At 38.0% G+C, this 459,489-nt stretch overlaps 5 protein-coding genes and 3 long non-coding RNA genes across 17 annotated transcripts; 5 read left to right on the top strand and 3 right to left on the bottom strand.

Annotated features, from left to right (window-relative positions):
• Positions 1-2,336: 2,336 nt before the first annotated feature.
• Positions 2,337-7,073, top strand: LOC128016681 (transmembrane protein 134-like). Of its 2 annotated transcripts, none has more exons than XM_052601383.1 (8): positions 2,337-2,516; positions 3,192-3,423; positions 3,504-3,571; positions 4,265-4,351; positions 4,478-4,554; positions 4,762-4,806; positions 5,069-5,122; positions 5,281-7,073. In XM_052601383.1, exons 2-8 carry the CDS (start codon positions 3,226-3,228, stop codon positions 5,361-5,363), a joined length of 612 nt encoding a protein of 203 aa, XP_052457343.1. In that variant the 5' UTR covers positions 2,337-2,516; positions 3,192-3,225; the 3' UTR covers positions 5,364-7,073. The 2 variants fall into 2 exon arrangements, with proteins under 2 accessions (XP_052457343.1, XP_052457337.1); XM_052601377.1 differs by having other exon boundaries at positions 2,339-2,516; positions 3,182-3,423.
• Positions 6,806-15,377, bottom strand: LOC128016675 (interferon regulatory factor 2). The gene is made up of 10 exons (XM_052601366.1): positions 15,326-15,377; positions 14,527-14,946; positions 12,255-12,348; positions 11,863-11,962; positions 11,467-11,643; positions 11,304-11,338; positions 11,105-11,219; positions 9,239-9,406; positions 9,041-9,084; positions 6,806-8,187 (listed from the first exon to the last, which is right to left on the bottom strand). The coding sequence occupies exons 3-10, from the start codon at positions 12,339-12,341 to the stop codon at positions 7,858-7,860; spliced, it is 1,056 nt and encodes a 351-aa protein (XP_052457326.1). The 5' UTR covers positions 12,342-12,348; positions 14,527-14,946; positions 15,326-15,377; the 3' UTR covers positions 6,806-7,857.
• Positions 14,896-34,471, top strand: LOC128016663 (uncharacterized). Of its 2 annotated transcripts, XM_052601349.1 has the most exons (13): positions 14,896-15,269; positions 17,598-17,687; positions 18,426-18,561; positions 27,047-27,143; positions 29,966-30,002; positions 30,645-30,692; positions 30,803-31,255; positions 31,674-31,906; positions 32,709-32,754; positions 32,858-32,949; positions 33,030-33,140; positions 33,677-33,953; positions 34,132-34,471. In XM_052601349.1, the coding sequence occupies exons 2-13, from the start codon at positions 17,637-17,639 to the stop codon at positions 34,321-34,323; spliced, it is 1,773 nt and encodes a 590-aa protein (XP_052457309.1). In that variant the 5' UTR covers positions 14,896-15,269; positions 17,598-17,636; the 3' UTR covers positions 34,324-34,471. The 2 variants fall into 2 exon arrangements, with proteins under 2 accessions (XP_052457309.1, XP_052457317.1); XM_052601357.1 differs by lacking the exons at positions 14,896-15,269; positions 17,598-17,687; positions 18,426-18,561; positions 27,047-27,143 and adding an exon at positions 29,049-29,411.
• A 37-nt stretch (positions 34,472-34,508) lies between these two features.
• On the bottom strand, positions 34,509-43,398 carry LOC128016648 (uncharacterized). Of its 3 annotated transcripts, XM_052601320.1 has the most exons (16): positions 43,113-43,398; positions 42,448-42,466; positions 42,188-42,354; positions 41,233-41,458; positions 41,005-41,080; positions 40,446-40,717; positions 40,256-40,354; positions 40,001-40,083; positions 39,756-39,815; positions 37,514-37,719; positions 37,288-37,381; positions 37,032-37,179; positions 36,781-36,878; positions 36,534-36,678; positions 36,042-36,162; positions 34,509-35,699 (listed from the first exon to the last, which is right to left on the bottom strand). In XM_052601320.1, the coding sequence occupies exons 1-16, from the start codon at positions 43,118-43,120 to the stop codon at positions 35,407-35,409; spliced, it is 2,115 nt and encodes a 704-aa protein (XP_052457280.1). In that variant the 5' UTR covers positions 43,121-43,398; the 3' UTR covers positions 34,509-35,406. The 3 variants fall into 3 exon arrangements, with proteins under 3 accessions (XP_052457280.1, XP_052457288.1, XP_052457297.1); XM_052601328.1 differs by lacking the exon at positions 42,188-42,354 and having other exon boundaries at positions 43,113-43,395; XM_052601337.1 differs by lacking the exons at positions 42,188-42,354; positions 42,448-42,466 and having other exon boundaries at positions 43,113-43,395.
• Positions 43,399-53,426: 10,028 nt separating this feature from the next.
• Positions 53,427-66,659, top strand: LOC128016643 (uncharacterized). The gene is made up of 3 exons (XR_008184231.1): positions 53,427-53,605; positions 53,701-53,809; positions 66,534-66,659. It is a non-coding gene; the product is annotated as an uncharacterized LOC128016643 (long non-coding RNA).
• LOC128016610 (teneurin-3) lies at positions 60,765-342,379 on the bottom strand. Of its 6 annotated transcripts, XM_052601257.1 has the most exons (32): positions 341,672-342,262; positions 251,820-252,146; positions 245,304-245,582; positions 174,514-174,720; positions 160,053-160,281; positions 146,765-147,003; positions 137,461-137,583; positions 127,474-127,679; positions 124,632-124,842; positions 121,057-121,158; positions 119,891-120,085; positions 117,407-117,607; positions 114,204-114,389; positions 107,470-107,493; positions 106,410-106,430; positions 105,198-105,344; positions 103,029-103,245; positions 99,143-99,262; positions 96,992-97,253; positions 93,586-93,853; positions 92,078-92,221; positions 80,428-80,677; positions 78,243-78,263; positions 73,543-73,775; positions 72,930-73,084; positions 69,486-70,360; positions 68,551-68,726; positions 67,489-67,724; positions 66,521-66,817; positions 62,851-64,462; positions 62,611-62,741; positions 60,765-62,351 (listed from the first exon to the last, which is right to left on the bottom strand). In XM_052601257.1, the coding sequence occupies exons 2-32, from the start codon at positions 252,049-252,051 to the stop codon at positions 61,593-61,595; spliced, it is 8,358 nt and encodes a 2,785-aa protein (XP_052457217.1). In that variant the 5' UTR covers positions 252,052-252,146; positions 341,672-342,262; the 3' UTR covers positions 60,765-61,592. The 6 variants fall into 6 exon arrangements, with proteins under 6 accessions (XP_052457217.1, XP_052457239.1, XP_052457226.1 ...); XM_052601279.1 differs by lacking the exon at positions 174,514-174,720; XM_052601266.1 differs by lacking the exons at positions 106,410-106,430; positions 107,470-107,493 and having other exon boundaries at positions 341,672-342,379.
• Positions 261,816-266,563, top strand: LOC128016635 (uncharacterized). Its single transcript, XR_008184227.1, has 4 exons — positions 261,816-262,432; positions 263,042-263,107; positions 263,666-263,782; positions 264,938-266,563. It is a non-coding gene; the product is annotated as an uncharacterized LOC128016635 (long non-coding RNA).
• LOC128016639 (uncharacterized) lies at positions 318,255-320,181 on the top strand. The gene is made up of 4 exons (XR_008184228.1): positions 318,255-318,306; positions 318,921-318,938; positions 319,387-319,481; positions 320,087-320,181. It is a non-coding gene; the product is annotated as an uncharacterized LOC128016639 (long non-coding RNA).
• Positions 342,380-459,489: the final 117,110 nt, after the last annotated feature.

Below are 459,489 nucleotides of genomic sequence, written 5' to 3'. Positions count from 1 at the left end.
TGCCAGTTCATTCGATAAAGACTTCTGAGTACTAAGTTATTAACCCAACAATAGCGGGGTCAGTTAATTTTTGTGCAGTGGGCCGCGCAAACATATGTGTTTGGTTGTGTGGGCCCTGAATTAAAAAAGGTTGTGAACCACTGCTCTATAGGACCCTTGTACCACTTGAGCAGCATAGTCTACTTCCAGAAGGATAACGCCCCATGTCACAAAGCCTAAATCATCCCAAACAATGATAATTGGCAATGAGTTGACTACTGACCACAGTCAGATCTCAATCCAGTAGAGAACCTTTTGGATGTGGTGGAATGGGAGATTCGTATCACTTGGCAAATTCAAATGACTGCTCGAAGCCAGCAGTTGATGGGCCACTGCTGTATGTTGTAATGAAAACTTATTATTTGCATGTGTTCAAGCCTTGCCAGTTTAAACATTCAAGAGATGTTAGAGCATTTAAACACAAGCAGATGCAACAGAACTCAACTGAGCTTATTAGCGGACACTGAATTGAGTTCTCTTTCACGTCTTCTTGCGCTTGAACAATAAAATACACCTCACTAATTTAAATATTCAAGCACAAAAAGACACGAAAGAGCTTCATTCAGTAACTCCGTGCACGCAGAGCTGCGTCTCTCAGCCCGTCGACACCAAATTGAGTTTTGCGTCTTCTTGCGCTTATGTCAAAATACCCATCTTGACAAGCATTCTCGAAAAACTGTTGGTTATGTCTGAAGTGAACTTAAATGGTTGAAACAGAAAATGGATGTGTATTATCATATTGGATCTCTTAAAGCCACTGTACCTTATTTACCAGCTGCTGTTGGTATTCTTATTGATAATCCCAGAGGGAAAAAAGGGAAAAATCACTCACTTTTGTAGTTTTAACAAGAATGAATCTATATTTAATTTATACAGTGAAGACTATGCAATGCTATTTCACATTTGATTCAGTTTCTGCACCTGATCACCTACAAACTTGAATAAGCTTAAATCATTGCTTAATTTATTTATTTTTCATATTTGCAAACCCCAGCTACGGCCCTGGTGATGCTTCCATTACAATATGGACCAAAATACCTGAGGAATGTTTCCAGCACATTGCTGAATCTATGTCACGAAGAATAAGGCTGTTCTGAAAGCAAAAGGGGGTCCATACCCGGCACTAGCAAGGTGTCCCTAATAAAGTTACCGGTGAGTGCCGTTTTACTGGATGACGTCATAAAGGAAATTCAAGCGTTCAGGTTTCTATAGATTGTATCTTGCCACCATCTAGTGGCTGAATGGCATAAAGTAAATAAGAGAAAAGACATTAGATAGATAAATCTAACTGCTAACAGCAAGCAGTCGAACTGTTGTCACGTACTTGCATCCTTTTTTCAACCCAGATGAAAATAAAACATTTTTATGATCCTCAATGGGCAATGACAGATAAAAGGTGACAAGATTATTTAGCATTAGAAGCACACATTCACTTACGTACAGTTACAGACTATAAGGAAAGAGGTTAAATATCTGTCTTGCTTGAACCGAAGAAAAAGGCACTGGCCCTTTTACTGCTCCTTAAACAAGAACATAGCAAATTTGTGTTTACACAAATCCTTTCTTACATAAAATTAAATTAAAGGAACAATTATGCCAGAATGTATTTATGAATGATTTAAGAAAAATTCATATTAAGAACTCATTTCAAAATAAACACTCGGACAGAAACACATTGGTACTGTAAGCAATTAATAGGCCCTTGTGCTCAGTGTTTAAAATAATATTACAGATAATAATATCTAAATTAATACAGACATAGAACAATTCTGTATAAACATACACAACTGACCTACTGATACAATTTTGACTTTATAAATGTTTACCTATATATAAACTAAAAAATACAAACTATAGGAATGCTTCACATAATACTGTACATGTGCAAAGAGAAACCTCGTAAGTCAAGCAGCTGACTGGGGAACAGTGCAAGATGATTTGCAGTGCATGAGCATGTAAACATACACACATTACTGAGTCTTTTGGGGGATTTTGTACACATAGCAGTGTGTGAAAAGTGTCTAGTGCGCATAGAGGAGAGTGTGTTACTACAGGTGGTTTGTACAGGCCCACTCATACGATGAAAATGCATTTTACAATTAGAATTACATAATTTTTTATAATTACTAAATGAATTATAATTTATTATTATTGTAACACAAAATACAGTTAATATCAGCAAAAATCTCAAACTATACATCATCTGTATCAAAATTTTCGTGGATAGTGACTAGGGTAATTGCTGGATCCTCCAGTCCTCCGGGTGTCGCTGAAGAGACAACCGATACTTTTGTGTGTTTAGACTCGACCCACAAAAAAGAAGCAGCTGTTAGCAACAAAGTTTGGGTTGAAGGTTTTCGCCGGCGAGTAAATAATAATTTTAAACGGCTTTATAAACTTTGTGTGCCTTGAAAGTGATCTATGGATCATACCAGACAGTTTTATGAATAACTGACGAGGATCAAGATTAATGGACAGTAAGTAACGTTAGATGATTCTTCCTTAGTAATGTTGCGCTATTGTTGGTCTTGATAACGGGAGGTTCGACTCTTTCAATTTTAACACAGACTCGTAAAATTAGCAGTAGACATTTTGCCTCAAAATAAAACAACTGTTATTTTCAATGACATGCTAGGTTTTTAACTCACATTTTATTATTGTATCATACTTAAAATGACGTGTCGCATGTAACGAGCTCTTTTATAATACGCAAGATGTAGATTGTTTTGGGGCGGATGCGAACACTGTTGTTAGGAGCAAGCGGAAGCGCGCGTCAGTCACATGCTTACTCGGGGCATTACTATGTCACAATCGGGCACTTTTCAGTATTAAACAAACAAATAAATAAACAACTGCAATCATAACAAAATGACAACACTTTCAACAATGCCAAAAACCCTTTTCCTTGTACTTTTACATTTTGAAATGGTCTGTACTTTAGCCACAATCAGCAGCTTTGTTCTAAAGAAGCGAATGTTGTTTGTTCTTCTTTACTAATACTTACAGTTGAGATTAAGTGATTTAGAGAGAAAAAAAAATCATTAGTGTGTTTTGTAAAGGAATTGTATAGGGCAGTCACTATACTGCATTGTGAGAAGTATAGAGGACAGTGACTAAACTAAGATGTTCATCAACTTTACAGTGTTTATCAGTTAACAGACAGCCAGTATCTGAGGGCCTGTAGCAATGGGGACACCATTCACAATCGATGACGCGTTCGTCCTGGAGGGCGAGGAGGAAGGAGTGGTGCCTGGAGAAGATGAGGGGGAATGGAAGGGGAGAGAGAAGGATGGGGGAGAGATGATGTTTGGACCGCTTTCATTTGCCAAAACACAAACTTCTGGACCCACCGGCACTCCTGAACACAGTAATCTGAAATATCAGGTCAGGCGTTTACACGAGTGTCGCTTTCTTTAGTCTTTTACAGGCAAATATGACTAACTTCAGTTTGTGTTCACCCACAGAACCTGGAAAATGAAGATGCTTTAGGTGGCACTGTGAACTCTTCTTTCAATAACTTCTTCAAAATCAGGTTTGAAAATTCTCTTTAAGCAATAAAATTTTATTGCATATTGAATGTAATAATACGAGCAGCATAGTACGAAATGAAGGATGGGTTGCACCCATAAGGGTTTCATTAAGCAGAGTTTAAAATTGGTCCGGATTTAAAAGTTAACTCCCATTTTTGTTTTGGGGGTTTTAATTTAATTCAAGCTATGTTGCATCACTTCGAGTTAAAACAAATCAGAATTTAAAATCTCCACCTGTGATTTAAGAGCTTCAGATGCAGCTGACCGCAATTGTCATTGATGATGAGTTTGTCAGTGTAATGTACATTTTCAACTGTCATTATTATTATAATTAGCTTTTCTTGTTGACCGATTGAACATCCAGAATAAGAAGTAGTCTGTGAAGCTGACATGTTTTGATCTATGTAGCTGCTGTGATAAAAATCTAATTGTCATTCACTGTAGATATTGTTAGAAATGCTATCTTATAACGTTTTGTTTCTTTTTACACTTAAGGTAATTGTAAATCCTTAGTCCAGCATCTTAATTTGCAGCACATTATTCATTAGAGGACAACAAGTGACCAACTTCCTAATAAACTGGCCATTAAATAGCCAACTAAGAGAAAGTTTAGTTAAAAAATATTTAGCTTTACATTTGATGTACAATTACTCATCAAATCCCAGTGTCAAGCCATGTGTCTGTCTGTGTTCCAGTGATCCTGCTACTCTGTCCTACTGCAGCTCTCAGTGGTCATTCAGCACACTCAGCTCCGTCACACAGCTGTCTGCCCACTGCTGCGGGTAACAACCCCAACCCCCTTCATTTAGATATTTCTGTAAGATTTTCCCTCTGGTTGGGTACATTTAAAATAGTTTATGATCTTCTTTTCCTTTCCTTGTGCTTTGTTCTGTGTGGATTGTTCCCAGGTGGACGTCTCACCCGCTGGTGAAGAAGAACAGACGAGTTGTTCTTGCCTCATTCCTCCTCTTAATCACTGGAGTTGGTAAGACTCTCATAACTTTTGAGATGTTTTTTTGATCATAACAAGTATTGCTGGTCTCAGGTGGAAGGTGTCTGGGAGCTGCTGTTTCTGTTTGACTTGTAAAGTGCTGTCTTTGTTTACCTTGCTGTCAACTCTTGAGCATGGACAGTAAATTCAAATGCAATTGTCTGCTGTTAAGTTATTGTATTATCTCTCCCTTCCTATCAGCTTTGATCTTTACAGGCATTGTCATACAGTTAAACCCTCACGCAGGTAAGACCTGTCACGTTGGCTGTAAATAACTATGAAACATGAGCAGGATTGCTTTAGAACACAAACCCTTTCATCTAATTATAAGTGGAGCATATCACCTAATAAATCAGTGCTCTGCATGCCTAAAAAACAAAGACAACACAACCTTCAGACATAATCTAAATGATCATCATAATCATAATCTAAATCAACAGTAGGTTTTATGCTAACGTTTTCCTGTGTTATCACGTAAGCCATGTATTTATACATTTTTTTTTTTTAGGTGTTTCAAGTGCAATTTTCTTTGTTCCTGGATTTCTTCTCTTCATACCTGGTGGTAAGAGTTAATGTGTTTTTAATATATTAGTCAGGTTTGCCATTGTGAATATCAGTAGTGGATTTTGGACCTTAGATAATATAGTTTTATGAATTGTGAAGTTATCTGTGCAGTCGAGAGAAGTTGTTCAACTCTTGCTCTTCCCTTTTTTGTTTCAGTCTATCATGTGATCTATATAAGCTGTGCAGTTCGGGGACGAAGAGGATTCAAGTTCTTTTATTTGCCGTACTTTGAGAAGTAAACCGCTATTCTTCTTCACATCATCCAGATTGGTGGTATTGATTGCCCACCATTTCAAACCACCTAAAATGAAGGGGATGACATACTTGGTTTTCTAAACAATTTCTTAATTTTGGTAAAAGCCAGTCTGTACACAGGTTTAAGTATAACCTCTACAGAAAAATCGAAATGTGATTTTAAGAGTATCACGTGCAACAATATACAATCTTACTTCAAATGTTAGCACGGACTGTTATAAAGACAGTTCACCCAAAAATGAACATTTGCTGAAAATGTATTCGCTCTCAGGCCACCCAAGATGGAGCAGATTTGGAGAAATTAAGCATTACATCACTTGCACACCAGTCTATCAATTAATGTCCTGGTATGTGAAAATCGATGTGTTTGTTCTAAACAAATCCATTATTATGGCGTTTCTGGTCAAAATATGAGTCCGTAGTTCATAATCTCCTGTTGTGCTTGATCTGTGCACATTTCTCTCCTGATTCAGTTTTTAACTTAACAGTTGTTTCTGGCTAAAAGACAAGTCATCTATCTATAATATTGCTTTCACCAGTGAAGTAGTCTCATCTGAATCGGGTGAGAAATATGTACAGATCATGCACTGAAAGTAAAAAGGGTCAAAACCAGTTCTAAACCAATATGTAGATTTTGAAGTGAGAGGACAACAAGGGATGGGCTTTTTCAGTGTTAGTGGGGATTATAGACTTTTTTTTTTTATTTGGCCAAAACGACGGTTTGTTGTGAAAATGCCTTGTTCATGGATTTGTTTATTACAGATAAACAAACATGCAACTTTTTATCTCTCAAGATGTTAATTAATGGACTGTAGTCATGCGGGTTATGTTTTTATCAGCTGTTTGGAGTGGTTCCGACAGCACCCATTCAAGTCAGAAATTTCTCTACATTTGTTCAGAAACTTGTCTACATCCTGGGTGGCTTGTGGAGTGAACGATTTGTTAATTTATTTATTTTTATTTTTGGGTGGACTGTTGCTTTTAAACATCTGTGTATAATGTAGAATTGAAGTCACATCTGATTGAGACTTTTTATATTAGCTGTGCAACAGTGTTTTTTTTTAAGTTATCAATTCAGTTAAACATAATTGAGCATCAAAAATAGGCTCATTATAGATGTACAAACTTTATGAATATAGCGCCATTAATGACATGAAATTGTATACCACTAGCTTTGTATAATATAATGGCGCAGCGGATAAGACGCATGCCATTGGTCGGAGAGACCTGGATTCGATTCCACTGTGAGACACCAATGTGTTCCTGAGCAAGACAATTAACCCCTAGTTGCTCCAGAGGCGTGCGACCTCTGACATATATAGCAATTGTAAGTCGCTTTGGATAAAAGCATCAGCTAAATGAATAAATGTAAACAAATGAAATTATAGACAAAACAAATGACGTGAAGAATGAACATCACAAACGGTGAAAACCAAGAATACAATTTATTTAGGCCACTGCATACAGAGTTGTAAAACACTGACCTCACATCCCTCTATTGTAAAATCAAGGTTAGATGCAGCAAAATAAGTGATTTGCTTTTCTACTCCACATTCATCTTTTTGACTATTACCACTACTAACACTTTTAACCACTGTTTATGTACATTATACAACAAATGATTGTTGAAAAGATTTTGTATTGTGTAACTTTTTAATCATTGACACTACAGTAAACCAGTTTTTTATATTTGCTTTTTAATCTCCATGCTTTGTTTGTTCATTATGCAAATTAGTGACTGTTGTATAAAAATATTTTATACAAAACCAATAGCAAAATCTCATTACCTTAAAATAAGAGTGTTTCAGAAAACAAATGAGAACGGTCTGACAAGTTAATACACGACTCAAATTAGTGCGTCTATTCAAGTATTCATAGCCCTACTAACAAGGAAGAGCTGAACCTTAAGTAAAACTTAAAGTTTCCATACAGACAGTTTAATAATCCAGATTTTTTCCGGAGTGACATATCAAATTTGCAAAAACAGTTCATTCAAACATGACAATTTGATGTATAAATGTACTGAAACCTTAATCATTTCTCGCAAAAGTGTGATTTCAATATTGTGCTACAGTACCCTGTAGAAAGACACACAAATTCCCCTTAAAAAATCCCCAGTAACAGTTCGGTTTCATTCTTTGTTTTATAACATCTGCTGTCAACAAGTATGAAATGCCACTCCAATGCAAAATTAATACAAGCGTATTCTCCCAATGCTGCATCATCACTAGCTTACGCTGTCACATCTGTGAGGTAGTTCTACAAGTTACATATTTAATGCAGTTATGAGAAGGAGGTAGAGTGCTGCAAAATATTTCAGATATATATGTATAACGGATTTAGATAGCTTGGAATTCTCCCATTTGGTTTTAAGAGCTGAACAACGGATGATATTTAAGGGAAATCTTCCCCCTGAGAGTACTTGATAAATTCTGAATTATGGGTTGAATAGCAGCAGGTTGTAAATTTCAAGTGACTTCATTGTAGTGTTTTGTGTTTTGCAATAGAGAGGTCCACAGCTTTAGCTATCACACTTGCCTGAGAAGCCAGGCTGCTGGTGAGCTCTGGTGAGGGGGCAGGGCTTGAGGGTCGCACGGCTGTGACTTTTTGCAAATTCGATGGGCAGGGGAACCATGGAGGAGTGTTGTAAGCAATTAGGGGCGAGTCCTCTCTGCTGCTGGTCACTTTGAAATTGAGTTTTGTTGATGTGAAAAATGTGTTTGGCGAGGATTGAGCTGATGATGGGATCCTTAACACAGAATTACACGATGATCTTTGTGAAGCTTTTAAGGACAAGTCCTGGGGAAGCTGTAGGGGGAAGTTTATAACAGTCTTAGCACAATAAAAAAAAAATACAATTAAAATCCCAAATTGGCTGCGGCTTGACAATGAAATGTCTATGTAAACTACTGTTCAATGGTTTGAGGTCATTACTTTGTGCTCATCAACACTGCATTTATTTTAACAAAATACAGTAAAACAATAACATTGTGAAATCTTATTACAATTTTATAAGTTTAATATATAATTTCTGTGATGGCAAAGCTGAGCCTTCATCAGCCATGACACATGATGATTTAGAAATCATTGCAATATCCTGAGTTGGTTCTCATATGCTTCATATTTTTGTGTAAACTGTGATGCATGTTATTCAGGATTCTTTTAAATAGAAAGTGCCTGTACAGTCACTTGTGATCAACTTAATGCATCCTTGCTAAATTAAATGAAAGTATTCATGTTTGGTCACACTTTAGTTTGGGGACCAATTCTCATTATTAGCTATGACCTTTGCTCAAACTCCTAACCTGCTGCTTATTAATAGTTAGAATGATTATTGTTTAGGTATGGGGTTTGATTAAAGGATCTAAAATATGGTCATGCAGAAAAGGCATTAACATGGTTTAGAAGTACTAATAAACAGCTAATATTTTAGTAATATGCATGCTTCTAAGCAAGTAGTTAAAAGTGAAAATATTTCTATAACTATATCATACTGACACCAAACTTTTAAATTGTAGTGCATTTGCTATAACTGACTGTCACCAAGCACACAATTTCATAAGATATAAGAGCCTAAATTATATACAAAAATACGAAAGGGAAGATTTTAAAAGGAAGTTATCCTTTTCTTGGAATGTTTTTTACCAATTTACATCCGTACCTGTGCTAAGTCTTCCTCGCTGTTTGTGCTCTCTGTGTCACTCTCTGTGGAGGCAAAATAGAAAATAGAGAATCTGTGTTTGTGGCCAACAATAACATAATACTGTAATAGTAGCAGTAATATGTAGTTTATCATTCCTGTGGTGAATACAAAAAGACAGTAGAATTGAATGCAAAAAAAAAAAAAAAAAAAACCTACCACTGTAGGATGAAACATGGGAGTCTTGGAGAGGCAGACACGTATCAGTGGAGCTAATCGCAGGTTCTTCATTCTCCGTTGCCACCTCAACAACTGCACACACATCAGGTAATTCAGCTACAGCCATCTCCCTCCATGATGACACAGGCACAGTGGAGCTCTCCGGCTCTGTTGATGAATAAGCATGTATGATTTAGAGACATTAACTATTCTACTAAAACACATTTTCATAATTTGGGCTAATGTATGTTAGATGTAGTGTTAAAGCCCCTTCATGGCATACCAATCAATATGCAATAAATTACTGAAGAAGTATTTGGATACGTAAATGGATAGTTCATCCAAAAATGAAAAATCGGTCATCGTTTAGTCATCATCCAGCTGTTTCAAACCTGTATGAGTTTGTTTCGACTACTGAACATAAAAGAAGATATTCTGTGAATAAAACCAAGATAATGTGAAGAACCAAACAGTTGTTGGTGCTAACTATCTTCTAGGGATGTAACAGTATGAAAATTTCTTACTACGATTATAGTGACCAAAATTATCATGGTTATCAGTATTATCACGGTAGTATTATATGTTATAAAAAGTACCAAGACAAATCACTTCAAGTTTTATATTTAAAATACAACAAATAAAAATACTTTGTTTGTATAATCACTAAAACAATAACATTAACAATGATGTCCGGATTTAGAAGGACAACTTTGACTGACCACAGTTTAACAGCATGTTGAGATTTCTGATGTAAATGTTCAAATAAAGCTTTGAAAAAGTTTAATAAAAAGGTAAACATCGCATTTCAGCCTTTAAAATGTATTATTCAAAATGATAATTGATTAATAAATGATTATATGCATTTTATCTGCTACATGAATAATTCTAGTATCCACATAAGCTTTGTTTTTTGGAATGTTTTTCATCAACCCATCAAAATTTACAGCAGGGCACGCCAATTCTGTCTGTTTTTGGCTAGACAGAAACTGCAGGGGCTGAATGTAAATATAAGTATCTGTAAATCCACTTTATGACAGCAGGTGGCGTTTATGGGAAAGCTGAATTACAGCAGTTTCCCGTAACCTCCATGAACAAAGCAGAATTGCGATGAAGAACACTTCCTGTAGGTATTACATGGAGCTAAAATGAAAACAAAATGCCATTGAATCATTTCTGAAAACAATCAGAACCTTCAGAGGTACATTTTTATAATTAAATCATTTATATATTCATTTGTATAATTCTCTTAGCACTCTTTTAAAACCTCCCAGCTTTTCCACTCAAAACGAAACTACTCTGCGTGCTGTGCGCACGTGATGCAGTTACTGAAAACTGTGCTTTTAGTATTTATCAGTTGTTCAAATCATGGTAATTTAATACGGTTTTAATGATAATTAGAAGATGAAACGGTAATACTAACCGTGGGTAATTTTATCATGATTTGTCGGCAAACAAGTAATCGTTACATCTCTACTATCTTCCTTAGTACGGAAAAATTACTGTGGAAGTCAATTGGGACAGGAAAATGTATGGTTACCAATATACGTTAAAATATATATTTTTTTTTTCTTTTACAAGACACAAAAGGATTGTAAAAATTTGAGAGTAAATGATGACAATTTATTTTTGGGTAAACTATCCCTTTAAGCTTAAGTAAAATGTATGAGTAATGAATGTTATAAAATGTGAAACCATTTGGCATTTACATTTAAATCTAGAGATCTGTTTTAGCAAAACATATCTGAAAAATAAGTTTGCTTTTACATGAAAACAACACTGAGAACAGATTATTAATTTTTGAATACCACTTTTTAATAATTTTTTTTTACTGCAATAAGGGAATGTGTGCGTGTCTTGGTTATTTACCAGCAAATAGCACAGTGCTGTCTGGTGTAGTATCTTCCATAAAGTTCTCTCCACTTTGTTCTTTTGTCATTTTATATTTTCTGGGAATGCCAGTTTTCCGTTTCTGAAAAACCCTCTAAGGAATCAAACATAGGTGTGAGATTATTTGCTATAGTAAGAAATGTTCACTGGTGTTTGTGTGTACAGTCATGCATCCTACTTTTGCTCTTTGCTCCAGGTCCATCTTTTTCTTTCCTGAAAAAGACAACATGCATTATAATTTCATCATTAGAATTTCTACACCAAAATACGAGAAAAAATGCTATGGAATGACATGGGATTTTATTTCAATAGTACTGTGTTTCGTTAATGACTGATATTACCTTTCTTTACAGTTTTTTCATATAAGGAAAGCATTCTGTAAATCCTGAAGGCATTGTTTCCTTTCTTCATGCTTTTATCTTTCACTTCCTCAATGTCTGGTAGAGAATTCATAGCACAGCGGAAATTTGCTTTCCATGTCTTAGGGTCTGGTTTGTCAATACCTGGGCGATACTTTCCTGTTTGAAATATAATTGGTTAACAACTGAATCAAAATCTTGTACAACAAAATGCAGTCAAAAAAACAGTAGAACCAACACAATAATCACCCTAGAAATATGTTCAAAGCTTTATGTAAAAGAAGAATAGACTCCAATACATAGTGGATATATTGCAGAAATGCAATCAGTCAACTTAAAGCCACATTCTTTATATAAGAGACAATGGACAACAGCTACCTGTGTGAATGGCCCAGTTCATAAATAAAGGTGCATCCTTTTCCAAATCCCATCCATGTCTGGCTGCATGCATCCATGGTATCTGAAACATCTTTTTCTCCTGTTAATGGAAACATTTTGTAGTGTACTATTACCCAATTCATGTTCCAAAAGTTGAGTAACATGTCAAGCACGCTCAAAATTACAAGACAATTTACACAATTTACATATTCAGACTTAACTTATACAGATATAAAGTTCTGTACCATGCATATGACATGAAAAATAAGAACTTGTTCCCATGGCTTATTCATTGATTCCTTTTTATTAGTAAATCGTGGCCAGATGAGGGAAACCGTTAAATATTATACTTAATAATGAATTAGAATTTAATGGCATATTTCTACTCTTACCTCACTGATCCAGTGAAGACCTTGAATTTGCCCACTCTCAATCTGCTGCTCCAACCAGGGGCGCATTCTCATTCTGTCCACTGGCATCTTGACGCTGAATAGAATCAAATACAGGGAGGATATTCAGTATCACATAGAAAACGTATTATGTGGTAAAAAAATAAACAGCAAAAGAATTACATTGCATTTCTATTTATATTCTGTACATACACACATACATGTAAATCAGAGCTTCACTTACTCAGCACTTATATGTATATAAAACACTATGGACTGGTTTCACAGACAGGGCTTAGACTAAACCAGGATCAGGCCATAGTTCAATTAGGACATTTAAGTAATTTTTCATAAACATGCATTAGAAAACACACTGGTGTGCATCTTGAGACAAAACAAAGGCACTGATATATTTTATGATCAATCAGTTCAAGTTTCTTTCAGTTGATACAGCTCATCCTTACATTTTAGTCTGGGACTAGGTTTAAGCCTTGTCTGTGAAACCGGGGGTATATTCTTGCACTTCTGGTTAGATGCTTACGGCATTTCATTAGCTCTGTACATGTACTGTGCATAATGACATTAAAGTTGAATCTAATCTAATCTAAAAATTAAGAAATACAGCAAGAAACATTTTTCAGATTTGCAGGACTGATAACATTTGGGTTAGTGCATGTGCAGTGCTCAGTAGCAATGTGCTGAGTAAAAACCACAGTGCTTTTTGCACGAGCATATTTGAGTAAGGCTGCATGTCTAGCAAGTGTTTTACAATGGGCACTGTAAGAGTTTGCAGGGGCCAGACTCAGTAGTATTTATATACATATGTGCATCGACACTCAGTCTGACAGAGGAACTGTTCACTGTGATGTCACGCCGCCTTCAGATCCTAACATTCAATAAATTCTGAATGTTTTTACTTGCTTTTTGTGTGAGTGTTTTGCTCCATTTAATAATTATGAATGGATCCGTATATCTATATAAAGTCAGGTTAAGGCAACTAGTATAGTGGTTTGTTGGCATCTCTGTGTTGTCATGTTTGGTATTGCAGTTCGACTTGTAGTTATCTATTTATGTATAGAACAGCTGGAGTGCTGACGTCCTGCAGAGTTTCGCTCCAACCCTGAAAAAATAAACCTCATCTGCCTGCAGCCTTATGCTGGGTACACACCAAAAGATTTTTTACATCTTATAAGATTTTCAAAATGTGATAGACCACAAACATGAGGATAAAAAATCCTAGATTTAACCGTTTTACTCCTATAGTGTGTGGTGTGCCATAATGTGACAAAGACATGTTGAATATTTATGATTCGTGGTCGGGGCGGCTTCCCCTATCCCTGCTATAGAAGTCATGGCCTTGTGGTCAGAGAGTTTGACTCCTAACCCTAAGGTTGTGGGTTCTAGGCCAGCAATACCACGACTGAGGTGGCCTTGGGGAAGGCACAGAACCCACAACTGCTTCCTGGGTGCCGCAGCCTAAATGGCTGCTCACTGCTCTCTGTGTGTTCACTGGTGTGTGTGTGTGCACTTTGGATGGGTTAAATGCAGAGCATGAATTCGGAGTATGGGTCACACTACTTGGCTGTTGTCACATCACTTTGTCACCTTTGACTTTGTCACTTTTAGATAGTGCTCTAGTACAGGGGTGTCAAAGTCAGTTCCTAGAGCCGGAGCCCTGCAGAGTAGACTTCAAATAAGCCTAAAGGACTTGATAAGTTGGTTCAGGATAGTTTAATTCCGGTTGAATCTAAACTCTGTTAGGGCTCTGGCCCTCCAGGAATTGAGTTTCACACTCGTGCTCCAGTCTAAATAAATGTAACATTTATTTTTTCCTCACAAAAAAAGAAAGTATATCATCCTCAGTGTTGAACTTGGTAAAATAATTATCTTTATTTAAAACGTAATACTTTTCCTTTTTTTATATACTGGGATAAATCATACCGGGACGTATGCTAAATTTGTTGGATGTGGCGCCTTCTCTAAAAATTTTCCACCAGCCTCCACTGACAGCGTGCTCTTTTTATGGCTTACCTTTCACTTAAATTCTATAAAGAATCTGTGAAACTTATTCAGAATAAAAATGACTATTCAGAATGTTACATCAATACATTTAATAAAATAATAAACGATAACAATTTAAGAATAAATTAAAACCGTGACTGACTTACATAACGTGACATATTTGGAGTTTTATTCATGTAAGCATGTTTCAGTATGTATTTATAAACAGATGTATATATTCATACTTCTGCTTTGAAGCCGTTTAGGGATTTACCTGGAGGGGAGGCAGCCGATAAGTCTCTAAAGATCCAGTAGTATCCCTCGCTGAGATTTGGTTGAAAATCCTGTCCTGGGACTACGCAGAAAACGTCACCATGTTTTGATTTAGATCTTCTTTCTTCATCTCATGAAGAACAACGCAGTGATTTTTTTCAATGGGGACATTTCTACCGTTCCAGTAACCGAGCCTTTCGTGTTTGATAGAATGACGCAAAAACATCATCAAGAACCAGACCACGGAAGTGAACCAACGGAGCGTTTTAATTGGTCGGCGGAACCATATGGGCGGAACATTTGGAACAACGGGTTCTTTCACTTTCACTTCCGCTTCCACATTACGCCACGACGCCGCCTTCTGGAGCTTGACGCCACTACCAGCAAATCGCACCAGCGTTGGGGACATGCGCCACCATCACTGTAATATTACGATAATACTATTATTACCAAACAGACAGATTAGGATTGAAACATTCTGTTATTACTGAACTCGGTGAAGTAGGCTTATCGTGTAAACAGACAATAAGAACAATAACAACGAGTGACGTATGTCAGTTAAATGATTTAAACCCACCCGAAATATAAACGTTTGAATATAGATTTCCAAAAGAAACATCGTAAATTATATAACTTGATTTTGAGCTAAATTTAGGTGTTGAGTTAACTCTTCTTTTTGTTCCGTGTCTATGCTGATTTCATAATCCCAGAAATGCACAATTATTGTGGGAGTAGCTACTGTGTGTGAGTATTAATTATTTCAAAAACTAATTAAACTAATTAATTAATTAATTCCAAACCTGAATACAGAAGAAAATAATTTGAAGAATGTTTCGGTTGCCATTGACCTTCGTTGTATTGTCCATAATGAATGTCAAAGGGAACTGAAACTGAAACAATATTCAAAATGTCTTCTTCCGTGTTACACAGAAGAGAGAACACACATGATATCAGTGGTCCATCATCATCATCGGCTTCATCATCGGGCATACAGCATTGATTCTAGTCACTAAACATTTCAATTCATTATTTACATCTGGAAGCCATAGAAAAAAAACTTTATTCATAATAAAACAACAACAACGGTATATCATTAATTACATTTTAAGTCTATTTATTGAAATTTGGTAGCCATGAAAATGACATATTTAGTCATATTATACTATGTTAAATGAATTTAAAGTATTTGTGATTTGATACAGTGGAGCATGAATTTATATTTACCACTCTTAGAATGTTTGGGTTTGGGGAAGGGTTTTGCAAGGTTATTAACATGTTTTCTAACAACATTTATAGTTATGGAGCATCAGGCTTATACCTACATTTTTTATGTTACCTTTTTTTTTCTTTGATTTCATGTAATGAGGAAAATATAGAATCCATTCCTGTTAAATTTGAAGTGAAATACTTAGGTTTATTAATCGAAAAAACATCACTTGTCAGGACAGGCATCTTTTCATGACTTTAGATTTGTGTTCATGAAAAATGCGCTAGACTCAGAAAACGGTGCACTTTGTGCATGCAACAAGGGCATAGATTTACAGAAACAGCATGCTTCTGACACATTACCCCAAACAGTTAATGCCTTGATCTATTAATTCAGTGTTCTTGCATGTAAACAGTTGATAAATTCAGAAAAAAGTAAATCGGATTGACATGAACATCAGGATTAACTGCCCTCTTGTGGTCGTGTTTACCATATTCAGCCCTGTAAGCTGGCAGTGGGCATACTACACAATCAGTGCTTAGTCAGAGACAGTTTTTATAATCATCACAAATCAAATCACATTAGATCTGAAAGGAAAATCTGAAACCCATGGTATTTTAATTTATATCGTGTGATTTTTTTCTCTCCCAAATAACTGGCAATTTTAAAACTGTTTAATGACTGCCTCAGTATTGTGTGACTACACTGCCCATTAGCTTCACATCATCAACCCTCGTATTTTACTACACACACACACACACACACCTACTCTGACAGCTGCTCAAAAAAAAAAAACGAAAAAAAAAACAGAGACATTAGGATAAAGAGTGAGTCAAGTCAGATGCGTCCATTAAATGTTCACACATAAATCCCCATGCCTTTCAAAGACAGTCACTGAGATGTGTCGCAAAAGGTGTAATATCACTTTAAGCTAAAATGGAAAGCCCTGGAGGACAACCATCTGATGATAATGTCTGTCAGCGCTCAAATCACACATGTAGACAGCTGGCGCGTCAGGGATGTGAGTTTTAAGATCAGCACAAGTAAAGATGTAGTACTTCACCACGAGACAAAAGGAAACTTTCATATTAATAGAAAGCTCTTATAGTCACACTTGCCTGGTAGATTTTTCAGATATGGTTAATTAGAGAGCAAGGTGCAGATATTATGACTACCTTAAAAAAAAAAATTTTTTTTTTATTAAACAAAAACAAAAAATAGGGATGAAATTATTTACTCGACTCACCATCTAAGATTCACGATACTGATTTCACAATTGTTTTTTTTTTCACTTCACCTCAGAGAAACATTCTTATAAAACCCCACCCAAACTGTATTGTGATTCATTTAACATCTCAACCGACTTGAATCGTCACACATTTTTATTGATTTTCAACCAGCTTCAACCATGCACTGTTACATCCTTAAGAAAAAAATAAGCATTAAGCAACTATAAACTGACAAAAACTGAGAATAAAGACTAAACCATATAAACCATCATACAAGACCAGTACAGGAGCCTTCAGTGTTGGCTCTAGCCTAGTTCTTTTGAACTTTCTTTTCATCAATCATCAAAAATGATTGTGGTTTCCACAGAAATATGAAACAGTACAATTGCTTTTAAAATTGATAAGAGGTGTGTCTTGAGCAGAAAATGTAGCATGTTAGATTGATGTCTGAAAGATAGTGACACTGAAGTTAAAATAGAAAACAGTTATTCAGAATTCTAATAATATTTTGATGTTTTTCTGAACATTAAAAAAGTCCCCAAACTTTAGAACCATATTGTTAGAATTAACTATTATACAATTAAAGTGTATTTAATATTTAAGTTAATATTTGTGTGCTTTGTTGTGCTTTCAAAGAAGAGGCAGGACTTCCTGGAATGGTACCTGGACTATTTCATGGCTGTTGCCTTCTTATTAGCACAGAGGAGCAAGGACTCCAGTTCTCAGGTACCTGGTACTACAATACCTCAAAGATCTCCAAACACCTTACAGCTTCTTTTGATCAAAGGACACAGTCTTCTTGTCTGTTCCATGTACTGTAAAAACATATATTTTAGTTTCAGACTTCCCCTGCTGTGCAGCGACCTCCTGGCCAATATAGACACTCCCGATATTTAAGCGCAATATTGAAGATCAGTCAAGCATGATCCTCAGTCAGTTCATGCATGCATCTGTTTTTGATTCCTAAAGGCACAGAGCCGGATTGCATATCTAGGACACAAAAGATTTTTATTGAACTGAGAATGCGGGTGCAGTCAGCCTCCTCCCCACTCACTCACACCACTGAACTTTGTTGACAGCGATCCATCGTCTCAGGAAAGTCTTTTGCTTTCCTCGTCTGCTGACCTGTGTTGCATCAGATTAATTTGATGGGTCTTGTTGTAAAATACAATAAGCCAATCATGTCAGGAGCTTGACTTAATTTTAGTCTTTTAGTATTTTTTTTTATTTCCTGCCACAAGTGTTGTGTTTTTAAAATGTATCTTGTTACAAGTCCAACTTTCAGCATTTTTGCATGTGTAAGAATGGAAGTCATTGGAAAAGTGCAGTATGACCCATAAATCATTAGACCATTTTATTTTATTTTTCTCCACATTACTAGAATAAGTACCAGACTTGTGCCTTTATGCTTTCTTCATTGTGAAAGATGTTTGGAAAATAAGCTGTAATTCAATTTCTTTTCAGGTTGGTGCCTGTATCGTGCATCAAGAGAACAAGATAGTGGGTATTGGCTATAATGGCATGCCCAATGGTTGTGACGATGACCTGCTGCCCTGGTCTTTCAGTGCTGATAACAAGCTGGACACCAAATCCCCCTATGGTGAGTTCTGCATTTGACCCCTGGGTTTTTGGCTTTTGAACTGCAGCAATCAGTTACCCATAATTATCAGTCCCTCTGCCTCTGTTTGACACTGGCAGGTCAGTGCACACCTACATTAAACACTCGCCGAAAAGGCTTTTTAGATTATAGGCTCTGTCAACGCAGCACATGGTGTCTGTTAATGCAGTGTGACGAGGTGTTTGCTCTCTTGAGCACATAGCGGCAGTCATGGATTAGTTTTCACCTGCATGGGGCTGATGGGAGAGATAAAGGCGGAGCTGCTGAGTGAGGGAATGGGCAAGGTCACTTTGTGGCAGCTATTAGTGTGAGAAATGGAAATGAGCTGGAGCTGGCGTTCCTAAAGGCGGCACATGCCAACTCGGGACTTTGAATGGGTCGTACTGCCAAAGGGAAGGTGTTCAAACTTTGGAGAGGATTTATCAGTCTGGCACTTGGATGATTTTCTGAACTGTTCGTGACTTGTATTTCTCCCTTGTTTCTGTTGTAAGTGGTCAGGCTTATGTAGAATTTTTTTTTTAAACAAAGCCATATAAGTTGGACTCCAAAAAGTGACCAAAATTGGTTTTGGCTTGGTTCCGCAGACATCATTCAGTTTTATCACGTTTTTTTTCTTCTTTTTTTCATGTGATAGTTATGTAGAATATTTTAGTTTAATTGATATAACTTTTCTGATGTTTAGTATGTTTGAAAATAAGCCAATAAATGTATAAAACTAAGGCAGTCAGAATATTTTTGATGGGAAATGTGTTTGTATTGTACTTAGTAGTACCAACTTTCAGTGGTGTAATGATTTTCAACCATACAGAATGCTCTGCCATTTGACACAGGGATTTTAGACTTTGTGATTCCAAGTTTTTCTAATGGTTTTAAGAATTGGCATGTCTTTAAAGGTGAGGGCTAATCTGAAATGATGTGTTCATATGTGATTGTGTTCTTCAGATTCAGTGCACTTCCTTTCAAAAGTGTGTGGTTGGTAAGATTTAAAAAAAAATATATATATATATGTTCGGAAGAAGTCTACCATGCTCTGCTACATTTATTAAATCAAAATAAATAATAAAAATATAAAATTTGACACTTTTTTTTAAATGACCCTTTTCTATTTTAATATATTCGAAAGTGTCATTTATTTTTGTGATTGCAAAGCTAAATTTTACTCTAGAATGCAATTTTTATTTTTTTTATTTATTTTTTCATTTTGTAAGTTAATAGCTGCATGTTTGTGTTGTCCTTTAGATTAGGTAGTGATGAACTAAGAATCTTAAAAGTCAAAATCTTTGCACTTTTTTTGTTTAAAATTCCTGTGACACTTTGGTAATTTTGCCCATTTACTTGTCAGTAAAGATTTTATGAAAAGCATTAAGTGTAAAATCACACTTCTCTGACATGATTTATGAATATAAAAATCGTACAAAAACTTATTTGCAGTTGTGGATGACTTAATAGTGTTCAATTTCATGCTGAGCGATGGTACATTAATTTTATAAAAAGTATTAATTTGGCACATCTGCACCAATGTGGCACAATTAAGTTAAACCGTAGAGTCTGTAGGAAGTCATAAAGTCTTAAAGGTACTGTAGGGAACTTTTGTAAAAAAATAGTTTTTACATATTTATTAAACCTGTCATTATGTCCTGGCAGTAGAATATGAGACAGATAATCTGTGAAAAAATCAAGCTCCTCTGGCTCCTCCCAGTGGTCCTATTGCCATTTGCAGAAACTCCATCGCTCCCGGTAAAAAACAACCAATCAGAGCTGCGGTCCGTAACTTTGTTTGTGTTCAAAATGTAGAAAAATGTATATAATAAGCGAGTACACCATGAATCCATTTTCCAAACCGTGTTTTTGGCTCGTCCTAGGGTGCACCTATAATAAGTGTTTATATTCTGACTATTTTAGATTGCTTCTGGGGTACCGCGGCGGAGTAACCCAGTACCTTTGTGATTCTTCATAGACATAAACAGAGAGAAGTAGTTCCGGCTACGATGTTCTTCCGCAAGACGCAAGCAGTTCTGTTTATTAACCGCTAGAGCGTCAAAAGTTCCCTACCGCAGCTTTAAGGACAATAATTTGGATTATCTTTTTTGTGATCAAGCAATATAAGTACATTTTTGTATTACAATGTTTACAAGTGATGGATGAAAGATAAGCGTTTTTTCAATACTATTAATTAAATGTATTTTAACCATTTCAACCAATTGTTTATATAGAATAGTTGTAGTTTGTTCATAAAATAGGTCATAACCACTGATCTATATATATATATATATATATATATATATATATATAAATCTATAATATAGATCAGTGGTCATAACTAGATTTTTACATGCTCTAAAAAAATGTAAGCGTTCAGGCAGTCCAGAGTAGCTACTGCAGCAGTTGGCTAGGTTTTCAGAGTGGGACTGTTTTTTTATTTTATTTGTAATTTCATTTCTGATTTAGCATTTTGCTATGCGGTTGCTAAGGGGTTTTAAGTGCTTACCTGTAGTCTTACTGGTTATGTAAAAAAAGCTTGTGCCCATGTGCAACAATCTCACAGCATCATAACTAGGGCTGTCACGATTATAAAATTTGTCTGACAATTAATTGTCTAAGAAATATTAGAGATTATGGCGATTAATTGACTGTTTTACTTCCACTTTCACAGACAAGGCTTAAGCCTAGTCTCAGACTAAAATGCATGTCTAGGCTGTTTTAAACCTAACCCTAACCCTAACTGAAAGTAACTTGCACTGACTGATCTTAAAATCTATCTATATCTATAAAACAATAAAAGCTACTTAAATGTCCTAATTGAACTATGGCCTAATCCTGATTTAACCTAAGCCCTGTCTGTGAACTCAGGCCTTAGGTTTTTGACCATTGTTATGAATAATTATCATACTTTTTTTCTTTCTTTTTATCATTTATGAAGTCTGTCACACAGAAGAAAGTACAAGACTTTGTACTAAACCATGAAACATTGTTAATGGCATTACTATATCAATATATATATACTTTCATTTCCATAATTTTAAATGCAAAACAGTACAGTTTGCATCTTTGCTAAATTTAAATGTTCAGGTTTTAGAGCGGCTAACTTGATTGTCATTCACAGTATGCACACTTTTATGTCTAAGTATGAGCAATAGTTATTGTGATTCATTCTTTATGAAGTTTCTGTACAGTTTTGTGCCACTAGAGGGTGCAGAAATACAAAAAAATTAAAAATAAATAAATCCTCTAACTATCCTTCCTTCTTTCCTTGATTTTTTTTGCCCTCTGAACATAATGTCTCATTCATCTTATATAAGATTAGGGTTATATGCTGCAACCAGAGAGAATGATGTTGGTTAAAGCTGTGCTGTATTTCGCTGCTGTCCATTAATAACATTAATAATCTTGCAACTGTATTTCTATAATGATTTATATAATACAGATTGTGTCAACAGCTTCACAGAGATTGACAGGAATAGCTGAATCTATTGTGGAGTTCAGATATTGTGTTATTATTTAGCTCAAGTCAGTTCAGTGTTGGTTCTCTTTAGATAGGGCCTGCGTGATGAACTGTATTTAAATCGCAGTCACGACTTCTGCTTCTCTTCATTTATAAGGCATAATCACCTGTGATATTTATCCGCTGATTGTTTATCCTGAAAATGTTTCACTACCTTTAAATATGACAATTCAGTCAGATTAAAAGTAATATACATGTATTTAATGATAAATTTGATTTAAGAGCTCAGTCCCTCCCACATTTCCACGGTTGATCGTACTGCATCATCATTATCATCATCATCATCATCATCATCATCATGTGTTTGCACTTAGCTGTGCGTGTGCCTGCTCTTAGTTAAAACACACAATCAGTGGTGTGTGTTTGTAAATGTGTGAATTACTAACATCTCTCTTCCATCATAACTACATGCCCTCTCTCTTTTCTCTGCCTTGAGCTGAGGCTCTGCCAAAATAAACGTGTCGTGTTTTGTGGTGTAGTGGTAATATGCCACTGCTGATGGGCCAATTCATTCTCAGTAATTAAGACGAGCAACGTGAGTGGTTAGACAGGGCTTTTTCTGGGTGATGTTGTGGAGAGCTGACATCTGTTCAGACTCGTGCTTTGAAATCTTTTTCCTTTTTAACTGTGAACTGGTGACTGGAGCCTTTTTTGTGGTGGAGTGGAACACTGTTGACGAGCTAAGAAAGCTCAATCCAAGTTTGTTGTCAAGCAGAGATATTAATCATAGCTTCGACACATCATTCTGTGCTGAATGTATGTGCATTGATTTTTTCATTCAACACTGTGCATTTAGAAGATTAATCAGTGATGCACCAAAATTTCAGCAACTTACGAATTTGGACGAAATAGTTTTGGAGGGCCAAAATTGTTGACCAGAAACAATGATGTTCAGTTAGCATTACTCGAGTGTTTTATGATTTTTTCTTTTTTAATCTATACTGATATAGAAATTTAAGAATAAAACAAATTATGTTGTTTTCTGTTTATGCGTGAATTTAGGAAAATATATGCACTATATTATTTATATTTTGTACTTGCTTAAATTATTTGAAGTGTGTTGAAGTTTTTATTTTCGCCACCGGTTAAATGTTTATATTTCAACAACAAACTGACAAAAGTTTTTATTTATTTTTATTTTACCTGGTGCTGATATATTTTTGCTATTACTAGTTGCATGTTTTTGTTAGTTTAGTGCTGTTATTTTATTTATTTTTAATTTCAGTCTGGATTGTCAATTCAGAAAGTCCGCTTTACCAAACACTGGATGAAGCCACCTGTTACCATTCACGGTGTAATAATATACCATATGCACTGTTCAGTTCTGATCACGGTTTTGTTCTGTTTGCAGTGTGGGTGGGGTCCATGGCATGTCACCAGCAATGCTAAAGAACACTAGATTCACTTTTAACTTTTAACTAGAAAAAGCAGTCCCATTCAATCCCAATCACTCACACTTTTTGTGAAATTCCATCTCACAGAAAGTTTAAAAATGACTGATCTGCTCTGATAATCTGTTTGGATTCATCCCACATGCTATATTGCTATTTTGCGGTAATTTCCCACTTTATAGTCGCAAAACCTGTGGGAAGGAGTAGAATTACGCACAATGCTCGCAATCCCGCAGTGAAATTCAGACCCTGATTATATTGTACAAATCAAGCACAGGTGAACTTGAACTGTTACATAGTCAGAATGTGTCCTTCTGTGGATGTGCTGTTTGTAATAACATGCTGAAAACGTCAGCTAAACCCTAAGAGTTCACAAATTTTTTTACAATATTGCTCTAACTATAATGTTATGTTGACAGTCTAAATCATAGCTATTAATGTTCTGCATTTCTGTTTTGAGCTGCGTGTGCTCAAGAACAACAGTACAATGAAGTACTTTGATAGGGGGTTTTTAATCAACGAGATTTAACTCCTTAGAATTATCTCATATAGGATACACTTCGTTATCTATGCTATGTAATCCTAATTTACGATTTATATCTGCACAAAATGACCCGAATGCACAAGTGAACGTGTTTGTGCTGCTCTGAATATGTAACTTAACTCCTGTTGTGGACACGCTCTCCATGCAACAATGAGCAGAAACACTGCAATTAAACTCTAAAAACATTTTATTCTCATTACAATGTTATGTCTACTCTGTTGTTTGTGCTTTTCACGCTAAAGAGATAATCTCCGAAGTAGTCCTACAATGAAGCACTTTACTGCAGATTTACTTTAACTCAACCAAATGCATATGAGATATATTATCTACGCACAATAACATAGATAATCTTTTAGATAGTCTTTCCACATTTCTCAAACATGGCATATTCACTTTGAATTTCATTACACCACCATTTATTCCCTTCCATCTTTGCACTTCACGCACATCAGGATCAGCATTTCTGCTCCGATAGTTGAGCCTTCGAGTCAGCGCTGATGTGGCTGCAGATGAAATGACAGATAAGACAGGTGGAAACCGAGGTTCTCTATTGTCACCATTCCAAACTGAGAAGCCTGCAGTGGGCATCACTTTCAACAGCCATCTTCTTTGTGATCATTCTCGGCTGGTTGGATACAGCCTACATGGTGACAGGTTGTCTTCCTCTTATTTTTCCTTCTCCAAAGCCTGCTCTGTTGTTATTTTCAATCTCCTCTTATCTGTTGAACTCTCTTAACACCCCCATTCCTAGTCTCTCTCCTCCCCTCCAAGTCTTTTTGTCCTCATCTTCTCTTTCTCTGGTTTGCTTTTCCTGATCCCCCTCCATGTACTCTTGTGGCAAAGCCTACTGAAGCTGTGTGCTGAAGATAGCACGACACACGCTCCGATGCTGTCTGATCTTCAGGATGCTTGGCCTTGCCCTGGCCCATCTCTCAGCGGGGTGTCAGCCTCCTCTCAATGTTCCAGCATCATTAAGGAACACACACAGCACTTTCTCTCTCTCTTTCGTCTCCTTGCACTCTATAGGATGCAACAAAATGAAGCTAAAAATGAATATCAGACCTCATTAAAAAAATGCCCTCTGATGATGGCAATCAGATGGAGCTGAACAAAGCCTGTGTTTAATGTTTGAATGCTGAGTTTAAAAGAATTGAGTCAGGGGTGTCATCACTGTTTGTTCATTTTGAAGGTGTTGTGGCCGTGTTTGTTTACTAGAAGTTGTAAAGCCCCACAAAATGAGGAAACAGAAAAGCCTCTGCATGGAAAAAACATGAGGATAAAGGGGAATATTAGTAGACTTGGAATGCGAATCCACATTGATTCTCTTATAAAAGCAACCAGGCTGTATCTTGTTTATTTGAGCATGGTAAACCTTTTGATATTGCTAGTCTGTACTTCTCTAACAGAAAACTGTAGCATAATTTAATTATAACCTGAGGGATTTATTAGAATGAAAGTTTTTCCAGTAATTTGGTGGCATCGGTATGCATTTTTATTTTGTGCCAGAGACACTGCTTTTATTTGCCTTAATAGTATTTTTACTTAAATGTGTGCCGTGTCGGTCATTTGACAACTCTTCTCGTAAATAATTGAAAGTTTTTCCACTGCACTTTCTCCAGTATTTTTTTATTAGTAAATGAGATTAGAAAGTGAAGACCCCAGATATTACCCCCCCCACTCCTCCTCTGTATCTAATTCTGTAGCTTTTCCTCCAGTGAGAAAGTGTTTCTGCTCTTTTTGAATGCCGTTCAAATGTGTCCATATTTCAGTCTCACAGAATGAAATGACACCAAATCATTTTCACTATCCCTGGCTCCCATGTTGATGTCCCCCTGCACTTTGGCTCCACTGTGCCGGCGACATCAGTTTCTGAAGCACTGCTTTAGTGCCTCTCCTTTCTCTGAGGAATTAAAGGGTTCAGTTCCCAAGCAGCTGGCATCTTGTCACTTCCTATGACTGTTTTTGGAGGGACTGGACTGTCGCCTCATCTCCAGAGAGCATTCTGGGAACGTAGCATCTCCAGAGTTCTGCTCCACCTTCCATCAGAGCCTTCCCTTCTGTTGGACAGCTTGTCGTCTTGGAAGTGTTTTGAGCAGCTCCGATGCTTATTCTCATGTTCTTTTCATGAAAAGACGTGTTTACATGGAAACTACTGCAATTTCTTCTGACATCTTTTTTTAGTTAGAACATAATATATATATATATATATATATATATATATATATATATATATATATATATATAATGGACATGACTTGAGTGTTTGCTTGGATGTACAAAGTCTTTTTTTCCCCTGCTGCACCATAAAATGTCACCAACAAAATGGTTTTAAGATGGCGTAGCCAAGCTGCTCCATGGTAATTTCATCTGTTCCCTCTCAAAAATTGTTCAAGTAATACCATGGAGAGGCCCCATGCATGTAATGACAGCCTTTAATGGCAGGTGGAATTCACTCAGTGCAAGTCATTTTGCCTTCGATCAGAGCACTTCTCTCCTCCTGTGCAGATAAAAGTGCATGATGGAGACAGTGTGTATTTTGGGGGGTTGGTGTGGTTTTTCTCTGGTATATTCATGTGCAATTGCATCAACTGTTGACAATGTTGGACTTCTCTTTTCACCTCTGAAAGCATTAAGGGCGAGAGGGGAGTCTAAGTGGTTTCACCATATTCCATTCATTTCTCTGTAAAGCTTGGCTAACGTGGCCCTTTATAGAATCGCATCATGTGGGCTGCTTGTGAGTAGTCAGTAGGATGTGTGGGGGTGCAGCCAAATGCACTACGTGTTTTATGGACACCAGCAGGGCAGATTTTGTCTCAGTTGGGATTGGTTGATATTGGCTTGAGCCTGCAGCGACAAGTTATCGACTTCCCTTCTTTCTCCCCGAGCACAAACTCTTGTTCATTCCTAACAGGTTATTTTGGGTCTCTGTTCTCCTTGGGCCTATTTGTTTAAATTTCTCACTCTGTTTGTTTGTGTGTGTGCAAGTGTGCTTTTGTCTGACCCACTCTATCCCCTATTTTTGCCTTACAGGTATAAAGGATGTGATCTATTTGTCAGACAAATACCATGGCACTCCAGAAATGACTGCCTCCAGACGGCTGCTTAACTTGGCGGGCATCACGTACAAGTGAGTCTCTCGAGTTTGACCTTAGTAAGGGGTTGGTGTGTGGCTTGGATATTAAGTTGCTTCATTTGCATTATTGTCAGTTCTTACTGACCCGAATGATTGTACAATCAAGGCTGTTACAGAGCCCGACCCTCAGATGTGTGGGTGTATGTGTGACCTAAAACCTCAAAAAGCTTCTGTAAGCCTTCAGAATAAGATGCTTGGGGAAGAGTGAGTAAGCACTGTGTAAAAGTCTGTATATGCCTCATACTCCATAGGAAATTACAGGTGCAGCTCTTTATTTTTTGTAATTTAATAAAAAAAAAGCAAACTTTCTTACATTCTAGTGTCATTGCACACAAACGGAAATATTTCAAGAGATTTTTTTTGTTTTAAATCTGATGGTTAGGACTTACAACTTAGGGAAAAAAAAACAGTATCTCAAAAAAACTTGAATATTCCATTTTGAGCTTGATTAGTTTGATTAATTTTGAGTATAAATACTGTGTACCCCTTGGGATAGTTTAGAACATGCAAACACAATTATGGGAAAGACTACTGACTTGAAGACCAGAAGATGATCATTGAAACCCTCCACAAGGAGGGTAAGCCACGGAAGGTCATTGCTGAAAGAGCTGGCTGTTCACAGAGTGCTGTATAAAAATATATTCATAGAAAGTTGACTGGAAGGAAAAAGTGTGGAAAAGGTGCACAAGCAACAGGGATGACCACAGCCTTGGGAAGATTGTCAGGAAAAGCCGATTCAAGAACTTGGGAGAGCTCCACAAGGAGTGGACTGAGGCTCCTATTTTTATATTTTATTATTTCTGGAATATTTCTGACAACGTGTTAAATTATTTAAAGGGGTCATGAACTGAGAAATCAAAATTACCTTGATGTTTTGACTTAAAAGAGGTCATTGTACTATAAAAACATCCTGTAAGTTTCAAAACTCAAAACTTTCTCGTTAGTCTAAAAACAGCTTGTATTGAAGCCAGTCTGCTAAAACGTTCTGGAATGCCACTTTATGACGTAATGGTGTGGTTAAACCCCACCTCCGCAGAAGAAGATCAATGTCTGCTTCTGTATCACTGCCTTTTTAGCCCCGCCCACCGATTTCACACATGGTGGCTAAACAACGAGAGAGGCAAACGCAGATCTACACAGAAACCAAACAATAAAGATGGCTTTCTCATATCATAAAATAAGATTTCGGTCATATTGACCACCCCGTTTCGTGTTAGGTGTCAGCATAAAGTCCAAGAGCACTGGGACTAAAACAGCAAAATATAAACGCAAACATTTAACAGCTTTAGACACATATAATGTGAATGAAAAAGTCATTCACTTTTTTTTCTAATGAGATACAGGGTTAACTGAAAACTTAACTGAACTCTCTGAGGGGTTTGCAGTCTAAACACGGTCCTCTTTATGTTAGAGAGAGCCAGCGGGAACCACAGCAAGAGCAGACAGGATGGAAATCTCATCTCCTCAGTTGTATGTACACACTATGTATAGATGCACGGTAAATATACTCTGAAGCCTTTCATCAGAGTCAGATCAAACAGGACTAGGGGGACATGAGCCTGAGGAGACAAAAGAAGTAGATCCGCCTGAAGATGAAAATCAGGAAATCCTTGAAGATACTTTCATGCCTCTTGCCTGTCTTTGAGGGTAGCAGGGTTAATTCCTATGGAGTTAGAAATGTGTCTTTATTGCATGCGAGAAAATAAAAGATCTGAGAGAAAAAAAAAAGTTTGAGAGAAAAAGTTATCACACTGATAGCAAAAAAACATTTCATGAGAGAAAAAAGAATATTTGAGAGAAAAAGTTTTCATGCCAATAGCAAAAAATAATAATATTTGAGACTAAAAAAAGTTTTGAGAGAAAGTATTTTCTCATAGAACATAAAAAATATACATTTGAAAATTTTAAAATGATTTATGAGAAAAAAAATCTCTCTCAAAATACTTTGAAAAAAAAACTCTCAAATATATATTTTTTGCTATCAGTGTGAAAATATTTTCTCAAAAAAAAAAAAGTGTTTCTCTCGAAACGCTTTTCTTTGCTCTTGATGCAATTTCTTGCTCTCGTGTCAGGATTTTGCTTTCACTGTGAGAATTGTGTCATGGGCGGGGCCACGTTCCTATTGGCCAGTCGGGTGAGCATCGTCTTGTCTTGGGAGTCGAACTGAATCATTACACCACTGTTCGGTTCACCTGCATAGAGGCCGCCTCTGCCTTATGGATAGTTAAGTTGAGCACGGACATATGACACTCCAATGTTTGGGTAAGATGATGACACACAACTGGCTGAGCAAGTTCAGTATCACTGAAGATTAAACATTAAAAAATAGCACTCATATTCATGAATGAATGTGTATTATATTATTTGCTTGCTAACCGCTAGTAAAGCTAGCCAGCCATCATGCTAGGTAAACTTGCAAACTCACCTGGCTTATACTATGTTTAAATCAAATGCCATATTAATGTTTTGATTTAGATAGTTTAACTGTAAGTTGAGTTTTCACTAGTTCCGTAGTTCACGGACAACCGGGGCAATTTCCCCTTCATTATCACGTATCGCCTGCGATAATTAATGCAATATGGCTCCATATGTTGCATACCCCAGCACCCTCTTTGCGTTCCCCTGAACTGAGGTCCAACCATCATTGTATCTGAAAGTTCTGAGGGAAACGCTGCTTACATAGTTACATTATAATTATAACCTACGTTGATGGCAGATCTGGGACTAAATGGTTCCAATAAATAGAGGAAATGTACATGTTTACATAAAATAAAAAGTTACTGTCAATGTGCATTCATGCTGCTTTTTATTTCCAGCATGGAAAATCACCGCAGTGACCGCACACAACCTCCGGTAATGCCTGGTTCAGATTTTTTTTCTGCTACAATAGTCACTGTGTCAGATTACATGATTTTGACTCCTAAAAACCTTGTCATGTCGTGGACAAGAAACATGTCAGACTACACGTTGCTTTCCGACCAGTCATCGCAAGCCGTCTCACACACTCATACACACGCTCACTCACATAGCCTACACGCACTCACTCGCTCGCACTGTCCCACATACACACTCACTTCACTCGTAAACACCCTCGCACATACACACTCACTCACATTCTCTCTCCCTCTCTCTCTCACACACACACACACACACTCACTCACTCACTCACTCTCGCGCACTTGCTCACTCGCGAACACAGATTCTCACTCACTCTCCCTCACTCACTTGTGCGCCGTTGTCGAGGAGGACCGTTAAAAAATTAAACATGCTAGTCTTTCTGTCATGATGTCCTGAAGCATCGCAGACGCGAATCTTGCGTCCCGACGCCAGTTGTCATTTGCGAATCTCCACGACACCCTACGTCAAATGGATCGTGCCAAAATCGGGCTAAAATCGTGTAATCTGAATCAAGCATAAGCCATTGCAAAGTTTATTTCAATGCTGTTGCCACACAATATGTTTTTGAGGTGTCCTTACATGCATAATCCCTTTCAGTCTGATGCACATAACACCGAGACTGTGCAACACCTTCCTAGAGTTCAGGTATGACGCCCTCTTTACCCAAACATTGAATTATCTGTAACCTATCTGCACTTCTTCTCTTTGTTGATTTTTTGTTTTGTTTTTTGTTTTACCTATTTTTCCTCTTGCAGGAATCGATTAGGTGGCAGCTATTAAGAAGGGCCAGGGATAGACTGGCTGCTGTAATCAGTAGGGAGCCCATCGATTTTGAATATCTCCACTTCATCACCTATCAGGAACTGCAGTTTTTAAGGGCAGGGGCAGCTTATATGGATATTCCTCAATGTGTCATAGTTGGCTTTGAGCAGCTCAATGAGGTGATCCAGGCTCTGCTTTCCAACACTCCCGTCACCCCTTTAGTTGACAATGTAGCTGTAGTTGAGTGGAATGGAAGTGTGGGGCAACCTAGATTGAGTATCAGTAGGGATGTTATTGAAAGTCTTTTAAGCACCAACCTACCATTGACCACTCTGGCTAATGTTCATGGTATTTCAAGATCCACCCTGTGTAGGAGGATGAGAGAGTATGGTCTGTCAGTCAGAAGCAGCTACTCTGACATTCCCGATTGTGTCCTTGATATGAAGGCAAGTATGACAGCAAAATTCATGATGCCATAAAAAACAATATTTTTCATTTATCCATTAGGCCAGTTACATTTTTACTTTAAAGATGGATAAATCTGCAACCAGAGCTTTTGCCACCATGTCTCCTAAATGGGCATGGTCAAAATAATAAGACAGTGGCAACATTTTCCAAAGTGGGTGTGTCATGATATGAGAATATGGATTGGGGCTGCCTTGTTTGAAATTCCACCATCTTTGCTTAGGTCCCACTAGAATCTGTGATGTTGTTTATCTAATGAGCATTTCCCGTCTGGCAGTATTTTGTTATTCATTCTTGTTATCAACAGTTCTTCTGTGGGGTAGGGATGGAGGATGGAATTGGATAAACCAATCACAGAGTGGCCATATGTGACTTAATACCTTTTAAACTATCTTTAAGGTGAGATCCATAAAGGCCAGAATGCCTGATGCTGGATATAGGCTGGTGAAAGGGGCTCTACTGGCCATGGGACACCGTGTCACATGGAGTAGAGTCAAGTCATCCTTGCAGCGTGTTGATGGAGCAGGCATCATCTCAAGAATAATCCAGTTGACATGCATTGCCAGACGGACATACTCTGTCCCAGCTCCATTGTCTCTTGTCCACGTTGACACCAATCACAAGTTGATCAGGTAGTGTTTTATTTATGAGGTTGTCTCCATTTTTACTGCACAAATATGATTTCAAGCCTTGTGAAGTTAATGTTTGGTTTATGAGGGTTATGTCAGTGTTCCCCACAGAACAGGTAGCAATTTGTGGTGCCCCTCTGGCACTGGTGGGGGAATCGAGTGTCATGGTGTTGTGGTAGTCAGTGGAGTCTTGTCATCAGGGTCAGAGTGTGTGCAGCAGACGGCATTCAAACACATACTTTCTGAAGCTGCCACGTTAAATATACACCTGTATGCTTATCTATTGTTCTTCAGTCACCTGCTGAGACAATTTTAAAGCTACAAGAAGCATTTGTAATTACTCAGCTCAATCTTAATTCTTTAAATAAGTTATTTAAGAGAAGACAACTAAAAACATTTTTAACAGAACCCTGCCTGGTTTCATTCCTCAGCCCAACTCCATACATTACAGGGAAGGCCAGTAGAATTAGTTTGCTCATACAAATACCTGGACTTTATTTTGGAGGAAGACCTGTCTTTTAAGTTTCATGTTGAGAATTACTCATCAATATGAATGAATGTAATAATATTTATATTTCAAAATTGCGTTGGGGGAAAAAAGCGGAATCAATTTGTGGCCCTTGATGTTGATTCTGTGGTGCTGCACCACACACTGGTCTATGGATGGGAAACACTTTAGTTAGGTTTATGATGTGTTGGATGGGGTGATGTTCAAATAGCATATTATGGTGGATATTAGAAAATTGCACATTTCTTATCAGTGGTTGCCTGTCACAGAGATAATATCCAATCTGATAATTTTAAGGTACAACATAGTGGTGTTTGGAGGTATCGATGGCTTTTCTCGGAAGGTACAGTTGACTATCATTGTTAAATTGAACTACTGGTTTACATGTTATTTACATTTTTAGTTTTGCTTGGAATCTAACATTTTCAATTTCTATCCTCAATCAGGTTTTGTACCTCAATGCGGCTGGGAATAATAAGGCAGAGACTGGTTTGAGGTTTTTCATGGAGAGTGTGCAGAAACATGGATGGCCATCAAGGTAAGTAAGGACTTTCTTCCTCCTTCCAGTTTCAAATAGTATTGTTTTCAAATTAATCTCACAGTGCTTTTTTCATTCAGAGTACGCGGTGACCAAGGCGTAGAAAATGTGGAGATAGCAAGATCCATGTTCACTGTGCGAGGAACAGGTCGTGGCAGCTTTATAGCTGGGAAAAGTGTGCACAACCAAAGGTGAAGATGGTCTATGTTATTACTTTCCTCTCAATCCAGGGTTTACATTGCATCCTACATACAGTTAGCTACATCCATCCCAACAATTAGCTTGATTATGCTTGACACCCGATAGTAACCTGATTGCAAGTCCCCCGAACTAATGGGGTATTACATATACATCCTGGGGGGAGCCTTGTCTGTTATTTTTAGGCATGATGAACTGCTCTACAGATATCGTTTGAGGTATTGCCTGTAGTAGACTGGCGTCTAGCGGAATAGACAAGAAGCCACAGGCACCACAGCTGATACTAGGCCAGACTACCGTTTTGACAAAAGCATTACTTCTTCCCTTGGTGTCGATTGGCTAATCATTACAATTCATGGCGCTGATTAGTCTATTAAAATTTTGAGTGGAAAAGACGCTTTCCCTTACACTAGACCAACCGTCAGTCAATTGGATTCTAACTTTTGTAGCCAGACTAATATAATTTTGTACATAGTGTTTTCTTTTTTCTCAATGCAACTGATCACTTTACAATGTAAATTATTTGCAGAGTGGAACGACTATGGAGAGATGTGTGGAATGCTGTAACATCTCAGTACTACAACATGCTTCATACCTTGGAGGAAGAGGGGTTTGTAGACCTCTCAAATGCTGTTCACCTCTTCTGTCTTGGGTATGTTTTCATTCCACGTCTACAAGCAGACCTTCAAAACTTTGTAGAGACATGGAATTGTCACCCCTTGAGGACCGAGGCAAACCTGACCCCTAATCAGCTTTGGAGAATTGGGAGGATGCAAGTACCGGTGCAAGAGCCAGATCTGTCTGAGGTTTGTCCCAGACATTGCAGCATGCAGTACGCAGTACATTAGTTTTTAAAGCGTGTTACATGTACATGAAGTATCCAGATAACTACGACCTAACATAGCATGAATATTCCATCTCACAGTATGTCAGAAGACAATTGTTATAATAGTATTTTGTTTGACTTTTTATTTTCTATTACAGATGGAATACTTGCATGACCAGGAAGCTTGTGGTGCTGATCCAGAACATGGAACCATAGTACCAGAAACTGGATGCCCCTTGTCAGCTGAGGCTCTTGCTGCCTTACAAGATATTAACCCCACTGCAGAGTCCTCTTCTCTTGGGCGGGATATCTATATGCATGCTCTTCAATTGGTCTCATTCCTTATGTGAGAGCTGGATAAGCAGTTTACAAAACATAGCATTTGTTTGTTTTGTAATATTGAACTCTGTATTTGACCTCTTTGGAGTTTCTTGTAAGCCCATATGGGCTGGGATTTTTGAAGCATGACACTTAAATTCAATAAATCAATCATATCTATTTGATGGAACCCTTCCCTCCAGAAAACCCAATGATGGCCAGTGGTCCAAACGGTTTATTATACATATTTATCCATTTTCTCTATTAGAAACAAAGATGTGTATGGTTTTGCAGACAAAAGGCAAATATGTGTAGTAACATTGTGGTTTATAGTCCTTGAAAACAGAAAATGTCCTTTTACATGAATGTCAGAGGACAGCCTTGCACAAGAACAGAAAATGTGCTGGCATAACTTCAAGTCAACTACATTACTCGAACCTCACTCACACAGTAGCATCAACTATAATGATCTTTAAAATCTATCAAAAGACCATAAGTCTAGGAATGATAAAATACTTCCCAAACGAACAGAAGCATATCTGGAACAATACATTATACTGTAAATCACCAAGAACAGATTTCCAAAAAATCCTCAAGGTTTGCTGATGTCACAATTTTTTCTGGTTAATTTCTCTTGTGAATGAAATTTTAAACAAAAAGCAACGTGGGTGTCTTACAATATGACAACTAAAAACACAATAGATTATAGGTTGTATCAGTGATTTCAGGCCCAAACATAAATGATCACATTAATCTAATCTTTCCTAATGATCCGCTGGCTGCCCGCCCCATAAGCATGCCGTCCAAAAAACACGTCTCTGTAGGCAGCCTAGGCTCTGAGATGTGCACACATGCACGCGCGCTCGTTTTTTTGACAGCATGCTTATGGGGCGGGCAGCCAGCGGATCATTAGGAAAGATTAGATGAATGTGATCATTTATGTTTGGGCCTGAAATCACTGATACAACCTTTAACCCTCACAAATGTTAAAATTGGTCAAATTTTACCACGAACAGTATGTTAAGACCATGCTATGCAAGTTCACAACTCCCCTGTGGAATCCGGACATATTCGAGGATATAACATGTGGGCTTACACACATGAAACACAATGCATCATGCTCTATCAAATCCTGCACCGTATTTAATGGCTGTTGTCATGACGTTTTTGAAAGACTCATAGTCTGACATGTGTGCAACAGGGAATGTTATGGTGTCTGTGCAAGCGCTAACTGTTGGATAACAGATTGTGTGGTTAGGCATCTTGTGACAGTCATGGTCAAACTTCACTGTGATCTTGAAGTTCTGGCGATCAGAAAGAAGAAGATGTCTGTGGGCTTGACCCGTAATCCACTGCATCACTGAGGGTACAGTTGTGATGTCTTCAGACGTGGCATCTGGTTCAGCAACTAGAAAAAAAAAACTCAAGTGAGTATTACAGGCTTACATATGATTTAATTCTCATTAAAGCATTTTAACACGGTAAATAAAACACCAGACTGGGTTGCAGTGGAGTCACAAACACTCATGCCAAAATTAAACTAAACACCGTCTTGAGTGGCGGCCCAAATATGACTACCCTATGGAATCCAGACATATTTGAAATGTGGCGGGACCGGGAATTGAATCCTGGTCTCTGGTGGGCAGCTGCATCAGACACCTGATACTTCGATCACCGCAACACTGCAGACCCCTAGAGTGGAAATCTTAAAATCACAATCAACACTTTCAATGACTAGTTGTAGACATACCTTCCAGCTCGTGCAGGAAGTCTTGAAAGTGTTCAAGGATCTGGGTCTCCTTGTGGTGCTTGTTGCAGCCCCTTTCGCTCATCACCGGCGCCAGATGGGAAGTGATGTAATAAGAGTCCACCTATGATCAAAACATAATGAAACTCATTACATTCTTCTAAAAGTACCCGAAGAAGGAGCAGAAGGAAGAAAGGACATACCATGGTATAATAAAGAGATGGTCCAAGGCAGCTCTTCAAGAAAGTGTATAACGCTTTAATTTCATGTGGCTTACATCATCAAAATAAAGCCATTTTAAACATTCTTGAAGAGCTGCCTTGGACCATATTTTTCTTATTCCCCTTGGATACCTCCCCATGACTCTAATGAGCAACTTAATTGTTTTTCGTTAATTTTACCTGAGGAATGAATGCAGCAGTCTCTTTCCTCTTTTTTCATGAAGGAAATACCATGACCTACAACTATGCTATAGAACACTATTGGACAGCATACCGACTCGTCGTCTCCGGCGACGAACAGACTGCGGCACTCTTCCGTCTTTGCCTGCATCACTTGGGAGAAGCCGTAGAGGTCCAAGCCCTCACGGAGTTGCTGAAGCATGGGCATTCTTTTTGTCATGACATGCAGACCGATTGCTCTGAATACAACGAAATCAAAAATTATTAATCTCCAAGGGCAAGCAAACGTTCCCTTTGTCAGAGAGTTATATCCACATAACTATTCTTTACAGTGCGCCTACCTTAGAATGTTCTCTTTGTGTTCCATGTCGATCTTGCCAGTATAGCCACAATCCATAATGTCTGCAATGTAGTCAGTCATGTCGGACGCCTCTGCAACCTTAAATCAGATTAAGAAAAAAAGTTTACAAAGAGCTGATTCAACTGTAATATAATTATCGAGGATAGTTTGGTGAACTTTAATTGTATAACACAATAATCAAAACATCTAAAACTGTTTTATAATCCAGTCAGTCCTAAAATTTAAACACACTGTTGTTATTAGCGGTGATAAGCTCGGGTCCCGGACTTGATCCAATGAGAGCTTGCCAGATACTAGAAAGTTGTAGCACCACCGCTGGAGGAAACGTGGTGCAGGTCCACCTTGGGCAATGCTTGTAGCAAAGATTTCACCCGCAATCCTATAAAAGAGAACATGGGAGTAAATACAGAAAGACAAATAACTTCTGGCTTTTTTAAATCACTAGGCTTTCCCTTTCCATCAAATCCCATCACTGCAAATCACCTACCTGAAGAGCTCTTCATCAAAGTCATTCACAGAATATTTGGGCATTTTGGACTTCACACCTTCAAAAAGGCGCTGCTCAATCCCAGATACCATTGCTTAAAATCAACAACAAAACAATTAAAATCATCAGACAAGACACCACAAATGTTATACTGTATAATATCATCAAATTGGTTTTTAAATGCTTTTCCCTTTTTAAAAGTAACTAATGAATGGCCACTACTCACTGGTCAGAAACTCTTTTCTAAGGGCCCCTGTATCAATCCCCGCCTCTCCAAGGAATTTGATCCGCAAGGGATTAATTGGTGTAGCCTTTTTGTTGCGCTTCCATAACTTCAGACCTCTTTCAAACATATTATCTCGAGACACACAGAGCTCAAAGGTCTTGCTGGTATCCACTTTTGATTTGAGCCACATGATCACATCTTCCTCACTGTGAAAAATACCACATCTGAATAACCCTCTCATTGTATACAAATACAGTAAGGTAGAGGTCTCACCAAAATTAAAATTCAACCATTATCTAGTTACCCTTGTGTAGCGTATCTGACCCGAACCAGACAAATTAAAGATTTGATCAGGAGCATGGTTGAAACATGAGGAGCCGAATTCCACAGAAAGGCAACAGGATGTTGTAAATCAACTCCTAGCACCACAGTCTGAAGCAAGATAACCAACCAACTCTTTCACAGAACAGCTTTCAACATTAACACCATTAGAACAATTATTGACAATTTCAATTCAGAGAAGAGATTGTCAAATTTGGGACAAGTAATCAAGATTGATAGTCAAAGAGATGCACAGCCTGACCATCACATCTAAACCCATGAGAGTAAACAAGATCGTTGGATTGACTTCCCCCACCTAGCAGAACCAGACTGAAATTCCTAAGGGGACCTTTTAACCTCTGGTCTTCACAGAACATCCTTATGTCAGAGAATGGCACAGGAACTGTCGTTTATAGATGTAGTTGCACCAAGATGAACTCAAAAAGACTTATAAATGAATATCAGTCCATTGCTCAACTCCATATCATTTATGAAATCATGTTTCTAATCACTTATTGTGTATGTCTTCTTAATAATTATTGAATAGTTTAAGTATTCATATTCATGTTTAGTATGCATGTTCGAATCTTCTTGCTTGAAACATTTCTGACCATCAGTTATTTGTCAAATGTATCATATTCTTATCATAGGAATCATGTCCAAAATTATACCCTGCAAGAGCGGAAAAATTCGGACCACGTGATAGATAAGATAACATATGATTTATGAATGGGTAGGACAAACATCGCAACACCCCGAGCAAAGACAATATCTAATTGGTCAAGACAACATTTGAGGTGTGGCCAAAAGGCCAGTTTAAATACACAGGACACCATCAGATTTTGCTTTTAGCCTGCTTTTTGCTTTTAAGCTTTGGCATTTCAGCTTCTGCTTTTAGTCATGCTTTGTCATCACTTTTAGCGTTCTTCGAGCGCCGTTCCAGCGTGCTTCGGCCTGCACGCCTGCTGCTACTTAGCCACGATGAGAAGAAACACCACCTAGTCTCGTCAAACTTTACTTCTATTCTTTTACTTTAGTTCCTTTTCTTTTCCGTTTGAGAGTTTTGTGTTCTGAGTTAAGTTTTGTAATGCTGTGTCTCCGAGTCTGACCTCGCGTGCCCGTCTGAAACTTTAACCAGCCCACAACTCTGCATCGTCATCCAACGCCCAACCACGGGCTTCCCAAGATGTCACTTCAACGACTACTGAACTTCCAGGCAATCAGCAACCTCGGGAAACTCCCTTTTCAGCGACAGCAAAAGGGAATCCCTGTTACACAGGCAGGTAAGTAACGTACCTCCAGACTCTGAGCTGAACTGGTGAATCTAATATAATTTTAACCTAATTGATGAACTCAATGCGAGGGTTAATTAAGTGACTGATGGTTGTTCATGTCTATGCAATTTCATATTTTGCTGTAAACTTGGGATTTCACATTTTCATTCTCTTAAACTCATTCTTTCCTAACTTTCTATCTTCCTGCAACTTGTGTGAATGTGTGAGTGCGTGCGTTTATGTGTTAGATTAGTTTATATGTCTTAGATTTATCTAATAAAGCCTTATTCATATTGAAAAGAGAAGTATCTTGTGTTTTGTGCTTACAAGTTAATGTCTTAAACTGCCGATCTTGTTATTGTGCTAATTGATAGTGTTTTCACTATACTTTGGATATTAATATCCAGTGCAGATTTGATGTTAAACGGCTTGTTCAGTGATCAGCCGTGAAACAGTGATTCTGTTCAAATCCCCGTTAAATCTTAAATGATTCCCTTTGAGCTAAATTGACCTGTTTTCCTTACATTGTGTCCATGGAAAGGCAGGTTAAGGCAGTTCCATTCGCAAAAGGGTGTCTAGGTAATGGGTGCATTTTCATTTTGGAGTGAACAATCCCTTGCAAGCTACATGAATAAAAAGGGACTTACCATGAGATATCATCTGTCTCAGGATGGAGTTCCCTCTCAGGTGAGGTTGTGTCCTCAGTTCTATAAGAATAAAAGGCATTAATGTATTTACAAATCAAGTCCATATCAGCTATCCCCATATCATTCAACAAAAAATAATTAAATAATTAAAGCAATACATACAACATCCTGAGGGCACACAGCAAGACACCCCACCCCTCTCCCCGCAGAAGAAGACAGAGCTTGAAGAAATAGGTAACCATTACCTTTGGCCACAATGGCTAGCATGTTCCTCGATAAGCAGGACTGGGAAGGATATGCCACATATAGGACACTGGACATCCCCTTTCTGAATGGACAGAGAGACACCGTATTTATCTCTGTGAAGAAATTCTAGTATCTTGCTACTTACAATCACAGGACAGTTCAGTACAAACAAAAGTAATAAATACAAGGCATTAACATCTCCTACATAGGAGACAACGTTTCAAAAATGGCTAGATATGTAACAGTTACTCCACCTGCTGAGGGCAGTGGTCCTCTTCAGTCATCTGCACTGGCACTGGAGTTTGCAAAACTTCAGGAAATTGGACATCATCGTCATCATCATCAGAGATAATCTATAAGATTAAAGCACATTTCAAGTTTAAGATATCCATACACAGTTAATTTTAGACATTTAATATCCCAAATTCTAGAAAAAAAGTTAACCTCCAAGTCTGGGCTGGTGTGGCTAGCACATTTACAGTCATGTAGAGCCAACATTTGGAGAGGCATCTCTGCAAAACAGTGCTTGCAGCTGGCCTTGGGCATCAAAGCAAACTCTGGAGCGTTTGCTGGGAGTGGTGAGAGGTCCAACTCATCCTGAAGAGGCACTATGTAAAGAGTGCTTTTCCCACCACCTGAAACTTTCCGGAGCATAGCACCAGTGTAGCCCTCAGCCTCCAAGGGGATTGCGGACATTTTTCTCCTCCCATTTCCACCTGGTAAAATTAAACATGATTGAAAAAATGGATATGTGGAATAACAAATAATATAGCATTTAAATAGTGTTCCATCAATAAGAAGTTTGAGGTGCTCAAGACGAGGGGGGTGGCACATCACAACCAATGTGTAGCTCCCACCTGGATGAACGCTCACCACACATCAGCTAGTGACGAGGTGAAGGAGAGGTAATAAGGGAGTTGAGGACCCAGATGTATGTTAACATTCTCTGTTGCATTACCTATTTTTCATAAATGAAGTGTCAATTTAAGTATTTTTACATTACCTCCTGCTTTGTAAAGCAGCCACCGGTCCTGCAGCTCCACCATTTTTGGGTAGGTGGCCTGCAATAGCCTTGACAACTACATAATAAATAAAATATTATTTAGACAGCGATTGAATTTAGTTAAACAGTGAGGACATTTTCAATGTCACCCTGAACAGAGTGTCCACATTTAAGGGATAAAAATGATATTTACTACTACAGAACTACAATGTGATCACTTCCGCATACCTCTACATGTGTTAGATCACGGTCAAGAGAAACCGTCCTCTTTCCCAATCCAGCCTGCATGAAGGCCAGTTCATCTGATGGAAGTGGAGTCAGTTCGTCATTGGATGAAAGTAGAAAAATGCTCAAATCAAAAGGTTTCCATTTTTTGTTACTCAATGATGCAAAGCGGGATGATACACTGGTTGATGGCCGTTTTCTACCATTCCGGAACAATCCAGGGAAGGACCTGTATAATTGGAAAAACAAAGATTAAAGGTACTTCAGACATTACTAAAAAAAAAACAATAAAGACTGAAAAAAAATTGTCAACATACAAATATATCAAATGAAGGAACAGAAAAAAACATTTAATCCTCATATATATATACCTCTTAAAATGGCTATTTTTATTGAAAAATATTAAATTTTAAGCAAAAAGCTGATGAAGTGATCACATTCATCTAAACAAAACAATTGGTTTCACCAACCACTCAAAACCAAAATAAATAGTGTTCCAACCAATCACTGACAGGGGCTCGTGCACGGCTGCACACGAAGTCGGAGAACACGAGCGCAAAACCTCACAACACCCTCCCCCTGTCTGCGGAGATAGCGGATTGTTAGGAAAGATTAGATGTGTGTGATCATTTATGTTTGGGCCTGAAATCGCTGATTTATAAATTGAGTAAGAGCGCCATCGCGCCTACACAAAATTATTTGTGTAGGCTTTGTATAATCGTCGTCAGTGTAACCATTGCCTAGAACATTTTATATTTTCCCACGCCAAAACCAGTCCAGATTATGTCATCTGGACTGGTTTCTCAATGGTACTATAACTAATAAGTTAATTAAAAACCATAGATTTAGTGTTCTAATAATAACAATTGGTGTTCTAAATCTATGGTGTCAAATTAACTAATTGGTTCTAGAACCAACAAAATGTCTGATGGCAGGTCTGTGTCTGTCAGACGTCTACCTGGCCATTTCATATTGGACGGAGCTGTGCGCAATCTGACTTCCTGTGGGCCTGGAGGAATTGGCCGTTTCACACTGACTGCCCTGTCGCTGTTCTTGAGGAGGAATTACTGAAGAAATCAGGGCGAGTAGCTGCCGTGCCCTCTCCTGTGTCTCAGCTGAATTTAACTGGAAAGGGATTTTAGTTTAGATGTACAAACATATTTAAAATAACTATCTTGCTCCAATGTACTTAACTAAAAATAATTTTCAATGGCTTACCTGTGGTTGGTTTTCCATGCTGGGATTTAAAAGAAAAAATAATTACCATTACAGTACAGGCACAAACATATTTGTGGGTTGCTAATGTAAGAGTTAGTCCTAGACCTGCAATTTACCTTGTCAGCTCTAGACCTCGGCTAGATGGTAAAAAATATTTAGAATAAGCCCTGTGTAGCTGGGTTTGCGAGCTATACATGCAGTGTAGCTAAACATGTAGTGCAACAACCATACAAAGACTATTTTAAACAAAACTAGGTGGGACACTTTCAAACGGTATATCAATCACTGTCTAACGTTAGCTAGTTGTAGGGTTGCCACCTTCCATGCATACTAACGTTAGTTGAAAGTTGTACGGGAGGTTGTATGAACAAGCAGTTACTCTTCAGGTGCTTTGAGGCTAGCAAGTGCAAAGGTAGAAACTAGCTCACTACTCAAATAAGGCGTGAAACTATCTAAATCAAAACATTAATTTGGCATTTGATTTAAACATAGTATAAACCAGGTGAGTTTGCAAGTTTACCTAGCATGATGGCTGGTTAGCTTTACTAGCGATTAGCAAGCAAATAATATAATACACATTCATTCATGAATATGAGTGCTATTTTTTAATGTTTAATCTTCAGTGATACTGAACTTGCTCAGCCAGCTGTGTGTCATCATCTTACCCAAACATTGGAGTGTCATATGTCCGTGCTCAACTTAACTATCCATAAGGCAGAGGCGGCCTCTATGCAGGTGAACCGAACAGTGGTGTAATGATTCAGTTCGACTCCCAAGACAAGACGATGCTCACCCGACTGGCCAATAGGAACGTGGCCCCGCCCATGACACAATTCTCACAGTGAAAGCAAAATCCTGACACGAGAGCAAGAAATTGCATCAAGAGCAAAGAAAAGCGTTTCGAGAGAAACACTTTTTTTTTTTTTGAGAAAATATTTTCACACTGATAGCAAAAAATATATATTTGAGAGTTTTTTTTTCAAAGTATTTTGAGAGAGATTTTTTTTCTCATAAATCATTTTAAAATTTTCAAATGTATATTTTTTATGTTCTATGAGAAAATACTTTCTCTCAAAACTTTTTTTAGTCTCAAATATTATTATTTTTTGCTATTGGCATGAAAACTTTTTCTCTCAAATATTCTTTTTTCTCTCATGAAATGTTTTTTTGCTATCAGTGTGATAACTTTTTCTCTCAAACTTTTTTTTTTCTCTCAGATCTTTTATTTTCTCGCATGCAATAAAGACACATTTCTAACTCCATAAATTCCCCTGCTGCCACTTTTTGAAGGTTGTTCTCCAATACTTCCAGCATTACTGTGAATTTGACCTGCTGGATTTCTGTATTTCCATGGCTTTAGCTTCCAAATTATAGCATATATACAGTATTGTCTAGCTTGCATAATCATAATCTTTCTATTTTCTTATTTATTTTTAAATGTGCACAGTTTTGACCAGTGGAAAAAGGTTTCAGTAGGCTACCTATGTGGTGCATGTCCAACAAAAGATTTAGGGCCCTATTTTAACAATAATGTACGCACAAAATTTATGTTTTGCAAAAGAAAATAGTTTTGCAAACGAAAATTAAAGTATTGAGGAAAATAAATTTGCTTTTTGCAAACAAAAATTAAGAATTGCAAAACATAAATGAAACAGAGCGAAAGCAATGATTTTGCAATACATAGTTTCCATGGTCATATCTATTAATTTATCTGCAACGCTGCTTTTATTTTGTGTGTCAGTCTAGTTTGAGCTTGCGATAGCGTTTTTCCTTTGCGCTTCACTTTTCTGCACGTCTATCTTTGTGGCACTGTTTTGACGTGGGGGCGGAGTCAAGGGACGTCCTCCCACAAGTTAAGAGATTTTAAACAAACACTTGCAGTTAACCAAATGAAACAATACACATTTTAATGCTATAAAAGTGTGCACATCAAGAGAAATAAACAGCATATGTTCATGTTAACAACTTCTTTAACTTGAGCCAACGCTGCTAATACACATACATTTGTTAATAAAGTAAATAAAACGAAAACATGAATGTTTTAATGCTATTTAATAAAAAGAAATGATCCACTCGAAAGTCTCTTCTCATCATGACAGGACCTGGATCAGTGAGCTGCGGCTCGGGGCGATGAGGTCACTTCCAGGGAGGCATGTTGTTCATGCCCCCGTCCCCTGACTCTGCCCCCACGTCAAAACAGTGCCACAAAGATAGACGCACAGAAAAGTGAAGCGCAAAGGAAAAATGGTATCGCAAGCTCAAACTAGACTGACACGAAAAATAAAAGCAGTGTTGCATATAAATTAATAGATATGACCATGGAAAATATCTATTGCAAAATCATTGCTTTCGCACGGTTTCATTTATGTTTTGCAATTCTTAATTTTTGTTTGCCAAAAGCTCATTTATTTTCCTCAATTCTTTAATTTTCTTTTGCAAAACTTTATTTTCATCATGGAAAATGTACATTTTTTGCGTATATATACGGCGTTAAATTGACTCCATATTCGTGCACCTGGGCACATTTTTGGGTTGTCCCTATTCTCTTAATAAGTAATGGGCATAACGTTCAGTAAACCAGTGTGACATCTCCCATTCTCCCATTCCCTTTAAGATCGAGATGCGCTTGCACCAGGGCAGATTGCTATTTAAATGGCGGAATTTGTTGGCGGAAAAACTGAACACTTCTCAAGCAAAGAAACCGATCTACGGGACAAGCAGACAATTTCATTCATCATTATAAGTAGTAATAGGCTGAATTGCAAATAGCCTAATTCTAATACATGCAATGACTATCCATCATTACATTTTTATATTTATGTAGGCTACACAATATTTTATATTTATGTAGCCTACGCTCTTTAAATAACAAAAAAATATATATATTGTGCCATTGACTTTAGACTTCAGACCAGGTTTGAGTTGGTCTATGGTGCAGTCTATTTTCAGCTCCTTTAAACAGCAATGCGCCAGCAATGCACCTGAATACACCTTTTTTTTTTAGACCAGCACGCCCATGGGCGCACAAATGGGCGCAAAAGCAATTGCTAATTAAACGACATGCTGGACTGAAACTAGCAAACACAATTGCACTGTGCCTTGCGTCACATTGTGGCAGGTTTTGGCCCTTAGACTTCAATTTGACTCTAACAGGGAACTGCTGTAGTAGACTGCTTTCAGTTTTTTTTATGTTATATGAAGAGGGAATGAAGGATGGACAGAGGTTTTATTGAAACCTCACCATTGCTGTGCAGAATTCTGCATTCTGAATGAGATCGATTTGCTCACATTCACTGAAGCCGGCTTTGCATTAAGGAAGATTGGGAAGCGAGAGACAAACTTTGTGGTTGTTCGCAGACAAAGTCTTTGAACAATTGCTGTCAGTAGAGATTTTATTTGCATAGCTTCTGTTGTTAGAGGTTTGATGATGAGGAATAGATTTTTGCTACATCCAGCACATCTCACGCTGAGAGGGACAAATTAATAAAGAAAATGAAGAGTAAAAAGAGTGGGCTAGAAGATGAATCAAGAAGAAGGAAAAAATAAAAGGAGCAGGTTTGTGGAGCAGTCACTGAAGACCGGGCTATGAGTGGGAAAATGGGGTTTACCACCTGCTGGTTTGGTTATTCTTGGCAGTGTATTTTCTCATGAGATGTTGGGGCACTTGTTCCTGCTGGGATTGCCTTATGGAGGGGTTACTGCTTGTGTTCTCTCATGAGGTCTAGTGTGTTATTAGTTTCCTCCACTCCAGAATGCTGAGGTGAATTACTAGTGTGACAACTTGGACAATGAGGACACAAACTTTCTCTCACTTTTATCAAGGTATTTTAAAAGGAGGGCTCAGATTTGACTAGAGTGACAAAACTACTTTTGTTTTATTTGGTCATGCTTCATTAATATTTTTTTCTTCTGTTCTTATTTCTGTCCTACAGGCACAGAATTGTCATTTATTTTAATTCAATCAACTATTCCGGATTGGAAACTTCCAGTGGTTTGGGAGGCATACAGTCATCACAGACTGAGGAATTAGGAGCATGACACTAAATATTCATAAAATTCACTTTTTTCTTGCTTATGTATTGTTGAAGGTCATTATGGGTTTGACAGTGATGACTAAATACATGCAGTTCACAGTTTTTTTTTGTTTTAAACCTTTGTTTCTCCAAATCTTTAAACTTTTTGGAATTAACTATTGTCAATGTTTTAAGTGTTTAAATTTTTTGTTAGTATGTATTTTTCTCTCATGCACAAGAAATTTTTTTTTCAGTTTACATGCAAAATAGCAGCCAGTTTGTGACCCTGGCTGATGTGGTTTTTTAAATTGATTCTCTTACAGTTTCAGTATTTATGATGAGTGGGTTGACAATGAGGACTTTAAAATCAAGCTGGATGCCAACATTAACCAAATCAAATGTGGTGTTTACCTTTTATTTGAACCTTTCTGTATTCTCTATGACAAGGCTGATTAGATTTTGATGTTCATTTCACAAATACTAAAACTGTAAGTTATCCCTCTGTTTTCAACCATTAACCACCAATGTCTGTTTTGCTCATTTGCTCCTAAGCTTTTGTACTTCAGCAGATAAACCTCATATTCCTTCATATTCAAATATGAGCAAAACGCAGGCAGCTTAACGCTCTTCTGTGTCAGCCGAGCCACAAGGATGCACTGTTTTCTTTCAAATCAAAGCAAAAATAAACGTAGAAAACACATCCTTGTGGTGGCTGACACATAAGAGCGTAAGCTGCTCATATTCTCCAGAATGGTGCTACGGTGATGCGAAGAGACACAGAGGAGACTTATTATTGAATAAAAATCTTTTTTTTTTTTTTTTTATGTACAAAAAGCATTCTCGTCGCTTCATAACATTACAGTTGAACCACTGATGGCAGATGGACTATTCTGACGATGCTTTTCATACTTTTCTGGACCTTGACAGTGTCATTTACTTGGCTGGCAATGGGACAGTCACAATCCTCTTGCTTTTCACCCAAAATATCTTCAATCTTGTTCCAAAGACGAACAAAACTTTTACAGGTTTAAAATGACATGGGGATAAGTGATTAATGGCAAAATTTTCATTTTGGGGTGGAGTATCTCTTAAAAGAAAAGAAGCTTATTAGATCACATTATATACAGTAACAATGCCTGTATGAATTGCACATTCACTCATGTTTGTGTTCAACTATGTTGCCTATGCAGACATCACTGGCTGCCATTACTAAAGTCATTCAGACTAGTGTCTTAATGTCACCATGAACCAAAGCAGTAAATGGTTTGACAAAATTAGGGAAATTACTCCAGTTGTTCACAGGCAACTGAGATTTGAGAACCTTTCAATGATTTTAATGTCAAACAGTAGAGGATTTAAAAAGCCATATCTTAATTTCTTTTCCCAGTAACCATAAAGTCATTCTCTTCAAAGATGCCTTTCAGCTCTTGAAGTGGTCCTTGTTTCAAGTGTCATTACGTATGCTGGTTGTGCATGTTTTATGAAAATAAGAACTAATTTCGTTTCAAATATGGATTTTCAGAGTTCATTCATTAATAAGTGTTCTGTGAAATATACCACATGCTATGTGAGGTTTCTTGTGATATTTGTTTTTAAGATTTTCCTGTTCACTCTTGTCTTATGACATAAGGCATTCAAAGAAACTGACAGAAAATATTTGAAAAATAAAATGGCTCATTGTCACAGTGAAATGTCACTGGTCCCAATTCAATTGCACTATTACAAAAATAGCAACTTGGACATTTTGCTACATTTAAAAATATATTTTTTTAATTATTGCCATTGATTGTTACATGACAAATCTTTAACATGTAATCTTTCCATTTCAGAAAATGTTATTTGTAGTGGAAAAGGGTCCTTAAGATTGTTAATGTTCTCCACCAGAAAATAATAATAATAATAATTTTAAGCACTGTTCACTGAAATGTTCTTTGGTTCTTGAAAATGGATCTTTAGCATTGCTGTGAAAGCCCATTTTGGAATGAACCGAGAGAGAGCAGAAGAAAGTTGTACATGTCTGCAATGTCATGATTTTGGTGAACTATACCTTTAACCTCTTGCAATGAATAGTTTGACTTCAGATGTAATTTTAGCTTTGATGTAATTGTAGATTTTAAAACCTTGATGTAGATCATTTGTTTGTTGCTGTTCTATAACTTTGCACTTTTTTAGGGTAGATGTTTTTCTTTGATTTTTTTGCATGACGGTTTTCTCTGATGACTTGATGATTTGGGTGATGGGTCTGGAAGTGCTGCTAAAAATAATTCTTATAATGGTCTTTTGCAGGAAAGGAAAGAGTTATGTGTATAACAGCAAAGGGGGTTATAAAATGTCAACAACAACAACAAAAAAAGTTTACAGCAAGCAGATGAAACCCTGCTCATGTGTCAGATGGTGTAGCTGATGGAGTCTGTTTGAGAACCAAGTGCAATCATTTTCTGGAACACAGCGTACTGACAGCCAGCCCGTACTGTCTAAGAGAAGACAGACCAAAGCACAACGACCCTCATCAGAGGTGAGATACTGGTGCCTGGAGAAATAACAGGTGAAATGCACATTAAATTGGTCACACCATTGTAACAATGCAGATTGTGGGAAAATTTGTAGCACTTTAAATGTACATTTGGATAGTCACCAACATCAGTGTGTTAGTTAGACTTTCACTGACATTGACTGAGAGCTGACAAAATGATGGAGAAGATATATCTGCATAGAAACACCATAAGGATGACACATTGGAGTATGCAGAGCTCAAAAGAGAATTAAATATACTGCTGTTTACAAAAAGCAGACATCGCAATAACAAAAAGGTTGCAAAACAATTAAATATAATAACTAAAAGAACAAACAAACAACAAGAACAACAACAACAAAAAACATGTTTTTGATGAAAACCATCTATTTTTATATCATAACCTAATTTAGTACACACTGAAGATACTTTAAAGCTCTTTCATTCTAGCAATGACCTGTGATAGTCTCAAATCTTTACAAAAATATTTCACGGAATTCAGATGGGTGTTTTGAGCATTAAAAGACATGCACCTTTCTGCTAATGTCATGAGCTAAACAACCTACTTTAGGAACAAAATGGGTGTAAAAAAGCCACTCTGTTTCTGTACAGTGTTTCTTCTGTACTTTGCTCTTTTTAATCAATGCTTGTGCTGTTTAGACATTTAAATTGATGCACAAAGTGACAGGTCTTGGAATATGTGTAGAGATAAATATGGTGGCAGATAGAGGCATGTTGACAGACAGTAAGATCTATATCAATGTAGTATATAGTGCGTGAAGGACTAAGCACAATGAACCTGTCAGTTTAAACCAACTACTAATCTTGTATTATCAACACCTTTGTCATCCAGATCACAGGGAAATCTCTTTCTAGGAGCAAGTAAGGGGCCAATCGTATTCATTATTTGTCAGAAACACTACTTAACATCCATAGAAACTTTCCATTTCAAAAAGGTTATTTATAGTGGAAGAAGGTTATTCAGATAATTGAAATGTTCTTTACACTAAAAAACAAGAAAAAAGAGGTTCTTTTAAGAACTGGTCTCTGAAAGGTTCTTTGGAGAACCAAAAATATTTTCTTTGGTGGCATTGTTATAGAAACCCCCTTATGAAACCTTTATTTTTATGGTGGGTGCCACAATTTAGAATTTAAATGATATTTAGGATTGAACAATTATTAGCATTTTTGTTTGTTAATTTCTTCGGCATCAGCCTTTCATGCATGCGCATGATTGTATATGTATATATAAACATAAGCAGTTTATTTCTGTTATTTTCTCTCTCAGTAAAGTACATCTGTCCTTATGTTACTGCTTGCTGACCTCAAAAGCTTGTTTCCTTTAAGCTTCATTCTCAGGAAACAAGGTTTGACGCTTTGAAAAACAAAAGTCCTTCATGCCAGTAAAAAGGCTGTTTAGTGTGAAGGCAAAATTTTTCAGACCAGAGAGATGCAATCTGTCCAATATGGTGTTTGGCAAATCATGCTCAGCAAGTGGAACAATGATGACAGGGAATGTGGGTGTTGAATAAACCGAAAATAATTCAATGTGAGCAAAATCATACCTTTTATGTTCTAGGATTTATTACATTATCCCACTCTGACAGCTACGTCTTATGTTTCAATATTTCAAGTAACAAGTGAGAATTTGAAAGCAAATAAATACCTAAGGACAAATAAGAAACACACAGATAAGAAACGGAGCATGTGGGGTGCCCCTGGTGCTTTGTCTGATTGAGCACAGGTTTAAAGGTCCCGTTCTTTGTGATCCCATGTTTTAAACTTTAGTTAGTGTGTAATGTTGTTGTTAGAGTATAAATAATATCTGTAAAATTCTAAAGCTCAAAGTTCAATGCCAAGTGAGATATTTTATTTAACAGAATTCGCCTACAAAAAACGACCCGTTTGGACTACATCCTTCTAGTTCCTGCAGTAATGACGTCACTAAAACAATTTTTTGACTAACCTCCGCCCACATTAATTCACAAAAGGGGGGCGTGGTCTTGATGCGCTCCGATGGAGAAGAGAAAGAGCTGTGTTTGTGTTTATTGCCATGTCGTCAAAACGCTGTTATTTTCATCTCGGACTCCAATCACCTTTGTTTGGGCTTCCCAGGAACGCTGTACTTGGAGATTAATGGTTACAATTTATGTTTAACTCGGTTCCCGAAAATTATAATCCACATGTAAAACTATGTGCAGCACATTTTGCTGAGGACAGCTTCCTCAATCTCAATCAGTTTAATGCCGGATTCGCACAAAGATTATTCTTGAAAGATGGAGCAGTTCCCTCTTTGTCTGGAGAAGGCGTTGTTTATGGACCACAACCGGTAAGTGTATTTTATTATTTAAATTGGTGCGTTTAACAGTTTCTGTAACTTTTTACACAAAGGGCAACGCTGTTTAGCTTTGATAACTAGATGTTAGGGCTGTGCAAAAAAAATAGAATGCGATTTTCATGCGCATCTCGTCAGTAGAAAACGCTCCAGTGATTATATTTACATCTGCAACACATGCTCCTGCCCACTTGCTTCTCAAAACTAGCCCAATCACGTTTGCAGGAGAGCCGTGTGCGCTCAGCTGCTGTCGAATCATAACACAGGAACCGCTGGCCCAATCGGGACATGTTACATATTTCTGAAGGAGGGACTTTATAGAACAAGAAAGTCATCAGCCCGTTTTTATGACAGTGAAAACAGCGCGTCCCCTTGGAATTATAAGCTTCTATCTGACATTTTTGTCATAATTGAGTTATTCACATATTCTTATTCTGTGTCAACGTATTTACATTATGTGATCGATTTTTTAATGTTGTGTACATTATGGGACTTTTTATTTAAAAAGCAATAAGGTTCTATCTACATAGTCGAATGGAACACAAAAACTTTGAAGCTCAATATCTCAAAACTACTCGGAATGCACAGATAGGTGAATTGTGTGAAAAATACTGTGTTTTTTTTACACGCAAAACATGAACACATGTTATGTTGCACACTGTAAACACAATCAAAGCTTAAAAAAAAAAACACAAAAAACGGGACCTTTAATATACAGAAAACCCTCACATGGGCCTGTAATGTGCTCCCTCCCTGTTTCTCTTCATTTAAGCCTTGATAAAGATCTGGTCATTAGCCAAAAGCTTTGTAAGTGAAGATAAAGACAGTTCAAGAAAGTGGCTGAAATAAAATCTCTTTCGGCTTCCAAGACACTTTGATCAGAAATGCCCTCTTAGACTAAAAAGTGGAATGAACTAAAAACATGTCTTATTTCATTTGGCCCATTGTCTCCGTAAAAAAAAAAAAAAAAAACATAAACATAAAACCCTCCAGTCTAATCTATTGCATGATTTGATGTGCAGTTAGCTAATGAAATGACCTGAATGCACTATGACATTTTTAAATGAAGCACAGCAGACTTCACTTACATTTATGTGTGCTTCAGCATATGGGATGTGATGCAGAGAGCTCCCTTTGATATCCATCAAACTTGCTTCCCATATGGTTCCGGATAAAAAAAAAAACAGTAATACAGGTGGCAAATAACCACAAGGTGTTATAGCTGTGATTAAGTAAGTGTTGAACTCTTTATTTGCTTCAAGTTTAGATCTAAACATCTTTATTTCTTGATCCATACAGCAATGTCTTCAATTTAGCAACCAAATTGGTTTTGGACACACATTTTGAATGCGGTTAATTTGCATCATCTTCATAGATCAGCGCATTATGGGAAATTATCCATACTTCCATCATGGTTCCTAAACCGTTGTATGGAATAGGGATACCGCATAAATTGAGTTATTGAATGTTTTTGGTAATTCATATAGAGAAATGAAATGCAATATTTAAACATTTTAAAACTAAATTGTATGAATGAGTTTAATGTTAAATTATGAATGTTAATGTTGAATTTAATGTTATATCTGTTTTATTGTATAGTGTAAATACAAACACTGTACACACAGTAAAACTCAAGTGCAATATGTAAATTCAATTATCTGTGCATACTTTCACCATTTCTGCACTACATTTGAGGGCATTAAATCACAGCATAAAGATTCCAGTTTTAAACATGTAGTAGTTCATGTGCTCTGTGAGGTAGTTATGGATTTAACAATTTAACGCATTATTAGATAATGTGCATACCAGTATTTATGTCAGAATTTTATTTAAAATATAGACTTATTAACTTTGAATACTCATAAACTGCTGATAGAAATAAATATAATAATTTAAAAACACCGAAAAATTTATACCAAGACAAATTCCTAAGCAAAAAACCTTACTTTGATTCTATCCCTGCCTTATGTCACTCAAGCAAAATTAAATGAAACATTTATCATTCATCATTTATGAGCCACACTTCCACCTCTGGCGTTTGTTTGTTTTGACCAACAGAGGGCGCTGCTCGCTATAGCCTTGTCAAGCGTCTTCCTCTTCTAACTTGCCGCCGTTGAGATTGAGAAGGACCACAAGAAGCGTCGTGTGCTCATTATCATTTTCAAAGTAAAGTACATAATAACACGTAATCTTCCTGCTTGTAACATTATATAGAAATTACGTTCACGCTCCCAGTGGTTGCTTTCCAACGAACTGAACGGAGAACACGCACAGTGTGAGTTCACAAAGCAGATTTCAGTAAGTAATAATTACCTCAGCTGCATGGCTCATCTAATATTCACACACCTTGATATCGTTTCGGCGTCCACACAAGCCGCTCTTTTTTGTTCCAGAAAGTTATATGGAGCCCAGTGTTACGGAAGAGGGGTTTGCAATGCTTAATTTGACACTCAGAAAAACGGCACAACGGCCAGACGGAAGAGTCTGATGAAAGAGAGATTGGTAACTTTCAGACGAATAATTAATATCTAAGAGCTAAGCCTTCACCTAGGATTTATAAATGACAGCACACAGATTCCAGTTATAAATGGGCAGTAGTTTGTGTGCTCAATGAGGTAGTAACACTTCATAATATATTTAAATATTGGACAAAGCTTACCAATTATTAGAGCATTCCATGAACATCATATAATTTATAATCTATTTATCTTTGAATGTATATAATTTCTTGTTATGTTAAACTAGGTAATAGGTAATAATTACTCATAAGAATTTTGTTCATAAGGCCACTGCTTTTTAACGTTGCCTGTCAGATTAATGAAATATAAGTTGTATGTTATTATATACTACTAAATTCTAAATTCAAAATATTTTTTTTCATGTAAAGCATTGTGACCTTTTAAAAGTTCTATATTGAGAGCTTGAGATATAGGAGCTTAATGTCGTATTCTTCAAGATGATCCATGCAGTGCTATCAACCCTGGACCAGTCTCATTGGGTTTCTCTCTTAACACACTTGAGATCAAAAGAGACGTTACTCTGTTAGTGGCTCTACTGACTGAACAGTACTTTTTAAATACAGCCTACCCAATGAGTAAAAGTTTATAGCATTTGCTATGGGCTCACACATCTCTGGAATGGGGGTGTTCCCAGAAGGCTGTGCAACATGTTAACATTTATTAAATTAGCAGATGCTTTTGTCCAAAGTGACTTACAAATATATTATTTTTTTATTAAATGATAAAAGCAAGGCCTTACGGTCCTGTATAAGAAATAAAAGCCTCCCTAATTTTAAAAAGCGTGTTCACATAGCATTGTTTTGTCAACATTTTCTTTTTCTTTTCTGCTTACAGTAATGTTAAATTGACGGATCCCACACCATGTTCAGTTTTACCAAATTTGCCAAAAATGCAATCTAGTATATGTTTTGTATCTCTTAAACCACTCCGTTGGTGTTACGTTTTTACTGGATATGTAATGACCCATGTGCCCCCTTAGAGGGACAATATTAAGGTTGAATGTCTTTATATCATGAATACTTTATCTTACCCTAATCACTACCTGGCACCTAAAGCCTAATATCTCATTAAAATTCAGAAAGTGTGAGGAGGTTCTCTGAAGGCACTTAATGAATTATACTCATTTGACCTCATTTGACCACCTGCCTATAAATAAAACATGCATAGGTGATGCAGTTTTTGTATAGTCAGAATTTACATTGTTTCCTTTATGGAGTATTATGGCCTTGAGAAATTCAGTTAGAAGCTCTGGAAGTGAGAACGTCTTTATTCCTGGTCGGATATTTTTAGCTCTCCTTGCTCCAGACATTGTTTGCATTTAATTCTATTCTCACATTAGCCGTAGGTTCCCTCAGATCACACTGTAGAGTGGTTCAAAGAATAGCACCCTACAAAGCTCAAAGAATACCAGCCTACAAAACAGCCCCTACCAATAAACCAACAAATAAATAAATAAATCAATTTTTCAGATGCATGCAAACAGCTGTCCTACTGTTAAGTTTCATACTAAGTAAAAAGTTTCATATTAAGCATCCAGCCATCTGCCCCGTTAGTGCCACTTTTAAATTCCCAAAAATGAGACAGACATAATGCAAACAATCTTATGCGTTTTGTGAGGCACCATGATCTATATAAGAAAAGTTTTGCCTGCGACTCAAAGTTGGATCAGTCGTCTTATGAGAACATTGTAGGAATTCGATACCAAGGCATTGCTCAATCAAAAAAGGGCTGATGGCAGTTTGTGACTGCGCAAGCACAGTTCAGCTTAACCTGTCTGTGCTTTAAAAGAAACATTTTAATCCCGTCACAAAAAGCCAAAGCTGTCACAAAAAAGGCTTCACACTGGCTTCTATCCAGATTCCAGAAGACAGACTGCAGTGTCAACAAGGTCTGATTACTATGGCAAATTAGGATCTCCAGAATCTGTCTTTATTGACTCATTCAGCTGGAGGACGCTTGGACTAGTGACACAATGAAGTGACAAAGAAAAAAGGGGCAGCAATTGAAAATGTTTAGTTGTGCAATGCAAGTGTTCTTAGTCTCGATCAGTGATTGTATTCTGATTATGCTTCTTTGTGAAAAGTTTACCATTTTGGAAGCAGATGAGCAACTTTCTCATCCCGTCTCATTGCTTTGCATGACATGTAGAACTGTACCACCAGCAGCTGGTTTTTGCCCTTGTATTGATAATTCTGTGAAACTGACCCATGGGTGCAAACTATGGGGTTGTTTGGAGGCCTTGACCCCCATGTCAAGTCACAAAGGGTTAGGGAAATGAAAGAAATCTTTATTCTTTATGCTGTTGTGGTTGACGGTCATAGCTCTACCAGATGGCTGCAGGAAGTGTGGCACATGAATGATTTAGTCTAATATCATCCCCTTTACACGCTTAGTTTTTTTTCCTGTCCTTTTTCTTCATATTTGCTACGACACATTTCTTAATACTTGCAGTTTTTCAGGACGCTTCACAAAGTTCTCCTTACCAACTTTCAGCTTTGCATAGCAGTACATTTCGCATCCAAAATGCAATAAAACTATTAAAACTTAAAAAAAAAAAACTATTCTTGTAATGTAGTTTGTAGTAAAATGATTCCAAGTTTAGCCCACAGACTGCTGTTGGGCTCACTCTGTGAAGAATTTTGTAAAAAGTGACCTTAGTATTGAGAAATGGGTCGTATCAATTGTAAAAAAAAAAAAGGGAAATTGTTTTCCCAAAGCCGGGGGCAGCAGAGGTGCTTAGGTCTGTCATTGCTGCTTGCAACTATACTTACTTTTGATATCTAATGTTGTCAGTAACTGTCACTAACTAAAAAATATCAGTAAGCTTTATTTTTTTACGACCTACATAACAGAATGTGTGTGCACGGTTCAGATAGATAACAAGAAGCAAAAGACCTAGCATGATCGGTTTTATTTGTATCATAAAAGAAATCAGCTGTCATAGACAATGTTGTGTATAATTTGTCACACACTCAGTGAATAGCCCGAGTTGGATGTTTAGTTAGAACTGCTCTGAGGTTATAATGGAGCCCCAGTAATAAGCGCAGAGACACACTGCAGCTATTAGGCATCTCACCACGTGGCCTTGATCAGCTCTTCAGACCTTCTCATAAATGGCAAACAAAAGAGATGTGCTTGGCCTCAAAGACATGCAGCAGAAGGGACTGGAAAACCCATTACAACCGGTCAGGATTTTTTCCCCCCACAAGACTTCCCATATCCCAAAAGTGTGCTTTGTGTCTTCTGTTCGGCAGCTGCAGCTGCTGGAAACATGACCACATTTGAGATGTGGGGCCTTTTGGATGGCGTCCCACTCTGATTGAGAGCACCATGCCACTGTGAGCCTCAAACACTGTTATGGAAGCACATCTGGCCCGGGTGCTCTCAAAACAACAAAGGGGTAGCAAAGCTATTTCTCTGCAGTAAGCAATGGGCCATTGCCCATGAAATCAGAGGCCGTCTTCTGGCTCAAACCCTTTAGGCTCACTGCTTCATAAAAATGAAGTCTGACTGTAGGGCATTGCTTTACTGATACAGTAGAGAAATGAGGGGCACAGACTGCTGTGTGAGGTGGACAAGGCTTGTTAGAGGATCAGACTTATTCATTAATCTTTGGCCCTCAGTTTCAAGGCTGCTTTCAGTTGAGCTATATATCATGAAACATTCATAATTGGAGTGTGCTGTATCAAATCTGAGACACTTTTCTCCCCATCAATTCTAAAATATATGGATAATTGATAAATTATTCAGAATCACCAAACCGTGAAATGAGTGGTTTCACGTACATGCTCTCCGTGTAAGGAATAATTTCATATTTATTATCCTGACAAGCTTTGTTTTGTAATGCTAATTTTTACTTTCCGTTTTATCTGTTCTGTCGTGAATATTGAACTGATATTCAATTAAATGACATTTAATCATTTGGCGGATGCTTTTATCTAAGCGACTTGCATTGTATTTCAAAGCATACCATGTCAGTCCCATGACATTGGCATTGTATAGCACCATACTCTAATGTTTGAGCCAAAGGAATGAAATTAGAAAAAAATTACAGCTTTTCTTTGCGTTTTAGTGATTCGCAAACATTTCAAGTTCCATTTTTTTTTTTTTGTAAATAGTAATGTCATTCCAATCCTGTATGCATAGAAAAATATAAAGATTAGGAACAACAAAAGAGTGGGTGAATCACAAAGTTAGGGATTGTAACAACCATAAAGGCACATTTTCATTCATATCAATATTCCTGACCCTTTCGTTTCTTTACTGTCCCTTTGCAGATCTGTGAAAATACCTAGCATCTAAAAAACATACAAGCGTCACAGTAGTGATATTATATTGAAAGTAAATTTTGAATCTTTTTTTGGTGGCGTATATTTCCTGGGTCACAATACTTCCCACAGTTTGAGAACCACTGTTCTATTGCATTCCTCTGCTCAGTCGCTTAATGAGTTAAAATATGTGGCCACATTTGGGTAATGAACTAATAAATACACAATTTTTTGAATACTACATTTTATTTTTATGATTGATCTCTGTGGAGCAGTTAACATGTTGAAGATAAAAGGTAATGAATCCAGCAGTGACCTAGTTTAGATTACATCAAAATTGCACTTTAATTGCACTCTAAACAGACGTGTCTATCAAATGGAAATCATGAGCTTTTTTTTTCTGAGATGCTGCGTGGCTATAAAACAATACAAAAGCAAAACTGAGCAAAAAAAAAAAAAGAAAAAAAAAAAATGACATAAGAACATCAGTAATACAACATTCCCTAAATCCTCATTACAAATGAGGGATTGCAAGATAAGTTATTGAATTTACATGTAAAATCACTTCAGTTTGTAGTAACTGTTCGAAACAAGTTTGTAAACCAGATAATACAAAATACACAAAATGTAGGCTGTTCAAAAAGCAAAGTAATTTAACAAAAAAAAAAAAAACAATGGTCGATTTGTCGCAGTAGCAACAAAGCTAATCACACACAGCATTTTTATATTTTCAATTTTCAGACAAATTCAGTCACACAAATGCACATATTTTAGGTTGACCAAATCCCACATCAGATCAGATCTGATATGAGAAAACATTACTGTTAAGTGACTGTAAACTGTCTGATGATAATGGCATTTATTTGAAAGTATTTAATTAAATACTGATGATTTTCTGTACAGGCATCTTTCCTTTTAATTTAGGAAAAAGAACCACCAATTTTTACAATTTCCCTCAGATCAGACCAGAGATGTGATGACTGCAATAATGTATAATGTAGAGGCATCATCTTCAGCATATACATTGTAGTGCAAAGGAATATCAAAACGGACCACGTTACATATTGGCACTAATAAGGAAAAATCTGACCTTCCTTTGATTTGTTGGGTTTATACTCTATAGTTCTGGGTTTTTATAAGAATATTTTGACAATTTTGACCAACAAATGTTGAAAATTGTAAATTGTTCATTCACACTGATTGAAGGGCTCCTGAGTACAATGACCACATTTACGCAAACAAATGACTGTATCGCAGACAATCTGTGTAGATCCTTTAGGGCAAACACTTTGTTAATATTGCAGTGGTTCTTGTTCTGGTTATTACTAGTGTTTTAAGAAGTACTCACTTTTAAAAAAAAGATCTTTTCGGGGGAAAAGTTCACCCTATCAACAAGCTCAGACCCTCTTCGATTAGTCAGTAACTGAGAATCCCAAACAAAAAACCTCACAGATCCAAAGGTGGGTAAAATCCCCTTCAGACCTCCATTCACTCATGAATAGAAAAATAGGCTCCACCATACAATTACATGATTGATTTAAAAACGTTTCATAGGAAAACAACAAACTAATATGCAAACAATATTTTCTCATTCACTAGTCAGAACATTTTAGTTTATACAATCTTTAAAAAGCCTATACAAAAACAGTATCTGAAGGAGGCAGTCCATTTAGGCATACAAATTATTTTTTTGTCCTTTTGGGGTGACTTCTGATCACTTAAATGTTTGTGGTGCTCTTAGATGAATACATTTGTTGTCAAATATTTTAAAGTAAAATAAATTCTAAATCAATCTCCATGTGGCTGATGGTTGAATTCTCTTTTAAGGTAACTGTTCAATTCTTATTTAGTGCTCAGTACATTTCAAAATTTCTGCTTTAGCACTTATTTCAGTCACATAAATGTAACCCCATGGAAATGTATTTATTTATTTATTTATATCTGGCATTATAACATGATCATAGAACGATATCTGTGTTCAGTGGGAAAAGCCTCACTTTCTCTGCTGTCTAATGACCCCTTTGTTTCAAGAGAGTTTGAGTGTTTCTTCTGGTCAAAGGAGTTTTAATTATGGTTAAAATGGAGGGATATAAACTCCTTGCAAGTTATTTCCCCCCATGCTGCCAATGACAACATATTAATGCTAGTGTGATGTATCCATCTAAAACATTAAAAAGAGCGGAAAGTTTTTGAAATAATCTTGTCTCTGGATAGAAAGCGAGGCTAAAGCTTTAACTTGTAAATGTGTACAGAAAGTCTTTAAAAGCTTTAAGCTTGAAACTCATTCCAATTGAGGACTGAACAATACCATGACATTACTGTAAATGAATCATTTCTGGCAAATTACTAAACCCTTTTTGGGTTTTTAGTATTTGATTGTAGTATTTACTTATTTAAAAACTGAAAAACAGCTACTCTAAACCTATTGTTGATTATAGTGGCAGTAACGCCATGAAACCACTGAATGCATTTAGACAATCTGAAAAAGAGAGCAATAGAAATAAAACAAATGGCAACAATCAGTTTCAGAGGATGGAAAGAGAAGAAAAACAGTGTTGAAGATTCAGTGACACAGTACAGCTGATTTTATTTCAGTTAGCATTACCACAAATTTCGATAAAATATTAAAATTCATGAGTATAAACAGTAATGCATGACAAGACAAAAAAGTCTCAATATTTGTAAGATTTTATTTTTATGTATAAACACTGTACATAAATTACTTTCTCTGCGACTAATGTTGTTGTACGGATAAGTGGTGTTTTTTTTACTTAAAAAAAATCCATAAAGGTATTCTAACATCTCTTGTCAAAGTACTGGTCAGTTATGAGATATATATTTATATATTTTGTTCTGCCAGTTTCCACTCTATTCACCACCTGGTTTGGTTCAGGAATGAGAGAGTGACCAGGAATGAGTACACTCAGTTTTGATTATATGAACCACAGCTGTGTCCCTTAAGAAACCCAAGCAGAAGAGAAATCATCAACTAGCTCAGTCTTGAAACCCCAGTCCTCACTAGCCGACAAAACATGTTGCTGAGAATAAGGACAGTACAAACCACTGAATTACAGTCACTGCTTTGCAAAAAGGCATTATATTAGTTCATCTGGATACAGTTCTCTTTGCATGTAAACGCATTTGCCTTTTTTTCTCTCCATTTTATCACTGACCAAGATACCTTTTAAGTTTTATATATATAAAAAAGACAAAAAAACAATCATTATTGAGTTTTTTCTTGGGTAGCTCTTTTAGAGAGTCCATTATCCATTGCAATAATGTTAACAAATATGTAGAATGGGGGTGTGTTTAGTCAATGAGAGGAAGTGCCTCAGGTATTTTTTGTATAACTGCATTGTGTGTGGCACTTAGGCACAACTCTTCACTTCTCAAACAAAAACCCTTTCCCTTTAGTCTCTGGGAGTGTGTACATGGGAGAGAGGAGCTTGTGGAACAGAAGGGCATTAGTCTGATGAACAGTCTGTGCTTTGCAGACTGTTACCTCTTCCCAATCTCGCTCTGCCTTAGGAACTGGACATTGTTGGCACTGTCGGCCAGTTCAGGGTACTGCTCCACTGATAGTACATAGTAGCCATCATAACCCAGCACCTTCCCAGAGCTGAGCAACTGCCTCTTCTCCCCCTCTGTCCAAAGACGCACTCCCTCCTCTCCGTCACGTACACGTTGCTGCTCCCGTGCCCATGCACTTGACAGTGCCCTCTGGCGTGCCTGCTCTAGGACACGTGCCTTCTCCTCATCCAGTGTCATGCCATAGCGCACATGTAGAGCCAATGCGCCATACTGCAGCTCCACATCTGCGAAGCGACGTGTCCGTCCATTGACCACAGTGGTGGACTGTGACACTGTTACGTTGACACCATTTTCTAGACTCTTGCGACCGCTGGTGAGTCGCAAGGCACCCAGGTCACTCTCAGGTAAGCTGGTCTTTATGAAGTAGTGCGTATCGCGGCCTTCCACTGTGAAGTGCAGATCCTCTAAATAGAAGGCATTATTGAGGACAGTGGCCACTTTAATGCAGTCCTCATTTGCTATGTTCAGTGCATTGGTAGCCACCTGGCCCTTGCTGGTAATGGCAAGCATCACACCTTTACCAATGAGGGATTTGACTGTGGCAAACCACAGCCAAGGTTTTTCACGGCTTGAACATCGTCTGCTTAACTGGATCTCTGGCATCCTCTCAAAAGACAGGAAAGCCTTGGCCTGCCTCATAACCTCCTGCTGGACCCCTGAGATGGACTAAAGTAAGACATAAAAGACAAAACACATACTCTAATTATATATCTGGACATATTTGTAAACACTGAATATCACTTGAATGAAACCAGCCAATTAAACGGGTTACTAAGGCAGTGAATGTGATTCAGGATTTAATCAATCCCATGATATGCAGAGTAGTCAAATGGTGCTATTTTTCATTGCATTATTTTAAACTACTAAAGCAAATGATCCAGCCAAGTAACTTATGTAGGACAGAAGATGACATTAGACTGCATACCGGTAGGTCGTCCCATAGTTGACTCTTCCTCATTTCCAGTGAGGGTTGGGTAAGGTCAAATTTAGGGATAGGAAATCCTGGGATGACATTATGCAGGTGAAAGCCAAATGTCACCAGCCAGATGTTGACATCTATGAATGAAAGAACAGAAATTGTAAGAAAAAAAAAATTCACAAGCTGTCTGATAAAATCCTACAAATAAAAGACTAATATAGTATGCCAAAAGGATCCTCTCCTCACCTGTGACATACTCCTTGACCTCATGCACCTTGCTGATGGGATTATTATTGCGGAACATATACAAGTTGAAGGGAGCTGGGTCCTTTCCCACCCTGGTCCAGGTGCTTATATCCGGGGTGGTCCAACGGCCAGCTTGAATGTCATAGTCCCGCTCTCCAAAGTGCAGCAATCTTGTCAAAGGGTCATATAGGCCACCATGGAATCCAATAACCAATTGAAAGTCAGGGTTAGAGTCAAAATAGATCTCCCCATAAGCAGTATATTGCACCTGCTTGAGGAGAAGCCCATTGCTGCTGAAGACTGCGAGTGGTGTTCCTGTGTTGTCACAAGCAATGTAAAACTCCTCACCACTGCTAATTTCCATGGCAAACAGATGGCCTTGTAGGTCATAGTAGAGAGAGGTGATTTCAGAGCTGGAGTGGTTGTAGACGTGGGTAATGCGAGTTGGGTAGTTGAGGTCCGCATAGAAGAACTGAAGGTGCTGGCCCAGAGTGTTGCGAGAAGCCAGGCGTCTTCCTAGCCCATCATAGCGGTACTGGATGGTCCAACCACTGGCTTTACTATGCACTCGAACCAAGAGGCCCTTTGAGTTGTACTCAAAGATCTCCACACCCCTTTGGCGCAGAAAGCCATCTTCATCCATACGATATTGCACGTCGCCCAGTCGTGTGATGCGGTCCCGTAAGTCATAGCGGAGGGGAGTGAGTCGTGCACTGTTGCCAGGGTTCAGCAGGTGTAGATTGCCGTTCAGGTCGTAATTATACCGCCACATCATTTTCTCATTCAGGTAGACTGTCTGCAGCTGCCCATCTACATCATATTCATAGCCATATTTGGTAGTGTTGGCAAAAGGGCCGATTTTTATTTCTCTTTTGGTGACACGGCCCATGTTGTCATACTGGATAGTAATCCAGTACATGAGGGAGCGGAAGATTTCGTACTGGATCTCCTTGATGCGACCATGGACGTCAAAGTGCTTTGTATAGGTCATGACAGCTGTTGATATGATCTGGTTAATGTCGTAATATATGACGCCGAATTTCCCAAACTGCTCAACCTTGCCAGAAATGTCATCAAACTGATAAAGATCTATGGGAAGGGGGGTCTCGTTGATGACTCCTTGCATGCTAGTGACTCGGAAGCTATTGTCATAGGTGTAGTCAAAGCGGGCGTTGACCATGCCGTCCTCACTGAAGCGGAATATCTGCCGGTCCACCAGTGGACCTATCTGTCGATATCTGATAGAACAAATGAAACCCTCACTCTGTAGGTTGACAGTTTTTAGCACACCTGCTGTCTCATCATAGGTGAAGCTGACCCGTGTGCTGTCATATAGGATCTCGGACAGCTTGTTCTGTCTCCGATATTTATAAAGGACACGCCGGCCAGTGCCCAAATGTGCCACCCGCAAGAGCTGGCCATCCTCACTGTAGTCCACGGTAACTGAAGCATTACTTTCAGGTGGATTGTAGATGTTGCGGTAGTAGCCAACAGAGCGGATAGTTTGCATGGTGTGACGGGCCACACTTGGCATAGTGATGGCGGAGAGTCGATCCTGCAGATCATAATCAAAGATGTACTGCCGCTGGCTGTGTAAAAGCAGCACCATAGACTGTAAATCAAAAGGTGGGAGAGATGAGAAATTAACCCAAACAATTAATTACACTTTCATGGATTTTCTTACATGCTATTAAAATGCAAATGGTGGGTAAAAGCAGGTATTAATGCTCCATAGAGAGATTATTTCTTTGCCTAATTGAGTTCTTCATAACCCTCAAGCTTCTAAATGCAGGTCTGTTGAATGTGCATTGCTGCATAAATCTAAAACGATCTGCAGTTTTTTTCTGCACTGGCTTTAACCTCATGATTTGCCCATACTTATCACAATAAGGTGGGTTGAAAACTGTTTTTGTGCTTTGCATATTGTGGAACTTGGAGCATCAAATAAGTAGAAGGGTTTTTAAAATCTGGATCTGGAGGTAAACAAAGTCAGCAAGTTGTCTGAGTTATGAATGACTGAGGCCTCATTATTCTGTGTCTGTTTTGGGTCTTTTTGGACAATGTGAGAGGTGAGCTAAAGCAAAGGATGATAAATAAGTGTTTCTCGCTGTGGGCTTAAGAACTGACATCCCCAAAGCTGCCACATCACTCCATGTATATTCATGTCTTTGCTGGTAAAATAAGCTCAATGACTGACTGACATCTGCAGATTTTGAGGGCTATTCTAAGAGGCTTCTCCATCTTGGGGAATTGCTGCAGTGAGTGTCTACCTTTGAGCAGCCTTCACCTTGTCATCCATACTTGGACAGACATTATTCTAGTTCCCTAGACATTTCTGGTGGCATATGTTTGATATCCTCTCACTGGTCACGGTACCTGCATATGTGGCAGGCGTCGGAAAGACAGGCTACCCATGCATATTTAATCTACACATTTGCACACAGTGGTTTTTCTTTTCACAAAACTTTTGTGGTTCCAGCTGAGAGCTCTCTTGGAGGAAACTTCCTTTTTCATCTAACTTATAACTTCAACTCTGTAAAAACCTTACAATTCATAATATTTGAATGTCCACAAACAAAAATTTCCTAAGAAGGTGAGTATTTACAAGGCTTTAGCAAACAACAGCGAAAAATGGTGTGATCTCCAGTAAAGTAGGGTTTGAGGTGCAAGTTTTTCTTTTCATATCACTCTTTTGTGTCTTTCTCTATTGTATCATTAGGTTGAGCTCAAACCATGAATTTTCCCTGTGGTCTCATTTTGAGACTGTAACTTTGTCTACGAGACCTTACTAAGCCTTTTCCCTTGCTAGAAACACCCACAACATCCAGTTTCTCTGCCTCTCGGCACACATCAGTTTCTGGAGTCTATAAACCCTCACAGAAATTTCTGACCCCTGGATAACTAAGTGTCTCTGTTATAGCTATTTCTCTCAGTTTTCTGTAGACCAACAAGCTTCATGTTTGCACTGCTGACAGTGATAATGGTGTACTTTGGGAGACCCAATTCAAACGGAGTAACCATCAGTAAATCTCATTTATGGTGGAGCACTGCGGACACCTTGAACTTTTAGAAAAAGTTCACCCAGCAGGGTTGCCAGTTTTTCACAACAAAACCTGTCCAATCGCTTCTCAAAACTATCCCAAAACTAGCCTCTGAGTAGGGTCCCCCATTAAAATTCGCATTCTAGGGGCCAATATTATGTTATTGGGTTCGCTTCAACCTGTAGACATGAAACAAAACCCGTGGCAACAATGTTAAAGTAGCCCAGTTCCACACGGAAAACTGCTGACTTGGCAACACCATCTCCCAGACATTACTCATTCCCATTTTGTTTCTGACATGAAACAAAATTATTAGGCAGAATATCCAAACTGCACTTTCACACAAGAAAAATAGAAGATTTATGTTTAGAAACTCAAAAAAGGCCAATGCATTTTTTCATCTCAATTTGTGGCAGTATATAATGGTGTGTTTCACACAAGGAATTTAATAATTTTCACATACTGTCAATTAATTAAAATCTGCACAATATGTGAATTCAGACTATTTTAACATCCCTGCAAAAATATCCCATGGAAATTTCTGACAATAAAGCAACACATATTCAACACACCACAGCAAATCTGATATAAAAGGCCTCCCTACTATTGGAAAAATTTACAATTCTCACCTTGTCCAAATAGGTGTAACTCCAGGTTTTGCCGTCTGCAAAGGTTCTGGAGACTATGCGTCCCTGGCTGTCATATTCTACCCTCTCGACTGTGGGGCCTCTCTGAATGCTTGTGACCTGACCAGTGCCAGAATAGGTGAGATTGACAGACATCAGCTTACTGCTGGGCACCCACAGTGTAGGATGACCAGAGGCATCATACATAATCTTCAGAAGGAACTTTCGATGATCGTCATATATTTTCTCTGTGCGCAGTGAGCGGTCATAATCCACAGACAGCAGGTTTCTACCGTTGACCTTTATGATAGGAAAACAGAATATTTATATTGATTATAACATTCATTGCTAGCAACATGTATCATATTTTTTTGTTAGAATTGATTTCCCTAACTTCAGTTACATTTGAAGACTGAACAGAAATTGTATGCAAACGGGTCAATAACACTTTTTTATTTTTAAATCTCTCCCTCTCTCTCTCTCTCTCTCTCTCTCTCTATCATTTAGAACATTAAATGATATCCTATTTTTTACAACTCAGAGGCCAAATGCCAAAGCATTTTCCCATATAAGAATCAGGGTTACTTTATTGATGCGCTGAGATGACTTGCTTCTTTTGTGCTACAAATAATGAAGGAGAACAACAGCAAACAACAATAAAATAGATAAAAATTAGAATTTAGAAAATATATAGTCTGGTTCATTGATCGAAACTGATGACTAGACACAAAATCCTTTTCTTCTGCCATTTTCTAATATGTGCCTGTTGGTTGCATAATGTACGAATCCTATATTTCAGTTTTTATAGAAATAATGTTTTTTTTATTGCCCATAATTTACAACTCAAATTGTTCAAGCCAGAAAGGGTTTAATGATAGTGTATTATACAGATGTAATGTATTATTCTGACCACACTAGTAAACACATGTAATCAGAGAGACTTCTAAATGACACTTTTTTTTTTTACATACCCTGAGTTTCCTGCCGAATACTACGACTTTCCCCCTATTCTGTTCTTTTCTGAAGCGCCACTCCACCAAGTTCTGTCCATTCTCTCCAGGCAGTGTCATGTTTCTTCTGGCCATTGTCGGGTTGGATGCACCCGCAAGAATATGAGGCTCAGTCTGGAAGTGAGAGTCCATTCCATTGGCATAGATGACCCTCATAGAGTTATCATAGCCCACCTGATAGCTGTTTCTTAGTTGATCTATGAGGAAAACAAAAAGAGAGTGAAACGAGATCTAGTGGGGGGAAAAGCATGAGAAGAGGACTTAATGGGGATTATGCTAAGACTGTGAATTCAGTGTGTCAGAATCACCACCTTGATTTTTGTTCTCAAGTATTTGGTTAGAAAAGGATTTGTAAAAATAAAACCCTATGAGACAGACATTAACCTCTTTGTGCAGCAACAAGTATAAATAAAGAAATCTTCTTTAATCTAATTAGATTCCTTTCAATCTAATGCCTTTTGTCAAATTCACATTTTGTTACCATATTGCTGCCTGCTTTCTCATTCTATAAACCTGAAGTGCGTAATTTCTGCATCATCAAACAGAATCACTTTTTAAGCAGGTTTCCCCATCTGAAACCGGTTGGAAAAAGGGACAGTTTGGTCCCAAACTCAGGCCACTGGCTGAGCCAGATGTTTTGATAGTGCCACACTGTTTATACTTTTGATGCAAATCAACCAACAAATGGATTACTTGTTGTCTCTACATATTAAGCAGGGTTAAGGCTATTAAAAGTATTTTAACACTTTAGCTTTAAAGTGCGCTATGCAGATTTGTATTATTTCAGAGCCCAGTTGTCCAGTGTGTTGTGGTGCTGTGATTATAGTGAAAACTATAAATTACTATCTGACAATTTTACCCCAAGGAATGAGTAATGAGTGTTTGGTCATTAATATTGATTTAACCTGTGAGTTACAGCTTGATTACAATGTGGAACATTTCCAAGACTTAAAGCAACGGGTCAGTTTATAGATCCATCGGGGTCTTTGATAATAATGATAATACAGCAGAGACTTTCCGCACCTTGAACTAATGTGTAAAAAGAATCAATGGAGGAGAGGTTGGTGGTGATGCTGACATCGTCATCCCGTCCTGAGGTCTCAATGTCCACCGTTAGGGCTCTGTCCATCTCCCCAATTAGACTGGTAATAACCCCAGTGGGGAATGTCACATTTGTCAGACGTCCCTCGCTGTCATAGCTGCAAACCAAAAATGCCATTAGAACACCTTTTGCAATTGGACCTCATTGATGTGCGGTGAGCAGTTCACATTATGCAATGAAATTAAGCAGACTAGCATGCATGTACTACAGTTTGGACTCTGACTTGTTTGAGTCCTTGGAAATCTTTGTATATATGCTTTCTGACAGAGGTCAAATGGACAATCTGATTTGCGTACACGAGTCAAGAAAATTAGAATGTGGAGACCAACTTGAATATATACGTTTACTTTTAACAAATGCTGGCTAGTTCAAGTTGCTTTGCACACCCTCAACTGGCCTGGGGACATTTCTATATAAAATGGGGATTAATCCTTACAAACATAATAACATTAAAAACATAACTCATTGAAGTCACAATCATTAAGACTTTGAGGTTATGGCAGGGTAGGTACACAGACAGTGTCCAACATGTTGACCAGAAGGACCTACCCCAGACTGGCATTATGCAAAACCTTCTGGTACACCACCAGCTAGAAAATGTCATACAAATTCATTTAGCATTTTCACCATGCTCTAAATAGCATGTGGTGAAAGAAATTTTAGGTTTTATAACTACAGGCTACTCTTTTGTTTAAGGAGAAGACTTAGAGAAGCATTTAATCCTATAGCAGGAATGTGCACTGCAACAACAACTGCAAAAAACTATTCAAAATGTCAAAACTGCATATCTTAAAAAAATAAAAAGGTTTAGAGATGTGCTCTGGTACAGTGTAAAGGAACTGATAGAAGCACTCACTCATAAAATGTGGTCCAGCCAATTTGGATGCTCTTGGTGGCTAGCAGGCCGCTGTTTCCATGGTAGGTGAAGAGCACCAATTCCTGCCCCTGTGCTGTGAGGGTCTTTAGCCCTCCATTTGTACCAATTGTCAGCCAAATAACCTGGTTGTCAGGGGCAACAATACGCACTGGCATTCGATTGGGGTCACGACGAACCCGGAGCGTATTTCCACTGCTATCTGTTACAGCAGTGATATCATCCTCATTGCTATAGCTGAAGTTGTACTTGTAATCACCAGTGACCAAGCTCATAGTATACTGATGCGTTCCATTGGAGTCAAACACATAGAGTTCTTGAGAAGCAGGTGATGCAACTTCATAAAGACCCAAAGAGCCTTGGGGAGGTCGATTGTGACGTATTGCACGGATTCGAATGTTTCCCAGGTCAGCTACGTAGAGCGTTCCATCAGGAGAGACCACCAGAGAGGAAGGAGCATTTAGCCTTGCGTCTTTGGCATACCCATCGCCTGTCTGGTAACAGTCACAGTTAGCATCATTCTTGCAGTCGCAGTCTGAGGGTGCTCCTGCCAAGTGAGAAATCTCGCCATCCGTGCTGACTTGTCTGATGCGGTTAATCTTCTTTTCATCTGTCTCAGCAATATAGAGTACACCGCTGTAGGAGAGAGCGATGGCTGTTGCTCCTTCTAGAGTGGTCTGGATGGCACGCTTTCCCATGGTATACTCGATGCCTGGCACCTGGCAATGCATAGGTCTGCCTGCCACAATGCGCACCTGCCTGTTCTCGGTTATCTGTAGTACAACGTTGTTGTCAAGCACATAGATGGAGTTGTCCATAGGGTTGATGGCCAGGTCTGTAGGCCACTCTAAACGCACCTGGAGAGAGGACAGATCAAATAGGGAAGTGGATCACTTATGGAAACTTCCATAGGTATACACACAGACACAAACAAGTTAATACATCTCCTGCCTGCTCTCTCACTCTGTGCACAGTTGATGCTTGGGTCTGACACTGATGAAGAAGTATCCGTTACTTTGGAGGCTTAATACATTGGGTGCCTCTAGTTCATTCGATTTGCCTGTCGCTTGGTCATTTATTTTGCAACGGGATGCAATTCCTTAGCGCCTACAGGGAATGACTGTCTGGCAAAGAAAAGCACGACAAGAACAACATTGTCCACTTGCAGGACTGGCCTCAATTAGACATTTAAATATGATTTGGAAGGACAGCCTTGTCTGGACATCTGTTAATGAAAATAAAATCATTCACCAGCATACACTTTCACTGAGACATAGTTTATACCAAGAAAAAATAAGAATTCTTTCCTTGATCAAGCATTGTCTTGTCTGTCTGAATGATCTGGTTTCAATATTTATCAAATACTTCACAGTCTTGACAACTTCAGTAACGCTGCCAAGTGCCAGTGGGGGAAAGTTACGCAACTGCATAATCTATAATTCACTCCTGCAAAGATATGCTGACAATATAATTGTCAGTCTGTTCCTAAAGCTCTGAATGGATTATTCTCAATGAAATCAATTTATATGGGACTGGGACATTCCTAAACCAGACATTTTTTCATTCTATTTCTGCTCATTCAATCTTTCACTTCCTGCGCTGAACCTGCATCCTGGCCACATAGGCAGGTTAAGAGTCTTTGAAGAGCACCACATTAAAGCATAATGGTTCTGAACGACAGCAGCTCCTGTGGATAAAAGCTTTCTCAGCTCAGTCTTGGCCCGTCTGTGATTCCACCTTCTGCATAAAGCATGAACTCTTGGGTGTGCCACAACATGCCACCTAAAATGTTTCATCAACTCTCAGGTCACCACCTGATTTGCAGAAGGCCAACTTGGTAGCCTTAGAAGAAGACAGAGTACTTTTATATGCTCTCGGGATGAACTTGATTTAGATTGAACATTTTAAAACCAAGAGTGAACCGAAGATTTTGAAGGTTCGAAAGCGAAGATTGAGTCATTTTCTGCTGTCCCTATTGGCCTTACTGAGATAGGTGACAGTTGTGTAGGTTGAGCTGTATATATTAATGATGCACATCGATGACTGGCAAGAGCAAACGTTTGGTTAATTGTGAAGCTGACTCCAACTGTCTGGGTCTGTCCATACCTCATTGAGCTTCACTGAGCCTGGACCCAAGGGTATGTTAGACAACAGCCTTATGTTTCATCCCCAACCTCCATCACTTAGAGACAAATGGTTTTGGTGGGGAGACCAGAAAACAGAAAGAAAAGGGGAGGAAGGATTCTGCCAAAGATTGTGGATGAGAAAGTCTGCTAAACACTACATATCGTCCCTTTTTACATAAAAGACCCTCTTCATAATAAAGCTGCAGGGAAAAATAGAGTCCTACTCCCACACCCAAAATAGACACATTTCCACAAACAAAATTTCTTTTTTGTTGAGCTGGCAGTCATCTTGGAGTGGGGAACTGATATTAAAATAATAGTAGTCAACTGATCATGTGATCTCAACATGGCCCCATGATGCAAGCCAGTCCATAAAAAAGAGCTTTTATTAAAATACTGATTTGACTGCATCTCATTTGAGTGTTCATCATCTTAATCATATTTAATTGTATAATATTCCTCTCGTTGTGTCTAGAAATTCCAACAGATTATTTGTTTTCCACAGGCTTACTGAGTTAAGGTGATTAGATTCATTTAGCACCAGAGGGAGAGCAGCCAGAGGGGGGAGCTCCAGGTCTTCAAGGAAGTTTCTCTGGTTCTCATTTGGGTGGAGGCTACCACAGAGGGCTGAGTTCAGGCTGTTTGTTCCTGATTTGTTCTGTAAAGTATGTCTTGAGGCTAGTGGATAGATAGCAGGTCATAGTACAGTCTACTATAAGTAGTTGGTTGGAAAAACAAACTAATTTGACTTCAAGTCTGCAAGCTCTCAAAGTCTTTGTTGTGGTCCTTCAAGTAATAAACTATTACCTACAGGGCTCATCTGATAGTAAACATGTAGTATTACATGTAGTATTACATTGTAAAAGTACTAATACTGCATGATACTCATCTGAACAATTGTATTGGGATAGCATGAAAAACAAGTCTGCCTTTTCAGTTCAAATGAGGCAACCATTTAAATTGCTTCCAGCCCTTGCTTTTATATTTGAAATGAGGCCACTCATCCTAACACCACTTCAGTGATAAAGCCAGAGGATCAGGTTTGAACAGTTGAACTTAGTAGTGAGAATCACAGATTGCATTCTGAAATAAATCGAAGTTTGGCCTTTCTGCCCTCTAATATTTTGTTTAAGCCCAGTAGCATTACTGGATTGAATTCAACTCTATAAATCATACTTCATTCAGGTTAGCAGTGTTTTAGTTTTTCTTTGTAGCAGGCAGCAGAAATAGACACATTAATATTTAAGATTCAAGTACATTAAACAGTGATGTAGTGCAGGTGGGTATATATTAAACATACCTGTCCAATATGCATGCTGGTATCACAGGTCAGAGGCCGAGCAGATGTGAGGTCATTAGATCCCAGCAGTGTTGAGATGATGCCATTCCGGTCTACTTTCCTGATCATGGTACCATCCACAAAGTAGATGAACCCATTCTTATCCACAGCTATGCCTATGTAGAAAGAGTGGCAGATGTGACAGCTTCAAATAGACACACACTGCACCTACAAACAGGCGAAACACAACTGGTACACATGTCACGCTTGCCCCTGCGGTTTCCAGGTCACTAAAGATGCAGCACTCCGTGAATTATTCACAATGTGCTTTTGGGTGGTGAATTATTCCTGAGCTAAGGGGGATGCTGAGAGCAAGTAATAAAGTTTTTTTTTAACCTAGTCAGAGCTAAAACTAAGAGGCAAGGAACTGAATGTATGTGTCTGTGTGCACTACTTGAAGGCTGGCTGTTGCTGTTTTGATATGCTTAGCTAAACCAGTATTACTTGAACACAAAAGGGAATATTTATATGATTTGTGTTTGTGTTATTATAGTGTGTCATGTTTGACTATAGTTTTCTACACAATGAAAATTGGGAGTGTCCATATTGATTTGAGGGGGTTCAGTCTTTTTACCTTTGGGTCCCAGCAGTAGTGCCTCAGTGCCCTTGCCTCCATCCCCACATCGTGCCTCGTCAAATGGCAGACACTGCTCTCCGGTCCCTGCCACAACCTCTGCGTTCTGCAGCAGCTCTTTGGCTCCTGTCAGGGCTTTCGGCCTAAAGATCCGTCTTGAGTTGGTGTCCGAAACATACAGCTGACCTGTCATCGGGTCTGTTGCTAGGTAGTATCTATGTGCAGGATTGTTGCTGACAGGACAAAGGCAGAAATTTCACAATTACAAAAAGAGCAGTATAGTATAATAGAACACAAAAACAGTCGTGATTTATAAACAAACAGATATGCCAACAAATGATTGGTGAATGAGCAATGATTGAAGTGCTTGAAGAAATGAATAACTGAACATTTACGATGGGAAGAGATTGTAGCATGAAAAACATTTTTCCTTCTATTTCAGCAGATTGCCACCACAAATTTTAAGATACGAGTTGAAGGCCTACAGATGTATTGAAACATGATCACTGATCTCAGCCTATTGTGTTTTATTGTTGAAGGAAATGTACTTGTTTGGCCCGGCCAGTTAGAGGGGAAAGGAGTTGAGCACTCTGTCAGAGTGAACCTAATGCGTTATGACTGGAAATCACTATCGTCTGACACAACCATAATGATGCCCACCAAACTGTCACATCATTTCAATCATTTGCACTTCCCACCCGCACCCCTAAGACAGAGGAAAAAGCCAGCAAGCAACATGAAGTGATGCATCTGTTGAAATAAATCAACAACTTGTCACAGTGTTTCAATTAGAAGTGACTAAAAATAGCACAGACACCTTGAAACATGGTTGCCTGCTGGGCAGGCCTTTTTCGATATATATGTTTTGAAACAGATGTGGGCTGCTGTAGCTTAAGCTTCTGCTTTGTACAGTAACAATCTGATAACTTAGTTAATAAAAAAAAAAAAGAAAAATCTTGGTTTCTGATCAGACTCACTGACTGAGGCAGGGTCCCATGTTTGAGCTGATCTTTTGTTTGGTTATTAGATATTTGCTCTGTTCCAAGACAAGGCATCATAGGCATGCTCCTGAAGTGAAGGTCACCTCAGGCACCTCATTTTAGTGGTGTTTAGATGGCAGCAAACAATCTCACTACTCATTACTAAAGTTTGTTCACAAAAAAGAAATGAAAAGCAATATACAGTAAATTTGCAAATCACATGTGCTAATTACACTGCTCATAAGCTTCCAGAAACTCAGAAAAGGGGCCAAGAAGGTCTCAGGATGATGTTACTGTTGCTATGTAGCACAGACGCCACATTGCACTTATAGTAAATAAAGATCAAACAGGCTAAAACTATTATACCATAAAACATGTTGATGTCCTAAATGTGAGTTCTGGGAGTGAAGCAGGGAGGGGAAGGCTTAGAGTTGGCTCGGTCTAAGGATACTGAGGTTTGGGGTCAATAATCTCCTAAGTTTATGAGGCTCTGTGGAGCATTAGGGTGTATGGGCATGCCTTGATGACACATACAGATGGGCCGAGACGTCTGGGACAAGAGGAAGATGAAGGCTAGCTATTAGGTGGCTTGTAATGTTCATCAGCCAGCAACGGTGGTTGTGAATTAATAACTCTTAGCACTTAATGCTTAATGGGTTGTTTTTGTTTCTCAGAAGCATTTCGAAAAATACTGATGTGTCTAAAATACGACCATTTAATTACTTAAACTGAACTATTTGGCCCACACACGGTGTAACCATATAGCAAAGTTGGCCTCTAATTACATTTTAAATGATTTGGTAGGAGACAGAGAGCAATGGTTAGCATTTCCATGGGATTCCTAAATTTATACCTGGTTGCATATTTATTTAACAGGCTCTAATGGCTTTGGCCGCCCACTTCAAATTACTTGCACTTATTTCCATTCATGAGCTCCATACATCTGCGATTAAACCCTACAGAGGTTTCAAACAGAACTTAATGTAGGATATCAACATCTACTGTGCTCTGTACATCGCCCCTCAACTGGAACTATTCAAACATGTGTGGGATGATGAGGGCCTATTTGCAATGTTTATCAGGAACTCCTGCTTGTCCAGGGCAGACACATTTGGAGTGGATAACTTAAGTACTGGAGACCTGTCAAGAGACGTTTATGTCCTGAATCCTTAGTGAGAAAACAGGTCTACACCAGTGTCAGATTAAATGGACGTCTGTGTATATTACTTAAACCGTTTCTGACCAATTTGGCTACAGAATTAAAGTGTAGAAAAAATTCAGAATGCCTTTCTTGTATATGCAATATGCCACATTAAAAGAAAATATTTTACTTGTTCTCCATAAATGCCTTTTCTAAGCCACCATTATATCCACAAAAGTGAAGAAAGAATTTTTTTCTCAGGGCTGATTGTGTTGGGAAGACTTGAGAACTTTGTGATGTTGATTTATAAACCACTGAAATACTAAGATTGTGTTTGAAGAAAAAATATAGCTAGAATGTTCAGTTATTCTAACGATTTTGTCAGGAATTCATATCTGTTGCCATAACCTGTACAGCAGGGGCGTCGCTAGGCCCTTTTTAGGGGGGCTTCAGCCTTATGCCCAGCCCCCCTAAAAAATTATTTGATTAATTAGTGATCGCTTCAGTCCCCTTTAAAAACTCATTTGAGACGGTGGCAAGCTGCATCAAGTTCCGGCTCCTCCCCTTATCTGAGTCTGCATGGATTCAGCGCGTTTTTCAACAGGGGCGCCGAGCAGAGCGAACATCAGAGAGTACAAGGTGTGTGTGTGTGTGTGCGTGTGCGCGTGTGTGTGTGCGTGCGTGTGTGCGTGTGGTGCGTGTGTTCTCGCATCCAATACCAGTACGTCTTCGCTGCGTTCACTTTCAGCCTTTATCACAGATGTGTGACAGATGTTTTTTTTTCCAACAAAAATGAAGCGATTAACACCCATGAAAACATACTTTAGAAAACGATCATGATTTATTTTAATTTACTTTTTGAAATTGAAAACATATTATTGTGTATTTCGGCATTACATTATGCAGCCATGCAAAATAAATTATTAACGACACACATCATTGTCTGAAAGTACTAAATGGCACAGAGAGAGAAACATCATGTGGAGTTATTTTGTTTTCTATTATTAAACATAATTTTGTATTAAGTAATAATTAATCATTAGTGTATCATGATACATATATTAGAGTAAGAGTAAAGGGATCTGTGATTTTTTTTTTTTTTTAAGTAATTGATTTATAGAAGTGGCAAATTGATAATGATTTTATTTTTAATAAATATAAATAAATATAGAACAGATTAAACATATTGCCAATAGACAATTACATTAATACATGTTTTGTCTATATTCTTAATGAATATTAGCTGGTTAGTTAAATGATTTGAAATAAAAATAAATGTTCAGGGGCTGACTTGATGTATAACCAACCGTATTGTTGATTATAAAGGCTAAAAAGCTAAAAATTAATAATAATAATAATAATAATAATAATAATAAAATATAATAATTTATATTTCATTGTAGATGGATATACAACATTTTTTTTGTCGTGCGGGAGTAGGTCTGCAAATGAGCAACAGTCAGGTGAGAATAGAACAGACAGCCTCACACACACAATACCACTGTGTTCCCAAGATTCATTGCAGTCATTGAACCCTTATGTTGTTTTAATTTTCTGCCAATTTCCACGTACATTTCATAAGAAAAAGCAGTGGTATCATCAAAGGATAAACATGAATGTCCCAATACTGAATCAGGAAGTCTTTATTGTAAAAAAAAAAAAAAAAAAAATCTACATTCCCAATTCAAAATTTTCCAGTGACTGGTCACATCTAAAAAAAACTGTATTTGTTTTTTTTACAGTGTTATATATGGCTCAGTCAGTACTCCTACTCCCATATATGAAATACAGGGAATACAATGGAATAGTGGATTGCAATAAGGTTAGTAGTATACAACCCTACCCTAATAGTAAAATAATATTTTTTAATCATACCCTTATTGGGGGCTGAGCCCCCCTAAAATCAAAATCTTAGAATCGCCCCTGCTGTACAGTAGTGCTTTCAAGGGATCTACTTCATTCCTGCACCATCCACAAAAACATCTGAAGAACTTCTCAATATATAGTGAAGTCCAAAAGTCTAAGACCACATTGAAAATCTTGGAAATAAGATAATAATATAATCATAGAAAGTAAGTTTATGATTTTAAAACGGACCAGCTGAGTTATTTGTACAAAAGGTCAGATTTCCTCCCATTGCACACACAGGATGTTTTTTTTTTTTTGCAAGCTTTTAAAATGATGCTGGTTCACATGTTCAGGATTTATTCAAATGTGGAAATCATCCAGCTAAGAGTGTATGAAAAACGTCAATTAAACTTCACACTTTTGTTATGCTGATAATATAATTTGTAATTAAAATCAGTGGTCTTAGACTTTCGGACCTCATTGTAGAGATTTGGGCAATGAGTTTTAAATCAAATTAAGTATGTGAATTAAATAATACCAAGAAAACCAAACAAACTTTTAGAATTATCACAAAATGTCACTGGTACTCCATAAAAATCTGGGGCAGATGACACACATTTACATAACTTCTGATGGCATGCAACAACACTTATGAGGAGACAAACAGTTGTATAAAGAATGCATCAGATTGAAAGGTCCTGTGCATCTATGAGAAAGTTAGAATGGCTTACCTATGTCTGAAATCTTTATTTCTTAGGGTAGCAGAAGGAATAAAAGAACAGAAATATGAGAGATAAGAAAAGGGAGTGAGAGTAAAACAGCAAAGCACATAAATCTTGTCAAGAAAGGGGGAAAAAACGTGTGCATATATTAATCTCTCCTCTTTACACATACATGGCAAATAATGCAGGAAGACGGATCTGTTAACTGTACTTTGTCTAGTTTGTTAAACAGAGTTGGATGTGTGAATATTCCACCTGGGAAGTGAAGAACAGTATGAGCTCACAGCACATGCTGAGGTTAACTGGCCCATAATTGCAAATTGATTGTGTCCCAGACAATGAAAAGCAATTCCTTAAACATTGCCTTTAACCGCACAGAAGCCACGCTGTGAATATGTCACACAGAGGACCACCATTTCATTTGCTTCATCCATGTGTTTTACGGCTTTAATGAAAGAATTTAATTTACAGGAGCAGCAGACACACAAAGATGATACTGAAACCTGTTAAGTGCCGGGCCATTTATAGAGACCTCGTGTGAGGGCACATATGAGAGATTTTTGCACGGGTATCAAGTTGGGGGCAGATGGAAGCCACAGAAGATGATAAGATAAGGTTAAAAATACAGAAAGTGTCAATGACAGAAAGACACGAGCAGGGAAAACATGAGATGGAAAATGAGAAGCAGCTAAAAGGATGAGACAGACGATTCAGGCCAAAAGAGATAAGGAAAGAGAGGAGAAAAGAGGTAGCGGTCATGTATCACCACAATGGCTAAATGAGGTGCTGCAGAAGAGTGACATGGAGGGCCCTCTAGGCCCCTACGAGTGTGAGGGAAGAATTTATGATCATTTCAGCGTGAGTCTATAAAAGACCCGAGACGCAGCTCTGATTTCATATAGAGGAACCCTGAGAGCACTTTGAAAGAATATCTACGCGTCTCTTTCTCTGTGGATGTGTGAGCCCACTCTAGATCTGAAGAAAGGAAATGACAGGTCTTGAGGTTTGAAAGAAAAGGGCACATGTGTTCACCTCATGCTTGTAATGTATCAGCTCTGCACCTCACGGTGTTTAGATTATAGACACGCTGATCTCAGTCAGGAGGGAATATAGTTTGAATATTTCAGTATGTTTCGATTATTATATCAATATCAGCATGCCGCACTCTGTAAAAACATACTGAACGATCAAAACTAATTTTTATATTACAGAGATGGAACATTTGACTGCTTTTTGGAAATATTTTCCTGTTCAAGGGGAAATCTGTCATTTACTAACCCTCATGTCACTCCAAACATCAGTGTGTTTGTATCTTCTGACAGAGTTCATTTTATATTATGTGCAGACTGCTCTTTTCCATACAATGAAAGTGAGTGGAGATGAGTTTCACATGAAAATGAAATCGCAAAACAGCTAAGACACTAAAAACTTAAAAGTATTTTTTCTATGATTACTTAAAAACCGTCATATATTTCAATTTTAGCTTGTATTATGAGATTCAAAAATGTGAATACTGAAAATGCATTTTTTATAAAATACAGATGTTGTGCCTCCAATAGCATGCAAACAGAATGACGAGATCTACATTTTGAATGTCATCTGAAATTGAAATTAAACTCGACCACAATAGATTTGGTGGCATATAAATGCCCCGAAACCAACAAAACACAATTACATTTCAATAAAAGAACAAACACGCTAAGAATCAACAGCTTCTTTAAATTATAAGCTTTACGGCTGTATTAAAAAAAAATCTCTGATTAATCTCTTTGATGAAACAAAGTTTAGTTTAGTTGGCAGAGATACTCAAGAGATAAACACTGTTATTTCTCTGAGCCTTGCAAATAAACACACACAAAGATGCGCACACACACAGCCTTTGATGTGGGCTGGACGAGCTGAATAGAAGGCTTGTGGTAGATCATAAAAAAGCGAGGTATTGGAATATGCATTTCTTCTTGGCTTAAGGGGCGAGAGCACCAGTAATGAGTCACCCTCTACAGACGAGAACTCTGTCAGTGTCAGCGCGTTCTTTTCAGACCACATGAGCCTTAAACTGGGCTGAGTGCCCCATATCGCAGTCTAACAATTTATCATGCACGCTCGTGTAATTAGCACCAAGCCTACATTATACTCTCTTTTATAACTCTTTTAATTACCTTCCATTCCTCTTTTACTAGCTTGTGTTTCTTACCTCAGCTCCATAACACTGGTTACGTTTCCCGAGGGAAAGATGCGTCTGATGTAATTGAAGTCACCGACAAACAAACTGCCATCAGATCCACAGGCGAGGGCCACTGGAGCCAGCAGTTTGTTGCCATCAGCCTGGCCATTACAGCTGGGGCAGGAGATACTGCGCCGGCGCCCATTACCCATGATGGTGCTGATCACTGGAGGCTGCTGGGAGATGAAGATGTTCTCACCGTTGCCTTTGTAAAGGATGCCTGCAGGACAGGAAGAGAGGGTTGTGTGGGTGAGCAACTGCATAGTATATCATCATGGAGCTGAATTTGGAAAGACGAAGGGGCAAAATTAAAAATGTATAGCATGACCTAATGAATATCCATAACTGTGATTCTAAATATGTAATATTAATTTATGTGTTTGATATACAATAGTATACAACAGTTAGATGCAATACTCTAATATTATTGGATAAGCAGGTTGACAGTTTGTATGACTGCTTGTCTTTGTTTGGAGCGTTCCAGGCAGTCTGTGTTTGTCTATATGCATTATTATATATACAGACAAACACAGACAAAACATTAACTGACAGCCTGTCTGCAATGCTGCACACAGACATCATGGTGCGTGTGTGTCTTTCTGACAATCCTATCTTCAGCAACCTGAGCATAGGCTTTGCTCAAGGCCAGAAATGTTATAGTTAATGGAAAACCTTTCAGTTATCAGCCTAAATCTTTAACCATTAGACCACACCAAACCAGTCAAAACCGTAATCAAAGAAAAGGAATGAGCTGTAAAAAAAAAAAAAAAAAAAAAAATGTAATCAGCAATAATCGTTTGGTGAACAGTTTATCTATACAGCATCTCGTTGCTGTTATAATAACCTATAAATCCCACGCACAACAAGAGATCTGTTTAGTTTATTCAAAATTCTACCTCTTTATCCATACCTTTGGCTTAATAGGATCTTAAATAACTATTTTTTTATCTTTTTAATTAAGTAAATTAGGCAGAATTAAACAAGGAAAAATCTAACTGATATTACGAACAATTAAGAAAAAAGAACTGCTTCATATCTCACGTATTAGCATTTCTTAATACATTTTTGCTTTTGAATATTTTCTTCTCAGATGATTTTCACCTTAATGTAATGTTATCAAAGGGTGGTTCACAGAACCGTCTGGCATATAGTAATGTAGCATTCTGATCATTTAAGTGCAAATATATTCAGCTGTGAGAAAATCTGGCAAAAGTTCAGAATCAGTAAACAGCCCAAACACATGCTGCCAGAATGATTATATTGCACAGGCGACTTAGGCGAATCGATTAATCGAATCACATGATGAAATGACTGTTGGGTGCATCACAGTAAGTTTTAAAAATAATAACTACATCAATATATCTTTTTGTTTTGGTTCCCTAGTATTAATTCCTACTCATCTTCACGCACACTGTTAAAATGATTTCACAAACTGCTGTGGATTCTATACAGACATTAACTTGTTAAAAAATAAAAAAATGAATATATCTTTTATTCTGAGAACATTTGCCTGTAAAAACAGGTACAGCATTACTAATACCATTGATAAATGTAAATAAAAGCTAGACAAGACTCACCAAACTGCGTGAACAAGTCATTGACCATCATGACTACTGACCATCATGATTATTTCCTGGTTTTCTATCTGTGACTGCACCTCTTCAATTCTGAATCCAGGTAATATACTCCGGTTAATCCTATAGCAATTGTGAATGTGTGCGCCTGTAAGGTTGACTGTATGTGGCGAAAAAGCATGTATGAGAGTGTTTCTGATAGCTTTGCTATTTGTGCATGTTAAACACAGTGTGGAAATGCCACAGGGTGTGTGTTTGGGCTGTGTGATGAGATCACATGGCTCCAGGTTTGGATTTGATCATCAATGTTGTGCTTTAATATTCTCCTTCAGGACATATTTTAATGGTGCACTAATAGCAAGAGCAGATTGACTAAACCCGACCAGACTCCACTGCTGCCCCATTGTTTCCCTTTATGTCCTTTCCTTGTTCTTCAGATAGCAGCATTACTAGTACTGTTCAAAGATTTTTTTTTTTTACATTTATTTATGAGGCTGGAATCATATACACATGCCAGATAAAAATGAAAATAGGTAAACGACAATAAGCGATGACAGTAACAATAAATTATGACGTTAAAAGAGAAGTAAACATGACTAAAACAATTTGACAACTGTTACAAACTTAAATACCGGTAAGCATACAGAACTTATTTTCCACTTCTCAAAGACAGTGACTGAAGCCTGTAACAGGCTGGAAAGATTGAGTCTTTGGTTTATAATAATTAGAATAATTATCAGGCCCTGGAGTGGAAAAAAAAAAGTTATGAAGAGTTTTTGATCTTTTTTTTAATGCTGGTTAGGATCAAGGGTCACCAGGAAAGGAGGGTCAGCAGGAACCATCACTAAAAGCATGCATATGTAGACAGCAATATATCTTCATATTTTCTGAAAGTGAATTGTAAAATGTTGGAGGAGGGAAGACGAGCATCAGCACAGACGTGCTCACTGGTTCACATTTGGTAAATGGGCATGTCTGTTTGTTGACATCCACTAATAGGTTCTTATAAAAATACCTTCCAAATTGTTGATTCTATGCAACATTATCATTTTTTAAAATTACACTGATATAAATAAGCAGACCTTTGAATTTCCAATAAATGTGCAGCTATGGCCAATGGGGAATATACCTGCTTTAATGATGGAAGAAACATAACATTTTAACGGCTAGTTTTGAAATGTAAATTGTGTTAAAAGATCATGTTTCTTAAGCATGTTTCTCCATTTATTTGAGCAGGCCAATACTGCATAAATGTATCCAGCCCTACAGTAAAACAGTTCATTTAGCAAACAGAAAGCAGGGCATCCTTAAATACAAGATAAACTACCCCACAAGAAATTCAAAACATCTTTTCTGACAATTATGAAAGCCCAGAAATAAGGAATATGTGATTGGAAAATGTTCAAATGAAAAATATAAAATATTTCATACTGCCAGTGTCACGTAGAGTTTATTTCCACGTTTATATTCTTAGCAGGAGCACACAAATCACATTAAATGACAAGAACCAGCACAGACAGCTAAAGCTACATGACACCGGCTAAGCTAGGCCTCAGAATTTCATATAGCATGTTCAATTTAATGGTGTTGCTGCCTCTTGTTTCCCATTGAGAAAGCAAACATGGCCGAGAGAGAGTTCGAGAGAACGAAGATGGAGGGCATCAGGGAGAGACATGCCACCACAAACCGTTGTCATCTACTGTAAGTGCTCAAATTAGAGTCCACCACATCGCTACAAACTCCACTAACTTCCGACTGCCTTCTTATCACAAGCTCTCCACCCAGAAGGAGAGAGAGAAGTTGTGTTCCAAAACGACGCTGCTCATGTAACCGTCACAGAACCTTAGAAGTGTCAGATTTGGAATGCTCTACGTCGGCAACAACTTATATGCCACATAAATAGCACTATGCACTGGAGAGACTCCACTAAACTGGTTCCAATACAGTTTGAATCATACTCACACACATATTGCCACATTCCAGTAATGAAACCCACATTGCACCTGTTTGATCTGCCATTCGTGAACTTGAAATGCGAACGGATATACATACACCTACATGCAAAACAATGAATGTCTACAGTTACACATGAACAGATCAAGATGGGCCCCAAATTGAGAACACCTCACAATGTGGGATGTGCTGGATTATTCATTGACATCAGGGGCAACTTGTGTGGCACACAAATAGCACTATGCACTGGAGAGACTTGACTCAACTGGTTTAAATATAGTTCGAAGCATGAAAATGCACAATACATCTCAGTGAATGAAATATACATTTATTTCTAATTACTGTATTATTTCCCTTGCAATCTTGGGAGTCTTTCTGCGATGCCTGTGTATTCAGCACACTGTTCTGGAACAGGGCAAGAGTGTTGGACAGGACCAGAGACAGAGTTAGAGGAAGTCTTCTTACACACATCAAGTCAAAGTGTGCAGGTGAACTCAAGTGTCCAAGTCAATAGAATGCTTTCTGAAAGCGAACACAGTTAGCTGTTTTTTTTTGGGAGTTGCTTTGAAAACGGCAGGGTGTTTGAGACTGGGGTGGGGGGTGTTGGGTCTTCAAAGCTGCACTTCAAAGGATGACTTCATGCTGTGCTCGCTGAATTATTCACATCGGGCAACGTGCTGGAATTCTGCATCCAGCTCCTCTAATTATGAGTGAGATCAATGACGCCATCTTAAGCCCCCTCTCGGGTGTGCTTGGGCACCGGTCCACACAGCAGTCGCATTGTGGTCTAAACGTCCCCATAAATCTCAATATACCTCCTCCTCTGATCAACCACCCACCATCGATTAAGCCACTGAGCGAGGGATTGGCCGGAAGAGTGAGAGGGATGGAGGTACGTAGATGGTGGGCTGCTTTTTGAAGTACTTTTAGGCTACTCTATAGCGATGCTCCACTAACAAAGACAAATTGGACAAGGGAGGCTCGTTGGCCCTGGGAGAGACCCACGACCTTGACTTCAAACCAAGCTTCTCCGAGGGAGGTCGCTTCAGATAAACATACACACACACAGACACATTTATACAAAAACATTTTTCAGTTGGTAATCGGAGCCATGCGTACTGGTCGCTCTTTCACACAAATTACTTGCGGGTGCATTACAGTAATGAAACCCACACCGCACCTGTTTGATCTGTCATACAAGGGCTTGGAAATAATAGTGCGAGCGGATGTACATATACCCACATGCACAACAATGACTGTCTTCAATTACATATATACAGATTATGACGGCCCACAAATTGAGAACGGCACACGGTGTGGGATTTGCTGGATTATTGATTCAGGCATGCAGAGAGACAGCCCTCAGCTCATAATGATGGTATGTACTTGATCCTTTGATATGAATGACGTGTGTTTATGTAAAAATCCAACAGAGGGGGACAGGTTATGAGTGGAAAGCAGTGATTTGCCAATAAAAGGCTGAATTGGAGTTTATAGCTGCTGTGTTTATGCTAGGTCAGAAACTGGATGAGATTATAGAGCTAGAGCTGTAGTCTACTCAATTTTCTTCCATTTACGCCTCTCAAACCATCTGTCACTGCCTCCTTTTCTTTCTCTAAGTGTACCATTTAATGTCTTGTCTTCTACTCCACTTCTTTTGTCTCAACAACTCTCCTTCAATCTCTCGGTCTTCAGACAATGCTTTTGTTAGAATCTGCTAACACTGCAGATATTTGCAAGATATATTTAAATAAGAATTGTATTAGACTGGGACTGTGTCGCATTGTTTATAGTATATAGTAACATAAGTACTTTATGTATCAGTTTCCTGAACTTTTGATTCCAGGCCTTTGGTATTTTGAAGCAATTCATAATTTCTCAAAGGATTTGTTTATCTTTGCAGTCATAGCCACTGTGTCAGCTAATTTGAAAAAATATATAAAAGCTGTATGGAAAAGCAGCCATAAATCTTCGAGGAGCTGCCTGAAGTGCGTGTGGGTGGGTATTTGTAGAGAGAGTGCGATTAGTGGTCATCGAGTATTACCAAAATCAATGTAATCGAATAATTTTGCCCCTCCTGTGTGTTCAGTTGTCAAATCTCTCTGCTGTTTTTTTTTTTTTTCATTAATATTTCATGAAGTAACTTCTTCCCGACAGGTCCGAAGTCAATTTGAATAATTGGAAAACAGTGTTTTCCGAGTCAGGACAAAAGCAGGGGATGCTATTTTTTTTTCCTTGGTCCAGAGTGTCTGTACAGCACAGCACAAAAAACAAGGAGCAAATCTGCGAACATGCTTTCCCTCAATCACACACTCTGTCTTTGAAGATTTCCTGACTGGAAGTAATTGTAGTCCCTAAGAGAGGTGTCTGAATCTCTCTCCCTGACCTCCTGCTGTTAGGTGGAAGGAGGGGAGGTACAGTGGCTGAGCACTGACAGAGGCTGATAAGGACAGATGAAAGGAATCAGAGACTGAGATGGTGAGAGAGAGTCAGAGAGGTCCACATCAGAGAGCGAGGTGCGTTTGCCTCATGCAGCCAGATTCAAAGTTGCATTACATGCCTGCACATGACTAAAGCTGAACTCAATGGGATTAAGACAGAGCAGTAAAGTCTAGCATGGCTGAATTTGCCATCGGAGTGTGTGAGCGCTTGTGTGTGTGAGGTGAGAGGAAGAAGTGGATGTGGCGGCCTTAAGATAAAAATGAAAAAGAGACTTAGAGGGATGGAAAGATGGAGTCAAATGCTTTCGAGTATGTGTTTATGTGTGTGGTAAAGAAGGTAAGAGTGGAACACATACAAATATATATCTATATGCACATTAAGGCAGCAGGTGATAGTGAAAGTGGGAGTGCTCTCCATAAGCAAAGGAATTATGTGCATGAACTCTTTAAAGCTAGCATGTCTGATTGGAGCCTGTGCTAGCTGTGGTATGTGGACATTCAAAGTTGAGCACAAACACATATTTCCCAAGCCTTATCAGAGCCTACAGATCAAGACAGAGGGAGGGAGATAGGGAGGGTACTTGGCATTACCGTAAAAATCCAACGCATCTGCCTCCTTTAAAATCTAGATAAATTAAAGACTACTGACCACTATGATGCATGCACAGTAAGATTGGATACAGGAATTTCATGTGTGAAAGCCTATATTGAATGATATTGTTATCTGTTACCTGTAGGCCCTACATAATTTTCACATACTGTATGGTCATTCTCTGGGAAGATGGCGCTTGTAGAGCAGCACAATTATAGCCTTTATATAAAGTAAATGTTACATTATTATGGAGCCAGATCAGCCTAAAAAAATAGTACATTTACAAAACAAAATTCATAAATGCACAGCACAATTTACATTTACAAAGTCTGATTTGCAAATTAAAAACGCAATTCATAAATACATATGCTCAGACAAAGGCATCTTACCTTAATAAATGTAAAATGTTTAAACATTACATTGCAGAACACATTACATAATGGTTGTGATTAAATGAAATATCTGGACATTTAACACTTATTTAACAACGTTACAGGACAGGGTATGTGCAACTTTGGTGTAATAGACAGCAGGCTGTATTTTGTCTGAACAACATAGTGTAATTCTGTAAAGATTGTTATAAGGTGCTAAAGAATCGTACCAATGAAAATGTCTTGACAACAAGGACCTGATCATGGAACAATGCACAGTACAAGCACAGCATTGAGCTTGAGTCTGTTCAGTAAGGAGCGTTTTGAGTGGTGGATTAAAAGCTCACCATGATTGTCTGAATGGAACATCCTCCAAAAAAAGATATTTATGTATCTTAACCTGTCAGGAAGGTCTCAAAAGTACAGCACACAAATTCAAAGCAGTCCATGCACATGTGACAATTTGCAAATGCAGATTCAACGATCCGTAGATACATGTAACATCATTCATAAATGTGTGATGGAAATTAATTCAAAAACTTGATATATACATATTTGTGTAAACATTTTAAATGTATTTAGGTGAGATGCATATGTATGAGCATTTGGGAAATATTTATGCTTTTACTTGTGTATTTATGAACTGTGTTTTGAATTTAAGAATCAGATTTTATAAAAGTCTATTGTGCTGTGCATTTATGAATTTTGTTTTGTAAATGTATTATTTTTCAGGCTGATCTGTCTCCATACATTATTATAGGCATTATATGTAGGCAATATGGAAAGAAAATGGCATCAAAGGTATGATTTACAGGTATGATATAAACACCATACATAACACAAAATATTAATTATTCTTTCATAAGAAGATCAAAACTATCACTTGGCAAGTTGGCATAAATGTGGGCTATTTTTGATGGTCGTTAACTGCATTTTAAGTTAGAAACATGCCATGCTTGCGTTTAACTAATTAAATCATAACATAAAAATGTACATAGAATAGCTCTCGTGCTACGCTTCTTTACTGGCGCATTGTGCATTCACAGTATATTGTTGGAACACACCAACTATACAAACTCTGTGGGGGAAACCTAAACTGAACCATTAACTATATAAACTACAAGCAAGGCATCGCTAATGAGTGTGTGAGTTTGTTTACAAAGTGCTGATGTCACTGTTGCAAACTTCCATATATACAAATAATTATTTGAAAAATATAATTGACCTACAGCCAGTAGGCCGCTCCCAAATGTAGGCGCCTGGGCTTTAGCCTGTTAAAGCCGGTGCGTTAATGCGTCCCTGCATGTCGGGTCCCAATCAACCTGTCTTGGTTTATTTTGCAATGCTTGATAAGCGGCTGACTGTAAATTAAGTTAGTTTCTCAGTTTCTTTGGCAAAAACTGTGAATGTGAAAAGATGGAGGACGGTAAAATAGTACAAGTGTGTGTTTTAGTTTGTGTCTGGGCGTCGTCTGGATGTAAGCGTGCATGTGTTTTCCCCATGAGACAGCATGAAAAGTGTGGTGACACGGTGAGGTCACCAGAGACGGGACGCTAATGCTAACAAAAACTTCTACATTTAACCAAACCCCAGAGGACATTACTGCAGGTCTTATTACTCTGTTCCTTTCATTATAACTAGACAAGAATATAGAGACATTGAATGACTCTCAGGCTTAAAGCTTGGAGCTGCACACATTTCAGTTGGACACTTACAATTACATATGTTGTAGCTGCCTCGCCGCACACACTAAACGTTCAACATTTATGGACCTGGATAGCTATTATTAATTTCTATTAGGCCATTGCAGCCATTTTGAGACTACTGACAGTAATAAGTGGTCTCAAATGGCATTGTGCTTCTCTGAAGAGTGATGGGAGACAGAACCTACTTGTACTAAATACTGTACAGGGTGTTTACCATAAAAAATTATTTTATCTAAAACGCCATAATGGCAACAACAACAACAACATTATTATTATTTAATCATTTGTATTATGTACAATATTATAAAATGTATTCATATTTTAAATGTTTTTATTATTTTCAAGCTTAATTTTATGTTTTTGAAGCTTTTAGTTTAGTGATTTCTTTTAAAAAACATAAATTCATTTTTCAATCTTTGCTTTTCATCTATATGTATATTTTTTTATTTTGTTTCAGCATTCCAATTAACTAACTGAATTAAAACAGTTTTAGTTAATAACAAGACATGATGATGATGATGATGATGATGATGATTATTATTATTATAAATCTGACTCTTGCTCACATACACACACTAGACACTCAGTGGAGTGCACTGAATATGGGGCTTGAACTGTGGATCTAAGGGTCCACAAGCATGAAACAATGACTTCCAACAGAGTATGAATGGCCTGCAGCAGTGTATTCTGGGATACTCTAGGTGGGGCAGGCACTACACTACACCAGGCAGTTGGATATGCTAGAGATCAGGAGGTATAGGGGCTGGTGGGTAGACTGTGGGGGGGCATGGATGAAGCGAGGGCAGCAGGCATGGAGAGGAGATGAAAGACGGTTGGAATCTGTACGGACAGCTGGCTCACAGCCAGTGAAGTAAAAGAGGGCTTAGTGTCACTCAAGATGCCGACAACAAAAAGAGAGTCTGGACAACTAGAGCTAAATTTATGGCCATCCAGTTGGTTAGCTCATTCCCCCCTCGAATGCAAAGAAAGTGCAGCATTACGTTTTCAAAAAACCTGCACCAGATTCAGAACCTTTAAATGCATAAAGCAAAGCGATGACATGCCTGTGCACTCATAAAATTGAGAACCTATTGCATAAAAGTTAAATGAAAGTTAACTATCTCTAACAGAATAAAAGAGTACGCTGCAATTTCCTTGCAGTCGCTGCAAATTCATTTGTGTCAGTATAAGAAAATATCACTGGCATCTCATCATGCCATATTGCCTGTGGGATGTGTTCTCCCACACAGACAGACAGACGGGTCAGATTATTCTGACGTGAGGAGTGCTCGATGACTGCTCAAATCATTATTCATTTTTGTTGGTTATTTTGTCTCAGCTTCTCAACCTTTGTATTTAGTTTTATTTTTGTTATAGTTTGTTTACTTAATTTCATTTTAGTCTGTTTTTAAACCAACAGTCTGATAACCCCGTCAGAAGAAATGGAGAACAGGATCTTAAGTTGATTTATTAATGATTGTATCCATATTAAACAGATACTCTGTCTATAATCTGTATTACACTCCCTCTCAGATTTAAACTAACTAGTACAGTTCCTCAATGCCCTCTGTGTTTCGCTCCAGAGAGTTCCTGTCCAATCATCATGTTGGACTGGTCCTGCTCATATACCTCCATCAGAGGCTCACTTCATTGGGTAATCAATGGCCTGCCCACATGGATTCACTAGACCCTAGCTGTCCATCTCTGTCTGCAGCTGTCCCAGTGAGGAACAGAGCTTCATCTCACTTAATGAGTGACTAAAATCAGCTTTTTCTCTTTGTCAGATCTCACATACTGCTGTGAAAACATTCCCTCTCTGTATATATATATTTTTTTCCAAGACATGTGAAGAAATACCATACAAGAAGACCGAAATTTAAGATACTATTTATTGCTAATCTTCCCTTCTGCTGAAGCTCTGAAATAAACTAAAGTAACACGGATCAAACGTGTCATATTATATTTAAGAGCAGTGAAGTGGAAGATTTTTAATCATTAACAAATATCGCTCCATTGATCTTCATCCTATTATCTTCTGGAAGAAAGAAAATAATACTGGCCTGGAACAACATGGAGGTAAGTACAAGATGACAAAATGTAATTCTTTTGGTGAACAACTGCCTTAAGGATGACTAGTCATTTCGAAAATGGTAGCAAAACGGTAGACCGTTCAGTTTCAGTAGGAGATAATGACAGACATTTACCGTTGTAAAGGTGAGGAGAACTACTGTATATCTACAAGGCTATGGAAACTATGCACTAAGAGCAGCTAATCATGTCCCTATGAAAGGGCTCAAGGATAAACAGGTTCAACCTTTAAGCAAGGTACATGTGGAAAACCTCTGCTGATCTCCCTTTTAAAGCCAAGATGAGGGATGAGAGACTCCTTAAGAATTCACCAAGGCAGTCTCCCCCAAAGACATGTGGTCATAAATGTTTGCTGCAGAGAGCACTCCAGACTGCTTGGTCTGGGTGAAGGGCACTCACATGGAAATGTCAAATGTCTCTTCATTGGCATGCCGGAGACAATAAGCAGAGATAGGTGCAAATATATCGAAAAGTTTATGGTTACAAATACTTCCTCATCGAATGTATTTAATTTAAAAAACAACATACTAGTGTGAGAAGTATATTTAATTAAAATAGGAGTCATTTGTTATTTAAAAATACAAGAACACAAACAATATAATTTAAAGTGCAAGAGACACTGCCATTACATTTAGTAATACCAGGGCTCTATATAGAATTCTGAAACCCTTGTTATTTGTCGACAATAACTTCTAAAAGGCAGATAATGGAACACTTCTAGATGTTGAAGGAGAGGTAACGCAAGTATATTTTAATTGATATTTCTTGATATTTAGGAGTGTGTGGGTAAACACTTGATTTCAGCTGTTTGCCAAGATCAATGTGACATATTAAACCCAGTGTAGGAGTAAATATTTTTGTGTTATTCATTTGAAAAGGTCAGAGGTGGGCTTACCTTTCTGTACATCTAAAATGTGGTGTTTGTCTAGGGTCCATCCTCCCATGTTTGAGGCATCGAGTTCGTAACCTTGGAGGATGGCTGTTCTTTTCTCCCACAAGATCAGATCCAAACAGGACTCGTACTCAAATCCCACAGACACTGGAGAGAGACAGATTGGTGTTATTCATGAATGCAAATACGTTGTATAACTATCCTATCAAATACACGTTTTGAGAAAAAAAACTGCATGAGAAAGTAATCAATACAGACTAAGTCTAAACACCGCATTAAGTAGCATGCAGATAAATCAACATATAAACATTGGACTGATAATATATACCACACTCATTCCCAGGGCCTAATCAGATGTCCTACACAATATCAATTCATCTTCACTGCAGCCTGCCTGAACACTGCAGTGTCTCTATCATAACTTTGTTAAATCTCATAACAGATCTACGCTTCACCAGGTGCAAATCGTTTTCAATTTATAACTGTTTTCAGCCGATCACGTTAAGAAAGCGACCTTATGTCCCCCAGAGAGAATCAATAAGAACACTGCTATTCGTTGGGAAAAAAAATTACCTGCTTAATGCAATTGGCAAAGCAAAGCCTGATGAGAAGGTGAAAGCCAATCAATATTCGTGAGACCTGGCTAAACTATTTACAATTTTACACTTTTCACTTAGTGACTGTTCACTTTGTAAAGGCAGAATGCATTCCTGACTTAGTGAAAAAACATGTCTTTTGTGGTTCGACATCTTGTGAGTTTGTTTATGCAAGGCACTGAAAAGCATGTCTAGTTTAGTCTGGTCTACTGCCTGCCACATCATCGGCTGAAAATAAACTGAGGCACTGTCATCAGCAGCTGGCCGTCTTTCTCAATGCTTAAGTGGAAAACAAAGCCACAGATTCGCCTTGACCTTCCTCAAAACAGATTGAGGCATGTTGTTCTTTGTGGTTTTGCTGATGGGTAATCATACAAGCTACAAAATACAGTCAGCATAAAAAAAATGCCATAGTGAAAAAATTATGCTCCCTGCACTATTGTTGGCCTTAATCATAACTGCTTTGTTTTCCATTTACAGTTCCTATTTGCATAGGTATATTTAAGGAGACACCCCATAATGCAACTTTCATAGTGGCATGGGCCATTAAGCGCATCTACATTCTTGCATGTAACATATTCAGGCTTTCTAAAGAGGGTAATTATATTATTCCTCTACTCTGTGCATCTAGAAAAACAGTATGTGATAGTGAGGTGGTTGTTTGTAAGCTCAACAACACTAGCTGATTTAATTTTAAATATTAGTAAAGACGTAAAAAATGCTGTTAATTGTCTGGCAGTTTTGAAAAGTTTTGAGTTTTTCAGCAGAGGTGTGATGCTGCATCAATTTACACTCAATTAACAGAATCGTACAAAAAAACTGGATAAAAGTGGAATAATTTTCACATTTAATTGTGCTTTCAATACTAAAAAAGTAAAAAAAAAAAAATTCTCTGATCTCTGCGTGTTTACTCACCCACAGCCTCTGACAGGCCATAAACTCGTTGATTGTATGCATCCGTTTTATCCCAGATGAAGGTGTAGGACAGATTGGGCTCTGCGGGGAACCACTTCTGAAAGAGACGTCCCACCACTGCCACCATCAGATGCACCTTCATGAGGTTAAAGGGGATAGTGGCTTGGGTCATGGTCACCTTGAGCACTGGCCGGTAGCCAGCCGCCCGCGAACTCAGATACATCAGGTTCAGGTCACTACCCGGAATCGCCGTCTCCTCCTGAAGAACCTGCACATCAAAGAAAGAAAGAGGTGAAGATAAATGAAGATGGGGGAGAGAAGGAGTGACTCGGGTGCATCTGGAAGAGGCATTAGAGCTGAGAACGAGGCCTCCGATTTTTCTCTCCGCAGGATTAAATCACATCTGTGCCTGTGTTTGCTCTGACCACCATTTACTTGACATCTTGGATCTAATGAGGGAGATTTTCACGGGCGGAACATGCTTATATTTGCATCACTGTCAGAGGCTATTACTGTTCCACATTCCACATGCTCGATCATGAGAAATAGTCAACAGACAGAGCAGTGTGGGCCACAACGTGCAGTAGAAGAGTTCAAACTGGATTGATTGAGACAGCTGGCCTATCATGCCGAATGAGGCATTTAAAGGTGCCCCTGGTGAGGAGTCACCAAAGTTCAGAGCATTAGTGCTCATTTCTCTCCCTCTTTGAGATGCACAAAAGGAGCATAGGAGATAAGGAGCAGCTTGGATCAACAGAGCGATTCTGCATCATAGCTTTCTCCTCAAGTGCTTCATGAAAAGCCAGTCAAGACACTGTGGAAAGACAGTAATCCCCCTGTCTTCCAGCTCATGGCATTGTCAAGTGTCCTACTGGGAGGGGACATTTACTTTTCTCTAACAGAGGGGACAATGGGAGCCAGAGGGAAGTTCTCTTCTTCTCATTTTTGGTTTGGACGCCGCTGCACTTTTCTGGAGATCAGTAGAGGGGGCTAGATGGCTTTGGGAGAACCTTTGATATGCATTCTCTGGCTGCACAACAAAAAAACCCAGGCAAACAGGAAACTAATGGGAAGTAGGCGATAAAATAAAAGGATAGCAAGTTAAGACAAAGTTTGATGGCTTTAATTGCCATTTGTACACACACACATATGACAGACATGACCATAGCATTATGCTCTCAATTTGAAGGGCCAACATGGCCTCCCTAACATGAGCTGATTCCATCCACATGTGTTTGTGCATACCCCACGCTCGTAGCTTTACTTAAGAGTGTCTATAAGCCATAATGCATTCATGTTATGCACCGGCCTCCCCTCTGTGAACTTTGATTACAGAGTCTGAGCTAATAACATGCTTTACTCTGCCTGCTATAAGCTCTTAATAAATGGCACTGCATGCGCTGCCGTGTCCCTACGTGTGCAGCAGTGTTATTCTTAGCCACGGGGGCAAGGGCCATAAGTGCATATGGCTGCATTAAAGCAAAATATTTTCTCATTTGCCAAATGAAAGGGAAGATGAAAAAGGCTTTGAAAGTTCATTTGATACAGCCCATTAAATGCACAGTAATAAAGACCAGATTGAGTTTTATCATCGAGCATTTTTATATCATGGTACGAAAGAAAGCTAGTGTTTCTGTGAAAAACCAAAAAGCAGCCTAATCGATGCACTCTCATGACATTTAGAGGTGTTGTGCTTACCACAAAGCATGATGGGAAATCATATATACTTTGATATATCTGATTTTCCACTGTCGCATGCAGGTTTTCTCTGGATGTGAAAATGTGCCGTTCTCCTGCAGCCAAATTATTTTTTTCCAGGCCTGCACTACGGCCAAGTGGAAGCAATATGCCTGCCCGTTCGGTGTCACGGCCGCTAAGCGTTACAAGCACTGGATGAGGGGGGCTGGAGGATGTCTGCTTGCCATTTGTGTGTGACGCTCTGGTTAAAAAAAGACCTTGGAGGCCATTACAGCTGAGGTCCAAAAGCCCCATATTAAATGCTAACTTGGTTGGGTCTGATTACCCCTGTTTAGAGTTCCTCTCAAAGCAGGCTGTAATTCAAATCAGGGCCCATCTACTTTGATGAGTGGGGTTCCACAGAGGGGACAGACGCCCCTGTTGGGGCCGAGGAGAAACATGGGAAGAGGAGTGTAGCCTGTTACATATGCTGCCGACAATAAGGAAACAATTTTTCTCCTTTATGTCTTGGAGCAAACTCAGATATAAACTCGCATATGTGTTGGCCCTGAGTGCTCACATTACAGGGGATGTTCCCCCCTACACATGCCACAGAAAGGTAAGAATGGAAAGGCCGAGTTATAGTGGAAGGGATCAAATGCACATCTGGACACAAGGTAGGTAGGTTGCAAGAGAAAATATAGACAGGAAAGAGCCACGTTTTGTGAATTTCTAAATCTACAACAGAACTCACTTCACATGGCACAGAAAAACGTGACTGAGGAATTCAATACCGACTTACTTTGCCTTTCTTTTTATCATAACAATTACATTCACACAAAAGTGAAAATTTTGCCATTTACAAAAGCTATTTGATTTAAGTCATTATTCCTCATCAGTTGTTAACTGCATGAGTGAATCATTCATCGATTCATAAAAAAAAGAAAGATTGACTCATTTACAAATTAAACACACCTCATTCTCCTCCAATTTTCATTCATTTTCGTCATATTTAAAAGAGTGGCCAGGATGTTTTATTTTATTTTTTAATATACCTTTTGTGTTTCGCAAATAAAGAAAGTCACATGGGTTTTGAACAACAAGGGTGTGAGAATAATAGTTGTTGTTTCATTTTTGAGTGAACTCTTCCTTTAAAACCTTCAAAATTGTTTTGTTCAAGCATGCTTTTATATTCATCTCCCCAAAGACCTGGTGATTTATATGCTCTGATGTGGGTCCAGTTTTCTTTTTTTACAGACAGGCAGCAAGAGGATTGAGTCATTTTAATAGATTATGTAGGGGATAGCGCATGTGGATTTGCACAATAAAAGGATCAAAAGACGGGTGTGCAAAAGGATATAAAATTCTGACCAATATCTCCACAATATGTGGGGTTGCGCTGAAGGCTGTAGTGATTTCCAGCTCTTCCCAGTGCCACACTAAGATTCAAAACTCTTTTCCCTCTGTGTACTGCATGCTGGTTGCAGGTTGAGGCCAAAGAATTGACTGTTTCCTCACGTTTTTAGCAACATTTCTGTTCTCAAAGGCTCCTTCTGTTGAGCACGTCTAGACTCATTGCATACTCATTCATATCATATTGCTGCTATATGATACCCTCTTCTCTGCATGTAAATAAATGACCATTCAGTATAGAGCTGACCAATTGAAAACAATGTTCCATTTACAATGGCGACTCACGTAGCTTGTAAGGAGTGCAACAAAGCCTCACCTGTGTCTCTGGAATGATGGGGCCGTTTTCGGGCGAGGATCGGAAGAATGTAGAGAGTGGTGTGGCCACAATGAGAGGGCTGGGTCGAATGAAGCCACTCAGGTCACAGCTGGGGATATCGTTTTCCTCTTTCTTCATAACCAGTGTGTCCATTACGTAGAAGACGTTCCACGGGATCCATACTGTACGGAACTGCGTCAGAAACGGTGCCCGCTCGAAGCTCAGCGTCAGTGATGCTCCGCCGTTAGCCAGAATGTCAAACCTGCAAAAATGAAACAGGAGCGTACTTATAAATAACAATATTTATTTTGTACAAAAGTTAAGCGAATTGAATATACACAAATAATAATAATAAATAAAAAAAACTCGGGACTCTCATACTCTCCTCATTGGGTACTCATAAAATGCAAGTAATGTACTGTGGAGGTGAAGAGTAAGTTACTGATATGAATTAGACATGAGAGCTGATGGCTAGATCTGGTTTAATTGTCTCTTGCTTTAACCTTCCTGATCCCAGTGCAGGTCTCCTCTGAGCCATGTGAGAGAGCCAAAGAAGGCCCTTTCCTTCCTGACACAGGGCATTGCCATGTTGAAAAATGCATGATAATGCGGCTGAGCCTTTTTATCATTGCATTTGTGTAAAAGCCAAAACTCTCCCTTGACTCTCTCTCTCTCTCTCTCTATTTTGCAAAGGCTGCGGGGGGAAAGGGAGATAGGGCAGAAATGATGCACGTAGAAGCATAAGAATTCGCTCACGCATGTGCAAACATACACAGACACAGAGTGTCTAAGCAGCGCCGAAAGAAAGACTGCTGGTGATTGGACTCTAACAGCTGCGTAGCTGGTACTCAGATTCCCTGTAGGAGTAAGTGGATGTGGAAGAGATGTGGGCATGATCATCCACTACCATTTTACAGTCTGCCCCACTGTGGTGTTCAAGTGCTTCAACAGCTGGCTGAGCGGGCTAATCTCGGACACACTCTCCCTATCTATAGCCTCCCCCTTGCACTCTCTCTCTTTCAGTCTGGGTCTCCTCCCTCCAGTCCAACCTCTTCTCTCATCACATTTTCTATTAAACATATCTCTCTGTCAGCCTTTTCTCCATCTAGCTCTGTGATGCAATGTCACGGTCAAACCTCTCTCCTCAATGTTACATGTGCTCTCTTTCTCACTTCAAATCAAAATGATGGAATTATGTGATTTCAAGAGAGTAGGTTGTTTGTTGTTCTGTAAAACAGACAAGAGAATTTTTGAAGAATATGCCACTCTTTTCCGTATAATGAAAGTGAATAAGAATGGCTGCTGTCAGGTTCCAAACGGTGATTTCTATGATATATAGAATCGAAATTTAGGTCTGGACTAAAATGCTATGCTCAATAAAATATGAAACCTTTAGATGTATTGCATCAGGTCTGACATCAGATTAGGTTAGGACCAGGTATAGGCCAGATACATGGGTGAGTTCATTCATTTTTCATTCAGTTATTGTTTAAAGACTTGAACCGACCCTGTTCAGTCTGTCACCTAAAGTGTCTTTTCAGTGATTCTATCTTTAATTACAGAATTCAATTACATTTTTTTTTTCAATTGAATTGCAAACCTTATTTCAATTCCTTTCTGCTTGATTGCTGCCTTTAAGCCATTCGGCACTGACACATGACAGTACACGTCTCCTTAAACAAAGATGTCTGCTTAAAGAGCTTGCTGGTTGCAGTCCTGAGGCCTTCGTGATTGCGGTGCTGCTGCTCCTTAATAATACTGGGATTGGTTTAACAGTATGGGAGAGTGCGGCCCATTGGCTGATTGATTCCTCCCTTGTAAATCCAATGCATTTTAAACAGGTCGTCTGCTAAAGCACTGCTTCCTGAAGCAGTGCCTGACATTTTCATGAGATGATCTTGGTAGATAAGACAGCACACTATAAAACACATGCACGCACACACAAATTGTTGTGGAGCCATAAGAGGTTTTGTATTCAATCAAAGTTTTCACACATTTATGTATGTTTTATGCATAAGTATTAAACGAAACTAAACAGATGGTTTTGGTGACATCTGTACTGTGCGCTATAGTATGACATCCAATCATTGAAGGACAGAAACAGTATGGAAGTGTGTTTAAGATGTGTGTCTGCTTATGTTTTCAACCTACATGCCATCCTGCCGTGTGATGGTGAATCCGTGGTCTGGGTAGTGCACAAAGGACACGTTGACTCCAATCAGGGGTGTACCATCTGCAGTGAGCACCTGCCCTCTGACAATCGACACCAGGCTGCAAAACAAACACACATGGTTGATAAGAAACCCATGCACATGCTATTAATATGATTTACAGCATGAATGAACATGGATTCATTCATTGCAGTGTTAAAATGTCTAATCCACTGTAAATAACTAAAAACACACAAAGTCTGTCTCTCTTACACACACACACACTCTTCATGCTTATTTATGTGACTCTTGTGTCCCCGTCTCTATAGACACTCATAATTCAGTCCCCCAAAGCACGCAGTGGGATTCTTATGTCCTTAATTCCCAAGGCAGATTTTCCTTCGAGGAACTTCATAAGGATCGATGTGGGGCAAAGCTTTTGTTTGAAGAACTTTAACTTTCCCACAGGGGAATAAATATCTGAAATACTTAGGAATCCTGCACTGTCAATTCATTTTTTTAATAAGCGGTTGAAAAAAATACAAAAAATAAAGCAATTTAAAGCAACTGGTGAAGCAGAACTGAAATGGATGAAGGGGTCTCAAGACAAGACACTGTGTCTGTGTGTGTGTGTGCGCGTGTCTGTGTATTAAAAGATACACGTAGATGCGCACACACACACACATATATATATTTTTACTTAAACTGCAGAACTTTTGAACTGTAAGCGAAAACCATGACTATATGATTAAAGAACACATGTATTCAGAAATTATATAAAAAATAAATTATTAATGATTTTTAATAATGATTATGATTTTTTTCATCAACTTATAGTCCTAACGAAATGTGAAAACAACCAAGAGTGTTGAGGACACCTCGCTCTACTTTTTGGCTGATTTTCCAGGTCATTACTGCTTTTCTGGGGGCCTAATCAGCAGTGCAGCAGTAAATCAAAGTGTGCCGTCACCCCTCACTTGGAGCTGGGATAAAGGAAGTGTGGAAATGACCCTAGGGTCACATGCACAGGTAAACATTCCATAAATAAGCTGCCGTTCCTCATGATGTGACCATAACTCAGAAATCCCATTTGCTTTGTCTGAGATAATAAAACAATAGTGTCCAATGTTAGCTGTCACAGCCTGATGGTCCTTAAAGCATGCTGTAATACACCCTCTTCAGTGCTGTATTTCTCTCTTTTGCCCTGAAAAGCACACGTCACATTTTATACATGCTCGGCATGTTTTCCATATGCTCTGAGGGCACCATGACCGCAAAACCAAGGTTAATATCGCTTACTCAAACTGCCATGAAGATGAAAAAAAAAACAATAATTTTGTTAACTAAGACAACAATGTGTGTGCAAACAAAACAAAACAAATGTGTACTATAATATGCTCAGAAACAATAGAAAAATTAGATGAAATACAGAAATATGTACTCACTAGTTAAAACTTAAAAAAAAAAAATGAAGTTTTTAAGATCATACACGGCCTCTGACAGCTTTCCCTTCTGCCCTTTCCTCTCTCTAAGACTAACCTTCGTGATGTTGCCATCACAAGGTTTTTGGCTGGATACACGTTGCCCAATGTTATTCACTTCATTCTTAAAGGGGTCACACAGATAGAAGCTCTTCTCCGCTTCTTCGGACGACTGACACTCTCAATGCTCCAGTTGTTTTCCATCCAAACCTTGCTGCTTAAAACACCTTCCATTTTGCCAACATGCACCATGGTGCAGCTTAATCTGCTTAAAAGGCCCCTTAGTGCTGGGAAGCATGTAGCAAAATGAAAACAAGACATTTTCATGTACACCGGCAGGGGTTTGCTGAGCCAGGCGTTCAAGTGAACGGACGGCTAAAGATGACATACATGAAACATCTGGAAAGAGGCTGCTGGGATATACAGGGTATACGACAGATACTTAATTCTAGAAAACTGAGGAGCTGGCACTTTCGCTCCAGTGGCATGTTGTTTTACAATGCTTATGCTGCGAATCAATAGGTAGTTACCCTGAGGAAACACACAAACAGCAACCGTTCTCAGCGGGATTTTCTTTGAAACCTGTTTGACCCAGAAGTCAGAAGATATACATAACTGGATTCACAATATCGGTCTTTCTTCAGTCAGCCAAAATATATATCTGTGCTGTGTCCTTCTATCACCATTTGTTGATTTAAAACAATGAACAGTCCTGGATAAAACCCTACAAATTGAACTTTACAATGAATACAAAAACCAGAGACTGTAATGTTTACTTGAACATTTGTAATATTTAGCGAGTGATTATTCTATTTTATCATGAGCTGGGAGGACGAGGGAGTCTGGTACACATGGTTTGTGTTACATTCGATGACTGCCAAACAAACTCTCCAGCCAAAATGACCGATATTCAGTGCAGATGTGCCCCGCGTGGGTTCGTGCATTTATTTTTAAATCACATTAGTCTACACCTCCCTTTATAAGATCAGTCTTTATCTTGCCACAGAGGTACTTAAAGGTTTAATGTCCTCACATATGGGGCACCGGCTTTGGGCCTATTAAACTCTTTGTTGTAGCTAATCATGTTATCTGTCATGACTGAACCACAGTTGCCAAGCAATTTTTGAGAGTAATCAAGCTAACTTCAATGTTATTTCTACCTTAACAGAACATGTGCATTGAGTTATGCATAAGAGGCAGGGGAAGTGATTAACAAACGGATCGTTATTGAATTATTATCACGTATCAGTCAAATTGAAACGCGCCTGTGAGCATTTGTGGTGTGATCAGTCAGCTTGCTTTTGTGTCTTTAATTCCTGGTTTCCATAGATATTAGCTTACACACCCACTGAATTTTAGTCAGACACAATAAAAAGGAAATTGCATTTAGAGCAAAAAAAAAACAAAACAAGGAAGGACTTGAATTAGCAACAGGCGCTTAATTGACAGTGCAAAAGGCACAAGCAAGGTAAAATGGAGCCATGGAGGCAGATGACCATGACAAGTAAGAAATGATTATATCCATTCAAGCAAACAGAGACAAGATGCTTCGGACAAACCCATGCTCTGGATGTGACAACATAATTAATAGCACTGCTTATTCAAGCGGGTTATTATCAGATCTAACATCTCTTTCCAATAACTGTTATGGTGATCTCACATACATAATGCAAATCGAGGCACAAATTTGTAAGATTACACTTTAATGCAACTTCAGAAAATCTTTCTCTCTGTAACCCGGGTCACACAGTCCTTATGAGGTTTTGTCAGCACATCTGTTTCCATGGCAACTGTATGAAGTCTTTAAGAGGGCTGTTAAGAACAATTGTTGGGGGTCTCTGGAAGTAGAGACTAAAGGATTGTAACAAAACGATGTGCAATCCGTAAAATTTACATCACAAGTGCTTCTCCTTTGGAATTTTTTAATTACGTTTCAGCTAGGCCTGTCGGGGTCAGTAGATCAGATTGCTACTTACTCTGCCAATGCTAAAGTTTAAACATCAATCCTATACTGAAAAACAAAAAAAACAACAACTCCATGACATAAAATCCCACTCTTGCTGGAAATGATTTGGCATATGGTGTTAACCATGACTGATTCGTTTAAAATCTTCTATCTATTCCAACTGATCTAAGTGAAAACTATCACAATGATTCTTGCAATCTGTCATCCAGATGGATTACTTCATTGACTTTTTGAACTCTGCACAATAATATTCAATACATCACACTAAAACCCAGTGGACTGGCATAAAACACGTTTACGTGGGTCAATGCAAGATGTAGTTCATCACTTGCCTGATGAAACCTGGGCCTCTGGGGCAACCTTATTGTTAAACACTTATATACTCCTCGCTATTCAAGGTTTAATTTGCTCACTGCAGTGGATACTGCACACATCCCTACCTTCTATTAAAGGGGTTGTCTCCGTTAATGACATGTGTGCTCTCTGGGCCAATGAGGAAGCTGATTTGCTGATAGAATGACTGGGCGGCTTGCTGTGGGCTTGTGGGTTGGTTCTGGCCGATGATGTCGATGGGGTCAGGCGAGCCGCGGCAGAAGGGCTGAGTCTGACACGAGCTCTGCAGGCAACAGTCCGGATCCATACAGTCCACCAGGCCATCTGCACACAATGCACATTAAAATATGAGGTGCTGTGTCTTATAGTATATCCTATGTCCTGTCTTACAGATCCTGTCACACTGCTTGTAGTGTGAGAGAAGTGTAACGTGTTAGATTATTTCAAATTGTCAAGGATCGCTCTCACCTCTATCAGTAAACACCTGGCTAATGCTTTGTGTGGAAATGCGATCTGATCTCCCGCAGGTAAGTGCCGTAAACCTCTGCCATCCGTCTTAGCTAGTTTATAAAAAGCACTGTGTACATCTGGCACACCATCACAGGGGAGTTGTAAAAGAACACATGTAAACGCACACACACACGTGCAAACACGTGCTTTTGTTGCGCTAATCAGTATGAGACCAATTACTTTTTTACAGCACCCTGAGCTGACACTGCTCTGGTGAGCGCCTGACTGTTTGTTTTGTCTTCCGAGTGTCTCAACACCCCCTGCCAAAAGCACCATGCAACTTCATGTGAGATCTGGACCTATCGTAACTCTCACACTGGTTTAAATCCGGACCGCTAAGGCCAAAGTCAACACACACATGAAAAAATATCTCCGGAGAGAGCAGGATCTGTTAACATGTCTTGTTCAGGTCACACAAAACAGAGGACATGTAATGGGATCTTTGGACATGTATATGTATTTAAGGAGAAATATATTTTGTTTTTATGTTTGTTTATATAAAGACCTTCATGTTCTCATCTTTTAATGGCACTGCTTTGTAAGAGCTAGTTATGGGAAGCTAAATTCAAAGAAATCTGAAATACCTGGCACGATTACTGTACGACTGAGAATATAACATAACCTCACTGTATATTTTTCTTTCCGCTTTGAAAAAAACATCAAAGCCTCTTGTCAGGCTTCCAGAGGACTATAAATCCTTCAGATTTATGATGTTACAGACCGCATTATCTCCAACTATACAAATAATCTCCTCAAATACTTTGGAATTGCGCGGTGTTTAAAGGTTCATGCATTCACCTCGGTGGAGAAGATTCCTAGCCATTTTTGTGCGGACGAAACCTCATACTGGTCCTCAAGCGTGCACGGAATCTCACATGTACCAAAAAGTTCTGTATCCAAACACACAAGCCTCTGAAGGCCGGATTGGTGGAGAAGGATTTACAGTCGCTCGCTCCTTGAGCAAGCCTGTCATTTTTGTTAAATGTAAGCAAAGAGAGTACCCTGTTATTCAGAGTCTCTCTCCCCTGATGTCTGTCACGACAAGAATTGTAACCTCCAGAATCTAAGCTAACCTCTAGTTTTGAGATTTACTTTTCTCTGGACTTAAGGCCCGTTCACACCAAGAACGATAACTATAAAGATAACGATATTAGCGTCCACACCAGCGAACGATATTGTCTGTGTATTTTAAGCGGACACACGTCTGCTGCTTTAAATTCTCGAGCTCATTACAGCAGGATTGATTCTGATTGGTTGCCAATGTTTTTATCGTTATTCAGAAAAAAAAAATCGTTCTGAAAGTGATTCCAACGATATAGTTTCTCTGTGCCTTTATCGTTATAGTTGTGGTGTGGACTCCGCTATTCTTTAATATTGAGAATGATTTTTAGAACTATATCTTCATTGTTATATTTATCGTTATCTTTATAGTTATCGTGCTTGGTGTGAACAGGCCTTTAGGGTCATTTCTTAGTGTTCTATATTCTATATTCTGACAATTATTTTTAAGTCGTAAAAAAACTAAACATAACATCCATGTTTGCACCATGTTTGGTGTGTTTAAAACCTGCCTAAAAATTTCCAATGTCAGTTGTTTCATAAATATTTAAATATGCATATTTTACAGTTTCCACCAGGGTTACGTCCTCGACCTGATTATCATTGACAAATATTTATCTGCTATTTACATAAACGTGTATACACGTGTGATGCATCCCATTTAAATTTTTATGACGTGCGCCCGTCCAAGTCACTGGTGACCTCACCTCCTTCATTGTCCTTGCCGTCTGCGCAGAGAGTCTCCATGGCAACGTCACAGCCGGCCCCTCTCCAGCCTTGTTGGCAGACACAATGCCAGCCGTTCTGATCCAGCGTGCAGCGTCCATTACTGTTGCACAGACCTGGGCATCCCTCTGCATAGACAGACAGAACCATCATACACTAGTATGGATGTGTGTGTTAAAATGTATTAAAGTATAAGTGTGTTTTTATATTTTTGTGACTGCATTCTCTGTGTCAGTTGTTCTGTTGTCGTAAAAACTAAATCATATGTGCCCACAGTAGGACACAATGTGTCTTCGGCTTGGGAAACACAAATGGTAATCTAAAACAGATAGACACTGAGATCGTTGTGAATGAAAGTAAGGGTTTAAAGGTGAACACAGATTGACGCTGGACTTCAAACAGGCCTAGTGAGATGCACAGAGGCTGTAGATTCACATGGATGTAACGGATGCTCTCTCGACACAACCGATCAATTTAAAAGGGATGGCATACATTTGTGAGGAAATCAAGGTGAGACCCAAAAGGAAAAATAACCGATTGAGAAATCCAAATGAGAACCCATAAAGAATATTAATTAAGAAAAGAAAATTGAATTTGGAAGGAGAGATCAAAGGAAGGGATATAAGAGGGTGAAGGAATAATAAATCAGCAGCGGCATCCATGTGAAGCTACGGCACACAGAGAATCCCAGTGGCATAAAGTATAGGGTGGACGTCTGAGCTGGCGAGAGAGTGTGTGCTTCCAGCGCTATACTTTCTGCCCAGGTCACATTCCGCCAGACGGAATCAGAGGAAAGCAAGAGAGGCCGGGGGGAGGGAAGGGGAGGATTGTGGGAAAAGCTAGGCTAACAAACACCAGGGGTCAGGCTGCGGGATGCATGGAGACAGGACCCACAGGATTCCCAAAACAAAACTCAAGGACCACAGGTGTGTTTGTGTGGAAGTGCATGTCAGTCATTGTGTGTGTGTGCGTTTATGTGTGTGGCTTGTTTGAGACAAACAATGATGAATTTGGCAGATATAAAAGGACAACAATAAATACAGCGAGGAGACTAGAACACAGACACGCTGACTTCGTGCTTCAAGACAAAAAAATTGAAGGAGGGAGAAAGGAAAAGAGAAAGAAAAAGAAAGACAGAGAGACAGCGGAGTGATTGCTTGTGACAGTCTCCCTGGGGCTTTGGTATGCATTACCTTTAAATCCTATCCTCTCTCCTATTATGGGGCCGGGAGGGAGGAAAATTCGGGAAAGAAAATGAACAAAAAAATCTGAGCACTTGAGTCCAAGTGAAGGACGATTCAGAACACAAAAGCACAGAAGGGAAAGAGAGAGTAGGGAAGAAAATGGCCATAAAGCAGAGACAAGGAAAGAGGGGCTTTGAGAAGGAGGAAGGCGAGATGTTGAAAGAAGAGCTGTTTTGACTTTAACCGACTCCGTCTGGAGGATTGCCACGGCGTGTATATTGTGTTACTCAACATGAATAAATACCATACCTAGAAACACTATGTGCTTCACTGAAAAAAACAACACTGAATGTGATACAATACGATAAAAACAAGCGAGAAACATGCTCTGAGCTAACATACTGAGGGTTGGAGTAAAAGTATCAAACTAACCCCGTAAGAGTTTAAGAAACATCTTAATGTTAAAAAAATAAAAATAAAAAAAAATCCTTGTGAGAGTTCTTGGCGGTCTGATGCACCATATGCCAGTTTGTGAGTCTGGAATCACACTTGGCTTAGCACTGATTTAGCCCTGTGAAATCATTTCCAGAAACACCTCAGTAACAGTAAACAAGAATCTGCTAGTATCTCTTCTCTTGATCTGCATTTACACTGCCAGCTCATAGTTCATTAGGAAACAAACATGGCTGATCGGCATTAGCGTGCAGGCTTCGTGGCGCTCTATTGTTTTAAAAATGAACTCGGCTACGACTCTGGGACACGGAGGAGATGCTAAACTGCAGATGTGGAGCTGTGGTGGTTTAGTTTAGACGGGGGGATGGTTCTGCAGAAGTCGGAACATTAGCCAAGGAGAGCACTGAGGACACTGGATTGGATTTCTGACAGTCCAAAAAAAGAAGGCAATGAAGAATCACAATAATAGCAGACACGCAGAGGAGAGAGAGAAAGAGAGAGAGAGAGAGAAGAGGTTATTAATGCGCCATAAAAATGTCATAAAGACCTCAATCCGGGACACAAGAGCTCAAGGGAGAGAGAATAAGAGAGAGAAGAAGAAGAAAAGACACAGTACCTTGGACATACGTCTCCGGGTGAGCTTTACAGGAAGCAAGAAGAAGAAAAAAGGAGGAGAAAGAGGATGTTACAAAGGTGTGAAAAGTCAACAGTCAACCTGAAACACGCATCCAAGAAACAAAGAGCTTTTTCAGCACTGCTGGTCCAAAAAAAAACAAACATCTTTGATAGCATAGACATTAAAAATGAGTAGAAATGCTATCTGACTTTTGCTTTCCCAAATAAATATGTGGAAAATATATATTTTTTCTATAGTTGTAAATAAAACAAAGATCTCTGGGAGTACAAAAACAAATAAACAAAAATGTTTTCAGCATTTCTACTTCAAAATTTCATGTTTAATTCAATGTGCTGAAACTTTTGTTTTATTGTTGAATCGACACCAAATGTTTTTTTTTTTTTTTGCTTTACAAAAACTAACACACAAGCACTGGAGTAAATAAGGCGAAAGCACTTCCACCGAGCAGTCTTGGCATGGACTTCCATGGCTCTCAAAGCCCACCGGTACCCTGCACAATCTTCTGCGACACCATTTATGGAATAAAATGAAAAACAACACCAGTAGAAAATGACTCACTCTTCCTGTTCAGTATTCACAGAGCGCTCCCCTAAATCGCTTCTCAAATATCACTCATAATGCATAATGTAAATAACATGGGCACCATGGGATTTACAGTACTGTTAGAAAACGGGGCCTTATATGCTAATTGGAAATGGGAAATCCTGATGATTGACATGTGGTCCAGGAATCCTACAGTATGTTTGCTATTTCACGTTTCACATTGTTCATCACAATGTCTATTATCCCTGAGCCCCTCAGTATGTGAGGGAAATATTATATGGCCCTTACTGAGGGAGAAAAAAAAACGTGTGTGTGTTGGTGGAATACTGTATGGATAAACTCTGAAGCTCTGAATCATCCGCATGTGTGTACAAGAGCAATCATCTCCTTCCTGTGGCTAAATGAAATGATTTCTGACAAGGCTTTGGGAGAAACCCTGTGTGGCGTGTCATAACATTACATATGCTAGGTCAGATCAAATCATCCTAAATAAATAGTCACCTTTCAATACAAGCATAACAATGCTGTTACGCTGAGGCTTCATTAGCTGGATTACGTTCTTAAGGAAGTTACTCTTATGTGTGAATGGAAGACGAGTGTGTGTGGTTGAGACTGACTGAGAGGTTTTGCGTGTGTGTGAGAGCGTACTGATTAAATTCCCCGGGTGTCTCGTTGCCACACACTCACTGTTATGTCTGGGAGATCCAGAACTCAGACAGTTGTAGAAGACTGAGCTGCGTACGTACTCCAGAATACACAGCATGTTATGAAAGCACAAGCTAACGCATGCTCCGAACTGGAAACTTGCCAGCGAGGGCAGCCAATTACTGGCTAATTACAACAAACTTTTGTTCATTTACATTGATGGTCCTGAGGGGAGATATAGAGAGAAAATAAGTGAAGGAGAGATGGAGGGGAAAGAAAAAAAAGGCAATCATCCCTTTTATGGACATCAATGCTTCATTATTTACGTGCACATTCAAAGAGCTCTGATTAAAGTGACATTAATCTGGAAACAATTATACATCACGTTCAGCATGGTTCAATCATTGTTCCTCCAAAGAGAAAAAGAGAGAGAGCCTATATTAATTTCCATTATCGTAATTGTGCTGCACAGCCACATGGTGTATACATGCCCCCACAGCTGTCGGTATAGCTAGTGTGACATGAGGCCAAACATGTGTTTTAATCACGTTCATGGGCACCTCAAGCCATCCCACAGAACAATCAAATATTAACAATGTGTCAGCCCTCTACCTGCCCACCACCATAATGACAGGATAGTGCATGCCGTCGCTGCCGTCACCACCGCCACCTCCACCCGCAGCATTCGGCAGACTGTGCGTCTGAATCCCATTCCTTTTTCAGAGCCTGCCTAGATTAATGTGCTGTGAAAGGGCGTTTCATTAATTAGTGATCGAGATGATAAAGCGTGGAGAATGATTTGTAGATGTACAGTGCGTGCTGTGTTGCTGTGTTTTTGTTTTAACCCTCCGTTTATCTGACATGGTTTGAAGTGAGGGGAGAATTGAGGATCGGGATGATGTAGTTGTGTGTTGGCGTGCATGTGCGGCCATAGTGTGCGCTATTGATTTCTTTGTCTGTACACGTGTGTGTGTGCATGATAATAAATGGGAGGTTTTGAAGGACAGGTTAACTTTGATTAATAAAGGCTGCATTATTTGGTCAAAATAGAGTTAAAACAGCAATTATTATTACAATTCAAAACAAATGTTTTCTATTTTAATATATTTTCAAATGTAATTTAAACTGCAAATTCTCAGCAGCTATTACTCCAATTTAAAAAAAATATATATTTTTATTGTTACAGTATCAAGTTATTGTATCATGGTTTCAACAAAGATATTAAGCAGCAAAAACGGTTCTCAACATGAGAACCAAATCAGCATATTAGAATGATTTCTGAAGGATCATGTAACACTGATCCTGAAATAAAAGGAATAGATCACAATGCACACATTTTGGGAAAAAAAGTCCTGCCTTTAGATTTTTTTTTTTTTTTTGCTCTATGGAGGTGCATGTCTATCAGCTGGACAAATCTAAAAATTATAGATTGGTTGTCAGGATATAAGAGTAAAATTTGTGATACTACGGTTGCCAGATTTTATTTGTGATTTGACATGAAACTCAACCTGGGCAAGCAGTTTGGAGATTTCGGTCTCTCCTCATTCAGCTTGCATGACTACAAAATAGCTGCCTGGGGGCCTTACCAAAACGACTGCTGAGTGAACCGATCTGCTCCAATAAGGATTTTGGAGTCAATTTGTGCACTTTTACATTATATAAGTTTGTCAAAATTATTTTGGATGCATTATTGTGTGTGGGTACATCTTCGTATATATACACACACACACACACAATCATAAAGTGGGGCTCCTGCAGGGTTGATTGATGTCTGTGCACAGCTTGCTGTAATCCATGGCTTTCTCACAGTAAGAGTTGCGCTTCTGATGAATGATCTGGAAGGGCTCAAGGCCTAATGAAGCATACAAGTCTTAATAAAAAAATCTAAAATGTCTGGCAGTGGAAGCTTCTGACAAGCCACACTTCACAAAAAAATAAAAATAAATTGCCTTTCTTTAGTCATAAAAAATATTTAAAGAGCTATTACTAAGAAAATCTCCTAAGAAAATGGGCTCACATGAGTATGCTCTTGTTCCAGAGTATGCACCATTTATTCACATTATATAACATGCTAGCATTGTGATCCATCATAGTCCTAAACTTGTTAACTAAAGTGAATGCATGAGATCAGAGGATGAAATATCCATCATGGAAATAGGCTTTAGTTTAGTGAGTGTAGCTAACTAACATACACCAGTGTCACTCAGTTTACTTAGTAGTTCATTTCAGTGAAGCAAATATTAATAAGGCAACAATTAAAATATCCAAAACAGGTTGTTGTGCTAGTGGACTAAGGCTGTCTTTGGTTACGGGTTAACAATATCTAGCTAACTCCTACAACTAGGCACTGCTAATATACACAAAAAGGTACTAAATGTAGCTCAACCCACTGAATGGAGCATGCTCTGAGAAGTCCTGTTAACTCTTAACAACTCCTGAAATAACCAGCAATCGAAAAAGAGCATCTCAGTCTCTGACAAGAGAAAGTGCAGTTGGCAGAAAGTATGTTTTGGGTGTCTGCTCTCCTTCTCCCCCTCTCATGAAGCTCCCCGATCATTTCTAAATGAATAAACAGATCGGTGTCACACTAAGCTAAATCAAACAGTCGTCTTTTAAAAGTCTGCTGTACTGTCTGGATAAGTTCACATTACAGACCCTAAGATTTAAAAAGATGCAACATTGTAAATATCTCAGCATAAATGAGCTTTTATGTTTTATGAGCATTATGTTTCCTAAAGAGCATGTCATTAGACATTAGGCAGCTGGTGCGGAGTCTGCGGACGAGTGATGTTTTAATATATTTATACTTCAGTGAAAAAAACTGTGTAAAGGTTTGATTAATTTCCTTGAATCAGTTCAAACTGTACATCTCAATTAATTGCATCTAAAAAGCCCTCTTTTGGCCATGATCTTGTGTGCAGGATCATTTTGCTTTGATTGTTTAAATTCATGATTTTAGAAGTTGTAGGACACACTATCATCACAATATTTCAAACCTAATGTGCCAGCGACTCTGTTTAAGGTTTCCAGAATTGTATGTTACACTAGGCAGCACTGGGTGCTGAATGATAACAACATATATATGTGGATCTGATATTAGGTTGGAAATTGGTCCCAATCAGAAAAAAAGTCCATACAGCTCAGAAAACAATAAAATAGTCATATTTTGACATGTATTGCCACTATCACTATGTAGTGTGTAACTTATGATTTTAAACCACCCTTAAATTTGAAAGGTTTAAGAAAGACTTCATGTTATAACAATAAAATACTCGGTGAAAAAGTCTGGATGCTGCTGGTCAGTGTGAGAGCTGTCTTATAGTAACTGTGTCTGGTGTCTTTGTGTGAAAGAATGATGATGCAAGTATGTTGTAATGCAGGGGTGTTTGTGTGTGGACTCACTATGAAGAGGTCTAATGAGAGTGAGTAGGTGTAGAGGGACAGGGAAGGTCACACACACAAACACACAGCTCTCTCACACACACACCCCATGTGGAACCAAGAGCCACCTTATCTCAGTCTGACACATATGATGTATGAGGTACCACAATTCTTTTAGCTCCCTCTTGTGCACTCTTTCAAAACACACACACACACACACACACACACACACACACACACACACACACACACACACACACACACACACACACACACACACACACACACACACACACACACACACCTCCTGCAATGCATGCACTTAGCAAAGAGGGACAAAGTATCAATCTCGGCCTAAAGAGATAAATCCAGTCATTCAATTTCTAGAAGGCCACACACATAGTAAACAAACCAGGAACGTGTTTTGCACAGAAATGCAGTATACAGCATAAACACTTTAAATTTAAAGTGTGTAGATTTCTGATGTTAAAATACCTTTGATCAGATATCAACATACAGGGACAACTACAGAATAAGTACGCTATATGTAGGATCATTTCTCGTAAAAGTATCAACACATCGCTCTTTTTTTGTTTGAGAAATGAGAGCAAAATTGTCTCAACCAATGGCGTAAATATAAGGTAGAAGAATTTGTTCGGCTGACCAATGACAAATGTGGTGAGTGTTCACCAAACATGTTTGATAACAGTCATTATGTTTGCAATTCCATCTGGTGATACTCGTGGCACAGAAATTGTACACACACTTTAGTTTAAATGAAACTCAAATTGTCAAATTGACCAGTCCATTAAAGTCACTGACATGTAATTTAAAACATGGTCTCCTAAAGGTTTTTTGAACATTTATAATGTTAAAACCTGGAGCAACAAGGTCATTATTTGATCAAACCCAGCGAGCATTTCTGCTCGGTAAAGTTTGGAGTCAGGGTGAGATTGTGGTGTGTGGGTGGCTGGCTTGAACAGAAGAGCTTGACAGAATTACGTGCTAACCGTGCTAATTTGGAAGACGAATAGCAAAATGCTGGCCAGATTCTCATAAAGCTGCCCTGCGAAACAGGCCTGCTTGCTAACAAGGCTGCGTACCTCGATCGCTCGTGTTGAGTAATGGGGCAGCTGATGTACCCTGCTGAGAGTCGAGTTGGTGGAGGATGTAGCCAACACGCTAACAACATGAACAGATTTAGTAACTGACAGTTAATCAACTGGCCAGCAAAATGTAGATTGTGAGTTTGAGATACAAGAAGAACAGAGAAACTTATTTAAAGATACTATATACATTTGATATTTTATAAATATACTAATACTTTGACTTTTTTTCTTTGAGTTACACAGAGTTCAGTGATTGTGTAAGGAGACATTGCTGACGTTTAGAATAGGTGATACCCTGTGGATGCCTGCATCAACGGCAATGAAAATGTCATTGCTTTGATAGCAAGCAAAGGTCAGGGGGAAGGTACAAAACCGAACAAACTTTCATAGCCTACTTCCTGTTGAGATGGAAGAGCCAAAGCAGGTGGAGGAAAGGCAGAAAAACAAAGGGAATATGCAATCAAAACAAGATCAAAGATGTGAGGTAAACCTTCATAACAAATATAGCAAAAAGCTTTAATACTAAAGCATCAAAACAAGCTAAAATAATCAGAAAGTACTGTGTACACATCATGTGAGTACACAATATGGCAAAAAAACTATGTGGACACCTAAACACTATCCATATGTACTTGATGAGCATTTAATTTCAAAACCACTGGCATAAAACTCCTATTTCTTCAATTAATCTGAGAAGTCTTTCCACTAGACGTTGCAGTATAGCTGTGGGATTTGCTCCATTCAGACACAAGAGAAATCAGCAAGGTCAGATACTAATGTTTGGCAATGGGCCATTGCAAATTCATCCCAAAGGGCTTCAGTGGAGTTCAAGTCTGGGTTGTTTTGCAGGCTAGTTGAGTTCTTCCACACCAGACTTACATTTTTTATTGAATTAGCGTTATGCTGGATAAAAAAAAAGAAAGGTCTCTGAAATTCATTTGAATTAAGAAGCCAAACTTGATAAAAACAGGGTATCCACATTCTTTCGGCCATGTAGTGTGTTAATACTGACATACTGATGATTATGTGTCTTACCAACGGTGCAATGTTCTCCGGTCCAGCCCTGGTGACATTCGCATTTGCCGTCCTTGCAGGTACCGTGTTCAGTGCAGCGTGGGTGACAAGCTTTCAGATCGCATACCGAACCAGTCCAGCCCTCTTCACAGCGACAGTTTCCTCCAATACACATACCGTGAGAGCCACAGTCCACTGCACACACCTCTGCAAACACAAACAAAGGCGAACATTTTTTAAATCACTTTTTGGTCTGGGAGGCAGGATAGCTAAGGACTATAAAAGGTCATGTGTTCTAAAACATGGTAGCACATTTCAAGCACAAGTCTCCTATACTCAAAACAACAAGAGCAGAGGTTACATTCCTGAGAACAGTCATGTCTAAGTTATTGACTTTAAGAGTGAAAAACTTATGACAGGAAATAGATAACCGTGGACCCCTGCTGTATCAAGCGTCCTGTGTGGCGGAGGGGAGACCTCAACTGACAACCCATAACAGTGTCATATCTCCACCTTGTCTGACCCATTGGAGTGACTGCGCAAGGGTGGGAGGGTGCTGGCTAAAGGTGTTGTTACTGGGTAAAGAGAACGAGACATCGGAACGTGCAGACATGGATGTGAATTGACACACTGAACTTTCCCACCCGGTCCAGAAGACAGGCCTCCCAAATAGAGTGAAGAAAACACATCCAGCCAAAATAAATCAATTTATACACACTCCACGGTCTGTCAAACATCAGGACTGCGTTTGAATGGGTTTTGGGATCGAAGCTATCATGGAAGTGCTTTATTAGCATTTCTCTTTGCAGGTTTGTTCTCTTCAAAAAAAATTTTTTTTGCCATGTTTACAGAAAAAAGATTCTCTATTGACAAAAGCTTCCATAAAGAACTTGCACATTTTTTGTCAATAGAAACTAGTTTTGTGTTTGTCATACCTGGGCGTGAATGCAACTGGCAACAAAAGCTGATGAGGGAAAATTGGGTGCATTTTGAATGAGATCCTGTGAAAAGCGTCTGATAGTGATTTGGAATCGGTTTATGAGTTTGTGTACGTGCGCCTGTAGATGTGTGTGGGTTTGGCAGAACAGCAAGACTGGCGCAAAGCAAGCTGGAGTATAACAGCCCACACACCATTCCACCAGAGCCTCGCAGCCTGACACACCCTGTCACGGAAGAAACAAAGCACTAGAAGAAAGACGTTTCTTGATAAAGTCAAAATCATGGGATGGGGTATTGTTAAACTCCTTCCCTCAACCACTTCTCTGACTCTTTTTGCAGCGCTTCCCGACAAGGTGTGAAACCGTGACATGACACTCAGCCGGAGATGTTGAAAGTGTATTGAGACAAGGAAACAGAAGTGAAGAAATAGAGAGAATTTCCCATCAAGCCTTGGGTCAGGTGAGTGCCAGTTTGTGGTTGACTTCCCTGCTGCGTGCTGTTATTATGCCTCCTGCAGGTGGACAGGAGTGACGCACCCCTTCGGCGTGTACGTGTGGGCGCCTATGTGTTTTATCCTTCATCAGACGAAACTCTGCTGAAGTTCACCTCAGTTTTCTCCGAGCGGGAGTGTGATTGAAAGAGAGAGAGAGAGACTGTGTACAAGGAATAAGTTCACACAGACAGATGGAGAGCAGCTGCTGGGAAGTGCTTCTGGAAAACTGACGGCTCGAGCCGTAAGCCGACTGCAACTGTACTATATCAATCTGGATTACTGTCTTTGCAGAAGCTGCGGCCAGAGTGTGTGGACAGAGTGCCTAAACCTGTCCCTGTTGTTCAAGGCACCTCATTTTATGAGGGGCCATTTCTGCCTTATTTGGTGTCTTCCTAGGCGAAACGTATGGAGACATTTTTAACCATCTTAGCTCTTTATATAATTATAAGAAGGGTTAGTTTAATACAAAGATTCTCAAAGTATTTTTATAAATCTGTAAAACTGAAATTACTAAAAAGCAAACCACCTATCATAATTAATATTATGATTCGGTAACGTTTTTTTATATTCGATTCATTAACATAAGTCAATGCATTAGGTATATTAATCGTCTGTAAATGTATAAATACACTAGGATTCATTGCTAATTTATGTTTGTTCATAATATATTAAATCATTTGAATTGAATCCTTTTATTATAGTTTATTTATAGTATAACTAAAATTATAACTTAGTTTGTTCAAAATAAATGAACCAAATGTTAAATTATACATTCATTTCTGAGGTTAAACTAACAAATGCCACTTCTTTATTTTAAGTTCTCCAATGTATTAACAACAATATTCTTGAAAATTATTTGTAACAATAATATTAATGATATTGCTAAATCATGTCCAATATGTATTATTTGAATTAAAAAGAACATTTCAGATTTTTTGGTAAAAAAAAAAAAAAAGAAATTCTGAGGGGGGCACCATTTGTGAACAGCCATGCGACTTCTGTAGACACATGCCTTCATCTCGCCCTCTGTATTTAATTTTCCTCACTCTATCATTATCAAAGACAAAGAGGGCATTACTCATTTTATCAGCCTTTTTGGGAGCATAGTCGTTGATTCTATCAAAACCCGTCCCCACACGTTTATCAGCATTTACCACAGCACAGCACTGCAGCCGGCAACGTGACGGGGGGAGCATGCACGCTTCATTCATTAGCACCACACTAATTGAAGATGTACGTCTAATTAATGGAAGGGAGTGAAGTAATGGTTTACAAAGACATCAGGTACTGTAGTTCTTCCTCCATCGAATAGGGATGGGGAAAAAAAAAGACAAAGAGAAAAAGCAAGAGTGAGAGAGAGATAGCTGTGTGGGGCTCTTGAGTGAAATAGTATTTTCATTAGACACAGATTGCTGCTGGGAAAATAGCATTGTATAACTAAAAGGCCAACCATGGGTGAGTCCTAAAACAGCAGGAGTCCAATACTGCTCTTATTATGGAGATCAGTATCGTCACTTGCACAAACACAAGATGTGCACACGCATACCACACTAGCTGCCACTGAGCTTTTGATGGACTGAGAGATATTTCATAATGATAGTGTATTTAAGGTTGACTCAAACGCGTCTTCAGAGGGTCTGCTGACAGATTAAAGAGAGAGGAGGACAGCCTAATGCCTGTTAATGCCCTTAACAACAATAAGCAGCTATTCAGTGTATAAAACAAAGCATGATAATTCAGTGGAAAAGAATGACATATTAAAGAGATGGGTGTAGAAGTGTATAATAGGTACCGATGGAGCAATCCTGTCCAGTCCAGTTGGTGTCACAGGTGCAGGTGCCGCTCTCCGTCTGGTAGGTTCCGTGTCCCGAGCACTGGTCTGGACACATGGTCTTCAGGATCTCACAGTTGTTGCCGCCCCATCCTGGATTGCAGTGGCACTCTCCATGAATGCACACTCCGTGAGATGAGCAGGATGGGTCCAGGCAGTCCACTGTGTGTTTTTGGGAAGAAAAAAAAACAGAAACTCTTTGTTAGCAGGTTAGCAAAACTATGTATGATAAAGTATAACCTAGGATACTGACCCTACAATGAATGCATTAATTTTTTTTTATCAATTTTCTTGCATAAAGACTTTATTGGTAAAAACAAAAATAGACTTTGAAATAATAAATAGAGGTGTCTTTTTTAAGGTCACTTTGTATGAAGGGCAAAACTATGCAGTAATGGAATGAAATTAAAAATGTTGCCGCTACATTAAAGTCTAAGAAGTGACTCCTAGCTTAAATGATTATTTTTTATTTATTATTAACATGCTTATACAATGTTAACCTTTTATAAGAAAAGGAAATAGACAGTACTTAATACTTTAATAGAAAAGACAAACACAACATCAAATAAACACAACATTACTGCAATATTCTGTTTGCTGTATCCATATCTATTCTACTATTGCACTTGCTTTTAGACAAATTTCAGCAACAACTCATATAACAATTTATACCATTTTAAATGACAAACAAAATGGTTATGCTCTAACAGATGAATTATGTCGCATAAAAAAAAAGCCAGGATGTACTGGGTTTTTACTTTCTTATGCATAAATGCATTGTTTGCTTGCAAAGTAAATGAAATTAGTTTGTTAACCTGAGGGAACATTGTGCAATAGTAGGTTAATGTGAAAAACATGTGATGTTTATACAGTAATACGTTCTTGTTAAAATTCTCTCATCTTAATGGAATCCATAATTTGCTAATGCCAAAGTGTGCATAGCATAAGCTTCACGTTATATGGCTCTCAACCCCACTCTGTTCCAGCACACACACAAACACACACACACATTATAAACTGATTCAGACAGTACATGTAGCAAAGTATGATCTATGTGCTGCTCAATGTGCTCTCAAAGCATGTGCTAGACATCTCTTATTCTCATAGGCAGAAGTCCACTGCTTTTCCACAGATGGGAAAGCAGTTTTAGGGGACTGAGGAGCAAGCGGGGCTGAGTTTGCAGAGTGGGGCAGTGCTACACATTCCTTTTCAAAAGCCATGAGGGGCTAATTTGCAGGTGTGTTTGTGTGTGTGTTTATGCTTAATAACTCCTGGGAGAGGGCTGAGGTTCAGTAACCCTTAATTAATCTGATTCTGTGGTAGTTAATGGGGCTTAATCCTGCCATTGATTGACAACAGGCCAATTCATGACCAGAAAATAAAGTTCCCTACATAAATAGCATTAGCCGGTCTCTCTCTGGATACAAAGATTTATGTGTTTTGCTGTTTGCGCCAAATCATAACAATCGAGCTGCAGGAATGGAATCTTTTTGTCTAACAGTAAAAATAAAAAAAATAAACAGCGCACTGCATGCCGTACAATCTGTGTGCCGTGTCATGGTAGCATAAACATCACGCAGAAAGCAAATTGTCTTAATGAAGAAAAATCTATTCTAATCTAGCTTTTTTCCCCACTCACGAGGCTGATGGGTAAGGGACCTGCACATCAGTGGGGACATCAATGTAATTATTTGCTCTGTGAAGTGGAGAATGACAATTGTTTCTGGAATATTGAACTATTAACTCATGGATAATGATTATTGCCGGGACAGTAAATTATCAAAGAGGGTCACAGGAGGAAGAGTCCCTTTGATGGCTACTGACAAGGCGTTAGGCTCCTCATTAAGCAAAGTGATGCTGAAAGGCGATATGAACTGGACAGATTTTTCTCTCTCTCAAACACCCAAACAAGCACTTCTGTATCACTCTTGCACTTGCGCGCTCTCTCTCTCTCTCTTTTTATCAGGTCTGGTGAAAAGCCTGACCGTGTCCGCAGAGACGGAGCTTTCAAACACTTCTAGAAAAAAAAAAATCAATCCTCCTCGAACCAATGAGTAATCAGCGATCGCGTTGATAACACATTATCTTGCACATCTTTGATGGTGTAATGCAGTGGGGTTTAATGGCAAGAACGCTGGAAATAGCAGTGTTAGATAAATGCTTCCATTAGGGCTTCTGATGGGTCTCTTATGAACTGAGGCTTGAGATGCTGGAGATGTCTGTAAGGAGGGAAACAGATGAAAAATTCTGCCTGACAAACAAACTGTTTTCTAACACCGGACCACTGAATGGAGGGTTTGCTGTGAAGTTGGAAAACATGGTCTCTTAAGAGACACAAGAAATAATCAGTGAATATTTTCTTAAAATACTGAAGCAGAGATATTGAAGTAAGCAGATAGGATAGCTGGCTACACAAAACAATGGTGGTTGATTTGTATCCCTGACCTTCTTCACAGTTGTCTCCTTTATAGCCCGTGTTGCAGGTGCAGGTGCCCATAATGCAGATTCCGTGTCCGCTGCAGTGAATATCGACGCACTGGTTGCTAGGAACGTCACACTCTGTCCCTTTCCAGCCACTGTAACAAAGACAGCGCCCCCTGGAGTACTGCCCATTGCCACTGCACAGCACTGGACAAGCGGCTTTGAAAAGAAAAACAAAAAGCAATTGGGGAAATAAGATAAAAGTTAGTTTATGTAGGGCTGTGCAAAAAAATCTAATGCGATTTTCACGTGCATCTTGTCAGTAATGGTGCTCCTGTGAGTAGTAGTATATACACAGAAACGTGAGTTCGGGGGTTGCCAGGTTTCACAACAAAACCTGCCCAATTGCGTTTCATTCCGGGCGATAAAATACACATTTTTTGGCGGGGTTCCCTTGGTAAAATTCGCATTTTAGGGGCTTAATATCATGTTATTGGGATTGGAGTCGCTTCGACCCACGGAGAAGAAAAACAACCGCAGACTTGGCAACAGTGGTTGGCATTTACTACACAGAGCCGTAGTTCACTGACAATCTACACTAAATCGATTTCAAAATCGCAGGCAATTTGACCAACGGCTAGGTGTAGTAAATGCCGCTCCAACTGAACCAGCGTTGCCAACCCTGCCAAAAAAAACTTGTATTTTATCCCCCAGAATGCAATTTTTAATAGGGAACTCTATTGGACTAGTTTTGAGAAGCAACTGAGCAGGATTTGTTGTGAAAACCTGGCAACCCTAATGTGAATGCATGTGCTGGAGATATACTACTAATCTCAGGAGCGCCTTTACTGACGAGATTTTTTTGCACAGCCCTAAGTTTATGACAATCATATCATTCAACAGGTGAAGTTTTCAAGCGATTTCTTTATAGATCTTTTACTGTATTAACTCTTAAAGTATAACCAGATATATAAACAAAACAAATACAATAAAAATACCATGGAAATAAAAACTAATTGTTGCTTCCTCCGGATAATAAGAAGCCATTCAGGCTTGGGAATTGAGTCTCATCAAAAGCGTCCATAATCTGAAACCAATTATGAATAGTGACATTGGTTGTTTATTTCTCTGGAGAGTCATGTGTGACCGTGTGTGTGTATGCATGCACGTGAGAGCATAGAGAAGCATACCTCGTGAGCAATCAGGCCCAAGGAACCCTGGGAAACAATGGCATGTTCCCGAGCGACAGTCTCCGTTACCATGGCAATTGTGTGGACACTCCGTGAGGGTATCTGGGGGGAAAGAATGAAAGTGTGAGTCACAAAAAGAAAGGTGGCGAGAGAGGAAAGGAGAGTGAGAAAAGCACTAATTGAGGAGACAGTCTGTGGAAATTAGCAGACATTCAACCCCCCCCATCTTTAATTAAAGGAGTGCCAGATGCGTGATTAACAAAAACCTGCATCTAAGCTTACTCTGCCTTAATGAACCAATCAGAGCATTATTACCACCAATTAGCAGCCAGACGCTCTGCTCAGAGTCTTCTTTACACTGCTGGATGGCCATTAAAACACACATAATGTTTTTTTTTTTTTTTTGTCATAGTGGGGACTTTCCATTGTATTTTGTTTTATTATGGTAAATAATGATGATTATAAATTTTAGATTCAGGGTTAAATGACAAGACAATGTTCATAAAGACATTATTTAGCATGAATAAGCATGGTGTCAACTGCAGCTGGTCCCCACAATGTAAACAAAACCTGATGCGTGCACACACAATACACAAAGACATCAGCACATTAAGGTACACAAACAAAGCTGTCTCTCTGAGCACACAGTCGTTAATTAATTCCTGAATGAATCAGAGTTTTTGAATGAATTCTAAGACTGAATGATTCAATGGCACATTGAATATATAGTCATTTATCGTCACTTAATGGCGAAACAATGCAGAATGAGTCCTCACTACTAATGCAAGGACTTCAAGTATGATATATCATGTAAGCACCCCACAAGTACCTTATTGCTTTTATAACACAGTTATCACACAATACAATTATTAAAACCAAGAAAGTATGTATTGATATATTACTTTTTTTTTTGAAGCAAATTCATTAAATGCTATCCTTTCGCTAAAAAACAGATCCTGACAGTGAAATGGCAAGAGAAAGTTTCAAACATGCCTCATCTTATGGAGCTTAAACAAAAACAGATAATAGGGCTATTTTCATCTGCGGTGTCATTTATTTTTTTAACACTATATATGATATTTTCTTACATACATATGTTTATCTCTCAGCATGAGAAAACATCTGTTTTCCGTGTTATATTTTAAAACAGCACAACGTGAGTTTGCAAGCATCATTACAGTGTAAATTGATGGACATACAGTAACATTCCCTCCACTCTCTTGCTGCGTGTCTTGCTAAAGTTGAATTCAGACTGTACGATTTTCAAAGTAGTAGGGTCACTGTTCTTTTCACACTGCACGACTATCTTAGGCAGCATTCAGTTGCTGCTGTGTTCACACTGCATGACTCTACAATAGGAAGAATCGTCGACAACTCTGTCTGGCACGCAAATTACATTTCACAACCAGACACACTTGCTCCCTCATTGGCTGTCGGTCATCACCGGTGTGGTGATGACCGACAGCCACTTTTCAGAACACTTTTCAGAACACTTTTCACACAGCGGGATTTTTAATCGATTCTCTCAGATCGCTTCTTTGCTCATTCACACTGCGTGATTGTCACTCGCGTGAACGAGCACCGATTTGCCTGTGATTTTGGCCAATCGTCAGCGAGTTCTCAAAAACTGTCGGCAAGCCAAAATCGGGGCTGAAATCCTGCAGTCTGAACTCGGCTTAAGGTGACGTCAATGATTGTGACATCACCTGTCCATACTTTCATTAAAAGCAGCAGCTCATTGGTGTCTAAGTCAATTCTGACAAGGTAATGAGCTGCACCAGTCTCTTGTCACCAGCAGCCCGCTGTTATTACAACCACTGAAGCGTTTAGCAGAGCTCTCAGACATCCCCACTGAAGGACCATATTATCTCGCTCTACAGAGATATAATGAATTTTAATTTTCAAAAGGTTAACTTTTTACTCATCGAAGCATAATCAACCCATTTTTAAAAGAGGGCGCTGGCTGCAGTCCTACTGATCATTTTTCATGTTCTAGTCTTTGTGATCGAATTTGATCACAAAGCCTGTTTTTATGAGTTCATGAATGAGGTGAGAAAAGAGGGGAAAGAGAAGGTGAAAAAAGGTGGGAGAGAAATGGAGAGAGGAAAGGTCCTGCAGGTCATCAGGCAACACTTCGAATCAGCTGCAGCCCACTAGCCACTTAAAACATAGATCGATAACATCTCTCACCATCATTATACACACTCATCTGTGAACAGATAGGGTCACACGCTTCTCTTTATCTCTCTCTGTTCATACAAATATTCACACTGAGCCTAATAAAAAATTAAGAAAAATATTATTATTATTTTTTTTATGGATTTGAAAGAAGTTCTTTACGATCACCAAGGCTGCATCTGTTTAGAAAAAGTAAAAACAATAATACTGTGAAGTATTGTTACTCTTAAAATAACTTTTTAAAAAGTTATTCCTGTGAAGGTAAAGCTGAATCTTCAGCAGCCATTACTCCAGTCATTATCAGTTGATCCTTCAGAAATCATATTATGCTGATTTGTTGCTCAGTTGTTCTCACTTATTTTTGGTGTTCAGTTATAGTTATTATTTTGTTGTTTTTATTTTTTTTTTTATACCATGATATATTTTTTTTACAGGATTCTTTGACGAATAGAAAATGACAAGGAACATTTATTTGAAATATAAATATTTAGTTTAATTCTAAATGTCTTTACTGCTAACTTCTTTCATTCTTTCTAAATCTGACTTACCTCAAAGTTTTAGAAGTTTATATTGTACACCGTGTTTTCCTATAAAATAATGTTATGCAGCACATCAAATTAACAATGTCTTAGTAGTTTGCATGCCTCCTTTATGCTCAATACTTAAGAATTCTTATTATGAAGTTTGTGTAAAACCTGATGATCGTGTGATCCAGAATTATTTGAGAATTTTCAAAGAGCATCTTGTGTTTCACTGGGGGCAAGTTAACATGTTACAAATTTGAAAAGTGATAAAAAACTCAAGCAGATTCTTAACAAAACTAATTGATTTTGTGTCATGATACAGTACTATGCAAAAGTCTTAGGCCATTAGTATTTTTATCAACAAAAATGGTTGTTTCTATCTGTTGCTATACTGTTTCAGTTGGAAATATCAGTTTACATTTACACACATTCCCAGTCCAGTGAGGTTTCTGTGTGCACAGCGAGTCTGCCAGGAGCCAGTGATCACACAGAGATCTGATTTTGCGTTCACTGAGCACTGTTATCTGGAATGATGTGAAGAATCAGAAAAAACTGAGGCAGACTAAATCAAGATGAATTGTGGCAACATCTCCAAGACACTTAAAGAAACCTTCCTACAAAGCTAATGTGAAAAGCACTCGTGTAAAAATGCTGTAAAGTGATGATACTCTCAAAAATAGATTTTCTTCAACCATGTTGTTTGGAAATGTAAACTCATATTTGACACTACGGCAAAAGATAGAGATGACTGGCTAAAAACTATTTTTTTGTTGATTCACTTCCTAATGGTCTAAGACTTTTGCACAGTACTATATATAATAAAAACATGTATAAAAAGCAACATAATATGATATATGTATATTCATCATTTACCGATGATGATGGTGTTGTAGGAGACCTGCTCAGGGTTTTTGCCGTCATTGTAAAAGGCCAGGTGCCAGGTGCCTGAGTCCAGGTAGCGGATGAACTCTGCCTCATGAATGTTAACTGAACGGGCCTTTCTGGCTGCTCCTTCCACCTCCACCAGTCCACGCTTCTCTTTAGCTATCAGACGGCTGCCATCCAACAGCTCCACAAAGTCGTACTGTACACACACACACACACACACACACAACAAATTAAATCCCAGTTTAATCACAGAGAGATCAGAACACAGTGCAGTAACAGCTCATTTTCACTGCAGACCCCCATTTGATCTGAACATAACTGCAGTATATCTGAAGTCTGATGTGTTATACAATACAAAGTCAAAGAATTGTTTCTGAAGAGCATGTGGCTCTATTACATATAACTTGCAAGAGACTGATGTTTGCGAATATATTGCCAGTGATGTAATGAATGTGTTTGGAATCAAGAGGCTGCTTGCACTCTGGTATCCTCTTTCTGAATGAAAGGAGGAAGCTCTTTAAAAAGATGCTTTACATTTTAGAAATGCCTTGTCACAATGTTATTTTTATGATTTTTTTTTTTGTCACTTTAACAAGCTGCTCCCAAACAGTGAGTTTGAGTCAAGGCCTCTGATGAGTTTAACATACTGTTCTCAATTTACAGTGCATTAAAAATATATTTGTTTCCTAAGAGACCCTTTGGAGAATGACACAAGAGAGAGAAAAGAAGAATAAGTGAGCAAGAAATTACAAGACTATGTCTGACAAAATGAGAAGACGTTTCGATCAGTGGGGAAACATAAGTCTCCACGCCTCTATCTGTCAATAGAACTTCAACCTATCCTTTATTCAGCCTTTAAGAAACATATTGATTCATTATGGCAATTAAAGCACTGGGTCAGTGCTATTGACTCTTATTGTGGAGGCCTCCACTGCCAATTACCTCTATTAAGCATTTACAGGTTTTGTGACGCACCCTTGAAGAAGCCTAGGCACTGATGTTGCTTAGCAAGAAGAAAGAAACAGGACAAGGAAAATAATTGATTTGCGAAAGGCCAGTTTTTAATCAAAGTTAAGAGAGATTGGAGATTGGAGAGACTGCAAATGGAAACTGAATGGGGATTGTCGGGCTGTACCGTGTAGCTTTGAAAGTCAGGTTTGAAAGTGTGACAAGTGACGGTCTTTTGAGTAAAGTTTGCTGTCTGCTTTTTGTAGCAGATCTGTGAGCCTCATCTAAAAGCACGACAGTAATTTGAACAGTGGGTGTCGTGGTATTTATTACATCTGGTTACACTGAAAACTATGACTGTAATTATAAAATGGAAATTATGAGAATTACCAATGTGAAAACAATCATCCTATAAAAGACTGCTCAATTCTTCTTGAATTAGCATTATGGGTATTGGAAAAAAACACAAGGGTGCTATTTTCAATTGTCATTTGTTACCCGTAGAGATCATCTAAACCCAACAGACCCCTGGGGTCAGTGAAAATGCAGAAGAAAACAAGTTTCCTGAAAATTTTGAGTGGTGTTTCTTACTAATGAAATAAGCATCAAACATCACAATGCTAAACCTTTTAAGCTGTCAAACACTTAATGCTAAATGAAATATAGATGAATCCTTAAAGCTACAAAAGTTATTGATTTTGCCTTTATTTCTTTTGTTCAGATGTCACAGATGTCACAGCAGATGGGTTATTAGGTTATTTTGGCTGCTTTAACTCTTTCATCAATAACGTTTTTGAAAAAAAAAAGTTACCAGCCACCGCCAGCAAATTTTGATGATTTTCACTCAAGTATTTTTTTCTGTATCAATATTTAAATATGCAAAACACCACAATAGAGATCAGAGCATCTACTTCTACTAAAAAAAAAAAAGTATTCTAGCTTAAAGCATTCTTTTTTTAATCAACACATTTTAATCTAAAACTACATCTGGAAAATATTCAGTACGATTATCAAAGCATAAATCCAGTCAATCGCTCCCATCAATACCTCTAAAGCTTGCACAGCCATACACCACTTCCTGGATCAATATTTTACTCTGTAGCATTATGCAGTTTTCATTTATATGCTGTCTATTGCTGATGATCGCATTATTTTTAATATGCATCTGTTTACATTAGAGATCGCTCGTTTCTCTATCCTGTTTATGTGTGTTTTTGTTCCGGAGGTTATGTACTCATTCAGAAGATGTGTAATAGCACCCGCTAGTGTATAACAGTGAAAACAGTTGAGCACAGTATAATGTGTATCAGGACAGAAAAATTAGTTCTTGTCAAGAAAAAAAAAAAAGACAGAAGCAGCAGTTGTGAGTGGGGGAGGGCCAACCCTAGCTCCGCCCTGCATTAATTGCATGTTAAACTGAAAAAAAAAAATATATATATTGCATGCATTAATGTGCTAATATTGACAACAATAACTACGATTAAATGTTCTAGAGAAAATCTCAAGTCCCTTGGTCTGTAACATTTGAGAAGGCATCATCAAACCAATATATAAATTTTTTGTTTAAAGTGGAATATTAATTTCGGTAACACTTTAGTATAGGTTCCAATTCACACTAATAACTAGAGCTTATTAGCATGTCTATTATTAACATATTGACTGTTTATTAGTGCTTATAAAGCACATATAATGCATGACATCCATAATCCTACCCAATACCCTAAACTTAACAACTACCTTATAAACTATTAATAAGGAGCAAATAAGGAGTTAATTAAGGCAAAAGTCATAGTTAATGATTAGTTAATAGTGAGAATTGGACCCTAAAATAAAGTGTGACCTTAATTTCAAGAACAGCAACTAAAAATGTCTCTGATACCTGAGTGTGTGTGGGCGGCAGGCCTTTCCGGCCGTAGACTCCCACCAGGGCACCTCTCTGGACGGAGATGTTGAACTTGAGGGACTGTGGCTGGTCAATGAAGAGCTGAGAGCGCCAAAAAGTTCCTGGAGGGACATCCTGTACTGCTCTACGGCCCACATCCAGCTCACCTGTGTCTATGGTGTTATTCTCTTGAAAGTAAACTCCTAGAGAGAGAGATACAGGAAGATGACATTTGTAGGAGACAGACAAACCATATTTATGCTAATACCTACTTGAAGTAGAAGTTATTTATTTTCATCACACGTGATTCGGCCCTCTGAGATACTGTGGTCGAATGTACGCAAGATGAAAAACGAGATGTGTGGAAAACCATGTTGAATCATGAAATGTTTGGCATTGCAAGGAAGTTTGATTCATGCATTAATAATTATTCATCTTGTTCCTCAAAAATGTCTTGTTTACAGGCAATAGATTCAATTTGTGATCATGTAAGCGTTATGGCTAGTATATGGCAGGAAACCAATAACATTAGAACGACCAGCAGCAGGAACTACAACTAACAAAACAGTAACCTTCTCACATCACAGTCACTATGTTCTATAAAGGTATTAAGCAACAATCTATGTGTTCAAACGGAACCTGAAACACAGATGGTGTGCTTGAGTGAATCTCATAAACACCATCTGAAAAAAAAAATATAATAATAAATGTTTGTGTGCCAATGCAATTGTGATTCTTGCTATAGCCTCAAGTGTGATCAAACATTCATGAGGTGTACCAGAATAATCTGATTTCAGAAATCGTTAAATCACTTCATACAGCATTTAATTAGCATCTTTAAGGCAACTCTTTCTGGCCCCTTACTCCCAAGTTAAAAATCACAGTGAATTACTCAGCCAACAGTAAAGAATAAAATACATTTTATATAATTATACTCCAGGCTATGTTTATCAAAAGCATTGTTAGCCAACTATGGTCACGAGTTTCACTGTTAGCAACATAGTTCAACGATTCGTTGTTTTCCTAAAACTTCAGCTCCAACGAACATATGATCTTGACTTGTGGACAGATTATGCAAGCAAACATGCAGAACAATCTATATCAGTCATTTCATATTAATACATATTTCATTTGACAGATTTTAGTTTGTCAAGACAATGAAAGAGCCCAGTTTCTGAAGAGTGCACATGTGAATGCACTGTAGTAATCAAAAAAAATAAAATAAAAATAAAATTAATAAAAACCTGGATTGAACCAAACATCTGTGAATAAAACAAAACAACAGAGAACAAATATGGCAACTGTTTACAACAGTACTCTTAGTTTCTACAATGATATATCATACTATGGATGTTAAGCAGTGAGTTTCCCTGGCAAAACACAACCCTTCAGCATACCTTGGGCATATTCATTTCCTGATATTAAAGGGACCTTGAAGAGATTTTAGAAAAAAACTGATATATACAGTATAGCTGAATTTATTAAGATTGGGATACATAATGGGAACTGGCAAGCCACTGTTTTCCAAAAGTGCCAACTGCTGTAATATCATAAGTAAAGTATAAGTGAAGCTATTTGACTTCACAGCTCTTCCTTTAACAAGCTGGAAAGCTAATGTCTAGAAATTACACACACAAGCGCACAATGAACTCACGACAGAAGCCTCGGCATATTCCAACCCCTCACAACATGTTACAAGGCAACAGTGCGGAATGGAGCAGTAATGGGAGAAGGAGAATAGGCTATGCTCATATGCTAGCTAATGTAGAGCAGCTGCCATTAATATTGCACTAATTATTATTGCGTAATTCCATAGCACGCGGGCACTAACCACACGCGTGTTGCTAATGCAGTCAGCCGGCTACATAAAAAGCATATTGGAGTGAATGAAAGAGTAATTAGAGAGGACTTGCTGACTGTTAGTTTTAATGTGAGCACGCCTGTGGCCCTAAATGCTCTACAGAGCAAACGAGAGAAGCCATCTGTGAAGCTCTGATCAACAGTATTGTCCACAGGATAAAAAGAAGGGGATGGTTTGCTTAAAGAATGCCAGTGAAAAAGAGATTTGGTTTCTTTGTGCACCAGGGATGCCCGCAGTTTTTCTTGGACATGGATATTGAATTGGCATTTGCCCATTAGAATCGCAGAGATGTAGTAGGTTTGTTTTGGATAGATGCAAAGACTCCCTATAGCCCTGTACTTCTCTTTCTTTTTCTCTTTTTTAGCTTTTCTCTTCAGTTTAGCCATGCAATCTGCCAAACTGTCTTGATTTTTACTGTTTAAATATGTGTGTGCACATCTTTTTTTGTACCATATAAAGTACCACTACTATCTGACAGATATCACTGAACGGGTGTCCTGAGAAATGACACTTTTCTCTGGCTCTGTTTTTTTTTTTTGTAATTATTTTTACATATATGGTTGTTGGCACAGAAATTACACACTGCCCCTTTAAATAACAGTTCAACAAAAACAACAAAACATCTCACATGATTTACTCATTCTGTCATTCTCGTCTTCTCAGTTTATATCAAGACATTTGGTGAATTTTTTTTGTGAATTAATATTTGGTTTGTTCTTCATATAAAGCTATTTCATGACTTCAGAATATGCCACATATTTTTTTGGTCATCTTTGTTGCTTGACAGCCCCTAATTGCAATGAAATATATCTGTATAGAAAAAGATCTATGTGGAAAATTAACTGTGTTCTAAAAAACAAAACAAAAAAAAACACGAGTTTACAATGATAAGTGGGCTAATAATTATGCCAGAATTAAATGTTTTGTCTGAACTACTTCAATTAATATTAGTAGTAATAATCTGGACACAAAAAAAAAAAAAAATATTTAGGCTATTGCTTTCATCCTGAACAAATTAAAAGAAAGGAGAGATGTAGATTTTTTTGCAGCAGTGACAAATGACAAGCTGACTGTGACAACATTTACTCTCGAGTACTCAATCATGGTCATGCAACTTTACAAAAACATGTCAAAAAGAGCCCTCATTCTTAATTTTGTCATTGGGTATGGTGTGACTTTCGTCAGTGTCTCCCTGTATGACTCATTAGACATCAATTTGCTTCAACACTGCACACACACGGTGACTTTCAGTCCACAGCTGCAACAGTCAAGACTCTTACTTTCAAACGGCTAGATGAAGCATAGCTGAATGGAACCTGAGACAGGGTCTTTTAAATAATTATTTTTAACTTGACATGTCACATTAAAAATCAGAACCAAGTAATACGTTTATTTCTATAAGTGCTGTCAAGAACTCCCATTGACAAAATGACTAAAATGCCCATTACAGACAGAACTGAACTTTTCCATTAAGGGGCATTTTGTACCTTGTATTGACAGGGTATTAACAGCATGAGGCTAAACCAATGACAATCAAATCACTTTTTTTTTTTGACTGATCACTCTGCCCTACACCTATCCTTGATTTCCCTTTAATTAACTTGTTTCTGCCTCTCTCACTAAATACCTATTATTCACTCTCTTCACAACACTCCCTCCATATGCTTTCATTGTCATCAGCCCACTTTCTCTCTCACTCTCACCATTTCTGTTGGGCACTGAGAGACATTAACATTACACGTGCGATTTTGCCAAGTGTCTCGGAAAAGTCACTTGAGCAGTTTTTAATTCACTGAGGCCTTTGGAAGAGTGTCTGCGTGTGCATTAGGAGAAGTATATTCATTAAGAGAGTGTAAGAGAATATCATGCTCGGCTCTCTTATTTGCTGCTGTGGGACTGAATACAGAGCGGCTCAGATGAGTTGTTTGAGAATGGTGCAGCACATAATTAAGACCCTATGAAACATTGCTAAATGCAAACATTGCTGAATGCAATGTTAGGTTCTACTTCCAGGCAACCAGGGATACAAAGTGGGATAAAAGTCAGTTTTAAGTGCAAGCCTACAGCTTCCTTACATCTGCGTGAGGTCGATGGAGTCTCTGAAGGGTGTGTGCTTGAATACAAAGCAGTCAGTGAGTCAAAAAGAATTTTCTGAAAATTAAAACGACTGGTCTACTTTCATTTTTCAATGTTTACGGAAATCAATCTCTTAAAAAAACAGCAAGACCTCATATGCTAATGACATTCCCTACAGTCCTAGTCACATACAAACACATGCACCTCTGAATTGAGAGAGGCAATCTAAAGCACATCCTGTCATTTAGGAAAGAAACTGCACTGAGGCTATTGTCCCTGCTTTGAACACACACACACACACACACACACGCACGCACACACACACACACACACACACACACACACACACACACACACACAAGGAGGTACAAAGAGCACTTGAAGCTCTTTTATGGAGTGAGTGCTTTTAGGTCAGCTGTCTCTCAAAGAAAGGTGAACTGCAGATGACAGCAGCAGCACCCTCAGTTATTACTCGCTTTTTCTTCACTGGAGAAGAAGAGACAGACAAATGAGTGTGTGCACTTATTTCAAAGGGTCTACAGCAGGTATGTAAGTCAAACTTTGCAGCATGTGCTGCCTGTTCAGTCTGTCAGTAAGGATATGCATCTGTGTGGATTTGCTGTGCTTCTATTCATGTGTCTCTGTGTGTGGGCAGCTTTTATATCCTTGTGGGCATGAAATGTCTGAAAATCTCACTAGAAACACATCAAAACCTGGCAAAACCATCTAGTGGGGACATCCTTGTGAGGATAAATGGTTCATGAAGGAGCTAAATATGTCAAAAATGTTCTTAATAAAAAAAATTCTGTAAGCCATTTACAGACAGAGGTTGTGGTTAGTCTATATTTATAATTATACAGCAGTTAGATTCGGTTCATTCTTATTTATAGAGGAAAATCCACATTGACAATTGTCATATTGCTGAATTAAAGACCCCATGACATGATTTTCTGTGGGACATTTTCTGTGGGACATTCTCATTACAGAAGGATTCATCAATATATATATATATATATATATATATATATATATATATATATATATATATATATATATATATATATATATATATATATATATATTAGGGCTGTCAAATGATTCGAATTTTTAATCAAATTAATCAGAATTTTCAGTGGATTAATCAGGATTAATCACTATTTGCAATTACACCTGAATCCTAACCATTTTTTTTTTTCTGAAATGCATACCAAAAGATAAATAACAGAACACAGATATATAATTTTCATGTATTGATTCATCAATATGTGGTTCTTTTTTTCTGAATTTCAAAAGTTCAACATTTACTTAGATCAAATTTACCTGAGCACTATATCAAAGTGCCATTTAACTACAGATCGTGTAAGAGTTTTAGGTGAACCAGTGGTTAAATATAGCCACATATCTATGAAATTATGCATAGAGAAACTCGAAAGAATGAACTCAGAAACACAAACATGCGCCCTCTGCACTCTGGGCACTCTTGTTTTTGGGAGGTGTTCATTTGCTCTGCCACAATACTTTAGGATCGATATTTTCGACAGCTCATCGCTGTTACTATCTTGAGAATTCAGAGATCGACGAGACTTTCCTGACCTGAATAATTTGTCACACTGCACATGCGTGAAATGCGTTAAAAAAATTTACGTAATTAACAACAAACAACTAATTAACGTTGTTAACGCGCTATTTTTGACAGCCCTAATATATATATATATATATATATATATATATATATATATATATATATATATTTTTTATTTTTATTATTTTTATTTTTTTCAGTTATTGAAGAAAAAAAACACTACCTTTCAAAAGTATATATATATATAAAATACTTGCATTGGGTAAGGATGTATTAATTCATCAATAGTGACCTTAAAGGCAAATACATTGTTACAAAAGATTTAAAATAAACACTGTTCTTTTAAATATTCACTTGATAAAAAAATAAATATCAGAAATATTAAGCAGCACAAGTGTTTTGAACATTGATAATAGTAATAAATGTTTCTTGATTGTCAAATCAGCATATCAGAATTAAAATCACGTGAAAGACGCAGACTAAAGGCTGTAATAAAAGCAAAAGTTGGATCAACAAAATACTGACCCAGCTCCTTCTGGTTTTTAATTTGTAATTTTTCTTTTCTGACATGTTGGTGTTATATCTTTCACTTGGATGTTATATGTTGCACTGAGTAAATACAGCTGTATATAACACAAACTGTGTCCATCTTGATTTCAGGCTGCAAAGCAACAAAATGTGATGATTTTACAGGGGAGGGTCATTCGTTTCTATACCCACTGCAATTTTTGCTCTGCTGTGTGTGTGTGTGTGTATGTGACGTCCTTCGCAGAGAGCTGTGGTGGTGTTGGTGGGCATGCACACGGATCAAGATTAACTGAAGGAGGTGTGGGTGTTAGCTGGTGTCTGTATTGATTGAGAGTAAGCTGTGTGATTGTTCACATTGCTGATGGCTTCATTAATAGCTGCTCTTCTACAGGACCCCCCTTCTTCTCCTGTTTGGCCCTCACAGCAGACAACAGACCCACCGCTGGAAGCTTCTGCCATAGCAAATTCTCCTGCCCTGTTAACGCATTAACATTCCCCTGCACCCAGTGGCATACACATTTTTATTTCTTTCAATGAGAAAGGGAAAAAAGCGAGGTGGGGGCTAGCGCTAGGAAAGACTGACTACGCTGAATGCAAATTCTGCTCAAATAAATGTAACCTGATTGTGTCACTGCTGCTTAGGGGGAGATGAATGACTTCCACTTGCTGTATAACTTAACAGCCACAGACGCCTATAGAACTGCATCACAATCAATTTAGCACAATTTATGACCAATTGATAAAAGCACATCCAATTTCTTAACTCTGCTGATGACAAATAGACATTATAGAGACTGAAAATGTCTTATAGCTGATGCTGAAATGCCCTAATCTAATGCTCCATCACTGCAAGCGTGGACACGTCCATCACCTCAAGAACAAACACATTACTGTAAGGGGCATCATCATAATGGCCTTCAAACATATGGCCATCCATCTTCACAGCATGAGTGTGTGTCCCCGTGTCTGAGTGCTTGAATTAGTACTTAAGTGAGGGAGACCTTGTGGGAATACACCTGCTGGTGGGTGGGAGAAACCGATAGCGTCTGTTACTGTGAGGTTATTTATTTCTCATTGTTTTTGGTATTTAGCATATGCTGTTAATCATAAGTGCCTTACACTGAGTTGACAAACCAAAAGCATCTCTTGAATTTTAATGTGAGCTCTTCTCTTAATCTGCCACCACTTTGCTCTGCCCACAGAGAAATCTCACTGGTTCCTGTAAAGCACAGATGTATGTAGTGTGCATTAGTGCCCGCCCACTTTTTCAGCAGCCTTGGTCCTGGTATTTTTTTCTATTCATTTTTCCCATAGGGATTTTTTTTTTAATTATTATTTTTTTTATGCTTTGTTAAAGCATTACACGCCATGTAACAAGCCAGCCAGCTATAAGGTGAATTACAAAATTACAAACTTTGAGTTGAAGCAAATAGGGCAAAAGACAGCGGTATTGAACTGTGTACATAATGGCTTTAATGAAGGAAAGAACTACAATCCCATGAGGCATTGGAAATGACACTCTAATTTTAAAAGATGGTGAAATATCAAACTATGTTTTTTTTTTATAACAAAATGTGCATATATACATTTGTATTACATCTGTATATGATTATTTTAAAAATAAGCTAAAATAATGAGAACAGATGGCTTAAAAAAAGCATATACCATCAACTCGGAGCTCACAACAGGTCTGAATTTAAAGTTTTTTTAAGTTAGCATTAAAAACAATGACTTTCCCTTTGGAGAAAACTAATGGAGTTTTTACAACGGGAACTCCAATGTTGCATTTTATTTAAAATTTATAATATTTAAAAACCTTTTAAAATATGTAAATGTGCCAGCAAAGGCAGACAGAATGCCCTCAAGGTGCTCTGCCACTTGACTATGGAGATTAAAAATAGAACATATATTTAAATAAATAACATTTCTGTTACATTTTTCATGTTTTATTTCTAATTCAGATGAAACTCACCACCAGAGGTTTGACCTAACTTTCTGTGTGTTACGAGTGTGTGACTTGTCCTGTGAATTTTAGTGCAGACAGACTTAATACAATCTCTGGCAGGCATGTATCAGTGAATGTATTTGTTAAGTTAGCACTTTCTTTTGTGTGATGCATGTACTGTGCATCAGTGGCAGTCAATGTTTGGGACTGATAGCCATATTTACTTGCACCATTTTATCTCAACAGGTGTTCAGGACCCCGTACAGCTCACAGAAGTGAACTGAATACTGTCTGAATGAACGAATAACCGAAATCAGCCCTCACAGCAATTCTCACAGCAGAAACCATAGTGACAGTAAACATCAAAGACAGTGACTTCTATAACACTGTCATGTCTTTTCACAATTGACAATGTTATTTAATAAACAATTCGAAGTGCAAGTTCTTCCGGCAAATCTTAATTAACCGACAAAGGCTTTCAATTTTTAACTGAGCATAGAACGCAGCATCTGGGTCATGAGCAGACCACAAAACTGATGAGAGCGGATCTGGAGAAAATACAGTGACAGGATCAGGATCTTAAAAAAAAAAAAACTGAAACTCTACATGAATAAAACACAATTGCACTGTATGACACGATCCACTTGAGAAATAAAATAATGTAAGATGAGAAGTTTTGTTTTCTGATATTATTATTATTATTATAATATATATATTTTTTTAAGCAAGAACAAACACCTGCCAATGGGAAAGAAAATGTAACTTAATTCATAAGGAAAACAAGGTTATTTTTCTTCCTCTGGTGGAAGATATTTTTTCATTAATTTATCAGAAAAAAATCTTATGTCACTTTGCCTCAAGTGCAATTCTTATTCAAGAACTCTTGAATCTTTTAGTCGATTTAAACCAGCTCCTTTAAGTTCATTGCAAAATCCTTTCAACAACCAATACACAGACCCAAGTTTCTACTCTACATATTTTCTTTTTCAATTTTTTTTTTTTTAAATTTGCAGATTTTTTTTGTTGAGAGAAATAATAGTCCAGAAATAGTGCTGAAAGTTTAAGTCCGTTTGTTTTTCCATTTCTAACCAAACTAAGCATGAATGGAGCTGAAATTAGCAATGTAAAACATGACTGACAGCCATTTCAGTTGCTTTTTGAGCATAGCCGACGTGTGTTTCTGAGTGCTTGTAAAAATGGCACTCCATTTCACTGGTCAGTAGGTTTGTGTGACAGTTAATATTAAGGACAGAGTGAATCCTACTTTCAAGAGAGAAAGATAAAGAAAGAGAGATTCTGGGTAGAATGCCAGGGCATTTCACAATTGTCACTATTTGGCTTCATGGCTTGAAAGGCCCAGACAATCTCACAAACTCATTTATTGTGCATTCTGCACACACACAGCCCTCTCATGTTCTCCCATTAAAACACACTATTCTTTGAACTCATTATTTTCACCTAAATGTGCTTTTTGGCTAATCTTCGTGTTTCCCAGACATGTCTGCAACAGCCGTGTCAGCCGACACATCAAAGCAGCCGCTCTGCTATCGTAAGACTAGCGTCTAAATGCTGAGGAATGTAAGCCTGTTCCTCTCACAAACACTTATTTGAGATTTATACTCATCACAGATCACTGAAACGCACATCCGAGTGCCAGGAAAGATGGCATGGTGCAAAGAAAATGGTTTTGGAGTGTGTGATTTCCATTTGTGTGTGGGAGTGTTTGTGACTGGGGGTGTGGGGGTGTTTGTTTAGCTCGAGTTATGTTTATTTAAGGGAGTGCGGGTCTTCATAGCGGAGGGTCCTAGAGGTGTAGTTGTGTAGGAGTGAGTCTGTTTGGTAATTTTCTTTAGCCTATTACTGTGTGTGTGTTCTCCAGTCTGTTTACTAAATGCAAATGTGTTTCATGCTGGTGAAGGGGCTTGAACAGATTGTGCCAGTGCCATATTATGCATCAGTGCGTGAGTGGGTATGTGTGCGTTTGACCCTTACTGTTCTCGGTAGACAGGGCAGTAACTGCGTTGGTTGCCGTGGTGTCAGATTTGACCTGGCCGTTCTCAAAAGCATAGCCCTCAGTCTCTTGAAGCTGCCAATTCAATCCAAAGAGATGCATGGCTGTGGAGAGAGAATGAAGAATGAAGCAACAGGATGCAATGAAGTGGAAACCCTGTAATGCAATCAATATAAAAAAAAGTTTGCCCCTGTAAATGAGCTGCTATGATGATGCTGGCCCAAGTCACCTTCACCCCCAAGTTTCTATGATATTCTGGCTCCTGTATATGACTTCGGACCCTCCTTCAATGTCTGGGGATCTTTATTGTCTGCCAGGATAATTGTAGTTTAATCCCTTTGAAAAGTAACAGGACATCTTGTACTTAAGCCATGTAATATCTACATATATTCAAGCATCATAAAATAAGTGGGAGAAGTTACATGCTAAAGATTAATAATTAAATTATCAGCAAAAGTAATGGTGATACTTCCCACTGTAAACACCCCAAGAAAAAAACTATTCACAAAGCCACTAAAGCCAATAAAATATTTTTTTATATATTGTTTTAATGGAATCCTGCAGTATTTATTTTAAATTATTCATGCACATCATTATTTTTTTCTTCATAATCTCTAATCTTTAATAAAAATCAAAGTCAATAGCCCCTCGCAACAACATCGCTTCCTTGATGATGTGTACACAGGCACAGGACAATAAAACTGTCTTATGGCCCGACGAGTTTTAGCGCCCTCTCCTCCAGCAACCTGTCACTCACATAAAACAATCGCATAAATTAACAAGAGACAGTAAACTAACAATCCAGTCAATTCCCAATGGACAAAAATCAAGAACCCCTCTACTTTCCCGCCCCTGAAAAGCTGTTTCAAATGGAAATATGTCACAGTAGTGAAGAAAAGTCAGTCGCAATTATAGCTACAAGGCAATTTTAAAAATAAACTCTAATAAACATTGTCAAAAAAAAATAAAGAAGCTAATCAGAGAGATGTTACGTAATCTACCCTCTATAATGACCTTTTTTTTGAAGAAGAATAAATAGCTACATGTCTTGAATTAATTTGTTTGTGCATTACTCAGAGGAACTCTTTATACAGTCATTGTTTTGTGTCAAGTGACAATACCAATTCATTCATCAAGTATTTAAGTTAAAACAATAAAATATAGAAACCAGAGTAGCCTCAGCTGATGAATTTGGTTTTAGTGACTGGAAAGACTGTGTGGCTGTGCTGCGGAGTAATCTGTTTAAACAGCTGCTTTGGCTGTCTCTTTTCACTTGTTCCTGGAATGTCTGAATGTTCTTACCAAACCGTGTGTGAAATCCAAGGGTTCAGAAATCACACTTAGTCTGTATATCTGTGACACGGGGTTCAGCTCAGGTGTGGCTAGAAACACAACTGGCTACATTTCAGAGTGGCTTTGCCAAACGTTCTTTCACGGATTCTGCAAACGGTCCCTGTGGGCAGAATGACGACCTTGGTGAATCAGCACCCATTTGAGCATGATTTGTTTCTCTGGTGATTCATCTAAAGAGCATGCTTGGAAAGGTCATACAGGATAGTGTACAATATGTAGGATACTGTAGGAACTAAGCCATAATGGGGACTGATCCTTATATCGGGAACCAGTTTAGTTGTAAACTGAGAGGATATACAGCGAAATGTCAAGGGGTTGACAAACTAATTCTGCTTCATAGTTGTAATGGAGGAATAGGTAGGTTATTCATTTTGCAGCAAGTTTGAATCAACATGACAGTGAAAAAAAAACATATTTTCATGTTTGGCTGAACAATTTAACTACAATGCTATATACAGCCTTAATCTAGTGGTAATTGTGATGTCCCTGTGATTTGTCATATCATTAGATGGTTTTGTCTTGCATTATTATGAAAATCTCATAGGAGATACTGCATATGAGTCGTTGTATGTAGGTGTGTGTGGTAGCTGTACTGAGGTGGGCTGCTCTGAGGGGACAGGCTGATCCTCTCTCTGAGTAACAGCAGTGTTAGCTGCAGACGTTGGCTCTAATAAAGGTAATTTAGACCTGCCAACAACCCCCACTGGGTCTCTTCATGCCCCCAGAGCACGCACACACAACCTCCCCACATAAATCATTCTCCTTCTCTCTGTGCTGGTGTATTTGTGTGTGTTTACTTGCGTGTGTAACGTTTCTTATGTGTGCTTGTTATCTGGAAATGTAGGCTTTCTCTTGTATTCCTGAAACGAGCAGATAAAGCTCTCCAGCTCGCTGTAACAATATACGACAAAAGAGCTCCAATGACATGGAACGCTAATGAGAGAGTGTATAGAAGAGTTGAGGTGTGAGAGAGTTTCATTAAAGTATTTGAGCAGTAATTGGCTTATAACATTCCTTAAGCTCATGCTCCAAACTCACTCTATATCTTTCTAACTGGTCCTCTCTCTCTCTCTCTTTCTCTCATTAAATTAGATACCCGCTGGGTGAGCCAGTTCATGGAGCAGCCGATGTCCAGCACTCTGGCCTTAGCCCAAGCAGGGGGTCACGGAAGAGTGGGTGGTATTGACTTCTCTGACAGAAAGACAGCCACCCCCTGCTGATCTGATTGAGCTGCTCGCCGACTCTCTTTTGAGCAGGCTACTCTATTAACTTTCGGCATCGTAAACGAGAAACGAATATGCTAGTGACAAGTTTCTCACCTCTGTATCAGATTCTTTTTTTGTTAATTGGAAAGTTGGATTCATCTGAAACTGGAACTAGTGTGGATGAATAAATAATCTAAAAAAGAAAAATACATTTATGGGCACGCATGGATCTAAGAGCCGCAGGGTATTCGGGAACAATCATGCATGTGTATGGAACACATCCAGGCTATTAGAATACAAATGCGCCAAGTGCAAAGTAAAAACGCGTCTAGTTCTCTCAGCTGACAAAGAATGTAAATTGGCTGTTAGGTTTTTTCCCTCATTTTCTTTCCCTCCGTTGTCTCGCGAGTGCTAAAACAGCTAAAGGTGGGCGAGATCATGGGAGGTGGATCGCTTTGTTGATGAGGCTTGGGAATGGAGCGATGAATGATAAAGCAGGCTTCAGAGAAAGACCAATTCTACATGGGGTGAGTGGAGAGAGGGAGAGCGAGAGAGAGAGGGCAATGGAGGGAAGCACAATGCCTGATCAGTTTGGAAGTGGGCCGCTACTGCCTCAGGTGTATGCAGAATGAATGAATAAGAGAGGAAGCAGGAAGAATGAGTTTTCACCAGGGCAGGGTTCACATGCAGAGTGGTACGATTTACAGTTAACTAAATGCAAGGCAACTTATATGAGGCAGGATTGGCGGTTATGTAACCAGTGGGACTCGCAATGCTATCGAGGACTCTTTGACTCTTAATCTTAAAATACAGCTCCATATTTCTCACTGTATGTCACTTATGATCATTAGCAAGAGGATGGGGAAACTGTCTTTCTGTGACTCAACGAGGAACTATTTTCAGAACTAGTGGGAGAAAAACAACAGCAAGCAACACCAACAAAACTGAAAAAGCAAACGTGAACCGTCGCATTTAACTGCGAGAGAGACACGCCAATGAATAAAAAAGACTTTCTGCAGCAATAAATCAAGGCCAAAACCAAATGTCCTTCCATCCTTCAGGGTGTTGTTGTGAGTAGAGCTGCTGACAGCCTGTCCCCTGAGCATCTCCAAATCACCCACATAAATTACCTCAAACTCTCACTGTCCTTATTTACAATCACTTTTTGCAAGGCACCAAAGCTACATTTTTGTATGCCTATTTATGAAAAAATACATTCAGAAATTTCATCAATGCCAATCAAAACTTGCTTTTTCGAATTCGGGTTTAACAAGGTACACAACAGATAAAAAAAAAATTAAAAATTACTCAGACCATTAATTATTCTAAAATCATTTAGTGAAAAACATAAGTGGGAGGACAAAGCAGCTCGCTTGACTGTGAAAATAAGAGAGCACTGTGGAAAGACTGAGTTAATATTTTCTCCAGTGTGTCACTACTCATTCGTCGAGACAGAGACCGAATGAAAAACTGTGCTTGGCTGTGCCTAAATGTAAAATGCTTTTCAGAGGTGTGAAAAGCTGTGAAGTATTTATGAACAGCTTCTCCATCTTTTAAAACAGTACTGAGGAAATCTTGGCATGCCATGCTTCCTTTGGCTGGTGTTTGGTCCACTGGGGGCCCTTTATGAGTTTCTCCAGCTTTTGGCCTCAATGCTAGAAGCAAGGTGGAGAGGCCATCGGCACTCTGTTCAGAAGTTGGAACTTACTTACCATGTGCATCACTTTATTTTTAAAAAAAGGGAATCGTTTAGGGAGGGTGTATGGATGTTTTGGTGGTAAAGTCATGCTTTGCTCATGAATGCAGAAATAATTTAATATGATATTTATTTCGGTTTCGCTAAATAAATAGTCAATGTTACATACTGATTCAGAGATCAGGTCAGTAGTCTCTGTAGTTTCTAGCAGATGATTGTAAAACAAAGTATATGCAAGAAGTGCAAAGTTATTCTAAAGAACAGTGGACAGCTTAACTTCTTAGGATTAAAAAAGGACTTTCTCCTAGTCAACAACTATGAAATGAAAACTGCTGGAAAGGCATATGATGGCATGATGGCCTTCCATCAGGACTTGTGCTGCATCAGTCTTGCCTCAGAACTCTTTTTTCAAGAAGCTCAGGGAGCAGTTAAGTGAGTCAAAAAATCTGGTCTCAGGTCTACTCAGTTAACCTGTCGTTCTAGTGAGATTTTAGTGGCGGTCAGAGGATCCTCTCAACATGTTTGTGGCATCTGGGTGAACTTCCATCCTGTATTAAAGCCATCCTCAGAGGATGTGGTATTGATCGAGTGTTCATTAAAAATCTCTACGTGGCTATATAACCCCTGTTGAACAAGGACAGAGAGAGAGAGAAACCTGATTTCCCCGTTCTCTGTCTGTCTTGTTGTGTGGGTGTGGGCTTAGCGGAGATGGCTGGGGTCTGACACACCAGATGGGACTGACAGAGAAAAGGCTCTGGGTTTTCTTAGTGGCTGGAAGAGCTGCTGACACATAGCGAGCGAGGCATTGTTTGCTGTGTGAAACCAAAGAGGAGGATATGTTCTCCATCTGCAATGCTGACAGTGTGAGACACAGTGAGACCAAGACGCTGCATACATTGAACTCATGTTACTCAAAATATAATGCATTCTTGTGCATAATTAAAGCGGCATCCACCTGCAGACAAACAATCACGTCATCAGCTTTTACAGAAGTTTACAGTGAATGTTCCACTGTGTTTACTTGATAACTGCATGGATGTGCATCTTGTTGTAATGCTTTATGAATCAAATATTACAGTTCCCTCTCTTTTTGTAATACACACAACTAGTCAGAGAGGCCATTCGTTAGGATACCTTTTAACTGCACTTTTTGCATAGTCTGTTTAACCCAACCAGATAGGACAATTTACAAGTATTAAAGCAATTTACTGTTGCAGCATAATATACTCTAATTTATAAACTGATTTGTTTAGCCTCCAGTATTCAGATGTTGAAGTGGCCAAACAGCAGTTTTAAGAAGACTCATAAATTCCTATTATGATTTTATATATAATCCCAATTATAATTCTTAGTATTAAGTGCATATGCTACACAGGGAAACTTTTAAAATAGCTTAAAATAACGAAAGCATAAATGTAAAGCATATTGGTTGGAGCCCCAACGGAGTGTTCTCGGAACATCATATAACATTCTAGCCCTGTTCTCTCAAAGTTATGAACAAATGTCCTTCTAATAACGCAAATAGAACATTAGCCCTGTTTCTCTTTTCTATTATCATCTGGTCTTTAACAATGTTCTCAAAACACAATGTAGCACAAATACATTAAATGATCAATGATACAATTAAATGTTCCCTTACTGTTCACATAAATAATAATAATAAAAAAAGTTTTTTTTTTTTTTTAATATATTTTTTGTAATCTGGTTCAGAAAACATACTTATTATGAATGGGCAAAATGTTCTTATAATATAATTTTGTTAGCTGGGAATAATCCCATTGTGCTAAAAGCAGAAAGAAAAGGGATGATAAACAACAACGCATATAATATCTCAGTTAATAATGTGTGATTCTAGGGCTCTGCAGGTGGACAATATTCAAGTACACTGCCTTGAAAGACAATATAATTTTGCATTCTCCTTTGGAAACCTGGCCTATGTTTAAATATAGGCTTGTTTTTCAGATAACAGTTAATTCCTCAGATTTAAGTAGCGATGGTTAAGGATTGTCAAACTCTTTAAGTAGGTCTAACTTATTATTAACCTAAACTTTATTAATTCTGTGAAGTAATTTGGGAGGAACAGAAGTCATTTAGTAAATGAAAACTCATTTGGTAAATCTATTGGCAAGCCCATTTGTGAACACATTTTGAACAGGAAGAAAGAGTGCAGTAACAATGTTCCATTGTGTATACCCATAGCATCAGTCATTTGAAATAACAGGTTTTGGAACGCAAATTCAGAGGGATAATGAGGTCTGATAATGAAAGCTGGGACGGGACGAGGAACAGCCACAGATAAAAAGAAAGTGAGAAGGAATCTGTTTTCAGGCTTGTTAATGTTTAGCCCCTACAGGGCACTGTCATGATTAGCTCTCCATATATTTCCATAATTTCTGTGATGCTCTTGAATGTCCTGCTGAGTGCATCTTCAGGAATCTTAAAATGCAGTAATGATCAGAGCTGCTGAGGGTCTGGCCAGCAACACCCCGCTGCTTGTAAGCAAGACATGGTACAAATGCTATCTTCAACTAACAACTTTCTGCCAAGATCGGACTTAAAAAAACAAACAACAATTCAAAAAGTCACATGATGCATTTCTTTCCACAAACTTTTTAATTTGCATACAGCCCAACTAAGCTGATATTATTTCATAAGGCCAGTGCACATCTAAGACAACAAAGACACAGAATGAAAGAGATTGCCATTATGGACCAATTATTTTGTGACCCTGGGTGAAAACTCTGTAATCTTGTTGGCTTTCAGTCTCTCTAGATGGTTGCGATCTCTGCTCTATTAGCAGCTGTATTGACAAAAGCAGCAGACCTGGCTGTGGAGTGTCAGTAAATAGCTCTCTGGAAGCTGCTGTACTGTCTCGAATACAGTGCAATAATTAACTCCGAAATGGATTTGGCTTTCTCTCTAAAGAGAAAAATTAGCTTTTGTTATTCAGCCACTCTTGGTTGCTGATCACACAGAGAATTCAACTGCTTTCTTTAAACCTGTCGAACACAGCTCTAACGCTGCGCAGGCTTTAATACAGTACATCTTGTCAATCCCAACAGTGAAAAATGGAACTACAAATGACTTCTCTCAACGTGACACAAAAGCGGACAATAATGAAAGGCCACTGACTGAACAAATGCATTCCTATTTGGATGTAAAAGGGACTCACTGATGCTGTCCTCTCATCCCTTTATGACTTTATGATAAAAGAGGGCTGCTGGATCTCTACAGCACTGAATAGGTTTGGAGCAATATTGCACTGAGAAAGGAAAAGGAGGGCACTTCATTTCCTCTTATTGACTTTGGAGGCCAGTCTTGACGTCATCAATACAACGAATTGTACTGAATCGTGCATGTCTTTGTGTGTCCTCTGTGTCTGATCGCTAAGAGGTGAAACCTCTCATGTGAATGTGACAATTTCTGCTAATTTTGTCCTTTAAGTGCAGTTGATTGGATCATATGGCACGTCCATTAGGTGTTCTGTTACTTTATTTTTGTGAAACCAGTGTACTTTGGTCTATAATGTTCTCATGAACTAACAAGGAACATGTGTATTTTTATTAACTCACATTAACAAAGATTAATAAAGACTGTAGGAAATGTTAATGTTAGTTAAATAACAATAATAAGTATTGTAAAGTGTTTTTGTAATGTTATTGTAAAGTGTTACCGCTATCATATAATGCAGTAATGATGATCATGCACTATTTAATGTATTCATCTTTGTTTCGCAGTTAAAATTAATATATAAATGTAATTCAGCACCACATTTACAATGATATTTACCTATTCATTTTAGATCTTAATTTTTATGTAACACCAGTACTTCTAATGAAGAATATATGATGAGAATCTGGCGTTTTTGTGTTACAAAGGGGTTTTCAGGATGAAAAAGTTAGAACCATTTTAATAACAAAAGCATTATGCAAAATAGTTAATTTTTTTTCTTTTGATTTTGGATTGAAATATGACATGTTTTGGAGGTTTGTAGTCTGATTCAACCACATATAACAGTCTGAAATGGATAAAATGACATTTCTTTTTCCTTAAGCTTACAGAAGAACAAAAATTTCCAGTTCTATTTTGGAATATATCTGTGAGAGCCACCATATAACAAAAAGCCTGTTATACCTCCCTCTCTCTCTCTCCTCGCTTTCTCTCTCTATGTGCTTCCCTTCTCTCTTCAGTAACAGAACCATTATAAAAATGGTTGGGAGTAAAGAACACTCATAATGTAGCAGAAGAACGAAAAATAAACAGATGTCCAATGCCTGCTGTATCATTGTCTCTCCCATGCGGTTCAACAGAACCATCTTCCTTTGAGACAAACCAGCCCACCTCACGGTGCAAAACAGCATCTCTACAGGCCTTCCACAAATCCTCTCATCAGCGTGACATTTGTATGGAATGAGGAAACAACTGGCTCCTTTCAGAGAGGACGCTTAAACAAGGCTGTCTACATTTGGCACACAGTATGTGATAAATACTAAATGAAAGCGAACTTAAAACCATGACGACACAACAGGAGAATAAATGTTTGTCCGTCGACGTGGCCCCATTCTGCTACTATGGCAACAAAGGCTACAAGGACCACTGTGCAGGTGACTGAGTAATAGACAAAAATTAGCAGTGGTTTCCATGGCAATGGAATTGACAAAGCAGTTGATTTTTAAATAGTACTCCACAGCCATTATAACATTTTGCAGGCTTGCTAGAGGTAACCTGAATGAAATTATAGCTTCATAAACTTACTTAAAAATCAAGTGGTAGTAAAAATTCTGAATATATAAGGCAAAGTGGTTAGGGGGACATGATGCCCTCCCTTTTAGGGTTGCCTGAATGACTAGTCGGTCTTAAAAATGTTGTCTTAAAAGCTCAATTAAACTCAGAATATCAATTGAAAAATAAAAATAACTCCATATAAAAAATATATAGAAATATATGACTAGTATATATATATATATATATTTGACTAGTCGACTTCATTAATCAACCATCTATACTTTAAAGCATCAAGGTTTGACCTACCAATGCAGTAACAGAGCAGTACAGAGAGCAGTATGGAGACAGCCATGGCGCTGAGGGCCGTGCACCTCCATGAGCAGTACTTGGGGGACTTCTTGAATTTGAAAGCGCTGCGAGACAGTGTGTTGCGGGGCAGGGGCCGTGTGGGGGGCGAGTAGACTCCCCCCGTGGCCATGGTGTAGCCTGGCGTGGCCGTGCTGAACAGAGGAGTGGTGCCAGTGCCTGTCTTAAAGAGAAAGTGCCTGAAAGAGAGAAAAATGGAGAGAGACAGAAAGAGAAAAGCAATTAACATCTATTTCTCGTTTTAAAAGATACACATTTTTAAAGTATTTTCTTTTCATTTTGCATTGAACAGCTTTAGGCAATAAAGATTAATGCCAAGAACCTGTAACATCTGATACAGTTCATAAAATCAGATGATTATAGCATTTAACAATCGCATATTCTATTCATGGAAAGCTTGGTGTATTAACTCTAAAGGAGTTTAAATGAATAGTTGCAGCAGCACTGATTGTTCATAGAGCGGGGCGCAGTACAGGAAGTGAGGCGTACAGCCCTCCTAAAATGCCTTGCTCCTGTACATCTCCCGCTAAGCTAGTGTCACCCTCTCCTGCTGATTGGCACTTAAAGAATGATTGGTTAACAGAAGCCCTTGGCATGTGGTAATTAAGCTGGGCAGATATTACCAGAACATTTATAAAGCCGGCCCTTTCTGTTAGCTTGAACACCACAGTGAAAATCTAGCCCTCTTCACTTCTCAACCTTTACCGAACACATCTCAATCAAAGACCTTGTGTTTGACTTCCCTTTAGCCTGCTGTGTTTCTTTGTCCAAATGAAAGTGGAGAAATGAGAAACGTTGGGTGCATCTGAGTGTGAGTGGCACTTTCCACTGTAAATCTGGAATAATTTGATTGCACTTGAGAGGTGGAGAAAAAGCTTTTTCTAATTAAAAATCACCAGCGGTACTGTTTCTTCAGCAGAAGAGGAAAAAAATAAAACATCATTATTTTTAGCATTTAAGATCCCATTATCCCATGTGTAGGACTGTAGACATATGGAAAACAGGACTATAAAAGTAAGGTTTTGAAACAAGTCCAAACACATAAATACATTTTGTTTGTGCAGGTGTTTTGTATGCTGGTTTCAAATTCACAGATCATTTAAATAATATTATATACTCCTATGTGATTATATATATATATATATATATATATATATATATATATATATATATATATATATATTAATATAAGTTAATAAATATTACATATAATAGATAAATCATCTAAGACAGTCATACAATGAGATTTTAACCAAAACACTGAAAACTGGAAACAGATTTTAATTTTTAATTGTCAATATTTTTTTTCTCCATAAATTGTGTTTTATTTTAGTTTAATTGTTTAAATTAAAAAAACTAATAATAACTAATAATGGCCAGCTGCCAAATATACTTATTTGATGACAATAATTATTTATCAAATTTTTTTCTGGGGAAATAACAGTAGTAGTTTTTATAGCTCTTTTTTTCGTAGTCAAAACTTCAGATAGGTATGCGCCTATACAGAATTAACTGTCAAAAACAAATCTGAAAAAATATTTAATGTAGTTAAAAAAGTGAAAAAACTATCCCCAGTCTACATTAAAGGCCTAGACATAATAACACTCTTCCACCGCATGAAATCCCTTCCGTTTGTTAAACAAAACATCTCACAAGCTTCCATAGATAAGCAATTCTCTAAAACTGCATGGTTGTCTGTTCGATTGCATTCTTTATGTTGACAGAATGACCCATGAAGACTCTGAACAATGGAACAAACAGATGATTCGAGCTGCGATATCAAATAACACTGAGCACTAAATCCAATTAGCGAGACAGTTCGACAATGTCTCTGCATTCTAATGCAGCGACAGAGAGAGATAGAGACAGAGAAAGAGAAACTGTGCTCTTGTTTTAGTGCAGTAAACAGTTGCTGCCAACTCACTTTTACTCTAACATTATCAATCAACCCAATCAAAGCCAAGATGCTGTGCAAGGCAGTCATGATTTAATCCAGTAATGCAGGAATATCAATTAAAGAATTAGTCAAATTAAAATATTAAAGGCTGTGTAACTTGATTTATGCAAGTGGCGAATCGATTAGCATATTAGTGGATTTTTATTGCAACTTAATTTAGAGCAATTATTCCTAAGCAAGTACCAGTGTCAGAAGTGGCTGCCAATCAAGTGCCTCTTAATAATTTGCAGTCCTGGCTAACCGAACAAGGGAAGAGATATACAATAAGAGGTTGGGCCAGTGCATGACTGCTTTGTCTAAATTTGGTTGGCTCAGTATGGGACTCTGGCCATTTGGTTGGCTGAGCAATGGCCTTCTGTTTGGGGGTATCTGGGTTGGGGTGGGGGTGGGGGTGGGGGTTCTGGAGATTTAGCACTTTGGTTGGCTCAGTGTTGGGCTTGGCATCAGCAGCTGGCACCAAGAGAAGACTCAGGAGCACATACCCGTCCCCATAGCCGCCCTCGTGGCACACGGGAGGGAACACATCCATCTCTATTAAGTTGTCATGCCCGTTTTCAAGAACTGCTTGCTTTGCTAATTTTCTACATGAGAGAGACAAACAATTAGAATAAAGGTTGTCAGTTCTTACTGGTGATGAGACAAGTCAAGGTATTTCTAATTATGAGTTTGGCAGCAAATCCAGAGAGAAAGAGCTTCCCAAATGGCAGACAGTCATAGCTGAATGTACATAGAATGAAAGACAGACCCACACACATGAAAATACTCATAAAACAAGTATACTGCTGTTATATGTCCAATGCATCAATCTGTTTTCCTCTAAATGGAAGCACTAACATGCTCTGACATCAAGGAATATTTATTATAGTGAATAAAGCCACAGAATTACTCAAGCACACTGAATGACTGTAAATTGTTATTGGTAGGCTCTCTACATCCTCTATAAGCTGGTGTGAATATATATTAATAATTATACTTCCTCTACGTTGAATAGCATCCCCCGGAGCAAGGGATGGGTATCTCTAGAGATGCACAGAATCTGAAGCAGTGGTTTCAATTGGTGGTGGGCCATGACCCTAAAATGATAGGGCTCAAGGCAGCAAAAAAAAAAAAACCTTCCTAAAGGTCAAAAATAAAATGCACCTAACCATGTAATTATGTATTGCTAGGATATAAAAAAGGCCCATCAACTTTTATGAGGGAGAGAACAATTTCCATATTTTTTGTTATTGACATTGAAGGCCATGTGTGCAACCTATTCTACTGTATTTTGATGAAAATGTAACTGTGACTTGTTAGAATCAAGTCGAACTAGGTAGATGTCAACATGGAGAGGTTATGTGACTAACCCACACCCTCAAAAACCTACAAAGGTAAAGGAAAATATTATCCAGAATACATACAGGTTCACTTTGGTTTGTGCTGACCACAATGTGTTTATTTAGTGAGTTACTGGCTTCTGAGACACTTATAAATGAGCAATAAACAAATAATATATTCTTTGTTTGACTTTGGGCATTTTTTTGCTTATTTATAAATGCTAAACTATTTTAGCATTTTGCCAGTCAAAGTCCAAAAAGTGAAACCATTTGAGAACCACTGATCTAAAACCTTGGGGCAATATGGAGTTTTTCATTCCTCTCCACAAATTTTGTTGTGGGTTGAAAACTGATGCATGGATTCCAAGAGTAATTCAATATGACTTGGCACATGACCTCTTGGTATTCCCACAAAACACCACCATGACCTTAGCTCCAACCAACTCACCTTTCTGACCTCATAGCAGGAGTTCAATCCTTTGCTTAAAGTTTTTACAAGTGCCTTGCTGACATGTAACAAGACTTGACCATATGCACGTAGGTTTTGAATTACACTATTTGATATATAAACCACACAACAGCTTTTAAAATTATTTATATGTAGTTTCAAATTCATCTTTGTCCTACTTTTCAAGACAAATTAATTTAAAAAGAAATAAAGACAAATCTGGCTAATTTAGGATCGGAAAGACCAATTTAAGTAACTTTGGCATGAAAATGATAAATGTTAATTTCATTTTATTATGATTGCTGACACTTTTAATTCCCGTAATTTGGGGGGGGGGGGGGGTTGCTTGAGTGGAGTTAGGGGTTGTGCCTGAACCATGAATCCAACTATATACACCGGATGCGAGCAGCACAGCACGTTGATATGCGACAAAATACTATAGAATCACTTATCTATAATAGAGATTCATTTTATATAGATCAGTCAATAGAACTCAGTATAATCAGTGATGCGGTCTACACTGGAAGCTGCATGGCATGACACCACAAATCCCTGACAGTAAACTCCTGCCAGCTCCTGCTGTTTATGATGTGCTGACACAAATTTCAAATGATTTTCAATGGTCGCTTTTTTGCGTCCAGTGTAGACAGTCCATAGCTGAACGAGGCGTGGTGCCATGCGACAACTTTCACATCCGGTGTAGACACGGTGTAAGGAGAGATTATTGGGGATGATGGCAAATGATTTGCAGAAAAACACTGACAAACATATAATCTTGTAAAATGTGTGGTAAGTACTGCCACTCTATAGTATAAATAGAGTATGTGCGATCACGAATCTAGGAAGTGATAGTGAAACTTAAAAAGGTATCATGATACGATACCCCCACAACATCATGATGTCTATCAGCCATCGGCGATGGACGATGGCATAGTCTATTGGCCCAACACCTACTGTGTATAGACCGCCAGGGTCATTTACAGATTTCCTTAAAGAATTTGCAGATTTCCTCTCAGACCTACTGGTAAATGTTGATAAAGCACTAAAATTTTACATTAACGTTGATAATACAAATGATGCATTAGGACTTGCGTTTACTGACCTAATAAATTTTGGAGTCAAGCAAAACATCACCAGGCCCACTCATCGTTTTGATCATGTGCTAGATTTAATTATGCATGGAATTGATCTTACTGATACAGAGATCATACCTCAAAGTTATTATGAAAGACCATTTTCTTGTATTGTGCATGCTGCGTTATTACAGATAGTAACTGTATGGCTCCGCATTATCGTCCAGGAAGAACTGTTGTTCCAGCCACCAAAGACAGATTCACAAATAAACTGCCTGATTTATCTCAACTGCTCTGTGTACCCATAAACAAATATGAACTAGACGAAGTGACTAGCAACATGGGCATTATCTTTTCTAATACATTAGAAGCTGTTGCCCCCATCAAATTGAAAAAGGTTACAGAAAAACGTACTGCGCCATGGTACAACAGTAATACCCACTCTCTCAAGAAAGAAACTCATAGTCTTGAGCGCAATGAGAAAAATTAACTTGGAAGTTTTTAGAATTGCGCGGAAAAACAGTATGCCTAGCTAGAGACAGGCTCTAAAATCTGGGTCGAGCATATCCGTAAACTCAGAAAATAACCAAAACAAACTACGTTTTTTTTTTATTTAGCACAGTACTTCAGTACTTCAGCTCCATTCATCACACCCAAAGAAATGGGAAGAAAATTGGATGACCAATCATTTTCTCCAACTGAATTCCGATAAGATAGATAGCACTACACAGAATCTCTTGGATTACAATTTGCAACTAGATGGATGCACTTTTATTTCCTCAACAGGCAAAAATCTGGGTGCTATTTTAGACCGCAACTTGTCTTTTGAAAATCATATTTCTTATGTTACAAAAACAGCATTTTTCCATCTTAGAAACACTGCCAAGCTGTTTCCGATGCAGAAAAGCTAGTGCATGCATTCATGACCTCTACACTGGACTACTGTAATGCACTTCGAGGTGGTTGTCCTGCATCTCCAATAAACAAGCTACATATAGTCCAAAATGCAGTGGCTAGAGTCCTTACCAGGTCGAAAAAATATGATCATACTACCCCAATTTTAAAGTCTCTGCACTGGCTACCTATTCAATTCTGTGTCAGTAACAAAATATTATTACTTACCTACAAGGCCCTTAATGGTTTAGCTCCTGTGTACCTACCTACCTAGTCTTCTACTATGCTACAATCCATCACACTCCCTAAGGTTGCAAAACTCTGGACTTTTTGGTAGTACCTAGGATAGAAAAGTCCACTAAAGCAGGTAGAGCTTTTTCACATTTGGCTTCCGAACTCTGGAATAGCCATCCTGATAATGTTTGGGGTTCAGACATACTCTCTCTGTTTAAATCTAGACACATCTCTTTGGCCAAGCATTAAAATAATGCATCTCATAATCGTGTACTGCAGTTATATCTGATCACATGCACATTATTATTTCTTCGCTTGGGTTGAACAAATCATTTTTGCTTGGTTGTAACAGCAGCCACACTAATTATGTCTCTATTTGTTTCTCTGTTTCTGCCACGGGATTGACATCCCATGGTAACTATGAATTGCACAAGCTTCAGTCTGAATCCAGCCCTTTCAAAGACCTGAGACAACCGAACACCTGAGAAGAGATGATGCAAACCCCTCAGACGACTTCAGATGATGCCAACCCTGAAACAATATAAACTATCAAATTTTGCTACAAGTTTGATTGCAACACATAATCATTGCTGTTAATAGTGTTCATATTCTGTTTGATTATGTCATTAACTGAATGTAGCTTACATTTCTGCCATATGTACATCGATTTGACAGTCACCACTGACAAGCTACTACTAAACATATTACTTAAACTTAATTTCCTGTCAAGCTGCTTTGCGACAATTGCGAAAAGCGCTATACAAATAAACTTGAATTTAATTGAATATGACGTATATAGTCATATAACACTGGATTTCATCACAGTTAAAAGGATTATAACAATAAAAATAAATGTGGCGTGGGCTTGAAAAAAGTTTTAAATTACTTAGAACGCCGAGATTAGACTCTTAGTAAAATGTTAATACAAAAAATTACATACAACACCCACTTAAACGAGCGATAATAGAAGATGTGATGGAAACTAGAGATAAAATCTCCAGCTGTAGTATCTGTGGACTGACTGGGGCATCTGGTGTTTGGGTAAGACAGGATAACATTCCTTTGACACAGAAGACAGCGAACAGGGATTTCGGAGCATGAGGGACAAGATAACCATTGCTAATTGATTACAGCAGGCATGACATCAGGCTGGAAACTGCTATGCTAATCCATGTATCTCCTTTCACGTTTGTCATCCTCTGACAAATGCCTTCACAGAAGATTTAGGAAGAGGGAACGCGTAAAAGAACTGGAAAATAACTTGACAATGCTTATATATGGTGGCGTAATTGAAGATAGTCTACTTAAAAGAGAATATAAATTCTGAAATTTTAAGACATGGAATTACCATTTGACACAGTGAAATGTTTAGATGAACTACTGAAGGTGGAAACAAAATTTCTACTCTTTTGACAAAGGACCTTTGACCTTTAGAATAACACATTTCTTTTAAATCAGTTTTATGCTTCATTCATGCTTAACAACAGCCCCGTGCTACACACTTTTGAAAAAACTATATAGTCAATCTACAGTACATATATCGACAATGATAAACAATCTCTCTCATTATGACCTATATATATATAATTTATGTTTCCACTCCACATCACAGTATGGAGGGCAGAAAACAAATATGAAAAAACAAAAGTAAAACAAGCAAACAAACAAAAACAATCATAAAACTATGTGAAGGAAATTCCAAATAAGGGATATTGTTTTTCTCAAGGAAACCATTTTTTTCTAATGCTGCCTCCAGTGTATTCTTCTGCAGTGCTACTGTGAACATTTGCTAGTTATAAAAGTGACAGAGGACAAAGTGTCAGTACTGAATGATCCTAAGCACTTAAGCCTGTACTGAGAGGCAGCTCACATTTGCTGTGTGTTTTGTCTATGTGGATTGACCCTGACTGTGCCCTGTTCCCAAACTGGTGGTGGAGATCATAGATAAAATATCCAAACATCTAAAGGCTCTTGACAACTGGGTGGGCTTGGCAGGATGGTGTGTGATCGTACTCTGAACACAGTCCGCTACGAGTCAACAGGCTTTCACACTTTTTTTGATCTTATATTGATGGATGATGCTTTACTTTAACGACAATTTGATTTTCTGGTTTTGTTTTGAAGCAATAAATCACTGCTCTTTAAAACCACTTACCAAAAACAAAGACAACAAACAAAGTAAAGAATCAGTTAATTTTCATTTGGCACAATCTCTGTTTACTGTCTACAGGAAATGAGCTTTTATAATTGAAGGGATAGTTCACCCAAAAATGAAAATTTGATGTTTTCTGCTTACCCCCATGACATCCAAGATGTAGGTGACTTTGCTTCTTCAGTAGAACACAAACAAAGATTTTTAACACAAACTGTTGCAGTCTGTCAGCCTTATAATGGAGGTGAATGGGAATCACAGCTAAAAAAAATAAAATTATATATATATATATTCACAAACAAAACTAAATTAAACCCTGCAGCTTGTGACAATACACTGAAGTGTAAATACACAAAACGATCTGTCTGTGCAAGAAGCTGTACAGTATTTATATCTTTTTTTTAATTTTTTTACCTCTGATTCACGCAATGTCCGAACTGTTAGAACTCTCCTGAGCACATCCTCAGCAGCAAGCAGGCAGCAAGGAAGTCGACCGGAAGTTGAAGTCGGCTGCGTGCTGCCATCTTGTAGCAGAACTTCACTTGCGTAAGCATTCCCACTGACTCCCATTCATTTTGGCGTCACTTTGACAGCGAATAACTTTACATCTGAGGCGTTTAAAGACTCCGTTTGTCCATTATTTATTTCTAAAGATACACGACAATGTATAAAGGGCTCCATTACCTTCTATGTTACATTATGGCCCCGTAGAAACAGTTTTTGTAAAAAATAGGCTAACGATTGCGTCATAACCTCTCGACTCTCTGTCGCATTACCGTACAGACAGGAGGAGAAGCTTGCAGAGAATTAACTTAATATGGCGTACTGGCGTTACATTTGAAAATACTATACAAAATAATTAATCAGAATACTTACTCCTGCTCACTCACGCCAAAGAACTCCCCGCTCAAGCTCGCAGTCTCTGCAAGATTAACGATGACAGTTTGCACGCACAGCTACTAGAACATTTACAACTGTCAGACAGGTTGCTGACGTCGTCAAGCTTCGTTTGAGTCTGCGCGTCAGAAACGGAAGTGCTAAAAAACGTTAAAAATGGGCTTCAATTGTCTCAGTTGAGTTCCAATGGGGTCGCTGTGTCCATTTCTTTTACTGTCTATGGCAGCAAGCATGTGAGGTGTCTTCTTCTTCTTGCTTTATGGCGGATCACAGACTTAAAAGTGTATTAGCGCCATCTATCTCTCAAGTGGATCATTGACACTATATCTTCATTCTCAACTGGGAGTGTCAATGTTCCATATTGCTCAGTTTCTTGCACAGACAATCGCTTTAATTTGGTTTTGTGTATGTTTTTTAAATTATTATTATTTTATGTTTTAGCTGTGGTTCCCATTCACATCCATTATAAGACTAACAGACTGCAAGTGTTGTGTTAACAATCTTCGTTTGTGTTCTACTGAAGAAACAAAGTCACCTACATCTTGGATGTCCTCGGGGTAAGCAAATAAACATCCAATTTTCATTTTTGGGTGAACTATCCCTTTAAGCGCAATGTGCACTTCCTTCTCTCTTGTGATGGTGAAAGTTGTGAGGTCTATCTTTAGCTGTCTAACCTCTGAGGCGTGACATGGGAGCTGACCTATGAGTCAAAAGTGCTTTGAGATTCACATGAGGGACTCCTGTGTGGGGCTGCTGTGCACTTTGCTGGCTATCTCCACTCGGAGAACAGCTTGAAAATAAAGCTGTTTTGATATGTGCAAAAATAAAATAATGTCCAGAACAAAGTATGTTGCAAGATGCTTTATTTTGCCTTGAGCAAGGAGTGAGGTTTTGGAATGTCAAGAGCTTCAGTGTTCTCTCTCATTTCAAGATAAATACATTCCCTCTCCATCAAGATTAGAACATGTATGTTAACAGCTTAAGAAGCAAGAAATCACCACACATTAAACTGTTCACAGACTATCAACAGTAAGATGAAAGATGAATATTACGCTAAAACAATGAAACATTGAAACTTTAGTCGAGAAGCAGATTCACCAATTGCCTGGTTTGCATTTAAATATGAAATACACAAACTCTGAAAGTGGAAGACATCTTTGTGTGGAGATCTTGAGTTATTTTAATCAGTTAAGGACCGGCAGGTGTCTCAAGAGGCTTCTCATGTTTTTCTATTCCCCACTTTAATAGGATCATCAAATAATGATGAGAGTAAAGACAGTAGAGTGAGGTAATTGACTGTACGAAAGCAGGAGTCAGGAACGTTTAGATTCAATTGTCTGTTTAGCACAAATTGTTCATAAATTACAAGAACGTGGAAACTTATGCTCAGACGTGATCTGTGTTTCACCACAAGGTTTATGACAATATCAATAATGGCTTAAAGGTACAGTCAGTAATTGCTGAAACACTGCCACATGAGCCCCGGGAACCAATCGTTCAAGCTTGTAAACACAGAAAAGCAGTCTTCATTGAAGCATATTGGAAGTGCGTCATTGAAGCAATTACTATACCTAACAGCCTGTGTGTTGAACAAATTCTGAATTGTTCCTCTAATGAAATTTATGTAAAACATCCACTAAATTACGTCAAATGACAACTTATTCTAGTGCAAGTAAATTAGCAGGAAACGTTTAATGACTGGATTGTGCAATTTTCTCCAAAGGCTAATGCATCATTATTATGTATTTATTTATTTATCTTTTTTACTTCAACCAGCATATCCTGCCTCAAAATAATCAATGGACTTTTTCAGGAACACATGTTGTGAAGCGTTTGCATTTCCACTCTCTGCCAGTACGTTTTCGCCCATTTACTAGTACTGTAATGTTTTTCATTATTTTCATCTAAACTTCACTTGTTGTGCCTGTCGGGGAGATGGATGCTTTGTTTATTTTTACTCTAAAAGTCAGTCTGTATCATGTAAACAGTTGTTAAGTAAGCTCCATGTCTAACTTGGAAGACGGCACCTTTTGAACCAGTGCTGCCGCGCAGACATGCCACAATGTGTGCTTTCGAGCGTAACTGAACGAGTGTGTTTTCAGAGTGTTTATCTGGAAAGATGCAGCACTATAGTAGGATTTACAAGCATCTGTGAGTGTTAGAGAACCTACTGACTGTGTGTGGTCCAGTGTGGTCTTCCTCAGTTAGATCTCAGGATATAAACAGAAATTTTAGCTCTGTTGCTAGCATCTACAAAAATCTACATAATGCTTTGTCAATATGAGTGGACGATCGCCAAATTCATTTTGAGGATATGGTGTGACCACTGAGACAGAGAGAAGGACAAAAACAAATAACTGTGTGTAAGTTGGAAAAGAGACAGAAAGCAAAACAATGTGGGTGAACAACAATGGACTAAGGAGCAAAAATCTTGCTGTGGTTGACACGACAAAAAGTGAAAGAGTAAGACGGCCACATAGTAACAAAAAACCAAGAGTGGAGGAAAACAGAGAAACAAAGGGAAAGACCATAAAGGAAGTGTAGCTGCTGGATATTCCTGTTTTGGGACCACTGTGTCCATGTGAAGGACCATGAAGTGAACTCGAGGCCAGCGGAGCTGAAGCAGGTGTGTTATTGCTGGATCTCGTAACACTGTGTTTGCACTGGCACTGGCGCTCATAAAATATAAACTCAAAAGCAAGCCACTCATTGGTACTCGCATTCCTGTAGACCTTAGTCAGGGTACGTGTCATATTTAATTTAATGCAACTGAATGCAAGGCTGTGAGGGAGATGTTCAGTCTGTTAAATGTCAAATTTTTGCAAACTATTTTTGTCCACTGTACGGTTTTCACAATACCAACATTCTGGTATTACACCGATAGAAATGACATTTCAAAATTCTTAATATCAATTTGAATATCACAGCAAAACCTATTAACATTATGAATTAAATAAATGTTTTAAATTCAAATATCAAATATAAACATTTCTCAATAAATTTGAGAATAAACTCAATACATAAAAGCAATTAAGTAAACACATATTATAATAATCCTAAATTAACAAATATAATACAATAAATAATTAGTACTTGTTAGAAGATTAAAATTAACATTGTTGCAAGATTAATATATATATATAGCATTTAAATATGATTTTCAGTAACTGGATGCCTATAAGGGCACATGAAGGTCTAATGTAAAGATCCAAATTTTTGCTTGATTGTTTTATTTTAGGACAAATTGACTGTATTTACATCAATACCATTTCAAAATGCACATTTTCATTGAGAAGTGAATTTTACCATTAATACATGAAGCCACATTAGGCGCTGTCTGTACCGCAGTAATCCTGTAGAAAGGGACTGTTTTACTGCACATTTACATTTGTTTCAGTATGAACTCTGAACCATTTACATCCCTAGTGCATTTTCAGAAAGACAATTTTCAATGTTTTGTTGGCTTGATACCATAAGCCACTGAAGGGTTTGTACATATATCCCTCAAAGCCTCAATCTCATTTACATCAAATTTAATATTCTGTCTATCCAGACTAAGGTCTATGACTTTCAGAGATCAAGCTGAACGACCCTCGCTTCTCTCTCTGCACTCATCCCTACTCTGTCTGTCTCAGTGCTTATATCACGCAGGATGAATGAAAGGAGTGATAGGTGGAAACATTGCTTAATGGGGGAGGTTTAGTCATCATATATACAGTGTCACTAGAAAGAGAAGATCAAAAACAGAGAGAGGCTATTATGGCGCTAACGTGCAATCCCCCGAAACAAAGCGTTCCCTTCTGCTAGCTTTTAAAGACCCTTCAGTGTATCCTCCGAGCTTACAGCCTCACTGATTTATGGGGGAAAAACAACCAAGCCGTATCCTCCCCTAAGCTTGGCGAGGCCTCAGTCACTCACATTCTGGGATGTTAGCAGAGTCAGCAGAAGCATTTTTGATGCTGCCATATTATAAACCGCTTTATGAGACGGATGATAAACAGAAACTTAATTTTGAAAAAAAAAAAAAATCCTCTATATGTGATAAATGTAAATTATACTTTGAGGCTTGTTAGTATGTCTACTAGTTAACTGGAAAGTGGCTGCATTATAAATAAAAGCCCTGCAGTCACATTGCTTTGAGACAGATATAAAGGTCATATGTCCTGCTGTGTGAGTAATGTCAAATAAAGGACCTTTCTATAACACAGGTCACACTTTGGGATGTAACTGTGCTGGTGTGTGCATTGCATAACTGACCTACTCTCCAGCGGCACATTGCTGCCCAGGACCCAGCTGTCCTGCAGCGGCACTGACTCGGGTGTGGTTTGCAGCTCGGCGGGGAGGGCGGCCGGAGGGGCCGGGCTCACGTTCCTGCGGCTGCTCAGAGAGTTGTGGTTCAGCGCCGTCACCGACGGCTGCTGCTTGTGCGGGGGCGGCACCGGTGGCAGCGTGGACTGGCCCTGCTGGTGCTGATTGGATGGTTGCTCTGTGGGAAGAATCAAATGGAACTGGGTTAACCAATGGCAAACCGGTGCAGTAATGCTGTGCAGATGTAAGCAGTTGTCCTTGGTAATTAATCGTGGCAAATGTGTCTGGATGAATGTGCTTTTGCCAAATAACATCTGGGACATATTACAGTAGGGCGATGATGACTTTAACTGTTTAGTAGCGACCCCACCAGCTGTCGAACTGATGACTATGACACATATGCATGCACCCGTACACATATAAGCATATGATTGAGATGACTGAACGTCCACTTTCACGTGTGCCAGGGACCCCTGCCGCACCTATCTGTCAAAATTGCAGTAAATCCAGCCTTGGGTTTGTTTGGGAGAGCACCATGTTAACGAGAAGTATACCAGACCGCAGTGTTTGGGTAGTGGACCTTTATTGCATCACATAGATATTTCGATGAAATTTCAATGGTAAGAAAGTTAATTGTCTATTGTAAATAATAGGAAACACAGTTCACAAAGAATTCGTAACAAGCAGCTTTACCAATTTGAACATAAGTGAATCTGCGTGGGGAACTGATTTCTTTTGCGATGACTTGATTTTGCCAGTTCAAAATCCCTATAAAAACTTCTTCAACCTTAAATCCATTTGCAACTGATTATTTGTACTAATCTTACCATACAGGAAGTGGCCTAGACAAAGCTAGTGACACAATGTATATTCACTCCTTATTTCCCCTCTTTTCTGGCATCTTTCTGTCATTGTCTTGTTTCCTCCTTTCTTCTAAAGGCTTCATGCAATTAATGCATGAGACTTGCTGGGTCTCATTGCCAGAGGCACATAATCAGAGCCTTAAAAATACCTTTGCAAGCTCCTTAACACAAAAACTGGTCATAGCGCAGCGTGTAAAAAAAAGGGGAGGTTTTAAGGACTGATTAAGCCATGTACTTCGCATTAACCTACAACTAGCTACGTCGATTTCAAGTCAGGGATCTTAAATGGCATTTGTCACACTGCAAGGGATCACATCTTTCTTTAAACTCTGGTGAGTCAAATCTAGAATGAGAAATTGAAATAGAGTGCAAGAGATTACATGCTGTAACTTGAGGCCAAAAAAAATCATTTTTCCTTGAACACAGATAAGATGAAACACAATGATATGTATGTGAAGCAGCCTTTCTAAAAAGACAAAACCATTGCTCAACTTACAGCTCTCTGCTGTTACTCGTATGCTGTCTCTGATGGCAGTTTGATACAGCAGGGTTGCTATAAGAGCTAAGCAGAATGACAAACAGCGAGCAAGTGAGTGTGCACCGCGGTTGAGAAGCTTCTGGCAGATTTGGACTGCAGCAGAAGAGTTCTCCTCTGGTGAGACAGGGCTATTTTGTGCCGTCTTTGACCTTTTCTAGAGCCGCTTGTATGTGTCTGTTTCATTCACTCTCATCTCCTGTTCCTCTCTTTGAAACATCTACAGTCTTGAAGACACTCATGCTTTCAGATTACAATACAGTAGGTTATAAGAAGGGCTCCTGACAAGTGCTCTAGATTTATTGTCTGCTTGCACTATCACTTTTTTTCTAAGACTGAAAACCCAGCTGTTGCTATTTTGTTGTGTTAACCTCTGTGTAGTCTATAATGTTACCCAAAACTGTGTGTAAGCATGTGTGTGTGATAAAAAAGTAATATATATATATTACTTTTATATATATATATATATATATATATATATATATATATAATATATATATATATATATATATATATATATATATATATATATATATATATATATATATATATATATATATATCACGTCTTTGTGAGAGTTGAACTCATAACCCAAAGGTTGTGGGTTCGAGTCTCGTGCCGGCATGGATTGTAGGTGGGGAAAGTGAATGTACAACTGCTGCCGGGCACCACAGCATATATGGCTGCCCACTGCTGTGTGTTCACGGTGTGTGTGTGTTTGTTCACTGATGTGTGTGTGAATTTAGGATGGGTTAAATGCAGAGCACTAATTTAGAGTATGGGTAATCATACTTGGCAACGTCACTTTAACGTCTTCTGACATTAGTACTTAAAATGGCATTTTCCAAATAATATTTTCATAACTTATTTTGAATTTATTACCTTTATTTAGCATTTAATTTACTGTTTCATTTTGTTTAAAATATTTGTAATATTTTTTCTAACATAGTAACGTAAAATATACTGCAAGTTTGAAACCCCCTTGCTGTAGATTGTTCAAGGCTGCCAAGCAGCATTGGAACTTGCCACATTATTATAAAATTAAAAAGATGTGTGGTCACAGGTGTGCAAGTATGCATACATTTTACAATAGTTTCAGACATACCTAGTCAGATTCAGAGGTTGAAATTCCTGCAAAAATAAGACTATTGTGATGCATACTGTTAGCGTGATGTATACGATTTTTGTCAAACAGTCCACCCCTAAGGATGATGGGATTCTAGCCCAGCAGTTCAGGTGTGTGGCTGATCATAAATCATAGAGCTCAACAGAGGATGTTCTGACCACCCCCGCAGTATACTGGGAGACAGTGTGCTCTCTTCAAGTAAAAATGTGATGTGCTGAGAGAATGCAGGAGAGTAAGAAAGTTTTACTGAGAGGCTGAAAGAAGAAGACAGGTGTGGTGTGGATTGCTTAAGGCAACACACAGGTACATGAGTGCAAATCTGTTGGGAATCACAACACATCTAGCTCCTAGCTTTTTTCTGAGGTCTGTACACCTGTTCTGTTTCTCCCCTAAAAGTCATCCACACAACCCTCCCTCCTCTAAAAAAAGGATTGATCTATTCTTTGACCAAAACAAAACAAGCACCTGAAACCCAGAGGCGGTGAAAGTGCACAGACAGCTTTCAGATTGGATTCTCATAACGTCCTCGGGAGAGTGCTTGCGTACATTTCCATAGTCTAGGTGTACACGTTCCATTGGGTCCTATCTACTTTGCAGCTGCCGGCTTCAAAGAGCACAACAACAAAATCAAAAACAATGGAGGAAGAGGAAAGAGTGACTGCTGAGCCTGTTAAAATTCAATTTCCAGCCTCCTTTGCAATCGATGGCGCATGGTACCATTCACTCCCATGGTAATCAGACTGTCAGACATACAATTGTTGTGGGAAAGGCACTCTTCTGGACTCAATTCGCTTTTGGCCCCAAAAGTAAACACAACTCTATATGCTTCATGTGTCATTAGGCCTGGGGAAGATTCACTTTCAAATAGGTTTGGCAGAAGTTTAGCCCAAATAACTGCACACTGCAGCTCACATGAGAGGTCTGATCAAAGCTTCTCAATGCCATCTAAAAGGAGAATTACTATAAGATTTCCCCCAAATTCCTAATGTTTTAAGCAAATCTGTGAGTACCGTGCAACTTTCTGAGAATATATGTGACATCCTGTTTTTATTGCATTAATAATAATGAAAATATTATCAGGCAACACAAAATTTAGTGTATGCTTATAGCAAGAAAATAAACCGACAGTGATCCCACTGTCGGTTTATTTTCTTGCTATAAGCATACACTAAACAAAAAAAATCTTGTTTTAGTAATATTTAATAATTTACTGGAAAGCAGGACTGATTAAGAAAATTGGTTTTTGCAGTGCAGAACAAGAACTATAATTTATTAATTAAAATAAAAGTTTTCACAGCTTAATTTTAGTCCCAGAAATTAGAGTTAAGACCTGAAGCCATTGGGTAGCCTGGCTAGCAGGAGTGGAATGAAATAAAGAGAGAGTAAATGAAGTGTGGGAGCAGACGATCAAGTGTGCTGATCTGATACACTCAGCATTTTCAGCAATTGCTCACCTTATCTCCATTTAATATCAGGGGATAAAGGTAAATAATGTATTTAGTTTTACAATAGACTCGCACACACACACACACACACACACACACACACACCCTAACCCTAACACCAAAAAATGTGAGATGACAACTTTATGGCTGTTCTCTGAGACAGCTCTCAATACGTCTCAATTTCGCTGCCATATGCTTGCAGCACAGGTGCCGTTCCCGAGCGTGGATGGACATTTGTCACGCAGTAGACCCTGTTTGCCCCATCGTGTCTGTCGCTCTCCAGGGACTCTGCATACAGACCCATTACATGCTCAGCAACACTGACTTAAGCCCGCTCTCTGACCTCAAGGCCTGACCCCTCTCAAAAACCCATCTACGCTCAGACGACAGCCTCTGTTGATGGCAAAGTGTAATCCAGCCTGTGGCTGGGAGAACGTAGTCATTGGAGAGAAGGCCTGGTTATGTCAGTCCCAGACGATGGGATGGGACAGATGCAGGTTTTATGGCACAGAAATGCGATCACTGATGGACGACCCTGACTGCTGTAACTCAATGGTTCGTGGCCTGTCATTCTCATGTGCAGCGTATATTTTAAGAGCCATTTTGATTAGGATTTCACAGGCAGACTTGAAATTCCAGCCAGTGCAATTTATCTCTTAATGGGGCTGAGTGATAGCTATTCAAAAACTAAAAAAAATAATGAAAGTGCAGCTTATCTGTACCAGCACATCTCAGGCCCGAGCTTGTATTTCAGAGCTGGTTCGTCAGCAGACATCTGACCTGTAGTGGATGCATGTGTGCAGGAGACAGTGTGTGCAAGGAAATGGAAACACTAATGCCCTGACACCCAGAGTGTCAGTGCTTATATCCGCGCTGTCAAACTCTAGATTACCTCACATGTCCTTCACCCACACCTGTCAGAAAGCTGGGAGCACTCGGAGAGGCCTGTCATATCGAACATCCACCCCCCTTCTTGTCTTTTCTCAATGCTCATTTTGTAAACCTTTCCTCCTGAAAGAGGTTTTACAAAAGGAAGGCCTGAGTCGCTCAATGGGGAACGTCCATCAACGTCCATCAATGTCTCTTTGCTGCATCAGCGCACAATGGCGGAGCCAGGCGAAGGGGGTGTGATGTGGTTAGACAAGAGTTGCGTGTTGTGGGAAGGAAGAGAAGTTAATGGATAAATGGGGTCTAATAGAGCTGTGAGAGGCAGAAAGCCAAAGGATGATTGAGTTTTTGAGACAGACTGACAGTGGTGCTTCCACGGTGGGACATTCATAAGGCTAATGAGACCGTTTATTTAAGTCACATAACTTGTGTGGCTGAAATGGGTGTGGGGAAGACAGAGTTTTGGTTCGTTCATTGGAACGATGCAGGATGGGAAACAGAGGAAAGGACAAGTTGGTGTGCCCCGGGGTCTGTGACTAAAGAGAGTGGTCTCCGTCTCTGATTTCTAGAGCACATCTGGGCCTAGGCTAAACTCAATGATGGATATGGCCACCAGCTCCACTGCCCTAGATTACAAAACACATGCTTGACCAACATGAAAATTTATCAGTTATAATTTACTCATGTCTTTCTAAAACCCATTCATTTTTCTTTATTTCATGGAACGCAAATGACATTTTCCTTTTTTTAAATAAAGTGCGGTTCACTTTTTCCCATGCATTCACAATGAAAACACCTTAAGAATATCATATAAAAGATGAGTAGTTGAGTCATCCATATGACTCATCTACTTTATTACAACTTTTAATGTCATACAATAGCTTTGTGTGATAAAAAGACCAAAATACATTGTTAAAAGTCATTATTCACTGATAATCTTCATCGTCAGTGGACTGTGACAATCTTGAGGCAGATGGAGTTTGATCAGTGTCAATATATTATTCAGACCAGTTTTGTGAAGTAGAATATTTCGATCACAATCAGAACATCATTATTTCTCCCATGACTTAAATTTAGGTCTGTTTTCTCATCAAATAATAGTTTTAGAAGACTTGTAATAGAGTAAATACTGTAAGTCAAATTTAATATGGGTTTGTAAAAAAATAAGCGATTGAATTATAACAGACTTTTTAGTGAACAACAGTATTCCTTTAACAAACATATGTCACGAGAGAGTAATTTTGACGGTTTGGAGCTCCTGGACGTGCATTTTCAAGGACTGGTTGAACAAATGAAGACTGAGATGTCATGTCAGATGTGTTTTGAGTTGTTCTCGCTCATTCCCTCCGGAGGATGTCTGAGAACATTGCTTTTTTAAAATGAAATAATGAGAAGTTCAGTGGTACTTTATTGCGGCATGCCTGGCATTATGATAAGTGGGATTACTTGCTTTCCAAACCGAAAGGCCTGTAAAATGTCAGCTCTGTCGTCAATATGTGTCAAGATGCTAAATTGACATTTCAAAAGCGCACCAGTCATTGAAAGCTAAAGCTGTCACTTGGGGGGCTTGACAGGAATGGAAGGAAAGGTTATTTGTCAACAATGCAGCGGCCTGTCATGTTTCACCTTGCAGAACTTCTCTCTATTTCATTGTCGAGGGGGTATTAATGCAGACCACAGTGGGGAGTGGGCGCCCATGCAAAAAGCTGAGTGACTTATCAAACTCTCAACTTCCTTACAGATAAACACATTACACAAAGATGATTCGCATCACTGGAACACAATGCAGCCAGACACACAGTGTCAAGGCTTCTCTCAGATGCGCAGATCACAAATGCCACAACTAATGATGTCACAACAGGACAGGCGACAGAAAGGAACTGTTGGACAAGGTAGACTTTTGTTTAGAAATAATGGCTAACAGAAGCAGGGGCACCGCTATGGTTTCTGGGCTCCCTGAACAGCATATTGACTTGGGGCCCACCTCAGTAGAAATCACGTTTTGAGGGTGGAGGGGGAGCGGTTGGGATGCCAACCTCGGTAGACAATGCGTTCAGGCTTTTAAATAATATAATAAATACAAAGAAAACAGATAGAATAGAAAAAGAATAGAGTAAGCTAGTGTTAGAGGTCTTTGTGCTTCTTTGGGATGGCACAATCAAGCGACATTCACTTGCAGAACGCAAGCTTCTAGAGGGCACATAAGTCTGAAGTAATAAATTTAGGTAAAAGGGTGCACAGCCAGTGGTAGTTTTGTAAGCAAACATCAATGCCTTGAATTTTATGCGAGCAGCTATTGGTAGCCAGTGCAAATTGATAAACAAAGGTGAGATGTGTATTCTTTTCGGCTCATTAAAAATTAATCTTGCTGCTGCGTTCTGGATTAATTGTAAGGGTTTGATAGAACTGGCTGGAAGACCTGCCAAGAGAGCATTGTAATAGTCCAGCCTGGACAGAACAAGAGCTTGAACAAGGAGTTGTGCAGCATGTCTAGATTGATCTTCTCGATATTGAATAAAGCAAATCTACAGGATCGGACAGTTTTAGCAATGTGGTCTGAGAAAGTCAGCTGATCATCAATCATAACTCCAAGGCTTCTAGCTGTTTTTGAAGGAGTTATGGTTGATGTTCCTAAATTGATGGTGAAAATTTTGATTTAATGATGGGTTTGCTGGAACCACAAGCAGTTCTGTCTTGGCAAGTTTGAGTTGAAGGTGATGGTCCATCATCCAGCAAGAAATGTCTGTTAGACAAGCTGAGATATGAGTAGCTACCGTCGGATCATCAGGATGGAATGAGAGGTAGAGCTGAGTGTCATCAGCAAAGCAGTGGTATGAAAAGCCATGTTTCTGAATGACAGAACCTAATGATGCCATGTAGACAGAGAAGAGAAGTGGTCCAAGAACTGAGCCCTGAGGCTCCCAGTAGTTAGATGTTGTGACTTGGACACCTCACCTCTCCAAGATACTTTGAAGGACCTATCTGATGCAAGACTCAAACCATTGAAGTGTGGTTCCTGAGATTTTGTTGAGAGGTTGTTCTGTGTGAGAAATGCAGAGACTTGGTTGAACACAGCTCGTTCAAGCGTTTTAGCAATGAAAGGAAGTGTTAATGATGTGAGTGAGTGCAGGTACGACTGCAGAAGAAATGGCCTAAAGGAGATGATATGGAATGGGATCAAGCGGGCAAGTAGTAGGATGTTTAGAAAGGATGAGTTTGGAGACTTCTGCCTCAGAGAGTGAAGATTAAAAATGTAAATGAGTGTATGTTTGTTGGTGATATGAGCTTGACTGATTGTGGTGTGGAAAAGTGTGCATTATTTGAATAAAACAATAATTAAATTATGCTACTATAACTGGTGAAAATGTTTTGGCATATCATCTCAAATTTACCCACCATCATGCTGTTCAAAAACGATTACATTTTTTTTTTGTTCCAGTAGAACACAAGGAGTTATTGTTCAAAAGTTTTTCTTTTCTGAACAACAGCACTGCTTGTTTTTCATTGACTGTCCCGTTCAATATAATAATTCAGTTTGGCTGGGTTTGTTTGTTTATTTATTTTAAAATAGCAATGCCCCTATAATAGACTAACTTCACAAGTTGCATAAAATAAAATAAAATAATGTGCAACAAGCAAAAAGCAACAAACCTGCTCAGGAAAGGTACATTCTATTCTGGGTTGAACAGAATAAAGCTCTTTGAAGAGTATGATTGCTTGTGGTGAGAACGATTGTAAAGGACAATAAACAAGGAGCTTGTTTCACATGAAAATCTTTCCTGCAACTTGAAAAAAATAAAAAATAAATAGCATTGCCTGATTAGCTAAAAGCCAGAGATAAACTACAACAGATGCTTTAAACTAGACCATCATTTTATAATGGTAGGCTAAAATCTTTGTTTCCCTGTAAAGGAGAGATCAAGTCTGTCACTGTATGCAGGCCTTGTCTTTCTGTGTGGGAAATGGACAGGACACCACATCCTCTGATCAACGACCCAGACAGAATTGAAAATGCCTCTTTTGTGAAGCGTCTATGGCTGACAGGTGTGCGCGTAAGTGTGCGGGCGGGTGACCGAGGGGGAAAAAAGGGGCCCAATATGGGTGCATCGAAGAGACATCAATTCTTCAAAAAAGGAGGTGGGGAAAAAAGAAAAAGGTGGGTGATTCAAGGTCTATCCTGCTGTCTTTTCCTGTTTTGCCACTGCTAGTTTGGGCTTTTGTCCTCTAACAGCCAATTTAGCATCAACCCCCGACAGAGAACAGCCATTACCAAAGAGTAATGAACAGAGGCAGAAGGGACAGCTCACCACTCGACTCTCTCTGCAAAATTTCGACCAGTCTGTGGCACTGTGGGAGATATGTGGGCTCCCACCCTCAAAGATCTGCAGACAGTGGTTTTGAACGCTTATTAATGGCGGTATGTCTGAGGTAAAGTAGAGGCCCCTCATTTTGGGTGCCGCAGCTGAAATTTTAGGTCAGGTAAATGAAAAGGAGGATGCTGAGTTCCCTGCTCCTGCTCCTGCTTGTCAAACATTCGGACAGTGTGCTATTTATAAAAGATAAATATCAGCAGGTTGTGACATTTATCTGCCTGGCTGTCTATGATTTTCTGAGGGACAAAGTGGTTTTTAAATATTGACAAACTCGAGGGCAAATCATTACTGGAGATCAATTGAACCTCTAGCCTGCGTGACACACTATGATAAAAAAAAAAAAAAAAAACAGTATTTCCTGAAATCTAACAGAAAGCGAGGGAGAGGGAAACAAAGAAAAGTAATTACACCATTCAGAAGGTTGTAAATTTCTCAAACTGTCAAAGTGCGTGTTGGCAGTGAAAGGCAATTTAAGATGTACCAACGAAGTGGAGGGAGTCTGACATTAATCCTCAGCCTTAGAGCTGAATTGCAGGTTCATAATTTGGCGTAATTCAGAGTAATTGCTGTGGGGTTTGGAGGGATATTATTTCTTTTTTCCACTTTGATGAGTCCCCTGATATTACCACTTGGAGGTGAATTCAAGTGCAAGGTTGTATTTCTGAGGCAATAACGCATGAGTTGCAATGCGATATGAGATTGTATGCAACATCAAATTGAATGCAGAGCTGTGATAAACAGCTCCCTATCTGAGATGAGAAAACCAGAGGAAGTGTTAACCTTTCAACAACCTCTGTTGTCTTCCAACAGGCCTATTGTCTTCCATCTGCTGAAGCTGGGTTGGAAAATGTTTGTGGAACATTTTCCTTTCCTGTAGTATCCGTCTTTTCTGCACTAATTCAACAGGTTTAGTTTGGCTCACAGTGACCAGCAGGAAGCTCATGAATACCCAAGGTGAGATCGCTCAAGGTTAGGGGTTCGCTCAGGCAGGGTGATCATTCACAAGCTGATGGGTAAGCTAATCGCTAGCTGTGCCAGGTGCTGGACAACCCATTACCTTGTCTGACATCGACAGCTCTCAGGAAGAATGAGCATTATTTAAAAAGCTGATGACGAAACGTTTTGGGTGGTAATGTATTTTTAATGAGCAGGTGAGAGCGAATGTTTTCTGCAGCAGACGGGCGCTGAGCAACACAACCACAAGACTGACGTGCACACACACACACACACCTTTTAATGAGGGGAGCAGGGTTGAGTGTTACACTGAACTGTAACTGACATACAGTTGCGCTTCCAATTACATCCAAGCCGTGCAAGGGGAGTGGAAGCTCTTCCTAACAGCCCAATGAAGTAAATGTTACACAGAGAGAGGCAGACAGACAGGCAGAAAGACGTATTACTGGTGTCAAAAATGACTCCATGCAACCTTGGTGCAACCGCCCACAGACCTCCGGCAAGACAATACACAAGGTTCCTTTCAGAATGAAACACAATATTAATTTTTAACACTTAAATCCATTATAAATAGTCCAATGTGGAATCACAAAGAGTTGCATCACATTTGTGAGCGATGGAAGAAACTTTATGAATACACACAAGATGTGCTTTGCAGCAGCTTTTTTTTTCCTTTTAACTATATATATTTAAATGTTTAAGTATTTGTACACACTCGCACATATTTGTATATGATTCGCTAAATACATTATACACATAGAACCGCAGTAAACAAAACTACAAAATAGCATCGTATATAAAATTTTAAATTTAAATAAAATGTAACTACAGCAAAAAGGATATGTATATTGTATGTATAATATTTATGAATAACTTGTACACACACACACACACAACATTTATGTACAAGTTATGTAGAAGTTCATCATACTTTTTTTTAATACCAAAATAAAATGATCTAGCTGTGATCCTGAGGACGACTTTCTGTTTTTTTCTGTATTTTGGGAAACTAAACAGCATCCAAAATCTATTTTTAGAAAGGTGTTATTATAGCCCTAACCTAACCTCTTTTCAGAAAAAAAGCACTGTTTGGGTAAACAATGCTTCAGATCTGTGTCCAACCCTGATTCATCAACATGTACAGCCCCACTAGACCGTTAATGCCCCCCATTTGGAGCTGGATCATACGGAACACTCTCATGTTCAATCTCGAGCAGGCACTGATGTGGTCGGCTAATTTAAAATGTGGCCCATAAGCCAGACTTCTCTCCCTATTCACTGAGAAAACATGAAGGCAGTGAGGAGAATGGAAGTAAGAAGCCAGAAAGTGAGAAACAGTAGGAACTTAAGCAACCCGTGTGGCTGAGTGAGCAAGACGCAGGAATCGGAGGCCTCCATCGGCCCCGGTAAACGTTATTGGAGTTCCTGTGCTATAAAATTGCTGCTTTCATGCCCACTGCACCTGACAATAGCAATCGGTGCGTGAGAGAGAAGGAGCCCGACAGGCCTGGTGACCAGAGGCTCCGTTTCAGAGAGTCCGCACTACGGTGCGCTGGCAGCTTCAACAGACCCCTGGCTGGCTAACTGACAACAAGCGTCTATGTTGGATGAGTTACGCAGGCAGAGGGTAATTGCTCTCGACGGACATAGCTCTTGTTTGCTGTCTGTCTATGTGTCTTACTGATGCGTGTATTCTGCATTTCAAGCGCGTTTTGACCCGAAAACAACAGAACAGGGCATGCTTATTTTATAGGTCCTTTTCTCAACCTTGATTTTTATTCTCTCAAAAAAGCAAAAGCAGGAGGTTCGCTGGAAAGTGTAAATGCAATGAATACATTTTATACAAAAAACTATTTTTTAAAAGTTTGGGTTGGTAAGATTTTTAGAAGATTTGAGAAGTCTCCAATGCTTACCGAGGCTGCATTTATATTATTATTATTAATAATAATAAACTTTATTTTACATAGCGCCTTTAAAAGTAGCATCTCAAAGCGATTTACATACATATAAAAATATGAATTTTAAAGATAGATATCTATAAAAGATAAATAGATAGAAAGAACCTGGCCACTGAGGATTGTGCACTAGAGCCTTTTTTTTTTTTCAGGCTGTCCCTCTCTCTTTCAACCCTGCGTCTCCGCAACGATCAGCAGCAGCACCTCCACTCATTACAAATATTGATGATCGCTTCAAATGATGAGTTGTCAGTGCTTGGAGTGCTTTCTGATCCACACTTGACAGCCACATGCAAATCAGCCTAAAAGACTTACTGGCGGTAAATGTGGGGTTTCCTAGTCAAGCCTGCATCGCTGTGAATCCAGATGGTTATCGAGAAAGCCCTTTACTTCAGATAAAAGCTCATCCATTATGAGCAGCCTGACACTGATATGCTTCTTCTTTCTTTTTTTTTAATGGAGCTGCTTTTGATTTGGGCATGGATCACATTGTATGGATGAATAGAAGGTGAGTTTTCTTTAAAAGCAGCATACTGTAAACATCTGGATATGTGTGGTCCTGTTTGGGCTCTGTCAACCTTCCTGATGTCAGTGCATAGATACAGTACATGAACTCCTATACCCTATAAAGTGTTCTTAAAACAATATACTTTACTTATGCACTGTGGAATGTAGGAATTATACGGAGGAGAGCCCTAAATTTAATTTGCCGTGCTATTTCGCTGAATAAACAATGGCGCAGAAACTCCATTCATTCCTCTCATAAAGCAAATCTAATCATCCTCATTATGGATAAATACTAGCCCAAATGAAATGTTTCTGTTTAAGGCAGGCTTTTAGAGGTAAAAATACATCAACCAGCATCAACAACACATAGTGAGGCAAGTGGATCTTGACAGGTCTGCTGGTGATATAGGATTCCTGTTTGGGGTTTGATGTCACTGCTGCAGCACTATTATTGGTGTAAACCAATCTGGAAGAGTGTTTTTGGGTGGAAAATGTTTGGATCAGATCAGAGCAGATTGAATTTTCATTGTGAGGAGAGCTCATTGGTTACTGCCAAGGCTTCATCTGACTGCCTTTGATAGTTTCAATCTTGCTAGATGCTATCAGAGGGTAAGCAGGGAGTTGGGTTAGTGTTAACACTCGCCCGCTGAGAGACACGGCAGAGACTCCCTCTGATTCTCCAATGACTATGTAAATGAGGTGTACACATGAAAAAACAGCTAGTGGGACGCTGGCTTAAGATGATGCTGATGACAGCTGGAGCTCCTGTAAGGCTCTCAAACAAAGACACAGAGGTCATGGTGCATGAGGACAAGAACACACCAGCAGTGTGTTTGTTTGTGTTAGCGTCTGAAAAGACACAAGATGAAAGCAATAACAGGAGGAGGCTCAGAGCATAGCTGCTGGAGAGATGGGAAGAGAACATATACTGTAAAACAAAATGCACTCTAAGAAAAAGCACATACATACTATTTTTGGCTTATTTTTTAAAGGGATAGTTTATCCACAAATGCCGCACTTTTCCTTACTAATAAAGTGAATGGTGTCAAGATTACAGCAAGGTTTTAAGTGAATAGCTTCTCTACCTATAGTATGACTTTAGAAGACTATAATGACTACAAATGCAAAGACTACAATGCAAATAATATGGCCTACTTTTATGGCACACTTTGATGAATACATTTGATGCTCCATATTCTCCTATATCATACTGTACATGGTTCAAAAAAAAAAAAAAAAAAAAAAAAAAAAAAAATATATATATATATATATATATATATATATATATATAATTTATTAGATTATATTAATTTTATTAGAAAAGGAGAAATGTTGTCTTACTAGTTAAAATAATTTGTTTTAAAATCTAAATATTTGATTTCCAATTTATGTTTATTTCAGGTAACAATTTTATATTTTATTTTATGGTCTTAGTTTTATTAATCTATAATAAGAGTGCAGTGAGAACACAATGACAGAATTTTAATTTGTGAGTGAACTAGTCCTTTAACTTAATTCAAAGTTCAGTCAAATCTAAATAACTGTTCTCAGTATCCCGCCCCCCACCACACACACACCCCAATCCACACAGAAGTTGAACACCACTGACTGGATGTGACATTCTCTAATAAAACTTCCATCAAAGCCTGAATATAGTTCACTCCAGTGTTTTTTCTACTTTGAACACAGCCTTTGCATTTCTTACTTCACAGACCTAGGAGGACAGAGTGTGAGAGCGAGAGAAGGTGGGGGTGGTCACCTTACCATCACAGCTGCGGCTGAGGGCAGGCTGTGTTACGGGTCTATAGAGAACGGACGTGTACTCTTCTTCCGAATCAGAGTCCTGCAACGCCTGTGTGGTGGCATTACTTAAGACGGAACTCTGGTTGTCATGGAGATTGGGTGAGGGTGGATGAGAATGGGAATGCTCAGTGACTGATGGACTGGAGAGAGAGGATGGCATGGGAGAACCTAAAGAAAAAAAAAACACTTTAAACGAAAGGAAAATAAAAAAATAACAACAGCAAATGAAAAGAACAAACATAGAGCAGCTCCTTTAAAAAAGTTGTATTACTGTAAATAAGCAAAAAGAAAATATTTTCTTGCAAATCAAAAACAAAATGCACGTTCATAAAGCTGTTTAAAATGCATGCATAAACACAAGCAGCGTGAACAAAACACCAATTGCTACCAAACATAAAACAGCAAAGAATGACGGTTTGCAGCTTAAGCATTCTGTTTGTGATGTTTCTGCTTCACTAGCTGTGGTCACATGGAAGTTGGAAACGTTCTCCACAGAGGCCACAATTGTCTTTAAGGCCACAGAACACACTCACACACACGCACACACACACACACACACTAACAGACAAACACACTTGCTTTCCTTGGCTGCCGATTCACTTTATCGTCATCTTAAATCCATTTACCATCAAATCAGCCATTAACAAATGGACGCTGGTATGGACATACACACATGCATGCACACACACACATAACAATACTAAGGTAAGAACATGAGACTTCAAAAGGACTTGAAACTCTTATTATTCATCAATAGACAAAGAGATATTCACGCCTAATGTATAATGACAGAAAGCCCATATTCCATGCTATTTATCTGAAAATGTTTTCATCTTGTTGACATTTTCAGAGTATTCTTGTTATATGAAAAGGCTTTGCTCTTTTCCTCGCGCACATCTTTCTAATATAATCACTTTCCCAAACTGACCTGGGCTCAATGCCTCCGCTTAGCATATAATAACAGCTTATCAGACATGGTCAAGGACCCCTGATCTGAGAGCAGTCAAAGGCAAAATGTGAGGGCAGTGAGTGAATAGTAATTAAGTTGACTGGTTCTCAGTTCCCTGTCAGGGGTCTGGACACACTCATGAGACAGTGAGCAAAGTCACCTCTGCTTCTTGGCGTGTGGCTTTGGAGTCCTGGGCACACAGCCTTCTAATTACCTTCTACTCTTCACTGCATTGCGAAAGAGAAATAGAGAAAGGTAAAGGAGAAGCAGACGAAAAACCAGTGTGTGTGTGTCTGTATGATAGTGAGAGAAAAAGAAACAGAGAGGTTGAAAAAGCAGGGAAGAATTATTATTTTTTTAATTATTGCAAGTGTTATTTATATATTTATGATTTGAAACACAATTACAGGCAGATCCTCTGGGAGCAGGGCTCACACCAGCCAGCCTGCCCATCCCAACCAACAAATTAATAGCCATTAACATTATGTGCTGCCACCGATACACCACTGTGTGTGTGTGTGTGTGTGTGAGCTGAATCTATTGAGCTCAGACCAACTGACTAAAGCAATAAAGTGTTCACTCTTGGCTGAACACTGATATAAAGATACACATTAAATGGCCTCTGATTCACCACTGCATTCATTACACAACGGACATGGCTGTGATTGGTCACAACGCTCAACTGCTGAAAAACAACTTGCCCGATCGATTAATCACAGCAGCTGTAACTGCGATGTTGATAACTAATTATTTAATTCATTGATCTACCTTAATATGTTGTTGTTGTTTTTTTTAGTGTTTGTTTAGAACTGAATTAAGGGACAATTCAAATTTACATTAGTCAATCATATAAAAATTAAAAGCACTTTTGATTTCATGGAAGAACTGAGTTATGTATCATACAAGACAGCTAAATAAACATGGAAACAAATAAAATGTATTTATATTTACATTTCTTTATTATTTGTGTAATTAATTCATAATGAGGGTTTAAAAATAAGTTATCAGCAAACTATCAGTATCGTGAGATGGCATGTTATAGTATGTATTAGTAATCATTTGGTAATTTTGCATTACATATTTTTATAAACAATTTTAACCACATAAATAATTTATTATAACTGCTTATGTATTCATGGTTATATTATTATAAAGTACATTATACATTATATAATATACCTTCATTTAGGTGTTAATTGTTTGTTTTAATACATTTTCACATGCTACTTTTATACCTTTAAAATGTATGCACTAGTGGCTGAAATTATTCATGTGAACATTCAAATGATTATTATTATTAACACAAGTACTGTACTGTATTTTTTTTTTTTTTATGAGCAAGAACTGTCTGTGATTTGGCAGTAGGTATAGTACTACAGCATGAGTCTGAGTGAAATATTACTTTCATACATCCTTTCAATAAAAGTAGCGTACATTTTAGACAGAATGTTATTCACTCTGGCTGAATCACAGCTGTTGTGATATTCAGTACAACAGCATTCTAGCGCACTAAAATGATTTCAAGTAAAGCGCTACTGAAAATACTAAAACGTTTCAGAAGGTTTGAAGCACACAAGCCTTTAATGGTGAGGAATTCAGCTGTTGAATGGACTGAGGGAAGTGAGTTTGCAGAGGGCAATGTATAATCCTGGTTTTGCAGCTTTTTAAAAAATTAATTTCCTCTATCTATTCATCTCTCATCCCGTTTTCATTTGTTCTGTCTCTCTGTGATAACCAAAGTTCTTTCTGTGGTTTTATGCCAACCTGCTCCATCAGCACTCCCTACTGCCTCTCTCTCTCTCTCTCTCACACACACACACACACACACACACGTGAAGAGATCAATCACAGATTGACCCTCTCTCTCATGAGTAATGATTTGTCTATGCAGATGAAGAAGTTGAACACAACACATAATCCAGTGCAGCTGTCAATTAAAGCCGAGAGCAGAGAGAAGAGATGCAGAAATAGCAGGACGGGAAGTGTTATTTTCTCCATGCTTCCAGTGCTCAAACAAACCCACACAGTGAAGAATTTATTTCAGTGGAAAGAAAGAGAGTTGGATAAGCATTCTCATGCAAGCGCATCAATTTAGCCATAATAAACAACAATAACAGATAATACTACTGAAGCGATCAGCAGTCCAACAAAGAATTCACACACACACAGAGCTCCACAAAACAGCTGCAGGGAATTCTCAAAAAATTCTACAAATGACCTTCTTACACACAACCACGTGAAGTGAAATAAATGATTAGCATTAATTATATGAATTAAAAAGTTGTCCGGTGAGTGTTCATTAGTCTAATTGCAGGCTGTTTGTAGTTGCTAAGCAACATCACCTTGTGCAGTAACACAGGAAGTGCACAGGTGTGAGTTTATCAGCATTTCACAATCGCTTTGAATGTTTCTCATCCTATTAAAAGAGCAGTCAGAATTATGGGTTTCATAAACTTCTAAACCCCCTGGAATAGGCTAAATAAACTGCACAAACCTATATGGAGCTCTATGTTTTAAATTATGCATGTACAATCTGAACACCCACCCACCCACACACACAAACACACATAAAGCACGGAAGATTCGATGATGAGGGTATTATTTCCACAGCCTCACCATTCCGAGGCAGTAAACTAAAGGCACTTGTTTGCAGTGTTAATTTCGTTGACTAAATATTTTCGTCATTATTTTCGTCACGAATATATTTTTGCCGACGAAAACGAAACGAAAACTAAAATAGAAGGCACTGATGGAGACTAAAACTATGACTAAATTGATTGACATTATCGTCAACGAATAAAGGACGAGACGAAAATAGACTGTGACGAAAATCAAATCAGCAGACGGGAGAGATGCGAGGAATGACCAAAAGAACCGGCAAAACAGAACAGACTGCATGAGAGAAGAGAACCAATCAGAGCCTGACTTATTGAGACGTGAAGCGAAGGTTTTCAGTTTTTATGAGCTCCCGGGAAGTCGGCATTCGAAGAGGTGATAGGGACTTTAAGCAACAGCCTCTGGTGGAACGGCAATTGCGCCTGCGCGAATTTAACTGCTACTTTATGACGTTCTAATTTAACGGTCTACTACGGGAGAACAGCTGATTTGCCAGAGTCGCTACAACGTGAGAGGTTAGGTAAATAAATGTTATGTTTTTAGACTTATTTACATCATACAATATTAAAAACTCCTCTTCTGACAAAAGATTGTCATTTAACGCCAAAAGCAATCCTTCTCTTGCTTTTTTAAATTATATATTTTTTGGGATCTCAATAAATGAATTAATGCTGCGTTGCGCTGTTCTGTTTTACCGTTGCTTAGTGACTTTTACGTTCTTGGCTACAGCGGTGTGACGGCAAACTTCCGGTCGCTGTAGCCGTTCCATTCGCAGCTGTTGCTTAAAGTCCCTACTGTCTAAAAGAGCGACAAAATGTCCACAGCTCACTTCACGTTTGACAACGAACAAAACAAAACAAAGTGTAAAGCACGCAGAGCGCTCATTCGTGGCAAGAACACAACCAATTTGAAAAGACATTTACAGACCAGCCACCCGGACATTTTCTCAAATGTAATTTTACAACGATGTTCTTTTGTTTATTGAGCTAAGCAAAATTGGAATAGTGCAGTGCGTAGATGTTGTAGCATTAAATATTACGAACTGAAAAGTACTGTAAAATAGCCCCTTCTTCAAATTAGATGCGAGCACAATACTAATATGTAATATCATGATAAATACATTTGATTAATACTAATGTTTAGTATATTTTATAATGTTCTACTTGTTGACAATATCACAAATATTTCTATATTAGTCATGTGAAACATGAATGTTCACATCCTATCATTATACATACAAATCTAGCAATATTGTAGTATTTAAAACATACAATATTGCTAGACAAATGAATACCTTATAAAATCTTGTTACTTTTTTTATCCACCTAGCTGCCAACTTATTAAATATTTACTTTAAATGTATGCACTTATTGTTCAGCTCAGCTGTAAGCTTTAAGGTCCTGGACCTAATGTTATTTTTCTTTTATTGATGGTCAATTGGCAGCTAGTTATTGTTTACATTATCATGACAGTGTTTGTTGCTGCATAAAAGCTTTTGAATCGAAATAAAGACACAGTTGTGTTGAAATAAAGTTGAATTTGTGTTTTATATATTTTGGTTAAGTTTGTTTCCTATACCAGCTGTAAAAAATTGTCTAGTAAATCTGTTATTGATTTTAGTCTTATTTTAGTCGACTAAAATACCAAGCAATTTTAGTCGACTAAAATACCAAGCAATTTTAGTCGACTAAAATAAGACTAAAATTAAAACAAATCAGATGACTAAAACTTGACTAAAACTAAAAAGAATTATAGTCAAAAGACTAAGACTAAAACTAAATTAAAATTTCGTGTCAAAATTAACACTGCTTGTTTGTCAGTCATTGATTTCCCTCCCCTTCTCTTTGTGTGATTTTGCACAGCATTCTTCTGCATTCTTTTTTTTTTTTTTTTGCTTGACACCAGGTCAAAACTACTCAGCAACTTCTTTCGCCGCTGCTCGTGTGTGTGCATGCTGTCTGTTCTAGTGTTCTCCACTGCCTCCTCATCCCCGATCTCATATGCAGGCCTCCAGGTTTTCATATTCTAATCGATAGCAACCCGTGCCTCGGTGCTAACAGGAGCGCTTAAGAAAAGCCACGCTGCTGAAATCACTTAGCGTCTGTCTCTCTCTTTTCTCCTTCTCGCTTTGTCTTTTTACCTGATCCTCAGTGGATGTCAGAGAGCACAAACAAAGCTGAAGGACACACTTTGGTAACATGCCTCAACAAGAACAGTGTGTGGATAAATCATACATGAGCATATACAATCCGGCCTTATGGTCTATTATACCACTACCTTGAGTCATTTCGGTTTTCTGATGCGACATGAATTCACTCCAGATGGTTTAAGAGAGAAGTAAGTGTCTATCTAGTGTGGTTCAGTTTCAAAAGAAGTGATCACACAACAGTTGACACATCACAGTGACAGAAGTGAGCACACACACAGACTTTGATGCATATGAAATGAATTGTTGAGAAAAAAAAGGCATGCGATGAATAAGACGATAAAAAAAAAAACCTGTGAAGTTGGAAGCTGAGTTTTTGCGTGGCTGTGTGAACCCCCTGCAGGGACGGCTCACTGACTAACACATGAAAAATGCTCCATCAAACTGGATGAACGAATTGTATGCTTAAGAGATTAAATGCTTATTATAACTAATAAGCCTTTATCATTGATTGATGCAAATTAAAAAATAGAAATGACAATTGCTGGTCACTTGAATAATCAGTGGACACTGTACAAGGCATGTTCTGCCACAAATCATTAGTAAAAGAAATATATGAGCTCAAATTAGCATTAACTAAAAGTAAAACCATAAAAAATTCAAACTAAAACTTAAATTATATAAAATAAAATTTACTTATTAAATTTTTTTAAAATTTTAATTAAAAAAATTATATAGACATATAAAAATGTGAAAAAAAACAAAGCAAATCTAAACAATAAAAATAACAAAAACACTCGACAAAATTACTAAAACTTGAAGTGAAAAGATAATACTAAAATAACACTGCAAACCATGTACTCAGCACTCATAATCTGGTTGGGAGAAAAATGGGAACAGTCACGTTTTTGGTGTCCTGTCCCAGACTGGAGCTGTCCCCGAAAATGTCCTGTTTTACTGCACATTCAAAACGACGATTACTCTCACCAGCAGAGGGTGCTGCGAGCTATGCTGATTACTGGTCGGACACCGCTTCTGTAGCCATGAAGAACTCAGACGATTGAAGAGCACTATTATCATCAATTATCCAGAGACACCATTTTTGGTTTAAAGGTAGTTACATATTAACTATACATGGTAAAACAAAGTAATACTGTTGGTGTGCACTGTAGAACAAGGCATGATAAGGCAGGATTGTTTTGCACACAATATTAAACATTCATCTTTATTCAACTTCTGCCATCACAACTGAATCTAAAAAACTAATAAACTAAACAATTAGACCTGCAGAAAGCACATACTTTGATGTAAAAAAGAGCCTAAAATGCAAATTAATAAGCCAGAGTAGGGTTAGTCAAGATCCATTTCCAAAAGCATAAACATAACATAAAAAATCATTTGAAAAGTTGTAAGTACTTTATACTCACAGTTTGCGAACATGCTAAATACAGTCAAAAAACTAAAAAAAAAAAAAAGTTTAATACAGTTTTATTTATCATATGTTTTCAAGTGTTTTTGTAAAATCATAATTTTGTTAAGATCCTAGTTTGATCTGTTTGTCATTTGCAACAGTAACTATTTACTTTTCATAGTGTGATTTTTGGCGAATTTTAGGCCTATTAATAAACTATGGTAGGTTTGATCCTTAAACATCACTGTAAGTATTAATTATGATATTAATATATGGAAACAACAACAATTAAAAAACAAAAACATACACTAATATAATATCCCTGTGAGATTGCAATTATATCGTGACCACTGAACTAGGAAATGTCTATATATGTATTTATAAATGTATATATATCTACAAATAGAACATTACTAAATTACTTAATAACAAATTATTCTCACCTGTTAGACAGCAAAACAACTCTGCCTTGGTGACATTTTAACCAGCACAATTCACAGCCAAATACATCACAGAAAATAATTAAGATTGTGTTTTAAGTGTGCAGCAAATATAGAATGAAGTGACAATGCAACTGTGGTCTTATCCATCAGCTGGGTTGAATTGGCCCTGGGTCATTCTTATTGTTGAGCCCTACATGTGCATCATTGCAAACAGCAGGCCTGAACACCAGCACTTATGTATGTAGATAGAAATACAGACCGAGAAGAAATTGCAAAAGGAAGACGGAGAATAAATGCATGAGAAATGGATGAGATAGAGAAAATGAGAGTTTGAAAATAAAAGAAAATAATATCAGAGAGAGATATGATTCTCTGGAATATTTTCTATCAGACTGAAATTTTTGTGTAATTTTAACCTTTTTCTGTTCTGCCGGTAGATTTATAACATTTTGGAAACACACACACACACACACACAGGGGAGCTGCGGGTTGAATACCAGAAAGCTTGAGACTGTTTGTGTCTCTTGGAGTGGAACAATGCCTCCAGTATCCCTCGCTCTCTCAATCTCTGCCTCCCCGTCTCTCTTTTTTGCTTCCTCTATCTTTCCATTTTCTTGCTCCATAGCTAGCTTCTCTTTTCCACAGCCCTTTTCCCCTTTGGGTGACATGTGAAATGAAGCAGAGATGGTCCCTCAGTGCTGAGGAACAGATAAAGAAAGAGAGAGAGGAGGAACAAGCAAACGGTTGAAGAAAGAGATAGACTTATACCCGTGCACCTGGGACGTGTGGCTGGCCTAACATGAGAGAGACAGACAATGCTCCGATGCTGCTCGAACAGGAAATAGATTCACAATAGCTTAGGCACGCACAGAATTAGCAGCACACCTGTTTTTTAGTGATTCAAGGATATCTTTTGTGATTTCGAACGCTTTGTGTCATGTGTTGTGAGGGTGCTGACGGAACAATAAAGGATGCAGCAAGATGAATTTTTGCTTTAGAATTGACATGAAATCAAAATTGATTTGTCTTATAATTCAAATTCAGATTTATTGATTCATGATACAGATTTCCATAACATTTAATATTATAAAATACAAAATAAATACTAATGTATATTTATAAATACACTATTATATATACTAATATTAATTATGAATACTATATAAATATTAAATTGCCATTGTAAAAAAAATACCTATAAATAAATAAATAAAAGTAAATAAATACATATAAATAAATAAATAAAATAAATAAATAAATACAAAATAAATTAAAATCTAATTCAGCTATAGAAAACCCTTCAAATAATCATTAATAAAAAATAATGAGTTTTATATTGAATTTTTTGAGAGAGAATGTGTGTAAAAAAAAATTTTTAAATCGACGTAAATGCTCTTTTATGATACCTTTTGATTTTAATTGATTGCCGGAGCAACAAATTAATTAAACCGTGATAAAGGTGGGTGATCTATCATAAATTCCATGAATAATTATTTAAATATTTGATGTCTCACTGAGTGCTAAAGGAAAGCCTGGAGGTGATGTGCTGGATGATCAATCTGAGTGAGTTTGTGAGGTTTAAACTTCATTACCGAACACTGCCGTCTGCATATGCCAATATATCACCTACAATCAAAAACTGCTGGAGCTCTCTGCGTCTATCTGATGCCTCAGCTCCCTGTTCAGACTCTCTCATGCTTGCTCTTTCTCTCAAGCTTTTTCTCCCTCCTTACAAGAAACTCTTTGTTGCCACAGAAATAAAAATAGACCAAATCCATAAACACCAATAGCATCTCTCTCTCTCTCCTCTCTTACATTCACCTCCTAAATCTATCTCCCTCTCGTCTCCTCTCAGATCTTCACACATCTCATTCTACTTCATCTCACTTCTCTTTCCTCCCTCTCAGCACTCATTTCCTTTCTTTTCTCTCCAGAGTACAGCAGGTCATAGTCCTCTTTGTGTTTGTGTGTGTGTGTGTGTGTGTGTTTGTGTTTGAGGATTCATAGACAGAAAAATGCATGATTGTTGATTGAGGATATAACCACTAATATAAAGACAAAAAAGAGCAGCTTTAAATATTTATGCTACTTAAAATTAAAATCTGAGCTTTCTAAAAACTGAAACTACAAATGCGCACTATATCTCAAGTAAATTACAATAAAAGAGCAAAACAGTAAAGCGAACAGAGCATATCGTGGTACAGCTAATTACTTAACATTTTGTAAAACAACACAACCAGAATCAAGAGTTTTGTTAAGTTGATACAGACGACCACGAAAACTTTCTAATTTCAAACATTCTGTGCCAGATTCTTCAAAAAAAATAAATAAAAAAAAATCCATGTTTTCTGGAGTGGGCCGACTGGATCTGAACAGATGCAGTCTGTGTTTCTGAGCCATAAATGCCTTGGAGGTGCCGGAGTGACGGTTGTCGCAATTTACAGCTAAATTAAGCAGCGCTGACACATTTATAGGTGTATTTCATTGTCCACAAGTACTCTAGCTTTTGCTATGAATCTGACAAATAAAACTTTGAACTTAAACGTTGCCATCAAGAAGTTATTGTTTTCAGTGGGAGAAAACAAAACAAAACCAAAAACAACACAAAATGAAACAAAACAAAAAACAAAACAAAACAAAACAAAAGAAATTACATTACAAAAAGCCCCACTATGAAAAAACGTAAATTGAAAACCATGGTGAGTAAAAAAAAAAAAAAAAAAAAAAAAACTGAAACCATTATACTCGTGATGATACACACTCCATCCACACTGAAGCCTGTAATGATGCGCACATAAGTGTCAGTCTGCTGGCTAATGATGATGTTATCTAAGGTCTTCACCCCTTCCGCAACAACACCCTTCAATACCTGGCCTGCTTCCTGTGATCGATCACCCGACGAGCCGGGCCCCCACCTCATCTCAAAATGAAAACTACCCAAAGCACATCTCTGACACTCTGCCTGTCAGCCTCCAAAACCCAGCAAATGAAGACGGATTCTTCTTAATTGGGTTTGGGATGACTTCAGCGCGTGCGTGATGATGGGGGGAGAGCTATAATTCCGCCATTATGATCCGGAGACAGCCGTGTTTCATTCCCGCACAAAGTGCACTATTCGATTTACAATGATTCATGCCGCAGCGATGTTAATGGTGCAGACGGAAGTGTGCGGAGAGCGTGCTTTGGAGGGCAGCATTTAAAAACAAGCTAACCATAGTGTATGCGCATACACACACTCGCTTTAAAAAAAATAATGATTGAAAGTTATGATGCATAGAGTTGTGGTTTTCACATTAAAATGCAATATTTTATGTGCAGATACTGTATGTGGGCTTAAAAAGTCATAAAAGAAGGCATACACAAAAATAAGGCAACACTGTAGGATAATAAATGTCTTTGTAAGACATAAGGAGGGAAGGTCACCAATCAACCATACAGAAACATATGAAAACCAGCAAATAAGAGAAAACAAATTGGTGGGATTATAGAAGATGAATATTTGAAAAGATGTCAATTGGAGAATGTGCCTGAATACGCTTCCTGAGCAACAATGCAGCGCTTTGCTGAAAATCATAAATAAGCACAACACACCTGCAAATAGTAAGGTCATTTCAACATTTAAAAACAAGTGAGAAAAATCATATACAAATACACACACTTGTGCACGCATACTCACACAGTTCCAGAGACGTCTGCCTTGAGTCTAATTGGGTCCTTCTTATGCGAGAAAGCCAAAGAGTGCTCATCAACATGTGCTGTTAAAACAACCAGGGCTTGCCCAGTTTATGGCTGTAACCAGCAAATGGGAACAGCAGGGTGCTGAGGGAGAGCCTGTTATCACACACGCACACATAATCACACGGCCAATTACAATGAGGGGCACGGGCAGGGTCCTTCTACGGGTCACATGTGGTTAGCTGCCGCACTGGCAGAAAGAGTGGGAGAGTTTTCGGCTAGCCGAGATCTCTTTGTCAACGGATTTTTGCCAAATGGATTACTGCAGCTGAGAATTCTACAGACAATGCTGTTGATCTTTGATATGCAGATATTATAAACACTTTTACAGTCCTTCAGCCTCTGTATATAATGAGCTAGGAACAGCGGTCTTTAGCATCAGGTCGGTGTGATTCAACAACGTGCCAGAATAAGGGATTTAAGCAAATGCAAAAATATGTGACTGGGTTCAGCCCAAGTAGTTAACCAAAGAGGGCCAATCCACACCAGCTGGAGATAAGCTGGCTTTATGAACCGGCTTCCAGAAGCAGATTAATTTACCATGCAGGAATGTCAGATGGGGATGTAGATTGTGACGATTGTGATTATGGACAGACAGACAAATCGATCACATAGATCAAGAAATCGATAAGACAGATATTATAGATGGATAGATGTTGAAGACAAACAGAAAAGTAGGATGGAGAGATATTCTATATGTGACCCGAGTAGGATGATGAAGGTTGTAGAGGTCAGGTTGGATCCCCAGGCCAGCACCCCCACATCCTGACCTTTGCATCCACAGATCCAATCTCCTCTCCAGTCCAGCATGCAAACTATCCCTCTGGGAGGGTTTGGATCTATTCACACCCCAGCTGCTGAACTAGCAAACTAGCGTAACCTCAATCTGCCAGTAGCAACAGTTTCTTTTTACGGTTTAAGTTGTTAAGAGTAGACTTATATAACAAATGACTTTAACTCCCATTCCAGTTATACACTGTATAATACAAAGTCAGCCTAAGGCTTCCTAAGACACAGGTATTCTGAAAGAAGATGCACAGGGAGATCAAAAGGTTCAAGTAGTTAAGTCCTGGTGAAAGGCCTGTTCATCCAAAGGTGAAGAGTGGAGCAGAGGGGTCAGAAAAAACCCTAATCCTACCCACCCGCTTAAGGTAACTGAATGAGAGCAATCTAAAGAAGAATTAGGGTCAGTTAAGAGAGAAAGCATTACAACTGACACATCTACATCAGAGAGCAGGAGAGGGAGAGAGAGAGAAAGAGAGAAAAACAAAGAGAGAGTGGCTAGCCGCCATTTGCTTTCAGCCTTTTTTATGGCAGCATTTCATGTGCTGTTAAGCAGCACCTTCTTTCACGAGCGTGGTTTTGGAGGCAAAACAAAGATGAATGACTCGTTAAATAAAGTTTAAGAGAGACTCGTGAGTGATGCTGATTATGTCTCTTTACATCAAGGGCATTGTGCTAGCTGGTAATTTCACACAGTTAAAAAAGCTACAGTGCTCGCTGAGGATGGAAAAGAAAAGCAGCTTGGAAATAACAAGTGGGGACAATGGCTTTCTTGCTTGCAGTGAAAAAGATAGGCAAGAACAGAAATGTGCACGCTTAGAATGCTGAGCTATTGATCTTGCTATCTACCCGCTCCTAATTCCTTTCTGCTATGCCACACAGCTACTTCCACACACATATGCGAAATCAATAAGCAAAAGACATTTTCTCAGTGTTATTTCTCAATTTGATCATGTCTTAGGGTTGTTTTCATTAACTAGAATTAAAGATAAAACATACAAATTTAGTTTCTGTGGCAACATTTTTCGTTTGCACGCTAAGTGCAACTTCTAGTCAAATAACTTAAGAGTAGTAAAATAACTGGTTTATTTCCAAGATTTTCATTTTGGATTCATACATTTGAATCACACTCTTCTGTGTGGGTGAGCACAGTTTAGTACATTGAGGTGTTTTTATGAGCCATTAAGAGGGTTGGGAACCGACCCTCAAGCACGGACAGCAAAACGCATCAGTAAACACATGTAAAACATGTTTTTCCAGGAACAAAAGCTCATCATGTTTCTGTTAAACTGTCAAAGACGCCTCTGCATGCAAACACTACACTAATTAAACTAATTTCTTATTTCACTACGGAGCTGGTACAAGCATGGTGATGTGGCTATACAGTCACTCTGCTATGAAGACATAGCCGGACATCACATAATAAATTAACTGTTTCAGCAGATAGCAGTTTTCCTTCCTTTTGTCTTTAATAGAGCATGCTGTGAGCAATTACCTCTGCGGAGAGGCCTAATCTCTCAGCGTTAAGCCAACCAGCACTGCCAGTGCTACCTTCATGGCAAAATAGCAGGCCTCTCAGAGGGTGTAATCTCACACGCGCACATACTCATACTCATGCACAAACACCTAAGCCTTTCATTATCCTCATCCCTTGTGATAACAAAATCAGTCAAGGTGCTCGCCACCAGACAACACCTGCAGCACACCTGCCACACGGCCTGCGCTGTAACCGCAGGAGACCTCAGCTAGGGACCAATCAGAGGTGTGAAGATGACCACCGTGGGACAGCAGGCCATGAGATGGGGCAGCTGAAGTGTCAAGGGGATTCATCAATCACAAATCATTGTGTGTGGAGGAACAACCTGAGTCCCTGGGCACTGAGCTCTAAAGCAGGAAACAAATCAGACTCGCAATTTCTGCTAGCTCCCTTTCGTCTTGCTCAAATAAAATATATCAAGCTGGGTTTGAGCTTGTATAAGTGGATATATATTACAGCTACTTACCGAAGATAGCTTATGTGTCATTTACTCCTGAGAATAATTTAAACATTTTATAAATACATCAATCTCACCTGCCAAACAAACTCACAGCATGCACTTTTAATTGGGCATGATGATCATAGAGTCTCAAAGAGTAGATTCAATAAGCAGGATTAGTTTGATGAATGGACGGGTGATGATAATGCCGCTTAAACTAGGTCAGTCAGAGGTGTCAGGCAGCCTAACAGGAGGCCAGAGGCTTATCCGTACAGTCAAGCCCCCCTCAGGGTCAGTCTCAGCTGGCTGGCACAACTCACTGTGAGGTGCGAGAGAGCCTTTCTCTTTTAACTTTATGCCAGAGTGGCTTTTCAGAAAATGGTGTGCCGCTGTTGTCTGGTTGGTGGCAATTCTCCGGGAGCAGATGTTCAAATGGCACCAGCTGAGAGCAGAGCGGGGGAGAGAAAGGGAGAGGATGGTGGATTGGGCAGCAAACAAAGGGAGACCTGTCTCGCACAACCAGACCAACAACAGGGAGACAATACATCTGGCCCGAGATGAACGGAGAGAGGCGGAAGGCACTAGGACATCAGCAGGACGCTTATCCCATCTTTACATGGGAGGCTTTCATCTTGCCGATGACGGTAAAAATATGTACACTTCCCTGTGGAGCGCCTGTGGCAAGGATGGAGAAAGCAAGGGTTGATGCTGGGCGTCAGATGTAGCGGCGGGTGTTGCGTGCCCACGCATCTGGCCTGGATCTCAGTCATGGCCATTGAGCCCCCAAATATCCAGGCAAGCACACTCCTTCAGATACACATCCGTGGCTTAGAGAGCCACTGTCAGACAACTGCAATAAACACGCCTCAGATCCTAGATAAAGCTCTCCACAAAAGAGCCCATCTGCGCGGGTGTGGATGTGCATGTGTGTGTTTATATGTGTGCATGTGCATTCTTCCTCCTCAAGCAACCTTAAAACACAGCTTATCCTGACAACAAACAACATGGCTGTCAAACTGCACATGCCCAAAATAGTTTCTGCACACACACACACACACACACAAAATAATCATGATTCATCGACAAGTGAGACCAACTAGATGACGCTTTTGAAGAAACGTCTGGGAAATATTTTTAATATTTTTAATTAACAATAATGAAAAGGTAAGTATTTCTTTAGGAACAACATTTCTTTTTTGAGCATTGTCTGATGGCAAATTCTCTTTAATGTAATACAAGAATAGACTCCACTGTGAAATATACTTTTCTTGACAGGTTTTTGAGTTTCATTTATTACTCATATACCCACAGCTTGAAGAAAATGCCAACCGATATGTGGCTGCCATTGTTTCCTGCAAGAAGGGAATAAAAACTGGAATAAATCAATATGCTGCACTGTTCTTTGATCCCTGTCACCTGGTAGTATATCAGACATCCGATTCCGTACAGGGAATCATTTTAGTTCTGACCGAGTGCTCTCCAGATGAACATGTGCATATGTGTTTCCTGTAAAAGTAGAGCTGGATATTTACGATAGCTGTTCCTCATCAGATAAGAGCCTGCATCTCTGCTCATAAGGATCGCCTTTCTCTTCACCTCTGTGTATCTCATTCTTTCTCTCGCATGTTGCTTTTTTTGCAGGGGGATTCAGGTCTTGTTACAGCTACTGAAAGGGTCTGTTTTTCTACTCTTTCTCTGGCTTTTTAAAGGTCTTCCCCAATGCTTCCCCCATTTTCTTGGACAACACCACATTTCCACTGCCCCCTTAACCTCTGTTAAAACTTAAAACTTGGCCATCGTCAACTGCACTGATAACTGAACAGTAATTAAATGAAATATGAATTCACTGGTATGGTTGCGCTCTTTGTTCCAAGTGCTGAATGGATTCAGTGACCAGTGGACCGGATACCACTTATACCTGCAGGCTGTATTTGGCAATGAAAGGCTCTGGAGCTGTGGTTGGGGTGGGGGAGTTTTCAGAGAGCAGCCCACACACAACAGCCCCTCTGTTTGCATGGTTTTTCTTGAGCGGGTGAGGGGTGTTGGGGTGTTGTTGGGATGGATGCATGTGGTGCAGACATGTCAGTCTCAGCGGCCAATTTCCAAATGACCCTCTCTGTGTGTGCGAACATGGGAAGAAGTGTGTGAACATGACTGGCTGTTGAGTGGCAGGGGCTTGTCCTAAAGGCTGGAATGCTTGTCAGAAGCGCCACAATCCCCCAAAAGCCTTGCGGTGCAAATCTGCTCAAGTGTGTGAGAATCAATATGATGCAGGTTCCTTAGGCTCGGGTTAACATCACATCCGTTTCGCCGCAGTTAAACCTCACTTTATCCAGGTCAAGAGAGCACCACAGAAACAACGCAAACCTACTGTGTTCAATAGTGACAGGGCTGCAAAACTCACAGAAGATTAAGAGATTAACGTGAAGAGTGAAAAGAAAATCTGCTTTGTGCAGAACAGTACAGAACAAACCTAAAATATCTGAATAAGGCCTGTGCTAAAAGCTGCCTTAAGGTGCACATTGGTCAAATTTTTTTTTTACAGACAAAAATGTAAAAGTGATGTATATAAGTTTATGTTGGTCAATGAGCCGAATCTGCATTTTTATTTAACTTGTTGTGAAATCTGCATGTGGATTCCTATCGAAATGACTGCATTTTTCCCTTAAAAATACATAGAACAAAGGTAAATGTGACAGCACCTTACAAGAAAATCTGGCCTAAATGTAAAGCATGCGTTGAAGATATGGCAATACCAGAATGCACTGCAACAAATGTTATCTATAAATGCATTTCATTCAAAAAGGTGTCAATATACATATTATAAAAAATACATAATTATTAAACATATAATTATAATATACTGTTATATCAATTATTTGTGTGCAGTGTTTAAGTGACATTAGCTTAGCAACATGCTATTGTGTAATCCTATTTGAATTAATAGTTAGTCAAGTCTCTTGTACTATTTGTGTGATGCATAAAAGTTGCTACATATGCAGAGCTTTTTAAAATGTGCTGCCAATGTAGAGACATAAAGGTACATGCAGTATTATAGGTTTTTGAACAGAGCTAATGTCTAAGACACATGACCTTTATCACTAAAGGTCATTAAAAAGCACACACACACACACACACACGCAGAAGAACAGCTGAGCATGTGTGGCTAACGGGTCTGTGTGACCTCTGAGCACTGAAAAAGGCAGCCCATCTGATGCCCGTCTCTGCCCACCTGACCTGGTTGTCTGACCTGAATTCCTTCATCAAAAGCACTGCACCGATTGTCACAGGGATAATCTACAGCACTGGATGACTAGTGGAATTACTATGGTATGATGCATTTTTATGCCTTTATTTGTGTGTGTTCTGCTTCATTTTCAGAACAGGGGAGAGAATTTCCAGATATTGAGGAGCTTTGAAGGGCTTCCAACAGGTTTTTTGATGAAATTGAAGTGGTGAAATAGGTTATATCAGAGGCTATGTGGGAAATATTCCAGTCTCAACCCACCCACCCACTCGCTCTCTCTCTCTCTCTCTCTCTCTCTCACACACACACACACACACACACACACACACACACACACACACACAGGCCTAAAGCACTATTGTGATTGAATATGAAGCCCTACCTGCATCACCAAACTGATTGATTCAAGCTCTCCAAAGCAGTCACACAAATATGATGAAATGCATTCATGCATGCAGATATAAACTGCCTGAGTTAACCTGATGCTCATTAGACCCATTAAAAAATGTGCTTTTCTCATTGTGATATAAATCTGGTGTACTGTCAAGTGAGATTAAATTTGAGAGTGTGCCTGAGTAAACATAATAAATAAACACTGTCCATAGCTCTGATTTTACACACGCACACAAATTCTGTTCCAAAACCTAGAAACGCTGCCTAGGCAGCATTGTTATGATTATGATACCTCAATTCAAATAAAATCTAAGGCAGCACTGCATAATTTCCTTTGCAGATCATGAAAAGTTTATATAAATATACTCCTATTCAACAGTCTGAAGTAATGAGCTCAGTTCAATAAATAAAAAAAATGTAGTCCTACTATTTCACTGAACATTTTTTTAGCTTGGATTGTATTTTTATGCTTCTATGTATTTTTATGCTTATTAGTCTCACAATGTTAGCTTAGCAAAATGCTAACAGCAAACTCTTGTGCACTAATTCACCTTAAACTTGGCATTCTGTATTACAAATATTGTGGTTTTTATGATAAAATACTTACAATTTGCTTAATTTGTAAGTCGCTTTAGATAAAAGCATCTGCTAAATGAATAAATGTACGCAGCTGAATAGGTTTAGGAAAAGCTTCAACAATCAATTAGAGACACATAAGAGACAAAATGACAGCCAGTGTTGTCTTGTTTTTCTGTGCATAGACTGGAATGGCATCACCGCTGAAATAGAATCGTGTTTAAAAAATAGATTTGTGTTGATTGGGTGATAGGTCTATTTTCTGCTCTCTAATGGTATGAAGTTGAAAGGCCGCTGGTGATTGGTAGAGCACTCTGTAACAACTACTTGACTGACTGGCCTCTGGAAATAAAGTGTGGCCTTCATTAGGAGGGGGGCAAAGCCCAGTTCCCTACTATTGACTAATGAGAGCACCTGAACACCTCACACACATCCTCTGATAGGTCCCTCATTATGGAGGTGCCGGGTGTTAATGTGGGGCAGAATTCTCCATTGCATGATAACAATGTCAGTTTGTATGCTGCTCGAGCCCCGGCTTCAGCGCCTCTCACCCATTACTGAAAGAGAGAGAAAGACTCCACACTTGCATTGCTGTAAGAGCCATTATCATCCATCCTCCAGCGCCGCTTCAAAGTCAGACACACATACACACACACCTTTACAGCAAACAGGCTGGCAAGGTAAACAGGACACAATGGGCCTTTAGAAAGCTTAAATAAATGTTAATTAGCCATCAGTTTGAGCAGGATGTGCCATAACAAAGTCCCTGGGCGCACTCACGGCCGGAGCCAAGGAGATGTTTTTGGGCTGTTTAACATTACTGGGACACTGTGTGTTCAAGCAACTCAGTAAACAGATGGTGATTAACCGCAAGTCTAAAACCCAGCGCACAACAAAAGACTTAGTCAGCAATCACAGTGTGAGAGAAAAGAGTTATGAGGACAAGACACTGAAATAGAATGAATAGCTATTTGGGGATGGAAAGAGAAAAAGAGAGAGAGAGAAAGAGAGAGAGAGAGAGAGAGAGAGAGAGAGAGAGGAGAGGGGTACACCTGAGAGTCGGTGTAAAAGCTGGCATAAGCTTGATGCTGGCACAAACTGTTAAAGAGATGAGTCAATAGAGCAAAAGCATGAGCTTTACTTCAGCTGAGTGTTTGGCTGGAGATAACTGCAGGATACGATCTGGCTGGGTATCGGCAACCATGTCACGATACGATACGCACTGTGATGCATATGGCCCGATATAACACACCGCAATACATCTCATTACCATAACTGGATGGTGAATGAAACTGGGTTAAACAAGAGAGACACTTTACTTGTCAGGGAGAGAAAGGGAACCTGAGAGAATCTTATAGAAGCAGCTCGGATCACACGGAGAACTGCTGGATTGCTGACTCTTAATTGAACTGTGGGAAACAATAGGAATCAAAACATAAATAATTCAAAAACAAGGACCTGAAGAAACATACAATATTGTCCGGCAAAAGAACTGTAATATACAGATATGGGATTGTATCAGCACACCTCAAATATCACTTGTCACTTGTTTAGATTAGAGTATATTACTAACATATGAAACATATATATAATATTACTTTTAAGCAATTAAAGTTATTTCTGAGTTGTTTTTATACATTTATAATTTTGTCATCAGATCAACCTCAGTCTCAGATGTTTCTCTTAAATATCCTTGTGATAAATCAAATTAAATAAAACAACTGTTGACATACAGTAATAGTATAGAATATTAAAGTTATGATAAATGTTATAAAATACACTGAATCACAAAACCATATGTCAGGGATAACGATAAACGGGTTCATATACTATAAAGAAAAAAAGATTTTGAAATATCATCTCAAATATGCTAAAAAATGCTAAAAAATACTTTTCATTAAAAAGTTATATTAAAATGACTGACTTTTGATTGCAGGTTTTGTTGAGATTTCTGAGACTCTATTTGTGCCTTGTAATTTACTGTATGGTTATATAAGACTGACCATGAAAAGTACAAATAAATGAAATACATACATAAAAACTCTTTTATATAGACATGCATGAATACATTTGCAACCTGAAGCTCTGTAACCCAAGGTCAAGAAGAGCACAATAACAAACACCCCCACATGCACACATCCAGACACAGGAAGGGTAAAGTAAGTAAAGTATAGGATCATGCTGTTTTTTTTCCATAAGATCTTCAGGCTATGGGCTCTGAAGAACCACTCAGTGAGCCTGGAGGTGGAGGCCGCTAAAATGACCTCCTATTCTTTGAGCTTTATCATGCACACTAGTATCAGAAGACTGGAAAAGACGCCTGCTTTTCTATGCATTGCAACCTGGGCTCCCCAAGTACTTTTAAGGCTAATGAAAAGCCAGCAGCAGTGAAATGCAGTGAGGCAGTAGCTGTGCAAGTGCAGACACACAAAAACACCAGATGCAAACGCAGTGCCTAAACCACGGCCAGTGTCACTGTGTGTCACTGGAGCGACGTGGGCTGTTTGACATTGTCTTAGTGTGTCAACTCAGATGGACCCTCCCTTTTTCACTGGCGGCCAATTAGGTCAGACGCTAAAATGCCAATGCAGGCAGTACTGTCTCATCGCATGTTAGGATTCATATCATGTCTGTGAGTGTGTGTGTGTGTGTGATATCGTTCCCACTCAAGTGTATTAACTGTCAGTGTGGCTTGTGAAGTGTGGGATTAAAACAAATAAAGCAAATAAAACAACCGGTACTTCAGTTGGGAGATCATTGAAATGTATTAGCATTTTAATGGAAAGACAAGGATTTTCACTCTTTCATTCCATTTTCACCCTCTTTTCACTCTCTCTGTTGCTCGTGTAAGCACTTAACGTTGGTTGTTAGTGAAAACCTTTTTTTTTTTTTTATTGATCAAAAGGGCTTTTTTTGATCTCACTAGTTGACCCTGGTGTTTGCAAACGCAAACACTTTATCACCACACACATTCACATCCTCAATGGCAAAAATCTTCATTCACTGACAGACGTTTTTCAGAACTGAATATTATGGGGTGGACTCTTTTATACGAATGGTTTACAACCACCTGTCTTCTATACAAAGGTGCAGGGTAACAATTTAAAAACTTGATCGATCCACTTTATTTCCACCAAACCTTAGATAAAAGAACGGTTATCCATGGCTTCCTCTTTATTTTGATGTATTCTTTATGTATTGACCATTGAACGTATTTCTGCACCTTCATACAGAAGTCTGAAAGTCTTAAAGAAAACGTCTTACAGTCATTTCTCTCCACAAAGGACTTGTTGAAAAAGGAAGATAAGACTACCATGGACCGTCAACAATGTGACAGTTCAACCAAAGCAATGTGACCCTGAGCAAATGTTATAATTACAATAATAAACTGTGTTTTTTTATTTCAAAGTCAGAAAATGGAAGCAAAAGAAGCAGTTCACACTGTGAAATGACAAGCAACAAGGCAAATGTAGATAAATAAAAACACAGCAAAAAATAAAAATAGAACGTAATAATAATAATAATAATAATAATAAATAAAAATATTTTTCTAAGTTGTAAATAAAACAAAGAATATTGGAGTATGTTTTATAAGAAAATACTATTTACATTTTTCTACTTTAAAAATGTATATTTTTTTATTTACTAGCAATTTTCTCGAATTATACCGATTGCCTATTCTATTGTCTTTCTATAGTGTTGATTTATCCTGCTATTAAAAGCTAGCACCAGAAAAATCCAACATTTTCTTTGCAGATTTGAAATAATGCAATAGTAATGGTCAAATGTATTAAAGCTGACAGAATGACTCTTTAGTTGACAGAAGATAGCATAATAAAATTAGCCAAACAATGAATTAAATACACAACAAATTCTGTGTCGGCCTATTAATGGTTTAACTGTTCTAGAGCATCCATTTTGCAAAGTCAGGATCTATTGGGAGGAAAAAAATGGCAAAGAAAATGTTGGCTGAAATTGTGAATCAATATTCTACAAAACAATAAATAATAAAAAAAGAATGGTATCCATAATTGTTTGGTCTATTTGTCTGTCTCTGTGAAGAGTGAGAAGTCAAAGCATGAAGCCGCTCTCTAACAGGCTCATCTGAGATGGCAATCATAACTCAGTTTCACTAATTGTGGGATTAAAAATAACCTGATCCTGCAATCCATCCCCTGGTTGATCATTTCTTCTCCTTGTCTTTCTTTCCCACATCCTCGTTTAGGAAAAAGAGTAAAATAGAAGAAATGGTGACTAGATTTCATCAGAATCTTCTCCAGTGTGTATGAGGGCACGTACACACGCATAGACGATCCCACAGTTGAAATCGAGAGCCCAAAATATTTCATCACCTCTGAAGAAAATGAAAGCCAAGACATCTGGGGATTGTTCCACGAGAGCTCCTCAAACGCTGCCGAGGTGCCACGGCAGACGCCATCAGGAGTGATTCCTTTTCTGTTCCCTTTCCTTCTTTTTCCAGCTTGCAGTCGAGCATTTGTCATTCCATCATCCCTTCATCTGTTCTGTCTCTGTTCTGTCATTACCTATGTCCCGCGGGCTGACTTTTGGCTATTGTTGCCAGACACCAGATTGGACGGAATGCTCGCGATGTCAGCAGAAGTGTGGAAGGCTTTTTTTTCTTCATCCAAACTGTGCTTTTCGTTCTGTGGTAGATGACGGACCATCTGCCAAGATGGGGTTTTTTGGGTTGGGGGGGATCCACGCCACTAGTGACCCAAGACAAAACCTCTCATACTGCTCAGTGGATGTAGCTGTAGTTGTAAAGTCACTTAGGAATTGGAGTTATGAGAAATCCAATGACTGTTTCAAATTACTCTCCTCAATGATTCTGTTTCATCATTGATTCTTTCAGTACTTTTGAGGACTGATCTCAGCAGTGTTGTTCCCAAATGAAGAGATCATTTCAGATTTCAACAAAACAGATATAACAAATTAAAAGTAAATGTAGTAGTTATATAGTGAATTTAACGCTTCCATGACTTTTTCATAATTGCTGTTAACTATATTAAATAAAATACTTAACAAGCAAACAATATGGTAACTTATTTCTTGCATTCATCTTGATAAAATTACATTGATTACAACAACTAGTAACACTGTGGTTGTTGAATGCACAAGTAAAAACACTGATTTAAATCCCATGGACCATAAGCAATACAGCAGTTCTTGACAAAAGCAATAACTTGTGGTAAAGTGAGTGTGGCACATTAATTCAGTTATTGACTTACTGTTCAGAAGTATTTCCTTAGTGTTTCTCATAAAACACAAACACACAAAGTTATCTACTAAAAACAACAGGTTCAGAAGGGCCATATTTTTGGGAATCCGACCACACTGGTCACACTGTGTTTCACACTGCAGATTCAGCGGTGTTTTGGCGCCGTTAAGTAAAAGTGTTCGAGTATTTTTGCATGGTGCTTTGTCAGCATCACTAGAAGAAAACATGATCAAGGATTAAAGGAGAGACGGCACACGGCATCAAAATAATAAAAGTATCATAAAAATAGAATATAAAAAAATGGCAAATCAACAATGTTGCAACCGTATGTAAATATTGCACACAGTGTAAGGGTGGACTGGCCAGCTCTGCATTCGGACTTGAGGTAATTAATGTGGTCTACAGAGTATACACTTTTCTTTTTTCTTTTTTTTTTTTGCCCCTGCAAGCTATATTTTGCATGATATCATGATAATTAATGCCTCTTCCTTAGAGCTAATTTGCTGACTAAAAGAAGATATATTGAAACAAACAACCTTGAGAAGGTGAGCTGGTCTGGAAATAAGTCTTTGCTTTACATTAACATGCACAGTTAGTGACCTATCTATCTATCTATCTATCTATCTATCTATCTATCTATCTATCTATCTATCTATCTATCTATCTATCTATCTATCTATCTATCTATCTATCTATCTATCTATCTTAGATCTAGATATCTAGATACATAATCTTTTTCTTTTTTTCTGTATATACAATTACAGCATGTCATTCAATTATTCATACCATGTTCATACCATATTAGCAGCCCATATCTAAGGTAGAAATACATTGCTCAATTGCTCCCCTAAATTTAATTACTAGCATAATATTTGCCCTTAATGGTGCTGAAGGAAATAGCATGTCCATAATATTTGTGATACACACACTTCCTTTCTCACTGCTTAACATGATGCCAGCCTACTTTAGAAAAACATGAATATCTTGGAGAATAATAACCATTTACGTCATTCTGCAGGAAAGGGAAACAGCTAACCCCCGCAAAGTCATTTTGGGGATGCATTTGAGTGTAAATGTTGTAATAGTCTTAGAGTTAGGGTTAGCTGGAGAGGGAGATCTAGCTAAATGCAGTGTTCACTTACATTGAGGCTTTATGATAATATGCAGCGGTTGTCTCTGTAGGGTAGTGTGGGTGAAAACTTTTGGCTACACTTTCTGCCGCACCCTGTGTGGTAAAGCTGCATGCAGCGTGTTGTGGACACATCAACCCAATGGGGTTGTGATGTTCATTTTAGAGCCAACCAGTCAGCCAAATGCTCTAATGTTTCTTTGCTTTCATTTCATGTGATGAATTAAGCTATAATCTATCTATTTTAGAAGGAACAAGTGCAGCCATATAAGCCAGTTCCATCACTGCTTTAGCCTCAACATTCTCTCAGAAAAACAACTTGAATGACTATCTTTTTAGATTTCTGGAATCATGTTTCATTCTCAATTACTGTAATTGTAAATGGTAAGCATTACAGATTGCTCCCTTCTCTTCTAGATCATTATTATTTCTTGCCCAGCATGACTAGAAATGTCATGAAATGACATCATGCTCATATATTTTTTTTTTTATGTCACTGACTTGCCTCTAAAAAGATAACAGATAACTCTCCTACATGGATGACATCATTGATTCCACATCAAACTCAAGTCAATTCAGATTATATGGACACGGATACATTAAACTGATCAAAGATGACAGCAAAGACATTTATAATGTTAAAAAAAAATATCAAAGAAAAACATTTATCACCGTTTCCACAAAAAAAATATAAATTCTAAAGGATGATGTGTATACATGCAATCTACACATCTATGTATTATTATATAAATTTCTCTCTCTCTCTCTCTCTCTCTCTCTATATATATATATATATATATATATATATATATATATGTAACATTGTGGACATTTTCCCATTTTCTTTCTGAAAAGTTCTGTCTTTTAGTCATCCCTTATAATACACTAGCATGTCTTGCACTGTACTATATCTCAGCATAAACGTTGCTTGACAACATGTCAACTTGAAAATAGTCCAACTTTGAAAAACACACTATCTAGCAGTTTATAATGAGTGATATGTAAAGCCCCACTAAGAAATGTGTATGATCAGGGTTAGCTGAATCCAGCATCAGTTAATTATACAACACAGAGTCTGTTATAGGCTGGTGGAAATAAATGGAATAGCGGTGATATTGTTGGGCATCAGCAGTATGAACCTTTCACCCTCTGACAAACGACATTAGCAAACAAAGCGGATCACAGCTCAGAATGTGCTGAGCTGACCAGCCGAGGTGACCGCATGGGAGAATATTACCACCCAACTTTGGCTTCCCCTTTAAAATGGAGGCTGCTTTTGTCAATGAAGGGAGAAATATTTAAGTAGAGCTATCAAAAGACCCTCTTTTTAAGCGTTGGACCAGCAGGAGTGCCCAGCTGAATTCCAATGGCAAGAATGAAAAAGAGAGTGAAAAAGAGACTCTGTATGTGTGTATATGTGTGTGTGCTCACACACATACAGACTGGGGCTAAAATGGCCAGAGGCAACGAGAATCCCACCACACTGATATCTGCTTTATCAGTCTCCATTGTATCAAGTAAATTGCTGCGGCATAATTATATGGTGGTCACAACTAAATAAACAGTGTTAGGGTGGCTGCGTATACTGAGCTGCAATCATTACATAAAATATACCACAACATAAGGAGTTGAGCTCTTTTGTCTGGCAAAATAATATTCCCAAAAATATCAAGGAAGTGAAGTGGTACTGTGTCTCTGCAGGTCAGAGTTTACATTTCAAACATTTTATTTTTGTCACCATTTTTTTCATTCGAATTAAAAGCAGACTGTAAAGAAATGGGTAAAGAAGAACAAAAATGAAAGACAATAAGCAAAACATGCAGAAATAAACGCTGCTAAGAAAAGTCGCTGCGGCTTCAAAGCCTTTTTTTGCCAGCCAGCTGAACTGAATGAGGTTTGAACAAACAATAAACATCCAGCCACATAAAAAAAGGTCAGCATAGCATTATCTTACTACAAAAGACGAAAAAAGAAAGCTAGAGAGAGAAAGGAAGTCGGGGGGTATGGGGTTGATTTATATAGCTGCTGGTAGTGAGGGAGGGACAACACTAACTACAGTTCCACTAGAGCATATAAACTATCAAAATGACTTTTCAACCTACAACAAGGACAAACACACACAGAGGGAGAGTGAGCGAAAGAGAAAGACCACTTTAATAAAACTAGAGTTACTAAAAATAATCACCACCGTTAGTAAAACGTTAAAAAATATGAATGTTTTTAACTAGACCATGTTAATTCAGATTAGCATTGCATAATCACACCTCTAAAGCTTTTTTTGGAAGCAAGTGGGATTCCCTGAGGAGCTCAGGTACATTTGTGTTTGACGGATTTAGAAATTGTGTGACTTTGCGTAATCCGATCTGAATTAAACATGTCTGTGTTTTTCTCACCTCAAATCTCAATACAAAATACAGAGAAAATTACCAGTTTTTTTTTTTTTTTCAGCTAAATCAGACGTCCTTTGAGAAATGAAACCCACACAAAGATGTGGTACATTATTTTTGGCACAACACCTTTCACTTATTTTTTAACCATTGTCAAATACTTTTAACTAAAGCCAATTGTCCTGTTCTGCTGCCTGGTGCACTTTCATTATGGATTTATCTTTTTGTCTTTTTACAAAATAACAGTTAGTCATTTTACTTTTGCCATTCCATTCAACATAAAAGATTGAAATCATAAGAATAGTATGATCACAGATTTCACAGAAGGGACATAGTAATAGAGTAAGGCTTTTTTATGCTCTTAATTCTTTACCTTAATTATAAAAGTAATATATTAGTGAGATACTTACTGAAAAGGTTAAGGTTTAACAAATAATCCTACTTTTGAAGACATCTGCATTGATTTGATTACAAGACAGTAAAACAACAGTATTCTGAAATATTATTACAATTTATATTTTAATATGTTTTAAAATATCATTTATTCCTGTGATGGGAAATCACTATTATTCCAGTCTAATATGCTGGACCCAGCTCGAGAACATTTTTTGTGTTATCAATTTTCAACAGTAGTGCTGCTTAATATTTTCTCGACCAATTTAATGTGTCCTTGCTGAATTAAAGTGCTTATTTCTTGAAAAATAAAAAATTATATAAAATACATACTGACCCCAATTTAATTAATTTTACTGGCTTTTGTTCAGCTCACATATGACCCTCTGTAACATCCATAACCAGATGCTCCCAGTCCCATCCAAACCATTCCATGGAATCAAAGTCTGTGTTAAAAATTCAAACATGCCCCGTTCTAACAGTGTTTATGACACAACACACGATTTTGACGAGTTTGTTCATAACCGTTGTTTTCCATTTTCAGCTGTCTGGATCTGGAAGTGAGCACTGTGATGACAAATCACAGAGACGCTGAAGTGGAAAGAGACTGTAGAGGACAGAGTTAACATTTCCCACCCATCTACGATTGGCTACTTACTCAAACCCCCCTTGCGTATTCGAAAGGCTAATTTGCTGGAACACAGGGAGCAAAGGACATTCCCTGACCCCTAATCCCCTTCAGAAGTGGCCCAGATAGCGTTGATATGATGTTCTAGGTCACATCTATCAGCCCAGCCTGTTCTCCTTGCATTCCATTGACAGCAATGCTCATTTAATCACCTTAATGAGAGCGTGGAACGGCGAGAACAATGATGTGTGGCCGCAGTCGTTTAACTGGAGCTCAGATGCTTATGAAATGCCGTCTCTCCTCTTCCGTGTCAGTGTAATCTCATTTGGAATCTATTTTACTGACTTCAGCAGGCACATTCAAAAACCTCTGAACACACTCGCTAGTCTCGCTCCGCGGCGGCTCTGCTTCATTATACATGACTGCACTACCCGGTGGATGAGCCATTCAATAGTGTCTTTCTTTTCTTTTCTTTCTTTTTTTCTCACTCCTCCGGATGATAGATATATATAGCGGCATGTGTTGAAAGAGTCAAGAAGAAGAGACAAGAGACAGAAAAAGGACATTAAGGCTAATGTGGATGTAGTATAATCTGGTTAGTCCACATCACCAGCTGAAACCAACTGAGGTGTCGAATTGCTGACAAAGAGATTTTCCTCCCGCCATCTCCCCGGTAATAAACCAATTTGTGGTACTCCACATTTGAGCACCCACCGCCACAGTGGGACACTGACAGAGACCGTATGTGCACATATATTACAGGTCCGTCAGGAAATAGCAAATATATTAGGAATATATACAATTTGAGGAAAAGGTCAATCTACATAAACCGAACTGGTAAAAATAAATTAAAACCACAGTTTTGGTGAAGGCAGCCCTGCTGGCTCATACTGTGCACGGAAGACTCACACATGTAGTTCTGTACGCTGACAGTAAATATAAACCGACATAGATAAACTACAACAGATAACCCCCACAGAGATCAACAAAACAACTTTCATTCCCCAACAGGGACGAAATCAATAGAAAACATGAAACACAGTCGTTTTTGCTGTCTTTCAGTATGTGAAGGTTAAAAAGTTTTAAACTGCGAGCGTAAATCCTTGTTTTGGCACTGCAGCAGTCGAACTTGTTTGTTACTGACAATTGGATTAATATAGCAAGTCCCACCTACAGCAGTATTTGTCTGTGTGTGTGAATGCATACAAGCATTTGTTGCAAATGGTTGTGTCTCCGGACCCTGACCTCTCTGACCTCTCATTTAGTGCTGACGAATCGTCTTTCTCGTTCTCCCTCAGAAGCCATTACCGGCAGCCTTAAAGCCCTTCTTCCTCACTAAGCTGATCACTCTGTCATAGTCCCGCACCCGGCACACCAGAGTCTCTCTCTCTCTCTCTCGCTCTCTCTCTTTCTTTCACACACACACACACACACACACACACACACACGCGCGCGCGCCAGCAGTCCATCGCAAAGTGTAGGAGAAACTATAACAGAAAATTCCTCAGTTTTTCAGTGCTTCTGTCTCTTTATAAACAATACATAAACAGAAAGCATTTATCAAGTTGTACACTGCTACTTAATAATATATAAAATTAATAATATAAAATGAATAATGTTAAGTGCCATTAACTCATTCATTGTGACAGTATTTATTAAGTTTTGCGATCTGCATTGCACCTGCAAATTTCTCTTTTGATATAACCTATTTATTTCTATAACTTGTATTTTATAATATTTTTTTTTAATTTTAAGTTCAAACTGAATATATAGAATCCATTTATTTTTTTACCTGATGTTAAATGTGTGTGAATTTACACACCCTGTACTGGTCTGTGTACGGCTCTGTGAGTGTGTGTGGTTGTGTGTATTCAGTATCTATACCAGACTCCGTTAATTCTTGCTCAACAAATAACATCCACAAAACATCAAATACAGTCATCATGATCTAATTAGGACAACAATAAAATCTTAAGAAAAAAAGCTGCATAAGAGCTCATCTGATATTACTGATGCTATTTTACTGAATACTTGTGAATAAATGTGTGAAGGAATACATGTGTAAATATTTACATAATACATTTGATTCTAAATTTAGAAAGACTTTGAACCATAAGGAAAATATACTCTTCAAAGCCATATTTTTACCCACATGAATATTGCATAATGTATTATATAACAGATACATAACAAACAAATGAAAGCACACAGACATATATAAAATAAAATTCTCAAAAACTAAAGTAAAATAAAATTATATATATATATATATATATATATATATATATATATATATATATATATATATATATATATATAAAGAAAATATATAAGCATACTGATAAAAACATACATACTGGCTATTAAACTTAAATACGTAAAATTGTAAAAAATAAAATAAAACAGAAAAAATTGTACAGAGCAGGTCTATTATTAATAAATCTGGAAGTATTTTTACATTAAGATGATCATATAAAACTGACTGAAATTCTAAACAGAACCTCTACAGCTCAGAGACCTCATTAGAGCAAAGGAACTTTTGAGGACAATGTCCCGTGTAGTCGCTATGAATTTATCAGTGTGCACACTCACTTCTGGATTTAAGTAAATAATAAATATGAAGGTGAAGATTGCCACATCAATAATTCTGAAACTTCCATAACCCAAATTCAGCTTGTTTGTTAGTGTGTGTGTGTGTGTGTAGATTTGGTCTGTGTTGTCAGAGCGGTTGGCTGTGAGAAAACAAGAGTTGTGATGAGAAAATAAAACAGATCAATAGTGTCTGGGATTTGAGCTGGCTTTACAGTGGTAAGAGCCTCGGCTTTTCTGCTGTCCAGAAGGGCCTGACTGTTTCTAGATGTTTCTTCTTTCAGACTTTCCCATATGGACGCCGATCTAGATAAGACTGGCTTTTTCCACACACACCTCATCCCTCATCAGCCTCTCTTTTTTATTCTTCTTGCTCTTCATTTATCTCAATCTATACGTCTCGGTCACTATCTTCATAAACGATTCTGTAAATCTTTCTCCAGTATCTCTGAATCTTTCATTCCATCTTGCTCTCACTTACTCTTATTTTAATATTTTCTACTTTCTAAATCAGACTGTATTTTTTTTCTCACAGTTGCATAATAAGCACAAAGCAAATGATAGGAAAATCAAACTGACAGCTCTAAGAGATATTAAGCGGCAGAAGAAAAAAAGGAAGGAAACAGAGCTTTACTAACAAAAGAGGAGCTGGTGCGAAAAATGTCAATCACTCCCTCTCTTTCTTGCACATCCCAATGTTGCAATTCATTTCCGTTCCATTCATATTTCCCCCCTTGATTAATGAGAGAAACATAATTCTGAAGAAATCGTAAAAAAAAAGGCCGGTGGCAGACGAAGGGCGGAGACGCCTGGGCCGCGAACCGCAACATTTTCTCTCACTTTTCCGCTTTTCTATTTAAAGCGCCACATGCGCAGCCCCAACCCAAACCAATTTTTCCCTGCATGAATTAGATATGAGGCTTCGTAATGTTTAAATGAGCAACCGAGAGACAAGCTCGATCAAACCGGCTCCCAATGACCCCATCCGCTTCCCACCTAGGGCATCCAAAACACCCTTCGCCATCATCGCCACGTAATAAAAAACAATAAAACAAAAAATATATCGATAGGAAAATGTGACCTGGCTCGTTTTACAGCACAGTAAATCAGCCTATATTACTGGCTGGTATCAAAGGTAATTGAAACTTTTATTCTTTGAGTAATAGCACCATCTCCAGTAATGCACTCCATCAGCGAGATTACTGCACACTCTGAACATATATCACACAAAGCAAAAAGAGCTCTGGTTGCTAGGAGATCTCGCCCCATTTGTAAGAGACAGAGAGAGAAATAGGGAGACATGGGAGTATGAAGTGAAGGTGGGGGTACAGAAAGGGAAGATGGCTTTTTCCTTTTCTTTTGTTATTTTTCTCCCTTGAAAAAAAAAAAAACGAATAATCAAACCATTCATTTCCTTTCACTCCGAAATCGGTTTTGTGTTTGGAAGAGACGAGCGCGATCGTAAATCAAATGTGAGCATGATACAGGGTTTAAAGTGGAACCATACACTAACGCCTGCTGCAAAAGGGACATTAAACACCTCCGCACATGGCCCAGACTCAATAACCGATCTGACAGCTTATTCCTCATGGAGCAGGGGTCACAGGCTCTTTTAGCGTTGCTTTTGCTACACACAGCGGACCACTTTTTCTTCTCCATTCCTTTTTTACATGCGGAGCCCCACAACTGAAAATCATCTGACGTTCTGAAAAGTGCAGGAGAGTTCCAGCCAAGACGAATGCTCCAGGAAACACACTCTCACACACACACACACACACATTTGCAACTCACTTCCACTTAAACTGGAAAAACAAACAAAGGGACAAAATAAGCGGTGACACTTATTCAAGAGTCTTAACTAAATTACTATGCCGCACATATCCGCACATCGATCAAAAGCTTTTCTGACCGAAACCCGTAATTACACTTTTCGGATGTGTGCGGATATCGGGATCTTTCAACCATCCATCAAGTGGGCCAGAGGAGCGGACGGCGCGAGCGCTTCAATTGAAAACGTAGCAGAGCGTGTGAGAAATTCCACGCTGAAGCTGTTTCCAATTAGCTGCACTGTAAGTGTCTATTGTGGAGCGGCGGCACGCAGCAGTCACACAAGCCACCGCTCTCTGTCTGTCCTAAGCTAATCAAAAATAAACTAGAGGAAAAAAAAAAAAAACATGTAAAAAACAACGAATCGGGTAATTGTGAGTGTGTTCTGTAGCATCACGATCAGGGGAGGTTTACAGAGGACGTAGTGATTTTCAGAAACGCCGCACTGCCTAGTAGCGTCCTATTAATTGCATAACTATTACATTTGAAAGCAAATAGTGTTGGTTTAATAAATAAATAAATAATAAAAAAAAAAAAAAAAAAAAGCTGTGATAACAAAATAAATTGGTGCTTGTGTCTTAGTATTTCACTTTAATCTAATCAAACAATTCAAATCACAGAACTGTAATAGATTTATTAGCTACTAAATTATCTGCCAAACATGCACACATACCTAGACCATGAAAATAAAGACTAAGTGAATGAAAAGAGAAATCGGACAAGAGAGTGAGGGAAGCAGTGCACGCAACAAGAATCGGACAGCGGAGCAGTTGAATCTATGAGCGTGCATTAACGGGGGGAGAAGGGGGTGTTGTTCAGATGTTACCTTGGTCAGGGCTCCTCCAGCGATGACCTGAAGGGTTAAAATGAACCCCCCACTCCAGGGCTGTAGAGGGTCATCAAGACTCAGCTCAGAATTCTTAATGTCCTCTTCCCATTCTGTGCACACACATGCACGCACGCAGCCGCTCTCTCACACACAACTGCACGGCAGCCAGACCTGCGCGCGGCACGCACAAGATCAGCGTTCCGATGTTCCCACTGAAGAGCGAAAACTCAAGGTGGAAAAAACACTGAAAAAGAAAGCTGAAAACCGCAGGATGACAGCTTGGACACGACTGGTCACAGAGAGGTTAAAGAAGCATCATGTGCCCTGATTATCTCTCTCTTTCTAACACTCTACGTTGTTGCTGCTTTCTCTCTCTCTCTCTCTCTCTCTCTCTCTCTCTCCCTCACTCAAGCGGAGGCTGTGCTGATCGCAGAGGCTGCTGATGCACTGGGAAGTTTGCAGTCCTCGATGGAGCTCCCGTCACGCATGGCTAGTCCCGGCACACGCTATTGGCCGAGCCTCTGTCAATCTGATCCTCGAGGGGGAGGAGACAGCGGTAGAGGTGGGAGGGAATAGGAGGGGTTTCTGAGCTGCATTAACCATTTGGAAACCAAAAGATCTGTTCTTTCCACAGTCACCCCCCTGAATGCACACACACACGCACGCGCGCACGCACACACTTTCAACACAAACACAGACTCCCCGGGTCTGCAGCTGTTACTGCTGCTGTTGAGGGGGAACAAGAAAGCCCACCTTGACACAGTTTTTTCCTTCTAAAGTTTCAGTCCTGCTATTCCTTTAGAAACTCTCTTCTTCTCCTAAAACACACACACACACACACACACACACACATACATACACACACACACACACACATATATACATGCACCCTGTGTTAAAAGCCCAGTAATTAATTGTAATTATAACTACAACGATTATCACCAATTACTATTTAATAAAAAAAAAAAAATTGGTGCCAAAATTGAAGAAATCATGCAAAACAAAAAGAGAAAACTGAAGCATTTCCACAGTCCAGTGGCCCATAATGAAAAGCAAAAAAGTGAAAGTGAAAGTTTGAAGGCTATTTTGTTTGATTTAGGAGCATGGCTGGAAGCGGGTCCAGTGTGAACAGAACATATTTGTGCATAAATGCATGACTTTATGATCACCCCCTACGGGCAAGTTTCAGGAGAGGCCATTAGCCTTTCTACTCCACTGAGAGAGAGAGAGAGACCGAGTCCCACTACATTTCTATGCAGAAGAACTATTTTTTAGATTTCTGACAAGTATTTTGCACTGGCCGTTACTAAATAATAAAGTATTGTTCTGGACGTCTAGGTCTCAGGGTTTTTTGGCTCTACTTCACACGAGGGGATGTGAAATATTGATGTGGCAATCTTCAGTTTTCTAATTATTTGCTAAAATATAAGTGGCAATTTAAAAGAGTGATAACGTTCATTACTAAATATATTCTCTCAGGCATTTATCTGGTCAAATGGATTATCCGTGTTCTATGTGTATAAATGTGCAGAATGAAGGCATCACATGTACTTGTTTCACACATTCTTGCATACAGACAGAGTGTGTTTCTTTACAATACAGAGTTTGGCGTTGGTATGATTGTTAATCATTAAAAACAGTAATATTGTGTAATATACGTAATTTAAAAATTACAATCAGTGTTTTCTATTTTAAAATGTTTTATGTTGAAATTGAATGTGATTCACAGCTATTACTCCAGTCTTCAGTGTCACATAATCCTTCAGAAATCATTCGCTCATGAAACAGTTGTTCTGATTAATATTCTCGTGGAAACCAGATAATCCTTTTCAGGATTTTTTTGAGAAATAGAAAGTTCAAAAGAACAGCATTTATTGGTAATAGAAATCTTTAGAACATTGTAAATGCATTTACTATGACTTCTGTTCAATTAAATGCATCCTTGCTAAATAAGTATTGACCCTCTACTTACAAAAAATTAAAAAAAATAAAAATACAAACACACACACACACACGTGTGCTTGCAAAAAAAATAAAAATAAAACATTCCTAAATACAATTGCAATTTTACTTTTAGAAGTAAAGTTTGTCGTAAGTCTATAGTATGTTCTTAATAAATGTGAGTGTTTCTGTTAGCTTGTCTGTTTACCCAGATACACATGATAGATGATCCTACATCAGATTACACTTCATCTTCAAGTCTGAGGGGATCTGTAACCAGACACCTAGGAGATGCATGCATATACACCCAGCAGTAACTGAAAGACGTATAGCCAAACAGCCATTAATATACGACAGCTCACTGTAAACTAATTTGCATTTGGTTATATTGTTAATATTCTTCTCAAAAGGGCTTTTCTGCGAGGAAAGGGTTATGAAGAGGACAATCAATGCCTACTTTAAACAAAGGACTCATTAAAGGCATGCACGTGGAGAGCTCGGAGCGGCCGCAGCACATCACAGAAAGCGTGACTCAACAATTGCTCTCTTTAATGATCGCTGTAATCTAATTCTAAACGCCCTCATCGCTCTGCATGCACAACTGTATAGGGCTTGACAGTAGACGTTGATATATGTTGTGCTTTTTTAAATTATGTGTTTTTTTTCTTCTGCCTCTCTGCTCCACTTGCTTTTGCATTACAATGCAGATTGTTTGCCGGTCGAGAGGGAAAGAAGAATAAAAAAGAAAAACTATTTAAAGTTCTATTGTTCGTCATGTACAAAGCTCTATGGATAAGCTCGCTCAGCGCACGGGAGTGCATGTGCATTTTTTGCTTAACATAAAAACGTTGCCACTGTTGAACACATGCACAACCTGCTAAGCTTGACTTTAGCACGGTGCAGAGTTTAAGTACAGCGGGATTGCGGAACAGGCCGCCGGATCATTAATTTGCAAATCAAGCATAGTTGCAGAGAGCGGACGAGTATATCCATCAGTTAGTGAAGTGTGAGGGCCTGTCACCACGGAGAAACTGATCCTACCGTCCACTAATCAGCCCGGGGTGTTTTCTCCTCTCTTGTGTCCCCAGGTACTGCACTTAACATTCAGTTTTTATTCCTATTTGCTTGCTTATTTGCCAGAATGCCTGCTCATGCCAACTGTTTACCATCTCCGAGAAGGTTGTGTAATGAGGTAAACAGTCCACTCCGCAGTGACAGAGCTTTGCAATGGCGGAGGGGGAAGATTGACATGGCCGATGAGGAGAAGTGGGGAATGACTGACAACTGATGCCGATTCGTGGAGGGACGGCGACAGGTGGGTATGCTAATGCAGGTCACGCATGTACACCGGGACCTTCCTCTATTACATTCGCTTTCTTTTTCACTCTCTCAGCCTCATTCTCAATATTCCCACTGATGCCCCCGCAGAACAGGCCATGGAAAAGAGAAGGTTGTTTGTTCACACCATGCCAGTCCCAGCAGCCCCCGGTGCATACAGCACCCCACCAGCGCTCTTAAGCCCCAGCTCAAACAAGCCACATGCACGCACACTGTTTGAACTTTCTCCTACAGTTGCAACTCATCTCTCGGTGTCTTCTGGGTCTTGCTGTCTTTCTTTCCTTAATACACAAATACTAATATTATAATTGATTCTTATCTATGGCCTGCCAGAGCTGTTGCTTAAATTCCCTGGCCCCTATAGCCCAGGCCTGATCAATAGGCTGTACCACAAAAACGAAAACAAAATACCTTGTGCCCCCTGAAAAGGGAACAACCGTGACTACGTTTACAAGCTGTTAAAATTCGGGTTATGGTCGGGTTAAGGTCACTATTTGGGTTTCTGAAACAATCGGGATAACCCGTTTACATGCGTGGGCAGAGAGAGTTACTCCTGTATACATGGAATGTGTAATCAGTCGCCAATATCCCGATGTAAACGGCGACTCACGGTTAGCGTCTGGACGTACAGTAATACGCAATATGCGTCATTTCCGATTCTTCTTCCTGTATCCAAAGACTCAAAAGACCAAGATTCCTTGCGAATAGAACATGCGCAGAACACACATTTTGATGGGGATATGCCGAAAAGCGTTTACAAGACCAAATATTCGGGTTAGAAAAGGGGTACCCCAGGTATAATATCCCGGTTTTTAAAAACCCGGATATGAGCATATCCGGGTTTTTGCCGGTGTTTACATGGCCGTGCGCAACCGGGTTATTGCTAATATCCCAGTTTTGAACGGGTTATTGGCTGCATGTTAACATAGTCTGTGTGTTCTATTTGGACAAAAACAAACACTAATAAAAAAATAAAATCTGTGAAATGCATGTGTATGCTGTGTGTGATAGGTATTGGTGCTCAAAGCCCCACAGCCATCCCCTGTGGACAGTGGTCTGCATGGGGTGCGAGTTCAATAAGGGGTCAGCATCAATCAGAGGCCATGTCACTTTGCTTCCCGACCCCAACTCTATGCTGACAAGCCCAAAAGCCAAATGTAAGACAGGGCGTGACCTTTAGAGGTCACAACGGGTCAAGTGACTTTGGGCTTGAGGAGGGCTTTGGCAAAGAGATTGTTAGGTTTTTTCGATACTAATTCATTTTTCCTAAACTAATAATAGAAAGATGGCTTTTAGTGCCTGGGAAAGGTTCAATATATGACACAGACATACACAGTTTTGCAATTTATCTAAAGGGCAGTTGAAATATAGCCTAAATTCCCTTCAAGGGCAGGCTAGTTCAGTATCGTAGATTAATATACCGCTGGTAAAATAGTCACAGATGGCTCAGCAACACAACAGCTATGAAGCAGCTGCTTGCGCCATGGCTGGTGTGAGATCAGTGCGTGGTCTTCACAGAGGCCTGGGCAAAAACACAATCCCTGCTTTCAGAAAACAATGAAGAATCTGCTTCGTATCAATCAAAAATTAATTGGGTGGTGAAAAAACAATTTAGCTTAGATTGTTGGGCACATAAAGGGTTGTGATACTTACATACACCCACACCTGTGCAGATTAAATTCGAGCCTTTTGTAATGTAGTGTGACGGTCTATTAGTGCAATGTTTCACCGGTGAATACAGATATTGTTACTGCCAAACCTGTAGATGAATCAGATGACATGTAACAAGGCATAATGGGCTATTGATTTTCTAACCACTCAGAGGACATTGTCAAAGATTTAATGGACTTCGGATTCTTAATATGCCTTAATATTAATAAAAAAACGATCTTTTTTTTTCATGTTAAGTCCTTGAACTGGTCATGGTACTTTACTCAGCACAACAGTAAGTATTGGATTTAACTGAATTGTATTTTAAAGTGCTGCCCAATGATGCAGGGAAACCAACAGTGTGAATGTTCTATTAGATTTATACAGCAGGCCTTTGTTTGCAGAGAAAAATTAATACAGCCCAAGCCCTGACCCATTCACTCAATTGCCATAACCACATTTAGAAATGTGACACAGCATCAGGACTCATTAGAAATGCACGATTGTGTCTCGTAAAGTGATGGAGATGGCAAACATGTCTCAGTGTCTCTGCGTAATTAGATGCAAATTAGCACCAATTTCAGACAACTCTATTCAAACATCAAACAAGACACCGTAGTTAATTATAACTAAGACAGGAGGTAATTTAGGCCCGTGCCCTTGTGCAGGTGTGAACAGACTTGCTAAAGGAGGAGAGAGAAGTGTGAGAGAAGTGAACGCCCATTTAAAGTGGCTGTTGATTCACTCCTACCGGTTTCCAACTCTGACGTGCTAATTCTCGACAGAAGGTGTTTGCAAAAACTACCTGAGCCAATTATTACTCATTTCCTCATTAGTGAGTGAGGGCATTAAAACGGATGGAGAGTTAGTTCAAATTTAAAGAGCTAAATTCATTTCTTTTCCAGCTGTATCTTCGAGACCTGTAGCACTAATGGGTACACGCTAAGTCTTTTAAAGTTTTACTTCACAAAACTTTGAAGAACTTCTTGAGAAGTCCAATTACATGCAATTATCAAGACCATTGTTGCAGAGGGCTGTCGATTTACGCAAAAAAAATGGCGACTGAAATGGTTTACATGTCAATGTATTGAGTATTAGCTGAAAATTATTTTCGGACTCATATTAGTTTACAAAAATAAAGTATTCCAAGCTCTTTAGCACGTACCAGACCGCACCAGTGCTGAACTACAGCTGAGTTGTCCTTTTAATATCCCCCACAACTCTCAAATAATGACCGCCCACAGACAGATATGCATTTTGAAGCGAGGACCATATCCTGTCTCCAGAAAAAAACAAAAAAAACAAACAAAAAAAAAAACTAAATAAAATAAAAAATCTAACCACAGAGCTCCCATTTTCCTGTCTATTTGGTATCACAGGAGGCCAAGCTGTGGAACTTCATTTTCACTGCTGCTTTGCCTGCCCAGAACATATGAATATTTCTGATGAACCAAATGAATATGCAGAGAATGCTTACGAGTCAATAGGCATCTCCCTCAGAGAGTTTCCTTTCTCTAACTGAGCATTGATCATGTGCTACATTTGCCTCCTGCTCACAGAATGAAAGGAAAAAATGAGGGTGTATTTACAGGGGCTTGTAATGATATCATATATCAGACTGACCCACTGGTGTAATGATTTCGCAAAAATACCTCACTTAGACAAAAAGCAGAGGACAGTGCACGCGGAGATGGACTGTCGCCGAGCAGCCGCTTCTAACGGATGCTGTTTGGGAGCAAGGGAGGAATACGAAAATGGGGATTTGTTTTATGCCGTATGATGCAAGAAACATCTAAAAATCTCTTTGAGATGGCAGATGGAGCTTGTTGCAAGAGATTTTCCTCCACAAAATTCAAGAGACTTCCCATGGTGCTGCTGCTCATTTCTTGTGACAGTGGGCAAAAAATACATTGTGATTGCAGCTTACTTATAGGGCTATCCGTCAAATTCAATATTTAATTTCTTGATATGCTAATGAATGAATCGAAGTGATCACGATTGTATATGGAATTCTGAAGATTTTCCCAAGATATTACATTACTACATTAAAGCAGACTAGCAAATCATTGAATATGATAACCAGATTAAATGAACACATTCAAATTGAAAGCCCTACTTATTTTGGATATGCATTGGTCATGAAACAAACGCCAGTGAGCAGAGAATTCATTCGTTGTCACTGTAATGCAAGATGCAAGACTTTTTAAGTACTAAGCATCATTTCAGGCCTACATGGAGACATAAGCAGAAAGAGAGTATCTAGATTCTACAGTCACTTATACTTGCCCTGCCCCATAGAACTTAATATCAATATGCCACCTTCTCCAGGAGATGTGCTCTCTTATACACCCTCACTAGGGCACATTTTTAGCTCTTCTTTTCTCCCTCCTGAATCATTCCTCCATATCTTGATGTGCGTGCGCCCCATGCAGCCTCAACACAAGTTGGATTATGGGGTGGGAGGTGTAGGCAGGGGGCAGACACAGCTGCTGCTGTCCCTTATGAGAAGAGACTCCCTGGGGTGACCCTTGTGAAAGAGGGAGGCCGGCTCAGCTAAGCCACTTCATTCAGCGGCCCCACGGCTCCCTGCCGGGCTCAGGCCAGGGGCTACACCAAGTGAAAGAGCAGCAAAGAAAAGGGCCAGGATAGAAATGGATAGAAAGACTGAAACGTGACTGAAAAAAGAGCAAGACTGGGTTTTAGAAAGGTGGGGGGCGATTGGTGGTGGTCATATTTTATTTATGCTTTAAAAAAAAATACTTTTCTTCTGTGGTGCGAGTCATGCAGATCACAGATAATTGTTGCGCTGTCAGAAAGATTTCCAGCACGACAGTATGCCGATCTAACCTACAGAAGGGCTAAGTAGCAACAATCACCAAGATCATAAAGAGCAGAGCCCATGCTGGAGAACTCCATTCACGCTAATCAGGAGTCCCACTGTTTTAGTGCATCGGGCACAGCACAAAGGCCTGCTAGCAGGACGCCCGGCCTGCCATCACCACTGCAACCTGACTAAATGGAGCAGGTGATTTTCAAGCCCCCCCTCGGGCCCGGCCAATCATGCTCGCAGGCAGGTGGAAGGGAGGGCGTATCAAGGTGCACGGCGAGGGCAATGCTAAAGAGTCCATGTGGTGTAAGCATAGTGCAATGAAACCACCACTACACCTACACACACTGCGAGTTCCTGCTGCAGGTAATAACAGGTTTGCTAGACAAATGAGGCTGCAGATAAGAAGGTCCAAGCAGATGGAGAAGGAAAGGGTGGGGTCAGAGCCAAGAATATGAACCCACATGTCTGACACTGGCTTAATAAGCAGGAGTTGTGCTGATGGCAGCAGCTAGCAATCGCCCCATAGGGAAGTGAACACAACCTCCAGCTGAACCCAACACATCACACACACTGGACAAGCGCTGAAAAACACAGCCAGCTTTGTCCACCGAGCACAAAACAAGGGCAAATATTTATAATTCCATCTCGGGCAACGCTGGGAGGTGCTACAGCGCTTAGGGTAAAACTTGGGCTACGAAGCATCCCTATTTGTAGTTTGGCTTGATCTACAGCCTAATGCGACCTGAAGATTCATTTGAAATGGGCGCACAGCCCAGAGACCGATGACAGTCTCCAGTGAGGGTAAATATATTAGCATTACATCATTCTGTCTCCCTGGGTCTTAAAGTGACACCTCCGCAATTAATGCTTTCGGCTTACACTGTCAATACTGAACAGGCTAACAAACAGATAACAGGAGCAGCCCTAAACAATCATGCTGTGGCTTGTTTTTCTAGCCAACAATCAATATTCAATACGTGTGGGACTGTATCTTTTGTGGTGTGGAGTGGTGAAATGATTTAAGCTGCTGGTTGGTGGTGACATAGTTCGACGGCTGTTTTACAGTTCTTCTCTCAGCCTCATTCTAACAGAGTCAACCTTTAAACTGACATTGCACAAAATTTCTTGTTGCCCTCACAGTCAGTCAACATTTCATGAATTGCTTTTCAATTACATCCTATTGGCTATCACCGGAGTTTAACGGTTTGTGATATGGAATGCTTATAAAGGTTGATGGAGGGAATTTATAACCTTTAGTCACTACCTGACGGGCTTGCACAAGCATGTTTATTAGATACAGACTCTTCAATCTCAATCTCGCTCTCGTCAGTGTGTGTTTTGTCTGACTCAGTCAACCTTTCCTTTTTATTGCTGCTGGGTTGTACTTCTTGTTTAAACAGCCAGATGCAGGCTCATGAATAAATTAATGTTTACAAACCAGATTGGCTGCCATAAAGGAAAGGTCATAGGAGGGTGTATGTGTTACTCTCCTTTTCTGTTCCTTTCTCAAATTCTTCTTGGCCAAATGCAACATTCTTAAGGGCAATGTTCTCATGTCCTGATTATCCTGCTGGAACCTACCTGGATTAGTGTTATTCCAACACTAAATCCACTGCATGGCCCGCTGACCATAGCTAGGGCTTTTCTGGCATGAGGTTGCAGTTTTCACTAATCCAGGCCTCACATACTCTTCCTGGATTCTAAACCTAACCCTAAAACTCTAACCTAAACCTTCACAGGACACGGCAACATCTCTTGGCCATGTCATTGTTGGCTCAGATAAATACAAATATTTGACTCCAATCTAACTTTAAAAGCCTATATATTGTACAAGTAACACACTAAATGATCTTTTATCTTTAATGTTATAGACATCTACCTACAGTCATCCGATATTGTGGGCACACACATCTGTATATATCTGTATATACACATACACACTTCCTAAGTGACAACCGTGATGGAAAAGTGTGTAAAGTGGTGCTACATAGGGGAGTGAGTGTCTCGTAACAGACAATATCTGAGGATAATGTCTTAGCGCAGCCGCAGCCGATAGAGCTGTCATTCATCTGCGCTGTGTCTGTCACCTCTTGACATGCAAATTGCTCTCGTCAGAAGCTCTGGTCAAATAAAATATTCCATCTCTTGTCTATTATCTGCCACATTACATTCGCTAATCATTTTGCGCGTCTTGGAAAAGTCACGGCCCACCCTTCTCTCACTCACCTCTGACTGTCTGCTGACAAACGCATCTCAATCTCCATCAGTGAGCGGCCCGCATGACTCCCTCCGCCAACAAATTATTAGCATCAAATCTCCTGTCATCTGCAGGCTATCTGTGGTTTGCCAACATCATTTGCTGCCTGGCGTGGCAAAATCGATTGCGGGAGAGTAGGGCAGAAAAACCATTAAATTTCTGCTCAAAAGCTGGATTCCCATCTCCACCCCCTTCCAAATGCCCCATGGAAAGGAAACTAAAGGTAAAGTTAGGGGACAAAAACTTGGGGTAAAAGTCAGGGGGCCAAGTTAGTTTAATGCTAATTGTGTTTATAGTGTACGGAGAGATAGATTTTTTTTTTAACTACACTGATTGTAAAAGTATTCAGCCTCTCATTACTTCTTGACACTGTAATTAGTGCTAATGAGCACAAATTGCACCATGTGCTTACAAGTGTGTGTGTGTGAGTGTGTGTTTGAAAGGAGCACAGTCATGTAACTTGCAATAAAATAAAATAAAATAAAATAAAATTGATGCCCAATGCAGCCACAGGGTTACCTCTGCAGGTTGAGAATTGTAATGGATCCACAAAGTTCAGACAATTTCAACTTTAACCCTTTTAGCATCTGGCCTTTAAAAGCATAGCCAATGATTACCAGATTGTTCATTAAATAGGTGGTACTAGCGTGGGAATCAAGTCAGAAAAGAGATGTCTGATCCTTTTAAAACACAGTGATATCCAGGGCCTTCTCTTCAGTTTATGTAGCCAAAACAAAATGACTTCCTATACCATAGATGACCTTGGTGGATCATTATCATCATGGAGGTCAACCAGGAACATCGGTGCCTAGCCCTGTGGTCAAAAAGGTTGACCTCTATGACAATGAGAATGACAGATGATCCTGGTCACAATGTCAAAGGCATATGCAGAAATCAGTAATCTAATGTTATATTATACACATCACATTTACATTTAGTCATTTAGCAGACACTTTTTTTCCAAAGTGATTTACAAATAAGAACAATGGAAGCAATCAAAAAGAACAAAAAAGCAATGATATGCATAACAAGTCTCAAGCCTCAAATAGCAAGTAAAAAAACAAAACAAAACAAAACAAAAAAACTGATATAATAGAAAAAGAATAGAGGAAGCTAGTTAGAGGAGTTTTTTGCTTTTGTTAATTGTATAATAAATAAACAAACAAAAAACCCAACATTGGCTATTTTATGAAATTTGTTACAAATAACAAAACAACCAAAATCAGCTATTACAATGATATGTGCAGTGTTTTTCATATGCAGGTCATGACCTTAACCCTTAGGGGACTAAGCCCTTTTTGGTCTGTTTTCTCTATTTTTATATTTGGGCTTATAAATCACATGTAAAGGAGATGAAACACCCTGTGTTTGGTATCTATGGATTCAGAAGACCCTAAGCTACCATAAGCATGCATGCAATATGTTTATATAAAGGAAGTATGAGTGAAAAATTTTACAATAAACTAGAGCATTTCAAAAACTAAAATTAGATTTTTGTCATTTATTACTGAAAAACACACAATATAGAACAGTTTTTGAACAAAGAAAATATGTTTTTTCAAACTCTTTGCTTGACAGAAATGTGTTATTGTTTAATCAAATGTGTAAAGAACAATTAAATAATTAACTTTTTTTAAAAAACAGTCCTAGGCATGCCAGTGAGCAAAGCAAGGCCTCTCCAGGCCTTTCCAGTAATTGTTCCAGAGCTTGTTCTGCCGTAAATCTTTTACTGCTTGCCATTTTGATAAAACAATTGTGTAATAATGCTGTATCTCTCTCGAATTGATCTCTTTGTGCTCGCTAACACACTTTCTGCTATCTCCACGTGATGCTGATTCTCCGATCGCTCGAATTTAGCTCTTTGTGCTCGCTAATACTCCGATCGCTCTCTGTAACAGTCCGATCGCGTTCTGCTTTCTCCACCCTGATGCTGATTCTCTGAACGCTTATTGATTACATGTCTTTTACTTTAGTCCAGCCAGCTTTTACAAGGCTACAGCAGAGCTACAGAGTCCTCTGAATCGCTAGAAGACATAACCTTCCTCTGATTGGGTTAGAAAAAGACTCCTCCCAGCGGCAATTTTTCCATTGGCTGTTGCGTGTTGAATCTGCCTAGCACAATCTTTTTCATTGGCCTGTTTACGCAGTGGTATTGCGCAATAAGGGAAGTGTTTAATATACAAACTGGACACCGCTGTTTTCAGCGGAATCTGAGGAAGACGGCAAAAAAACCCGCATCTCTCTAACATTAATAGTTTTTGAGATAACTACACATTTGTAAAAGTATGCCATTTTGGGCGGTACCGCCTAATCCGTCCCCAGAGGGTTAAGAGGTGGGCTTGACATGAGTCATGTAAAGGAGCCTTCATTTATTAGTAGCTATTTATGAGATAGACTACATAAGAACCAATTTCGCAACCTCTTAAAATGCGTCTGTTGGAAATTAATTGTGATATTCCACCATATGGACCGCCATAGAAACCCATCTGAGCATCTGTGTAACATTTTCATGATAGGTCTCCTTTCAGCTGGAGCTACATTACTCTAGCAAACACAGCTAACCCAGCAATCTTTTTGGTCTCTGCTAATGTTTGACAAAGAGAAAGAACGACAGATAGAGAGCTAGAGAAAGAGCTACAGATGGCATGGAGTTCCTCCCTCAGATTATTTGGCCCCTCGCTAGTTCAAACCCAATAGCTCATAGCTCAGCGTTGGCCCGTAGAGATCGGCGATTTCCCACATTTCCACTTCTCTGTTACACTTCCACACTAATTTCACTTCTAAACGTGCCAAATCACTCCAGTAAATCACACACATTCTCGCATACACGCAGCGGTCATGCTCTGGGAACATATCATTTGGCATTTAGATATGAGAGCACAAAAAACATACAAAAACAAACACATTTCAATGACTGTCATTATCATTTTACTGTTCAAAAGAGGGGAAGAACAGAGAAGTGGCGAAGCATTTGAAGTCTTTAAGCGGCTTAGGGGACCGTGGACAATGGTGTAAAATGTTGGGCTTTCTTCGAGGGGCGTTATTTACTCATTTCACGCTTTGTTGGTCACGACTGCAGGATTCGAATGGCGGTGGGCACAAAAGGCCGCATCGACGCAGGGCCGGCTAATCTAGAGGCTTGCTCGGTTTCACACAACAGGCTTAATGGCATAACGGCAGCCATGAACACCAGGGCCTCTATACAGCGGCCGGACAATCACCCAATTTTATGCAACGGCATTGCTTTTATAAAAAAGCCCGATCGGTATTGGGTCTTTGTCTGGACAAAAATCCCAGAGAAAATGTTTGGTTGAACTTAGTGGGGCTTTTAGCAGGCAACAGACAAAGAGGTTAGCATGTAGAGCTTGAGAAAGAGACTTAGCCAATGCAGAACATACCCTTAGTTCTGGAGAATTAGACACTTGTGGTCTGATGAGTGGTCAGAATGATTGTTTTGGAATGCCAAAAACTCCTGTCTAGGGTGACCAGGTATCCTTGTTTTCCAGGAACAGTTCCTGTTTTTGGCGGTTTGCCCCCAACTAGAGTTTCCTCAAAATTGTCCTTGTTATTTCACCTCGAAAGGTAAAATAGTATCAAATGTTGTAGGTATTCCAAAATATATAAATATAACATAACATATAATACAATATAAAATATATAAACTATAACATAAAATAAATAAATGTTATAAATGTAAAATAATTAATATATATAAGTATATAATTATTATAAGTAATGACAATTCTATAAAAATAAATATATTTTTAATTGACATGGTTTAAATTCATTTTGTGTAAATTCTTTATTTTCATTGTTAATGTAATGTTATCGTTGTCCTATATAATTTGAATGCATTATATAAAATAACAAGAAATGCTGTTTTTCATTCTCACATAAATATTATTTGAAGTTGTATGACAGGATGATCAACCACGGTCAGAATACATAAAAAAACAAACAAAAAAAAAAAAAAACATGTATATATATATATATATATATATATATATATATATATATATATATATATATATATATATTCTCTGCACAATTCTAAATTCTTAGATAATAACGCTGAAATTATTTATTGAAATCTGGTCACCTTAAGCTATTCGGAGGGTCATGTATCGACAATAGGGCTAAGGGTAGCTTGCAATCAGAACGGATGAATGCTGCTGAGGGTTCACAACAGCAGTTCCATTGCACTGACTGTGCTCTGTGATGGATATGTGTACTTGCTCACTCCATCTTCTCCAGTTCCTGTATTCTCTTTCTATATACTTCTGTTTCTCTCTTTTTCTCCATTACAGGTTCCCAATAAAACCACAGGGCACTGGACCCACTTTTACTACTGGAAGCCTGGAAGGTGACAAATAAGTTCACCCAAACAGCCCTCAAAGGTTAGGCCTGCATTAAACAGAGAGAGAGAGAGAGAGAGAGAGAGAGAGAGAGAGAGAGAGAGAGAGAAATAGAGAAAGAGGAAGCAAGAGGGAGGAATAAAGAGAGGGAAGGAAGACGACAGGCAGATTGATGGCAGGGCAGCGAGTCTGGTTTCACTCTAGGCTTTTCCTTAACTCCAAGGCATTATCCATTCAGCTGTCACACACACAAACACACACACACACAGCCAAGTCCACCACACCGAGGGGGTATGGTGACACAAAATGGAAGAAAGTACATTGCCAGACCACTGTATCCCCCAAGAACCAGAGTTCTTCAGCTGAGCTAAAAGCACAACAACTTTCTAACACTCTTTCTCGCTAACTTTCTCAGTCATACACACATGTTTAGAGTTTCTAAAATGATGGGGACTTTCCATAGAGGTTTTACACTGACCTCATCATATTTTTTTAACCTCTGTCCCTAAACCTTGTCGGGGATGGCTGGCTGTAGACAAAACCAAGAAAACCTAAATAAGGACATAGAGTACTATTGATTTTATATACGGTTAATTACATACAGTATTTACTTGGGGTGAAACGGTACACAAAATTGACAGTTACGCACATACCTCGGTTTTGACATCACAGTTCAGTATGGTTTAATTACAACAGGGGGAAAAAAACGAAACATAAAATTGCTTTTTAAAATATTAATCAGTGGTTTACTGAAGAAATGGCTTTAAATTTCTTTAAATACATTTTATTACAATTAAAATTTTCTTAGTGATAAAAATCTACCTCAGATTAAGGATCACTTTTACATTATTATAAGGTTACAGTTAACAACAGAGTCCAAACTTAAAGTCAATAACTATTTATTTTTATATAATAATCACCACTTAAATTAAATTAAACTGATATATTGATTTTTTTTTTCATGATCTTTGTGGACAGTTTGATGTTTCCCAAGGGAGTGTCCATGGAAACATCTGATAATAGTTTTCACAAAGTTAAGTAATCAGACCCAAACACAAGTCAATAAATATATTGCTCTAATGAATGAATGAACAAATGAATGAATGAATAAACAAATAAATACATGAATGGCCTGTGTTGGCCTAAATTGCATTCATTTAAACCTGAGCTTTCTGGCTTAATTAGAAAAGTGTTCTTCTTGCCAAAATGGCAAGAAAGGGAAAAGAACATCTGATTAGAAATGTGTGAGATGCTTTGAGTGAAAGCGCGCTGCAGTTTAATAAATGTAAACCCATCATCTATAATTCTGGTGATGGTGAGCAGGGGGAGGAAAAGTCGTGTTAAGCATGAGTCCCTTGGCTTTGCCTCAGATTAACAGAAATAAATGTCTTTCTTCTCCCACGGCAGAGAAAAGGGGATCACTCTAAAAACACAGGCACAGAAAACTCATTAAACCTGGTGGTAAATGAAAATGAGAGTGGGCTGTGGATATTCACACAACTGCACACCGCATAATTATTTGATTTGCTAAGTGAAGGTGCTCTGTGAATCGTTTTTTTTTTTTTTTTTTTTGAGAGGGGATAAGGGAACAGTGAGCAGAAGTGTATAGTACAACAGAGCTGTGCATTAAGGCAGTCCACCGTAGAAACTCAATAGGGTTACTCTTCATTGATAATGAAAGCAATTCTGTAAGCTGGAATTTGCCATGTCTCTTTTAAAGACAGTAGTGCACCTATTGGGGATGAGTGATATTAACCTGTAGGACTGTGTGAAGGATGAAAGGCTATGGTAAAAGTCTTTCAGTAGCAATAAAATGTTGCTGCGGATGATATGTCCACATTTGTACCTAATAGCTATTGTATACATTTTATATTTATAAATATCAATTTAAAAATAAAAAAAATAAAATTAGTATAATATTTATATACTGCACACACACACACACACACACACATACACACACACACACACACATATATATATAAAAATTACTAATTTATAATTCACATTTGGACAAGCCTACATTTTAGTATGCTTTGAGGCTGAAGAAACACATTTTATAACACCATTATTGCCTGGTATTATTGCTGATCTGCTGATATATTAATGGAATGTAACCTTGACTTCAAACATTTTCGCCGAATTCTAGCTGAGTTAAATTTGCCTTGACACAAAATATCCCAAAATGCAGAATCACAAAATGAGGAATCATTTTAGGGAATGAATACTTCCCCGTTGTACTGTTCGGAGCATAGCTGAAGGACAAATCTCTAGACAGATATAAACACTCAATCCCAAAGCTGATGGTGCCGTGAGCCTGTGTCTCCACAGACCTTTCTCCCTCAGTGACAGCTGTCTGCTTGAACTAGTGACCAAGCAAAAAAAACAAAGAGGGAATGAAAGAACAAGTGAGACAGACTCAGGAGGCAGGGAGAGAGGGACACTAATCCAGAACAGCACATGTTATTCTGTTTGTTCCAACTGGAGGGAAAAGACCCTCTCTGTAAACACCTGCACATGGATGGCAAATCCGCATATTGCATGCATAGAGTGCACTCTACTTACAGCATGATAGTGTGGGATAGCTTTAACCATCTGACTTCCATATGCTGGAGAAAATTCCTTTGAGAGATATTCAGTCACTCTAAACCATGCTACTGGCATACACACAAACACACACTTCCCATATAAATACATTTACATATCTGTATTTCTTGAGCTTGCTCAGAATTTGAAAAGCAGCATAATAATAATTTGTACATACTGTACATCACATTTTCATTTCATCATATCTTAATACCTGAATTATATGGTTTTCTTTCTTTTTTATATACACACAGTTTGACTTAAAGTATAGATTTATAATATCAGGTAAAACTAAAAATAAGCTTATTTGTATCAGAAATAATTCTAAAATTGGTGCTACCTATTTCTAAATTATTAGTAACTGACTATAACCATATTCTTTACTGAGAGACAATTGGCAAAATTTGTACTGTGTAATAATTTTACTTAAATTGTTTATTCTTATTTCTTATTCATTACTATTTAAGTCAGTTGAGGAGTTGATGCTGTGATTCCTGCAGGCCAGCTCTGTGTCCTGAGAGGAGAGAGAACAGGCTGTTTTAGACACACTTAGTACCAGCCTAAAGCTTTGGGCTCGATTAATTCTTCAACAGTTAGACTAAGCATGTTTCTGTTTGAAAGCGATCTTTTCTTAGGGCTCAAGAATGAAATAAAGTCCAAAATGACATTAAGGTCTGCTTTGATACACTGGCTTCAGGGTTAGGCACTGAGCAGAGAGAAGGAACAGTGTAATTCCTGTGCCAGTGTGGGGTGGACTTTGATTACATTTGGCTTTAATGAGCAGTGGGCTTTTATTAGAGGTGGAACAGGGCCCATAAAACATAACCGTACGGTTCACCACAAGTTTGTATGGGGTTTATCTTGCGTCTTAAAAAATGTTAGTGTGTCAGAACTTCTATTTATCTCTGTATTTTTACAATGTGTTGCATTTTGATGCAGCATTTGGTTTATTGTTTTCAATATTGGCTGAACAAAGTGATAAAATATAGGATATCAGGATCAACCTCAAATTATTGAAATGGTCTTACTATTTACAGAACACATGAACACAGTACTCTGATACTAAAAACCTTTTGACAATAATATAAAAACAATATCACTGACACAGTCAAGCTAAGATGTGCTCAGTTGTGTGTCATTTCACAAATGCCATTTTGTACTTTCATTTTGATATAATTTGTAATCATTTCAGTAGTCAAATGTCACAAATACAGTCTCTAAGATCATATAATGCCACTGTGGACTGGCACTGGGGGAGTGGGAGAGAAAAAAAAAAGATAGTACACGATTGACAGACTTGATAAAGGTGTATCCGTTATTCTTGCTAATAGACATGAAAGTACACATATATGCACTCAGAAGCCACAGAGATGGTAGCAAATGCAATTTAAAGAGATGTGTGGATGTATCAATCTAAACTGGGAGGATGAATCTGTTTAAACTTAGAGCTTCTATGACACACGGCTAATTGTAGCTCATCTGTCCTTTCTCTGGTGGCATGTCTAATTAGAAATGTGTTTTGTGTGTAAGCTTTGAAGCTGTCTCTCCATGATCAGTAAGTAAACAGTTTCTCTGCCTCAGATCCATGAGCGACCCATATCTGGCCCGGGTTTATGTTTCATGTTTCACCAAAGAAGACCAGGGCCTGTGTAGACCGCAAAAACACCTCTTCTTTGTTACTCTTTCATAGCTAATGCTTTAATTTTATTGAAGCTGTTTCTACTGAAATTCTGTTACAGACATTTATTAACACTTTCAGTAGATGCATAAAATATTCTGAATACAAATATTTGATATACAGTTTTTTTTTTGAGTTTGAGATTGTTTAAGAGGCGTTTTCTGTGGTCTTTATCTCAGGAGAAATAGCTCCATTTAATCTCATTGTTGTCTAGGAGAAACAACTGAGATAATGTCATTTTCCTTCCTTTGGGTAGACACGCATAGAGGGGCTGAAAACGCGCACACACACTCAAACTGATTCAGTTCACACGGGGTCTCAATCACACAAATGCACGCACTGGAAAAACATTACAAGACGTCAGTGGGACGGTCCCTGGCTCAGAGAGGTGGAGGATATAAACACATATAGTGTTTCAATTAAAGTCCCTATTGCTGTGGCCCAGACTCAGTGCCAGCTGTGTGTGGTTACAAAAGCAATGCGCTGGCTCCTTCCAATAGCCCTAAAAAGGCAAAACCGCCAAAGCACTTTAACTCCCTCACCGAGAATAAAAAAAAAGGGGGATGAAACGAAAACAGAAAAGAGAGGAGCGGGGGACATGCTAAGTGGAGTGCAGCAACATTAAGGGCATATTAAAACAAGATGGCCGACAGCTGGTAATGCAGTTTGTGTTGGGTGCAGGCTGTGCTGGCACTCATTAGGGCACAGTGCACCACAGAGCCGTCTCGTTCTCCGTCTCTTCCCCACTCCTGTAGCCCCTAAAAAACACAAAGCTTCCTCATAATGTTCCCAAGTGTGTAAATCATTCCAAAGGCTGACACAAAGTACACTGTAAGCCGCAAAAATAATTAGGGCCAACTGCAGCTACCGCCTTTTCTTCCCTTCTGCCTCGGTTTCTTCTTCCCAGCTTTGCACACCCACACGCTTTCCCTCGGTCGCTTGCCCAGGCAAATAAAACCTTCGGTCCGCACTAAAACCAAGGGGACATTAAAGTTATAAAGTTGGCTGAGGAGAATTAAGGTGTTCCTTACAGGATCTAACATGCTGGGTAAAACATGCTATTTAACTTCCTCCCACTTTTCTCTGCAGGCTCCTCATTTAAAGTCTAGCAGGAGCTCGTCTTACTTTTATGTCCCCTCACTTTAGATTTGTACATTCTGTGGCTCCCTTCTCCGACACATTTCTCAGCTATCACCTTTTTTTCTACTCCAACACTCACTCACTCTCCCTCTTGCTGTCGTTCATGTCTGATACGATACTAGACATGGTTACATGAGTCCTAAGGCTGCTTAAAAAGGGAGAGGGAGGGAGAATGAGTAAAGTAGAGGAGCGCGACGCGACTTCACAGAGCTGCTGGCAGTGTGTCCTATGCTCTGCCCTATCCAACCCGATGCTGGAAAACAGGAAAAATCGGCCACACTCCTCCAAAAATCTGCCAAAACCTACATTTCAATTCCAATTTCTCGAATTTGAATCACAATTCCACATCCGCTTTTGCCAGTTCTATTTAAATTTTGAACAGGAATTTAAAAAACAATCTCAATGAGACACAATTCTATAATTTGCCAGTGGAAGTATACTGCTGTCATTGTCCTCTAACTAGCTGACCAGTAAACTTAGCTGTTGAAGCTGACCCACTACCATGTTCATTCTAATAAATCTGGTTGACCACGGAAGTCTTGTTAAAAAAAATAGGTTAAGAAGCCTGGTGGGGACAACAGCACAGTGGCATCCCCAACACACCATATGCTGGGGACCACCTGCGCTGGTCTTTTCAGCAGGGAGTTAAAACACATTCGGATGAATCCTTCACACAGTGGAAGAGCAGCAGTCCTCAAAACACTGAGAGTTGGAAGACCTCTGGATTTAGTACAGCAGCTTAGCAATGCAATACAGCACATTAGCATGAGAGATTACATGCTGTTTAAAGTGTGATAGGCCTTCAGGGGTGAGGTGTGGTACTTTAGCTGAGAGAAACTTGAGTTTGTCATCTCTCCACATTCATTTTTCAAATTGAGGCCATTTGATAGAGGACGGCTTGTGTCTTTGGTTTCTCCATCAGGAGTCAAAGGAGAGTTGCTTTTAACTAATCACATTATTGCAGAAAAAAAAGAGAGCGATCGTGCACAGTACTGTGCAGGCATGTAGTGCTAACACACAGCATGTGTGTGTGAGTGAGGTTGATACTGAGCACATGTGTGAGAGAACGCACCACCTCTGCACCTTCTGTCACCTGAGTTTGCCATCAGTGGGAAAGAACTGGATTAATGTGAAGGACGAGTAGCATCAATGCTAGTATTTTATTTAAACCTTACGTAATAATGCATGCATGCATTTACTTGACTCTAGTCTGGACACTTCTGTCAAGGAAAAATACAATGAACGATGGTCCTCAGCAAGTCTGAAGGCACCACATCCTCACTCTTAGTATAACCAATCCAATAATCCCCAATGTCTACAACAGAAATGTGTGCTTCTTGCTTTATCTCCCAGGGGCAAATATGTACAAGGGAATAGACTAATGCTAAGTGCCTTATACTTTAATTACACAGCCAAGACAAACCTCATTTCCAGCGTAATACCCTCAAAAACCATCCACCTAATCCCGCCGACAATCAAAAGAGCCTTCACCCTTACACGCCGCCGCTTCCTACTGGATAATATGGCCACCTTATAAAAATATCATCATTAGCATAAATCACTTTGATGGCTTACAATCTGCCAAAGGCTGTTATTGACATTTCTAATGCACAATCGATTCAAATGAACCCAAGTCCCTTAACTTTCTTTCCTGGATCAGGTCAAATTTGGATGCAAGGCCAGCTCACCAGAGACACAGTAACTGTTCTGATTAATTAACATTAATTTCTGACTGCAAAGATTTAGCATGAGCAAGCAACAAGCTATAACAACATAAAAGCAACAAGCTTCCTTCCTGTCGTGTAATAACAACTACTTTTGGAGCTTAATGAAGGGTGGAGGATCTGCAAAAGGAGAAGAAATGATAAGTTCTAAAAGGTAGATTGATTCCTGTAACCCTCCCATAAACATATGCTATTAGAGAAGTTATAGACACAAAAAAAATATGTAATATCTTTCATCTTACATAAGCCTCTGATTTCCCAGTTGCTAAAGCCAGTATAAGAAGGTTTGCCAGTGGCCCAGTCGATCTAAAAGAGAGTTAAAGATTTTACATAGGTCAGCCAGGTCAAAAAGTCCCATGACGTACACATACTGCATTTCACAATAGCCTTGACAGGTCTCAAGTGCCCTGCGCATTAAGATGAAAATGAAATTTTGATTACATCCAGGTTACACTTATGCTTGAGTGGCCCCTCTCAGCTGCAAGCACTGAATTACGTGTAAGCCTACAGTACTTCACTTGATTATCCTAGACATAAAAATAATTTAGCAGCAAATTGTCGAATGTCTTGCTCATGAAAATGAGGGCTATTGAGAACTGCCTCTAGTGTGTGGCGGAGTTGTCGTGAAATGTGTGAGAACACCTTCATTAACAGAATCGTTCCTGGAACTCTTGTATCATGGGATAGCGTTTCACAGAAGAGCGCTAGCGTCAGAATCCATAATTGAGGTGGTGTATGAGAGCTCTGGAGGGCAGACAGACCGGACAGCCCTGAAAAACCCATAGACACAGGCAACAACGCTGGTGCCACCAGCGGCTCCAGTGTAAGAGGCCTCGCAGGCTAAACTACTGATAAGAAGCAGAAAAATCAATGATTAGCGGCTGGCGCCTATGCTAACTCAGCCACTGCTATTCATTTGGATCAAACATGACCACTTCCGGCTCAGGCCTTGTGTACTTCTAATGTTTCATGGGCTCCTGATTTGGGCGATGCTCTCCACCACATTCATTGACGTTCTGCTAACAAAGGAGAGAGCTACAAATGGGCCTGAAGCTCTGATGCAGTGCTAGCAACTAGCCTATCAGTTAGGCAGTGACTGCCACACAGGTGGCTTTCTGTTCAGTAAAGCCCCTTTCACACTGCCATTCCGGCAAATACAGGGGTAAAGTGTTCCTGTAATTGTTCCCTGGTCGCTAGATTTGGCACTTTCACACTGCCAGTGATGACCCGGTATATGTGCGTGCTTTCACACACAACCCCTGAAGATCCCGTAACGACACGTGACATCAGCGCGTGACGTGTAATGTACGAGTCGACAACGCTTGGCATGTTATACTTTAACTGAAGCAAGCAAACGATCTCTGCGTCAGCGCGGAAAGTGAGGAACTAACTGATCTCTGCTTCATTACAGTTTGCACATGTGTTTTCGTCGCGAATGTTGATCTTCCTTCAAAACAGCCGGTAAAAGAGTCGCGCGATAACGCGCATCATCACTTCGATACCGAATTAGATCTGGCTTTTGTTCACACAGCGCTCGTTCCGGATCGATTACCGCAATGTTACTATGTCCCCGACCCGGGTTCGATTCGGTAATCAATTCCGGGACGTGGTTGCTTTCACACAGAAGGCGACCAGGCAATGTTACGGGAATATTGCGGGTCCGACGTGCAGTGTGAAAGGGGCTTAAGTCTGACCAGTTTATACACTACTGTTCCAAATTTTGGGAACAGAAAGATTAGTTATATTGTGGAATTATTCTGATTGATTAAAAATAACTAATCATTAATATTAATAATTAATATATTTTATTTTATATATTTAAATATGTAACTTATACTTGTGATGGCAAATCTGAATTTTAAACAGCAATTAGGCTACTCCAGTCTTCAGTGTCACATGATCCTTAAACAATCATTCTAACATGCCTATTTTGGCACTCAAGAAATATTTATTTTTATTAATGTTGAAAACAGTTTTGCTGCAATATGTTTTTGTGGAATATGTAGTACTTTTTGCAAAGGATATTTTACGCCAAAAAAAAAAAAAAAAAAAAAAAAAAATAATATATATATATATATATATATATATATATATAAAATAAAGTTCAATAAACTTGCAGTTCATAAAATAATAATAATAGCCCTAAACTTTTGAATAGTGGTGTGCCTACAGTTTTACGCTTTGTTTCCTTTTATTAAAATGAATAAAAAATATATAAATTTAATCGTTTAACTTCTCAACAAAGTTTCTAATAATTCACAAAGGCCAACCTCAACTATCTCTCTCTCTCTATCTCTCTCTATCTCTCTCTCTCTCTCTCTATTTATCTATCTATCTATCTATCTATCTGTCTGTCTGTCTGTCTGTCTGTCTGTCTGTCTGTCTGTCTGTCTGTCTATCTATCTATCTATCTATCTATCTATCTATCTATCTATCTATCTATCTATCTATCTATCTATCTATCTATCTATCTATCTATCTATCTATCTATCATTGTAGTAATGGAGCAGGAACTTTGTCAGCATGAAAGGCCAGCTGTGACGCAGTTTCGCATTTGACTCTTTTTTTTTAAACAAGTATTTTTTAATGATTTTGCAGCAGTAAGGAAAAGAAGGAAGGGTGAAAGGACACATGGATGGATGGATGAAATGACAGAGAGTGAAATCAACATGAAGCGATAGCAAAATCTCAAGGGGATAAGGCAGAAATATCTGGCTTTTCTCCTTCTCAGCAGACACTACAGCAAGTCTGCGGAAGGGCGCCTCTGGGAACAGAAACAGTTAATACATCACATGAGCCGACACGCTACAGTGTCTTTACCTTCTCTTTCATCTCCTCTGATTTTTCTTATATATGTTTTTATTTTATCTGTACTGTCTAACCTCTATCCAGTCTGTGGCTCAGCACTCCTCCTTTTCCCCCATCATTCACTTCCCTATCTCTCTCTTAGTGTGAGCAATGTACTGGTCTGTCACCTCGTGTCACATGTCAGTGAGTGTCTCTGAGTCACTAGAGAGCTCCTCTGCTCCAAGCAACTGACTCCATACATATCCCACAGGCCTCTGGGGCTGTCGCTCACACAGCGCCACACAGGGGACGGAGACGGAGAGAGAGAGAGAGAGAGAGAGACAGGAATAGAGAGAGTTTGTGTCCTTGAAGCGCTCAGCCAGCTCAGTGACCCTTCACGTATTCAAGCAGTGAAGAATCAGTCTTAAAAAAAAAACATTCTTCCTCTCGCGCCACATTTCCCATATTCCTTTTTACTCTTTGAGAAGATGTAGGCCTTGGACTTTGAGCAGGAATGTGTGCATGTATCTGTAAAGCCTGTAGACAAGCAGCTCTGGGATGTGTTAAGGCAGTATTCCCTCGGGTTTCTCTCTCTCTGACACACTGCTGGTAAAGTGTTTCTCCCTGACCTCTAGCTCGGTCAGTGGATGCAAGAGCAGGCCTAATGGATGAATTGCCTAAAAATGACAAGCAAAACACATCCCAGAATATAACAGGCATCAGAGAGTCTAATAAATAAAGGTGTCGTGCCCTTAGGAGATTACAAAACACAACAAAACAGCAAATGTCTTCTCTTATCCTGAGATGACTCAAAACGTAATCCTTACTTCAAGGGGAAAAAAATGAGCTTTCTTCCTGGAAGAATTATAAGAAATGACATGATAGCCACTTTGACTGGAAGTAGTACTTATTGAAAAGAAATAAAACAAACAAGACATCCTTGCTTTTATATGAATTTAATATTCAAAAGAGAAGACCTCAAATCACTTTGACAGTTTGCTGTTTGCTTGCCAGTTTATTCTTAATATTTGTCGGCCAAGCAAACTCAACACAAAGCAGATGATTTCAAAATGTATGGATGTTTGAGGCTTCAAGGCCAGTTTTACACGACTTGGGTGGTAAATGGGGTAACATAAATGATCAATGTGATATGAAGTGCACTATTTTCTCATTTGTGGATCCGTGCAATGGGATGTTCCTTCAACCACACTTATAACACAATGTCAGGGGCTCATTTCATAATGTGCACTCTGATTAATCTTACTTGGACTCTTTCCTCTTTTTCTCACATACTTTCTGCAATTTCCCAGCTTTCCTTCGCCCTCCCCCTTCTCCTAGAAGCTATGAATGATTTCGTTGTTCGGACAGACCGGCTAATTGAGAGGGCCTTTTCAGAGTATCATTAAAAAGGATGATTGCCGGCCATCCAAAAAATTTATGTCCCAGGTGACCTATAAAACTCAATTGATCTTAACAGTGGGGGAGAAAAGAGACTCACGTTTAGATAGGCTTTCATCAGCAATTACACCATGTTTTGTAATTAAATTATGTCTTGGTAAGCATGGTAATGAAATAAGGTGTAGAAGGTTTGCTGGACTCCCGGCTAATGGCTAACAGAGAGACAAGGAGGGAAACGCATGCCAGTAAAAGTTTCCAGAATACTGAAGTGCTCACATCTTTACTTAAACGCAAGGACAGACTCGGTAAAATTGCACTTTTACTGGCTATTCCTCTTCAGGTTTGACAGCACTTAGCCAATGACAGTCTTATTCAGACAGACACTGTCTGTTTGCACTGAAGAAACAAAACAAAGAAAGGGAGAGAAAACAAGGAAAATTAAAGCACAATGCTGTTCTTACACAATTATTGTCTGGTTTAGGGATGCGCCTATGTGATACTCCTTTTTTTGTTGTTGCAAGATTGGGTATCGGTGAGAGGAGATCAAAACCAACATTGTGTGTATGCACTATATCCTAAGTGTTAAATGTTAGTTTAATGTGAGGTACAGATTGATATTCTAAGTCACTAAATTCAGGTTCACGTAAACTCTTCTCTCTGCTGCGGCTGTCTGTCATCCTCCATTCAGCGTTCAAACTGTGGGTTGAGTTCGAATACGACAGTCAAGATGATAAAACTCTATCCAAGATGGCTCAGTGTTCCCATTACTAGATCTGTAGATAAAGATCAATGGTTTTGCATAAAATGACTTTATCTTGCTTAGTTTAGTGCTATTTCTAAATCATGTTACTTTCTACTGGATGTCTTTTAGACCACAGCACTGGAGTAGAGAGCACTATGAATAAACTCTACTTCACGTGCACAGTAACTGAAATTACAAATTAATGTTAAAATAAACGGCTTAAACTTCAGCACATATATAATACACTACGGATCAATATATCTGTACTTTGAACTTTTCTATGTGAAGCGTTGCTTGGGATGCACATAAGCACTTTGTGCCGCTCTGTATTGGAGCCTTTCAGATAATATTAAGTTTATTAATAGCCTTTCTTGTTCTATCATATCTATCATATGTACCTGCTTCATTACTGTGCTATATATTTAAAATAAATGTATATTTATATATGATTATATTTACTTGTTTTACATGAATGTGTAACATTTAACCAGATTTAGTCCAACACTCACTCTTCACTCTTATTTGTTCCTAACAAAATAATGTTTTTTCACAAAATGGTTAGATTTTATAAAATGATTGTGCACTTATGATTTTTTTTTGTAACCTTTACTTCTGAATGATCCACTAACCTAGTTTATAATAGTTTTTTGTTATAAATTACGATTATTTTTTGTTATTTTTCTTTAAAATTAAGTTGTCTATACTTAGTAGATTGTGTTTAACACACAAAACAGTGATGATCAGGTAAACACACAGAGGTATAGAAACTCTAGACTGATTTTTTATCTTATTTTTTTAAACTGCGCTGGTGTAGGATAAGTATCGTTAAAAGCTGATACTCATAATTTTTGGTAAAAAACTGTATCAGTGCATCCCTAGTCTGGTTATGTGGATTACGGGTTGCTGGTGCAGGCTTTTATACTGACATACTCCACGCACACAGTATGTTTTATGCATTTGTTCCATACAGCCTGAAATGCAACAAAAAAAAGTGTCTCTAGAAAATGACAACACACTCACAACGCACAAACACACACAAAAAAACAGAATTCAAGGATCCGATTAGGAGGTTCCTGTCTGTTTCTGTAATCTTGTAAGAGTCCAGAGCATTTGCATATCTGCATTTTTCACGCTGACCAAAATCTGACATGGAGCCACATAAGTATTAACCCTAATCAGTATGCATAAGAATGCAAGAATGAAAAAAATGCACTGTAAATGAAACCTTCTGGCCTTTTCCATTGCGCTTATCTGCTGGACTACTGCGAGGAAGCCCATACTTTGCAGATGGCTGGAGGCTTTTTCTCTTTCTCCATCTCGCCATCTTTCCCCATCTCTCTCTTATCCCTTTCAGACGTCCCCTCCAGTGCTGACATCATCTGCTTCTTCTGCGAAAACCAAAAGGATCCACCTTTTCGGTGAAGTTCTCAGGTTAGAAACTTGATGTTCGAATTATAAAGGTGATTTGGAATTGCAGAGGGAAATATACTCCTCTTCTGCAAAATCGACTCCGTTCAAATGAAAATAGGCCATATCAGAGTTCTAATATTTGAACTGATCTGAATAACCAATTCAAGGCACATCTGAACAGAGTCCGGTGTGCAGACTGATGTCAAACGTCAGGTTAGGGTGGAATAAAAGTGGCTTGTTAATGTTCGATTATACAGTCTGGTTGAACATGGCCCATTGTGCGCGGCTCTCACTCACGTCTCGTGAAATTGTCACTCTGTCAGTCAAAGCCTAGCTCTGGAGAGTGCCACTGTGGAAAAAGTGGTCTTTAATGATGCTAGTGTAACAAAGCACGGTTAATGCCATTACGCCGCCAGCGCGGCTTCATAGCATCTCTGCCATAATGGCGCTCATTTCAAACTCGGTTTTACGAGCTGCAATTAACTTAACCCAGATCACTTTTTTTACCTCTAGGTGTTTGGAAAAGGAAACAACACGTTTTTTTCACTGGGGGCCAGAATGCGGGTTTCCAGTACCGAAGTATCATGGGCTTGTTTGGAGTCCAGATCTGGATTCAGTTTGCTCTGATGGAATGACCAAAGGGTTATACGACACCACCACTGGACAGAAATGAAACAAGCGCAGCTTTTATCAGTGTCCAGGCTTGGCTTAGCGCATCTAGCAGGGTCTGTGTGTAATCCGTCCAGTCTGGGGGGTGCAGACAAGGGGGCAAGGAGGGTCGTACACCAGTCTGAGTGGTCTACACTCTTGTGCTAACAGAACACAGCTGCTTCTCGTTCACGCCGGGTTTACTGAGATAAGAGCATGCACTCTATCAGCCAACACTGCTATGTATACACTGCATGGAGATTAGTTTGCACATGAGCAGGTCCTGTTAAATATACAACGAGGGACAACAACTAAAAGTGCTACTTGCTCATCTCTTTACACTCTAAATGCTTCTAATACAGGGTTATGTGTACATCACATACCTAACAATGAAGCTAATACTATAAAGCTGTTGAAACAAAGAAAAGAAACACAAGGCTTAATCAGGACCATCAATCAGTGCGCTGACTGAAGAGATGATTTGATGTTTCCTGACTCAAGACCTTTAACCGCTCCACATTTATCCGTATTTCCTTCCCATGCTACATCTGTTCTCAAGAATCAACTTGTGGTCTTATAATGATTGGGTTGTATTGTGTATTGTGAGCCGAGTGGATGTGAAACTGCAGTATGAAGTTGATGTCGACTGCTGTTTCTTTGTAGGCACTTGATATCTACAGATTGTAATGTCTTTGAAGTAACCCTCTGCTGCACAGGCCTATTCTCAGAAAGAGCTGTAGGTAACTGTGTTTTACATTGTATTAGCGCTTGAGTTTAAACTGAATCCATATATGTCAGTTATATGTCTGCATCTCTTGTGCCCAAGAGAGCAGGAAAGAGAGAATGAGTACTTTGGTATGTTATAGTTATTTTTGACTGGCCACAAATCTGGTATTCAGAACAGGCCTTCATGCTCTATATGAATGATATTTCCCCATGAATACATAACATAACATAACATAACATAACATAACATAATGTTATGTTACGTACAATATAATTGTATACATATATATATGCAGTACACATGTCTCATCTCAGAGAAAAAAAAAACACAGGATAAATTAAAAGCACTTGAAATTACTTTTTATATTCAAGTCACAAATAGGAGTGAAACGCATTAGACAAAAAAATAAGTCAAAACACCTCCTTACTGAATAACAAGGCTATTTAAAAAAAACCTTTACATAAATAAAATTTGATTTTCCAATTCCAATGATTTAGAGACAATTCATTTAACTTAATTAATTTAATAACTCAGCCATCATCAACCTGGTAGCAATTTCTCTTTGACATTATTATAATGAAATTTGAAATTATTATTAGACAGGATCATCTTGTTACAGTGGCTGATCAGGTGATGAAATATATTTAAATATTTGCATTTTAACAGTGACGATGTATGGGGACCTCAAGATAATGAGGTGTGTGGAAATTACAGGCTTGACATGAGTGTATGTTAAGTATACTGAATACAGACCATCAGCACTGAGATGACATTCTATTTTCTACATTTAAAAAAAGAAAGAAAAATCTTCTAGTGAATGTTAACATGATGCCTGTGCATGCAAGTCACATATTATGTAAGTTTACTTTATTGTAACTCTTCCAACTACCTGCATTTACAGAAATCCAGCACACACGCACACACTGGAATTGCAGCCACAGGGCCCTTATGAAGTGTAGTGTTTCTCAGTAAACACACTCTGTTATAGCGATAAGGGTGTTTGAGTGAGCTGCTGATAGCTCATCCTTCTTACAAAACAGACACACACACTGTTGTTACACTGCCGAGGTGAGTTCACGACCCTCACGGGAAAACAATGCGTCTCAGTTTAGCCTCCGGAGATGCCACAAAACCGTGGCCATTCAGCCATGGCATGGGATGAAATCAAACTGTAGGCATTCTTTTGTGTTGCTTTCTTTTCTTTCATGTCTTTGTGGGCTTTCGGACCAGTTAAGCAACAGCTAGCTGTACGACTGGATAGATTGTAGTTTCAAGCCAGAAGGCAAAAGTTTGTTTTCCAAAAATGTGTCCACTAGCTGGCTTGCTAAACAACTGGAACATTGCAAGAAATGAGCCTGGAGGGAACGAAAATTGAGATACTGGAAGACACAAGCGGACTATGTAAAGCTTTGCTTTCAGAAAGTGTATTCATAAAGCCAATTGAAGATACAATGCCACATAAAATCTCTATTATAAATACACTACTCTGACTCACCTCCAAAACTACTGCTGCCTTAGTTCTGTTGCAGGATCAGTGCAGACTTAAACTTTGCTCCTGTCATGACATAATGGACATAGAATTGTTGCGTAATTCCAAATCAAAATAGATTATGATCCAAAAAAAAAAAAAAAAAAAATTAATAAATTACATATTGACAAATAAACAGAATGAGATCCACAAATACCTCTTAGAGTTTCACAAAAATGAAATAATTCACTAATAAATAAAATGATATTTGCAAATAAAGAACATGTTCACAAATCTTTTTATTTATTTATTAATAACTAATACATATTACTGCGCTAAATGGTGTGCTTCAGAAGCAGTTTCTGTGTGTGTGTTATTTATTTATTTATTTATTTTTAATTTAGTTATTATTTATTTATGTTGCAGTGTAAAAAAGGCAAGAAAGAGATTGATTGATTTTGTAGGATATACTACCTGTAATTCTCTGCCTAGTTATTTCTATGGGTTCCTGTCATGTTAATAAATGGCTTGACTGTAAGAAAGAAAAAAAAATCCCAGAGAAATTTCCAGCTGGAATAAAAATAATGAAATATGCTCTTTCCATTAGCAAGATAAATGTCATAATGAATACTTATCAATCCCACACATTTACAACACCAGAACAAACGCAAAGTGTCTGTGTGTCATCTTTGTGGCATGTACATAAATGTTTCATTTGTGGTTTTCTCACCTGTCGTTATTAAATTATGTGAATTTTCAAGTGTAAACAATCATCAGTCACCATGCTCTTTCACAGGTCTATTATGTGTATTTATGCGCCATGCACATCAGTGGTCTGGCTCAATGTAACTTATTGGTGGTGCAATCGTTGCGCAATGGCGTTCTTTTCTTCTGCAATCTTTCCAAACAGCCCGTTCCCATCACCATCAGCCCGTATCTTCCTGTGCCAGGCTTCTATGTTAAAACACTGATATCAGTAACTCCGTACGCCCCCTCCGTGTGGCCTGCAGAACCTCAGAGCACTTAAAACTGAAAGAAACAACAAAATCATTGCTTTTCACTCTGCCGCAACACGAATGTCAAAACCCTCGTATAAGTAACTCATTTTATAATACAAAACATGCTTGGCCTTTTTCTGCACTCGAACTCTGAATCTTTTTCTCTCTGCAGACATATTCAGCACCTGGTTATTGTTAAAACTCAGACTTTTTGAACATATTTATCTCTCTATAGCCCATTTAATCATACATCCAATTAAAGCGGTCCTGTCTGAAAAAGCATTAGCCTGCTAAAAAGGAAGCATGGATGCATTAAACTACATATATTAGATACATTAAGACACTCCAAAGATAAAAGGCTTTAGTTCTCATCTAATTGCTTATTAAGCACTTTTGTAAAGTTACCTGAAGTAATTAGATGAGTGTGTTTTTAAATTGCAACATGCTAGAGCGTATTTGGATGTGTTCTTTATTAGCACACAATTTTGCATGCTGTAATTTTTATGTGTGTGTGTGTGTGTTTACACCTACAGTATACCAGACAGCCTCCATGAAGGCATTTCCGTGCCCTGAACTGCTGTGCTGGTGTAAGCTGGTTAAGATTCTTACAGGATTTGCATTATTGTTGACACATTTTTCTTAATCTCATTAAGCTGACGCCTATGACCCTCTTTATATAAAACATAATGGAATGGAGGTGGACACTTCACTCCACCAAGCAGAAAATCAAACCCAGAGGTCTCTATCACCTCCTATGATTCAGCAAAACATCAACAGACTTCTGGTGCTTATGGCAATTCAAGTAATAGAAAAGAGTGCTTGAGAATGTCCTGACACGATAAATGTGGCTTGACCGTTGGTCACTACTGCTGAGAAAATTCAGTGGATTTACAAGCCACGCACACACACACACACACACACACACACAGAATGTAAGCTCTTGACCCAAACCAAATGGGTCTCAAATGCATTCAAGTGAGGCATTCCAGTCAGGAAAAAAAAAAAAAGTGTCAGGACGGAGAACTTCCTGCTTCTCTCCTGTCAAATTCTTTGATTTAGCTTCACAGCCTCTTAAAAAATGGGACGAGTTTAGATGTTATTTCTGGAACATTCTCTCCCTTAGCCGGGTACATGGACTAATAATGGCAGTGCAACTGCTTCACAGCAGGGCAAGCTCTCTCATATCTGCTGTGCAATTTTTGATTAAAGCTAGCCAAAATAATGAAATAACCCAAATCAAAACAGAGACACATTAAAACCTCATTCGGGGAGCAATGGTAATGAGAACCTGAATAGTAAGTCGAGATCTACGGTTCTTTCTCTCGTAGTTAGGGTTCTCCCCCTTCTCTATCCCTCTTCTCCTGAACCTCCTGTAGTGCACAGATGTGTGTGTGTGTGTGTGTGTGTGTGTGTGTGAAAGTGAGTGATTGAGAGAGTGAGTGAGTGAGTGAGTGAGTGAGTGAGTGAGAAAGAAATAGAGAGGTGCTTCAAAGAAGCTCAAAAACAGATCCAGACAGAGGAGCAGTTGTCATGTCATGGCAAGATGACTGCAAATGACAGAGGTGGTAAAGCATTTTCTGTTGTATTCTTTTGTTTAATATTGATTACATAAATAGCAATCATGATTATTCAGAATACAAAACAAAAAGTTTTTACTTAAAAGTGATCTATCCTGTTTTTGATTATATATAAAACATGGATAAGGTATACAAATTAAGAAATTTGAGTAAATCATTCGCATATGCGACTAAATCTTCACTCTGGCGACTGAATGACCTCAAATATTAGCCAATGGCTAATAAATTCCCAGATTTTTCTCGCCAGTGTGTGAGTTGGAAGCTAAGTATAAATTTAGCACAGATATATATTTTCACTCGCCGAACACTCTCTGACTGAGTTTTTCACTGTCAACTAATCTGTGATATTTTTCTACTCATCTGAATGGATGCAAAAGCGCACCTATTTGACTTTAACATAAACTCTAGTGTGAAGGCGCGCACCCTGACGTCACTTTCTCTCACACATGCACAGAGAGAGAGAGAGAGAGAGAGAGTATTGACGCGCTACATGTAAACGGTATTCTTTGTTGTATTTTCTTGTCAAAATAACAGTGTTCTTTTGAAATTCCTCAGTTTCAGAATTGCCGTGTTTCCGCTAGTGGGCAGAGCTAATATGCAAAAGACATCTCATTGGCTGTAGCTCACCTATTTTCATCCCTGTTTTGATTTCAGCAAATCGAGCGAAAGCAAAAAACATGATTAATCTTCATGAATCCAGCAGCTTATTAATCCTTAGTGATTATTATAGTGTTCTTATTAGTATAATTCATATCATTATTATCTTATCAGTATTTTTATGACCAAAAAGCACCACCACCAGTCAGTTCAGTTAAAATGACTAATATGCATTAATACATTGTTATCAAGTTTTAATTCTCATTACTAAAGTTCTATCATTAAATAATACCTGATTATCATATAATAATGCTTGACAGACTGATGTTAAGAGTGTACTTTCAGATATTTAAAACTGGTTTTAAATATCTGAAAATACACTCTTAACATCAGTCAGTCAAGCATATATATATATATATATATATTAGTCTGGCGAGTAAACTAAAAAATGTACTAGCAAATGGCGATTCAATTGCCAAGGTGCCTGTAGAAGGTAGTTAATATAGAAAACAGGTATACTAATATGTAATAATATTTCACAATTAGTTTTTGCTGTGCTTTCAATCAAATGGATGCAGCCTTGGCAAGCATAAGAGATTCAAATACATTAATAATATCTTATCGACCCCAAACTTCTGAAGTAGTGAATATAGCCATAAAAATAGACATGCAAAATAAAATTAAATAACAACAACTATTTATGATTAATATTATTATTATACATGCATACATTTAACAGTTCATTACTACAAAGAAAGTAAGAAAAAATGAAAGAAAGAATATTGCTTGTGTTTGTGTGTGCGTGTGTGTGTCTTTCCCTCTCCTTTCATCCGCTCCCTTCAGGGGAGTGAGCAGGTGTCCAGTGACCCAGGAAGAGGGAGACACGGGTGGGCATGCGCTGAAGCGCATCCCTGGCTCAAATGTCCCCAGGAGACGGAGGACAAAATATCCCTCCTTTGTTAGTGGCCATCTCTCACTCACCCTCTCCTTTCCTTTTTCCCTCTCCCTTCTTCTCTGCTGCAGCGGAACACATTGTGTTCAGGTGTTTCATCCGACCCCTTCTCCATTACAGGATATTAAGTCCAAAGAGCGAGAGCAAGCATTGCGACCGCTCTCTATGCTGAGCCGAGAGTCTCTCTCAGTGTACTCAGTAATAGAGTTTAAGGGTGAACTTGGAAACGTGGGACCAGAATTGAGATCCTTTCAGTAGTACCGTGTCTTGCAGTGCTACACACACTTCTTTCACTTCCACTCTCAGATTCTGGTTGACAAATCCCGCTTTTTCCCCAAATGGAATTAACCTCCATTGCGTTTGAAGTCAAAAGGCAGTGTCACGAGGAACGACGGCTTATCTGCACAAACACAATCAAGCTCTGAGGCGACAAGCAGAAAAATCTTGAAAGCCACAAATGACTGCATCTTGAATTCGGTAGAGAGGGGAGTCAGGGGAATAGGCCGAAAAAAGCCAAACAGTGTGTCAATCATTTGGACACACTTTCTTCCATGGTGACGCCAGGCACATGTAAACAGGAAATCTTTTGGTATGGCTGGAGAAAGCTTTTTACAACATTTATGTCAGGAGGGCACGACTTGGAGGGAAACGGTAGCTGAAGTAAACACCAAAGATCTTCTGAAACATGTCAAGGAATGAAAGAAAATATTCTTTTTATTTTCTCCTCATGGGCTCACTAACATTGTCTGCAGCTGTCTCTTGTAAGGAAATAAGCCTCATCAACTGCAACGTATGCCACAATTCACTGAGACAATTAGGACAAAACCCACATGCACTTATGTTACACGTTAACACTTGTGCAAAATCAAATCAAATAAAAATAATTCTAAACAAATGCTATGTTCCAAAACCTACTGATCCGCCTGACAGATGAGGCAGGGTGGAGCATAAATTCATTATAAAAGTGCCCATAGAGTCATAAAAAGTTATTACTTTGCATGATTTCCCCAGGTATAAAAACCATACTTTTAAAACGAGTCTAAAATGAGGCTTCCTCATTCATACTGGTTTTCCAAGACTGTGGGAATTTTGGTTCTTCACTTTATTAAAATAAAATAAGAAATATGCAGTTTTTTAGTTGTTTCATCCTATATTACATTTAAGTCATTTTGAGGCCCTCTTGGACATTTGCAGGGTCCCCCTATTTGGGTTAGAGCATGTCATGGTTAACTTAGCAAAATGTTCTCCTCTCATTTTTTATATAAATCTGAGATAAATACAGGGCTTCTTTCACAAATATGAACTACATTAAGGAAAGTATATAAAAATCCGCAGAATATGCTCCCTAAGGAACAGTGAGTTGCTCTGGTCATCAAAGATATGAGAGTCACCCCACACAATATAACAATCCAACACACTCAGCATTTTGCTTTCCTTAATTAAGACAAAAGGTTTTAATGAAAGTGATTAGATAAGATCTTCTTAAAGGTTATTTGCACACAACACCTGTTAGTAGAAAGAATATTAATAAATGAGAATAAGTAACAGGAGAGTGTGCAGGGAAGATAATGAATGATTCAGCTCTTCATTGGCTTCATTTTCTCCCTTTCCTTCAAAAAGGCTGTCCTTTACCTCATTGTCAGCAGCTTCAATTCTCAATTCAATTCATGAGGAAAAAGAGAGAGGCAAAAAAAATAAAAACTCCCCCATTTCATTCTCAATTGGACCTGAAAAGAACAACAAGAAACAAATCTGAGGGATTTTAGTGTGAATAAAAATATAATCAAAAAAGCATGTGAGGCCGTGATGACATCTCCCCCCGGCCGAAGCCCCGCTCTGGGAGAGTGGCAGCGGAAGTGTGGCGCAGAGGCCCAGAGGAAGCCTGTCACCTGAGCATTCTTTGAACCATCACAGCTGCTTAGTGGGAATGAGCGAGGAGAGAGAGAGAGAAAGAGAGGGGGGGAGAGAGGGGGAGAGAGATCATCACTTCCATCACTTCTCCAGGTTTCAAGCATGATCAAATTTGCACTTCAAACCGCTGGGGCCTGTTAACCCAGCCATTGTGTGTGTTCGCTCATGCGAGCGGAGCATTCCAACGATGGCTAGGTAAGGTCTCCTAGAGCCCGACACAAAGACGGACCTTTGATTGGGCCGCTGGAGGGTCCCCTCGGGGCTGCAGACGCGGTGGTACGAGTATAAAGAGAAAGGGTGACTGCGGATGTATTGACTTCATTCTGCTAGTTATTGACTCACTCTGCGGCCAGTTATGATAAAAGTCAAAAGAGTGTATTAATGGTAATATCGTGCAAGAGAGATGTGCATAATCTATAAATAATTTTGTTTATATGGTCCACTATGTTGGAAAATCCATCTTAGGTTTGGAATATCGTAGCCGATTTCTAGCCGGTTCAAACTGCTCATTTGAACACTCGCATTTTCCAAAAACCAGCTTGAGCACCTTAAGCTTCACTGGAAGCTTGATTGTTGTTGGTCCAAGATGGCTAATGACCGTCTCAGACCAGCTAGAAACCAGTTACCATGATCCAAAACAGAGGTATCAGCTTAAGCTGGATTTTAGAGAATTTGTCAGTTCAAGCTATAGCTGGATCAGGACTAAGAGGCCGAATGCGGCCCTAGTGTGGCTCCACTCACCGTTCTCACTGTCTGATTTGTTCTCGTGCTCTGTGTCGGTCAAGGTCAGGACTGAGTTTGAGCGGCTGGACAAGCAGGAGTTGCGGCCAGACTTCACACCCCTGCCCCAGAGGCGCATGGCACGTTCCGGTGACATCACCCCCTCGTTCTCAGTGTCCACGTCTGAGCCTGCGCCAATGGAGAAGCCGCGGTGGGGGAGGCCCATCTCTGCGCAGAAGGCCAGGCCACGGCGTGTGGCTGGCTCACATATTCCCAGCTGCCTCAGGTTAAAGTTCTGCCCTGTAAAAGAAACAAACTAATTCAGCATATATCTACAAAACATGATCCGCTGCATACAATCTGCAGGTGCCAAATGTGAATAAAAATTGCATTGGTGAGTAAATAAAATCCTTTTTCAGCAACTGAATTGTACCATTAAAAAATGCAATGTAATATGTGAGGTTAATTGCTATGAAAGAAAGAAAGAAAAGAAAATATCAGTGTGTATGCTACATCTTTTACCATTCTTATATTAATTGTTCAATTCTTTCAAACCTTAGAAATATACATATAGACATACACACACTCACACCGCTCAAATGTTTAGGGTAAGAAAGTAATACATTTATTCAGCAAAGATGAATTCAATTCATCAAAAGTGACATTCATAATGGTGAAATGTTCTATTTCAAATAAATGCTTTACTTTTGAACACAAAAATATTAAGCAGCATTACTGTTTTCAAATCTGATTTTCAAAATATTTGAAATAAAATAATTTCTGAAGGATAATGATAATGAATAATAATTCTGACAATAAAGACTGGATAAATGGATGCAGATTATATATATATATATATATATATATATATATATATATATATATATATATATATATATATATATATATATATTGTTTTTTTTATATAAATTAAAATAGAAAATATATAGAACATATTTTCATTTAAAATACATTAAATTAGAAAACAGTTAGGTAACACTTTAGAATAAGGTTCCATTAGTTAATGTTAGTTAACTACGTTCGTTAACATGAACTAAGCAAGAACAATCCTTCTACAGCATTTATAAGTCTTAGTTCATGTTAATTTCAACATTTACTAATGCATTATTTAAATCAAAAGTCGTGCTTGTTAACATTAGTTAATGCACTGTGAATTACCATGAACTAACAATGAATAACTGTATTTTCATTAACTAACATTAACGAAGATGAATAAATACAGTAATAAATGTATTATTCATTGTTTGTTCATGTTAATTAATACATTAACTAACATTAACTAATGGAACCTTATTCTAAAGTGTTACCAACAGTTATTTAAAACGGCAGTATTACTTCACAAGTGTTCTGTTTTCACTGTATTTGTCTAAATGCCAATCAATGCAGCATTGTTGAGCACACGAGATGACTTCTAAAAACATTAAATAATTGTACCAAATTAAAAATTTTGAACTGTAGTGGGTGTATATGAAAATATGAAAATAATAAATGTGTATATATATATATATATATATATATATATATATATATATATATATATATATATATATATATATATATATATATATATATATAAAAGTAATAATAATAATAATAATAAAAAGCTTTTGCACCCTGTCAGTCTACCCCTATGAATCTAAATTACCTATAAATTATTGTAATTACTGTAGATGCACATGCACACGTGTACGCGCACACACAAACAATGCACGCACACACATACACACACTAACACACACATTTATAATGCAGCAACCGTTTCAAACACAGTAAGACACATTCCACATGCCCTAGTTATGCAGAGGAAACAATCAATCAAAGAGACACTAAAAAGAGCCCATTTAAAGTTCTATTTTGAAGTCTGACTGCTGTTTTCTGCGATTATTTCTGCCATGTGCACTTATAGTATCAAGAGAATGACAAATAAACTACAATTCTTCAATTCCCTGAATGCATCCACTAGATGCTCCTTTCTAACACACACACAGACCACTTTAAGTATATGAGCATGATAAAAGTGTGTTTGTCCTCACTGGAGGGACTGAGAAAATCCTAAGAGGGCTCAATATCTCTGGCGGGCTGGACATCATGGTGAGTGGTCCTCAATGTGAGTACAGAGTGGTCTCTTTTACATGTGTGTGTGTGGACAGGGGAAGCTCAGGTATGTTTTTTTGGCCTGTTCTGTGGGATGGGAAGAGCCCATAGAGTGTTACTAAAACACAAGCTGACAAGTAAATGGGCCTTGCTGGCATCTGGGGAGCCTTTTGGGAAGTATCGAGCAAGGAAAAGATCCACGGCTCAAAAGAAAGGGGAAGAGAAAAGAAAAATAAAGCTGTGAATTGATACCGCAATCATTTTTTTCTTTTGTATTTTTGTCATGAGAGATTGTATCAACTGACCCAAAAGCCAGACAGAAAGGAAAGCTTCTGTAAACAATTCACTCACACTATACAAAAGGCAAACTAACACCCTATGTGTGGAACAAAGAGACTATCAAATCTCATCAGACAGTCAAATATCCGCAGATTTAGTAGTCTGTTCCCCCGAAGACCAACAATACATTGCACATGTGAGTCCTTATCGGTTTTGGTACTACAAGTATAATCCCAAGTTACCAGAATTTCTCTTTCTGGTGAATGACTCTGATGTGTATACAAGATCACCTAATGACAATACAGAAAAGAGGGGAAAACTAAAAAAGAAAGAAAGAAATCAAGCAAGCATTGGGTGAAATCTTAACAATCACAAAAATGTTGGCAAGTAATAACGGAAAGGAAAAAATAAAAAAAATATAGAGAACAACCAAAGTGTGGAACTCTCAGAAAATATACATTTCTGCTCCTATGTTTTTATTTATTCAGAATTTAAGTATTTTGGCTGAGAACGGTGGGCTGTCACTTGACTAATTGTTATCCTGTAGCACCATGTATGTTTCCTGGCAGCCCTAGTTGTGCTAAGTGAGCTCGAAAATGAGCTTGAAAAACATGTTTCACAGTGAGACTGATGATGTTTTCTCTGTGCACCTTCTACATGTATTTTGGAAAGATGCAGATAAACGGCAGCAATTAGCCGTGAGAGGGAACACGTTGGCAACATGTCTAAACAGCCATTTACACACGCTTTAAAAATGTTTTAATGAACTGATTGCAGTCTCTTGGGCTGTGCATAGTCTCAAACTGAGGGAAAACCACTACTGGAATGAAGGATTATTTATAATATCCGTGTCAAGCCGGCACAGCCAAAATCACAATTTATATTTCATTTTCTGAAATCAAATCTGTCATATTTTATTGTAAGACTTAGTTTGCACAATGAAGGTGATAATAATAATAATAATACAAAAAGCTCTAGCATGCTGCTGTCTTCACTCGTCTAATCATTAGATCAGTTTGCAATTAAAATCAAATTACTTTAGCAGTGAAATGATTGAGCTTGAAGTTTGTTAATAAATTCAGTTTCATACAGACAGAAACACACACACACAGAATGTAAAGGGAAATGTGGTACAGACTCGATGATAACTTCATCATGCCATAGTGTGTTAGTAGTCAAACTGGTACGTTCAGCACTTTAAATCTGGATGATGATTTCAGAAATGTCTCCAGGCTGTTAATATCTGACTTCAAAGGCAAGATGACTACCACTAAAAAAAAAAAAAAAAGTCGTATTAAAATATATATTTGAGAAAAAAAAAATTCCTCAAACGAATGTACAATTAGAAAATACATCTACAAAGTGAAATGCACTGTTGTTTTATATATTATTATATACTACTAATTAAATTGATAATGCTAATACTATGCTGATTATGAATACATACGAAACATCACTTTTGAAGAATTACATTTTTACAGATTAATTGCATTTTAATTACGGACACATTTTCATTCTACAAATAAGAATAACTAAGAACAAAAAAAGTGGAAAATGAATACATACTATATGATGGAGTAATCACCTTTACTTCAATATGTAAATAAAATTATGTATAATATGCTAAAATGTGAAAAATAAATGCACAACATATGCAAATGTAATATATATTTTTTTATTATTTAACTAGCACTGCATAAGCAAACGAACACACAACACACACAAACAAACAAAAACAAAAATGTTCATAAAACAACCAACAACCCAAAATATTTATACATAATACATAAATAAAATGGAAAATAAAACACACAACACTAAAACATTATACAAATGAATCCATGTAAAAATAAACATTATTTTACAGTTATTTAAAAATAACTTATTATTTTACAGGCCATTAAATCCAAACAAAAATGTATCTTCACATTAGACAATGTGAAAGGACTTTCAACCTAGCAGCCGCCATGACTTAGAATTCATTTCCCGTTCTTTTTGTCTGGATCCAATGATTTCCAAAATCTGTATTCTGTAGAATTAGTCCGCGGAGCAGACTGCATTCCACGGAGGGAGCTTATCTGCCATGGTGATAGGTGTGCGCAGCTCCAAAAACACTGAGGCCTGAAAAACCGCAGTACCAGAAGAAGAAAAAAAACCTTCCTAACATTTACTGAGAACCATATATATTGCGGAAACATATTGGTCTTTAAACGGATCATTTATTTAGTCGTTAGCAACCACATCCTCATAAGTTTTAATGGTTATGACTCAAAGAAACCTTTTCAAATGATTTCAAAATGTTTTCTGAAATGCATTTCTTTCTGAAAAAAATCTAATCAATTGATTTAAATCAAATCTATCTTGGAAATGATTCAAACTAATTCTTAAGTATTTTATGAAATATACCTAATAACCTAATAGAGTTTTCACATGTAAGTGATTTATTATTTTAATCCACAGAATGTCATGTTAAAACAATCTCTGCAAAGAGCCGCGTATTTTATTAGGCTGATGAAAAAAAAAATAATAATAAAAAAAATAAAACATTGATCCCCTGCATTAAAATATATTAATAAGGGCTATTAACTACATAAATTTTCGGGGTTCCACCGAAGTCCAGTTAAAATCATATAAATTCCAAATTACCAATTAGTGTAGATGAATTTTTACAGGATAAGATTATTGAGCAATTATGGCTTTTCTGCTCAAATATTTATGAAGTGTTAATTTGAGTTTGAAAGCAATCAATGAACTGTTAATGACCTTTACGGAACTTTGTAATGGAACTGAATGGCAGCACTTCCCAGCAAGGCTCCGTTATTTCAGATCTCAGTAATTCCAATCTGCCATTGTTGTGTAATGGCTAATTACCAATTTCAGTTTGCCTGCCTGGTCCTTTCTATTCCACAAATTAATTATCTAGGTATTGCTTTCTGCAATGGTCTAAAGGCTAAAAGTATATCACACGGGAGGAATTAGTTTCATGACGAACGCAGTTGCGTGCCAAGGTTAGGGCTCGGGACTGGGTTAGGGTGACGTCTGCGGAAGGGTGATTATGGGGAGAGTGTTGAAGACCGTGTTGAGGCCCAAATGCAGTCTCCCAAGAGCACAACGGTGTCTGCACTACATCTGTGAGCGCCTTTACTCCCCCCCTTTACTCTCTCTGTGATAGAGTGGGCTACCCTGCATAATGGTTGGAGGCAGGCTGCTCCTTTACCCCCTACTGTATTCTGGTGTCACTTCCTGTGCTTTCTAAAATAAACACACTCAACAGACAGAGCCTCTAGCACTCCAGTGACTGATAACAGCTAGGCTGACCTTCAGCTTAACACAACACTTATGTTAAGGGCACACAAACAAGCAGTGCTAACCTCTATCTCAACACAGACAAGCACAACACCTAGGGGAAAAAAACGTTTGACTCAAATCTACATATGCGCTATATCCACAGCACACAACTCACCTTCACTGCTGTGTATTTTGATGAAGCCTTACATGCAGAAGAAACAAAAAGAAAAACAACAACAAAACTCAATGAATGTGCGGGACTTTATAAAAGTGAGGCTGTGCGAGTGTTTGCGGACCCTCTGTGCTCATAATTAGTAATAAAACCGTGACCGACCAAGGCACATTGCAAACATCAGAACCGCGCAATAATGCTGTTTATGTTTTTTATGGTGCCATTCATTATTGCCAATGGGACACATGGGCATTTGTTATAAGGGAAACTTTGGATCTGAAAATGAGAGGCCGGGTCGAGGGCTTTGGATCGCACTAATCAGAGGAAATGTTTTATTTCCTCGCTCTGTCGACTAGAGAAGTATCAGAGCGAGTATGTGCGCGTAAATCTGTCTAATCTGTTTTGAATCTGCTTCATTTTTCAATCAAAAGTAAGTAAATGTTTTCTCAGAGAAAGCATGCGGTTGTGCCAAACCAAACTTCATTTCCTATAATTATGTATAATTACAGCTGTACATCCCATATATTATTATTTGAATGTGATCCATCCAAATGTGCATTCTTGTCGTAATTTTAGGCATGTGTTATTTTTTCTTTTCTTTTTTTTTCAGTATGTGCTCTGAAGCCGTATGACATGTGACCTCTAAATTGGGTGAAGTCATAATGGATTGGCAGGTGACTCACCTTGGCGTCTGTACTCGTCTGCCTCTCGGTGGACCATCTCTTTGACATGGCCTCCGTACAGCAGGCGTGAGGAGTCGTGGTCGAAGGCCTTGAGCGTCTCGCTGGAGCTGTAGGTCTTCTGGGTGGGCACGCGGCAGTCCTCGCTGTCGCCGGATGAGCCCGTGTAGCGGCGCTCTTTCTCTCTCCTGCTCTTGGTCAGTGAGCAGTAGGGCCTGCGTTCTTTCACATCCATCCTGTCCGCATGACGCGGGGAAACGCAACACGGCAACCAATTGGAGAGCTCGCTCGTCACAGGCTCCACCCGACTGTGAGCTTACTGTTGTCTACCTGGAGAGAGAGAGAGTGGGCACATAGGGATTGGAAGAGAGAAGGAGGGAGAGATGGAGAGAAAGAATTAAAAAAAGTATAAACTAGCGGTCACAAAGCACTAAGCTATACACTTAATCTTCCCAGGATTCACAAATCCTTTCCACCTTCTGGACTGTCGGGAGACGCCATGACGGCGGTCTCTTTCATGAGACCGTGTGAGAGAGACCGTTTCACGCGGCCTGTATTCAGTTTTTTTTAGTTTATTTTATTTTTTTTCGCAAAAGGCCTTCCTGGAGATTTTTGATGTAATATTTAGTGATGTTTCTTATACAATGTTTGCTTTTTTAGTTATAATTTTTCTAATTACAATGAAATTTACTACAGTGAAATGAACGTGTAAAAGTTTGGGGTCAGTAAAATTAAATCAAATTTAATAAATAAATAAATAAATAAATAAATAGTCTCATATGCTCACAAGGCTGCATTTATTTGCTCAAAATACAGTAAAAATATGTGAAATGTTATTGCAATTTAAAAATAATTGCAAAACAAACACTCCAGTTTTCAGAAATATTTGTTTAGTATGTAGGCAAAAAATGAAATGCGAAAGAACATTTTTGTACATTTACATTGCATTATTTTGTGTAACTCTTTGTGTCTTTTAAGCACTCATAAAATATCATTTATTTTGCAATATCGCCACTGCTGAATATCGGTGCCTGATATACTGCAGTATCAAATCTTTGTGAATGTGTATATGATTTGAGTTGAATGTGTGTATGTACAGTGTGCTAGTGAGGAGGGGTGGTTTGTTTTGGAAGTTGATAAGCTTAAGAGTACTGCTAAGAGGTCAGATTGGGATACTTATTTGGGGGAAGGGATGATGTCAATTAATTGATGACCACCTTTTGTTATTGAAATACTGATAACAATGATGCAGTCATTAGAAGACCGAAATAAAACACCGGATCAGTACATTCAAAATTGAAGGGATTGAGAAAGGAAGAGGGAAAAAAAATACAGACAATCTTTCATTAAACCCTGCCAGCAAGAATTAATAAAATCTACCTAAAACATCATGGGAATTGATTAAAAAAAACACACACATTAATGGGAGATGGTGGAGTAATAAATGACGGTGAGGGCCCTGGGGTGCGTTTCAAATGTTTATTAATCCAAAACCCTCTGCTTCTAATTCTGGGTCCAGATAATCGCTGTACTTTAATTTCTTTCTTGGCTGGCCCTCTTCTGGAGCCCTCCCAACATGCATGCTTTGCTTTTCCTTCTCACACATATTTTTTTTGTCCATTCCTCTTTGATTCACTCTCTCTTCAAGGCGGCCCTCTTGATTTTTTGTATGCAGTGTGCGTAAATAATTATAAAAAGCTTCCCTATATCGATGTTTCTGATGACAGGAGATTCGAAGGGCCCTGAGAGTGAGGGGTTTGGAAGTTATACTAGGAAAAGATGGTTACTGGTTACTTCCATGTGTGACATTAATGTGTCAGATAGCAGAGCGAGAAAGAAAAAGAAGGTTGAAAGGCAGAATAGAGGTGTAATTGTGATGTCTCTTAAGTGTGAAGGAGTGTTTAAGTGAGTGTGAGTGCTCTGTTGCTGACTGAAATGGCAGTGTTCTGAGGTACTTTTATTGAAGATCACTTCTCTTATTGGTTTGTACTGAAAATGGGCATGAACGTATTTGAGCTGGAATTAATGTTGCATAAGTTGACTTTTTCAGATGTTCAGCAGATGTATGTTTCTGTTATATGGCTGCAGATTTCATGTGGGCCTGACTATGCATATGGAACTCTCAAATAAAAGCATCTGTACACACACACACACACACACACACGCAAACATGATCTTGCTCTTTAGAGCAGAGACCAGAGACCTGTCTGTCAGGCCCATATGCTGATGTCACTGCAGTATGAATTACATTAATACCAGAAGTTCCATTTATCTTCTCACCACCATCATAACCAGCAAACTTTCAGAAATTAAAATAATTTATTATACTGTTTAATTTGGAATCAAATTTACAATAAGAAAAGAAGAGAAAATAATCAAAATTAAAAGTGTGATTAGTTTCAATAACTACATTTAAGCAGTTTAAAATGTAAGAATGCATTTTTTTGTAAGTAAAATACTACGAACAAAATGATAAAAGACTAAATATATTTTCTTATCAGCAGACTTAACAAAGAACACTTTTTTCTATGATGAATATGTGTGCTTTAAATTATCTGATTCCTCATTGTCTTCATAAATGAATTAGGAACAGCTGATCAACTGCATTTTTGATAATTAAATTCTTAATTAAAAATTGCTTCGGTTCAACGATTACAAAGCCTAAAATAGGAAAACACTGGCATCCCTATTATGGCAAACTGTTACAAGAGGTTTGTTGAGGTAATCTGAGTATTGTATTGGCATGTGTATCTGAGAGAAGAAAAAAACCTGAAGGATCGTTTACATTTGCAGTCAGACAGAGTGAATATGTTAAATTATCAATGAGGATATAACAGTATGTCATGCTCCCATGCACATATCAGCATTGGTGTCCTGCACAATTTAGCTAGTATTATTATTATTATTATTATTATTATTTTCTGTGGGGCAATATTTATTTATGATAAAGAGCATTAATGACAGCTCACAGCACAGCTGAAATCTGAAATTGCCTGGTTTGTGGGAACAGAGCACTCCAAACTCGACCAGACGAACCTGAAAATCCACAGTCCTGTTTTGTGTTTGAATATATAAAATCCTCCTCAACATGCAACGTCAGCTGTTCTCCTTTCATTTTCAACCTTAATCTCTATTCCTATGTAAACAAACACTGTGCAACAATCCACAACTTCCTCTGAAACAGTTTTAAACACACACCAGACTGTGAACCCCTCACATAAGAAACAGCCATAATCATTGTGCATATGTCTTTGTGTGCTTGTAGAATGAGCTACTCAGTGTAGAAAGAGTATGTGTGTGTCTTGTGTATGCGTGTGTGTGCTTGTCCGTGAGAGCGGATGCAGGAATCAAGTCAAGCGGAAAAGTTACACTTGGCTCAAAGAGGGGGATTTCAGCTTGAACCTGCCACAACCGAAGATGAATATGCAGTGTTTTCACATATGCAAATGTGTACATTTGTGTTTCTGTATGTTTGCACATGTCCCTGCTGACTTGATAGGTGACCTCAGACACTGAGGCAACGGAAAATCTGTCTTACCGATAAAAGAGTCAAATGTGTTGGCTATCGCTGTATTGAGGACTATGTTGAGGACTTTTGTGAACTTTGTGAACCTAAGGACATTTTCCAGTTTGGTTTGGTTGAAGACATCCATTCTCAAATGCCAGGGGGAAAATCCATTTCCCCTTGGCTAAATACATTAACTATACCTTGTTATTTAGGCTATGTCCACACGTACATGGGTATTTAAAAAAAATAATCTTTCTGTTTAAAAAAAAAAAACTATCCACATGAAAATATAAAAGCATGCTATGAAGTACTGTCAAGAGCATGCCAAGCTACCAGGGGGTGATATAAACTCAACCGTAAAGCCATGTTGGCCAATCAGAACCCTGAAACAGTTTCCAGTATTTGAAAATAACACAGCATGCTCTGAGGTCACAAGCCAAAAGCTCAGTTTTGCTGTCTACACGATAACACTGCAACTGGAGTTTTTAAAAATCTTCAAAAGACCAAACGTGGCTGACAGGGTATAAGTGAATCTTCTTTTGCAAAGGGAATTACTGATGAGGAATCGTGCAATCCTCGAGTACTGACCACACCTGTCACACCTGTCACAAACAAGACCTCCGCGGTTCCTCCCGTTTGCCACCAGAGGGATTCCTCTCCTAAATATTAACTCCCTTTAGGACTACATTTTCCTTTCACATACCTGGCACTGATTACTCTTGCACCTGACTTGAATCAGTGGGCTGTTTAAGCCGCTCTCAGACTTTTCCTTGTTTTGAAGTCTTGTTCTACCCTGGTGAACATTTCTGAGCATTTCTTCCTGCGTTTTTTCCTGTTTATCTTGTCTTGATTCTTTGCTGCCTGCCCTGGACTGTTTTCTGTTGTAGATTTATTGTTTTCTTCTGCCTACACTGACCTAATGACTATTTCTGGATTATACCTTGTCACTACTGATCCTATCTGTACAAACATTAAATCTGTGAATGGATTCACACTCTGCTGAAGCCTCGTTACAACACTAGAGCATTTCCACACCACGACCAACATGTCAGGATTTATTCATGCCATGACCATGACCACGGAGCCTGCTCACATCAAGCCTGCCAAGCCAAAGCCTGCTCACGGCAAGCCCGCCAAGCCAGAGTCTGCTCATGTCAAGACTGCCAAGCCAGAGCCTGCTCACGGCAAGCCTGCCAAGCCAGAGACTGATCACATCAAGCCTGCTAAGCCAGAGCCTGATCACGTCAAGCCTGCCAAGCCAGAGCCTGCTCACATCAAGCCTGCCAAGCTGGAGCCTGCTCAAGTCATGCCTGCCAAGCCAGAGTTTGCTCATGTCAAGACTGCCAAGCCAGAGCCTGCTCACGGCAAGCCCGCCAAGCTGGAGCCAGCTCAAGTCATGCCTGCCAATACAGAGTCTGCTTACCTCAAGTCTGCCAAGCCAGAGCCTGCTCACATCAAGCCTACCAAGCCAGAGCCTTGCTATGTCATGGCTGCTACTCCAGAGCCTCTACCCAACATACTGTGGCTGCCACACCAGAGCCTCCAGCCAATATAGACACCACATTAGAGTCTTCAGCTATCTTGGACACCACTCCAGTGTTTTCAGTTGTCATGTATGTAGCATCTGAAGATTCCTAGATGTTTGAGACTGGCTTCCAGTTTGGAAGACACACCGCTTGTATCGGTGCGAGCAGCTGGCATCTTGAGGGTCTCTGAGGTGGTCCCACTGTCAATTGTACTCCCTGTTACGGCAATGGCCTTTTTGTGTTTTTGGGCTGCACACTGCTCTAGTCCATGAGTCTGCTGCAGGACCACTCTAGTCCATTTATCTACCCCAGAGCCTGCTCCAGTCAATGAGTCTGCACCAGAGCTTTCTATAGTCTATGAGCAGGCTCCAATCCAAGAATCCACTTCAGAGCCCACTCAAGCCATAGAGCTCGTGTGTTAGTTGCCAACCTATGAGTTTCCTGTCTGACCACAGCGGTCATGGTCATACGTAATCATTCTGCAAGTCCTGTCTTGTCTAAAGAGGCTGTCTTTGATCTCAGTCTGCCCTGTTACATCCAAGGAGGCCATCTATGAGCTCTCAGCCTGTTTGGTTACAGCAAAGGAGTCCATCCCTGAACCCTCTGTCTGTCCTGTCATCGCCAACAAGATCGTCCCTGAACCTCTTGCCTCTTGTTCCTGTCACGATTATTGAGGTGTCTGTCATTTCACAGCTATGGAGGCCACTCACGAACTCTCTACCTGCCATGTTACTGCCACTGAGACCCTCCAAGGTAAAGTCCTGCAAGGGTCCACCTGTGATAATATAAAAATTAAATCCGCACCTGCCCAGACCCGTTAATATTTGCCCTGTTACCCGACCGCGCCCGCGATAAATCACACACACTAAAATCTTTCCAATTAAAGTGCTTTATTTCTTATCTCACACCTCTCTCAACATCACGACAGTGTTATTAATGTGCTAATGAAACGAAAGTGCGCTTTGTTTTGCACCATTCAAGTAGCCTACCATCGGCACCTAAATAGGCTATGGAACCTGATAACTATACTCAAATATACCTATTAATGAATAAAAAAGAACTAGAAAAAATACAACCTGAGCCTGTCGTTCACAAACTATGCATTTACTTTGCCTTAAGGTTACTGTGCAGGGTACCCGTGGGTACCCGACCCGTTGCAGGACTTTAGTCCAAGGTCTATGGCTCCAGCCTGGTTTCCTAATCCTTTATGGTCACTCCACGGACCATGTCCTCCACTGCTTCATGGTCCAGGCCCACCTCTGCTTCACAGTGCATGGTTTCTGTCACTACTCCACAGTCCAGGTCCACCACTGCTCCACGGCCCATGTTCTTGTCCACTGCTCCATAGTCCAGACCCACCACTGCTCTGCGCTCCAGGCCCACCACTGTTCAATGGCCCAGGCCCGCCACTGCTCCACAATCTAGACCAGACCTTGCTCCTTGGCCCAGGTCCACCACTTCTTCACAGCCCATGGTAATGCTCTCTGCTCCAATGTTCCATAATCTGTGTCTTTTTCCGCTTGTATACATTGTACACACACACACACACACACACACACACACACACACACACACATATACACAAAATACACATACACACACAAAGTGGGGACATCCCATAGGCGTAATGGTTTTTATACTGTAGAAACTGTATATTCTATAGCCCTTCACCAACCCTACACCTAACCCTAACCCTCAAAGGAAACTTTGTACATTTTTACTAGGGCTGTGCAAAAAATCAAATGCGATTTTCATGCACATCTCATCAGTAAAGACGCTCCTGTAATTAGAAGTATATCTCCAGCACGTGCGTTCAGGTGGCGATTCTTTGCCGATTTTGAAAGCGATTTTGTGTTAGTTGTCGGTAGACTACGGCTCTGTGTAGTAACTGCCGCTCCACCTGAACCAATGTTGCCAAGTCTGCATTCTTTTCCATGTCCGCGGTTCGAAGCAACCCCAATACCAATAACATCATATTTAGCCCCTAAAACGCTAATTTTACCAAGACAACCATGCCAAAAAACTAAACGTATATTTAAACCCCGGGAAGCAATTTTATTTATTTTTTTATCTGGGAACCTCCTGGAATCACGATTAGTTTTGGACTAGTTTTGAGAAGCAACAGGGCAGGATTTGTTGTGAAAACCTGGCAACCCTGATCTGAACACACGTGCTGGAGATAATACTTCTAATTAAAGGAGAGTCTTTACTGATGAGATGTGCATGAAAATCGCATTCGATTTTTTGCACAGCCCTAATTTGTACTTTCTCAAAAAAAAAAACAAAAAAAAAAAAAACTCATTCTGTATGATTTATAAGCGTTTTGAAAAATGGGGACATGGGGTTATATCCTCATAAGTCACCCTCTCCTTGTAATACCTGTGTCATACCCATGTCATTATACAGAGTTGTGTCCTGACACACACACACACACACACACACACATATCATGAATAAATAACCTTGTGGTTTGAGCTAAAGAAACAAAAATCGTGAAAAATTGGGCTTTTGTAACTCTTAAATTTAGGAAAAAATCCTTTTCTTCTGTCTCAGTGCGCAAGTTAATATCCTTATCATAACAGCCAGAAAGAGAAAATGGAAAATAGAGAAATGATCAGTGAAAAAGGCAGTTAAATTACCGGCTGAGCACACTTGATGATGACTTCATTCGGAAGGTTAGAAAGCAAGTAAAATGAACTGGAGAAAAAATCAACAACAACTAACTAAAAAAATCATTCCTTTTTCTGTAACACTGCCAGAACTCCCATCATTCTTAACAGCTTGGAAACATCAGCTGGGCATTTCCAATTTTATGAGAATTTCTTCTCTCCATCTTTCTTCTTTTTTTGGCCGGTGGGAGGGTTGCAGGTTTATGTTTTGCCAGCTTGTATGATATGAAAGCTCAAAAACAGAAGAAACACAAGCCAGACCAGCACAACTGTATCCAATATAAAATGTAAGAGTTGTGTTTGAAAGTAAAGTGAGAAATTGAGTGAAAGAGAAAGAGAAAAATAAAGGGAAGGAGGTCTGTAAATTGGGATCAAAGGAAATAAAAACTTCAATGTTAGCTGCTGTTGAGATCTTTTGTTTATCCAACAAATGCCATCATCATCATCATCCCACCATTAATCTCTCCTGTGACTATTTGAATCGGTTAGATGAAAGGAATGTGGAATTAAAGAAGAAGAACATGAGAAATGGACAGGAGGGAATGAATCAGGTTTGGAATGGAAGTGACCCATTTTCATATAGTAAGGGATTACCTGCCTAAACTCTGCTGCTCTTTTTCCTTTTGTCTTGTTGCTTCTTTCCTATTCGAAGAGGAATTGTGCTGGGCTGAACTGGACATGACTAAAACTGCTCACTTGACCTCAGTCTTAGAAAAAAAAAAAAAAAAAAAAACTCGTTCACATTCTTGTTTTCACAGGCTATAATTTCAACTAATGGAAAAGTTTTAATGTTGAGACACACATTGCTAGAATGTAAAGATATCTGCGGCAAAACATCAGAAGCTTTTTAGTACTCCCCAGCAGCAGATTAAAAGCCTGAAAAAATAATTGAAATATATTAAAAATATCAGAGCTGTGATGAACATATTGCGTGGCTTATATTGCACATTCATGAAATAGCACAAGTCTGGCTTTTTTGTGTTTAACACCTACATTATATATGGGTGTTAGCGCAGTGGATAAGACACACGTCTGTGGTGTGGGAGACCCGGGTTCGAATCCACTGTGAGGCACCAATGTGTCCCTGAGCAAGATGCTTAACCCCTAGTTGCTCCAGAGGTGTGCGACCTCTGAAATATATAGTAATTGTTAGTCGCTTTGGATAAAAGCGTCAGCTAAATGAATAAATGTAAATGTAAATATACTTGCAGGTTGCTTTGATCAAAGAAAATATGAAGATAAACATAAATGCAATAAAATCCTTGATGCATGAATTATTAAATCCCAAAGGTGAAAAAAAAGTTTTAAAAGAAGTCTTTAAAAGAAGAATGATTATTTATTTTTATTAACATTATTGTATTATTATTATTTTCTTATGCAAAAGTTGAAGAAGATTGAGTAATATCAACAAGTCTACTGGTGTTCTGAATGCCAATATGATTTTGAGTGGGATATTGAATACAATAGTTAAATAATCAATAAGTTAAAACTAAGCAACGTTTTAGATGATAAGGTTTCCCCAATGAAGACATTGGACTTGGCGCAGTAGTGCCGTCTTGGAGTAGTATTTGGGTCTGAGTCTGTTTAGCAGCTCATGTGTCACAAAATTGATTAAATTAATTAGACATGACATATAATATAGGAGTCAAATTAAAGTGTTGCACATTGATTTGGCGATTTATTTGATTCATAAAACAATTAATAAATTATGTTGTCCATACATACAATATATTTTACATATATATAAAAATATATATTTTTTTACTTAATAATAATAATAATAAAACAATTGGAGAATGTTTTACAAAAAAAAAAAACAAAAAAAAAAAAACATTCTAGCACAAAATTGTCACGTTTAATTCAATGTGTTACTTGCTGCTTCTTTGTAAATATTTTCCATACCATTTGTTTTTAATTTATATTATTTTTAATGTAGAAACTACTGAACACTCACTAAGAAGTGTTGACTCATGAAGTTAGAAACAAGCAGAAAGAGACAATGTAACCTGCAGAAAAAAGTCTGAACTTGGTTCACACACACACACACACACACACACACAAACAAAAAAAGGTTAAATAACAAAACAAAGAGTCGCAGAGATTAATGATCAAGGGTAAAAAGTCACTCTTGTTTTTTCTTGGTCACGTTTTGATTGATTAAAACAGATTTTAAAGATGGATAGCATGCATCAAAGGGTTAACAACAGAGCACAGAGAACGTTACCCAAACATGGAGGGAGAGAGCAAAGTATTTAGAGAGACGGGTGTGTTAGTGTGGGTATAGTTGTAATAATTATCTCCATCAGTAGAGCAGTTTAACTGTGAGAGCAAGACTTTCAGGCCACATGCTAATAATCTGCGATCTGGTAAGAGACAGACTCAACAGCTTGAGCTCATCAGACACACTCGCTCTAAAAAGTTGGAGAGAAACACAGAAAGAAAGGGTGTGAAAGACAGAGGGCGCGAAAGTGAGAGAGAGAAAGAGAGCAAGAGCGTTTTTCACCCCGCAGAACACCCAGACACTGACAGTGAGGGCTGGTAAAATTGGAAACAGAGGAGCTATCGATGTGAGAAAAAAGGAAACGTATCAAGGTAGGTGGGGGTGGATTTTACAGGGGTTGACAGAGGGTCCTTATGGAATAGGAGCACTCTAAAAACGGCTGGGTTATTTTTTAACCCAAAATGCTGGGTTGAGTCTGTTGGGTCATTTTGTTGGGTTATTTAATTTCTTTTTAAACACTTTTGGGTAGTTTCAATTTACCAGGTGTTGGGTTAAACCTGCTGGGTTGCGTCGCTGGGTTGTTTCAGGCCAGCGCTGGGTTATTTAACGCGCCTTGAAGATGTTTAAATCGCTCCCCAACTGTCACTTTGGAAGAACAACGGGGCAAAGCCACGGCTTTCAACTGTTTTAAGGTAAGTTTATTTAATGTTTTCAATAATAATTACTTTAAATTGGCAGAATTATAACTTTTTTTTGCAGCAACAATACTGTTAAACGTCTACAGGCCAACATTATTTACGTTAAATGATGAACAGTTTACCTCAAACGGCCAACCTACGTTACGCGACTCGCATAATCGTGTTAAGGTAACGTTATCTGAGACGACAGATTAATAAAGTTTTATTAGGTTTCAGAAAGTGACTGATGGCTGAAATATGCGAATACCTGTGAAAATAGAGGAAAAAGTAGTTTCTGACACTGAAAAGCGAATTTGATATTTAAGTGAGTCAAATGAGTTCAAAAAGTGAATACGACTTTCTGCTCTAATGTAAACGCCTGCAGTTGTCCATATCGACATTTAAATCATACAAATTACGTACAATATACTCGGACCGCAGGTCTAAAAGAACCGACGACCCAGTTCAAGTAAACCGGTTCAGTAATTCTCGAACAAAGTGATTCCCGGAAAAGAATCGACGTCTCAGGGTATTTCAAAGTACGCGCACGCACAGCGAGTGACGCTGGCCGCGTTAGTGAATACATACAAATTATAATTCAAAATGTGTTTTTTTTCCTGTCAGAAAAGCGCATGGATACATTTGTGAGAGAAAAACTGGTCGAGTGCAGTCTTATTGAGGCGTCTAACGGTAAGTTCTTGTTTATTATACATTTTACATAATTGTTTGTCTGTGATAATCAACTAACGTTAACCCTCACGTAACTTAAACGCACATATATTTTTATTTCGTGCTATAGTTAAAGCTGCACCAGAATGTACCTAATTTATTAATTTTCCAGATCGTGTTTTTGACTTGTCCTTATCACTTTGCTACATCTATAAGTTTTTATATATGGACTGTTTTACCTACGTGACTTGTCATAGAAATGTCTGTGTGCGCACATGCAGTGTGATCTCCCTTATCTGTGCCAGTGACTGTGTGTGTTTGATATAGTCATAGCCAGCATATTAACATAAAACTGTGATTTATAATAACTGGAACATCCCATTGATTAGACAGTTTGAAAGCACACCTTTCAGCCAATCACTATATCATATTCTGCTTCTGTAGACCAACTCATAGGTGAATTTAACTCATAATCATGATGGGTCAATTTCATGATTAACTTCACACAGTTAATTGAACTGAATCACTGTTATTAAAACAATTTGTATTTTTTCTTTTTTTTTCAACTTTATTTTAAAGGTTGGAACAAACATGAAATTCCTTAACTGAGCAGAGTCCACAAAACCCCATCCAGTTGTCGTGGCGATTTAAAAATGCCAGCAGATCTCTCAGGCATTGATCATAATCAATGGACAGGTAAGGATATTCTGAACTATTTTCAAAAGGAATTGCAAATTGTATATTTAATTGTATTTTTCCACATGTGGACATATACATTGTGAAATAGTCCAAACTCAATTGAAAAGCATTTGTATTTCAGATGCCTTACACAGAAGTCGTGGGAAGTCGTGGCCTAATGGTTAGAGGGTTGGACTCCCAATCGAAGGGTTGTGGGTTCTAGTCTCGGGCCGGCAGGAATTGTGGGTGGGGGGAGTGCATGTACAGTTCTCTCTCCACCTTCAATACCACGACTTAGGTGCCCTTGAGCAAGGCATCGAACCCACAACTGCTCCCCGGGCGCCGCAGCATAAATGGCTGCCCACTGCTCCGGGTGTGTGCTCACAGTGTGTGTGTGTGTGTTCACTGCTCTGTGTGTGTGCATTTCGGATGGGTTAAATGCAGAGCACAAATTCTGAGTATGGGTCACCATACTTGGCTGAATGTCACGTCACTTTCACTTTCTTTCACTTTCAGAAAGCTGTCAATTTGTGTCAAGGGTGGGACTATACTATGGGGCATGTTTGTATTGGGAGATATTTTGTAGTTTTTACCCCAAATCTCTCACTGTTTGCACTCTGATGCACGTCAGCAAACAACATTGCAGTTCTACTCTTATTTACCTAGTTGCATATTACCCTATATTTTATGCCTCCGGTGAAAAGCATTTGGTTAATGATGAATATTGACCAATAGTACCATGTGGATCTAACTGTTAGCAGGGGATAGTAGCTGCATTTGGGGTAAAATGACAGAATTATTTATTGTGTGAGGTGCCAAGAATATAGGGAGATCCGGGTTGCACTGTCTGTTCTTTATCACACATCTCTCGGAGCGGCAGCTGCCTTTAGTAGTGCCTTAACCTCCATTGTTCAAAGAATTTTGCACAGTTGTCTTTGAGTGACGTCACCTCCCAATACAAACACTCTCCATAGTATGGTCCCACCTCTGACAAAAATTGACAGTTTTCAATGTGAGGCATTGGAAATTCAGATGCTAAAAATTCCATTTGAGTTTTGGCAGGTAACATGTGCGACACAGTGAAAAAACAGACATGGTAATTCATAAAACCTTATGTACTTGTTCTTATGTTGCATCTATGCTAACATTAGTCTGTTTCTCTCTTATTCCAAGGTCACCGTAGCCACCCGTATCCAGTACGTATCCAGATCAGATGGAGATCATCATCTAGAAAGGACCTCTACATCCCTGAAAGACAGCGGAGACCAGGACAACTAGAGCCCCAGATACAGATCCCCTGTAAAGACCTTGTCTCAGAGGACCACCAGGACAAGACCACAGGAAACAGATGATTCTTCTGCACAATCTGACTCTGCTGCAGCCTGGAATTGAACTACTGGTTTCGTCTGGTCAGAGGAGAACTGCCCCCCAACTGAGCCTGGTTTCTCCCAAGGTTTTTTTCTCCATTCTGTCAACGATGGAGTTTTTGTTCCTTGTTTTTCTTTAGTTGGGGACAATTAATATCAAGCGATATCATCCACTTGATTGCACAGAGGGACGATACATCACTGAATCAATGACGAATTGACTTTAACTGAAAACTGAGTGTTTACTTTTGTCCCTTTGCATTATTACACACTATTTTCCTATTCAATACTGTAAAGCTGCTATGATGCAGTATTTGATCGATATGACAGGCTTATTACTCATAATACATGGAAAATACAGCTACAAACTGACTTTGTTTTTCCATTTGAAATTTGGCAGTCACTAAACTGAAACCGTAATTTTTGTTCAGTGTTTTTGAAACAGTGTTTTTGTTCAAGATTTGCAATTGTGTTTGGATTGTCACAATTTGTCACAATCCAAATGTGGAAAACGCAATTGAAAATATAATTAGCAATTCCTTTTGAAAATTGTCCTTCCATAGACAGGCTCTATAATGGAGTACACTGCTCTGAGGTGTAGATCTTTGCTTCAGAGCTTAAGTGTTTGACAATAGTTCACCCAAAAATGAAAATTGTCACTAATTATTCACCCTGGTCTGAAAGCTCTCGAATATCAACGAAAATATCTTAACTTGTGTTCTGAAGATGAACGAAGGGCTTACGGGTTTGTAACGACATGAAGTTGAGTAATAAATGACAGAATTTTCATTTTTGGGTGAACTATATGTTGAACTACCCTAAGCAGTGCACATCTACCTACGTAGGAGTCTTTATATACTTGATATAAATTTAAGGACATCTTTAAATGATTTTACATTTAAATTTAAAAATGTTAATTGTCAATGTCATTTCACTGTGTATTTAAATAGCTAAAAATCTCAAAATGTAATAGTTAAACAGCTAGACACAGGTCATTCAGAAATAATTTTCTTATTTATTGCAACTGTATTTCTGTGATTTTTATTTATTTATTTTGCATTTGCTGGAAACAAAAAAAGGGAAAATTCCATGTTGTTTGTCATTGCTAAAAAATTTTTGAATGTCAGATGGCATTAAAAATATTTTTAAACAGTCTAAATAACCTGTATTCTTCATTATTTATTAATCCATGATTGCTTTGTTAAGCAAAAGTGAAATTATGAGAATAACCCAGCAAGAATAACCCAGAATCATAAAAATGCAAACCCACAAATGGTAAAAATGACTCTATCTTGGGTTTTCTCAATAACCCAGCATGCTGGGTTAAAATGTGTAAACCAGCTTGCTGGGTTACTTTAACCCAGCATGTGTTCTGTCCAATATTTACCCAGTGCTGGGTTGCCAATTGGGTTATTTTTAACCCAGCCATTTTTAGAGTGAGGGTTCGCTGTGGATGAACATGGTGTGAAATTGAAACTTTTGGACGACGCTGCAGCCAAGCGGCAGCATTATCAATGCTACATAATCACTGGAACTGTGGCGTTATGGAGGGAAGCGGCCCAAAGAAAAGTAGCCAGAGACTTCATTTCCAGCCGGCCGAAATGAAAGCTCTGCTCACTGAAGAGCGGTCAGAGATAATATGTGGCGGCCTGGTGCCATCAACGCAGGATTTGCCGGAACACCCGAACGTGGCGCGACTTTTCTTTCTCATTCCTTTTTTTTTTTGCAACTGCCTCTGCCTGGAAGTATGAAGGCATCATTAAAATGTTCCAGTTCAAATGGTTGTCACTCTGCGCTTTCAGAAACATTCAAAAGCACGTCACAGCACGACTCTCTGCAACACTCTGCCACAGCGCCAGTGTCAAACACTCCATGCCAGATGTACAAGAATGACAGGGAGTTCAGGCCCGTCTCTTTCCCTGAGAGAGGGAGAAAAAAGGGATGAAAGAGTGTTTAGGTAGTGTGTGTGTGTGTGTGTGTGAGAGAGAAGAGTGTGGGAGGAAAAATAGAAAAGAATGAAGAGGGATGAATACGAGACAGAGAGAAAATGAAATATAGCACCAGTCTGTTAAACATCGCTGATCACCCAATATAAACGACATCATTTCTCTCAACAAATCGCACCCAAATGCTTTCAGCTGGAAGTGTTTACCCTCTCCCCCGTATATATCTCGCTGTTCTCTGTGATTTATGCTGCCTCGTGGTGATTGGCTGTAAGTTTGAGCTGCCACGGTCAACAGGATGCCACCCAGTTCCAAACTGGAGAAGCCCGTTCTCTAAACTTCCCCATTAGCAGCTCTAATAAAGAACAGCCTTTCAGTTAGACCACCACTGACACATATTAACACACACACCTGGACGGCAAACTGCAAGACATCGGAGCATTACAAATGTGTATAATTTACCCTCGAGACTTTAGAATAGCTAAAGATGCTTCGATCGTTAAAAAAAAAAAAGAAGAAAAAGAAAGTGCGAGATTGTGTTGTTTTAACCTTGGTTGCCAATGGTTCCTATTTATACTGATGGTTTGGAATCTGCCATGTATTTTTTTTTTCACTTGACAGATCCGGTGAGTTATGTTTACCACCCGAGGTAACCTATCACATTAAACTAATGCATCTATGTAAATGTCTATGACATGTCAGTGCAGGCAGCAGAAGATGTCAGTCAAAGCATGTGTGATTATAGGACAGCGGTGCTGAGTGCTAGCAGAAACCCGAGCTGGTGGGACAGGCCTCTAATAAATTAGCCCCGCTTCTCTTAATCTATGTTGGGTGTTTTAAGTGGGGCCCAGTTGTTTCCAGATGGCGGAGGGCTGAGTTGGGTAAGTGTGCGTGTGTGTTAATGGCAGTCAGAGGGTTTTAGGGAGGTTAGGGGGTGAGGGTCTAATGGCAGCTGCACAAGACACAATACAATGGCGTGACATCGATGGCTAATTCAGACGAAGACCAAACTGCTCCGTTTTCACAACAACATACAGCTGCGCAAAAACTACACCAATCAATGAATCTTCCTACTTTTACTCTTAAATCTGAACCATATTCATATAAGACATTTATATTTCATTTAAAGGGATAATTCACCCCAGAATTAAAATTTGATCAATGTTTATGTCGTTCCAAAACCACGAGACTTCTGTTCAACTTTGGAACACAAATAAATACATTTAATATTCTCTCAATTTGATATTCCCTCAGTAATTTAATATGAGCTTTAAAAAGTTCAAAAAGACTGTGTAAAAGAATGAATCCATAGAAATCAGGTGGTTTAAGCCAAGTCTTCTTAGAGAAACAGAGATTTCTTTATATGATGAACAGATTTAATTTAGAAGTTTGTAAATTGTGCATGCCTGACATGTGAGAACAAACATCATTGTTTCTTATGAGTGTAGAAAGACGTTGTTAAGTGAGTAACAATGACAATTTTCATTTTTTGGGTGAAATATCCCTTTAAATGAATGTTTAATTCATATTTGTTTTTATTTAATTCATAATTTATTATATATTTTATCATTCAAATTCTTTACGTATGTATTCATACAGAATGACTTCTTATTTTATAACTTTATATTTAAGAACTTAAAAAAAAAAATTAATCAAATCAAATAAAAATAGAGGAAATCCATGCATTGTATCGAACACAAATATACAGCAAGGGCACAAACTATAAAACACAAATACATATGCCCACAAGCCACTGAACATGTCTGACACGAAGAGAGAGCAATGAAACAGAACTTTGGCCCAGGAGCATCACTGAGCTTGTGGAAGCACTTGTCTCGCCCTCCCTCCTCTCATTTAGCGGTGGCATAACCCAGTCATCTCTGACACATCAGCCAATCTGTTAAATGAGAAAGCCATCATTTGAGAGAGAGCGAGAGAGCATGAGAGAGAGAGCGAGGGAGAGAGAGAAATTCATCTGGTGAATCTTTTAAGAGGAGTTCCAGTAAAGCTCCATATGGCACAGAGCAGCAACAGCAGGCAGTCGGGGAGGGGAGGGAGCGAGAGAGAGAGAGAGAGATTGCTATAGAGAGAGATGGAGAAAGAAAAACATGCAGTGAGACAGCAAATCTGACTGTGGGCTCCTTGATAAAGTCATAGAAAGTCAGCTCAAACGGTGTCTTGTCGACTTGTCTAAGGGGCCGTTCACACAGGGTATGTTCTTGTCTTCAAAAACATCGAGACATGTCTCAGCAGCTGAAGACATCTATCTACGGCATGTTTATGTCGATAAACAGCACCTACGGATGCAAAACCTGTCCTATTTGAACTTTGCCAGGCCTCCTCCACTGTCCCTCTCCTGCATCACCAAGAAACTCTCGCTTCTTCCTTTCCGCCATCCCTCAACGGTCGTCCGACCTGATAACCTGCTTCTTATCTGAGCAGAGCAATGAGGTCATAATTACACAAAGAGAGAGTATTAATCCCACCCAAGAGAGCAGGAGGATTAATGCCCCGAAACAAGCTCCTGTTATCGGAGGGTGAGGGATGGACAGAGAGAAGAGTGGAGCAGGGCAGCACATTGACAGCTCCCACTATATGGGGGAGGTCGAGTCATTTAATAAGCCACTCAGGAAACAATACGGAGGATGATCAGCACACCGGGAGCTGCTTCGTCTGAGCTCAGAGAGTGAGAGCCAGACGAGCCATCCAGCGGTTTTAGCTTACACACACACATGCACACACACATGCACGCACACACACACACACACACACACACATATAATGTATAATTAAAAAATGCATCTGTTAGTTTAGAAATAAGATGATGATGAAGAAAAAGAATACAAATCTGACTGCTTAAAAAAGCACTCTTATCGCTATTTAGTCGCAACTAAATAATGACTAATTTCCATATAAAGAACAGGGATCAGAAAAGGACATGTGAGTCATGAATATTTACCTTCAAATTAGACTCATCACAAGATCTGTGCTGAGGCAGCAGAGGATGGGACGCACGGCTCTGTCATCTGTGTTTCTGAAAGTCCTTTCTATCCTCTTGGGAAATTGATCAGAAGAATTAGCTTCCGTTTCATTATTATTATTAGAATGGAATGGAGTTAGACTCTAAGTTCAAAAGTAAAATAAATCAATAAAAGATCTAATAATGAATCAAAATGTACAACACACTCTCAAAGACATAAAAGGGAAATTATCTAGGCACAAGGCATGCGCCGAGATTCACTGATACAGTATGTTGACGTGAAATCTCAAAGGTAAAATTTCAACTAGTGAATGCTATGAAAAAGTTACTCGAGGACACAGAACTGAACAAATCCTAAGATAAAAGGTAAAAATGCTGCATCAGTTGATAGTAGTAGTCAAAATTCTTCACAGTTCTATCCAGAGTTTTAGCTGGTACTGTGTACATCGCAGTATGAGGTAGAGAAACTCTAAGGATTTAGAGAGGGCAACAATCGGTCTGAGAGAGAAGTACTGTACCAATTCAACTCTTGAACAATTATAAATAACATTTAGCAATAACTCAGAATAGAATAAATTCAGATCCTTTTCATCTTGTCTTGTACCAGTGCCTTTTCTATATACTGCAAAGGCATTACAGAAGCTGCATCTAAAGTGGGATAAATTGAATGCTGCACAAAGATTTTATAGGCACTGAAAAAACATTAATAAAAAAAAAACAGTCGATCTACATCAATATTTCATGCTTAACTGAATGTGTTATTTTTTTGTCACTGTGAAATTTAATAGTAATTTCTGAGTGAAATTTATTTCTACACCCCGCCCCCCATTTCTACTACTTTTCAGTTTCACCTTTCCTCACTATTGCAGTAAAAAGTCATTTGTGACCCTGGATCACAAAACCAGTCATAAGGGTCAATTTCTTTAAATTAAATGAACAAATCATTTCCTTTGATTTATGGTTTGTTAGGATAGGACCATATTTGGCAGAGATACAACTATTTAAAAATCTGGAATCTGAGGGTGCAAAAAAGAAAAAGAAAATTAAGTCAAATAGAAAAATTCAAAATACTGAGAAAACGACCTTTAAAGCTGTCCAAATAAAGATCTCAGCAATGCATATTACTTATCAAAGAATTGGTTTTAAAATATTTATGGTAGGAAATTTGCTAAATGTTTTCATGGAACATCCTAATATCCTAATGATTTTTGTCATAAAAGAAAAAAATCAATACATTTGACCCATTTAAAGTTTTTTTTTGTGTGTGTGTTTATGTATGCTGTTGTTTTTATGTTTCTGTTCATTACAGAATCCTAATCTTAAGCACCAAATCAGCATACTATAATGATTTCTGATGGATCATGTGACACTAAAAACTGCAATAAAAAAAATTAAAATTGTAAGAGTTTTTGAGTCCTGTTGTTAAGTTTTAAATTGTAAAAAATATGTCAAATTGTAATTAATAAACAATATATATAAATTCAAATATCACATCTCGGTAACACTTTAGAATAGGTAACACTTGTTAACTATTAACTGCGACATTTCTCTCAATAAATTCTTAATTTCCTGCTTATTAATAGTAAGTAAGGTAGTTGTTAGGTTTAGGTATTGGGTAAGATTAGGGACGAAGAATAAGGTCAAGAAGAATAAAGCATCATATGTGTTCTTAATTAGCATTAATGCATGGCTAATATTCTAGTAATATGCATGCTAATAAGCAACTAATAGGTGTCACCTATTCTAAAGTGTTACCATAGATGTGTAGCATTTATACCCATAATTTTGAGGCTACACAAAGCAGTACATTTGCTCAGGTGGTTGATAATTACCATTAATTGTATATCAGTGTTTTGCTCTTCCTCTCTCTCTATTGAGCTGAAGAGGAAGGAGGTGGAGGGAACATGGCCCTTCACAAAGCAACCATTGATGAAACACTTTTTTGCTCTTGCTGATAGTACCAAGGAGCACCTTTCAACCATACAGATGCTGGACAATACTGTGATTGTTGGGTCTTGGCCGCAGGCGACTGTCTACAGTATCAGACACCGGTTACCCTCAACTACTCTCATATACAATGTGGAGACTGAAAAACAAGGAAGAGGGTGGGGAAATACAGTTCCCACAATCCTCTTTTAAAGGTACACAAGAGAGGTGACTTATGGGGGAGTGGGGACAAAACCTTGGCCAGCACAACGAGAGCACTGGCAAGGCTTGAAACAACATGGTGCAGGAATACTTCCTCTAGGAGGAAGACAATATTCCTGACCTACAAGAAGGTGCAACCTTCTGTGGCCTCAGAGATATAGACCATTAAAAAAACATTTTCATAATGTGACAAACATGTCAGCCTTCACTCTCACCTCGTTTTTTTAGCCTCTCTTATCCCTTTTTTATGGACACTTTTTCAAGTGGCTTTTCAGGGGCCAGGGTGATTTCAATTTCACAGACATAAGACAAGATCAAGACCTTATGGACAGCATAATCACTGCAGAACAAAAGCCTCTCAGCCCAGAATAATATACAGATTAGAGTCTATTATCAGATAAAGTTGCCCGTTGTCTCTGAACTCCAGCGTCTGTTGCATCAGAGGCGACTTGCTCACCCCTGACCTGAGATGCCTTCCCCTGGTCTTTACCTGTCTTCTTTTCTTGATGGAGGATTACGCACAACAAAGTGAATTGTAAAGTTTCGGAGAAGCGTGAATGCGAAGAAAGTTGGCCACTTAAGTTAGCGTGCAATGAAAGAGATGCGTGGGCTAACGATAACTTCCGAGATGTCGGGAAGAGACTCAGCGGAGACTTGGACCGGCTCGGTGCATACACTGGATACTTTCGGAGGTATCAAGTCACAGATATTTTGAAAATATACAATTTCACGACGCCTGCATAACCAGTGCACAGGAAACAGATTAAGATCTCAGTCCCTACAGTCTGATGAGTGTGCAAGCGTGTGTTGTGGGACTAATCAGCACACATTTGGCTGGTGTGATATTACCAAAGACAGGTCTCTAAGCTGTGTGTTGATAATGACATGGACAGGTAAGGTCAAAAGCATACAGAGCTGAGAGCCCACACTAGTTCGTTTTTATACCACAGTAGGATCCTTCAGATCATGGGACCATTGACTTTTATGCTTATATTTTAAGCTAATTATATCTGCTACACCCTAATACCAAAACTATGTCTTGGTTTTCTATTTGCCGCTACATTTAACGCACAGTGCGTGACAAATTCTGGCATCAACAAGCTCCATGCAGACTGTTCGCAATCAGTGCTTTACAATTTACAATGCTTTTGCCCACACTTTGCATCATCTGTGCATGCTCCTAACTGAATTAATTATTTGGTCCACTAGGTGGCAACATTCACAGTTGGGCCTCTGTGGTAAAAGAAAAGCTGAAGAAGATGGGAAATAATAATAATGTGATCAGCAATTATCAGACACAAGCACATACCAACTGCAAAAATAAGAAATTAAAGAGATTTGTAGATGATCTTAGGAACATATCAGATGTGCTAATGCATTGCAGAGACAGACTCCAATTCATTTTGGTGTCACATCATCAAATTTGTTGATGCATTAGACACAAAATCTATTTTTTTTTTTTTACTAAGGTCTGAAGATGATCTTAATCTAACTTGGACCAATGGTCAAGGAGGAGAAGAAAAATAGATTTTCGAATTGGTGGATTGCAAAATGGCAAAATGGTGTAGTTCGATCCCCACAAAGCTAGTAAATCAAGGGTGACACACACACAATGAAAGCATCAGGTGTTACAGTACCTCGTTTGGCACTCATTATCAACTTCTACCGCATGTAGCAGCCTAGTGACGATTTCCTCTTCTCACAAAACACAGTCACTATCTATCATCGACTCATTGTGAGGAAATAATTGTATTATGACATATCTGTTTGGGTTTTGGGTCTGTCCATCATCTGAGTCATGTATCAAACTCAGACAGTTTCACTCTCAGGTCAGCGGATTGTCAGAGCACTTCATTACGGGCGGCAGGACACAAGTGATGTGATTCTCCCCGATTCCCCCTTCCTCTCCCTCCCTTACTCCATGCCTGGAGTCTAACCTATAAAAGCATGCTTGAGTCTGGGAATTTGCAGCTGCAGTGTTGATTTCCCAGTGCAATACGGTGCTCTTTTGTTAATATTGAAATCAACCCAACAGTTAGCACGGCCCACACCGTTATGTTTCTTTAAAGCAGACTCTCGGTAAGGAAGGCAGGGAGTGAAATGGAATCAGTTATGGTTCTTACATTCTTGTGACAGTCTCACAAGGAGTTATCAAAGACCCCCCCACCCCCACACAACTGACCTAATGCTCACCTCCTCAGTTGGCTTGGACACATCATTAAGAATATGCATGAGAGCGATGTTTTTCTTCTCTGGTGCTATACTACAGCAGTGTTGTAGTTAGCTCATGAACCCTCAGGGCTTTCTGTGGGGTTTGTTAACAGAATGAAGCATGAGAAAGGGTCCTGGATAAAGACCCAGGGCAAACACATGTGGTTTGGCTACATTTTTACCCAAAACCATTTATCCTTAGAAAATTTTATCAAAAGCATACACAGAAAGCATGAGCTGAGAAAGAGGCAGGAGTGTAGGATACATAAAGGGAAAACGTGTTTTATGGAATACACTAAAACTGACCACTATAAAAATGATTTTAAAAAAACACAACTACTTAAACATCAATGTTTTCCTTTCAAGCCTATACACACCACAGTAAAAAAACCTCTGCAGCTGGACAAAAAAGACAAATGTTTTATGCATTGTGATTCAATGTTTTGACAAATGCATGTAAATATGTAATTCAAACCATACAAAGACAGAATAACTCGATCAGTGCACTGCACTGCATGTTTACTCGTCGCATAAATTAAATAAAGAGCAAAGAAGTTCTACCATTTCAAACATGCAGCTGGTTTTGTGATGTTTACAGCTCATGGTTTATTTACCCACGAAGCAGGTGAATACACTCATGGAGAGAGGGGCTGTTACGCTTATTTGGCTTTTAATGCTAAAGCTACAAGTCACCACGGTGTGTCATGCATATGTTACAGAACTTACTGGAATGGTCTGTGATAGACGGCAAACCTGCCAAGACATTTACCCGCACCTGAGAAAACAATGCATCCATTTTAAACTCACACAAACTCACACACCCATAGCAAAGGGGATACTCGGCCTATGACAGGAGTCACAGGCAGCTTCCTGTCTCTTCACATTACTTGGTATCACACGGTGTAAACAGTTTCCAGTCACTGCGGGCTACGCTCCTCACTCCTCACTGCGGGCTACGCTCCTCACTTCTCCGAGGGTGCGCTCATCAGATATGTTTAATCAGGCTGTTGCCTGTCAGGTGGCTGTGATTCAGGTGTGCTGAAGTCATACCTTTCCACATTGACCATTTTCTTCTTCAGAGTAAATTAATACAACAGATAATTGTGAGAGATTGATATAACAAAATAGACATATTGTGAGATAAAAGTTGCAATTATGGAAAACAATATTGTAATATCAAAATATAAAGTCACAATAATGAAAATAAAATGTAAATGTAATTTTACATACAAAGAATCGTGAGATCAAATTCCAAAATTGATAAAGTCACAGTTGTGAGATATTAAGTAGCAGTTACAAAAAGTGGTTATTGTAAGTTAAGTCGAAATAATGAAAAAATAAAATAAAAATAAAATCACAATTAAGATATAAAGTAAGAAGTATGTGAGATATAAGATCACACTATCAATAAACAAAGTCTTATTTGTGAGATATAAACTTGCAATTAGAAAAAAAAAATAACTGAGAGTTATAAAGTCAAAATAAAAAATAAAATCACAATTAAGATATAAGGTAAGAATTGAGAGCAATTAAGTTAAACTTTGAGATATAAAATCACACTATCAAGAAATAAAGTCTTAATTACGACAAATTAGCGATCACAAAAACATATAACTGCAGAATATAATGTCACAATGATAATAACAATAATGAAAATATAAGTAAGATATAAAGAAGGAACTGTAATCTCACAGTTCAAAATTAGATATAATTTATTCTTAAAAAATGTAAGATATAAATTATGCTTTGAGATATAAAGTCGCAATATCAGAAAATAAAGCCACCAATCTGACATATATATATAAATTATATGAAGTCACACTGTTTGATTTAAAAACAACAATGACAAGTAATTAAATCAGAATTGTGAGATGTATTCACAATTATGAGATATAAAATCAATTTATTTATTTATGTGTAATAATTTCCTTTTCTTTTACTCCGAAACAGAAACTGTCTTCCATAGCTTTCGAAAATCCCATTTGAGATCTGTCATTTATATTTGCAGACGATAGTAGCAGAGATTTGTACAACTGAAAACAGTTGAAAGCACACTCACACGCTCCAAATTCACTGAGTTTAGTTCCACCGAGCCCGCGAGCGAAGCTTAAACGTCAACAAACCCGAACACTCACCTTCCTGACATTCCTGATGGAAAATAATCCTGTTTCTACAAACACTCCAAAGGCTGCTGGCTCTCTACATACATCAGAATCTAAAGAGAGAGAGAGCGAGAGAGACAGACAGAGAAACCTCTGAGATAAGCAGCGAGTGCTAAGCTGGCCGTTATGATGTTTGTGGCCTGAGACAGCAGAGGGTGATGTGGCGGCGGCGAGCCTGGGCTAAGATGACTCCCTTGAGTCGTGCCCTCTTTCCCTTCACCTCACTGAAGAGCCTTACATAATCCTGACAAACAAATAAACAACACAGCAAACAAGCGGCGCATGTGGTTTAAGATGCCACAGCTGCAACAAACAAAAGACAAGGGACGACAGTACTAAAACAACAGTTCGTTCTGTTGCGTGTCCACCCAAATACATCAAAAGAGAGCTTCAACTCATAGGAGGGTCTTCTTTTTACCTTCACCCTAGCCCCCCAGCTGAGGAATGTAGGTCATGATACAGAGCTATTTCAATACAGGCAGATCACAGTGCAGCAGGGGCGCAAACACGCATTCACAATAAAAACCCCTTTCATGAAGCAGAAGCACATTCTGACAGAATAAGAGGGCTTATAAGAGTGTGAAATTTCAGAATGGATAAAAATATCTGCTGGAGTGCTTCACAGCGGTGTGTCATTTTGCCGATTCCATTCGTCGATTAGCTAAAACGGGCTCTTTTCGCTTTCGTATATGTAGATTTGCACCTCCTCTTGCCCTCGCTATCTTCTCGAGGGGTTGTGTCAGCTGAATAATGTAGAGGGAGTGGTCGGATGGTTGGTTGGGAGTCCTCCTGCTGGGCTGGGATCCACGGGTCAAAGAGAAGGAAATCTCTCAGACGCAGGAGCCTGACACATCTGGGCCGTCTCAAGCGACAGTGCCAAGCTCCTGGGTCCACGATGGTTCACCCCTGCCGTGTGCCGAACCGCCGAACTGAGCTCTTTATCTCCGTCTCCCTTTCAGTCTTTTTCTCCTCTGCCACTGCGTCTCCCATGGCCCTTCGCTCCCTGCTGCCCCTCGTCTATAGGTCGGTGCGTATGGATGAAAGAGAGGATTTTATTTCGTTGTGACAATGAGAGAATAGCTGCTTCTTTCGTATTGTGATGTTTGGAGAAATGTGTGCATGTGTAAGTGTTAGAAAGCTCCCCTGTAGGAGTTTGTGTTGACACTTGGTTTGGAGTAAAACTGGGAGAGTCTGGCAGGTTTAGGATTTATCTGGAGAAGAAGTATGTGTGTAAAAGAGAGAAAGGACACATGATATTGTGATAGGCTGCACTCACCAAAACAGAGGAAAACACACCGAGTCCCTGTTGCACATCTGTGCCTAAACTAAATATAAACCCATAATATAAAATGCTGTGAAATAATAAAGAAAATTACAATTTATACAGTTTAATAAAATGGTAAATTGTAAATATATATATATATATATATATATATATATATATATATATATATATATACACACACACACACACACACATACACACACACACACACACAATGCACATAACATTTGCAATATTAAAAATAATAAATAATAAAATATAATAAATATATATTTTAAAATGTTATAATACAATTATTATAAACATTCAAATCGAACTGTTAATCAGTAATTATTATTTAAATAATATTAAATGAAAAGTATTTAAATAATAAATTACCTGATATTTTGTTGCATGATACTCAATTATTATTGAAATCTTGTATGCATTTTTTTGTGTGATTTATGAGCGCCAATATACATTCCTCATACTAATTTATTGTGAACCATTATTATCAATTGCTGACTGATTTTAAATTTCTAAATTTATAGTGGCTACAGTTTCTATTGTATTAATGCATTTATCAACTATTAATGCAAGAAATTAAAATGTCATATGATCTACTCGTTAAGACCTTTTTTTTTTGACAAACAACAAAATCATAGAAAATCGCAGGAAAAATCACTCTACCAAGTTGACTGTCATTTGGCCATCCCATGCTCTTAAGAAAAAGAAATTGTCCTTTAATGACTGCACCGATTTCTTAGCTCTTGGTCACCAGGTATTCGACTGACGTGACTGATGGTTATGTGTTAGATTTCCTTTATGCCTCCCTGTACAGAAAGGCTTTACAGATCCCCTGTGCTGTTCACTGGATATTAACATCAGTCTACAGTACTTCAGAACAGACCTAATGCACATATCGCTAGTCCTAAAGCCCTCTTCTCCGTACTTCTCTTTGTCTCTCTTTGTCTACCACATGCTGTCATGTACGTCACACAATAGCTCTACTACAAACCCTAGTGAGTCTCGCTGCCTGCACGCATAGTCTTGTGTGGAACAAAACCAAACAAGTGATGCATCTGAAATGCTCAACAAATGCAAACACTCTGTGCTGTGACTCGATTCAAAATCGATTTCAATACAGGCGATGTGACAAGAATGACTCTAGTAATACTCGAGTAAGCATAAATATACATAGAACACAATTTTTTTGTGAAGTATTTCTTATTGATTCTTTTCATTATTTAATTAAATTTATAATATAAATCACTTTCTTTATCAACCATCTTGGATTTTTATTTTCAATGAGTTTGTTGCAATGCTTTCTCTATGATGAACACATGATAATGTCTAAAATGAACATTCGTCTCTTTTGAAACAGCCTTTGGGTCAGAAATGTGCCTATGAGGAGGACGCTCACTAGGTTTTTGGAACAGAGCTTATGTGTGTCTCTCCGAAGCATTCTGAACTAACACAACCATTTAGTAAATTAAGGCAAATCTAATTTTCTTCCACTAGCTAGAGAAGCACATTTCTGCTAACACAAACACACACATTTTAGCGGCCTCAGCCAGAGATGTGATAGGACACAGCTGGGGGAGGTCAAGCTGACAGTAAGATGGAGCGGGTGTGTGCGACCTGACTAAATCCCCCCATACATCCAGTCCTGGACACACAAACACGGGGTAACCTGAACGTGCAGAGGCTACCGTCACCTATTCACTCAGTCTCACTTTACACGAGGACTATTTGTAGATAGAGTCAGGAAGAAACATTCTCACAACTACCGTGTATGTCACCGCACATCTCATCTGGATGTATAGAGAGTGTGAGAGTGATCGATAGGCCTGTCTCACTCCGCCACAACAGCATGTAGAGTGCACTGCAGCTGCGCCTCGCTCTGGTGATGCATCACAAACCCCGTCTGAAATAGCTTGATGGTAAGCACTTTTTTACACACTTAAGTGGATACGCATATGAGAGACAACAAATATGCCAAAGAAAGGGGTGGTGGTGGTGGGGGTTTGGGGGGGGGGGGTGATGTGTGAGAGGGAGAGACAAATATAGAGAAAGCACGATAAATTGCTTGCCACAGTGCATGATTTCTATCATACACAAACTGGAAAATTGCTAAATGATTTAGCTGTGGCCAAACAAAAGAACAGAATCCACAGTTAACATTTGAACTCATCTCAAGCCTTTCCATTAATTAAAAAAAAAAATGTTTTGTATGACTACAACAAGCAAAGTCATTGGCGCGCACACACACGCACACACACACACACACACACACACACACACACACAAGCAATTTAGCACAATGGACACTAAACAGACTACTGAGTTGGGAGAAAGAGGGTTCCTCATTATAATAGAACAGGGAGGGAGTCTAATTCTTTATTAAAAGCGGCTAGAGAGAGAGATAGAGACAGAGAGCACTAAAATACAGAGAAATACAGCACTAGCAGTAGTATTGAAACAAGTCAATTACCAGCAGCCCATAACTGAGTACAGCATGATACATTAAGACTACTGGCCTGGGGGAGTCCGTCTATATGCGCAAATATGACAAATTGTATAATTTTTTTAAATATAATTAAATTAACTTGATTTCATATAAATTAAATAATGTATAAATAAAAAAATTGTATAAAATTGTATAAAATTGTATAATTTATATATATATATCTATATATATATCTATATATATATATATATATATATATATATATATATATATATATAGATATATATATAGATATATATATATATATTAGGCAAATTTATATAATTTATCATTTCTTAAAGTAATGAATATAAATAAATATAAATATATCTTTTCTTAATTAAATTTTCTTTTAAATTTGGTCTGGATATATTATAGGCAGGTTTCGTGAGATTTGCCCATATGATGGTGCAAAAGCCATATCGAATGACAATTGATATTAAACCATACTCAGTCTGTGGACAACATGAAACAGATGCTTGGGTTAAACAGCTCAACGCTGTCTCCTTTGTATGACATTTTATGTAAACCAGAACTTGGGACAATGATGACTATAAATGTGTTTTCCTTCCTATTTATTAATCTGAATGCCACAAGATACACAGAGCTAATTTGGTCTGCATGTTAGCCTCAGAGAAAGAAACATTCCCCTAGTACACACACAGACAGTATATACAAAGATGACACAAATCCAGAGTCATAACTCAAAGGCAGAGCATTGCCCTAAATCACACAGATACACAAACACACACGCAGCATGTGAACACAGCCTGCCTTCAGATCTTAAGTAAATAGCATTTAAAGTGCATCTACAATTACGCAATTACACACAGTTGAAAATATCTCACTGGTTTTAAAGGTAAGAAAGACAAGAAGACGTGACAAGACAAATACACTCCACTGGGGGCCGTTGCTTGTTGTTGGAATGGGGAAGCACACATCACACATTACTTATAAATACCAAAACACTTAACATGGCCCCGCTCTCTCTCTCTCTCTCTCTCTCTCTCTGTCTTTTTATTTGATCCTAAAAGCTGCTTCTCAAACCACCACTTAACACTGAAATTATTTGGAAAAACTGAAAAAAAAAAAAAAAAACTGGCCAACTCAGAAATGGAAGCTTTAGCCTAAGTTCTGCCAGGAAGACTCAATCACTTCGTCATTAATTACCTTCATCATTATGTCTTTATACTCCTGTATAAAAGATCGTACTTACACATGTTTGAGTTCGCAGATGCCAACGCGACAACAACCTCCACCCTCCCCACCACCACCAGGATGGTCCTGTCCTTACCTTCCAGGGGGGTCTGCTGCGCCCCTGCCTTCGTCTTCAGGCAGGAAATGCAGATTCGCTACCCTCGGATTACGAACCATGGACGGGGCCTTCCGCCAAAGAAATTTATAATTGTGCTCGCTGAGCTGTCAATAAATGTATGCTTCGTACATTCCTCTATCTCCTGAGTCTTTCTGGTAGAACTGTATTTTTACTACATTTACAGTAAAAGTTGCAATATGCAAGACACAATTATGAAAATCGAAATAAATGCCTTGGTCAGACTTCAAACAGCTGTGTCTCAAGCACTCAGTATTAATTTTTTTTTTTTTTTTTTTTTTCAAGAATCATCACTCAAATATATGTCCATTTCAGTTTTTGGCCAACCACTTCAAAGTCAGTGAGAACTCATCCATTTATAATATTCCAGGCAGAACTAAAATACAGCGATTGAAAGCCTAATATCAAATAAAAATCATATATAACATTCCCAGTGAAGCAGAGAGTCCACACGTGACCCAAAATGTTGCATTAAGAGTTTTGTGTCCAATCAACGTCGATCATTGATACAGCTATCTGCCACAGACTCCTATGCACTGATTCACATAGATTAATGCAGATAACCAACAGCATGACAGAGCTGTTTTATATCAATGCAATCGCTAAGAGCAAATGAGGTGAGACACAAATCAAAAGCTATTTGCAATTCTTTGAAGTGCGCAGATCCTTAAAACCCATTTCCCACACAATGACTAACACAGTATTCAGAAATAATGAGCCTGTGTGAGAGTGTGATTTCCCAGTGTGTGTATACAGTGATCAATACATTCATTTTTGTGAGGTGATTTAGCATTCTGTTCAGTGTGTGCGTAGAAAATTCAGACTGGCATTCTGTTCATTAGCGAACATGCTCCTTAAAGGCTTATATGTATTAACAAAATAAACTGTGCAACATGTATGCAAGCTGGAAGAATGCAGACTAAGAGGAAGAACTGGAAGGCTAGTCCAATACTTGGGGTTGAGGGCAAGTTCAGTCACTCCGTCAACTAAGCATAATGGAAAACATGCCTCTTGCCCAACACCCCTTAGTCATGTCCAAAAACTAAATGTTGGAAACACATGTAAAAACAGCTAGTATGAATGAACAATGTCAAAGACCCAACACATCCACCAACACAGAGCCACACACAGTAAACTACAGTCCGCGAGACAAGACACCTGGCTCGCTTTTCACACCTAAATATAAAATGTGAGGACTCAATCCCCTTTGAGGACACAATTTATGACAAAATGACCTGCGGATGCCTCCACGCACAAGTGAAAATCACTTGCTTGACATGCTTTGGGTCATTATAGCCCAGACACAGGTGGGTGGACAAATGACAACAGCACAGGAGGCTGTGGTGCAGCACTGGGACGACTCTCATTAAACTCTGCCAAATCCACACATTCAGAGCACTTCACCTTCAAGCCTGGACTTTGCTGCCGACATGACCGGGCTACTTCCATCGTGGAAGGATGAGAGGCAAATGCAGAACTAATCACTACGGGGTGTCTGTGCAGGTATTGTGTTAAAAAACCAGAGCAAATCTTAAAAACTATATGGATGTTTTTAAAGGGTGCTGAAGATAAGAAATAAATGACTGGATATCTTATATCCGTTTGTTTTCGGGGAGTTCGCTGTGTATGGTGCCCAAAACACACACATACACAAACCCACCCATCGACATTTAAAATAAGCTTCGAAATAAAGCGAGAGAACATCAGAAGCTCTAATAGAGATAAAACAGGAACAATTTCATTAAGCAACGCCCCAAGGAACATGAAAATCGCTGCATATCAAATCGCTAGAATCAAAGCCAATGATGATGTCGCTTTAATTTGGCAAAGCCCACAGCTAGGACCAGATCCAGTGAAGATGAAAACTACACATGTGAGAAAACAAATACTTCAGCTGGTGGCCACTCATTTGCAGACTTTTATTACTGCTTGGCATTTTTGGTTATCAGTAGGCTGAATCTTTCATTTTGCACCAATGTTCGCTGGTGGATATAGTGGAATGTTTGAGATCTGTCTGAGCTGTATAGTTGAGCACATGTCTCTGGGATCTGATCGCTTTATGGCAGTTAGTTTAATTGGGAATTAACGGTGAGTGTCCCAAGCCAGTGAGTGGTGCTCTCTGGTCGACGCAAACATTGCAGTAACAGTTGTAAAAAGTTGAATTCATTCGGTGGAAGCAGTGCTGGGTGCTGGTATTGATTGGCTTGCCTCATGGTTTTTGTGAGTGACAGCCAGCTCTATAGCTGTTGATTAACACCATGTAAGATGCTCAGAGTACTTTGCCACGAGATATTCTTTTTCTTTCACACCCTCTATGTCTCTTCTCTGCTTTTCTTGTGGAGTAAAAACGATGCTGATCGATCAGTACAGTGCTTTTAAAAAAAGTTCCAAAGATGTGGGTATTGGCGCAGAAAAACAGCCTTTGAATGAAAAATGGTGTTCGTTTGGAAGGTGGGGGCCCAGAGATCTGGCCCTGAGTGCTGGGAAAAGTGTACAAGCACATGAGAAGAACAAAGTCCATGGCTCTGGGAAGGAACCCTAACTGCTACGGATATAAAGCATTATCCTTGAAGATATACAGTCTTCTAGCTCTAAGGATTTTAAGGCTTTTATTCACTGCCAGTGAACTTTTGTTCTCTCTCTCTCAGATTCCAAGATAGAAATCACTATCATAAAAGAATCACAGTCATGTTGATTGTAAACACACATCCTTTAGTAAGCGCTAGTTGGCAGTTGATGGTGAGTTCTGTGCTAAGTAGACCTGTCACCGCCGTGGCTCTTTTGTAAATTTCATGCGGAAAGGCTTCCAGATGATGGCAGCATGAACAGAGAGACGTTCCTCTCTCGCCACTTGGAGAATTCTCTGTGAGGATGGCTGATAAATCAATGAGGACAATGTTTTCTTTGTGCTAATTGTTTGAACAGTGTAAGGTCATTTGCTGGTAACGCTGAAGTGTCCTGTTAGGCTGGGCGCCGGGCCGGGGCGTAATTGACAACATGTCGGATGGAACAGGAAATAATCGGATACCTCTTTGCAAACTGACTCCGCTGACTATGTCGAACTGTGTGTACATAGGCCTGCGTGTGTGTGTGCACAAGGGGGGAAATGTTAGCTATGGCTAGCATGCACTCCTCCGAAAGCTGAAGGGTAACCAGGTGCTGTCTGTCTCCGGAGGCAATGGGATTAACCCAGTCCTCTAGAGCTCATTTAATGAAGTCATCACACTCAAGAGGGCTCTGCTCTACAGGGAGAGAGCTAGGGAAGTCTGTAAAGATTCCATCGTCGGAAAAAGATCATTCCTTCCCTTAGGATACAGTGGAATAGCAGCATTAACACACTCTCGATTGTTTCAAAGTGCGTACTTTCTGAGCATTTACTATTAAGAAACATTAAGGAAACACGTAGCGTTTCAGATAAAAACAAAAGCACAGACGTACAGTGTTTATGAACCTGTACACTGTAGTCTTCAAGTAGAAATGTTTGAATACTGCATGAAGACAAATCTAGTTAGCACAGTTATCTATTGACGTACTATTGAGAAAATGGAGAGACATTTCATAATAAGTGACATTTAAAAAAGTATAATAAAATTCCTACAATTTTTAATTGTTTTTAAATCATTAAAAGGATTATAAATAATCTACTGAGGATAAATATAAAATGCTTATTTTATTTTATTCTTTTAATTCAAGTAAGATACTCTGAGACAAGTATTACTTAATAAACAATATCCCTAGAAACAGCTTTAATATATAAATGAATTGTTCTAGAATGCAGTTCATAATACCAAACCGCTAATTATACACAATTATAAACAAAAAGTTCTTTGAGATTTAAGTGACGCGAGGCTAAGACTTGACTTGATCATTCAGTTATCTTCGCTCTTAAGCATTGGTTCTTTGAGATGCTGAGGAGTGGAGTTTTATAAGAAATGTCAATGTCTGGTTCACCCACACCTCTTTTGCCTGTGGGTACATGGCACTTATCCGTAACTGTGAGACCCTTTACAAAACCGGAGTCCTGAAGCACAAGGCCATTTACTGCCAGTTGAGTGAGATAGCTATTGTGCACCTTACTTTTATCTCTCAATTTTGCATGCGTGCATGGCAATGTATTAAACGCAAACCTGTTGAGAGTTTATGAAAGGCACATCCATTTGATGTATAGCGAAACAATTCTCTTCACTGCGTGATCCACTTGAAACCCACTTTCAGACTGCTGCCACAACAACAGAATGACAGACATGTGCAGTGCCAAGCAGTGGGAACTGTCACATCTATGAGTGGGAACAGTGCCCCTCAGAGTGAAAAATGCTACTCACAGTTAGCAACTCATTTTCAAACTGGCATTTAACACCAAACAGCCACTCTTGATTAGTGATTAGATGACTCCATTTAAGTTTATCCAAACAGCTCTTTGGCACCAACACAGAGTTAATGGCATATTGACACACAGCAATTAGTAAACATGACACTCTACATCCTTCAATGTACTTTTCAATTTGTACATTCAAAGTAGTAATAACAATTATAATGGTTCTGAGTGCATGAAGGGGGTCTTGTATTTGCTAACAAATGCTGTTCTTCCACCCTGGCTAGGATAAATGTCACCGTGAAGGGGGACCCCTGTTGTATGCAGACTGTGCTAAACCTGAGTTAGGAAAATACACTTGGCTCCGTCTGCGGAGACAGGCCGTCATAGTGTCTCTGGGCTCATGGTGTTTAATTGCTCTCCTGACAAGCAAACAATAGCCAAGGTGCAAATCTTCTCATTATAAAAATATGCTGTGTGTCAGTCATGCTAATCTGCCTGTTGTTGGTTTATTGAGTGATAAAATAATCCCAATGACAGCACTAACGGCCTTTGCCCAACAAGCATTCAAATCCTTTTCAATACTCTATCCGTGCTTGTAAGCTGTCAATGTATTTAAATCTGTATGCATGTTATTATCAGTTTATCAGGGTGATTACCTGTTTAAAATAGACCTTGAAAGTATCAGTGGAAATGTCTAGTGCAAAAGAATCATGGTTAAACTTTGGTTTCAGGATATTAACAAATCTCTAACCCTAAGAATATTATAGAACTTTGGCATGTAACTCACCCTACATGATCTGAGCTACAGATATGAACAATACTGTGTGGTTTTTGCAGTACATGCGTTGTAGTAAATTTAAGTTTTCACCAGGAGGACTAAAATAAATAAAAGTAAATGTCACCTGGTGTACAAATACAAATATTGAGGCACAATAATATCATTAAGGTATTCTAAGCCTAATTTTTAATTTCCGCCGTTGGGAAAATGTATTGACTATAGTAAGAATTTGACACTGAAGACTGGAGTAATGACTGCTGAAAATCAGCTTTGCCATCACATAAATAAATTGCATTTCAAAATATATGAATTGATTTCACAATACTACAGTTTTCACTGTATTTTACATAATATAAATGCAGTCTTGGTAAGCATAAGATTAGAGAGATTAGTAAGAATAAAATAGCTGTTATATATTTGCATGTATATCCAACAACAATAGTATTACAGTGTAACCTTTTGTATTTGAGTATCAAAGGGCAAGATTGTGTGTTTGGGTGTTTGTATACCAGGCTTGTGTTGCTCCAAGCCAAAACTGCCACATGTGGCTAACTGCCAACTAAAGTCAAACATAATAATAGGGAGCTGTTCTCAGAAGTTCTCCCTCTCTCTCTCTCTCTCTCTCTCTCTCTCTCTCTCTCTCTCTCTCTCCCGCTCTCTCTCTCTCTCTCACACACACACACACACACACACACACACACAGAGTTTTTGTGAAACTCTCTCTCTCTCTCTCTCTCTCTCTCTCTCTCTCTCTCTCTCTCCCGCTCTCTCTCTCTCTCACACACACACACACACACACACACACACACACACACACACACACACACACACACACACACACACACACACAGTTTTTGTGAAAAGTGGGGACATACCATAGGCGTAATGGTTTTTATACTGTACAAACTGTATATTCCATCACCCTTCACCAACCCTACACCTAACCCTAACCCTCACTGGAAACTTTGTGCATTTTTACTTTCTCAAAAAAAAAAAAAAAAAAAAAAAAACTAATTCTGTATGATTTATAAGCGTTTTGAAAAATGGGGACATGTGTTTTGTCCTCATAAGTCACCCTCTCCTTGTAATACCTGTGTCATGCCCATGTCATTATACAGAGTTGTGTCCTGATATGTCAAAAAAATAAGAGCACACACACACACACACAGTATCCCCCAGTCCACATCAAACTACTCAAACTCAATTAAACCTGCTCTCCATTGTGCAAACTGTAAATGAGATCAACAGTGAATGCATATTCTTGTTGCAAGCAGGCAGCATGTTGTCTGGACCATTAAGCAGACAGACCAAGATCTTATCAGAGCCTGTGCTTCCACAGAGGAGCGTGTCATAAAAATGAGAAACTCTCTCAGATAATTAATCTGTCAGGTCACAGGCAGTCAAATATTGCAGCACAATGGTGTCTCGTTGCCATGCATGTTTAATTAAGCTTTAATTTCCCATGGAGCAGCCATTACGTCGAAACGAGGGGCCACTGAGACTGATGTAACTCCAATATGGCTATCAGAATGAAGCAAGCGTGACTGATGCTCCAAAATTGGAACTTGACCCTAGAGCAGGAGGTTGAGTGGAGCGTGTCTCAACACCTAAGTGTCATACGGAATTCAACCACATCACGCTTTAAACAGGACGACCCATAGGAGACAGTAAATAATGCAGTACAGTAGAGCAGAACACTGCTTTCATTTACTGTGCTGTCAGTGATGTGGGTGGCTCACATGCATTTGCAAAGGTGTTATGTCGAGGGGAAGGGTGGACTAGACTTGGATCAAACTACAACAAATTTTAGGACCATTGTGGGTGTTTTTGTTCACACACACACATAGGCAAATCTCCTCTCATAGAGAGAGGGATTGATCTTTTGTGGGACAGGGTGGTGTTGGAAAAGGGCTCTCTTCACTCTGAAGTTGATTATGATAATGGCTGATGATTGCGACGATGTAAACCATTTTTTTAATTGCTCATCAGCGCACGTTGTTTGAGGTTGATTTGAAACGGCTGAACATCCTGTTAAGATCCAAAAAAGTTCCACTCATGGTGACAAGAGACTTTGGCAATTTTGACACTCCCTTTCAACCTATGAGTTATTTTCACAGAATATGAAACAATCAATAAGTTTGAAGCTTGAAGGGTACAATTATTCTCTGAAGAACTTCCCCTGACTGCCGCTTAGTGGTCCTGTTTGATTTCTGCTCTTTGGAACACTAAATTGAATCATCAGAACAAAGTGCTTGACTCAAACTACTGCACAATACAGCCCTGAGAAGAAACAGATTCTTCATTAGAAGACGGAACAACCAAATGGCTGATCTAGGGTTTGCCGTACTGACCAGAACGCTAACCTTACAACCATTCCTAATCGGAGTCAATCTAAAGTAGAATCAGCCCTAGAGGCCTCTTTTTTTACGGGATAACAAGAAGCGTAATGCCATCATCACTTACAGCTAATGCCACTGATAGAACGCATTTGGCCGTAGTCTTCTGGTTCTGGAAACGAAGCTATAAATGTCCAGTTGATTTCTACATCTGTACCTGTAGAGATAAACACCAAGATTATTGTGCATTGACTAATCCACCTCTGAAACGACAAGTTACATCCAAAACCACTCTGGGCTGAGCAACATCAAAAACCAGTGGCTCTCGAACAATTTTTTTATACAGCCTACTGGATAAATGGGACAACACTTCTGGGGTGTCACAAAATAGATTTCACTAGGTTAGTGCCAGAAGGTTGTAGAACCATTGACTGACAACAGCATGCATGTATTCTTAGCAGTATTTACTAGAGCTTAGAATGACCCGTTTAACATTTTTTAAGACCTCTAAATCTCAGACGGATAAATCCTCTAGCACTTGGAAGAAAGAGCGCTGACACATGAGGAAGGGCTGGGATGGGTCACTTTCAGCTAGGTCACAGATACTCCCTTATGGATCCAGAAAACCAGAACCGCGTGGGAGTATATTGTGAGCATGTGTTTGAAGTATTGCAGAACATTGTACATTATTGTTAAACTCCTGGCTGTAAACTGAAGAAAATCTAAGCAGACACAGACAGGGGGAATGCTACATGATTCTCTTGCTTTAGAATCACAATCACAATGCTTGTTATGTCTAAATCTCTCAAAAAGTTGCTTAGCTAAAAATAAAAACTCTTGACATTTATTCTTCAGTTCCCTAAAAAAAAAAAAAAGACAAAAAAATTCTAAACAATCTTTACGCAACTCTTTTCCATACAATGAGAGTTCACAGTGATAATAGTTGTTGGTCTAAAAGTGTAAAATAAAATAAAATAAAATAAAATATATAAATGTAAATACTCTAGCTCAAACAACTTGTGTCATATGGTCTTTTGAAGCCAAACAATAGCTGTGTGTGTGAACAGACTAAAACAGACCATTGATCCTTTTTTCTAAATCTACTGTTTTATAACTTTACATTTTACTATTTAAAAAGTTCCTACCTTTTGAGAAGTGGTGGATCCAGGGCACCAATGAACAATGGCTTAAATTGTGGTCTTTTTCCTCAAAAGATTAGCACAAGGCTTGAGAAGAAATGGACAAATTACATGGCCTACTTTTATGCTAATTTTCTAGGGTCTTTTTTGCTCTTTTCTGGGGCTGGACAAACATGATCACAGCATGTTATTTGGTAAATATCCCATTTAACATCCTTTCTATTCATTTATTGTTTATCTATTGTTATAGGCTGAACTTTAAATGTTATAATTTGTTTGGCGTAAGTTGCCGCCTTTGAGGTGATTTCTCATGTTATGGTGATTGTTCATGGAGATAAGCAGCAATTGCAACATAGATATGGAGGATTCCTAAAGCTTGCCAGAGCTTCGGGACATCTGGGCCAAGAGCTTAAAAAGATTTGTCAGAGCAAGACGCCGATATGCTGTTAAAACAGCTAAAAACACAAGTGCATGCAAGCAGAAACAAGCGCACACAAACAGGTAAGACATGGATTGAGTGAATAGCAATGGCAGCCTTCAGACGACGTAAAGGATACTTGGGCTTTACTGAAATGTGAAGTGTCTACTTTGACAAGTAGTACTTGACAGCCATCTTAATGCCAACAGTATATCCATATAAAATAGAATGACTCTGAGCTACAAACTGCTATCCACTATGAAGAACAAAAGTTTTCTTCACTGTAACTACATAAAAACTATAGAAATACATACATAAAAAAAGAAGAAACATAATATCGATCATGTTACTGTATGAAAATAACCATGCACAATGTGTGTGTCAATATTATGAATCAATGGAAAAGTGCAAAGATAAAGCAATGTCTGTGTTTGTACTCCAGGTGCGCTGATGAAAAGTTGTTTCAATTACCCTGTCATTTTAGACATCAAGCGCACTTGTATGAATGAGTAATATGTCGGTGGATACTAGAGAGTCACTCTTTTTTGTTGGCATGTAGTGATGTAGTTGTAGAGAAGATAAAAAAAAAACACACCTGTGAATAAGCTGTAAACCAGCACTCTCTCTTTTACTGATAAATCACATCAGCGATTTAAAAATGGTACCTCTGTAAATCAACAAAGAGTTGAAAATGTGAGATATTATCCTAAAATGAAGTTGGGTTTACAAGTGCGTGGATAAACTGCCAGTGGGCCTCAAAAACATGTGCATGGTAACTGTGAATTAAATTCAGTCTTCGTTGACCTCTAAAAACATGAATGTGTCAAAAGCATGTGAGGTTGTTGAAGCCTTAAGCGTGTAATCAGCAATGAAAACAAATAGTAAACTCTGCTGTAGACGAAAGTCACTCCATTGAATTTGATGTTCGGCCGTTTAGTGCCTGTAGCTACATTAAGTCAGTGGAAAACTCAGTGTGTGACATCTTAAGGTAAAAGACGAGCTTTATTGTTTGGTTAAAACCCAACACTGCGACATGTGGTCATGCATAATGCCGTCTACTCTAGGGACCGTGTGTTTAAGCACCAGCCGTAGTGGGATATCAGTATATCAAAGCCTTCCTGGAGAATACAGTACAGTACGAGTAAACCGCAGTGGGTCTTCCTCAGGCCCTGTGGTCCTCCGCACAACAACACTCAGCCCCACTGTGCAGCTCTATTAATGTGCGTGTGGTGATGGATGGATAACCTTTACTGGCTTTATCTGCAGTATTCACTATGGAGCTGCTAGCAGTTGCATTTAGGCATTATTGAAAAAGTCTCTCAGAGACATGCACCATAGAGACAATCAAAAACCTCCTCAAAAAGGCAAAGTTGAGTTGCTGTGACTTTGCACAAAATCGCCATTGTTATTCTATTCCCCACGTGCAAATAAAGCTTATTAAAATGCAGATAGTAACTTTCCAGTTCTTCCAATAAATTTTTTTCTAAATATACGAATCACAAAAAAATGCACAGATCAAGGGGTCAAAGTGTGGTTAATATTGTTAGCCCCTGTAACTACACCATCTGGCCCATAAATGTTATATTTCTTGGGAATATTTGCTTGAGACTGTGCATGTTATGGACCCTTTTCACAGACAAGTTTCCATAATTATTATCATTGTAAATCTAGGATTATATATATTGTAAATTGTGATCCATTTCTAAGAACACCCGAAATGTGAAAAGGGTCCATTGTGCCATTATTTCATCATGGTTTGAGGGTCCCAGAACTGAGTGCCCATGAGCAAAAATTGATGATTTTAAGCAGCTTATTTACGAGTGGGCCTTGAAGCAGATGAGAAATTGCAATTGAGATGAATCGGAATGCTAACAGATAGCTTTCTCCAGGCATTCTACAATACCTTGGTACAGATGCTACTGTATACATTACTTCCCTCGACCTGATCAAACTAGAAAATGTATAGAGACTACATGACTCGCCCTGTACTGGGGTGCTCATAGCAAAATCAATACATGTATTATGAAATAAAAAAGTAAGAGAGCTTGGCTTGCGTGTACCTGCCATCGAGGGAAATTAGCTGATGATTCGGCCGGCACAACCTCAGATAAAGGCTTTTCTCCCCGTATGATGTGCCCTGCAAAGTGCAGGAGGCATGTGTAACCTGGGAAACTGGAACATCTTATGGAGGTGGGAAAAAAACAACTCATAAAAATCAAAGCATTCGATTTTAAAACATGTACACTAACCACTTTCTATCATGCTGTATTGCAATCTATTGACAGCATATAGCATTTCATTAAATCATTCAGGGAGCTAAAAATATAAGAATGTCCCCATGAAAAAGATAGCAATGATATGGAAGGATGGAAAATGAAAAGCAGAAGGGAAGATTGCCGCAGCGCTGTCAAGACAAGAAGACCATGTGGAGCTGATCAGGAGAGGATCGGTGCCCGTGCCGAAACCCGATCATGGCGATGTGGACTTGTACTGAATGCTTAACCAATTAGGCCGGACATCAGACGCCCCGCCGCCCCGGCCACTCACGGTAGGGAACAGGAGTTACCTTACCCAGCCCAGCCGTTGCGGTTTAGCTCAGGTTTATTCACATCCAGCTTCAAACCTCCAGACAGGGAAACATAAGCCTGGCTCCAATCATATAAATAAAAGATGTTTATGCCTCTGACATGGCCAAACACAAAATAGGGACATTTCAAGGCTGCTGGTGGTATGGATGTGCTTTTTGGGATCGCTTAGATTAAGCACATAAATGCCTGCCCCAAAGCGCTTCAATATAGAGAAAGCAGTCCAGAGAGACAGGCAGAGACAAGCATTAAATGCCTAGTTTGTTGATCCCAGCTAATCATAATAGATTTTGGGGCAAAATCACATCTTGTGCACTTTCCTGCTCCTTCGGAGTCTATTAAAACAATCAGGCGCATGATCTCTATTTCTCTCTATGTTTTATGGGTTCTAATTGGCAAGGATTCTGTGGTACAACATTATCACAATGCTTGAGTAACAAAACATCATGATTCTCTATGTGTTGCCTTGCACAGAGTATTACGATACATCATACTTTATTTATTTATTGAGTGAAGTAAGCGAGCATTTCATATGATATTGTTTGGCAATTGCATGGGTCACATTACAATCGTTTTACTCTATAGTGAAGGCATAAGCTTGATTCGAATGAAGAAAGACCATCTCACATTTGAGAAACCATGCTGTTCTTTCAAATTGGATTTCAATACCTTAGCTTTCAAATACAGAGAGAGAGAAAGAGAGAGAGAGAGAGAAAACTGATTTCACCTAACACATTTAGTTCATTTAGTCAACAATATATTAATTTAGTATTTAGTAATATATACATTTAATATATAAATGTAACTATTAGTAATATTAGTTAATGCATTAATGTATAATTAAATGTGTTTCATGCCTTTATTTATACATTGACAGAAACATGATTTATTTAGATGCATTTTTCAATTTCAATTTTAAAATGGTTAGTTTCCAATTTTGTTCTGTTTAAGTTTTGTTCTGTTAAAAATGTAAGTATTATCCCAATTCAGTCTGTGAAATGTCACTCATGAATGAAACAAATATAAATCTTTTTCAAGGACTAGCAGAAGAATAATTTGCAGGCCACTGCAGCAGCAACTTATTTACATGCAATAAGTTTCTCTTTTAATAATTACACTATTGTAGATTGTTTACATTTTCCATGTGTTGAGAAATCTAAAATTATTTTTAGTAATAAATATATTTTTTAGTGAGACAGACACTATTACATAAAAGTACCTCTTGTCTAGATTTACACATTTATTCTACTATGAGTGTCATCCACTTGCATAATTACTCATGTTATTTTGTTTTATTTAAGGTAAATGAATGTTAATGCGTTAACTAGCAAAATACAATTAAGAGATCAATTGCAATTAAATATTTTAATCGACTGACAGCACTAATTAATATCGATACTTGCACTTCCCTTTGAGCGTTTGATCAATTATTTCAAGTGGAACAGGAACAGACAGTGTGTTATGGACAAGTCAGATGTGTTTAAGCAGCTAATGCACCCCATCATCAAAATGTGAGATACTATCTAGGACAACAATGCATTAGACTAGGACAGAGAGCTGGGACAGAGTATAAGGGAAAAAAGCATGTCCAGTATCATTATACAAGAACATTGCACTCTGGGGTATCATTAAAGGATTCAATTGTGTTAGTGCCGTTAAACATGGGGCTAATTCGGGCCCTCTGAGAGGTAATGACCAATCTGTCAACCGCCATCCAAAGGGGGTAAAGGGAAACGCAGCAATACTAAAAACAGCAGAGACCAATTACGTCTTTATATCATATTACACATGGCCAACACAACCGGGCCAAGCAAGTGCATTATGACATTAATTAAGTTCCATGATGATGTAACCACTGTTCAAGCTGAAGAACATTCTGAGTGTGCTGCGATACTAAACAAACAGCGCATTAATAAAAGTCTGCTGCAAGCTAGTTTGAGTGCCTACTGATAAATTCAACAAAGGTCAACATGAGCAGAGACGGAAGACATATTCAAATGCGTCCGATCACTTAAAGACTAAATCAGAAAGGCTGCACAGAATAAAAAAAATTACTAAAAATTAGAACTCATCAGGGTCTTCCGTAAACCATATGACAACATATAGAGTGTTCCCGAACAAAAGTCTTCTCCACGAATTTTCCACTTAATTTTAAATAATCATATAAATAAATAAATGAACAAACAAATAAATAAAACTGTTTAAGGGAGATCAAAAGTTATAGCTGCAAATGCAATAATTAATCTTTTTACATCAGCAACTCATAGTAAGGGTTTATTTTATATCACCTAATGCATTAATTTTATCATATACATTAACGCATTCTCTGAATTACGAAAAACCTCAAGATGTTTTCAAACGTTTTTCCAATAATTATGTCCTATTAAAACAATGTAGACTTTGTATTGTAGCACAGAGGCTGTGTCAATGCATTCACTCAGCAAAGACAATCTCAAAGAATGCAGTTATTTTTTTATGACTGTTCCAGGCCCATGAGAATCCTGTATATGGAACTAAGACATAAAATGAAATGTAATGGTGGTTTAATGTTTTAATTAAAGTGAACTAAAAGAAATACATTACAAGGTACTTTATATAAGCAGAGAAGAGAGAGAGGAGACCAAACCAAGCCAAGAGGAAAATGTGACTAATGGTGTAAAAGAAAAAAAAACAGGGCTCTAAAAGTGCCAGCGTGCTTTTGGCAGGCCAGCGTCACATATGCCGTCAGGTCCTGAGCATCCGTATGTCATGTTCCAAGTGACAACAAGTGACAACTGGTACTGCAGTCTGTGCAGCATCCCTGACTTCTGGTTGGGGGAGAATGGAGTGTCACAAGGAGCTCTGATTCGCCCCCACATCATACCGAAAATATTAACCCACCTTAAACATTCAGATCGCCACAGCTAAACTTTAAAATCACAAACAGAAAGTGGCAGCTTTCTATAGAAATGGTACAAAAATACATACATTCGAAGCTCCCTTTATTGAAGGTCAAACCTTGTTTTTCTATCTATCTATTATTTTTACTTATGCCTGTTGGAGGTGGATGTATAAGTGGTATGAGAGGAAGGAGGGGAAAGCGGAGTTGAACAGCATGAGCCCGTGAAATGATTTGCTCACATAGAGTCATCAGCAGTGTAGAGAGGGAAACCGAGAGCAGAGGTGAGTTTTGTGAGCTTGACCTCGCACGGATCTGATAGTTTACTGCAGGGGTGCTGCCATCGAGCAGCTGGGATCCCTCCTCCAAACCTTCTGTTGAAGATTGAATAACAGACACTGAATGGTCAACAGACAGGGTGCAAAACGCATTTTCGGGACACAGCAGATACATTCCGTGATAGTAACAACAGGGGTAGGCGAGAGAAACAACAGAAAGTCAATTTCGCAAACGCGGAGGCCTTAATGGAGCTGATGCATGGGGGCACAAATAAAAAAAACAGAACAGAGTCATGATGGACCGGGCAGATAAAAGAGGGCCGGCTCACTTCACTTGATGCAGGGGAAGATGCATGACTTGGGTTGTTGCAATGGTGCGGCCCCTGAGGAACGAGCGTCAAATGTGGTAATGGAGTAACGGTGTCACCGAGAGGGCAAAGGCGAACGGTGGCGCACTCCGTGAGCAATAACAAAACGATAATTGTAAAACTCATTTGCATTAAATGAAAGAAACCATTAGGGGTTAATTAATTCTAGTGGATGCGTGTTCCAAAATGGGAGTGTCCTGCTGGCTGACGAAGAGGGGTTCGTGAGGAAGAAATCACAAATGGTAAAAGTGTCTACTGGCAGCTGCTCATTAAGGATAATGGGGCAATGGATAGTCACTTGCGCTAAGAGAATCATCCATTTCAGTAAACAGAAACTGATTGATATTTGAGATATAACTGCCACCATTAGGGCCCTCGAATCGTGCGATGTGTGCAATTTCCCTGCTGTATCGCTTTTAATGGATCTCGGCATTGTCAGGCTTCGATATTTCCTGCGAAAAAGAAAAAAATGCAGCAAACAACATGAACCATAATAACAAAGAAAAATCTCCCTTGATAAGTTATAATTGCTTAAAGTGCTGGTCTCATACAATTGAACGTTAAGGGGCAGAAGGAAGTTTTCAGAGGGCCGCTGGCAAGTTTCCCAAAGGAAACGGCTTTGAATGTAAACTCAAATTAAGGCACTTGAAAAAGTATCTTTCAGAGAAAACATTTCCGCACCGGTCGTTAAGCCATCAGAAGTTTGCTCTGTGAATGGCTGTGTATGCTCCAGTGGGGTCCTAATGAAACAGCATTATGGGAATGGGCAGCAGGGAAACCGGGCCTTCCTCCAGGGCCAGGGGGAGCTTGTTAGCTAGCTGAAGTAAAACACTGGAGACAACCCAGACACCTGGCTTCCCAAGGACCACCAGGGGAAGATATGAAGGGGAACATATCTGAGGGGAGCTTTAAAGAAGATTTTCAAGCGGACCTGAAGACCGAGCAACCTCAAAACAATTGTAGCTCATAAACAAGACCCCTGATTCCATATCTAGCCATAGGGGGCCTCGGTATATTGCGGAGAGGGCAGGATGAGCCGCCGCACAACTCCAAACTCCTCCCTCCTGACTCTTGAGAACACAGGGACAAAGTGAGGGAGGAAGAAAGGTCTCTGGAGGACAATGCAACGTGTTCCAGCAAAGCAGGCAGCAGACTAACCACTCCAAGAACCTCTCCTTGTTCCCTCTTCGTGCTGAAACGTTCTCACTGTGGCTGCCGCTCCAGCCACTAAATGGAGTCTTCCTCCTCTATAGAACATTCCAGAGGGCTGAAGCGACACTGAAGTGGGCCCCTCTCGATGTCACTCTTTAGAGCAAGGGAAAGCATTACGGAAAGAGAGGCCAACATTAAACATGTATACATTCGCCGGCTCTCGTTATAAAACACCCTCTTGAATACTTTCACCCGCTTCAGAGATGAGAACAACACTGTCCATTTACTATGAGCTTTCGTTCCCACTGAATGTGACTCAGGGGTACCACTACACCTAACGTGTTTAAGAAACGTGCTTCAGGACATCTGATTCCCCATCCCATCAGTGTTGGGAACTATAAAGGAATCCGTTTTATGATCTAACGGAAGGTCAATCAAAATACGGTGTGTTGCAAACACAGGTCAGAGACTTTAAAGATGAGCTGTGTCATTGACCTCTAATATATCTGAAGCTCCTCACCACAGATGATATGAGCCCATCCATATGATATTAAAATCAATAGGCCAGCAAAAGCACAAGGCACTTGAAGAGCGCAGCTCCACTACATGCCGCTAGCTCCAATTGCTGTGTCTGTGATCGTATGATTGTGCTGTAATGGGTTGTGGCAGGGAAGGGCTGCATGGGCATTTGACTTGCTGGTAGGGGGTATATGCGTATGAACAGAGAGTACAGTACGGGCAAAGAAGTTAGGGAAGCTGGACGAGTAATAGACTTCACTCAACTCTGAATAAACTGTAAAAAAAAAAAAAAATTACAATGTAAATTCACAGTGAAGATGCTGCTTAAATTCAGACAGACAGATAGATGACAGACAGACAGAGAGATAGATAGAAAAGAAACGGTTTGGACACTTATTTCGAAACCGCCCACAGACCTGAGGATGGCAGCAAAAATCATCGCTCATATGGATCTTACAATTATCATGATAAATTTGGCAATAAACTATCAGCACTATCATTCACTTTTATTCATTCATATTTGTATCATGCAGCACCGTGCCCTCGTTGCCCCAAGCGTTACCATTTTCTCCTCATAAGTCTTGAGTGCACAGCAAGCATCCTCTCCCTACTCCCTACTTTTCTTTTTTCAAAAATTGCATTTGGTATCTCTATTTTTGGTGCGGCTAATTAATCCTCAGCATTTAGACAGAAAGCCACAGGAGTAACAAGGCATTTAAGGGCTGGTGGGGCCCTCAGCGTTAATGGCAAGCCTGGTTATGGAAAGCCCCCCACCGTTTGTCATGTCAGCCACCGTGTGCTGCTCCCATTAGGCTTCGCCCACACTATTGCCAAAAGGCAAGGGCACCCACGCACACCAAAGGACAGCCATGTCACAGAGAGTGTCTTCACCCACGATATCAAGACATGCACACACTGTCCAAGGAGGTCTATAATAGTTAGAAAGTTAGCTTTTAACATCTCAATGGCACATCCTCGGCTTACGCAGGTCCACCCAGTCTTATTTTACAGACGACTGACTTGTTTGAGTAGTCTAAGTATTTTATGGAACCATCCACAAATGTTTGTCTTGAGAGTCAACTAAGCCATAAAATCCATGTTATAAAAAAAGCTTCTCTTAACAAGGTAAAGAAGTATAAAAGTTTAATATGTTCATAAAGGTTTAATATAATTAATAAAAAAGCTGAATATTTTAAGAACTATAATTCATGGGCATAACTAGATTTTGCAGTTTCCAAGCAACATATAATTTTGGCCCATTAATATAAAATGTGTTCATTAAAAGTGTTTTTATAATGGCTTTTATATCTCTTTTATAATAATTAATTAATTTACTCATAGCTCTTCTTCATCCTCATTTCATGAAATTACTGCATTTTTTTTATAGACAAAGTCAGTTTTCAACTGTATCGTCAAGTATTGTAGTTGAATTACAGACATAGTTTCCTAAGATATTTCACATTCAGCACATCGTTCTGATTTTATAAGATATTGTTGTCATCTATTGTTGTAATAAATCTCAATACTATCAGGGCAGGAAAAACAATGATGGAAGTATAAATGTATGACAGATAGGTGGCTTCTCAGCTATATATATATATATAAAAAAAATAAATAAATAAAATAAAACCTTTTTTCTTCCTTAACATTGTTGTAACACAGCTAGCATCTTTTGTGTTTTCCCAACCGGGCTTTTAATGTTGAGAGCATCTAGCTCTTATAGGCTCGGTGTTTTAGTGCCACTTGTGCATTCCTGAATATCAATGTGGCTGTGAGAGCAGATTAGAGGCTGCCTCCCTCTCTCTCCCTCTCTCTTTAAATTAGTTTGATTTTCCCCCAGATGGTCAGATTAAATTACATAAATGCTGTCAGCAAAATCCTATTCTCCACTGTATTCATGCCATCCTTACTCTGAGGCCCATACATCCCACTTCTTTTAAAATCTTTCTTTGCCCTGTCTTCTCCTCTTCCGATTTAACCTGCCTGACCATAATTCTTCTGTGTTTAAGGTTTTTAATAGATCCTGACCCTTACACTCTTTCTGTGCCTTGATTAAGTGTGTGTGTGTGTGTGTGTGTGTGTGTGTGTGTGTGTGTGTGCGCCAAATCTGTACAGCTGACAGCGTCTCTGTAGATGAATCACTGTAAAACTCCTTCCCGAACCCCGCTGTGTGTCAGAAACCCTGGGCTTTGGAGGGACTCCAGTGCCAATTATTACAATAACAAGTGTTTAAATGAACAAGACTGTACAATTATAGCACTTAATTACTCTTAATCCACATAAGATTAGATATTGCAGGTCTACCGGTAGTATTTCTTTGCGCAAATCTGGATAAATGGAACAGAAAAATTAGGTTCGAACCAACTGGGCTCCAAAAATAAGACTTGCCAGAAAAGGAAGGAATTTTTCAAAAGTATGAAAGTAAACAGGTTTGGTTGTTTGTGAAATGGGATAATTGAATTATAAGGAAAAGAACGATACAATAAAAAAAAAATATATATATATATATATATATTTTTTTTTTAGGGCCGGGACTCGATTAAAAAAATTAATCTAATTAATTAGAGGCTTTGTAATTAATTAATCTAAATTAATCGCATTTTAATCACATATAAATATTTGACCTGAGAACAGTGAGAAGTAATTTTTTTCACATGGATTTATAGTATACCATTGAATAATGACTGAATACATAAGCTTAAGCAACAAAATATTGTTTATTTTTGTTCAACCAAGTCTAGCCAGACCAGTGCAATTTTTGCCATGAAGTGTAGCAATAGCATAATTAGAAACAATTTAGAAATATTACATTTCAGAAATTCAGGAAGCTTATATGTGCTGGAACCTTCTGTAAGGTGTTTTTTTTAAGTAAAACACAATACTGTCAATTACATTCAGAACATTGGAAACACTGACTATTAGAAAACATCTCTCTGTTGCTTAAGAGGCCATAACATACTAATTCCAACTCTCAATAACCTTGGCCAAAACAATAAAGAGTTCAACATAAACTGTTGCACCAACAAAATAATACATAGTTCAACATAAAGTGTAAAGTCCACGATAGCTGCTATATGTTTTGCGTTGAGGTGATACCTGAGGCTCAATGTGCTGCAGCGGGGATATGCGAACGCTAGTTGGTGCTCCAGTATAATCGGTCCGCTGAAACGCATACAGTGAGAAACGTTCCGCGGTGCAAAAATAAGTTATTAAAAACGAGGGAATTTTTTTTTCTGTAATTAATTAATCTTAGTTAACGCGTTATTTTTTGTGTAATTAATTAATCTCAATTAACGCGTTAAAGTCCCAGCCCTCATTTTTTTTAAGAGGTCAGATTTTAATCTCTCCCTCCTACACAAGCACATGTACTTTCTGGCTTCTGTCAACACAAAATGTCGGCCCCTGCAAAGCCAAAGAGGAATGAGGAAGTTTTCGTTTGAAAATGGTGGCTGTTTAGGCCAGAGAAGTAAACTCCTTCTGACAGACTAAACAGAAGTGGAAGCACTGGGTGGCCCGCTCAATTAAATACTGTTATTTTGAGCTAACACAACACTTTTTGCAGCATTTCTCAAGCTGAAATAAACAATAAATACTTGAAAAAACAGCAAGAGAGAGAGAATTACACAATTTCCCCTCTCCACCCGGCAACACTAAAGATGCCATCTGGACATCTTGTGTGAGGGAAGCAGCATCCTATCATTGAGGTGTGTTTGTGTTATGAAGATTACGACACCTCCACTTCCTCGATGGTGGGATGAAGTCTGGTATCACGTCCTGTAGATCTGGTCAGTGTGCTTTGAACATGCTATAGTATTGCTGGAGAAAAAATGTATTAATTTCTCACTGGATTGAAAGACTAATTTAAGTAACAAACAAACAAAACAGTTGTAATTTCCCAAAAATGCTTCAGTTATATAAATAAAGAGGACACCCCTTTTAAGTTTGCCTTGCAAAACGCATCATTTCCATTCCTCCTGTCTAAACAGATGGACTCCGTCTATAAGCTGGGAGCTCATATGGGTGGACTGTCCCTCGAGCCAGAACAGTGTTAAATAATACCCTGTGTGCGATACTATACAAATGAGAACTGGGACGCGGGTACTCGTCGACAGTTCCATCCAGAGGCAAAGGCTCAGGCAACTGAGAGCTTAAATTTGTGAATTGTCCATTGGGTCCAGATTGTAAACATGTTTGTTCTGCAATTGGGCCAACACAACTGAACGAGAAAGGAAAGCAATTAACGGAACTTCAGCAGAGGCAGGACGCTTCAGGAGACTGGGAAAGACAGGGCTGTGCTTAGCTAATTGCGCCGCTTTGCCCGTTTTAAAATAAAGTGTATAGGGTTGGAGATAAAATCCCATTCAAACGCAAACAAGAGGTATTTATGTTAGACGGTTTGAAAGGAGAGAGACAAACTTCTGCCCTGTGAAGTGTTTCAGTACGAATATTTCATTTTGTCATTTACTGTAGGCCCTCATATTAAATTAACATGAGTGGACCATTGTTTTCAAAAGGACTGGATAAATACCCTTGAACAAATGATCACAGAGAGCACTGGAAAACACGCTGAATGAGTTCTGCTACCTATCAACAGTGACATTCGCATTCAATTATAATAATAACAATAATGAAAAAGTGCATACTGTAATATAAGTCACATCACTTGTTTTCCCAACTGATACAAAGATTGTTTATGCACAGTTATTACTTTTGGATGAGACACTATGGTATAAAAAACATGTAATATGTTTTGAATTATTGTCTATCACGTCTTTAATATTCTAAATAAACACCAAGTCAATAAGCAGATTTACAAAAGGGATTCACACCTTATTATATATGTCAGATTTAAATTTAATATTTTTTTTTATATCATATCTTTATGTGGTAACACTTTATTTTGATAGTCCAACTTTAGACATTTTCCTAGCAGTAAGTAACTTTGCAAAATGTCAACTAGCAGTTAGTAGAGTATTAGTAGACTGTCTGCTTAATATCTTCTAACACTTTCTTTGTCAACTTATTGTCAACTTATACTAAGCCTAAACCTACCCCTAACACTAACCCTAAACCTACCCTAACAGTCTACTCTGAGAGTTAGTAGACATGTAGTTGCAAATTTCTGAGATTTAGTTGATATGTAGTTGACATGTAGTTACAAAGTTACTTATAGTCAGTCAAATGTCTAAAGTGGACTATCGAAATAAAGTGTAACCCTTTATTTTAGTACTTACATCTTATGCTTATGACAAAGAAACTGTACATAATTTAGTCATGTGTGCTCCAGTGGTTTTATTTAGCGGTTTTGTTTATTCCAGATGTGGTATTGTCAACTATGGCAGAATAAAAATAAAAAAAGGAAAAAATGTATGAGTATTTCTTTATTGTACTTTGTTCTAACCATCTAAGTCTGTTGGCAGCTTGCTACATAATACTGTGCTGGAAGCAAGAAGAGAAGAAATGTGTCATATTACAAGCCCATTTAATAACAAGTTGTGACTTTTCAGGCTTGGCATCAGATCTAAATCTTTTTTTTATTTTTTTATTTTTATTATTCATTTAGACAGGTATAAGGGAAATATTAACCACTGGCACTTCATTAAAAACAATATCCTTTTGAACAGTCTGCCATATACAGAGATTGTTTTAGCTCTTCACTAAATATGGTTTTCATAATAGTTAATTAAAAATTGTTTACAAAGTACTGACTTTTAAATAAATATATATATGTTTACATTAGAATAATTTGTGATGATTAGGTTTTGTGTGCTCTTTTAACACTTTAGGGATGAAGACATTTTGCCTTCACTGGTTTATGGCAAACGTCTGGGTCTAAATCAAACTCTTGTTTGATTTGAAAATCATTAACTAAAGCTTAAAGCAACCAAAAAAAACCAAAAAAAAAACAATGATATAATTCTTTAGTTTAGAAAGAGTTCAGAAGTTGTAAAAAATAAAATAAAATAAAAAATTCAGAGAGTAGCCAAGATATCCGGTTTCCCAGGCAAGACAGAACCTTCAACAGGAAAAAACACACCTACACAGACTCATTTCATTTCCTATGAACCATCATGAAGTAGAGGGGTTTAATTCTGTTCCCATTTCCCAAGCACAGAATGCCTGAGCCAGCAGCATGACCCAGACCATGCAGTCCCTGTTGTAGAAAGTCATCGGAGGGCTGGAGATGCTGGGGTGCTTGCTGCAGGATGTAGGGCTCATTACTCATGCGGTGGTCACTTCTCACCAAACACAATTAAGACTATTTGCCCTCCTGCAGCAGATCATGAGACAGGAAGAGAGGAGGGTTGGTTGAACATCCCGCGCTGCTACAAGAGGACCGCAATGATGGAGGCAAAAATCGAATTTTGATAATGGCATACATCCATTTGTAGGGCTTGGCAGGGATGGCAAATGAGCAGGAAGTAAAAGAAAGAAAGAGGGGTGGGGGAGGGGGAAATAATGACCTTACTGGAGTGAAAAATATCAAACAGTTCCATTGCATCCGATCTGTAATGCACATTTCACAAAATCAAAATCAGTTGCAGTTGTTACCTGTCATTCACCTCTAGAAAGGTCAAAAGAGATAAGAAAACACACCTCCACACACTCTGAGCGGTGTTATCAGAGCTCTCTCTTCAACAGGTGAGCTCTAGATGTTGATGCTTAGATATTCTAAGGTGCTGAGCATTTCATACAAAAATCTGTGTTTTGACATTATGACATATTTTTGCTTTTTTTTTTTTTATCTAGTGAGTGGCCTACAAAGACAGGATTTTAAGGTATTGTGTGCCTGCTCTGAATGGTTTTAAAAAAGTCAACAAATTAATTATGCTGCCAGCAAAAAATAATATATAATCTTTTTTTTTTTTTTTTTTTTTTCACATATTAAAATGAATGTTTGTATGTTCTTCAGGATACATTACTTCTCCAACCCGGCTGTTTTTGTAAATAAGATCCGGATCTTAATGACTTGCCTGGTTAAATAAAGGTTAAATGAAATGAAATGAAAATATTTTAGTCATACTTATAGAAAATAGGTGAGTGTTAATTAAAGTGTTAATAAAGTCTCTTTCTGCAATAAAAACAGTCTGAACAGTCTGAAACAAAAATATTGTGAAATATTATTATGATATAAAATTGTAATTTTCTTTTTAATATGTTTTAATATGTAATTGATTCCACATGATCCACATGATCCTTCAGAAATCCTTCGAATGATTTGCTGCTACAGAAAAATGTCATATTACTATCAATGCTGAAAAGGGTTGTGTTGCTTTACATTTTTGTAACTTTGAAGTCATTTACCAGATTCTTTAATGAAAGTATTTATTTGAAATATAATTGTTTTGTACCAATGCACAAATCTTTACTGTCACTTTAATGCCGCCTTGCTGAATACAACTGTCTTTCAAACAAATACAAAAAACAAATGTGCATATAATTTATGTTTACGTATTATATGTTGTTTTTCTATACACATTGAAGTATAATGCAGTTAGCCTACAAGAATGCGACCATCAGTCTCTTGAAATCAGTTGCGAGTCCGATGTATTTGGTGCTGCCTATGTTAAGTGTTCCAAATCTGTCACGTACAAGGTTCCAAGGGCGTCACGATACTGCCTTGGTATCAGGCAGTGGGCAGCAAGGAAAGGTTTTGGAGCATAGCTTCTTTTTTTAAAATTTGCAGCGAATGTTTGCTTAACAAAGGATGAACATAAGAACAAACCTAAACTCTGCAGTGGCTCCAGAGATAACACTTACACAAAGCAAAAGAAGTCAGCTACTTTTGTGCACTTTGCAGAACTTGCCTCCACAGATTAGAATAAGTGGTGACTCTTTTAGGACTGAATCAGAACGCTGATATGACAGACCCTCGCCTTAATTACTACTCTAAGAGCACCAGTGGCAGGCCTGATTTCGTTCAAAATGTCAATGTGCCCACTTGGGAGAACAAAAGCGGGGAGAAAATAAAAAAAAAACGAACTAAATTGAGAACAAATGCAGAAATGTTGATGTCAACAATATTTTTAAGCGCCATGGGACTGCTGCACGACAGACAACAACATACATCATATCATGCCGCTTGTGGTTTTTAACCAAAGGAGTTTCTCAATTTATTGTGAAGAAAGACAGAGAGACACCATAAAAGAGAGAGAGGAGGGTTGTTTGTGTTTCAGATTAAGCAAAAAGATGTGTGCTAATAGTTCTAAGATGCTGATTTTACTGTGCTGTAAACCCAGCAGGCACACAACGTCATATGACGTTAATATTAGATTAGATTTAGGTCGCGACGTCAGGTAACCAAAATTCAATGTCAAGCCAACGTCTAATGACAACGTTAAATTGACGTCCAAGACCAACATCATCTGACGATGATATTAGGTTGTTTTTAGGTTGTGTTATAAAATAACCAAAATCCAACGTCTAGCCAACGTCTCAAGCCAACGTCACATTGACATCGAATACTGATATTTAGTCGTCAGGTATGGCAACCAAAATCCAACGTTACCTAGACGTCATAATGGCAACGTCCAAACAACGTCAAATTAAAACATCATTTGACGTTGATCTGTAGTTTGTTTTAGGTTGTGACATTAACTAACCTAAACCCAACGTCGAGCCAACGTCTCAAGCCAACGTCACATTGACATCAAATACTGATATTAAGTCGTCAGGTATGGCAACCAAAATCCAACGTTTTCTAGACGTCCTAATGGCAACGTCCAAACAACGTCAAATTAAAACATCATTTGACGTTGATCTGTAGTTAGTTTTGGTTGTGGCATTAACTAACCAAAATCCAACGTCGAGCCAACGTCTCAAGCCAATGTCACACTGACATCAAAAACTGATGTTTAGTCGTCAGGTATGGCAACCATAATCCAACGTTTTCTAGACGTCATAATGGCAACGTCCAAACAACGTCAAATTAAAACATAATTTGACGTTGATATGTAGTTAGTTTTAGGTTGTGGCATTAACTAACCAAAATCCAACGTCGAGCCAACGTCTCAAGCCAATGTCACACTGACATCAAATACTGATCTTAAGTCGTCAGGTATGGCAACCAAAATCCAACGTTTTCTAGACGTCATAACGGCAACGTCGAAACAACGTCAAATTAAAACATCATTTGACGTTGATCTGTAGTTAGTTTTAGGTTGTGGCATTAACTAACTAAAATCCAACGTCGAGCCAACGTCTCAAGCCAACGTCACATTGACATCAAATACTGATATTAAGTCGTCAGGTATGGCAACCAAAATCCAACGTTTTCTAGACGTCCTAATGGCAACGTCCAAACAACGTCAAATTAAAACATCATTTGACGTTGATCTGTAGTTAGTTTTGGTTGTGGCATTAACTAACCAAAATCCAACGTCGGGCCAACGTCTCAAGCCAATGTCACACTGACATCAAAAACTGATGTTTAGTCGTCAGGTATGGCAACCATAATCCAACGTTTTCTAGACGTCATAATGGCAACGTCCAAACAACGTCAAATTAAAACATCATTTGACGTTGATCTGTAGTTAGTTTTAGGTTGTGGCATTAACTAACCAAAATCCAACGTCGAGCCAACGTCTCAAGCCAACGTCACACTGACATCAAATACTGATATTAAGATGTCAGGTATGGCAACCAAAATCCAACGTTTTCTAGACGTCATAACGGCAACGTCGAAACAACGTCAAATTAAAACATCATTTGACGTTGATTTGTAGTTAGTTTTAGGTTGTGGCATTAACTAACCTAAACCCAACGTCGAGCCAACGTCTCAAGCCAACGTCACATTGACATCAAATACTGATGTTTAGTCGTCAGGTATGGCAACCATAATCCAACGTTTTCTAGACGTCATAATGGCAACGTCCAAACAACGTCAAATTAAAACATCATTTGACGTTGATTTGTAGTTAGTTTTAGGTTGTGGCATTAACTAACCAAAATCCAACGTCGAGTTAACGTCTCAAGCCAACGTCACACTGACATCAAATACTGATATTAAGATGTCAGGTATGGCAACCAAAATCCAACGTTATCTAGACGTCATAATGGCAACGTCCATACAACGTCAAATTAAAACATCATTTGACGTTGATCTGTAGTTTTTTTTAGGTTGTGGCATTAACTAACCTAAACCCAACGTCGAGCCAACGTCTCAAGCCAACGTCACATTGACATCAAATACTGATGTTTAGTCGTCAGGTATGGCAACCATAATCCAACGTTTTCTAGACGTCATAATGGCAACGTCCAAACAACGTCAAATTAAAACATCATTTGACGTTGATTTGTAGTTAGTTTTAGGTTGTGGCATTAACTAACCAAAATCCAACGTCGAGCCAACGTCTCAAGCCAATGTCACACTGACATCAAATACTGATCTTAAGTCGTCAGGTATGGCAACCATAATCCAACGTTTTCTAGACGTCATAACGGCAACGTCGAAACAACGTCAAATTAAGACATCATTTGACGTTGATCTGTAGTTAGTTTTAGGTTGTGGCATTAACTAACCAAAATCCAACGTCAAGCCAACGTCTTAAGCCAATGTCACATTGACATCAAAAACTGATGTTTAGTCGTCAGGTATGGCAACCAAAATCCAACATTTTCTAGACGTCATAATGGCAACGTCCAAACAACGTCAAAATAAAACATCATTTGACGTTGATCTGTAGTTAGTTTTAGGTTGTGGCATTAACTAACCAAAATCCAACGTCGAGCCAACGTCTCAAGCCAACGTCACACTGACATCAAATACTGATATTAAGTCGTCAGGTATGGCAACCAAAATCCAACGTTATCTAGACGTCATAATGGCAACGTCCAAACAACGTCAAATTAAAACATCATTTGACGTTGATCTGTAGTTTTTTTTAGGTTGTGGCATTAACTAACCTAAACCCAACATCGAGCCAACGTCTCAAGCCAACGTCACATTGACATCAAATACTGATGTTTAGTCGTCAGGTATGGCAACCAAAATCCAACGTTTTCTAGACGTCATAATGGCAACGTCCAAACAACGTCAAATTAAAACATCATTTGACGTTGATTTGTAGTTAGTTTTAGGTTGTGGCATTAACTAACCAAAATCCAACGTCGAGCCAACGTCTCAAGCCAATGTCACACTGACATCAAATACTGATCTTAAGTCGTCAGGTATGGCAACCATAATCCAACGTTTTCTAGACGTCATAACGGCAACGTCGAAACAACGGCAAATTAAGACATCATTTGACGTTGATCTGTAGTTAGTTTTAGGTTGTGGCATTAACTAACCAAAATCCAACGTCAAGCCAACGTCTTAAGCCAATGTCACATTGACATCAAAAACTGATGTTTAGTCGTCAGGTATGGCAACCAAAATCCAACATTTTCTAGACGTCATAATGGCAACGTCCAAACAACGTCAAAATAAAACATCATTTGACGTTGATCTGTAGTTAGTTTTAGGTTGTGGCATTAACTAACCAAAATCCAACGTCGAGCCAACGTCTCAAGCCAACGTCACACTGACATCAAATACTGATATTAAGTCGTCAGGTATGGCAACCAAAATCCAACATTTTCTAGACGTCATAATGGCAACGTCCAAACAACGTCAAATTAAAACATCATTTGACGTTGATTTGTAGTTAGTTTTAGGTTGTGGCATTAACTAACCAAAATCCAACGTCGAGTTAACGTCTCAAGCCAACGTCACACTGACATCAAATACTGATATTAAGATGTCAGGTATGGCAACCAAAATCCAACGTTATCTAGACGTCATAATGGCAACGTCCAAACAACGTCAAATTAAAACATCATTTGACGTTGATCTGTAGTTTTTTTTAGGTTGTGGCATTAACTAACCTAAACCCAACGTCGAGCCAACGTCTCAAGCCAACGTCACATTGACATCAAATACTGATGTTTAGTCGTCAGGTATGGCAACCATAATCCAATGTTTTCTAGACGTCATAATGGCAACATCCAAACAACGTCAAATTAAAACATCATTTGACGTTGATCTGTAGTTAGTTTTAGGTTGTGGCATTAACTAACCAAAATCCAACGTCAAGCCAACGTCTTAAGCCAATGTCACATTGACATCAAAAACTGATGTTTAGTCGTCAGGTATGGCAACCAAAATCCAACATTTTCTAGACGTCATAATGGCAACGTCCAAACAACGTCAAATTAAAACATCATTTGACGTTGATTTGTAGTTAGTTTTAGGTTGTGGCATTAACTAACCAAAATCCAACGTCGAGTTAACGTCTCAAGCCAACGTCACACTGACATCAAATACTGATATTAAGATGTCAGGTATGGCAACCAAAATCCAACGTTATCTAGACGTCATAATGGCAACGTCCAAACAACGTCAAATTAAAACATCATTTGACGTTGATCTGTAGTTTTTTTTTAGGTTGTGGCATTAACTAACCTAAACCCAACGTCGAGCCAACGTCTCAAGCCAACGTCACATTGACATCAAATACTGATGTTTAGTCGTCAGGTATGGCAACCATAATCCAACGTTTTCTAGACGTCATAATGGCAACATCCAAACAACGTCAAATTAAAACATCATTTGACGTTGATTTGTAGTTAGTTTTAGGTTGTGGCATTAACTAACCAAAATCCAACGTCGAGCCAACGTCTCAAGCCAATGTCACACTGACATCAAATACTGATCTTAAGTCGTCAGGTATGGTAACCAAAATCCAACGTTTTCTAGACATCATAATGGCAACGTCCAAACAATGTCAAATTAAAACATAATTTGACGTTGATCTTTAGTTAGTTTTAGGTTGTGGCATTAACTAACCAAAATCCAACGTCGAGCCAACGTCTCAAGCCAACGTCACATTGACATCAAATACTGATGTTTAGTCGTCAGCTATGGCAACCAATATCCAACGTGTTCTAGACGTCATAATGGCAACGTCCAAACAACGTCAAATTAAAACATCATTTGACGTTGATTTGTAGTTAGTTTTAGGTTGTGGCATTAACTAACCAAAATCCAACGTCGAGCCAACGTCTCAAGCCAATGTCACACTGACATCAAATACTGATCTTAAGTCGTCAGGTATGGCAACCAAAATCCAACGTTTTCTAGACGTCATAACGGCAACATCGAAACAACGTCAAATTAAAACATCATTTGACGTTGATCTGTAGTTAGTTTTAGGTTGTGGCATTAACCAACCAAAATCCAACGTTTTTTAGACGTCATAATGCCAACATCCAAACAACGTCAAATTAAAACATCATTTGACGTTGATCTGTAGTTAGTTTTAGGTTGTGGCATTAACTAACCAAAATCCAACGTCAAGCCAACGTCTTAAGCCAATGTCACATTGACATCAAAAACTGATGTTTAGTCGTCAGGTATGGCAACCAAAATCCAACGTTTTCTAGCAGTCATAATGGCAACGTCCAAACAACGTCAAATTAAAACATAATTTGACGTTGATCTGTAGTTAGTTTTAGGTTGTGGCATTAACTAACTAAAATCCAACGTCGAGCCAACGTCTCAAGCCAACGTCACACTGACATCAAATACTGATATTAAGTCGTCAGGTATGGCAACCAAAATCCAACATTTTCTAGACGTCATAATGGCAACGTCCAAACAACTTCAAATTAAAACATCATTTGACGTTGATCTGTAGTTAGTTTTAGGTTGTGGCATTAACTAACCAAAATCCAACGTCGAGCCAACGTCTCAAGCCAACGTCACACTGACATCAAATACTGATATTAAGATGTCAGGTATGGCAACCAAAATCCAACGTTATCTAGACGTCATAATGGCAACGTCCAAACAACGTCAAATTAAAACATCATTTGACGTTGATCTGTAGTTTTTTTTAGATTGTGGCATTAACTAACCTAAACCCAACGTCGAGCCAACGTCTCAAGCCAACGTCACATTGACATCAAATACTGATGTTTAGTCGTCAGGTATGGCAACCATAATCCAACGTTTTCTAGACGTCATAATGGCAACGTCCATACAACGTCAAATTAAAACATCATTTGACGTTGATTTGTAGTTAGTTTTAGGTTGTGGCATTAACTAACCAAAATCCAACGTCGAGCCAACGTCTCAAGCCAATGTCACACTGACATCAAATACTGATCTTAAGTCGTCAGGTATGGCAACCAAAATCCAACGTTTTCTAGACGTCATAATGGCAACGTCCAAACAATGTCAAATTAAAACATCATTTGATGTTGATCTTTAGTTAGTTTTAGGTTGTGGCATTAACTAACCAAAATCCAACGTCGAGCCAATGTCTCAAGGCAACGTCACACTGACATCAAAAACTGATATTAAGTCTTCAGGTATGGCAACCATAATCCAACGTTTTCTAGACGTCATAATGGCAACGTCCAAACAACGTCAAATTAAAACATCATTTGACGTTGATCTGTAGTTAGTTTTAGGTTGTGGCATTAACTAACCAAAATCCAACGTCGAGCCAACGTCTCAAGCCAACGTCACACTGACATCAAATACTGATATTAAGATGTCAGGTATGGCAACCAAAATCCAACGTCTTCAAGACATCATAATGTTAACGTCCAAACAACGTTAAATTATAACGTAATTTGACTTTCATCTTTAGTTTATTTTAGGTTGTGACATTAACTAACCTAAACCCAACATCAAGCAAACGTCTCAGGCCAACGTCACATTGACATCAAATATTGATATTAAGTCGTCAGGTATGGCAACCATAATCCAATGTTTTCTAGACGTCAAAATGGCAATGTCCACACAACGTCAAATTATAACATAATTTGATGTTGATCTGTAGTTCGTTTTAGGTTGGTGCATTAACTAACCAATATCCAACATCAAGACAATGTCTTAAGCCAACATCAGATTGACATCAAATACTGATATTTAGTCGTCAGGTATGGCAACCAAAATCCAATGTCTACAAAGCATCATAATGTTAACATCCAAACAACGTAAAATTAAAACATCATTTGACTTTGATCTTTAGTTTGTTTTTAGGTTGTGTTGTGATATTAACTAACCTAAACCCAACGTCAAGCCAACGTCTCAGGCCAACGTCACATTGACATCAAATACTGATATTTAGTCGTCAGGTATGGCAACCATAATCCAACGTTTTCTAGATGTCATAATGGCAACGTCCACACAACGTCCAATTAAAACATCATTTGATGTTGATCTGTAGTTAGTTTTAGTTTGTGGCATTAACTAACCAAAATCCAACGTCTAGCCAATGTCTTAAGCCAACGTCACATTGACATCAAATACTGATATTTAGTCGTCAGGTATGGCAACCAAAATCCAATGTCTACAAAGCATCATAATGTTAACGTCCAAACAACGTTAAATTATAACGTAATTTGACTTTCATCTTTAGTTTTTTTTAGGTTGTGACATTAACTAACCTAAACCCAACATCAAGCAAACGTCTCAGGCCAACGTCACATTGACATCAAATATTGATATTTAGTCGTCAGGTATGGCAACCATAATCCAATGTTTTCTAGACGTCAAAATGGCAACGTCCACACAACGTCAAATTATAACATAATTTGATGTTGATCTGTAGTTCGTTTTAGGTTGTTGCATTAACTAACCAATATCCAACATCAAGACAATGTCTTAAGCCAACATCAGATTGACATCAAATACTGATATTTAGTCGTCAGGTATGGCAACCAAAATCCAATGTCTACAAAGCATCATAATGTTAACATCCAAACAACGTAAAATTAAAACATCATTTGACTTTGATCTTTAGTTTGTTTTTAGGTTGTGTTGTGATATTAACTAACCTAAACCCAACGTCAAGCCAACGTCTCAGGCCAACGTCACATTGACATCAAATACTGATATTTAGTCGTCAGGTATGGCAACCATAATCCAACGTTTTCTAGATATCATAATGGCAACGTCCACACAACGTCCAATTAAAACATCATTTGATGTTGATCTGTAGTTAGTTTTAGTTTGTAGCATTAACTAACCAAAATCCAACGTCTAGCCAATGTCTTAAGCCAACGTCACATTGACATCAAATACTGATATTTAGTCATCAGGTATGGCAACCAAAATCCAATGTCTACAAAGCATCATAATGTTAACGTCCAAACAACGTAAAATTAAAACATCATTTGACTTTGATCTTTACTTTGTTTTTAGGTTGTGTTGTGATATTAACTAACCTAAACCCAACGTCAAGCCAACGTCTCAGGCCAACGTCACATTGACATCAAATACTGATATTTAGTCGTCAGGTATGGCAACCATAATCCAACGTTTTCTAGATGTCATAATGGCAACGTCCACACAACTTCAAATTAAAACATCATTTGATGTTGATCTGTAGTTAGTTTTAGTTTGTGGCATTAACTAACCAAAATCCAACATCAAGACAGCGTCTCAAGCCAACATCAGATTGACATCAAATACTGATATTTAGTCGTCAGGTATGGCAACCAAAATCCAACGTCTTCAAGACGTCATAATGTTAATGTCGAAACAACGTCAAATTATAACGCCATTTGACTTTGATCTTTAGTTTGTTTTTAGGTTGTGACATTAACTAACCTAAACCCAACGTCGAGCCAACGTCTCAGGCCAACGTCACATTGACATCAAATACTGATATTAAGTCGTCAGGTATGGCAACCATAATCCAACGTTTTCTAGACGTCATAATGGCAACGTCCACACAAATTCAAATTAAAACATCATTTGATGTTTATCTGTAGTTAGTTTTAGGTTGTGGCATTAGCAAATCAAAATCCAACGTCGAGTCAACCTCTTAAACCAACGTCAGATTGACATCAAATACTGATATTTAGTCATCAGGTATGGCAACCATAATCCAGTGTTTTCAAGGCGTCATAATGGTAACATCCAAACAACGTCAAATTATAACATCAATTTATTTTATTTTTTTTAATTGTTATTTAATATAGTGGTTTCACTTTATTGTTATGGTTCCTTTTGAAATTTTTGTTGTTGCGTTGTTGCACCTACAGTCATGGCCAAAAATATCAGCACCCTTGTTAAATATGATCAAAGAAGGGTGTGAAAATTCATCTGCTTTAATCGTTTTGCACTTTTATATAAAAAATTCACAAAAATGTATCCTTTCATTGGATAATAAGAATTTAAAACAGGGGGAAATATCATTATGAAATAATTTTTTTTTTTTCTAATACACATTGGCCACAATTAATGGCACCCTTTTATTCAGTACTTTTTGAAACCTCCATTTGCCAGATTAACAGGTCTATTTTTTTTTCTATAATGCCTGATGAGGTTAGAGAACACCTGACAAGAGATCAGAGACCATTCTTTCATCCAGAATCACTCCAGACCCTTTAGATTCCCAGCTCCATGTTGGTGCTTCTTCAGTTCACTCCTCTCATGTTCTGTAAGGTTCAGGTCAGAGGACTGGAATGGCTATAGCAGAAGCTTGGTTTTGAGCTCAGTGACCCATTTCTGTGTTGTTTTCGAGGTTTGTGTTTGGATTATTGTATGGTTGAAAGATCAAAACATGGACCATTATAAGATTTCTAACAGTCACTTACTGATTTTTTATCTGTTGGTATTTGATAGAATCCATGATGCCATGTTTCTAAACAAGATGTCTAGGGCCTCCAGCAGAAATATAGGCCCAGAAAAAAACAAATACAGCAGTATATTTCATTGTGCACATGGGTTACTTTTTTCTCTCTGTGTTCACCTAACCCATCTTGAGTGTTTGCTGCTAAAAAAATCTCATTTTTTTGGTTTCATCTGATCATAGAAGCCATTCACATTTAAAGTTCCAGTCTTGGCTGATAACTGAATTATGCTTTAGTTTGTTTTTGAATGAGCTAGGATAATTTTTCTTGTAACCCTCCCAAACAACATGTGTTGATGTAGGTTCTGTTTGACTTTTTTTAAAAGGTTTTCTGAACCAGAGACTGCTATTTGCTGCAGTTCTCCAGCTGTGACCTTTGGCGAGTCTTTAGCTACTCAAACTCTCCTTCTCACCACACATTAGGACGATATAGACAAGTACTCTTCCAAGCAGTTTTGTAACATTTTATGTTGATTGGAGATTCTTAATTATTGCCCTGATGGTGGAAATGGAAATTTTCACTGCTCTAGCTCTTTTCTTAAAGCCACTTCACCAATTTGTTAACCTCAATTATCTCAATTATCACATCAGAAATACATTCTTTGGTTTTTCTCATTGTGATGAATGATTAAGGGAATTTGGGCTTTGTTTTCCCTCCTCTTTATATTTCTGTGAAACAGGTAGCCATAGCCATAGCTGGATAATTTCATGTTTATAATCAAGCTTGAGTGCTCAAAATTGTGAATTTGAATGGGAATATACTTCAGAGATATTTTACTCATAAAAATTTCTAGGGGGGCCAATAATTGTGTCCAATGAGCATTTGAGAAAAAACTTTTCATTTCTTATTATCCAATGAAAGGATACATTTTTGTGAATATTTTTTTAAATAAAATATCAAAAGGATTAACAATGAATTTTCACAACCTTCTTTGATCACTTTTACAAAGGGTGCCAATATTTTGGGCCACGACTGTACCTGCTTTCATTAGAGTGTTAGAATAAGTTGATGTACTTGCAAAGTTACTTGTAGTCAGTCAAACATATTCTGGGAGAGCATCAGAATTAGAAATTAAGCAGACAGTCTATTAGTACTATAATGAGAGTTAGTTGACATGTAAGTGCAATACTTATATTGTCAATAGAATATTCAAAAGGGACTATGAAAATAAAGTGTTATGACTTTAATTTGACCCATGACCATTCATGAACCATAACAGTTTATATAAATTGATATCCAATCTGTCACAGTTTTCTGTCTTTCTGTCACAGTCTTATGTCTTTCTGTCACAGTCTTCTGTGAGTGTTGTGTTTGTTTGGTGCCATGTGCTTTTGTCCTGTCTCTTTTCTGACCCCGCCCACCTTGTCACCTCAACGTCTTGTAAGTGTTACTGGTTCTCGTGTTTTTTTGCATCTTGGTTTTGTTTTTGCCGTGTTGGCTTTTTTGTTCTTAGACTCCAGAGGGTTAAAGTTAATCTTCCCTGCATTTGGACCCAGACCCTGTTCTTTCTTTGCTGGCCCGTGACACAATCTTGTTTGCAATATAATGCAATTCAAACACTCTCAAACATGTTAAGACATATTTAGGAGGATCAAAACAGTATTGCTTACTTAATTCTGGGCTGGAAACATTGTTTATCAAAACATAAACTTGTTGATCTTTGTGTTGGAAAGTAAAGTGAGTGCATGCAGACAATGCAAGCATTACTGTTTATTGTACAGTCTTATAATTATGCAATATAAATGTCTAATTCCTTTGCTATAATTTAGTCTGTTCTTATATATGTTTTTTTAAATATATAAAATAATTGATCAGATTGATTGCTGCTTCTTACTTGCATTTTTCATATTTAAAGTACATTCTAGTTAAAAATTTAAAATTACAAATTTCATATTTAAATGTTGATCTCATCCATCAATGATGAATATGCTTCAACTTTTTCTGTGTATGGATTTTGTGAATAAGCACTACAGAATAATACAAGTTAATTTAAAGTATATTATTGTTTATTTTATTTGGATTTTTATTATTATTATGATTATTATTTGTATTTTTTTTATTTTTTTTTGCCAACACCCCCCCCCCCCCCCATAATCCCACGCCCAAACATAATGCAACACGGTGACATCGCGCTATTGCGCCATTTTGCGAATACTTGGCGGTCTTTTTTGGATCGGCAGGCATCAGTTTATCAGGCGGCCTGCGGTGCACTTACAGCTCAAACTGTGGTGAGTATATCTGGGTATTAGATCATGTATAACGTAAAAGTGTTTATGCCCCCCTATATAATGATATTACTTGTAATACGTATCAAATACATCGAAGTGTTTTAGCTGCAAGACGATGGGTAGAGATAATTAATTAAAAAATGGTAACGTTATATCCCTGAAATAAAAACGAGTCATTAAAGCCATCTAACTGTTAGCGCTGAAAAACAGTTCAAATAAAGTTTAAACTTGAGACATATGTTTTTAATTATTATATTATTATTATTATTGTTTCGAATAATTTAACGATTCAATGCTTTTTTTTCTTCAATTGTGTCATGCGAATTAGTTATACAGGTGTTTATAGTAACTTAATATTCTGCTGTACAAGTTTAATTAATTTTGGATCTCCTTTAGCTGTCAGATTTCTACACACGATGTAAAGAGGCTCCTTTTTTATTTATTTTAAGCAAAAACAGCCTTTTCTTCTACAAGCTCTAGTTTTATATTTGGGGTTCAAGTTTATCACTAAGGTATAGTATTTAATATAGTGTGAATTTAGGGGCTATACTATATGAGGTTATAACTTTTGTTTTTGCTTTGTTTTGCATTTATCTCTTTGCCATGTTCTGAAGAAGCCATATTGTTGTAAGGTATGTTTTTTTGTTCATTTATAAAAGAGCCGCTAGAACAATCTGCTTTAATATATTACATTAATTAGATTAAAATATTAATAGATTGAAGGTAGTTAATCTGATTCTTGTGGTTTTCTTGTGTGCTCTTCTGTTATCCTATAATTTTGCACTTTACAGTTGCTAGCAAGGAGAAAATGAATGAAATTAATATTTACAGGCCAAGTTGTTGAAATAGTGTTGGTTTTACATTTTGAAATTGCACAATATCAGTTGTTTTGCAATAAGATAAAAACCTGCCAGTTTGGGTGAGCCTATGACTTTTAATCTAGTACCAACTGGAGGACCTGTATGATATCTGCATTATACTAGATATGATATGATATGAACACGTAACAGAAACTATAACATCTGCCTCATAATGTGTCATGTATAATTAATTATTTGGGCATTACTCTTGTATCCACAGGTTGATGACAAATGAGGTCATGGCCTGTTTCAGTATGAAGTGGGGGAAGGGGAAGCTTGCTTTCACCAAGATCAATCTGTACACTGTTGTCACAGGTAAAACAAAATTAACATATAATACAAATATTAGCATCATATCATTGTGACATTCAGCGTTGTTTAGTTTCTGTTTTAGTTGGTTTAGTGAAAACCAGTAACCTCGTATTGTAGGTACTCATCTGTCACACAGAAATCACACAAACTTCCATATATACACTTCTTATTGATTGGCAGGTCATTCCTGTTGCCAGCCTATCTTTATTGTTCAGAACTCTAACAATTGTTTTTGCATTCTCTAACAATTGTTTTTGCATTTAATGTATTAGACATTAAATGTTAATTTACCTTAAGACACTCTGCAAAAAAATACTGCAATGTGTCTTTGTTGTCATGGTTTTCTTTTGCTAGATTGTCTGCTTAGTGTTTGTCAATTGCATCACAAGCTGAAATATATTTTGATGACTTATAGCATGTAATTTACATTCATGGCTCTTAAAGCTAGGGTAGATTTTTATTTTTTTCTAAGAAACCAAATCAATAGTGTAAGTGGTCTAAATGTATTCTGTGGAAGGCAAATAAATAGTTAATGATTACATTCAGTGATTACTATAGTGCATCATATCCTATACTTACACATTTTCTTATTCAAATATTTCTTACAGAGAGTGTCCAGAAAACATCAAAAGAGACGGGGCAAATACTGCAGCAGCCACTGCCTTTTGTTTAAAATATGCCCCAGCAGAGCCGTCGCAAGAAGGGTGAGAGGCCCTGTGCAAAGTTGATGTGCGAGGCCCTCTACAATTTTGCGTGTGTGTGTGTGTGTGTGTGTGTGTGGTGGGGGAGGTTGCTGTAGCAAGGCAAGGCAAGTTTATTTATATAGCAAATTTCGAACAAAATGGTAATTCAAAGTGCTTTACATAAAATTAAGTAAAATAATCATGAAGAACAAAACTAAAACAAGCAATTTTAAAACTTTGGAAATTATTTAAAAATTGACTTGAATTTAAAACAGTTAGAAATAGAAAATGATCTTACAGTTAATACATAAAATACAGTGCAATCAGGTCGGACATCGCACAGTGCTCATTCAATAAATGCACAGCTAAACAGATGAGTTTTGAGTCTAGATTTAAATGTGACTAGTGTTTCAGCACATCTGATCTCTTCTGGAGGCTGATTCTGGAAGCAATGTATTTTGGTCCTAGGTCTTTGAGTGACTTCTAGACAAGTAAAAGTACTTTAAAATCAATCTTAAATGTAACTGGAAGTTAATGAGGACTGGTGTGATATGCTCAGATGTTCTAGTCAGAATCCTGGCAGCAGTGTTCTGGATGAGCTGCAGCTGTCTAATGGTCTTTTTGGGAAGGCCGGTGTGGAGCCTATTACAATAGTCCACCCTGCTGGTGATAAAGCATGAACAAGTTTCTCCAAGTCTTGGCTGGAAACAAAACATCTAATTCTTGCAATGTTTTTTAAATGATAGTATGCTGATTTAGTTACTGCTTTGACATGACTACTGAAACTAAGGTCTGTCTCCAGAATCACACCACGTTTCCTGTCTTGATTTTTAGTTGTTAGACCCCTAGAGTCAAAGTATGCATTTCACCTTAAAAACTTCATCTTTGTTTCCAAATGCAATGACTTCAGTTTTTTCCTTGTTTAACTGAAGAAAGTTCTGGCACATCCAGCTATTAATTTCATCAATGCATTGGCAGAGGGAGTCAATGGGGCTGTAGTCATTTGGAGATAGGGCTAGGTAAATCTGGGTATCATCAGCATAGCTGTGATAGGCAATTAGGTTCTTTCTCATTATTTTACTTAGAGGAAGCATATACAGGCTAAACAAGAGCGGTGCAAGAATTGAACCTTGTGGGTCTCCACATATCATGGATGTCTACTTAGACTTATGCTCTCCTAGACTCACATAATGATCACTCCTTTTCAAGTATGACCTGAACCATTTGAGTACCATCCCAGAAAGCCCCACCCAGTTTTCCAGTCTCTCTAGTAGTATGTTATGATCGACAGTGTCAAACGCAGCACTGAGATCTAGCAATACCAGCACTGATATATTGCCAGAGTCACAATTTAAGTTAATATCATTTATTATCTTAATGAGTGCTGTCTCTGTGCTGTGATGCGGTCTGAAACCAGATGTTTAAGTATTTATTCAGCTGATTAAAAACTACCTTTTCTATAATTTTGCCTATAAAAGGAAGATTAGATATTGGTCTATAATTGCTCAAAATGGTGTTATCAAGATTGCTCTTTTTCAGGAGGGGCTTAACAACTGCAGTTTTCAGGGAGTTTGAAAAGTCCCAGAAAGAGATTTGGTTCTAAACAGTTAAGCACACTTTTGAAAAAAGATGTGGGAAGTGTGTCAATATAGCAAGTTGATGATTTTAGTTGCTGCACTATGTCTTCCAAAATGTTGTTTGTTTTCTTACTGACTATTATTGGAGCAATATCATTAATAACATTCTTAACTTTTGAGTTGAAGGAATCAAGGAGAATATCAACAGAGTCGGCAGAAAATACTTGGTGTTAAAGATATGGCCTCTGTAAATAGCACACTAGTGTTCTCGTTAGGGCTGCACTATTAATTGCATGCAATTGTCATGCATGTCTCGTCAGTAAAGCTGGTTCTGTGATTAGCAGTGATTAGCGGTTGATGTCAATAACCTGCTTTCAAATGGAGCCGCACTTAATAGACAGAGCCGTAGTTCGCTGACAAGCTACGCAATATCGCGTTCATAACCGCATGAGATTCTTCTGCGATTTTGAACGCAATAATGCACCACTTGTCAGCGAACTACGGCTCTGGTTATTAAGTGTGGCTACATTTGAAAGCATATCCTTCTGACAGAGACAGTTCTAGAGTAAGTGGTAGCAGAGATCAATATATCAAAGAAAATACAGAAGTGATCAGATAGTACTACGTCCTTAATAACAATGAATGAAATGTTTAGAGCCCTACTGATGATTACATCTAGAGTGTGTCCACCTTTGTGTGGGTCCATGCACATGCTGAATCAAGTCAAAGGTATTTAGAACTGTTATCATTTCTTTTGTAGTTTTGTTTTCTGCATTGTCTATGTGAAAATTAAAATCCCCTGCATTAGCAAAACAGTCAAACTCTGAGGAAATCATTGATAACGTTTCTGTTACCTCAACAAAATGCTGAAGAGTATTTTGGAGGCCTGTAAATAATAATAAAAAGAATGTGTTGAGCACCTTTTAGCACAACCCCTAAATATTCAAAAAACAAGTCATGACCAAATGACACTTGTTTGCATTGATAGACATCTTTAAAAAAGCAGCTCCACCTCCACCTCTCCTAACAGTCCTGCAAACACTCATGGAAGTGAAGTTAGGAAGGACTGCTTCATTGAGGACTGTTGAACTGCAGCTGTCCTCTAGCCATGTTTCATTTAGAAACATAAAATCCTAATTGTTTGTGGTTATAAAGTCATTGATTACAAAATGATTAAATTTTTTAGTGAGCGAATGTTTAAAGATGCTAACTTGATGGCAGTGCTTTATGTCATTACATCAGTTTTAGTTTGATGCATATTAGATGAGTTTGCCCTTCGGCTTAAGATGGCCTTAAACTTTCTGTCACATGATAAAAGTGAAATCGAGAAAGCTACAGGCACACTGGGTTCCCACTTGTTCTTTAAACATTTGTGAATGTTGCGGTTATTATAGCAGGGACCCGGCACATATCACTGAGAGCTTCTATCAGTTGTTTTTGGTTCACCTTCAGCAGATTGAGGGTTTGGGGCCTGCTGTTGCTGCAGCGGTCTGAGAGCTCTCACAGCCCCCAGGCTTTGATGTTTTGGGACCCTGCTGTTTTCTTGTTGACATTTGCGGGCTTGCAGCGAATGAGTGAGAGAGTTTAGTCCAAGCATACACCAATTCTACCATTTTCAGTGAAAAGCACAGAAGTGGAGATGCTGGAGAGAGGAATAATGTGTCTGGTGAGATGGGTTGTGTCTCTGGTGTTTCTTGTGGCTGTGATATGTTGTCTTGGCTTCCCCGGCTGTCTTCAAGAAAGTCATCCTTGAGTGCTGAGTCTTGTATCTGTTTTGATACATCACAGTCTGTGAGGAGCTCTGAGGGCAGGTCTCTTCCGGGATGGTGTCCATCAGCAGTGCTTTTTGTGGCTGCATGGTGTTATCAGTTGGGAGTGGTCCACTGATGAACGACTGAACTTGGAGTCTTCAAAGTGTTTGAAAGAGTTCACTGAAGTCCTTCTTAAGGATGTTTGACTGCTTTTTGAGAGTATCATTCTTCCCCACATGGATTGATAATTAGATTTGTAGTCTTGTGCTTCATTTTCTGAAGTTCCTTGTTCACATAAGAGACCGTTGCTTGAGGAAGGCAGCATGTTATTGTAGTCCTGCTACGGATGTTTCTGATAATAGAGTCACCCACTATCAGAGTCCTAGGCTCGGCTACGCTCTGAGCTGAATATCACTGTCTGTTAGTAACGGTGTTAGCTGCTAATCACATTTGGGGATTCCTCACCCGCATTCATTAATTCTTCAAATCTGTTTTCAAGATGTATAGTGGGAGGTAGAATACTGGTATTTACAAGCCTTGTCATAGTTGAATCTGGGGTAGAGAAAGCTACGGCAGCAATACGAGAAACTCATGACAATCTGATGTCTTGTGTTCCTCTAGGTCTTGCACCCTGTTTGTGCCATCGATTAGTGTGATGATCCGTTTCGGCTTGTTCCTCTACACTTGGTACAAACTGTTGAGATTCAGAAGATTCATGGGACTCACCGGCTGTATGCTGAGAGGGTCCATGACGACAGTCTGCTGAGTGTTTCGCCTGTTTTGGAAGTCCAGCAAGTAACTTTGTTTCAAGAATCACAATCCTTTGTAGAAGTTTGCAGCAGTTCATGAAACAAGTAGATCCAACAGGAGGCATTTTCTCTCTCTTCCATTTGAATGTAGGCAGTTGTTTTCCCATCTCCAGAATGTAAGCTGCTGGCAGTGGGAGGCAAAGTCTTCTTTTGTAGTATTATTCCAGTCAAAAAAAGTTTTTAGTTTTAGCGTTTGTGCCAAAAATATTTTGTTTGAGCACTGTGCTGATCTGCTGAAGTAAAAAATCGTAGAAAAATCTGAGAAAAGTACAGAAATAATAAGCGAAGCGCAGAACAGTAGGCTAGAACGTCCGAACGGTAGCAAAGCCAGAACCGCAACAAACTCAACTTTAACATGCATCTGTTCGATTGTGATGCCTTGCTCACTGACATGCTTGCGCACAAATCATGGCCACGCACTAACTCATAAGGATCTACAATCATAATTATAATAAGTTAATAAGAATGCTTAAATTAGTTCTAGGCTTGTAGACAGTTATATATGAAGAGTTCAGATGGAAAGTGCGATCCAACATTTTCTTCTAAAATAATTATTTTCTCATCTTCCTATGTTTATGTTCAGTATTTCACTTTATTGGGAAAGAAAAGAAACTGTTTATTTGCTATTAAAGTGAAATTAAACGGTACTAGGTTTTTGCAGCTGAATTTTACATCTAAAATCAATTTGCACTATTTGAAAATTATATTTTCTTTTAAAATGTGCACTCTCACTCTTATTCGTATGTTTAATAGTCGAAAACGCAAATGTCTATTGTCACATTTATTTTATGTTTTACATGAATCATTAACCTATCGCATTTTTTCAATTCAAAAGGGCGAAATTTCATAAAAGGTTGAGTAGTTTGCATCTCTAGATAGTCTATTATGTTTGGTCGCTGAACATTTCAATCATAAAACAGTTCTCTAATACCGTAGGCTACTGCTTACATTTTTCCACAAACTCTAGTTATGTTGTGACAGTAAGACCCACATTCTTTGATATGATTGGCCATCTCGACCACTGAGGCAGACCAGCCTAGAGCCTTGCACGGACCTCAAATTTAAACCCTATCCCTAGACCTAGATTTTTTTTTTAATGGCCAAGCGGCCAGTGCCAGACAGTGAACCTATGGATCAGTTTAGCCTTCTTAAATCATCACGACTTGCCTAAAATAAAATCTATAGATATATAAAACAGTTCAAGTATGTTTAAAAATTAAACCTAGATAAATGTGCGCTATATCCAGTAGTTTGTGCGGAGAGTGCAAGCAAAAGCGTGCTGGCCAAAGCAATCACTTGCATTTTTTTCAGTGGATATGCAGTAATTTTTGCTCATAAAGGTAAGAGTAATACATCATTCGTAACTGTAAATTGTCTACTTTTATTTGTGTGCAATCACATTATCAACAAATCGTTGTGCTTTTATAAAAAAAAAAGAAAATAGTCATGATGCGCTTTCTACCGTCTCGTCTTGAACAGGAGCACTTAACAAAAATGAACCAAAGCTCAGTGAATACATGACTCACGGACGTGACAAATATATCTATAGAAAACTTTAAATGACTACTTAACAAAATACAACACATCAGAAACAAAAACTCATTCATTATAAAGATAATCCATAAAGATGAACTTTTCTCTTAAGGCTTGTAAAATGAAGAGTTGGCGAGTCAGGATTAGCAACATCATCCTTGCTATACCAACTCAGAAAACTATTTATTAGTAAATAATTCAATCTCATTCCTATTTACCCCATGACTCATTTATGGTAATAATTTTTTGAAGATGCTTTATGTCAAGCTTAAGCCTATTGCGTGCATTTAAAAGCAGAACACTGTGATGCTGCGGGACACTTAACACTGTTAAGCCGCTATTGACAGTCATGTTAGCACGGTCTCGTGTTGTTTCCCTCAGTGCGGCAATTTTTTCATCACTAATTGATGGATGTCTTAAATATAAAAATAAGGAGAAGCCTTAAACAGGCCTAAGGACAGCCCGCATCTGAACTATGATGTGGAAATTGGCCCGAAACCCGGCCTGGAGTGTAAAAAAAGTCAGGGTGAAATGCAGGGCTCTAGACCATTTAAAAGTTAAACTTTATAACTTTTTGTCGTCCTATCAACAAACAACTTTACTCATTCTTATACTTAGAGTCTTGTACTGTCTATCCGCTATGACTATTTTAGTCTACCAAAGGACAAGATGGGTGGAAAAAATAGTAATAAAAATTAGATATAAATGACATAAAATGCAGGCCAGGAGCGAGGCCCTCTAGAGGTGTGAGGCCTAGTGAAGTTGCACACTTTGCACAGCCCTTGCGACGGTACTGTGCACCAGACAGGGTGGGTGGAGGTGGCAGGAAAAAAAGAAAGATGTTAATAAAATGTATGTTAATGTTTTCAAAACTATTCAGTTCCAATATTGTTGATGTTAAAATGTAATTATTTTGTAAATGTTCTGTTCCATGTTAAATGTAAATGATACAACATGTGAATAAATAAATCATATTTGTTATAAACCAGTTAATCTCTTAGTCATTTTTCTGATAAAACCACAAAACATTTGTGTATTCCATTTTCAGACAGTCTGACGTTAGATTCTGACGTCAAAAAGATTTTCATTTTCATTCAAAATGCAACGTCTGACCAACGTAGCAGACTGACGTCAGTCTGACGTTGGGTTCAGACGTCAACCAGATTTTCATTTTGATCCAAAATGCAATATCTGACTAACGTTGGAGATTGACGTCAGTCTGATGTTGGGTTCTGACGTCAACCAGATTTTCATCCGAAATGCAACGTCTGACCAACATAGCAGACTGACGTCAGTCTGACGTTGGGTTCGGACGTCAACCAGATTTTCATCCCAAATGCAACGTCTGACCAACGTAGCAGACTGACGTCAGTCTGACGTTGGGTTCGGATGTCAACCAGATTTTCATTTTCATCCAAAATGCAACGTCTGACCAACGTTAGAGATCGACGTCAGCCTGACGTTGGGTTCTGACCTAAACCAGATTTTCATTTTCATCCAAAATGCAACGTCTGACCAACGTTAGAGATCGACGTCAGCCTGACATTGGGTTCTGACGTCAACCAGATTTTCATTTTCATCCAAAATGCAACGTCTAACCAACGTTAGAAATCGGCGTCAGCCTGACGTTGGGTTCTGACGTCAACCAGATTTTCATTTTCATTCAAAATGCAACGTCTGACCAACGTTGGAGATCGACGTCAGTCTGACGTTGGGTTCTGACGTCAACCATATTTTCATTTTCATCCAAAATGCAACGTCTGACCAACGTTAGAAATTGACGTCAGCCTGACATTGGGTTCTAACGTCAACCAGATTTTCATTTTCATCCAAAATGCAACGTCTGACCAACGTTGGAGATCGACGTCAGCCTGACGTTGGGTTCTGACGTCAACCAGATTTTCATTTTCATCCAAAATTCAACGTCTGACCAACGTTGGAGATCGACGTCAGCCTGACGTTGGGTTCTGACGTCCACCAGATTTTCATTTTCATCCAAAATGCAACGTCTAACCAACGTTAGAAATCGACGTCAGCCTGACGTTGGGTTCTGACGTCAACCAGATTTTCATTTTCAACCAAAATGCAATGTCTAACCAACGTTAGAAATCGACGTCAGCCTGACGTTGGGTTCTGACGTCAACCAGATTTTCATTTTCATCCAAAATGCAACGTCTAACCAACGTTAGAAATCAACGTCAGCCTGACGTTGGGTTCTGACGTCAACCAGATTTTCATTTTCATCCAAAATGCAACGTCTGACCAACGTTGGAGATCGACGTCATCCTGACGTTGGGTTCTGACGTCAACCAGATTTTCATTTTCATCCAAAATTCAACGTCTGACCAACGTTAGAAATCGACGTCAGTCTGACGTTGGGTTCTGACGTCAACCAGATTTTCATTTTCATCCAAAATTCAACGTCTGACCAACGTTAGAAATCGACGTCAGTCTGACGTTGGTTTCTGACGTCAACCAGATTTTCATTTTCATCCAAAATTCAACGTCTGACCAACGTTAGAAATCGACGTCAGTCTGACGTTGGGTTCTGACGTCAACCAGATTTTCATTTTCATCCAAAATTCAATGTCTGACCAACGTTAGAAATCGACGTCAGTCTGACGTTGGTTTCTGACGTCAACCAGATTTTCATTTTCATCCAAAATTCAACGTCTGACCAACGTTAGAAATCGACGTCAGTCTGACGTTGGGTTCTGACGTCAACCAGATTTTCATTTTCATCCAAAATTCAACGTCTGACCAACGTTGGAGATCGACGTCAGCCTGACGTTGGGTTCTGACGTCAACCAGATTTTCATATTCATCCAAAATTCAACGTCTGACCAACGTTGGAGATCGACGTCAATATGACGTTGGGTTCTGACGTCAACCCGATTTTCATTTTCAACCAAATAACAACGTCTGACCAACGTTGGGATCCAATGTCAGCATGACGTTATATTGACGTCCGGTGCCTGCTGGGAAGGCTTCTGACACTTTATCTCTCCATCTTTAACTCTTTTTGACATGAATATAGCGACTACCACTAAAGTAAAAGATGCAAACCTTCGAATCCCAAGTGTGGATTTATGGGGCTTTTTCTTTTTTTCTCAAATCAATTTTCTTTGATGAAGTGTTCAGTACAAGAGTCCTTTCCCGCCATTACTCCGGCAAGCACAGACACCTGTAGCTCACAAGCTGTCGCCATGTCAACGGTGAGAAAGAAAGGAAAGCGATGCGGGAAAGAAGTGTGGGGAACAGAAGACTCCATTTCAGGGAGAGGGAGAGCGGGAGAAGCCCAGTCGAGCTCATGGGAGGGGCGGGAATGATGAAAGGCTGTTGAAAGCTCTTTAGTTACAGGCTCCGTGAAGAGATGTACATCTCACAACATGTGACATGGTCACCCGAACCACTCCTCTTGAGATGATGGGTGTTGGGAAAAAAGCTCCAATAATGCATGTTATGCGTAACATTTTAAGTGAGTGTGTCAACAACACCCTCGTCCAGGTGTTTGAAGCATCATCTGGTTAACAATATAACATGACAACCACTGAAAACACGACAACAATGGATTAAAATAATTCATTGTTGCACTAGATTGTGTCAGTCCACAGAACGAAGACCAACACGCTCTATGTAACAGTATTTCCATACTTGGGTCACTTTAAAATAACCAACACAGACCCCATTAAAGTGGATCAACTCCCCCACTCAAATGAACCTTACTTTCATTTAAAAACACTGACTGTGACATAAAGATTTATATTTATTTGAGATGTTTTAAATAAATAAATCCTATATTATTTTAATAAAGAAAAAAAGTGTTAACTACAAACCAAAAATCTAAGGTTTCCATTCAGTGTTCTGCCTCAGGCTCAAGGGTTTAACCTGAGCAATTAGCCATTAAAAATTAAAATATACAATAAATTACAACCGAAATGTAACACTTTTGTTTTCTCTGTAAATTCTTTTAAAGCCCCAGGCTTTTATTTTTTTATTTTTTAGCTAACATGAATAATCTAAGACAACTAAATCTGATGAAATTGACTTCTGTATATATATATATATATATATATATATATATATATATATATATATATATATATATATATAGACACACACACACACACAAAACTACATTACAAAAAAAAAAAAGAATATTTAAACTAAAGATAAAAACTTAAAATATAACTAATTCAAAGTATTAATAAAACTTTAATAGTAACTCAATGATACTGAAATAACACTTTTCAGCACTACATGACTGCAAAGTAAATCAAGTAATGCTGTCAAGACCTTTACAACTAACCAAGTCTTAAAACACCCTAACTTGTAATGCCTAACTGATGTTCCAAAGGAAAGTTGAGACGTGCATGTCAAAAAAATCAAACCACATGTGAGCCACACATATTTGTTTTATGAATGGCCGTACAACTATGTGGCTGCAATCAGTGTCTTCAGCTCATACAGTGTATCTGACTACAGTCTAATGTACATTCTACTGCAGTCCATCTTAATTACTTTGACATGCACTTAGTGCTATGCAATTGTATCGCAAACCTACTGACTCGATGTAGTAGCCATTGTCCTTCACTGTTCACTCGCAAGGGACTCCGTCATTAATGACAGGGGAGTGCGCTGAGCAGTCACTGAACCCTGCAGATGAAATGATCTCTCTGTTACTGGCGGGTCACGGCTGGATGGTGCTGAAGGCACCAGCGAGCGCTCCACCACCTCCTCTGATTCTATAATGAATGTGTGCAGGAAACCAGGAGGGATGTTAGGTCTGATGAATGACACAAAGGACAGTAAGTGCGTTTGTAGTTATAATGGAGCTACAGCTTTTTTTTTTTTTTTACGAGTTACGAGTTACGAGTGTATATATTTGCCTTGGTCATTGGTCATTCAGTGCTAAAGCACTGAAAAGGAATTTCCACTTAAAATGACAAATGATTAGTTCAGTCTGACTGAAATTGAACATCTTAAAATGTAAATTTACCTATTACACTTTGTTTTGACTTTCAAAACCTCAATACATTTCCCAGATAGAAATCTGGGCCTAAATTGAAGTAGCATTCTATGGATTGCAGTGGAAATATTTGTTATTTATTTATTTATCATTATTTTTTTTTCAATTTTGTTCTGTTCTTATACAGACCGCATATCATCTGAATTCATTAATGATGTATACCCTGGGTCCGTCATGGCTAAAATAATCTTACCTGTGGTAAAATCACTGTAAAATACAGAGTCTACTGGCTTATCGCTTTAAAATACAACCTTAAATCCTTAATGTTATTAAAAACCAAATCACAATCATCCAGTTCAACATAAAATGGAAATATAAAGTTTAAGATTAAGTGGAAACTACAGTGCTTCCCACAGGTTTTAAATATATTTGTGGTGGTAGCTGGGTGGAAAATCCTGCTCTTACCCATGGAACAAAAATGGTCTACTAAATTTGACAAAAAAACAAAAAACAAATAATGCGTGATTTTTAACAATATATTTATTTATTGAAATTAATTTGAATTACAGAGGCTACTATTATATTTAATTATATACTAATATTATGCATTGCATTGCATTGCAAAATTACAGCATTTAAGTTTTTCTTTATTTGTCATATAGTGTCTCTCTCAGGGAATGGGTAAAGTTTATATATTGAATAATGTTCACTGACTTTTCTTCCTGTGGGGAAGCATCCCAGCCAGAAACTACAATAGTTTCCTATGAATTAAATGCAATTGCAATTAAATACAATTTATTGTGTAACCAAAATACCAATAATGCCCACCAAAAAAAAACAAAAAAAAAACTATAAATTATATTAAATTATAAACAAGCCCGAAATACAATGGGACATTTATTTTGAAATGTTTTTAATATTGCAGGCTGATCCTTCTTCAAATGAGAGATAAAATATGCATTAAAATTATGCTTACAAGATAATCATTATGTTTGCTTTGCCATTTCATGTATTGAAGATTTTTTATGACATTAAATAAAAATTAAAAAAAACTCAGAGGAATTTTGCTTTATTCGCACACGTGCTCCTAAATACATTGAACAGTTCGCACACATCTCTTTTAGTCGCAAAAGCGAGTGACGCGCCCGCACTGGCAAGCCCTGTCTTTGTCTGTGAAATATCCATCGCGTCTCTCCAGCACACGTGGGAATGTCAGCGGGAAAAAACAGTTCTCACCCACACAGAACATGTAGGGCGAGGGGTGATTTTCCACTAGTTAATCAATCGCTGATGGTTTCATTATTTCGGGTGGATAAAAAAAAAAAAAAGGTATAAGATATAAGCATACTTGGGCGGCCGTTAATATATCTGGGCAGCCCGCCCAAGTAAAGTCTATGTGTGGGAAACACTGAACTAATTCATTCTACATTTAATTCTAAGATTTGCATTCAGTTTCCTAGGTGAAATCAACTTAACTTGTATAGTTAACCAAAGGAAAAGGATTCCTCCTCTTTCAGTAGACTATTCAGTCCAGGCCATTGTACAATGCCCAGGAAATCAATGCTTTTAGTTTTTTCCCCTCTCTATTTTTTTTCTTTCCCTTCTTCACACACAAACACACACCTACACCCACACAAGCAGGGCTCACACCCACACACACCTGATGTAATCTGGCTGACAATGCCAGCAGGGTGAGCCATCAGAAGGAGTGCACGGCCGGTCTAAACCATCTTCCAGCTGGCTGTGTGAGCTGGGGCCGTCTGGCTGGAAACTACAGATTAATTAACAGTGTGCCATGAGAGCAGCGCACAAGAGTGTGTGGAGGGGGCGAGGTATGTGACATTCACGCATCCAGCGAGCTCTGGATCTCACGTCTCTCCACCCTCGCCATCATCATCATGGCCTCACGCTCTCACCCAGTCTGCTCGGTGACCGCAGCCAATCGCCTACCAATCCAGACAGATAAAGATTAAACGCTTTGAGAATGTTCAAAAAGCAATGAAAGAGCTGTGACCGCTGAAACAAATAGCCATTGTGACTTCTTTACTGATGAACAATTTATACTGTTTATACTGATTTCTTTTTTTGCCTTTATAGTTACACAGAACAGCTATCAGAAAAGCAATACAAAACAATACAACACATATTCTTTCCTCAGTTGCTTTTAATTGGTTCTTATTTCAAAATAAAAGTTCCTTCCATTAAAAAAGAAAGACAAATGTATACATAACGCATACAATGTGTGTTCACTACATCAGTTCTTTCTTTGCTGTTTTTGTTTTTTGGTTAAAGAGCAATATTTTACATTTCTGCAATTCTAAAAAATTCTAAAAATTAATTCTAAAAAATATATTTTCATTCATTAAAAAAAACCATTATAAATCTAACAGTTTAATGTCATTACACATAAAAAAAACTGATGAGAAATGTCTGAAAAATCATGAGCCACACATATTCGTTAAATTTTACAATTATTTTTTGTAAATTAAATTATTATCATACAGACAAAAAAAAAAAAAAAACTAAAACAAAAAACTAATAACATTAACACTTATTATTATTACCTGATATTACCATCATTTCACAACAGCACAGGCCCTAAAATATGCTAAATTATTTGCTGAAAATTTATAGTAATATTTATATAAATATTGTAAATGTATATATAATAGCTGAAACATTAGGTCAACTATAGGTTTAGTTACCATTTGTTAGGTGATTTTGTGTAAAAGTAAGAGTCTGACTGGATGGATGGGTTGATGACAACAAATAAAGTAATAAATAAATAAATAAATAAATAAATAAATAAATAAAATACATAATAAATAACAATAAAAAAATAATAATTAAAAATAAGGAAAATGTTTTCTCCTTAAGTTTACAAGTTAATAAGACTATATCTAGACTTTGTACCCTACAGGAAAAGACCTTCCGGCCATTTTCGGGTCGCGACCCATTAGTTAAGAAGCACTGACCTAGTGACAATGAAAACATAAATTACAATTTCCATACAGATTTGAAAGCAACAGTAGTGCATTGTGAAGTCAGCTAACATTAGTAATCTACTGTGTCCATAGCAACAAGCAGAAAAATATATTTTTGTTTCGCTTTGAAAGGGGGCTAACGGGGTTCAAAGAAAGCTCCAGTGAAATGACAGAGGAAATATCTAACCCATTCTGAATTTGCACATCAATAGAGAGACAAATCGAGCATCCTCTCTTCCTTCTATAATATATACAATAGAGAGAGCGGCAGTTCAGCTGTGACTGAAACCCGAGATACATGTGCTCCGAATCATCGGGCAAAAGACTGTCCCCGCTACCCTCTCAAAATCTTTCGTAACACCCATTCTCATTAGAGGGACGGAAAAACTTGGGGAACGGATCGATGTTTTCATTTTTCAAGTGCTTGTATCCATTAGACGGGTAAAATTCATCCATCAAGCAAATTCCTTTCTGGTTAGGCCCTGTCGCTTTAACAAGTAGTGAGCTCAATGTGCAAGATGTATTGCTCTCCATTTCACTAACCTTCATTACGTCTTTCATGTGTCTCTCACCCCCTCCTCCTATCTCTCTCTTATAGAGAGCCGAAGGATCTGATTGGCCGGAGACACTACCTGCTATGTTCTGTAGCATACAGCGCAGACAGTCAACCTCTCATGTTCTCCACATTAATTCAAACGCCTTTTTTTTTACAGAAATCATTCAGCATGAATTATATATGACAGCCCCTTTTACCTCCTCACTTAGGGGAAAATATAATTCTATAATTTGGTGGTTTTCATATGGTATTTAAAGCAATATTGAATGGGCCTTCCTGTAAAGCTGAAACTAATGGGAAAAGGGGGTTACTGCATTCCAAAAGTAAGTGCTCATAAAGTTATGTTGAAACACACATAAATTACAGTGGCAAAAAAAAAAAAAAAAAAAAAAAAAATTTCATCACAGCCATTAGAAAGACGAATCCCTCGTTCTGGCCTCTCCACCTCCGTGATCTTAATCCAAAGAAAGCTATGAAGAGGACTGCTCTGTTTCAATTTCTAGAGAGAAAAAAAATCAAGGCAAAAAGAGCTAATAAATTATGTGGTAAATTACGGTGCACCGAGCACTTTCAGGCAACATACTGTATCACAAGATACATTTCTCTAGCGTCTACAAAAGAAACGCTCCAGCTGAAGGGAGAATGCTGAAAGGAAGGATGCAGAAGAAGCGAGCGAGAATTTAGATTTTATTTCACTTTATATAAATTTAAAACGGCTACAGTTTACCCCCATAAATGACAAAGAGGAAAAACAAATAATAAGAAATAAAAGTGGCACAACCTTTCCACCTGAGTCGATGTGAGATCAAGTAGGTGGTATTTGACTAAAACCTCCACTTGCTCACAGTCTCCGGCTGACACGGGAGACAAAAGCCTTGCTCCTCTCCCTAATGAACATATCTGCCGTGGAACGCTGCAGCTGGGCTTAAAAAGGTTACGTGGGGCTGGCCATGCTGGTCACAAAGCTGCACCCGCAGGAAAGCTGAATCCTCTCCAAGAAAGCCGAAAGGAGTTGTGGCGGGGGGCGTTGGATTGGCTGTATCAGTGACAAAAGGGAAGACTGATGGCCTCACCAAGAACCAGAAAGACCTTTGCACGAACCCCTCTTCTGCCACGGGAGAGCACAGTTCATATTTACATCCCTCCCTCACGCACTTACACACAGCGGCCTCCATTTTATTTACTGCGGCATTCATAAAATATGGATGCCCAAAAAGATACTGGAGGAACAAAATGGGAACAATGAGGTATAAAATATTACAGCATTTGGCACTTGGTGAACTATGACCGCTGACTTGCTCGGATAAGTATTCTTCCTTCAATCATTTATTGCCTGGTAAATTATCACTGAGGAAAAAAATAATAAAAAAAAAAAGAAGAAAGAAAATGCCATTGCGTCGCTAGCAATGACAGCATGTTAAACATATTCACCTATAAATTTCGCACTATTAAATCTTAACAGTCTAAACATGCGAAGTATATATATATTTTTAAATAAAGGCCATACAATCATGAGAAAATACAAAAATGGAGTACACAGCGTACCTGCCTCTCAAGTCCAATGAATGAGGGTCTTAAGAGGTCACAGAAGAAGTAGACCGCCTGTGATGAACAGTCCTGTGCTGTGCCGGCTGCAGAGGAGTGGAGTACAAGAGAACTTAAAAGGTGAAGCGTCGTAAGGCGGGTGTTGTAAGGTACGGGCACACAGATGACTGACCTGTCCTATTCTATAAAAGTGTCTGACGGCAGGTATGCCATCAGCCAATCCAAATTCAGCACTCCGCGAAGGACGCACAGGTACACACAAACGAAGCAGAGGACTAGGACACGCAGTTAGTCAAAGGAAAGGACAAGTGCGTCAGGAATGAATTTCTAACCTTGTGAAAAAAGAAGAACTATAAAAGAGATACATGCACACACACATACACACACTGCTCTTCAGAAGTTTGGGGGGCAGTGCATTTTTTTTTGTTTTTGTGAAGATATTACAGTAATACGATCATACGGAAAGGATGCATTAAATTGATCAAAGTGACAGTAAAACATTTATAATTTTACAGAAGATAGAAAAAGAATCATTTCTGAAGGTTCATGTAATAGTGAAGACTGGATTAATTCCATCACAGTAATAAATCACATTTTAAAATATATTCAAAATAAAATAAATGAAAATATATTAATAATATTTCAGAATATTATTGTTTTTACTGTATAATGATAAAAGTAATAAAGCCTTGGTAAACATAAGAGACTTCTTTCAAAAACATTAAAAAAAAAAAAAATATATATATATATATAGTAGCCCCAAATAAATACTGGACATAATTTTGAACTAAATCAATATGAGATAATCAAAGAAACAGCAGTAATAAGGTCAAGGAATGTAAAGTAAATGAAAGTAATGAATGTAAAACATACTCTAAAGTTGCAATCCACAGTTAACTAAAATCGCAGGTGTTTCATATACTAGTCATATGTGGTAAAGGCACATTATATGAGTATCTAAGATATAAGACGAATCTGATGTCAAGTTATCTGGGTTCGACTCCAGCTTTTGTCATGTTCTGATCCTTATCGTCTTATTTCCTTCAACTATCCCTAAATAAAAGCTAAACGCCTTCAAAAACAGACAGAAATACTTCAATGTACCTGAAATACCTACCATTGACTACTCATTCCTCCTTTACAATCATCATTTATTTGGCAAGCAAAATTTTGACAGTTGGCAAAGGGCACACAACAAATCCTATAGCACAGCATAACAACACCAAACCGGCCTTGTATAATAACTGTTGTCAATTATAAATCTGATGAAATTTACATAAGATGGCAAAAACATTGTTAGGAAAAAAAAAGGGGGGCGGGGGGGATGGGGGTGGTAACAGATTTAAGGTTGGAGGTGGAGCCAACTTAAAAGCTGCTGGTTATTTCTCTGTTTCACACTCGACAGAATTCACACAATCTTTGTCTTCCGCGCTGGTCGCACTGCATATTTCACCAAAAAGACATACGCTTGTATGTAACACCAGATCTGTCCAACTTTTTTTGATGCAACTGGAAAGTTGGATTTATTTATTTGCCAGTCTCAAAGTGTTGCCAGCTTGAGCTGGTGGTTTTTTGCAGTTTGTTTATCGTTGACCATCACAGAGGCGCCAGTGTGAAATAAAGTATTTTTAGATGTTAACATAATGGCTCGAAGAGGGAGGAGACCATGAATTTTTCATCGCGGCTCACAGGGAGAGCTCATTCGCCATTCTTTCTCTATAAAAGCGGAAGAGAAAAAGAATTTCTGGAAGGCTGCGAATGGCTTTCACCCCTCTGAAAAATAAATTGAGAAGCCAAGTACTGCGACCTAGAGACACGGAGACACAAAACCCTACTGAACGTTGAAAAAAAGGATTCCCTCATTGTCCAGCTGTTCTGAAGCACACAAGGCGACTCAAACCTCTTATTTCCTGGTATGCGTGCCGCTCTCCTCAAATTTCCAGCAAACACAAGCAGCCGCCATCTACTGAACACTATGCTGGCAAGTCAACATTATCTTTGGAGACGACAATGAGAAAAGGTGTCCAGTACAGTGGTGTCACACTAGCCTAAAAATTCTTTGGTAGTCTCCATGAGAATAGATTTGTTTTGTTTGTCTGTAATGGCATTATTAGACACTTAGCGATCCGTTTTACCATTTAAAAACGATTTACAGCTTTGACCGGCTCTAAAGAGTGGATTCTGATCAGAGTGCGCCCGTGCAAGTGCCTGTGTATAATCCTATTTGAAGTACTCTCTGTGTTTTCAATGCATTGAGGAGTTCAGCAGAAATCAGAGTGACAGACTTAAAAGAAAAGGCTTTGCATTAAAGAGTCCAGGTCAAGGGGATGGGTCTTAAACACAGACAATTCCTTCCTTCTCTGAAATATTAGCACACTCCGACCGTTAACAGACAAGTGAAAGTGCATCCCTCAAAGTGTCAATTAAGCGGCACAACAGCGGCACATCAATACGCTCGAGCTGCCGCGTGACATTTTAATTAAGCCTCGCATAGGTTGCGCATAACACTCCATCGGGTCACGCAAGTCAAAAACATTATTTGCTTCCTCACCTCTCTTCCACAATACGTTACAATGCACCTATGTCGCACGTGCACAAAAGAACGTTGTAAAGAGGCACAAGGCCTCGGCTGTCATTTGGCACGTGCACTCAACTCAGTGAGCATTGAGTTGGTGTTGGGTTCCCGGAAAACACTAGTGTCTCCATCTGTAAGCATGGCTGGGCAGCAATGAGCCTACTCCAAATGTTACACACCATTCAGGCCTCGCTGGTGTGTGTGTGTGTGTGTGTACATGCAATGCCGACTCCCGATTGTTCATGCACTGCATTTAACAAGCTGGTGAATCAGTCCCATACCATCAGCAAGGAAGTGCGAAGATACAAATAGTCACATTCATTCACATGCACAAACGTACAGCGGTGCCAGAACAACAATGCCTATTTGTATTTATCTGTTTCCAATCACAGTGCTCCTGACGATTATTAATCATGTTAGAGTCTTATTGCCTTGAAAATGAAATTACATGAAAATAAATGTTTATGCAATTAGCTGTCTTGCCACCCATTGACAGGGAGCGATTAAAACGAAGATGCTGACTAATTTGGCTTTGAATAATGAAATGATATGTGTTCTGAGTTTTTTAGCAGGTGTGAAAGCCGAAGCAACAAGGAGATGATAAAACATCTGGCCTCACTGTACAGGTTCTGTCAATCAATCCAGCCTCTGTGAATCCCATTACCATGACAACCCCCAGCCAATAACATCTGTAGTGGCCTTTATGAGGGAAAGAGGGCCACTATATGTGACAATATTAGCATCATTACAGTAACAAATGGTGCCTTCTTGCTCCTTTATTTGATGTGAGATCAAACATGCGCACGCTCTCTCCGTCCCACAAACCTCGGCCTGCCACAGGTCTTCTAGAAACAACAACAACAAAAAAACAACCTTGTTCTGTCACGAGATATATGACACTTCAGAGTTTGAAAGTGCTCCTATCAATCACTCCAACTTTAATGCGAAATAATAAAATCAGTTCAAGTTTTTCTGTTGTCCCTTTCTTTACCCTCTCCCTGTCTCTCAAGTGAACAAAGGCCAAGTTCAAGGCAACATCAAAAATTGATTTCAGCTACACTTCAGATTAGTCAAAGGTCTCTCAGCATGCACACACGCACGCACGCACGCACACACACACACACACACACACACACACACACACACACACACACACACACACACAAAGCTAAACCTCTACTCGTTTTATTACATACATCCCCAATAATACATTAGTTTCCCTGCAAATACATTTTCAAACATTTCTATGACGTTTTAAAGGAAAAAGTAAATCAGGCATACGTTGTCTACAAATTCATACAAAAATCATATAAATCATATTTAATTTGCACCATGTCTCAAACCTCTTGTGCATATATAAATGATTGGGTCACAGATTACGCTATCGAATTGACCTGACCGACCTGAACTAGAGAATTCTAATAAACTGAATGTCAGATATGTGCTTAAAAATACTGGCACAAAATAAATCATACCACAAAACCTTCAGTAGAGGGCCTAAACCAGCCAAAACAACCAGGAAACTGAAACATGTTTCCGAATAGAGATATAGAAGGCCAGTGCAGGACCATGATTCAAAGGGAGGCCATATCCGTTGATGTCCGTGACTTTAACGAGCAATATACACTAACATTTAAACAAAAGACCATTTAGGGTGGGCCAGGAATCTTTCACCAATCACTATCGTCGGAATCAGCTTTCAATGCAATTACAGTACATGGTGATACCTCAGTACCATGATACCTTCTACACTGTTTTCAGTCTCTCTCTCTCTCTCTCTTTCTCTCTCTCTGTGTGTGTGTGTGTGTGTTAGGTTGTTTCTTCTTTATCTGTCGAAACACAACCTTCAGGTATGTGTTCATAAGAAAAATGTAACTAATAACCTTTTTTTATTGTTGTTTTTCGGAATACTGTATAGATTATTGGGTAGTCTGTAATCCATGATGTGCTTTAGAGGTTTGGCTCAATGATGTACACATCAGTTTGACATTAGAAGTAATTTAAAGACACCCTTACTGCCATTAAAGTCACCTAAGCAATATGTCGCAAAGTCACCAAAGCAAATGTTGTAATATGTCTAAAAAATAGAAACATTATTTTTTACCTTCAAAAATAAAGAGAAAAAAAAACTGCTTGGAAAACACACTCTATTTTTTTTTAATGCTTTTAATTAATCAATCAGTGAACATTCATTCAGAGCAGAGAATAAAGCTTAAACAAACGAGAAAAGAACTGTAGTCACAGAAAAATGACTAGGTAAAATAAATACTACAGTTTTTTTCTGGAAAACAGCTACTTTGACACATCTTCAGCACACTGTGAATTAGTTGATGCTGTATACAGTAGTTTCCCTCTAAAGCAGGTCTGTGTAAAACACTCACAAACAACTTCAACATGAGCAGTGTAATATTGTATTATTGTTTACACAGGACACTGTAACAAAGTCAAATAACTACTTTCAAAATCCATTTTTAAATTATATCAATTATTGCTCAAAATGAAAACTCAATCTTACAAATTAGCCTAGCATTCATAGAAAACGCGTTAAAATGTCGTATTTAAGTTATAAAGATGCAGGTATCTTGGCATTCATATGCTATTTATTTTCATATGTAATTTAAATACACGATTTTAATTTGATTTATTTACTGATCTGACTTTATCATGCAGCACACTGCTCATTTTGATTGTCATTTACTGTAAAAACATGCACGTTGTCAGAAGTGTTTAGCTGAGATGATATTTTATGACACAATTTTAAGTTGTTGTGCCGCGAATTCACGTTTTAAATATTTCACTGAAAGACAACGGAGATAGAGAAGTCAAGTAGATAGAGGTAATAGAACCACGCTGCTCTTAAAAATATACACGCACCGCACGTGAACACATTTACAACCTGTGTGCACCTATTGTTTTTATGTTATATACATTAACATGCGCTTAACTAAACTATAAAAACTTAAAGTCATGTATTTCGTGCGACGAACTCACTTTCTCTGTAAATTAATTTTTAATTCAAGAGTAATGTATTATTATTATTATTATTATTATTATTAATTCTAACAATAAAACAATAATTAAAACACGCTTTAACAAAATAAATGAAAATTAAATCAACCCTGCCTTGACCTGTTTTGTCTCTATAAAACGGTTTAAAAAAAAGTGTGTATAATTAAGCGCTCGCGCATGCTGCGGCCATCGGTCTTCTTACCTGATGTTGATGTGTTTCAGCATCCCATTGAGAAAACTTCACTAAACGACGTTCAACTTCTTCAGGGAAAGACAAAACAGAGAGATGTTTCTTGCGAAACAAGTCCTCCTCAACTCGCTTCAAACAGCAGCTCCCGTCAAAACGACATAGTCCGGAGAGCGCGAGAGTCACTCAGATGTTGACAGACTGATATTTCTGTCTCCTCTCTGAATGTAAGAGCAAACGGTGGAGATCGGTCGGAGGTGATCGATGTGTCCAGCACTCATGTGCGTATACGCCGAATATCAGCCGCTACCGTCCAGATACACCGAGATACGGAGTTACGCGAGCAGCCGCTGTTTCCTCACAGAGATACAACAAAGCCGGGAGTGCGCGCGTGCATGTCTACCTGAAAGCGCTGCGAGAGTATACAGATAATTCGCGCAAGAGTGTGTTTCCTCAGCGCTGGATCCGGCTCGGCGGTGGATGTGAAGCGCGTCTGGTCCCCCCGCTGCGTCCAATCAGTGCGCTATGTGTCTAACCAGCACCGGATCAGTGATAGATGAAGGGTCATCCATGACTAACGCCGAACCCTGATGAATGACTTTCACGAGCTTCTCATCATCGTTGTGTCTCTTAAGCAGCTCATGGGTTTGGATCTGTTTTACGTTTTCATTCGGGGTGCGAAGTTCATTCTCACCGAGGAGCAGCACTGCGCTTGGAAGTGTTGTTATTTTGCATGCTAAAAGTTAACACTTACCAAAGCCCGAAACACAGGGGGCAGGACATACTGCAGAAGAGTTTGATGTCCTGTATAATAATAATAATAATAATAATAATAATAATAATAATAATAATAATAATAATAATAATAATAATGTGAATATATGTATATGTTGTAATGTACATATGTGTGCATATGTGTGTGTAAAACTAACGGTTAGATTTCTGTTAGATTAGACCTTTTCTTTTTTTATGTTGTGTTAAAAACAAAATGGCAGCTGGCAGAACTTTACTGTATTTAACAAATAAATAATATTGTTGCAAAATTGTTGCTGCAAATAGCATCACATCAATTATCAGATGGGATTTTTGGGACATACTGGCTGACAATATTTTTATGTCATTAGATTATGTCATTAAATATATTGTTAATATACTGACATATTTGAGCTACACATATTTGAGAATATACTTGTAAAATAATGAACTAGTTATTTAAAAATTAAACAACTGATATGTTACCTAATTTATTCTTATTACTATCTCTCTCTCTCTCTCTCTCTCTCTCTCTCTATATATATATATATATATATATATAAATATATTATTTTGGATGTTATTAAAATTATATATATATATATATATATATATATATATATATATATATATATATATATATATATATATATATATATATATATATATATATATATATATATATATATTTATATATTTAATAACATCCAAAGTAAAATTACCACATATGTCCTTGATAAATATTTTTCCTGTAAAAAGCACTTCACTATATATATATATATATATATATATATATATATATATATATAGATATATATATATATAGATATATGTATGTATGTATGTATGTATATGTGTATATATATATATATATATATATATATATATATATATATATATATATATATATACATATACATATACATACATACATACATACATATATCTATATCTATCTATCTATCTATCTATCTATATATATATATATATATATATATATATATATATATATATATATATATATATATATATATATATATATATATATATATATAGCAAAATAAGGTGATATCACCCTGAAGGGGTTTATTGTCCTATTATGATTGACAGACTGCTACTTACCAAATAAAAAAGTGGACATGCAATATTGGTCTTAAATGAAATTATGTTATTAAATGAGAAAAAAAAAAAGAAAAAGAAAAAGAAAAAGAAAAAGAGGCTGAGCACATAAGCACTAAACTCTCTTCCCATCTGAGCCCTGACCAACCTGTGTTTATTTTGCGACAAGCTGGCCGACTTTACATCACTTACATTACATGGAAATAAATAAATAAATGTATATTTTTAAACTACTGATTTCAAAACTAATTTGATTATAATTAGATTAAAATGACCACAGGTTTCTCATGTTACACAGTTAACAAACAGAATGTAAGGATACAAGGAAAAACAACAAAAAAGCGAGATGCCTCCATTCGGAATATGAATGAAGAGTGCACAGCAAGTTAAAATTGGCACTGCCACTGAAACAAACCTCTGATGCTCCCGACCTCATCCACCTGCTCCTAGCACCTACATTGGCACATTTCAAATATTTCCACTAAGTCCTATGAATCTCTGCAACGACACAAGACTTTGAGTGAAAGGAGAAGAAGCTTTAATTTGAGCAAGTTTCGATGCCTGACCCGTCTTAACCCAGAGTGGTGTGCTTCTCGGTTAAAAACACCTGAAGAGATCCCCAGCCCCGCAGGAGAGCACTCAATTACCCTCTACCAAACTCACACAAATTCACAGCATCCTTGTTTCTATGGCAGATTTCTATTTGAGTATTTTCTGTGATTTTGTATTTATTTTTTTAATTTTTTTTTCAGTTTCACACATTTTAAAGATGCTTTAACTGTTTGTCCATAGAGATCATAGCATATTTACAACTCAGTATGCAAAACAATATACATTTTTTGCTTTAATATGTAAAACGTACCTTCGTTTAGAAAGTTAGCAGTAATTCACATGTCATAAGTCAACATTGAATGGTTTTAGAAGGTTCCTGGGTTAAATGTGCTGAGCTAAATGAATGTAATCAGGTCTTCTCCTCAAGTTTCAGTCAAGATTCATTTCAGAGTTACTCTGTATATGGTATGAATTATTAATTTCGCTGACACCCAGAAGAACACAAGTACAAGAGGCTAGTACGTCGACACAGGGCTTCTGCTGAGTGCTTAGGTATATTTTGATCATGGAGGACCTGTTTACCGTAGCACAAATAGATAAATGACTAAATCACACTCTTATGCAGAAATGAAATCACAGCTACTGTAACATTTCGTTTGTAATTCCAGTTTTTATGCATAATGAAATTGTTCTGTGGGGGATCATCAGATCACTAAAGGGCTATTTTATAACATTTATTTTTTTTACTTTCCCCATAATTTGTTCTGAGTATTCAAATACACAAAATAAACATATCAATAAATCTCCTTGTCAGTAAATGTGATGCAAGCAAGAAGCAACATATATTTCAATATTAAAACAACTCTTTTTTTATTATATGCATGTACTATATGTTTATATATATATATATATATATATATATATATATATATATATATATATATATATATATATATATAGTTATTCAATTATTTAGCCAAATTCGACATCCGAAATGTCATTTATTATATATATATATATATTATTTAACATATTGTACAGTGTATTCTTCTTTCTCTCGCAGCCTTGTTTTTATTTTTATATAAAAAAATATGTATATAGATATATATTATAGTGGTCTAGAAATACAGTTAATAACTCAGTTGAATTAACTCAGTTTAACATGTTTTACCATGTTTAAATCTATTATGCAGAAAGAAAAAAAATAAATAAAAAAATAAAATAAAAATATATATAGTATATATATTTATCAGCAGCATTATAACAGGTATTAGTCACTGGCCAAATTCAACGTCAGAAATTTCACTTACGTTCAAACTCTGCATTAGTAGAGACTTTCAATTAAGAGAATGGTCATTTTGCTCTTCAGACTAGACTTCCCTTTTATCAAAATCAATCCACATAGAGCTTCTCTAAATACAAAGGGAAATACATTTTCAATAAAGTGAAATGTTAACAAGGAAATCAAAACAAAAGTGTTGTAGTGGTGTTCAGGAAGATGTGGGGTGGAGGTGGGGGGTCCAGTGATAAAATAGGTAAATAAATAAATAAGATGAGGAAAGATAAAAGGACCCCTAGTGTTCTAGATGAGCTCCGACCAAACAGAAATCATTCATACCATCTGTGAGATAAACCCAAAATTAACATCATCAAAGTGTCTCATCTCCCCCTGCTTTCACCCTTCATCACTTCCTCTCTCACTCTTGTTTTCTCTTTTTGCCACTGCAGGACACAAACACCCCCTAACACACAGCCCAATTTTCCACCCACACCGAAACCAACACCACCATCCAACCCGCAGACGCGCACACACTCACACACCTGGGGGTCCAGATTGGAGAAACACAATCCAGGATGCAGATCCATTCACCTGCTGCACAAAAGTTGTGAGCAGACAAACAAAAGTTGTAGTTTTCAACTCGTTTTGCTTCAGGCCCCAGGACATCAAGTTGAGAACCAGCACAGAACTAAAACTTCATATTACTGTTCAGAAGTAATCCTGAAATAAATTGGCATTAATTTGGTATTAAATTGCGTTAAATAACACAGCCGAACTAGTTTTTCTAATAAAACGGCTATGGGAGTGATGGCAAATTTGACATCTTTCTCTCTTCTGACCAACATAATTCATCTCTTCAAGGTTCCTCGAGCAGCAAATCAGTATAAAAGAATGATTTCTGAAGGATCATGTGACACTGCAGACTGGAGAAATGGCTGCTGAAAATTCACCTTAGCCATCACAGAGATAAATGACATTTTAAAATATATTCAGAAAACGTTTATTTTAAACTCTAACAATATTCCACAATTTCTGATGTACATGGATCCATATCTGGGTCACAATCTACCCGTTGAAACCACAAAACCAAGTTGAGAACTAAAGAAGAAGAAGAAGAATACACGTTCCTTCCCACTTTGCTGGCCCAGTGTATGTTTACGTATGTGTGTGTGTGTGTATGAGAGAGAGAGAGAGAGAGAGAGAGATGGATGCCGCTTGGTCAGTGCCTCTGGGGCGGCTTCGAGTGGGCAGAAGATGCTGGCAATGACAGATCCCGACTTCGCACCATGCTTGACTACATACAGAGCCATAAACATCCTGTCCCTGAGTGTCCACAAATACAAAACTTCCCTCTTGTCCTGCACGCTGACAGCCACTGAGCTGGCAAGCACAACTCACTGCACCAGAATAGGTGATTAGAAGCAGATATCCACACAGAGGCGCCAAGCTCTGCATGTGATGGCTATGCCCATACAATCCTACCTGCAGCACAACAGCGGCATGATGCACAGAGTAATACATCGTCCATAATACATATTAATGGATATCTGCATCATCCGTTCCTTCACATACCCGGGATGTTCCCTCTCCTAATTATCATCTGGAGCTCTGCTGTCAGTGTGGATGTGTGGGACTGTCTCAGTTTGGCACATGTACGCTGGGAGATATAGCCCTCCCCCCACCACCTCCATGGGAGCATCCCTCACACGGCCACTGAAGTGTTAGGACGAGTCAATGTCATCCCTCTCTCTCTCTCTCTCTCTTTAGGGCTGTGAGGTCTCCCTCATCTCCAGCCAACTAGGGCATAGAACTGGAAACCTCCAGATGTGTCACGTGACCATCGGGCTCTGCAGATGCACATCACTGGTTATTTCATTACGTGTGTTCACGTGCCAGAGAAGCTTGCCGAGCGCTGTTTTCATGATGCCGTGTAAACAATATTAGTATAATTGCATACATGATATGAGAATTGAATATATAATGTGTACATATATGTCACAGACATGGAAAGTTTCATTTTTTTTATAAGATGTGCAGCAGATGGAAGGTGCAAGATAGCTTCCATGCAGGCAGATAAATAATAATAAAAAAAAGTGTTTGTGTGCATTTACAAAACAACAACGCTCATATTATTTTCCATTCTTAATTGAAACAAACTACTCGCAACAGAAAACATCTGTAATCATCTGCAAAACATACTGTAATAATTGGAAAAGGGGAAAGGTTGCAGTTTCTTCTATATGAGCAGTAGGGAGTTAACTTCTTATTTTTATTTCTGTGGTTGAACAGAATTCTGTATGTGTGTAGTCGTGCTGCCAACATTTTTTGAAACATCTGATTTTGTCTCCCCCACTTTATGAAAAAGCTTGTAACAAGAATATGTCAAATATAAAGGAAGCATTTCCATTTCTTGAGCTCAAGTCTTCATTTGTTAATGGGAGGCGATCCGGCGCTGAAATGTGACATTTTTAAATGTTCTGCTGAGAGGTTGTTACGACTGTCAACATCAGTGGACAGCAAAGCAACAATACTGTCACAGCTTTTCATTATAGTTATTAAATTCATGTGTTGTTCTAACACAGAAACACATGAAATAGAGTATAATAAAATATAAAATAAAGTATGTGCAGAAATGTATAAGAATTGTGTTTTTGTTGTTACACAGAAAAAAAAATGGAACCTTCAAATAAGTCTTCAAATACACTGTAGGAAAAAAAAATATTTCAATGTTAAAATGCTACTGCTTTTTTAATTAATTAATTCATTTATTAATTTATTTATTTATTTGCCTAATCATAATGTTAATAAATAATTTACAATTTAGTTTTAATTTAAATACTCTATTAAATACCATTTTAAAATAATAATAACGATAATAACAAAATATTTGAGCATCAATTATTTATGAAGCGCTAAGCCTTTGCCATGTCATGCCATCAAAAACAACGCTTTTGATCCCTCCCCCCTTTTAAAACTTGGACGCCCATATTGTCATGGGCCCTTTTTTTAGGAGCTCTGTGTAATCTAGTACGCCCATTCAATTTACCAAATTGAGCTTTTTAATAACATGCTTCCAGTGGGCAGAGAAAATAGTGTTTCAAGACTGCATTCACTCTCGCAACGCGGATGCCTGCTCTATGCGCTTTAGCCGTACCGTTCCAAGCCATGATAAATTCATTTCCTTTATTCTCTGACCTCCATCAATTCGAAAATATCACACCATATTTCATGGATGACCCCCATCTGCAGATATGGGTCCGTGCTGTATCTACAGCTGAATTGAGCAGAGCAACAAGAGCAGCTGATTAATTTAACCTGTTCCCGCTCTACCTGGCACATGTTACAGACAGCTCTAGCTGGAATGTGTTTTTCACTTTCTTTTCTCCTCGTAGATAAGTGTTGAGATATTGACAGTGATTCCAGTCTCTCTCTTTGACATGCACAGCCTTTTCTCTTCCTCTTTTTCGCCCCTAGACGTTTACTCTTCGTCTGTTGCACTTTGATACTTGATTGGATTTCCCGTTTGATTGTTTTGTGTCTTGTATATCGAGGTCTTGCTCTCTTTCTTTCAACTGTCTGCCTCACGCTTTGTTCTTCATTAACCTGTGTAATCAATACAGCATCAAAACAGCATCTTAGAGTCAATCCACATGTAGCCTAATAAAGAGTTACGTTCGTGCGAGTCTTTCCACTCTGAGATTTTCACTGACACTTTATAACTGCAGGGACTAATTCAGCCAAGATGCAAGATTTGGCAGCTTACAGCTATCTGTGGCATTCCAAGATTTATCATGATGAGGAATTGAATTGTTCACACTAAGCTGGAAGCAACAATTCACAAGAAGGTCAAACACACACTGAAAACACGTACATACACGCACTGGATCAGACGTGAGAAGTTGTGGCAACACAAACACGATAAAAGAAAATCACACACACAGTTTGGGGGATTCCAACCTAGGGTGGGCCTATTATGGGATAGGGGCATTAAGAAAGTGTCAGCAAAGTTGGTGATGTGCATGTGGGAGATCATGTGTGTGTATCGGCGGCCAGTCTAAACACAGTAAGCACAGGCACAAATCAACTGCTGCCATCATAAACTGATCTGATCTCATTTCTGAATCCTACAGAAATGGCTTCACAGACTGGACCAGCGCTGTTTGTGTTTGAGCAGACACAATAAACCACTTTCCGTTTACAGTAGCGATGCCACTGAGATTGGTGCTTGTCCTGTTTATAAATCTGTGGGAAACAGGATCCAGTGTCTTTCCAACAACTGACGAAATCAGAGAAGCAGAGCATATTTTTTTTAATCATTCATTACATTTAATCACAGCTCTGTTTTAACGCAATTCTTCTTCCAAAGATTGATTGAATCCTTTCTGCATTCATCTGTGTGAGTAAATATTCTACAAAGACTGATGATTAAAACTTCAGCGCTTGATGATAAATGAAGCATACGTGATGTGAACTCAGCAACGAATCAAACATTTAATGTGCTTCATTTTGTTCATGATTTTATTTTCATTTATTTTTTTTTGAAAGAAAAAGAAAAAGCTAAACTGTTCCAAGTATGTGCACAGCAATCACTACATTTAATTTGCTACGCATCATTTAACACCAAAAGACAGATTATGTCAAACAACTTTTGGAATAAAATAATGTTTTGGTTTCAGATAGGATATTATCTGAGGCATTATGGCCGTTTACTGACTATTACCTAATTGATAAAAAGCACTGTAATCTTTTTCCTCTTAAAATAATTGCCATGTACCACCATAGCTGTCAGCGTCAGTCTCTGCGCAGACAATCACGAGTCCAGACCACCAAGTGGGAGTTTGACTGACACTTTAGAGAAGGAACGCACATTTGATTCCTTTAAAAAGAAAGGTATAATGTTTCTGTTTAATTTTCCCTGTGGAGAGGCTTGCTTTCTAAAAGAGGAAATGGCAGGGGGGTAAAAATCAAGTTGCGAAAGCCGAGAAGAAAATGGAGATCGCGTTATTACAACACACTTATGCCGTGCCATGGTTTTAATTTTGGAGCACGAACAACAGGTCGGCAAAATAAAACAACAGGGCGGTGGAAAAAGGAATCCCATTAAAGTAAGTTGGCACAGAATGTAACAAGAAAAATGTTGTAATGATTCAACTCATATGGCGCTATGCAGTAATAGATGGCTGGAAGCATTTTGCTTGAGGAGCAGGTATGCACTGGTGGTGATGTCATTCCACAGAGAAGCTGTTGTCGGTTACAGGAGAGGGTTAATTCGATGCTTGCACTGCGGCTGTGGGACGACGCTCCTGCTTTAGCCCCATAGGTAAAGGCCTACATGGGTGCGACATGTATCGCTGTACTAAAAGCATTAAGTTTATCACTGCAAATCTTGCCAAACGTGTGCGTGTAGGAACCCTGAGAGGTTTTCGGTGAAGGAGCTCCGGATGACCTTTCAAGCTACAGTACATGCCAAAGAACGAAAGATGCAATCTGCCACCTACTGACGTGATATGTCTCATTATGTTAATACGGGGCTGTTCTCAGTCTCCTGTGACAGAGCTGACTTTCGACCTAGTTTTAAGATGCTGGGAAGAGCCCTTCAGATTCTACGTATATTGGGCCTACTTATGTCTAACAGAGGATGAATATTACCTGCTGAAAGCCTATTATTAGGGTGTTCATACATTTGAATTTGACTCTGAATAGGGACAACTCGCTCCTCTGCTATCAAGCAATACTAACAAAGTCACCAGAGATATCTTTCTTTCTCACAAATTTTTTTCAGTTTCTTTTAATTTATGGGCATTTAGCCTTTACTTTATAGGACATAGAGCTGACATAAAAGTATATAGGGAAGGAGAAAAGAAGTGGGACACAACGTAGGCTGAACTTAAACCTGGCTCCCCGTGAGAACATGGCTCTTTATGTATGTATATGTATGCATGGTTGTACGATGCTCTAAATATCCCTTTTATTAATGAACAATGAAGAAATTTATTAAGTAGTGAGTGTGTGTGTGTGTGTGTGCTAATATATATATATATATATACACAAACACACACACACACACTTGATTTATATATTGTTCATTAATTATATATGATATATTAAAATAAAACAGTTATTTTATATATACTGTACATATTTAAAATAACTGTTTTATATTAATTTTTTAAGATGAAATGTATTTCTCTGATGGCAAAGCTGAATTTTCAGCAGCCGTTACTCCAGACTCCAGTCTTCAGTGTCACATGATACTTCAGAAATCATCGTGCTAAATTATTAACAATGGTTCCTACTATTATCAATGATCAAAACAGTTTTTGCTGCTTAATATTTTAGTGGAAATCATGATACATTTTTTTATCTTTGGATCCTATAACAAATAGAAAATTTGAAATAAAAGTATTACATTCTTTCTTTCTTTCTTTCTTTCTTTCTCACATGTTTTTTACAAAAATATTATTAGGCACAATTGTTTTCAACACTGATAATAATACAATGTTTTCTAAGCAGCAAATCAGAACATATCAATGATTACTGAATGATCATCATGTGACACTGAAGACTGGAGTAAGGGCTGCAGAAAAAAAGCGTTTATTTGAAGTTGTAATAATGTTTAACATATCGCTATGTTTACAGTATTTCTAATTAAATAAATTTAGCCTTAGTAAAAATCAACACACACATTGGACATTAATATAATAAAACAATACAATTACTGTATGTGTGCAAATTCTAAAACAGACAACAAAAATCCTTTATTTAAAATGTCATTCTTAATGCAATAAACGAGTTTCACGCATCCAAGATGAGGCAATATCAAGAATCTTTAAGACCCGCTCCGTCCTCGAGGATATTTGTGCCTCTTACAGATGCACTGTATGAGTAAGGGTTTGTTTTTACTGATTAAAAATATAGCAATAAATAAAAAGGCACCAATCAGATCTAATTACACGACATTTCTCTGACCCCGGCTGCTCGGCTCGCATCCTGTCATGTCCGTAATGTGACTCGCTCCCCATGTGGAACAGATTTGCATGTGGTTCTCATAACTCAACACCTTTAGAGAAGTAACCCGTGTGATCTGTGGGGAAGCCAAAGTGACAGCTCACAAAAATGGACAGGTTTTGTCTTCATGAGGAAACGATTAGTATTTACTGAGGTGCCTTGAGGACGTAATTGACCACTGGAGTGTGTGTAGTAAGAGATCGAGGGGGGACACGTCAACCCTGTGGTCAGTGGTGTTATTCACAGCTGTTGTGATTAGCATGTGGAGTTATCTGATTCCTGCACAATGGGAGGTGGCCGTGCAGGTGAGCTGATATATCGCTGGTAGCTATGGAAGAGGAAATCTACCTTTAATGAAATAGGCTTTATTTCTCCCCTCTCTCTTTCTCTTTTCTACATTTTGATGTGACAAATGGAGACGGGTTTACGAATAAAGCAGACGCTTTGTGCCAGTCTGTCCTAAGAGTCTCATCTGTAAAGGTCACCTTTCAAACGCTTCGCCACCATTTCCATTCCCCTATCAAACTCAATCACAAGATTCAACAACTCCATTTTAGGGTTATTACTACGATTGAAAAAATGAGTGAGATGGACACTTTATTTATGCAATTGTCATTTGGCGGCTCATCAATGTTATCTTCAACCTGTCAAGATGCTGTTTTGAACTGAATGGTGCATATTAATAAAGTCTCATTCATTTAATTTCAATTCCTTCTTATCAGTGATCAGTGGTGCACAAAACATTGGCCTTTAAAAGAATAATGCGATTTAAATGATTTTGCGTCCGTTTACTAATCTAGGCCACATTTCAAAAAACATCTTTACAACTATTAGTAACACTTTACAATAAGGTCTCATTTTGTAAACATTAGTTAACGCATTAACGGTTGCACTTTATTTTACAGTACGTGTACTTATATGTACTTATAGTGTACAGTGTATTTATCTAATAAAGTTCTGGTAGCACAAGGTAACTACATGGGGTAGGGTTAGGTTTAGGGGTAGGTTCAGGGTTAGTACCTAGTTATTACATAGTTATTGTAATTACTATAATAAGTACATAGTATGTACATGAGGAACAGGACTGTAAAATAAAGTGCTACCGCATTAACTAACATTGGCAATATAGTTTATCTAAATGTATTAACCTTTGTTGATGTTAGTTAATGAAATGTTCATGTTCATGTCAGTTAAAAGTGCTGATGTTTATAGACGCAGCTTTTGATCTCAAAAACGTATTTGTAAAACATTGCTATTAACATTATTAAAGATTGATAAATGCTGTAGAATTATGAATTTTTAGATCATGTTAACTAATGTTACAAATGAAACCATATTATAAGTGCACCTGATTATTAGATCCATAGGCCTAATCTTAAAATAAGACTTAAAGAGAGGGAAAAACAACAGTGAACTGTACGGAAAACAATTTGGTCAAGTAACTGGGCCAATTACATTACTGCTACTTTCCAAGCTGAGCCCACAGCTCTTGTGTGGCCAAAATTGTTCAAGAGCAGCTTAAACGCTGACAAAAAATGTCTCTTTATCCACGACTATTGTTTGACTACAGTTCGGCTTTGTCTCCAAAGTAAACAATTACTCATTCTGAGTTCTCTGGACTGGACACAAGGCTAAAGGGATTTGCGCGCTGTCTCCCGAACAATGTGAGGAGATACGCTTTAAAACCGTCAGGATTTGAGCGGGAAAGGTTTGGTGGAGAACTGAGGCCGGAGGATAATAACAGGTCTCAAGGTATGGAGCACGATCGCTGTGGATTTTCATATTAAAATCCTCATTCTATTATGCTATTTCTCTAACTAGACAATTAGTTGTCTGTGGGTATGTTTAATGTCTGGTGCACATCTATATATCCTGCCATGATAAAAAGGCCTATTTTAAGCGGTCGCCATAAAAATGCATTGACTGTTCTTAACAAAAATACTAAATGGAGCTTGCGGCGATACTAATAATAACATTATCAATAGTGCACGCAACAGAAGCACCGACACAACAAATATGATCTGTTTTAAGCTCAGCGGACATCATTTTTCTTCTCCAAATGCATTACGTGGCGAATGAGTGCGGCTGATTGCATTTGAAACGTATTATGGGACATCTGTCTAAATCTGAGATGATGTAATTATATAATTGAACATGTGGAGCTCTTTCCTGGAATATAGTTATTGGTAGTTGGCACGGGCCGAGAGCGGCCGACCACAGCCGTTACGAGAGGAAAGAGAGAGAGAATATTCCAGAACATGATGTCGGCTGCTTTAAAAAAAAGAAAAAAAAAAATGCTTGGGAACTCTACGGTGTGCTTAAAGACAGCCATCTTTTAGAAACCATCCTCATGGAGTCATATCCTGCCTTTGAGCTATTCCTACATACATAAACCAGAAGCTCTTGGACAGAGCATAGTAATGTAATATACTGACAGAAATTGGTTTATAGCATCATAGATATTAATATATTTTAGCTTTTGGCATCACAATAAATGTCCTTCATCCAAAGAAAGTTGACTAAATATTTTGCTGAAAAGGAGACTCGCACGTCGCATAACTGAAATGCATAAACGTGCCTGTTTTTCATCAAGCACAGATGAATTATTTGTCTAAAACCGAGCACACAGCTGTCAGTGCACACAATAGCTATTCTGGTAAGTTTGTGTCAAGCACACACACATATGCACACTTCTTCGTGGGGTGCAACACAGAAGCAGGTGCTGTAGAAGTTAGTGCTAAGCCTGCTCAGACCATTCATCAGACCTGTTATTCATGAGCTTGTCTGCACTCCACATGCTAAAGAGAAGAAACATGTCAGGCAACTGCCAAACAGAGCATTCACCTGCACACCTGCACTGCACTCTGCATGATTGGCCCCATCAGTATTCATGCATCTAACTACAGCTGTTTCAGCCCACAGCCATGAAAAATGGTGCGGGGATATATTTTATCCGAGGACATGTTGTTTTTATAAGGAAAGATTTTTACTGGTGTGTGTCTGTTTAACATGATGAGTACATGTATAGGGCGGAATAAATGTGTTTTAAGGTGCTTTTGTGTGTATAAATTAATTTTTGATGATCTTTTTATATTCTTTGGCACTGATAAAAGGACAGCTCAGAAAATGCGAACATAAAAAATTCTAAGAAGCCCCTCCAGCTAATGTGTGAATATATAAGATGAATAAAAAATGACCATAGACACTGATGAGTGGATGCTCCCTCATCATAATTTTCTATTACCTTTCAGAACAAAAAGAGAGTAAAATTAGGTCATAGAAAGTGAATTCTAAGAAGTTCTTTTAGTCATAAAGCACACACACACACACACAGAGGGAGTGAGAGTGAGAGCTAAATGTTAGTGATCCATCAAGTGTCCAAATTTACATGTGAACACATGTGCATTTAATTCAACCCGAAAATTTTAATCCTGTCATAATTTTACTTACTACGGTGTTCCAGCTTTTGATAAAAAAAAAAAAAAAAAAATGACAATACCATAAAATCTTATGTATACTCCACCAGTAAATAGTAAAAAAAAAAAAAAAACATCTATGTTATGTTATGTTATGTTTTTGATAGAAGGATCTAATCCATAAAAAGACTGTGATTATTTGATTTAAAATACAGAAAAAAATCGTATTACAATTAGAAATAACACACACACACACACACACACACACACAAAGCGGTGTGATGCTAAGCTTAATTTTCTGCTCTATGAAAGTGTGTTACATTTATTTGTTCATAGCCCATTCACATGCTCCATTTATGTATCACTCATGATCACTGTAACAGTAAAGTCCACTTTAATAATATGCCGACAGGAAATCTTTAATGTATTCTTGTGTTCAGAATTCTTGATACTGTTTGCAATAGTGCTATTGTGCTGTAACCTGATGTAGATGGCCTATGTACTGAACAACGCTCTATAGTGACGCTCTGCTCTGCTCACATGCACTGATAATAATAGCTTATAACTATAAATTATTTGGATAAAAAAAAAAAAAAAAAAAAAAAAACTTATTTATATATTTTCTGTTTCATTTCACAGGAATACTTTAAAAAAAAGTGTGGTTATTTATTGGCTTGGTTTTTATTGTTTTTATTTAGAATCATTAAAATGATTTAGTCAAATTAAAAAGTCTTACAAAATTACTTTATATTATTAAATAAAATAATTAAAAATATTACAAAGTTTCAGTTTTTGATCAAGAGCATCCAGAATTTTTGTGTGCATGGAAATTTGCATATTATAATGATTTTCGAAGGATCATGTGACACTGAAGACTGTAGTAATGACTGATGAATTTTCAGTTCTGCTATCAGAGGAATACCCTACATTTTAAAATAAAAAATCATTTAAAATTGTTACAATATTTCACAATTTATTTTTGTTGTTGTTGTTTTACTGTATTCTGTATTTTTGAAAATAAATAAATGCAGCCTAGGTGAGTGTAAGACATTTCTTTCAAAAACAAAAAAGAATATATATATATATATATATATATATATATATATATATATATATATATATATATATATATATATATATCCTATATTCTAAACTTTTGTTAGGTGGTGTATGTTGATGTAGGCTATACTACTGAACTACTGATTTTAGGAATAAATTATGGGTAGAGTTAGGTTTAGGGATTGGGTTAAATCTATATTTTTGGACAATAATGTTGATTCAGGATCACCAGAAGATGTTGATCCAGGAACATGTCTTAATTGTCAAAATCACGGCGACCGTAGAAGTATCACACACATAGTACAAATGACTCAGACACTATATTCCATGTCTTCAACAGCTTTGTGTCGCAAACAGACTAACATTTAAGCCACTATCCACTGATTATCACCTCCAGAGTGCTATTAACTGATATTTATTGAACAAGCTCTGACTCAAAATTATTCATAAACCTCATTTGTAAAAATAAATAAATAAAATAAATAAATAAATAAATACATTAATGTTGAATTCTAATCCCCCAATTTAAAGACAATTACTATGGTTTGGCTTGATATTTAGTAAACAAGTAGTTTTTACTACTTGTAATGTTGTAATGTTTCTTTATTTGGCTTTTTTCCAGTTGACAGCCCCATTCCTCCAGATATTCACCAGGATATTTTGCCCCCTTGTAAAAATCTTGTTCAACAAAAGAAAAAAAAAAATGGCTTATGGTTTTGTAACAACATGAGAGTGAGAAACCAATGACAGAAATTTCAGGTGAGCTATCCCTTTTGCATGTTTCCAACAAACCACATCTAGCCAAGAGCACCAACAAAGTATGGATCCCCGAGCTTAGGTAGAAAATAGTGGAAAATACGTGACTACAACAACAACAACAACAACAAAAAGGGCCAACAGATAATCTGAGTTCAGGGAAATGGGGAGGCAGTCCTATTCTTTCTTTTGAGGGGAGAAAAGAAAGAGGGGAACAGACAATGGCAAAGCTGATCAGAAACATTAGGCGCGGACCGCGCCTGGGTTCCTCGGCAGGTGGTCCGAGTCCGGAGCTCTTCGACGGCTCTTCTTAATCCCTTTTTCAGCCGGGCTTCTATTCCTACCCCTGACCCCACGCTGCGATGAGGTTATCACCCAATGCAGCCCAGCTCTCTGGCCGCTACAAAAAACCACTGCGGCTTTTATCGAACGCCCATTTATCTGCATGAAAGCATTGCAATTTGCCCAATAATATCTCCACTCCATACAGAAAAAAGAAAGAAAAAATGGCCCATTCAATGAAGAGAAAACATAATTAAAAACCTCTTTTGAAGGAAGAGTCTAACAATATGTACTATTATTACGAAGAGAGGAGTCCAGAGAGGTCAATGGCTAAGAAAAATGTTGAAATTTTAATTGATTCAAACAAAACAACGGAAGAGAAATGTAAAGGTTTTTTAAACGTTTGAGGAAGAACAACTGGGGTGGGCCAAAAACCTGGATATACAACTATATAACACAGGAAACTGGGACAAAACAAGTAAAGGAAAGGACAAGGGCCAAGATGGCGGCGGTAAGAATTGCAGACTGTACTCTAGTTGCCCTACTTCACCGAGGTGCAGTGTCTCAAACTCACAAAAGCTCGAGGATGCAGCTGAAGTGGCAGAGATTTCAAAGCGAGAAATGGGAGAGTCATTGCGTGCTCACCCGCAGAGACATATGGGGAGGAATACAAAAAGTGTTTTTTTTTTTTTTTTTTTTTTTTTTGGTGGAGTGTGTTTTTTCTCCCCTCGCCCTCCCCCTTTCTCTCTCTTGGTTTGGCGTGGTATGAACAAAGACAGAGTGCATTTTAATATCATAGAAGTGCTGTGCCTTTGATTCCATAGAACGAATACTATCCAATTGCGTCCTCATTGGTTCATCTAGGCAGCGCCTGTCGCTGATTGGATGACACTGTTAAGCCTTAGAGGGATGGGAGAAAGTATGTCTTGTACACACTGACACACTAACACGGACACAATATGCATTCACGAAAACGCTTGCCAGTTTTAGGCTTTATGTGACAAATAAAATCAAGTCATATTTCGCCATTTTAATTATTGATGGTCCAACCGACTGGAGTGCAATGCGCATGAAATTATCCAGTATGGATTTCGTATGGATTTCGAGACTTGTTTTTATACGCCACACTCTTTTGTGCATAGCTTTTTGTCTCCGACTCATGCATAGCATTACATCCCATTCACGGTCTCTTGTTCTAGTAACTAAATGTCATTTGAAACAGAGGCATCACTCACTTGACCCACAAGAAGTGACACATAGGGATATCATCTGGTCAGTCAGATCTGCCTCAGGAGTAAAGGGACTAATCCATGGATGAAGGTCAGGACCAGCAGACATCAGAGCATCAAGGCCAGGAATCAGTAAATCAACCTGCGAGGAAAGAGAGAGGAGACGTTCATTGCTTTAAAGACCAGAGTGCTCAAAAAATAAGGAAAAAAAAAGTGGGAATGGATGTCACGTCTCACACTGTGGGTTCACCGCACATGTTCTTTCTATGGGCAAATGTCTCTTCAGCCTATTAGAGAGTTGGGTAACAGAGAGACTCTGGGTATACGTAACGCAGTTCTAACAGACTGTACTGTACAGACTGTGATGGACATTTACAGTTCAGTCAAGGACGAGAACTATTTTCGAGAAATCGGAAAGATTATGTGATTCTGAAGACTGGGGTAATGGCTGCTGAAAATTCAGCTTTGCAATTACAGAAATATATTAAATTTTTAACATATACAAATAAAATACTGTATTTTCCTTGGTGAGCATAAGAGATTGCTTTCAAAAACATTAAAACATCTTACCAATATTGCTTTCATTTTACGCTTAATTTTATTCAGTTGTATATAACCAACGGGGGTCCAAAAATAAGCTCTGAATTTGAGTAAAAGTCTTTAAAGAATAAATAAAACAGCATTACTCTAGGTTGGCTAGCAACTTTATTTGGAAAATAGCATTATATGTTTTAAGTCAACTCTTAACAATGATAGTTATAGGGAACTCCAACACACTGTAGTTCAAGTTGTATAAAGGGTTAATATGAACCCTGCTGATGCAAGTTAAATGAGCGACTCAAACTAAATCTACTAAAGGAAAGCTCTGTCTGTGTGACTCTGTATCTTGTAACAATTTTTACCTCACTTGAAAATTCGCTATCAGAAGCTGAGCTAGGCTGCTTAGGGTTTTTGTTTTTCTCCAGAACTCATATGTAGTATGTGCTCTACATTAAGCCACCAAAATGAAAATAATATGAGAAACAAAATCTTGTGTTTTATATTTTTGAGGCAGATGCCATTCTGATGAGCAAAGGAGACTACCTCATCTGCCAAAATGACTTGCCCTGTTTATCACTAAAATGCAAGTGATAAACAGCTAAATAAATGTTATAAGGACAAAAATACTGTCTTTATGAAAGTTTAAAGGCTGATTTAAAAGGATAGTTAAACCCACACGTTTCTCTCCACCCCTAACTACACTCAGCCTTCAAACAATCCTGACAACCCCCTGAATGGATGTTTTATTCCCAACGAGAGGCAAGACACAAGCTTTGATACTACATAGATAACACACTTTTTTGAAGGACTGATTATCATTCATGGATTCACCTAATCGGGGCCTAATTGAGAGCTATTTGCTGAGTGACACAGATTTGCATATCCCCGTCTCATTTGCAGGAGTGTGTGTGTGTGTATGACAGAAGGAGGAGAGAGAGAGGGGCATTAGTTCCCTATGGAGACGGGGATCTGGACAATGGGCGGTTGGAAGATAGCATGAGGGGTTCGGGCGGACCTCCTGGTGAGCTGTAAAGCACAAACAACTCAGTGTTTCTGGAGATAAGCGGGAGAAAGCCTGTCTCCGCAATCACTATCATCTACCCAAGACCAAAATCAGGATACAACACATCATACAAGACCACACTAAACTACTGAGCTGCATCAGTGCAAGCATCCACCAAACATATACATCTAAAGGGATACAGTAGGTATTACAGATATTTAAAGAGATAAAGTTAGATATGCAGAACTATATAGTGTAGATATGCATTGCCATTCTCTAAAAAGAGATCATATTACATTTCAACAGTAGAGAATAACATGGACAATATAGGTAAAACATTTTTAGTGCATTTTACTTTGCATAATTTTAATAAATAACAATAATGATTATAGCATTATTATCATTGTTAACAACAACAATAATAATATTAATAATAATAACAATTATTTTACATTTAATTTAATTTAACCATTTATAACCAACCACTGTCTAAAATTAACCCTAGTTATAATAGATAGTTAGATATTTTCTTCTATATACATTCATATTTTTGTCTATATGCATCTATATACAAACCTACATTTCTAAATTTGTAGTCAATTAATGTAATTTCTTGTTTGTTTTTGTTTTGCAACATTATTATTGTATATATTTTGTAACATAATTGTCTTTACTGTTGATTTTGATCAGTTGAATCCATCCGTAGTGTAAACTTGTCACTTACTCGTTATTGGCCATTTCACCGCTTTCGCCATATGTGGCAAAAAGTTCTTTTTGGACCCTGTATATAACCCAAGAACTGGTAAAAGTTCTGTGTGTGGTTGTGCATATGTATGTGTGTGTTTGTGAGAGATGGAAAGAGAAAGAGAGAAAATGTTTACATGCACAAACTCTCAGGAGGCCATGTTTGATTATTCCCTTGGCTGTTGTGAATCTCCTCTACTGAACTCATGTGGGAAATGGAAATCCTCAAAGCAAGAAGCCTCTCGGACTCAACGTTTTCCAGTCTGTGTGAAGACTACTCCCTGTGAATGCTACAATAAAAATAAGGAACACCTCATAAAAAGGAAAATGGGATTACCTGACCAATGTGTTGACATGAGAACCTCTAGTTCTATGGAAACTGATGTAGAAAGAGGAGAGAGAAGATAGACTGACGGATAGAGAGAAGGATCAGTTCAAGTCAAGCCCATTTACACAAAGAACAGCACTGAATTTACAAGACAGTCCAAAAGAGAGACTTAGGACTTGAGAAGTCTTGCTTCAAACAGATTTATGAATTGTAAAGTATTGATTCATGATGGTGCCATGCTTTTATTCAAACTGCATAACGTAATATATTATTTTGCTATCTTTTAATATACCTATTGAAATTGGAATGGGTGCTACTAAATAAAAAAAATTTTCTTTGAAGCTGAAGCAAATTTAAAAATAGATGCAATTTTCAATGTCACTTTCCACTTAGCATACGATTTTCTAAAATCACAATTTCACAAAATAGGGGGAAAAACTAAACCAAGGCCAAGGTTATTCATGCTAATTTTACATAATTTTCACATCTGAATGTAAGCAAAACATCACTATTGAGCTTGCAATGAAATAAGTCAAAAATGTATTACAGCTGTAGCAAAAGGAGGAAATATATTTTCTCAATTAAACCATTCATGAGGCATTTGAGAGCTTTTCACAACTGATTACAGCCATCACTCATTATCGATGGCATTTTGTTTAAAGTAAAAATACCACAGCTACAGTCATGCAAATGTTTTATTGCTACCTATTAAACACAGTAAGAAAGACAAGTCATGGAGCATAAATAAATGATCTCTGTACTTTTAAAGTTCATCTAGTACCTTCTAGTCTTTGTTGAACTATTCAAAAACGAAAAGCCTGCGTGTCCCTAGGATGAAAAAGCAGAGCGATGGTATGTGATTGATTATAACGGTGTTGACAGTCTTCTCTCATTCCTGGAATTGTTGGAAGATGAGCTTGCAGGATGATCCACAAACACCTCATTGCTGCTGGAGATGACCTTCGCACTGCTGACTGGCACTGGTGTATGTGCACAGTGCTAAAATGTGATTTGAGGACTACTTGGTAATTTATCGACTTTAGTGTTCATTCATGTCAAACTTTCCAAAACAAGACTCTTGACAGGCTATGATGGAAACAAATGCAGAACAACCGAATGGAGTGATCTATCTATCTATCTATCTATCTATCTATCTATCTATCTATATATATATATATATATATATATATATATATATATATATATATATATATATCTATCTATCTATCTATCTATCTATCTATATATATATATATATATATATATATATATATATATATATATATATAAATCACGAGAAACGTTTTTTTTTAAATATAATATTTAATTAATTACTCAACTCCAAATTAACATAACAATAATAATATTAATACTAGAAATATTATAATAATAATAAACAGTTTGGGGTAGGCAAAATTGTAATAAATAAATAAATAAATAAATTATCTGGTTTACCAAGGCTGAATTTATTTGATAAAAATACAGTAAAAACTGTACTATTGTGAAACATTATCAAAATGTAAAATAACTGTTTTGTATTTAAATACATATAAAAATGTAATTTATTCCTGTGAATAAAAATGGCAAAGCTGAATTCAGTAGCCATTAATCCAGTCTACAGTGTCACTCGATCTAATATGTTAATTTGCTGCTCAAGAAACATTTCTTCTTATTATTAATGTAGAAAATAGTTAAATATATTTCTTTGCTTAAAAGGAAGTTCAAAAGAACATGCATTCAAAACATGCAGTCTTTTCTGTAACTTTCCATCAATTAAATACAAAACATACATTTCTAAACGAACGAACAAACAAACAAATTATTTGATCATAATTTCAACTCGAATGAACATTTCATGTCCATTTATTTATTCATTTCTTGAACGGCTGTTGAGAACACAGCCAAAAACAGACAGAACATGCACGGTCTACATGTGAACACTGTGTAAAGCATTACAAGCATACTAGAACCATTACTTTTTGCTTATACTTTTTCTCTCTTTTCCTTCCTTTCTCACTATCCTGTCTCGCTTTTCCGGAAGCCAGACTTTTCAGTTCATTAATAGTCCATAAAAACAATTTCAATTACGATCATTCTCGTTTTTTTCATGTTTACAACTTAGACTGGAATTCCCTGCGTCTGCGAAGGGGGATGTTTTATGCATTAAGGCACCATGCACGAACATGATTCTCACAGGGCTGAGGTGGGACTCGCAGGAGGTTAATCATATGAGTTACAGAGCATTAGAAACGAGGAGAGAAAAATGTAGTGAAAGGACAATCTGCTTTTCTTAACCCAGTGCTAGCGGGAGAAGCGCCGAAAGGCTTGAATTTCCTTTAGGCTTCTACTGTCTGCCTTGTGCACCTGGAAGCAATCAGGAGTAACCTTATTACAAGGAATAACAAGTACTATTTATACCACTGATCACACTCGCCTTATTTCTCTAATGGTGCCAAGATTCAGTTGCAAATTGCTTGTGTCACTTTTCCCCCGCAACTCCTAAGAAGGTGTTTCTGACCTGTCCAAGTGAATCAGAAGCGAGAGGTAGAAAACGGGAGAGCAGAAACCATAAAATGAGTGTGTAACTATGGTGAGACTAAAACAAGGCGGACGGAGACTGAGCAACTCTAGAATTTCAAAAAATGGGACTAGTGTGAATAAACTATGAAAGCTCGTTTGAGTCGTCTCTATTTTTAAAACCAGTTAAAATGGTCACTGTCTAGTCTGTAGTTACAGTATGTTTATGCAGTGAGGTCTTTGCTGTATAAATGTTTAGCTATATTTCAACGTTAAGGAAATATAATCCAATTTTATGCAATTGGCAGTCGTTATTTATTTTACAATTTGATTATGAGGGATTTAGTTATGACGAAAAAAACCTGCAGTACCTACTTCTATGTTTAGCTTTCGAACAAAGTTTCATATCCCATCTTCATTCACAAATAAATGAATGCTGATACAGAACCATAACTCTCAATCGCCTCCCTATGGGAATGTCTAGTCCACCAAGGCAAATTAGAGCTCACGTTCTCCCTTGGGAGCGCTTGCCCCATTTTACGACAATCACAACTGTAAAACATGGGCTCTGATTTTCTTTTCAAAGTCTTTAAGGCTTTTATTATGAACACATGCATTATTTTTCAGGCCTTTGTTGGCTGTCGCTGTCACAAACAATATGTTCTCAAAGCAGGAGCCGACAGAATCCAAAATGTCAATGCCAGACACATTTCTACTTGGTGACTGGACTTCAGACTTCGGCACACAAAGAGACTGAAGGAGAGGAAATTTGCTGAAGAGGTTGCACCAAGGATTATGCTGTGATTTTAATTGAAAGGATTGTGAAATCGGCCCTATTCAGCTCATGGCGTCTCACAGCTGGGGCACCGGGATGGAGGCCTACTTTAATGGTACACTGAATAAACACCCTCTCTACCCACAATCCACCTCTGTAGCCTGATCTGGCATGCCAGCATCTCATTGGCTTGTCGTCTGATTTCAGTTAAAGACCCCCTCCCCGCCAACCCCTTTTGGTAGCGACAAGAAAAAATAGCACCAGCAATCACTTGGAGGAGCCAACCAATCACAGTATTCGCACTAACATGGGCACTATTAACCCCCAGTTTTACTATACAGAGAGGCGCATCTGAACAGACGAAAAGATGCATAAAGAGACAAGAAAAAAATGTTTATGAGCACAGTAGCTTGATCCTCACAAAGAGATAGAAATAGACAGCAGCAGTAAAGACAAGTAGATGGGTAGAGAAAAAAAATGGCTGCCACGAGATTAAAAGGTTGTGCATATAAACAAACAAAACAGAACCGAGACAGACCTGCATTTCCTGACTAAATGCTCAAAAAGCTCAGTGAAACACAAACCTCAAATTAAAATGATATATCCCAAATTTGACAACATGCCAAAAACCTATCCTATCTATTAGAGTGACACAAGCCCAAGCTTGCAGCAATGTGTCTGTGTTTGCCTGTCACAGTATGATACCATAGTGAACGTTCTTCCACCTCACTTAATTTACTTTTCAACTTTTTTTCTTCCTGTTTTACTATTAATATTACATTACTATTAAGATATTTTCTTTAACCTAAAATTAGTGTGTTTTTAATTTTGATACAACTAGTCTTATAACGTAAGTTTATTATTATTTGTCATGTCAATGAAAAAAAAAAAAAAAGTAAAGCAGAGAGAAATTTGTGTTGTGAGAATGTGTAAGCAGTAATGTAATAAAGTGAGAAATACAGAGGTGAATTTTCATTTTTTGTTATGATAAAGGACAATAGAGAGGTGCTAATCACTTTCCTGGCATCTTCTATACTTGCACTAAGCAGGATTTGTGCACATGTGTGTACATAAATACTTAAAACATGTGTGTGTGTGTGTGTGTGTGTTATTTTAGGGGTATAGATAGTCTTTAATCATTTATTTAGCTTATGTAAAACATCGTTAGAAGCCTATGAGATGCCCTCTTTTAGACAGCTAAGTAAACACGAGTGTGTGTAAGATAGAAGGAGAGAGAGAGAGAGGAAGAGACAGAGACAGACAAGCCTCTGATGGGCCTGAAGTCTGCCACAGGCAAGAATGTCTTCTTGTTCAGATGGCCAATTATCACAAATGAGGCAACAATTAAATAATTAGCTAAAGCCCGATCTAACAGGCTATAGTCAAGATTAAGACAAAAGACGGGACACAAAGCATGTGTAATATAAAGAAGTCGGTGGAAACACTGAGATGTTATATAAAAGCAATGCTTTACTAAACATAAAAGTAATAGTAATATTTGTAGTTTATAGAAAGGTAGTGTAATAGTTGGTGGAAATTTTCTTTTTTTTATACACACATACAGACACAGTATATACACACACACACACATTTAATTTTAATAAAAATTTAGATTGTGTTCAGATTAGAACAGAAATGGATACATTTACCTGATAGAAACAAGACTAAATATACAGCAACAGAAATAGAATAAAAGAGGGAACGTAAGAAAAAGCAGCTATTCTTCAAACTGTGCAAGGAATATCCTCGTACCAGAGCAACAAGGTAAGTGGAGCTTTTAGATGTAAAAGCAGCATGTGCGAGTGAGTGCCTGTGCGACACAGAAACAGCATCTTGCTGCGACACAACAAATCTCCCTGGCTCAAGGATTTCACACCTAGGTATAAATTGGAGCCTGTTTTGGCCAAGAGTAAACAGGTCTTTTCGTGTTGAGACCTGAGCACCACGCACATCTAAATTCCATCTGTGGTGTTACAACTCAAAGCCCGCTGCATAACGTGCGAGAGATTTGCAACAATCATATATTTGAAACACAGAATGTAAACAGCAGATCATATCTGCTCTATAGACTCTTAAAGTGCCCCACTATCTGTTCTCAAAAAAAACAAGCGGGAAGGAAAGAAACCGAAAGCGAGGGACAGGGGGAGGTGGGGCGGAGGGCACCGTGGACTCCTGCTGTGGAGGGCCAACTGTGCCCTCTAATGGCTGCATATCAGCTGAGCAGAGATGGAAACATAATGTATATTTCAGCAAGTTGACTTCCAAGGTGTTCTTTCAGATGTTAGCTTGCTATCACATTGGCGCCAAGACCTGTTTTGACTTTCAAAGTATTAAAAGCACATGTCAAAAGTATTTGTGAATGGAAAATGCAGCTGGTTTCAAAACTATCACTGTAAATACACGTAGATCGCTCGTTGCAGACAGGTTTTAATCAAATTCAAACAATATGAGACTATGCCACAATATGTTTGAATGTGCTCCAAGACGTATGTCGTGTTCACGAGCTCAGAAGTGCTTTAACAATATCAGCACGAGAGTTGTAATTTAAAACAAATCAATACAAATAATTAAGAAGGTAAACTTCTGACCTGTATTAGACGGATTAATAAAACTTACCCTTGTGAAATCCCCCTTCACTTCCATGAAAACTGCACCTTCTCGCTGACGAATGTAACATTATGAGCTGTTATGGTTTTTTTAAACAGACTTTTGATAGATTAGTGATGCAAAATCCCATAAGTATGGACATCAAAGCTAAAGGTGAGCTCTGCTCAGCTGAGAATAGCTGTTATGTGAGGTCTACTGCCGATGGGTCGATGGGATTGAGAGAGAGAAGCGTCAGAAGGGGTCAGTGCCATTGTGCACATGTCAAACGGTGGGGGCCATCTCACCGAGGACGCCCGTCTTGCTGGGCTCTTGTTCGGGCCGCCCATCCACAGCTAAAGATGTTTAGATTGACTAGGTAGGAGGGGGGATATTAGCTTTGGTCTTCACCCCACCTAAGGCGAGGAAACAAGAGAAGCGCAGCATGCACCCAACCCACCCAAACATTGGGCAGGAGAACCACAGCGGCTGAAAGCAAGACAGTGGAGCTCCAGCAGAAAACCAGAGAAAAGATTCGGTGCCGGGGTGGAAGGATGGAGAACGGGAGGGACAAATGCAAGCGGACAGTGGGAGGGCTCACAAAGGAGCGGCGCAGGGATGAAGACAGCCTTGAAGACACCTGAGAGACAGCAGCAGAGTGGAAGGCCACGGCTGATGTGTCGAAAGCAGCAAATACGTTCTGACACGGGTCAATCCCTCCCCTGCCTCTACAGGTCAGAACCCCATCACCCTGGCAACCGCTCAGACTGTGTATCTATGGCAGCGAGTGAAATGATTAACACAGATAGAGTTCAGCACTCCTCATCAACTCCATTAATCATTCAGACCTGCAAATAACTAGACCATAATAGAGATGATTCAAAACAAGACACTGCTAAAAGAAACAGCTAAACATATACTGTGCATAACTGCAATAACTGCAATAAGGACAAACTAATACACTTATTTTATTTATCTCCACAGCTTGTCTTGGTCACATTCTCGCATTCAGAATCGGTCTTCAGGACAGTCCCAAGAAAGACCACACTAGTGCTATGCTTATTAAAAAATAATACTGATTAAATAATAATAATAATAATAATAATAATAATAATAATAATAATAATAATAATAATAATAATAATATACTGTAATTAACATTTTATTATTTTACAAAGTAATGTTAAAGTAAAAAAAAGCAATTGTGTTGAGCATATACAGTATATATATATATGTGTGTGTGTGTGTGTGTGTGTGTGTGTGTGTGTAAACATTTTTTTCCCTTAAAAATAGAATTGTTACTTTCGAAGATATTACATGTGCCCTTTTCGCTCTAAATGAAACCCCACCCTTACATGGTCTATTTCTCCCCTTAGAGAAATGCGCCGTAACACAAGCTAGAACGAGAACAATCTCACTGCTCCATCCCAGACACACACCTTAAAGTGCATAAAAGGACGCACGCATGCACACATATTGAGGACATCTTCTTTCACAGGCTGTGGTTAGTACAATATTCTACTTTTGAAATTACTCCGTTTTGGTCCAGATGGGATGACTCAGATGGGCAAATTGATTTAGTGATAGCTGAAATTAAATATCTTCAAGGAAGAATGTAAGGTCACATGGAATAATGAGACTTTTTCTATTCTGCTTGATGAAACAAGAAAAATAATGTTTGTAAACCATCTTGTTAAAATCAAACATGCAACATCTAGGATCTGCGTACAGATATTGAACCACTCTAGGAATGTTTTAAGAATTAAAATGACTGTTTAATAACTTTTTTTCTTTTCGCCTTGTTGTTTTATTATTATATTTTATCCCTACTAAATATGTAGTCCTACCAACACATTCTTACAAAATAAATTCAAGTTTTGAAAACAACAAAGAATGTCTACTATGCAAATGAACAAAATTCTTGGGATGCATTCTTGGTGAAATGGCTTTTAAATTGTAATTTACTTTGAAAAATGTAAACCATTTTGTTATATAAATATTCATTTATATTACATATTTCTTTCAGATCATTTGAATCATTCCTTGAAAAAAAAGTAAAATAAAATAAGTACATTGTAAAATGAAAAGGTAAATGGTAAAATATGGAAAACTATATAGAAAACATATGTTGCATGCTATTAATTATTATGGAAAATTGTTTCAAATCATCCAGTTTGTAAAAGCAAATAAATAAACACGCTGACAGCTGTACTTACAATGGAAGCCCATGGGGTAAACATAAAACAATTCAGTGGAAATGAAATGCATGACAGAGTTATTGTGCATAGAACCTTACATGTATTTAACTTGCGTTAATATTCAGAAATTTTTGAGCATGATCAAATTATAAAACAAACAATAGAAATGTTTTTATTACATTTGTAATGTTTCATAATTTTATTAAGATCTAATGCATGTTCACTTGCATTTATGATATATTAACTTAACATCTGTTAAAAATATTCTTACATTTTTTTTAAATAAATTTTTGAGTATCCCAGGGACAGAAAAAAAAAAAAAAAAAACAATTAATTATAAATGTATTAGAATTTCTTAAATCATGTGAACAGCATCGCAACTCTGAAATATGACTAATTAATTTATACAGTACATGCAATATGGCACTAAAATACACAAGGGTTGGATCCTAACCTCATGAAATATGGAGCTGAAATAACAATAATAATAATAATGATAATAACGTCTATAGCCGTTACTGGTGGACTGAGAAAAAAAAAAAAAAAAAAAAAAAACTATTATTTTTAGATACATATTTTTTATGTACAGTATATTTATCATATTTTTTATTTGTACACATTTATCCTTGAATAATATCAATTATACAAATACATATAAATTTGGTCACTGAAGATGTTTTATATACATTTTAGGTAATTACTTTAAATATTTAAATATTTTGTTTAAGCTGGCTCAATTAAAATAACAAAAATTATAATAATAAGCAAAGGACAAATGATTATAATACTAAACAGAATGTACTGGGCTGTAGTTAACTACAAATATAAACTAAATAATATAAATAAAAAAATACATAAAAACAGATCATATTATTATTATTATTATTATTATTATTATATTTCTATTATTTATAATTAAAAATAAGTCTGATTTGACCCATGATTGCAATACTTTTCTCTCTTTACATATCTCCAAACACTACTGAAATAAATAATACACATTTAAAAATACATAAAAAAGAGATAATAATTATGATTATTATTAGTATTTATAATTAAAAATAAGTCTGATTTGACCCATCATTGCAATACTTTTCTCTCTTTCTATCTCCCAACACTTGGACAGACGGTGATAAATCAGCATTTCTTTTCCAAAACAGCTCAAAACTGATAATGACATCAGCGCCTCATCAATATTGATGTGTGTATATAGTACACAGCAGAGATGGAGGGCTACCGTAATGAGCTCCATTATGAGTTCAAGGAGGAGCAGGAGAGTTGTGGTAAAGAACAGAGGCGCCACAGTTCTGTGCACTTTAGAAGGTACGGCCAAGATCCAAAAAACAGCTTCAGCCCCATCGAGGGACTAATGACTGAACAGAGAACTGAAACAGTAAAGGGTGTGGGTTGAAACACAGAGGACTAGAGTGCTGTTTGTAAACTATAAACAGAACCAGAATACTGGATCCTTCAAGCATTCTCATGTTACCTTGAGGTGACTTCTGAGGCAAAACTTAAAGCAAAGGCCCACTCGGGCTCCAAAAGCTACTTCAAAGGCAAAGCTACAGCCCTTTTCCCAATGTGGTGTGGCGAGCACTCTGTATGTACCCTGACCTGACCTGAGCTGGCAGACAGCTGGGCCACATGGAGCCCCTTTCCGACGCTTGGAGGACCAGTGCATCTGCCGCTGAGCCGAGCACGGGTTTCTGCTGCATATTTAGAATTGACAGATTGCGGTGTATATTTCCCCGAGTTTTCTATCTGACTTCCACAACCTTTTCTCTTCTTTGTCACTCTTCGCAGGTACAGTAATGAGGCCTGCAGAGAGAGATAGAGAGACAGATAGAGAGAGCTAGAGAGTGGGACTTCTCAGGAGAGAAGCCAGAAGTTGCAGAAAGGATGTTTGCATGCTGTTGTACTGTATGTGTGTACTATTATAGAATGCTGGATGCCTTCCCACATGTTTTCAACGGAAGATGAATTAAGAAAAAGAAGCAAACTTCAAGTCTGAATGCCGGCAAAAGTCCAGCTTGGAAACCAAATTGCAAACTGGCTTTCCACGGACTTCACTGTACAGCAGTCACAGGCTTACAGTAAGCTCAGTGAGATACCAATAAAATATTGTCAAATATTCTAAAGCCACGTACTGTATTAACACATTTTCCCCAATTATAAAAAATAAAATAAAAAAATAAATCAAATCGCAAGTATGCAGAAATGTTTATTAGCCTTACATATGCAAATATATGGAAAACATCAGAAAACAAGAACACAATTTATTTTTATGACGGAAATTTTATTTAGAATATGGCATTCCAAATATTTTTGTATATTTACCACTGTCAGCTTTATATAAGTGTTCTATGCATTGTTATTCTACAGAATTGCTATTCTCTCACCGTGCACAGTTATCCAGAAAGGACTTAAGACACACATTGAGTGAAAAAAAATAAATAAAATAAAATAAAATAAAATAAAATACAAAAGTACAAACATTTGAATTCTTTATTTTTTATTTTTTTGGTGCATTGAAAAAATCTTCATGCGCTTTGCCATTTCATTGGATTGGCATTTGAAGGCCATTTTGTGTGGGCACTGGAGGAGATGACAGTCGCTGCATATAGACCAGATGCCTGCCACTGACAAAAACTTCATCAGGATAACACACTCTCCTAGTAGATGGAGAGAGCGAGAGAGAGAGAGAGAGAGAGAGAGAGAGCGAGGGAGAAGACAAAAAAAACTAATAATAATAAAAAAATAAAAAAAAACTCAGATGCACTCACACACACAGAAGTACACTACCTGTACACTGATCTTCTCCATCTTTCTGTCTGCTTGAGGACCTCTGCCATTTACCCCTCACAGCCTGAATGTGACCTGGCTGTAACCCTTCACAGTGGTTTTGTGTTATCATCTCAAGCTCTTGAGCCCACAATTTCACCGGTATTTACCAACAATTAGAACAGTGTGATCTATAAACAGACCATCTATATTTGCAGCTAAACTGAATAAAACTGAATAAACTGAATAAAAGCGGTATGAACTGATGAACCGTTAAAAAATCCCACAACAAAAAAATACAATTTATGAATGATGCAGTGCCAATTTACATAATTTATTACAGTACAGAAAAAATAAAGTGTACTGTGTCTACCTTATTCTTTGCAGAAAATTAATATAATAGCTAATTAAATGTAGTAGCCTATTTAAAACAATCATAAAATTGCCATTAGGAAAAACATATCGATTACAAATGATTATTGTCGAGCAGTATATTTGATTTCTTACAGCAAATTAAAAGTACTAAAAAAGAAGATAATTCATTGTAAAAAATAAATAAAAAATCTTATAATATTAATAATAATTATGATAATACATAATTATGTATTAACATAATTATGATAATACTATAGACATAAAATGATTGTATTTGACATTTCTGTCACTTCTTAAATGATGGCTACACCCCTGGTGTGACAAAATGTTAGCTTATACATAATACTTTTAAAGCTATTTTTTAAAACCTTGACTTACATACATTTTTACGTACAGTATGTCATGTCATGCCATTGCACAATTAAACTAACATCAATGGACAAAAGGTATTTATTTATTTTCTTCTAAACTGTGGTTCTCTAACCATAAAGGCTGCTGTAATTTGCCCTTTCACTAAGCATTTAAAGAATTTAGGGTAAGCATTTAAATAATCCTGTGAATGCACTTAAAAGAGTGCAGTATCTAATCGTTATAATCGAATCGAATCGGATTGAATCATTCTAAATTAGCTTAAATATTTCTTGAATCAAAGCGAAAATCTATGAATCGTGAATCGAATCGCTGCCTACCCAAAGATTCAAAGCCCATTCAAAAACGATTACCATTACTCAATCCTTATGTAATAAGAAAAACTGTCATTATAAAACAAATGTAAGAGCCTCTCCCCTTAAAATAAAAAGACTATTACAATAACAGTACTTTTAATAAATATTAATTCAATAATATAAACATTTTTGAATATTTTCTTTGTACAGCACTGATCAAATATTCTAACTTTTCAGTTGGATTAAATTATTATTATTTTTTGTGTGTGTTTGAAGAAAACCAACCTCCTTTTTCCGCTACTTTTTGATGATGGACAATGAGTATTTGATCGGAGCAGGAAGGAACAGACATATGTTTTCAAGGATGACAGACTAATTGGTCCTGTGTGTTTTATTATGGACAAAGGACTGTATCTTCGATACTGCAAAGCTAGGGTTGATTGCTTCAGGCCAGTCTTTGTGTGGGCAAATGTGTGTTTAATACATTTACATCCATATTTCCTTTCACACAGAGATGGGATGCTATGACATTGGAGACATTTTATTTCACAAGTAAATGACAAGGCAGTGCTATGTGATGCCAGAGGAGATTCCAATTAGCCCTTGAGCTAAAGCAGGAACAATTCATAATGTAGGACTGAAAGACACAAAATAAAATACAAAAATAAAATAAATAAACAAATTAGAATGCATCTACAAAAACATAAAATATATTTCTAAAATAATGATAAAATGTAAACTTAATAAAAATAATAATGACAATAGTAATAATAATAATAATAATATTCATGATCATAATTTAAGTTTAATTTCAAATGAAATGTCATAGTATCTTATATCAACAACTGCAGATTTTACAATTTGACTGTGTACATTATTTTAAAATTCATACAGCATACATTGTAACTTTAGAACATTTCTACTCTTACTCCTTTTCTCTGGAGCATATCTATGGTACATCTCCCTGTTGTTTCCTATTGAAAGTTTGCCCTAAACAAGATGAAAGCTTGTCAGAGAATGGGTCAGTTTTAATCTGACAGGGACATCCTCACAGCAATGCGCCTCTTGCCCTCTCTAAGATTGCCCTTCCCCATTAACAAAACTGACATATTTACTAACATTTCTCAGCCACAAGTCAGAGTCTGAACAAACAAGGTTCTCTTCCATACTAGCTCTAATAAGAGTCTATTGCTTTTACTAAGTTATGTTGACTCATCTCAGAATGCAGGGCTTCACAAGGAGTCAGTAAATGGGAGGGATGTTTTCTTGGCTTCTTTCAAGTGTTGCAGATGGTTACTTTGATCAAAAAGGGGCTAGGGCAACTACTGTTGTAATGAAATTTTCTGTCATATGGTCTATAATTTCTTCATTTTGCACCCTTTTTCTTCATTATTCTTTTTGACTGAGCTGAGAACCAGAAGAAAAAGGCTTCAAAAGTAGCTCCTAACGTTATGAATGATCGAAGTATGAACAAAATATATTTCATGGCTGTTGAGGATACAGACAGTGTAAGCAAGGCGTGCTGGTATATGGATGTGTTTGTGCATGTGCTTATGGGCCAAGTGTCATAAGTAAAAAAAAAAAAAAAAAAAAAAACAGAAACATGTTTGAATTTCGGAGGCGATAAATAAGTATAATTGTGAATGGAAGCACATTAAGCATAAAGCACATAAATCTCCTCCTTGAACCGCAACCTTATCGTGGTGGAAGGAATTGACCCGAATGATCCTAAGAGCTATGATGTCCAGGGCTATATGCCCACGGTAGGGTCTCTAAAGGCAAACAGGTCCTAGGTGATGGGTAAGACTAATAGTGGTTCAATAGCCCTTTAATGAATAATACAATAACAAGGACTATGACGTCGCTCTGCATGGCACAGCCGGGGCCCCATCCTGGAGCCAGACCCAGGGTGGGGGCTCAAATGCGAGCGACTGGTGGCCCGGCCTCCCCTCATGAGGCCGGGCTTAGCCCAAAAGAGCAATGTGAGGCCGACCTCCTGTAGACCCACCATCTGCGGGAGGAATAATAAGGGGCTGGTGCAATGTGGATCGGGCAGCGGTCAAAGCCAGGGGCCCAACCTTCCTGGGGTCTCTGGGAGGGGTGCTAGAAAGTGCTCCAACCGGGGACTCCATCGTTCTACTGGGAGACTTCAACGCTAACCTGGGCAGAGACAGTGACACCTGGAGGGGTGTGATTGGGAGGAATGGCCCCCCTATCCTTAACCGGAGTGGTGTTCTGTTATTGGACTTCTCTGCAAGTCACAGTTTGTCCATAAATAACACCATGTTCAAGCATAAGGGTGTCCCTCAGTGCATGTGTCACCAGGGGGAGGATGCTGGACAGACTCGGTGGACCCAAACATATTGTAAGGGTCTGTTGGGAACATTTGGCTGAGCCTCCTGTCAGTGAGATCTTCAGTTCTCTCCTCCGGCAGAGCTTCGGCCAGATTCCGATGGAGGCTGGAGACATTGAGTCCGGTGGACACGGGAACTAAGGGATGCTGTCAAGCTGAAGAAGGAGTCCTACCAGGCCTGGCTGGCTTGCAGGACTCCTGAGGCAGCTGACGGGTACCGGCAGGTCAAGTTGGCTGCAGCTCGGGTGGTTGTGGATGCAGAAACTTGGGTCTGGGAGGAGTTTGGTGAGGCCACGGAGAAGGACTATCGGTTGGCCTCGAAGAGATTCTGGCAAACAGTATGGTGCCTCAGGAAGGTGAAGCAGTGCCCTGCCAACAATGTTTACAGTGGAGGTCGGCAACGGTTGACCTCAACTGGGGATATTGTTGGACGGTGGAAGGAATACGTTGAGGATCTCCTCAACCCCACTGACATGCCTTCTGTGGAGGAAGCAGAGGCTGAGGGCTCAGAGGTGGACTTGTACATCACCCAAGCTGAAATCACCAAGGTAGTTTAGAAGCTTCTTGGTGGCAAGGCACCAGGGGTGGATGAGATCCGCACTGAGTACCTCAAGTCCCTGCATGTTGTGGGGCTGTCTTGGCTGACACGTCTCTGCAGAATCACGTGGTTGTCGGGGACAGTGCCTCTGGAATGGCAGACCGGGGTGGTGGTCCCTCTTTTCAAGAAAGGGGACCGAAGGGTGTGTTCCAACTACAGGGGGATCACACTCCTAAGCCTTCCTGGGAAAGTCTATGCCAGGCTACTGGAGAGGAGAATTGGGCCTATAGTCAAACCTTGGATTCAGGAGGAACAATGCCATTTCTGTCCCGGTCGTGGAACACTGGACCGGCTGTATACTCTCACCAAGGTGCTGGAGGGTTGAGGGGAGTTTGCCCAACCAGGCCACATGTGTTTTGTGGATTTGTAGAAGGCATTCAACTGTGTCCCTCGTGGCCTCCTGTGAGGGGTGTTCCTGGAGTATGGGGAACGGGGCCCTCTGTTAAGGGCTGTCTGGTCCCTGTATGACCGGAGCAGAAGCTTGGTTCGCATTGCTGCCAGTAAGCCAGGCTTGTTGCCGGTGCATGCTGTTCTCCACAGGGTGGCTGGGCGATCCCTTAGAGATAGGGTGAGGAGCTCTGCCATTTGGGAGGAGCTCAGAGTAGAGCCGCTGCTCCTCCACATCGAGAGGAGCCAGCTGAGGTGGATCGGGCATCTGTTCCGGATGCCTCCTGGACGCCTTCCTGGGAAGGTGTTATGGGCATGTCCCACTGGAAGGAGGCCCCGGGGAAGAGCAAAGACACGCTGGAGAGACTATGCCTCTTGGCTGACCTGGGAACACCTTGGTGTCCCCCCAGAAGAGCTAGAGAAAGTGTCTAGGTAGAGGGAAGTCTGGGCCTCTCTGATTAGGTTGCTGCCCCCACGACCCGGCCCTGGATAAGTGGAAGAAGATGGATGGAAGCATAATGAGGTGGTTCTGCTCTCAATGGTTAGCTGTGATGGTTTCTTTATATTCTCAGTACATTTTGAAGTTTGTCTGAACTGTATTTGAATGGAATGAAGGACACAGAACTCTAATAAGTCAATCTACCAATTTCTAAATTCGAAAACATGAAAGATAGCATGGTCATTAAAAATTATATATGTGATACATGATGGCATTAAAAGGCCGCAAGGACTCCATCATAGACATGCAAATACCTAATTAATGACCTACCAATATATGAACTCTAAAGTCAATGTTGTAATGTAAAACTTATGTGGTATACAGGGATGCTTGAGCAGTAGAGACAAGGTCTAGACAACATTGTGTGTGTATAAAACCTGTTGATAAGGTTGTGCACTGACTGTATGGAAAATGTCCTCACACTGAGCAGCTTTGCTATAGTCATGTCTCCAGCAAGAAGAAAAATCTCTTTCTCCCACTCTCAATCACACATAATTTTAATGGTACTTTTGACAAAGTGAATCATCAGTGCCATCAACCCTTTGAAACTGAGCATCATTGAAAGTGCTCTCTACTGGTTGGAGTTATACAGTATCCCATGGGCGAAACCATGCTTTCATGGAAGAGAAGTGTGATTGAATCACCCCAGCAAACCACTGGAGTACCCCTGGGATCAGTGCTGGGCTCCTTCTTCTTTTCACTTTAGAGCCAATAGGCAGTTATTTATTTCCAACAAACCCACGCTCTCTTCACACATCTCTACCTGCCTTTATTGCCTTCTATCTTGAACTGTATGAAGGAATGTTACCTCCAGCCTCACTTGACTACAGTGGTACAGGTATGATGTCAGACCCTGGATGATTAATGTCGTTTTGTATAACAAAACCTCACGGTATCATCAAGTTATGTTTACCATAGGTTTTACTTTACTCATAAACTGAAAAATACAATTATAGAATCCTATAGGAAACTCTCGAAGGAACCACCGTTGAATAAATTTTCTGTGTTCTGACATCATACATGCACCACCCTATACAACATTTTAATAAGATTATATACATGCTATTTATTTTTTGTATTACACTAATTGACCTGTCTCCTAATAGTTGTGATAAATTTGCACAGTATCAGTAGAGGACTCAACTTATTTTATAAAAAATAAAAAGTTTTTTAACTCTATAAGCAGCATCCAGTGCTTCCACATCACACAAGTGCTACTGTACATAATAACAGCGCATATGGCCACCTGTTCAGTAAGGAGGAGAAATACCTGTGCGTAGGAGATTCAGAGGAGCCCTGACACATTATGCTCTTTTCAAAAGCAGGTATATAATCAGGAAGTGACACCAGTGCTTCCTCCATCTTCAAGTCAGCCTGCCAGCCCTTTTAATTAGACAGGTAGATGGGGCTAATCACAAACACCTCCACTCTTAGAAAAATAGAGGGAAAAGAAAGGAATGGAGAATGGGAAAAAAATAACATGGTCTGCAGATGGTGCCTGTGACATCCTGTTTCGCTCAAGATGTATAGCAGGGGAGAGATGGATACCACAAGCCCATCAGTAAGGGGAGAAAGACAGAGACAGATAAGCAGGGAAATGTGCATATGTCAGCGTGTCCACAAACCCATCTCCCAACAGCACCTTCTCTCTCCCTTCCCATACCTTACCTTCTTTTCTCACAATTTTATAAAAACTTCATCTTGATCTTTGCCAAATGTTTACCTCTCATTTTAAATGGTCTTTCACATCTTGCTGTGATGATCACAGTGGTAGTAGTCAATGCTAGCTGAGCATAACTCACGTCAACAACTGCTTTGAGAGTCACTGATTATGGCACTTGACCAGAGATAGTTATGAAACTTTTCTGTTGATACTCTCAGGCCATGTTTAAAGGTTTTTTTTTTTTTTAAGTGGTCATATGATGTGAATAAAAATGTTCCTTTCTTTTTGGAGTGTTACAAATTCTTGCTGCATAAAGAAGATCTGCAAAGTTGCAAAGACTAAAGTCTCAGATCCAAAGAGATATTCTGTATAAAAGTTAAGACCTGTCCACGCCCCCCTAAAATGCCTTGTTTTAACATGCCCCCATATGTCTACGTCACTGTGTGGGAAGATTTGCATAACGCCGCCCAAATATTTCCGAAAAGTAAGAAAGCACTCAAATGAAGTGAAGGCAAAGAAAGCAATCAAATGAAGGCATATAACATTCATTTAATTTATCTTTTAATTATTGAAGATTCATTTTAAAAAAGGTGGATTTACAATTTAAATCAAAACTTGGAAGCAATCTTGTGTGATTATACCCTAAAAAATGTATGTTTGTTTCATTCTATTAGTAGTAGTAGTCTATGTACAATCTACTAAACAATAGTAATATATTTCTGGTACAAATGTCTTCAAATTAAACCAAACTTTTATTTTGAAGGGTTGCTCATGTATTTATGTCCTCATTTATTGAGACGACAGATGCTGAAATCACTGTGAGTATCACGCACTTTAGTATGTGTGTAACGTTAGTAAATGAAAGCGCACATCTGTGCCATTCACACACAGAGACACACAGAACATGCAGGATTCATATTCATATAATTTTTGCAGCATTAAAAAATATTTATGATATTCCGCGTTATTCTTTAAATTCTGTTTTTATTCTGGGATTCTGTCCACATTTTCCACATCGTGGAAATCATAAGGCCCTATATACCCGTACAAGGAAACTGAACATTATTTACATCATTATTACCTGGATGAACCAGTTCACTTAATCAGACTTTTCGGACACAACTCACAATAATCCAATGTACAGGGATATATGAACCTATGATGTGTTCCAGTTCCTCCAGTAGTACATCTACATTTTGAATGGCCTAAGGGTGAGTGAATTAACAAAAAAAAAAAAAATAGTGAACTATCCCTTTACCAGTCCTTGATATCCATGACTACAAACAAGCAACAACAACAACAAAATACAGTGGGCAATGTTTTAGACCACCAGCTGAAAACAAACCAATCTGAAAAAGACTGTGCACTTTGTAGAGCTGAACTGAGATTGCCTTTTAAATTTCTCCACAGATTGTAACTGTCACCGCAAACAGAATGCATAACTTTAAGAGTGCTGGGCATCTTTAAACATATCTGACACAGATCACAACTTCCCAGTCATCCCCTGATATAATATATATTTAAAAAGATAAAACTACAATTAAACTCCACTAGTTTCAGTCTAAGATATATAATAATTAGGGCTGTCAAAAATAGCGTGTTAACGACGTTAATTAGTTGTTTGTCGTTAATTACGTCAAATTTTTTAACGCATTTCAATTAAACTCCACTAGTTTCAGTCTAAGATATATAATAATTAGGGCTGTCAAAAATAGCGTGTTAACGACGTTAATTAGTCGTTTGTCATTAATTACGTCAAATTTTTTAACGCATTTCACGCATGCGCAGTGTGACAAATTATTTAGGTCAGGAAAGTCTCGTCGATCTCTGAATTCTCAAGATAGTAAAAAACAGCGGCGAGCGCCGCGACAAAAACACAGAAGTTACTCCCCAGTTACTCTCAAATACATTCATGCCAAGCTCGATAAACAGAGACGACTTAGTAGTCGTCTGGTAGTTGATACGCTGGAGCTTCTTCCTGTTATCGCGTCCTGTGTTTCACACTGCGCATGCGCAGAACGCCTACATGCAATGCAGTGAAAATTACAGCTGTTTGGGAAAGCATATGCATTTTTGCTTGGTTTTACTGGCACTTGAAGCCTTCAGAACGTGAAAATATCGATCCTAAAGTATTGTGGCAGAGCAAATGAACACCTCCTAAAAACAAGAGTGCCCAGAGTGCAGAGGGCGCATGTTTGTGTTTCTGAGTTCATTCTTTCGAGTTTCTCAATGCATAATTTCATAGATATGTGGCTATATTTAACCACTGGTTCACCTAAAACTCTTACACTATCTGTAGTTAAATGGCATGGTTTGTTATAGTGCTCAGGTAAATTTGATTAAGTAAATGTTAAACTTTTGAAATTCAGAAAAAAAAGAACCACATATTGATGAATCAATACATGAAAATTATGTATCTGTGTCCTGTTATTTATCTTTTGGTATGCATTTCAGAAAAAAAAAAAATGGTTAGGATTCAGGTGTAATTGCAAATAGTGATTAATCATGATTAATCCACTGAAAATTCTGATTAATTTGATTAAAATTTTTAATAATTTGACAGCCCTAATAATAATTGTATTAATGTTGATTTAGAAAACTAAAATTTTTTTCTCAACCGTCTGACAATAACAGACTACAAGTGTGAGATGCATACAAGGGCAAATGCATTTTAGTAAGCCATCCTAATAAATATCTGGCTGCAATTTTGCCTGTTGTTTCTTATTCTTACCTTTGTAATTTTCTGATTAAAGCTCATAATAGATGTACACTCTACAGCTAATGTGGACGATGCATTCTAATCCACAATGACTGCATGTCACATTATGATTAGAAGCCTGACATATACTTTCCATGCTTGCACTCTATTCCTCTCCTCTCCCCTCACCTCCTTTCTTGTCTAACCCTCTGACATTTGTGTTTTTCTTTGCTTAAAATGACCCTGATGGTGTTCAAGGGAAGTTAGAAAAGGACAAAATCAATACTCAAAAAGAAACAGACCCTGAACACATTTCTCTCTTTTCTTTCTGAAATGAAGGCTATTTTTATTAGATATTGAACATAAGGACAGTAAGCTTTAAGAATGGCCACACTTGAAGAGAGGGTGATCAATTTAAATCATGCCTGATGAAAGCTTGCTGTGTTTGGTTACCACCATGAGGGTAGATTTTGAGGAGGTCTAAAGTAGAGCTGAGAAAAAGGTTCAGATCCCCTTCAGACCCCTATCCCATTAGTCTCTACTTCAGTTTGGATTCCCTCCCACTTTACTTTTCCTTCTCTCTATTTCAACCCTATTAATATTGTTCTTGTTTCAGCCTTCCATTTCCTAAGTGACCCGCAGCCTTTCACTCTTCCCCCAGATTTTGCCATCTCTTCAGATAGAAGAACCTGCAACAAGTGGCAAAGGTCCCTCTGAACACAAAGCTTTCTGTTTGCAATTTTCTCTCTCTCACTGTATGTCATCCTCTTCCCTTTTTATGGCAACCTCACATTGCTCATCTTGGCCAGAGCTTACATTCTTTTTTCATAGCTTCTTGATTTTTACATTCCCTTCTGCCCTTTTAAACAGCCAAATTATTTTAATTATTTTTCTCTAACCATTATTCCTTTTTCTTTGCCCGACTAATTCATTTTCATGAGTCATTAATGTTACATTGTCTCTCTTCCCTTCTGACCATAGAGTAGTTGAACTCATTTGTGCAGGGCAAAAGCCCATTCAGAGGACAGTGAGGACTTTGACATGCTGATCATATGACCTATACCCTTGTAATACAAATTGCCCATCACTCCTACAATCTATTGCCTTCTGTCAGGCTTCACAAAAAATAATTTCCAGCAAGGTCCAAAGTATTTTTTCATTTTCAGTTGAAATAAATTACTTTAGATGTAAATCTATGGCTCTCTTTTGTTTTCAACTCAGTAGTCTTTGAAGAAAAGACTGGTGTGCGCATTATACATTTCTATGGTCTCACTTCTGAGTACGCCCCTGGTCAAGATTTTTTATTAAGGTTAAAGTCTTATTGATACAGAGATTGATAGAATTACAGAACCAGGATAGACTCTTCCTATAGGAACTTTTTTTTGTTTAAAAACAGAGCTGGAAGAATATATATATTTTTTTCCACTAAGCGTCACCTTCTTTGAATTTTCTTGAATATAATTTCCTCTTCCTGTCATGCTGATTTAAACAGCAAGTCAATGTCAATGGGTAGATAGATCAATCCAAGAGGCAAAAAACATGCACTGCATTCAAATTCTTAAATAAAATTCTTAAAAGTAAAAAGAATCCTTCATAGAAGTGAAACCAGGGACAGTCATGGCCTAATGGTTAGAGAGTCAACCCAAAGGTCATTGATTTGAGTCTTGGTACTGGCAGGGATTGTAGGTGTGATGAATGAAAGCACAGCACACTCTTCCACCCTCAGTACCACAAGTTGAGACCCTTTAGTAAGGTGTTTATTGGAGCTCAAATTGACTAAAGTGTTTTCTGTCTGTATTGAGGCAAATTTAACTAGCCTTCAATGACAAACTATTTTCTGTAACAAACACAGACTAGCACTTAACATGAAAAAAAAAAGAACAGCAGAAAAGTTTAAACTGCAACCTGTTTCACAAACCACTTCAAAACACAGTACAAATAAGTGCCAGTGGACAAATTTGGCATACAGTAATTTCCACTGCTTTCTCTGCTCATAGCCATTAATCAACATTTGTGAAGGGCACAGTGTGCTGGAACCCAGAGAGAAAGACTTATCTTGAAGTTGAGCTGAGTAATTGTCTCAAACTTGTGCTTCCATCGCTAGCACACAGAGAGCTAATCATACCTCCGATTGCTCTGCATAGCTCTTGAGAGAGGCATGCTGGGACAAGGTTTGAATGAGAACCAATGGGGTACCTTCTCAAGGAGGCCAGACGCTGCCATGGTTACTATACAGTAGGGCCTTGGAGACTGCCGTGTAGCACCAGTATGGCTAATGACAGGATGTTTAAACATAAATTTGAAAGGCAGTCTTGTGTGAATAAACCTCTCAAAACCATGCAAAATACGAGCTGAAAGTTGCATGCCAGGAAGGAAAAGAGGGGGAGTAATTATCGGTATATGTTGGTTGTAATGACTGGAAGTGTCAAGGCTTTATTTCCAGATGATGGCACATCACTGGACTCTCTACAAAAAGCCCAGGCCTTTTGGTTTAATACAAATTAACTCCTCTCAAGTAACCTGTCACACATTCGAACACATCAGCTTGTCTGGCCATGCATTACTCAACAAGGCAAGGTCAACAGCTGAAAATAAACTTCTTATTTGTGAAAATGGCTCACTTAGCCAACCTATTCATCATAACATTCTCCTTTAAGCATCAATCAACAGACAGCCTGTTATTCACCAGCACAGGATGACCCAAAGAAATCTGTACTGTACCATCTTGCTATTTTAACCCCACAAACCCTGGGGGATCAACCATGACATCTACAGCTCAAAGGCATCAGCTTCCAATGCAAATGTACAAGAACAGAGAGAGAGTGATTCCAAAGAGACAAACTTCCACAGACGACAAGCAAGTGAGATTACTAAACTCAAATAAGCTTTTTTTATATTTATTTTAACATATTTTATTTAACAAATTTTTATAATAGATTCTTTTTTTTTTTTCTTTTTTTTTTTGTAAACAAAAAGGTGTTTGTTACTGCACTTTTTATCATTTGGAGCCAATCAAAATAGTTTTGGTATTTAAAAGGAATACTCAGAATTTTTAAAGATCTAAGTTGAGCCTTTATCTCGAGGTCTTCATTCAAAAATATAAAAATCTATTGTTCCTAGTAACACCATCAAGCAAAGAACTCACTGCATTTCACCAACCAACCGACCAGTAGATATAAATAAATGAATAAATAAATATTTTAAATAAATAATTATTCATGCTGAGAACAAGTCCATGCTAAATTCATGAACTTGTACATAATATACATTTTTATTTTAGGGACAAAATGTGTATGCAGAAAAAAAAAGACGGGATGCCCAAGAGCAAGCATGAGTTGGTCTCACAAGAAAAACATATATAGCTTGACTAACTTGTCAATAATGTCTCAAGACCACCTCTACTGAGGTTTGAACAATCATTTTCAAATGTATCATTAATGCATCTAGGTTGAATATAATGTTTTCTAGTTGTTCAATCAGTCCATGATCCAAAAGGACAATTTAGCAACGGGGTAAATGGGGCCTTAGGACTGCACGTTTGAGAGATACTGAGAGGGGAATTCACACAGTATGAATAAGGAATTAGGAAAACAAGGTTCCCCTTCAGGAACTTGAGCTGTGTCGAGACACTTTGGGAATACCTTCAGCATGACCAAGCTTTGAATCACTTGTAAGCATTCGAATGGAAGGGAGCAACATCACGGACTGGGTGACATAGGGACCAGGAAGCAATAAATGCACATGCGGTGGAAACAGCTTCTGTCATTAAGCAAAGTCTTCTGTGTGTAAATCTTATTTACCAATGTCTGTCACTATTTCCAATAATTCAGCAATGCAAAAAGCAAAAGAAAAGTCTAAGGGCAGCGATAAATGCGAGTGGTTTCTTCTCTGAGGAGGGCAATGGCAAGAGCATTGATGAACTCCTTCAGTCCGCCCAGCAGAAGGAGGTGATAACTCGCACTGTGGCTAAATTAAATGTGGAGTGTCCCACTGAGAAGCAGGTTGAACCAACTAAGAGGAAGCTTGATGAAAGCTTTTTATGGTCTAAGCTGCTTCCTCTATGCCGGGGCATGCCATTCTTCCCTGATCTACACACTGAGGTGTTTAGATTGTGGTCTAGACTATACTTGGCCCGCCTCTTTAGTCCTTTGTTAAGTGTGTTTATAGGGCGATGCCCCAGACCGAACAGACAATTGCAGGCTATCTGTCTCCTTTTGTGGCATCATCCCTAAAAGCCCCAGCATTGCCCACAAAGCTGCTTCATACTACTTCAGCTCTGGTAGGCAAATGGTACATGGAGGCAGGTCAGGCTGGTGCTTGCCTCCATATGTAGGCTATTCTGCAGGGATACCAAGCAGATGTTTAAAGAGTTGGATGAGGGCGAGGAAGTAAAAGACAATGATATTAGTGAACTCCGATTAGTGAATATCTCACAATGGGTCCTGCAGATTGTAGAAAGGGGTTACAGAATTCAGTATTCCATTGTTCTGAAAAGGGATGGGGGGGGGGGGGGTTGCATCCCATTTTCGATCTGCGTTAACTGAACCACCCAGTCATGCGACTGAAGTTCAGGATGCACACACTCTAGCAAGTAGTGTCTCAGATCAGGTCCGAGGACTGGTTTGTCACAATTGATTTAAAAGATGCATACTTCCATGTCTCCATTCTTGCTCAATACAGGAAGTTCCTAAGGTTTGCTTTCAGGGGCGAAGCTTACCAATATCGGTACTTCTGTTCTGCCTTGCACTCTCACCCTGAACTTTCATGAAGTGTGTGGATTCCGTTCTGACTCTACTGTAACAAGTTGATCATCACTGAAGACACAAGAGTTTCAGAAAATGTTGGGTCTGATGTCAGCTGCGTCCAACGTGATACATTTTGACTTGCTGTACATGAGACCCATACAGTGGTGGCTCAAGACCAAGTGTTTTTCCCTGAGGGGGGAATCCGCTTTGTATGTTTAAGGACATGCAGTGATGCTTTCATGCCTTAGACATTAGGAGGAAACCTTGGTCCTTGTCACAGGGCCTGCTGCTGGGAGCTCCTTGTGTGGACTGGATTCTATGGTACAGATCTGGTTGAAGCTGTGCCTGTACGCCTTTCCCAGTTATGGAGACAGTGTGCTGGGATGGGGTCCGTCTGCTGCTGGTAGCCCCATTCTGGCCAGGCTGGTATGTTTCTTGGCCCTGATTTCACTTCCCTATAGTTCTCCATGGGAGATTACCATCAAAGGGGAACTCCTCTCACAAGCGGAGGGCATGATCTTTCACCCTTGCCCGGAGTTGTGGAAGCTGTGGGTGTGGCCTCTTCGCACATCCTGGTGCGAAGATCATCAACTTGACCCAGTTAACTGCCCAGTTGGTCCAGTGCTGGATTTCTTGCATGTTTGATTCTCTGCAGGATTGACTTGGTTCTCACCAGGATTTGTGTATGTGGTGGCCACAGCTGTTTACCACACCCCTCTCGGTGGACAATTTCTGGGAAGACATGGCCTGACTGCACATTTCCTACACAGTGCACTAAGGCCTCCTGTACAATATCGTATTCCCACATAAGACCTGACTGTGGTCCTGGAGGTTCTCTTTTAGCCTCCGTTTAAACTATTAGAGAATGTTTCAGATCAAGGTTTGACACTTTTGACTGTCTTTCTTTTAGCCATCACATCTCTGAAGAGAGTCGTAGATTTGCAGGCCCTGTCAGTGGCCCCCTCCTTTCTAGACTCTGCGCCTGGCTTGGCCAAATCTTTTCTGTACCAGAAGCTGCCGCTGTTTCCACCGCATGTGCATTTATAGCTTTCTGGTCACTATGTCATCTCGTCCGTGATGTCGTACCCATCCATTTGAAAGATTACACATGTAATTCAGAGTGTGGTCACGCTGAAGGTGTTTTCAAAGCGTCTCGACACATTGTATGAAATCGTATGAAATCTAGAGACATTATGTAGCAAACTGTCAAATAGTGCTGATTGTAATTTTACAATGCAATTCTCCATCTCATTGGCCAGTTCTGAGTGCTATGTTGCAGATGATGATCAAGCATAATTTGAGAATGTAAAAACTTTCTCCACCACCTTCTCCAGACATCTGAATAAAGACTAACATACAGAAACATAACTTATCTATGTCTATGTGTTTTGATGTATGTCTGCTCTTCTCCATCATTTAAAAAATATTTGATGAATGACCGAAGCCAAAACTGATAGAAAATGTTGTGGTTAGTGAATAAAGTGAAACTGGTGGATCTGTTTAATGAATTTGCCTCAAATTGTCTATGTGGGGAGGGAAATCATAAAAATATATGATTTGTGTCATGGTGTGCATCTGTCAGTGAGTGCTTGTGGTACGCAGATGTGATTGATGTTGAACCAGAGATGTCACAAAGATGGAGATATGGAGATTCCTTCTCTGCTGGTGCAGTGGAATCATCCCTCACCTGACAGTGATGCTGTCACACACACACACACACACACACACACACACACACACACACACACACGCACACATACACACACACACACCCACACACACACACACACACACACACACACACACACACACACACACACACACACACACACACACACACACACACACACACAATCAGCTCTGACCTTAAACATCTCAAAGCACAGTGTCTATTCAATCTCCTTCACTATACTTCTTTGTAAGTATTAGGAAGTGCATGTAATAGTATCTCACAATGTTTGAGCCTTTGTGAGTAAGAGATTGTCTTGGAGGAGAAGAATTAATCATTAGTGATATTATGATTTCCAATAAATAATAATAAAATAAATTGATAATGAAAAAACAACACAGTTTCCATCTGAAATCAACACTGGGGGCTGTAAAACAACAACAACAAGAAAATGAAAAATAAATAATGTTTCACACAAACTATGATTACAGGGCATACTATGGATTAATAAAGATTTATTTTTGTGCAGTGTTCTTGTACAATATTTTATTATGACTAAGGATGTTAAGCAATTAATTTATCTAATTAATTACATAATGTAATGTAATATAATATAATATAATTAATCACAAATTAATTTCATCATTTATTAGTTCATTTGATTCATTCAAATGACTGATTCATTCAGGAGTGAAGTAAATGGTTCTTTATGAATGGTCCATTGTTCGACTTGAATCACCATTAGACCGATCGACGTGTGTGACATCACAGTACCACAAGAGCTACTGAGAGCAGAAGACTTTTGAATCGCACTCGCTGTACTTTGATGTCATACACCGATCGATCTGTGTAGTGCTGCTTCAAATCCAATGTGATTATGGCCAGTGGTTAAAAGTGCCAAATGGTTCACCCAGTTCATTAAAACATGCACTGAAAAATGAAATTATGCTGTGTGTTGTTTGGAGATGAACAGTTCTGAGTTTTCTTTATATTTTTGTTGGCAAAGTTGAGCAAAACGGACAAAATAATCCAATATTAATTAACTTCTTACATACTGAACTGTTGCATAAGATCATTATCACATTTGCACTCATGTGATATTGCACTTAGCCTATTGCTCGTGTGATATTGTTTAATTATATGTGTGTATATAGGTGTTTTTGCCCCATATCTTGAACTTTACAGTAGGAGCATTCTAACCACGTTCTCTAGGCTCCATCACACAGTGAGTTGATGCCCTGCCTCATATTTGTCATCAATCAACTAAAATGTCAGATGACCCAGATAGGTCACTTGTGATGTTGTGTACTTTTGAAGTTTAACCATTATACAGTCAAAATTCATAATTTGCATGTGTTTCTAAGTCTGACCATTCAAGCATAAGAAGAGGCGAAAGATAACTCAATTTAGTACTCATGTGCTGTTTTCTGTGTGCACACACTCAAATAAGTCAGTCTCTTGTTCATTATCTGGCTCGGCTCGGTGTTCATCTACAGTTCTCTCTTCACAGCCGTTCAGTCAGTGCACTGTTTGAATACATGAATTACTCGGGGATATTGGTTTATTTAAACTCAGAGGGAGTGTCAGCCACATTAAAAAAGTTAACAGCTTAAGTCAATTGTGGATTAATGCATATTGGAGATGTAAACCGTTTAAAACAATTCTGTTCAATTTAGTGAACTGGTTCAAAAAGATCCGGTTACATCGACTGCTTTGTTTTGAACTCTCTCACAGCAGACACGGAAGAGAAGACGATGCTGAATAAAGTTGTAATTTTTGCTATTTTTGGACAAAAATTTATTTTCGAGGCTTCAAAAAATTCTAACTGACCCTCTGATGTCACATGGACTACTTTGATGATGTTTTTCTTACCTTTCTGGACATGGACAGTATACCATTCACACAGCTTCAATGGAGGGACTGAGAGCTCTCGGACTAAATCTAAAATATCTTAAACTGTGTTCCGAACATAAAAGGAGGTCTCACGGGTTTGGAACGACATGAGGGTGAGTTATTAATGATATCATTTCGATTTTTGGGTGAACTATCCCTTTAAGGTTTAAGTTAACGTTGTGTTTTTGAACTAGTTTTAAGCAAATAAAGCTCATACAGGGACAGCTGTTCCTGTAAGAGGTTTCAAGCAAAGGAAAGTAACTGGAGCATCAATCGCGGTGTCAAGGGAGCAAGTAGGAGCTGCTGAAGCTCTCTGGGCCCCTGGAATGTGCTTGGCTTGTGCTGCGTATAAAACTCCTATTCCTGGGTGTCTTGTTAGGGCTGCAAACTTTCACTCGGTAGAGAGAGAAACACCTATTTCTCCATGTTGCATCCCGGGAGGCTAGGACGCTGTGCTAAACAAAGCTGAAGGAACAGCGGCGCACGCTATTATTTCACCCCACTAAACTAATGATGCGTCACCATCGTCAATTCAGCCACGCAACCCAGACACTCTGTCAGCACCCACCCTGTGACAAAACCCAAGCTGCTAACGAACCCACTTTGGCTGTTTGTTGCACCTTTCTTTCCACATCGTACACGTAGGACTCATTACATCTTGTCATCTTGAAAACATACCCATGCATTCATGCAATAATCTGCAGAAAAATACACCTGAAACGTCAAAAACAAAGTCCCTCACATAGATGCTGACATTGTTTGACTTTGCATTCACGACATAGATGATTTTGTGCACAGCTGTTGTTGTTTTTCATGTTTATGCTTTTTTCCTCTTCTGTACATGTATCAAGTGTTCAAAACCCAACTCCACATCAGCAGAGGTGCTGTTTATTTTTCTATTTTATTTTTGTTCAGCTCAAAAAAGTCATAAATTAATATAAATCCAGAGAAAAAACAAGAGTGGTATAACACAATTGTAAGTCTGTACAAATGTCAGTGCTAGAAATGCTTCAGAACTGGTGCTTGGTGTGACACTGAGTTTACAGGAATCATTGTACGCACTGTGCCAAGTACGATATTTGTTTCACCTTTTTACAGATGCCACTCTAAACCTTCCCTGACAAACCAGACATTTTCTTGAAGCTTTTTCAAATTTTCCACTCGACCACTGGTATAAAGTACAAAAGATGCCAATTTTATATGCCTACGCCAAAAACAGTTTTTCACCAGCTTGAGTGTCATTGCTTCCTCTCTCTCTGAAATTACGGGGAATGTATTTTGCCTGGACCTAAAATTTGAAACTTTTATTTTACTCCTCCAAAGTGCATCCTGAAACAGCACTGTGATCGGCTGATGAGGCAGTGCGCCTTTTGATGATGTGTTGACTAATATTGAACTTGGCAGCTCACAGCCGTCCTTGTCAACCTTGAACACCTGAAGACTTCATATCTGCAATATAAAATCAATAGGCTGCTGACAGCGCACATCATTTAAAGGGGCTGAAGTTGTTTTTGGATAGGAGATGAAACTGTTCACACACCAGCGCCTACCCTTCTATTGTTAATGAAACTATACGTGACTGTCAGCAAGAGATTTGGGATGAATTCAGGAATATTGTGTCTCAATCCCCAACACAGTGTTTTAAAACGAGACAAATGTCGGTGGAAAGTGGGAAATGATTGTGATTGTTTGCAGGGTGTCTTTATTGAAGCAGTAAGCTTACAGCAACATGTGGCCTTGCTGGGAACACGTTTAAAATGCTCAAACTAAGAAGGAACCGCTGGCCAAAGTCTATTATATATAACTTTGTGCTCACTCTGTCCATTTCTCGCTCCTCTCAGGGGAAGAGCTGAGCAATTCTCTTTCTCTAAAACTGTCTCTATTCAATAGTCTGCAGCAATAAACTCTCCACCAACACATAACTGCACTGTCAGCACTGTGTAAAGAAAAAAAGACCTTGCAAATGTACATTCATACAAAAACTGTATGCTGCAATGATTTTTAGTGACATATTTATATTCAATCAAAATTACAGCTCTTTGTTTTAAGACTTACCTATATACTCTAAACACATAAAAGTAAAAAAAAAAAAAAAAAAAAAAAAAAAATGCTGTGCTGCATTTCTTTTGTGAGTTAGTTTCAAGATTAAATGAAAAGCACCATCACGTTCAAGCACCTATTGCTTTGTGTTTCGTCTCCCATCAAACTGTCTCCGAAGCAGATGTCTCAATTCAGCTAGCTGGTCACACACATGGAAGCCCAGCTGCCTCATCCTAATCCATTTGATTCACTATATTTGCGTGACTAAAAGAGGTGGAGGCTGCCTCGATCCAAATTAAAGAAACAGGCAAAAATAGAGACATAATGCATTAGGAAACAGTAACTTCCAGACCCATCTGTAATTGTTCCACTGACTTTCAAAACAAACAAATTTGAAATGGTGTTATGGAGCTGCCAGAATAATTATAGTAAAAGGAAGCTGAGGAAATCTGAAAATAAATACTTTATTAAGGCTGCTTGGACGATTATTGTAACAATATAATATAATATAATATAATATAATATAATATAATATAATATAATATAATATAATATAATATAATATAATATAATATTGTGTTTGTTTGTTTGTTGACCATCAATCAATAACAAACCATCATTTGGTCCTCCCAATGAGTTAAAATTTAATTTAGGTTCAATTTGTAACCCTGATAACCATTTTGTAATATAATACATTTTTTTTTTATTGCTTTATATATTTTATTCATTTTATTCAAGTGGTCATTTGATGGGATTAAAAATGTTCCTTTCTCTTTGGAGTGTTACAAGCTCTTGGTGCATAAAGAAGATCTGTAAAGTTGCAAAGACTAAAGTCTCTAATCAAAAGAGATATTCTTTATAAAAGTTAAGAGTCATCCACGCCCTCCTCACTCTCAGAAATAAAGGTACAAAAGCTGTCACTGGGGCGGTACCTTTCCAAAAGGTACATGTTTGTACCTAAAGGGTCCATTTTGGTACCTTAAAGATACATATTAGTACTTAAAGTGTACATATTAGAACCTAATAGGAACAAAAGTGTACCTTTTGAAAATGTACTGCCCCAGTGAAAGCTTTTGTACCTTTATTTGTGTACAAGTCTGCCGAGCGTAAAATGGCTCATTCTAACATGCCCCCACATGTCTGTCACAATGTGGGAAGATTATGATAAGGCCGCCCAAATGTTCACTCAAAGAAAGAAGGAATAACTTATATTCTTGTTGTGGAGAATTTGATTCAAACACGAGTTTTGAGCAGTGTAGAGTATCACTTGTTTGCCGTTTCTCAGATCACAAATGCAGACATGGTTTTATGTTTATGCAGCACGATACACATCGAAATGCTTGAAAAGAGAATATAAGTCATTATAATCAGTAATTATGTCTCCACTGGATGCTACAAATGCCTCGTTTGTAATGGGATTATTGGTTTTGTCTTGTCATTGCGGGACACAGCATCACAGTATGTTAAGGGGAGTAACATTTCCGTCACACGCTTGACTTATTCAGCCAATCACAATGCACTGGATAGTTAGCCAATCAGAGCACACCTCACTTTTCAGAATGATGAGCTTTGTAAAAATCAACTCGTTTCAGAGAGGGGGGTATAGAGGAGAAACATTAATGTACATTATGTGGAAAATAATGTTTTTAAAACTTTAAACCGCATAAACACATTGCATTACACCAAATATACAAAATAATGTTCTTTTTAGCCACGTCATATGGCCCCTTTAACAGTTTTGTGAATGTTCTCTATTTATTTTCGATTTTTAATATGAAATGTTCAGTACAAAATTACAAATTTAATTAAACTTCTGCAAGCTTTTTTAACATACTTATTAAAAGTGTCCATGAAAATAATAATCAACAGATTGCTAAAGAGAGAATAAAATTGGTTATGGATAAACAGTGAATGAAAAGGCATGAACGGACATTAGTTCTGGGGTCACCTTTTATGAGAGTGATGAAAGGAAGAAAAAGTCCAGAGCAAGAATGAGAGAAAACATCAAGGTTAAAGCCTGCACTCTGTAATAGTTTTCTGTGTCTGTGGGCTGTGCTGATTTTGTATCTACAAAAACATTAATATGGTACTTCAATCTGGAGAAAATCCCTTCTCATACACATGGGTCAGGGGTCATGATTAATTACATTTTAAAAATGAAATCACAATAAATCAACATCAAATTAACAGGCAAACACAGTATTTCTAATTAAAACAACAGAGATCCTCAAAAGCAAGTCCAGAGCTAAGTCTCGTTTTTTAGGCAGTACTGACTCTTCTCAGTACATTTAGAGGTTTACGCCGGGAACCCTGGGAAACCTAAACCATTGTGAGTAATTCCTCAGAAAAAAAAAAAAAATGAATAAAAATAAAAGGTTTAAAAAAGGAAAGCCATTTGGCTGCTGACCAACAACTGGCTATTAATCCATCACAGTAATGTGCATGTAGACCCCTGAAAACGTGTAATTTTGGGGGGAATCCCTCATAACTAGTCAGCCAATGTAAAAAGACAGCTAGTGACTTAAAAGCTGTAAAAAGCAATTATTCCTTTGTAGTGCAAGTAAAAGACATCATAAAAGTATAACTCTAATTGCCATTAATTGCACAAGGGTGAGTGCCTCTGCATGCCTAATGGTCTAAGTGCCTGTGGACATTATTTACGAGCTTTGATTAACTCTGCTCACAGATCATTGAGGATGTATGGAGATTTTACAAGCTTTTAAAGAACTATGGTGTGTAGCGTAAAAAAAAGAATAATAAAAAAAAAAAAAAAAAAAACAGCAGATGTGGAATTGTTTTCAAAATGAATTAATTTATTGTGTATTTAATTGATCAGTTTCTTTCTGATCATTTAATTGAACTAATTTCTTAAGAGAATAATTAAGTGAACATTGGACTGTAAACTTTCATTAGATTAAGTGCCTTGTAAAGTTCAACCCAGGGAGAAGAAAGGAAATAAAGCTGCCAGTCTTTTATACACACACACAAAACACATCTTTTTAAAAAAAATTGTGCAACTTTGCTCAGTCAGTAAACAAGCAATTAAAACGAGGCTTAGGAAAACTGAGAACTGAAATGTCTGGCAACAGAGCATACATGTTATTTTTAGTTGTTTGATGTGTTGCAGGTGTGCGTACTTACATTTACCCCCCCCCCCCCCAACCCTGATTCTTAGATTACACTTAATTATAATTGCAATTAAAACGGTTGTTTTATAGAAAACTATTCTGATTGGCTGTGAACCTACATAGTACTCTGGCCGTGTGTTCATTTGCATTACACTGTACAAATGACATTGTGCGTCATTTAAGAATATGAGAGAACACTTTAGATTGGACATAAACTTAAAAAGCACACAGACACCAGTGAGAATGAGATTTATTGAAAGTGTGACCTTGTTGTGATAGTGTGGTAATTGTAGAATACTAATTGAGGATGTCAGTGTTTTCCTAGCCTTAATGGACAGAGTTTTCAGATCTGAAATATCCTGCAATCAAATTATTTTATTTCAAAAGATCAAAGAAAATTCAAAAATTACCTTGTTAGTTTAAGTTGAGAGCTCTTTATTAAGCTCAGCTGAAACAAAAGTGCACTGTACAGGGAATATGGTGGGTTTTTAAACAAGAGACTGCTGTATGCATGCACACACACACACACACACACATCCTGTATGAGCGACAGTCGAAAGCCCGGCATGAACAGATGTTTATTTATAAAGCAGCAGCAGGCAGGACATGACAGAGGTCACAACAGGCAGGGTCAGCACGAGTCCCTATAAATTATTGAAACTCATCATGTCTGAATGATTGTGAGAGAGGGAACAACCCTGGAGCGCACTACAAGCACTAAAGACAACCTAAATCACAACATTTGACACCAACTTTTCATCTAAATCTGCCCCACTTCTACACGAGGAAAAGATAATAACTGGTTATAAAAAACCAGCATGTATTTATTTGGTTGACAACATGCAGGTTACATCAGACAATTAAAGCTTTAATAGACAAAAATAACAACAACAATAAAAAAACAAAAACATATATTTCTTTAATGTTTTGTAAGAATGAGTGCTCACCTCTTCTCTTGCATTTCCTCTCAGGCTGTGTTGAATGGTCAGAATGCTGTGGTGATAAACAGAGATGCCTTTCTGTAATGAACAAATAAAGAGAGCTAAGTCAATAGTAAAATCATAATAAATAAATTAGTGCGTTTCATATGTATTGTGTGCATGGCAAAAAAGCATGCAATTAATCTTCTTTGCTGACCCAAACAAAGTTCTGTTTTAAAAAATTTAATAAAATAAACCTTAAAGCAATTCAATCTCAAGTAGCACGTGTGTTTTTGTGAAACCAAAGTCAGCACAGAAATTAATCCTATATATATATATATATATATATATATATATATATATATATATATATATATATATATATATATATATATATATATATATATAATTAAAAAAAAAATAATGTGCCACTAAAATATGAGACACTGAAATACAAATATGCTCAATGGCCAAAGACATATTTTCCAAAATAATGAAAATAAATCTCAAAACAACCATACACAAGTACACTCAAGTGCTGATGGCATTTTGAATTTACTGAGTATTTAATCTCTATCATACTACAACAATGTTAACAGTAAAACACACGTATGCTTAATATATTCAGAAGTACTCTTTATTGTTCTTGAAAACAAATCAAATGTGCATGTGTAAGAAACAATGATAAAAAAAAAACAATCTAATTGAAATAATGCATTGACTTCTAAAGCCACTTCTGTTATGTTTATTCAAAGATTTCCTCTGCAACAATATTTGCATGCATTTTAGTTGTCTCTTAATTATACATTTATGGAAATATCTAAGTAAATACAGAACAGAGAAAGCGGAAAGTAATAAAAAAAAAAAAAAAAAAAAAAAAAAAAAAAAAAAAAAAAAAAAATCACTGGACACACGCATAGCAGATGTTAGCTGTTTGCCAAAGCAAATGATAACAGCCGGCCCAATTCAGCAAGATGTAATCTGATCCGTTCCTGTTCTATCTTTCAGCAAAAAAAAAAAAAAAAAACACACACACACTGTTTCAGGGATAATCTCAGAGGAGTGGAGATATATATATATATATGTATATATATATATATATATATATATATATATATATATATATATATATATAAATATATTGCAGGGACTCTGACTCTGAGTGTTGGTAAATCGCAGCAGATTACACCTAAGAGGAAAACAAAGTTTTGATACCTCAACTTCAAACAAGTGGCTGCAGCTCACGGTCTCAAATAAAAGCACGGGTGATGATTGACTCCCTGTAAAACACAGCTTTGATTGGTGCCCTTTAGGATGGGTCTGAGTGCTCTTTCTATCTCTCCCTCTCTGTGTGTTCGACTCCGATGCAGACACTTCACCTCCTCTATATTAAACCACTAGACAAGGCACACAGGGTCCCAAACTCATTTTGAATGGTATTGATCCCTTTCACAAATAAGAACCCACACCACAATTTATTTGCGTCCCCTCAGGTATCATCTGTTTAAACATTTTCCTGAATCAATCAGTGTGGGCTCTCCAGAGAGACGCCGTCTCGCACCAGTCTGGATATTATCCCCTGCTGATGAAAGATGCGCCCGTCTGCGCAGGTCTGGGAACAGCTTTTAGGAAGTTATGCACTTACGAAGTTATGATTCTTCAAAACATGCCTCTTTTGGGACTTTTACTGCAATTTGATTCTCCGCGTTGTTAAAGGACTCATTCTATTAAATTTTTTAAGGGTTACAATGATGATAAATTTAACTCATTTCCTACTATAAAAAGTTACTTTGTAAGGAAGATATTTGTATAACCCATTTTGCATTATAAATCTGACTGTGGTCATTTGGTTCATTCCTCCAAACATGAGACTCGTAATTTCCAAAATAATGAAAACAAATTTTCTCTTTCTACAACAACAATACTCTACACTCAAGTGCTGACGGCATTTCATTGTTACTGAGCATCTCATTTCTATTATAATACAAGAATGTTAATAGTAAAATGTTTACTCTTATTATATTACACCATTAAAATAAATCAATTTTAAGTGCTGGATATTCTTTCAAATGTTTCCATAATGGATTCATCATTTTCTGTTAACTGAATAATATTTCGTATTAACCTGTCGTTTAACAAAAATCACATAATAATGGAACTGCCTTAATGCCCCAAATAGGTTAGAATTTTCAACCATTTGTTTAATTTGAGCTACAGTATATGATAGATTAAAGAAATTATGCTATTATATCAGTAAATCAGTCTATGCCATTATCTTTAGAGAATGCTAAATAGCTTACAAAACTAATGCTAATTTTTAATTACTTTTCCCCCAGTAATATATATATTTTTTATATAATTACTCAAATAACAAAATAGTAATTACATACATTTTTCATTTTTCTTTCTACATTTAAAATCAATGTGGCTTTGGTAAGCTCGTATATTCAATAAAAGTGCATGTCCACAGTTTCTAAGAAGGGCACACAATTATAATGTCACCACAAAAATCTATTACACATGTTAATACACTGTAGAAATATCTTGTTTGTCGAATAAACAGCCTTATAGCAAACAGGATATGCAACAAGAGCATAAAATAGATTGTGAGGCAGTCAGAGAGTTCAAACTCATTTGTCCTTAAACTACTTTTAGTCGTCATCTATATGCAGTCAACATAGTGGAAGACTAGAATGCACTGACTTCAACAAAACTGACTTCATTAGGGAAAAAGGCAAACAGAAATGTGTATGTTAGTGTACAATATTAAAATAAATTAACGAAAAATAAAAGACCATGAATGAATGAAGTGATCAAACTATACATAGGCATGTTAGACATTGAAAAATATGTATAGGGGCCTTAAATGATATGGATTAAATTAATCGGCATATTGCCATTCGTATTTGAATTGTAAAAACATAGGTGTGGACTGGAGAAAAATGGTGAGAAAAAAGATGTTCCACCCAATTTAAAATCATGTTTCTAATTAATGAAATGGTTCTGTAAAATGTCATCTGAAATGTATTTTAGTGTCTGTTAAATGTGTATATAATGATGTGGAGCAGTCGGGACAGTAAAGATAGAGCTGTGGGCTATTGTGGGATACACCATGACTAACAGCTTTCTCATCCCTGTGCTTGTCGTTTGTATGTTTGTTCCTCCTCTGGCTGGACCAGATGTGCACGTTTAGAAACTGTGACGGACAGGGAAAGAGAAGTTTGGAGCGCTGAAGCTATTGCTAGGAAATACACTCTGAATCGCACCAGGAGCGAACAATTGAGCGGAACCCAGATTTAGAGACAGGTTTAGGATGCATTTTTTGCAGCGCCAAAAAACATAAATGAAAATGATCTCTGCTAAAGCAACAAATATGAGGACAAACACAAGCACAAACACCGAACAAAGAGCATACTAGGATCAGATATGCTTTTAGAGAATGTTTTACAGACAATTTTAAAAGGGTTTCTTGTGAAGTGTCCTATTAATTAATTTATAGACATTGAAAAATGGAAAGAATAACCTTTTGCTGATTAATGGAGCTATTCTCCATATTCACTGAGGCACTTGAGGCACTTACCACTTACCACATATAAAACTATTTTACCAGCAAAAAAAAGCACTTTGATGGCTGAATTTACTGAATGACGTATATAATTCCTTCAATTATATATATATATATATATATATATATATATATATATATATATATATATATATATATATATATATATATATATATATATATATGTTATTAGTATTATTGTTGACATTTATCTTTTATGAATACTACTTAAAATGTAAAATATAAAATTCTATTACAGTAATATAGGTAGCTAAATTTAAATAACACTAACAATTATAACATAAAAGTGAAATAATCATAAACCATAAATTCAATATCTTTTGAGATAATAATTTTTGCCCAATAATAAAAATAATAATAATGTATATTTAATTGTGGACATCAAATGCTATATATTACATTCACCTTAGCAAGACAAACATTTTTATTTTTATTTTTTATTTTATTATTAAAGAAAAGGTGAATTTCAACATACATGCCTATCATTCAATTCCTCTTCCGTGGAAAAGAAAATGGTGCTGTTGTAAAAACGTACAGAGTGATAATAATAACAACAACAACAATAATAATAATAATAATAATAATAATAATAATAAAAAAACTATTGTCAACCTTGTACTACCATCTGCAATTTTATAACAGTCATCGTCAGCAGCAGCAGCACTAAACTGTACATTCAAATCCTGCATATTTTCAGCATGTGTCTGGGAAGGCTTTGGGCAGACATTATGGTTACTAGCCTCTGAATAGAACATTTGCTGTGAGCATTACGCTACAGAGACAGTCGTGTGTTGAGGGGGGTATTCATATCCACCCAACACAGAGGCTAAAATCCTGTGGTTGTGAGGGCAAGTGCTGCTCAGCGGCGGGAAAGATAAAAGGATGTGACACGAGCCACCTCCCACATGAACACTGCAAGTCTTTTCAAGTCAGCACTTCAAATATTCATGACTGCGCTCATGTAGCGCTTTTTAACCTTCCCTTGACCTCATTTTAGCATTAGATGCTTCTTAGAAAGTTCTCTGGGCCAGAAGGAGACAGAGCAGATTTACGTCATCATGACAGTTGTACACTTTCTTTCCTCACTCCCCGGGATCAGACAGTATTATTTGTGTAAATGTACTTATGTGATTTTCTAATTAGTCATGGAACATTATGAGCAACTGGTGAATAAAAACATTTTCACTCTTGTAATGACACATGCGGTTTGCACTGGTAAGAGAAGATGATGAAGATGTTGACTGAAGTATTCTGAACAAACTGGGAGGGTGCCAGATAACTCTAAAAATGTGTTGTTGTTGTTGTTCTGAAAGGGCATATTGTCAGAGAGGAGCATCTTATAACATAACAACGCCCTAATTATGACTGATGCTGCATTGCCAAAACAAATGAATAGTTTACATGCTGAAACATGACTCAAGAAACTGCTCACAATTGCACACAAAATACTTTATGCATGACCTAGTAAATTGTGGTCTGTAAACGAAGTCAAAAGTATGGCAGTCCCCCATCCCCATGTTAAACTATTTAGAGTTTAAAAAGAAATAAAAAAGGACTATCCCATGGAGAATATCCATGACCGTTTCCAGTCGTCCATGACTACTCATATACATACATTCCTCTTTAAATCATACCAGTCCATAAAGTTTTCATTTGTAGGTCAGGTATAAATTAAAATTAAAGTTATTCTTATTAATGAATACATGTCTTCAATAAGACCTTGAGCTTGTGGGTCACAGAGAAAAACATATAGATGATTAAATATTTTTTGATTAAAAAATAAAAAAATTAATAGAATAAAATAAAACAGGTCTATATTAAGGCATGACACTGCAGACAAAACCACTGTTTTTATTTCATGCACTGGTCTGTTTTGACCATGGCAATACATGCTTCCATTCCATCTTTTCTTTTCTTTTCTTTTCTTTTCTTTCTATATTTACTGTGTCTTAATGAAGATGATTTAATATGTTATACAAGCAGAACTATCTTAAGCTCTAAATGTCTATATAAAATTTTCGATAAAAATAAATAAATAAAAATAAACACAGCTATTCTTGGTATATGATAAGCAAGAGGATTTCTTAGTCCAGGTTTCTAGTTTAGTCTTGCATTTATTTCACAGCCTCCACAGAATCAACAGGGCTCCTAAAGCTTCAGTATAACTGGAGAATTGGCAGAGTTTTGAAAAAATGCTTGCAAAGTAGTGCTCAGACTGATCTGAGTGGACATGTAAAGACAGACAGGACAGGACAGGACACTAGCGGTTCCCTACGGGGACTGAGAGTGCTAACTCCAGTGGCTTATTGCTGAAGACTAGCTTCACTCCTGATTTTAATGTATGTATAAATATGCACTAGTGGAGTGAGAGGCTACAGGGACATGTCAGGAAAGAGAGTGGCCTGACTGCAGTCACACACCAGCAAACACATGTGCCCCCCTCACACACACACACACACATTCGCATAGCATCCCTGTCATGACTACATATGCATGACAGAAACCTTTTCAGGATCTGCATCCTGAGTTCTCCATCGAGTTAACCCACAGCAAATGTGCGACTGGGTTCAACTCTGGAAGAAAGAAGGGATTGGGGGAAAAAAAAAGAGCTGACAGCCAATTCTGACAGCCAATTGCACTGTATGGAAATTCACCTCCACCTCCTGACAACTTTCCTTGCCTCTCTTTTTTGGCAGAAACTCCCAGAACTGGGGATGTATTTACTGACTTGCTGGTGCCGAGTCACTTAGGCATCTGAGGAAAAGGAATGCAAATCCATAATTTAAAAGTATGGTGAAGGTGTCAGGGAAACCGTTTGTAGCACAAGCTGAACTTTCGCTTTCTCAAGCACAGGTGACATTGCAGTGAAAGGGTGATGGAGGCTTTCCAAGCTTTTCAGATGAAGAGGACCAACAGACATGACTCAACCCTTCAGGGTCAAATACAGGGCATCCACCAGCTCCCAGGAAAAGAAGCAAAAAAAAAAAAAAAAAACTTCTCTGCAGTCATGAGAAATGGCATCTTCCAAAAGAGCGTCTGCTCAGAAGACAGATATGCCATTTGGAATCATTCTTGCCAGCTGAGAAATAAATGATGCAGTAAAATGCTAAGTTGTGTCATACTTAAAGAAACTAAATAACTAACAATCCATCATGATCACCACTTATTTGTTTCTTTCTTTCTTTCTACATGTAAAAAATACCTCTCTCTCTCTCTCTCTCTCTCTCTCTCTCTCTCTCTCTCTCTATATATATATATATATATATATATATATTAACCCGACTTAGACTTGATGGTACATGATGGTAAAAAATGGTAACTTGCATTTAAAATTAATTAATTTTGGTGTGTAGCAATTTATTGATTACGATAACAACAACAACAATGATAAAAAAAATAATAATTTGTCAATATTAATTCGATGTCTATAAAACCTATTAACTTTTTCATTTAGTTGTTCCCATTTGAAGAACAATTCTTAGGTTAGCATTTAGTACGTTAAGGACAAAAACGCTCTTAACAAAGCCCAATTGGCTCTGATTTTACTTAAACTTGCTTTCAAAATCTATTAATCTGTCGATTTCAAAATCTAATGCACACACTGCTTTCTTGCTTTTGTCAGAGCTTTTGATAGCTGACTCTGTTAACTAAATGTGGGTGTGCCAACTGTTTTTTGTTTTGTTTTGTTTTTACCGTTTATGACCTTTACCTGATAAAAGAACCCTGTTTAATGTATTTAAAGGACAATGCTGGGTTATTAAGAATTATCAGTGTCAGTTTGTGCACGTAAATGTACTCATAATGCTTGAAAGATCTCTAGAAGGTGTCATTTAAAAGACTCTAAACTGTGCACCCAAGATAGCTGGGTCACACACATGGCAAGGTTCAACCAAAAGCAAACACACACACACAAACATACACACACTGCCTCTCAGGAAATTTTTTTATGACTGCAGAGTACCACCATGGAGCCACTCCAGCTTTAGCTGCTCCTCAATTATGCAGCAGAGTTTTTTGACCTGCTGCACAGATCTCTCCCCTCCTCAATTATGAATGGACCTCTTGATTGAGGTGGGTTCCTTTCCACTCATCCCTCCCTTTTTTTTTATTCCTCTAAACGAACAGGCGCCACTGCTCCTGCCGTCAGAGAACAACTGAATGCATGTTGAAAGGGTTTAGAGAATTATGGGATGCGAAAAGGCATTAGACACGACTGGTGGTGGTAATTTGTTTGTTTCTTGAAAATGTGAATTGAAGATGTCGGTGAATAAGTGAAACCACCAGAGCATTTTCTTGAGAGGTACAAATGCAGCTGCACTTTGCTCAATAATTTCCTGAAAACTAGTACTTCCTTTAGCAATGAGTGAAGGGATAGCACTAAGAAGATAAATTGTGTCATTTTATTTCTAATTGATTTTCTTTATTAATGCTGCTATTATAAGCATAACAGGACATGTAATCATTAAAACCTAAAAAAAAAATAAAATAAAAAATACACTAACAATGAACTGCTAGGCTACACTGCAAAAATATTTCTCTAGTTTTAAATTTTCTTCAAAAACATGGAAACACAAACTGATTTACACTAAAACATACATTTGTATTTTGAGTGGATTACAGCAGTTTTTACCAATTCTTGACCAAAAATTATATTTCTTTAACAAAGATTGTATAACTCTGTGCTGTGTGGTGGGAAACAGCAATCGAACCTCAATATTACAGCAACAGACATGTATCTCTAGAGGTTTTGTCAAAGAGTCAAAGAGCAATTTTTAGTCATCTTTAAAAAAGTGATGACTCTATGTTCTGGAGAAAATGATTAAATGTACACAGGGTATTGAGCTTATCGAAGAATCTCTGCAGGGTGGCCGCAACAAAGTCTGTTATCAATTAATTCAGTGTTAATGAACACCAGGAAAACTGAGAACACTGCTTATTTTATTAAATTATTCTTTTTCCATCAAAGGCTAACAGCTGCTCTTAATCTGAGAAGCAAGAAAAAAGTCTTATATTTTGCGTATGCTGTTTAAGAGGGTTTTACTTTCAAAGACTTACAAAATTGCTTTGATTCTGAAAAAAAAAAGAATAAACAAATAAATAAATAAAAGGTCTCATTCACTTTTTTCCTGCAAGTATTGGAACATTATTTGAGATTTAACAAATAAACAACATTCTCCTGGACTCTGTTCAAAGAGAGAGAGAGAGAGAGAGAGAAACATTTGCAAACAAATTACAAATTCAAGACACCTACCAAATCTAGGCAGAGTCATTTCAACCTGTGCCAGATGTTCACTTCAGAAGTCTCTCTAAAGTTTAACACACACTAATCAATCCACACACTACTCCAGAACATCTTAATCAATCCACCAACTACTTCTGCATCGAAGTGACCCATACCACTCTGATTGCAGATCTCCCAGAATGAAGAGTGCAAATTTAGTCTTTACAAAGCTTAATGAACACAGCTGACTTAGGCTTAATTGTGATTTACTGTTTTGCTTCCTTCCTCTGGCCCTTGGGATAATTGTGGAAGAAGAAATTAATGGGGTCAACTGGTCTATTTGTTTTTGCACTAATTTGCTTGTGTCAAAGACTACATTAACCTGTCAGGCTTACTATCTCAGGTGACGCAACATGTCACTGGATGGATAGCCTTAAATCAGAACATCACGAGAACCAGGGTACAACAGACTTCACTGACATCTAACCCACCAGGGAGCTTGTAGAAATTCTGCTGAGACATGGCTGAAAATTATGAATTACTAATCATGTCTCTTACTGTATGCACAAATAGTCTCAGTATGAATATGATTCTAGTTGAGCCCGTTTGATTTGGCTTGAGTGGAGAGGCTCTGGATAGTGACAATCCAACTGATATGTTATACATTAATTGCAGCAGAAGAACTTAAGATTTTGAAATAATTCTAAAACAGCAGCAAAGGCATCAGATTATACTGTGTGCTTTGTTACAAGGACACTTGAAAATACACCAACCTTTAACACCACATGCAAATCACAAGCAAAGTGTAAATATTCAGGCTAAACGTAAACAAGATTTTGAGCAGAAACTATGCAATTCTATGAATCCATTCGCAACGGGAACATGTATTTACCCAACATCAAACTGATTTTTTTTTTCTTTTTTCTGTTAGTATGTCATTATTCCCTGCCAATTAAAATGTGCCAGCAACATGTGCACACACAGAAATTATATAAATACATAATTTAAGTCAAGAATTAAGTAATTAAATGGAACAATTCACACATTTAACCTGTGTTAGACTTACAGAGTATTTTTTTTTTTATATCCTTCAAATATTTACAACCTATCCCAGCCTATTATTTCTCCACATCTTGAAAAGCATTAATAATGAATGTTTTATATATATATATAAAACAGACTATGGCATTATTTTATGGCGTTATTTCCCTACTCTCCTCTTCGCTTAAAGTAAGCGTGAATGAAGCTCCCAACCCAACTTTGAGAATAGATTAACGCCGATATTTTTTTATTGCGCGATAAGAGTCTCACGTTAACGCAGCACGTTAATGCCGATAACGTCCCACCACTAATATATATATATTGTAATAGGAATAGTAACGACGTTGTGAGTAATGATGTTGAACGTAACTTTTAATAACTTTTTTATTTGAAGCAGAAAATGTTACTGGTCTGACTTCAAATATGAAATCATGTGTTTTAGAATAGTCAGAATTGTTACAGAATAGACGGGTATTTAAATCTGGTGTGAAAGGGTCTTAAACGATTGACTTTAGACACATCGCATGAGGACCCATCTATTAGACTGCAGAAGTTAAAACACATTGCTTAATTCCTTGCATGAGGGTTTTTTGGCCTCTAGATCAAATATTCAGGTGACACAGCTCTCACATGAGGCCTTGAGGTGAAAGGCCTGCAGACTAATGGAGAAAATCTGGAACACAAAGCTGTGAAAAAAGGGCTCTTTTCTTTAATCTATTTTAACCTTGGAACACAGACTGGAGTCTGCTTAATGTCAGTTCTTTGGACCAAGCACCGGGAATTAACTACAGCCTTGCTATAAGACAGGAAAGCCACCAGCAGACAGGAAAGTGTCACAGGGTGATTGACTATTAGACGTGAGTGTGTCAGTGAGAAACAGAAAGAATAAAGTAGGAGATTATCTTCCACTGATTGGCTGTCACCTAATACTTATGGCATAAATCATATACATCAATGTGACACACCTTAGTATCCGTAGATATTTACATAGTGTGTTCTAGTACATGCATATTTTTGTATGTTTGCATATATGAACGTAAAATAAAAACATATTTCATATACAATATGTAAACACTTGAATGGACAAACAATGTTAGAACCATGTTAATGTTTATACATATACTAAGGTTATATGTTTTTAGGCTTCTTGTATTTATTTATTAAAATTTTTGTATGTTTGCATATATGAACGCAAAATAAAAACATATTTCATATACAATATGTAAACACTTGAATGGACAAACAATGTTAGAACCATGCAAATGTTTATACATACATAAGGTTATATGTTTTTAGGCTTCTTGTATTGCATTCATCATGCATTTAATTATATGCACATAATATAATATAATATAATATAATATAATATAATATAATATAATATAATATAATTTGTATAGCTAAAGTGTACCCAAGAAAGTACAGTATGTAACACTTTTGTTTATAAATGTAGTTTGAATATTAGAGCCTGTGTCAAAAGAACCATTACTGTTGAGAACAGAGATGAGATGTTCAGTGGGGCTCCCAAAACAGCACCACTCAGGACACTAGGGGGGTCTGCACTCTACCATCCCACCACACACACACACACACACACACACACACACTGGCATGATACATGACCCCGCTCTGACACTCCTTATGGAGCGGTGCAGATGAGAAGAGGCAATCTAGAGAAAAAAAACACTCACACTCACTCACACTCACACACACACACACACACACACACACACTCTTGTTCGGGGCTCTACAAACTCCTGACGTTGATTTGAAATAAATGGAGACTGATGATCAGTCGATGACAATTCCCGTAATCATTAAGCGGGGAGCGATTCATCAGGGGAGCGGAATCGGAGGCCTCTGTGTCACATTTATCCTGCTGGAGAGAAGTGCCGTGCAAGCTGCACTTTTTAAAAGGATTGATTACAATCCAGCTGCTGTTTTTTTTTTTTTCTTTTTCTTTTTCCCCACACTCCTAAATGTGGGATAATCAGGTATTTAGCCCAAAAAAGGCCCGGGAAGCGGGAGGAGAGGGAGCTTTGCAATCTAATTTCCCCACAGCCAACTCTTACTCCCCGCGCTGATGACTGTCTGGGGGATGTAATGATGCGGAAGACGCTCTGTCATATTAGACAGGAGGGATAAGGAAAAAAAGCTTCTTTCAAAGCACTTTACTATAAAAATAGATTATGACCTTATGAACTTGGTTCTCTCTTAAAGCGCCAATTAAAATTAAAGTGCTAAATGGACAAACTGATGGGTAAGGGTGTGGTTACTTTGTATGCTATTTGTGCATTTACATATTGCAATTAATTATCATATTATTATTATTATTATTATTATTATTATTATTATTAACTACTTTAGTAAATATGGCATGATTTTGAAATTCAAAAGTGCAGTTCTCTGTGGTCAAGATGCTTTTTTTTTAATCTTGTGTAATGCATTTACAACAACTGATGTTGTTCTATTCCTTTTCATCATTATAATGCAAGCATGAATAAGAAATATTACATATATTAACAATACAATAAATAAAACTGTTGCTGTTGCCATGGCAACCACTAGTACCAGATTTACTTGGCAAATGGCAGGAGATAGAGATGTAAGAAATAATCGTCAAGATCAAGTCAGATATTACACTCAAATGCTGACTCAAATCTCAATAATATTATCTCGATTATTCCGTCTTGCATTAATACATCAAATGTCTGTACTCATTTGCACATCCAGTGTGTAACACATTATTAGAATTGGTCATTATTCTTCAGAGGACAACAGTGAAAAGTATATATGCAAGACTCATCTTTACTTTTTTACTCTTACCTTTCCTTTTGTATGTAATTGTGTATATATTTCCAGTTATTATTATTATTATTATTAACCATTAAACACTTATAAAATTGATTACTATTATTCTTATCCGTCCATAAAAATAACACAATTCTGTAACTGTAACTATTGTCAAAACCAGTCAGATTTGACAATTTTACGGTCTGTCCAGTACTTAAATCTCTAAGAAGGGACATTTAAGCATTAAGACAGAGTGCATATTGTGGCTGTTTTCAACATGGGTTATGAAAACACAGCAGGGTTCGGTTTGAAGTAATATGTGATTTAATTCTCTTTTTTTGTAATTGAGCTATTAGCCCCTCCCGGGACCTTCTAGAAGTCCCTAATTGAAACCAGATGACCAAGTGAGGCAACGGAGGTGAAACTGTTCTCAAATGTAAGGTGAAAACGAAATAAAAGAAAACAGCTGTGATCTTGATCAAACATTACATAACATAACAAACACCACAGTGTTGACAATAAAACATAGAATGGGCGCTTTGAGAGGAAAAATGAAGCATGACATATGAAACAAATGATTCGATTTCTCTATCTATTTCTTCGCCTCTTCTTTTTTTTTAAGGTGGGGGGAGACTCAGACGGCTGCTCTTGCAGGGTTTTTAATTCAATAAATATTAATTGCTATGTCAAGACATCTGCACAGAGATGAATTATTTAATGATAGACACTCGGTCTATTTGAAATATGACACTCTGAAGGCACTTTATGCAAACAGTCTGGGTTGCGGGATTTGGGAAAAAAATGTCAGAGCGGAACACAGAGTTCAAACGTAGTTCAGTGTCATTAATGGAGCAGTGTGAAAGCAACTCAATGTGACGAAAAGAACACACGCACACAGGAAAAAATAAATACAAATGGGCTTGGGAAAGCGATGAAGGCCCTGAGTACAAGAAAACGAACTTTTTCTCCCGCAGCAGAGGTAGGATTTTAATGGCTTTTGTGCTAAAGCATTTACAGGACCTTGAGCCTCAGAATACCTACTGATGTGGGCAAGCAGTCGGACAGACCATCTATTCCATCAAGTTAGTCAAAAAGCCCTGAGCGAGTTTATGTCTGAACACGGCCTCTCGGCTATCATAAACCCTAAAGAAAACAATGCTTTTTGCTGACAGAACATCATATTTCACATTTCATTACGACGAAGAGTCGAGAAAGAGAGGGAGAAACTACAATTACGTTTCTGTGTGGAACAAGGGCAAACAGTTCTGGGGCTGGATACCTTTGACACAAGCAAAATGATTAGAATTAACATGACCGATGATGATGATGATGATAGGTGAGAGCTGTTGCCTGTCATAGGGCAGAAAGATTGTACAAGCCTTCAAAACAATATTATTTTGCGAGTTTCTGTCTTGTATAAGGCATGAGAAAAATGCATATTCAGGTATTTGGTTCTCTTGTTCATGACGGGGGAATTGTGACATTCCTTTCACTTGTTTTTCAACAGAACATCTTTTGATTCTATTAAATACTTCACACAAGAAAAACACAATTATGTGCTCAAACAAGGCCAGTGAAATTGAAAATAATAATAATAATAATAATAATAAAATAAAAGGAAATTCTTGTTCTAATGCTACGTTTCATTTGAATACAGAGGGAAAGGTTGAATAAATGGAACAATGAATAAATAATACAAAACAATACATAAAAAAAACATACATAAATACATTTTAAACCATAGGTAGATTGTTTTATTAGTTGACTGCTTATGATAGGATTTGATAGAAAAACTTAAAATAATTTGAAAGTTTTATTATACCTATATTAATGTTGGTACTTGCTTTTGACATAAGCATGTTGTGACATAAAACTATAAAATAAAAAAGACATTTGTTGTATACACATCAACACTATTTTTCCAATCACTGCCAGAACAGTGCTCATTATATCCGAAGTATAACAGACTAAACGAGCTAGTGAAATACATCCACACTGGAAAGCAGAATGTGTCATTGAAAGGAGTCACAAATTTAAGCTGAGCTATCTTTCAAGGTCAGGAGGGAAAGCCTGCATCTATTACAGAACTGTGAGAGCAAGGCTGCCTGCTTGAACCATAAAAACTGTCAATCTGATAATGAGTGAAGGAGGAAGCCATGTGAGAGATTAAAACATGAGTGTCTATAGCGCATCAGCTTCTAGCCGTGAGCCCCTGCGCTCTGCGCTAACAGCACATCGCTGCTTGACCTCATTACTTGGTTTGTGAAACAAACCAGAAACAGGAAAGCAGAGGCCTGGCTCCACTTTACGAGACTTTCTTTTACTTGCTCTCATGCCTGTCAGGAGGCTATTATGCCTACATCTCGAAAACTCACCGGTAGTATTGATTTTGATGTGGATGGCAGAAGAGAAACAAAAAAGAGTTACAACCACTGCGTTGACTAAAAGATGTGGACAGTGTTACAGCTTGAATCAAAATCTGTTCATGGACCATCTGATGCATGCACACAAGATCCAAAGTTTCCCAAATAACAACAAACTAGATACCCATGAGCTCAACTGTATTCAGTTTTTTTTTTTTTTTTTTTTTTCTGATGGACAAAAACTCTATGCACATTTCACTACGCTCTTAAAAATTTATAGTAACTACAGAGTGGTTTTTCGCAGTGATATCATAGAAGAACCATGTTTTGTTCCCCAAAGAACCTTTCAGTGAACATTTCTGAAAATAACTTTTTATTTTTCTTCTTAGTGTGAAGAACTTTTTAATAATAAAAAACAGTCCATGGAAACTGCTCCACTACTAGGTCAATTTTATTTGATGTATGATTTCAACCTGTCCCTGATGGCAAGTTGTTAAAGTGTACGGGTGAATGGTTGCTTTTTGTGTCAGTCATATGGTCTCTTTATGTATAAGTGGGCAGGACTTTCCTGCAAGTCAACAGTCTGGCTACAAGGGACTAAAATCACTCAGAGTTAACATCTCTAGCTGAATCGTCATTATGTTCCAAGAGGACCAAATGTTTCTCAAGAATTGAAAAAGGGAAATCGCTGGTGAGGATAATGATCATGCTTAGGTCATTAGCTACACTGTTAAATGACTCCAGAAGAATGCTTCCTCTGATTGGTTGATTGATTTGGCTTATGTGCATTCTTCTGCTGTTCCTTCATAATGCATTGGCTAAAACAATAGCTATTGACCCATGTCTGGTGTGCCTATAAAAAACTGCAATATAACTTCACTTTACTGTCACTTTTTTAAGGAGAAGCCACAAAGCTGTTAAAGGGTTCATATGATGCTGCTAAAAAGAACATTATTTTGTATATTTGTCGTAAAGAAATTTGTTTATGCAGTTTAAGGTTAAAAAAACACATTATTTCCCACATACTATACATTATTGTTTCTTCTATGTACCCCACATTCTGAAACACATCGATTTTTACAAGGCTCATCGGTCCAAAAAGCGAGGTGTGCTCTGATTGGCCAGTTATCCAGTGCATTACGATTGGCCGAATACCTCAAGCATATGACGGAAATGTTATGCCCCTTAACATATTGCGATGTCCTGTACGGCCCGGAGCGACAAGACGTAAATATAAAACCGTATTATAAACGTGATATAAACATGAATTCTAGTCATGTCCTCTTTTGTAAGGCCAAACAAAGTAGTTTCATTTTCTCAACGAAACAGCGTCACACACCGCGGCTTAGAGCGGATTCTACGAAGGAGAGTAACCACATGTGACGACCCCGGGCTGGACTCCACTTCATCATGCCTGGAGCTGATCCGTGCTGGTCGCTGAGGAAATACATCAACTTTGCACTGTAGATCGCCCAGCCCGAGGTTGTCACATGTGGTTGCTGCAAGCCCAATGGACACTCCTTCATAGAAACTGCCAGATATCATCCTCTTTTGGAAGTTTAAATAAAGTAGTTTCGCTTTCAGAGTGAAACACACAGCGTTTATAAGATATGGCAGCAGCGGCAACAACAATATTACAACAAGAATAAATGTTAAGCCTTCTTTCTTTGCATGAACATCTGGGCGGCATTATGCAAATCTTCCCACATCATGACATAGAGATGTGGGGGCGTGTTAGAATGAGCTGTTTTAGAGGGGAGTGGACGAGTCTTAACTTTGATAAAGAATATCTCTTTGGATTTGAGACTTTAGTCTTTGCAACTTTACAGATCTTCTTTGTGCACCAAGAGCTTGTAACACTCCAAAGGGAAAGGAAAAATTGAAATCACATCATATGAGCCATTTAAGGATTTTTTTTGTGGCCACTAGGACACATTTAACAGTTATTCCCCCTGCTGGGAGAATTTATATTAGACAAACATATTGTGAACTAACACTCAGTTTTTCACTGAACTCAAAATATATTCAGAGATTCCAATGATAATCTAGAACCTACATTCTTTACTTTTATTTGCTGGTGTCTGAATAAACTCTGATATAAATTAATATTTTCCATATGACACTTCTAAATGAATGAATTCACTGAATTCTACACTAAGGCAGGCCTTTCCCAAATTGAGCCTGAATTCTATGCTTTGCCTTCCACCCAGGCAAGCAAATATTAGTGATCCAACTCCTACATTCATGTACAGTTAATTGAAATGCTCACTGTGCTATGCTGGGCTTGTAAATAGTTTGATCAATACACAGTGAGATGTGTAAATTGATCTTTGAAGTAGTCATCTCACTTAGTGAAGTGTTCAATCAGTCTAATTCAGAGCCGCTTGTGCCTCATGTGGTCTTCAGCCAATTCATTTGCTGTGAATTTTCAATGAAAGAATTCCCATTGCCATTTACTGATCGCTAACAGGGAGTTTTGTCTACTGAAAATGGTGCTCCTTCCTGTTTACGACAAAATAGATGTTTCAAATCGTGTTTCCCTCCACTCAGTTCAGTGAAAAAATAACTAAATACTATAAATAAATAAAAATAAAAATACAAATACAAATAAACGCACATACTGTACATTAAAAAAGTATGAATCAAGCCTACTGTTTTATTTGCGCGTTTTGAAACCAGCAAAAAAAAAAATAACAGTACAATAAAAGTTAACACTCTCCCCAAACAAAATTGAGAACTGTGATCAAGACCCACTACCGTTCTCCACAGAGAATGAGATGAACTTGTACTTCAAATATTATGTAAATAAAGTGCTGTGACAGCCACAAACTGTAGCTATATACAGTAAAGTTAACAGCACAGTTATGCAGTTTTTGATTGATCTCACCCTCAAAGCTGATCTGAATTATTCAAATTAAGGGTAGCAGTCCCATTAAGAAATCAAACACATCATGATCCGGCTTTGATGTAAAGATCAGAAGTTCTTAACATTTTTAAAAGACAATTCATCCATATTATATTGTATGTTTGCTAGTGTAAGTTTGAGGTTTTAAGATTTTTAACATTTCTGAAAAAAGTATCTTATACTCACAGAGGCTGCATTGATCAGAAATACAGTAATATAACAGAGATCTTTTGAAATAATAATACCATATCAAATAACTGTGTCTATTTTAATATATTTTAAAAGGTAATTTATTCCCATGATGGCAAAGCTGTATTTTTAGCAGCAATTCTGTCAGGTGATCCTCCAGAAATCATCCCAATAGGCTGATTTGCTACTCATTTCTTATTATCAACAATGAAAACAGCATAATATTTTTTATAAGACTTTATACAAATAGTTTGTACTCCTTAATAGTTTTGTGAAAACTGTGATTGATTAACTGATTCAGAACTATTTAATACATAGAAAGTTCAAAAGGGACAGTATTGACTTTTACTAGAAATATTTTGTAGCATAAAAAGTATTTACTTCCACTTTTAATCAATGTAATGCATCCTATACTGAATTAATATGAAATCATACTGACCCCAAACTTTTTCATATTTGGCTTATTTATAAAGATTCTTAAGGCCAAACTGATTTGTAGGCTGGACTTAAGCATAAGCATTTAACACTTGAAGAGTAGAAAAAATCTCTGCCAGAGTTTAGAGACCCCTGCGGTAAAGTTTAATATACAGTAAGTGTACAGATGAGGCACCCAGGACTAAAAATTAACTTAATGACCTTAATGGTACATTTTACACTTATGCATCCACTCCGGGCTAAATTCATTGCTCTCTGAACTTCTAGTACACAATTAAGGTTCGACTCAGTGGGCATAACAACTGTATTCAGCCGAAACTGAAATGTTTAACAGGGCCCAAGGGGGGAAGGAATGAGGCAATGTCACAAAGGGAAGAGGACAGATCAGTACTGACGCCAGATATCAGACACATCCCAACCACTCCAGAATACTGCCAGTCCCTTAGTGCAGTCACGGGGGGGCATAATGTGCAGCACTCGGTCTGTGTCATTTCCTGACGGGACGTCAAACAGCAGGCACTTATCGCGAACCGTATTCCGCAGCACACTGGCATGGTCTTCACGATGAGTGCCTGACGTAAGTCTAAGTTAATCAAGCCACGCCGGACTACCTGGAGAGAACAAACGTGTATGAAAGGGAGGAAAAATGTGTGTTACATATTCATGATTAACAAGGACATTTTTGCCGTTCCTCAACCAATTGGCTGAAAAAATGGAAAGGGGATGGAAATGTGTTAGGAAAGAGATTGAAAGTTTTGTTTATAAATGACTGAGCAGCTTGGTACAAGTTCAAAAGTGTAAAAGAAATCAAAAAAAGAGAGAGAGAGAAGAGAAAGGTATTAGATTTACCTTGATTCTCACGAAGGTCACTGCCGTTCAACTGCAATGCTTCATGTTATGTACAGTACTTGCTTCACTACATCTGTACTATAAAAACCTATTATGAAATAGCAGTAAGCAGCATTATTGATTAATTATATTGTTCTATAATTTATTTACATTCAAACTGAATTATGTGGAAGAAAAAAAAGACTAAATATTTAGTTAAAACCATCAAACTGAACAAACCAAGTGTTCCTCATGTGTGAGGTGTTTGCAGTTGTTGCAACTTGAGTTTTTGTTAAAGGACATAGGGACAAACCGTAAAGGTCTTTTCCTTTGAAAATGAGAGAGAGGGAGTGAAAAGAGAGAAGAGAACTTTATGGATTTTCCTCCTGAAAATAATCTTAGCCTTCCACTTCAAGGGCACAGTAGGTGCTTTGCTTTGAATCAAGGCAAATGCAACCCACCCACAGGTAGAGAGAGGTGAGGAAAGGTAAACTAGAAGGGGAAATGGGTGGAGTGATAGAGTTTGGGAGAGAGAGAATGGGCATGCTAATAGAGTGAAAGGCGAAACATGAGGATAAGAAATACCAAACATTTTGTTTTTCAATAGCATTGGTGTTCCGAGAATTGCTGTATCTACCTAATGGAAATATTAGAGAAACAGCATTTATTTGACACACCATGATCTGACCTGCTGGCATACATGCTGATGCTCTCATAAAATGGCTTGACTGTGCTGTACTAAAAAACAAAAAACATTATTAAATCTGATCCTTGTACATGTGCTTTCCTTATGCAAGCTGATATGGATCAGATCAAAGAAAAAAAGCAGTTGCATTGTAAAGAAAATTAAGAATATGACTGCAAATGTTCAATTTGTTTACAAGACAGACAAATTACAAACAGAAAAAAAAAGGAAGAGGATGATTAAAGCGCAAATGGAAGAGAGTGAATTATGATTTTTTTGAGTGAGTCAAATAGTGTGCATGCGTGTACAAGAGAAAGGGCATGTTCCTCAAATGTATCTTCATCAAGGTCTGTTTGAGAAAGACTTTTTTTATTTTATTTCACATACTGTATGGCTTCTGCTTGACAATTGGACATAGTCCAAGGCCTCCCTTCAAGGAGAACATCCCTCAACTCTCTTTCATTATTCATCCACATGCCTGAAAATGGGATAATGGGGAGATCAAATTGGCCTCATTGTTATTACCAGTTTGATTATTTTTCTAAGGACTCCTCTTACTCATGTGCTCTGTTTTCAAACCCATTTCCAAAGCCCCTAATGACATAATGAAGCTCTAATGAGCAGAAGAGACAAAAGGAGAGAGGGAGACCAGCTCATGTCCGAAAATGGAGCCATTAGTCAAGCTTGGACAATGCGGATATTATTAGGGACATCTGATTGTGCGCTTTCATTTTTGAGCATTTGTATGTTCTGTGAAATAAACTAAGGTACACTAAAAGCTGAAAGAAAAACCTGAAGAAAAATACATTAAATAAATCCCATGACATGACATGGGTTAATAACTGACCTTATGATGCAATACGAGCATATGAAAGATATTTTAACATTTTTTTTGGAAAGCAATACAAGATAAGGCTAAATGTATTCCTTTTCATCTGCTCACATTGTTCACTCCCTGTCAATGGGTTTTACTGTGATCGTGTTTGTTCAGGGAGATTTTAGCTGTTTCACACTCTTTCTGCAGCTTAATTTCAGCTGGGGATAGGAATGGGATACTGTCTCTGATTGAATTTGCCACGGCCCACCTTGTACGCAGTCCGTCAAAACATGTGGCTAGAAACACAGGCGTCCCAGTGCCAGTCTAAACACCCTGTTCAACGCACTGTGGGGGGAAGCTCATTCGAAACGATGTCTTTTTTATCATAAAAGCAGCAGGATGCCACAACAACTCACGGCAAACCTCTGCCTCTCGCCGGGAGAATGTGTGATTTGATGCAGCCTAAATAAGAAGAAACAGGAGCCAGTAAATTAGAAAAAATATATCACGTTACCCCACCAACAACCCCAGTCACCGGAAACGTTCCAGGCCATATAAAGTTTGTCAGCGGCGCTCATATGTTTGCGGGGTGTTGGGGCATGTGTGATTATATTTGCTCTGCGCTCTATCATTAAAGGGGGAGAGTGGGCTGCATCAATGTCTGTCTGGAGAGATGAAATTGCAGAAGAGATGCATAGCGCCTGTGCTAACATCATTAGCGCAGTCATTTACATGAAATTTCATTCAAATTTCATTAAGAGCGAAAGCTCACTCTCGAGAAATGTCTGTAACGCGGGGTCACATGCTGGTGACACAGACAGATGCTCCGACCGCAGATGCACAGAAGTCATGCACAAATCTACGATTCCCCGCATAAAGGGTACAATTAACTTCAGCAGGGTTCAAATGATTCACAAATAATACGTTTATTTGTTTATTTATTTACTTATTGTGAGTAATGTGTAAAGCTTTGGACAGACATACAAAAAAATGACTTTATAAACCAGTAGAATATACGGCCTGTTTATTACACAGCACCCTGGAACATCTGATTGTGATTGGCTGTGCGTTTCATCACCCCACTGGGGTTTATTTTGCGATAATGACCAGATGATCGTGCATTATCCCTTACATACTGTTCACCTAGGGGCCATTCACACAGAATGTGTTCTCGCATTCATTTTGTGGTCTCTTTTTTAATTGTTTGTCCTTGAGCCAGCCTGACATCTTTTGTCTTGCACCATGTTTTAAGAAACTGTCAAAAGAAAGTAGTTAATTAACTTTTTTGACAAATTAACAAAGTCGTTTTGAGACACCTGCATCTAGCTGATTTAAAATGAATTGAACAATAACAACTTTTTTTATTATTATTAGTGTGGTGTCATTCAATCAAATTTTGTAATTACTAAACAGCTATAAAACTAATTTCCAAAAGCATGCCTTTGCATTTAGGTGGTATGTAAATAATCGTGTTGGTAATTAGAAAACTATTTTTAAAATCAAATATTTATTTATTTTTAAATTTTTAAATTAGTTACTAAATTCATATAAAATGTGGTGACTACTCTTCATCTTGCCTAAATATTATTTTATACAATTTAACATCACACACACAGCACAGAAAGAAAGAAATTAAGAAAGAAAGAAAGAAAGAACTTTTGATTTCATCATTATCTCATTATTTTTGTTTTGTTATTGCAATTTTGTTTTGAAATTATATTATATAGGCATTGCTTAAAAAAAAGTAAATTGTGGTGAGGCTTCTATTGTTTTATTTATTTATTTATTTATTTTTTTTGAGCCAGAAGCCTACATCATGGAGGTTAACAAACACTGAATATAGATCAATTAAATATATTTAAGTTCACTTACAGCAGCTTGCCTTGTAGTATCACATGGTCAGCGTGGAGACTTCTTTAGACATCCCATGCTAAAGAGCATAATGCAGGAGCTACTTTAAATAATTCCCTACAAAACTGCGTGACCCTGCCGATGAGTGTAACAAAACAAAAAAAGAAAGACAGAGGGACAGGAGAAGAGAAAAGTGTGTGTCTACCTCCAGTAGAGACGAGGGCATGAGGTTAATGAAAAGTGACAAAGCCAGATAGCCTTTCCATTCGCGTCTCTTTGGTGAGCGTGTCCCTACGACGGAGTGCACCCAAAAATCCTTGTTCCCTTTTAACAAGGTCAAAGCCACAGTCGAGTGCTATTCATGTTCTCCTTCTTCTCCTCTTCAATCTCTCTCCCCTTCCGTTTTCTTCCTCCCTCACAACAGCAGAGAAAGCTGCCCAACAATAAAATCACACCCTTCAAAGTCAAACTCAATGACTTGCATTTGAATCATCACTGAGAAGTGAATCTCAAAGGGATTAACTATATTATTTAATTATTTATTAAAACAAGAAATCAAATGGCCACATTGCTGGACACATTCAACTTTACAAATAGCTGCCTAACTCAATAGGTTTGGACACAGAGAGGTTAAGGAACAGCATGGGGTACGCTTTTAAAACGTTGTGTGTTTGTAGTGTATGTATGCAAAGTATGTGTGCGCACATGCATGTGTGTGTGTTTTCTCCACTCACACTTTTAATTCTGATTAAAAATGGAGTGTTAATGAAGCATGAATAGACTAATTGCTGCTGTCATCAAGGCAGCAGGAGACAAAGCACTTGACATTTGGAACAAGCTATGAAGGGATGACATCGGGCAAGAAGGAGACGGAAAAAAAATGAAAGGGGACATCATTGGGAACTTCTTAAACCTCTGCAGAGATGGTTAAAAGAAACTTTGGGACTTGTTAAATTATCGCATAGTGGAAATGAGCTTGTCTGAAAACTCTCCTCTCCTTCAAATTAAAAGTGTGAGTACAAAAAAATAAAAAAAGTTAACCAGTAAAAAGGTCTAAACTCAAACTTATATGTATAGTTCATTAAACATTAACAAGAGTCACCTCGCAACTTATGGAATCCATATCTGTTTTTTTAACAATAATAATAATAATAATAATAATAATAATAATAATAAATAAGTGTACACTAAATCTAGGGCAGGATGGGTATATTTGCATTTATTAATTTTGCATACGCTTTTCCAACTGTACAGTAATAATTTTAATATTCCTGATTTAAATTCGGTTTAAATTCATATTTAAGCATCATAATGAAAAACTAATAATAAAATAACAAATCTGTTAAAAGGTCATTTCTTTACAAGTAAAAGTTACATCTTTATTAACATTTGTTAGGAGACAAATTCAAACTCATCTATCCCAATTCTATAATCAAGCACTGCTTTTAGCCACTTATTAAGATGACCTCCTACTGCAAATTTATGTATATATATATATATATATATATATATATATATATATATATATATATATATATATATATAAAGTTTGAGGAAATTAGATGCATGGAGGGGGTGAAGTTGTAAAGGTGATGCAAAAATTTCCTGGTCTAAAATATTCGGTATGGGAAAATAAATAATTTGTTGCGTGCACTGAAAAAGCAATAAAATAAGAATAATGGAAGAACACTTTCAATATATTGCAAGAAGCCATCATCAATGATGTGTCTGTAAGTGCGTCAAAATGTCACGGACATTAATATTCTCAGAAAAAAACACATTTATTACTAAAGCAATATTATATATTATCATACAAGGCAATTATAAATAACATTAAACTATCATTAAACACAACTTCTTCTTCTTACTATTATCATACACACAATCGACAATGTATTTTGTCAAAAATATATATATATATATATATCACAGCATATATTAGATAGTATGAAGAAGAAAGTAATTTTATCACAATTTTCACAATGCCCCACTTGAAGAGGAAAACAAAACAAAACAAAAAAAACTTTTTGGAGAAATTTGAGTACAGTGAGAACAGCTCTTATACATGATTGCTCTTAAGACTGATTGAAATGCTGAGTAAAGAGTTATTTGAAAAAAAAATACACACAGTTTGTGAGTAAAAAAAAAAAAAAAACACACACACAAAAAAAAAAAAAAACAATTGGTTACCTTGCAACAGCATTTGATGATTGCTTAGCCTTTAAGAACACATCCATTGAAACAAAAGAAAAAGTTAAGAAAAGAGAAACAGTTCATTTTGGATTGTGTACCATGCTCATTCTGCCAGTCAGAAGAATACATATTTGTAAGACTTTACCCATGATTTATTCAGATAGTATATTACTGTGTTAATTATTGATATCTCTATTAGAAGAAAGTTGGGAGACATGGTTATGGCATACCTACTTCCCTGGCGTCTAAGTGCTGCAGTGTCTCTAATGAGGGGAAAGTCTCAGTCTGTGATGACCATAATGCTGACTTAACTCCACTAATCTAGCCATGTGTCCTTTTTCTCCTCTTATTTTCTCTATTAAATAGTTGTAATTGTGACTCAACAGTGATTTTAAATCTATGCCACTACAGTGCACTCACTAGCTTTGGTTTCCCTTGCAGTTATTGCTACAGAACATTACAACACAGAGGAGGAAAAATATATGCAATATCACAACAACAAAAACAGTTTCCTTTAATAAATATAGTAAACAATACTATTAATAATAACAATAGTAATGATGAGGATGATTATGTGGATCACGGTAATAGAAACTTCTACTGTTCTGGGTGTGATTTATTTATATAAATTGGTAGTTGACACAATGTGTACTGTATCACCTTGTATTTTTCTTTTTCTTTTTTTTTTACTTCACAATGTGTTATAATGTACGCATTATATTTTCAATTAGATTTTACATTTTAAATGGTTCTGTGACTAGAAACATACATTTTTAAACGTATAAATATTACACATAGTCTAGCAATTTATATGAGGTCATAAAAGATGCATGTAAAATGAGCAAGTGTTGCTTAAATAACTTTAATAATGCAGCATTATTCTAAAATGATATAGAAATGTATCTAGAAAATTGACATTTATATATTTTTATAAACTAGATAAATAAGTGAATTGTATTCAAAAAGGCTTGTGAAATTTTGATAACAGATGTATTATTATTATTATTATTGTTATCATTATTATTATTATTATTATTATTATTATTATAAGATCATATGAACAAGAAAAATATATAAAAAATTACTTATCTTTGTTTATATGTTTTGATGTGACATTTGATTAGAATTGACTGCAAAGAAGCATTTTGATGAAAGATGCGTAAAGAAACGAAATTTTCTGCTTCAAGCCTCTCTGTATTACATTAAAAAAGTTGAGGTAACTTTCATAGAAACAATAATTTTATAACAAATATAATTATATGCATTTTCTGAGCCAAAAAAAAAAAAAAAAAAAAAAATTATATATATTTATATATATATATATATATATATATATATATATATATATATATATAAATAATAAATAAATAAATGTGTTGTTACACATCCTAAAATCAGAATCAGAAAACAAAATTATTGTACATAAAGCCATAAAGGTTAATAATCCCAATTATTGTGAAAGAATTACACAGTAACGTGTCAGCCCTGCATGTGTTTCACATGTGTAAGTGACTGACAGAGATTGAGAGTGGAAGTTTTTCTCAGAATGTGGATGGGCCTCCATCAATTATGTATGCCAAATTAAGCACAGAGGCATGGTTACTCAAAGAAAGGTCAAATAAGCCAATAATGATTTTTTAATGACACTTTGAAAGGATCCCATTTTCATTCCTCTCAGGCGTTGTTGCTGAGACGACATGTAATAACCAATCAGGCTCTCAGCAATACAATACAACAAAGAGAAGTCATTTGTTTCCTACTCAACTTATACAAGTGGTTCATGAGGTCAAAGGCTAAAACAACTAAAAAAAAGAGCAAAATACCAAAAGTGGATTATCATGACAAGAAACTATTCCAAACTACACCAAAGCAGATGGAAATTGCAATTCTCGCATAATGTAGAGTCACATTGCCCTAGTAGATGTGACTAAAGGTAATAGCTGAATGTGGTCTCCTTAACCCAAGGCTGTTAATGCATGAGCACCATTAAGAACTCAAAGAGACCATTCATAGAGGCAGAAGTGTCACAATAATACAGTGTCCCTTTGTAACATACACAATCACACAAAAGCAGGACGCCAGTACAGTTCACCCACACCCATGTAATTGAAGGTGACACGCCATTTGTCCAATCAACAGCTTGTGGCTTAATCAGGTTGACCTATTAAAGGGGTTCACTAATCTAAGCGTTACATGGGATTATTACACGCAGTTGGTCTAATGCACGGAAAGTGAGGTGTTTATTATATATTTATTTTACTGATAGACACGATGAAGGAGTGAAGACAAGCTCTTACAGAGTCAGTCACGCTGGGAATCTAGTACCAGTCAGGCAGAAACACTCCAGATGTCACCATCAATTGCCGATGAGTGTGTGTGTGTGTGCGTTTGTATGTGTTTATGTGCACAGATGCATAAATGTGTGTCACTAAGTGTATTATTGTGATTTAGACTGTATGAATGTGAGCTTGTGTTTATGGGAGAAAGAGTGAGAGAAAAAAGAGATTTGTCTGGTTTTTGCAAAGTATTAGCAGGGTTTGTGTATGTGTGTGTGTTTGTTTGTTTCTGTGATGGTTTATGAGAGAATCCATATTAGACAGCTAACCCCAGTAAGAGAATCCTTCGAAGCCTGCAACAAAGGCACCATCACTACCAACTGGATTCATTACAGATGGCCTCACTGATACAGCATATTTCAGGTGTTACAAGAGGCTGGGGGCAATATCTGTGAGGTTTTATCATGAAACAGTTTACAGTAACTCTTCAAAAAGAAAAAATCAAGTCCCCATTGCAAAGACTTGCATCAGGTACAGTACACTCCGATCAATTATTTCGTTTGACATGCTGGTTATTCAGTTCTTAGTAATGATGTTGAATCCCTAACAGTTTCTCAAAAAGTAAATTTTTTTTCCAAGATGCTCATATCCAGAAAAATATATGTTAAAGTGTAGCTGCCATTCGTTTTTGGGAAGTCGACAGGTCCTACATGCAATACTTCATCCCCTTCTTCTTTTTTATATTTATTATACATGTACAGTAGCCTTAACTAACTCACATTAATTGACAGACTATATAGACAGACACATAATGAATAACTTTGTTTAAAAAAAAAAAAAATAATAATAATAATAATTTTACACTACCCAAATACATTTTAACCTAAAATCTTGATGTTGAGTTATTTTTTTACATTTTGTTTTATTATTATTATTTATTATTATTATTATTATTATTATTATTATTATTATTATTATTATTATTATTATTATTATTATTATTATTATTATTATGTTAACTAAATGTGCACAATAATTATTTAAACAATGTTCACAGTTCTCTGCTGTTGGTTAATGGTCACATAACATGTAGGGAACCAATTTTATTTATTTATTTTTTGTAGTGTCATTTTTATTTTAAATGTATTTACTTCATAAATAGTGATTTAAGAAATTCTAAGCTTTTCATCAACGCCCCGCACGTCCCTCGCAAAACCCAATTTAAAACCCTTTTCTTAAAATTCATTATTATCATACTAATTATTAAAGCCAAGTGTCTTATTGATTGATTTATTTATTATTTCTTACTAACTGATATCATTAAGTAATGTTTGCAATTTGTTTCCAAAAACTGTCCTTAGTTTAGGTTTATTATTATTTTTATTATCATTATTATTAAAACAAATCTTTTTAGTCATCAAATCCAAATCCGTGCTCATTAAAACGTTCTGATTTCATTTTGATTAAGATGCTGCCATCTATCAACATCCGTAAAATAAGTGTGAAGTGATAAAATGTCAAGGGCCTTTACAATGCAAATGGTGTCACTACCTTTGGAAACTACATTAACAGCAGGAGGCACAGCAAGTCTCTAATAAAATTTATTTATTTATTTATTGAAATTTGAATCGTTGAGCCTTAGGTTACACGTCTTCTGATGGTACCTGCACTCAAATGCCCAAGAAAAAAGACCTTAAAGCATTTGGCAGGTTTATTTATTAAGAGTTCATTCAGTGACCATTTGGCATTCACCACAGTCGCCTATCATCTCTTCATCAACACGTAGTGCCAGCAATCTGACCTTGTGGTTTGAAAGGAAACAAAGGTGTGATGTCCAACTAAACCCACAGACTCCATGGCAAACACTGAGTGAGAAAACTGCATTTTTCGGGTTTGTGGTAATAATAGTATGTTACAACAATCCATTTCAAAAGAGCACTGCATTATTGATATGGACTGAGTGAGCCCTCCAGCGTCAGAGAAATAAACGCCTCATCTAAATTCACTGGCCTCACTGCTATAATGCATACACACACTCAGGGTTATATCCTGGGGCTTCGGCCACTGACTTCACCCTCAATTTATTTATTTATTCTTTTACCCCCCTTCTTATATTATATACATCTAGTTTTTCTTCTATTCATTTAAGCAGAGAGGAGAGAATTGATGACTGAACACTTGTGTTGAATTATAAAGCACTGGAACAAATGTGTTCCTGAGTTCTTGGCATCTCAGTCTATTATTTGGGAAACTGTACTTTTTTTTTTTTTTTTTTTTTTTTTTTTTTTTGCGGCAAGTTTGCCTTTTTAAAAGATGCCAATAGGGGATGATAAAACTATACTGTAGAACATCTACTAAAATTCCTCAAAGCAAATAGCATCAAGAACATCAGCACTCTCTAGTGTAGTCATGCACTACTAATTTGACCACAATTTTTGCAAATGTCAGAGGATATTTATACTACTCAGTCTATTACATAAAGTTTAGTGAAAAAGGGTATCTGAGCACAACACGTTCTGTGTTGGGTTATGTGCATGGGTGTGACTACAGCTTCTGAATAAACGGACACGATAATAGGCTTTTATAGAGAACAATACAAAGACCAATGGTCAGAACTCCACTCGACTCGACTCGACTCGACTGAGTCTTTGCTCATGCTCTGCCTGTCATAATTCAGGAAATTAAATCTACCTCATTGCATGTGCCATGAAAATCAAAGATACCGCTTGCATGATCTTTAAAAAAAAAAATCCTCGCTCTAATGGCAATCTCAGGCATTGTACAGTATGCAAATATTTTGGGTTTACTGGCATCAAGTCACAAGTCTGGCAGGGAAGCATTTGAGGTTAGCTGGCTCACTGAGTGATTATTGTCATAATTAATGTGGCACTGGTCGGGTCAGCCGGCACCCCTCACCCACTGTCAGAGGGGATGAGGCGAGGGGTGGATGACACGGTTTAACCTCGCTTGTTCAGGTCTCCTCAGACAAGCGCTATCCTCCCTAGGGTATTGGCCAGCCACTTGGCAAAAACCAGCAGCGGTGACATATGCACTGGTTAAATTCTAAGTGTTCCGAGGCTGACAGTGTGACCCCCTTCAGCCTTCCCCTCCTATGAGGACGGAAGTTGGGAAATTCATGAATAAATTATAAAATATAATATAGATATGTATGCAGGACAGATTATTTCAAGTTAAATGTACCCTCAACATGAACAGACAAGCCAAGCAAGATAACATTTAATGGAATCATTCAAATATTTCTTGTTGATATCGCATACAGTTTGTGGCATTTTTCTGTAGAGGAGCTCTCAGCAATAATTGCTTTTTGAACATTTGTTCCAGGTCAAGTAGTTAAGTGAGTAATGATGTGTCAAAGTCGTGTATTAATGCCATCAATAGAGCAATTACCACTTAGCCAGAGATTATTATGAGACAAAAGCACATTATCTTCTGCCCAAAATATAATAACAAATATACTGGGCCATGTAAATACAGTTGCCACTGGTTTTTGAGATAATTTCCACAGTAAGAGAAATTAAGAGCACTGAAATGCAAAGCAAATTTCAATTTTGATCTTAAAACTGGGAAACAGCGATGGCTGCAGCACAATGAGGACTCCACTTACGTGCTACCTCACTTCTGTCAAGCGTGACTAGTTTGTCATATGTTTCCAGCTGCTTAACTGTCTAAGCCAACATATTCTCTATTGGCATGACTGAATAAGTCTAGGTGCTTTGCATGCTCATGAACAGGAGAATTTTTCCATGACTTTTTCAAGGTGTGCTTAATTAACTTACATCGGCTACAGAGACCTGGCAACACAAGTAAGACCTGGACATAACTGCTGATGACACCTATACTTCAATTTTATTAGTGAGCGGCTTAGGTAACTTCCCTTTTCTTATGCTCTTTTTCTGAAGTGACACTTAGACCTTCAGGAGTCTGGAGATCATTAACAATGAGAATATGAAAATTAAATCCAGCTGGGAGAACAGTCTCACCCATAGTGCAGGTGTACATATACCTTATATATATATATATATATATATATATATATATATATATATATATATATATATATATATATATATATGATATTTTTTTTCCCCTTTCAGATGAGAGAAACCTCATAGGGCTACTTGATCGACCACAACAGAGGGAATAAGCAGCAGGGAGTTGAGATAATTGAGTCGGAATTGGTTTCCCATGACAATGAAACCTTGTTACTTACAATTAGAGTTTGGCTGTGACTTAGAACAGCATTTCATGTCCATTCTTGAAAAGAGAGGCGGCCTTCTTTTGGTCTCAGGCCACCACTTGCTTATTAACTGAAGGTTGTTCTTTACTACATCGTGATTTGAGAATTTCTTCTATGCACTACGCTAAGAGTTTAAATGCCTTGAAGCTTCGGGGCGATGCTGTAATTGTAGCTTTGTCATTTAGGTGACATTCTTCAGTAACGTGACTGGCAATTTACCTTTAAGAAGGTTGAAACCACGCATTGAATTGTACAATACATGCAGTCAAAAAGGATTTTAAAAAAGCATCTAAGAGCAGAGAGACATAACATCTTTTTATGTGTCCCTGTGTTCAACTTTCTGTTCCTCTCCTAGATTCTTGGCTCAAAGCTTTAAGTCTGACTAAAGCTATCAAGCACCATCTCCAGACAGCTGTTGAATTAACTACTCTATACTTCTGAGAATTCACACTCCTCCATATTTGCCTTCCTTGTTTTTATCCACCACATTATTAAAACAATGGCACAGGAAAACACAGCCTATATGCTCATTTAGAGAATCCAGCATGATTTATTGTGTCACAAACGAAAGCATTCTTGTTTTGAGTAATAAACGGCACATTGCACACATTACATTTTTATTGTGTGCCAATTGCTTAAATGTAATGCAGAATGAGCCAACCTAAATATGATTTTTAAACCATCTAGCCATAATAGTTGAGCCAAGTTAAATAAGCATTTAACTGCAAGTAGGTAGGAACTCATATTTATTACTTGGAGCCATTATCTCAGAAGCAGATAAAAGGGGGGTATATTTAATTTTTATACAGATGAATGTTGACAATTAAATGTTTCACAGGGGGATGTCTATCTGCGGGCACTAAATCAACCTCCAAGCATGAAAAATATGGGGAAATAGGAATTCATTCTGAAATATGAAATACTTCTATATGGCTTTCTTTGACTTGTGAACTAGCCAGTGGGCTTTGAGGACCTGAATTAAACATATAGTAACATTGTGGTAAAATGTGGTCTGTACCTACACAGCATTTATTATATATTTTTTTTTTTTCAGTTCGACTGGTTGTGGATCATAATAGTCAAATTCTAATTCAGTAAAATGTTGACGTTGTAGTTTATAATTGTAATAGAAATATAATTACAGTACATATCCAAATATGTTGTGTGCTGTTAATATATGCCGCATAAAAACTCAAGTATATTATTTAATATAGCATTCCAAGCACAAAGGAAAGGAACAGAATCAAAATTGTGAAATGTGAAAAAAGTGAGATCCTATAGATACAATTATTATTTACTGTTACTTGTATTTACCCATGATTATAGTGATGAGAAACCAAAAACAAAGGTTAATTCAATTTAATTAGCATTTTGCGTATTTATCCTATTAAAATGTAAATATATATATTTGCACTGGGAAAAGAAAAGAAAAAAAATATATATATGGTCACACTTTATTTTAGGCTCCAATTCTCGTTATTAACAAATAATTAACTATAACTATTGCCTTAATAAACTCCTAATTTGCTGCTTATTAATTGCTAGTAAGGTAGTTGTTAGGTTTATATTGGGTAGGATTAGGGATGTAGAATATGGCCATGCAGAATGCGTTTTTTAAGTACTAATAAACAGCCACTATATTAATAATTGGTCCCTATACTAAACTTTTATTTTATTTTGTATATTACTTATTTCTGCAGCACCCACTATAGGCAGAATTTGTCCCAATTCAGACTGTTCTCAAAAAGTCAAATTTGTGCTATTCATTGATTTATATCTCTCAAAGGTTTTGTGGAAATAAAATGTCTAGAGGGTCTCCAGATAATACACACCAAATTCAATATAAGTCAATTAATTATATGTATAGCATTTTTCACAATATGCATTGTTTCAAAGCAACTTCACAGAGTTTACAATTCCGTGTGCATCAAATAAATGTCATAAGTACAAAAAAGTATGTTTATCTTACATGTGAAAATTTTTTTTTAAATGGAAAAGGAAAATATGACCACTTAAATCTGAAAAAAAAAACCTGCCTTTAGACACCTTCCTGATGGAACAGGATCTCATAAGCCCATATCTCCTCTCGCTGTCAATAATACAACTGTCACAACCAAATCAGTCAAAACGGGCACAATACCATATTCCAGGAGGCAAATCTAACATATTATACCTGAACGGGAAAATTACATTGATAACCTAAAGAAATCGAGTAACGAGGAAAGAAAAAGTCAATGAAAGATGCATAGAAATAGGAGGGGTGTTAAAAAAAAGAATTTAAGAAATATGAAAGGTTAGAAATATGTAAGAGCATTAAAAGCCTTGTCAGCTGCTGCTGTTGCTAGGGTGAAAATATGACCTAAGCGGCAGAAGGAGTGAAGCTGTTGATTGGCTGTTAGAGAGGTCGGGCGGGGGTACCACCAGAGTGCAAAAAAAAAAATAAATAAATAAAAAATACACCAAAAAAATAACCTCCCTCTCTGCCTTTCACACATTATTAATTAAACGCCAGAGTCATCTCTGTTATTCTGTATGTCAGAGCAAAGCAGCAAATCTCTAAACACTAATAAGTGAGCACCAAACTCCCAGCTATTACAGACAATTACAGTCTAGTAAATGTTGCTCCAGTCCTCTCTTTCGTTTCCTGACATTAGCCAAACAATAGGGAATACTTAAAATATGGCCCTCCTTTTATGTACTATAATAAATATGCAATTAGTTTAATAAATTTGGAAACACTTTATTTTACATGTTCATGTTATATGTTACAAGTACTTACTATAGTAGTAACAATACAATTACACATAATTACATGTAAGTAATCATAAACCCATAGTAAGTACATAATAAATAATATTACTCCATACATGTATGTGTAATTTGCACTGAAACAGAGACACATTAAAATAAAGTGTAACCACAGATTTCTATTTGCTATTTTTTTTTATGATTTCCTCATTAATTAATATCACATCTGCACATGTTGCAGCATTGTCAGACCTCCTTAGCAGGGGTCCAATCAGACTTGCTTCGATAACAAGAGAAAAAAGCAAAAATATAAAAATATTTTCTATTGAAATTCAAAATCCAAAGGCTTGGCTGAGACAAACATTTAGGAGTGTGTGTATGTGTGGTCGAAAAGAGCTGTGAAAAGAGATGTAGTAATAGCAAATAATAAAGACTTCGGAGCAGTCATCTTGACTTCAGGCGGTATTCATTCTCGATAAGCTAAATGAATCCCTCTCTGTCGTTAAACTAGAATCCACAGCATGAGGACTTCCAGAATCACAGTTAGAAATGTGTGCGGTGACAATCCCGTGTGTGTGTTTGTAAGTCACACAAGTCTCTTTCTCTCCATACATCATAGTAATGTGAACTTGTGACACTGCCTGTGATAGACCTGTTGTGTGCCAAGCCTGAGTACACAATTACCACTGATTTGCTCATCTAGAAAAGCAAACTCAATCAAAAATAATGACTCTCTGCTCTGCAGGTATTTGCATAATAATAATATTGCTACCTTAAAGGAGTCGCCAAATAAGCTATTTTTCCTCTTCTCGCCGACAATGAAGTGGGGGAAATTGATTTTTCACATTTCTGCATCTGTGTGCTGCCGTAGCATACCTATTTCAGGCTTTGCATTACTGGCAGCAAGCATGAGGCAAAAAAAGGGCTAATATAAATAACTGAATAAATGACTTCATAACAATGCATAATTAAAAAAGACAATAGTGAAACAATGTTGCACAATGCTGGAGGAGACCCTAGGAAGAAAATGAACTCGCCAAGCACCAAATGAGAGAAAAAATGGTGAGTAAATAAATTGAGGAGTTACTCATATTTATGTTTTTTTAATGCAACTAAATAGGGTAAAAAAATAAATAAAATATATTAATGCCAATTCAGGTGAGAAAAAATAAATATATTCCATTTGGAACTCTTGCTGGATATCTCTCTTTCTGATATAGTATGTGTAAGCACACGTGTGCATTCATGTACAACTCATTCTGTTTTTTCTACAGTTGTGGGACAGCAGGAAACAGTGATGGGACACAAGGAAAATGACAGAACATGGGGCTGGACATAATGAAGGAGCATAGTAGTGAAAAATGTATTCATGAGTGGCTGGCAGCATCTGTGTGTGTGTTGCATGACGGGGTGCTCTCACGTAGAGGCCCGACCCAGCCTGCAGTAGTGATGGATGAGCTGGCCACAGAATTGGACAGGTAATACAGCACTGTGGGAAACGGATAAATGAATACATAGGGGACCAGCTACTGTGTATAAACGAAGGGACTCCAGATTAACTCCTGCAATCACCTGAAGAGGAAATGCATGTATTCAAGGGTAGGGGAGCACTTAGTACACATATTAAGAGATCACCTCTGTCATTACTGGTTCCAGGCAGCAGAAGAAAATATAGGACTGTCTCATTCCACTTTTAAAGCACTCTCTTTTGATTTGCACATGCGTAATAGAGCAGTAACAGGAGCAGGGTGGACGTCAAAGGCAAAAATCTGCTTAAATAAAATTTTTAATGTACAAAAATGTGTGTTTTCACATTTTCTACAATAATGAATCATTATAAATGTGACATGAAATATACATTGAAATGCTATGCATCTGCATATCAAGTGTTTGCAATCTATCTATGCACTGGTTTGATTGTTATGTACCTCAATTCTTTCTTTTTCAAACCCATCTCAAACTCACATTGGAGGTGCCTTCTTCCCTGTGGTGAGGGGCTGTTGGGTGAGTTCTGCTTTCGAGCACACTGATGTTCCTCTATTGCTTCCTGTCGTCCTGCCTAGTGAGCATGTGGTGTGTGGACAGTGTTGGTTGATGCTTTTTGTCAGCACTTCTTCCCTCTTTCATTTGTGCAGTGAGCGTGTCGTCCGCTCGCTTTCACACACAAACACACACTTCAGAGTGTCTTTCCTTTGTCCTGTGTTATAATGGAGGTGGTAGCCTAGCTTCTTTCTCACACACAGATACACGCACACATATGTACACACATATATATCTTCCTTCAAGGCAGTTCCTGTGTAGATCCTTTTTTTTTTTTTTTTTTTTTGAGAAAGACTTGAGAAATGATTTGGGTTCCCTAACGTTGTCACATACTACACAAGCAGATCAACAGTGGAGAAGGGCTAGTCCTTGAAAAGGGTTACTTTTTCATCTGGAAGGCTTTGTAATCCTTGGAGGGCTTCTGGTGAATTTCTAGCACATCTGCATTCCCAGTAGTGGCAGGAACCCCAAGCAGAGGGTTTCTCTGTGTCTACCCCAGAGGCATTCAAATGTTAACAAGATAATGACTTTAAAGGAATGGAGAAACATGCTGGCACTGCATGGTCGCGTTTCTGTTTTAGATGTGAGAAGAGCTGTTTTGGGTATGCATATCTGGAACATATGAAACGGCACTGTTTGATGAACAGCTTGAAGAATGAACACAAGTGCTTCGGGCATGCATGACAATGTCCAGCATTTCAAATATACTTACTTTCAAATGCGTGGCGGTTTCCGCTGCTAATACTACACATTAGCCTGACTAAAAAGGAACATAGGGGCTTTTTTTTTTCAGTCATGCACAATGATATAAAAAGATTTATAAAAAGACTATAAAAAGACTTATTTTATTTGGTAACAACAGCACTGGAATAAGTAACAGTTAGTTATAATATCAGTGAAAATTTACAATTTTAGTGTTTTTGGTAACACTTTATTTTAAGGTGTACTTGTTACACGTTGCATGTACTTACTATTATAAAAACAATTAATTATGCATAATTACATGCAAGTAACCCTATGCCAAACCCTAACCTTAACCATATAGTAAGTATATGTAGTTAATTAATATTATTCAGTACTTAAATGTATAGGCTAATTACACTGTAACAAGGACACATTAAAATAAAGTGTAAATGTGTTTTCTATTTTTCTTTTTTTTCAATTAATTATATTTATACATAAGATAACTAACATGGACACTGGTGGGTTGTCACAGATCTGTTCCAGGAACACAAATAGCAGAAAAATTCAATTCAATTCAATAAAAAAAAAGAAAGAAAAAAAGATGATTATGCAAACAATAAAAGACAACTTACCATACAGCATATGCATGATCACATGGTTGGTTGCCCTTAATTGTATAAAATAAACCAAATTTTTAATTTTCCTATTTAGTCTATGACATCATGCTGACAATTGTGCATATTGTTGTGCCTGTACAAAGCATGGCAATATTACAAGTTCAGCTAATAAAGTTATTATTATCATTATTATTATCATTAATGATGTAAAATGTTTCTGATAGACTTTATTTGCCCTATCATACACCCGGCGCAATGCGACGCAAGGCACAGCCCATTTGTGCACCAATGGGCGTGCTGGTCTAAAAAAGAGGTGTGTTCAGGTGCATTACTATTTTAAGGAGCTGTAAATAGAATGGGCCATAGACCAACTCAAACGTGGTCTGAAGTCTAAAGTCAATGGCGCAACATTGTTTAGTTATTTAAAGAGCGTGTTGGTAGAAAATGCGCCTCTGGGCGGGTCCATGGTGCGCGTTGACTTTGCTTAATACACACAGGGATGCGCATCATACAAACATGGCAAATATTAAAAACAAAAGCATTACAGTGTAAAATAATATTATTGTGTAGGCTACATAAATATACAGATGTAATGATGTATAGTCATTCCGCGTATTAGAATTAGGCTACCTATTTGCAGTTCAGCCTATTAATACTTATAATGATAAATAAAATTGGCGAATTAATTGAACAATCATGCCAATACACACACATATATATTAACTGACTCATTGTGCAAAGCTTTGGTGGATTCCTGCTTGTCCTGTAGATGATCTGCTCGCGTGCTTTAACTTCGTGCACGAGCAGATCGGTTTCTTCGCTTGAGAAGCGTTAAGCTTTTCCGGCAACAAATTCTGCCATGTAAATAACGATCCGCCCTGGCACGAGCACATCTCGCTCTTAAAGGGAATGGGAAATGACACTCCCATTACTCATTAAGAGAATAGGGACAACCCATTCCAAAAATGATCTCCGGCACACGGACTGTTTTTCCATCGTTAAAATGGCAAAAGTGGATTTGGACAAGCCCTGAGTGCACCTGCTTCGTGCGCTTTACACTTTGTGTTTAGATCATTAAAATAGGGCCCTATGTCTGATAGTACTCTTAAAAAAAAAAAAAAAAAGGAATTTGCTGAATTTTCAGATTCATGTATTCATGTTACAAGATTTGTCATGTTACAATTTCACTCATAGTCAGCATTATTATTTTTTCATCACTGTGTGAAAATATGGCATCGTAGCATAGAATGTAAAACCACAGCAAATGATAACACTGACAATGATCTGGTACTGCAAAGCAAAAAGTTTATGAAACAGCATTTGTGGCACCACCAGAATTTGCCTGGCAGTTTGCAGGCTATTTCCAACAGCTGGCAGGAGTTGAGCTCTTAGGGAAATTACTCAAAATGTGTTTTAAAAAATAGTTTCTCAGGCAGGAGAATGAGGACACCATGGGGAGAAAGGCACACCTGCTTTCAGTGCCTCACCATGGGAGTCCAGCGATCAAGAGACTGGGATAATTTAGTTCCTAAAGCCAGAGACTGACGTTGAATATGTGCTTGCTTAAATTGCACTTACTGCACTTTAAATCCTGTTACCATTCATCTTATACAATGTCTGAGAACTAACTCTCACAAAGACGAGACAGTTTTTGCTGTTTTGCTTTCTACATGACATCAACATTTAGACGGTTTGTCATGTAGGTTTTGCAATTTTTGAGATTGCAATGACATTCAGACAATGTTTGCAACATTCAGCTATATCATAGCTGCCATGCTGTCATTGTCATTTTTCATTTTACCCATACAATTTTGGCCTATAATATACAATAACCAGCAAACAACAACTTTCTTGGTCCCTGTAACAATTCTTGCTGAAAATACAGTTTTTCTGCATTTCTTTGGATCACAGCATTTTAAATTTAATGCTACCCGTGGCTTTATGGGATAGAGAAGTCTAGTTATACCCCTCAGAACCTCAGGATATGCAGGTATTCTGCCATGTAAAAAGGCAAAAGACAGTAACGTCTGATATTTTTGGGACATTCAAGACATCATTTATCATGTGTATAATTATCTTGAGTCAATTTTGTCTTTTTTTCTGAGAAAATAATGGGTCATCTCAACCGTAACTTCGAAAAGCCCCGGAGAAACCAAGGCAGAACACCGTATAACACTCAGATTGACTTACCTGTCTTTGGAATGCTCAAATTGAGTTACTGCCTTTGTTTAGCTGTGGGTCAATATGAAGTTATGGTGCCCGTTTAAAGTTATACGGTGTTCTGCTTTTGTTTTACTGTCCATTAAAGTCTGACACATTTTAATTACAGTGTAAAGATCTACCAAACAGCACCGTATAACAAAGCACTGTAAAGACTAGATATCTTGGCAGCAATACGTAATCGTGAATAACCTTTAAATATTTTGTAAAAAAATTTGACTATTCATCAGACTGTTATTTCTAATTGGATGTGTGTGGACTCGAATGTCATAGCTAGCATGATCAATTATAAAATAAGTAGCCTACTAACAGATTGCAATTAAATCCATATCCTACCTTTTCTTGTAACCCGATAAAATCAATGCATGGCAATGAATGTCATCGGAGATGTTTAATCCACAACCATTCTGAGCATTATTCCTGCTTGCTGGTGTTCACATTAATCTGCAAGTCTTTCTTTTTGGTTAGACTATTTTATACAAATCAATATAAAAGCAATTATGCTATGTCTAGCATTCTTTTACATTACTGAGCATAGCAAATAAATTGGTATCCACGGTCTCCAATCATGTTTAACTTTTAGTCTGCTTGTTATGATCAAATAAAAAAAAAAAAAAGAAAAAAAAGAAAACCTTAATGGAGTCACATTACTATATAGCCCCTTTCACACTGCACGTCGGACATGTCATATTGCCGGAACATTGCCGGGTCGCCTTCTGTGTGAAAGCAATCACGTCCCGGGATTGATTCCCGCATTGAACCCGGGTCGAGGACCTAGTAACATTGCCAGATTCAACCCGGGACGAGTGCTGTGTGAACAAAAGCCAGATCTAATTCCGTGTCGAAGTGATGACGTGCGTTATCACGTGACTCTTTTATCGGCTGTTTTGAAGGAAGATCAACGTTCGCAACGAAAAAATATGTGCAAACTGTAATGAAGCAGAGATCAGTTAGTTCCTCACTTGCTGCATATTTGGCATTCTGCTTTTAGGACGAGAAGTACGTTTAGCATAACACTAGAATAGATCCAAAGAAAAACTAATTACATATGCATAAGTTATGATCTGTACATAAAAGTGTGGATGACAGAGAGAATGTAAGGTTCCAAAACATTACACAAATATGGGGAAGAAACTCTACAACACTCTTTGCAGGTTCTGCTGAAAGAGGCTGATAACAAATGGTTAGGATGAACGATGGTATAGTTAAATATCTAGCTGACTCAGCAACAAACACAGACCACTGTGGAAGATGTACTAATTTCCAAGAAATAAGAAGAAAATCTTCCATTATATGCTAAATCAGAAGAAACAAAGTCATATTTTGATAGTAACTGTTCTGTAACAGTGTGACTTCATCATCTAAGATAAAAGATCACCTGATGAAAATTAGTTCCAAATTTAAATAGACATGGGATTAGACACAGAAAACTGCATGTCAGTTCACATCTTGAAAGCAATGTAAGGCAAAACAAGTAAAACATAAAACACCAGCATCCAGCCACAATTGCACCAATGGTTGCCACAGTAACACTCGCATGCTAGGAAGGCACCTGCAAAACATTAATGTGTGTGTGTGTTTTTTTTTTTTCACTTATCTGAGAGAATATTTTGACAGATAGTAAATTAAAATGTGTTACTCCATGCATCTATTATTCTGCCTGGTACTTTAAACATAAAACTAGGGATGCACCGAAATGAAAATTCTTGGCCGAAACCGAAAACCGAAAAAGAGAAAACCAAGGCCGAAAACCGAAACCGAAACACCGAAATAAATTATGCCAATTATTAGTACCATTGCATTTATTTCTATGACCGTGTACTAACTTTACTAAAATTAAGACATTGCAATTGCATAAATTAATATTAAAGTTTCAAAGATAATTACAATTACATAACTTATTTAAAAAAAAAACATAAAAATACATAATTACAAATGATGTAAATATTTATTAAGCACATTGCAACAATGCACAGTATAAAATAAAATTCAAACAAAAAATTTATCCCACTCATGTGTATATTTAATAATAATGTACAGGCCTACTGGCCTGCAGAAAGGTTTTAAAATGAACAGTTCTCTCATAAAAACAAAGTGCATTTAGGTGAAGTGCATTTGAAATTTTTCTATGTAGGACTAGAAAGTGCATTACTTCTCCAGTAGGCCAGACTGTTATCACTTCTGGGGATGGGGACTTCAGACAGATAACCATCTAGCTGTTGAGCAGTTGAGCTTGTCATCTGCCTGACATTTGAGAAATATTTGAGATAGTGTATTTAAATAGGGCCAGGGCATAAATAAACATTTTTATCAAATTAAAGCAAGTAATGGTCTTTATAATGCGGATCAAGCACATTCGCGATGAAGTGCAGAGGATCCGAAAAGTTCTCAGTGAGACGTGTGCGAACAGACTCTATAAGACTGTATTTTTCTTTGTTTTTACTTCGTGGTCCGTCTTAATCTCTTTGTTAGAAGACGCTTTAGTGCTGCGAATAAAGGAATACGAAGAGAGAGAATGTTCTCACTGGTGTTAAGTGAATGTCGCGGGGAGCTCGTGGTCTTTGCTATGCAGGTGCACGTGCAGGTCGCGGTTTCTGTTTGCGTCATCACAACATTTCGGCCGTGTTGTTTCGGTGATAAAAGTCTATCGGCCGAAAACCGAAAAGGCCATTTTCGGCCGAAAATTTTCGGTGGCCGATATTTCGGTGCATCCCTACATATAACAACATTAAATTCAAGCTTTAATGGACTATAGGGTTGATGCAATGTATGCGATTTGAAAACATCATACCATTTACTGAGGAAGTATGGATTTCTTTGAAATAAACCCACATGACTGACTTCATATTAATGTCCTCAAGCTACTCAAGTGAATACTTAAAATCTAGAGCCACTGTAGCTGCTGGAATTAAAAGTCATTCCACAGGCCAGTACAAACCAAATGTAATCATGAGATGTGCGCAACACCTTCCTTTGACCAATAACCCTTAATACAGCACTCACTCCCAGAGCATCTTTGATTGAACGCTTGTAGTAAAGGTTGGCTTACATTATTTATTCTGTTTGTAGCCCCAAACATTTCATATGGCTGACAAATTGCTGGATCTTGTTGGTGGTGTGTTTAAATAAGAGTATGCTGGAGGGTTTGAGCACACATGTGAATGGGACGGGCATGTTTCATAGTAAGCCGAAACAAAAATAGGTCATGCCTTGACATGCTTGTTGCCATGCTGTACACAAACAGTGCATTGCGTCATCGGGATGGGAGCATTCATTGGTTGAAAATTTCAGGAGGGCCCTAACCTAGCAAACCTCGTTTGGCAAAAGCTTAGTGGAAGAGACAGGGAGGGAATTCCTTTAAAGGAAAGAGAGGGCCTTATAGAAAAGAGGGGGGGGGGGGGAGGTCTGGGATGGAGGATTGGAAGGGAGGGAGCTGGCCAGGCTAATCCTCACCTGAAGCAAACTGATGCAAATTGTTGGAAAGCTCAGCTATTTATTAATGGGAGACACAGTGGGGATGAAGTGTGTGTGTGTGTGTCTATTGGTGTTTGAGTTGATGCAAGGAAGGCCCATTCATTTGTCTTCAGAGCTGTACATACAGTAGGGGTGTGAATTCCATTGGAGAGCCACTTAAATGCCTTAGCGTCAGGGTTTTCAACAAATAATTTGGGGCCAGAAGGAAAAATATTAACATGGAAATACCCCTCTCCATCATCTCTCGTACCAAAGAGTCTAGGTTTAGAATAAAAGACTTTGCTATAATCGTATAAGACAATCCAACTGTCATAACATAGCACGGAGAAGCAAAGAGTTGGTATTGGAATATAATATGTAGTAAATCTAAAATAAATGTGGCAAATCACACAAAATGACAACACTTCACAACTGCCTTCAACTTTGGAACTACATAGAAAAGCAAAACAATTTGGTTGTGAATCTCAAGAAACATCCCAAGAAAACATGTCTAGAAGTAGACTCCAAAACCCAAAAAAGAAATAAGAAGTGATATTTGGCTTAACGACATGAACGACAAAAAATAAAAATAAAAAATAATAATAAAAACTTAACAAAAAAATATTGATAGTATTATTTGTTGCTGTTGTTTTATTTGTAATCTATTTACATGATGACATTTAATTTTTAAGTACTGTAGTTATGAGAATGTGGAGGAGGGATACGCATAATGGTCATGTAATGTGACCCTGGACCACAAAACCTGTCTTAAGTTGCACGGGTATGTTTGTAGCAATCGCCAAAAATACATTGTATGGGTCAAAATTATGGATTTTTCTTTTATGCCAAAAATTATTACAATATTAAGTAAAGATCATGAATATATTTAATAAATTTCCTACCATAAATATATCAAAACTTAATTTCTGATTAGTAATATGCATCGCTAAGGACTTAATTTGGACAACTTTAAAGGTGATTTTCTCAATATTTAGATTCTTTTACACCCTCAGATTCCAGAGTTTTAAACAGTATCACAAGATCCAATGCAATAAATAAATAAATAAATACATAATTTAATACATAAATAAAACCAGAACAACAACAAAAACAACTACTACTACTACTACTACTACTACTACTACTACTACTAATAATAATAACAATAAAATTGGCCTACAAATAGTCTCACCTAATATTAAACTTACATTTTTGAGGTGAGATGTTGTCTTTTCATGAATTCAAGGCACAGGAAGATTAAATGGCACAGAAGGACACAAAAAAAGATGAGGAGATTGCAGTACAAAGAGGGATGTTTGACTGAAAGTTAGGCTGATCTTCAAACTAACTCCTCCTGCGTAGTTCACACAGCAGGCCATGAAAACCCATGCGGCTTCACCAATCAAACTTTCCAATTAGTGCTTATGAGCCCAAAAACAGCTTACTTTAAAGAAGGAGCACAGCTCCACCATAAAATGAACAACTGATTCTTCCCCTCTTTAACTGCAAACAGAATTAGACAAAGAAAGGAAGAGGCAGGGAGGGACAGAAGCAGATTCAGTGTGCCATTTTCACAGTGCAAGTGAGTGTGAAAAAAAGTTTCACTTTAGTGACAGAAGGAGAACTACTATTTCCTGATTCTTTGTTTCTTTGTTGTCGTCTTTTCTGAGCTACCTGCCCGAGCTCGGGCTGCTTGGGAAATGAGTCTCCGTTGAGATGACTAGCAGCACAGTGTTACACATTTGTTCGTGTGCTTAAGTGTCAGCATGTCCCTGCGGATGGAGACAATGTGCGTATAGAGCAAAAAAGGAGGTGTGCGGAGAGCAAGAGCAGGGAGTAAGGAAAACTGAGAGAGGGAGGATGACATTCCTAGTGATAAATGGGTATGAGTGACAGTCCTGAGTGAAGCTGCCAAATAAAGCACCAGTGCTTGATCTGAGGCCTGTCCACTCTGCTCTTCAACACGCCTCTGACCCCTTTATTTCTGATCTGTGTATGTGCTGAAGGGGGCATTCAAAATGAAAATGCTCACCATTTTCTCTCGTTTTCTACCTTGTACACCCACCCACACACACATATCATACAGCAGATTTGCCTGGTCATGCTGGCTGTTGTGGCTGTGCAAAAACTCCCACTGTGTTCTTAATTAGCTTCATTGATTGAATGTATTAATTAATCCCTGTCCTGAATAAATCATGCACAGACAGTTGTGTAGCATAAATTATTAGTGGCACATATTTGTTGCCACAGATGTCGCCATCCAAGTAAGATACAAGTCTAAAAGTCACCTTGGAAAGCCTTGGCTAACAATTTTCTTTAGTGTCTTCAATATTCTGCTGTGAAAACTGAATGTATCAGCAAAAATATTGACAAATAGCAATATATACAGTAAAACATTCTGTACTATTAGCTTCAGTTTCTGGTGGGCTATTATTTCTTGCTAGAACAGTGCCTTTTCACTCACAATTAAATATAAAGAAAGCGGAAAGTACACTCAAATCCCTTTAGACATTTCTTATTGCTGGTCTGACTTGCAACAAAAGCCCTCTTAGGTCACACTTTCATTAACAAACAGCAAAGACCATGACATCTTTATCTCATACCTAAGGAATTTGGGGAGAAAAAGTGTTGAGAACAATGGGAATTATGGCCCCTCATTCATATCAACGGATATTGTGATTAATGCTACATTAGAACTCCTAAAAAGGAACGTATTCAATTTGAAACGTTCCGAATGTGCCACGGTTTCTACAGAAAACACTTGAGATTAATGGCTCAGCCCTGCTGCTTTATCATCAGTTTTGACTTCAGGGACATTAAGAGACTCATTGACAATAAAGAATCTAATAGCCACTCTGTGGAAAGGTTAACCAGCACAGAGAACGAAATATAGCTGAAACAGAAAAACTTCTCATTTCTCATTTACTGTAAACACAGTGCAACCCTCCGAGTGCTATTGATGAAAGCATCATGTAGCCAAAACAGCCAGGCCGAATACATGTGGCTAAATACGGTCGCAGAGCTATAAGCACATCGTCAATACAATTGATTCAGCGCTGTCTGCCTGCTTGTTTTTGCCTGTATACCATTTCTGGCATTTTCCATTTCAAGGATTATTTTCAAAGGCATCGTAGTCCCATTCAGTGATGAACAGTAGCACTTGGTGAATGGTCAGAAATACTGAATTGAATATGATGGAGTCTACAACTACAAATAGTTTAAATACATCCATAGCTGTAAGAGCTGCAGAATGCAGAAGGTTTTGGCCATTAATGAGAAACTCAAGTCCCATACAGTTTTGAAAAACTTAAAAACGGAAGTCAGACAGTGAAAAAAATAGCAAGAGACCACAAACTCTAATGTTGTACTTTTGATTCATTCTCACGTTTAGTTGATACGCTGGTGCTCATTAGAAGAAAAAAACACTGTGATCTGTGTGGGTTTCATGTTACTTTGTGCACTTGTGAGGATTCAGCATTTTGAAAGTCACACAAAGGGATATCGGCCGGAAGCTTGGAGAGCCGTTTGAAGTGACCTACGGTTTAGTGGATGGGGATAATGATTAGTGGTAACCCTCTCGCTCCAGTTCTGAAATAAATGGATTTCTTCACCTTTACACTTCAGTGATCATATTAGTGCCAGTTGTACTGTATAGAAGATGGATCCCATCAAAAATGAAAGGAGTAAAGAAATGTTAATGAAAAAAAAAAACATCATGCACATGCTCTAAATCTCTTTGTTCATTAGGACTCAACAAGGAAAAACTCCTTCCAAGACCAAACATGCTCTGCTTGTTTAAAGTGATGTAGTGAGCAAAACTGCATTAAAATCGGGCAAGGTTTTAGAATCAGTAATTCATCATTTGCATGTTTGAACACAAATAAGCCACACAGGGGTTCGGTGGGAAGCCTGGATGAGGGGTAATCATGCTGTGAGTGTGGCATGAAGCAGCTTGACCACTTGCTTTCAAGCAGCCTGATCTGCAACAAGCAGTCCACTCGCTAACGATCCTGGATGAGTAAGAAGCGAGAAGCAGGACAGTTCACTGCCTTCCACCTCCCTATGCTACGTAGGCCAAATCACCTTTGAATTAATTGGCCCTTTGACCTATCATTATACATGGATAAATAATATGTAGACCAGCTTATCATGACTCCAGAGGGTCTTTGACTGGAGAGCTGACCTAATTAAACTTTTCCACTGTGTTGGGTAATCAAAAAACACATGTTTAAAGTAAAGAAAAAAGAAAGAAGAGAAAGAACAGAAAAAAACTAGCTTAAAGAACTTTACCTGTCCAGTTGCTGGATCTAAGTTAATTACTTTAAAAAGGACGTTATGCTGATGAGCAGGACATAAAGCAGGAGGAATGGATGATGGGAGCAGCCCCTCAGCGGACTCAAAGACGAGCTTAATGCAGCCACTGGTCAGGATCAAGGCCCTGGAGATGAGAAAGGAAGACAAGACGGCGGAGCCTGGGTCCTCAGAGACGATGATGAGAGTTGGTTTGAAGACCGCACTTCCATAAGACTGAGCCCATTATGTGCGTCTAAATACCAAGTCCATTAACCAGTGTCCACACCCATGGGATCCACAGCAGGAACTACCTCAGCCCTGGATTCACAGCTCAGACAGCCTGTAGCCACGATTTCTCCAGGGATAGAGAACCCAGTGCTCATGTCAACTCTTCTGCTGCAAAGTTTAGTGAAATCTAATAGCATAGATTTAACCATCTGACATAAAGGAGAGGAATATGAACATCAAATATACTTGGGGGAGGAAGAGGAAATAATCCTTCAGGTGATGAAAAGATATTGACATAGCTGCAAGACGGATGGGTAGTATCTTGAGGAAGCGTTCACTGGCAATCGCTCTGGAGATATGAATAAACGAGGCAAATGCAGATGGATAGAGTAAATTGGCAGACTGAATCTGTGCTTCACAGAATATCACTTGATCACAGTCTTTACCTTGAGTGTCTATTCAGATTCATCACAAAGGAATGACACTGTTTTGACGCTATAAATTGTTCAGAGAAAGACTGAAGAATGTGTGAAAGTTTCCACCTACTAAATAACGTTTTTTCACCGAAAATAGAGTCTTTTCATGTATTAAGAGGAGAAGACAGAGGTACTTACAGTACATAACATCACATGCTGAGAAATATCTCAGTAGATAAAGAACAATAGGTAAATACTGACTGGCTGTCATGCGAACAAACTTAAAGGTGATGTAACCTGCTGTACATGTCAAGTATATGTTCTATGGCATTATAAAACCAAACAAATGTACTTTTTGCACGTGAGTTTAAAACTTACTAGCTGAGCCCCTATCAAGAGTTTTTTTTTAGGCGACTGTTATTTTAGAATGTATGGAGACACATCATGTTTGTCACCTGACACACCGCAGCCTGAATCCGAGCTGTGTCATAAATTCATCCTCTCCTCCCAAAAGCCATTCAAGTAAGTTTAAGGTTAACTGTGAGGAGAGTAGACTAAACTATTAGTTACCTACACAATGTGTATATGATATCAGTAAAGCATGTCGTCAAATTATAATTGGATGGATTATTATTGCCGCTTTCATGGACATCGATGTATTTTACGAATGTATTTGCTAGTACTTACTGTATGTGTATTTATATGTCTGAAACCTAAAATAAGCTTTATATTGTTGAAAACACTGAATAGTTGTTATATGAAAAACGCTCAGCACCAGGAAAAGCAGATTTGATTTCAGCAGTTGATCACATGACGCACTAAACGTTCTAATCACACTGGTGTGATCGTACACTCCAAGGACCAGCCAAACACGTTAAAGAGTTAAGAGAGGAAAAAGCTCTATTCCCTCCATGTGATAAAAGATATTCACTAGATGGAGAGTAAAGTGTTCTCTGACAATCACACAGTAGACATGAGTAAAAACAATAAAAATGCAGTTGGATAACTAAATAGGCTTATTTATATTCTATTATTGTATTTCTATTGTGTCTATTTAGATTTACAACAAGACATATTCATGTATTTTGACATTTCAAAATGTTCTGACAACTGTAATATATCCATCAAGTTTCGACATGCTTTTAGAGTCCACATCATCAGAATTTTCATAGAACAGTGTTTCACTAGAAGTACAGGTACAGACTTTTCATGTATTTAGGTGAGATTCTGAAGGCACAGGTATCTCATCACACACACAGAAACATCTCTGGGTGATACAAACCAGCAAATAAATACTGACTTGGGTGTGTGTGTGTGTGTGTGCAGGGGGAGAGGGAGGGGGGGTTGGGGGATGTACAACAGCACCAAATAGCAAATGTAGCTAGCTAAAACTGGTGTCTGCATTATAGATCTGTTCCACACTGCATGTGAGGCAGGTAGCCACACAGCTGATGTTATGGGGCCGATTGTTGGAGGTAATTGTGGTCTTTTAAGTGGTGCGTTAGTTAGATGGCATATCAAGCAGAGGATGCTGTTGTTTTGGCGCAGCAGCGCACTGGGGCTGATTACGTGCTCCGCTCCAACACTCTGCGCATTATTTATTGATGCCACACATGCTTTAAAATGCACTGTCACAGCGGTAGGTGGCATTGTGCTGTCACATTCAAAAAAAGCTGTGGAGCGAGAGGGAAAAAAAGTGGTTTCTCTCCTTGCGCCTCACCATGAATTCAACCATAGTTCCACCGTGTTTTTTTTGTCTTCCTTGTACCTAGTGATCCAAACTTCCATTTTATTCCTGAAACAATGTAACATTAAATCACATTTTTTTTCAACCATTATTTATTATTGATAAACAATATCATTGTGTAACAATTAGAAACACTGAGCATCCAATTAAATAAGTTATATATCTAATACATTTTCATTCCTACTGTCCATGAAGGCACTGGAAAAACTGCAAAACGAGTAATTCATAAAAATCCTTCAAATATCCTAATACTTACAAGTTTTCTTATTAAATATTTTGTTAAATATTTAAATGTTTTGTTTCCATTCTATTTCAATATTTATTTTCATTTAACAAATTAACATTTTAATTTAACTGTTAATGTGTTCAGCAGATTTTACTTTAAATCCACTTAAAAAAAAAAGTGTGAATGAAAATGTAATCTGTGCTTGGTCATACATATACATGCATACAGTCTTTAAATAAATAAATAGATATATAAAATAATTTAAATTATTAAATTACTTAAAGCTGCAGTAGGTAACTTTTGTAAAAATATATTTTTTTGACATATTTGTTAAACCTGTCATTATGTCCTGACAGTAGAATATGAGACAGATAATAAAAAAATAAAAAATAAAAAATTGATAAAAATCAAGCTCCTCTGGCTCCTCCCAGTGGTCCTATTGCCATTTGCAGAAAATCCATCGCTCCCGGTAAGTAACAACCAATCAGAGCTGCGGTCCGTAACTTTGTTTGTGTTCAAAATGTAGAAAAATGTATATAATAAGCGAGTACAGCATGAATCCATTTTCGAAACTGTGTTTTTAGCTTGTCCTGAATCACTAGGGTGCACCTATAATAAGTGTTTATATTCTGACTGTTTTAGATTGCTTCGGGGGTCCCGCGTCGGAGTAACCCAGTACCTTTATGATTCTTCATAGACATAAACAGAGAGAAGTAGTTCCGGCTACAATGTTCTTCCGCAAGACGCAAGCAGTTCTGTTTATTAACCGCTAGAGCGTCAAAAGTTAACTACCGCAGCTTTAATATGTTAACACTTTACAATAATGTCTCATTAGTTAACATTCATTAACTATATAGTTAACATGCATGAACAATACTTCTACAGCATTTTTTAATCATAGTTAATTGTAAATGTAAATGTCTACATTTACTAATTTATAACTAAACTCAAAAGTTGTGGTTGTTAACATTATTTAATGCACTGTGAAATAACATGAACTAAAAATTAAAAACAGTATTTTCATTAAAGATTAATAAATACTAAATAATAAATGTATTGTTTATTGTTTGTTCATGTTAGTACATACATTCACTAACAGCCAGGGTGACACTGAGGGATCAGAGGATCATGGGAGAGCCAACGGCTCTGGCGACCAAGGCTGCGGTGGAGTTCCAGAAGGCTGCTGTGGAGCCGGAGTGACCAAAGGACCAAGACAGAGCCGGAGGGAGAGAGGAGCCCAACAGTGCCGGAGGGATGGAGGGGCGAGTCGAAGCCAGAGGTGTGTAGTCTTGAGGCGAGGGCAGGTTAACCAATGACAAAGGTGGAGCCGGAGGAATGAGGAAGCCTGGCGGAGCCAGTGGACTGACCAGCCACAATGGAGATGAGGGAGCTTTGAGCCAAGGCAACGCAAATGGTTGGTGGACTGAATAGGAGTCCAGATCTCAAAGGACGGAAATGAAGATCTGGGATCCTCTAAGCTTGGTGTAGCTGGAGGCTAGCAGTCCCGAGGCAAATCCTGACTGTTCACCACCCTCAAAGGATGGCCTGAGGGACAGACAGACAAAAGCGCAGACAGAGCAAACAACATGGCAAATGAGAAGGAAGAGGGAGGAGGAGTTTGGCTGGGACAAGAAGTTCAAAACAGTGCTCATTTAGCGTGGGAGAGCGTGGCCTCATCGGCCGTGACTAGAAAATCAGAGAGTTCACATACGGCCTCAATAGCCATGACAGGACAGGAAGAGGATTCACAGATGGCTTCCATGGCTGGGTCATAACAAAACAATGTTATGTTTTGGGAGTGTATCGCTGGGCGCCACCACTGCGCAGGGAACATCCCCATTCCGTGAGGTCCTGCAGCATAAGCTCCCACCTCTGGAGAATTGGCAGTGGTGTTCACGAACCAGACACACCATAAAGCAAATCCCATTATAAGAAGCACTGCAAACAGGGGAATCATTTCAAAAACTGGAGGGCTAAGGTGACTTGGTTTGGAGGTACCAGCTGACTGTGCAGACACCAGTGGTGCATCCTTGACACTGGATACCAAACTGGGATAACGAAGGACTGTGCTCAAAGATCTGGGTGCAACAGACAGGATATGAAATGACTCTGGATGACCAGCAGTGACTTGACTTGACTCTGAAATGACAGCTGTGACGTGACATGATGACACTCTGGAATGGCGGCCATGACTGGATAAGACTCCGGAATGGCTGCCATTTTGTGGAAAGTCTCTGAGCTGGCAGCCATTTCGTGAACATTCTCTGGACTGGCAGCCATATTGGGAAGAGACTCTGGAGTGGGAGATACTGCAAGAGTGCTGTGTTCCTCCTCCACAACACCCACAATAAATGCAGAGCCACTTAGTTGAAATGCCAGATCTATGTAAAACTCCAGTGTCCAGTTCAGATCATGCAGAGACTTAGCTAGGCCTCCTCTGAAAAATATCATGAGGCATATCTCGTCCGTGGGCAAGTTCAATAAAGTCCAAAACATATTCTTCAAAAGACCACTAACCTTGATGGAGACCAAATATTTTTGCTGCTGGATTCATGGCTAGCCTGGTACACTCATAAATCTGTTAGATATGGTTGTTGGCTGATTATTCTGTAACGTGGGAGGTGTGACAACAGAGTTGAGGATCCAAATGCAGATTTTATTTAACAAGAGCATGGTCAAATCAGGCATGGTCGTACAACAGCAAACATTTACAATCCAGGGCAAGACAAAAGAGTAATCTGATAAACAGTCCAAGGTCAAAAAACAAGAAGGCAAGATAAGGTAAGGTAAGGTAAGGTAAGGAAACACGGAGATTCAGAACAGAGTACAGGCTAAACAATAATCATCAATGTGTTTGTGGATGAGTGCAACCTTTCTAGTGTCACTGATAGGAAACAGGTGTGGTGCAATAATGAGTTCCTAGGCAGGGGTTTATGGGGAATGGAGTCCCGAGAGAACCGAGACAAAACCCCTTATCATGACAAATACATTTTTCTACAGTATTTATCAATCATTGTTATTGTTAATTCATAAAAATACAACCTAATTGTTAGTTCATGTGATCTCTGGTACATTAATATTAAGAGATACAACTTTTGATTTTAACAGTGTATTAAATGTTGAAATTAACATAAATTAATGATTTAGAAGCATTTTCATTGTTAGTATGTATTTAACTATTGTTAATATTGATTTCAACACGTTCATTCAGAAGCAGGGTGCAAAACTGAAATCGAGTGATATATATGCTCAAAGCGACATGTTTCCTTGCTGGATGGCACTTTGCAGCCCATAATCATTTATTTATCTGAAGTGAATCATCAACAAACCATTGATCTGATACAGTAAAGGAACATGCTTCCATATCTGCTTTTCTATTTACTGGCTCCCGAATACCGATAAAAATTCAGCTGTGACAAGTGACTACACAAAAAACTGCAGTGTTGTAAAGGCAGCAGGCCAGTATTATTCAGATGCAGTGAGACTGCGGGCTGTTTGATATTAGAGATGCATTTGAAAGCCGCAGGTAAGCTCGGGGGTTTGCCTTAATCCTCTGCTTGGGATGGAAGGCATGCTACGTTCCTATCCATCCCCTGATTGCCCGCCACATATGAAAGCAAAATGGCAGTCTATGAGTGATGAAATGAGAGATGATTACAGTCTAAAACTGCATTACAGTTCCATAAAAGTACTTCATAAGCACTAGTCCCCGATGAAAGATTTTCCTGGTCGAATAGTAGTCATTAATTTTAAGCATTAGTCGACTAATCGCACGTTTATTAATAAACTATTTAAATCATAATACCAAGACTTTAATTGCCTTCATAGCCTAAGAAGCGCTCAAGCACACGCATTACGTTTGCCACAATACACCAGCAGAAGTAATGACAATGAATGTGTCAGGGATAAACAATAAGGAAGCTGCATTAACATTTTAATAATTCATTGATAAACTAGTGCTTTTTGTGTTTTTGGTTTAAGAGTTGAATTCGGTGACACTGACTCGTCATCTCCATAGTAGTGATGCACCTGTATGTATGTTTCATACAGATTACATAATCTGAGAATATTTGTTTTCCATTTGAATTTGTTCATTTGAAAGTAGACATTTCGCTAGATATATTTTTCTGTGTCTGTAAGGCAAAGACGTACACAGAGTTTAGGGCTCAAGTTCACAGTGACAGACAGCAGAAAGAACGTCCAGTTTGTTTTCATTATTTCACAAAAGAGCAATGTTTTTTTGTTATTTTGAGTGCACACAAACGTAGTGTCTTTACAGATTCGAAAGATGTATTACTCTTATCGGTATGACTAAACATGAGGGAATATTTTAGGAGTAAATGAGGGCACCGGCGCCTCCATCTGTCCTGCAATAAAGCACTAATGTTCAACTTCCACACTCCGCACACACACTTGAACAGCATGCATTTCTCTTGATTAACATTAGATTGAGCGGCCATTTAAAGTTGCTAATACTTTTCATGTGATAAGCTATATTTGAAGTCGATGAATGATAGGCGAGCGTTTGGATGTCCTGTCCAATGTAACTAGCCTATATTACCGCATACACCAGCAATTAAATATCTGCTCATCATGGACTGCGTGATTTCGACTGTGGATTTTTTTTCTGTGACTAATAACATTTTGGTTGACCAAGCCTCATCTGGTTCACTAACTGTTAGTTGACTATTAGGGGGCAGACCTATAAAGCACTAATGTAGACATCTGGGAAGGACTGACTGTCACACAACCCACTGTAAATTAAGTGGATATGAGAAAGTAATTTTAATTAGGGAGGTGTGATTTTCCCCTGGAGTAGGGGAAGGGAATTGTTTTATTCAGCCTCAGATGTGGTGAAAATGGCTGGTGGTGAGAGGTATCATGTAGGCTGCTGAGAAAAGCATAAATGTTGAAAGTTGTGGGATGGAGGCTTTTGACAATAATGAAACTCTCTCTCACTTTCTGTGTGTCTTTTGGTTAGTAGAGTGACCAGAATACCTTCTGGTTGTGAAACAAATGTGCTCTTGCACAATAAAGTTGGGCAAAGCAGTAATTTGCTATCTATTATGAAGCTGGTGAAGAGTGCTAAAGGCTGGAGAGGAGAGATAGAGCGTGTAGCTGTGGAAAACATTAAAAGCTTGTTTTGTTAGCAGCCCCCTGCTGGCAGAACACAGATCAAAGCTAATGCTGAAAACAGGGGATGTGTTGCAGTGTGTAATCTCAGGGCCTCAGCAACTGGGCAGGGCATTCAAGTCACTGACGTACCTTGGCCAGTGCAGAGCAGGGACCATTCTATCTCCTTCTTCTGCACCTCCTTTCTCGTCCTCCCTCGTTCTTTTTGCCTGCAGTTACTAAGGAGAGTGCCTGACTGTCCATCTCTATGGTTGCACACATTCCCCTCACACAGATTTGGTTCAGTCCTAATTAAGGCTTCTCCTTTCATTTGTGGAGATAATTGGACTTTCATCTCACCAGGATGCTGCAGCCAAATCTATTCTCTATTCTTTACTTTTTAATGGGAAGGGGAGAGGAGGGGGACCCCCCCAGAAAAAAACAGAGAGAGAGAGAGAGAGAGAGAGAGAGAGAGATCTCTTTCTTAAGGACCAGTCTAGATCATAGAAGAAATCCTGGGTCACAAATATTTGTGGCACAATTAAGTACCTTCCGCTTTGCCTGTACTAAACCATGATCATGTTTGTTAGTATCATAGGAAATGGATTTAATTAGGTGTCGACCTGTGAGACAGATGCTTGTAGGAGATCAGAGGAAGCGCCATGGAGATTAGTCCATCCATAGCTCAGACAGGCCATTGCATGCACACATGCAAACAAGCCCATAAATACATCCAAATGTATCCCATTTTGTAAAAGAGGGAGTCAACTACTTCTGTTAGATAGAAAGCTCAAGGGCCACAGAGGCAGATTTCACCAAACTGGATTGATTTTGATTTGATTAACAGACATAACATATTCTTTCCTACTAGCTGATGTGCAGTCATTTCACCATAGTGATTCACCATAGATCAGTTTCTTACCCATACATTAATACAGCGTGTGTACAGTATGTGAAGCAAAAACTTAAAGGTTTGGGATGGAAGCAATCAGCAGTTTTTTGCTCCCTTCATTTAGAAGGCTAAGAACTTTCAGTCCATGGTATCCACCATTCCTGGCCTAACCTTAATGGACGTCAGTGATTAGACTTACTTAACCTTAAGGTCATGCAAGTAATTAAGATGAATAAAGCAAAATCAAGAAAGTGGATGGAAATTATCTACCATTATGAAAATAATTTTACAGTTTACAACTGGTTATTTTTAGAACCACTGTCAAAACCTGAATGGCTGCCTGTGTATACTGGATTCTTGGGAACAAGGAGTGGTTCTAAAGAACCTAATAACATGCGTTTACTAAAGAATGTAAACCTATGAGTTCACACTCAAAATAATGCACACAAAATAACAAACTATCACTAGCCAGGTTTCCATCCAAATTTTCAAATTTAACTTGTGCGCAAAATTGGAATATCGCACAAAACATTTGCAAACAAGCACTGTGTCAATCCAACGAGTCAAATAAAACAAATCATCACTTCCTGAGAAATGGGTACTATACATCACTAAGAAAAGTAGGAGAAGCTACTGAATATATATTAATTTTCCAATATAATAAATTACTTACACCTCAGAAGAAGCAGACACAACACAATGAATGAGGTCATTGGGGTAGCTGTGGCCTAATGGTTAGAGAGTTGGACTTGTAACCCACAAGGCTGCAGGTTTGAGTCTCGGTGCGGGCACTCTTCCACCCTCAATACCGATGGCTGAAGTGCCCTTGAGCAAGGCACTGAACCCACAGTTGCTCCCTGGGTGCTGGATATAGCTGGCCACTTTTCTGTGTGTATGCACTTCGATGAGTTAAATCCAGAGCACCAATTCCAAGTATGGGTTACCATTCTTGACAAATGTCATGACTTTCACTTTCACTTTCATTCCTTTGTGAGATGGATGCTGCTGATTGGGAACACAGTCTTTAACAGTTCTGGGAGGCAATTCTACAGAAATACTTTAAAGACAGACTTTGCTCTGGCATTTCCAAATGACCATATAACAACATTTCACATGTTGCGGAACAAGATATGTCCACTGGTTAGTCAGGATTTACCGTCCCACAGCGCAAAGTCACATTAATTCTTTTTATGATGCTTGGAGGAGTTTATTTGTGAAATGCATTTCCATCTCCCATTATTCGCCTTAACCATTTTTCGCACAAGTCAAAAACCACCTCAAGCATAAAGGTGGTAAAGTGTAAAAACTTTTTTTGCAAATTAAGGCAATATTTTTCGAAATTCAGCATTTCCATCACTCAATTCTGATGCGATACTTCAAAATGTGCATGAAAGCAGGGTGATGGAAACCGAGATAATGAATGCAGACCACAGGAAGGGAAAGACTAATAATCCACAGAACCGAGCAGTCACATTTAGCTGCATTTAATATGTGGCCTATAGATACTATAGACACCAGTGATGCCCTCAGCTGGTCACAAGAGACATAAGGTAATGTCTAGGATGTCTCAGACATCCCCCTCTCCCTTAATTATTTAATTGAGGCAGTTATGTACATTGGAAAGAGAGTAACAGGGTTATTGCTGGCCTAAATCAGCTCTTAATTGAAAGGCAGCCATAAAAGCTGCAGGTGTCCAGCCCTCAGTGTCCGTAATTGGTGGCCCATGGAGTGCTGGGATGAGCAGCTGCTTAACACAGCAAGTCTGAGAGAATGACATGCTTCTAACCAACCCTGCTTAGCCTGCATAACATTGGTGTAAATCCTTTTAACATAGGAGTTTTAAAGAGATTCATAGACAAATTGAAGCAGGGTTCAAAATTACTTCAGAAAGATGGTAGCATCATTATTTTATTTTTACACATAGTTTAATAGCTGTATTTGTAAAATAAGTTGACTTTAGCAATCTTTCTTTCATTATTTGCCAATGGTGACCATTCAAAACTTTTTTTTTCTCCAAAGTTTGCATGCCTGCAACTCAAGAAGTAGTACGTATATCTTAATGGCCTTTGGGTCATATTGGGCGATAACAAACCTTCTTTTTTGGCATCTCCATTTATAAGGTCCTATATGGTTCAGTTCCAGAGATACTGGAATTTCAATATGGCTTCAAGAGTAAAGTGTTCAATTTTACACGTTGGTGGTCAAAAACCAAATGTGGGTCACTTTGAATAAAGATGAAACTTATTTTCTTTTGAAGAGGAATGTATGAAGAATAATAATCCTGAAACTAGAAATATATATTTTTTTACCTTCTGTCAAAACAACTACATTTAACATAGTGCCATATATTTTCTATTTAAGTCTGTGTGCCTGTAACTCAAGACGTATTAAAGATATCAATATGATTTTAGATTATATTTCTTAATAAACTTTTCTTTTGAGAAAAAAAAAAAAAAAAACTTTACTGATTCAAATTTCAAGGCCCTATATCAGGGGTCACCAAACTCTCTCATGAAGGGCCGGTGTTCTAGAGAGTTTAACTCCAATTTGCCTCAACACACCTGCCTGGGAGAAGTATATCTAGAAAGACCTTGATTAGGTGGTTCAGGAGTGTTTGATTAGGGATGGAGCTAAACTCTGCAGAATACCAGCCCTGCAGACTCCTGCCCTATATCATTTAGTCCCAGAGGTATGGGGATCTCAATGCTGCTCCATATTCAGATTATTGAATAACAACACACACACACACACACATATATATATATATATATATATATATATATATATATATATATATATATTAGGGGTGTAACGGTTCACAAAATTCACGGTTCGGTTCGATACGATACACTGATGTCACGGTTCGGTTCGGTTCGGTTCGATACGTTTTAGATACAGCAAAATGTAAAAACATCTCAACTTTTCAGAATGCTGCAAGCGCACCGCGGGTCATGTGACAAGAACCAACCAATCAGCTTCATCCTTTCCCGTAACAACGTTGAGAGCTCAGCCAAGATGAAGGAACAGCTGATCATAGTTGTATATGGATTGCAATTTTGAAATAAATTCAGTAGCAGAGCTACTGCAAGCGATTTTTAGAGCTGCAAATCCATTTATCCTTCGCTGAAATTTCCGCGTCTCATGGAGAGAGCACGTCATTGTTGCTTAGCAAAGACAGACGCCTCATGAGCGCTTCTGCCCGAGCGCTTTGGAAAGGAGGAGAAAGACGCGCTTAGCGTTTTCCATGCGTTTTTAGGCACGATATGTGAACGGCCCCTAAGGCGCTCGCTCACTCAGCACGCGCTGAAGGCTCGTTGCAAAATGTCTAATGCATTTAACAGACCAGAAATATAAGATCCTAAAATAACCAACAGGTCTGGTGTTTGGGTTGGATTCCCTGTAAGCTATAGTGTCTAAATGCTGCAGGGATAGTTTGCTGCGTGCATGTTTCTCCTTTTTTTCGTCTTTTCCCAGATAGTACTGACGCATATATCCCAGATATTCCCGCTGGTTTTTTTTTTTTTTTTTTTGTAATCCCGCTGGTGTACCCTGTCATGTTGCAGATGCGACATACCGTTGTTTTTTTATCCACCACTCTCTTGCCATCACCATTATAGCTTAAAGGGAATCCAAAGTGCACCCAAACACCAGACCTGTTGGTTATTGGAGGATCTTCTCATTTCTAGTCTGTTAAACGCATTGGCTATTTTGCAACGAGCCTTCAGCGCGTACTGAGGGAGCGAGCGCCTGACTGAGTAGTACCCTAACATAAACATATAAGATGGTGTTTTTTTCTTCTTCGGGAGTGTCAGGGGCGTTGCCTGTTACGTTGTTTGGGTTATTGGGCTACCTTGTTGAACGCATATCATTATATTTCTTTCTCTCTCTTTTTTTTTTTTTTTTCAAATATAATTAATTACTCCAACGAACCGTTCGGTATACATAATGCGTACCGCGTACCGAACCGAAAGCGTCGTACCGAACGGTTCAATACGAATACGCGTATCGTTACACCCCTAATATATATATATATATATATTATACACACACACACACACACACACACACACTTTCTGGTAGAAGAATACCTAAATGAAGAAGAAAGCCAAAATATTAAATGTCACTGATTAAACTTTTTAAATATTTACTGAGTTTTACTGATATTTACTATAAATATATATATATATATATATATATATATATATATATATATATATATATATATATATACATATATATATATATATATATATATATATATATATATATATATATATATATATATATATATATATATATATAAAACCGGGGTCCTTTGGTTGAGTTGACAAAGAATGAGCCTATAGGGATTTAAAAAAAATTAAAAAAAATAAAATACAATAAAATTCAAAACAATCTTACATTTCAGCTTTTTTAAAGAATGAGTCCTTTGCCTAGATTAAAGCTTTGCACAATCTGGGCATTCTCTCAAACTAACTTCAAGAGGAGCATCAAGGGATGCTTTGTAAATAGCATTGAAGGACTTCCTATTCACATTATGCTGAGAACTTGTTGGCTGGCTTTCCTTCATTATCTGCTCCAAATTAATTAAAATTAAAATACTTTTTTGTAACTTTTAAATTAAATGAAATATGATGAGAAACTTGCATTCAGTCAAGTGTGTCCAAACATGTGTCTGGTATTATAAGTGAACAAAAGAAAACCAGTGATTAATTTTGGTGAGTTGCACCGACATCCCCTCTTCTCTCTTCATCCCTGATATTTATTTATCTTCCTATAGCCCTAATCCAAAGATTTGGACAAACAACACTACTACAGGAAGTGTGTAAGAGAGAGGGAGATCCTGGATGAGCTGTGGCTTCAGAGGACAAAGAGTCGATCGATTCACATACTCAATTAGAGCTGTAATGTTTTAATCAATGCCCTGTAAAAGTATGACAGAAGGCCATCATTAGCTAGCTGTAAATTTATGACAAATGGCAGTGTAATTGGGTATGTGTAAACAGCCCATATGATACAAAAGGATTCCTTCTCCAATCAATACAATTGATTGGGCTTGGGCATTAAATAAGCCACACACTGAATAAACTTACTCTGGTGATATTGGCCCCTGTCAGAGCTTGCGGCTAATGTCTTTGTCATGGATTGGAGCGGCACTGTTTCCCTGTTCTTGTCTGTTAAGGTAATTATAGACATAGAACCCTTGAAACAAATGGTGAATCCGAGCCATCAACAAAGATGCTGACTACTGTACCTTCTTTTCTCATCAGTTCTTGTCAGAATGAGGCTGTATTCAGAAAGTGAAAAATCAGACCATAACATGAGCCGTGCTCTGAACATGAGGTCTTGTGTCATGGTTAACTGGACACTCAAAAGCTGGACATTTTGATTAAAAGTGTAAAGTCTTCTGCAGACAAAGTGTCACGTGCTTTATTGATTCTCCAAGGTGACACATGACCTCTCTCTCTCTCCACTATAGGGGACTACTTGAACCAGGTCAGATGGGTCGTTTAAAAGGAGAAAGTAGTGTTGCTTTTGTCAACGAAAATTATGACTAAATTTCATCGTCAATGCACCTTTATCATTTGATGAAAATGAGACAAGACGCAATGTAAATGCTGGTCATGTGACAATGACTATAATTAAATGTATAATGCAATATTGTTGACGAATAAAACGAGACTATATGTGGTTTACAAAATAAAAACTATGCTAAAATGTCTCTTCATTTCCGATGACCGAAACAAGATGAAACACAATGTTATAACATTATTTTGTCTCATTTAGTTGCATTATTATTATTATTATTATTTTATTTGATTTTTTTTTAAGTATTTTTTTTTCCTGTGTCTCACTTCAGGGGCTGCATCAGGTCGCACTGCGCAGACGCAGGTGACGTCACTTCCTCAAGCCCCACTCGCAACATTATTTAGAAGACAACAACAAACAAAGTTAAGTCTGACACAGAGAAAGGGACTGATGTGTGTACTTTAAGCATGTGTGGTTGGTAAAATAAATGTTGTAAATTCAAATCAGAGCATCTACCATGTCTGGAATGGATGTATTCTTGAGTCTTTTATGCTGCAAGGTACTTGTACTGTATTGACTGGGTTAATTAGAAATGCATCACTAAAAAGAGACTAAAATAAAATTTTCATTTACTAAAATTAGACTAAATGTCATCATTTTCTTCAACTAAAACTAGATGAAAATAGTAATGGATTATTCTGACTAAAAAAAATACTAAAATGCTCAGACTTTAAGTTGACTGAAACTTGACCAGACAAAAAAAAGAGTACTGACATGACTAAAACTAATAAAAAACTACAATGACAGCTTTGCACAAAGACTGCTACAAGGCAAAGTACAAAAAAGCCTACTGTTGTCTCCGATTAAGGGAGAGTGCAGGTCAGAAAGGTCAGATGGTCAAGGAAGAAATCCAGGAGTACAAATAGAGCTGGAGAATAAAAAAAGAACAACAACAACAACATGGAATTAGAAAAAATAATAAATAAAGCTTGTACTTAAAAATCATAAAAAAATTAATCATTTAATTGAACAATTTATATCACATGCTCCCACCTGACGACCTGGCGCTCGCACTCTCCATCAGTGATGTGTGAATGCATACAAAGCAGCTGGCCCTGATGCCATTCATGGCAGAGTGCTCTGGGCCTGTGCAGAACAGCTGGCTGATGTCTTTACTAACATTTTCAACCTTTCCCTGACCCAGCTCATTGTCCTTACCTGCTTCAAATCAACCATCATTCTGCCAGTACCAAAATATGGTGCTGCATTGTGCTGCGGTTGCCCCTAATTACCTACTGCTCTGTTGCTCTCATGCCAATCATAGCAAAATGTTTTGAGAGGCTTGTACTCTCCCATCTGAAAACAGGCCTGCCCCCAACACTGGACCCATTTCAGTTCCCAAACAAACACAACAGGTCAACTGAGGATGCCATGGTATAGCAGCTGCAATGTCTCAGACCAACGGTTTGTTAAAATGGCCCAACACAACCCTGGTGTTCAGCTACCCTCCATCAAAGACACTTACCTCAAACGCTGCCTGAAGGGTGAGACGCATTATCAAAGCTACCTTTCACCCTAGCCATGGACTGTTTACTCCTTTCCCATCTGGGAGATGTTATAGGAGTCTTTGTT

This window comes from Carassius gibelio, chromosome A1 (assembly GCF_023724105.1).
Source record: "Carassius gibelio isolate Cgi1373 ecotype wild population from Czech Republic chromosome A1, carGib1.2-hapl.c, whole genome shotgun sequence".
Lineage (NCBI taxonomy): Eukaryota > Metazoa > Chordata > Actinopteri > Cypriniformes > Cyprinidae > Carassius > Carassius gibelio.
This window is presented reverse-complemented; position numbering and strand designations above follow the sequence as displayed.

Bases quoted from the DNA above. Each gene is read 5' to 3' on its own strand.
- LOC128016681 (XM_052601383.1), top strand. From the start codon at position 3,226: ATGGGGACACCATTCACAATCGATGACGCGTTCGTCCTGGAGGGCGAG. The intron at 3,424-3,503 runs GTCAGGCGTTTA...GTTCACCCACAG, and splicing joins ACAGTAATCTGAAATATCAG to AACCTGGAAAATGAAGATGC. The intron at 4,807-5,068 runs GTAAGACCTGTC...TTTTTTTTTTAG, and splicing joins ACAGTTAAACCCTCACGCAG to GTGTTTCAAGTGCAATTTTC.
- LOC128016675 (XM_052601366.1), bottom strand. From the start codon at position 12,341: ATGCCAGTGGACAGAATGAGAATGCGCCCCTGGTTGGAGCAGCAGATT. The intron at 11,644-11,862 runs GTAGCTGTTGTC...TATTTCAAACAG, and splicing joins GAACTGGGCCATTCACACAG to GAAAGTATCGCCCAGGTATT. The intron at 9,085-9,238 runs GTAGGTTTTTTT...TTGCCTCCACAG, and splicing joins CCATGTTTCATCCTACAGTG to AGAGTGACACAGAGAGCACA.
- LOC128016663 (XM_052601349.1), top strand. From the start codon at position 17,637: ATGGCTGTTGCCTTCTTATTAGCACAGAGGAGCAAGGACTCCAGTTCT. The intron at 17,688-18,425 runs GTACCTGGTACT...ATTTCTTTTCAG, and splicing joins GCAAGGACTCCAGTTCTCAG to GTTGGTGCCTGTATCGTGCA. The intron at 18,562-27,046 runs GTGAGTTCTGCA...TTTGCCTTACAG, and splicing joins GGACACCAAATCCCCCTATG to GTATAAAGGATGTGATCTAT.
- LOC128016648 (XM_052601320.1), bottom strand. The intron at 41,081-41,232 runs GTATGCGGAAGT...TTTATTATGTAG, and splicing joins GTGATCTAACACATGTAGAG to TTGTCAAGGCTATTGCAGGC. The intron at 37,382-37,513 runs GTGAGTAGTGGC...GTTGATTTTAAG, and splicing joins TAGAAAAGAGTTTCTGACCA to CAATGGTATCTGGGATTGAG.
- LOC128016610 (XM_052601257.1), bottom strand. From the start codon at position 252,051: ATGGATGTGAAAGAACGCAGGCCCTACTGCTCACTGACCAAGAGCAGG. The intron at 160,282-174,513 runs GTAAGGTGACCA...TTCTTCCCACAG, and splicing joins CCTCAGCCGCAGCTGTGATG to AGCAACCATCCAATCAGCAC. The intron at 66,818-67,488 runs GTATGTAAAAAA...CCTATCATAAAG, and splicing joins TATTCGGCAGGAAACTCAGG to GTCAACGGTAGAAACCTGCT.